The sequence below is a fragment of the Oryctolagus cuniculus genome, chromosome 1, assembly GCF_051225735.1.
Source record: "Oryctolagus cuniculus isolate XC-2025 breed Fujian yellow rabbit chromosome 1, ASM5122573v1, whole genome shotgun sequence".
Taxonomy (NCBI): domain Eukaryota; kingdom Metazoa; phylum Chordata; class Mammalia; order Lagomorpha; family Leporidae; genus Oryctolagus; species Oryctolagus cuniculus.
The window spans coordinates 33,413,195-33,989,910 of NC_142867.1; the positions used below are offsets into that span (position 1 = coordinate 33,413,195).

The 576,716-nt window shown below is 45.6% G+C and overlaps 4 protein-coding genes, 3 long non-coding RNA genes and 2 pseudogenes across 21 annotated transcripts; 6 read left to right on the forward strand and 3 right to left on the reverse strand.

Moving 5' to 3' along the window:
- Positions 1-8,285: 8,285 nt before the first annotated feature.
- Positions 8,286-9,102, reverse strand: LOC100009338 (eukaryotic translation initiation factor 4E; the record flags this gene model as incomplete). Its single annotated transcript, NM_001101710.1, is given in 1 exon segment — positions 8,286-9,102. A coding segment is annotated over 1 exon segment (654 nt). The 5' UTR covers position 9,102.
- A 57,669-nt stretch (positions 9,103-66,771) lies between these two features.
- On the reverse strand, positions 66,772-111,063 carry LOC149128351 (uncharacterized). 4 transcript variants are annotated; one of them, XR_016217926.1, is made up of 5 exons: positions 110,788-111,063; positions 76,730-76,956; positions 73,315-73,481; positions 72,950-73,152; positions 66,772-69,927 (listed from the first exon to the last, which is right to left on the reverse strand). It is a non-coding gene; the product is annotated as an uncharacterized LOC149128351 (long non-coding RNA). The 4 variants fall into 4 exon arrangements; XR_016217925.1 differs by lacking the exon at positions 72,950-73,152 and having other exon boundaries at positions 68,228-69,927; positions 110,788-111,039; XR_016217922.1 differs by lacking the exon at positions 72,950-73,152 and having other exon boundaries at positions 68,228-69,927; positions 73,279-73,481; positions 110,788-111,039.
- LOC149128352 (uncharacterized) lies at positions 77,011-78,978 on the forward strand. 2 transcript variants are annotated; one of them, XR_016217927.1, is made up of 4 exons: positions 77,011-77,191; positions 77,330-77,408; positions 78,007-78,142; positions 78,698-78,978. It is a non-coding gene; the product is annotated as an uncharacterized LOC149128352 (long non-coding RNA). The 2 variants fall into 2 exon arrangements; XR_016217928.1 differs by lacking the exon at positions 77,330-77,408 and having other exon boundaries at positions 77,034-77,191.
- LOC149128353 (protein SET-like) lies at positions 88,014-88,893 on the forward strand (annotated as a pseudogene).
- Positions 111,064-111,075: 12 nt separating the features above from the next.
- On the forward strand, positions 111,076-159,016 carry WT1 (WT1 transcription factor). Of its 7 annotated transcripts, none has more exons than XM_070071864.2 (10): positions 111,079-111,943; positions 117,391-117,513; positions 117,916-118,018; positions 127,282-127,359; positions 128,412-128,462; positions 147,416-147,512; positions 150,949-151,099; positions 154,497-154,586; positions 155,176-155,259; positions 157,660-159,016. In XM_070071864.2, the coding sequence occupies exons 1-10, from the start codon at positions 111,496-111,498 to the stop codon at positions 157,779-157,781; spliced, it is 1,347 nt and encodes a 448-aa protein (XP_069927965.1). In that variant the 5' UTR covers positions 111,079-111,495; the 3' UTR covers positions 157,782-159,016. The 7 variants fall into 7 exon arrangements, with proteins under 7 accessions (XP_069927971.1, XP_069927965.1, XP_069927961.1 ...); XM_070071860.2 differs by having other exon boundaries at positions 111,096-111,943; positions 155,176-155,268; XM_051825688.3 differs by lacking the exon at positions 111,079-111,943 and adding an exon at positions 115,440-115,704.
- A 51,660-nt stretch (positions 159,017-210,676) lies between these two features.
- Positions 210,677-455,382, forward strand: LOC100346516 (uncharacterized). Of its 5 annotated transcripts, none has more exons than XM_089309870.1 (5): positions 210,841-210,975; positions 309,397-309,466; positions 328,936-329,272; positions 335,633-335,878; positions 454,946-455,382. In XM_089309870.1, coding segments are annotated over exons 3-5 (633 nt in total). In that variant the 5' UTR covers positions 210,841-210,975; positions 309,397-309,466; positions 328,936-329,270; the 3' UTR covers positions 455,331-455,382. The 5 variants fall into 5 exon arrangements, 4 of the variants coding, with proteins under 4 accessions (XP_051681717.3, XP_051681730.3, XP_089165996.1 ...); XM_089309866.1 differs by lacking the exon at positions 328,936-329,272 and adding an exon at positions 267,558-267,606 and having other exon boundaries at positions 210,846-210,975; XM_051825757.3 differs by lacking the exon at positions 328,936-329,272 and having other exon boundaries at positions 210,677-210,975.
- A 4,456-nt stretch (positions 455,383-459,838) lies between these two features.
- On the reverse strand, positions 459,839-474,204 carry RCN1 (reticulocalbin 1). Its single transcript, XM_008269369.5, has 6 exons — positions 473,630-474,204; positions 468,475-468,668; positions 467,116-467,294; positions 465,472-465,532; positions 462,378-462,577; positions 459,839-460,974 (listed from the first exon to the last, which is right to left on the reverse strand). Exons 1-6 carry the CDS (start codon positions 473,872-473,874, stop codon positions 460,867-460,869), a joined length of 987 nt encoding a protein of 328 aa, XP_008267591.4. The 5' UTR covers positions 473,875-474,204; the 3' UTR covers positions 459,839-460,866.
- A 3,271-nt stretch (positions 474,205-477,475) lies between these two features.
- Positions 477,476-483,950, forward strand: LOC149128354 (uncharacterized). The gene is made up of 2 exons (XR_016217951.1): positions 477,476-477,614; positions 480,312-483,950. It is a non-coding gene; the product is annotated as an uncharacterized LOC149128354 (long non-coding RNA).
- A 387-nt stretch (positions 483,951-484,337) lies between these two features.
- LOC103351742 (REST corepressor 3 pseudogene) lies at positions 484,338-485,253 on the forward strand (annotated as a pseudogene).
- The last annotated feature ends 91,463 nt before the right edge of the window (positions 485,254-576,716 follow it).

Genomic DNA, 576,716 nt, shown 5'->3' on the forward strand with positions numbered 1-576,716 from the left:
GGTATGCTTCAGCAGGAAGCCGGAATTAGAAATGAAGCAGGACTTGAATAGAGGCTGTGTTACAGGGTGTGGGCATTCCAAATGGCATTTTAAATACAGCACCAAATGCCCTGTGAACATTTTTTTAAGTATAGTCTAGGGGCAGGAATTTGACCAAGTTGTTAGAATGCCAGTTGGGGTACCCACATCCCATATTCAGCCAGGTTTGAGTCCCGGCTCAACTCCCAACTCTAGCTTCCTGTTAATGCAACCCTAGGAGGCATCAGTGACGCTTATGTAGTCGGATCCTCGTTACCCATTAGGAGACCTGGATTGAATTCCTGGCTCCGGAAGCTTGGCTCTGATGCCAGAGGCTGTACCTCATTTTCATATCACCCATAGGTCCTAGCCCAGTGCCTGGCATATAGAATATATTCATTAAACATGTGTTAAACAAATGGTTATGTGAAAGAGCAAGCCAATGAACAAAAGAATGGATAAAACATCTATTTCCCACCATGGCTGAAGTGGGCAACACTCCCAGCAGCTGACTTATTGGCATATATGGGATAGTGAGAGAGATTTTTTTTAAGTCTTTTTTTTATGAGATTTGTGATCATTGGTAAAATTAATAAGTTTAGGATAGGGGTCTGAATACATGAGATATCACTTCATTTCTCATTAGTACAATGAAATGCCTGAGGCTGGATGCCACAGAGAAAAGAGACTTAGCTATTCATGGCCTTAGAGGCTGAGGGTTCCCTGGCTACTGTGCCTCCTGGTTTATGGCCTCCTGGTGGGAGGAGGGACCACATAGTGGGACAGAAAGCACACACACACACAGGTACCTATATGCCAGTCTGTATCCCTCTTGGAAGAAAGCCACCAGCACTCATCACAGGGAGGCCCACCCTGAAGACTTCAGCTAATCCTCACCACCTTCCAAAGACTCCACGTCTACACCCCAGATTAATCTGACTTCTACACAGTCAGGTTCAGTTTCCTCCCTTGCAACAGGGATTCGACTCCAACACAAGCTTCCGAGAGGACAAGCCATGCTCAGACAATAGCAGCAAGTACATAATTTTCCCCCCACTCCTCCCACTTTCTCCTGGTTTATTAAAACACTTGGACATCTCGCTACAAAATGAAGAGGGGAGTTCTGCAGTCCCGGTTCTAAGGGCCTCATCTTGGACTTCTTCCACCAGAACAGCTCATCCCTGCCTGAAGGCCAGGGGCCTGTGCCAGCAGTCCGGGTACTGACTCGGGGTGCCCTTTGTTTGCAAATCCTGCCCACAAGTTTCTTCCCTGAGGATTTTTTTTTTGACAGGCAGAGTGGACAGTGAGAGAGAGAAACAGAGAGAAAGGTCCTCCTTTTGCCGTTGGTTCACCCTCCAGTGGCCGCTGCGGCCGGCGCACCACGCTGATCTGATGGCAGGAGCCAGGTGCTTCTCCTGGTCTCCCATGGGGTGCAGGACCCAAGTACTTGGGCCATCCTCCACTGCACTCCCGGGCCATAGCAGAGAGCTGGCCTGGAAGAGGGGCAACCGGGACAGAATCCGGTGCCCCGACCGGGACTAGAACCCGGTGCGCTTCCCTGAGGATTTTATCCGATGGTAATTTAGGCGAGAGCACCCCAGGTTTTGTGTTTCAAAGTTTTTGTGTGTCCTCGATAATGTAGAATACATTTCCTCACACAGAGGATGTGCTCAGGACTCAAAAATAATTCACCAAATTAACAAATGAGCGAGCAGTCTAATTATCTCATCAGGCAGGAAGGGCTGCCCTTTTGTCCAGAATTGTGAAATTGGGTGCCTTCCAGGGACGTGGGAGTGCTGTCCTGCTCAGCCTCCTGGCTTTCTAACTTCAGCCACAACTTCAGAGGTAGCATTTAGCTCCAGTGCCACAAACCAATCAACAAAGAGACACCTTCCATACCCTCTGCCCTAGTGCTAAAAACCCACAGCACTAACTGGACATGTGTGCAACACTCTTGGGAAACTGGCCACATTTATCAAGGAAATGCAAAACACTATTCTTGCTCCTCAAGAATTTTAAAACTCTTTGGGGGTGGAATAGTAAAATATTCATGAGGCAAAAAGTAACACAAAGTGATATAACATCATATTGAGTTGCATGGCTCAGAAATAAGGAGGTGGTGTTCTGAGAAGAAACTGATTGGACTACCACAGAGGTGGTTGGTGTTTATTTGTCAACAAATATTATGCCCCTTCATAGAAGTTAGGATCCATTCTTCTGCGGGGAGGGGCTATGAGGAGTCAGGCTGCTTAACAGGCAGTCAGGTTGGTCCCAGTGGAAATTGAGGGTACAAAATGCTTGCTCCCCCACAGAAGTTATCTTTAGCAAGGTCAAAAGTTCTGGTCCCACTCCTTGAGAGCTTCCAGTTGTACCACTAGAATAGCAAGGGAGTGATGATTCCATCATTCTGAGCTCAGAGTTTACTGTAAAAACAAGGTACCTAACTCACCCCTCGGCAAATAAGAATACAGGTCAGGTCTTTTGCTGGGTTTTGTCCTTGCCTTGTAACAGACTGGCAACCTCATTGTCAAGTTTTTATATTCCCCCAAACTGTGCTTAAAAACCCTGCTACCAGCAGCCCCTTCAGATCTGCCTCTCTGGGAGCCCCCTTCCGGGCCACTTGGCCAGGAGGTCTCTGACTTACACAGATCTTGCCTTTAAGCAAATTTAAAAACCACCAAATATCGTGCAGGTTGTTCCTGAGAACATGTGTGGATTTTGCAGCTCTAATTCCCACAGTGCTTCCAAGCCAACAGTGGTTCTCTGAGCACCCTGCCATATGTCTGGTCCTCACGGTGAGGAAATGCGCTGTGAGCTTGGTGCCCCCACACAGGTGCGGAGCATCTGGAAGCAGCTTGGAGCACACAGACTATGGAGAGAGCCCGAGGCAGGCGTGGACGCGGGATAAAGCAAGAAAGGAGCAGGTAGCAGGGAGGAGGAGAGGGAACAGTCAGGAGGTTGACTCTCTAGGTCTTAAATCAAAAGTCTAGAGGTCATGAGAGAGGTAGCAACTGACCTGGAAGTTTCTGGAGAGCGAACCACCTAGGGATGCTGGAAGCCAAGTTGTCCAAGGGTAGGAAGGGGAAGGCAGATGTTAGGATGTGAAGGGATACACCAAAGTCAGACCAAGGGTGGAGAAACCTTATTTAAACAACCACCAGGCAAGGATTAGTCAGTCTAGGAAGTCCAGAAATAGGATTTGACCTCATCTCCTATCTTGGGGAACCCTCGAGTGAGTATGGAGTTTTTGGTTCTGTCATTGCTGATGCCATCATTTGTAGCAAGCTGTGCAAGACAGACTTGCATATTACAACTAAAGCCTACTGACACTGGTGTGTTCCATACGACCTCCAATTCACCATACACAAGCTTCGGTGTTGCTTTTTCTTTTTTTCATACACATACGTCATCTTTGCACCTAGGACCTGTGCTTATGGGATTCTCACTCCTGTGCATGTGGTCTTCAGTCACCTCTGATGGTCCTTCCCCGGCATCTACAGCTCGGCTGAGTCTACGGCTCGGCTGGACTCCACTGAGTAACAGGCCACCCTGCAGGAGGGGATTTGTCCACATCCCGGGAAACTGCTCGGCGTGCTCAGTGATATGGCCAGGGTCAGGCTGGGGGATCCGAGGACCAGGAAAGACTCCTAAACCATCAAACCAGCAAGGGCCACTTCAACTTAGCTTTCTCTGAATTCATTAAGATGAACAGAAAAGATGGACAACAATGCAGTCAGCTCTGGAATACGTTCGTGCCTCTATCAACTGAAAATGTAGAATCAATAGAATGCAAAGGCAGTCTAAGCACGACAAAAAATTGGTAGGTTTGGCAATGCAGAGCGGACAAAGCCAAATATTGATAACGAGTTAAGAAAGTGAGACTGTTAAACACATAAACCAAGGATAAGAGGACTGTAGCATCTTACTGAGGTGCTTACTTATAATTTGTTAAGACTTATTTATTTGGAAGGCAGAGTGACAGAGAGAGAAGGTGACAGAGAGAGAGAAAGAGAGAGAGAGAGAGACTGACTGACTGACTGACTCATCTTCCATCTACCGGTTCACTTCCCAAATGGCTCCAACAGCCAGGTCTGGACCAGGCTGAAGCCAGGACACAGGAACTCCATCCTTGTCTCCCACATGGATAGTAGGGGCCCAAGCACTGGGCAATCTGCTGCTGCTTCCCAAGGCACATTCAACAGGGAGCTGAACTGGAAGCAGAGCATCCAGGACTCCAGCTGCCACTCTGATGTGGGATGCTTGCATCACAAGCAGTAGCTTAACCCACTGCACCACAGTGCTGGCTCCTGAGGTGCTTTTAAAATGAAGCTATTCTTGGGGCCGGTGTTGTGATGTCATGGGTTAAGCCACTGTTTGCAGTGCTGGCATCCCATATGGGCGCCAGTTCAAGTCCTGGCTGCTCCACTTCCAATCCATTTCCCTGCTAATGCACCTAGGAAAGCAGTGGAGGATAGTCCAAGTGCTTGGGCCCCTGTACATACTTGGGACACCTGGAAGAAGCTCCTGGTTCTTGGCTTTGGCCTGGCGCAGTGCTGGCCATTGCTACCACTTGGGGAGTGAACCAGTGGATGGAAGCTCCACTCCCCCACCCTCTCTCTCTGTAATTCTGACTTTTAAATAAATAAATAAATCTTTAAAAAATTTAAACTATTCTTACATCTGGCATGAAAACTGACAAAACTCAGTTCACAATTGCAAGAGGTCTTGAGAGGTCACAGGAGCATCCACACTAATCCGCAAAATGGACCAGAATTTAGACCAAAGGGCAAGTCCTGAGGGAGCTCTAAAGAAGTGAACAGAGACCCTCGGTCGATTCTCCCTGATCCATCAGAGACATTCAACTCTGCAAATGTTGTTATGATTTTGGAAAGTAACATGTGTAAGTTTTCTGAATCCCATACTAGAATAAAATGATCACACAATGGAATAGAGAACTACAAGTAAAAAGTTTATATAATTTTCTTACAAAGACCTCAGGTTTGGGGCAATAGCACCAATACCCAAATATGAACCAATATTTTCTATCCCATTTCTATGTTGCCTCAAAGCCTTGGGACTATTGAAATTCCTATAGGGAGCCCCAACTGTTACAACAAACAATTTTCAAAGGCAAAAATCTTATTTACCATACCTGATCTGGACTCTAAAACACGGGTACCATTGGAGAAGAGATGGAGTACTGGGACGAAGGTGCATATTCATGAAACCCAAAACCAAATCTATGTATTTAACAAGCACCATCTGAGTACCCACGCCATGCCAGGAACACGTTAGATGTAAAATATAAATGAGTAGTCTGAAACATTAGCAGAATCCACAGGGCTTACAGATCCATCTTCCATGAAATGCCCCAGAGGCTTTCAACTGTCAGGCAGATAAGATTAACACTTGGCCACTCCTTCACCTAACTGTGGTGCCTATGGGTCATGAGGTCATCCTCTAAGGTTACATCAGCAAAAAGTAGATTTTAACCGTCTCCCCATGCTATTTGCCCTCACACGTGGCCGAGACTTAGAGCGACACAGAGGCCACTGCTTATAATGTGCAGGGACCGCTTGGGCTGCACCGCAGGGCCCCAGGCTGGGGTGGGCCATGTGCTGTGTGTGTGCTGCTGTAGTGGCTGTGTGAGTTCAAGGGCAGGGCTGACTTTTCTAAGCTAGCTCAGAACTGCAGCCAGCTTGGCCCTTAGGAAGTCACCCTGCCCTTGTGGAGAACAAACATTTACAAAAGATGGCCAGGAATTTCGTTCTGGTTTCATTTAGAGAGGCCAAGTATTCACAGCAAACCCTACCATCAGCAGAGGAAGAATTGGCCGCCGCATTCTGTTGTCCAGAAGGGAGGCAGTGCCGGGCCCCTCCGCGGGGGTTGCTAAGGACATAGACAAGGCAGTAAATGAGGTTGGTCTTTCCCCTGCCTTTTCCTTCTTTCTTCCCATAGGAAGCCAGACTCTCGGTGTTTTCCTTAGTTTTGGCCTCGTTAATCTTACTAGGTTTCGGCAAAGCTGTTCTATGAGCACCCCTGGTGGGGAATGTTTTCTTTACCAAAGTTCATGATTCTCCTATTCAAATCCCTAATTTCCATGGTTGCACTTCAGTGCTTTTGTGCTCCTGAGGCCCTTCAGGAATGAGCTCAATTATCAACTCCCAACGCATCTGAAACCTGATTCGGTCTTCTTATGGTCTGATTAAAGCAATGGGGTTTTATAAATGTCACTAAAGAAACAGCCAAACCTTGAGTGCTAGAGGCTGGCCAGGCAATAATTCCCTCCTCGTGGCTTATTATCTTTCGAATACTTGAAGCAGATCAGTGGTCCAGTGGTCGCTGTGTCTTTGGGGGTTAACATTTTACTGTGGAAAACACTCCTTATAATACTTGGCATGCACATTCCCAAAAAAAAAATCCTATCAAGAGACTGGCAGTTTTTAAACTAATTATCTGAGCTTGAACAATTCAAAAGCATCATCAAATTAAAACAAGGTAATTTGGCACAGAGGTTATTGCCTATGATGTCTTCTAATTACTTTTCTGTATTTTGAAAAAACAAAAACAAAACATGAAGTGCTGAGATAATGAACTCTGGGGGCGGCGTTCCGCAGCAGTCCCCTGGGTGATGGAAAAACAGCACTGACTTGCAGAGACGCCCATCTGATCTTTCCCAGGAAGATCTGGGCTGTGGGATGTGGCCATCCTAACAGCCAGTCCACTCAGAGCACTTTCACACCGCCCCTAGCTACAAACCACACACCTGGCTATGGCAGGAAAGGCATAAGAAGAAAATAAATAAATCTGAAATTAGTTCAAATAAATAAAAAGAAATTAAAAGAAAACCGCATAAGCCAACAGCATGACAGTCCTGGGAACCCTAGATTTCAGACAAAGCTCGCCGTTCCCTGATCGTTCCAGCTTCTGTCTCTGGACCCCTGCCCGTGGGTCTCCTGTGCTCACAAGCAGCTGGGGGCAGAGGTTTCCTGGGAGCAGGTCTTAGACTAATGCCAACCACACTTTTAACCAAAGCATCTCCCCTGCTGGGCAACACAGTGCTGCCCAACACTTTCAGGGCCTGGTCCTGTGCCAGGCACACAGCAGAAGCTTAATAAATGTGAACCAAGCAAGTGAAGGAATGAATGAGCATCCAGAAATGAAATGACACAGTGCCAGGAACAAGGCCATTCTTTCTATTGTCTGTACACACACACACACACACACACACTGGACACCATGAATAATGGTAACAAAATGTAATTGCACCCAAACAAAAGAATGTAGCAGATGATTTCTGCACATCTTCCTTTGCAGGACATTTCCTTATGTAGCCTCTACTGGAAAGCTTACATAAAAGTCTACAGTCATTTGCTTTACATCATATGTATGTGTGTGAGCTGACAGCCGCTTTGTCAAAAAGTTTCCTAGAAGTTCAACTAAAGATTATATTCAATTAAAATATCAGTGAATAGCTATATACTAAACATTTTTATTCTTATAGGAGAATGCTTAACTCTTTGATATATATTTGTTTTTCTCTTGCTTATGAGAAGTTGAGAGTACTCTACCAGGAACATTTCTCTGGAATTTTTACTCCCTTGATTAATTCTGGGGATAAAGCAATACCAAAGTTTTTTGATTTCTGGCAGTGTTTGGTACGACAGGACTTATCACAAGGAGCAGACTAGAGATTTTGGATCGCTGGTGTTCTGTGAAGGCTCAGTGGAGCTATTATAGATGGGGTGTGGGGGAGGGGAAGTGGGAAGCTTCTAGCCAATGGGTGTAAAGTAAAGTTCCAGAGATTTGCTCTGCAACGTTGTTTTGTGCACTTACAACAACCCTCCCTGGGAGTCTGCCATCAATCCCCTCCAAGGGTGGCACCCCATGACTTAGCTACCTTCTGTGAGATCTGACCTCTTAAAGGTTCCACCATGTTGACACACTGCCACACAAGGGACCAAGCTTCCAGTACATAAAGCTTTGGGGGACAACCCACATCCAACCCATAGTACCCCCCCAACCACCACCATTTGTCTTTTCTTTTTTTTTTTTTTTTTGCACCATTTGTCTTTTGTTGTTGTTGTCATTTGCTTACAGTTTTTTCTCCACAGATTTTTAATCCATTCAGGTTTATCATGCTTTATTGCTTCTGGGCATTAGTTAGAAAGGTTTTTCCTACAGATTATAAAGGGATTTTTCCATTTTCCTTGTACTGATTCTCTTGTTTTATTTGTTACATTTAGATCTTTTTTTTTTTTTTTTTTTACAAGACAAAGGCGAATGAGACTTCTCTTATATCTTAGCAACATTTAGATGGAAATCAAATTTAAATGCAGTCCACTCTGCTTTTGAAGAGGCTTTGGTTCAGCTCCCAAATCTCGATTGCTTGACGCAGTCTCCTATGAGAATACTCAAAAGGTGTCTTCTTAAACAACAAACCTATTTTTAGTGGTGGAGCCGCTCTTAGTAGCTGTGTCTGCATGGGACTGATAACCAATCACTATCTTTGGAGGAAGTCCTAACCTTTCCTTGTATACCCTCTCTATATGTGTAACAGCATCTCTATTTTCACATTCAGTAGTCCATATTGCTATTTTATCACCTTTAGCTCTAACATTAACAACAGCTCCACATACATCATCGCTGTAGTCATCAAAAGATTCTCCAATAAGGCACAGCAGTGTCTCTAGCCAAAAGCGATCGAGGTCACTTCGTCTCTGCTGTTTGTTTAACGTAATTAGCCATCGTCTTCCCCGTTTGTTTTTCTCATCTTCCCACATAGGCTCAATGCCATCCTTAAAAAGTGAGTAGTCACAGCCAGGCATTAAATTACTAGACAACTGGATATGGTTGTACAGAGCCCAAAAGTCTTCAACAGTATCAAACTTAGAGATCAGCCGAAGGTTTGCTTGCCAAGTTTTGCTTTTATCATTTTTAAAAAACCAGAGCGCCCACCTGTTCTGTAGAGGATGTTTAATATAGTGTTCTGGGTTAGCAACCTCCTGATTAGACTCTGTTTTCTCCTCTTCTGCGGGTGGGGGATTAGGAGTGGGGGTGGTTTCCGGTTCCACAGTCGCCATCTTAGATCGATCTGATCGCACAACCGCTCCTGAAGGGTGTTACATTTAGATCTTGTATCCACTTAGTATTTACCCTGGTAATACTGGAGATAAGTTTCAAAATAAAATTTATTCCTTGGAAGAGAGGAGGTGAGGGTGTGATTACATTGACAGAGGTGATAATACCCTCTTTTCTGGTAACAAGATGAGATTTCCCACATCCAACCTGGTTGTCACCCTGGACACTTGTCCACCCTGGGGCATGGACCAGTGCTCCCTGGCCATATCCAGCACACAACTTCTGGGTATTCACTCAAAGAGCAGACACTCCACTAAGTCACAGAGGCATAGTCCAAAGATAAAAGCTATCAAAGGAAAAAAAAAAAAAAAACAAGTATATCCACAAATGCCTCAACATAAATGCAAAAATTGAAAAAACAAGAATAAGGAAGACAACATGACCCCTCCCCCAAGAAGGAACACAACAACACTTAATATTAGAATGTAAAGATAAAGAGATTGATGAAATGCCTGAAACAGAATTCAAAAGATTAATCATAGGATTACTCAGAAGCAATGAGAAGCAAATTCTTGAATTAAAGAAATCCATACATGACATGAATGAAAAATTTTTCCATGAAATTGAGATTTTGAAGAAAAATCAAACTGAAATATTAGAAATGAAGAATTTGTCAAGTAAAAAATACAGCAGAAGGACTTAACAGACTTGCTGAGGAAGAAGAAAGAATATCAAAGCTAGAAGACAAATTTTTGAAAGTTTCTCAGTCAGACAAACAAATAGAAATTAGAAAAATTTTAATTAAAAACAGTGTAGAGATTTATGGGATAATATCAAATGATCCAACATACAGGTCTTAGGAGTTCTTGAAGGTATGGAAACAAAGAATGGATTAGAAAGCCTATTCAGTGAAAAAATTATAGAAAATTTCCCTAATTAGAAGAAAGAAAGGAACATCCAACTACACAAGACACATAGAATTCAATATAGACATGACCAGAAAAGATCTTTACCACCACACATTGAAGTCAAACTATCAACAGGAAAACATAAAGAAAAGATTCTAAAACGTGCATGAGAGAAATGCCAGATTAATTTCAGAAGATCTCCAATTAGACTCACAGCTGACTTCTCATCAGAAACTCTACAGGCTAAGAGAAAATGAAGAGACACAGTCTAAATCTTAGGAGAAAAAAAACTGTCAATCCAGAATACTGTACCCTGCAAAGCTCTGATTTATGAATGAAGGTAAAATAACGACCTTCCATAACAAAGAGAAATTGAAAAAATTTGTCACCACCCATCCAGCCTTACAAAAGATGCTTAAGGATGTGCTACACACAGGAAGATAGTCACCATTATGAAAGAATATGAAGGCAGAAAATCTCCCAGTAAAAGTACAAAGAAAATCCAGAGCAAACAACAGGAATATTTATGGAAAAATGGCAGGGTCAAGTCATTACTTATCAACAGTAACCTTGAATGTAAATGGTCTCAACTCTCCAGTTGAAAGATACAGACTGACTGAATGGATTTAAAAAAAAAAGACCCACCTAGTTGCTGCCAATAAGAAAAACAGTTCATCAACAAAGAAACATGCAGACTGATAGTGAAAGGATGATGTTGATGCTAGTGGAAAGCGAAAAAAAGGATGGGAGTAGCCATCCTAACATCAGACAAAACATACTTTAACAAAAACTGTTAAAAGAGACAAAGAAAGCCGGCGCCGCGGCTCACTAGGCTAATCCTCCGCCTTGCGGCGCCGGCACACCGGGTTCTAGTCCCGGTCAGGGCACCAGATTCTGTCCCAGTTGCCCCTCTTCCAGGCCAGCTCTCTGCTGTGGCCAGGGAGTGCAGTGGAGGATGGCCCAAGTGCTTGGGCCCTGCACCCCATGGGAGACCAGGAGAAGTACCTGGCTCCTGCCATCGGATCAGCGAGGTGCACCAGCTGCGGCGGCCATTGGAGGGTGAACCAACAGTGAAGGAAGACGTTTCTCTCTGTCTCTCTCTCTCACTGTCCACTCTGCCTGTAAAAAAAAAAAAAAAGAGAGAGAGAGAGAGAGAGAGAAAGAAAGGCACTATGTAATGATTAAGGGATCAATACAACAGGAAGATGCAACAATAATAAATGTATTTGCACCCAATTACAGGGTATCTAGCTATTTAAAAGAAATATAATGGATCTAAAGGGAAACATAGAATCTAACATAATAGTAATGGAGGAATTCAACACCCCAATTTCATCATTAGAATATTGATATATAGGGCCAAATTACTTTCCAGAAAAGTAATAGATCTGTTATAGTTTGAATGTTTATCCCCCATGACTCAGGAGTTTGGTCCCCAAAGTCTTATGTTAATGTTATTAAGAAGGTTGAAAGCTAATCCAGTGATGGTGTTTGGAGGTACAGCATCTGAGAGGAGAGTAGACTGGCTTGGATCATTAAGGTAGATCCCATGACTAAATCATGGTGACTTTTAAGAGCCCACATGGATACAAAAACAAGACACACATGCTCCCCTTCCCATGACACCCTGTGCTGCCTTGGCACACTGCCAGAAAGAATGCCATCCCTAAATGCCAAACCAGTGATGCCTGCCTGACCTCTGACAATAAAGCTCCATAACCAGGAGCCAATATAAGCCTTTTCTTTGATAAAGTTAGCTGTTGGAGCTGGCAGTGTGATGTAGTAAGCTAAACCTCTGCTTGTGACACATGCTGCCATACCATATCACAGCACTGGTCCCAGTCCTGGACTGCTTCTGATCCAGCTTCCTGCTAATGCACCTGGGAAAGCAACTGAAGATGGCTCAGGTACTTGGGTCTCTGCCACCCACATGGGCGACCCAGAAGAAGCTCGTGGCTCCTGGCTTCAGCCTGGCCCAGCCCTGGTCTTTACGGCCATTTGGGGGAGTGAACCAGCAGATGGAAGCTCTCTCTCCCTCTCTCTCTTTCTCTCTCTCCCCCTCTTTTATTTTTATTTTTATTTTTTGACAGGCGGAGTGGACAGTGAGAGAGAAAGACAGAGACAGAGAGAAAGGTCTTCCTTTCCATTGGTTCACCCCTCAATGGCCGCTGCAGCTGGGGTGCTGCAGCTGGTATACCGAGCTGATCCGAAGCCAGGAGCCAGGTGCTTCTCCTGGTCTCCCATACGGGTGCAGGGCCCAAGCATTTGGGCCATCCTCCACTGCACTCCCGGGTCATAGCAGAGAGCTAGACAGGAAGAGGAGCAACCGGGACAGAATCCGGTGCCCCAACCAGGACTAGAACCCGGGGTGCTGGGGCTGCAGGCTGAGGATTAGCCTAGTGAGCTGTGGCGCCGGCCCCCCTCTTCTTTTTCTGTCACTCAGCTTGACAAATAAATAAATCTCTCTTTTTTATTTTATGTATTTATTTTTAAAGTTAAAAACAATTTTTGGTGCAAAAATTTTGAAATCCATGTATAGTTGTTTCATAATGTGTATTTTACATTAAATCCTCATGTGTATGGATTTAAATTTTTGTACCAAAATAAACTTCTCTTTAGATTCCTTTTTCCATAAACCTTTGAAAGTACCCTCAAATTTTCTCTACCCTTAACCTTGCCTCTTCTCTAAGGAGCCTTGTTTCATTTTATTGGGACTAGTGGGTTTTTTTGGGTTTTTTGTTTGTTTGTTTGTTTGTTTTTTTAAATTATCTGTTTGAAAGACAGAGTTAAAGAGAGGAGAATTTTCATCTGGCTGGTCCTGTGGCACAGCAGGCATCTGCTGGTTCACTCCCCAAATGGTCACAAAGCCAGGGCTGGGCCAGGCTGATGCCAGGCTGATACCAGGAGTCTGGTGTTTCATCCAGGTCTCACATGTGGGTGGCAGGGGCCTTGGCCATCTTCTGCTGCTTTTCCCAGGCCATTAACAGGGAGCTGGATTGGAAGTAGAGCAACCAAGACACAAAACGGTGGCTTTATGGGATGCTAGTGTGACAGTGTCAGCTTTACACACTATGCCACGGTGCCAGTTCTGGCAATAGTGTTTAGAAACCAGGATCTGGCACCAGTTGCACCTATTGAGATGGGGTATCATTGCTTCTAGGCCCTCCCTGATGATACAGCTGCAAAATTACTTATCCACAAAGCATGCATATCCACCATCAGTCCCATCTACACTTCTCTCTATATGCATACACGTGTGTATAACAATGACAAGTCCATATTGATAGCTTCAATTCCAATTCCTATCCGACACCAGAGTTCACTTTAACCTTTTTCCTTTCCTAATTTGCAACTGTCTGCAACAGTGAGAAATCTGACTGTGATTATCTGCCACCTATTTTCTTACTTGTTCATTTCTAGTAAATACTTAGTGAGAAACACCTTGACTATGGAGTCTAACTTTTACACATAGTTCTTTCTCTCCATAGTTTGACAGCAGGCCATCGAGACACTGTTTTCTATGATCAGTCAATTCTTTTTCATTTCCATCCCTTCTGTGGGATTATGTTATTTATTTAACAGTGTTTACAATCCACTTTAAGTTCCCTCTATACTTTTCTGTAATTTGTTTTATTTGAAAGGCACAATAATAATGAGAGAGATCTTGCAGCCACTGGCTCACTTCCCAAATGGCCACAACTCCCCAGGCCTGGTCAAGGCAAAGACAGGAACCTGGAGCTCCACTCAGCTCTCCCATTGGGTAGCAGGGGCCCAAACTCTTGGGCCATTTCCCACTGCTTTTCCCAGGCCATGAGCAGGAAGCTGGATTGGAAGTGGAGCAGCCAGGACTGCAACTGTTGCTCACATGGGAAGCCAGCATTGCAGGTGGTGCTGTCACATGCTGTGCCACAATGCCAGTCCCACTGTGATTGTCACTAATCTTTTTTGTAAGATTTATTTATTTATTTGAAAGTCAGAGTTACAGAGAGAGAGAAGGAAAGGCAGAGCGAGTGAGAGAGAGAGATCTTCCATTCGCTGGTTCACTCCCCAGTTTGCTGCAATGGCTGGAGCAGCACTGATCCAAAAGCAGGAGCCAGGAGCTTCTTCCAGGTCTCCCATGTGGGTGCAGGGGCCCAAGCACTTGGGGCATCTTCCACTGCTTTCCCAGGCTACAGCAGAGAGCTGGATCAGAAGTAGAGCAGCCAGGACTCGACCAGCGCACATATGGGATGCTGGTGCTACAGGTGGCGGCTTTACCAGCTATGCCACAGCGCCAGCCCTGTCACTCATCTTAAAATTTGGTTTATGAAGCTGGCACCGCGGCTCACTAGGCTAATCCTCCGCCTTGCGGCGCCGGCACACTGGGTTCTAGTCCCGGTCGGGGCACCAGATTCTGTCCCAGCTGCCCCTCTTCCAGGCCAGCTCTCTGCTGTGGCCAGGGAGTGCAGTGGAGGATGGTCCAAGTCCTTGGGCCCTGCACCCCGTGGGAGACCAGGATAAGCACCTGGCTCCTGTCTTCAGATCAGCGCGGTGTTCTGGATGCAGCGTGCAGGCCGTGGCGGCCACTGAGGGTGAACCAACAGCAAAGGAAGACCTTTCTTTCTGTCTCTCTCTCTCACTGTTCACTCTGCCTGACCAAAAAAAAAAAAAAAAAAAAAAAAAAATTGGTTTATGACACAGTGCTTGGCAAAACAGTTAATATATGGTTTACTTAAAATTCACTGAGAATTGGTCTTACGTGTCCATATACAAAATGCTAACTATATGAGATGATAGTTGTAACTAATTTGACTCTGTTGATGATTTAACCATTGTAGCATACCAAATCATCATGTTCTACAACTTAAATCTATATAATTTTATTTGTCAGCTACACCTCAATAAAGCCGGGAGGAAAACCTTCTGAAGTGATTCTAATTTGGGAAAAAAAGAGCTGATTAATACCCGAATAAGCATCCCGAGATTCTAAAAGCAATCACGGTAGTGAGGTGAAGCAAAGCAATGGAAAGCAAAATCCTCCAAGATCCATTATGAACAGAACCAGAGTAAATCAGAGGGAAAGGACCTCGGAGTCTCCCCTGGGCATTTCTCACTGAAACCCGTGTCTTTTCAATCAGTCTCTCCAAGGAATTTTGCACAAATTTGAGAAATGCAGAGTGGGTCAGACTTCTCAAGGACTTCCTCATGCCCATAGCAGAGCTCAGCACTGGCCAAAAAGCAGAGCCGTTACTCAGACTGTTTCCCCAACCTACGTCTCTCTATTTCTGAGGAACCTCAGGAGTCTTCATTTCCCATGTCCCACGGCAGAGTTGAACAAAGAACACATTTAATCATCGCACATTATCAAGTGGTGTACTCCCTGCCCCTGCCCCCGGAAATGCCAGAACTGGCAACAAAGTGTTGAAGTTTTCAAAGAATTTAAATTTCGTTGTTCAAATATGGGGCTGTGGTTGGAGGATCAGAGAAGTTTTATCTCTTTCGGTTATCTACTACTATGGGACTTCCCATTGTTATTTTTTTCTAGGTCATGTTCAGAGAAAGCAAGCATAGGATTCTTCATGAAGCCTGTAAACCTATTTTCTTTTCTAAAGCAGGGAAATGAAGTATTAGACACATTATCACAATAGCAACATATACTATAGAGGGGCAGGCATTTGGTCTGGTGGTTAAGATGCAGCTCACTCGGATGCCTACATCCTACACTGGACTGTGTGGGTTCATGTCCTGACTCTGCTTCCAACCCCTGCTGCTAACACCCTCCCTGGGAGGCAGCAGACGTTGGCTCACATACCTGGGTCCTTGCCGTCCGTGCAGGAAACCCAGATTGAATTCTAGGATATTTGCTTTGGCTTAGCCCAGACTCAGCTGCTGCAGGCACCTGGGAAATGAACCAGCATATGGAACGTCTCTCCCTGTCTCTGTCTGTCTTTCAAACAAAAATAAATAAATTTTATCAACTTTTTAAAGATTTTTATTTATTTATTTGAGAGGCAGAGTTACAGACAGACAGAAAGGTCTTCCATCTGCTGGTTCACTCCTCAAATGGCCACAGTGGCCCAAGCTGGGCCTATCTGAAGCCAGGAGCCAGGAGCTTCTTCCATGCAGGTGCAGGGGCCCAAGGACTTGGGCCATTTTCCACTGCTTTCCCAGGCCATAGCAGGGAGTTTGATTAGAAGAGGAGCAGCCAGGACTCAAACTGGCAACCATATGGGATGCTGGCGCCACAGGCAGAAGCTAAGCCTACTATGACATAGCGCTGGTCTCATTTTATAAAATTCTGATACAGAGTTACAAGGCTGGCCCTGTGGTGTAGTAGATTAAGCTGCCGTCTGCAGCACTGATATCCATATGGGTGTCAGTTTGAGTCCTGGCTGCTCTTCTTCCAATCCAGCTCCCTACTAATGCGCCTGGGAAAGCAGCAGAGAATGGTTCAAGTGCTTGGGCCCCTGCACCCATGTGGGGGACATGGAGGAAGCTCCTGGCTCCTGGGTTTGGCCTGGCCCAGCCCTGGATGATATGAAACAGCCATCTGAGAAATGAACCAGTGGATAATGGAAGACTTTCTCTCTCCCTCCCTCCCTCCCTCCACCCCTCCCTCCATCCCTCCCTCTCTCTGTGTGTGTGACTTTCAAATAAATAAATAAATCCAAAATAAAATAAAATAATAAATAAATATTAAATACAATAAAAAGATGCCAGTTAAGGTGCCTCCATGCCGTACTGGAGGACAGTGGCTTCATCTTCAGCTCTGGCTCTCAATTCTAAATTCCTGCGAATGCAGTCTCTGGGAATCAGTGGTGATGGTTCAAATAATTGAACTCCTGCCGCCCACATGGGAGACCTGAATTGAGTTCCTGGCTCGCAGCTTTAGCCTGGTCTAGCACTGGCCATTGCAAGCATTTAGGAGAGTGAACTAGCAGATGAGAGATTTCTACCTCTGTCTCTCAAATACATAAAAATGTTTTGAAAATTTATGGAAAAACAGAATTGGTCCCCCCCAAAAAATCCTGAAAATGTATATAGTTGTTTTTTTTGCAATACTTACTTTCCACAAATTGTCTAAAGATTCCCTCATGTATGTGAATGTATGTGTGTGTATATTTCAAATCTCATGTCTAACATGGGGAATGGATAATATTTGGCCACCATGCTAGAAACATTTTGGTGAGAAACTTTTTAAATAGGTGGAGGCGGGCCGGCGCCGCAGCTCACTAGGATAATCCTCCGCCTAGCGGCGCCGGCACACGGGGTTCTAGTCCCGGTTGGGGCGCCGGATTCTGTCCCAGTTGCCCCTCTTCCAGGCCAGCCCTCTGCTGTGGCCAGGGAGTGCAGTGGAGGATGGCCCAGGTGCTTGGGCCCTGCACCCCATGGGAGACCAGGAGAAGCACCTGGCTCCTGGCTCCTGCCATCGGATCAGCGCGTGCGCCGGCTGCAGCGAGCCGGCCGCGGCGGCCATTGGAGGGTGAACCAACGGCAAAGGAAGACCTTTCTCTCTCTCTCTCTCTCACTGTCCACTCTGCCTGTCCAAAAAAAAAAAAAAAAAAAAAATAGGTGGAGGCACGCATTTGGCGACAGCAGGTGGCTACCCTGCCCCACCCACTGGGGTGACCACAGGCAGGAACCTCCCCTTTAACTTCTGCTCTGCTCTCCCTCGTACCTGGCTAGTCTAGTTCCTAGACTCCAGATAAAATTATTTGAAGATTATTGTGTTGTTACTGATTCTGTTCTCTGACTGAGTTCATTTCACCAATATTTATTGAACTTCTGCTTCATAAATCTCACTTCCTGTTAGAAGACAGCTGGGACGGGACACACAGGGAAGAAGATGCCACCTTGTCTTTCAGAAGCTCCCAGCCTAACAGATAAGCACGTGCAGAATGTGACTAGAGAATACGAATGTGTGTTTGCCAGTGAGGGTCTCCACGCCATGCCACTTCCGCTTTGTAGTCCTCTTCAGACTCCAGAACGCTTACAAATCCCACGCAAAGTGTTCCGATTTCTCTTTTGCCTCCATAAGCACAGCTCTCACACGATGATAAACACAGGGGGCAAGTGATAAATAACTCTATGAAGGCTGTTCTGTCTCTAGCTGGAAGGAACCTCCTCATCCTTGTTAGTGCCAGGCAGGATTTGGGGGCTTCAACTTGGTGTCACAGCACTCTTCTCTCCCAAGATGCATCGCTTCTTCTTACTGCTTATCTTGAATCACTCAGCTCTGTCCCTTCATACTCTTGCACCAGCACAAGGCAGAGGTGAGGATGTGCTGGGATCTGGTCTCCCTAGCAGAGCTGAGACAATCCCTTCTTCCAAGAACATCCTCATCTCTGGATGGTTATTTGCCTATGATGTAGGTGAGTCACATAGAACAAAAAGAGAGGACAATGGGTTGGCCATGACCAAGGAGGCACTTCCCTGCTTCCCTCCTCTCTAGAGGCCTGTGTATAGGACAGGATTCCCTTTTGTGTTTATTTTCTCAGGAACTCTCTAGAACTTAATGAGAAAAGTGACTTCTAAGCCTCCTCTTGGACTCATCCAGCCCTTTTTTTAAGATTTATTTATTTACTTGAAAGTCAGAGCTACACAGAGAGAGGAGAGGCAGAGGGAGGGGGGAAAGGGAGAAGGAGAGGGAGGGATGGAGGGAGGGAGAGCGAGAGAGAGAGGTCTTCCAACTGCTGGTTCACTTCCAAGATAGCTGCAATGGCCGGAGCTGAGCCGATCTGAAGCTAGGAGCCAGGAGCTTCTTCCAGGTCTCCAACGTGGGTGCAGGGGCCCAAGGCCCAAGGCCTGCTTACTCAGGCCATAGCAGAGAGCTGGATCAAAGTGGAGCAGCCGGGACTCGAACCAGTGCCCATATGGGATGCCGGCACTGCAGGTGGCGGCTTTATCAGCTATACCATAGTGCTAGCCCCAGCCAGTTTCATTTAAATGACAGCTGTTCCAACAGCTCAGTGTCTTGGGTGTGCCTGGCTATTGTGAGGTGCTTTCAGAAGGATGTAGCTCAGGAACTGGTTCTCTTACACACAGCAACTATGGAGTTTTCTGGGCAAAATTTGCACAATGGCACACATTTCCTCATTCCCAGATAGGGCCATGTGGTTGGTGGTCATGGAGATATCCCAGAGAGGGAGAGAGTCTCTTGCTACCAGCTTTCCTTTGAGCATGCCTCAAAACCTAGGGAAAAACTGAAGACAAGAATTTCCTATGAGACAGAAATGGGTTATGAGTTCTTTGATAACATTCCTCATCCCAAATAAGGTTTCAGAATCTAAAGCCTTGGACCTCCTGGGATGAAACTGCAAAGAAGGTAACAGCAAGGAAGACAATGCTACTACATTTCACAGACTGTCCTATAGAACTAGGGTAAAGACTTCACAGATTTCTTTAGAGATTTTAAATAATAGCTAGGAAAAATTTCCCCCTAGTCCTTTGGACCATAGTGGAATAGAAAGCAAAGAATAGAGTACTACTGGTGATAGGTCTGTATGATTGCATGTGCTCATGCTTTTAAGTAGAGTTATCCCTTAGTATCCATGGGAGATTGAATAAAATGGCATAGATTTGCATATTACATATGTGCATCCTCCCTTGTACTTTAACTTTTACTGATTGGTTTGAAAGGCGGAGAGACAGAGTGAAAGAGTAATCTCGGATTCACTGGTTTAATTCCCAGGTGTCCACAACAGCCAGGGCTGGAACAAGCCAAAGCCAGGAGCCTAGAACTCAATCTAGGTCTTCCATGTTGGTGGCAGGGACCCAAGTACTTGAGCCATCACCTGTTGCCTTCCAGGATAGGCACTATCAGGAAGCTGGAATGGAGGGCAGAGCTGGAACTCAAACCCAAGCCCCCTGATGGGGGATGCAGGTATCTCAAGGGTGGACTTAACCTATAGCACCAAACACTTGCCTTCTCCCTTTAAATTATTTGTGGATTACTTTTAATACTCAATACATCCCTTCATTCAGGGGGATTCAGGATAGTATTTGGCATGCAGCAGATTCAAGTTTTTGCTTTTTGGAATTTTCTAGAATTAAAAAAAAATTTTATATGTTTAGTTGGTTGAATGTACAGATATGAAATATGTGGATATCAAGAGTCAACTGCTTTTATGTCATGGAAGGATAATTACAAAGCCAATGGCCAATGGCTGGCTCATAGGATGGGTATGTAGAGTTGGGAAATAGGAAAAAGGGTGGAGATACAGAGGCTGTTAACCTTTTTCTTTATACTTCCCAAATCTGTTCAAATTGTTATAATTGTTTTCTTTTTATAAAGGTGTACTTATTTGAAAGGCAGAACATGTGTGTGCGAGAGTGTGTTGGAAATGGGGAGACAATCTTCCTCCTGCTGCTTTACTCCCCAAATGGCTGTAAATGCAACAGCCAGGGCTGGGCCAGGCTAAAGACAGCAGCAAGGAACACCATCTGGGTCTTCCATATGAGTAGCAGGGGCCCAAGTACTTGGGCCATCTTTTGCTGCTTTCTCATGTGCATTATCAGAAAGCCAAATTGGCAGCAGAGCAGCCAGGACTAATACCTGTGCTCCAATGAGATGCCGGCATAGCAAGCAGCAGTATACCATGATGCCAGCCCCCAATTTTTCCTTTACACATCTCCTATCTGTTCAGATAGTTATAATAAATATATTTATAAGGGTATAAAAATATTTCATATTTATTATTAGGAATAAAGCATTTTGAGGCTGGGAGGTCTGCTTATGTGCCCAAAACCGTCTAACAGAGGGGTTAAATCATAGACTTATTGATCAGGGAGGAGTAAGTGGTGCCATATGGAGCTCCTTGGAGCTGGTAGAAGCTACTCATTGGGCTGCACTGCCCCACAGAAGAGGCTAGGCCCAGCTGTTGGCTACTCCCCTGCAGGAGCCTGCAATTCCTCAGCTCCAACCTCCAGCTCTTGTCACTGCAGGCACCAGGAGTGATCAGTCAGAATCTGCCCATCCTGGGGCTGGGAGGCGGAGCTGGACACCCAGTGAGCTGACAACCAGAGAGTGCTGCAGTGGGCCTAGAGTCTCAGGTTAAGTCATAGCCAGCACCAAGCGGGCACTCTGGGGCTGGAGGGCACACTAGGAGTTGGCAAACATCTCATTTAGGCTGCCACATAATACTGAGTTGGGACTATGATTAGCACCCATCTTACAGATGAGAAAGACTTTTAGAAAGTAAATTGCCCATGATCAACACAAGTCTCTAGCAAATAAGAGAGTGTATATCGTTAAAGGCATATAGTATATTACATATGTCTCTGTGTAATACATATAATTAGGGGAAAATTCAGTATTTTAATTTTTATTTGAGAGATAGAAAAACAGGGAGGGAGGGAGGAAAGGAGGGAGTGCTGGTTCACTCCTAAATGCCCCAACAACCAAATCTGAGCTAGGGAGTCAGGAACCCCATCTAGCTCTGCCCTGTGTGTGGTAGGGACCCAAGTCTGCACTAGCAGGAAGCTAGAATCAGGAGTGGAACTGGGACTCGAACCCAAGTACTTGAACCAGTATCTTAATCACTAGCCCGAAGACCTGCCTCACATTTCATTTTAAAAAGTAGCAGGAAGTCCTGCTTGTGTGCCTGAGGTTGTCTGGAAGAGAGATTAAATCAGGACCTTGCTAATATGCAACCCGGAGAGTGCTGGGGCCTATTGAGCCCCTCGGACTAGGCGTGTGTAGAGCAGGATATTGGCATACTTAGAGCAGGCATTACCGAGTCTCAGCTTTTCCAGCACTCCCTCACACCTGGGCAACCTCTAATCTGAAGTCTGCTAAAAAGCAACAACCTTCCTGGACTCATTCCAACCTTCCACAGTGTCTTATGTGTCACAGACACACACTTAATAGTAGTTGAGTAGTATGTTTTGGACACAACACTGACAGGACTCAGCTCACAAACAGGTGCGACTGGAACTTCTCCAAGGATACAGCAGTTAGATGCATGTCTCTCTGTGGGGAGAGCTTTAGTAGCCTGACTCCATGTACAGAAAGTGCCTCCAGAGGCCAGCATTGTAGCACAGTGGGAAAATCCACAATCTGCGATGCCCAGTTAGAGTCCCGGCTGCTCCAGTTCTGCTCCCTGCTAATTGCCTGGGAAAGTAGGGGAAGAGGACCCAAGTACTTGAGCTCTTGCAACTACTGGAGATCCGGTTGAAGCTTCTGGCTCCTGGCTTCAGTGTGGCCTAGCCTGGGCCATATGGCCATCTGGGGAGTGAACTAGCAGATGGAAGATCTCTCTGTCTCTCCTTCTCTCTATATAACTTTTGTCTTTCAAATAAATAAAATACATCTTAAAAAAAAAGTGCCTCCATTTCTTCTATCCTTTCCTTTTCCTCTTCCTTCCCTTATAAAAATATTTCAGTTTGTACTCTGGGATAAGAGAAAAATGCGGCTCTACCCAATTTAGTTCTTCCTCTACTGATCTGATCAGAATAAACAAGAGCCTCCTAGGACTTGAAAAAAAATCCGTACTCAGATCTTGGATGAATTATTACAGAGAGGTTTTAATTGGCTGTGGCTGGCCTCTGACCTCTTGTACAGATTGATTTATGAGGTGAATTTGCCATCAACTGTTGGAAAAACTGATAGCACAGAGTACCTGGTTGGAGACAGAAGTTGCTGTTTGAATGGAGCTTGGAAAATATTTATGCCATCCCTGATCCCACCTCGCATGCCCAGTATCATGCCTGCAAACACTCCCTAGGCATACTAATGGGTCTTGAATTAGCAGTACATGTTCTGCTTCCAGAATCAGATATGGTTGCCATTTTTCCAATCTGCAGGGAAAAAAATCATTAACTTAATGTATAGCATTATGTTTTCTTTCTTCATAATTGCTCTAAAAGCTGCTATGGGAGTTTACTTATGGTTTCTGGCTTTTTTAAAAGATTTATTTATTTGAAAGGCAGAGTTAGAGAGAGAGAGAGAGATTGTCCATCCACTGATTCACTCACCAAATGGTCTCAACCACCAGGGTTGGACCAGGCTGAAGCTAAGATCCAGGAGCTTCGTCCGCGTCTCCTATATGGGTGGCAGAGGCCCAAATACTTGGGCCATCTTCTGCTGATTTCCCAGGTGCATTAGCAGGGAGCTGGATTGGAAGTGGAGCAGCCAGGACTCCCACTGGCACCCATATAGGATGCCAGCACCAATGGCTGGGGCTTAACTCAGTATGTCACTGCACCAGTCTCAGTTTCTATTGTTTTTTCATAACTTTTTTTTTTTTTTTTGAGAGGTAGGAAGAGAGAGAGATGGGGGAAGGGGGTGGGGGAGAGAGAGAGTTCTCCCATCTGGTAGTTCACTCCTTAAATGCCTGTAACTGCTGAGGCTGGCCAGGCTGAAACCAAGACCCAGGAACTCAATCAGGGTTTCCCATGTGGAAGCAGGGAGCCAACTACTTGAGCCATCACCTGCTGCCTCCCAGGGTGCTCATTAGCAGGAAGCTGAAATTGGGACCAGAGCTGGGACTTCAACACATGTACTCCAGTATGGGATGCAGGCACCCAACCCAGCATCTTAACTACCAGGGCAAACACCCACCCCCCAAGGTTTCTCCTCTAGCATGAAAGTGATTTGTTCTTTCATTCCCTTTTCCCTCATTTTAGTCTTTCATTCAGTCCTTCAGGCGACATGATGAGCTCTCCTTGAGAACTACTCCCTGGAAGATTCTGGAGAAGTCCCGGGACCATAGCAGAGCAGTTTCTCTCCTCTTGCTCAATGAAGAAAGTCAAAATTTGCTGAGATAGGGCAGCACTGTGGTGTAGAAGATTAACTCTCCGCCTGCAGCACCAGCATCCTATATGGACATCAGTTTGAGTTCCAGCAGCTCCACTTCTGACCCAGCTCCCCGCTAACATGCCTGGGAAAGCAGCAGAAGATGATCTGGGCCCCTGCACCCACATGAGAGACCTGGGTGAAGCTCCGGGCTCCTGGCTTTGGCCTGGCCCAGCCCTGGCCATTGCAGGCACTTGGGGAGTAAACCACTGGATGGAAGATTCTCTCCCTCTCTCTCTCTCCCCACCCTCTTTCTCTCTCTGTGTGTGTTTTTCTGCCTTTCAAATAAACAAATAAATCTTTTTTAAAAAAATTTGCTGAGAGAGCAGCATTGCTGGCTCCAGACTGACCCACATCCCTGGCCCCAGACACCCTTAGAATAATGGGGGACCTGTGCTCAGTGATATTTTTCTTCAGGTCATATTATTTGAAGGATGTAGGACACAGTTCAAACCCAATGAGCCATTCTTAGACAATGTCTTGGAGATAAGTGAAGTATTTCCTTATATGAATCATGCATGCACTGTATGCTATTCTGATTATAGTCACCTTCTGCCTGGCCCCTGTCTTCCTTCTCCAACAAGCTTCTAAACCTGCACGGCACTATTCTAGGTAGAGGAATAATAGTTTTCTGTTGACCTTGTTCATTCATTCATTCATTCATTCATCCATCACATATTTGTTGAACACCTACCATGAATAGCTTTTCAGTAGGCACCTGGTAAACCAGGGTGAATAAAATAGGTGTGAATTTTACCCTCATGGGGCTTAGATGCTATAGGAAACTGTACACTGAACAAGTCAAACACACATGACTGTATCATGGCAAATCATGATGAGTGCTGAAAAGGAAGAAAGGCAGGATGTGAGAGAATAAAAGGGGCTGGCAACATTACAGCTGGCAGTCATGGAAGGAGCCCCTCAAGATGGGACATTTAAGCTGAGACCTGAAGAAAAGAGACAGTCATGGTGGGGGGGAGATATTCCAGGCAGAAGAGTCACACATGTAAAGGCCTTGCATAGGAGTAGGGTCAGGGTTGAGTGGGTACAAGTGAAGAACATAAAAGGACTTGTGTGGGTGAAGTGTGATGAGCAATGCCAAGGTGCATACGTGGTCAGAAGACCAGCATAATTTTGGGATTTGCTGCCCAGATTCAGAAGTCTGATCATTGTTCAGTGTGCAACAGGATGACAGGGTCCCTATGGAACCTCACGAATACCCTGCAGGGAACCTCTGGCTGAAGAAGGTCTGTTGTCAGCCTTGAAGCAAATTAAACATGGTTTAGTGCATTTCTTTTAATATTTTCCAATACATATTGTTTACCCTGTATGTTCATTACACAATCAGGATATCATCTGCTTCTGTTCACATCATGTGTCATATTAGTGTCCCCTTGCTACCAAATATTCTTCTATAACATGTTTCATGATGTCACAGAATTTCTAGTATGGATGTACCATAATGCATCTAGCCTGTCTAGCTTACATAACATTAAAAAATTGATAACAACGAGACTGGCCCTGTGGTGTAGTGGGTAGAGCCGCCACCTGCAGTGCCAGCATCCCATCTGGGCACCAGGTTTGAGTTCCGGCTGCTCCATTTCCAATCCAGCTCTCTATTATGGCTGGGAAAGCAGCAGAAGATGGTGCAAGTGTTTGGACCCCTGCACCTGCATGGGAGACCCGGAAGAAGCTCCTGGCTCCTGACTTCAGATCTGTCCTGCTCTGGCTATTGCAGCCATTTGTGAAGTGAACCAGTGGATGGAAGACTTTCCCTCTCCCCAACCCCCTCACCCCTGCCAACTCTCTTTAACTCCACCTTTCAAATAAATAAATAAATCTTCAAAAAAAATGATAACAACTAATATGTGCAAAACATGACGTGCACATTAACCTTGGCACACATGTACCAGATAACTTCCTTAGGAAAAGCCACTGGAAGTGAAATTCCTGAGCCAATAGAGTGTATCTATTTTATGACTGGATTGAAAGTGTTCGAGGTGTCAGCCTGAAAGTTGTCAACTTATTCACCCAGGAGGGAAGATTGAGAGCATCCACTTCTACAAGAGGACTCTTTCAAATGGTGTGGACTGAGCTGCAGGAAACTGGTGGCACTGCTCTGGCCCAGTTGGGTGAAGCCTCTCATAAGCTTTGTGCATTGAAGGTGAGATACTTAAAGACCCTAAAGGACTCAGTTTCTTCTTTTGTAAAATAGAGGAGATATTAATATTTGCCTCACAGAGTTGAAGCAAAAATTAAGAGAAAAATCATCTATGGAAAACACTTCACATACTGCCTTCCTGCAGTAAGCATTCATTGAAAGTTGGTGTTTTAGTTCTCTCCTGCACACGCGTGTGTGTCTGAATGATGAGTGTGGATTTGGTCACTCTCTTGAGCAAATGGAAAAAGGAAAATCCCCATCCCCATTATCGCATCTTTTAGGTACTGAATAAAATGTTTACCCACTTTCTCCTGGCAACTGAGAGCATCATCTCCTAGTCAAAGGTGGAAGCTCTCCCACATGGACCTTTCTTGTCCGGTCACCTTTGCCTTGCCCTGGGCTTAGAGACTGCTTCATCACCTGCTTACATTAGGAGCTTGTACTTGAGCTGGGAAGAGAAGCCCCATCAGTCTGGGGTTTGAAGGCTGGTGCTTGCCTCTCACAGGTGGTGTGGCCTTGGTTGATTTGCTTCCGTTCTCTGAGCCTCATTTTCCCTTCCAGTAAGATCACCTCTCGCTGTGCTTTGAGGATTAAGTAAGATTAACATAAGCAAGGGCACTTAACCTCTGCTGTGTAAATCAGTGAATGATGGTGAACCGAAATCTCTTACCCACCTCCCAAGCAATGACGAGTAGATCTGGGCACACAGAACTTCCTACATTAATGAGAAAAGACATCTGCTTTTAGGTACAGCTCAGTCTTCTATTCCCACAATGATCAACTGCCTCTCCCCTCTCAAATACTGCCTAAAACATTCACAGTGACCCTGACTTATAACCAAGATAAGAACACATAAGTGATAAGGATGCATGTAAGTCTCCTGACACATTGAAAAGTTATTTGAGAGATAAGCTTGACCTCCAGTTTTTCTATTTTGCCAAGCTAGAGGAACTGAAATGGCCAAGAGGTCCAAGGCGCCCAGGAGCTCAGTAACCTGAGGACTGGGAAGAGACCTGAGCTCATGGAGGGTCTCAGAAAGTGGCAGCAACAGAGAACCACTGCTCCTGCACAGCTCACTGTGAAAGCTGCATTCAGCCCATTAGTGGTGATGGCCTTACCGTCATCAGGCCACAGGCGACTTGGGCATCTGTGGATTTCATGTGGGGTAGGAGTGGTGAGAAATTAGCCTAGGAAATGATAATCAGAAAAAGCTTGAGAGGTTCAGGAACTTAAAAATCCTAACGCAAATGGTGCTGGGGTTTAGTAAAGTGCAAGAAGTGTTCCCTAAGGCTTCATGTGTTGGAATTTAATCCCCATTATAAAATATGAAGAGGATGGAAACTTAATTGGGCCATGGCGTTTAGAGGTAGGGCCTTAAAGATGTGACCATGACTAGACAAAGTCATTAGGTGGAGCCCTGTGATTAATCCTGATGGCTTTATAAGCAGTCATACATGTGTGCACTCCTTGTCTCTTTCCATGTGATCTTCTGTATTGTACAAAGACCATCACCAGCTAACACTTTGCACCTCCAGAACCGTGGGTCACAATTAACCTCTTTTCTGCCAGAGCCAGAGCTGGGCCAGGCCAAAGCCAGGAACTCCATGTGGGTTTCCCACATGGGTAGAGGGGCACAGGGGCCATCATCTGCTGCTTTCCCAGGAGTAATTTTCAGGAAGCTGGATTGGAAGCAGAGCAGTGGGACTCAAAATGGCACTCTGATATGGGATGCAGGCATTGAAGGCAATGGCTTAAACTGCTGCACCACAACGCTGGCCCCTCCTATCTTTTTATTCCTTCATCATTAGTACAGTTGTTAAAATAATGCACATCACAGGGGAAGAATGGTGGGTGGATTCAAAGCCAACAGTTAGAATGACAAGAACTGAAGAAGGGCATTTGCTCGTTTAAAGACATTGGCCCAGTAATCACTACTGGGCAAAGAGGCCATGGTGAGACAGGAAACCAGAGAACAAGTAGGGTCTCTTGAGAGCCATATTGATCCCTTACAAAGCATACCCCGGGGAGGCTGGTTATGGGGGAAAAACCACTATAATCCAAAAGTTGTACTTTTGAAATTTATATTTATTACATAAAAGTTTTCTAAAAAAAGATAATCACGGGGTGGGGGAGTGGGTGGGAAGAATTACTATGTTCCTAATGTTGTATTTTAAGATATATACAAGTAAAAAATAAGTTCATGGAAGGTGGGGGAAAAAAGTGATAGGCAAGCGAGGTGGCAGACACATTAATCAGCTTGACTTAATCATCATGTATCACAAACATATCACCACATACTCCATAAAAGTATACTATTATGATTTGTCAAATCAACATAAAATTAACCATAAAAATCTTTCAATAAGAAAAAAAAGCATGCCCCGATGACTTGATGACATCCCCCTCTGCTACCGCCTCTTAACATTGCCACACTCAGGACCACACTCTCACCACAAGAGGACTTGAAGACAAACCTAAACCATATCCAAACCATGGCATGGTGTATGTATTATGATTTCCATTTTACAGATAATACATGAAAGAACAGAGAGGATATATAATTTTTGCTAAGCCATGCAGCTAATAAGCAGCAGAGCTGAAACTTATACCTCAGCGGGTGGCTGAACAACAAAAATAACTTACCAGGCCTCCGAGAGTCATACTGATTACAAGGATGCAGGCTTGTTCATCAAACTCTAGACCTGTTTACTTGTCCTGTTCACAGGGCTCCTGCCTGTGGGCCTCTGGTGTCCCAGCTGGCCTCATCTTACCTACTCAGACGACACTGCTCCCTGCACATGCACTCTACATTCCAGCCCAGTCTCCCCCAGCACCCTCTATTGTGTGCTCCCACACAGAACTGTGGCTTTGCACCCATCTGGGCATCTGGATGAAGCATCTAGGAAAGCTCCCCAGGTTTCACTTCTATCTTCATTCCCATCTCCCTGACTCTGGATTGAGCTATCTAGTTCCTATGTGAAGACTTCAAAAAGGTCATAGAAAATAGAATTGAAACATGTTTGTTAATTAGAAATCTATTAGTTTTTTTTTTTTTTTGTAATAGTTCATCCAGATGAATATAGATGTAAAAATCATCAATAGGCCAGCGCCCGGCTCAATAGGCTAATCCTCCACCTGTGGCGCCAGCACACCGGGTTCTAGTCCTGGTTGGGGCACCGGATTCTGTCCCGGTTGCCCCTCTTCCAGGCCAGCTCTCTGCTGTGGCCCGGGAGTACAGTGGAGGATGGCCCAAGTGCTTGGGCCCTGCACCTGCATGGGAGACCAGGAGAAGCACCTGGCTCCTGGTTTCGGATCAGCGCAGTGCACCGGCCACAGTGCCCCGGCCACAGCGGCCATTGCAGCGTGAACCAACAGTAAAGGAAGACCTTTCTCTCTGTCTCTCTCTCTCTCTCTCTCTCACTGTCCACTCTGTCTGTCAAAAAAAAAAAAAATCATCAGCAAAATATAAGCTAATCAAATCCAACAACATATCAGAAAGATCATTCACCCATATCAAGTGAGATTTTTCCTGGTATGCAGGAATGGTTCAATATTTGCAAATCAATCAATTCGATACATCACATTAACAAACTGAAGAACAAAAAATGTATGATTATCTCAGATGCATAAAAAGCATTTGATAAAATACAATATCCTTTCATGAAGAAAACCTTAAGCAAATTGCATTTAGAAAGAACATTCCTCAACACAATAAAGACAATTTATGACAAACCTACAGCCAGCATCTTATTGAATGGAAAAAAGTTGGAAGCATTCACCCAGAACTAGACAAGGGTACCTACTCTCACCAACACTCTTCAATACTGTATTCAAAGTTTTAGACAAAGCCGTTAGGCAAGAAAGAGAAATCAAAGGGATACAAATTGGGAAGGAGGATGTCAAACTATCCCTATTTGCATATTCTAAATATAGGAGATCCAAAAATTCCACTGAGACTATTGCAAATCATAAAAGAGTTTGGTAAAGTGGTAGGTTATAAAATTAACACAAAAATCAATAGCTTTTTTTAAAAGACTTATTTATTGGCCGGCGCCGCGGCTCACTAGGCTAATCCTCCGCCTTGCGGCGCCGGCACACCGGGTTCTAGTCCCGGTTGGGGCACCGGATTCTGTCCCGGTTGCCCCTCTTCCAGGCCAGCCCTCTGCTGTGGCCCGGGAGTGCAGTGGAGGATGGTCCAGGTGCTTGGGCCCTGCACCCCATGGGAGACCAGGAAAAGCACCTGGCTCCTGGCTCCTGCCATCGGATCAGCGCGGTGCGCCGGCCGCAGCGCGCCGGCCGCGGCGGCCATTGGAGGGTGAACCAACGGCAAAGGAAGACCTTTCTCTCTGTCTCTCTCTCTCACTGTCCACTCTGCCTGTCAAAAAAAAAAAAAAATAAAAATAAAATAAAAATAAAAAAAAAATAAAAAAAAAAAAAAAAGACTTATTTATTTGAAAGTCAGAGTTACACAGAGAGAGGAAAGGCAGAGAGAGAGAGGTCTTCCATCCAATGGTTCACTCCCCAGTTGGCCGCCATAGCTGGAGCTGCGCCTATTCAAAGCCAAGAGCCAGGAGCTTCTTCTGGGTCTGCAACGTGGGTGCATAACAATATCAGATTTCAAGACATCTACAGGGCAATTGTAATCAAATCAGCCTAGTACTGGCACAAAAATAGATGTCTAGACCAATAGAATACAATAGAAACTCCAGAAATCGACCTATGCATCTAGAACAACTTATTTTTGACAAAGGAACTAAAGTCAGTCGCTGGAGCAAGGACAGTCTCTTCAATAAATGGTGTTGGGAAAACTAGACCCCTACCTTACACTTTACACAAAAATCCACTCAAAATTGATCAAAGACCTAAATCTGTGGCCTAATACCATCAAATCACTAGAAAAAATTGGGGAAATTCTATAAAACATAGTCATAGTCAGACTTTTTAGAAAAGACCCCAGAAGCACAGGCAATCAAAGCCAAAACTGACAAATGGGATTACATCAAGCTGAGCAGCTTTTGTGCTGCAAAAGGAACACTCAGCAAAGTGAAGAGGCGACCGACAGAATGGGAGAAAATATTTGCAAACCATGTAACTGATAAACAATTAGCATCTAGAATCTATAAAGAGCTCAAGAAATTCAACAATAACAAAACAAACAATCCAGTTAAGAAATGGGCAAAGGAATTGAGGGAATTTTTCAAGAGAGGAAATTCAAATGGCCAATAGACACTTGAAAAAATGGTCAGGATCATTAGCCATCAGGGAAATACAAATGAATTTCACAATGAGGTTTCACCTCACCCCAGTTAGAATGGCTTTCATACAGAAATCAACAAACAACAAATACTGGTGAGAATGTGGAGGAAAAGGTACCCTCATCAACTGTTGGTGGGAATGTAAATTGGTCCAGCCACTGTGGAAGACAGTATAGATACCTCAGAAATCCGAATACACACTTACCATATGATCCAGCCATCCTGCTACTGGGAATTTACCCAAACCAAAAGAAATCAGCGTATGAAAGAGTGCTTTGTACCACCATGTTTATTGCAGGCCAATTCACAATAGCCAAGATACAGAGTCAATCCAGATTTCCATCAACTCAAGACTGAATAAAGAAATTATGGTACATATACAATATGGAATACAGCTCACCTGAAAAAAAAGAAATCTTGTCTTTTGCAACAAAAATGGATGTAACTGGAGAGCATTATACTTAATCCCAAAATGACTGATATTGTATGTTTTCCCTAATCAGAAGTAACTAATAGATTATCTAAAATGTAATGTATTGGAATGAAATAGACATTTTGAGATTTGATGATTGTTACAGCCCTTGTTTCTTCTGTTGAGAAACAGTATTTTCTTCATACTATTTATTGAACTCTTTTGCTTAGTATAAGGTTAACCTTATGATCATTAAGTAAACTGAAAGTAGACCTTGGGGCCGGTGCTGTGGCTCACTTGGTTAATCCTCTGCCTTGCAACGCCGGCATCCCATATGGGTGCCAGGTTCTAGTCCTGGTTGCTCCTCTTCCAGTCCAGCTCTCTGCCGTGGCCTGGGAGGGCAGTAGAGGATGGCCCAAGTGCTTGGGCCCCTGCTCCCGCATGGGAGACCAGGAAGAAGCACCTGGCCCCTGGCTTCGGATCAGCGTAGTGCCGGCCATGGCAGCCATCCAGGGAGTGAACCAATAGAAGGAAGACCTTTCTCTTTCTCTCTCTCTCTCTCTCTCTCTGTCTATAACTCTACCTGTCAAATGAATAAGTTTAAAAAAAAAAGAAAAGAAAAAAAAGTAGGTCTCTGTAAAAATTAAGAGTGGGAATGGGAGAGGGAGGAGGAAGAAGGGTTGGAGCATAGTGGGAGGGAGGGAAGTATCACTACATTCCTAAACCTGTATTTCTTAAATAAAATTTAAAAAATAAAATATATTAAAAATAGAAAAAATGTGGTAGGGTGATCATTAAAAATTTTAAGTTGGTTCCATAGTCTTCAAATGCATTATCACTTTTATAACTGTTTAACTTTATCTAGCAATAACTTAAAACTTTATCACTGGAGCCCGCACTGTGGTGTCGTGGGCCAAGTCTCTGCCTATAGAGTCAACAATCATAAGGGCGCCATTTCAAGTCCCGGCTGTGCCTCTTCCAATCCAGTTCTTTGCTATGGCCTAGGAAAGCAGTAGAAGATGGCCCAAGTGCTTAGGCCCCTGCACCCACATGGGAAACCTGGAGAAGCTCTTGGCTCCTGGCTTCAGATCGGCTCATCTCTGGCCATTGTGGCCATATGGGGAGTGAACCAGAGGATGGAAGAGCTCTCTCTGTCTCTCCCTTTCTCTGTCTGTACCTCTACCTCTCAAATATATAAATCTTAAAAAAAAAACCTTATCACTATGATCTTCTCACCTACTAAGTACTTTTTGTTCTCAAGAAATAATTGTGAAATGAATACAGACATAGGAAAATTTAAAGACTCTTTGTCAGGGCTGGTGTTGTGACATATTTGACAAAGCAGGTTAAGCTGCCTCCTGTGATGCCAGTATCACAAATGGGTGCTGGTTCAAGACTCAGCAACTCTACTTCCAATCCAGCTCCATGCTAATGCTCCTGGAAAACAGTGGAAGATAGACTAAGTGCTTGGATCCCTGCACCCAGGTTCCTGGCTCCGGGCTTTGGCCTGGCCCAGCCCTGGCTATTGTAGCCACTTGGGAAGTGAACCACCAGATGGAAGATCTCTTCCTCATTCTGTCTCTCCTACTCTCTCTGTAATTCTTGATTTCAAGTAAATTTTTTTAAAAACATTTTGTTACATATTGAAAAAAAATTTACCAAATTACTTTGCTATTTTATGAATTTTAATACTGTTGAATTTGTTTTTCTTCTAGTTATAGATGTAATATGCAACTTGTGAAAATGACCATTAGTTATTTTCTAAACTTTATTTCTTTTTAGAAATTGGAAATGCACCAAATAAATGAGCTTTCAATGCAGCTCAAGGATCTAGAAAAACTGCAACAAGCCAGACCTAAATCTAGTAGAAGAGAAATAATTAAAATCAGAGAAGAAATCAACAGGATTGAATCAAAAAAAAAAAACATTTAAAAAAATCAGCCAAATGAAGAGCTGGTTTTTTGAAAAAATAAACAAAATTGACACCCCATTGGCCCAACTAACTAAAAAAGGAAAAAAAAAAGACCCAAGTCAATAAAATCAGTGATGAAAAAGGAAATGTAACAACAGACACCACAAAAATAAAAAGAATCATCAGAAATTACTACAAGGAATTGTATGCCAGCAAACAGGGAAATCTATCAGAAATGGATAGACTACTGGACACATGCAACCTACGTAAATTGAACCAGGAAGACATCGAAAACCTCTACAGACCCATAACTGAGACAGACATTGAAACAGTAATAAAGGCCCTCCCAACAAAGAAAAGCCCAGGACCAGATGGATTCACTGCTGAATTCTACCAGACATTTAAAGAAGAACTAACTCCATTTCTTCTCAAACTATTCAGAACAATCGAAAAAGAGAGAATCCTCCCAAATTCTTTCTATGAAGCCAGCATCATGTTAATCCCTAAGCCAGAGAAAGATTCAGCATTGAAAGAAAATTACAGACCAATATCCCTAAAGAACATAGATGCAAAAATCCTCAATAAAATTCTGGCCAATAGAATGCAACAACACATCAGAAAGATCATCCTCCCAGACCAAATGGGATTTATCCCTGGTATGCAGGGATGGTTCAATGTGCACAAATCAATCAATGTGATACACCACATTAACAGACTGCAGAAGAAAAACCATATGATTATCTCAACAGACGCAGACAAAGCATTCAATAAAATACAACACCCTTTCATGATGAAAACTCTAAACAAACTGGGTATAGAAGGAACATTCCTCAATACAATCAATGCAATTTATGAAAAACCCATAGCCAGCATCCTATTGAATGGGGAAAAGTTGGAAGCATTTCCACTGAGATCTGGTACCAGACAGGGATGCCCACTCTCACCACTGCTATTCAATATAGTACTGGAAGTTTTAGCCAGAGCTATGAGGCAAGAAAAAGAAATTAAAGGGATACAAATTGGGAAGGAAGAACTCAAACTATCCCTCTTTACAGATGATATGATTCATTATTTAGGGGATCCAAAGAACTCTACTAAGAGACTGTTGGAACTCATAGAAGAGTTTGGCAAAATACTCTCACGGGCATTTCAGCCAGATCCGCATGCCTTAAGGGCTGATTATGAGGCCAGAGTGCTGTTTAGGACAGCTGCCATTCTATGGGTCTGCTGTGTATCTCACTTCCCATGTTGGATCATTCTCTCCCTTTTTGATTCTATCAGCTAGTATTTGCAGACACTATTCTTGTTTATGTGATTCCTTTGGTTCTTAGTCCTATCATTACAATCAATTGTGAACAGAAATTGATCACTGGGACTAGTGAGATGGCATTGGTACATGCCACCTCAATGGGATTGAATTCGAATCCCCTGGTATGTTTCTAACTCTACTGTTTGAGGTAAGTCAGCTTGAGCATGTCCCGAATTGCACATCTCTTCCCTCTCTTATTCCCACTCTTATATTTAACAGCAATCACTTTTCAGTTAAGTTTCAGCACTTAAGAAGAATTGTGTATTGATTACAGTATTCAACCAAAAGTATTAAGTAGAACAAACAAAAAAAAATACTAAGAGGGATAACATATCAAGTTGCTCATCAACAGTCAGGGTGAGGGCTGATCAAGTCACTGTTTCTCATAGTGTTCATTTCACTTTAACAGGTTTCCTTTTTGGTGCTCAGTTAGTTGTCACCTATCAAGGAGAACAAGTGGTATTTGTCCCTTTGGGATTGGCTTATTTCACTCAACATAATGTTTTCCAAATTCCTATCAGGGATCACTTTTCAGTTAAAATTTAAACACCTAAGAATGCCCATGAGAGTATTTCAGGCATGGAAAGCCAAGACACTCTGGGGGAAAAAAAAACCTAAATGAAAGATCTCCGTGAGTGAGATCCCAGTGGAAAGAATGGGTCATCAAAGAAGGAGGTACCTTTCTCTGAAGGGAGGAGAGAACTTCCACTTTGACCATGGCCTTGTCTAAAAATTATCAGAGTCAGTGAACTCAGGGGACTTCCATAGCCTTGGCAGCTCATGACAAGAGCCTAGGGTGATTACTGACGCCATAAACAAGAGTGTCAATTTGTTAAGTCAACAACAGGAGTCACTGTGCACTTACTCCTCATGTAGGATCTTTGTCCTTAGTGTGCTGTACATTGTGATTTAATGCTATAACTAGTACTCAAACAGTATTTTTCACTTTATGTTTCTGTGTGGGAGCAAACTGTTGAAATCTTTACTTAATGTATGCTAAACTGATCTTCTGTATATAAAGAGAATCGAAAATGAATCTTGATGTGAATGGAAGGGTAGAGGGAGTAGATAAGGGGAGGGTTGCGGGTTGGAGGGATATTATGGAGGGGAAGCCATTGTAATCAATATTCTGTACTTTGGAAATTTATATTTATTAAATAAAAGTTAAAAAAAGTAAATGTAAAAAAAAAGAAGAGTTTGGCAAAGTAGCAGGATATAAAATCAATGCACAAAAATCAACAGCCTTTGTATACACAGGCAATGCCACGGCTGAGGAAGAACTTCTAAGATCAATCCCATTCACAATAGCCACAAAAACAATCAAATACCTTGGAATAAACTTAACCAAGAACGTTAAAGATCTCTACGATGAGAATTACAAAACCTTAAAGAAATAAATAGAAGAGGATACCAAAAAATGGAAAAATCTTCCATACTCATGGATTGCAAGAATCAACATCATCAAAATGTCCATTCTCCCAAAAGCAATTTATAGAGTCAATGCGATACCAATCAAAATACCAAAGACATTCTTCTCAGATCTGGAAAAAATGATGCTGAAATTCGTATGGAGACACAGGAGACCTCAAATAGCTAAAGCAATCTTGTACAACAGAAACAAAGCTGGAGGCATCACAATACCAGATTTAAGGACATACTACAGGGCAGTTGTTATTAAAACAGTATGGTACTGGTACAGAAACAGATGGATAGATCAATGGAACAGAATTGAAACACCAGAAATCAATCCAAACATCTACAGCCAACTTTTATTTGACCAAGGATCCAAATCAATCCCTGGAGTAAGGACAGTCTATTCAACAAATGGTGCTGGGAAAACTGGATTTCCATGTGCAGAAGCATGAAGCAAGACCCTTACCTTACACCTTACATAAAAATCCACTCAACATGGATTAAAGACCTAAATCTATGACCCGACACCATCAAATTATTAGAGAACATTGGAGAAACCCTGTAAGATATTGGCACTGGCAAAGACTTCTTGGAAAAGACCCCGGAAGCACAGGCAGTCAAAGCCAAAATTAACATTTGGGATTGCATCAAATTGAGAAGTTTCTGTACTGTAAAACAAACAGTCAGGAAAGTGAAAAGGCAACCGACAGAATGGGAAAAAATATTTGCAAACTATGCAACAGATAAAGGGTTGATAACTAGGATCTACAAAGAGATCAAGAAACTCCACAACAACAAAACAAACAACCCACTTAAGAGATGGGCCAAGGACCTCAATAGACATTTTTCAAAAGAGGAAATCCAAATGGCCAACAGGCACATGAACAAATGTTCAGGATCACTAGCAATCTGGGAAATGCAAATCAAAACCACAGTGAGGTTTCACCCCACCCTGGTTAGAATGGTTCACATACAGAAATCTACCAACAACAGATGCTGGCGAGGATGTGGGGAAAAAGGGACACTAACCCACTGTTGGTGGGAATGCAAACTGGTTAAGCCACTATGGAAGTCAGTCTGGAGATTCCTCAGAAACCTGAATATAACCCTACCATACAACCCAGCCATCCCACTCCTTGGAATTTACCCAAAGGAAATGAAATTGGCAAACAAAAAAGCTGTCTGCACCTTAATGTTTATTGCAGCTCAATTCACAATAGCTAAGACCTGGAATCAACCCAAATGCCCATCAACAGTAGACTGGATAAAGAAATTATGGGACATGTACTCTATAGAATACTATACAGCAGTCAAAAACAATGAAATCCTGTCATTTGCAACAAAATGGAGGAATCTGGAAAACATCATGCTGAGTGAAATAAGCCAGTCCCAGAGGGACAAATATCATATGTTCTCCCTGATCGGTGACAAGTAACCGAGCACCAAAAAGAAAACCTGTTGAAATGAAATGGACATTATGAGAAACAGTGACTTGATCAGCCCTTGTCCTGACTGTTGATGTACAACTTAATACTTTATCCCTTTTAGTATTTTTTTGTTCTATTTAGTACTATTGGTTGAACTCTGTAATTAACACACAATTATTCTTAGGTGTTTAAATTTAACTGAAAAGTGATCCCTGTTAAATATAAAAGTGGGAATAAGCGAGGGAGGAGATGTACAATGTGGGACATGCTCAAGCTAACTTGCCCCAAATGGTAGAGTTAGAAATGTGCCAGGGGATTCCAATACAATTTCATCAAGGTTGCATGTACCAATGCCATCTCACTAGTCAAAGTGATTGATTTCAGTTCACAGTTGATCATATTGATAGGTCTAAGAGTCAAAGGGATCACATAAACAAGGCTAGTGTCTGCTAATACTAACTGATAGAATCAAAAAAGGAGAGAACGATCCAACATGGGAAGTGGGATACACAGCAGACTCTTAGAATGGCAGATGTCCTAAACAGCACTCTGGCTTTCTGGCTTCAGAATCAGCCCTTAAGGCGTTCAGATCTGGCTGAAGAGCCCATGAGAGTATTTTAGGCATGGAAAGCCAAGACACTCTGGAAAAAAAAAAAAAAACACCTAAATTAAAGATCTCTGCGAGTGAGATCCCAGTACAAAGAACGGGCCATCAAAGAAGGAGGGACCTTTCTCTGAAGGGAGGAATGAACTTCCACTTTGACTATGACCTTGTCTAAATAAGATCAAAGTCGGTGAACTCAAAAGGCTTCCATAGCCTTGGCAACTCATCGCAAGAGCCTAGGGAGATTACTGACGCCATAAACAAGAGTGTCAATTTGTTAAGTCAACAACAGGAGTCACTGTGCACTTACTCCTCATGTAGAATCTCTGTCCTTAATGTGTTGTTCAATGTGAATTAATGCTATAACTAGTACTCAAACAGTATTTTACACTTTATGTTCTGTGTGGGTGCAAACTGTTGAAATCTTTACTTAATATATACTAAACTGATTTTCTGTATATAAAGATAATTGAAAATGAATCTTGATGTGAATGGAATGGGAGAGGGAGCGGGAGTTGGGAGGGTTGCAGGTGGGAGAGAAGTTATGGGGGAAAAAAGCCGTTGTAATCCATAAGCTATACTTGGGAAATTTATATTTACTAAATAAAAGTAAAAAAAATAAACTTTATTTCTTAAAATTTATGTTTCTTAAAAATTATGTTTATGCTTTGTTCCAGTGGATACAACTGCACCTTTGGCAGTTGGGACTGGACAATTCTTTTGCTGGTGGTGGGGCTGTCCTATGAGCTGTAGGGCACGTAGCTGCTTTTCTGGCCTCTATCCACTGGATTCCAGCAGTGTCCCATCCCCAAAACTGTGACAACCAAAGGTGTCTCTAGATGTTGCTGAGTCTCCTGGGAAGCAAAATCACCCACTGAGAACCCGCGCTGTAGAATTTTCAAGGCATACAATAACAACAGTGGTATGGCCATTCCCAGCTTCCTTCCGACTTTACAGGGAATAATGCCTCTAGTGCTTTCTTGTTAAATCTATCTGTGTAGGGGAGGTCATTTGCCATAGCAGTTCAGGGGCCACTTGGGACCCTTGCATCCCATATCAGACTGCCTAATCTGAATCCTGGATTTTCTGTTTCCTACCCAGCTTCCTGCTAATGTACACCCTAGGAAGTAGCAGGTGATGGCTCAAGGATTTGAGTCCGTGCCATCCACATGCAAACCTGGATGGAGTTCCTGGGTCCCGACTGCAGCCTGCCCAGCGCTGGTTATTGTGGGCTTTTGGGAGTGAACCAGTGTATGGAAGATCTGTCTTTCTCTTTGTCTTTTAAATAAAATGAAAATAAATTTTTAAAAAATTGAATGTATAGTTTAGCAGGGGAAGTCTTTGTAGGTTAAATAAATAGAATTTTGCTGAGTACTGGTACACAAAGGCATTTCTTTCTTGATTTTTTAAAAAATATAGTGCTTTGCCAAACTTTGTTTTGTATCTTTGTCAAATTGTTACGAATGATATACTACTATATAGTTTCAGTGCTCTGTGATTATGTAAAATTTACTAGGTAGGAGTGAAATCTTTTCATTTGGTTATCATTTATAGTCCCTGCATTTATTCTTCCTGAACTCTGGACTTTTCACTCTTTATTTATTAAATAAACTCTTACTAACCTCTTTAAGCCTTTGACAAAAATGTCAATTAAAAATATGTTATCTTGGGGCCAGCACTGTGGTGTAGCGGGTGAGGCCGCTGCCTACAGTGTTGGCATACCATATGGGTGCCAGTTTGAGTCCTGGTTGCTCCACTTCCACTCCAGCTCTCTGCTCTGGCCTGGAAAAGCAATGGAAATGGTCCCGGCCCTGGGGCCCCCTGCACCTGCATGGGAGACCTGGAAGCAGCTCCTGGCTTCTGGCTTAGGAGTGGTCCAGCTCCGACTGTTTTTTGGACATTTGTGGAGTGAACCAACAGATGGGGGACCTCTCTCTATCTCTGTCTCTGCCTTTGCCTCTCTGTGACTCCACCTTTCAAACAATGGATAAATCTTTTAAAAAATATGTTATCTCAAATATTAGAAAAACACATTAAGGTGCAATGAGTATTGATTAGTGATAATGCAGAATAAATTCTTGGGAATCTAAAAGAATTCATGCAATTCAGCAGACCCTATAGGTCAATGCTGGACTGGGGTGTGTGTGTGTGTGTGTGTATGTGTAGGATGTGTGTGTGTATATGTGTGGGTGTGTGTATGTGTGTGTATGTGTGGGGGTGTATGTGTGGGGGGTGTGTGTGTGAAGGAGCAGGGTAGGGAAATTTGTGTAACTCCTGACTCCGGACACTTGACTCAGAGAAGCAGAAAAGAGCGTGGCCAGGCTTCAGCCCAAGGACAGAAGGGACCCCAAATCCTAGCTTACTGCTGGAACTGAGCCTAGCCCCTCGGCATCCTGAGGATGAATCCTCCACCTCCCCTCGCAGATGATAATTTATAGCTTCTTTTGTTCTTCTGAACTCCCTTTATTAGGCTTCTGCTTTCAGCATTTCCCACATAATAACGAAGTTCAGAGTCACTGTTCTTAGCTTCCCATGGCCTTGAGAAGTCCACTTCCAGGACGGAGGTGATGATGGCAGACTTGGCAAGGAGCTGGGAGGTCACGCCCAATCCTCCCCAGACAGACTGGAGCTGAGGCTGCAGCCGGACAGCACAGGTGAGGGGGAGCATAAATCCTGCGTCCAGCCGCTCAGACTCCACGTGGCCCGGAGGGGCTTCCCTCGGTGGTGGCGATGGAGGCCGCTGGGGCTGGTGGATTTATGTCAGCGAGAGCAGTGTGGCAGAGGAGATTAAGAACGCTTGCAAAGGGTGTCGGGATGGGTCCTTCATCTGAGCAGGCTGGACTGTGAGGGCCTGGGTGGGTGCCAGCAAAGGGAGTAGGGCAGGCCTCAGGAATGGAAGGTCACAGGCACACTGGGTGCTGTGATAATTATATCCTTGTTTCCTTGAAGGTACCAGCGTCCTTGGCTTTCCCAGCTTCAAAGTGAAGTGCCTCTGAAGGAGGGGGACACGCACACCTGCTCTGTGCCTTGACTTCTGCCTGGCTGGCTGCAGACTCAACAAGACAACAATACGGCTGTTGACACGTTCAAGGTCAAGTTCGTAAGCCGGGCATGGGAAGCTTCTCTTCCAATCCTCTTTTTCTAAATGATAATTAAGAGGTGAGAGTGCCCAGTGAGAATTCAGCAGTGATAAAACCAAGAGAATGGTTCTATCACTAATGTCTGCTTTACAGGGCAGATACCCTAAGTCATCACCACCACCTCTCTGATCCTCCCCACTCCCCAGAAGAAAGATTATAGGACCCAAAGTCTAGCAATGACTACAGCTGTCAGTATACAGAACACCTGGTGTGGGGTTTTTATTTTTTTCCTGCTCCATTCATCTTAAGTGAAGCTATGCGAACAACGGTTAAGAAATACAAGCACAGTTCTGTCTTTTTATTTTCTCTGTAGCACTTAGGTTCCTAAGAGGCGTTGAGCAGAGAGAGAGAGAGGACCTTATTTTCCTTCTGGGAGCAGTGAATAGGATCTAAAAGTGGAATCCACACTGGCTAAATATATGTATGTTTCTGCCTCCCAACTTTCCACTAGTCATCTCCACTCTCCTGTCATTAAACTTAAAACCATATTCTGATTTTAAAATTCTACTTGTTAAACATCAGCTGACTGGTCTCTGGAACTTAAAACCATCCCGAGAAATAGACTAAATATTACACATAGATCCCAGATCCTGCACAGTGATGTTTTAGTGTTATCACTATCTGTTCTATAGGCTACACTTCCCTTCTCAAGGCACAAACAGGTGCTGGACAAAACCTAGACACTGTTAAAAAAAAAAAGGAAACATTTTATATTTTTCTGGCTACTTTTTGTTCTGGCCTTGAGAGTGATAAATGTTGGTTCTACACACAAAATATTCCCTCTTTTGGGCTTTTGATCTGAGAAGTTGAACATATACACTGTTCTATTGAGGAATTTCAAACTTAGTGAACAGAAATAACCAAAACCTCCCCCACTTTGATGCAAGGGTTTCCATTCACCTCTCCCTCCCTCCCTCTCTCTCTCTTTCTCTCTCTGTCTGTCTCCCCTCCCTCTCCCCTTTTCTTTTTTTCTCCATTGTTCTGAGAGCTTTGTACTCCCTAAAATCAAGGGTAATGACCGCTCTGACACCTAGAAGGGAATAAAAGCTCCATCATCCAAAATCAGCTCCTATCTGTCATGCGGGACCCTGGGATTCCGAGAGCTTGTCTGTGATTTAATGACAAGATCCAGTGGGGCAGCCCAGGTGCTCTATCTCATACCCTTGTCGATTGCCAAGGGAACATTTAATCTGTTGACTTTATTCTGTTATGCTAGTCTGGCAAACGTACCTGGAGCTGTAAATTACTTAGCTGCTTAATTTATTTGGTGTAGAAGGCACTCTCTTATACTTTAGCTGTCTAATAGCAGAAGATGAAAAACCACTTCGTTTGCAAACCATAAAAATTTTAACAGACTTGTGCCTTAAAGAGCAAAAGAGGCATCCCTGACCTCGAATGTGTAACGGGGTACAGACAAGCATTGTTAACACATTTCTCACCATGAGAAAAATTGTGGTAGAAATCCAGTTGGGTTTAGATGTGGAATGGGAAACAAACACCTTTCACCAGATGCTAACAGACAACCAGTCTGCAAGCAACACAAGCATAAATGGTCAGAGGCAGGCTGGGCATAGCACCATGCCCTGCTCCAGCCCCCATCTGCAACACTACCATGCACTTGCCAAATACCAAGAGGGGGGCGGGCGGTCACAACTCTAGGATGGATGATGAACACCAACCTTGCGAGCATGCAAAATTACTACTGGATATAGACGAAGTCACTATTTTATGTAGTGACCTCCTGCTCAGTATGTCATGATAAAAGAAACTCAGCATGCTTTTCGTTAAAATAGAAATAAGCCATAGAAATAAATGATCTCCTGGAGTGACCAAACCACTGCCATCAGATTAGAGCCCTCAAATTCCACTATTTCCCCATTCTCTTGATGCAAAGGGGCTGATATCAAGCAAAACAAAGCAGGCGCCATAATGATGCAAAAATATAAACAACGAAGCACATTCTTTGCACAGATTTTTTATATAACTGCTTAGTTTTAAAACTACTTCCGGATGAAGTAACATTATTGGGCTTTTGTCTTTCATCATCCAAAAAAAATTTTCCCCCGCATCTATGAGAGGCAATAGAGTTTTAGCTAAGAATCTTGGTTCTGCCGGGTGCCTGGGTTTTGCATACTTTTTTAAATTAAAACTTCTTTAAAGAATTTTTTTTTATTTTTGACAGGCAGAGTGGACAGCGAGAGAGAGAGACAGAGAGAAAGGCATTCCTTTGCCATTGGTTCTCCCTCCAATGGCCGCCGCGGCCGGCACGCTGCAGCCGGCACACCACGCTGATCCAAAGGCAGGAACCAGGTGCTTCTCCTGGTCTCCCATGGGGTGCAGGGCCCAAGTACTTGGGCCATCCTTCACTGCACTCCCTGGCCATAGCAGAGAGCTGGCCTGGAAGAGGGGCAACTGGGACAGAATCTGGCGCCCCGACTGGGACTAGAACCCAGTGTGCTGGTGCCGCAAGGCGGAGGATTAGCCTATTGAGCCACGGCGCCGGCCTAAAGAAGTTTTTAATAAGCATATAAGAATTGTATGTATTTATGGAGTACAATATGCTAATTTGATACATATATATTTATATTTAAGATTTATTGATTTGAGAGGCAGAGTTACAAAGAGGGAGATACAGAGAGAGAGAGCTCTTCCATCCACTGGTTCACTCCCTAAATGGCCACAATGGCTAGGGCTGGGCTGATCCAAAGCCAGGAGCCAAGAGCTCCTCCAGGTCTCCCACGTGGCATGCAGGGACCTAAGCATTTGGGCAATACTCCACTGCCTTCCCAGGCCACCAGCACAGAGGTGGATCAGGAGAGCAGCAGCCTGGACACAAACCAGTGCCCATATGGGGTACCAGCTGTGCAGGTGGAGGCCCAACCTACTATGCCACAGAGCTGGCCTCAATACACAGATACATTATGCAATAATCTGGGTTTGAATTCTTGGCTACGCTTTATTAGCTGTGTAAGCTTTGAGAATTCACTTAACTGCTCTGAGCCTCAGTTTTCTCATCTGTAAAATGGGGAGATTTTCTTCACAGAGTTCTTGTGAGAGAAAGTACAGAAATTAGTACTTGACATATGATGTGTTCAGTCCACGTTGACTTGTTACTACTCACTTATTATTTGCTTTGGATTCATTTCAGTATAACGAAAATAATCTATGAGATAGTTATTGCTAGTCCCACATTACTGAAGAGGAAACTCAAGACCTGTGGACTGGGGAAACTGCCCTGGGGCTGCCACTCAGCAGGGCTCTGATGCGCTGGGGCACAAATCAGGCCCGGCAGCAAGGCTGCTCCAGCCAGATGTGCAGCTCTGGGCAGAGCAGCTCCCTGCAGCCAGGGCTCTGGGCCCTTGGAGAGGCTCCCAGCCCCTGGCTGTCAGCAGCCAGCGCTCCCAGCAGCAGGCGGGACCCTGGGCCGTGCATCACCGGGTCCACACCCCTCCGCGGCTTGCGGGGAAGGTGGTCAAAGCCATCTCCTGGAAAGGGACGGGGGCCACCGCTCTCTTGACCAGAATCAGTGTCCTCCAGCGTCAAGGGTCAGGGCGTGCATGGACTTCAGTGGCAACGTGGAGACTTGAAATAAGCACGACAGCTGCACACCAACACCAAACACAAGTAAATCACAGGAGGCCTTGGCTGCCACGCTTATCTTCCCTTTAGAGCTGGTGACAGAAGGGATCATTTACACAATCCTTCAATAGTCCACGTTTTAAAAATCCGATCCCTTGGACCAGCACTGTGGCTCAACAGGTTAAAGCTACAGCCTGCAGCACCAGCATCCCATATGGGTGCCAGTTCGAGTCCTGGCTGCTCCACTTCTGATCCAGCTCCCTGCTAATGTGCCTGGGAAAGCAGCAGCAGATGGCCCAAGTGCTTTGGGCCCCTGCACCCACATAGGAGACCCAGAATAAGCTTCTGGCTCCTGGCTTTGGCCCTTGAGATCATTTGGAGTAAATCAGTGGATGGAAGCTCTCCCCACCCGCCCCGTAACTCTGCCTTTCAAATAAATAAATAAATCTTTAAAAATATCCAATCTGTCTATTAAGTACTTTTTACGGCACATGGCATGCTCCATAAGCTAGGACCACAGAGTTTTAAAACTGGCAGGAGGCTGAGTGACCCAGCCCCTTCATTTGGGTTGGGGTGGAGGATAGTGATTTAGCTAAGGTCACATAGCGAGTTAATGGTTACACACAGTGGAGGATCGGGCCCATAGCATGAAAATCCATATCTCAAGCAGAGGCTAGCTGTTCGCCAACTGCAAAGAAATTATACAAACAAATTCTTGGCTGGAAACTTGAAAGGATAGGTTTGGAATGTTATCTTAATGCACACTACAATCTTGAAGTCTCTTGTCATTTCCAAGATAAAATACCCTGTTTATATTTTATTCATTTCCATGCAAAATGGCTCCTCAGACTGCATGCCAAGAATTCTCACAGACATGATGCGGGTCACACTTCTTTTTGTTTCGCTTCTGACAACAAATACAATCATTTATGATTAAAATCCACCTCTCCTGCTCACACTATAGTTTTTCTCCCCTTAACTGATGCAATGACATCCTCCATGGTGTTGCAAATTTTTAAAGAACCTATTTCAGACTGGAGAGGAAAGTCTTATCTTGAAAATACTTTTCAGAAAACGTATCAGACATACGGCGCTGTGGGGTTTAAAACAGTACCAATTTTATGTTAACTTATTATCTAAAGTGCAATATGCTCTACACATGGACATATCCATAACCATGAAGATTAGTGCTCCAGCCAAAAAAAAAAAAGCTTTTAATTTTTCATTATCTCTTTAGTACACTACCTGGCTGGAGTCAGACATTTAAAAAGCTCATATGATTGTTCTTCAGAGATGTTAACTCTCACATTCCCAGCAGTAAATCTATGGGACACTAACGGCCTATTGAGAATAGTGGCAGCTAAATGTTGGTGTTCAGAGCACAGATACAGGAGCCATACTGTCCAGGGCCAAAGCCTGGCCTCACCGGCTGTGTGACTTTGGACAAGTTACTCAACCTCTAGGAAATGGGGATGGTATTTGTACTTGGCTCTTGTGGTTATCATAAGGATGAAAGTTGGTAACACATGTCAGGTACTTAGAATAGTACTTGTTCACAATGGTTCTTAGTTGATGCCCCATCATTAGGATTTGATTTTTAAACCATAGCAGAAAGTGCCATTTGGATATTTTTAGCATCATTCGTGAGCCATACAAAATGATCAACTCAAAAATTAACCTGTTATAGGTTTACCGAATTTTGAGTTCCACCTGTGGCTCCTTTGGCAGAACAGACCAAATGAATTCATGGGACTTATACGGCCCACAGGCCACATGTTCCCCATCCGTGCTACATAAGATAGAACCTTTACATAGAAAGCTAGAGATGCAAATTTTAAATCGCATGCACCTAACTGATTATGTTAAATTTTTAATGCTTACAATGGAATTCCTACATGCAATACTGTAAAATCCCTAAACAGACCATAAATTTGGATTTTAAAGATTCACTCTACAATCTGATATACACGATAAATGAAAAAGTCAAGTCTCAATTTTTAACCAGGAAAAGTTTATTTCTGGGAATCCAAAAATAATATTCTGATGGTATGCCCTATAAAAATCACTCGCATCTAGAAGCTCCCCAAGAGCAGTGACTATGCCAATCCTGCTCAGTAGGGATTTTTTTAAAGATTTATTTTATTTATTTGAAAGAGTTACAGAGAGAGGTAGAGACAGAGAGGTATTCCATCTGTTGGTTCACTCCCCAGACAGCGGCAATGGCTGGAGCTGCACTGATCTGAAGCCAGGAGCCTCCTCCGCGTCTCCTACATGGGTGCAGGGGCCCAAGGACTTGGGCCATCTTCTACTGCTATCCCAGACCATAGCAGACAGCTGGATCAGAAGTGGAGCAGGTAGGACTAGAACTGGTGCCCATATGGGATGCTGGTACTTTAGGCCAGGGCATTAACTCACTGAACCACAGTGCCAGCCACAGCAGGGAATTAATATTTGTGAAATGACTGAATATAAGAGGCCAAGCACTTAAGCTCAGAGCTCTACAATTGGAAGGGGCTGTCTACTCGTGATATTACAGATAAGGAACTTGAGGACAAATGACTTAAAACCAACAAACTAGCTTTTAGTGGAACCAGGATCCAAGATGTCAACTCCCTAGCTTGGGGACTTTCAGATAAGTTCCTGCCTTCCATAGCATTTTCCCAATGTGTGTTCTTAGAAACACCAGTCTCTTCAGATAGTTACGGAGAAAAGGATGGAAGGGTTGCTCTGTGGTCAAATCATTTTTGGACATGTGGGGTTAAATAAATAATGTATCTACAAGAGAAAGTTACAGTACTATATGGCAGTTCCGCTCAGAATTTGACCATAAGACCTCTTCCGAAGGGAATATCTTCTGGGAGTGATGGTCTGTGAAGCACATGGAACACTTGTCAGTTGGCTTCAAGCAATAGTTAAGTACCCACTATGTGCAAATATCATAATGGAGACTAAGTCACAGTTTAGGTGAGTTAGACACCAAAACATCTAGGGCCTTTAATAACAGTGAGGTAAAGTGATGGTGGAGGTGGATGGGGGTGTTAAGGAAAGGCACACGGAATTTCAGTTTGTGGGTATATTTGGTACATGCTGTGAGAAGGGTTCAAATAAATGCTATGGGGGTTCCAGAAAGGAGCACCAAACCAGAGAGCTGTAGGAGAAAAATCTTCAAGGGTGGTTGCAAGCTCCGTAACTGCAGGTGCTGCTTCTCCAACCATACGGTTGAGTTATTTCCCTCCAGGGCTTTGCATGTGCTATCCCACTGTCTCCTTGCATCCACTGTTGCTCTTGAGAAGTCAGCAGACAGTCTCATTGTCAGTCCTTTGGATAATCTTTTTCTCCTTTCATGCTACTGTTAACATTTTCTCATACAGGAAGACACTGTGGTGCAGCAGAGTAAGCCATCACTGTGACACCCACATCCCACATCAGAGTGCTAGCTCAAACCTGGCCACTTCACTCCCAGGCTGGCTTACTCCTAGTGCATCTTGGGAGGCAGTGGCGATGGCCTAAGTATTGGGTCCCTGCTATCCATATGGAAGACCCAGATGGAGTTCATGACTCCAGGCTCTGGCCTGGCACAGCATTGATTATTGTGGGCATTTGGGGAGTAAACCAGCAGATAAAAGATTCTGTCTCTGTTACTGTCTCTGTTGTTTTGCTTTTCAAGTAAGTGAAAAATAAAAATAGATGGGTGTTTTAAAAAAATTTGTCTCATTGAATTATTTTTATTTTCAGTTACCTTAAAGGAAGATTTTTAAATGAATTTAATTTCTTAAATACATATAGGAATATTCAAAAAATTTCTACGTCAGTTTTCTGAATTTATATTTTTGAAGATATATGTGCATTTCACAGAAGTTACAAAAATTGTTGACATAAAATTGCTTAGCATCCTTTAAAATTTTTTGAAATAGTTATGCCCTATAATCCATCAATCCCAGTACTGGATATATACCAAAGAAAATGAAATTAGTCTATGAAAGAGACATTTGCACTCCTGTGTTTATTCCAGAACTATTCACAATAGCCAAGATATGGAATATGTCTAAGTATTTATTAACAGAGGAATGGATAAATAAAATATGATATATATGCATAATAGACTACTACTCAGCCATAAGCTGGGTTGCAGTATTGTCATTTGTGACAACACAGATAAACCTAGAGGACTTAATGTTAGGTATAGAAAGAGAAATACTGTAAGAGCCACTCACACACAGACTCTGTGAAGCTGATCTCACAGAAGCTGAGAGTAGAACAGTGGTTATCAGGACAGAAGAGGGCAGAGATGGGGAATGGAAGCTGGTAGTCAATGCAGGAACAAGTTCTGTGGTCTGCTGCACAGTAGGGTGACTATGCTTAATGATAATGAATATTTCAGGGTAGCTAGGTGAGGATTTTCAATGTTCTCACCACAAGAAATGAGTAATGTTTGAGGTGGAGAATATGCTATCCTAATTGTATCATGCCATGTATATATACATGTATCAAGACATCACACCGTACCTTATAAATACATATGTATTTTCATTAATACGTGTCAATCAAAATTAAAAGAAAAAGGAAAAAAATGTTTTTCTTATTGTCTCTGGTGTTCTTCAGTTTCCCTCTGCCATGCGTAAGGCATGAACTTCCTCTAGTCCTCTTAGAGAATGCTATACTTCCTCAGTCTGTGAGTGTGGGTCTTTTCATCAGCTCTGAAAGAATTCTGAGACTAACTTATCACATATTACATCTGCTCCATTCTCTCTCTCCATTCCTTTTAAGCTCCAATTAAATACATATTAGAACTTCTCATCCTATCTTCCAAATCTGTAATATTTTCCATTTCCTTTTTGCCCTGTGCTACATTTTAGATATTTTCTTCACATACTTTTTGAGTTCCCTAATGATCTCAGATATTTAACATGTTCATTCAATATTTACAATCAACAATTTTATTTTGCATTTTAAGAGTTTTTTAAGTTATTTTTTTAAACTCATCTCTCGGGTCTTTTGTTGCTTGCTTATCTTTGGCATTCCACTATTTTAAGATTTATTTATTTGAAAGTCACAGTTACAGAGGGAGGGGAGAAAGAGGAAATAAGAGAGGAGAAATGGGAGAGAGGGAGGGAGAGAGAGTGGGGGGAGAGGGAGAGAGATCTTCCATCCACTGTTTCACACTGCAGACGACTGAAACAGCAGGGGTTGGGTCAGGTTGAAGCCAGAAACTTCATCCAGGTCTCCCACATGGGTGCATTTCCCAGGCCATTAGCAGGAACTGGGTCATAAGTGAAGCAGCCAGGATACATGATAGTTTTACCCACTGTGCCACAACACTTGGCCCTCCACTCTTTATTTCTTCAAATGTTTCATGTGTAGTCATTCTTTTTTTTAAAGATTTATTTATTTGTTTGAAAGAGTTACACACAGAGAGGAGAAGCAGAGAGAGATGTCGCTCCCCTGCTCACGGAGGAACGCCACCGGACCGGACGCTGTTTTCTTTCCCCGGTCCTTCCCGGATTTGCTGCCGCTCCCCCGCTTTCGCGGAGGAGCAGCACCAACGAGCTCTCCGACCGACTCTCTCAGGGGGGCCCCGCATGTTGTCTTTCTCCCCCTTTTATAGTCCTCTCCCACCAATCCGTGCTCCGCTGTCCACGTGCTGAGCACGCCGCTTTCCCCCAATCAGAGGTTGGGTCAGGAATCAGCTAATTAACAAAGCAGCTGTGTAAGATTTGTTTACTCTCTCTCTCAGCGCCATATGGTGGGAGATCAGACGCATAGAGTTAGTTTCAGTCCACAGTCTCAGTACTTATTTGTATCCCGGGGCGCCCCACCATGTTGCGGGAGACGGACCCTGCTCCCCATAGAGAGAGGTCTTCCATCCGTTGGTTCATTACCCAATTGGCTGCAATGGCCAGAGCTGTGCTGATCTAAAGCCAGGAACCAGGAGCTTCTTCTGGGTCTCCCATGCAGGTGCAGGGGTCTAAGTACTTGGGCCATCTTCTACTGCCTTCTGAGGGAATAACATAGAGCTGGATCGGAAGTGGAGCTGCTGGGATTACTGCAGGCAGTAGCTTTACCGGCTATGCCACGGCGCCGGCCCCATGTAGTCATTCTATGTTAGAAGAGCAGCAAAACAATGATGAAGGGTGGGTATTTAGCCTAGCAGTTTAGATGCCATCTCAGACCCCTGCATCCCATATGAGAATACCTGGGTTCATCCACAGCCTGGGCTCCTAACTCCAGCTCCCGCTAATGCAGACCCTGGGAGGCACAGTGATGGCTCGTGTAGTCGAGTGTCTGCCATCCACATGGGAGATCTGGGTTGAGTTTCCAGCTCTTGACTTTGGCCCCGGACCAATCCTGACCACTGTGGGCATTTGGGGAGTGAACCAGTGAGGGGAGCTCCATCTGTCTCTCAAATAAATAAGTAGATTTTAAAACGTTTTAAAAAGAGTAACAATAGCACACACACACACACAGAGTGAAGAGCTCAAACTTGAGAACCAAGCTGCCAGAATCCAAACTGCAGCTCTACCGCTTCAGAAAAGTCGGCCTAAGATAAATCTCTTAACTAGTCTGTGCCTCAGCATTTTCATTTATAAAATGGGAATGACGGTGATTTGCAGAGTTGCTATGAGAATTAAATTGGTTAAAACGGGGGGGGGGGGTGAGTTACCATGGTGCCTGGTGCATAAAAATTGCTCTATATTTTTTCCTAAATAAAAAGGAAATTCTGTAGGAGGATTCCAATAAGGGAAGACAGCCACAGAGACCTTTCAGTCCTTCAGGAGTGCCCTGGCCAACTGCAGAAGTCTCAGCGCCTTGGTTTTCCCACTCGCCCAGGGTCCATCCAGCGCTACTGCAGGCATCAGGGCTCTGGACAACCTAGTTTCCTTATTTTCCTGGCACTCTTGGCTTCCAGCTCTGGTTTAAGTTCACTTGGGGGAAAGGGCTGTGCTTAGATGGTTCCCTTGCTACTTATAAGCCCAGCAAGGCGTTTTACAATGATCCTGTCCTCTGGCAGGGGGAAGGCCGTCAGAGGACGTAGCTATCAATACTGCCAGGAGCAACCTCCTGCTTTGCAATGGTTGGGATGAGCAGCTCACGCTGCAGCAGCAAACCCTCAGGCTCAGAGAAACAAAGGTTCACTTGCCACTCACGTCAATCATCTGTCACAGTCAGAACTGCTGCTCTACATTACAGGGGACGGAAAACAGGGCAGCTCTCACTCTGCCCCTAAAGCTCTCCACGTGGAAGCAGCACATCTCATGGCTGCTCCCTCTCAACTGATCAGAGCGAGTCACAGAACCACACCCACCCCGGCAGGTGGGGCAGTCTAATCAGGAAGGAGGTCAGGGAACATCAATGAAATTCTCTAACAATCACCTAATATTATAAACATTTTTAAGTTCTTATACTGAATCAGTAAACACATTGTTAAATGTTTATCTATTTTATCTTCAGTTACTTGAAATGCAGAGTGACAGATATACAAAGATCCTCCATCCACTGGTTCACTCCCCAAATGCCTATAATGGCCAGGACTGAACCAAACGAAGCCAAGAGCCCATATCGCCACCAGAGGGTCTCCTATGTAGGTGACAGGGGCCCAAGCATTTGAGCCACTATCTTGATTAAAAGGTTAATTATGGAAATCTCAAACATATAAAGCATAAAAGAATAAGAGAGCAAATGCTCATGCTACAGTTGTCAGTGTTTGTATTAACAGTCCAGATGGAGAGGATCCAGACACATTTTATCACTAAATATCCCAAACAGACCAAGTTTAAAGTGTTGAGAGCTCTTCAATTGTAAAAGCAAAATATGCTTATCATTTAAATATAGAAAAAATTAAAGAATGAGTAGCATTTTAATAACTGTGCATTCCAAAAGGGAAGGGAAGTACCAGCGAAGATAGGGAGGTATGGAAGAGCACCAAATGCTTGTGGAAAGCAGACAGTTCTGTACAGCTAGCATGCAGGCTGCTAAAGGCTAACAAGACCAGGAAGGCAAGCGGCAATCTCACCACAGAGGGCTCCGACTGCCAGGGTGGAGCTGACTCAGTAGAGGAGAGAGAGCCACTGAAAAAACTGCAGCAGAGACAGAAACTACATTCTGCCTTCCCTGAATATCCACCATGCACTAGGTACTGGGCTGGGCACTAGGGGTGTAAATATGAACAAAACAGTGCCTGTCTCCAAGTAACTTACTGCCTACTAATATCATGTTAAGTATACCTAGGAGAATCGGTCTAGACCAGGGGTGGGGAAACTATTGTCTGCTAAGGGACCATCTGGATATTTTTAACATCTTTTAGGGGTATAAAAATTATCAACTTAAAAATTACCCTGCTATAGATTTATTACATTTTGAGTCATACCTTCAGGACCAGACCAAATGATTCTGCAGGCTTCATATGGCCCATGGGCCAGACATTCCCCACTCCCAATGTAGACCATAGGGGAGCCCAGACAGCAATGTGCAGAAATTTGGAGGCTACTGCAATAGTCCACACAAGAGGTCAAGAAGGTCAGCACCAAAGACTAGCAGTAGGGATGGAAAAGCAGTAGACTGGGAGGTTTTATGGAGGTCTAGATTGGAGAAGGCTCCAATTACCCAAATACGAAGACAGGGGTAAAGGAAAGACCCAGAGATCATTGGAAGGTTATAAAATGACAGACAGGGAAAATAATACCATCAGTATGCATAGAAGTATTACAATGGGTGCTTGGCTTGAGGGAAAAGGTGATAAAGTTGGTTGTGTATTTTCAATCTGAGGGTGCATGAGTATGTGTTGGGGGCAGTGTCCAGCAGCAAGCTGGGCAGAAGTCAGAAAGCGGAGTCCCTGGCATGGCAGTGATGGCTGATACCATCTGCAAAAGTTAGGGTTGCCAAGGAAGGTGGTGCTGCCCAGTCGCATTTTGGTCTTAGTTGCAGAATGAACACAAGATCACAGGATTATCCTTGAAGGAGAGTGGTGTACAAAACTACCCCTCCATCTGAAAGTCCTGTCACAAGGAAAGAAACTCATTACAGATTCACTGCTTCATGTCATGCAGCCATTTTAGCTCCAGCACCCACACTTAATGTGCAGACACCTCCAAGCAATCCTTAGGTCTTGACCACATGGCACCTTCCCAACACGGGCTTATCAGGGCATCCCTCACACTGACAGAGATGGTCTAGGGGTGTGTGTGGAGTGGGGCAGGGGCCGCCCAGGAGAACAGGAAGAGGAAATAGGACTCTGAACAGAAGCTGAGCCAGTACCAGACCAAACCTTGAGCCTCTCCAGGATCTCCTGAAGTCCTGTCATTGGATGAGCAAGCGTACACATGTGCACATACATGTGCATGCATGTGCATGTACACACACACCTTTACCAAATTTGCATACTGGGAATTTGGAGTCAAAAGTTCAATATGGACAAGTCAGCACTGTTGTTTGGTGACAGCTACGTTTAAGTGATAGGAGGGTTGACTGAAATCTTAAATCAGTTCCCTTTCCCTTCGTTTCATACAGACATGCAGGCTTGGTAATGCTTTGCCTGGAAAATTTAGATGGGAAAAAAAATTGGACACAGCCTCTCCTGGTGACAGTTTTGTCCTTTGGCTTTTATGCCATTGAACACTTAAAATTGTTCATTTGCAATGACATAGATAGGCCTGGAGGATTTAATGTTAAGTGACATAAGCCAGGCACAGAAAGGCAAAGACCGCATGATTGCACTCATGTGGAATCTAAAAGAGCTGGACTCCTGGAAGTCCAGAGTATAAGAGTGGTTGTCAGGCCGGGGATGGCAGTGGAGAAAGCTGGGGGCGGGGCTTGGGCAACAGGCACAGATCTACAGGCAGACGGGAGGAACAGGGTCTCACGCTCAATCGCACAGTAGAGGGACTACAGAAAATAACTCACTGTGTATTTCAAAACAGCTAGAAGAAATGAGGAATGTTTCAGATGGTAGCTATGCTAATTACCCTGATTGGATCACATTGGCCAAGCTAATTACCTGGATTGGATACAGGATGTGGATGTGGATATGTATCAAATCAGAACAATGGACTCCATAAATATTTTTACATGTCAATCAAAAGTAAAAATAGAAGATTAATGGGTCAGATGGTAATTTCTGTTATGCATATTTTACCACAACTTAAAAAGTGGAGTTAAATACAAAGTAACTTTGTTGGGAGTATTCTGTTCCATGTCTAATACAGTTTTCAAAAGTTGTGCACCAGGGGGCCGGCGCCGTGGCACAGTAGGTTAATCTTCTGCCTGCAGCACTGGCATCCCATATGGACACTGGTTCTAGTCCTGGCTGCTCCTCTTCCAATCCAGCTCTCTGCTGTGGCCTGGAAAGGCAGTGGAGGATGGCCCAAGTCCTTGGGCCCCTGCACCCACATGGGAGACTTGGAAGAGGCACCTGGCTCCTGGCTTCAGGTTGGCACAGCTCTGGCCGTTGTGGTCATTTGGGGAGTGAACCAATGGACAGAAGACCTTTCTCTCTATCTTTCCCTCTCACTGACTGTAACTCTACCTCTCAAATAAATAAATAAATAAATCTTAAAAAAAAAAAAGTTGTGCACCTTGAAGGACCACAAAACATGTGCAAGGGAGGTTGCCTTTGAGAAACGCTGAGTCTAGGGGAAGAGACGCCCATGAGCAGTCGGGCAGTCATCTGGATGAACCTATCCCTGCAGTGGGCAGCACCTAAGGGACAGGGCAGGCATACAGATGAACCTATCCCTGGAGTGGGCAGCACCTAAGGGACGGGGCAGTCGTCTGGATGAACCTATCCCTGCAGTGGGCAGCACCTAAGGGCCGGGGCAGACCTCAGGCTCCCCAGGCAGCCGCTTCCAGCCCCCAGGCAATGCTCCCCCAAGCAGTGGCTGCCCAGCCTGGAACAGAGGACAGATATTTTACCTCTTTGTGTCTCTCACAACTAATCGGCTCCCTGGGTAGGGCCAGTGCTCAGTAAGCATTTTGTGAAATAAGTAAATGAAATACAGCAGGGCCTTGAGGCTTTGTTAAACCTCCGGACCTCTGCATCAGCCTGCGGCCCGCAGAGGAGAATGGTTCCCTTCCTCATAAACCTGGTGGGGCGGGCACCTGGAATCAGACTTGGGCTGTTTCCAGAACATGATAATGACATGGCTTGCACACTGCAGAGCCCTGTTAAACCGACTATTCCCCCACACCCTTCCTAATCTGTTACAAAGCCCAGTCTTGTGAGTGAATGGTAGGTATCTGTTGGTGGGTAGAGTGTTTTCCACATTAACCCAAGAAGAGGGTAAGAGCTGTAATGCTCAAAGCAGAGGTACAAAGGCTCCCACCTGGGCACCCCTGGATTTGTGGAAGCCAAGAATCCCAGACACACTTAAAGACAGACACCTTCCCCACAGGTGGGGAAGGCTTATGTGAACCTTTAGGCCACAGGCTACAATGAAAAGGGTTGGAGGCAGCAGGTGGGAGACTTGGGGTCTTCCGTGCAAAACAATGGGTTGAGTTTGATGTCTCCAAGGCCAGTTTGGGATTCAGCCTGGACAAACTCCAGCTGGCTGCCTGTGTCTCTGGACTGTGTCATTTCTGGATGGTCAGCCATGTACAGCACAATGGTCAATATTAGGACCATCAGCCCTACTGTCAGGTTTTATCCCTGACAAAAAGGGACCAGTCTCTTACAGGTATTCAGCAAACAGAGGTGATCCGGTTTTCTAGAGAGAGGACTCACAGGAATTCATCCAAAGCTTTGATTTGTTTGACTGTAATTACTCTCCCTGCCAACTCCAGGAGCAATTGTCATGGGCAATGCAAAGCAGCCTTATCACTGGCTCCATGCTCCAACTGTCCATTTTCCAACCTGCTTTAAGCCTTTTTCCCTGAACTATAAAGTAATATTTTCTCTGGCTTTAAAACAGGTGGACTGAAATTCCCCCAGCAGTGTGGAAAGTTAGCCTCGGAGGCTTGAGCAGGGAGCATCTAAGGCACTCTCAGTGCTTCCCTGTAGCTCCTTGGAGAAAGCTAGACACTCCGAACACCTGTACACTGATGCCAAATGGACTTACCATTTTGTAATATAAATATTATTTGGAAGTCTAGATGTCCAAGAACTCTTTAAGGGCAAGAACTGGGTTTTATTCTGTGTGCCCCATGACCCAGCACAGCACCTGGCACAGAGAAGTCAGATATGCCTGAAATGCCAATCATAGCCTAAGGAACACTAAGTCTACCCCAGGGCACAGCTAAGTGAGTCAGGCTGCACATGAGACATCATCTGGTCAAGTCAGATTGCCTCACGGGATATCAGACTCAGAATCACAGGGAGTAGGATTCAGAAAGTCCGGCCATTGGAAGTTGACCCAGAACTGTGATCTTCGAAAGCTGACCTGGAAAAAAGCATGTGGTCTCAGGAAGCATTAGTGAGGCAAGGGAAGCAAGACACCAAAAAAAGGAGAAAAGCCAAGTACAGTGCATTATGAACAGGTTACCATGTTGGGAAGGCAGGGCTCAGTTCCTCCCAAGGTGACCTGGGAAACCGCATGGACACACCTCAGAATCACCTCCTTGGGGCACAAGCAGACTGGCGCATTTGTTCAAGAACACTCCATGGCGCACCTGCCTGTGGCCCAGCAAGCTTCCCTGGTACAGCAGAAAGTTCATGGAGAGGCAGAGAAGTGTGGATGCTGGGACAGGAAGTTGCCTGCCTGTGAGAAACCCTCTCCCACTACTGCAGGTGAACTCCATGGTAAGACAGAATCCGGGCAGGCCAGCAACAGTTGCTGCGGTAACCCAGAGGCTAAGCTAAGAGGTGACAAAGAAGCAGTAGCCTACAGGAGCCCAGCGGGCAGTCTCAAGAGAGCAGTGCCCAGGCTCTGTACACTGGCAACCGCTCTTCCTTCTGTAGCCATCATTTCTTTCCTTTTTTTTTTTTTTTTTTATTTGACAGGTAGAGTTACAGACAGAAAGGGAAAGAGAGAGAAAGGTCTTCCTTCCATTGGTTCACTCCCCAGATGGCTGCTACGGCCGGCGCTGCACCGATCTGAAGCCAGGAGCCAGGTGCTTCTTCCTGGTCTCCCTATGCGGGTGCAGTGCTCAAACACTTGGGCCATCCTCCGCTGCCCTCCCAGGCCACAGCAGAGAGCTGGCCTGGAAGAGGAGCAACCAGGACTAGAACCCGGCACCCATATGGGATGCCGGTGCCACAGGTGGAGGATTAACCAAGTAAGCCACTGTAGCCATCATTTCTTCCAGCTCCTGCTCAACACAAGTGTTGGTCAGTGTCTCTGTGCTGCACGGATCTTTGTGGAATCCCCACAGGATGTCAAAGGACTGCCCCGCCTCTCTGCCTCCTTAGCCAGAGCCCAACTCCTTCATCCAATGCCTTGGGGGACCTAGAACCTCTGGAGACCCTGTGTTCTCACGTCTAGCACAGGGCTCTTCCTTTTATTTCTTCTCAGTAAGTCTGGGAGTGTCACTCACACCCTTTGAGTCAGCTAATCTGGGTCTAGACTATTTGCCAAAACACGAAAGTGACAGCAGGACTCAGGAGGCTGGAGTGGAATGAATGAGAGATGGTAGGGCGCGGTCAGGTCAGCACAGTGAGGGGCTCAGCTCACTGGCTGGAAGCAGCTGCAGTTCGTAAACTGACTCTCATTGGCTGAGAACAGTCAGTACGACTTCTTCCCTCTAGTCTCATGTTAGTTTGGTTGGCGTTACCAGAACAGAATGCCTAAGCCAGGTGAACTTTATCAGGTGAAGGGGTTTATTAAGATCACGGTTCTGGAGATTCACGGGCACGGTACCACCAGCAGCTCAGCTCCCCTGAGGACAGAAGGTCGTATCACCAAAGAGGGTGCCGGAGAGGATGGCCTCCCACTGTCATTTCCAAGGGCATGATTCTGATTGGCCTAAAGCCCTCCCACTGGGTCCTACCTCTTACAGGTCCCATGGCTGCCACACTGAGGACCAGTATGTGAGCCTTGGAGGCAAACCACACCCTAATAATTAATATTACTAAAAGTACTTCCTTTATGGGTCTTGGCTGTGGCACAGTGACACAGCATATGGGCACTGGTTCAAGTCCTGGCTGCTCCACTTCAGTTCCCTGCCTATGTGCCTAGGAAAGCAGCAGAAGATGGCCCAAGTGCTTGGACACCTGCCACCCACATGGGAGACCCAGATGGAGCTCCTAGCTCCTGGATCCTGCCTGGCCCAGCCCCAGCCATTGCAGCCATTTGGAGAATGAACCAGTAGGTGAAAGATTGATCCATCCATCCACTGATCCATCAGTCTCTCTCTCTCTCTCTATAAAACTCTGCCTTTCAAATAAATCTAAAAAAAAGTACTTTCTTTTAAAGTAGCCCCTTCATTTAAATTAGTTTGAGAAACTTCCTGTTCCTTTGTCACCAGAAAACCCAACTAACAGAATTCATACATATACACACACATGCATACACACAATAGACACATATACATATACATGCATAGACATATACACACAAATATGCATCAAGAGAGATCAAGCAAGAGAAATTTTAAGGCACTGGCTCACACGACTAGAAGCTGCTAAATTCAAGGTTTCATGGGGGCTCACAGGCTGGTGACCCAGGGAGAAAGGTGTGGTTGAAGTCCTAATGCAACCTGCTGGCAGAATTGCTTCTTCCTTGGGAGAGGTCAGTCTTTCTCTAGTAAGCCTTCAACTAATTGGATGAGACCCACTCCTGTTTCACCCATACTCTACCAATTTAAATGATAATCTCACCTACAAAAGTATCTTCACTTCAGAAACATCTAGGCTAATGTTTGACCACACGTCTGAGTACTGTGGCCTAGCCATTCTGATACATAAAATTAACCAACACACTACTAACCACTGACCCTCAGCAGTAACTGTCTTGAAGACAGTCTGAAGCCACACCTAGACTCAGCAGGCCAGAACATGCTTATGAACTAGTAATGTCTGCTCTGAGCACAGAAAGGAGAGAGGCGGCCCGTGCCACACGTCTGCTGTTCCTGCAACAGAACTTTGAATGTGTTTATTCAATGAATGGCAAGTGACGAACTTTGGCAATTTCTCTTTGGAGTAGCTATGACTCAGACTACATTCACACTGAATTGTTTGGCCTCAACCAGGCAGGCTAAGCTAATTCTCACGTGTGTCATCACACCAGCACAAGAGTGTTTCCAGTAGCTTTACTGGGAACATCCCCAAAGTAGAAATAAGCTGAGCACCCATCAGTATAGCAGTACATGCCAAATAAAGAAGACAGTGCTGAGCGCAAGAGTTTGACCTCATGGTGACCTGCCAGCTGCAATACCCACGACCCCTATCAGAGTACCTGGGTTAAAATCCCGGGCTGGCGCCGCGGCTCACTTGACTAATCCTCTGCCTGCGGCGCCGGCACCCCGGGTTCTAGTCCCGGTTGGGGCACTGGATTCTGTTCTGGTTGCTCCTCTTCCAGTCCAGCTCTCTGCTGTGGCCCGGGAATCAGTGGAGGATGGCCAAAGTGAGAGACCAGGAAGAAGCACCTGGCTCCTGGCTTCAGATCAGTGCAGCGCGCCAGCCATAGCGGCCATTTTGGGGGTGAACCAATGGAAAGGAAGACCTTTCTCTCTGTTTCTCTCTCACTGTCTAAATCTCCTGTCCAAAAAAAAAAAAAAAAAAAAAATCCTGGCTCGACTCGGTTTTGGCTTCCTGCAAAAGTACATCCCTGGAGGCACCAGGTGACTGCTAGAGAAACTGCGAAACTGCTTCCCAGCCACTCCTATGGGAGACATGGACTGAGGTCTCAGACCCTGCCTTTAGCCTGTGGAGTCCAGGCCTTTGCAGGAATTTGGGGAGTGAACATGTAGATGGGAGCTGGCTCTCTCTCTCTATGTGGCACTCACATAAACACACAAATAATATGAGGGAAGAAAAACCTGCCACAAGGAATACAAACCACACAAGGTGGGTGACTCACAAATCCAGTAAGTCTCACACTGCATATCATGAAAAAAAAAAACACAAAAGCTTTCAAAAGTGTTACACCAAAACAAGCTTATCTTTTAATTCCAGTTTTCCATGAACTTTTTGAAGGACCCTCATACATGACTGAGTAAATGAAGCCAGACATAAGAGAACAGCGCATTAATTCTGTATATATATATAGTTCAAAAGCAGATAAAATTAAACCATACTCTCTATAGATGTATGCTTAGGCGCTAAATAATTGTTAAAAAAAAAAAAGGCAAAGAAGTGATCCCCATGAAAGGGACACTAGAGGTTCTCTCCAGGAGCCTGAGAAAAGCTTTGGAGTAGACTTAGCCATATTACACTTCTTGACGTGGGTGTTAACTTGGTACCAACCACTAAACCACACTTTGCTGTGTGAGAGTTAGACTTCACAGGCAGTAAGTCTGAACATTTTGCCTACGCTCTCCTTATGTCAGCCAATTCCCCAGAAAGACCCAGGGCACCTCACAAATGGCTGACCCCAACTACAACCAGCCTCTGGCGCAGAGGCCAGTGCCCACACGCCCTCCACTAGTGGCCACCCTCGACCCTCTTCGGTCTCACGTCCACGTCCGGAACAAATGTCTCCATTTCAGGATGGTGATTAGACTTACAATACAACCAATGTTGCAGTTGAGGGCTTTGCAATTCCTCTACCGCACAGCTCACCAGGCAGCTGCACAACAAGAGGAATGTCACTCTGGGGATCCAAAGCCTAGAAGGTTTTCAGGGGAAGGTTCAGTGGGGTGTGCGTGGAAGCCTCCTGGGAGCATCCCTCGGCCTCAGCATCGGCTGGCAGCGCCTGGGACAACTAGGCAGGAGTCCTGGGCCAAAGGGAAGGCTCTCACGACCCACCCTCGGGGAGCTGAGGCTCCACATTCCCAGGTCAGCTTGAGGGGAGTTAGAGAAAAGGCAGAGTGCCTTCAAGGGCAGGTGCTGGAGGTTGACTTGCGTCTCTTCTCACAGCTTCGAGTACTTAGAAACGTGTGGTTAAACATGCCTTCTCCCCTCTGCTAAACAGATTCCACCCCTCCCCCCACCTCCGCCTGGGGAATAACACATTTCATATGGAAACCTGAAAACCCAAAGAGAAATATGCAAGGCTACAGACACCTCGTGTCGGCCTGGCTGTCACAGACCCTGCTTTGGGTCAGGCTGTTTAAACTTCTTTGGAACAAGCATTTATCTGCAGCGGGGTCATTTTATAGATCCATTAAATCTACATTTTCTCTTGGGCTCCTTTCCCCGGCTCCCCTCAACCCCGCTCGAGTCACACACTCTAAACCACCCCCCCCACCCCCCCCCTTAAGCCCCAGAAATAAATCTCTACAAACTGCCAAGTGTTCAATCAGGCTTTTACTGTATCTCCTTGCAATTAGAATGAATTTACTGCTTGCAGAGATGGGGGGAAATATGCAAGGTACTCCTTGGATAAATAGAGCGCGGTGAGAAAAGTAGAGGCTCTGTAAAAATTATCTCTGTGAATTCAACAAGAATCAAGGTCACGGGAACCGCTACATACCAGTGAACGTTAATTAATGGGCCTGCAGCTGGTGGTACCACTTGGCTGCCCTGCTCCAGCTGCTGCCTCCATATTTCTCTCCTTTGTAGGACCGTTCTTGGCCCAAATCCCATCGTTTTTTTTCCCCTCCAAGTACAAAAAGTACATAAGTCTAGCCTGGAAGCATGCCAGCCTTTCAGAGAACGAAGGAAAGTGTTGTTTCTTTGCTATTTTTATCTCCTTGAAACAGAAAGGACACTTTGTCACCTCTGGAGTGGGATTACTCCTCGGAACCAGCGCTTGGGCTATGGCCTGAGGTCACCGTTCTGGCGCTGTGTCCCCAGGAGTCATCGCGAAGCCGCAGAGCAGAGCGGGGGACACGTGTCACATCTCCGCAAAGATGCGGTGGTTTTGCCTGGGCCACAGGGCTTGCCTTTTTTAGGTCTGGCCGTAGGTGAGGGCAGTCCGATGGGCTGCAGAGGGAGGGGAGGGGAACAAGAGCCAGCAGAGAGAGCCTGACAGAGGAGACAGTATTTCCAGGGTCAGGAGAGTTTACACCATTTAAACCTGCAGGGAAGCATTAAATGAGACCATGCATGTAAACCACTTAGCACACTTAGCTGGGACACAGGCAGCCATTGTTAATTATAATACAGAGTGGAGGCGCAGCATGAGTGTTCAACTCCAGCCCACCCGAAAGGCATCGCCCTGGCTAAGCACAGACCTCCCGGTCAGAAAGATCTGGGTTGGAGTCCTGCTCAACCACTAAGTAGCTGTGACACCAGGCAACCTAAATAGCCATCTATGCCTCAACTTTACCATCTGTAGAATGGGACTGTTGAGACGATTTAAAGAGATACTGCACACAGCATCTTTGGCACAGTGCTGGAAACACTTTTAGACTCACTAAATATTCATGGTTATGGTCATGATAACTGTCTCCATACAGAAGCAAGAAAAGAATGAGGAAGAAAGTCTGCCTCACTGAGCAGGTGAAGGTGGGTGGTTTGAAGAGCAGTTTTATTTTTTTTTTTTAAAGATTTATTTGAAAGGCAGAGTTAGAGAGAGAGGGAGAGGGAGAGACAGAGATCTTCCATCTGCTGATTCACTCTCCAGCTGGCCACACAGCCAGGGCTGGGCCAGACCGAAGCCAGGAGCCGGCAGCTTCATCCAGGTCTCCCACATGGGTGCAGGGGCGCAAGCACTTAGGCCATCCCCTGCTGCTTTCCCAGACACATTAGCAGAGAGCTGGATCGGAAGTGGAGCAGCTGGGACTCGAACCGGCGTCCATATAGGATGACAGCACTGCAGGCGGCGGCTTAACCTGCTATGCCACCGTGCCTGCCTGAAGTAGTTTTCTGAAGCCATGAAAATCTGCCTGTATGGCAACTGGCCTTGTTTTTCTGCTCACTTGGAAAGGGCCCTCCCTTCAGTGTTACATCGTGGAAGGACTGGGCGTTCTTCCATCCGATGACAGACATGTGAGTCTCGCCCAGAAACAACAGGGGAAACGCCTGACTGCTTCTTGAAGGAATCCTCCAGGTGCTCATTAGCCATGAACTCCAGGCTCGAGCCCCTGGGATGGCTGCCCCACTCCACCCTCCGACAGGCGGCCACCGTGCGCTTGGGCCAGCTCCTTCGTGAAGCAGAGCCGGCCTTGCCGAGCCCTTTAAGGAAGGAAGAATGTTCTTGAACACGGGAAATGCTCTCCATGACTACTTCCAAATGTAAAATGATATTGGGCCTTTTAAGAAGGAATCTGGGTTTCAGGGAAGCCCTGAGGTATTGGGTTGTTCCTCCGCTTTGAAGAATTTCAAGCAACTTTAATCTGCTCTCAGAGCGCTATCCAATCTGGCATTTTGGTAAAAGGTCGGTGCCGTCTCCATGAACAGACACTTTTGTGTCCCTTTTCGACCCCATTTGGAGAAATATTTAGGGTAGAAAAAAATCAAACTTGAATTTAAGGAACAGGACTGTTCAGGATAAAGGAATTACCTTTCAAATGTTTAAAAGACATTCTAAATTTTTTGTTTGGCATATAAGAAAATGAAATAGACACAAATCTGATTATATATACAGCCATAAAGATATGGCCATAAAAACTCAATTTCCTCATTGTTGATCTTCCTATCATAGATACACTGCTTTATAATGTGCAAATTACATAATCTCATGTAGTAGCACTACTCTGGGAGACAGAGTCTATGATCCTTATTTTACCAACAAGGAAACTAGGGCTCAGGAACTTTAAGTAAAAAAAATTGCTGAGATAAAAATACTATGATGAGAACTTGAACTCTGGACTCCAGGCTTTGGGTTTTGTTGTTGTTGGTGGTGGTGGTTTTTTAAGATTTACTTTGATATGAAAGTCAGTTATAAGGAGAGGAAGGAAGGAGGGGAAGGTGGGGGGGAGAGGGAAATCTTCTATTTGCTGGTTCACTTCCCAGAAGACCACAATGACCAGGGTTGGGCCAGGCCGAAGCCAAGAGCTTCATTCAGGTCTCCCCTGTGGGTGCAAGGACCCAAACGCTCGGACCATCCTCTGCTGCTTTCCCAGGCCATTTAGCAAGGAACTAGATGGGAAGTGGAGCAGCTGGGACATGAACTGGTGGTACTGATATGGGATGCCAGCATTGTAGGCAGCAGCTTTACTGGCTACACCGCAACACTGGCCCCTGGACCCCAGGTTTTGATCATAGCATGTTTCCCACGCTGCCTCATCATCTTTATCCTCTCATGTGACCAAGCCAAGGCAGGCCTAGTCAGCCTTCTGTGCCTCAGTGTCACAGTCTATGAGATTAGAACACCACCTCTCTGGCTTCCTTTGGGGAGCTGGTAAATAAAATTTCCAGGGTCAAGTCTATCTGTCAAGCGATCAAGATTTCCCAGGAACGGGCTATGATGAACCTGAATGAAATACACTCGACAGAGCCCAAGGAAGTACTGCCAACACCTCATCCATGGCGCAAATGCAACAGACAATAGTGTGGAGGGTGGTTTAAAATGGCACTGTTCGCAAAGGACAAGTGCAGGATAGCTACAAAGCTGCAGGTGGTTGGAAGCTACAAGTAACTTTGACTAGTTCATGATTCCAGGGATGGGGAACCCCGAGAAGTGGCAGATAGGGAAGAAGGGGCCCCTGTTGCAACTCAATCCGGGGCCTTCGTTCTCTGAAGCTGAGAAAATGTACCAACAAAATGAATGAGAACTCTCAACAGCTACACAATTCTAGGTCTACACTCTTGAAACACATGGTAAAGTGATTATATTCAGTGTCAAAAGCTACTCCCTCCTCCAACTTGCTTGCCAGACTCTGTACTATAAACCCTGTGTATCTTCTAGAACTTGACCCATTCGCACACACCAGGGTACATCAGAAAAGTTCACAGGGGCAAGCATTTGGTAGTGGTGCAGATGCAGGTTAAGATGTTCGTATGCCACACCAGAATCCCTGGGTTCAATACCCGACTCCAGCACCTGACTTCACTCTCCTGCTGAAGTGGACTCTAAGAGGCAATAGTGATACCTCAAGCAGTTGGGTCCTTACCACCCACGTAGGAGACCTGAATTGAGTTCCTGGCTCCTGGCTTCAACCCAGCCCAGCCCTGGCCATTGTAGACATTTGGGGAATAAACACATGGATGGGAATGCACTTTATTTGCCAATCAAGTATTTTTAAGTTCATGGAAAGTAGGGTTACATTTATTTTGGTGCAAAAAGTAGAAAAATCCATGTACATGAGGGGTTGTCAAAACATTCATGAAAAAAAAGTTACTACTAAAAAAATGGATTTCAACCATTTTTGCACCAAAATAGCTTAGCTTTTAATTCCATATTTCCACTAACTTTTTGAAGTCCCATGATGTATTCAAATACATATGTTATATGGATTCTTACTATTTTGGTTTTAACATTTATTTCTCACAGTTTTTGGAAGCTAAGAGGTCAAGATCAAGGCACCCACAGGGCATACTCATTTTCAAATGGGGTTACACAACATATCATTCTGCAACTTGCTTTCTTAAGTCAATAATATGTCACCGATGCCTGCTCATACAGATCTCTTATGAGGTCTCTTTTTAATGCCTTTTTTAGAAAATGTATTTGAAAGGCAGAGACATCTTCAGACAGACAGGCAAGGAGAGATGGAGCTCCCATCCTCTGGTTTGCTTCCCAAAGCAATGTTGGGAGTCAGACAAGAGAAGATTCTTCCTGGTTCGGCTCCTCGGGATGTCAGACTGATAGGTAGCACTAAAGAATGAACCCAGAGGTTCATTAAAGAGAAAAGAAAAGCAGCGTGGGATTTTTGAGAGGTTGAGCAAATGGAATGTCCACCTTCAAGAGAACTAAGTGAGGATCCTGAGCGAGTGTGCAGAAATCCTGGAGAAAAACTCTATGATGTGGAAGGAAGCCGAGCTATAAAACACAGACTGGAAGAAGGAAAAGGGCTATGAGGGTTAGGGTGAGACAATGTTTGACACTTTAGTCTCCATTTGGTCCCCAAGGACGGGGGCTGTGTCTTATTCCACTTTGTAGCCTCAATACCTGGCATCATTCCTGAGACGGAAAAGATGTCAGTAGGTACCCGAGAAAAAGAGCAAAGGATACTGCTCTCCAGGGGATCAGGCCTTTTGGATATGAGCCACAGAACCTGCCTGAATGTTGACAAGTCTCCATCTGTGACTTTATTAGGCGAGATTATTAGGGGCAGGTGCACCATGGGGTAAGCCGTTGCATCCCATCCTGGGAGTGACTGGTTCAAGTCCCAGAATCCAGCCACTCGGTTTCCAGTCCAACTTGTTGCTAAATGCACATCCTGGGAGGCAACAGATGAAGGCCCAAGTGTGTGGGCCCCTGCCACCCATGCAGGAGACCCAGACGGAATTCTGGCTCCTGGTTTCAACCTGGCCCAGCCCTGGCTGCTGCCGGCATTTGGGGAATAAACCGCAGATGGGAGATCTCTTTCTTTAGCTCTGCCCTTCAAATAAAGCCTTAAGCTGAAGTTGGAAAGCAGTAAACTGCAAGATGGTTTCATGAAAAGCCTGTTATTTACTAAACCTGTTTCTCTGGTTAGCATATATTGTTTCAATTTAGTTCCTGTTCAAAAAAGCATAATTATTTAAACTGCACTTAGCTGTTGGTTTTAAATTTTTTCAAGTATTTACCTCATTTTTCTGGAATCCAGAGTCAAGGTGTTCATGATCCTAGATGAAGTAAGAACCAAGCGACCCGTGGCATGCCCTCCTCCTGACAGAAGATACAGGCCAAAAGTGGAGACACACTCCTTTGTGTGCTGGTCCCCTGGGCTGGGTAACTGCTGTCTTGGCAACCAGGGGCTCACAGAAGTACATGCTGTGTGTGCACACTTAACATATTTTTATAGGAAGGGCTAAGTGATACATGAGAAATTTATTATTAAAGACAGAGGTGGTTGGCGCCGCGGCTCACTAGGCTAATCCTCCGCCTAGCGGCGCCGGCACACTGGGTTCTAGTCCCGGTCGGGGCGCCGGATTCTGTCCCGGTTGCCCCTCTTCCAGGCCAGCTCTCTGCTGTGGCCCGGGAGTGCAGTGGAGGATGGCCCAAGTGCTTGGGCCCTGCACCCCATGGGAGACCAGGAGAAGCACCTGGCTCCTGCCATCAGATTAGCGCGGTGTGCCAGCCGCAGCGCGCTGGCCGCGGTGGCCATTGAAGGGTGAACCAATGGCAAAGGAAGATCTTTCTGTCTGTCTCTCTCACTGTCCACTCTGCCTGTCAAAAAAAAAAAAAAAAAAAAGACAGAGGTAAGGGAAAATAAGAGGGAAACTTCCAACCACTACCCCACTCCCCAATGCCCACAACAGCCAGGGCTGGGCTGGGCCAAAGCTGGGAGCTAGGAACTCAATCCAGGTCTCCCATGTGGGTGGCTGGGAGCCAATCACTTGAGCCATCAGTGCTGCTTTCGGGGGTTATCAAGAGATTTCCTTTTATAAGAAAAGGGAGGAGAGCTTTCGTATTAGGGTTGTAACCGGGCACGAGGGGTCCTTCGCTTAGGGTATCACCAGTTTATCAGCCTCAAGTGGGAGCTGCCCAGAGGAAAGCTTTATGTCCTTGGGAGATGCAGACAACAGGAAGGAAGAGATCCCTAAAGAAACTGCCCCCCTGAGAAGCCAGGGTTTTTGTTTTTTTTTTTTTTTCAAAAAGTATTTTTATTTATTCGAAAGAGTTACAGAGAAAGGTAGAGCCAGAGAGAGAGGGCTTCCATTCAGCTGGTTCACTCCCCAAATGACTGCAACAGCCAGAGCCAAGCTGATCTGAAGCCAAGAGCCGGGAGCTTCTTCCAGGTCTCTCATGTGGGTGCAGGCGCCCAAGGACTTGGGCCATCTTCCACTGCTTTCCCAGGCCATTAGCAAAGAGCTGGATTGGAAGAGGAGCAGCCAGGACTTGAACCAGCACCCATATGGGATGCCAGTGCTGCAGGCTGAGGCTTTAACCCGCTACAGCACAGCTCCAGCCCCAAAGCCAGCAATTTATAGCAAGGGTTAGGGGACAGCCAGGGTGTAGACAAGGGGGAGTGGGAGAGCCCTTCCTACTTGCAATATACATCCTTAGCCACTGCTTATACAAAATTTCACTCTGGCTGATTTCTTGCAGATTTCCCTGTCTGTGGTGGTCTGGCCCCCCTGGGAGTACTGTTGCAAGCTAAGCTTTCCTGGAATGCCTTGGGAAAAACAAGCTCAAGGGAGTAAATTGTTTCAAATTCTCTGCCCTGTGTGTTCCTGTGCCTGCCTCTTGGCTAAATCCTACACTCAGTTACAGCATCAGTGTATCACTAAACACAGGATAAAGGGAAGATTGCTAATCCCTGTTCTCCACCCACTGAATTCTCCAGGATGGCAATCCATACTCATTATGATGCTTTGAGGCACTGTGGGAAGAATTAAATTCAGCACAGTTGCTGATATTATTTGTCCATGTGCCGCATGATGGGTCTTCAAAACATTCATGGAAAATGGGTAGTATGGAAAGCTATGCATAGCTTTCACAACACTTCTGCGCCAGAATCTTTTCATTCCATTAGCCACAAATAGTTCGAAGTACCTTCATCTACTCATTCATTCATTCAACAAACATGAGTAGAAGGACTAGATAATTCAGAAAGATCATCCCTAGTCATTCCGAATGAGCAGACTTGTTTGGTTGATCCGTTTCATTGGCTCAGTACCCCAAACCAGGGCTGCATCCTTCCTTCCCATCCCATCAGGCACTCCAATCCATAGTGAGACAAGCGTCGAGGTGTTCTGAAAGCTGTTGTGGGCAGAATCACCTGCAGGGCAGTGGCCAGGGCCTTGTAAGAGAGGAGTGAAAACCCTCTTTTGGCCATGTTGTCCGGTTGGGAAAGCAGCAGACTGAAGCCAGGGTGTCAGGGCGTCAGGCCTCTCTCATACATCGCTCCATGACTCCAGGCTTCAGCGTCCTCACTGTGAAATAAAGAACTCAGCCAAGAGACTTTTTAGCAAGATGGTACCCTCTACGAGTGCACGAATGAAGGACACTGATACAACCAAATTTAGATGAAGTTTCGTAATCCTAAAGATGTAGGATTCCTTATAGAAATTAAAAAAGGAACCCTGAGGATTCTAGGAGAAATTCTCTTGGACATCAGCCCTAGGTTTTTTTCCCTGATACTATTATGGTAGGATTTCAACATATGAATTTGGGGAAGATACAAACATTTAGTCCACAACAGTGACCAATTTAGAAGAGTTAAGAAAGTGTCAACTCTGGTTTGCTTTGTGGCATAGCAGGTTAAACTTTCATCTGCGATGCCAGTATCCCATATGTGTGCCGGTTTGAGACCTGGCTGCTCCATTTCCAATCTGGCTTCGTGCAAATGCGCCTGAGAAAGCAGAAGATGGTCCAAGTGGTTGGGCCCCTGCATCCACATGGGAGACCTGGAAGAAGCTCCTGGCTCCTGGCTTTGGCTTGGCTGTTGCAGCCATATAGGGAATGAACTAGTGGATGAAAGATTCTGTGTGTGTGTGTGTGTGTTTGTGTGTGTTCTCTGTAAATCTGCCTTTCAAATAAATAAATTTTAAAAAAAGAAAGCAAGTGTCGACTCCAGATCCCCTCACATTCATGATCAGTTCCTATCTAGGTCCTATCTACGTAAAATCTAGTGTCAGCTTTTGGAACCCCTAGGTATCTAGAGTGTCCCAGAGGAGCAGAATCTGAAGGAAGTGTTCTCAGTGGGTTCTGAGGCCTCTGGAACTGGCTCTCTAAACCAATTAGATTTAAAGGCACTAATGACTGTATTTCCAGCGGTACAGAGAACACCAGTCCACAGTGTGCTATGGTGACAGAGATAGGCAAAATCTCATATCTGGAAGCTCCTGACCACACACTTGGACCAGGCAAGCTTCTGGGGACTATGGAATGCCTCGAATGCCACCTCAGAGAAAAGCCATTGCAGCTTCTTACTTTCTGCCCTGCTGGATTCTGATTTTCCTGTTCATAGGGAGGCTGAGCGCTGCATTCGGAAATGGCTGGCTGGACTCTGCTGATTGCTATAAGCCTTGGGGCTGGCAGCAGCAACCTGGAGGCAGCATGTCTTACATTACCTTATATTGCCTGGGATAAATCTCTTGAGGCAGTGGGAAATGGTGCCCACATCTCTATCTCATTTTTTAAAGGTTTAGTTATTTATTTGAAAGGCAGAGTTACAGAGAGAAGAGAGACAGAGAGATTTTCTATCTGCTGGTTCACTCCCCAAATGGCTGCAAAGACCAGGACTAGGCCAGGCTGAAGCCAGATGCTTCTTCCAGGTCTCCCACATGGGTGCAGGGGCCCAGGGACTTGGGCCATCTTCCTCTGCTTTCCCAGGCTCCTTAGTAGGGAGCTGGATCGGATGTGGAGCTGCCAGGTCAGGTGCCCAAATGGGATGCTGGCTTTGTAAGGCTGAGGCTTAATCTACTAAACCACAATGCCAGTCCCTCTATTTTGTTCTTTGTTCTTTTTTTAAAATTATTTGACAAAGTTAGATAGTGAGAGAGACAGAGAGAAAGAAAGGGTCTTCCTTTCATTGGTTCACTCCCCAAATGGCCACTATGGTTGGCACTATGCCAATTCAAAGCCAGGAGCCAGGTGCTTCTTCCTGGTCTCCCATGCAGGTCCAGGGGCCCAAGCACTTGGGCCATCCTCTACTGCCCTCCGGACCACAGCAGAGAGCTGGTCTGGAAGAGGAGCAACCGGGACTAGAACCTGGTGCCCATATGGGATGTCAGCACCGCAGGTGCGGTGGAGGATTAACAAGTGAGCCATGACGCCGGCCCCCTCTATTTTTTTTTTTTTTGACAGGCAGAGTGGACAGTGAGAGAGAGAGACAGAGAGAAAGGTCTTCCTTTGCCGTTGGTTCACCCTCCAATGGCTGCTGCGGCTGGCGCGCTGTGGCCGGCGCACCGCACTGATCCGAAGGCAGGAGCCTGGTCTCCCATGGGGTACAGGGCCCAAGTACTTGGGCCATCCTCCACTGCACTCCCGGGCCACAGCAGAGAGTTTACCTGGAAGAGGGGCAACCAGGACAGAATCCGGCGCCCCGACCGGGACTAGAACCCAGTGTGCCAGCGCCGCAAGGTGGAGGATTAGCCTATTGAGCCATGGCGCCAGCCTCTATTTTGTTCTTAAAAATCTACATAGTAACAACCACAACAGTAGCTAACCCTCACATAGCCCTTATTTCCTGCCAGGCTGATTGCTCTCTGTGCTATAAACATATGTGTGTATTGAATGTTTTAAAAATTCATTTTATTTATTTGAAAGAATTAGAGAGAGAGAGAGAGAGAGAGAGAGAGAGAGAGAGAGAAAATCTTCGATCTGCTGGTTCACTTCCCAAATGGTCACAACAACCAGGGCTGGGCCAAGCCAAAGCCAGGAGCCAGAAGCTTATTCTGGGTCTCCTATATGGTTGCAGGGGCCCAAGCACTTGGGCCATCTTCTGCTGCTTTCTCAGGCACATTTGCAGGCAGCTGGATCAGAAGTGGAATAGTCGGGATTTGAACTGGCAACCCATATGGGATATTGTCACTGCAGATGATGGCTTTACCTGCTACACCACAGTGCCAGCCCCACAGGTACTGAATCTTTACAACAGCATTATTAATCCACTTTACAGATGGGGAAATGGATACAAAGTCAAACAGTTAATAAGGAAAGAGCCAAAATTTGAATCTAGAAGTCTGGCTCTAGAATCTACGCTCTCAGTGCACTTGACTGTTGAACAGTCATGTTGAACACTGTTGAGTCCTGGCCCTGGCTCTGCCACTCGGTAGTGACATGATCTTGGACCAGACCCTAAAACTCTGAGCCTCGGCTTCTGAATATGTTGCCCTGGGAATGATAAAACATCCTGATAGGGTTGCTGTGAGATTTAAGTGAGATGTCAAACGTGTCTCAGTAGAGTATCTGGAACTTTGTCAGGGCTCAGTAAATGGGCTTTATACCCACCAGGATGCCAACAGGTTGCATCTCAGCCCAGCAGGGACAGAAGGTAAGGATGGTTGGCAGTGGGCAAGCTCCTGGTGACTGCAGCACCACAGGACCACTCTGGGCTCGGAGAGGAGAGGAGGCACTCTCAAGGATAAGTGCTCAGTTTTCCAGGACAGGTTAGACAAGTGTTGGATTCAGGAAGATATTCCATGCTTCTTGTTCTAAGGAGGGAGTTGAGCTGTGAATGTGAGGCCCAGCTGTTCCTTGCTCCTCCATCCCCGCCCCTTCCTCAACCACTCATTGTACCTGGCTTTAGCATCTCTGCGGAGCCACACATGGATCCTCACCTGTGCCGACCCCGTGGTCTCCAGTTAGTGACCCACCTGATGAAGCATCTTTATCCCAGCAGCTAATGCCGGATGGTGGGAGAACAGAGGCTGAGGGGCTTCCTCGCCCACATATGTCATCTCTATTGTGAATGGTGAGAGGTCACAGGTCACCAACTTGGGCTGGGGAGAGTTCACTAACCCAGCCAGATGTAAAAGAGACCCTGCAGGAAGAGCATAGAGAAAAATTTTATTGAAAAAAAAACTAAGCTTATGCACACAATGCAGTTTTACTCAACTATAAAAAGTTCACAAAGAGAAGGAAAGAGAAAGAGAGAGAGAGAGAGAGAGAGAGAGAGTCTTCCATCCATTGGTTCACTCCCCAGTTGGCCACAACAGCCAGAGATGCACCAATCTGAAGCCAGGAGCCAGATTCCTGGTCTCCCATGCGGGTGCAGGGGCCCAAGGACTTGGGCCATCCTCCACTGCTTTCCCAGGCCATAGCAGAGAGCTGGATTGGAAGTGGAACACCTGGGACTCAAACTGGCATCTATATGAGATGCTGGCACTGCTGGCGGTGGCTTTACCCACTACACCACAGCACCAGCCCCAGGCTGAGTCTTAAAAGCAACATGCTAAGAGAAAGAAGCCAGATACAAAAGGCCACTTATTTTACCATGACACTCCAAAAATTTCACAGAAAAGTTGAGTTAAAGACTAAGATACTTTGCTGCAAATAATTTTCCAAAATGCATGTACAGTTTTTCCATCACATGCATTTCCATGAACTTGATTAAGACCTTTGAGGGGCCAGTGCTGTGGTGCAGTAAGTTAATCCTCTGCCTGTGGTGCTGCCATCCCATATGGGCACCGGTTCTAGTCCCAGCTGTTCCTCTTCAGATCCAGCTCTATGCTGTGGCCTGGAAAAGCAGCAGAAAATTGCCCAAGTGCTTGGGCCCCAGCACTAACGTGGGAGACCTGCAAGAAGCTCCTGGCTCCTGGCTTCAGACTGGCCCAGCTCCAGCCATTGCAGCCATTTGGGGAGTGAAATGGAAGACCTCTCTGTCTCTCCCTCTCACTGTCTAACTTTACCTCTCAAATAAATAAATCTTTTAAAAAAAAAAAAAGACCCTTTGAATATATAGGTTTCAAAACTTTGTACCAAAGTAAACTTTTAATTGTCTTCCATGAGCTTTCGGAGGCCCTCTTGTATGATTCTATTTATATTAAATATCAAAAACAGGCACAAAAATAGAAAGCAGTTTAGTGGTTGCCAGGGGCTGGAGGGAGGGGGCCTGAGGAGTGACTGGCAGAGGGTATGGGTTTTCCTTTTGGAGTGGTGACAGGTGCACAACATACTGAGTGTACCAAAACCACGCCTGCAGTGTACACTTTAAAATGCTTAAAGTGGTATTTTATGTTATGTGAACTGTATTTCAGAAAAAAAATACAATTAAGCAACAAATTCCAACATTTTAAGACAAATATCAAAAAGGTTATGGATTTTTAAGACAGCATTCTTTGCACTTTTCTGCATCATCTAAATTTTCTACATGAGCATGAATTACCTTTTTATTTTTATTTATTTATTTTTTGACAGGCAGAGTGGATAGTGAGAGAGAGAGAGAGAGAGAGAGAGAGAGAAAGAAAGAAAGGTCTTCCTTTTCTGTTGGTTCACCCCCCAATGGCCACTGCGGCCAGCGCACCGCGCTGATCTGAAGGCAGGAGCCAGGTGCTTTTCCTGGTCTCCCATGGGGTGCAGGGCCTAAGCACTTGGGCCATTCTCCACTGCACTCCCTGGCCACAGCAGAGAGCTGGACTGGAAGAGGAGCAACCGGGACAGAACTGGCGCCCCAACCAGGACTAGGAGCCGGTGTGCCGGCGCCGCAGGCAGAGGATTAGCCTGAGCCGAGGCACTGGCCATGAATTATCTTTTAAAAATTGTTCTGTTTTGAAATGATAAATACACAAGGAAGTTGCAAAACCAGCACAGAGAGATCCTGTGTCCTATTTCCTCTGATGGTTACAATCTTACATAAGGAGAGAACAAATGGAAATCAGGAAGTTGGTATTGTTACAATATGAATATATGGTTTTATGCCATTGAATCACTTGTAGATTTGTATAAACCACCCCTGGGAAAAAAAGACATGGAACTATTCCCCCACCACAATGCTACCCTTAACAATCGCACCCACCCCCCACCAGCAGTCCTAACCCTTGGCATCTGTTCAAGTTGGTAATTTTGTCATTGCAAGACTGCTCTAGGGATAGAATCACAGTATGCCACCCTTCACTCAGCCAGCGAATCCAGGTTGCTGCACGGGTCAAAGGCTTCTCTTTATTGTTGAGCAGTGTTCCGTACTACAGACGTACCCCCATCTCTCTACCTATTGAAAAGCTTTTGCATTGTTGCTGGATCAAGGCCTTTATAAATATAGCTGTTATGAACATTCATGGGTAAGTTTTCATTTCTCTGGGCTAACTACCCAGGCACATGATTTCTGATTTAAATAAAGTATATTTAGTGTAAGAAACCAGCCAATTCATTTCCAGGGCAGTGGTACCATTTCACACTGGCATGGCAACGTAGGAGTAACCATTGCATCCTTGCTATCACTGTTTCTTTCCTTTTTTTTTTCTTTTACTTTAGCCCTTGTAATAGGTGTGCAGTGGTATCTTCTCCGGCCTTGATTTACAATTCCTTCATGGGAGTGTTAAAAGGAAAATTATTAAACCAATCAAACTTAGGTCAGATGCACACTCTGACCCTGGGTATCTACCCCAAAGTTGTGTGCTCTCTCACAGCATAAACTGACCCTGAGGGAGTGCACATGACTCCAGATGAACCCAGGATGCTGTCCTCTAATTTCGGTCCAACCCAGGTGGACCCCCAGGGCTCACGACCCAGTCCCATTCCTATTGAACCCAGCTCAGTTTCTGCTTGACCTTGTCACACACCCCAGTTCTCTTCCCATCATGATTTCTTTTGTTTGTTTGCCTGTCAAAAACAAAACAAAACAAAACAGAGTGTACAGTGAGAGAGAGAGAGAGAGAGAGAGAGAGAGAGAGAGAAAGGTCTTCCTTTGGCCGTTGGTTCACCCGCCAATGGCCAGCACATCATGCTGATCCGATGGCAGGAGCCAGGTGCTTCTCCTGGTCTCTCATGTGGGTGCAGGGCCCAAGGGCTTGGGCCATCCTCCACTGCACTCCCGGGCCACAGCAGAGAGCTGGACAGGAAGAGCTGCAACCGGGACTAGAACCGGGGGTGCCGGTGCCGCAGGCAGAGGATTAGCCTATTGAGCCACGGCGCTGGCCCCCATCATGATTTCCAAACCTCGTCCTGACCAAAAGATTTGCTTAAACGAACTCAGACAGCTCAGATCACAAATCCGTGGAGCTCTGGAGTCAGAGATCTTACAACCCCCAAATGTGGCAAAAAAAATGGCACAGGGGGCTCATAAGTACTTACGTCTGGTTTCCTGATGTTCAGGGGTTGGTGGAGCTCAGCTCCGAGCCTGATTACCATGCCAAAACTGTGCAGAGGAAGATTCCTTAGCCCAGTTAAACTCAGTAGGGGCCATTTAAGCAAAGCTGAACAAAACAAGCAGAAACGATTCACCAATTGGGCAACTCCCAGGATCAGAACAGGTTCTTTGAATTCCAGGCCACAATGTCATTGGCTAGCAAGTAATCCTCCTGGGAAAACAGAAGTGCAGCATAGAAGCCATTTAATTGGCTGCAGCTGAGTCAATCTACCAGTCAACGCCTTACAGCTTAACTAGCTATTTAAAACCTAATCAGTCAACTGGCTCTAGGGCCTTCTCTAAGCAGCCACAGTTTGGGTAGTCCGATTAAACTCTGGATTGGTTTGGTCTGTTGCACCCAGTGAGATGCTGAATCCAAGTCCGCAGCTTCCTACAGAGTCCTAACAGTAACGTTGCGGGCTATTCCTTCCTGTGCTTGTTTAACATCTGCATGTAGCTTTTGGTGAAATCTCTCATATCTTTTGCCCAATTTTAAATTAGATTGTCTCCATCGTTGAACTTTGAAAATTCTTTATATATTGCAGGAGTCCTTTGCCAGAATGGGTGATTTGCAAAAAGTTTCTCTATGGCTTGTCTTTTCATTCTCTTAAGATCTTTTCCCGAGTGAGTTTCATTTTGATGACGTCTAATTTATTAATTTTTTTCATGAAAGGATTGTGCTTTTGGTATTGTCTAAAGATTCTTTCTTCCTCTAGCCCTGGCTCCTACAGACTATCTCCTATGTTTTCTAAGTTTATATTTATGATGACATTTTCAAGCAGCATTTTTCTGTTGCAAATATAAAATGTGGATCCACTGTAGACCATTTGGAATACTCAAAAAAGAAAAAAAATGCAAAGGGAAAACTAAAATCAATAATATCAATATCCAGAAAATTTTTAGTATTAAATGCCAGCACTTGTAACTTTAATAAAAATGTGACTTTATTTGTTTATTTGAGAGGCAGAGAGAGCTCCCATTCTCTGGTTCCCTCCCCCAAATGCCTGTAACAGCCAAGACTTGGTGAGTGCTGGGAGCAGGAAACTCAGCCCCAGTCTCCCACAAGGGTGATGGGAGCTCAAGTACTTGAGCCAAGAACCTCTGCCACCGAAGATCTATATTAGCAGGAAGCTGGGATCCCAAGCAGGGCTGGACTCAAACCTAGGCACTCTGACATGGGATACAGTCGATCAAATGCCTCCCTCTGTCCTCTTTTTTATAGAAAAATAGAACCATCCAACCGTCAATTGCACTACTGCGTGCCAACCAGGAGCCTGAAGGAGCGGTGCCTTTCTTAATGCTGAGATCAGCCGGGGGAGTTGCTGTTCAGAAAAGACCAAGAACTACTGACCCAAACGGTAAAACTCATGTTTATAAACCACAGCTGTTAGTCACAGGCTGTAATTACCCCAGCAGATAAAGCCGCAACCTAAGAGAGCAGGTTGCTACAGCTGAAGAGAAACAGAAAATAGTCTTTTGGGAACTCACAGGATTGTAACTAAGGGAATGTCAGGGTTGAGGGTGGAATAGATCTTTGTGTATTTGCTGGCTTGAAGACAGGCTGACCCAGTATGAAAATGACCACGCTTTGGCTCCCGTTCTGCTTTGTTGGAGCTCAGTCTGTTGAGGTTCCCTTTTTCAAGCCCTGGCATTGGGGGCATCTGACAGCCAGCTTCCTCCCAGCCTCCCCACTTGATTCCTGGGCACCTGGAGCTCTGCTTCTCGTCTCCCACCCCCACCTGCCTGACTCCTTGGTCTACTCTGTAATTACAGCAGAGGCCTCTAGCCAGCTGCAGAGGTGAGCCAGTCTTAAAATGAAGCATTAGATCAGAGACATCTCTCTCTTCTTCCCACCCCCAGCCTTCCAGGAAGCTGATACAGATGTGACATTTGCTATTTAAATTCTTTTTCAGAGAACCATGTGGCACAGTGGGTAAGCTGCTGCCTGGAACATCTACATCCCATATTGGGATATCTGGTTTGAGAACTGACTATTCCACTTCTGATCCAGCTCCCCGCTGATGTGCCTGGGAAAGCAGCAGAATATGGCCCAAGTGCTTGGGCTTCCGCGACCACTGTGGGAGATCCAGATGGAGTTCTGAACTCCTGATTTTGGTCTGGTCCAGCCCTGGTGGTTGCAGGCAATTGAGGAGTGAACCAACGGGCAGATCTCTCAGTGTCTGTCTGTATTGCTCTCTGCCTTTCAAATAAATGAAAATAAATAAATTGTTCAAAATAAATAACTCTGTGAAGGTAAAACAAACCTGGGCTTGATTCAATCAGTCTAGCTGTGTTCATATTTCAGGTCTGTACCTAGTAGGACAGTGCCTGAACTCTGTAACAATGTGCTTATACTCACAAAGAGACTCATTTTTTTAAATATCAAGTAAGAACCACAATTGTTTGTTGAATATTTAGGATTCAAATGAGCCCCTGGGATGGTGACAGGCACATAAATTTATTTAAAATATTTAGATTAGAAGTTAGTTACATGATGAAAACTCCAACCAAAATATCCATCAAAAGGAAATTAGGCAACTAAAATTATGATACACCATACAGCAACTTAACGCTGATTGCCATGGAAAGCTGCCTACATGTCATGAATTCAAAAGCAGGTTATAAATTCACATAGAGAGCTCGATCCTACTTTTTAAACGGCTTTGGGGAAGAAATATCCAAAATATTCAGGGATAATCTCTGGATTGATGAAATTAATGATAGACGTGATTCTTTCCTGAGTTTTCCAAATCTAAATGCATTGAGCTTATATAGCATTACTAGAAAAAAAGAAAGCTAATTCCTAGCAAAGGTCAGAGGATAGGAAGGTGAAATAGAACTGTGTATGTCATGCAGAAGCTATTTTATATGCTAGTTCTATCATATAACATAAAAAGCTCATAGCTAAAAATATTCAAAGGGCACAAGGAGTATGGGTGAAAAGTAAGAGTTGTTTCCCTAGTGGATCCCCCGGAACTCTCTCCACATGTAACTACTGTGCACAAAAATGTATCTTGAGTGCAGAAACTGACCCCTGAGAGCAGATGGGAAATGCAGACCTAATGTGAAGAGGCAGGAGACAGCTTTGCAGGGAAGTGAAATGAAATTCACCAGCCCACTGCTGGCCATGCCCTTGCTCACTCTCAAAACATCCTCTGCAAATCACCCTGCCCTCAAGTAAGGGAAACCACCCTCTTCACACTCCGAACACATGGGTTTCAGCAGACGCTGTCCCCCGCCCCCACTAGACAGGCGTGCACGTTCGCACTGGCTCCAAAGCCCAGAGGAATCAAGTCTAGTTTGAATTCCAACATCCACTTCAGGGCTGAGTCATAAAGGCAGTGCAGGCGCTGCTGGGTGCATGGGGGTCTCATGCTTCCCCCTGGACCAGTCTCTCCTCCGCTGACTTTTTAAATCGTTTAATAGTTGGCTCCTTCCCATCCTCCATACTGCAGCTGAAGCAGCAGCTCCTCGGAGAAGAGACAAGTTAGCTAAACTGGTGTGGTCAGCCCCTCTGTCCCCTTTCACTACTCTCTGAGCAGGCCCCTGGGAAGACTTACTACCATTTGCAATCTGTAATTTATTTATGCCCGACCCCTCCCTCCCGACTGTAAACTTCACAGTGTCAGAGACATGCATTTTTATTTATTTATGTACAGGTTTATTTATTTATTTGAAAGGCAGTTACAGAGAGAGAAGGAAAAAAGAGAGAGAGAAAGAGATGTTGATTCTATCCACTGGTTCGCTTCCCAACAGCCAGGGCTGGGCCAGGCTGAAACCAGTAGCCTGGAACTCCATCCGGGTCTCCCACACTGGTAGCAGAGGCCCAAGCACTTGGGTCATCTTCCATTGCTTTCTCAGGCCATTAGCAGGGAAGCAGATCAGAAGTGGAGCAGCAAGCCCTTGAACTGGTGCTCATACGGGATACCAGTGTTGCAAGCAGCAGCTTAACCCACAGAGCCACAACACTGACCCCACATACAGTTTATTTATTTATTTTTAAAGATTTACTTATTTACTTAAAAGTGTTACACAGAGTAAGAAGGAGAGGCTCCGAGAAATGCAGGAACCCAAGGACTCAAACCGGCGCCCATATGGGATGCCGGCACTGCAGGCTACACCGCAGTGCCACCCCCCCCACACCTATGTGTTTTTAAATTAACCTTTGCATAGCTAGCTTATACCCCATAGTAGATACTTTTTTTTTTTTTGACAGGCAGAGTGGACGGTGAGAGAGAGAGACAGAGAGAAAGGTCTTCCTTTGCCGTTGGTTCACCCTCCAATGGCCGCCACGGCCGGCGCACTGCGGCCGGCGCACCGCGCTGATCCGATGGCAGGAGCCAGGAGCCAGGTGCTTTTTCCTGGTCTCCCATGGGGTGCAGGGCCCAAGCACCTGGGCCATCCTCCACTGCACTCCCTGGCCACAGCAGAGAGCTGGCCTGGAAGAGGGGCAACCGGGACAGAATCCGGCGCCCCGACCGGGACTAGAACCCGGAGTGCCGGTGCCGCTAGGCGGAGGATTAGCCTAGTGAGCCGTGGCGCCGGCCCCATAGTAGATACTTAAAAAAAATATATTGAATGAATGAAAGTGTTAACAAGACAGAAAATTTTACAAGTCCATCTTTGAGATAAAACTCTTAATTAAAGAAAAAGATTGATTGATCGATTTGAAAGGCAGAGTTACAGAGAGAGATGGAGACAGAGGCAGAGATGTTCCAACCACTGGTTCACTCCCCAGATGGCCTCAAAGGCTGTAGGGTTGGGAGAGGCCAAAGCCAGGAGCCAGGAGCTTTATCCAACTCAAACATGGGTGCAGGGGCCCAAGCATTTGTGCCATCTTCTGTTGCTTTCCCAGGTGCATTAGCAGGAAACTGGATCAGAGGTGGATCTGCAGGGACACGAACCAGCATCCATACGGCATGCCAGCATTGCAGGCGGCGGCTTTACCTACTACACTACAATGCCAGCCCAAGCTAATTTTTTTTGATGATATAGATAATGGCTAACCCTTGAACAAAAGGTCCAGATTCATTTTTCGTGGAGTAATCAAGAAACTTTTATCAAGAGCTATTTGCCAGACCCTGTGCTAGGTGCTGGGGATAGTGGTGCCCGGTGGGGTGCTCAGTCTAGTAAGGAAGACAAATAAAAAATAGGTGAACAGGACCAGGGAAATGTGAACTATGGGGTAAGCAGTGCAGGGCTTTAGGGGAGCATTGATCAGTTATAACCTGAGCTTTATGGAAATTGCAGCTGAGTTTCTTTCTCTGCCCAAGGCGCCCTGTGATGTCCACTGAAACTCGGCTACTTTATCCCTGAGTTTGTATGGAAGGAACAATAATGCACATATCCTGCAGAGGGTGAACAGCGTGAAGAGCGTGAAGCCGTAACAGAGGGGCCGTGTTTAAAGCTATCACTGCCAAATCGTATTTTAGACCCTGCACGCCTCTCCCTTCCTTGCCTCTCCCCGCTCCCCGCCCCACTCCCTCTTGGCTCCCTCTCACGCACAATCAGACAGAAGACACGGAGAAGCAAATGTTTTCTGACTGGATGACTTCAGCGGATTAGCGCTCCTTTGAAAGTGATATTGTCACAGCCCGTAACGTGTTTATGTGTAACACAGACATCTTTATGTGTCACGCAGCCGTGTCTGTGTGGGGAGCGCTGACTTCGTGGCCCCGTCATTCAGGAAGGTAGGAAGTTCAGCCTGCAACGACAGATCCCGAAAGCTTTGGGGAATCTTGATACCGGGGACGGAGGGAACTGGAGAGAAGAAGGGAGATTTCTTTCAGGGTTATTTATCTTTTTTCCCCCCTAACTCTCCCGGGCTTAACTCCTACTCTCGGAGAAACGGTCGCTTGCCAGCACAGCTGGGGCGGCTGTCAGGCCGAGGGCTCCTCGTGCTGACGGCAGGAATCAGAGGGGGTCAGGCGGTTAGAGACGGCGGGCGCAGCAGACACAGTGCTCCTCTCCGGGACCCCCGACGCACCAGCACGCGGGGAACGACAGGGAGCGGCCCCCACCACCGGATCATTTTCTTGAGAAATCCAAGTACAGAAATGTGTTCTTGGAACAATTAAACACTGCGTATTGCTCTTTGTAAATTATGAAAGCAACTCCTGCTTGTACAAAAGTACATGAAGAAAAAAGTCACAGTCTGGCCCTTCTTCCCTCCCACTTGTAAGAGCTGCACTATCCGGAAGAGATACGAGGTGTGTCACGCCTACAATTTAAAATCGTAGCCATGTGAAAAAAGTGAAAATAACTAACCATGCAGTTTATTTAAATCAGGGTATCTCCAAACTATCTCAATATGTAACCAATATTATCAAACTGTTGACACATAAATGATTACCGGGATATTGCTCGTTATTTTTCTGTACTGACTTCTACAGGTGATACACATTTTGTGCGTGTTAACACATTTCGCCTTGGATGCTATGTTTTCCTGGCAAGCACTTGATCTGTATTGTAGATTTCACAAAACACACCCAAGTTGTTGCAGACATGCTTAAAAGTCTTCCAGTATCTGAACTGACCACCAGTTTTTAAGTTAAATATGAAATTAATAAAATAAATGTTTTGAGCCTGTGGGAGTTCCCCGTGGCTGGTGACCCAGGCTGGGCTGTGCAAGCCCATTATATATTTGGTGTGGACTCTTCTCAACTCCTCTATATTTGCATGATTATAACATTAAACAAATATTGAGTATTACACATTTTTTTAGAAAAAAATCTGATTATGCTATATATTTTACTCAACAGTCTGATTTTTTCACTTAAAGTTGTATTTCGGATATTTTTTCCCTTTCAGTACATACAGAGCTGAATTCTTTATAGTGATTGTGGAGTAGATTTATTTAACTGTATCCCTGTATATAAGTTGCTGTTGATGTTCTGCAGGTTTTTTTTTTTTAATTTATTTACTTTATTTGAAAGTCAGAGTTACAGCGAGAGAGAGGAGCAACAGAGATCTTCCACCTGCTGGTTCACTCCCCAAATGGCCTTAATGGCTGGAGCTGGATTGGGCCAAAGCCAGGAGTCAGGAGCTTCATCGGAGTCTCCCATGTGGTTTCAGAGGCCCAAGGATTTGGGCCATCTTCTGCTGCTTTCCCAGGCACATTAGCAAAGAGCTGGATTGGAAGTCGAGCAGTTGGGACACAAACTGGTGCCCATATGGGATGCTGGCACTGCAGTTTTACCTGCTATACCACAGGGCAGGCCCTGATGTTCTGCAGTTAACAGACTTCCTGTTTTGCATACTTGTGTTTGTATTTCTGTAGAACACATCCCAAAAACAGACACTTGTGAGTCAAAGGGTATTCCTGTTTTAAAGATGTGAAAACTAGGGGCTGGTGTTGTGGTACAGTGGGTTAAGCCACATCCTGTTGGGGCACCAGTTCGAGTCCCAACTGCTCCTCTTCTGAACCAGATCTTCCTAATGGCCTGGGAAAGCAGTGGAAGATGGCCCTAGTGGTTGGGTCCCTATACCCATGTGGGAGACCTGGAGGAAGCTCCTGACTCCTGGCTTCGGACAGGCTCAGCTCCGGCCATTGTGGCCATTTGGGGAGTGAGGCAGCAAATGGAAGACCTCCCTCTCTGTGTCTCTCCCTCTCTGTCTGTAACTCTGCCTCTCAAATAAATAAATAAATCTTGAAAAAAAATCATCTTTTCATGGAGCAGGGAAATAAAACCCAAACTGAGGGAAGAGGCTGTGCCGAATGTTTGTGGCAAAGCGGAGACAGAACAGATCTCAAGGCTCTTGCCCTCTGTCCAGCTACACAGAGGAGGCTGGCAGAGTGTGTCCAAGGCATCCTTGGAAGGTCATGCTTCCTCCCGCTCGGCCCGGCCTGGGTTGCTCCTCCTATCATCATCAGCCCAGCACCGGCGCCATCAGCAGCCCTTTCAATGGAGCGATGCACCGCGCCTCAGTAAGCAAGGAGCAGGGAGCCAGGAAGTTTTCCTTGACATTTGTATCTAAAATTGAATTCATTCTGCTCAAAGGCTCGCTACAATTTCAAAGTGTGCCTTCCTACCTCCCTTCTACAGAGCACAGCCAAGTCACAAAGCCAGGCAGAAGAAAATCGGGGTGGGGGTGGGGGGTGGGGGTGGAGGATCCAAAAAAAAGCAAGGATTTTGTTGTACGCAGAAATGTACTGCACTGCTCAGAGATCCTTGGTGGCCAGCTCTGAAACATTCTGCCTTGAAGATCAGTGGCTTTGGGAGGGCAGAAGCAGAAAGCCCTTCTGAGGGGAGGGGCTTCCCTTTGGTCCCCCTGGAGCTGGGGGCAGTGCTGGTGAGGCTGGAGTAGTTCACTGCCAGCAAGCTGGGCTTTTCCTCAAGACGGAGTCCTTAGAACCCGACCCAGTGCATGAACTTTGCAGGGCAGGCGGGACAGGGAGATCAGGGGCTTTCTAAGCTCCCGTGCTGGAGGCCGTGGCTGGGAACCAGCTCCCCTTGCTGCATCTCCATCAGGCTTCCTCTGCCCCTCAGTCCCTCACCCACTCTACACCATTCACAGCCACAAGGGGCCTGATTCCTTTATTCTCCACCTGCTGCCCAGATCAATCACGTCACAAGTGTTCAATCAAAGCAAAGCCAAAGCCCCATTTGCTTAAGCTACACATTTATTTCCTTTGAAAAAAATCAATTCAGACATTTTACATTCTATTTTAAATTCATGTGTCTTACACTCTCTTTCCACCTAAATAGAATTCCTTTTTCACCAACTGAAACCCAAAAGCCAAAATTCAAGTGAAAGAAGAGTTTCCTATTTTTATTATATATTGCTCCTATGCCTGCTGCCTCTTTTTTGTCCTGGTTTTTCTGTTTCTGCTGTTTCTTTATTCTGGAAAGAAATAAAAGAGGTATGACAGGAGGAAAAGATGGCGGGAGGGTGAGGTAAGGAAAGCAGAGAAGCAAAACAAGGGTTGATTGCATACTGTATTAACATGTCATTGTCGAACGTCACCATGAGGCTGTGACTATGTCATCCTTGGCACATCCTCAAGCCCCTTGTACAACTCAACCACTGGCCTTGTTGATTTTACCTCTCAAGTATCTCTCTAGTCTACACAATTCTTTCCATTTCAGCCGTCACCACCCTAATTCAATCTTCCCCCAACTAGCTCCTGTCAACTCACACACACTGTAGACTCTGCCGTGTGTTTCCCACACTGCAAGGCAGGGTGACTTAAACCCCATGGAGAATAATAGCAACAATCATCATCACCATGGTTGGAATTTTTGAGTACTTACTATGCACTAGGCTCTATTTTTAATTCTTCCATGCCTAACTCATTGGATCCCTCGAATCCTAGGGAGGATCAAATCCTAGATTTAATATAATGTAGAGGCAGATTTTATTACTCACATTTCAGGGATGAAGCAATTGAAGCACAGAAATATATGTGACTTGGCCAAGAACACAGAGCAATTGAAGTGGTAGAACTGCTCTTGGGAGTTCAGATCTCAAAGAATGATCAAGAGGTGCTTTGGTAATTAATATTCACATACACGACAATGTCAGAGAGGTCACAATCAGGCGTAAATTGTTGTGTAGACCCTACAGGATGGCAGGTGAGTCGCATCTCACTGATTGATAGGAGCTGTTTCCGGGCCTCCGTGGCAAATCTGTGAGTGATTAAATGTGTCTGTCCTGCACCATGGTCTGGCTAGAGAGGGATGTTTCTTGTTTTCTCTTGGTGGTATAGAAAATGGCCAGAAATTTAGTAGTTTAAAATGACACAAATTGGGGTTGGCATTGTGGCTAGCAGGTAAAGCCCCCTGCAATGCTGTATCCCCTGTGGATGCCAATTCCAGTCCCAGCTGCTCCACTTCCAGCACCCTGCTACTGGCCTGGGAAAAGCAGCGGAAGGTGACCTACGTGTTGGGGCACCCACATGGGAGACCTGGATGAGGCTCCTGGCTTCAGCTTGGTCCAGTGCTGGCCGTTGCAGCAATCTGGGGAGTGAACCAGCAGATGAAAGATCTCTCCCTCTCTCTGTAACCCTTTCAAATAAATCTTTGAGAAAACTGAGACAAATTTATCTTAGTTACAGAGATCAAAATCACCAGAGGGCCCCCTCAAACTGAAATCAAGGTTCTGGCTGCTGTACATTTCCTTTAGGAGGGCCTGGTGGACAATCCTGTCTTTGCCAGCTCCTAGGGGCTGTCCACATTCCTTGGCAGGTGGTCACCTTCCAGCGATTGCAACCCCTCACTCTGTTCTGTCTTCACATCTTTCCTCTCTCACTGGGATCCTCTGGGATCCTCTTACCTCCCATCAGTTTCATAAGGGTGCGTCAAAAAGTTCACAGGAAATGGAATTCAAGGCCAAGCTTTATTGTGAAGCAAAACTGTTGAAAACCAAGAATAATAGTGAGTGCCTCAGGATTACACTGTGCCCACTGATGATCTGCGATAAGGTCCGTCTCAGAATCCTTAACTCAGTCACATCTGCGATCTCTCTTCTGCAGTGGAAGGAACATTCAAGACAAGGACATATTTGGAAGGCCACGGCTGCCTCCCACAAAGGAGGATGGCACTCCGACTCCAGCTGGGAGCACAGGCCCTGCCGTATGATTTACTTTGTATCTTTAGCACCTGCCACACAACACATCTTTGCTGAACAAATAAATAAAAGCATTGATAAACACATAGGAAACTGAGGTATCTTTTTTAAAAAAAAAAAAAAGATTTATTTATTTATTTGAAAAGCAGAGTTACAGAGGCAGAGAGAGAGAGAGGTCTTCCATCCACTGGTTCATTCCCCAAAGGGCCACTATGGCCAGAGCTGGGCTGATCTGAAACCAAGAGCTTGGAGCTTCTTACAGGGCTCTCCGGTGGGTGCAGGGGCCTAAGGACTTGAGCCAACCTCTACTGCTTTCCCAGGCCATAGCAAGAGAGCTGGATTGGAAGTGGAGCAGCCAGGACTTGAACTGGCTCCCATATGAGATGCTGGCACTGAAGGCAGCAGCTTTACCCACTATGCAACAATGCTAGCCCCCGGGTACCTGTATAAGGAAATGCTGCCATTTTTAATGTAGAGATTTGAAGTGAATTTTTAAAAAATTTTTAGCATTCTCTGAGCTGCTTCTGCTTGGTCCTGGTTCTTGGGCTTTCCCCGATGCATGGCTCCCAAATGCTTATCTTTGTTCAGCTGCAAATGAAGAAGCCAAGATCAGCTTCTGCTCCTGTCTGGAGTCCAGCAGACACTTCCGTCCCTAGGGGTTTGCCAAAGGGAAAAAAGGAACAACAAGAAGTAACTGAAAATACTGATGAACTAGAAAATGAAATAGACTTAATGAACCAGCCAGTGAGACTGTGGAAGTAGAACAGAAATAAAACAAATTCTGCCAATTTTTTTTCAGAAGAGGTCAGAATTGATGCCAAAATCCCAAATTTTGGGGCAACAGTACTTGTCAACCATCCACAAGTGGCAGCCTGGGAAGGAGGAGGAGGAGGTGCCGCATTATCTGACCAAAGTGGAAGTGACAGAGTTTGAAGGTATTAAGTCAGGTTACAGAATAGATTTTTATTTTGATGAAAGTCCTTACTTCAAAAATAAAGTTCTCTCCAAAGAATTTCATCTGAGTGAGAGTAGTAATCCACCTTCAAAATCCACTGAAATCGCATGGAGATCTGGCAAGGATTTGATGCCATGTACAAGTCCACTGCAGGACCAAGCCAGCAAGAACTGGCAGTGTGAGGAAGCACAGAGCTTCCTCTCCTGGGCCTCCTGGGCATTCTGCTGCAGGTGCAGAGGACTTAGGGGAGGTCCTCAAAGATGCTGTTCGCTGAAGCCATTCAGCACTACTTGGTTCCTGCTATGGATGATGAGCAACGGGGAGGAGGAGGAGGAGGAGGAGGAGGAAGGAGGAAGAAGAGGAGGAATGGAAGACACTGATGACGGGGATGAGGATGAAGGTGAAGAAGATGAAGATGATGATGAAGGGGAAGAAGGAGAGAAGGATGAAGGAGGAGCTAACAGAAAACATGGGTGGATTCCCACCTTTTTTTTTTTTTTCATTTTCTCCAGTCCCTGGGAGCAAGTCAATCACCCTGTTTTTGAGGTCTCTTCTCTGTACACCATGGTTATGACCTTATTGTAGGGAAAAGACCTTAAGCAGAATACAATGGGAAAAGAATTTCTATCCCTTTCTGTTCCAAATTCATTTTTATCCCTTCTTGTCTCGAAAAAAACTGTATGGAGTCAACATGACCACGCTCTGTGGGAAAAAAGAAAACCCTTTGCTCCCTTTGCTCTGCGGGAAGCTGGAGGGTGCCAGGCCCCTGTGTAGCAGTGCACAGAATTCTAGTTTGTTCCTCCTTTCTCTGTGTATGTGAATATGGACGGTTAGCATTTACCAGTACGTGTATGTCTAATTCCTCTCGTTTAAAAAAAAGAAAGAAAAACTTTTAAACATGAAGTTATAGATCAGCGCAGGGTGGGTTAGAGGTGTTCGAGTGGGTTAAGGGGGCGTTCTGACAGCAGCTTCTCCTCTGCCAAATTTAATCGTGATGTTTAACGGATACCCTTGTAGTTTAAGATGACACTTTAAAAAAATTCTCTCCTAATGATGACTCGCGCCCTGCCCCTCGATGGCAGCATTGGCAGAACCTGTAGGATCTTGTTTGGAACTAACATTCTCCATTGCAGCTTTGCTCCTCTTTATTTTTTAAATGTTCTTTTCACTTCACATGAAAAGAAATGTGCTGTTTTAAACATTAAACGTATACAAGCTGGGCCGGCGCCGCGGCTCACTAGGCTAATCCTCCACCTAGCAGCGCCGGCACACCAGGTTCTAGTCTTGGTCGGGGCGCCGGATTCTGTCCCGGTTGCCCCTCTTCCAGTCCAGCTCTCTGCTGTGGCCAGGGAGTGCAGTGGAGGATGGCCCAAGTGCTTGGGCCCTGCACCCCATGGGAGACCAGGATAAGTACCTGGCTCCTGCCATCAGATCAGTGCGGCACGCCAGCCGCGGCGGCCATTGGAGGGTGAACCAACAGCAAAGGAAGACCTTTCTCTCTGTCTCTCTCTCTCACTGTCCACTCTGCCTGTCAAAAAATAAAATAAAAAAAAGTATACAAGCTGCCTTGTTATAATAAAAATAAATGTGTTCAGAAGTTTTTATCATCATTCAGAGACTTTTTTTATTAAAGAATTTATCACTTGGAAGTTTCTTTTCATTTTTTAGAAAATTTATTTGAAAGGAAGACACACACACACACACACGAGGAGAGAGAGAGAGAGAGAGAGAGAGAGAGAGAGAGAGGTCTCCCATCCACTGGTTTACTTTCCTAAATGCCTACAACAGCCACGACTGGACCAGGCTGAAGCCGTATGCTCAGAACTCAATCCAGGTCTCCCACACAGGTGGCAGGGACATACTTGAACCATTACCACCTGCTGCCTCCCAGGATGCACATTAGCAAAAAGCTGGGAGGGGAGCCAGGACTCCAACCAACCCAGGCACTCTGCATCATAACCACAGTACCAAACACCCAGCCCCATTTTAGAAAAAGATTTATTTATTTATCTGAAAGGCAGAGATACAGAGAGAGTAGGGGAGAGAGGGAGAGAGAGAGAGAGAGAGAGAGAGAGAGACCAGCCCCATATTTTGAATCTCAATGTGGTTCCATAGTTTGGGCAATGCCAAAATGAATCAAGGTCAATGAGGTTTCAGTCTAGCAGATAGAAGTGAGAATGAATATTTGGTGTTGCCCGTCTTTTCCTGACGTCACTCTTTTAACTGCACTGAGGAAGGAGGTTCCTGGAAGCAGATCTACGTAGCATCCACTTACTCTGACAGAAGAGGGACTAAGGAACCAGCCCCACAACAGGCTCAGTCTTCCCTCTCCCCTCCTGAATGCAGCCGTGTGCCTGGAGCCGCAACGTGCAGTCCCAAACAGTCAGTCCCTCAGGAGCTCCCACTCTGCTCAGGATTTAGTTCCAGACTCCTCGCAGGATCTAGGAGGCCCCTCCTGCTGCTTTGCTAACTCTCCCTCCCTCCCCCTGCCCAGCCACACAGACTTCCTTGAGAACCACCAAGGTTCCTGGTTCAGGGCCTTTTGACATGCTATCGTCTAATTCTGGAATATTCCTGCTGCCTTTTTTGCCCAGTTAATTCCTATTTACCCTGGAGGCTCAGCCTGAAATCATATCCTTCCATCTTCAAACGTAAGTCAACCTCACCCCTACCCACCGGGGTCACACAGGATGGCATAATGTCAGGAACTTGGGGCCTGGACTCACTCTCCTTGACTCTGTATTCTAACGACCTGGGGTGATCCTGTAGCCGCCCCCATGCCTCTGTCATACCATCTGTAAAATGGGATAATGATAGCACCTACCGCAGAGGATTGCTCTGAAGAGTAAAGATAATCCACACAAAGTTTGGAAGAGTGCCTACACTCAGTATAAGCTATTACTTCTTTGACAGCATTCCTCAGAGCTGCCATTATAAAAGTATTTGTTATTATTTGTTTCATACCTGCTTCCCTGTACTTAGTAAATCCTACAGAGGCAATGCAGCACCTCTCTCGTTCTCCAGCGAGCTTGCAGTGCCCAGCACACTGCTTGCAGTGGTGTAGGCCCTGGATAAATAGTCCTGGAGTGGACAGGTGGACGCTTTGCTAACTCTGCCGCCCTCCCTCCCTCCCCCTGGCCAGCCACACGGACTTCCTTGAGAACCACCAAGGCCAAATACCTTTCTGGTTCAGGGCCATCAAAGCGCTGCCTATTCCTGGGCTGGGTCCCATGCAAAAGTGCCCTATTGTCAGCAAACAATCAATATGACTGAAAAACATTACGTAGACATTTTTGATTGCCAGATTCTAGGCTGATTAAGAGCTTCAAGTGAGAGGCTGTTCCGTGTGACATTCCCTGTCTCCCCTTCCGGGGCCTGTTCTCACGCAGGGTCTTGGGATGCTCATTGCCAGGCAGATTTATGAAACATCTCAACCGACGCTTACATTCCATACGCTACAATTTACACATTCCTGCTGGGGTCAAGGTGGGGAATGGCATGCGTGCTAATAGCTGCGTTTCTCACATGAACTTTCACATAAACCCTCTTCCCAGCTCATTTTACTGATACATTATAATACACTTTTATAAACGATTCTTTGCAAAGTCAGGAGCAAATGCTTCCAAATTTCCATTTTTCGAGTATTAAGACTCCAAAAAGGGCAACTAGCGTTTCCTGGCCTAGCCCCTTGGACCGGGCCAGAACTCTTACCTGAAACTTCCTGCAGGTCCCTGAAGACTAGAAGAGAACTCTCTCCGTGGAGGCTCACGAACCCTCCACGTCCTTCCGTCTTTAGGATGTGGCCATTTACTCTATGTTTTGTTGTCCTAAAGAAAGTTCCCTTCACAGAAAATATCCAGCAAAAGGGCTGAATCCAAGGGACCCCCGGTGGACCACGTCCCTGCAAGCTTCCCACGGAGTGTGTGTTTCTGCACCAGCAGGCAGATCTGCATTAGTCTTCCTGTGCCTTAATTTTCTTTCAACTCTGAATTGTCAGTCAAACCCTATGTTTGTTCCATTTGTCAAAACACCATTGTTCTCTCTCCTTTCCTTCCTTCCTTCCTTCCTTCCTTCCTTCCTTCCTTCCTTCCTTCCTTCCCCCCCCCCCCCCCCCCGCAGGCAGAGTTAGACAGTGAGAGACACAGAGTAAGGTCTTCCTTCCGTTGGTTCACCCCCCAAATGGCTGCTATGGCCGGTGCGCCGCGCCGATCCAAAGCCAGGATCCGGGTGCTTCTTCCTGGTCTCCCATGTGGGTGCAGGGCCCAAGTACTTGGGCCATCCTCCGCTGCCTTCTTGGGCCACAGCAGAGAGCTGGACAGGAAGAGGGGCAACTGGGACTAGTAGCCGGCGCCCCAACCGGGACTAGAACCCGGGGTGCCAGTGCCACAGGCGGAGGATTAGCCTAGTGAGCCACAGCGCCGACTAGGCACTTTCATTTCTATTAAAAATAATCAAAAGTCAGAGCAGCCTTGGGTTGATGGAGGCAGGTCTTACTAACTAGGCAGTGTAGTTTGTGGCCAGGAGCCAGTCTCATCCTTGGCGTTCAACAGACCATGGAAATCCTCTCCTGCCAACTGACTTTGGCTCCATTAGGAGACGCAAACCACAGAAAGAGTTTCTGCCACTCACTGTTTTGTGCCTGGGCCATTGTATAATGGATGGCTGTTCTTCCAACAGAACAGCCTCTTCTCCCAACCATAACATATGCTCATCAAGAGTAAGACACACTGTTTTTCCAAGAGACCTCTTTGGGTGAGTCTTTTTGAGGGTCTGTGGGTCCACGTTGTTACCAAAAAGACACACACACTGCTGAGTGCCAACCTGGGTCTATGTTGATCAGGAACCCCAGTGCAATTTTCATGGGAATACAGCATAATTATGACATTTAGATACTGAGCAGAAATATTGTAATTCTAGATGTCCCCACAATCATTATTTTCTCCCCATATTTAAGGTTGTTTGCCCTCCAAAATGTATTGTAAAGCAGAATTTAAAATTGGAAGCTTGTATTATGTTAGTTTCTAAATGCTACTTAAGGAAAAGTGACTTCTTGGGGATGGCACTGTGGTGTAGTGGGTAAAGCTGCCGCCTGTAGTGCCAGCATCCCACATGGGTGCCGGTTCTAGACCTGGCTGCTCACTTCCAATCCAGCTCCCTGCTAATGTGCCTGAGAAGGCAATGGAAGATGGTCCAAGTCCTTGGGCGTCTGCACTTGCCTGGGAGACCCAGAAGAAGCTCCTAGTTCCTGGCTTTGGATCGGCCCAGCTCTGGCCATTGTGGCTATTTGGGGAATGAAACAGTGGATGGAAGACCTCTCCCTCTCTCTCTGCCTCTCCCTCTCTCTGTGTCTCTCCTGCTCAATCTCTCTCTCTCTCTGTAACTTTGCTCCTCAAATAAATGAATAAATCTTTAAAAAAGAAAAAATGACTTCTGTAAAAGTTGGTAATTCCTTTTTCTGTCCATGTCACTTGTCATTCTACAATTTCTTGGAGTCATTTATTAAGTAGATCCATTCTTTAAAAAAAAAAAAAAACAACAAGGATTATTAAGAATTCAATTGGGTGGTTCAGGAGAACCCTGGAAGAAAAGACCTTCTCAACTTCCAGAGAGAAAAAGTCAAGTTTTTGCTTATACACATTCAAGATTTAGAATGATTTTGGACTTCTCAAAAGCAATTCTAGAAACTAAAAAGCAAAGAGAAATGTCTTCAACATTTGAGGGAAACTTATTTCCAATCTTAATTTTATAACCAGCTAAATCTCACTCAGGAGAAGGCTGGAATGAAGTCATCTTCAGACACACAAGGCCCCTCCCAGTCTATCTCTGCCTCCCTTCACCTCACTCTGGGCCCCAGAAGGCTGACCTGTATGGATTGTATAGGTGGGGCTCCCTCCCCTTCACTTCCTGAGAGTTTGCCAGTGGGAAATAATGGTAGTGCTGGGAGGGAGAGAGCAGCGACATGGGTCTGTCCCTGCCTGGTTTCTTCTCTGCTGTGATGGCCCAAGCTGGCCATGGTGCGTGCAGAAGGCCAGCCTTCCTGCCCCTCCACTCTTCTCTCCAACAACCCCACTTTCTCCCACTACCCACTGGAACCACTCCCTCCTCCTGCCCCCTCTCTCAACCACAGGGATGTAACATGCTTCCTGCAGGGAGGTGGATTTTCTACCCCTTTTGGTTCCGTTACCCCACCCACACCTTTTTAAATAAACCCTGCTTTAAATGTCCCTTGCTTACCCCACTCCAGTGTGTTTCTGTCCCCACAGGACCCCGCCCAACACGCATGCCCGCATGGCCACTCCGCGGCTTCACTCACTTAGGATCAAAGGCTTCAGATCATCGCATGCACCTGAGCTCTGCATTTTCCAGTGGTGGGAATCTGGACAAATGACCAGCTCTCCATGCCTCATATATAAAATGGGGATGTTTTTATGACTTTTCGCCCAGGGTTTCTGTGAAGATCAAATGAAAAAATCTAAGGAAACACATCCTGCAGTGCCAGTCACTTAACGAGCACTCTATAAAAGGTAGTTAGTATTTATTGCTATTCTCCTTGCGCCATGGCTAGCCTGCCAAGAGCGGCCTGCTCCACAAAGGGACAAGACAAGGCTTCAAGTTTTCTTTTGTATATGCTGATGGGTGCAGGAGAAAGACGAAGCCCCATGCCAGGCCCTCAAAGTGTGGCTTGATGTGACAGAGCGCTGTCGCCTTCTGGGTTTGAACCCTGACAGGCAGGGTGCAGCACCTCTGCAGCTGGCTCCAAGCTCCATCCACAGACCTTAGTTCACGATCATGGAGCTCTGCGGCAGAGCTGAGAGGAACTGGAACCAAGGTGCATTTCTCAGAAGAGCCGTGATCCCAGACACCTGACTGCAGAGCCGCGGCTGTCTTCCCCAAGCACTCAGAGAGGCAGGGCCGTTTCACCTTTTGGTCTCTCTCTCTCTCTCAGCCATCATCCTTTTTTATTTGAAATAGTCCATCAGTTCAAGACTTTAGAACCAGGGGCTGGTGCTGTGGGATAGTTGCCTAAGCCTCTGCCTGTAGCGCCAGCATCCTATATGGATGCTGGTTCAACTCCTGGCTGCTGAAGCAGCTTCTGATCCAGCTCCCTGCTAATGCACCTGGGAAAGCAGTATAAGATAGCCCAAGTGGTGGCTAATCCCCCACCTGTGGTGCCAGCACCCCGGGTTCTAGTCCCGGTTGGGGCACCGGATTCTGTCCTGGTTGCTCCTCTTCCAGTCCAGCTCTCTGCTGTGGCCCGGGAGTGCAGTGGAGGATGGCCCAAGTGCTTGGGCCCTGCACCCACATGGGAGACCAGGAGGAAGCACCTGGCTCCTGGCTTCGGATCACCACAGCGCACCAGCCGTGGTGGCCATTTGGGGGGAGAACCAACGGAGAGGAAGACACCTCTCTCTCTCTCTCTCTCTCTCTCTCTCTCTCTCAATCTCACTGTCTAACTCTGCCTGTCAAAGAAAAAAAAAAAAGCCCAAGTGGGAGACTCAGATGAAGCTCCTGGCTCCTGGCTGTGGCCTGTTGGGGAGTAAACCAGCAGATGGAAGAGCAATCTCTCCCTCCCTCTCTGTAACTCTGCCTTTCAAATAAATAAAATAAATCTTGAAAAAAAAAAGACCAGGGCCAGTGCTGTGGCATAGTATAGTAAGCCTCCACTTGAGGCACCAGCATCCCATGTGGGCGCCAGTTCATGTCCTGGCTGCTCTACTTCCAATCTAGCTCTCTGCTAATGGCCTGAAAAACCAATAGAAAATGACCAAACAGCTTGGACCCCTGCAGCCATGTGGGAAGACCCGGAAGAAGCTCCTGGCTTTGGATCAGCTCATACCTACCATTGCAGCCATTTGGGGAGTGAACCAGCAGATGGAAGACCTTTGTCTCTGTCCCTCTCTCTCTATCCATAACTCTACCTCTCAAATAGATAAATAAAAGATCTTTAAAAAAAAAAAAAAGACTTCAGGATTGTTTGTGTAATGAGGGGCATGGGAAGAGGAGGTGAGAGTGGGAAGAAAGTGGGTAGATGAGAGATTACTTGGAGACTGGATTCACACTGAGGCCAGAGAAGGAAACGATGCAGCTCTCAGCAACACGCAGCATCGTTCCCATAATTCAGAAATTATGTGCGTGCATGTGCGTATGTGAACGTCTCCAATTACTTAGGAGCCTCTGGGTTTATAAAAGTGCATTTTTTCCCTGCAGTCACACAGCCATCTGGTCAAACCCCAGAGTGGCTGCCCCACTGGAGCATTTGCTTGCTTTATTCAAGTACAGTTTGGGGGCCGGTACATCCTACCCCTATCTATTCAGTCCTGACGGGTGAAACTCAAGTTTGGAGAGAGAAGAATGATTCAGAAAGAGGGAAAAAAAACCACCCTGGGATTCCTTGAAATAGAAAATTGTCTTTTAACTCCCCCACAGTTCAGGATACTGTTATTCACTGTAATTAACAAAAAAATTAATTTCAGGGCCATAGCAGAGCCATTGTAGGAAGTAGGTATGCTTGAATTTGATACAAACAGGAAATGGGTGGGATAGACTTTGGTTAACATTGTGTTGCGTAAATAGATTCTGTAACCAAGCTATTTCGTTTACCTTGGGCCTGTGGAGCTTGGCCTAACTGGGCCAGACAGCAGGTTTGATTATGAGGTTAAGTTATGCCAACGGCTGGGGCCCAACAGGTCCCTAACATTTACTTCCACACTTCACCTCCTTCCAAAATTCCGAGGCTACACCATTCAACCTGATGACTGCAGTTCTGGCTACGCCATGTTCTAGATGGCTAACAGTGGCCAACCCAAACCTCCCAGCATCCATTTCTTATTTAAGTGTGAAGAACCTTAAAAATCAAACCAAGATGGAGTGACTTAAACTAACACTATTAAAAACAAGAAGTCACCTTTGCCCCAAATAAAATTAAAGTTTAAAAATTATAGGCCTAAACTTTTTCCCCCAAAGCTAACATTAGGTGTAGCTGTAAAAATAAGGAACCCTATGCTTAGCTAGCTGCAACACTTGTGCCTGGCTGTGCTAAGACCTAACCCAGTTTGTATGCCTCCTAATACTCAAATAACGGTGTGGGAAGCAGGACGCTGCTCTCCCTCCAGGGGAACGAAGGGAGCGAGAGGTCGTCCCCCTCAGGGTGAACAAGATGGCGTTGGCAGGGAAAGGAACTGCTAAAGAAGTAAACAACAAAACGGCGACGAGGTGCATGCCTCCCATGTGATCCCGTAGCTGATTGGATAGAGGACACATGCCTTTCACATGATCAGCTCACAGATTGGACTGCTGTGTGCATGGACACTATAGTGCTTTTGATTGGTCACTGCGGGTATATAAACCGTGTGGCTTTGTGCTGGGGGTGCTCTCTGGACTCCTGAGTTCAGGAGGCCCGTCTGTGCAGATGCTGAATAAATCCTCTTGCTTTTGCATCAGCTGGTCTGGACTCTGAGTCTTTGGGGTGTGCCTCTCGACGTGTTAGCATCCTCACTCAGAGGGTCTAACAAGTGATGGTGATAATAACATCTAACGGTTCCTGTGAGAAACGGTTGTGGTGAAAAGTACAGTGAATGGACGAGAGAGCCCAGGCGCTGGATAAGTGCTAATAACAATAACTATCATTATGAAAAGAAGAGCGTGAGGAGGAGGGAGGGAGGATGGAGAAGGAGGAGAGCAAATTCTAATTACATGAATAAGTCACCCCCACAGAGCCATCTGGGCAGCATAAGACTGGTTTTATAATATGCTTAAAAAAAAAAAAACCTGGCCAACATTCTCTTAAATAAGCTTGCTAATTTTCCTGATAGGATTATTGCTTTGTTTCTAAGCTTCAGCATTTTATTCTGTTTTAATTATACAATATTTTAGGTCTGACATCAAAAAGTGCATCATCTGTTTTTATCTCTTTCAGCCTCATCCACATCCTGGGTTGCAGTTGCCCAGTAATCCTGGGGTCACCCACAGCACTTTTGTTCCAGAGAACTTTCAAAGGCAGCCAAGGCAGTGGTTTAGAAAAACCTCTCTTGTTTGTAGACAGAAATACATTAAAACAACCAAGGGAGTGATTCCTCTCCGAGATGAGGCTTTTTAATGCCTTACTGGACACGTTTGAAATGCTTTTCAGGGCCTTCGGGAGTCCGATTGGGAGATGCGCTTCCTTTTTTTCTTCTATTTTGTTTCGCCTCTTGGAATGCGATCTTCGGTAGACGTCTGTGATGTTTGTACATTGTGGAACACTCGATCCCCCTGCCCTAAATGCTGTCATGATTTCATCAGCACGGAACAGTCAACAAAAATACAGAGTGGAGAGGATTAACGACTTCTCCGTGGCTTTCTGGTGTTCTTCCCACCGTACTATTCAAGGCAGCTCTAAAGGACTTGGGCTTTTGGTTTTGATCTGGCAGATGCTTCCATTCGGTTCCAAGCCAGAAGAGCTCCCCCTTCCGGCATCCTGGATGCTAAACCTCTAGGAGACATCACTGACTAGTTCAAGTGCAAGGATGCTGTCAGCATATTTGGTATCTTTAGGAATCCGGTCCTATGAGAAGTGCAATGGTGCTTTCCTAATTGTAACAATTCTGTGATGAGCTAGTTGTTTACAAACTCGCCAAAGCCCCGAAATGGCCTTTATGCTCCCTGAAGAACTGAAGAGAATCCCTGGGTCTGCTGTAAGAGTTGTTAGCTACTTCTCAGAGCAGAATTTCCACAGCTTGGCTTGATAATGATCAAGTCCTATAACACACCCAGACCGTAAGCAAGTTGAGAGCCAGGATCATGTACCCAGAGTTTGGTTGCTGGGCCTGTACAAAGCTTTTGGAAAATGCAGATGAGCGAAGGCTGTTATACAAGGCCGATTCTCACTTCCCACGAGCCTCGTTTTGGAGAAAGCTTTGCCATTAACTCAGTATAATCTCTGGCAAGTCACAGAATGCCTTACCTGAAAAAATGGGTGGCAGAACTAGATGCGCTTTAAATCCCTGACAGCTGTAGCCTGTTGTCAGTGGATGCTTCATGCTAGCAAGAGATTACATTTGTATCCTGTGCCAACTGAACAATATCTAGGGAAGCACTAGGTTGAGTTAGGAAAGTGGGATATGAACAACTTCTTAGAAAGCCATATGTAGACTCCTCTTACCTCAAATAATTACTTAAGAAAAATACAACATTTCTTTTAAAGCAAAGAAGGTCTGCTGTCTCAGACTCTCAACTTTTGAAAATGGCTATGCTGGAGCTCAGAAAGCAAGTAGGTGGTCTCTACGGTGTTCGTCATGTGTGCGACCCACCTGAAACGAGCAGGTGAATTTTTTTTTTTTAACAAAATCTGGCTTCCCACTGCAATGATGATAGAGGAACAGCTTGGCCCCTTACATCCATCTCAAGATGCATTTGTGATCGACGGAATTAGAACTGTGTTCATCATTAAATAAAAGATAAAAAACAAACAAACAAAAAAAAAAAACAAAAACAAAAAACTGTGTTCAGTGAATCCAATCGCCTTTAAGGAAATAGGGCAAACGTGACCTAACAGATGTTCATGTTTATCCCGTAATAGTAATGATACACTGTGTTTATTTGGAAGGGGACTAGATTGCTCATGCTGACTTCAAGGTCCCAGTGGGAAAGCCTGGATTCGGATCCTGTGGATTTATCATACCCTCTGGACTACACTGGCTTTACAAGCCTCTGAATGGATTACCCTCTTCCATTAGAGCAGACTCATCCCTTCCAAAAGATAACATCTTGCTTTCTGGCCTGCATTTCCCTCCACTTCTTTCAAAACACTATTTGTGAAAACAATGTGTGAGAACACATGACAATGGGAAGTGCTCAGTGGGAATACGGCAATAAACATGTCAGGTATATAAACTAGCTGATGATATTTATTTGGTTCTTAAGAAGAAAGTATTGGGATATGATAAATTACAATCATTTTTCAACATCTCAGATTTCTCCAGCAACGCATATACGTTGGCAGTTCTTAGTGGATCCTGCTAATTTATTTGTAAATCATCAAAGGAAAGCATAAAATACATGTCTCCAGGCAAGTGAGTGGACTGCGAAGCTGCACTGGGCAACAGCAATATTTTCCTACACCAGAAGTAAACATGTCGACAGGGTGACAAGGGTTTTGTCCCACTCCTGGCTGAACTTTGAGGAGTGAGATGGCTAATATCGAGGGACCCGGCTTTGTAGTCCTTTCTCACAAAGCATTCCATGATTCAACAGAATATGCAGCGTGACATAGAGAACTAGGTCAGAATCATATTTCTTAATGGAGATTCCAACGATGTTGAATTAATTGCAGCAGTGGTTCTGAATTTTCTGTGCCCTGAGAGGTTGTATTTTTAAGTAGGCATCCATTTTTAAACTTAATGTGAAATAAAACTGAGTTCCAAGGAATCCCTATTATGTAAGTGGTAAAAAATGATGTGGGAGATAGGAAGCGAAATATGTGCATATCCATATGTACACCACAAGCCGGTATTCGAAAGATGATCTCTGTGAACATAAAAGTTTATGCTGCCCTTGATTTGTGCGGGTTTAAATATGAGTAATATTTAAGGATCTTGGAGCAGAACTTCAGAACCGAAGACCTTTGTCCTGAATTTGCACACACACTCTGGTTTTCTCTCTCATTGCTCCACGTGGATGCTCCCTCTTTTATTTTTGGCAAACTAGTGTTTCCACAACTCCCTTTGTGGATAGCGTACCCCCTCAACAGCCCTCGCCTCTTGTCACCTCCCTATTTCTTTCCCCAACGTTTCTTGAGCTTAGAGAGAGATATCCTCCAGCTTCTCTGGTGTGGGGTGGGGGAAGCTAGCCCTGGGACCACATACTTGCCCGGGGCTCCTTCCTGTTTTCTTTTTACTCCAGCTAGAAATGATGTCTCCATCTCTTCTCCTTCCAACCCTACCCTAGGACAGGCTTTCTCGGTGTCAGCACCATGGACGCGATAGGCTGGATAATTCCTTGTTCTTGGGGACTCCCCCGTGCATAATGGAATGTTTAGCAGCATCCCCGGCCTCTGTCCACCAGCTGCCAGTAGCAAGCACCATCCCCCAAAGTCTCTAGACATTGCCAGATGTTCCCTAGGGAGCAAATCACATCCATTGAGAACCAATGCCCTAGCGCTCTGCCCAAACCCTTCACAGATTCTGGAGAAAAAGGGTCAGGTCCTTGGCAGTGTTTTGGGTTCATGTTCAAAGTCACTTGATGATTAATGAGTAGAAGATGCTTTGAAAAACCTGGGTACAGGTGTTGTGGAGCAGTGGGTTAAAACACTTCTTGAGATGCCTGCATCCCGAATCTGAGTGTCTGGTCTGAGTCCATGCTTCTGATCCAGCTCCCTGCTAATGTGCCTGGGAGGCAGCAGATGATGGCTCAAGTGCTTGGGTTCCTGCTACTCACATGGAAGAACAGGACGGAATTCTTGGTTCCTGACTTCTGCCTGATCCAGTCTCAGCTGTTGTGAGCCTGTGGGGAGTGAACCAAAAGATGGAAGATTCTCTCTCTCTCTTTCTCTCTCTCCCACCCTCCCTCCCCTTGTCTCCCTGCCATGCTGCCTTTCCAATAAGTAAATCTTAAAAATTAACAAAAGGGAGTTTCTGAAAATTAACAAATCAAGTTCATTTGAATCAGGCAGAATGCCCCCAGAAAACTATAAAAAGGTATTATGCTATCGTCTCTCTCAGAGAAAGAGTTTATAGAACCACAATTTTAACACTATGGTCATCGGGCTGAAATGAGAAACTGCCAGAGAGAAATGGCCACATCTTTTGAAACATTATTATTGAAGTGACTAACTATTGTCTGATGACCCTTACAGAAAAGCCTTCAACTTACGAGCTCTAACTCCCCCTCAGAGTTTTTAGTGTGTAGTGTCACTCTAGAAATAAATAATAAATATAACAGGTAACATTTATTCTATTCCCAGGTTGAGGATAATTAAAGATAAACATGTGCCCTACATAGAGAATCAAAGTTATGTACTTCTTATTTTTCTTATGTCACATCTCTTGATTAGAATTTAGTATTTATTATCTCTTGGGAAATTTTATAATTAGCCTCTGTATTAGTAGAGAAAAAATTATTAGGCCTTCTGAAATGTATTTAATGTCTACCAAGGGCGGGGGTGTCCTTTAGATCTGGAACAGTGATCACAATGGAAGTTTCATTTGTTTGTGATTTATGGGGACTTGGAATGAATGCACTATTGACTAGGATCAGATTTCTGATGACTCTATCTTGTTTTTCCTAAGCAGCTTCTCATAAACTTTTGTAATATCTTGAACAGCAAGCTGATACTATGTTCAAGCTTGTTTACAGAGCTATTTATAAATGTGATGTGGTAACTCCAGGAAGAGGATCAAACTGCTTATTGTCTCCATTGGCTCAAAACAATTTCCTGCTTGTTTTGAAAAACATAAGATTACCAAAGTCCTTGATACACTCTGGATAATCTGTAAAGAAACCTAGAGAATAAATGGGATTCAAAATATTAACATATAAGCTCATAGTCAATGTTAATGCCTTGATTGCAGGTTTTTCATACATGAAAGACAGATTTCAGTGTGGTACAGGTGGGTTTAAAAGATGGAAATTTGGGCTGGCACCATGGCTCAATAGGCTAATCCTCCGCCTGTGGTACCAGCACACTGGGTTCTAGCCCCAGTCCGGGCAACGGATTCTGTCCCGGTTGCCCTCTTCCAGGCCAGCTCTCTGCTGTGGCCCGGGATGGCAGTAGAGGATGGCCCAAGTGCTTGGGCCCTGCACCCACATGAGAGACCAGGAGAAGCACCTGACTCCTGGCTTTGGATCAGCGCGGTGCGCTGGCCGCAGTGGCCATTGCGGGGTGAACCAACGGAAAAGGAAAACCTTTCTCTCTGTCTCTCTCTCTCACTGTCCACTCTGCCTGTCCAAAAAAAAAAAAAAAAAGATGGAAATTTGTTTCTGTGTTATTCAAGGTCTTTCTGGCTCATCTGCTTGTTTAAAAAAAAAAAAAGGGCACAGTGGAGGAAAGAGAGAGAGGGAGAGGAAGAAAGAGAGAGACTCTTCCATTTGCCAGTCCACACTCCAAGCAGCAGCCCAGGTCAGAACCAGGAGCCAGGCACTCTATCTGCATCTCCAACATGGGTGGAGGGAACCCAAGTACTGGAGCCTCCTAGGTACATTAGCAAGAAGCTTGATCAGAAGTGCCTGGAGTAGCCAAGGACTCCAACTGGGCACTCCAATATGGGATACAGGTGTCACAAGTGGTGGCTTAACCTGCTAAACCACAACATCAGGCCCTGGTCTGTTTTTTGAAGTCAGAGTTAAGACTGTCTGATGAGGCAAATTGGAAGCTTAATAACCACCAGCTATTGATTTTCTAACACATGTCATGTACCACATACACACTTTCCATATGTTGTTTTCATTTGTCCTCAAAACAACTCTGTTAGTGGATGCTATCATTAGCTCCATTCTACAGACATGGCAATTAAGGCTCGGAGAGGATAACGCAGTCATTTGAAGTCATACAGAAAATAAATGGCAGTGGAGAATTTAAGCCCCAGCCATGATCTCAGAACTCTGCACTTTGTGTGATTCTGCCCCTGTGTAGTAAGAAGCGGTCAGTGTTCACATTGTAAGGCTCACTCTGGCCCCTGAAGACGACCAGAGGAGGGTCAAGTGACAGTAACGATGGCATGCACTCCCTGTTGGGTATCGTTCGGAAAGTTTACATACACAGTCTTCTCTACAAGACAGACAGTATGCCATTACAAGTGAGGGCTACCCATGTGCCCCAAGCTCTCAGTGGATGCTTTGCTTTCCACGTGCTCACATGTAACAGGGGCCTGATGGTTCTCAGCACTGCCCAGCACTTTACAGGTTTTCAAATCACTTCTGGGTGCTCTATGTCATTTTTTTATCCTCCCCATTTTACAGATAAAGGTACTAAAACACATAGAGCTTTATTTCTCTACCATCACAGGCACAGATAGGACCTGAACCCAGGTGTTTTTATACCTGGCCCAGGATTCTTTATTCTGGATCAGGCGCACCATCTGACATGCAGCTGTTAATAACAAAACAACACAAAACGGAACCTTAAGCTTTTCAAGCTCATGTTCACTACAGCCTTCAATAGTGAAAAGAAAAAATTCTAAACTTGACTTTGAAGCAAAAGCTACATATTTCCTGTTTTAGGGTCTTGGTTTAGGGCAAAATGATTTCAATTTCCTTCAAATGGCAACAGACCCATTCAAGATCAGCTTCTCTGACAAACCTGCCCTTCTCACCGATTCAACAAGAACAAAGATTGCTATTTTGTGCATTGTGAGTCCTTTAAAAAGTTCATGAAAAATGAAGTTAAAAAATAAATTTTTTGTGCAAAAAAATTTTTGAAATCTAGGCATAGTTTTTGCATAATGTACATTTTCCACAAACCTTCTGAAGATGGCTAGTATTGGTGTTATACCTAGAACTCATCAGTTCTCTGTGAGCAAGGCAAAAGCATAGAACCTGCATCTGTATAGATGCTAGCCATCATTTATTGAGGGTTTCTTAGAGGCTAAGAAATTTTCATGCCTTACCCAAGCTATTCTCACATGAGTAGCTGCTATTGTTTTTTCTGTGTGTTTCCTTCAGGAAGAGAACAGTGTGTTTTTCAGGGATCAGTTGCCTTTCAGAGACTCTGTAGCAATGATCTTAACCCTACTCTGTCTATAAACACCTGCCTTGCCAGTCCACATACTCCAGTCTTACAGACACAGAGTTCCCCAGAACACGCACTTCAAACCCTTCCTACCTCTGGACAGTTGGGTGGGATACTGACTCAAAGGGCTGAAACATGGACTATGGGTAGTAAGTGAAGAGGTGAGAGCCAGATGTCATGCCCCCACCCCCCATCTCAGCCAACCTGTAGCCCAGCAGCACCCTGGGTGCTTTACAGCAGGTATTACTATCTGCAAGCATCACATTTCCTTCCTTGGAAATGTGTCTGGCCTTTCTGCTCCTGGAGAGCAAGGCAGAGCTGGCACATTATGCTGTATCCCCAGCTATTGCTGCATTGCCTGGCACCCAGCAGGTACCAAATGGTTATTGCTGCATACTGTGGGAATGAGTGGTGTTGGAATCATGAATATGTCTCTGCTGGGGGCGTGGGGGAAAGGTGGTGGTTGGGGAGAACGGTTCCCTTTTTCTGGTGACAGTTTGATTTTAAAAAGAAGCAAGCAAGCTTAAGAACAATCATTCCTAAAAGGCACAGACTGGCTGATTTGCCAAAATTTACATAGAGCCATGCTTAGGAGCTTTAGGAGCGTGTGCTCCTTCCACGTTTTGTCTGATTTTTGTCTTGGTAAACCTTGGCCAGGAATTCTGTCCATTCCCCTTCCTCACTCCCCCAGCCCTCGCCTCCCATCCACCGCCAGTGAACACACATCCTTCTCCTGCCGGCCAGCTGCATATCCGGGTTCCCAGACAGAGGCCCAGGTGGCTCTTCACTAATGGCTAATCTGTTATCTGTACTAAGAGTCAGTGCCTCTGCTGACTTGACTTTGTGACGCTAAATGGATCTTTGGGAAAAAAAGAATGCATTCTACAGAAAGCAATGTCTTCTGCCTTCTATTAGCCTTTTTCCCTTACTCCTTTGTGCCCCATCAAATATAGCCTTTCTAATTAACAGGTAAGTTAACCCCCCAAAAATCTTATGGAACCTCCAAAGGCAAAGTGTTGGGATTTTCCTTCTTCGTGATACTTTTTGAGCCATCATAATGTTAACAGGCTGCACCCAAGGATATCCCCCTCTGCCCTGCTGCCTCCTCCCATATTCCTAACTCAACATTTGGATATTTTTACAACATATATTCAGTCTGAAAGATAATACCGATACCTTGTTTTATATGAACATTTATACACCAGGACGCCGGCAGGGGACTGACTTCATTGGGATACTTTATGGCTTAATACAGCTGAATGATTTATACCTCGTTTTGTCTAAGCATTTATGCTAATAAATTTAACAGATTCCCCAGTACTGCCTGGTCCTTCCTTTTCTTCAAGGGGTCAAAATGAGAGGAAAAGAAAGCAGCAGCGTGTTACTAAAGAAAGAAGGAAGGAAGAAATTGGCCCAACAGATTTAGAACACAAAATTACAACACAAAATCTCAGACTGCAGGTAAACTAGAATAGCAGTCAAAAAAAGTTGGGAGGGAGTGAGTTTCTAGATCCAGATAGATTTCTGTAATGAAGCAATTTCTCAAAGGCAGAAATCACAGAAGTGACAGAATGTTTAGCAAACGAATTCACTGTGGAACATTTTGGTCCTATTAATTAAATCCAACGCTGAGAAATAATAGGCAACTATTAAACTGAGTGCCTTTGAGAGGCAGAGGGATGAGATAAAAATCCAGTCCATAAAAGATATTCTATTATCTTTTATAGGTTAAAAAAAAACACAAAAGAAATAGTTGGAAAAAATTTTCTAAGGAAAAATTTTAAGATTGTGTGATTGTTGTTTTTTTTTTTTACAGGTGCAGAATAACTTGTTTTTCTTTTTCTTTTCTGTGTTTTTTTTTTCCCCTCCCTCTCAGGATTTTTTTCTTTTCCCCGTTTTTCCCCTGTTGTTTGCAAAGTTGAATCTGGGGTCAGGAGTTCCAATTGTAACCTCAGACTGGAATTCCAGATGGTGCGCTCAGGACTGGAAGCAACTCTCAGTTCATCAATTTCATGGGCCTCGTATCTGCTCTGGCCACCGCCTGGCCGCCATCCTCACCGTGGCATTAATGCAGAACAAATTGAGACATATCCTCTATATAATTAGTTCCAGAATTTAAAAAGATTTACGGTACAATAGAGGCAGCGCTGCGGAATCCTTTCACCGGGGACTCCCGGGGACCATCTCGGGGTGGCATCGGAACACAGCGGTAACCGGGGCAGCCCCTGGCACTGCGAGCTGGAAGAGGAGCAAGTTTTTGCACCGCCTACCTGGCAGTACTCAACGGTTCGGGCCCCCCAAACGGGCCAGGGAGGGCAGTTTGAATCCTACATGGGGTTTGTCAAAAAGACCGAGATAATCCCCTCCCCTGCCCCCCCTTTTTTTTTTAATTCAAACAAATTTAAACTGGAATTTCTACCTCCAGCACTGGCTTGGGAACTATGCTGAGCCCTTGCCTAGCGGTCCTGGCCAGGAAGAGGGCGGCAGATTGCTGGCTGGGGTCGGCGGGGTCGGAACGAGCCGACTTCGGGCTGAGTCCCGCGCGCTGGGCTCCCGGAGCCGGCCCCAGGGGAGAGGCGCTAATCCAGCGCCGGTTCCTCCCGGGCGCCCAGCAGCCAGGAGGTCAAGCCACTCTTCACCGCGGTCTTCGGCCTTAGCCCTTGGCAGATCGCAGCGCTTGGGTGTGTTGATTCGGTTGTTGGCGGCCGCGCAGTGACACCAGGAGCGCGGCTGGGGCGTGCGCGCTGGTCCCCCCGGGGTTCGGGCTGCAGCGCCTTGCTCCGCTCTTCGACGCGAGCAGTCGACAGCGCCAGGGTGGAAAGCCGGAGTCACAGGTCCTTACCGCCCTCTCCTACCCAGCCGCTGTTTTCTGTTTTCGTTGTTTGTTTGATCTTGCAGTCATTACACACCTTCCACGCATGAGCTTTTTATCACGGTAGCAAAGCCACCTGGTGTCCCTCCACTCCTCCCCTTGCGGTTGGCTCTAGAGACGCAGGGGGTGGAGGTTAAAGCTGTCCCTGGACGAAGTGGGCTTTGAAAGACCAGGCTTCGTCTTGGCTTTGCCACGAACTTGCTAAGTGTTCTAGGGCAATAAAAGTAGTAAAAACCTTAGTTTATTGTAGGCGTGAGCTGACACTATTCTCCCTTCGAATCTATACAACTCCACGAGGCAGGCGCTGGCATCGCTTGACCAGTAAGGAAACAAGCTGAGAGATCAGGCCACAGACATCTTCCGAGGGTCACACGGCTCAGTTACCTGGCGGAGCTGAGACCCGCGCAATCCCTTATTCTTAACCACTGTGCTCCACCGCCCGTCTTTCCCTCCTCTTCCTCGGCCCCGGTTTCCTTCTCTGAATCTTCGGTTGTGCCAAGTGGTCATTCAAACCCTGGTCCTCTCTGTCACAGCTCTCCGCGCTGGCCGGGGTAGGAAGGTGGTGAGGGAAGAGAGCATACACGGTTCTTGAAAGTCTTCAATTACCGGGGACCACCAGCGGCCTCCAGTTGAAGGATGTGCAGGAGGGCGCCCATCTGCCTCGACCTCCTGGGCCGCCAGGGTGTCTGCTCCACCGGCCAGCTCGGGGCGCCCAGGCCAGCGTAGCGGACGCGGCTGCTTGGGTCACCGCAGAGAACGTTACCCAGGGGAGGGAGAGGTTTGCGAGTTCCCAAGGACTGGCATAGGTGTTCCTGCGCTGGGGGCTGCGTGGTGGTGGGGAGGGGGCGCGTCCAGAGGCCTCGGGTTGGGCCCCCAGACTGCGTGTGGCTCTAGACACTCAGCATTAGGGGCTGGAGGCACCCGGAGGTTGAAAGCAGATCGTACCCTTGCTGTTCCGCTGCTCCCCATCAAGGATTCTGAGAAAAATGGTATCGGAGCAGACCCCTCAATGTGCTTGGCTTCTGTCCTCCCTCCCACCCACCCCTGCACCCTACTGCACTCCACGTGTAGGCAAAAACGCATTTTCTTAAACAAACATACAAGTGCCCTTGACCTACCTGGGATTTACAACTACAAAAACCCACATTCCACCCAATCTCCCTCCAGAGAACCCTCTCCCTAAAAAACATGCAAAGAAGAGTAAAAGAGGAAGAATTCCGGTGTTTTCGTTTGGCTTCTCCTAAGCGGATCCTCTTCCCTTAGTGCTCGAGTCCTATAGTTAGGAAAAACGACTTCGAGGTAGAAACAGAAGGTGGGGTGGCGACACAGGAAGAGAGGTCATCGCCCTCACAGGGGTAACGCGGCTGCAAGTAGTTTGGGCTCCCGGGCCACAAAGATCAAACGCACGTGCCCAGTGCGCAGCCCGCAGCCCACTACAGGTTTAGGGCTGGGACGTGCGGGAGAGGAGTGGGAGGAAAGAGTAAGGGGAAAGGAGCCGTCCTCAAGGGCCTTTTATTTCTTTTTTCATTTTTTAAAAGCTGCTGAGTAGAGGCGAAGCGAAGTGCAGCACCAACGCGGCGCCGGGAGGTGTGCGCGACAGCCAAGGTGTCAGGGGAGCAAGCAGCGAGCTCGCGCCGCCGACCCTCACCCACGGTGTCTCCTGCACCTTCTCGGTGCGCGACCCCCAAGGGAAGGAAACTGTGTCCAGCAGTCCTGAGCGGGCGGAGCTGACCGAGGCTGCGTCCACACAACGCAGGGTAAAACCGAAGTCTAAGAAATGTGGAACGGGTCTAGGCGACCGGAGCACTCGGCTTCTTTGACCAACTGCGACGACCTCCATGGTCGCTTCACTTAGGCGCCGCTGGAGCCGCGGGCCCCAGCCCCGGCCTCCCGCGCGAGGCCTCTCAGCAACCGGCTGCTTCCTGCCCCGCGCGCCTGGCAGTCCCAGGCTGCGCCATCGCCGCTGCCTCCTGGCGCTCTGCGTGTCTGTGCGCCGCTGAGGCGCTCCCCGCTTCGGGCTCCAGGCCCTTCTCCTTACCCATACGCTGGTTCCCGATAGATCTTCACTACTTTGGAAGAACTCACAAAACAAAACCAACTCCCCAACACCTGCTCTAGCGCGCGGGGCTCCGGGACAGCGCCTAAGTGGAGGGAGGAGTCTAATTGGCGAAGCCACGCGCTCGGAGCCCCCCACGGTGCGAACACTGCCGCGCAACGTAGAGCCGAGGCAGGCTCTCCCTGTCCCGCTGCGTCCTGGGCCTCGTGTCCATCGCTTTGCTGACCAGAAGCAGAGGCAGTGCCTGGCAGAGCGGCCTCAGGAGCCAACCTCTCTCCGCAAGCATCGCATCCGAACCCTCCCCATTTCCATTCCTCTTTCTCCCTCAACTGGGCGCCGGGATGCTCCGGCCAGAGTATAGGCAGGCTCCGGGTGTTTTCCCCAAGGGTTCTCTTTCCTCCCAAACTAGCCTCGCTTTTCCCGGCTTAACCGCACAACTGGATACTCCTTGGGAGAAAAGGAAAATACGGGCCGCTGGCAGCAGTTTTAGGTAGGCGGCAACCGCCCCCCTCTCAGACCTTACCAACTAACCCACGCCCAGACGATCCAACACGCCCCGCTTAGCGTAACTGATGCCCAGCTGGGGCGCTTTTGCCCTGGGTCTCGACCCCCGGAATCCACAAAGGGGCCGCCCCCACCCCAGTGACCCGAGGATTACGGACATCATCCCAACTCGACGGCTCGTAAAGCAAGAGCCGAAGTCGCGGGCGCAAATACCCAGGGTATCCGCCTCTTTCTTCGCTCCCCTTCAGTTCCCGCCCTCTTGGATCCCACCTGCTCCTCCCTCCAGCCCGCCCTCTAGGATGAACCACCCAGCTCCAAGGATGCAGAGGGGGTCACACGGCTTACCTGGAGGGACTCGCCCGCGGCCTTGAGGCGCCCACACTCCTGAAAGCTAGGATGGGGCGGTGGGGGGAGGGCTGCGCCACACAGGCCTGCTGAGAGCGCGTGGCGGGTGGGAGAGGAGGGTGTCTCGGCGAGGGACGCTCCCTCAGGCCCGCCCCCCCCCGCCCCCGCGGCGAGGGCGCCCCCAAGGAGCTGTGCGCGCTGACCAGCGCGGCTAGGGCTGCGGTGTGAATGGAGCGGCCGAGCCTCCAGGCTCCTCCTCCTCCCCCGCCGCCGGCCCCTCTTATTTGAGCTTTGGGAAGCTGGGGGCAGCCAGGCAGCTGGGGTAAGGAGTTCAAGGCAGCGCCCACACCCGGGGGCTCTCCGCAAGCCGACCGCCTGTCGGCTCCCCCCTTCCCGCCCTACCTCCCACTCACGCACCCACCCACCCAGCCACCCAGAGCCGGGACGGCAGCCCAGGATCCGGGGCCCTGCCGCCTCCTCGCCGCGATCCTGGACTTCCTCCCGCCGCAGGAGCCGGATTCCACGTGTGCCCCGGAGCCGGCATCTCAGCACGCGCTCTGCTCGGGGCCCGCGTGCCTTCAGCAGCCCGAGCAGCCGGGAGTTCGGGGCCCGGGCGGCATCTGGGCCAAGTTAGGTGCGGCCGAGTCCAGCGCCGAGCGTCCGCAGGGCCGGAGAGGCCGCGGGGCGTCCGCGGTTGAGCTGCAGCAGATGGGCTCCGACGTGCGGGACCTGAATGCGCTGCTGCCGGCCGTCCCCTCGCTGGGCGGCGGCGGCGGCTGCACCCTGCCAGTGAGCGGCGCCGCGCAGTGGGCGCCGGTGCTGGATTTCGCGCCCCCGGGCGCCTCGGCTTACGGTTCGCTGGGCGGCCCCGCGCCGCCGCCCGCTCCGCCGCCACCCCCGCCGCCGCCGCCGCCGCCTCACTCCTTCATCAAACAGGAGCCGAGCTGGGGCGGCGCGGAGCCGCACGAGGAGCAGTGCCTGAGCGCCTTCACGGTCCACTTCTCGGGCCAGTTCACCGGCACAGCGGGAGCCTGCCGCTACGGGCCCTTCGGCCCTCCTCCGCCCAGCCAGGCCTCCTCTGGCCAGGCCAGGATGTTCCCCAACGCACCATACCTGCCCAGCTGCCTCGAGAGCCAGCCAGCTATTCGCAACCAGGGTGAGTCGGCGGGGGAGCGCGAGGCGGCGGCGCCGGAGCTGTCGCCGCGCGTGGCCTCTCCTCTCCCCTCCCCCGTCCCGGATCTCAGCTCTGGCCCCGCAGCCTCCGCTATGGCCGTGCGGGTGGCGGAAGCGTTGGCCAGGGAGCGGGGGAGCGCACGCCAGTAGAGGCTCCCGACATTCTCCACAGCGCGGCAGAGCGGGGAGCCTAGCGGTTCGCATGAGCCGGGAGTCCGCCTGGGGCCCCGCGAATCCTCCCCTCACGGGAATGGAACAAGGGGAAGGGTACAGAGTGCGGCCAGGCCTCGGGCCACGAGTTGTTTTTTTTTTTTTCCCCTGCTTTTGGCGCCTCCAAATTATCACTAGGCATTGCACTTTTTAGACGTGTGTAGATGGTGGGGTCAGGTTGGGAGCAGCGCGGGTGAGCATCCCGGGCCTGCCTCCCCGCCCCGCCGCGCCAAAATGTCCAGGAGCTCCCCAGGTATTAATACGGTGCTGGCACACACTGGCACCCAGGAAGAACCGTGGGGCAGTGACCAGGTGGCTTGCCTGAGCCGCGCCTGTGCTGGTGGAGAGTGCGCGCCTTAGGCGGTCTCTCAGGTTTCGCTCAGGCAGCGGCCACGCGAGGCTCCAGCCACGGACAGGAACCCAGCTTACCCGATTCCAAATGCTACCGCAGGCATTTAAGGCCGGAGCAGATGCCCTTGGCGCGCCTCCTCGTAATGTAAACCAGGGAGAGAGTTTGCAACCTGATGCGTTAGGACAAGGCAGGCTTGTTCGCCGTCTTCAGTCGATTCCCCCCGAGCGACGTCGGCCGGTGATTCTCTTATACCCGCGCGGGCGTCCGCGCGCGTGACGTTTGGTCCCGACCAGCGCAGACTCCTTTAGAACGAGCGCCTGTGGTCCGGGCCCTTCGTTTATTCTCCTTGCATGTCTCTGCTGTTGAGAACCTTAAACCGGTTCGGGTTGATGGGATGTTTTAGGAAACGCAATGGCGGACGCTTTTCCTGGATCACCACCTCGCCCAGGCCCAGGACTGGGATGGTTCTAGAATGAGTGGGGTAGGAGGAGCACTGTTGTGCACCGTGTTCCCGAAGTACCAGGAGGCACGAAGTACCCTGAGGCACGGAAGAAGAGGTTGGCTCTTCTCGCTCTCACCTGCGTCTTCTGAAAGAGGGTCTGCGTGGCTCTCCCGACCACCCAGGAGCCCTTGGCCCAGCCGAAGCCGTGGCAAAACCGAAACCATGCAGTTTCCTCCAGAGAAATCTGGGAACCGGGTCCCACGGAGGAACCTTAGGCAGACCCCAGGGCCCCTCTCCGCCTCTCGGGAATGAAGTTTTTGGAACGCAAGGGCTGTTGGAAGCACTTACTGTGGCTCTCAGAGACTCATGTTCTCGGGGCGCTCCACCTCTTACTGTAGGCTGCTGTTAACCTTTATGGAATCTCCAGGTCTCAGTTTCCCCCTCTGTCAGAGGAGAGTTGAGATGGACAATTGGAGGTTGGGTCTGCCCTCAGAGGTGTCGGGGAGAGAAGTGGCAGTCTGACTTCTCCCAGCGCGGGGCTCTCCGTCCAGGACAGAGTAGCGTACCTTAACAGCCCAGGGTTCCAGACGCGCCGCCGCCCGGCAGGTGTGTGACACAAGTCCGTGGGTGGACTTGTGTTATCTGGAGAGACCCTAGAAGCTTCCTATCCAAGACCCCGGGGGAACCAAAGACTGCCGCACCTTTATCTCCGTTTTGAGTCTCAGTTCTGCCCTGCGAATCTTGAAACCTGGGTTCTCTGGCTTTGGTTGGGGCCCCAGTGTCCAGTCTCCTGGTGGGCAGGTGCTTAGATTCCATCAATTCCACCTACATGTAGGGGCAGAGGTGAGGTTCTCAACCAGTGGACACTGCACTCCTGGGGACAGTTATAAGGCCCTTCCAGTGGACAGGCTTCAAGAGTAGGAGTGGGAGACCAGAATGAACAGGTAACTGCATCTGCCTATCCTTCCCAGGGGGAAAGCCAGATGGGGAGATGGCCCCAAGTCTGCCAGCTTAGATTTTTCTCTCCCAAACAAAACAGAAATGGGTTGAGCAGGCCCAGCCCTTGGGGGTCCCTTGGCAGCTGAGAGCTGCAGTGAGATGTGAGCCTATCTGAATGGCCAAAAAGGGAAGGCCCTTAGTGCCTCCAGAGTCCACATGTATTCTTTTGATTTCCCTGGGTTCTTGCAGCTCCCTTAGAAAGCAGGACTTGGCCCAATGCTTGGGGCTAGGGGACTCAAGGGCTGTTCCAGAGAATGGTCATAACTTGCCAAGGCCAAACGCCAGGGGCCAGAAATGGAGGCTGTCTTTGGATACCTATCCTCGGGCAGGGCAGTCCAGGCATGGCCCAAGACAGGGACAATCGCTGATGCCCACTCACACATCTCCCCCTTCCCCACAAAGCTTCACAAGCCTGTTCATTCTCCTCACCCTCTGCTTCTGAAATACAACTGGCATCCCACTGTAAATATTAATTTAGCAGACATCAAATGCCTACTCAGTGCCAGGCACTGGGGACTGAATGGTAAGACAATTAATGGTCTCTAAAACCTTTGTGAGAAGCTCACAGCCTGACACTTAAGGAGACCTTTGTTTTTGGATGAGGGAATGGAGGCTCCAAGAGATGAGGGTTGCAAGAGGTCTCCGTTTGTGGCAGAGCTGGGCTCTGACTCAGAGCACTCCAGGCTGGGTCTACCTCCTCCTCCAGGGATCTTGGCCCCACTGTAGAAAAGGGTTTCCTCTGCCTGGCTGAGGTTTGCTAGGGCATAAGTAGGGTGAGGCCTGAGGTAGCCCCAGACTGAATGCTGGCTTTTCAGGAAGGGGTGAGAGCTTGCTTGCCAGACTTTTGCTGATCCCCTAAGCCCATTGGCCTGCAGAGCCCTAGCAGACCAGGCCTCGGGATCACAGGCCACCTTTGGGTCAGGTGGAGAGACCAGTGTCCTCTGAGGGCCAAAAGCAGCCCTCTCCCAACACCCTCCCCTCACTTGGGACAAGGGATTTCCTTGGCGGACAGATTTTCTCAGATTCCACTGCAGCTGCAAAGTCGTGGTTTTCAGACTTCTCAGCACCTTCCGGGCAGAGCCTGCTGCCCATCCCATCCCATCCCTCGCTTCCCCGGGATTCCCGGGCTCCTCCGCAGCCGCGGGCGGGGGAGGAAGGCTCAGAGCTTGTCTTGCCTCTCTGCGCGGTCAAGGTTGTGCTCCCCTCCCGGACCCGGAGAAACCGTGGGAAAGGCGCTACCTTGGCCGCTAGGGCTTCGTGTTCCAAGGCCTGTGCAAGGAGCCTTTGAACACAGGGCTCCTTCCCGCCCGCAGCTGCCAACCCACCCCCACATCCCCCCGCCTCGCCTCCAGGTCCTCCGCCTCCGCCCCCTCCGCTACAGGCCTAGCGCGGGACCCAGGGATGGCGTTCTCTAATCAGTCCGGCGTCTGATAAGCTTCTAATTAAAAGAGCCCTTACCCGTTCAGCAGGCGCTTTCATCACCACCTGTCTCGGGAGACCCAAGGGAGGGGTTCGAGGACAGCTCCTACCTACAGAGGCCTGCGTGTCCTGTCCGGGAGGGGGCGGGTAGGCACAGACATCCCTGGGCCAGAGTTTTGGGGCGCGGAGCCAACGCAGCCAGCGCGGGAGCCGCCACGGAAACCACAGCGCTCGCTGCGTGCTGACGATTGCGGCGCCAGTCTCCCGGAACCGTGCGGTGCCCCTGGTCACTGCCTGCTCATCGGCTCAGAAATGGAGAAGGGTTTGTCTAGGATTTTTTTGGGTCACTTCTATTTATTCTCCCCTTTTTTTCTTTTTTAAATGGTATTTTAGAAATTCGACTAACCCACTGGGCAATGTTGGTTGCCCGCAGCCAAATTTCGTTTGTAAACTGATTGTTAGGCCTTACACAGGGCTAAGCCTCCGACCCCAGAAGGAAGCCCCTGGGGGCCCCAGCGTGCTCACCCACGACTAGGAGCTAACGGGACGGAGGCTATCTCGGACTACTTGGCAGGCCAGAAGTGGAAGCCCCGTGGGGTCACGCAGAAGGTGCGTGAGACTTAGCGCCCGACTGGTACGGCGCGAGCAATTACCGGCTGCTCCCGCCCCCCAGCTCCCGCCCCCTGACACTGCACAGTCCGGTTGAGCTTCCCTTGTTCCCGAGTTGCGGGTGGACGCGCGTCTTCTGCGGCGGTGGTGGCTGCGTGTTTGTTGCGGTGGTAACGGCTTCGTTGCTCCGTCTTGCCGGACTTCGGGGACACTTGTTGCTAACCCTTGATCCTACCCGGGCAAGAGTAGGGGGCCTGGGTTCCATTTCCCGCACTTCACGCCCGAGAATTCCGTGGGGTTTGGAGACCCTCGAAGGAACTGGTGATGGCCCTGCGGGAGCGGATGTCCGCATCCGGCTGCTCTTCCGTTTGCCACTCCGCGTGGATCTCAGGAACCAGCGCCTTTTGGGTTCAGAGCTTATCTTTAGCCAGAGGATGCGTTGTCCGCAGAGGCGGCCACAGCTTCCAATATAACCTGGCGGGGGAAATGTTTAAAGCGATTTAATAACGATAATCATAAGCGACGTATTCCAACCGAGCCGCCTTATTTCTTATCTCACTCTCGGGGAAGATGTTGCCCTGGATTTCTCGGCAGGGAAACTGAGGCAGAGGGCCCCTAATGCTGCCGTGGAGGGAAAAGGAGACACGGTATCAAACACTTCCAAAAAGAAATCCGTTTTCTGTTCCGTAGAGCAAGGTAGCTGACCACCGAAGCAGTGGTCAGCGCCGGTCCCTGGGAGCCCCAGGTGGTCGGAGGCGGTGGGGGAGGGGGCGCAGGGGAGTGCCCCCTCCTCTCCCCCTCACCGCTTAGCCGAGGGTGTCGGGTGGTGCAGCCCCAGACAGATAACGTTACTCGGTAATTACTCTCCCTATGGAAAGCGCAGGCCCTTTCGCTGGCTCGGAGTAATTAATGAAAGTTGGTGCGCAGGCCCCTGATTTACAGCTCGGAGTCAGCGCGGGGTCAGCGGAACAGATTCATTTCGCTCGCCCGCGCTGGCCCTGCGCGAGAGCCGCGGTGTTTGTTTTGGGGGGGGAGAATTACTTTCTCCGGCGGGGCGGGCGACGGGTTTTACACTTAACTTGCGGGAGGTTCGGGGCAGAAGCGGCAGACGCTGCTGTGCAAGACCGAGGTGTACATAAATTGGGAAAAGGCGGGGGAGACCAGGGTTTTAGTGGGCAGAGGATGGGGAGCCCGTCCCCACGCCATGTCCTGAGGCTTGGGTCTGGCTGCCCGCCGAGAAAGTCCCGGGGGACGCGTGGGGTGGGATCAGCCTCCGCTGGGGATCTGAATGCGTGGGGGTCAGCACCACCCCACGCCCAGAGTCTGGCTCACATCCAGGGGCTCTGTCTCCGGAGAGCCCCGCTGACACTGTGTTGTGTGTCTCTTTGCCGCTCCGCAGGATACAGCACGGTCACCTTCGACGGGACGCCCAGCTACGGCCACACGCCCTCGCACCACGCGGCGCAGTTCCCCAATCACTCCTTCAAGCACGAGGACCCCATGGGCCAGCAGGGCTCGCTGGGTAAGCGGGCGGGAACCACGCGGGTCTTCTTCCGTGCAAGTCCCCTTCCCACTCAGAAATGTCCAACCCCCAGCCAACTGGGGAAGGGAGCAGAGGACATCTAAAGGAACCTTCGAAATAATTAGCACATTTCCACTCTAATATCTTAAAGAAAAAAACAAATTGAGTCTCCTCCCATCGCATCGAGTCTCTCATCCCATCGAGTAGAAAGCGCATTGCAGCCAATTCCCAAGGGTCCTCCCTGTGCGCCCCGCAGGGACTGTGACGCGCCCAGCTCTTTGGGAACGACAGCCCCGCTCTTGCATGCCCCGCACCCTGGCCTCCGCGTCCCCATCTCCCCAGGCTTTCTTTTCTGAGCCTTCGGGGGAGTCGCGCTCACTGTTACCCTTGCTCTTTCGGCAGGCGAGCAGCAGTACTCCGTGCCGCCTCCGGTCTACGGCTGCCACACGCCCACCGACAGCTGCACGGGCAGCCAGGCCCTGCTGCTTAGGACGCCCTACAGCAGGTAGGAAGCCCTGGGGCACCGCGTCTGGGGCCATAGAGGCGGGCGCGCGAGCCAGTGGGCGTGGAAACGTCCCACGCGGGGCAGCCAGGCCTGCAAAGTCTTGGAGGCACAGGATGCCTTTATCCCACCTGGCCACTGCAAATGAAAGCACAGCTCGTTCTCATTTGGAATATAAATGGGAGTAATTGCTGTAGCCCAAGAAGGTCTCAGAGAAATGATCTTTTTTTCCCCGGGGCTTTGCGGGGAAGCCTTTGCGACAAAAAACGCCCTGCGGAGTTGGCTTCCTCTCCTGACTCCCCAAACCCTCCTCGCCCGCTGGCCACACCGGCCACACTGCTTCGACGGCGCGTACCCTAGACCACAGCCTTCTCCCCGCCGCAGCTCTCTAGAGATTGAGTTCGCGGCATCGCTTTGGGAATTTGGTCCCCAGGGCCCGGCTGCGCGCTGGGGCGGGACCCTGGCCCGCGTGCGGAGGAGGTCGGGGCGCGGCTGGGCCGAACGCGGAGACTGCTCCGACCCGCGCGCGCCCCTCCTGTTGGTAGGAGACGAAAGCCCAGTGTCTTGCCCCTCCAAGCGTCTCCTCCCGGCGCCGCGACCCTTCTTCCTTCTCTGACTCTGGCCCCACCTTCCACCTTCTCTCCCCCAAATTTATTCTTCAACTTTGGGTGAACTTGGCCGGCATCCCGCGTCTCCGATAGGGTTGCCTAGTAACTGTGGCGCACGCCCCGGCGGGCGCGGGGCGGGGGCGGGGACGCGGCCGGGGATTGGGCGCGCATTACCTCATAGACCCCCCCCCCCATCCCCCGGTGCTGCGGGGATCCTGACACCAACCGCCCCGAACCCATCCCCGTCCTCCCGCCCTCCGCGCGGGGATCCGGGGCTGACGTCAAGGGAAGGAGGTAGTGAGGTAATGAAGGAAGGAAAGGCGCCTGCCCTGGGAGATTGGGTGGGGGCACGGCGGAGTCTGGGGAGCCTCTGGTCGCGCACGTGGAGGAAGGGCGGGCGCCTTCACGCCGGGAGTCCGCAGCGGCGCATCCCGACGCTCCCGCTGCACCGACTGACCGGGCTCTTGACCATCCGGGGCCTCGCATCCCGGGAGTTCCTAGAAAGGGGCGGGCTCTTTCCTCTCTTTCTGACGCCTTAGGCGCGCGGACTTGGGAAACTTGTTCTTTTGATCTGAAAAATCCGGCGTATCTAATTGGATTTCGGATTGCAAGTTACTGGTTTGTTTTTTGGAACAGAGCAAAGAAACGCTCACAGGTTGCACAGATAGAGATAGAATGGTCACGGCTTCTCCTGACTTTTTTTCCCCCTCTTCGTTGTTGAGCTAGAAACCAATTCTATCTGACACCTGAGGCCCGTGATTCTGCTCCAAGCGCAGCCCCTCAGAGCCTCCCTCCTGGCGGGCTAAGTGCCTGCCAGGGAGCCAGATTCACACCCATTCCCTAGTGTGAACTCCCTTTCCTATCAGAGCTGTGGCAGCCGGGCCGTTAGCATCCACGGTTCCTGTCCACAGCCAGGGTGTCATTGCTATGAGGATTATTCTAGAAGCCATCGGAGGGGTCAGGGCTAACCGCTCTCCAGGGGATGATCTTGGTCCACTTCTTTCTCTTTGGCTCCCTGTGGACTCAGCTGGTGTCTGACCCCAGGCAAGGGGGAGACTGGTGTGAGAATGGGTATGGTGGAAATGGTCCAGGACATCTCCTTTGGCGGTGTTGCATTGCAGTCTCTGCACTGGTGAGGGGCAGCTCCTCCTGTCTCCCCAAGCCTAGACTCCAATGGGACTCCAGGGAGGAGTTCAGGATACAATGATCACCATCACCCCTTTACTAGCAATTCTCTAAACAGGCTCTGTGATGACTTTTGACTTAGGGTTGAGTTTGTGTTTGCTTTGGAAGCAGGAAAAGTTACTCCGATTGTACTTTATATGTTTTCTAATCCAGCTTCTAATTGGCCACGGTGGAAGGCAGTTTTAAAATTTCAGAAATATTTGCTTATCCCTTTCCACTTTCTGATTCTGGAATTTTCTTTGATCCTGTTGTTTTTACATGAATCTCATTGGAATCCATTCTCAAAGATTTCTAAGTAGTAACATCCCCCCAAAACGTTTCTGACTCTTGTAGAAGAGTTTTCTTCCTTGAAGTTTGTGCTGCTGATATTTGAGGCTCCGACTACCCTAAATTCACAATTACTTCATAGCACTTATCAGATAGTACCTCTGCGGTGATGATGAGTGGGCAGACTTGCAGCTGTTTAAAGTCAGAGTTTGTACCCCAACATTCCTGAAGCTATTTCATTTCCATTTTCCCCATACTCTTGAACATGTTTCAAAGGGTATGTGCGTGCTTCTAGCCATGCAGTGCTGAGAAGCATAGAAAATAGGACTGGACTTTAATTGCTTACTGGCTACTGCTGGCCCCTTGTTCCATTTCTTCTTCTGTCTGAAGTGGTGACCTTTGAGGGAATGGCTTGCTTGTGTTCTGTTTGTTTGCCTTGTTGCATTTGATCCCCTGAGCAGACCTCCCAGCTTCTTTTCCCCTGCCCTCTGCCCTAAAAGTGTTTGGGATCTGGTTCCCTTCCCAGCCTGAAACAGAGGCAGTGGTACTTACCTGACAGTCAGTAAGCAGTGTTCCTGTGAGCTTGCTTTGAGAAAGTTCTCAAAATTCCAGTTCTTTCCTTGTCCTCTGCAAGGTTGTCTCCTGTTTCTGTGTAACAGATTTGAGGAGTTCTAGCTGCACACATTTGTGTGTGAATGGGATTGCCCCATGGGAAGTGAGAAGACCCATATAGCCCCACCCCCAGATCCTGAAGAGGAGTAGAGTTTTATCTAAAGTTCTCCAAGACCTCTGCAAGACCTCTGCAACCAGATGCTGCTGACCTTTCTGGAACCCGGCGATCATAGTTGGATAAATGCATGAGTTCATATAACATAATAACTTGGATTTATTGCCTGCTGTGTGCTGTTAAGTGCCAAGTACCTCTTTCTGTTCTCTCATTTACTCCTTCTGATACTCTATGAAGTAGGTATAACAATCTCCATTTTACTGAGGAGGAAATAAGTTCAATAAGTTCAGAGACTCAAAGCAACTTGCTCCGGCTGAGTGAGAACTAGGATTTGATTCTCTGTCTCTCTGACTTCAAAGCCCATCCTTGTGCTGAATGAGTGATTCGGGAACATTCAGTGCTCCCCACCTGGGTTTGTTCCCCTTCCATAGCCCATGCCAGCACTTCTGCTGATAACTAACCAGAGCAAAGGCGGCCCTAGACTCCTGAGTGCCAGGGACCACTGTGAGCTTCTGTAATCCACCTCCAGATGAGCTGGCCATAGGGTCTCACCCCCGATTTACAGAGACAGCAGCTCAGGCACTGAGTGGTGGATTTCCCCAGCGTGACAGAGTGAGGGACAGAATTGCTGGCTACGTTCAGGTAGTGAGGCTCTGGAATCATTCCTGTTACCCTCTGCACCCTGCTCCCTCTCCGGATGGGAAAGTGCCATTCTCTTTCTGAGCCTGCCCATGGTCTTGCTCCAGGCTAGTCTTTGTTTCCTACAGCTGTCAGTTCCCATTATGCATGCATTAATTCTACCCATAGATTTCCATAGAAAGTGCTTGGTGGATTGGGGGCAGTATTTTCCCAGGTGGGCGTTGTCAGAAGCAGACTTGAACTTTCTCCTGAAGTCCTAACTCCCAAAGCAGCTGTCTTCCAAGTCCAAACTCTTCATCTCCACCAACGGCCATGAGCTACGGGGGTAAAGTTCAGACCAGCTGCTTGGAGAGTCTGAGGGCAGAGACCCTTCTCTCCATCCATCTGGACTCAGGAGGAAGGGCTGCTTCCAGAGCCATTCTGGTCTGTGCTTCTCCCCCAGGATCTCCTTCCCAAGTCCAACCTTACTCAGCACAGTTCCCCCCAGTTTCTACCCAGAAACCGCAGCTGCCTGGGACTTCTCTGCTTTCTCCTATTGGCTGTTCTTCCTCAAGCCCCTTCTGTGTCTTTCGCTTGCTGAACTTGGAGGAGCCCCCAGTCCCTGACTGGCCACTTCGTGATTTGAACTTCATTGCGCCTTTGAAAAGTTAACCTGCGCACGGTGTCTGAAAATTGCTTCATGCATGGTGATGTTCTGTGTGTTTTTGGCTCTTTAGTAGTTTCGCTTTTGTTTGATTTGCATGTCTGTCTTTAGCAACTGTGCAACCGCTTTAAATGAGGAGGGTACCTTTGGCTGTTCTTCACCCTTGAACAGGTAAAGCTTTTCCAATTCTGGAAGCAGTAAGTGCCGGGCTGAACATGTTACGTTTAATGTTGATGATTTGCAAATGGTGATGATGAAAGTGGAGGCTGTTGCTAGCAGGTTGCATTTCCTACTAAAGAAACCTCTTGGGATCCACAGGCCATTTGGGTTGGCCTTCCTCATAGATACACATCATGTGGCAGCCCACGCCCAGGAAAATAGAATCAGAATTAATAATGTCTCTTCTCACTTGTGTACCTAAGCACGTCTCACCCAGTACAACTCTGATGTTTGTTTCCCCGGATAGGTAGGCAGAAAGTAGAACTCTGAATTGGTTTCCAGGGTGGTGGGCAGTGTCATCAAAGCCATAAACTTGAATTGACTTCGTCTCCAGGGAGGGGGAACATCTAGTTCTAAATAATCCCTGTAACTTTCGTGCTGAGCAAGTGTTTATTAATAAGAGATTGAAGCCCAGTGGGTTTTTTTCTTTGGTTAGCTGGTGAGCTGGCGAGAACTGACAATACCAAGAGGGTGACTGTGAAATAATTATTCACTGTAGCCTGCTGGGCAGAAATTTCAGGGCAGGCAGCCTCCAAGGCGCCTCGGAGGGAAGAGCGCAGGAAAAGGGCTGCGTGGAAGTCTGGCTGCAGCCTCCGTGTGGGAGCTGCAGTTATCAGGGACAGCTAATCCCACGGAGGCCTCCGTTCTAGCAAAAGCTGGAAGCATCGTGATTTCTGATCACGGGTGCCAGTTACCTCTCTGCATCTTCTTGTTTGGCTTGCTTGCTTGCTTGCTTGCTTTCTTCCTTTCTTCTCTTTCCTTTTCTCTTTCCTTCTACCAAATGCTGCTTTGCCAGCCAGCCACCACGTGCAGAAGCCATCCTAATCTCCACCAGATTAGCTGGGTCTGTTCCAGGGCTGACATGAGCTTTCTTGTTCTGCTGGAGATGGTAAACACACTTAAAGATGAAAATGGGCTTGAATCACACATGCATTTGAAAAGTGGGGGAGTTCTGGTCTAGATAATAGCAGAAGTTTTTTTTTTTTTCTTCCTCTCTTTTTGTGCAGAGGTCGAGAACTCAGTAATACCACAGTCCAGGCCAAAACAAACTCTATATGATCTACTACTGATTTCCTTTTAAGTTCCCCTTTTTGCTAAGACTGACTTCCTTTTATTTTACTCCAACTTGCATTAATCCCAGTTATAGAAGTTTCTTTCCTCTCTCTTGCTTGCCTCCAACTTCAAACATTTCTTACATAGGAAACAAGTGACTGTTTTTTTAAAGGTCTACTTAAAAAAATAAAAGACATCATGACTTTGAGAATATATCTTGGCAGCCTGCGATTTGAGAGTTCACTTCCGAACAGGCAGTTCGACAGCTAGAGCCGAAATGCCTACGTGACCAGTGTGGTCACTGTGAGCCAAGCCACCTGTTTATCTGATCTCCTCTGGGAATGAGGTGGCCGACACCTACAGTGGTTATTTAACAACTGGATGCTTCATTTGCCAGAGGCCACGCATGTTCCTCCAGGGGTGCTGCCTCCTTCCGTGGCCTTCTGTGATGAGAGCTGGGTATTGACTGATTGCCAAAGAGATCGGAGCCTGAGCATGGGGGCCTGGTATTTTTAGCTCAAGTACACATTCTGTCCCTCCCCTCAGCAGCAGTTATTGTCATCGTCGTCACTGATTCCCCATGTGCCAGCCAGCCAGCCAGCCAGCCTGACTGAGCCTGTGCGTAGCCCCAATCAGCAGAAGGCAGGATGTGGTTAAAACTGCGCTCTGATGCTATCTCTGGCTTCAGGAAGCCTCTTGGTAACTTGGGGATTTTCTGAAAGTCCTTCTCTCCCATCCACTCTCCCCACCCTGTCTCCCCTTCTGCAGGTTTTGCGGGCTGAGCTGTCAGGACAGCAACAGTCACGAAGTAGGGATCTTAGCGGAACAGGATGCTTTGGGCATCTTGTACTATTGTAGCCTCGGGGAGACAGAGTGCGCCGCCATGCTGCTCTGTTCTCTTTTACCTCCAGACTCTTGTCTATTACTGTTGTTATATAAAATCCTGAGAGGATAAGGCTCAGAGGCCACATAATGCCAGACAGTGGGGCAGGGCCTGGTTTGCCAGCGTGGGCATCCCTCTGAGCCCCCGCCTCCTCTGAGGGGGATCACAGATACACTTACCTCACCAAATTGTAGTGAGCAGGGTTGACCATGTATGAAAGTGCTGTGCAGAATCTTATTGGTTAGGAAAAACGAAAACATGTTTTCTGTATTGTCTTCAAAGGGTATTACTTTCTCTGAATCTTACAACATTGCTGTGAAATTTGCCAGAGATGAACATTCTTGACAGATGAGAAAACCGAGGTGCAGAGGGCTGAACTTATTGGCTTAATGTCCCAAATCTCAACGATTACATCATGCAGGCTGTACATGTAATTTGAAATTTTCTACTACCTACATTAAAGAGATAGAGAGAGAGAGAGAAAGAGAGATCTCCTCTCTGCTAGTTCACTCCCCAAATGTCCACAACAGTCAGGTTGAGGCCAAACTGAAGCCAGGAGCCAGGAATTCCACCTAGGTCTCCTATGTGGGTCACAGGGACTCAGGTAGTTGAGCCATCATTTGCTGCCTTCCAGGTACATTGGTAGGATGCTGGATCAGAAGTAGAGTAAGTAGGACTTGAATGAGACCGTCCCATACTGTGTAGGTATCCCAAGTGGTGGCTTAACCCACTGTGCCACAATTCCTAACACGAATTATTTTTGGTACTATTGTATTTAACCCAGTATAGCCAAAAGTTTCGTCATTTCAATGTGTGAGTCTAACCAAATTTCGTGCTCCATAGCCTGCCTCCTTTGATCAGTGGCTACCACATTAGGGTAATACAGAGTATTTTTTAAGAACTCACTAAAGAGGATGTAGATATTCATATTTAAGACATAGACTCTGTTTTATGAGAAGTTTACTTCCCAGGGGCCAAGGAAATGCTCTTAAAATATTTTCTGTTTGAGATAATCCCTTACAAAGATTTTTAGGAATCAACCAGACTATTCTTTAAGTCGGTGAGAAGAGTCCTAAATCATAAAGTTAGATATTTGAGATTCATTCATCCTTGTGCATAAGCTTCTGTCACTCATCTTATTCCCTTGCCCTCTTGAAAATTCTCTTAGTCGCAATGCAAGGATGAAATAATTTCATAAAGATCCCACAACCCAACAGGGCCTAGGAAAATTGTCAGCTGGAGCTGAATGATTTTAGTTGGCAAACAATTTTTTAAAAATTAGTGACAAAAATGTAGAGCTGCCTGGGGAATACAATGCCTGTTGGCTGAGATTAATGGGTAGATTAATAAATGGATTGCTTGATGAAAAGGCACAGGAGAACAAACAGCAGTAGAGAGAGATTGTGGAGGAGGCCACTTATTAATGAACTGTCAGCTCAAAGAAAGTTCAAGAAACTCTCCTGTGGTCAATGCTGCAGGCTGGCACTTCTAATAAAAGTTGGGGTCCTTCAGGAATTAATTACACCGGCCTTACAGCAAGAATTCGTGGAATTGCGAAATGTAGTGGCACAGACCAGCACGGGCTGCTGTTACAAGAGGGGAAGCTGTAGGGGAAACTAATCATTTTTTTTTCATTGATATGTAGGATATTGTAGTAGCATAATAGCCAGTCAGACACAGGGGATGAATAATGGGGTCCAGATATATTCTGACTAATGAAACTACGCATACTTTGAGTTTGAAGTCACTTCACTTTTCATATGCAAAATTCCCCCCTGGAACCCTGATTTCCTCTTTCTCCTGTATACCCACCACTAAGGAGTTTGAAATCATTTTCAGAGTGATGATATGTGAGTCAGATGGACTCTACCATGATTTATCAAGCTATGTGGAAAGAGCGCACAGTATTCATTGATTCCACGTTGCTGTAATTTCCCGCACTCTTCCCCAGGTTCTCCATTTGACCTGAGAGAACCCTCTTTGAATTAAAAATTGGTGTTGCCTCTGCCCAATGAAGCAACCCAAAGGAATGCCATGGCGAGACGGAGGTTGTGCAGGATTCGCAGTCTGATATCACATGTTTGATATTGAATCTTTCTTATCTCCTTTCACTTCTGCCGTGAAGGTAGAGTGATATTTTGCTTCTGTAATGTGTTTAGACCAAGGGTTCTCAGAGGAACCATTAATCTTTTTGGTCTTGAATTTCATAATTAACCATTTCAATTCAGACCTGAATTTATTCCCAGTAACACTTAGTAATTTAGGGGATTTCTGCTCATTGTTTTATGTGCTAGTTTTCTAGGAATGAGAGAAATATAAAGGGGGAGAGGACAGCTTTTGTTGGTTTACGTGGTGCAGTATTTACTCCTTTGGGATCTTAATGTAAGTGATCAACCCTTGTTTTCCCTAATGGAACTGGGCTGGGCTTTTTTTTTTTTTTCCTCATTTGACTCCATTTGACTTGTTCCAGGATTATAGAACATATAGAGAATGATTGCTTCAGCTGTGGGTAGAGTTTATCATCCCCTTTCTTTGCCGTGTCATATCTCTGCCTATGAGGCCATCCATCACCCATCACTCTGACTTTTCAGGCCCTCATAATCCACATGATACTTATCCTTTTGATTAAAACAACTTAATGGCCTTTTCACGAATAATTAATCTGCTGTCTTTTTACTCTCAGCTCCAGGCTTTTAACTTTAATGTTGAGTTATCCAGCCTGTGTTGCCTTTCAAAGTTTCACTCCCTTTAGCCTCTTCCCCTCCAAGGTCTAATACCCCTTTAGAAACTTCAGTGTTTGCTATACTAAAGGTTTTTAAAAGCTTCCAAATTACTCTCACATCGTTTCTGCTGGTGTGAGGTGAATAACAGCAGAGCTCATGGAATGAAATGAGAATCATTTCAGGCCCACATATTCTGTCATTCTGGGGAACCTGGGCTCTTAGCACTGGGAAGAAAAATTCAAACTGCATTGCTTTTGAAGAAAAAAATTGTGGATCATTTTGTGATCATGTTTCTAACTCTGGATGTTTTTCCTTACAGCGACAATTTATACCAAATGACCTCCCAACTTGAATGCATGACCTGGAATCAGATGAACTTAGGAGCCACCTTAAAGGGGTAAGGTTTTCTCTGCTCCTGGGACCTTTAACAGTAACTTATACCTGTCTGAACCATTCTCAAGATGCCTCTAACTTACAAAGAGAGTCGTTCTAGAAAAAAGGGGCATAGTTCTCTGTTGCATTAAGATGCTGTCCTCCCTCCCCAGTTGGTGGGTTGTGTTCAGGATCAAATTTTCAAAAAACATAAATAGGGGAGGTTTTTGTTGGGAAGAAGGGAGTTGAGGATAATGAGAACACACTCTGTGGTTTTTCCCTCTTGAGTGTTTTAGAATTAGTTGTGTCCATTCAACCTCATTTAATGTTCATGTTTTGCTAGCGCTATCATAGATTACTGTTATACTAGCTAATCAAGAAATGCCTTGGATGTCCAAAGTTCAGGATCAAGTTTATCAAGCTGCATGATGATGGTTTGGACAATCCAGAGTCAGGTGTTCGCATGTCTGGTTGCACCAACTGGTTTTTTCACATATGTGACACAGTCACAATAGGGGGAATACAGCTATGCAATCTAGGCGGGAGACTATGGTCTTTGCACCTACAGATGAAACCAAGGAAAGCAGGCAGGGCTCGCTTTCAGTACTGAAACTTACTTTGGCTTTTCTAACAAGTAAAGAGATGAACAGTAGAAAACAACAGCCAGGAAGTGCCTGTGAGGTATCAGGTGTTCTTCTAAGTCACCTCATCTTAGCTTCCTAACAACCTTACGAGGTCTGGGTACTGTTACCCTGTTTTGTAGAGGAGTACAATAAATCAAGCTCACACAGTGAAGTAACTTCCCGAGTTTAATCCTGCTCACTGGTGGAGCTGGAATTCCAAGCCCAGATCAGATTCCAAAGCCCAAGCCCAAGGTCTTTCCAGCCTCTTTGTGGTGCCGTTCACCTCACCCACTGGGCCCTGTTGCTGGAGACTTTAGCTGAGCACTCTCGATGGGGCAGCCAGCTTCATGGCACTGCCTCTGTAGTGGTTTCTCCTTGGATTCCGGGGCCTGGGGGGCTAGCCAGAGCCATGCATGCTCCATTCCCCATTCCCCCACCTCTTCTTCTCTTCTAGAGTTGCTGCTGGGAGCTCCAGCTCAGTGAAATGGACAGAAGGGCAGAGCAAGTGAGTGGACCATGGGGGAATGGCGAAGCAAATGACCTGGGGCATACAGGAGTTAGGGCTAACCTGGGTGATCAGGGTAGCAGTTGGTGGCTGGGAAGGCTCTGTCTCCCCTTCTCTCTGCATTTTCTTGCTTGCCAGAGATGCACTGTGGGCAGAATGGGGGTGGTGCCCCTTTTCATCACCATACCCCGGAAAACCAATTCAAACAGTGATATGGTAGGAACCTCGCTCATTTCTGTGTGAATGTGCCATAAAATACAACATTTGTGGTATTACAGAAACTCCTGTTAAGTCAGTCAAGTCTTGATTTACTTAACATGCTTGTCCTCTGTTTACCTTTAGACCTCAGGGAGAGGACTTACCCTAAGTCTGTGGTGGGGTTGTGCAGATTTTTTTTTTCTTTTTTCCTTTCATTCCCAAACATTTGTGTCTTCCCTAGCCGATAGCCTGCACCCTTAGGACATTTCTGGAACTGTGTCCTTTTTTGTTTGTTTTTAAGATTTATTTATTTGAAAGGGGAGGAGGGAGATCTTCCATCTACTGGTTCACTCCCCAAATGGCCGCAATGGCCAAAGCCAGGAGCCTAGAGCCACACCCAGGTCTGCCCCATGGGTGACAGGGGCCCAAGTACTTGGGCCATAATCTGCTGCTTTCTCAGAAGCATTGGAGGGAGCTGGTTCGGGAATCAGAGGAGCTGGGACTCAAACCAGTGCTCCCATATGGGATGCTCACATGGCCTGAAGCAGCCTAGCTCAGTGTGCCACAGTGCCAGCCCTTGGAGCTGTTTTCTGTTGATTTTACTTCCCCTGCTTGAACACAAGATCTAGCCTTCGTCTATCTTGTCCTCTCATCAGCCCAGTGCTATGTTTTGTATCATCCTTCAACGATGAGCTGAGTTGTTTTTCACCTTTCAGATATTATTGTTAGATCTTCTCTCTCTCTCCCACCTCCAAATTTTTCTGCTGTTTTATCCAGAGCTCCACTTCCTCTCTGCATCTTAAAGTAAAAACCCTTCTGTGGTCTTAACTTCTTTTTCTCTGTATTTCCATTCAAGGGGCTGCTGACAGTGTTAGTGTTCTGTCTATGTACCTACTCTCGGCTTCTCTCTTTTGCCTTCTTGGTCCCGCTCTTTGAAGATCCTTCCCTTTCCTTCTTTCTCCTCTACTAGGAATTTAGTGACTCTTCCCATACTCAATGCCAGGAAGAGGCAGAGCAGGATTATGAACTGAGGAATATGTTTCGGTTTTAAAATAAATTTCATGCTGGAATACAAGGTTGTTTGGATTGTTTCATTACAAAAATTTCAGCTGTGGAACCTTGGTGTGTTTTTGAATTTGCGTCTGTCCATAGTTAAGGTTGTGTTGATGCTTTGCAGGGTCTTTAATCTTGTGATGCTATCAGTCTCAATCAGAAACTGTACTGTAAGGATGAAGCACAATGTGTGAATGATTTGTTTTTATTCAATCTTGCATGAGAAAAACTCGAGTTTTCATTCATCTGTTACATCTTGGGATAGGGTTTCTGAAATAAAGTATGTTTTTTGAGTATTAACTTTATCCAGGGGGTGACATAAAAAGGACCAAATGGCCTCACTAGATGGTTGCTCTCGGCCTCACGAGATGGTTGCACAGAAGAGAGCAAAGAGTCACAATTACTGACATCACATACACTGTGCGTTTATCCCTTTTCAACATATTTTAAGTCTAACTTCTGCTTGCGTTTTGTTAACTGAACATCTATCTCAGGATGCAAGTTGCCATTTTGAGTCCTGTCTGAAGGGCTTTGCTTACAACCTCTGTGGCTCCTGTATCAGCCTCGGGATAGTGTGATCAGATTCATCTTTCCCATGAGATTGACCCAACCAGCCAAGGTCACATAATGAGTATCAGAGGCAGTTGGCATCCACTTTGACTCCAGGACCTGGGTCCTAGATTAAAGTTTCCTAAATGTTTTAGATTGTGGCCAGTTAGAATTGCCCATTACACTGAAATCCAGCATAAGCACATATGCACACACACAAAACACAGATTTTCACTAAACAGTGTTCTTATGCTGTGTGTATTGATATTTTCTATTGTATTCATATCATTTTTTAAAATGGTGATTGTTGGGTACTAGATTGATTCTGCAGCCCACTGATGTGTCATGACCCACAGTTTGTCTCTCTCTAGTTCTCAAAATGATGACTCCTTAGCTCTTTCTGCTAAGCTCACAAATTAGCAAGAGAAAGATTCAGTGGAATCTGTAATTACAGTATGAAGTTTGGCTTTTCCTCTGAGGAGACAGTCCGGGTTGTGGTTGTGATTCTCTGTGATACCATATTTACTTTCCTATGGTACAAGAGCATGGTTAACATAGAAAATAAATTTGGGAAATCAAAAGATACTACATGAAGAAAGATCAAATAACTTTGTACTTCCGTCTATAACTAGTGCCTTGATACTAAGAAAAATCAAGGTAGATGTGGAACAGGAAAATTGATGATTTGAGTCATGCATCTTTGAGAAAAAAAGCTGTGATTTTTATGTCATTCATAAATAAATGAGGCATGATCAATTTCTTGTTAAAAGATCGTGTAGCTCAGACTTATCCCCACTAAATATTCGATTGTGTTTTCTTTCCTTGCAAAGATCATCATTATTATTATTGTTTAAAACTTACTTCACAAAGAATAGGCATGTTGCCTTGTGTCCAGAGCAAGTCCCTGCAGACATCTTTTGTTGGATGCCCAAGAGCAGTGTTAGGACATGTGAGAATAAGATTTAAGTAGAACACAAGCTGGTGTGAAAAACGTGATATGGTGGTGGAGTTGGAGTAGGAGATGCTGACTCCTGCCTCTGCCTCTTCTCTGAACTCGCTTTCTAATCTCTGCATGCCCATTGGGATCAGAGCTACCCGCATGGCCTCAAATGAGAGTGTGTTTGTTGTCTTGCATGTTGAATCGAAGAGAAGGAGCTTGATGAAAGCACTTCTCTTGCCCTCACCCACAAACCAATGAAGTTAGTTTTATAAAGTGGGTCCCTGGAGGAAAAAAAATTGCTGGAGAATCTTTTGAAGCAATAGTCCCCCATACTTCTCTTTATGAGGCTCTGCGTTGTCTGCTTTTTGTTTGTTTGGCAACATTTTCTGTGTGTGTGCTTACTGACTGCTGATTTCCTAAAGCTGCTAAAACAAGGCTTAGCTACCCTGTTGGCGTCTGTTTTGTCTCTTCTGAAGAAAATATCCTGCAACATGGAGAAACACATCAACCTTGACCGCAGTCCAAGTTATTAAAACAAGGAAGAAGTTATTCTCTGGGGACCTGGGTAGGGGGAGTGGGAAATGGAACACAATAGAAACCTTAAAGGAGTGCTGAGCAAAATGAATGTCCCTTTGCGGGTCCAAGAAGTTCACGGACCGTTGGGAACACAGAGTGTTTGACCTGTGGATGCTTGAAAGGAAACACGAAAAGACTCAGGATGAGTGATACCGCGCGCTTGGGTAGGGCCAAGGCTGTCGAATCTGGAGAAGATCCTCGCTAGACATGGTCTCATCCCAGAGAACCTGTGCCAAAAGAGATAGCTGTCTTCTCTGGCCGGGAGCTCCCATCCACAGCCCAGCACCTTCCCTCGCCGCGGTGAACATAAGGTATCCATCCAAGAGATTTACTTCTGGAAAATAGATAGCCTGCTTTTAAGTGGCTCCTGGAGCCTGAGCAGCCAGGCGAAGGTGCAGAGCCCCAGTTGTGTGAATATCCGCAGTTCTGTGATATCAGCATTCCTGAGCCACTCCTCCATGTCCACCCCCAGCAAAAAGCTGTTAATTTCCTCCTTTGAAATAGTTGCATTTGTGCTGTTTAAACACATGAACTGTTTAAACAGTTCTTTCTTTATTATGGCTTCCTCTGGACTTGGCTGGGGTTTGGCTCTATCCGCTAGAACAAAGAGTAGAACTCCTGGGTTTGTTGGAGGTGGGGACTCCTGACTTGGGGCTGTGTCTTTCACTTAGAGTGAAGTCATTTGGAAGGTGCTTTGCCCTCACGTCTCTTTCTTGCTGCTCTGTTTCTCTCCATGTCTGCTGGCCTTTCACACCATTTTCTGATTGGGCATGTGTTCAATTAATGTATTTAATTTATTGATTTTTCATTTTATTCGAAAGGCAGAGAGAGACAGATACCTTCTATCTTCGGGTCACCCTCCAAATGCCTGCAATAGCCATAACAGGTCCACACTAAAGCTAGAAACCCTGAACCCAATCTGGGGCTCCCACATGAGTGCAGAGACCCAACTACTTGAACCATTGTCTGCTGCCTCTCGGAGCATGCATTAGCGGAAAGCTGGAATTGGAAACGGAGCTGGGACTTGAACCCAAGCACTCTGATAGGGGATGTCTCAAGAGGCCAGCATCTTAACTGCTACATCAAATGCCTACCCTTACTTTTTAATTATATAAGTAACGTGTGCAAATTGTAGAACATCTAGAGAATACAACTATACAGGGAAAGAAATTGAAACTCTTCCCAGTGTCCCAAGACTACTATTCGTATCATGCACACTTTGAGATCTTTTCTGTGTACACACATAGACATTTGTGTTATTTTCTTATAAAAATAATTGGCTTTAACATAGATCAAACTCGACAAATGCATTGATAGACCATTGCAAAGTTCTCTTTCAAAGACTCAAACTCTTTCAAACACTCTCAAAGAGTGTTGATTTTTTTGAGAATAATCTCAGCCTCTTAAACAATACATAAATATTTTACAATCTGTAGATTGTCACCTTAAAGTCTGATATTACATCCATTTCATAAAGGCGAAGGAGAGTGACAGTTTTGTTTAAATCAGGAGAAGAACGAGCCGAGTTCAAGAAAGGAAGGGGATAGGTGGTGGTGAAGGGGACCAAGTTGGCAATGGGTGCGTGGTAGTCTTGGTGTAGGGAGGTGAAGGGTTAATGAAAGGTGTGTGTGTGTGTGTGTGTGTGCGCGCAGAGAGTATGAGGTGAGTGGAAGATGTCCTCATGGCCCAAAGGAGTGTTTTGGCCTCTTAACATCTGCAGTCCTGTTCTGTGCCCTTCTGAGACCCTCTCCTCACCATTTATTCTTCTCCCTGTCAACTGCCCAAGAACAGATCATAATCTCTAGCTAGAAAAAACATTGATTTAGAAGCTACACCAAGAAAAAGTCATCCAGATAAATGGTTCACTGAAATGAGGGGCTACTGCATACTTCAGTAAATTGTTTTTCTAATAAAAATGATTGTTAATTTATTCTAACTTTATTTCTCCCTCTCTCTCTCTCTCTTTTTTTTTTAAAAGGCCAATGGAGTATTTATAAAGCTAAGATTATGACTTTCTCTGAAATAAAAACAGCTTTTTTTTTTTGGTCTTGCCTATAAAAGTAACACAGACTTACCAATTTTAAAAATATCGACAGTACCAAAACATTATAAACAAGAAAAGAAAAATCATCTGTTATCTCACCACCCAAAGATTAAAAACGTCCATTTTGGAATGTATTTACATCTGCAGGGAAAAATTCTGGAAATATTTATCTAATGTATTAACAGCAGTTACCTCTGGATAGATTAGAGGGAAGGGGCAAAAACCTGAATGAGATGGCTTTAAAAGATAGCGGGAGAGGGTGAGCATTTAGACTGGTAGTTAAGATACCCATAGCCTGGGGTCAGGATCTGATTCCTGTCTCTAGCTCCTGCCAACTCAGTCCCTGGAGACAGCAGTGCTGGCTCAGGTAACTGGGTTCCTGCCACCCATGGGGAGACGTGGATTGAGTTCCTGGTTCCTGGTTAGCCTTTGGCTCTGGGCAGCCATGGCCATTTGGACTCCTCCCTCTCCCTGTCCCTGTCCCTTCTCTTTCCCTCTCCCTCTCCTCCTTCTCCTTATCCCCCCTTCCTCTCCCTTCCCTCTCCCTCTCCCCTTCTCCCTCCTTCCTCCTCTCCTTTCCACCCCCTCTCCCTCTTCCCCTGTCTCCTGTCCCCTCTCCCCTATCTCCTTCTCCCATAGAAAATTAAGCAAATGAGTTTTTGAAAAGATTAAGGGAGGAGACTCTTTCCTTGAGTTTTGTTGTAAAAGGGAGCAAAATAACAGGGTTCCAGCTGGCTAAGAAAGAAGATTTGTTTTGGTTTGATTTAACCATTTACTTCTATTTAGATAGAAGTATTTGCATGTTTGTTTACTGATGGTAATGATCAAGAAGAGGGAAAACTTGATGATGGCAAGGAGTTGAATTGCTGGAATATTAGTTCCTCTAGGGAAAGGAGAGAAAAAAGATTGCATAGGCTGGTCAGGGCTGGCTTAAGCTGTAAGCTGGGATAGTTCACCTAGTAGCAATACCGATTTATAAGCATTCTTTGTTTTTTTATTTTTAAAGATTTCTTTATTTGTTTCAAAGAGTTACAAAGGGGGGGGGGAGAGGGAGAGAGATAGAGATCAATTTTCTACCCCCTAGTTCATGTCCGAAACGGCTGCAATGGACAGGGCTGGGCTAAGCAGAAACCAGGACCCTGGATCTCCATCTGGGTTTCCCAGGTGGGTGGCAGGGGCCCAGGTACTTGGGCCATCTTCTGCTGGTTTTCCTAGGCTGTTAGCAGGGAGCTAGTTCAGAAGTGGAATAGCTGGGACGCAACAGGCAATCATATGGGAATGCTGATGTTGCAGGCAGTGACTTAACCCACTGTGCCACAATTCAGCTCCTAAGCTTATTTTGTTTATAAGAGTTCTTTCGCTTGTTATATGTAGTACAAAACAATTTTTGTGTCTTAACCATGTTAATATTTTTTTCTATCACGTTTTTGTTATAGTAAAAATTAGAAGTTTTATAACTATATTTTAAAGGGTTTGACTTCATCATGCTTATAAATAATTTTCCCATTCCCATTTTTAAAAATTTTACTTATTTTTTTCTTTTTTCCTTTTTTTTTTTTTTTTTTTTTTGACAGGCAGAGTGGACAGTGAGAGAGACAGACAGAGAGAAAGGTCTTCCTTTGCCATTGGTTCACCCTCCAATGGCCGCCGCTGCCGGCGCGCTGCGGCCGGTGCACCGCGCTGATCCGATGGCAGGAGCCAGGAGCCAGGTGCTTTTCCTGGTCTCCCATGGGGTGCAGGGCCCAAGCACCTGGGCCATCCTCCACTGCACTCCCTGGCCACAGCAGAGAGCTGGCCTGGAAGAGGGGCAACCGGGACAGAATCCGGCACCCAGGCCAGGACTAGAACCTGGTGTGCCGGCGCCGCTAGGCGGAGGATTAGCCTAGTGAGCCGCGGCACCGGCCTTTTTCTAAAGGTATTAAAAATACTCTTGTCCGGCGCCACGGCTCACTAGGCTAATCCTCCGCCTTGCGGCACCGGCACACCAGGTTCTAGTCCCGGTTGGGGCGCCGGATTCTGTCCCGGTTGCCCCTCTTCCAGGCCAGCTCTCTGCTGTGGCCAGGGAGTGCAGTGGAGGATGGCCCAGGTGCTTGGGGCCCTGCACCCGCATGGGAGACCAGGATAAGTACCTGGCTCCTGGCTTCAGATCAGCGCGGTGTGCCGGCCGCAGCGGCCATTGGAGGGTGAACCAACTGCAAAGGAAGACCTTTCTCTGTCTCTCTCTCTCACTGTCCACTCTGCCTGTCAAAAAAAAAATACTCTTTACATTTAAACATTTAATTTATCCTGAGTTTATTGGCAAGTGGATCTCATGTTAATTTATTTCTAAATGACTAGCCAGTATCCTAAATATTTTGAAGAACCCGTCCTTTCTTGCTTTCAAATATTACTGTTATCATACACTGAATTCCTTGGATCCATTTGTAGGCCCTTTATTCTCTTCTTTTGTTCAGCCAGGGTCTTTCTGCCAAGTATCAGACTGATATCTCTGCTGTAATGTTATGGTCTCTTAAATATTTGATAGGAAACTTTCTTCCCCTAGCATTGTACTTGTTTTTCAAAATACTGGAATGATCCCTTATTTATCCTTCAAGATATTTTAACTTTGTTAATTTTAAAGACATTCCTTATCACTATTGGTTCATTAATTGTGGCAAATGTTTTTTACTATTGTGAGATGTTATTAATAAGGAAAACCTATGTGGTATTCATGGGAACTCTATTAGAACATTTTCTGTAAATCTAAAATCATTCTAAAATGTTTACATTTTAAAAAGTCTGCATGGAAATTTTAAATGGATTGCATTATGTTTGAACATTAATTTTGGAGGAAATTGGCTTTTGAAACATTTTAAATCCTTTCTTCAAAAATGTGACATTTCCCAACATTTTTGCAAGTGTTGTGCCCTGTCTTTGGAATGCCCTGTATTCAAGACTTGAGCTTGCTCCTGGTCTCAGAATCCCTTTGCCCTTGAGTGTCACTCCTTTGACATCGGGATAGGCTGTTCCCTTTGTTTCTTCACCTTGGATTACTTGTGTTATTAAAGGTCCCTTTGGAGGGGGCCCTGGGGATGTGGTGGATTTGCACACATGCCTCATATCTGCAGCCTCCATGTCAAGTGGAGAAGTAGGTGAGATCTTAGTCTAGAACCCCGTGCTTGATCCCGAGGTTTTAGGTAGGAACATTTTTTTATGTAGTCGAGCATATTGAGCAACCTGGCTCAGATCTAAGAATATGTGAGCATGCTGGGTGGGTGCCCTTGAGAACCCAGCCTGAAAAGTCATGGTTCCAACTTTGCTGTGTGAGATGCAGGGTTTGTCTGGCACGTGCATTTGGGACACCTGATCTTGGCGTGGAGCTGGCAGCAATCTCTGGCTACAGAGATGAAGTATTTGAGAATATATAGCCAAATGAGTTAGATGAAGTTGGGGTTCTGATGAACCAGCATCCCCATTCCAAACACATGTAGGGGAGATCAGATACTTCTTCTCTGGTCTGCTGTTACAGAGCGTGTGGGTTCTGATGTCTGTGTGTGCTGAAACTGGAAGGCACACTATGCCTGAAATTGTCTTCCCCACAGTAGACAGTAGGGGTGGGTAGTACACGAAGTAGGTGGGGGTTTTTTGGTGCACTGTTTCCTCCACATTGTTGTAGGAAATTGGATTTAAGAGTACCTCTGAGCTCTACTGAGTGTCAAAGGAGGGAAAATGTCAATTAGGGGAGTTCTGTGACCATTTCAAGTGGCAAGGAAAGACTGATGCTTCGTAAGTGCTGATTTATGCCAGCATCGTTGTCTGTCTTCCCTGTTAAATAGTGGCAGGAGACTGGGCACATGGGAAAAGAAGACATAGGAGTCCTGACTATAAAGAAACTTCAAAAGAGGAATGCAGCATTTTGGTAATAATCGCACAGTTGGAATACATGGGCTTCCTTCAACCAGTAATGCTTTAAAGGACCAGTACTAATTTACAGATCGATGTATGTTGAAAAATAGATCCAATTATCTTTAGAAAATGTGATGTTGAATAAATCAGGACATTTTCTCTTAATCGGGTGACAGAACCCCAGTTGTAACTGGTGTATAGGCCGAAGAGGGAGTTCAGCAGGTTATTGCATTGTATTTTAAAACCTCATATCTGGACTCAGGGATTCAAGAGTCATCAGAGTATAATTCCATCATCTCTTGGCTGCTTTCCTCTTTGCTGGCTGCCTTCTCAGGCAGGCTTTCTCCATTGTGGCAAAAATAGCTCAAGATTTTGGCATCTGTAGCCTCACAAGAATGCTTCTTTGTTGGTTCTTCAGGAAAAGACTCAGGGAAGGCTTTGATTGGCCTGGGTTGGGTCACATGGCTGGAGGCTCTAGTGGTTTGATTGGTTAGTCTTTGGTATGTACTCATCCCTGGAGCATGAGAATGGAGTGGGCAGTGGGGAGGGTGTTCCCTGAAAGGGAAAGAGGGTTCTGTTCCCAGAAGACAGTGGGATGGGTGTGGGGTGGGATACTCCATAGAGAATTTGAAGTTAGTGGAAGTGGAGGGAGTCCTGTTCCTCTCCAGATTCGGTGTAGAGCTGACTCTTGTAGGCTTGTGTGAGACGTGCAAAGAAAGTGAATGAAGTAGCAGGAGGTGGAGTGGGCAGAGGGAATCTGTTTTCTAAGACTCATGGGGAAAGTATTAAAAAGTATAATAGAAGTACCACCACAGTATAATTTTTTCATGAAAAAACTTGTTTTTTTTTTTTTTTAAATTTAAAAAAAAACCTTCTTGTTTTAATAAAAGTATTTTCCTGAAGGTCTAACCTGAGATGAAACATCTGGGAACAGGAGGAAAGTAAATTGTTCAAGTTAAGAAAAATAGTTGATTCTTTTCTGTAGACTGTTTCTGAGGAAACTTTATGACTAAGGACATTACGAGTGTGTGTTCAAACTTGGTAAGATTTAATTTGGCTGCTTTATTTTTAGATTTTTACCTTCTGTACTTGGTTAGTAAAAGAAGCTTTATCCACTCCTTCTACCTATATATGCCCAAAGAAGAATGCTCCTTTTGTTTGTAGCAAAATTTGTTATAGAACTGCTGTATTATATTATGCAAAGGAAAGGGAGTGGCTAGATGACATTGCTAATGATATTTGTGAAGATAAGAGGATTTTATTCAGATACTATCCTTAGTCATCATGCTCAGGTAAGGAGGAAAGAGGATGTAATGTTGTTCTAGAAGTTTCTGTGCCAGGTGGCCTCCAGCTCTTCATATGGATAGTGTAGTGTCTATAAATTCTCCAAGTAAGATGCTGCAAGTGGATATGAAAATGAGTTTTGGAATTACTCTGGCTGCTGGGAACTTGGGCTTTGATGCACTAAAGCTTTAACCCTGAGCTTCCTGATGGGACCATTGAGACTTCCTAGGGGATGTTTCTGGATCTTTTGGCCCTAAGGCCTCTAGGGATGATCAGGGTCAGTTCAAATCCAGTTATCTCTGGCTCATCCTACTGAGTTGTGAGGATTTGGGCGGAGATCGGCTGATCTGTTGGTTGTCCTCTCTTAAGTCTCTTTTTTTTTTTTTTTTGACAGGCAGTTTTTTTTTGACAGGCAGAGTGGACAGTGAGAGAGACAGACAGAAAGGTCTTCCTTTGCCGTTGGTTCACCCTCCAATGGCTGCCGTGGCCAGCGCACTGCGGTCGGTGCACCGCGCTGATCCAATGGCAGGAGCCAGGTACTTCTCCTGGTCTCCCATGGGGTGCAGAGCCCAAGCACTTGGGCCATCCTCCACTGCACTCCCTGGCCACAGCAGAAAGCTGGCCTGGAAGGGGGGCAACCGGGACAGAATCCAGCGCCCCAACCGGGACTAGAACCCGGTGTGCCAGCACCGCAAGGCGGAGGATTAGCCTAGTGAGCCGCGGCGCCGGCCCCTCTCTTAAGTCTTTTTTGTACTGTAGTTGATCCTGCTGTCCCTTTGTTCTCATGCTGTTGATTGGTTGGGGATAGCAGTTCAGTTACCCAGTAGAATGTCCCATGATCTGGAATTGACAAATGACGTCCTTCACTGTATAGTCTTAACTTTGGGCCCCTATCCCCTGTGCTTTCTGTAAATAAGTTGTTAGATATAGAACCTTAAGTTGAGGTTTAAAAAAATGCTTTCTAACAAATTTTTTTAAGGCAAGTATATGAGTAATTGGTGAAAGGTGCAAAATGTTCAGCTTTGCCTCTTGTGTTCACATTTCAAGGAAGCAGTATTTTTGTTGTTGTTGTTGGTTTTTTTTTTTTTTTTTTTAAAACACAGATCTTCCTTCTTATCCTCCAAAAAGTGGCACATTAAACAAGAGAGTGATGGGTCTCAGGCTCAAAGCAAAGTTTATTGTCAGCACCAAAAGGAGTAGGCAGTTATGAGTGCTGAGTGTCAAGGATGGCGAGAGAAGGGTTGACAGGTGAATTCTAGGTTCTGGGCACACAGAGCTTTCCCCAGGTGCTTCTCTCTGCTGTATTGACGACCATCCAGAGGTGAAGATGGGGATGCCCAGCAGGTCAATAACTAGAGGTGGGAGAGAGAAATCGCAGGCCAAGTGGTCTCTGTCCGAGTATTCAAATTCAATGCTAATCGCCTTTACAAGTCTCTTTCTTCTCCCTCTCTCTTTCTCTCTCTTTAACTTCTTCTGTTGATAAGGGATTTCAGGAAAGCTCTGGTTTTCCTCATCTGTAAAACCTCAATTCCTTTTTATTAATCTTCTTGTGCCTGTGGAATATCAAAATTAATCATTTTTAAAGAAGCCACTCTTCAAACGCTACATTTTTTTTCTGTGTTGAACCTGGGTGTATGCATTTTTAGCATGAAGAGGACTCATAATTTGTGTTATATGAGGGACATTTTTCTCTTTTTTGCAAACTTCCTAAGGAGATGTGTTTATGCATTTGAAGGCCTTCTAGGAGAAGCAAACTTTCTCAGGATACGTTTTTATGCATTTTAAAGCAGCTTAGGAAAATGCACCGTCCAGGCTGCTGCCAGAAGTGAAGTCACTGAGAGCTGCTTCTGCTTACTGCGTCTTCCCAGTTAGGTAGAAGGAAGTTTGTTGTCGTAAAACCTGCAGAATTTGCACTGATCCGCCACACGTAAGCAGTGCATTCCCCTTGTTAGCCTGGTGCTTTCTTTATTCCAAAATAAATATTGCACCTCCTAGCAGAAGCTGGGATGTGCTGAAGAGGGAATATTTTGAATGTGCCCCTCCCGACTGCCCCCGCTGCCCTAGCCTTCCCCTCTACCCCCACTGCATTTTTCCAAGCCTGCCTAATTTCATTTATACCCTGGAGAAAGGAGCTGGAAATTATCCAGCTGTCGCGATGATAGCTTCGAACTCATGCGGATGGGGCTGCACCATCCGAATTGCCCAGCTGGCTTTGAAGGAAGAAGAGCTGTGCTGATGGGGGACCCAGACCTCAGCTGTGCCTCTGACCATCTCTGTCTCTCGTTGGGCAAATAAGTCAGTCTCTCCTTAACTTCAGTATTCTTTGCTGCCAGCTGGCGATACTACTTGGTAAACAACAGGTAGCAGTTCCTGAGTGTCTGTTGGGTATCAGGCAGACCTCACTGGATCTAACAGTCAGATGGCGGAGGTGTTGTTAGTGAATTTTACATGAAGTTGGGGCCAGGGGAGTCAAGTCATTTGCCTAAAATGATACACCTCAATGAGTCCTGTGGTTGTGTTAAAGGTAAAAGATGCCCATTTTCTTGACCTCAGTAATCAGCATACAGTAAGAAGCATACAGTATTAAATAGAGTCTGTGGCTCTTGGCCACCAATCACATGCAGTCATAGGCCTCTTGAGTTTGTTGGGATAAGGTTGCTGAGCAATACTTAACTTTTGCTCCCCACGTGGTTTTCTCTTTGATTTTCAAACAAAGCTGGGAAATAGGTTATTGCCTCATTGTGTAGATGATGCATCTTGGCTGAAGAGATTAGGTGTCTTGGGGGCTGGTGCTGTGGTGTAGTGGGCTAAGCCTCAACCTGCAGTGCAGGCATCCCATACGGTCGCTGGTTCCTGTCCTGGCAGCTCCTCTTCCTATCCAGCTCTCTGCTAATGTGCCTGGGAAAGCAGTAAAAGATGGACCAAGTGCTTGGGCTCCTGCACCCACATGGGAGACCTGGAAGAAGCTCCTGGTTCCTGGTTTCAGATCAGCCCAGCTCCAGCCACAGCCCAGCTCCAGCCACTGAGGCCATTTGAGGACTGAACCAACAGATAGAAAACCTCTGTCTCTCCCTCTCTGTGTCTGTAGCTCTGCCTCTCAAGTAAATAAATAAGTCTTAAAAAGAGAGAGAGAGAGATTAGATGTCTTATTCCTGGCCTCAGGGAAAATAATAGTAGCAGTGAGCCCGAAACACAGGTCTTGAGAGGCAGGCTGTGCTTTCAGACAGAGGGAAAGGATCCAGATTAACTGCGCTCTTTCAAATGCACCTGCAGCAATCGAATCAGTCTGGTTGCTTGGTATGGAAGGCTGAATCACGGCCCCAGAGATACCAGGTGCTAATTGCTGCAACCTGGAATTTCCACCTTCAGTGCATTTTTTAAAAATGAAGTAAGGGGGCCAGCATTTGGCTTGGTTGTTGAGATGCCCAGGTCATTTCTGGAATATCTGGGGTTAATACCTGCACCTGGTAACTGACTCCATCTTCTTGATGACATAGACCCTTGGAGGCAGCAGGTGATAACTCAAATAATTGAGTCCCTGCTACCCGTGTGAGACCTGGATTGAGTTCCTGACTCCTGGCTTCAGTGTCATCCCTAACCCAGCCACCGTGGCTATTTGGGGAATGAATCAGCAGATGGAAGATATTCTCTCTCTCTCTCTCATTCTCACTCTCACTCTCTCTCAAATAAAAATTAAAAAGCTAATTGAGAGATTATCCTGAATTATGTGGGTGGACCCTAAGTATAACAAATATTCTTATAGGAAGGCAGAGAAACATTTGATGACAGAACAGTAGGAGAGGTGACAAAAGAAGCAAGATGGAGTGATGTGAAGAAGGGACCAGGGGATGCAGATGCGGTCTAGAAACTGAAAATGGCAAGGAAAGAAATTCTCCCGTTGGAGCCTCCAGAAGAAAGCAGTATGCTGACACCTTGCCTGGAGCCTGGTGAGGCTTCTTATCTCCAGAATCATCCGAGTAAATCTGTGATGTTTTAGGAGTCACCAAATTTATGGCAATCTGTTACAGCATTCAAAGAAAACCAGTAGAGTTGAACTGATGATGCAGCAAATACAGCTTTCTGTCTCGAACTTCAACACAAACCTATTCTGAAGTGGGCCTACCAAATTCAGAGGCAAACCATTGACTCCTATAGATTAAAAACTTGCAGATTTTGGGCCGGCGCCACGGCTCACTAGGCTAATCCTCCGCCTTGTGGCGCCGGCACACTGGATTCTAGTCCCGGTTGGGGCGCCGGATTCTGTCCCGGTTGCCCCTCTTCCAGGCCAGCTCTCTGCTGTGGCCAGGGAGTGCAGTGGAGGATGGCCCAGGTGCTTGGGCCCTGCACCCCATGGGAGACCAGGAAAAGTACCTGGCTCCTGGCTCCTGCCATCAGATCAGCGCGGTGCACCGGCCGCAGCAGCCATTGGAGGGTGAACCAACGGCAAAGGAAGACCTTTCTCTCTGTCTCTCTCTCTCACTGTCCACTCTGCCTGTCAAACAAACAAACAAACAAACAAACAAAAAAAACAACTTGCAGATTTTTCTCTACAGTGCTGGCCATTTTGGATCCATAAGAATAGCATCCTCTCAAACCTTGGAGGGTTTGCATGTTTCCAGTACCCAGTTTCTGGTACATCCCCACTTCTACTTGGTTGCCCTGTGGGAAGACACTGAAGAATCAGGGTAGAATATTCCGGTTTATAGCTTCCCTCTCACTGCCCTTGTTGGCAGAATTTGCAGATTGCTGGCTGTGGTTCCAGGTTGGGAAGGGAGCTGATACATCTGGTATAGGAAATTGAAGATATGAAGGGGAGGCTCAGGCTACTGATTGCTTCTCCCATCCTGTCAGAGGCCTTATTTCAGTCACTGTGTATAGGGGACAGAAGCAAGGACTCTGGATAGTGGACTCAAGGCCAAGTTCACCATCGGACAGAATAGTTACTCCAAGATGGCTGTAAAGTTACAATGCTCACTTTACAGTAGTGTGCAAGGAGGCATATCTCAACTCAGGCTGGAACGGCCTTTCCTAACAATTAAAACTCTCCTCACATGGCATGAGTCACTGGTTGTCCAACCACAGGGCATGAACTATAGAATCCTGCTTTGAATGGTGCTTGGGATACATGACCTTCCGACACTACTTCTCCCTCTGTCAGTACATGGTTCCAAGCCCACTGACTTGCTTTTTTTTTTTTTTTTTTTTTTTTTTTTTTTTGCCTAGGAGAGAGTCGTTACCATGTTAAAAGCCCCAGAGTTATAGGTAGTGTTCTGGGCAGACCACACTGGGAAGAGTGTTGCACTGCAGGGTTTGCACAGTGTGGAACTGCTTTGATGTGCTTCGCTTACGGAGACAAGAGTTGGCTGTTTTCTTTCTTCAGGGACCTGGTAGAAGAATCTAGTGGCTTAGCTTTTTTTTTAAACTTTTATTTAATAAATATAAATTTTGAAAGTACAACTTTGGGATTATAGTGGTTTTTCCCCCGATAACCTCCCTCCCATCCACAAACCATCCCATCTCCCACTCCCTCTCCTATCCCATTCTTCATTAAGATTCATTTTCAATTATCTTTATATACAGAAAATCAACTTAGTATATACTAAGTAAAGATTTCAACCATGTATACAGTACTGTTTGAATACTAGTTTTACCGTTAATTCGCACAGTACAACCCATTAAGGACAGAGATCCTACATGGGGAGTGGGTGCATAGTGGTTCCTGTTGTTGATTTAACAATTGGCACTCTTATTTATGACGTCAGTCATCACTTGAGACTCTTGTCATGAGCTGCCGCTGCCAAGGCTGTGGAAGCCTCTTGAGTTCACAAACTCTGAGCTTATTTAGACAAAGGCCATAGTCAAAGTGGAAGTTCTCTCCTTCCTTCAGAGAGAGGTACCTCCTTCTTTGATGGTCCGTTCTTTCCGCTGGGATCTCACTCACAGAGATCTTTGATTTAGGTCGGTTGTTTTTTTTTTTTTTTTTGCTAGTGGCGTATCTTATGGCAGGTGCAATCTCGTTGGCTTGCTTCTGGCCATGAGGATCCATGTTCCCTTTGAGTGTCACGACTGCATGAAGTGTCTTGAGGCCCTCCCTGTTCGCGTTGTTTCCCATCCTCTGGAAAGCCAGTCAACGCCCCGAGATTAACTGTCAAGGCAGATTTTATAGTCTTCCCTTCTGATAGCAGAACTTTAAAATAATTCAGATTTTTACTAATGTTTCCTTAGAAATCCGTCAGCCCTCGAAGTGTGAGTCACCTTCTGGCTGCACGCAGAAGACGAAGCCAAGCAAAGGCAGCTTAACTTCGCAGCCTTTGGGGCAGAATGTTCTGGCAGCCCCACTCTGGTCCTGTCCTCTTTCTGCCGCTACGTGGCTGTTGCCATCAACTCTCACTTCCCGCCTGTCTGTGTAATACTGTAAGGAAGGCAGACATGGCCTTTTTCTCCCCGCAAGCCCCTTCTAAAGATCAAGAAGGCAGATCCTCTCTGAGCTTAGCGTTTCTCCCCCATATGTGATCCTGGGTTAACTCTTCAGGACCTTTGCCCCTAGATATGTCAAAAGCAGTTAAAAGATACAGAGACAAGGTGTGGTAGGTTAGAGGGAGCAGAGCTGCCACCCATCTCTCCAAACCAGGGAAAGCAGACAGGCAAGTCTTCCTGAACTGCTTGCAGCCAGAAGTAAATGTGAACCCCCACAGCTGTTGGGGCCCACGGTGCATAGACATCTCCGTGTCCTGGCAGATGCTCTTCCCTTCCAGGAACTCTTTGCCCTGTGAGTGAGAGCTGAGTCAGCCCCAGGCTTTCCCAGCATCAGACTGAGAGAGGCCTGACCTGCCATGTTCCCCCTCTCCTGCTCTGGGGACCTGGAACTGCTAGAGTGAGGCAGAGAACAGAGGGTCTCAGCCCTAGTGGCTGCTTCATCTCACCTGGAGGTAATACTTGGGCCCCATGGAAAGGGGTGATTTTTTTGAAGCAACTTTGTACATTTCATGTGCTAGTCAACCCATGTGGAGCGTACAGTAGAATGATTGTATATTCAGAGTTGTTAGACCGTCACAACTTAAGGATATTTTTAGTGATTGATCTCCATGTCCCTCCAACTCCCTTGCCTTATGCAACCAACCAGTAATCTTCTTTCTGTCCCTGTAGATTTGCGTATTCTGGAAATTTCGTATAAATGAAACCACACAATAAGTGGCCTTTTGTGATTGGCTTCTTTGGCTTAGTATGCTGTCCTCAAGGTTCATCTGTGTTGGAGCACAATCAGTACTCCATTCTGTTCCGTTCCTTTTGTATTGCCAAATAGTATCCCACTGTAGGAATTCACTGGATTTTCTTTGGCAGTTCACCAGTTGATGGACATTTGGGTGGATTTCACTTTTGACTCATAAATAATGCTGCTAATGAAGAATGTACTCAAGGTTGTGGGTTTTTTTTTGTTTGTTTGTTTGTGGACATCTGTTTTCATTTCTCTTGGGCATAAGCCTAAGAGTGGGATTTCAGGGTCAGATGGCAACTTTATGTCTAGCCTTTCAGAAATGGCCAGACATCTCCAAAGCAGATGCACCATTTTGTGTTTTTTTTTGTAAGAGTTCCCTGTGGTGACTCAGAATGTGGCTCTACTGTGCTGCCAGTGCGGATGAGAGTACTCATTCTGTCTCATTTGGAAGCAAAATGACCACGGAGCAGATTTCACCCCTGGACTGGAAGGAGAGAAAGTCTTTTTAGGGAAGACCGTCCACCCCTTCCACCAAGTGATTCTTTCCATCATTCCCCCTCCCTCAGCTCTCACTGGTAGTTCAAGGTTGGTCTGAATTCCCCCAAGGAGACAAGTGGGTCTGAAGATCATCCAGGGCCCACCTATGGCCCAGGTTGGCGACAGAGCTAAGCTGACCTGGAAGGCTGACCTGTGTGAGGTTCAGCAGAGTGGGGCTGCAGACTTGGCATCCCCACTTCGGAGGACGTGACATCTCTTCTTAAAAATATCATCACTTTCTTGGTGCTATCTGGCAAAAGACTGAGTCATGAGGTGCTGACAAAACTGCCGAGCACTTAATGGGAAACTTGAGGCATTCTGCTCATTCCTGAGATACTCACAGCCGTCAGCCCGGCCATGGAGATGGCAAACAACTTCCTGGGGATAAAAGTGTGCCATCATGGCTTTTGCTGGCCTGTCTGAGCCAGGCATAGACTGGGGAGGTGCTCCTGCGAGAACCTGAGCTGAGGTTGAGGGAGGTCTTCGTGGTGGTGGTGATGCGAGGGTTGAGCAGCCTGCTTCCATAGCAACCCCCTGGGAGAGGGAAAAAAAAGCCAAAACTTTCTCCCAGTGAGCCTTAAGAAAGTCATTTGCTCCTGACTGCAGGTAAGCAGTTCCAAACAGCAGCTGTGAACCTCCTGAGCCTTGGTATCCTTTCTTTGTGTTTGCAGCCATGGCACAGGGTATGAGAGTGACAACCACGCCACCCCCATCCTCTGCGGTGCCCAATACAGAATACACACCCATGGCGTCTTCAGAGGCATCCAGGTGAGTGTGCGTGCGTCTCTGCCCTTTCCCTGCTCACCTGCCCTTGGATTCCTTGCTGATGGCCCATTTGGTCCTGGCAAGGCTGTTCTTAACCAGAGGCTCCTTTGCCATCAGTGGCCCATCCTCTTACCCTGGGCTGGTCAGATAAAACACTTCCTGCTCTCTGCCAGAGCTGCTGTCCTGCACAGTGCCGTCCTTTCCTTGCCCCTCTATTGCTTCATGCCCCTTCTCCAGGGTGGCTGCACAGTTCATGTATTTGGACTAATTGGACTTGAATTTATGACCGGGGCCTCTGACTGCTGGTCTGTATTTCAGATGCCCAGGGGCGTAGTCTGTCTGAATGGCAGAACCACATACATGGCTGGGCATTCCCTACATGTCAGGCAGTATGCTAAGTTTCAGATGGGGACTTTTGTAGAAAACAGACTGTATATTTTAGATTCACAAAAAAGTTGCACAGGGCCGGCGCCGCGGCTCAATAGGCTAATCCTCCGCCTAGCGGCGCCGGCACACCGGGTTCTAGTCCCGGTCGGGGCGCCGGATTCTGTCCCGGTTGCCCCTCTTCCAGGCCAGCTCTCTGCTGTGGCCAGGGAGTGCAGTGGAGGATGGCCCAGGTGCTTGGGCCCTGCACCCCATGGGAGACCAGGAAAAGCACCTGGCTCCTGGCTCCTGCCATGGGATCAGTGCGGTGCGCCGGCCGCAGCGCGCCGGCCGCGGCGGCCATTGGAGGGTGAACCAACGGCAAAGGAAGACCTTTCTCTCTGTCTCTCTCTCTCACTGTCCACTCTGCCTGTCAAAAAAAAAAAAAAAAGTTGCACAGATTATTTCCGTATCCTACCTCCTTCCTGCCCCCTCCGTGGTTCCCTTTATTATGAATATCTGTGTTGGTGTGGTGCATCCTGATGGGATGGTAGAGATAGAGTATTGTTAACAAAAGCCCACAGACTACATTAGGGTTCATCTGTGGGTTCTGTGGGTTTTGATAAATGCACAATGCCCTGTGTATGTTGCAGGTTGAGTAGCCTTTATCTGAAATGACTGGGATCAGAAGTATTTCAGATAGGGTTTTTTTTTTCCACATAGATTTTGGAATAGTATTTACATATACATAATGAGATATTTTAGAAATGGGACCTAAGTCTAAACATGAAATTCTCTTAGGTTTCGTTTACATCTGATATGCACATAGCCCGAGTGGAATTTTAATTAAAAATCATTTTTAATGATTTTGTGCATTCCAGAGTTTTCACACATGAAGTCCAGAGCAGCATTTTTTTTTTCCACCTGTAGCATCATGGTGGCACTCATAAAGTTCAGTTTGGATTTTTGGATCAGAGATACTCAGCCTGTAGAGTGTAGTGTCACATAGAATTGCTTCATTACACTAAAGATGCCTTAAACTTCACCTGTCATCTCCTGCCTTCTCCACCCCCAAATCAGTGATCCTTTCCCAGAATGCCCTGTGGTTGTACTCACACTGTATGCAGCCTTTTCAGACTGACTGCTTTCCACCAGCAACATGCAGTTAGGGTTCCCTGTATGGCCACACACGGCCTTTCTTCCTGCAGTTAATCCTCAGTATGCCCTTCCGTGGTGGGTACTGTCATGTCGCTTTCATGGACAGGGAAGCTGAAGCCCATGGAAGACCTGTGCCTTGTGCAAAATTGCAAGGCTGGGACTTCTGAGCCCCTGTTTTAAGTGCTGTATTATTCTGCTCCTTGGGAAGACAGAGGCTTGACGAGTTTGGGGGAGGGAGCTGTCTCCAAGGCAGGGGAAGAGAGAGAAGTAGGGAGGCGGAAGTGTCAGAGGATAGCCCTGCAGAGCCCCTCAGGGGCGGTCAGGACCTCAGGGTTTGCCTCTGGGACCTAGAAGTGTGAATCCAGGGCTGCAGTGTGAGGAATGCTGGGAGGTTTGACTGCAGTAGTCTGTATCCTAAAGGAAGCCCTGTGGGGGCCAGATCCACACGTGACACGTGGGGCAGGGAGCTCTGAGAAGTTCTCATGAACCTGTCCAGAGGTGTGGCGAGGACAAAACCGTGTGTACCCTTGCCTGGGCCTTCTGATGGTGAGAAATAAAGGCCAGGGTTAGAGCAATACGGAAACTGGCTGCAGGTTCAGAGAGCCTCATCCCATCCCTCCCCTGGTAAATACCATCGGAATCCTGCCTCAGGACATGGGCTGACATCCAGGGCTCGATGTTGTGTCCCTTTCCATGTGCACTGCTGCCCCCTTTTGAATGGAAGGAAATGAAAAACGCGCCCCTGTGCCTGGCTGCCCACCGGGCCAGTTTGTCAGACCCACTGTTGGCGTCTAGAATAAACTGCAGACCGACAGGGGTTGTTGCACTGCAGACTCGTTTTCTTCGAGAATACGCCACTCAGACAGCGGGCTCACCGTTCAGTTTCATGCCCAAGACACTGGCTGGCTGACATCAATACTGTCTGTCACAAGTGCACTTTTTCCTTCAGTAAAGACACTGACTTGTTGGTGCGGAGCAAAGGGAGACAGGACTTAGAACAAAAGCGTGGGCCCCAGGGCAGGGAGTCCCTTAAGCCCAGCAGTGGTGCCAAAGCAGAACTCCATCACGGATCTACTCTGGCATCAGCCCCTGGGCCTTTCGCCCTTGACTTGCACTTCTGTCCCTGCGTGGGGAGCCCTTGCCCTGTCCCCATCTGTGACTTCCTGCTCCCAAGAGCAAGAATGGAGCCTGCTGCTCTGGTTTCCTCTAGTTCCGTTACGTGGAGTAATGACAATACACACACTGCACTTCTGCCAGATAAAGGCCATCAACAGATGGCAGGTGCACAGAAGGCAGTTGTTTTCTGTGGTCACTGCTAAAGGCTGCACAGGCTACACCAAGGGCTCCCAGTGGGTTCATTCCCCCTTCACAGAGAGAACCCTAACTCCAGGGCCTCCTTCTTCTCATTTGCTTGTGCATGAGGGTCACTTTGATGCTCATTCAGTTAGCCTGTTTTTCTCTAGAGAGAACTTCCCTACTCATTGCAGATTGGGTTCAAGGTCATGTGGTTGGTCATGTCTCCAAGTGGGAGGGAATGGATAGACTTACAACCTTGGGTATCTAGGCCGCACTGACTCAAGTAGAGAAGCTGAGACAGGATAGATTAGGAGCTCTTCCTTTTCCAGAGGCTGTGGGTCAGCAATCCCAAGTAGTCCTCATTCCAAGTACCAATTTTGGCTGATCACCTTGACAGTGTTAAAATGTCCTGAGCTGTTATCCATTAGTGATGTCTGCCATGGTCATCTGAGGTGTGGAGAGGAGTGGTTTTAGGTCTCGTACCTGCCATTTCTTCTTAGAATATATTTTGGTGCTCACTTTCCCTTGGGACTGACTGCTTGGATTAGTGATAACCAACCAGATGGACATGGATGTCCACGTGTGGCTCAAGGCCTCCATTCCTCTTATACTCTGCTTGCAGGATGTGCGGCGTGTGCCTGGAGTAGCTCCAACTCTCGTCCGGTCGACGTCTGAGACCAGTGAGAAACGCCCCTTCATGTGTGCTTACCCGGGCTGCAATAAGAGATATTTTAAGCTTTCTCACTTACAGATGCACAGCCGGAAGCACACTGGTAAGTGTCTGCCACCCAGCCATAGGTAGGGTTCCCTAACTCCTGCTCTGGGTACCTACGCCGCTGAGGACACATGTGACTTCTGGGATGGAAAGTCACCACTGTTCAAAAGGTTTAGCCAAGGTGATGGGAAAAGGCCATAGGCCCATTTTGTGTCCTGATTGTCCATTGTTTACAATGAGCAAGTGTATTCTCTTCAGGCTCTAGATAGCACAGAGCAGTGGAAGGAGAAATCCACAGAATCAGAGACCTGTGTTTGACTTCTGGCTTTACCACCAAGTAGTGAGAACTTGAGCATGTTACTTGGCCTCCTTCTGAACTTTGTTTCATGTGTAAAATTCAGAGGATGTCTGCTGTATACCATGGTTATATCTGGATTAAGTTAAGTAGCTTTAAAGGACTTGTAGATATCAAGCACCTAGAATAGCACTGGGTCAACGGGTCTGAATACATAATTGTGTTCCTATTTGAATACTGGTAGCATCCCTGAAGAGAGAGGGACCAGTCTGGGAGTATGGCAGTCAGAGGGTGTTGAGAGATTGATGGGTAAGGTCATCATCATATCATCACACTTTGGAAGAGATGGGGCAAAGAAGAACTTGGTTGCTTTGGTTACTAATAACCAGCTGGCCAGGAAAGGGACGACGGATTGTAGCTTCATTTTCATTAATCAGTCTTAAAGAAAAACAAAATGATGATTTTTTTTTTTTTGGTGATAGGTCAAGGAAAACTGGATTTCTCTGAGAAATAGAGAGCTGCCTTGCTTGATGTTGGCCGCCTCAAATGTGAACACCATGTGACAGCTGTTAGCTCTCGGCCTCTTGGGCACCAGTGGGCGTGTGGTTGGGGATGCCCTGCAGGGGCAGAGTGAAGCCAGGCCTTCCTACAGGGGAGCCGGTGCTGTTCTTTACCACCCAAGGCCAGCGTCGTTACAATCACTATTGCAGTGTGATTACTACTGCCAACCTTGGTGCTAGGAAGCAGGAGAAGAGAATGAGCTGTGTTCCCATCTCTTTGACTCGTTGGACTTTGCTAATTCATCGTTTCTGGAGGATGCAGTTCTAGCATCATCCTAAGTCTGCACTCAGTAGACCACAGCCATTGAGGGTGAAAATTAGGACCAGGGGGATGCCAGGGCAATATATGGAAGGCAGTGTGGTTGTGGAAACTTTTAATGTGAAAGAGGAATTCACAACTCCGTAGAGAATGGATGACTCACATGGCATAATAGCAGCGAACAGACTTGCTGAAGCCTTTAATAAACTCTTCCTTGAAGAAGAGAGATTGATATTTAACAATCCTACAGCCTCTTTATTCAAAGAGTATGGCATTCTCCTATGTATTTATTATAGCCACACAGACCAGTATAATTAGCACTTTTTATGAGCCAGGGTCCCTCCATGTATTACTTCATTTAATCCTCACATGTGAAACAAGAGAAGTATAGAATGGAGTGGAAGAAGTTATCAAACCTCCTGCCTTTTACCTCCAACTCGTAATTCCCCTGCTCAGAGTTTTTCCAGTCTGCTTAGGAGCTGAGATGTAGCTGGATGGAAAGGGTCTAGGAAAGTATGTGTTTGGGTGCTGAATCAGAGGCTGGAACTGCTGAGAAGCCCAGAGGATATTGATTGGAACTGGGGCCGTTCAAAAAAATTTCCCAGAGGAGGGAGGGCCCAGGTTCACCATCAGAGGCTGGCACGGTTGGATGGAGGCAAGGCAGGGGAAAGCAATCAGACTGAGGGAAGCGGGCTGTCTTCTCCGAGTCAGGTGGGGTACTGCAAAAACTTCATGGAAAATGGACTTAAAGATAGTCTGGGCTGGCGCTGTGGCTCACTAGGCTAAACCTCCACCTGCGGTGCTGGCACCCCAGGTTCTAGTCCCTCTTCCAGTCCAGCTCCCTGCTGTGGCCCGGGAGGGCAGTGGAGGATGGCCCAAGTGCTTGGGCCCTGCACCCGCATGGGAGACCAGGAGGAAGCACCTGGCTCCTGGCTACGGATCGGCGCAGCTCGCCAGCCGCAGCATGCCAACCGTAGCAGCCACTTGGGGGGTGAACCAAAGAAAGGAAGACATTTCTCTCTGTCTCTCTCTCTCTCTCACTGTCTAACTCTGCCTGTCAAAAAATTTTTTTAAAAATTAAAAAAATATATAGTCTCCATTTTCCATGAAATTTCTGAAGGTCCCCTGCAGAGCTAAAGCATAGGGTGCTGGACTCAATGAAAATACAAAGTGAAGGCAAGGCTCCTGCCTTCTGGGTTTTCCAGCCTGGGGAAGACACAGACTTGGACACAGTGGGCCACATAGATGCTCTGGGATGCATTCTGTCAGGAGGGAAGAATGGGTTTAAATGTGAACATCGAGTTCCTGACTGGCCTCGCACCTGGAGCGGCATTTGTGAAGGGCCTACGGTTGACTTTGAGGGCTGGCAATGTGGAGATCAGGGTGAAGGGCGTTTCACCTGAGCCAAGGGCAAGGGCCACTGTGGGAATGGTGGGGTCTGCTGTCCAGGGGTACAGCTAGGGCAGGGCAGGGCAGAGGCAGAGGAACTGGGGGACACCCTGCAAAGGCAAGGACCAAGCGATCCGAACTGGCTGGCTCTCCATCCCACAGTGCTGGTGGCTCAGACTGATGCCCCGGCGGAGGGAGGCCTGTGGTTTCTGCACGTACTCTTGGGGCTCTCTTCCCAGGCCCTGGCTGACATTCTCTGATGAGGATGGGGGTGGGGCTCCTCCCCTTGGAGACTGGAGGTTGTGCAGCGCCACTACCGACTTCTCCCGGATAAAGGCATACCAAAACCTCTCTCAGTGCTTTGGCTGCTGGATTAACTTGGGTATCTCATGACTGTGAAGTCATTTATGCTTGCCTCAAGGATGAGAAGTTAGGAGCAGAGAACACCACATCTTTGGGCCGCAGACCTAGAACACTTGTTTCATGGGGCCGGCCTCAAGGCACGTCCATCCCCGAATTGTGCCTCAGCCTCAGCCTGGGCATTAAAACTTCCTTAGCTTTTAGTTGTCCAAATGTTCTCTGCCAATATTCTTTGAGTACTGCCTCTGTGCTGGGCGCCAGGCTGAGCCTTTGGCAGGGATGGTGAGGGTTATTCTGTTCCTAAGTCCCTCGATGTTGTCAGATCATTGGCCCATTTCAGTGAGCAAGCTGCCTGCCTCCCAGCATTTCAGATGGCTGAGCTGGTCTGGTGCCATCCTCTTCCGTGTGGCCTCCCACTCTGCTTCCACTGCCCTTGAGCGCAGGTGCAGGCACAGTCGGTGCCACTACTCTCACAGGCCCCGCCGAAGTGCCTTGGGTGTTTGGGCATCCTTCAGGCCGAGAAGGAGAGGTTGCCTTTATGAGATTCCCGTCTGCAGGATCATTTTCCAATAGAGTGTGTGTCTTCCCCAAGGTGAGAAGCCATACCAGTGTGACTTCAAGGACTGTGAGCGAAGGTTTTCTCGTTCAGACCAGCTCAAAAGACATCAAAGGAGACACACAGGTTTGTGGGCTCGCTTCTCGTCGCTGGCAGTCAGGTTCCCTGGGGTGAGGGTTGACTGCGATTCTCTCTGCTGTTGACCGTGGAGGAGGAGCGGGTCAGCGGAGTGTGTGGTTTCTCCTATAGCTTTCTGTCTCATCTCCGGGGATTTTCCTTCTCTTAAAAGAGAAAGGAAGGGAAAGGAAGCATCCCACAGCGCTCCCCCCACTGACCACAGCACACGGAGCTCCTGCTAGCACTGGGCTGATGATGCACCGGGCATCAGTCAAGGACGCAGCGGTGGGGCGCACAATCCAGTTAGCAGCCTGTGATTCACTTTTTCAGTCTCCGACACAGCTGAGGCCTGCCAGCTGGTGTGAAGCTGGATGTTTGTGGATAAGGAATGGTCATTTCCAAGACAGAAGGAGGTCCTTGAGGGTGAATCAGGTGGTTCCTGCTGGGCCTGGGGCTTTGGGGGAAATCTGAGGGCAAGACGGACATTGTAAGTGTGGCTGGACATGCCGGGCCCCTCCAGCTGCTGGAAGCCAGCCTTAGGGGCCATCCCGTGCCCCGCATTGTTAGGGCCGAGGCTAGACCTTCTCTGTCCGTTTAGGTGTGAAACCATTCCAGTGTAAAACTTGTCAGCGAAAGTTCTCCCGCTCTGACCACCTGAAGACCCACACCAGGACTCATACAGGTAAAACAAGTGCGTAAACTTTTCTTCACATTTATTTTTTCATTATTTTCTTAAAACTACTGTTGGGTGAAGTTGTTTGTGAAGAGAGAGATTGGAAAGGACCAGCATAAATGTTCTAAGATGTAGATCCAGTTGAGAGAAAGGACAGTGCGTAGCTATCTTTAAATGATAAATAATAGCATTTTTTAAAGAAGGGGAGGAGGTATTACAGAGCAGGAGAGTGGTGTGAAAACAATGCCCAGGGTGTCGAGAATGAAAAGGAAGAGATAAGCTAGGCCCTTACTGTCCCCCACTTGTTGTATCCTATTTTTCTCCTCTGTTTGATTCTGATAAGCAGAGTTATAGAAAAAACAGCAGAAATGCTAGCAAGCCAAACACTTATGCTCCTGAGAGCTCCCACATTGCGTGACACTATTTTGAGAGCAAAGTCCTTGAGATCACGTGAATGCCCCAGGAGCAGTCAAGATTTCTGCTAGACAACTAAGCCACACCGGGGTATTGTTTCCTTGGAGCTAGTATACAGCAGGGAGCAGAATGTTGCTGAAGTCACTGACTGCTGAAGAATTTTGCTTCTCCAAAAGGGTGTGATTCATAAGAGAAAGCCCCGCCTTTGTGGCGTGTCTCCTGCCTTTGGAGAGAGGACCAATGCTTAGGTTATCTCATCGTAAGAAGAGTGGGCATGTTTTATCTCCTCTTTGCAGATGAGAAGACAGGCATTCAACAGCTTGTTCAAAGTCACAAAGCTGGTCAGTAGGAAACCCCATCTGTCAACTCCCAGCCCACCTTATCCCACTGCCTTCTTTGCTGGGAGAGAGCAAAGAAAGAGAGTTCTTTCAGCGTCCCAGGGAGGGTGGAGGATCAAGACCAGAGCCAAATCAGCCACGTTGAATGCCACTGGCAACCCAAGGAGAGTGGAGAGACCAACAAGAGAGGGTTGCAGTTTGGCCATGAAGAGCTTGTCTTCGACACCTGGCTGGAGGTGGGGGTGGGAGACAGGAGACAGATGAGAAAGAGCAAGGAGCAGTGAGTAAGAGGTGAAGAAAATTAAGACACTGAAAGTCCCAGCTTTTCGGCTCACACAGGCCATCCATACAGACAGAGTTGGGGCACCTGGGCCCTGGGTGCTTTGATGTTAATTTGTTTGATTCCCTCCTGAGCTCCCCTTTTGGTGGGGATGAGTTGTCCTGCCTTCCACCCCTTCCCACTTGCTGTGGGTTCGGGTGAAGTGGCCTGTGTCACTGGCAGACTGTTGACACTATTGCTCAGCCCCCAGTCTGACCCTGGGACGCTGCCTCTCCTGAGACATTTCTCAGTGCTTGTCCCAGCTAGTGGTTCCCAGGGAGAGCCAAGAGGCGCGGGCAGTGTCCTGAAAGATGCTCCGGGTAGCATGGGGGTGGGCTCCGCAGCATTGTTCTTCAAGGCTGCCGCTGTTTTTGTTATGGGGAGGTCTGGGAGATGTGACACAGGAAGCAGCAACTTTCAGCGAGAGAAACCTGGATTCTAGTGTAGCCTGGGTCTGCCCTCATTGCACTCTAGCCTCATCTGTAACGTGGGATACTAAAGCTTCCCTTGCAGGGATGTTCTAAGCAGGGCAGGAGATGAAGATGAGGACGAGGAGGATGAGGATGATGATGGTGTGTGTGTGTGTATGTGTGAGGCTCGGCATATATTAAACACCGAGTAAATGCTACTTATTGCCACTAATGAGAATGAGCCTTGGGAGGGCCTTGTGGAAGCCCCTTTGATGGAGAAGCCTCCATCTTTTGGCAAACTTGTTTAGCCATCTCAGAACCTCAGCTCCAATCTTCCATATCATAGGGAGTATGCTCTAAGTAGCGCTTTAAGGTAAAAGTCACAAATAACATGCAAACTCCTCTCAGTGATATTATTTAGAAATACCCACCCATCCAGAATATCAGTACAGCCAGAGACGATAAAGCCACAGGCAGAGCTCCACTGCTGGACAGCGCTCAGTGTTGTCCGTCATCGAGGGGCAATCCCAAGGTCACGGTCGCCTAGTTAAGCTCAATCCCCTACTTAAAGCAAGAGAATTACCCAGTTCACAAACTATCCTAGTAACAGAAAGAGAAATCCCTCTCCTCCATAATTAAATATGACTTGCCCAGGCATTTCGTTGAAAAGGACTGTCCTCCTCTCCCATTTCCCAGGTTTTCTGACCTAAGCCTACCATAGAATTTTTACCATACTTCCATCCTTAAGGCCCCCGGAGGTGGTGCCAGTACAGGCTGCCTGTGGAAGGAGCCCAGTTGGTTAGTGGAGAGAAAGAATTCCAGGGAGTCGGGTGTGGGTGGCTTGTGATGATTGAACTTGGGCCTTTGGTAGTTGAACTTGCACCCCGTCTGTGTGCTGCAGGTGTCTGACTGGCAATTGTGTCAACAGGTGAAAAGCCCTTCAGCTGCCGGTGGCCCAGCTGTCAGAAAAAGTTTGCCCGCTCAGATGAATTAGTCCGCCATCACAACATGCACCAGAGGAACATGACCAAGCTGCAGCTGGCGCTCTGAGGGCCCCAGCCCGGGCACAGGTGGCGCCCAGGCAGGACACACCGTGCGGACTGCGTCCAGACTCCTCCTCGCCTCACCGCTCCGTGAAGGAAGTGGCAGTCGGTCTCCTTCGTCCAGCTTCCAAGACGAGATACCTGCACGACTGGATCCTACCAGGTTTGCCGGAGGAGCTGGTCTCTGCTCTGCCAACTTTTAGTTGACTCACAGGCCCTGGAGAGGCAGCTAACAGTGTCTGGTAGTTAAAAGTCCGTCGCCATGTGGTCTGGATTTTCCACTATAAGAAGAGCCACTGTTGATCACGTCACCCCCACGCTCCCCTTCCCCTTTTACTCCGGTGTTCCCTAGGAATGGAGTTATTGTACCATTTTCCATCGTGGAATATTTATAGGCCCGGGCATGTGTCTGTGTCTGCTAATGTAAACTTTGTCATGGTTTCCATTTACTAACAGCAACAGCAAGAAATAAATCAGAGAGCGAGGCATCAGGGGTGAGTCTCAGCCCAACATTCTGGAGGTCAGGCGGGCGGCTAACCTGGAAGGCAGGATGTAGTTCTACCAGGCAACTTTGAAAACTCTCTTGTTCCAAACAGTTGAAAAGAGACTCAGAACTAACCAGTACCTCTGTACAGAAATCTAGAAGGATTTTCCCGTTCAGTGACTTCATTGTTAACATTAGCACAGTGCTCTTACGAAACCTATGTTTGAAGGTGTGAGATTTTGGTTTTGTGTTTTTGACTTAATTCTTGAGTTGTAATCAGATGCATCGTTGGAGATGTTAACCTGTCTGCTCACACACAGGAAGTAGAGTTCATTTGCATTATCCAGAATGTCCTTCAGGTGTGCCAAGCACGCTGATTATGTGGTTTCAAGTTGTAAAAATTCAAGTTCAGAGTCTCTGCTGATAAGACTGTTAAGTAACTTAAATCACCTTGGATCTATAAGAATATGTGAAAAAAGAGGAGACTGATGAGTGTGAGGAAATCTGTTGTTTTAAGGTGGTGTGTGTGTGTGTGTGTGTGTGTTTAAGGGAGGGAGTTTATTATTTACTGTTGCTTGAAATTATTGTGTAAATGTGTATATCTGATAATGATTTGCTCTTTGACAACTAAAATTAGGAAATGTATAATTCCTAGATGCATCACTGTTTGGGTGTTGATCTTACAATATATTGATGATAATACTAAAAATGTAACCTGCATTTTCACTTTGCTCTCAATTAAAGTCTGTTCAAAAGGAAAGTGGCGTGATTCTGCGCAGCTGTGTTGTGTTCAAATCGCGAGGCTGGTTGAGCCTGAGACAGGTAAGAAGACCCAGCCACACTGGTGGCCATGAGTGAGCCTATCCAGGTCACGGCCACAATTTATTTCTCTCTGTTGAACCTCAAGAGAGAATTACCTGTTCTAGAGGCAGCTCGAAGTTCTGCCTTCACCTTGGATCATGGTGACTATGCTTGTGGTGCAGTGGGATTGTGTTTAGGGGTTTATTATTTTTTAAAAATTATTTGTTTATATAAGAGGCAAACAGATAGAAGTAGAGAAAAATAGGAGTTCCCTTCTCCCATCTACTGGTTCACTCTGCAAAAGCCTGCAACAGCTAGGCCAAAGCCAGGAGCCTGGGGATCAGTCGGGATCTCTCCTATGGGTGGCAGGGACCCAAACACTTGAACAGTCATTTGCTGCCTCCCAGGATACGCGTTAGCAGGCAGCTGGAATCAGGAGTGGAGCTAGGACTCAAGCCCAGGCACGGCGATGTGGGATGCAGGTGTCCCAGGCAGTGTCAGCGCGGCGCCCAACGCCCACCCCTGGATGCTGTTGTCTTAATTGCTGACCTGACTGCTGGGCCGAACGCCCGGCCCCAGGGTTGATGGGAATCAGGTTATTTTTACAATGCTTCTTATTCCAGCTCAACAGAAAAGCATAGAGAGCTGCTAATGATAGCTGGTGATTTTGAAAAATTCACAGATGCATCTTTGGGATCAGGAGGGCAAAGGCTGAACACCTAGCACAACTGAACTGACAACTGTACTATAAGTACTTGTACTTATAAGTCAGCTTGGCAGGTGGAAGACTGCTTAGACTTTTCAGGGAAGCTGGGTTTGAAAGCTAAGATCTGTATTATCTGTATACTGTAAGCTCCCTTTCTGGTGTATGGTTTTTCACTTGTAAATAAGGAGATTAATTTGGTGCTGCCTTCTCGTCTCCAGTATCTGGGGGCTTGCACGCATTCTGGGTTTCATGTCTTCAGTTAAAATGTGTCCCGAGCAGACGGAAGTTTGGACACGCCCGCTATCTTCCGCACCGTAGTGCAGCTCAAAGTTTGAGCAGCCTCACAAGCCAGGTCTGGAGGCCCCTGGCATCTTGCTTCTGGCTCTTGCATCACTGTTAATTATAGCAAGCGCGGTGACTCATTTATATCAGCCGTTTTTATCTTTTCCTGCCAGAAGACAGATTTCTCTGGAGAAGCTCAGGACAAGCATGGGCAACGTCAGCGAGCCGGAGAGCGCCAGGTTTCACAACAACAGCGCAGCCACATTGTTTCAGCGGCGCGAGCAAGACCAGAGATTCTCAGGCTCTGCTGGCGCTGCAGCTTGAGGTTAAAGTCATGGGCTTTGGGAAGCAGACCAAGCGGGTTCCAATCCAGAAGTTCCCAGCGTCCTTATCTGTGAGGTGGGGACAAGAGCCCTGCCTGACAGAGGTAACTGGGATTAGGTGGGGGGTAGGTAGGGGAGAGAAGTAGGAAAGCATCCATCCAGTGCACAGCAAATCCTTGTGCACATCATCCAGGAAACGTACTTGCTCCTGGGAACGAACCTGCTGATGTCCTCTACCCCTCCACGCCCACCCTCTCAGGCCAGCTCTGCAAAACGACGGAACCCCCTGCCAGGGTTAAAACTCCTGGAGCCCTTGAGCTTCTTAGGAGTCCCGCCACAGAGACCAGATCTGCTGGCTTTGCTTCTCTGGTAAAGCGCCCAGGGAACATCACGTGTGTTTCTGAGACCCGCTGCGCTGACCTTCCCTGGCCATCAGGAATCCGGGGGTGAACGTTTGTCCGTGGGAGCTCCGTGGCCCTGGCTAGCGGCTGCACCGAGGCAGTGGTCAAAATGCACATTTTCCCGTCCACTCCAGTGCCTGGTTTGTGTATGGCGCAGACTTGCAGCCCCTCCGCCCCCTCTGCTGGCTATTCCCAGACGGTTCCAGTGATCCCAGCCCGCTCATCTCTGAAGTTCTCTGGAACTCAGAGTACCCCGCACTGAGTGGTACTGTATACCGGTTAAGTATCCCAGTCTGAAATCCGAAATGATGTAGAAGCTGAAAGCTGAGCACTGACAAAACACCATCTGTGGAAAACTCTACAGCTGACCTAGTGTGGCTGGTTGCAGCCAAAATGCAGGTACACTAATGACATTGACCTTCAGGCTATGCATAAGGTGTATATGAAACATAAATGAATTTTGTGTTTAGATTTGTGTCCCACCTCCAAAATGTCATATATAAATATATGTGTGAATTTCTACATGGGAAGTTTTCTAAAATCTGAAAAAACCCACATCTGCAACACTCAGGCATTCCAGAGTAGGGGCTGCTCCCCGTGGATCAGTGCAGTGCTTGCCTATCTTTTTCCTTGATCTTCAGGACAAGGCCGAAAGGCCAAGTAGGCGAGTGTTACCCCATTTTACAGATGAGGAAATTGAGGCTCTGTAGAAGTAAGTGGTGGAGGCAGGATGTGGACCTTCTGTGTCCAAGTTTTCTGCAAAAACATGCTTCATGTAGACTTGGACTGTGCTCCGTTTGTATCTATTAATCCTGTCTTCCCAAGAATCACATGATCTCACGAAGGAAGAGGCGTCTTTCCCTTTCCTTATCACCTGGAATGTCCATAGGCGTCAACTGGGGACTTGTTACAGGGCAGACTCAGATTCCGAAGTTCAGGGGTAACATCTCTAACTACCTCCCATGAGATCCCCACCTTGCCAGGCTGAACAAAGACTTGAAGTAGCAAGGACCTGCCTGCTAGGCTCAATAAATACTTGCTTGAAAGGTGACGGATGAGATTTGAGGTTTGTACTTGACAATGCTGCCCGTGGCACTGAATCCCTCTAGTCCTTCAGAGTGGCTGGTGGAGATGACCCAGAGCCCTGCCGTCATGGTCCGTGGGACTGGATCAGGACATGGATGAGTTGCGTGGGATCAGAGGATCTGTGTGCACCAGCCCTGCTGAAGCCCTCCAGGAGGGAGTTAGATTCCAGACACAGGCAGCCTGTTCTCTGTCTGTGACACTCCACAAGAGAGACTCTCCTGGCAAGATCCAGTGTGGCAGACAGCCACGTTGCATGCACAGCCCTTGCACCTCACTCGGTCACACGTGCCTCCATGACGCCCTGTCTTCCAATATCCACGAATTGAAATCTGTGGCTCGCATCGCTGTGGGCAGGGGTTTCCCACATCTTCCCTTCTGAGAAACCTAGCTTAGCTCTCTTGGGTATTAGAGGGTATAGACAATGGCCCTGGGAGAGCTCTGCCCCCGCCGTGGGGTGTTGGCACCACACTAACCTTGGACTGACAGGTGTGCCAGGAAGGTTGTGTGTGTGTGTGTGTGTGTGTGTGTGCGCGTGTAGGGGGTGGTTCTCCACTGCAGGAGACTTTGCTGTACCAGGGACATGTGGCAATGTTTGGAGAGATTTTAGACCATCATGATGAGGGCAAAGGAGCTGCTGCCATCAGTGGGTAGAGGCCAAAGATGCTGCTAAACAACCCACATTCCCAGAACAACCCTCCCTCCACCCCCCAACAGACGATCTGGCCCCAGACGTCTGTGGTCTCCAGGTTGAGAGGCTATGCTGTTCCGCACACAGAACCGTCACCGGTCTCAGAGAGACACAGAACTGGCCCTCCGAAGGGAGAGCTAGTGCGGGCCTCAGCTTGCCTGAGAATCGCCATGTGAACCCTCCGTAAGTCCCCTTTCTGAATTCACTGTTTCTCAGGAGGCATTTTTGTTGCAAGCTTGAAGCTCTCAGAGTAATTTGTAGAAATTCCTCAGGGTGGGTGCAGAAGAACAAAACAGAGAACGAATCCCTAAGGAATCAGGAAAGTTTTGGTTCCATGCAGTTTTGCTTCGAGAGACCATTTACCAAGTGATTGAAACCAGTGCCAGTATGTATTCTATAGGATCCTGCATAATTAATCAATAAAGCGTGTTTTCATGACGATCACCACACCTGGTCTAATTTCCAGTGTTCCCTGGGAAAGTACCTGTTTCAGTGGCACGCTCTGGGCTTTTCTGTGTTTTTCAAGCTAGATCCTGGCCGTAATTTCTCCCATTAGCATTGAGAGGGGAAAGAGCTGGAAAGCCTGGGAAAGGTGGTGACTCAGAGGCTGGACATGCACCAGACTGACCAGCAGGCAGCCGTACATAGGGGCCAGTCAGGGTCAGTGCTCAGGTTCTCTGCAGAGCTCTTGGATAGGACTGGGTTTCGGAGACCCGGTGAGAGCTGGGGACAAAGTCCTGGAGATCGAGGGTCTAGGAAGTGGGTGCCTTGAGACACAGACCGAAAAGCACCCAGCTCTGAGTAGAAGCCTCAGACAGAGCGCACATGTCAGTAGACCAAACTAGAGTTTAGGGCTGGCGAGGTGTTTTCAAGGAACAAGGGAGGCTTGAAGGATGGGTCTAGGGGGTGGGGTGGAGAGAAATGGAGGGGGTGGTTGACTGACGGAGCAGCTTTCCCCCCACCTTGTGTCATCCCAGGAGTGCTGGTGGAGCTGACAGTGGACAAGAAGGATGGCCTGGTGCGGGGGGACTCCCAGCGCTGCTGGGAAGGCCGTTGGAGTCCACGAGAAGGAGCAGGAGTGGTGGGAAGAGGAAGACCAGTCTGGGAAGAAAGATGAGCCGGGTGAGGGATGGAGTGCGGAAGTCAGAGAGGGCTGACAGGAAGAGGGGGGCTTCTGTGTGGCAGGGCCTGACCCCCACGTGAACCTGCCCCAGCACTCTGAGTGCACACCCCAGCCGTGATAAAGGGCGACTGGTCACGGTGCATGCCATCTGCCCAGCCTCTGTGCGAACAGTCGTGCAGTCTGACTGCGAGTGACCCCATTTCCCAGATGAAAAAAAAACGAGACTAAGAAGTGGTCACATGGGGTCAGCCAGCTTGTGTGCAGGGCAGACTTGAGATTTTAGCCTGATTTGGACTCAAAGCCCATGCTCATAACTCCAATTCTGTTCTGCGTTTTCCCCTCTGGTCCCAGGAGGATCAGCAGTGCCCAGAGAATCCAGCAGTGTTGCCTTGCCCACTTAACTTGCCAAGCTACTGGGGATGTTTGACAGATGCCCAGACAAAGGGTGGCCTGTATGGCAGAATGTCCCTTCTCCCCGAATCCAGTTGCAGAGGTTGTTGATAAAATGTTTTCATTCAGTATTTTATATTAAATACCGGAACTCCAGAAATGACACAGTGTAATGTTAGCCAGACAGTGATAAAAGGGGAAAAATCGAGAAGCACATTTAAGAAGTTCAAGGTCAAGGATGACTTTTTAAGAGCAGCATCCTGCTTTCCCAAGGAGCTCTGCCTCCTAGGGAGCTGGCCTCGAAGGAAGCTGTTGGTTTCCGGTGGTGCTGGAGCTGGGGGGTACGGGGGTGTTGTGCCTGTGTCTACACGGGTCGGATTGCCTCTCTTTTCAAGGCATGTGCCTGGCCTTCCCATTCTAATGAAGTTCAGAGATGCCCTGTCCCGATTTTCCTGAGGTCTGAAATAGCACTCATACCCGTGTCCTTTATCACTCAGTGCGGGCACAGCCTTGCTTCCAGCAGGGGTGGAGAAGCACAGCCAACCACAGTCGGGGCTTACGGCCGCCTCGTGGGGAGGGTGCTCGGGGGAGAAGGGAAGGCAAGCCAGAGGGGCTCGGATGCGGAAGATTGACCTTTGTCCTAGAACCAGGCTGAACGACAGAGAGCTCATATCCATCTCTCTCTCAGATTTCTTTATTTCTTTATTTGAAAGGCAGAGTTACAGAGAGAGAGGGGAAGAGAGAGAGAGAGAGGTCTTTCATCTGCTGGTTCACTCACCAAATGGCTGCAACAGCCAGGGCTGGGCCAGGTTAAAGCCCAGAGCCAGGAGCTTCTTCCAGGTCTCCCACATGGGTGCAGGGGCCCAAGCACTTGGGCCATCTTCTACTACTTTCCAAGGCCATAGCAGAGAGCTGATCAGAAGTGGAGCAGCTTACATAGGATGCCAGTGGCACAGACGGCTGCTTTATCTGCTACACCACAGCGCTGGCTCCATAACTCACCTCTTCATGGGGATTTTCTCCCCATAAAGATGCCTTGGAAGTCATTGGGTGGACAGTGCACAGTGTGTCCTCAGGGAGACTCCAGGGCAGCCAGGTGGAGAGGAAGTGCGGCATTGTTGGGCATTGTAGGGCTGCCTGTCAGGGCCATGCAAGGTTTGAAAGACACACCCCAGGTCCCCTAGTGTCTGGTAACCTCCAATGACCAGCAACAAGATGTGGGGTTCTCTGTGACTGACCCCTGGCTGGTCCCTTTGCGCCCCTGTGCCCGGGCAGCCTCGGAACAGCCTAGAGCCAAGGATGGGGCTTTTTGGAAGCAGTAGTAGGGGTGGTGCATCCTGCAGGAGGCAGGAGGTCCCAGGTGGGTGGGGCAGGGGCTGTGAGCACGCACTCTGTCATCGCCCACCTTGAGCCCTGAAATGACTTCCGAGCCAGAGCTGCCGCCCAGACAGCACAACCTTCCCCCTCCCACGTGGTCCTGAAGGTGAAGGTGAAGGTGAAGGGGTGGCTGGCGGGAGCTGAGTCCGCACACCCTCAGCCTAAGGTAGCCCCGTGTCTGCTGTGCACAGAGCAGAGCTCAGCTGTTCAAAGCCGACTGAGGCAGCGCCCCTGCCCCTGGAGCTGCCCTGCCCTGTCCTACCCTGGCCCCAGGCCACTCCTGACCCTGACCCTGGGCTCTGTGGCCTCATTGCAGAGAGGAGAGGTGGGCTGCCCTGGGCACTGTGGGCAGGGGCTGGGCTCAGTCACTGCTAAACACTGACTGTCGCATAGCCTCTCTGCCTCCCTCCTTTGACTCTACTAGGAGGCCAAGGGGACTGGAGATACCAGGGCCCTCCCCGATCTGTGTCACCTCAGAGAGAAGGCTGCTGTCTGGGGGGTCTGGCTGGGACTCCCCTCATCAGATGTCAGGGCCAGGCCTCAGTGGTCTTGTGGCATCCTACTGAACCCATCAAAACAGCCTAGCTGGTAGCAACTTCCCAGAGAGTATCCAAAGGACATGGAAGTTACCCTGTTTTCACCTGGAGTATGTCGGCAAGATGGACAGCATCAGGAACCAGATCAATCCAGGGGCCAAACAGGGCCCGGGGCCTCCCTAAACAGCAGAACAGTCATTCAACCAAAAGAAGGGGAGGGCACTTGGCGCAGTGGTTAAGAAGCCGCTGGGGACGCTGGATTCCACATTGGAGTGCCTGGGTTCCAGGTCCGGTTTTGCTTTTTTTTTAATTTTAATTTTTTTTGACAGGCAGAGTGGACAGTGAGAGAGAAAGACAGAGAGAAAGGTCTTCTTCTTCCGTTGGTTCACCCCCCAAATGGCCGCCACGCCCAGCGCGCTGCGGCCAGTGTACTGCGCTGATCCAAAGGCAGGAGCCAGGTGCTTCTCCTGGTCTCCCATGTGGGTGCAGGGCCCAAGCACTTGCGCCATCCTCCACTGCCTTCCCGGACCACAGCAGAGAGCTGGACTGGAAGAGGAGCAACCGGGACAGAATCCGACGCCCCGACCGGGACTAGAACCCAGGGTGCCAGCACCGCAGGTGGAGGATTAGCCTAGTGAGCCGCGGCGCCAGCCCGGTTTTGCTTCTGATTCCAGCTTCCTGCTAATGTGCACTCTGGGAAGCAACTGGTGATGACAGCACAAGTACTTGGATCCATCCGGCGCCGCGGCTCACTAGGCTAATCCTCTGCCTTGCGGCGCCGGATTCTGTCCCGGTTGCCCCTCTTCCAGTCCAGCTCTCTGCTGTGGCCAGGGAGTGCAGTGGAGGATGGCCCAGGTGTTAGGGCCCTGCACCCCATGGGAGACCAGGAGAAGCACCTGGCTCCTGCCATTGGATCAGCGTGGTGCGCCAGCCGCAGCGCACCGGCCGTGGCAGCCATTGGAGGGTGAACCAACAGCAAAGGAAGACCTTTCTCTCTGTCTCTCTCTCTCTCTCTCACTGTCCACTCTGCCTGTAAAAACAAAACAAAACAACAACAAAAAACCAAGTACTTGGATCCTTGTTACCCACGTGGGAGACCAGGATTGGGTTCTGGGCTCCTGTAAAAAACAAAACAAAACAAAACAAAACAAAACAAAACAAAACAACAAAAAACCAAGTACTTGAATCCTTGTTACCCACGTGGGAGACCAGGATTGGGTTCTGGGCTCCTGGCCTTGGTCTGACCCAGCCTTGGCTGTTGCAGGCATATGGGTGGTGAACCAGTGGGTAGAAGACCTCTCTTTGTTGTCTGTCTGTTTTTGTCTGTCTGCCTTTCAAATAATAGAGAGAGAGAAAGAGGAACCAAATCAGCGCTAATCAAAACTTTCTGGCACTGATTTCTGAGATGATTTTACAGTGTTTTTTTAAAAAAGGTTTATTTTATTTATTTAAAAGGATGAGTGACTGAGGGTGGTGGGAGGAGAGGGAGAGGAAGCCAAGAGCCAGGAACTTATCCAGGTCTTTCACGTGGGTGCTGGGGCCCAAGCACTTGGAGCATCCTCTGCTGCCTTCTCAGGTACGTTAGCAGGAAGCAGAGCAGCCAGGACGCAAACCTACGTGGGATGCTGGGATGCTGTGTCACAGGTGGCCGCTTCACGGACTGAGCAGCAACACCCACTCCTGTAGTGTTTGGTTTTTATCCACAACAGTGGCTTCATCTCCCAAATTCTGGCCTTCCTCAACATGCCAGTGCCACTGCATCATGTTTGAGGCTGGAAGACACTCCTTTGTCTGACCATCTGCTATGGTGCTCCCAAAAAGCATGCATTGGAAACTCAATCCCCCGTGCAACAGTGTTGGAGAGGGGCAAGGGGCTGATGCTGCTGGTTCCGTCTCCCTCTCTCCTGCTGTGAGGGCCTTCTACCACATGACGGTGCAGTGGGAAGGCCCTCACCAGACGCCGGCATCCCTCCTGGGCCTCCAGTAAATTTCTGTTCTTTATGAATTACCCAGATTCCAGTGTTCTGTTACGGCAGCAAGGACAGCCTAAGGTACCATCTAAAGCCGAATCTCCAGAAAGGCCAATTTTCGTGTTTTCCTCCTTACTAGATCCCGTGAGGTTGCAGGCTCTGTGGGGAGAGGTCTTTGATCTTAGCCCGAAGGCCTGGCACCAACGGGCCTCCTGACAGCCAGCAGACAGGTTCGCTTTGCTCATCAGTGAGACATGGCCGTTGCACCAGCCTCATAGCTCAGTGGTGCGGGTTCAGTGAGGCAAAGCACCTGGCACGGAAGAGAAAGCTGATGGAGAGCAGCACTTGCCTTCCTTAGTGTCACCTGACACTGTGGCCACTGCTGGCTGTCTGGCTTGGCTTGTCCTGGGAACCCTCCTGACTTTTCCTGGGCATCCCTCAGCCGGAAATCCAGAGGTAACGGCAGGATGGCCCCACGAAGGCAGGCCACTTAGCCCGGGGTGAGGCTGCTGCTGCATTCCTTGCTGACCCCAAGAGGCGGAATGCAAGCCCCGCGCGAGTTCGGTACCATGCCCCAGACTGTCAAGTACATGTCTGCAGGCAGATACGTGCAGGCTCCGGCCCCGGACGAGAATTCATTAGGACAGTCTGTGATACGGTGCTGAAACCAGAGGCTCGCTGAGACGGGCCAGGCTTGGGGAAGCCTCTGCACTGCTGGGCTTCCATAGCTGATAAAGGCAGCGTCTGCTGGCAGATTTCATTTTTCACGGGGCCATCTGCATCCAGTCAAGCGTAACTTGTCTTCCCAGAAACACCACTCATCAGCGGCAACCCTGCACACCCTCCCCCCACCGCCGCCGCGTCAGGCACTGCTCCTGGTGCCCGGGGTCTCAGGGGCAAGGTGGTGTCAACAAACGGGTGTCATCATCACATACTCGGAAGCCTTGAAGTAGCTGGGTGTTGCTGGAATGTTGCTGGGGCTGATGCCCTGTTGCGTATCAGCAGCCCAAGTTGGTGCCGATTTCGCTCTGTGTGCGTGAGGCCGCACATCTTCAGGGCAGTGGTGGTGTTTTCCGAATCTTGTCTTTGCTGTTATCAGCTTTGATCACCCGTTTATGCTGAGAACACGACCGCTCTCTCCAGTCACTGCTGGTCTCCGTCCTTCCTCGCTACCGGGTCCGTTCCTTCTCCCCAGCCCTGACCCGCAGGTAGGAAAGCCCCACTGGAGGCACTTGGGGTAGCTCTCCCCTGTGATGCTGCTGTTCTCATGACAGGTCCCCCGGGGGGCCTCCCACAGGCTCTCAATGCCTGTAGTCCATCCCTGTTGGTGGCACATAGGTTAGGGGGAATTTAGGAGAAGCGCCAAGTTCTGGCTGTAAATTCTTCTCCTCTTCATTTTTTTTTTCTTTATCAAAAATGATGATGCCAGGGTGAATATGTGGCCAGCAGTTAAGAGGCTGCTTGGAATGCCCACATCTCACATTGGTCTGGGTTTCAGTCCTGCCCCAGCTTCCTCTTCATGCAGGCCCTGGGATGTGGCAGGTGATGGCTCAAGCACTTGGGTCCCTGTCGCCCACATGGGAGACCTGGATTGAGTTCACTCCTGGCTATTGTGGGTATTTAGAGACCAAACTAGTGGGTGAGAGATCTTTGTTTCTGTCTCTCTGCCTTTCAAAATAATAATGTGGGGAGCAATTCGGCTTAGACTAAGTTACTGGAATTAAGACTTGTTCTATGCATCTGCTCTCCCACAATACGGCGCTGGGAGAGAAGTAAACAGCTTCCGCACAGCTGCCTCCAGTTCAACCAATAAACTGTAGGACTTGCTACTGATTGGAGGAGAGCAGCGTACTCGGCGTGTGGGCAGCCGAGTTGGGATTGGCAGAGGAGGACTATAAAGGAGGAGAGAGACGGCATGCACCAGGAACATCTAAGGGAACACCTGTGCAGCCCCCGAGAGAGCCGGCCGGCAGTGTGCCGCTCCCCCGCGGAAGTGGGGAATGTGGCAGGGGGAACCGCCCTTCCACGGAGGTGGAAGGGTCGGTAGCCAACCCGGGAAGAACCAGCAGCGAACCCGGGGAGGGCCGAGCAGACGAAAGAACAGCGCAGGGTCCTGTGTCGTTCCTCCACGAAGAGGGGGAGCGACATAATGGTGCCGTGACTCGGATAGGAAACGTAGGACGGATATGAAACTCAGGAGGGAAAAAACCGGGAAGAAATGGGAAAATATCGGAGAGAGAGACTAGCAAACAGCCTAGGGAAATTACCGGAGAGAGAGACTAGCAAACAGCCTAGGGAAAAGCCGGACGAAAAAGGTGCCGGAAGAAGCTATTGAAAGCCTAGGCATAGACTCGGATACGGACTACGGGGGGAAGCTGGGAGAAATCTCTAAGGTCGAAAGCGAAAGTGAAAGCTAGAACAAACAGACTCGGATGTGGACTGTGGGGAGAGGCCAGGAGAAATGAGGGAGGAGTATTGTTGGAGGAAAACTTAAGGAAATATACCGGGTAGAGAAAAATGTTAGGGAAATTGAAGCCGCGGGGGGCAGGCCGAGGCGGAGACGAAAGCCACTTTGGGATTCTCAAGTTAGCCCGGGAATAGGGGGCGAAAAGTTGAAACCAGAAGCGGAAACGTAAGCCGGATTGGGATCCGTCTGATTAGCCCGGGGAGCAAAGGACGGGAAGCCAAGTCGTGGGGCGGAGACGTGAGCTGGGTTGAATTCGCCAGGTTAGCCCGGGGAACTTGGATTGAATGCTAGTGGTGGAGACGTGAGCTGACGCTGTGTGACTCGCGGAGGCTGCCGTGCGCAGAGAGAGCGTGCAGGGCACAAGTAGATAGGGAACGCGGGGCTAGCGCGGAGACCGCGGAGTGTGCGCGCAGAGCCGAGCCGCGCAGATGAGAGAGACGCGGGCTGAAGCGGCTCAGCCGGAAAGCCGCCGAGAAATAGCCTCGGGGCGGGCGCCGGGAGGCCGCGGGGATAAGAGAAACAGAAGTTTAGAAGTAAAATGGGAGAAATAGGAATGCCCGGAGATAGAGAAATAGAGAAATAGAAAGGCCTCCCCATAATACCGCAATTAGAAGGCTTGGATTCGGTCTGCCTGATTAAGTGAGGCAATGAGCACCTGCAGGCGGCTAGCAGCTTATGCGCCGCAGGTCACCGAAGACAGGCACGAATTAACATCAATAAGGCCTCCCCACAACACTGCAATGTGAGAGCTTGGATTCGGTCTGCCTGATTAAGTGAGGCGATGAGCACCTGCGGGCGGCTAGCAGCTTATGCGCCGCAGGTCACCGAAGACAGGCACGAATTAACATCAGTAAGGCCTCCCCACAATACAGCAATTAGGAGGCTTGGATTCGGTCTGCCTGATTAAGGCGGTAAGCACCAGCAAGCGGCTCGACCAGAGTGTGAGCCGCAGGTCACTGAACACAGGCACGCATCAGCGCCTAAAAACCTCCTCACAACATGGCGAAGAGAGGACCCGGATTCGGTTTGCCTGATTGATAGGACTTGTAAGAACCTGTGGCAACTCTAGCAAGTAGAGCAGAGTGTGTGCCGCGGGACACCGAAGACAGGCGCGTATCAACACCAAAAAATAAAAAGAAAGGGGGATCTGTGGGGAGCAATTCGGCTTAGACTAAGTTACTGGAATTAAGACTTGTTCTATGCATCTGCTCTCCCACAATATGGCGCTGGGAGAGAAGTAAACAGCTTCCGCACAGCTGCCTCCAGTTCAACCAATAAACTGTAGGACTTGCTCCTGATTGGAGGAGAGCAGCGTACTCGGCGTGTGGGCAGCCGAGTTGGGATTGGCAGAGGAGGACTATAAAGGAGGAGAGAGACGGCATGCACCAGGAACATCTAAGGGGAACATCTAAGGGAACACCTGTGCAGCCCCCGAGAGAGCCGGCTGGCGGTGTGCCGCTCCCCCGCGGAAGTGGGGAATGTGGCAGGGGGAACCGCCCTTCCACGGAGGTGGAAGGGTCGGTAGCCAACCCGGGAAGAACCAGCAGCGAACCCGGGGAGGGCCGAGCAGACGAAAGAACAGCGCAGGGTCCTGTGTCGTTCCTCCACGAAGACAGGGAGCGACAAATAAGATAAATAAATATGAATTTTTTTAAAAAGACTAAGGAAAAAAGGTTAACACCAACTGAAGGGGCCCAAGTCTTTCCAGGACACTCTTTCAGAGCCGAGGTGGCCAGGAAAAGCTCTGTGCCCAGCTGTGCTCAGTTGCTGCCCAAGGCATGGCCTTTGAGTCACTGTTGCCCGGCTATCATTAGAGTTGTTTTTATTGACCTTCTAGGGGAAATTATATTTGCTTTTTTTTTTTTTTTGGACAGGCAGAGACAGAGAGAGACAGAGAGAAAGGTCTTCCTTTTCCATTGGTTCACCACACAATGGCTGCCACAGCCGGCGTGCTGCGCTGATCCAAAGCCAGGAGCCAGGTGCTTCTCCTGGTCTCCCATGCGGGTGCAGGGCCCAAGCACTTGGGCCATCCTCCACTGCCTTCCCGGGCCACAGCAGAGAGCTGGACTGGAAGAGGGGCAACCAGGACAGAATCCGGCGCCCCGACCAGGATTAGAACCCTGGGTGCCAGTGCCACAGGTGGAGGATTAGCCTAGTAAGCTGTGGCGCCAGCCTGCTTGTTTGTTTTTTAAAGGTGTATTCACTTGAAAAGAAAAGTGACAGGAGAGGGCAAGAGATAAAGAGAGTGAAAAAGAGATCTTCCTTCTGCTGGTTCACTCCTCAAATACTGAAGCCAGGAGCAAAGAACTCCATCTGGGTCTCCCACATGGGTGGTAGGAACTCAAGTACTTGAGCCATCATCTACTGCCTTCCAGGTGCTATTAGCAGGAATTTGGATCATATTCTTCCAGACAGTCCAATATGGGATGTGGAGTCCCACGTTGTACCACAACACCTGCCGCAATACATGGACATTTAGACTAGGGTAGGGGATTGTCATTCACTCTCTAACTTGAAATAGGACATAGGATTATAACTTCATTTGTTTAGCAGCCATTTGTAATGAGCTTCCTGGTGTGTCTGGCTTCTGGTCCACAGTTAAATAGGAGAATCAGAAACTTGAACAGGTGAAACAGGCATGGGCAAAGGATCCAAAATGAGCTATGCCAAAAAAAGCCAAGGAGGGGTTAGCAGTGTTTTTCAGCCTGGGTCTTGAAGGGTGTATAGGAGTTTATCAAAAGGAAGAGAAGAGTAAGAACCATCAGGCAGAAAGGACTACCAGAACGAAAGAACAGGGAGTACATTGATTTGCCTGGGGTCACAGTGAGAAGGAAAGCACTAGGCCATTGTCCAAAAAATACTCTTGCGTTCTCCGGATGGTGTATCCTGGGAGCGGACTACTCAGTGATCTGTTGGGGCTGGTTTCCCCTGGCTTGCTGATAGCAACAAAGCTACTGACACCGTAACAACTGGCTCACAGAATTCCAAGTGTTTAGGAAGTCTGCAAGCCAACGGTTAAGGTGTCAGTGACTCAAATTGGGAGTGCTTACACTGTGGACAGCAGCACGTGCTGCAAGGCAAGACTGTAGCTGACCAGCATAACCATCGGCGGCCACTCTTCGGATGATGGGTGCTTAGTTATGTCCCAAGAAAATCTGGGCGATGTGTCTCTTGGGCTCAGCATCCATTACTGCCTTCTGTCGGGAAGGCCCAGCTGGGTGGTTCCTTTTCAGTATGTAGTCTTCAAAGATGGGGTCAAAAGAGAAACAGGAAAAAAAAAGGAGGCCCAGTTCCCTCTCTTTGAAGATGGCTTGGTTTGCACAGACCTTGTTCCTATCTTGCACCACGTGCTTGTGCATACTCAACAGGCCTGCTGAAGCTCTCTTAGGCTCCAACCCACCCACAACCTTGGGGGCCAACCCATGGCCTCACAGCTGCCCCTCAGATGCTTGATTTCTGTCTCAAGGGCAGGACAGCCCTTGCCCAGGAAGAGCTCCCCCAGTGCAGCAATGAGCATCTCAGCTTGGCCAAGAACAAAGGAAGGGCTGACCTTTGAACGAAATATTCTTTCTTCCTTTTCACTGAGCTGATTAGTTAGTTTACTCCCTATTGACACAATCTTGGCTTAATGAACACATCTGTTTTTTAAAAAACTATATTTATTTATTTATTTATTTAAAATGCAGAGTTAGAGAGATAGAGAGAGAGGGCTCTTCCATCTGCTGGTTTACTCCTCAAATGACCACAACGGTTAGGGTTGAGCCAGGCCAAAGCCAAGAGCTTCATCCACGTCTCCCACGTGGGTGGCAGGTACCCTAACACTTGGACCATCTTCCACTGCTTTTTCCAGGTCATTAGCAGGGAGCTGGATTGGAAGTAGAGCAGCCAGGACACGAAACAGCGCCCATATGGGAATGCTTATACTGCAGGCGGTGGCTTAACCCACTGTCTATTGTAGCTCAGGTCTTGAAATCTCTGGTCACAAATGGTACATTGTCCCAGTGCAGCATGTGGAAGGAGTCAAACAAAGTGTGTGGAAATCTCCACTTGGCTGGAGACCAGTGGTGGTGAGAGGACAAGTCATTTAACCTCTGTGGACATCGTTGTATCCATCTGCATAATGGGAGCGATAAATTCCTCTCATAGGGTGAGGATTATCCTACGTGAGGATTCAAGGAGACCAGGTGCATAGAGTGCTCGACTTTTTGAATCAATGTCCTATCCCCTCCACGTCTGCTCTCACCACCCCGTGATCACTCCCTCCCTGTTCCTTATCATACTCAATGCTGTTAGAGGCTGATGCTGACTTATAAAGATCAACGCAAGAGCTACTGGCTTAGTCCATTTTCTGTTGCTGTACCTAAATACCACTGAGCAAGTGATTTATTAAGAAGAGAAGTTTTGGCCGGCACTGCGGCTCAATAGGCTAATCCTCCGCCTAGCGGCACTGGCACACCGGGTTCTAGTCCTGGTCAGGGCGCCGGATTCTGTCCCGGTTGCCCCTCTTCCAGGCCAGCTCTCTGCTATGGCCAGGGAGTGCAGTGGAGGATGGCCCAAGTCCTTGGGCCCTGCACCCCATGGGAGACCAGGATAAGTACCTGGCTCCTGCCATCGGATCAGCGCGGTGCACCGGCCGCAGCATGCCGACCGTGGCGGCCATTGGAGGGTGAACCAACGGCAAAAGGAAGACCTTTCTCTCTGTCTCTCTCTCACTGTCCACTCTGCCTGTGGGGGAAAAAAAAAGAAGATTAGTTTTGTTTTGCTCATAGTTCTGAAGGCTGGGAAGTTCAAGTTTGAATGGCCACATCTGGATAGGTAGGTCCTTCTTGCCTGTGGAGACACATCATCGAGTCCCAAGGTGACATAGGTGTCACAAAGCAAGACAGAGTTTCCTAGCTCAAGTTTCTCCTCCTCTTTTTTCAGTTTTTTTTAAAGACTTATTTATTTATTTATTTCAAAGAGTTATAGAGAGAGAGAGAGACACACACACACACACACACACTAAGATGTTCCATCTATTGGTTTACTCCCCAGATGGCCACAACAGCCAGGACTGGGCCAGGCTGAAGCTAGGAACCAGGAGCTTCATCTGGGTCTCACAGTGGGTGCCAGGGACTTTCTCCAAGTCATTAGCAGGGAGTTGGATCGGAGGTAAAGCAGTCAGGACATGAACAGAGACCCATGTGGGATTCTGGTATCACAGATGATGGCTTAACCCACTACCTTCTCTCCTCCTCTTGGATTAGGACCTGGCAAATGGCCATCATAGTTGGGGCTGGGCCAAGCCAAAGCCAGGAGCCTAAAATTCCATCAGAGTCTTTCCTGAGGTGATAGGGGCCCAAGAACTTGGGCCATCTTCTGCTGCCTTCCTAAGTGCGTTAGCAGGGAGGTGGATCAGAAATGGAGCAGCTTAATCCACTGCACCACAATGCCTGCTCCAGTTCTTACCCTGTGAATATCTCACAGTTGGGATTTAACTTCAGCATGAGTTTTGCCAGGGATGTCAAACTATAGCATCTGTGTGCTTTAGCCGGGTCCCATTTGTAGCTCCTTTGTTAGGACTCGGGGAAAGCCAGGTATCCACCTGGGGACAGGTCTCACGGAGTAGCTGTATCACCACTACATTCAAATCTCTCTGAACTTCTGAAATGTAGACAAATAATCATCCTCACCTCCCAGCTTTGCAGCGAGAATCACAGAAGCCCGTGCATTAAAGGTGTGGAGCCGTCATGAGTGGTGCCATTCCACTTGCCATGGCTAAGTAGACAGAACTGAAAGGATGCTAAGAGTCAGAGGGCTGTAGAACTGGAGGCAGCCTAGAGTCCTGGCCTTTGGTCTACACAGACTAAAGTTCTTATAGTTAGTGGCAAAGCCAGAACTCAGATCCAGGTAGATTAAGTATAATCCAGAGCTCACTGGTTCTCATCTTCAGGAGATGGCAGATCCTTGTATTGGCCTCGCTTTGTTTCCTACCAAAGCTGGAAGATCAGAAGAATCCTCCAGGAAGATCATTAATATTGGAGTTTGTTATTTTGAGGCTAATTAGGACTCACATTGCTGTTTTCCCCGAGGGATAGGCTGTGGGAGGAGGCTGAGGCTTGGTTTCCAGGAATATGGGAACTGTTTTTTGCTACCTCTGAGTATAGCCCTGGTGGAGACCAGAGCCCATTCCAGCTGATGGGACATATATCATCCAGAAATCTGGCTGCATTAAGCCAAAAACAAATACAGGCGAGACCCAAAAGTGGATTTCAGCTCTTTCCATAGCAAAACCAAGGCATTTTAGCAGATAAGACAAAGCTGGGGAAATTGGCAAAAACCAAATAGCCTCAAAACAAATGTATTTGGAGCAGCATTTGGGCCACATGTAAAGTACAGAAAATGGTTTTCAAATATATGAGGTGGTTTCCCCTCCCTTCTTTTCCTGTGTGTTTGTTTTGGCCATTTTCTCAAAATGACCATTGACATTCTCAACTGCTGAAAACGTTCCTCTAGGAGCTGGCCCTACTTTTGCATTTTTTTTGGGGGGGGGGGAGAATCCTTGTTTTAATCTGGAACACTCGGGACCTAGAAGCATGGGAAAGGAAGGGTGGGAGGAGGCCCACGCAGCCCTCTGACTTGTGCGGTGTCTTCGGCTAACTCTTATCTAGAGGAGCAGAGTGGTAAACGTCAAAGGTTTTACAGCCCACCAGTCCTGTGTGTGTCCCCATGTGATCCTCTGTGAGTCCCTCAGCCTCTCTGATCTCATCCCCTCACCTCTAGCATGGAAATAACATTAGGATCTGCCTGAATCCATGTGCCTGATCCATTTGAGGGACACACACCATGGAGTTATTTGAACAGGGGTGGTTTCCTATCAGAACTATTAAATGATGATAAGTGAGTAACTAAAGATGTCACCAGATCTTTCATGGGCACCCCAGGGTCAAGGGAAAGAACCTAAGGAAGAACAATTCACAATGGGGAGGGCCCTCTGGCTGGAGGAGGAGCATGCTGGTTGCCTGGGCCACAGTTGCCAGGTGGTGGGAAACAGCCCTTCCAGGTACAGGTGAACCATGGTGAGTGGGAAGAGGGTGTCAGGCTGCTTGGATCTGTTCTTGGCAGATGACACTCCACTAAGTATTATGGTGTTGGTGTTGGTAGGTCCATGAGAAACCCAGGCAGGTGGGTTAGGGAGCCTGTTGGGGAGGGCTGGGGTACACTGGTATTTGCAATCTCACTAGGTGCTCACTAGGCACTGAGCAGGGCTGTGAGGTTGCTGGGGCACTGGGAGCTGGGTGGGGCAGAATGTCATTCGATGTCCCCACAAGTGGCCTCCTCCTGAGAGTTCTCTCTACCGCCTTCTACTGACAAAGTTTAGCATCACGCTCAGTATAAAGGAGAAGTGCTTAAGGGTCCAGTCTATTCTTGCACAGTGGGTACTGGAGGGTGAATTTGGAGCTGAGAAGCAATGCATTGACTTAATTGAATCTTTTTAGGAATTAAAGGAGGGCATTCAGGGCTCTTAGTGCAATGCCTGCTGGCCTTTCAGTAAAGGGAGTCTGTTCTCTTGATTTTTGCTGGGATATTTCTCTAATTTGTGCACTAAGGTGTTTTAATTATGTGATAGTAAACATTTTTAAAAGTTTTACTTATTTGAGAGTGAGCCAGGGAAAGATCTCTCATCTGCTGATTCACCCCCGAAACGCCTGCAACAGCTGGGGCTGGGCTAGAATAAAGCCAGGAGCCGTGAACCCAATCCAGGTTTCCCACATTGGTGGCAGGAATTCAACCGCCCGAGCCGTCACCTGCTGCTTTCCAGGGTCTACATTAGCAGGAAGCTGGAATCAGGAGCAGGGCAAGGACTTGAACCCCCAATGGAATTCGGGCCTCCCAAGCAGCGGATGAATTGCTCTGCCAAACACCTGCCCCTGAACCACACTGTTTAAAGGGCAACTGGCCCTAAAAACAAGCTGAACGTCCTGTAAAAGCCACAGAGGAGATCCATCTCACAGAACCACATGCAGATCTCCGTGTGGTGATCATTAGCGAGTCCCACCCTCTGAGATGCCTCCTGGGGACCTGCAGGCCTGGCTGCTCTGGAATAAGTTAGTAAGGTGCTACCCTCTCCCCAGCCTCTGGCACTGTTCCCTGATGGCTCATTCTCAGTTTCTTGCATGAAAGAAGCTTCACTGGGTCCCTAAGCTTTGTGAAGATGTAAACTAAATGAGTCTTGGGGCCGGCGCTGTGACATAGCGGATAAAGCTGCTGTCTGTAGTGTCAGCATCCCATATAGGAACAGGTTCGAGTCCCAGCTGCTCCACTTCCAGCTCCTTGCTATGGCCTGGGAAAGCAGTAAAGGATGGCCCAAGTCCTTGGGCCCCTGCACCCGCGTGGGAGACCCAGAAGAAGCTCCTGGCTCCTGGCTTTGGATCAGCTCAGCTCCAGTCATTGCGGCAATCAGGGGACTGAACCAGCCAATGGAAGACCTCTCTCCCTTTCTCCCTCTGCCTCTGCCTCTCTATAATTCTGCCTTTCAAATAAATCTTGAAAAAAAAAAAAAGAGTCTTTGGGGCTGCCTGTCCTGAGTTCATTTTTCAGATGAGCCCAGAAAGGTGAAGTGGATTGTCGCAGGTCATCCAGCCCAAGGCAGGACAATGACTAGTGTTCAGGCCTTCTGAAAGCATCACACCATCTGCAGAGAGCATGGATGAAGTTAGGTGTATGTCTGACAACCTGAAATTGAATTCCCAAAGATGGGTGAATATAGCAGGTGGTTGTCCTCCAAAATACATTGTCTTTCCTGGAGCTTCAGAATGTGGCTTTATCTGGGAGTGACGTCACTGCAGGTGGAGTTACTTATGATGAGGTCATACTGGAATAGGGTGGGTCCTTACTCCAACATGACGGATGTGCTTATAAGAGGAGGACAGTAGTTGCAGAGGGAGACTGCCCCGTGAAGATGGAGGCAGAGACTGGAGAGCTGCTCTGCAAGTCGGGATGCTCATGATTCGTGGCCATGGCCAGCAGCTAGAAGAGGGGCAGGAACAGATTTTCGCTCTGAGCCACCAAGAAAGTCCAGTCCTGCTGACACATTGATTTTAGACTTCTGGCTTCCGGAACTAGGAGTGAAAATATTTCTGTTTTAAGGCACACACACAGACACACACATACACACACCATACCACACCACACCACGCCACATCACACACAAACACACACATTTCCAAGCCTTCTCTCTCCTCACAGGAGGCTTGAATTTCAACTCCTCCCAGTCTACTTCACTTGGCTGTCTTTTGCATTTCTTTGACTCATACAATTATTGAAATGTCTCTGGTCCAGTTTGATGGCCCAAGTGCTTGGGCCCCTGCACCCGCATGGGAGACCAGGAAGAAACTCCTGGCTCCAGTTTGAAACACCTTTATACTTGATGGACTCCTGCACTCTTTTCATATTTTTTTCCTTTTTGGAGTCCTGCAACAAAGAAATGTTACTAAAACAACGCCCAACTAGAATCTGGATATTTCTCCTTGCATTGTCTGGCTAATGTGCTGGCAACTTTCAAAGTTATCCTATAGACAATGAAGACTGGGCAGGGATTTGAAACGTTGTTAACATTTAGGGGTTAATGTTCCTTGAATTCTGTTTTTCTCTTATGAAGTCGCTCCCTTCATAATGAGAATATTTACCAGAAATAAATTGCATCTAGTGCTTCATAAATCAAAACTTTTCTTATATTAAATAGTACTTTTGCTGCCCCCCCAAATTAATTTTTTTTCTCTGCAGGACAAGTATTAATACTAAATCACTAGGAAAAATTGCCCTGCCTTTTAAAAATTAATTTATTTGAGAAGCAGAGAGAGAGCTTGAGAGAGCGCTCCCATCTGCTGACTCACTTCCCAAATGCCCACAGTGGCCAAGACTGGACCAGGTCAAGCTAAAGCCCATAACCAAGAGCTGGGCTCTCCATCCAGATCTCCCAAGAAAGTGGCAGGAAACCAACTACTGGAGCCAACACTGATGCCTCCCAGGGTCTGCGTTAGCTGGAAGCCGAAGTTAGGAGCTGGAGCCAGGTATGAAAACCACGTACCACGAGGCTAAATTCTTGTCCCCTCCCCAAATCTTACTGATGTGGGCATGGGTATCTTAACTTCTGTCCCAGGTTCTTACCTCACCCTGAAATGGAGACGTGGTAATACGCAGGAGCAGGAAGAGGATTTATTTAATAGTGAGGGAATAAATACACAGAGTGTGGATCTCCCCACACAGAGAAATGTCCATCATGGAGGGCCGAGTGCTGCCCATGAAAGAGAGGAAAAGAAAAAAGGTACCTCTGGGGCCCAGTGCCGTGGCTCACTTGGTTAATCCTCCGCCTGCAGTGCTAGCATCCAATACAGGCGGTGGGTTCTAGTCCCGATTGCTCTTCTTCCAGTCTAGCTCTCTACTGTGGCCCGGGAAGGCAGTGGAGGATGGCCCAAGTGCTTGGGCCCCTGCAGCCGCATGGGAGACCAGGAAGAAGCTCCTGGCTCCTGGCTCCTGGCTTCAGATCGGCACAGCGCACTGGCCATGGCAGCCATTTGGGGAGTGAACCAATGGAAAGAAGACCTTTCTCTCTGTCTCTCTCACTATATATAACTCTGCCTGTCAAAAAAAAAAAAAAAAAAAAAAACTAAAAGAAAAAGGTACCTCCAAGTGTAGTCCATAAAAAAGAGACCTCTCTCCCCTTCTCAGCCTCTTTTATGAGGGTGATATCTTAATTGCCTATACAAATGGAGTAGGGTAGTAACATATGCTCTGGTCCCAGATGAGACAGGCGCATCCTAGGGAGGTAAGCGTATCAAGCCGATAAACATTACTTTGCAGAGCTGCAAGAATTCCAGCTCACCTGAACTTTACCTGCCTGGTCCTACCAATCATATTATTGCCAGTCTCTGTATTCCCCGTTATGCAGACAGAATTCTCCAATGGCAACACTAGGTTAACGTAAGAATAAAGAGATGAATCGACTCATAGTTCGTGTTGCTGATGGTGTTGATATTGTTGAGAAAGCACTTGCTCACTTTCATCAAGGCCCCTCTCCACAAACAAACAAGTCCTGGCAATCAACCCAGATTGCTCTCCTGACTCTTCGCAGGGAAATCTGGGGGCTACTTGCCCATGGCTGTCTGATCCTTCCTAGATTTGTAGAAGCCAGGGTTCTCGGGGTTCTTGCCCTGAGCTGCTCTGGATTTAGTTAATGTAAGTGATGTCCCTCATTCTACAGGAAATTCCCCCTACCCTTGTCCTGTTAAGCCATGGACCTGGAGAAAGGACATGGACACTCATCTGTGCAGCTATGGGATCACTCTTTTCTTTGCTCTGTCCTCATTTGCTTGCCTTCTTTTTGTTTTTCTCCAAATAGCTCTCAGGCCATGGTTTAGTGAAGCACAGCACAGACTTGAATATACAACTAATAAAAAATAATACCTTATATTGATTAAGCACTTACGAAGCGCCAGTGACTGGGCTAAGTGTTTCCTATGGATTTAATCCTCACGAGAACCCAAGACACAGCTGTGGCCAACTGCTCCTTGGGCATCTCCACTATGGAAAATGATGATACAGATCAGTCGTTCTGGTCACTTCCAGCTAAACAGTCAAGAGGAGGTTAAAAAAAAAAAAGCTTAAGTCACAAATGCTTGTCCCAGAAAGCATCTTTCAACTCCAATCCAGTGAAACCACCTGCTATGACTTTTTTTAAAAAAATTTATTTATTTATTTGAAAGTCAAAGTTACACAGAGAGAGGAGAGGCAGAGAGAAAGAGAGAGAGGTCTTCCATTCGATGGTTCACTCCCCAATTGGTTGCAACAGCCAGAGCTGAGTCAATCTGAAGCCAGAAGCTTCTTTCGGGTCTCCCACGCAGGTGCAGGGGCCCAAGCACTTTGGCCATCTTCTACTGCCATCCCAGGCCATAGCAGAGAGCTGGATCAGAAGTGGAGCAGCCGGGTCTCGAACTGGCGCCCATATGGATGTTAACGGGCGTTAACCCGTTGCTCCACAGCGCCAGTTCCACCTGCTCAGTTTTTCTGAGTGGCTGCTCCCACAAACTCTCCATTCCTTACCTACAGCTATGAGTGCCAGTGAGCTTTCTTTCAAGACACCTGATCTGATGTCACTCTTCTCCTTTCCTGATAAGAATCTCAACCTTTTCCTTTGTTGTTTGGACATACCAGAGGCCTCCCTGGTCTAAGTCTGTATCCCTCATTGTGTTCTATTCTTCATTTACTCCTTTAGCTCGGGGATTCATCTCTATATTGACAGATAACAAGTCAACATGTTGAAAACAGAACCCTTCATCTTCCCTGACTCTCCTCCTTCTGTTCTGTGGCTCAAGCCAGAAACCTGGGAGCCATTCTGGGCTCCTTCTTTAGTGTCCTACCAGACATCCAATCACACTGAATGCGGACAGCCCTAACGCCAATCCTTCTCCACTACCTCCACCTGTCTCCAGCTCTCCCATCCTCACAACCTCATGCCTGTTCTCTCCATCACCAGTGTTGTTCCCTCCAATCTACACTGGCACTGCAACCAAGAGTGTCTTTTCTAGAATGCAAGTCAGTTCATCTCACCACCCTCTGCCCCTGGGAGAAAGCCTGAACTTCCCAGAGTTTACCAGGCCTTTGACACCAACCCTTACCTTGCAGCCTTGCTTAGAAACAGGCAAGTTGTTGGCTCCCTGTCACCTTTGGGCCTTTGTTTTAAGCTTCTTCTGAATATTTCCCTCAGTAGCGTCCTCTTCCTCACTTCTCTCAAAGCTTCTTATTCATCTTCTAGATCTCCTCCTAAACAGAGGAGGCTTTCCTGATCCCCCAAACTGGTATTCCCATGATGTCTCATATTATAATACGGGTCACAACAACCCCTGTGGTAGGCAGAATGATGGATATCCATGTCTTACTCCCTAGAACCTGGTATATGCTGTGTTACAGGGGGAAAGAGTGATTAGCCAAGGACTTTTAGAGGGGGAGACTTTTTTGAATTATTGAGGTGGATTCTAACTATAATGAGTTCCTTTAGTCAGTCATTCTTTCATTTTTTCAAATGGTAGAGTGTTAGAGAGAGAGGGCTGGAGAGAGAGAGAAAGAGAAAGAGAGAAAGAGAGAAAGAGAGAGAGAGAGAGAGAGAGAGAATCTTGCATACCCTGTTTTTCTCCCCTGATAGCCTCAACAGCCAGCACTGGGCCAGGTTGAAGTCAGGAGCCAGGAGCTTCTTCCTGGTCTCCCATGTGGGTGGCAGGTGCCCAGGTACTGGAGCCATCATCCACTGCTTTCTCAGCCATTAGTAGGGAGCTGGAAATGGAGCAGCTGGGACACAAATCAGTACCCATATGGATGCTGGCATCACAGGCAATGGCTTTTCCTACTGTACCAGAACATCTGCCATGAGGTCCCTCAATTTATCCTCACAGAGGAGAGATGTGGTGAGAAGAAATGACCAGCTGGTCCCTCGTTTGAGTTTTTATGTTTGTATAGTCATGCACTGCATTATGACAGTCTGTCAATGATGGACCACATCCATGACAGTGGTCTCAGAAGATTACGATGGAACTGAAGAAGTCCTATTGTCTATGACCTGTAGCCATGGTAATGGGGTAACACCATCATTACTCACATGTCTATGGTGAGGCTGGTGTAAACTAAAGGACCAAGTTGTATAAAAGTGTAGCACATACAATGAGGCACAGTACCTGATACTTGATAATAAATGAATGTTACTGGTTCATGTATTTACCGTGCTCTTTATCATTATGTTATTGTATACCTGTAAGCAAGTTGATTGTTAAACAGTATGCCAGCAGCAGCCTCACACGTGTTCACTGTGTCTTCGTTGCATCACGAGGTCATGTTGAGGGTTGACCTACATCATCTGGGTTTGCACGAATACACCCTTTGGTGTTTGCAGAATGAGAAAATCATCTCTGGACACATTTCTTGGATGCATTCCACTGTTAGATGATGCACAACTGTGTTTGTATCTGCACAGAGACAGAAGTCAGAGAGGGAAAGCTCCTTGGAAGAAATCACCTAGGTTTGAAAGAAGAAGGAATTTTTGCTAAACATCAGAAAAGATTCCTTCACACAAGAGGAGGCACAAAGAGCAAATGGGGCTTGGGAAGGCAGATGGCAAGGTCTCGGATGTGCCTGGGGAAGATAAGGTCTCAGAGCACCACCAACCACCCAGCTGGATGTCCTGTGCTCCCAGGCCTGAAGCAGGGGCGAGGTAGGGAATCAGCCAGGTGTCTCAGCGGATACCTGGGTGCACTGGCCCCTGGATCTCAGTGGATACCTGGGTGTACAGATCCCAGAACCTCAGTTGAAACCTGGGTGGACAGGCCCCTGGATCTCAGTGGATACCTGGGTGGACAGGCCCCTGGATCTCAGTAAATACCAGTGGGTGCACAGGCCCCCGGAACAGCAGAAAGACTCCTTTCCAGACTCTGACACAATGAGACTCTCCTGACACTTAGACGATAACTGTTAACACTGACCGAGGTTAGGCTTTGGAGACATGGAAGTTTGATTTAGGAATTAAGTTTTTTTAAATTTTTTTTTTGACAGGCAGAGTTAGACAGTAAGAGAGAGAGGCAGAGAGAAAGGTCTTCCGTCTGTTGGTTCACCCCCCAAATGGCTGCCACGCCTGGCGCATTGTGCCAATCCAAAGCCAGGAGCCAGGTGCTTCCTCCTGGTTTCCCATGTGGGTGCAGGGACCCAAACACTTGGGCCATCCTCCACTGCCTTCCCGGGCCACAGCAGAGAGCTAGACTGGAAGAGGAGCAACTGGGACAGAATCCAGTGCCCCAAATGGGACTAGAACCCGGTGTGCAAAGGACTAGCCTAGGGAGCCGGGGCGCCAGCCATAAGCTGATATACTTTGGTAACCCAGACCACAGCAAGTTTGTTAAGTCTAGTGCCTCGACTTTTGAAATGAAAGCTTGGATCTCAAACCTAATATTTTTGTGTGTCCGTTCATTTGTTTAGTGCAAATATAAGTTTGTATGATATTATTACTTTATGCTGACTCTGTCTAGGTACTGAGCAAATAGAAAAATTCTGCTCTCATGGAATTTACAGGCCATTTTAAAAATAGACGAAAAGGGTAACAACAAAATCAAATGGATATTAGGTCAGGTAAAGAGCGACGAAGTGAGAAAAGGGGAAAAGTGTTCTCTTTTAAATGTGATGGTTGTTTGGGCAGAAACCAAGGAAGGAAGGGAGCGGGGAGAGAAGAGCATTGAGGCAGAACAGTCAGGTGCAGAGGTCTGGGGTGGCGCCCCTCGTACTTGAGGACCAGTCTGGGGAAGCCAGGTGGGCAGGCTGCAGGTCCTGAAGCACTAACTTGTAGGAACTGTAAGGTATCATGTTTTCACTTTGGGGTAGGAAGCCACTGGAGGGTCTTGGGCAGAATAGAAATTTGCCCAGCTCAGAAACTCAAAGGATCATGACCCAACACTTCCACTCCTGATTATACACACTCTGGAGACTGGAAACCATAGCTGGGAAAAGAATGTTCACACAGCACCATCGTCAAAAGGTATAAACAGAGGCCTAGAGGGTCAAGATGCCAGTTCAGATACTCATGTCCTAATCAGACTGTGTTTGATCTGTGGCTCTGTCTCCCGATTCCAATTTCCAGTTAAGGCAGACACAGAGAGGCAGCAAGTGATGGCTCAAGTATTTGGGTCCCTGCTACCCATCTAGGAAACCTAGACTGAAGGTCCAGCTCCTGGCTCTAGTCCCAGCCCAGCCGGCGGCTGCTGTGGACTTGGGGAGAGCAAACCAGCAGAAGGCAGCTCTCTGTCTCTCAGCCTCTCAAATAAATAAATATATGAAAACTAATTTAAAACATAGGAATAATTCAATGTCCATTTCCTGCCGAATGGATATTAGAAACTGTGGGATATCCACACAATAGAATATTGTTTAGCTATAAAAGGGAATTACACACGGATACTTGAACACAGGCCAAGAGAAAGAAATCGGACACAAAGGGTAAATTCTGGGTGATTCCAATTCAAGGCAAATTCATAGACAGCAGACTGGTGGTGGACAGGGATAGGGGAAGGGGAGATTGGGGAGTGACTGCTTAATGGGTATGGATTTCCTTTTGGAGTGACAAAATGCTTTGGAATTAGCCAGCAGTGATGGTTGCACAACATTACAAATGCACTAAAAGCCACTGAATTGCACACTTCCAAGTGTTTGATCTTATACTTTGGGAATTCCACCTCAGTTTAAAAAAAAAAAAAAAAAGAATCCTTTGGGCTGCTGTGTGGAGAAGAAACTGAAGTGGGAGCGGCGGGGCAGAAGCCCAAGGAGAGACGCCCCTGGGCCTTGACCAGGCTGGCACTGATGGTGATGCAGAGGGTCAGAGGTAGGCCGAGTCTGGGAGTTCCCTCAAGTCCTCTCTGAGGTCAGTGTTTGGGGGTCCCACAGCCCTGCCGCTCATGCTCGCTCTCAGCTCTGAGGAGGGCTGGATTTAAGAAGCCGAGGTGTTGCTCCCTTCAGGGAGGGCTGCCGGGAGGCAGGTGCAGCGCGGCTGCAGGCACGTTTGGCCTGGGATCTCCAATTCAGGCCTGCGCTCCCCTCAGGAGCGCACACTGTGCTAAAGCTCCTTATAGACTGTTTTCTTCCTCCGGTCAATAAACACGGCTTTGAGACAGAGCCAGATGCACTTATAGGTCTTAATTGTTCAGAACAGGGACTAAGCCCCACTTGGTCCAGATTTTCCCGACTTAGTAGCTGTCCAGAAAGTGACAAATTTATGATTTGAAAGCAACTTCATTTTTTTCTGCCTGAACCACATAATAATTTGTGGGAATTAGCTACCTGATAAGATAAGGGGTGGGGGCAGGGAACCGGGGAGGGGAGGGGAGAAGGGCATTGAATGCCCCTCAGTGTTCCAGGGAGGGCTGTGGAATTTTTGGAGCAGCCCTGGACACACTGCAGGGACCATTAAAGGATTAACCGGCCCTGACAGAGCGGCTGCTCGGCGGTGAGGTTAGTAAATCATGGGAGGCCGGGTCATTATCCGGGGAATTAGCTCCAGTGGTATCCGCAGAGACACCAGCTATCAATCGGAGTCTCCAAGGAGAACGCCGAAACCCCAGGCTGAACTCGGGCACTTGAGGGGCCGAGACTTCCAGGTCACAGGCAGCAGGCTCTTGCTCTCTCTTTTTGGCACAAGATCCTAAATCCCGCCTCCATCATTAGCACATGCCTAGGGTCGAATCCTTTGCAAGTTTATTTCTCCCCACCAAATCGTTCTCAACTCCAGGGCTGATCCCTTTAGGGGAAAAAGTCACCGAAAGGCAATACTATGCATTTATTGGGTAGAAAGGAAGCTTTGGGTGGAGGGTGAGGCTTTTGCCCTTTCTTTTTTCTTTGTATGTGGTTTTTCTTTTTATTTGGAGGAGGAAGGAAGGGGGAGTCTTATTTCATGGAAACATAGAACTATTAAAAAAAATCCAACGAGTCCATCTGGCCTACAGAATATGGAGGTTGACAAAGGCAATAGTAAGTGGAAATAAAGAATGTATCCGAATGGCTTGTGTTTCGCTCCCCAGGTGCCCAGCAAAGTGGCAGCAAATCTTTTCCCTTGACCCTCGTCAAGACATTTATTAATTACGCTGCCGAGTGAGACTGTATTTGAGAAATCTGCCTCTGTGTCCTGGCGGACTTGGGCTGCCAGCTGAAGGAGCAATTTTGCAGAAAGAGGGGATTTTGTGTTGCTGGTTTAAGGGCTCTCAGGCCCCCCTAATGCGCCATTGCTGAAGGGGTGTTAACAGATGAGGTGGAAGTATTCAGCTTGATTCAATCAAGTAAACTGCTACCAAGCCAAGGTCCTGAGGCCCTCGGGAGCCTGATAAATAGCATGAAGAACAAGCCCACTGGGAGAATGGAGCAAGAGTGGTGGATGAGAGCTGGGACTCCCGCAGCCCCACAGCCTGGAGGAGATCCTGGCACCTTTACTTTTTGTCTGTTGTTGCAGACAAGTTACTTGATGTCGCAGAGCCTCAGTTTTCTCAAGCATAAACTGAAGTAGATAATGGGAACTGCTATGTAGGGTGATTGTATCAGGAGGGTAATAGCTGGGGAGAGTTCAGAGCGGTACGTGGCACAGAGTAAGCAGTAAGAACATGTTAGCTAAGCCCCCATCATTTTTTGTAAGGATTTATTTATTTTAAAGGTGGAGCAACAGAGGAGAGGGAGAGATACAGAGAAAGAGAGATCTTGTATTCATTGGTTCACTCTCAAATGGTCACAACAGCCAGGGCTAGACCAGGCCAAAGCTAGGAGCTAAGAACTCCATCAGGGTCTCTTGTGTGGGTGGCAGGGGCCCAAGTCCTGGGCTCATGACCTGCTGTCTTCCCATGCACATTTTCAAGATGCTGGATCGGTAGCAGAGCAGCCGGGATTCAACACCGGCTCTCTGATATGGGCTCACCCAGCCCCTAGCTAGCCCTGATTATCTTTGTTTGGGAGTTAAGGAGGGCTGCCTTGGAAATGGCTGACATAAACAGAGATCATGCCCAGGGACGTTTTCTGGTTTAACGCTGGACTGTGTTTGATTTGTGGTCATTTGCCTACTCTGTGGTCATTTGGAGGGGAAGAAGTTTGGCCTGGGAAAACTTGATTGCAAGTCTCTCTCCCTCTATCGATGAATAAGAAAAAATTCTTATCCTCTTTAAGCCCCCGTTTCCTAATCTGTCAAAGGGAGACACTCATCTGAATCCCACTGATGTGCAGTGAGGATGCAGTTAGCTAGCTAATTCATGCTGCACATGGCTATGCTGTGTAGGCTCGGGCTCTGCTTTGGGTACGCGTTGAGTTTGTCCTCACCAAGGCTTCACGTGTTGGAAGCCTGGTGGTGCTATTGGGGGGAGGAGGTGTGGAACTTATAAGAAGTTTAGTGGGGGAGGTTCTTGGGTCAATTGTAGGCCTGCCCTTAGAAAGGACTGGGGGACCCCAGCCTTTTTCTGGCTTCCCATTTGTTGGTGTGATCTCTTTTCTTGCTGCCGCCGTGATGTCATCGCCATGTGGGCCCTCGTTGGAGGCTGAACCAGTGGGGCTGCCTGATTTTGCACTTTCGGCCTCCAAAACTGTGAGCCGAATAGACACGTCTTTGTTAAGCCACCCAGTTTCCGGGATCTCATTAGAATCATGAAAAGCTGACTGACAGAGCTGGAAAGGACTCCGTGAACCTGCGGCGGTGGCATTACAGCTGAAAAGAGTGAAGAGACGTGGACTGCTCCTGTACGCGCCCACATCCCTGGTCCCAGGGGGAACTTGTGAATGAAGACAGGAGAGATCAGAATGACGGGAACGCAATTAGTGCCTTTGCTCCCTAGTGGTGGGACCAGTGTCACCCTCACGCATAGATGCCGCGTGGCTCTTTGCAGAGATAGTCCCCGTCTTCCAGCAGCTCCATCTGTATCATCGAAGCCACACTAGTGATAGCTGACATCATTGCTTCATTCTCCCAGAATGGCCATCTTGAAGTGTGGCATTTAGTCTGTCCAGTTCAAGCTCAAGCAAGGGATGGACCAAGTGCACAGCAGGCGAGTGACTGTAGGAAATGGAACAGGCCTTCGTTCCCCAAATCCAGGGGGAAACGGAGCCATAGGTGGCCCCAGCCTGATCTCAGCAGCTCATGGCTTCATGGTGGGAGCAGAGCAGAGAAGACAGGCCAGTGCCTAATTCAGAGGTGGGTCTGGTTGCTTCCTTCTTGCATGGCTGAGCCCCCTTTACTGTGAGATGTGCTAAGATGTAAGGTTTTGTGAAAACCCATTCCTAAAGCAATAACCAAGTTCTGGATGCAAAGTGCCTGACATAGCGCTTTCACAAGGTCTACTCACTGGCTTAGCAGCAAGCAGCTTCTATGGGGAGGGGGCCATGTTTGAACATGTTATGCCGGATTTATATACCTCCCTTCTAGGACTCACGTGTGCCTGATCAGAAATCTCCAGATGTGGGGTTTCCCTGGGAGCTATGCCCGGGGGTGGAAGTGTGGACACTGGGCCGGTCGCTACCATTTCCTATCTCAGCTCTGTTCCTTTCTGAGCAGAACTTGTTAGGAGCAACTACTGGAAGCAACCTCTAAGAACAGAGATCTTTGGTCAAAATGCTTTGAATGCTTTGTGTTGGAGGCATCTACATAATGGGTTCCAATTTAAGCCAGAATGACCTGAGGAGATCATTCTGTGTGGCCAATTTCCTCTTTTCTCATTGTAGACAAACTCTCTCATAAATACATTTTTAAGATTTATTTATTTGAATGGTCAAGTAACAGAGAAAAGGAGAAAGACAGAGACACAGATACAGATACAGATGGAGAGATCAGCATTGTGGCGCAGCAGGTTAAGCCGCTGCCTGCAACACTGCCCTCCCATATGGGTGACAATTCGAATCCTAGCTGCTCCACTTCCAATCCAGCTCCCTGCTAATGAACTTGGGAAAGCAGTGAAAGATGGCCCAAGTGCTTGGGCTCCTGCACCCACATATGAGACCCATATGGAGTTTCAGGTTCCTGGCCCACACCTGGCTGTTGTGGCCATTTGGGGAGTGAACCAGTGAATGGAAGATCTCTCTTTCTGTCTCTCATCTCTCTGTAACTCTTTCAAATAAATAAATGAAACTTTTTTAAAAAGATAGGTAGATGAAAGAGAGAAAGAAAGGGGGTGTGGGAGAGAGAGGAGAGAGAGATCTTCCATCTGCTGGTTTGCTTCCCAAATTCCTACAACAGTCAGGGCAGGATCAGACCAAAGCCAGAAGTTAGGACCTCTATTTGTGTCTCACACATGGGTGGCAGGAGTGCAACTACTTAGGTCATCATCTGCTGCCTCTCAGATGCAGTAGCAGGAAGTTGGATGGGAAATGGGGCATGATTTGATCACAGGTACTCTGGTGAGGAATGTGGTCATTCCAAGCCGAGGCTTAAGCTGCTGCCCCACAACACCTGTCACCAGAAATATATTTCCAGATTGTTCCTCAGCTACTCAGTTAAACTCTCTTAAATCTGACAGTGCTACATCTAAAGAGCCATGAGGGGATGGACAATTGGCACAACAGTTAAGATGTTGCTTGGAGGTTCCGTATGTTATGTTAGGATGCCTGGGTTCCAGTTTTGGCTCCACTTTCAATTCCAACTTCCTGCTAATGCTTACCCTAGGAAGCAGCAGGTGATGGGTCAAGGAGTTGGGTCCCTGCCCCCAACATGACAGACCTAGATTGAGTTTTGGGCCCCCGGCTTCAACCTGGCTCAGCCCCAGCTGTTGCAAGCATTTGGGGAGTAAACAAGTGGATGGAAGATCTCTGTCTCTCTCTGACTTCTGACTTAAAAAAAAAATTCACTGGGCCTCGAACTAGACCTTCCACAAGACCTTGTATTTTGCCCCCTCGTTTTCTCATCCATAGTAGATGCTCCTCAAAGTACTGATTCTCAGTCAAGATCAACTGCCCAGAGATGGAAAATGCATTGTCCCATTCAGACATTGTCATGATTTATATTTTTTACAGGCTAACTTTTATGAAGATTATTATCACAAAGTAATGTGTTTGATTTAAAAAATAATTCTGAATCAAGGACATAAAACAAAAGGTAAAGGTAATCATTTCACTTGATCCTACCTGCTTCAGATGCTGAATGTTCATTTAAATAAAAAATGGAATCATGCTATATATGCCTGGCTGTGTGCAATCTATCTTTTTTCCACTTAAAAATATCTTTCCGTGAGTATAAATTTTACAGCAGGAAACTGGGTCCGTGGACCCCCAGGGGAACCCATTGAGGAGTTCATGGACCCTGAAATTTTATGTGACTGCACGTGTGCGTGTTCCAGGGTTCAGAGCATTCCACAGGTCTCAGGGGGCTTCATCACCCCCAAAATGTATAACCAAAAACACCCCAACCCTGCCTGCAAGGTTTTCTTTCTCTTTCTCTCTCTCTCTCTCTTTCTTTCTACAGACCTTTAAAATCACAAGTAAAGATATAATTTAGATATCACAGTTGAATTGCCATTGTGATATATGAATATTAGTCTAATGATGACTTTTATGAAATTCTCTTTAAATGCGAAGTATCTTCAAGCATACAAACTTGCTCTAACTCAGTATCTTGCTCAGTAGACCACATTGTGTCTCTGCCTCTCTTTGCTCTGTAAATTTTACAGCAGCTTTAGGCCAAAAGCAATAAAATCTGACCTGGACAAATCCCTGTAGTAACAACCGTGCTATTCCTGGGGTCCCTGTGCTGTGAGGCTACATGACGTTCATCCAAACAAAATGGAAAGTGAAAATAGAGCAAGAGACCGTCCTTAGGTAACCATTTTATAAGCAGGGGGAAGAAGCACTTAAAGTCTTCATTCCACATCAGCTTCTGATTCTTTGCTTCCTCCAACGATGGCACAGTTTAATGATTTTTTTGTAAACACTCCCAGCACTTACTTTCCAGCCTCACCATATCCCAACTGGAGATCGTCTTGTTAATTAGTGTGTGTTCTTCCTCTCTGCTGGCAGCCCTTGGAAGGTAGGCTCCATCGCTGGGACAACCTCAGTTGTTGAAGAGGTGTGAAGCAAAGATCACGTAATCAACATTGGTTAAATGAATGCACGAAGGTGGCCTTGAACCCCTGGGAACCAGCGTTGTGGTTTGCCCGGGCTTTGTCATTTCAGTTCCTCAAGGAAGGACAAGGGCAGAAAGATGCCTCTTTGGAAGTCGCAACTCCGGCCTGCAGCATCTCAGCCCTAACTGAGCCATTAACTTCAGTTGTTAAGGGGTAACAATGACAAACATCTTTTCCATTCCCTGATTACAGATGGAATGAGAGAATGCTGCTTTTTTATTTTTAACCTCGTCCCGGGTTTTAGGATGACAAAATGCACCAGCGTGTACCATGCAGTGATTTCACCCCTGACACAGTGAAGACACGAAGCAGCTGCTGTGCTGTTCGTTGGTACCCTGACCCTGCTCCTACCCCAAGCAGGCAGCAGCCTGTCCTCCTGGCCTGCCCTGCAGCCTGGAGCTAGGTAAGGCAGCCAAGGCTCGGGAGGGAGAAGAGCCCCCACCCCACCCACGCTACCCCCTCTCTAGCCCAGCCATGTCGTTTTCTTGGACTCATAAATCCTGAGCCAGTATTTGATCCCACAAAGCAAGATTGTGGTTATCTGGGTGGATGGGCCTGTCACGGAGCCTGTAGACAAACCGCAGCCAGGCTGGGCCGTGCTGAATCATTAGTCACCAGGACAGAAGTTCTGCACCGGGTCAACCCCAGGGCCAGTCCAGCTCTGGCCTCAGACAGGGCCCCAGGAGTACAGCTCATTATTGTTCTCAGGAACTCAAAGTCAAGCCTTCCTGTTCTTTAGGGGGTGGGGGGGGGTGCGCTGGTAGGTGAATAAATAAATCTCTTGCATCTGTCTGCTGTGCTTCTTAAACTCCAGGGTGCCTAGGAACTATCCCATTGAGTGTACACACAGATGGTCTCACACCCATCTCCAGACATTTGGATTCGGGGATCTTCTATGATGATTTCTTCTACCCCCTTAAAACTGTCTCTGCCACAACCTGAATATTGGTTCTGTGCAGTCTCCCCATTGCTTCCACCACCCCGGTTCACCTGCCCGGCCCCTGTGCAGGTGGCAGGAGCACACTGAGAAAGTGGGTAGTCTCCAGAACTCTGGTACAATTCAGCACATCCCTTCCTGCTCTGGGGGACAGGAGGCAACCTGCACTGAGCAGGACTGGGACCAAGGTGCCAGGAAGGCAGAGCCTGGAATCCCCAGGGCCTACCACTGGGAAGGGGGTCAGCTTCCTGCATGAAAACATTATGGATAATAGCAATAATGGTGACCAGAAGGTGAGTACCTGTGCGTGCCAGGTACTGTGCTGAGGATTTCTGTGCATCACCTCATCAGGCAACAGCCCTGCCTGGTAGATTCATGGTGATTCCCATTTTTCTGAGAAGACACCAAGAGGGTAAGTGACTTCATAGGAAGTGTCAGTGAACTTGGCCTCCACCGTCAGCAGGATGACTGGGGACACCGTGTTCCAAATCTTTGTCTCAAGTGGGGGCTTAGGACCAGCAGCAATGGTACCTGGGCTGATTTTAAGAACGTGTTCACAGACTTGCTGATTGGCTTCCGTTGAACAGGTGACTCTTACCTGCTGTTGCCTTCCGTGTGAGCTGGAATTAGGGACTCCGTTTTGACACAACAGAATGTGCCGGAAGTGAAAGCATGTCACTTCTGGGATTGTGTGTAAATAGACTGTGACTTCCTGTGGAGGATTCCCGTATGGTGAGGAGCTGTACCCTCCCATCAACAATGGTGCCTGGAGAGTCCAGCCCCTGAGGGCCTGTGGCCTGACTGATCATCTTGCTGCCTGTCCCTTCATGAGAGAGTCAAGCCACAGTCATCCATCCCTGATCCTCAGACATGGTGTGGGCTAATAAGCACCTGTTGTTTTATATCACTAACTTTTGGGGTAATCCGTTATGTAGTAACGATTAATGTGGTAAACGAACGTGGCTTTATCTGAGAGCTTTCCCGAAATGCAGACCTGGAGTCTCACCCCAGACATACTGAATTCAAGGGTGCATCTGCGCAAGCTCCCCAGGTGACCAGTGCACCTGAGGTCAGAGAGGCACAGTTCTAAGCCACTGCACTCTCAGTCAAGGATGTAGACAGCAAGACACACGAGTAGGTATCTCCTGGGGAAGTCTCCTAAGCTAGCTCCTTCTCATCTCTCCAGTGGGCTTCCAGGGAAGCCAGCAGCCTCTGCCCCAGAGCCCCTCCCTGGCTGCCATGCTGCTCTGCTCCAGACCCAGCAAGTGACAAAAGTCTCAGAAATGGTTTACTGGCAGTGACTTAAGGAGTGCTATAGATATAATCCAGGGGTCTCCTGGGTACTAGATACCACACTAACTGGGGAAATTCCCTAAGGGCTATGGGGCCACAACATGAAAGTATGAGTTCGATCCATTTTCTTGATAGGGGCCAGGTTGCTTCTAGGAGGTCTCCCTGTGGGGGAGCTCATAGTGCCTTCAAAGGCTAAGTCAATATGAGGGAGAGGGGAATAAGGAGATAGGGGAAGGGGTGATTCCATGTCAAGCAAGGATCATAGAGTCGCTGAGAGATCCTGTATTGGGATGACTATGCCTCTTCTGGGTTTGGGGACACAGACATCTCCAGGAGGGCCAAATCCAGCAGGAATCTCCACAGAGCCTCTGCTCTTTCCCAGCTCCTAGGCGTTGGGCACACAGCACCGTCACTAGCCTTTTCTCCAGCCCTATGCCAGTGTTCTTGAAAGCATTTTGGGAACACCACAGAAAATGTAGAGCTGATGAGTGACAGGAGACGATGTCCATTGTATACTTTCTTACTACAGCCAAATGGAGCTATTTTCCATGTTGCAAAATTACTATGGGTTTCAGATGTAGAACCTTTGCACATGTTTCCTTTTGTCTGCTGCCGCCTCTTCCCTTTGCCTGTGGCTGACTTCTACCCATCCTTGCATTCCCCGCTAAGCATCTCCTGCTCTGGGAAGCCATTCCGGACTCCTCCAGGCTGGGTCCGGCCCCTTCCTCTGTGCTTTGATAACACCCTGTGCACTCCTTCTCCTTTGCTTCTCACTGTGTCATTACTGACTTATTTCTCTTCCCTACTACATTGGGAACACCATTGAAGGGCTGTGTCCCATTCATTGCTCCATTTAAGAGTTTCTGGCACAGAGTAAGTGCTCTGCATTTATTTCTTGACCTAACGTATGAATGAATTGTTCTTGTGCCCAAGCAGTGCTTAGTGCTGTGCCTACAGTAAAGGATTTCGGAGTGAACTGTTGTGTGCTGCTCACGTCTCTGGGGGAGGTTACAAGGCTGGTGGGACGCTTGTAGAATGAGGGAGGCCTGAGGAAGAAAGGCCTCTGGAAGCCCTTGGGAACCTGGGGATGTTCTGCCTGGGACCCTCCCTCTTACACTGGGGCTGACTGCGGGCTCGGCGAGTGCCCTGCTTTCATCCTGCTTGTTGCTTCTCTCACTTCTCTTGACTTGATAAATGGAACTGAACTTTCTAGTCTGAAAGGTGCTGCCTTATTGATTCAAAAGCTGGCAACAGTGACCCCAGCCCAGAAACATTTCCTGGGGATCAAATAACCAGCTCCTCTCAGCACTCATCAATCTGCAGCCTGGCTAAACGTCCACTTACTCTAGGACTTACTACCTGAACCCTAACCCCAGGTCCCTAGGCCAGGGGATGGCCTGAATAATTTACTATCATCTTTATTTCCCAGGGCTGTAATTTAGAAGGGCTTGCTCTTTGAGGCAAAACAAAGCAACACTTTGGTTCACTGAAGGTTCTGAATGGTGCTACTTCCATGGAATAAAAATAATCCCATATCAAAAATTAGTTTTGCCCTCATTTCCATAAAAATCCAGGGATGACCATTAATAACTACAGTTGATAAATAAGGAAATAAGTTAATTAAAGTTCGGTAACTTACTGTAGGTTGTCCTCCAGCTAGGACAATGCTCTTCTACATGATGATAATAACAGGTTTAATAGTAATATTTATTCTTACTACTAATTATTTATTATTAATTATATATATTATTATTACCATTACTAGTATTTAAATTGTTAAACAAATTGTTTCTTCAGTCTTTGAACACATTTTTGTTTACTTATTTTATTTACTTGACAAGCAGAGACACAGACACAAAGAGAGAAATCTTCCATTCACTGGTTCACTCCCCAAATGCCTGCAACAGCTGGGACTGGTTCAGGCTGAAGCCAGGAGCCTGGTGCTCATTCTGGGTCTCTTGTGTGGTGGCAGGGGCCCAAGTACTTGAGCCACTACTTGCTGCCTCCCAGGGCGTGCATTAGCAGGAAACTGTATCAGAAGCAGAGCTGGGACTCAAACCAGACACTCTGATACAGGATATGGACTCTTGGTGTTTTAACCTCCACATCAAATACTCTCCCTACGTTAGTCCTCATTGTGTGTCACCTGTTATCTATAGCATTATAGATATAGATATAGATATCTATCATATGGGCACCTGTTTGTGTCCTAGCTGCTCTGTTTCCAATCAAGCTCCCTAGTAATGGCCTGGGAAAAGCAGTGGAAGATGGCCTAAGTGTGTGGGCCCCCACCACCCATGTGGGAGACCAGATGAAGCTCCTGGCTCTCACCCAGCCCGGCCTCAGACATTGTGACCATTTGGGGAGTGAACCAATGGATAGAAGATCACATTCTTTCTTTCTCTCTCTCTCTAACTCTGACTTTCAAATAAATAAATACAAGCATAATTTTTTTTCTTAAAAAAGAGTTTTCATGAGATATGAGAAACCACACAATTCTCCCTTTCAATGTGTTGCATATAATGGCTTTTTGTGTATTCACAGAGTTGTGTATCCATCACCACAATCAATATTAGAACACTTTAGGCATCCAAAAAAAGAAGCCCCTTATACATTGGCCATCTCCAATCTCAATCCCACTATATTTCTTCAGCCCTAGGCAACTTTCTGTCTATAGATTTGCCTTTTCTGGCGGTTTCATATAAATGGAACATACGATATGCAGTCACCTTGTGACTAGCTTCTTTCACATAGCATAATGGTGTCAAGTTCATCCGTGTTGTAGCACATGTCAGCACTTCATTCCTTACTATTTCCCAGTGACAGTTTATTACATGGATATACTGCATTTCATTTATGCAGGCAAAGTCCATGGACATTAGGGTTGTTTTTGATTCTGTTTCTCTTATTCACCTTATTTGTCTCCTGCAGACCATCTGAAGAGCAAATAGAAGTTAGACAGGAAAGCATTTTCACACCATAAAACTCTCTACAAGTAGGAGGTAGCAGTTTTTATCCAGCTGATGGAAACAATGAGGGCAAGTTGGCTTATGTCTGTTTATTTGTTTCCAATGAGCACAGTGCATCCCGAGGCTGTAGTTGGGAATTTAGTACTGGAATAATAGCGACTTGTTTTCTTCCTGCTGCTAGTGCCTCTTCAGCATGCCATTCTGCGATAATAGTTTCTATCTCAACCCTTATTTTTTGCTGTAAAACAAATGATAGCAAGTGGCTCTTTAAGGGAATGACTTTTATTCAGAGTGATTCAAAAGTCTGGCATTTAACTTTTATGGAAAACAGATCTATCTTCCACCACTAAACTCAGGAATTGTTGACTGGAAATAATCTTACTAAACCAATTAAAAAACTCTTCATGGATCTTTCTCATCAGCAGTTCAGCAATTCATATATCTTTCAGATATCAGGAGAGGCTAATCATGTGTGTGTTACTAAGGAGTTCACTGTGTCTATTTTGTAAACACACATAGATGAATCCAAGAAGAAAACCAGGACAGTTAAGAAACTTGCATCCTCGTTTCTTCCTTATCCTGGGGTGAAATGAAACAGAAGTGGGCGATTATGTTCTTTTCCTCATCTTAATTTAGCAAACTAGGAATTGCTTCAATTTAGTCCTGTAAAGATTGCATATGCTGCACAAATATTCCTCATATGCAGCAAACGTTGGGGTTAGGTTTCTGAACAGTCTGAAGGCACTGTAAAAAGATTCCTGTGAAATCTTTCTTGTTTTTTGCAGCAGGCTGCTCTACCATTTTCGAAGGGGCCTCTGTACAGTTTTACAGATTTATTGAGTGCTGACTGGATCCGACAGAGGAATATGGAGACAGGCATTTGGAGAGGTAGCAGCCACAGCGTGAGAAAAGTGATCATCAAGGCAGGAAAAAAAGGATGTGGGTGAATGGTGGCAGAGCAGAGAAACAGCCCGTATTGGGACAGCAAGTCCAAAGGCCAAGATGTACAGGAAACACTAAATAGCTAGTGTTTAAAATACATTCCCTATTTGCAAGACACTGTGCAGACAGCATGGCTTTCACAGGCTTTCTTGTGCAGTCACCCCAACTTGAAGATGTGGCTGCTGTTATTAGACCCTTTTTCAAGGTGAGACTTACTTGCCTAAGTCGTACCCCAGGTAAGTGATGGAATTCAGGGCTGAATTCAAACAGACTCCAACGCTCAAATTCCTAAACCATCTCTCAATCCAGCAGGAACCTGGTTACTCGGGGTGTTCCATATCCTTAAGTGGGTGTGATCTTAACAGTCTTTTTAAGGAAAGTGAAGTCTAATTTTCTTACTACAAATTAGATAATTTAGCTCTGAAAACTGAGTGTTGGATAAGAAGAGATTAGAGTTTTGCATTTTCATCTCTTGAATATTCTTGGGATGAACATGTTCTTTCGGTGGCTTCCAGAAAGGCTGGGAAGATGCTGACTTTTGTCTTCCATATCCCACCCTTTCTCAAGCCAGTTCAGGACCGCAACCCCCATCCCAGCCACCTCTCATGTTGCCATCAGCTGCCAATTACACCTGGGCCATCGTGTGTCCCAGATACAATATGTGTTTTCGTTCTTTTCTTTTTAAAAAATGTATTTATTTATTTTCATTTTATACAGAGAGATATCTGTATATATCTATATAGATATAAGGAGAGATATAGAGAGATAGAGATCTTCCATCTGCTGGTTCACTCCCTAAATGTCCTCAATAGCTAGACTGAGCTAGGCTGAAGCCATGTGCTTGGAACTGGATCTGAGTCTCCCATGTAGGTGGCTGGGACCCAACGATTTGGACTATTGCTTTCTGTTTCCCAGGGTGCGCATCAGCAGGGAGCTGGAATTGGAAGCAGAGCCAGTACTAGAACCTAGGCACTCCCATATGAATGTGGGCTACCCAAGCAGCCCAGCTCCTGCACCAAATGTCTGTCCTGGATATGTGCTTTCGCAGGTCATAGAAGAAACAAGCTCCACAGCTGGAAGGGTCAAGACATCAGTCTAATCCTCTCGTTTTGCAAAAGAGGGACAGTGAGTCCCAGAGAAGTAAATGATTCCAACTCACAGAGCTGTATCCTGGCCCTCTGGTAAATGACTGACTTTTTCTTGTGGGTAACTGTTGCTTTTTGAGGAAACACGAAACGGGACCCCCAGCATCCCCCAAAGTCTGGGATAAGGACTCACTGGTGGTTTGCAGGATGGTTTAGGTGATGCTCAACAGCATTGCACTTCTCGGCCAATCCTACTGGTTAGGTCAGGGACGTAATCTCCATTTCCCCTGTTTAACACCTAACCCTTGTTAATCTCTCTTCTTAACCTACAGAGAACAAAGCCCAGACTCAGCTTTTGACAGCCACTGACCAGCTGGAGTACAATCGCATTGCTTTGTTTTCATGGTTCTTACTATTATGCCCCTAATTAGGGCAAACGATATTGATCAGCTTGCAGTACTGATATATTCCCTAAAATATCTATTTGTTTTTTTAATTGATGTAAACTGCCAAGCAAATAATAGTGCAGATAGTTCATAAATATGGCAAAAATGTTGATAATGGCAAGCAAATGACTCAAACAAGGGGATGTGACTGCAAACCATTTGAAGGGTCAAGAGCAAGGATCTGGGGCCCCATCCAGGCCCTCAAGGTAGGTCTCTCTCTAGTTACACTGGCCAGCTTCTTGTCTACCCTGAGAAGCCTCACCCGTATGTGAAGGCAAGGGATAAATTCAAGTTCATCAGTCACTTAGCATTGTGGTCTATCCCTGGCTCCACAGTCTGCCTCTCCCAGTCTGGCTTCTCTGTTCCCTGTCTGTTCCTTTGTCCTCCTCACTCCCCACTTCCCTTCCATTCCCAAATGAACTCCAAGCCCCACCCCCACCAGTACCCCACCCCATGGACTCTGACACTGAAGTTGCCAGGTAATGCCTGAGGAATTTCTTCACCTTTGCTGTGGCATCCTTGACTGGACTTGGCAGAGAGAAAGGGATGCTACATGAGCAGTGGAAGGACCCTGGTGTGGGGGCTCTTGGCCCTACCTCTTGGGAACACGATGGGCCTTGTGCATGTGACAAGTCACCACTCATCTCCAGGTCTCCGTTTCTTCATCTTGACAATGGACTGCCTCCCGAACCCTGGCCCTTTAATTCCTGCCCTAGAACACTGAGCTCACTTGGCTCTGTCCTCCACTGATATCACCTCTTGGTACACAAGGAAGGATGCGAAGGGGAGGGGAAATCCCCCGGGGGAGTGTGAAAGGAGAGAGGTGCATGCAGATGCTACCGCTCCAGACTCTCACGGCTACTGTGAGATTGCACTAAATAGGTCCCTGTCTGCAAACATCTCACCACAGCACCCAGCACACAGTAGGTGCTCAGCGTGGCAACTACTACCGTCTTGGAGCTGCTGAAACAACTTCTATGGAGAGGGTCCCCACTTCATCCAGGGTGGATGGTGGATGGTGGTGGAGCCGCTGCTCAGCCCAGACTGGCCTCTTCCCTCCTGGGCTGGAAAACGCGCTTTCCCCCTTCCCCTGAGTCTGACCAGGGACAGAGGGCACAGCCAGGAAAATACACCAGGAAGAGAGTGATGGGATCAGGGGCCCTGGTGTAGATGGGGGAAAAAAAATGACAAGGAACCAGTCAAAGGTCAGGAAATCCATTTTTTTTCTCCTTACAGATCTATAAGTTTCAAGGCTTGTAAAGGTCAACGTTGTCCTTTTAAAGTACCTCCAGGATTTACATCCTGAGTAACACTTGGTTTCCTCCATGGTAAACATGAAGATCCAATTAGTTTTCCCTATAATTCAAAGAGATCCGAGAACCAGGGACCTTTCCGGTTGGGAGTCAGTTTGGCTATAAAGTTTCTTGCTACACTATTCTGAGGATGAACTTTAATCCATATCTTATCTCCTGCTTGAAAATGAACATCCCTTCTCTTCTTATCATCATGTTTCTGCTTGCTTTTTCACTTTTTCCCCCCTTTCCTTTGGAGCCTTGGCCATATTCCTTTTTGGCAATTAGAACAAATTCTTTGGACTTGGTTATTTGCTGCACTCGGTTACCTTAAGAATTTTTTCCCCCTGACTTGACTCCAGGAGGCATTTTAAAGCCCTGTCAAACCAGAATGTTGCTGGAAGCCAAACTCTCTGGGCCCTGTTTCTGAGTCTTCTGCAGCAATGTGAAACAGTGGTCACTAAATATTGCTATTTTTTTATGGCATCCTTGACTAGGGAGTGAAATTACCCATATGGGTGTGCCATGAGCCCAGTTTACGGGGGCTGCTTCTCAGTCTCTTCCTGTCTCCCTTTCCCTTTGGGTTTGCTAATCCATTCTGGTCTTTCCTAGGAAGACGATGAGAGGGGGAGCTGAGCTCTTGCCAATGGAAATACCCCCCAGCCCCACCCCAAGGCCAATTCTCATCTCTAGCTGGGCTGTGGTGGTGCTGGAGGGCAGGGGAGAGGGTAAAGGGCAAAAGTGATGCCATCCTCAGGCCCCTGCAGAGAGGCTGAGAACCAGTCACATTGTAAGCATGCTGAGTTCTTCTGAAAGATAGAACCAAGCTAGTAAGAGGTCTCCATGGGAGTTAAGGAGTGGTGGGCCCTCCTTAGAAACCTAGAGGGACCTTATTTTACTCTTTTTCACCAAAAGGAGAGGTGTGAGCTCTTCAACAAGATGGTACCTCATTCAAAGATCTCTTGGAAGATTTGGCAGGAGGCATGGAACCTCTCCAGCAAACTCCCAAGTTGATTGGGGGTTCCTGAAAATCACAATAACCAGCATTGTATACCATCAACAGGCCCTTCTGGAAACATGTAACAGGCATTACCACTACCACATTTAATTTCAGAGCCTCCCTGTGAGACAGCTGCTATCATCAGCCCCAGGCTGTACATGCACAAGCCAAGGCTGGGACAGGGTCAAGCTCTCGCCCAAAGCCCCACAGAGTAAAGATGGGACATATGGGCCGGTGCTGTGGCTCAACAGGCTAATCCTCCGCCTTGGGGCACCGGCACATCAGGTTCTAGTCCCAGTCTGGGCTCCGGATTCTGTCCCAGTTGCCCCTCTTCCAGGCCAGCTCTCTGCTGTGGCCAGGGAGTGCAGTGGAGGATGGCCCAAGTGCTTGGGCCCTGCACCCCATGAGAGACCAGGATGAGTACCTGGCTCCTGCCATCGGATCAGCGTGGTGCGCTGGCCACAGTGTGCTGGCTGCAGCGGCCATTGGAGGGTGAACCAATGGCAAAGGAAGACCTTTCTCTCTGTCTCTCTCTCTCACTGTCCACTCTGCCTGTCAAAAAAAAAAAAAAATGGGACATATGACAGTTCAACAAGATATTTTTTTTTCTCCAGCTTTGATGAGCGAAGGAGAAAATGGATATCCACACACCTACCTAATATGGTAGAGACAGGCAAGGATGTTTTTGCTTTTGCCTCTTCAAAGACTCCTATTTGGTTTTCCTCTTTGCCTGTTGCCTAGCAGTCCAGACAGGAAGTATATCAAATCAGAATGCCTTCTGAAGTTGCAAAGACAGAAAATTCAGCTCAAACTGACTTTAATAAAGGGGATTTATGAGCTTCATGTAACTGCAAATCCCAAACTAGGGTGATCTAGCACAGTGATGACATTGCCGTGGCTTTTCTTTTGCAGCTCAGCTTCCTCTGGTGTCAGCTTCAACCACAGAGTGACTTGCTTCACAGTGGCAAAATGGCAGCAGCACTTGTAGGTTTCACATTTGTGTAGCCAAAAAGAAGCGACAGCACCTCTTCTCCAGCATTCCAAGCAAGAATCCAAAGATTTACTCCTTGGACAACTTCAATTGCAGCTTATTCTTGAATCCCTCTCTCATTCAAGAGCAGGGGAGTAGAGTTTACTAAGTGATTTAAGCCAATCATGATTCATGCCCTGGAAGCAGGCATAGAGGGTTGGATGGGTATGGGGGTAGGGGGTGGAGCAGGTTCGGTTTCTACTGACTACATAAGATACATTGGAAGAGTGGATTCAACCGGATGAAATCTGGGTAATCGGGAACAGAAGAGCACAGAATGGTTACTGGGTAAATAATTCCTATATTTGAATGAATTAAACAAAACATATCTTTGATTAAACGATATTATTGAAATGTAGAAATTCATTATTGTCACTTAACATGAAATGTCAAGGTAGGCCATTTCAGTTGGTGTGGTATGTACCCAATCACTGGGGCTCTGTTTTGTCAGACTCAGGGTTTCCATATGGCCACAAGTGGCTGCTACAGCTCCAGGCATTACATTCTCTACTGTGACCCAACCAAGGAGACAGGAAGGCTAGAAACAAATCAGCTCTCTTCCCATGCATCTCAACTTGTATTAGGGTAGGAAAATCTTTCCCAGAAATTTCTCTGCCGCTGCTCTCTTCCATCCATGGGCCTGAACTGGATCTTATGGTTCTTGCTAGCTGCAGAGGAGCCTGGGAAAATGAGTTTGTGGGATTTTTTTTTTCAGTATCTAATGGGAAGCTGGCAGGAAAAAAGTGGGCTGAGAATGGCCTTGGGTAGTCATCACTTCATGTTATATTTTAGTAATTCTGTATTAAAGATCAGAGGCCATGTCCTAAGATCGGCATTCATTACAGAGACTATTACCAGGATCTGGCTTAAGGTCTTCTTAGAAAAACTCAATCTCACAAGTAGTTAGCTTTCACTCACGCTATCTTCAAATACAATGTTCAGTGTAACATTAAGTATTCAGGTGTTGACACCAATGAGAGGCTTATCAGAAGCAAATTTAGGCATCAGTCTACTTCACACTGTCAGCACTACATCTAATTAAAAAGTCAGCTTATAGAAATTGAAAATCCCAATGTAGACTGTTAATTAATCTGAAGTTTGTTTTTTCTAGAGGGCAAAAATATTTTCTTACTAATTAATTGCCTAATCTTCAGCGTTCTAAGCTCAGTCTCAGAGTATATTACAAATATCCTATCACTCGATAAATTGCAGCTAGTATCAGCAAAATATTTTTGGCTTGTGAGGCCAAGAAAATGACTCAATAGATTACAGGAACAGTAGAGTGAAGGATGCTGAGAACAATCTGATTACACACACATATATCCATTATGCTTTTAGTTTCGAGCTATTCCAACTTTGGACATTTTTTTTTCCCTTTCTGACTTCCCTTGAAAAATGACATGAGTAAATTTTCACTGCAGTTGGAAGCAGACTCTGTTAGAAGAAAGAGGCCAATAGCTGGGGAAACTGTGACAAATGAATCTGCTAGGAGGAAAGAAAAACTTAAGCCATTCGGAAAGCAAAAGATGCAGGAGTAATTGCAGCTTGGCTGGGCAGGGCCAGCTCAGACTTACATTTCAGTACTGACTCACAACCAACTTTTCATGGTGCTGTAGCATTTATGAGGCATTTTCACTTACATTGCCAATTGGCCCTGGCACTAATAAATCTCCACTAGTGCATACTTGGTATGTACAATTACAGTGGGATATAATAGGTATTATTTTTGGCAGCCCAACAGTTCATCTCCCACCTTCCCTTTTCTGGCAGCTGACTCAGGCCTGGCCTGTCATAGCACTCATCCACCTGAACCCATGGAGGACCAATCAGGTTCTTCCCCTGGGATTCTGATAGAAAATTACCCGCCCACCCCATCACCACCCCATGCATAAAAGCTGGGAGTGGAAGACTGGGGCTGTAGAAGAGAATAACGCAGGTAGAGAGAATTTGGTATTACTTTGGGGCCCAGGATCAATCTTTGCCTGAAGCCAGATCCCTTGGGATGTCTGAGTTAGGTGAGCCAATAAATTCCATTTCTGGTTTACTGAGTTTGAGTTAAGCATCTGTCACTGGCATGGAGTAGCCCTGATACCATCATTTATACAACCCACAATCCATCTTTCCAGGTTCAGCTTGAATTGAGCCTTTGGATGATGTCTTCCTGCTGACCCTGCCTTTTTTCCAGTAGCTACATCACTCACTTACTGCACCCAGCAATGTTGACTGCAACCACAATGTTGACTACACTCTCAATGTTCTCTCATTTTTAAATGTCTTTCAATCATAGAGCCTTGTGGTAATGGATAGCATGGTCCCCAATTAATACACAAGAAGAGTTCTGAACTTTTTTGGGAAACTGCTTGGGTAGGAGTCAAAATATCTTTCTTCAGAGAAATAATGAAAGTGATGGTTAAGTGTGAAGGCTGACATGAAAGCCCTGTTTTATGAAAACGAGTCTACAGTGATAGAGAATAGTGTTGTCATACAGGCAACACTCACTTGAGAAGAAAAGTAAGTCTAATTTGAGAAAATAAGAGGCAGACTCTTCTGGACTGTCTGGAGGAGCTTGAGAGTTGTGTTGGTTATCTTTTTAAAAAATTAGTTTTGACTTTTTACACAACTTATACATCTATTTGGTTTATCAAGTCACATAGTTCTACACGGTTTATCACAAAAAGTAGTAGCAGTTTGGGGATAACCCTTGGTCCTCAATTCCCTGCTTCTTAGAGGCAACTGCTCTTCAATCTCTTAGCTGCTTATTTTGGTATTTAACACATATGTCTAATCATGTCTTGGTTTTTATTCTTTAGATTTTGTCTATTAATTTCCATTATGGAATGTATAAGGATTCAGTTTTCAATCCTCACCTGCCCACCTGGCACACTGCTCATACCTCATCTTCTTGATGGAGGTTTTTAAAAAAATAAAAACTAAAACTAAAACAACAACAAAAAATTATTTCAGGGGGAGGGGAGAAGAGGAGAGCAAGTGCACTGGTTCACTATGGCTGAGGCTGACCCAGGTTAAAGCTGGGAGTTGGGAACTCGGTCTAGGTGTCCCATATGAATGACAGGAACCCAATTACTTAAGACATCACCTACTATGTCCCAGGGTATGCATTAGTCAGAAGCTGGAATTGGGAGCAGAACTGGGTTTCAAATCTAGGAACTTTTTGAATTGGGATGCAGGCATCTTAATCAGCCAAAGGCAGAATTACCATGATTTGGTAGACATTTAGTGTTCACATTTACCACAATTAGGCCTATGCAATTCACTGCCAAGCATTGTAGTATCCAAGTGTACCAAGATTACTCTTTTCTATCACAACTTGGAGTTTCCCCAGAATAATCATCTTATATTTTGCTTACTTGCTTATATTTTTGTGTTATTAATTTAGCCTCAATCTCTCTCTCGGTTACAAGTCCTCTCAATAAGGTAACAATCAGTTTTGTTTTCACTGAGTTCACCTTTTTGGAGACTTGGTTCCCTGGACCTTCTGACCAGCTCTGACCTGGAAGGGTTGCTCTCTGAGCCTGCCACCCACCAGCCACCCTTGGCTCTCCCATCATTAGCCCCAGGGGTTCCTTTCACCTTGCTCTTCAGTTGGCATTCAATATGGTATTTTACCATTTTGACTCTTCTTAAGTGTACAGTTCAGTGGCATTAATACACTGGCATTATTTTGGAGCCATCATCTCCATTGTTAGAACTTTTTTGTCATCCCAAACTGGAACTCCATATCCATTAAACAATGACTCCCTTTCCTCATCCACAATCCTACTGTCTCTATGTATTTGTCCTAGGTATAACACATAAGTGGAATCATACAATATTAATTCTTTTTCTAGTAGTTTTAAATAAAGGGGGTATGAAAGGTACAGTGGTCCTCCCTTATCTACAGGGGCTATGTTCTCCCAGTAGATAGCGTCAATCCCTACATGTAAAGTGGTGTTTTGTTCTAAATGTCTTACACTGTTGCTCACAGTGTCAAAATTAATGTTTTTCTGTGTTTTATGCTTCCTGTCTCCTTTCCATCACTACTCTTGCACTTTGAGGTCACTGTTAAATAAGAGACAGCTAGAAGTGACTAACAGGTGGGTAGCAGACATAGCAGGGATACACTGGAGAAAAGGAAGTTCACAGGCATTTTTATCACACTATCCAGAACAGCATCAATTTACAACTTATGACTTGTGAAATTTTCTGTTTAATATTCAGAGAGCTAATTGTGGATAAGGGAAAGGGATATTAGTATACATTTTTTGAGAACATACACACCTAAATAATGCTTATATCAACCTTCTTCTTACTTACTGATAACTTGGTTGGAAACATTAATTCTGGTTTGGATGTATTTTATTTTGAGGGCACTAGTCCCATGTGATGTCCCAATTAGGATGACTGACTTGGAGCTAGCACTACTATTTATTAAATGTGCCATTTTGAGTGAGTTACTTTGGATCTCTGATATCTATTTGTCAAACGGAGTTGGGTCTATTCATAGACTTGCTGTGAGAATAAACTGCAAAGAACTAATATGATGTATAGCATGGAGCTCAAGACTACCCTAAGAAGTGGCTTTACTGCTCTCCAACTCTGGGTGCTGCTGTTGAGAGGTCTGAAGTTGCTCTGATTCTTGCTCCTTTCTTGGTAACTCATTTGTTTTCTTTATAAGTAACTAAAACCTTTCTGTATCAATGTTCTGTAGGCATACAGCACTTGGGCTATCCTCCACTTCACTCCCTGGCCACAGCAGAGGGCTGGCCTGGAGGAGGGGCAACCGGGACAGAATCCGGTGCCCCGACCGGGACTAGAACCCGGTGTGCCGGCGCCGCTAGGCGGAGGATTAGCCTATTGAGCAGCGGAGCCGGCCTTAGCAATAACATCTTTCCATGTAAATAGATATGCTCTTGGCTGGCGCTGTGGCTCACTAGGCTAATCCACCACCTGCGGCGCTCAGGGCGTTGGATTCTGTCCCGGTCGCTCCTCTTCCAGTCCAGCTCTCTGCTGTGGCCCGGGAAGGCAGTGGAGGATGGCCCAAGTGCTTGGGCCCTGCACCCGCATGGGAGACCAGGAGGAAGCACCTGGCTCCTGGCTTCGGATTGGCGCAGCGCGGCGGCTGTAGCGGCCATTTGGGGGGTGAACCAACGGAAGAAAGACCTTTCTCTCTCTCTCTCTCTCTCACTGTCCACTCTGCCTGTCAAAAAAAAAAAAAAAAAAAAAAAAAAGATACGCTCTGAAATACAGTGCTCAGTAGCTGCTTCGTATCCCTTCTTATAAAGGCATCATAATGTATTTAACCAACTTTCTACTGCTTTACAAATCTGAATTACTTCCCCATTCTTTATAAGCAACAGCATGTTGAACATCTTTGTGGCAAAAATTCTGCCTTCATTTCCTCAAACTTGATTCAGCGCTCTTTCTAACAGAACCACTTTTGATAGCTCACCAATCCCATAAGGTGCTTTGTCAAATAAAGTTTCTGCAAACACATGTTTGGGAATGCTGGGATTCTATGTGGCTACAAATCAGTCCAAAGGCCCTGTGGATTTTTCTGTTGTGTACTTCATCTTGGAAGTCATCATGATCAGAGACTCAGCTTTGGTCTGGCCTAAAGAAAACTGTGCTGACCCAGACCTGAGGGAAGTAGTAGAAGAAAAACTGGCAGGGCGGGGTGGTGGTGGTGTGTCTGGCTTAGAATGACAAACAGCCTGAGATTAGTGGACTGCACACAGCATAATCCACCTACTTACCATCAGGATGTGTTTAGACTCCTATAGTAGTGGGAAGTAATGCTTGAGGCATAATTTCGCTTAAAAAATTCATGACTCTGAAATAAGGCACACTGGTTTGGAAGCCAAACTTCAAAGTGTTCTTTTTGTTGTTGTTGTTTAAAGAATGTTTTACACTGCTGAGAGTTTTGAGGAAGGGCTCCAGATGGAAAAAGCAAGCACCAGTTCAGCACAGTCAAGTAAGGGGCCAAGTCTAGTAATTCTCAAATTACAGTGAAGAGACATCTCACAAGCTTGTTAAAATGCAGATTTCTGGGCCTCCTGGCTGTAGTCTAATTTGTCAGCTATACTATAGGCCTTAAATCTGAACCTGTAACAAGGACCCCCAGGGAATCTGATGCAGGTGGTCCACAGACCACAGTTTGAGAACCCGGCTTAGACTGCATATCTCAGAAATTGCCAAGTTGCATGAATCTGGAAACTTCTCTGGAATTTCCCTTGTTACCTGTCACAGGATCTTGGAGGATAGACTGACAATAAATTTTTTTTTTTTTTAAACTGTTAAATAGGGCACCAGGCCCAGAAGATGGGCTCGGTGACCCACCCCGGAGTTTTTACAGAGCCGATATGTCAGGTAACCTTTTGGGGCAGTAGTGCTAAGCTGGTCTGGCAGCTCTCTCTCCTGGAGGTTTTTAAAATTCTTGCAGTCCTCTCTGGAAGCCATGGTAATGGGCTTTTAAAATAGTAATTAGGGAGGGGGGAGGACCACAAAACCAACCAACCAACCAAAAAACCCAAAACAGCGGGATTGCTTTTTGGACCAAGGAACAGGAAATGGCCGTCTAAAATCTGGAAGCATATTTTTGGGAGTTCCCTGTTCCTCTCTGCGCCCTGACGACGGTCCTCTTCCTGTAGCCTCTCTCTACTCTCCCTAGCCAAAGCTGTTGGGAGTCCCGCTCCGGCTGGGCGCGGAAGAAATCGGTCAGCGAGGGGCACGACCACCCTCCTACAGCGGCTTCCTCGGGTCAAAGGTCGCGGGAGTAGGAGCCCGCGCGGGGCTCCTGGGAGTGCAGAGTCCCCGGGCGCGCGGCAGGCTGGGAGCGGCTCCTGGTGCCGCGCGGGGCGCTCTGCTGCCCGAGGCCCCACGTCACTCGCGACCCGCCCCTCTCACTGGCGGCGGGAGCGACGCCGGCGGCCCAGGGTAAGCGTTGCGGGGCCCTCGAACGTGCTGGAGCTCGGGGCCCGGCCGTGGGGAAGCGTCCCGCGGGCTCCTCCGCGCGCCCGGAGCTTGGGCCGCCGGGGCCTGGGGCCCGCCGGGGTTGCGGCTTCCGAGGCGTGGCGATCGTGCGGCCGTTCTTCCGCCTGTCGGGGCCGAGCGGCTTCCCTGGGGCCGTCCCGTGAGCGCCCCCGAGCTCCCGCGTGGCGGGACTCCCGCGTCCCCCGTCGCGCCTGTGTACTCCCTTGCGCCGCCTGCTTCCTGCGCTCGGTTCCCCAAACCCCGCTAGAAAACACACCGGAAGGGGGAGCTTTGGGTCAAGCGAAGGCTTTTCTGTCCAAAAAGGCCTGTTTTTCCGCACACCTGGTTTTAATAAGAGCCTAGGGAGAAATATGGCCTGAAGGCTCCCCGAGAAATTCAGTCCCCAGAGGAAAAGCAAACGTGTGCGTGCACAGACGCGTGCACTGTGCAGGGGGTTCGTGCAGACCTCGTGCACTTTGCAACTTTTAATATAGCCTGGAGAGGATGTAGGCCGTGTTAGGAGACGCAACAGAAATGGCAGTTCCTCAGAACACTTCGTTAACCTCGAGGACAAGGAGGCCACACAATGTATTCTTTTCTTGCCTGTCTTAATAAGGAAAAAGGAATATTGACAAAAACAACCACCTCCCCTTCCTGCACTCCCACCTCGGGAATCCTTGTGCCGCAGCTTTTTTCTTTACAGAGTTGCCTTTCGAAGGACACCTCATTCTCACTGCAGATTCGGCATCTGGGAGATCACGTCCCAGCAGAGTGGAAGTCTTTAGTTCTGAGAGAAAGACCTCAGAGTACACGAACTGCAAGTTCAAGATTGTATCGTGCTTTCAACCTATATTATAAAAGTTTAAAGGATAACGGACATGAAAGGCTTTTAAAAAAGACCCTCGCGAGACATATATATTCACACACATTCGTAGTGCATCTTTGTCTCAAGCCAAGAGGAAGTTTCTTTCCAACACAATGCTTTGATCTTAAGAGAAAATAGCTCTTACCTTTGTACTAGAGTTTTGAGGACATTGAAGTTGTCATAAACTTTTCTTAAACCCCTCATCTGAAGCCTACGTCTTATACTTTGCTCTGCTAGAATGTCAGATCTCAGGTCAAATAAACATCCATGTCCTGTGTCATCTTAAGCAGTGACGATTTTTTTTTTCAAAGCACCCATCACTGTCTTTCAAGTCTTATTTATTTCCATTTTATTTAAAAGGTGGAGAGATAGAGAAATAGAGAGATCTTCCACCAGCTACTTAACCTCCCAAATGCCGGTAACAGCTGGGGCTGGGCCTGGCCATAGGCAGGAGCCCTGAACTCAGTTTGAGTCTCCCACGGGGATGGCAGGGACCCAGGTGCCTTAGCAGGAAGCTGGATGGGAAACAGAGTAGCCAGGACTCAATCTCATGCCCTCTGTTATGGGATGCAGGTGTCCCAAGCCGCATCTTAACCTAACATCTGCTCCCAACGACTCCTTGTCTGAAATGATCATTTGAGTTTGATTATCCTCGGTCTTCCAACCCCATAGTAATATAAGTCCTACAAGTAGGAATTTTGCTCTTTTGCTTACTGTACCCTCTTCCTTACTCCCGGTGTCTACCAGGACAGGTACTTAGTAATCCTTTAAGAAGGTTTGCAGCATAGGGTGCAGCGTGGGGAGCACTCGCTAAGAGAATGTGACCTTTAAGAAAACGTCCTTGGTCTCCAGGCCCCTATCCCTCGCGTGCTTCCCGGGATGGCTTGGGTGCAGTTGCTGCCCGACCTGCTGGTCCTTGTTGGGGTCCCACCCACTGTATTTCAGGCCAGCCCTGGGAAATAGGACCAGGAAGCAGCTGAGTCTTCAGACAGTTTCTCTTGGGCCTGGATTTTGGACTGGAGAGCAACTGGGCCTCTCCCCCAGAGGCCTGGGGACTGCTGGCCACACGAACCGTCTGACCCCCTGGCACCTTCCTGTGCTTGGCTGTGTTGTGAGGTTCCAAGGTCCGTGCGTGGCGGGAGCTGCTTGTGAAAGATACTCTGTTTTTGTTGGACTCCAGGCACAGGGAATTATTAGAGGAGTGACAGGCTGCGAAAGTCAGAGCCTTTCCCTGTGGCTCACGAGGCTGCTGTCTGGCCTGCTTGCTGGCAAACACCCTGGATTCCTGTGTGGTTCTCAGAAACCGAGTCTACAAGGAGGAGGCTGGGAGCAGGGGCAGGAGAGGTTGGATTTATCCTGCTGCCCTGGGGACTGATGGTTGAGAACCTTGCCGTGGGCAGCAGCACCAGAGTGCAGAGTCTGGGACTACACGCCTTTCCTTGAGGTCACATGGGGTCATGGGGCCTTACAGATCCCCTGGCCACCCGCCCCTGGCCAGAACTTGGGCGTCCAGTGAGCGAGTTCAGAGACGAGAGCTGTAGGAGGAACCAGATGTTCTGGAAACGGCCAGTTGCCAGCTGGGAAGCTTTTCCTTAAGCTTCATCGTGCCCAGTCTGGTGCCTGGCACCTGGTGGGCACTTAATGAGTGCTCTTTCAGGTAGGCAGCAGCCCGGCAAACCTTGTTTCAATCCTGAGTGTATCAGGTGTTCTGCACAAATGTTTGATTTGACAAAACATAGACCCAGGGGGCCAACTGCCTGGGTTCAAATCCTGACCTCTCCACTAAGAAGCTGTGTCCATGACCCCATTCTCCCCCTGTAAATGCAGGTGACAATACCCACTTCGTGGGATTCTTAGGAGGGTGAGAAGTGGTAAACTTAATAAAGTGCTAGGACAGAGCCTGGCCACTAGGGAGTGGTGTTAGTCTTTTTTTTTATTTTATTTTTTTAACTATACCAAAATACCTAAGGCAAGCTAACTTTATAAAGAGCAAGGGTTTATTTAGCTCCCAGTTTCGAAGGCCAAATAACCAATGGGGAGAGTTAAGGAGAAGAAAATGAAGACATGAAAGGCTTGGGATTGGGTGCTGCTGATAAAACGGCGATGTCAAGAGGAGGAGGAACGAGGCACAGGGAGGGGGTGGGAAACGTGCACTCAAAGGGTGCGAAGCCGAGAAAGCTGGGATTCGATTTCTGCAGTGCAGAACTTTTCTGGCCCTTCAGCAGGAACGCATCATGTGGTGTACCTCAGACTTAGTGCAGAAAGCCGTCTTTCCTCTTGCCTCAGTGTTTCTCAGAACACAGTTGGACAACCATCCATAGACCAGGCCTGCCAGCAAGGCCTTGGCTTTTCTTTAACAACATCAGCCCTATAGCAAGGCAAGGAAACACCCCATGGTCAGGCTGAAGCCCAGGCCACTGGGTTCTGGAAGCCAGGTCAGTTTGCATTTGCCTAGTTTCTTCAGGCGGCTTTATAGGCCCTATTCCATCACACCTGCAGCAAGCTTTCTAAGTGACACTTAAGGACATGATTCCTGTAAGAAAGTCATTCTGGCGATTAAAAAATTGTGGTAAAATGCATGTCACATAAACGGCCCATTCACACTGGTGTTCTGTGTTTAGTGGCATTAGTTACATTTGCACCGTTGTGCAACCATCACCTCCATCAATCTCCAGGATGCTTCATTTTGTAAACGGAAACTCCACCTCTATTCAACAGTAGCTCCCTACTGCCTCCCCTCTCCATGGCTCTCCCTGTGAATCCGACTACTGCAGGTGTGTCATCTAAGTAGGCCTCCCGATCTGTGTCCTTTTGTGTTTGCTTATCTCATTTAGCATAATGTCTTCAAGGTTCATTCTTGGTATTCGTGGTGCAGCCTGGGTCCAAGTTCCCCTCCTTTTTAAGGGCAAATGATACTCCGTTATATGGATACAGTATACTTTATCTGCTCACCCTTCAGTGGACATTTGGGTTGCTTCCACTTCCCTGGGATCCTAATTAAGTTCTTTAAGTAGCTTCTGCTCACAGCTTTCTTCCACACAGATGCCAGGTACCTTTTGGGTTTGCTTTCATTCCATCGGAGTTGCGAACAGAAAACCACAAACTATCTCATTAAATCAAGATGTGCAATTGGGTCTCTCAGACTTTAGAGCAAAGATGCTTTTCCAATTCAGTTTTAAGTGGAGTTGGGTAGCAGCAGTTCTGTACTTCCTTGAGAGTTTTTGTCAGAGAAGTTACATGATTCCTGTTGGGAGCAATCTCTTTAGTTCAGGATCTAAAGGGATTATCTTTAGGGGGAGCATTTCAAAGTTGAGGTCCCCTGTGCTTCCCAGGCCTTGGCAAGGCCCCAGGCATTTGGGTCCTTAGGTATGTAGGTTGGGTTAGAATTTAGGCCTAGACTCCCTGAAGAAGGAATTTGGCTGCTTCCCAGTAAGATGCTACATGGTGGGCTGCTATGAGTTCCGAGTTCGAGAGAACAGCTTAAAAGAAGACTTTGGTAGAGAGGGGGAGATGGGCATCATCAAAGAGCCGTTTGCTGAGCCCCTCTTCCCACACCAGCCATTTTTTCCTCCTTCCCAGGAGAAAATGAAATACCTTACAAAATTTATTTATTTATTTATTTATTTATTGGGAAGTTAGAATTACACAGATATCTTCTGTCTGCTGGTTTACTCCCTAGATGGCTACAGCGGCCAGGGCCGAGCCCGGCTGAAGCCAGGAACTTCATTCGGGTCTCCTACATGGGTGGCAGGGGCCCAAACACTTGGGCCATCTTCTGTTGCTTTCCCCAGGCCATTATCAGAGAGCTGAATTGGAAGTGGAGCAGCTGGGTCACAAACCTGTGCCCATATGGAATGCCGGCCTTGTAGGTGGCAACTTTACCCACTGCACCACAATGCCAGCCCCCAAATAGGAGTGAGCCATTAGGTGTGGGATAACTTAAAGGTGAGTTGGTATTTGTTTCATTCTTTACTTAGTATAGTTACTCGTATGTGTATAAAGTTAATTGAAAATAGATTTTACTGAAAAATAAGAATGGGAATAGGAGAGGGAGGAGAAGGTGGAAGTGCAGGTGAGAGGGCAGGTACGGTGGGATGAATCACTGTATTTCCGTGGTTGTATTTATGAAATGCATGAAGTTTGTATTACTTAAATAAAAGGTTTCTGAGGGGAAAAAGGAGGTGAGTTGGAAGTGACCACGTGATGAGTGTTTGTTCTTCCTCCTTCTGCCTGCCTCACAGGATCCAGCTTTGTGGTTTGAATTCACTGGTTCTCCATGAACTCTTCAAGGTGAATTCACTCAGGTGCTGCCGTGTCCTCACAAGGGTGCTGTCAGATAATTTAGATTTTTTGAGGGAGGCACACCTATACTCCACATCTCCACGTGGATACCCAGGAGCTGTGAGCTCAAGGAGGCTCATGGTTTCAACATTAGATCCTGCATGTTTGTTTCATTGAGGTCATGTCTTTGTGAAGCTGATGTCTTTGAGCACCTGATGAAAATCTGTGTAGACTAGGAAATGAGCCTAGCAGTGTCCAGTGTGCATTAATTTTTCACATGGATGTTAAATTGTTAACACCTAAGTACTTATTATGTTGTATGGGCCTTATTATTTAACAAGTGAACTTTTTTTTTCTTTTTCCATCCCAGGGATAACATTACTGAGACAAAGTACCATGTACTAAGAGAGTTTGGCAATCTCTGCTCCAGTCAATCAGAAATACCCACACTTGCATATTTACTTTTAAACACATGAAAACATGGAGTTGAGGATGAGATTGCAAGAGGAATAAAGCACTTTGCTTTGAGCGTGCCTAAGCTTTTCTCATTATAAAATTATTACATATAAGTTATAAAAAATCCAGAAAGTTAAAAAATACCCTCTCCCCTTGTCCCCAAGAGATAACAGGTGGTAACATTTTTGTGGTTATTCTTTCAGACTTTTTTCCTATGACTATTTAGGAACAGATATTTTACCAAAATTGGATCATATAAATTCTACTTACTGCGTTTTAAGATTCACTGTATTAGAGCCATCTTCCCATGTCAACATGTGCGTTTGTAACTATATATAATGCATAGGGATTTACTGTAAACAGATTTACAATACACTTTCAAGGGAGAAAAGCCACTGAACTCAAACCTTTCTTATTGCAGAATGACTCCACTAAGATTAGCTCAATTGTGCCCCCTTGTGGCGTAATGCAGTATTTAACATTCTCCAACAGAATGAAAGATCTTTTCCAGACGTTCATAATCTACAAGGAGAGATGAACATATAATTATGGAACTATGAAATAAAAACAAGTATATAGGAGAACTAAAGTTAAATTACCATAAGCAAATACCTGAGTCCTAAATATTACAGACTCATTACCATAGCACCAGCAGCAGCAATGATGATAACAGATCTCATATATTGAATCCATATGAACCAGGAAATCCTCTTGGCAATTTCCATGGGAAAGATGGAGTTTCTGTTGTCTAGGGCTTTACACATGGGTAGGATTTTGAGCTTGAGGGTTGACAAGGAGATGCAATACTGGGAGGGGACAGTGCTCCAGGTGGGGCAGCTGCAAGAGCAACAGCATGGAGTCTGCACAGGGGGGAGCGAATCTTGCAGATTCCTTGGAGCAGATTGGGAAATGGTATTAGGAAGTTAGGGTAGGGTCTTAAATCCTTGGCTAAGGAATGTGACCATCATTCTGTTGAAAGATAATAAGAACCAATGATTCAGATTTGTTTTTTAAATGAAGTAATTTGATCAGACACTTAGAAAATTTAACTCCTCAGTAGTGTGAAAGATGAGAGACTGAGGGCGGCGGGGCGGGGGATTGGTTAGAAGGCAACTGCAGTGGTCCAGGTAGGATAAAACATAGCTCCGAAGAGGGCAGCAGAAGATGGAAATGAATGGAATGGATGTGTGCGTGGTTAGGAAGCCAGCAATGCCTGGATATTCTTGAGTTTCACAATTGTTTTATTCTTGTGAAGCCAAACTTTGTTAAACTTGAATGGAGGTGTTCATATCCAGTGGGCTTGCTTCACATGAATGAAATGGATCCCTTCACCAATGTTTCTATGCTGTTCCCCCCAACCGCCTCCCCAACTCTACTCCAAGAAAAAGTTATTTTAAGGACATCAGCAAGACCACACTGTTCAGCCCTTGATGTGGTAATTTGATAGGATACATTATTCCTACCTATTTTGTATGTTTGTGATGGTGACATGATATTTGGAGAATGATGTAACAATTTGTTTCTCTTTTCTAATAAACTTAAAACCCAGGGAATTTGCTGAACTAGAGTAAACAGGATTTGGACTGTAACAGAAGAGCCCATTCCAAGATTGAGTTAACTGAGATTGCCTGGTTAGGGGGCTGGAGCATGCTATTTCTTGGCTATTTTAAAAGAGTGAGACAGTTAATTGAGGTGATTGGAGGTTAGTTTGTCTTCCAAAATAATCAATTTTTAAACTAGTTCATAAGTGAATATGAAAGAAATCTTGCCTTTACTATTGTCCACTTGAAGTGATTCTCAAATCAAGTCTGCTGTTCATTGATGAGCCATCAGAGCCTTCTTAATGAGCTCAGGCCTATCCTGAAAGGATACTGTTTTAGAAGATAATAGGCTCATAAGTTTGAATTTGTTTTTATCAAACTGGTAGTACCTGATGCTACTTCTTCCTAATTCTTTGTTATCTGTGGCTCTTCCTGCCTATGTGGCCATAGCTTTACAGAGTTTGAGGGCCACAGATGTGGAAACCAGTGATTGGGTTGATCTCCTTTTGTGCATTTTCACTGTAACCAGTGAACTTATTTTCATTTTATGGGTGCTCTTAAATATTGTTCCTTGAGGGGTAGGAACTGTGGCACTGCCCACATCCCATATTGGAGTGTTGGGATCCTCTTCTAATCGAGCTTCTTGCTAAGGCGCTGGAAGGCAGTGGATGATGGCCCATGTACTTGAGTCCCTGCCACCCGCGTTGGAGGCCTGGATGGAACTCTCAGCTCCTGTCTTTGATCTGGCCCAGACCTGGCTATTGCAGGCATCTGGGGAGTGATCCAGCAGATGGAAGATATCTCCCCCCTCCCTTTCAAATAAATAAAATAACCTAAAAAAATAAAAGATTGCTCATTGAGAAGCTATCTTGAGTTATGAAACATTTTAAAGATGAATGAGGAAAGTTGTATCAGTTGTTTCTGGGGCATCCTGAACCTAGAATTCAAGAGGATTTGCGTGCTTTCTATCTCTGACTGTTAAGCTGCTTTTGCTCATGGGCAAAGAGGTGTGACTGAATAGAGTATAAAATATACTGCAGTTCTCGAGTTTGTGGCTCACCAATTAACATGCTTGAGTGATTGCAAACTTTACTGAAATCATAATTCAAAACTAATTTGCCCTCAGCATCCAGCAGTATCATAGTTCAAATCCTATCAGATTAGAGTTATAGCCTTTATCACTTTTTAACCATTTAAATTATGCTCTTATTAATAGGATCTATGTTTGAAGATCAACAGGCAGATGGTTGGATTGCATGGTTCGTGTCTAGTTGAGTTTTTATGGCTCATTGGGCACATATGTACTAAACTAACCCCTCTATTTAGAAGTGAAGGATTTTACTAAAAGTGAGCAGATTTTTATAGCAGGCAGCTTATTTTCATCTGCTTAAGTAGTTTTTAAAACATGAAGCATTTTTCAGTACAACTGTATCTTAATGTGTTAACTGTATATTTTTTAAATACAGACTTCTTTCACTAACTTAATGGGAATTCACAGAAATCATAGCTTTTTAATGAAAGCCAATATGTTTCAGTGCCAGATATCCTGAAGAATTCCAATGAACCAAAAAAAGAACACATTTCTGAACTGCAAGTATGCATATGGGACCCTTCAGAGGCTTGACCGAAAGGCTTGATGGAAGGTCTTAAAATGGGAGAAATATTAACAAGGGGGACATCGGGGTGGTTTTAAGAATGGCTTAAATAATGTGGGTAGTGAAATGATTTTCTACACCAAAGGATGGTTTGATTGAAAAATTGAGATTGTTGCATGGTCTTAATGTTATGTAGTCTAAGTCATACTTCAATCCATTTTGAAATAATAGAGGTCCATGATAGCTGTATTTTTTGAACCTTCAGCTACCACAAGTGAAACCACTAGTTTCAAAACTAGTATAACTGCTCTGACAAACAAAATTTGCAAGACAAGGGAACAGATTATTTGATGCGGAAAAGATTCTTGAAATTCTGGGATTAGAATGTTTGCAACTGTAAGGAAATCACACATTCATTTGGTTGCACTTTGTTCAGACATTAAGGGCTTGGGACCAGAAGTCAGATGATGTCAATTTTAATTGCTGCCCTGCACTTAACTAACTGTGGGACTAGGCAGCTGACTTAACCTTGCCATGATTCTGTTTTCTAGGGTTTAAACCATCTCGTGAGGTTATTGTGAGGCTCTGATGACCTACCATGCATGCAGTTTTCTTGAGAAGTCACGCTAAAGCATTATACCCATGGAATTATTTCTCTGCTCTTGAATACTAATAGCCAGATAGAGACCACACTTTATTCACTGTTGCTTTGCTCAAATGCTTAACACCTGGTCAGTGGAAGGGAAGGCTGATGTTTAGTGCAGAATGAATGAATGAATACTGTCTTTGCTCTAGTTTTGTTGTATACCTCAGAAACTTGAGCAAAAAATGAAACTGAAGTTGTGGTTTGGGATTCCTTGGAGTTTTACACAGGTGCTCTGTGCTGGTACCCATCCAAGTTTGAGCCACGTGCGTAAACACAAGTGTATTCTCATAGACATCCTAGCATTCCATTTGTACAGGATGTTTGGTGGGTTTTTCCTGTGCTTTTGGACTTGGCAGCTAAAGCTGCAATTGCAAACATAACATTTTAAAGAAAGCCAGTGATAGTTGTGCTCTCTGTCCTTCTCCACTCCCCAGTACTCCAGGCCACCATTGGGCAGCCTGCTTGGTTCTCCTGTCTCCTCTCTCATCCTGTGGGCATTTAATAAAGGGGGATAGGATGGAGGGAGAGACCTCTTGGTTGGCCTTTTGGGGAAACAATGTTCATGGTTTATTGTTCTCTCCAAAAGGGAGGGAATGAGTTGGAAGGGTGATTCCCCAAAAAATTAAATGAGGAGAGAAATTGTTTCTTGCTTGCAAGAAGGGAAAATGGGCGTTTTTTGTTTCCCTGCTGGTCATCCGCATGGTCTACAAGCTTTCTGTTCTGTCCCTTGGCCTACTGGAGCAATGAGAATGGGAGAGGAGTGGCAGAAAGGGTCTGGCTGTGGGGCAGCCTGCCTGTGAACTGGTTGATGGGACAAGGGTGTGTGAGTGTGTCGTGCAGGGCTGCTGGGTTTGAGTCTCTTGCTTGTTCTCCCACCTAAGAGGGTGGCCCACTGGGTGAGGATACATCCCAAAGAGACACACTTTCAGCTCCAGCCTGCCCTATAGGGGCAGGGAAGTGATGAGACTTAAATGAGTCGGGATTGACATAAACTAGCAATAAATGGCAGTGACCCAGAGGTGATGGAACTTGCCTGGGATCCACTCCTCAAGTGGGGATGGGACATTTGACAGCACACAGTGGAGAACGGCAATTAGACGTCTTGTGTTGTATGGCACTGAGCAGTCTTCCATGGAGTCCCTGCTGTGATTAGAAATCATCCTTCTGTGGTTGACTTCAGGTGACTTAATCACATAATCCCGACTCTGAGCAGAAAGTAATAACTTTAGCGATAGTAAGATTTAGGCTAGCAGATTCCCGACACTCTTCCAGGAGGTCCAGGGTGGGAGTGGTAGCCCTCTGGGGGTTTAGATGCTGGGAGTACAGAGGAGGATAAAAGCAGTTGGAAAGGTGGGATTTTGTTCTCCTTCACTTTAACTGAGAATAAGTTTGCTTGTACCTTTTTTTGTATATCAGGCTTTATTGTAAGATTACTTTTGGACAAAAACAGCTTCTTCATCATGCACCCCCATTATTTATGAGATAAGTAAACTGAAGTTCAGACCAGGGAAGTGGCAAGCCACAGGCCACAGAACCTTGAGTGGCAGGTCAGGATCCAGATCATTTAGTTCAATACCCTGTCCTAGCTGGAAGGGTAGATGTTAGCTTTGTGAATTCAAGGTGCATTTATTGAGCACCTACTAGATAGAGTCACACAGTGGTTTTCTCTCCTTCCTAAGAGATTAATGCAGTTATTGCATCCATCTGGTGCCTTTACAGCCGGAAAAATCACAGCCAGCAGGGGCTTTCTTGGGTTAGCTGGGCAAGAGATCTCTGCAAGTCAAACACTATTAACTTTAATGAAGCAGCTTTGATGGTGGGGAAGAGATAGCTGACACTGTATTTCCCTAACCATAAACCACTCTGACAGATAAAAACAAACAGGCTCAAGATAACATATAGCATTTCAGAGATCAGGGCCAATAATGAGGCCCGACGGATGTGAGCTGGGCTTTCCTCTAAAGCTGTTCTCCTCCATCTGTTGTGGAAACTTCTGAAACCCCGAACTTTTGCCGAAACCACTGCCTGGCTCATTATGACGGCCTTGAGTGGAATTTTTAAATAAATGTGGTCCCGTGGAGGGCTCCTTCTGAGGACCCTCTTTGCTTTGCCTTAGCAATGGGATCTGAGCGCTGATGGTTTGTTTATCCAGTTCTAGCAGCCTGGGTAATATACTCTTCCGCCTCCCTGTCATGGGCTGACCTAACCTGCTCATTCCTCTCTAAGGGGGAGCACCTCAGCCTCCAGCAACAGTCACACGACCAATGAGCATTACACATGGGGCTGCCGTGGTTTACTTCATCTTGGCAGATCCAGTGGAGAACTTTGCCTAAAAATAATCACAACAAGAAAACCACACCAAGGTTGGACCAGGTTTGGTGCTAATGCCTGTTGGAGGCTACGAAGAGGAAAACAGTATGTAATTTGGAGCTCTGACATATGACTTGATCATTAATCATTAAGTTCAGGTTTCAGTTAGACTGTGATGCATGGCAAATCTTCATTTTAAAAAATGTTGATTTCAGTTCCCGCACCAGGCCCTGTACTGCATCCTTTTATTGAAATCTGCTCATGTGTGGGTGGTGGGGGAAGAATCATTATCATCGTGCTTTTGAATTGTAAATCATTTTCTGCATGCATTTTCTCATCTGTTCCTCATGAACTTCCCACCAAGGTAGGTTTCCTGTGGTCCCACTGGTTTGCCTGGATCATAAAGATAGGAAACGTCAGAGCCAGGATTGAATGGATTGTAAGGCTTGTGTCACTCTTATGGAAAGCTCTGAGTTTTCCCATGTGTGCACACGTGTGTGTGTGTGTGTGTGTGTGTGTTTGCTGAGGATTAGGGGCAAGTGGGAAGTACTAGAAAGCCCAAGAGTCCAACTTAAATTACTTATAGAAACACACTGGTAATGTGAGAGCTGTGGTTGAGTCTCAATGCTGTATTCTTTGCTCAGGATTGCCTTCCTTCTACTAAGACAATCAGTAAGTTGCTTCAACACAGTGCACTTCGAGAGATTTGTGGAGAAATAGAATCAGAAGAAAATGCTCGTTTCCCATGAACATTTTGATGACCCCTCATACTTGCTTTCATAAGGGTTTTGATTATTAATAGACTAGGTGCACATGCAGGCACATAACTTTGTCTTTACTACTCACATCAGTCCTAGAGGAAACTGAGGCTAAGAGACATTAATTCACTTTCCCAAGGTCACACAACTGTAACTGCCTGCCTTGAGGCTGTGCTTGTCTTACATAGCCTCATGTGGTCAAAGGTGAACAGCTGGAGACAGAGAGGCTCTGAATTGACCTAACTATACATTAATAATGATGAAAACAATAACTCAATATACACACCAGCCCCTCTGCTTATAGTTTCACAATTATCTCACTCACTTAAAAAAATTTTTTTTTTGGCTGGCACCGTGGCTCTCTTGGCTAATCCTACAGCTATGGCGCCAGCACCCCGGGTTCTAGTCCTGGTCAGGGCGCCGGATTCTGTCCAGGCTGCTCCTCTTCCAGTCCAGCTCTCTGCTGTGGCCCAGGAAGGCAGTGGAGGATGGCCCAAGTGCTTGGGCCCTGCACCCGCATGGGAGACCAGGAGGAAGCACCTGGCTCCTGGCTTCGGATCAGCGCAGTGCGCCGGCTGCAGCGCACCGGCGGTAGCAGCTATTAGGAGGGTGAACCAACAGAAAAGGAAGACCTTTCTCTCTGTCTGTCTCTCTCTCACTGTTTAACTCTGCCTGTCAAAAAATAAATAAATAAAAAAATTTAAAAAATAAAAAAAAATTTTCAAAAATTTTATTGATATAAAGAGGATAGAAGAGATTTCATGTATTTCACAGGTACAGTTCTAAGAAGATAATTGGGCTGGTGCCGCGGCTCACTAGACTAATCCTCTGCCTGCGGTGCTGGCACTCCAGGTTCTGGTCCTGGTTGGGGCGCTGGTTCTGTCCCAGTTGCTCCTCTTGCAGTTCAGTTCTCTGCTGTGGCCTGGAAAGGTAGTGGAGGATGGCCCAAGTGCTTGGGCCTCTGCACCCACATGGGAGACCAGGAGGAAGCACCTGGCTCCTGGCTTCGGATTGGTGCAGTGTGCCAGCAGCAGTACGCTGGCTGTAGCGGCCATTTGGGGGGGGGTGAACCAACGGAAAAGGAAGACCTGTCTCTCTCTCTCTCTCTCTCTCTCTCTCTCACTAACTCTGCCTCTCAAAAAAAAAAAAAAAAGAAGATAACCATATTTCCTTGCCTCCCCTTCTCCTACTCTTAGTCCTGCTCCTTCTTTGTCTTTTGCAAAGGCATAATTTCAGTCCACTCTGTAATCACAGGTTTAAATCACCACTAACCATAATATTTAACAAGTAAAAAGTAGGAAGCCACAGTTCCACAGGAGTATAAACAAGAGCTAAAAACAAGTCATATCACAAGATGTCCAGTTAATTCCTATATATTTTTTTGTATTCTATATTAGCTGCCACATATCAGAGACAATTTCAGTAGCATAATGGTTTCCAGTTGCATTCATTTTGTTTCAAGGCAGGATTTCATTCCTTTTATGGCTGAGAGTAATGCATAGTTTCTATATACCACATTCTGTTTTCAAAAAATATTTATTTATTTATTTATTTGAAAGTTACAGAGAAGGAGAGGCAGAGGGAAAGAGAGAGATTTTCCATCCACTACTTCATTCCCCAAAAGGCCACAACAGCCAGAGCTGGGCAAGGCCAAAGCCAGGAACCAGGAGCTGCTTCTGGGCCTCCCCTATAGGTACAGAGGCCCAATCACTTGGGCCATCTTCAGCTGCTTTCCCAGGTACATTAGCAGAGAGCTGGATTGGAAGTAGAGCAGTCAGGATTTGAACTGGCATCCTTATGGGATGCTAGCACTGTGCCACAGCACCTTCTCCAATATATACCACATTTTTTTTTATCCAGTCACTAGGTTATCGACATCTGGGTTGCTTCTATATCTTAGTCGTTGTGAATTGAGCTACAGTAAACATGGGGGTACAGATAACTGTTTCATTGGCTTATCATTTCGTGTGGATAAGTTCCAAAGAGTGGGATGGTTGGGCTATATGGTAGATCTATTTTCAGATTTTGGAGGAATCTCCATACTGTCTTCCATAATGGTTGTACTCATTTACATTCCCCCCAACAGTGTATGAGGATACCATTTTCCCCACATCCTCACCAGAGTTTATTGTTTTTTGGATGATAGCCATTCTAACTGGAGTCAGGTGAAACCTCATTATAGTTTTTATTTGCATTTCTCTGATAGTGATCCTGAGCATTCTTCATATGTCTGTTGGCTGTTTGAATTTTATCCTTTGAAAATACCTGTTCATGTCCCTTGCCCATTTCTCAGTTGGATTATTTGTTTTGTTGTTGTTGAGTTTCTTGAGTTTTTGCAGATCCTGGATATTTTTTTTTGAAAGGCAGAGTGGACAGTGAGAGAGAGAGAGAGAGAGAGACAGAGAGAAAGGTCTTTCTTTTACCGTTGGTTCACCCTCCAATGGCTGCTGCAGCCAGCGTGCTGTGGCTGGCACACCGCGCTGATCCAAAGCCAGGAGCCAGGTGCTTCTCCTTGTCTCCCATGTGGGTACAGGGCCCAAGGACTTGGGCCATCCTCCACTGCCTTCCCGGGCCACAGAAGAGAGCTGGACTGGAAGAGGGGCAACCAGGACAGAATCCAGCACCCCGACCAGGACTAGAACCCAGAGTGCCGGTGCCACAGGCAGAGTATTAGCCTATTGAGCTGCGGTGCCGGCCTGTAGATCCTACAGATATTATCCTGTAGATATTAATCCTTTATCAGTTGCATAGTTTGCACATATTTCCTCCCATTCTGTCAGTTGCATCTTTATTTTGTTGAGTGTTTCTTTTGAAGTGCTGAAGCTTCTTAGCTTGATGTCATTCCATTTGTCTATTTTTGCTTTTATTGCTTGTGCTTCTTGGGTCTTTTCCAAGAAGTCTTTGCCTATGGCAATGTCTTGCAGAATTTCTGTGATATTTTCTTCTAATAACTTGATGGTATCAGGTCATAGATTTACTTCTTTGATTCATTTTGATTTGATTTTTGAATGAAGTGTAATGTAGGAGTCTTATTGCATGCTTCTCTGCATGTGTAGATCTAATTTTCACATTACCATTTGTTGAGGAGACTGTCCTTTCTCCAAGGATTGTTTTTAGCTCATTTGTCAGAGATTAGTTGATTGTAGATGTGTGTACTAATTTCTGGAGTTTCTATTCTGTTCTGTTTGACTACATGTCTGTTTTTGTGCCAGTACCAGGCTGGTTTGATTGCAACTTCCCTGTAGGATGTCTTGAAATCTGGTATTGTGATGACTGCTTTGTTTTTGTTGTTTAAGATGCTTTAGCTATTCAGGGTCTCTTGTGTTTCCATATGAAGTTTAGTACCATTTTTGGGGGTCCTGAGAAGAATGTCCTTGATATTTTGATAGGGCTCACATTGAATCTGTAAATTGCTTTGGGTAGTTATAGACATTTTTAAAAGCTCTTGTTTGATGAATACAGATTTCATAGGTACACCTTTAGGAATATAGTGGTTTTTTCCCCCATACCCACCCTCCCTCCCCAACTCCCATCCCACCTTCTATTCCCTCTCCCATTCTATTCTTCTTTAAGATTCATTTTTAATTAACTTTATATACAGAAGATCAACTGTGTATTAAGTAAAGATTTCAACAGTTTGCACACATATACACACACAATGTAAAAAGTACTGTTTGATAACAAGTTTTGCAGTTAATTCTAAGAGTACAACTCATTAAGGACAGAGGTCCTACATAGGGAGTAAGTGCACAGTAACTTCTGTTGTTACTTGAACAATTAACACTCTTATTTATGACCTCAGTGATCACCCAAGGCTCTTGCCATGAGCTGCCAAGGCTATGGAAGCCTTTGATACCGCAAACTCCGTCAGTATTTAGACAAGACCATAAGAAAAGTGGAAGGTCTCTCCTCCCTTCAGAGAAAATTACATCCTTTTTTGATGGCCCCTTCTTTCTATTGGGGTCTCATTCACAGAGATCCTTCATGTAGGATATTTTTGCCACAGTGTCTTGGCTTTCCATGCCTGCATTGCTCTCATGAGTTTTTCAGCCATATCCGAATGTCTTAAGGGGTGATTCTGAGGTCAGAGTGTTACTTAAAGCGATTGTCATTCTGTGAGTCTGCTGTGTGGGACTGCTTCCCATGTTGGACATTCCCTCCTTTTTAATTCTGTCTGTTGTTATTACCAGGCATTTGCTGCTATTTATATGGTCTCTTTAATACTTAATACTATTTGTATGTTCACTTTAACACTTAATGTGATCACTTTAACAATTAAGATGGCATTTTACAGCTTTAAAGTTAGAAACTTCCTCCTCCCTCTCTTATTATCCTTCTTATTTTTTTACTGAGCTCTATTTTCAATTGATTTTATACACACAACACACACACACACACACACACACACACACATGATTAACTCTATGTTCGGGACATGCTCAAGCTGACTTACCTCAAACGGTAGAGTTAGAAACATACCAGCGGATTCGAATTCAATCCCATCAAGGTGGCATGTACCAATGCCATCTCACTAGTCCCAGTGATCAATTTCAGTTCACAATTGATCATACTGATAGGTCTAAGAGTCAAAGGGATCACATAAACAAGACTAGTGTCTGCTAATACTAACTGGTAGAATAAAAAAAGGAAGAGAATGATCCAACATGGGAAGTGAGATACACAGCAGACCCATAGAATGGCAGATGTCCTAAACAGCACTCTGGCCTCAGAATCAGCCCTTAAGGCATGTGGATCCGGCTGAAAAGCCCATGAGACTATTTCAGGTATGGAAAGCCAAGACACTCTAGGGAAAAAAAAAAAAAAACCTAAATGAAAGATCTCCGCGAGTGAGATCCCAGTGGAAAGAATGGGTCATAAAAGAAGGAGGTACCTTTCTCTAAAGGGAGGAGAGAACTTCCACTTTGACCATGGCCTTGTCTAAAAATTATCAGAGTCAGTGAACTCAGGGGGCTTCCATAGCCTTGGCAGCTCATGACAAGAGCCTAGGGTGATTACTGATGCCATAAACAAGAGTGTCAGTTTGTTAAGTCAACAACAGGAGTCACTGTGCACTTACTCCTCATGTAGGATCTTTGTCCTTAATGTGCTGTACATTGAGATTTAATGATATAACTAATACTCAAACAGTATTTTTCACTTTATGTTTCTGTGTGGGAGCAAACTGTTGAAATCTTTACTTAATGTATGCTAAACTGATCTTCTGTATATAAAGAGAAACTAAAATGAATCTTGATGTGAATGGAAGGGGAGAGGGAGTGGGAAGGGGGAGGGTTGCTGGTGGGAGGGACGTTATGGGGGGGGAAGCCATTGTAATCCATAAGCTGTACTTTGGAAATTTATATTCATTAAATAAAAGTTTAAAAAAAAGAGTTCAACATATAGTATGAAGAAAATTAAAAAAGACCCAAATATATAAAAATAAAAAACTGTTCCTTGGCAGTCAAGATGAGGGCTGTTCAAGTCATTGTTTCTCAAAGTGTCAATTCCACTTCTACAGCTTTCATTTTAGGTATGCTATTAGTTCTCACAGATCAGGGAGAACATATAGTATTTGTCCCTTTGGGACTGGCTTATTTCACTAAGTATGAAGATTTCCAGATTGGTCCATTTTGTTGCAAATGACTAGATTTCATTTTTTTCTGCTCTGTAGTATTCCATAGTGTACATATCCCATAATTTCTTTATCCAGTCTTTGGTTGATGGTCATTTAGGTTGATTCCATGTCTTAGCTATTGTGAATTGAGCTACAATAAACATGGAGGTGCAGGTAGCACCTGCATTTTCCTTTGGGTAAATTCCCAGGAGTGGAGTGGCTGGGTCATATGGTAGGTCTACATTCAGATTTTTTTTATTTATTTGATAGGTAGAGTTATATACAGACAAAGAGGGAGAGAGAGAGAGAGAGAGAGAGAGAAAGGTCCTCCTTCCATTCGTCCAATCCGAAGCCAGGAGCCAGGTGCCTCTTCCTGGTCTCCCATGCGAGTACAAGGGCCCAATCCTCCACTGCCCCCCCAGGCCACAGCAGAGAGCTGAACTGGAAGAGGAGCTACTGAGACTAGAACCCAGCATCCATATGGGATGCCAGCGCCGCAGGTGGAGGACTAACCAAGTGAGCCAAGGTGCCGGCCCTATATTCAGATTTTTGAGGTATCTCCAAACTGTCCTCCATAGTGGGTTTACCAGTTTACATTCACACCAATAGTTGATTAGGGTAACTTTTTCCCTGCCTCCTCTCCAGCATTTGTTGTTTGTTGATATCTGTATGAGAGCCATTCTAACTGGAATGAGGAGAAACCTCATTGTAGTTTTGATTTGCATTTTCCTGACAGCTAGTGATCCTGAACATTTTTTTCATGTGAATATGGACATTTTGATGGCATTAATTCTTCTAATTCACAAAAATGAAAGATTTTCCCTTTTTTATATGTCATCTTCTATGTCTATCCTTAATATTTTGTTACTTTGATTGTAGAGCTCTTTCACATACTTGGTTAAATTTATTCCAGAGTATTTAAATTGTTTTTGTAGCTATTGTGAATGGTACTGATCTTACAAGTTCTTTCTCAGCCATGACATTGTTTATATTGATTTTTGTTGGTTTTATATCCTGTAGCTTTACCAAACTCTCTTATGAATTCCAGTAGTCTCTTAGTGGAGTCTTTTGGATCTCTTATATACAGAATCATATCATCTGCGAAAAAGTCATATTTGATTTCTTCCTTCCTAACTTGTATCCCTTTGATTTCTTTTTCTTTCCTAATGGCTCTGGCTAAAACTTCCAGGACTATATTGAATAGTAATGGTGAGAGTGGGAACCAGAACAAGGATGCTGTATCTTGTTCTGGTTTTAGAATTTAGATGATGCTGGCCTCATAGAAGGAGTTTGGGAGGACTCCCTTCCTTTCCATTGTTTTGAATAGCTTGAGAAGAGTTGGAATTCATTCTTTAAAAGTTTGGTAGAATTCAGTGAAGCTATCTGGTCCTGTTTTTTTTTTTTTGTTGTTGTTGTTTTTTTGTTTTTTTTTGTTTGTTTGTTTTTGTTGGTAGCATCTTTATTACTGATTTAGTCTCTGTCTTGGTTATTTGTCTATTTAGGTGTTTATTTATGTCTTCATGACTCAATTTTGGTAGATTGTATATATCCAGAAATCTATCCATTTCTACTAGATTTTCCAATTTGTTAGCATATAGCTGATTGTAGTAATTTCTGATGAGTCTTTTTATTTCTGTGGTATCTGTGGTAACATCTACTTTTTCATCTCTGATTTTATTAATCTGGGTCTTCTCCCTTTTTTTGGTTAGGTGGGCCAGTGATGTATCAATTTTGTCTGTATTTTTTTTTTTCAAAAAATAAACTCTTGGCTGATGCAGTGGCTCACTTGGCTAATCCTCTGCCTGTGGCGCCCACACTCCAGGTTCTAGTCTTGGATGGGGCACTGGATTCTGTCCCGGTTGCTCCTCCTCCAGTCCAGCTCTCTGCTGTGGCCAGGGAAGGCAGTGGAGGATGGCCCAAGTGCTTGGGCTCTGCACCCTCATGGGAGACCAGGAGGAAGCACCTGGCTCCTGGCTTCGGATTGGCGCAGCACGCTGGCCACAGTACACCAGCCACAGCACACCAGCTGTGGCAGCCATTTGGTGGGGATGAACCAATGGAAGGAAGACCCTTCTCTCTGTCTCTCTCACTGCCTAACTCTGCCTGTCCAAAATAAATAAATAAATAAATAAATAAACTCTTCATTTCACTGATCTTTTGCATGTTTTTTGTTTCGATTTTGTTTATTTCTTCCTAATATTATTTCTTTCCTCCTACTAATTTTGTGTTTGGTTTATTATTGTCTTTCTGGGTCTTTGAGATGCATTGTTAGATCATTGCCTTGATTCCTTTCCAATTTCTTGACGTAGGCACTAATTGCTACAGACTTCTCTCTTAGCATTGCTTTTGCTGTATCCCATAAGTTTTGATATGTTATCTTAATTTTATTCCTTTGTAAGAATATTTTGACTTCAGTTTTGATTTCTTCTGTGACCCACTGTTCATTCAGGAGCATGTTCAGTCTACATGTGTTTACATATTGTCTTGAGTTTCATAAATTATTAATCTCCAGCCTTATTTCATTATGGTCAGAAAAGATACATGGTATGATTTCATTTTTTTAATTTGTTGAGATTTGCTTTATAGCCTAGCATATGGTATATTGTGGGGAGCAATCCGGACTAGACTAAGTTACTCGAATTAAGACTTATTCTATGCATCTGCTCTCCCACAATATGGCGCTGGGAGAGGAGAAAACAGCTTCTACGCAGCTGCCTCCAGTTCAACCAATAAACTGTAGGACTTGCTCCTGATTGGAGAGCAGCGTACTCGGCGTGTGGGCAGCCGAGTTGGGATTGGCAGAGGAGGACTATAAAGGAGGAGAGAGACGGCATGCACCAGGAACATCTAAGGGGAACATCTAGCTGAAGGAACACCCGTGCAGCCCCCGAGAAAGCCGGCCGGCGGTGTGCCGCTCCCCTGCGGAAGTGGGGAATGTGGCCAGGGGGAACTGCCCTTCCACGGAGGTGGAAGGGATAGTAGCCAACCCGGGAAGAACCAGCAGCAAACCCGGGGAGGGCCGAGCAGACAGAAAGAACAGCGCAGGGTCCTGTGTCGTTCCTCCACAAAGAGGGGGAGCGACAGTATATCCTAGAGAAAGTTCCATGCACTGATGAAAATGAGTGTGTATTCTTCAGCTGTGGGATGAAATATTCTGTAGATATCAATTAGGACCATGTAGTCCATAGTGTAGATTAACTTTGGTTGTTTTTTGATTTTTGTCTAGCTAATCTGTTCATTAATGAATGTGAGTTGTTAAAGTGCCCCATTATTATTGAATTGGAGCCTAAAATCTCCCTTTTCCATTAACATTCATTTTAAATAGCCAGATACCCTTGCATTGGGTGCATATACATTTTACTATAATCACATCTTCCAATTGAATTGATCCTTCATCATTACAAAATGTCATTTTTTTTTGACAGGTAGAGTTACAGACAGTGAGAGAGAGACAGAGAGAAAGGTCTTCTTTCCATTGGTTCACCCCCCAAATAGCCGCAATGGCCAGAACTACGCCGTTCCGAAGCCAGGAGCCAGGAGCTTCTTCCTGGTCTCTCATGTAGGTGCAGGAGCCCAAGAACCTGGGCCATCCTCTACTGCCTTCCCAGGCCACAGCAGAGAGCTGGATTGGGAGAGGAGCAACAGGGACTAGAACTGGTGCTCATATGGGATGCTGGTGCCACAAGGCGGAGGATTAACCAAGTGCGTTGTGGCGCCAGCCCCAGATACAGTTTTGAATTAAGGATTGTTCTAGGAGCCCTAAGGGAATCGGGCTGTGTGGTCTGCTTTGTTAGTTCACAGATGAAGAAGCTATACATCTTTTTATGAGGTCACATGATAGATTTGGAGTCATTTCCTGGTGATAGTCTGTTGCTGTTGATTTCTCAACAATGTTGCAGTGGATTCATTTCTGAGAGGAGCAGCATGGTGGGGGCAAGAGGCGCGGAGTCACCACACAGACCCCGGGAGTTGGGTGAAAGCAGGCTTGAGGCGAGCAGCCCGCAGACTCGTTTATTACAGTTGGAACAACATCTTATATAGTCAAGACCAGCCAATCTGGTCAAGGGGCAGTCTATGCCCCAACCAATTACAGCCTGTTGCCAGGCAGGCTCCATTGCCAGGTGGGTTTCAAAGCCATTCCTGAGTAACTGGCACTCGCTTGCCAGTGGCCACCTTGGCATGGCCTTCTCATTCCACCACAATAGTCAGAATAGACCTGACTGTGCCCAGGCTACATCTCAGGCTGTGATGGGTGACGGGCAGTGCCATAGGCTATTGACCACCTCTCCCTGGGGGTTTGTGGATAGAGACTGACTGGGAAGTAAACGGAACTCAGGACCTTGCAAGGATTTCCTTGTTATCTCATTCCAGCCTTTAGGGTTCCAGAGGTAGTTATTCCTATTCTTAACTTTTACCAGGTTGGGAAACCCAGGCTTGGAGCAATTGCATGTAGAAAAGCTTTTGCTGTATGTAGCCTAGCACTGTAACTCCAGATTTGAAAGGAAAGGGAAAATCCCTGCCCCTTCCCATACCCCAGGCTGAGATCAGATGTCTTGCTGGTGGATGACAGGCTGAGAGCACTTGGGTTCTGAGGGCCCTCACTGTAGGCAGGGTGATGATTTCATTAGCCACAGCTCTTGTGTTCAGGTCCCCCGGCAGGGCACAGGGGTGGTGAAAGTTTGTAGAGCCCCAAGACCACACTTCCTTTGGTTCCAGCATAATGCCTCTGAGAGGCAGAGCCACCTGACATGGATTCCAGCACCTATTCAGATTCCCCCAGGCCGGTTTCCTGAGGCTCACAGCTGCCCTCAGGAGGCTGCCTCCAGCTTTGACTCTGGCTCCTCCAGACTCCCAGCCCAGCAGTCCAGAGAGAGACCGGCAGGACAGGATCTTTCTGGTTCCCTGTCCTCCCTCACCCCCAGCATTTTTATATGCAGAAGAACCCACAGTAGAACACAGATCAGGGCTCAGTAAAGGTGGGGAGGAAGGTGTGAGTGGAACCTGCCATGTGCCTGGAAGGACCCCTCCCCAACTCCCCGGCCGGCCCCCCTGGTTAGTTGTCAAGACAGGGGAGGATGCTGGAGCTGCCTCTGGGTCTCTGAGCCTCTGATCCGTCTTGAGCCCTTTGAACAGGGAGAACTCCCGATAGAGCTGCTTTCCTCAGGCAGGCATCGTGCTACTGGGAGCCCCAGGCCTGCTTTCTCCTGAGAGGGAACAGAGCCCGTCAGAGGTGTCTGCCGTTTTGCTTAACGTGGACTTCGGCACAGGGGACCCAGCCACTGCCTTTCCTGTGATATCTCCTGGTGGCGGCCAGGAAGCTGGGCTGGTTTGGCAATGATTAATTTCAGAACATCACCAGGCTCTGCCCTCTAGTGGGAAACAGTCCCATTCTCTGAAACAAAGAGGGTAACTTAATGCAAACTGGATTTCAACACAGTGGTCAGAGAGCAGGGTGGCTTGAGCAAGCTGAGTCCCTGATCTCCACAGTAGAACACCCCTTTCTGCCTCAGTGGCTTCTTTTTGGCCACTGAACCTGAGAACTGCACCAACCAGTTTAGACTATTTTAATAAAAAATGAAGCAGCACATCCTAAAAAAGCTCAGTTTGGATTCCTTGGTCTTGCTCAGGACAGTGCATCCAAAGCCATTTGACTCAAAGCTGTTGCTTGTTTGCATTACTGACTGATAACATGTGTGATTCATGGATGGCATCAAACCTCCCATTTTCTTTGCATCATCCCTGTGGCATTTCTCACCCTGGAACAAGAATTCTATTTTGAGATGAAAATGCCTTCAGTAGCACACCTATCTTTATGTTTGACTTTCTCTTCAAAGTGAGGCCAGATCTTAATTTAATACTGCAAGCTGAACTGCGTGCTCCCTTCTCCAAGTTTTTAACTTTACCCTTAAGTTGACTCTTGTCTACTTGGTGACCTCACACCCTAATTTTTCCATTTACTTCCTGTACTGCATTTGAAGTGCCTATAAATCACATCTTAGGTCAACCCTTTCCTTAACATGAATAATATTTGTATTCTCGTTCTCCAACACAATTTTACAACAATGCCAATTTATTATTATTATTTTTTGGCAGTCTAGACTTTCATTTTTTTTCCTCTTCAAAGCCCTATTCCATTTCAAGTCACTCTCTTACCTTCTGTAGTGGTCACTGCTTTAAAGCATCAACTTTTCAGTTCTCAAGGCATATCTGGGATATGTTCCCTGGGAGATTCTTCATGGGATGACTCAGTTGGATGCAGGTTCAAAGCAGAGTTGGGTGCAGTCAGGGACTGTGAGTGGAGGCAGAACCAGAAGAAGGAATTGGCGAGACATGGGCCATGGCGACAAGATTCTCATCTGTTACTAGGGTTGGTGACCACTGGTTGGCTTCCTGCCCCTCCTCATTGGATCATCCTTCAGCTGAAATCACATAGTGTAGGATATTGTAATTGTTAGTCTGATTCCAGCAGCTATCAGATTAAATGAGGAAAAGTCAGTGAGGCAGAAACAAGATCTACTGATCTCATGTTCCAAGCCATGAGGGAGGGAAATTCAGCATTTGGTGCAGGATGGTGACAGTAGATAGAATTTTGGTTTCAATCATATCTTCTAAAAACTTAGCTTTTATGATAAACTTGGGCCAGTCTCCATTGTACCATTCCTTCCTCTGGTGAAAAAATCTTTCACCTGTCTTTTGCATCCTTTATTTGCTTGTGATCTTTTTGTCCTGTTGAATGCTTTCTGCTGGAACACTTAGAATTCCAATTATTTGTGCCCTTCCTTGGTGCGAAACTCAGCCAGCACCTGCCCAGGCAGTCAGCAGGGCTTACAAATTTATGGAACGTAGAACTTCATGAAATTGTGAGGATATGGCCCAATTTGTTCTTCAGGCAGATGTAGCAGAATGACTAGGAGGGAGTGCTTGTCCCCAGATGACTTCCCTGTGTGACCACAGTTGCTTCTTCTCTCTAAGCCTTGTTTTTGTCACCCCTGAAAAATGGGAATAAGAACATTATAGGGCGAGGAATAGGTGAGGGCATGCATGGTTCTTAGTATATAGTGTTCAATAAATTTAGTTCTTATGAGAGTGGAAGTTCTGTTATAGGATCAGCTTGTGTGGTAGGAACATAGAGTGTGGGATCAGAAAGGCCACGTTTGGCCCCTAACTCAGGTGTTAGTTCAGTGATTCCAAAAACTGCATATAACCACCTGAGCAACAATCCCCTTGGGATTGTTGTGCGGGTTGTGTTAGATGCAGGGTGGTCCACGATTGGCATGTAGAACTCTTCAGCAAGTGTTGGTGGACTGCCTGTTCCCCAGACTTCCTAAGACGTTGGGTATCGGCTCCACCAGGCATTTTCAACCCTTGTTTTACTTGACATGAGTCAGCTAAAAGAAAGGGAGATCTCTTAGATCAGCATCCTCTCCCTAAGTTAGAAACAACCATTTAACACTTCTTTTCAGACATCTTAAAAAACCCAAAAGCCTTTGTCTCCATGATTTAAAATATTAGGTTAACTGAAACAAACAACTGTTGTTTGGTTGAAATGAACTGAATGCATTTTGTAACAAAATGGTGAACAGCAAGTTCTCCTAATTGTTCCTCTGTAGAACAGGATGCCCTGTTGGGAAGTGGTATGCAGGTCCGCAAAAGTTCTTGGGGACACAGAGTACTTCACATGCTAACAGTCTGGCTGGAAGGACGCCACCATGAGAGTGTCTTCCGGATGTCCCAGGTGCCTGGTTTGTCCCTAGCATACCTCTGGGCAGAGGTTTTGGTTAATTGTTCCCAAAGACTTTGTAAAGACTTGGGCTTATAATTAGGACTTTCCGGTGGTGTGGTCAGATTGGTGAGAGAAAGGGCTCTGAGGCAGGGGAGCGACATGACAGCCGCTCTCTCTCTGCTCAGACCTGGGATCCTGTCTGCTTCAGCAGGGCTGTGAGAAATGGCAACGCCCACTCTTGGTGTGAGCAGTCCGTGCTCTGCTTACTTACACAGGCTTGATTTATACTCGCAGCCCGGACGGCATCTGAGTCTAATTACCTGGGTATACTAAAGTTCAGGAGATCTCAACTAAGTTAGCAATTCAGGGATGCGCTTTACCAGAAGCAGATGGAAAAAATAAAACACTTTAGTTTATGACTATTTTTCTACTCGGGGGAAGGAGAAAGAACAAAAAGAGTTGCCAAATTGATCCTTGTCAAGCGCTAATTAAATATTATTCATGATTAATTTTGATGTTGATGTATTCAGTGTTTTAACAGTGTCATAAATATCTGAAAGGATGAAATAACTCTACTTTGTATAGCTATAATAAATCATGCATGCCGCAGTCCCCACGTGGCCTTCTAAGACAGCCCCTGTTATTATTTTTTAAATATATACACTTGTTAGTGACTTTTCTGGAAAATTATTAGAGGGTGTGAAAAAAATAATTTCCTAATCATGCTTTGCTATCGGCATTTCATTTGATTAACAACTAATATTTTAAACAACTTACAAAAATTTGTTTGAAAGGCACAATGACACACACAGGTTGATAAAGACAGAGAGATCTTTCATCTGTTGGTTTACTTCTTAAATGCCTACAATAGCCAAGGCTGGGCCAGGCTGAAACCAGGAACCAGGAACTACCATCTGGGTCTCCCATGTGGATAAAAGCAGGGCCCCAAAAACTTGAGAAATCACCCATTGCCCTCTAGGGTGCACATTAGCAGGAAGCTAGAATCAGAAGCAGAGCCAGGATTTAAACCCAGGCACTTCAACATGGGATGCAGCTGTCCCAAGTGTGACTTAACTGCTGCACCACAATACCTTCCCCTTTAAAAGAATTTTATTAATCTATTTTCATTTTATCTGAAATGGAGACAGAGAGAGAGTGAGAGAAGAGAGATCTTTCATCCACTGGTTCACTCCCCAACTACTGGCACAGCCTGACGTAGGCCAGGTGGAAGCCAGGAGTCTGGAGCTCAGTCTGGGTCTCCCGCATGGGTAACAGGGATCCATGTACTTGAGCCATCATCTGTTGCTTTCCGGGGTGTACATTAGCAAGAAGCTGGATCAGAAGCAGAGAAGCTGACACTCAGACCAGGTATTCTGACCTGGGTTGTGGACATGCCAACTGATGACTTAACTGTTGTGCTACACGCCTACCTCTAATACTTTCAAAATTATAAAAAATTAAGAATGCCTGTTATTTAGAGGTAGATATGAAAATAGTTACAGATGAAATGATATGGTAGCTGGGATCTCTTCTTACAAAAAATTGAGATTGATGGGGAGACAGCTGAGTGGGTAGGACTATACATGAAACAAGACTAGCCATGAATCAAGCATTCTTGAAACTTGGTGAGGGGATCTGTGGGCATTCATTATAATATTATCTATTTTTATGGGTTTTTGGAATCTTCAGTAGTAAAAATTTTAAATGATATTTATTTGAGAAGGAGCTCCAGTTTACTCCTTAAGAAAAATGATGGTAGTTTCATTATCAGCATTTGTGTAAATTAGAAATCATGAGTCAGAAAAATGTAGTTGATTCAGATAGGTTTGATAGTCTGTTAATAATGAGGAAAATACCAATAATAGCTTCTATTTGGTTGAATATCAACTATGCCAGATACTCTACAATATGTTTTACGTACTTATTTAATCCTTAAGATCCTTATGCTTGTTAACACTCTTTATCCTTGTTTTGTAAATAAAGAGGCTTAAAGAGATGAATTACTCACTATAGGCCCTATACTCAATGACAAAATGAAGTCTGTAAAGTTCTAAAACTAATTCTATTATATTTTAAATTATATTATAAAGAGATTACATTTAGTGAGAAATTGAGCTGGAACAATTAATTGAAATAACTTAGCAGGAAGGTATCTAGATATGCCTTAGTGAAAAGATGGCAAATAGATGACATGTCTACTGCTGCTCCTGTGCTGACTGTGCAGACATTGCTAACTGATGGTGGCACTTTCCAACCCTGGCTCAGAATCCTACCCAACAGAGCGCTCAGGGTAGCTCAGCTGACTCAGAACTGGCATTCACATGGAAACCCATTCATCATCTCTCATGTATCTCACCACTGTAATGTAATAAAACTGAGGCCCACTTTAACAGATAAGAAAACAGAGGCTGGACTTGCTTAAGATCTCATAGCTAATGGGTGACAAAGTGCTCATTCTTCCTGAAAAAGGTTCAGGGCTCTTTCTACCATCGCAGTGAAGGCACCTTCCAGGTAGAGCTTGCTGCAATTATTCACTCGTTAATACATAGAAACCACTTAGAATAGTGCTAAGTAGTGGCTATTATTATTACTGTGAGAAGGGGAAACTTAAAATATGACAGTTGTAAGAGGTAGGGGCTGTGAATGAAACTGGTTAGCTTGTAAAAGTATCTACTAAGTTTCCTAAAAAGGCAACAGAGCCCTGGGCTAAAGTTGACGGAACAGCTGCAGGCCCCAGGGCCCCTGGCAGCACAGGCCCCTGAGCCTTTGGTCCCCTGTCACTGCTCCTCAGGAATGCGTGTGGAAGGCTCCGCTCTGTCCAGTCTGGATGGATGATGTAAAGCAGCTGACCTTAGCATTGCCTTTGTGTGGCGCCAGCTCTACTCTGCCAGCCTCACCTTGCCCATAAACCACTCAGCTGACTCCTGAGCTCCTGCTCTTCTAGGGTTTCTAGATTTGGGCTTCATCATGATCTCAGACTTCCTTCTCTTTCTTAGAAGACTTTTGAGTCTTTGGCTACCTTTGACCAACCTTATTTCTGTCATTCATAGCAGAATTTTCCTGCCTACCAAAAATGTGCCAGCCCTCCAACCTTTATTCTTTGACGGCTTTGTGGGTTGGTTCTGCCTTCTCATGGAGACACAGGAATGATGAAGGTTTATGTGTGGAATTTCTTTTTTCAAATCTATGTATTAGCAGCTAGTACAAGACCATGTAATTTGCGTGACAAGTGACAGCTTGTGTGAAAATAACTTACCCATATCCTGTTACACATTTGCATCCATTATGTTGGGTAAAGCCGTATGTCACTGGTAGACCATTAAGATGCACTCACCAGTGTTTTCCCAGGTGAAAGGGTAATTATTTTTGCTGTTTGTTCGTAATTTATTAATAGTCAGTGAAGAACATTAGGGTAAAGGATTATTTCAAATCAAGTGACAGATCAAATGTGTGGAAGGCATAGCAATCTAGAGGTTGATAAGAAAAGCTATTAGTGTAAAGATAAGGTTTGGTTTGAGATCTGCATGTACTACTACCGATTGGCATTTCAGATAAAATAGGTGCGTGCAAAAGACAGAATAGATTCTTTGGAGAGAATCAACTGTGCTTTGAGTAAAAGCACAATTTCCTATAGGATTGTGTGCATGCAATAGTAGTTCACAGAGTGGTTGTAAATGGTACTTGGATATTTAAAAAGCGAGTGACATATTCATCCCAAGTGTGCTAAGGAAAGAGTACAATAACATATATGAAATATGATTTCCTAGATTACTATTTATACAATTGGATATTTATGTTTTAAAAAGTGAGCTAGGAAAAGAAATAATAATAGTAAGGGTGTGTTCAGATATGACAAAAATTGAGACAATGCTATGCACATCATATGCTGATTTCATTTCCTTGGGGTAAATTTCCAGGAGTGGGATGACTGGGTCATATGGTAGATCTATATTCAGATTTCTGAGGTATCTCCATACTGTCTTCCACAGTGGCTCTACCAGTTTGCATTCCCTTCAGTATTGGATTAGGGTATCTTTTTCCCTACATCCTAGCCAGCATTTGTTGTTTGTTGATTTCTGTATGAAAGCCATTCTATCTGGAGTGAGGTGAAACTCATTGTGGTTTTTATTTTGCATTCTGTTGTTGACTAGTGATCCTGAGCATTTCTACATGTGTCTGGCCATTTTATTTCCTCTTTTGAAAAAAATGCCTATTCAAGACCTTTGCCCATTTTTAACTGGATTGTTTGTTTTATTGTTGAGTTTCTTGAGCTCTTTATAGATTCTGGATATCAGTCCTTTATCTGTTGCATAGTTTGCAAATATTTTCTCCCATTCTGTTGGTTTCCTTTTCACCTTGATGAGTGTTTCTTTTGCGGTGCAGAAGCTTCTCAGCATGATTAATTCCATTTGTCAATTTTGGCTTTGATTGATTGTGCTCTGGAGTCTATTCCAAGAAGTCTTTGCCTATGTCAGTGAATTGCAAAGTTTCCCTGATGTTTTCCTCTAGTAATTGGATGGTATTGGGTCTTAGATTTAGGTCTTTGATCCATTTGGAATGGATTTTTGTGTAAGGTGTAGGGTAGAGGTTTTGTTTCATACTTCTGCATGTGGAGATCCAGTTTTCCTAGCACCATGTGTTGAACAGACGTTCTTTCTCTAGGGATTGATTTTAGCTCCTTTGTCAAAGATAAGTTGGTTGTAGATGGGTGGATTGATTTCTGGAGTTTCTATTCTGTTCCATTGGCCTGCCTATCTGTTTTTGTGGCAGTAACAGGGTGTTTTGATTATAACTTCCCTGTAGTATGTCTTGAAATCTGGTACTGTGATGCCTTCAGCTTTGTTTTTTTTTGTCTATAAGATTGATTTAGCTATTTGATGTCTCCTGTGTTTCCATATGAATTTCAGCATAATTTATTTTTTTAGATCTGAGAAGAATGACTTAGTATTTTGATTGGATCACATTGAATCTGTAAATTAATTTCAGTTGTATGGACATTTTGATGATATTATCCTTCCAATCCATAAACATGGAAGATTTTTAATTTTTTTGTGTCTTATTCTGTTTCTTTAAAGTTTTATAATTTTCATCATAGAGATTGTTGATATCCTTGGTTAAATTTATTCCAAGGTATTCAATTTTTTGTAACTATTGTGAATGGGATTTATCTTAGAAGTTCTTTCTCAGCCATGGCATTGCCTGTGTAACAAAGGCTATTGGTTTTTGTGTGTTAATTTTATATCCTGCCACTTTACCAAACTATTTTATTAGTTCTAATAGTCTCTTGCTGGAGACTTTTGGATTCCCTATATATAGAATCATATCTGAAAATAGTACTAGTTTGACTTCTTCCTTCCCATTTTGTATCCCTTGATTTCTTTTTCTTACCTAATGGCTCTGGTTAAAACTTCCAGGACTATATTGAATAGCAATGGTGAGAATGGGCATCCTTGTCTGGTTCCAGATCTTAGTGAGAATGCTTCCAACTTTCCCCATTCAATAGGATACTGGCTGTGGGTAGTCATAAATTGCCTTGATTGTGTTGAGGAATGTTCCTTCTATACCCAATTTGCTTAAGGTTTTCATCATGAAAGGATGTTGTTTTTTATCAGATGCTTTCTCTGCATCTATTGAGATAATCCTATGGTTTTGTTCTTCAAGTTTGTTAATGTGATTTTTCATATTTATTGATTTGCAAATGTTGAGCCATCTCTGCATATCAGGGATAAATCCCACTTGGCCCAGGTAGATGATCTTTCTGATGTGTTGTTGGATTCAATTAGTTAGTATTTTGTTGAAGATTTTTTCATCTATGTTCATCAGGTAAATTGGTCCATAGTTCTCTTTCTTGGTTGTATCTTTTTCTGGTTTAGGAATGCTGCTGGCTTCATAGAAGGATTCTGGGAGGATTCCTTCCCTTTAAGTTGTTTTGAATAGCTTGAGAAGAATTGGAATTAATTGTTTAGTTCTTTAAATATCTGGTAGAATTCAGCAGTGAAGCCATCCAGTCGTTGGCTTTTCTTTCTTGGGAGGGTCTTTATTACTGATTCAATCTCTGTCTTTTTTATTGGTTTGTTTAGGTTTTCTATGTCTTCATGACTCAATTTTGGTAGATTGTATGTGTCCAGGAATCTATCCATTTTTTCTAGGTTTCCCGATTTGTTGGTATACAGTTAGTTCTTTGTAGTAGTTCCTGATGATTCTTTTTATTTCTGAGGTATCTGTTACATTTCCTTTTTTATCTCTGATTTTATCAGTTTGGATCTCCCCCCACTTTTTTTTTTTGTTAGTTGGGCCAAAGATATATTTTTGTTTATTTTTTAAAAACAGTAATTCATTTAACTGATCTTTTGTGGTTTTCTTGTTTCAATTTTACTTATTTCTTCTTTCTTCTGACTAATTTATGGTTTGGATTGTTGTTTTTCTAGGTCCTTGAGATGCATTGATAGCTCATTTAATTTTTTTTGCCTTTTCAATTTCTTATGTAGCACCAATTGCTATAATCTTTCCTCTTAACACTGCTTTTGCTGTATCCCATAAGTTTTTATATGTTGTATTGTCATCTTCATTCATTTCCAGAGGTTTTTTTTTATTTCTCCTTTGATTTCTGTATGAGCCACTGTTCATTCAGGAACATGTTGCTTGGTTTCCATGTTTGCATGTGTTTTAGAGATTCTTGAGTTCTTGATTTCCAACCTCATTCCATTGTGGTCGGAGAAGATACATGATATGATTTAGATTTTTGGATTTTCTGAGACTTGCTTTATGGCCTAGCATGTAGTCTATCCAAGAAAAAATTCCATGCACTGGTGAGAAGAATGTGTATTTTGTGACTATTGGATGAAAAGTTCTGTCTGTATCTGTTAGGTTCATTTGATCTATAATGTCATTTAACTCTGTTGTTTCTTTGCTGATTTTCTGTCTGGGTGATTTGTCTATCGCTGAGAAGAGGTGTGTTAAAATTCTCTATTACTATTGTATTGGAGTGTGTATCTCTATTTAGATCCATTAGCAGTTCTTTTAAATAGCTAGCACCCTGTAATTGAGTGTGTATACGTATATTATAGTCACATCTTCCTGTTGAATTGATCCATTAATCATTATATAGTGCTCTTCTTTGTCTCTTTTAATAGTTTTTGTATTAAAGTATATTTTGTCTGATATTAGCATGGGTACACCTGGCTTTTTATTTCTATTAGCATGGAATATCTTTTTCCATCCTTTCACTTTCAGTCTGTGTGTATCTTTGTTGGTGAGATGTGTTTCTTGTAGGCAGCAAATAGATGGGTCTTGTGTTTTAATTCATTCAGCCAGTCTGTATCTTTTAACTGGAGAGTTTAGGCCATTTACATTCAAGGTTACTATTGATAAGTAATGATTTGGCCCTGCCATTTTTCCATAGTTTTTCCTGTTGCTTACTTTGGATTTCTTTTGTGCTTTTACTGGGAAATTTTCTGCCTTTACCTTGTTTCATAGTGATGAATATTTTTCTGTGTTTCTGTGTGTAGCACTTCCTTAAGCCTTTTTTTGTAAGGTTGGTTGAGTGGTGACAAATTCTTTCAATTTCTGTTTGTTATGGGAGGTCTTTATTTCACTTTCATTCATAAATGAGAGCTTTGTATGGCACAGTGTTCTTGGTTGACAGTTTTTTTTCTATTAAGACTTAGACTATATCTTGCCATTCTCTCCTAGCCTGTAGGGTTTCTGAGGAGAAATCAGCTGTGAGTCTAATTGGAGAGCCTCTGAAAGTAATCTGGAATTTCCCTTGTGCATATTTTAGAACATTTTCTTTATGTTTTACTGTGGAAAGTTTGACTACGTTGTGTGGTTGTGAAGATCTTTGCTGGTCGTGTCTATTAGGTGTTATATGTGCTTCCTGTACTTGGACATCCCTTTCTTTCCCCAAATTGTGGAAATTTTCTGTAGTTATTTCACAAAATATGCCTTATAATCCATTCTCTATTTTCATGCCTTCAGGAACTCCTAAGACCCATATATTGGATTGTTTCATAGTATCCCATACATCTCCAACACTGTTCTAAATTTTTCTCATTTCTTCTTTTTTTTTTCTTCTTCTTTTTTTTTTAAATTTTTTTGACAGGCAGAGTGGACAGTGAGAGAGAGAGACAGAGAGAAAGGTCTTCCTTTTTTGCCGTTGGTTCACCCTCCAAATGGCTGCCGCGGCTGGCGCACTGCGGCCGGCACACCACGCTGATCCGATGGCAGGAGCCAGGTGCTTCTCCTGGTCTCCCATGGGGTGCAGGGCCCAAGCACTAGGGCCATCCTCCACTGCACTCCCTGGCCACAGCAGAGAGCTGGCCTGGAAGAGGGGCAACCGGGACAGAATCCGGCGCCCCGACCGGGACTAGAACCTGGTGTGCTGGCACCGCAAGGCGGAGGATTAGCCTAGTGAGCCGTGGCGCCGGCCTTTTCTTTTTTTTTTTTTTTAAGTCTGACCCTAAAATTCCCAGAGATTTGTCTTCTAATTTGAATATTCTTTCTGCTGCCTCACCTAGTTTATTGTTTAGGCTTTCCACTGCATTTTTTATTTAATCTATTGAATTCTTCATTTCTAATATTTCATTTTGATTTTTCTTTAAAATCTCGATTTAATGGGTAAAATTTTCATTCGTATCATGTATGGATTTCTTTAATTCATGGATTTGCTTCTGAGTAATCCTGTGATTAATCTTTTGATTTCCATTTCTGGCATTTCATCATTCTATTCATCTTCACATTCTAGTATTGAAGTGTTATCATTTGAGGGTGTTATGTTATATTTCTTATTTCTTGAATTTCTGCTTTTATTTTTAGACTTTTGTGGAGATACTATTTTTTCCTCATAATGGCTTTTTTCTTTAGACTATGTCCTGAGGCTTAGTGGAGTTTCTGGTCTTACAGTGAATACCCAGATGTGTATGTTGGGTGTGGCCAGGGAGCTCTGTTCAGTGCTCCAGGGTGGGGGGAGTATCCAGGGTGATACCCAAGATGAGAATGGGCATGGGAGATATTTTTTTTTAAATCATAGGGGAGAGTTTGATCAGCTCTGTTGGTGTAACTTACACTCACTTCCTCTCTTCCAAGGTGATCAATGCCCATGTGCTAGCCCCCGTAGGTAAAATATTTTCAGCGCTGCCACAAGAACCACACAAAGGATTCATGCAGTCCTCAGTGTGAGCATGAATCCTGCCATAGTGACCCACTCCAGGCAGTTAGGGAGCCCTGAGCATGTAGAGCTATCCACACCAACTGCCCAGAGACCCAGCCACACTTTGCACCCTTCCACGCAGCCACAGTGTTTCCACAGTTCTCATACACAAGGCTGTTACCATCACTGGGTGCTGAGGATCCGCTTCACCCCACCAGACAGTCCTATCCACAGAGAGGCAGATATGCTCTCAGAGCCGGTTTCCTGTGGATGTTCCTCCTAGGCAGGCAGTTTGAGCCCCAGAGCCTGTGATGTGTTGGGAGGCTGGGCGCACCTTATGGTACTATGTAGGTGTCTAGCCCCTTTCAGTCCTCCCAGCCAGATTTAGGCATCTTCTCTTGGCTGATTGCTGGGTGCACCAACAGCTGATACAGTTGTTAGGTACATTCAAAATGGTGCTTGCATCTTTCAGCCTGGTGCAGGGTGCCGCTGTCTGGGGGAATGGGGAGTGAAAAATGTGCTCCTTTTTCTCCTCTAGGTTGGCAGGTACCCTGTCTGCCAGAGGGCTCCAGGCTGGACTCACGCCATGCTCTCCCTCAGTGGCTTGGGGTACTACAGTCTGCTCTCACTCTCCAAAGCTGGTGCTGAGGCTCTCAGTGGCTGAGGTTCCACATTTCAACTCTCTCCTTGTAGAGAGAGTGGACAGTGTCCTTCTTCCTTCTGTGGAGTTTCCACTGCAGTTTTCTCCCTAACTCTTCCCTAAGCTTGCACTCTCTCCACTTTTTTGTTTTTCTAGCTATCTTCCCCTAGCCTAGAGCAGTAAGCTCCCTCGCTATTCTGCCATCTTGGAATTCCTCTGCATGACTTCTTTATAGGGGTAGCGCTTGTTTGTGAAGGTAAATATGGGTGTGCCTATGAGCACAGACACATGCGTGTTTTGTCCTTCACACCCAGGATTCTTCTGGTAACTGATCTTCCTAATGCAGCTCAGGGAGAGGCAGACAATTTTCCAAGTGAGGAGAACTCTAAAACTGATTCCTTTAAAAAGAAAAAGAGAAAGAGAGAAAGAGAGAGAGGGAGGGAGAGAGAGAAGGAGAGAGAGAGAGAGACCTGAGCCAAGACTCAGATATGAAAATGAACATGGTTCATTTAGGGAAATGCAGGTGTTTTCTTTATAGCAAGTGATGGTTGTGTTGCCTCCCTGTGCTGGGCACTGTGGCAGTATGGTGGTGATTGATGCACACTGTGAGGGGCTGGTGTTGTGGTGCAGCAGGTTAAACTGCCACCTGCTTTGCCAGCATCCCTTATCAGAACACATGTTTGGGTTCCAGCTGCTCCATTTCTTATCCATCTCTCTGCTGCTAATGGCCTGGAAAAGCAGTAGATGATGGCTCAAGTGCTTGTGCCCCTACCCTCCATGTGGGAGATGTGGTTGGAGTTCCTGGCTCCTGACTTTGGCCTGGCCTAGACTTGGGTATCTCTCCTTCTCTCTCTGTAACTCTGCCTTTAAAATAAATAAAATAAATTATTAAAAAAGCAGATACACACACACCATGTTTGGGCAGGCTGCAGTGTGGTATAGGGAGATGATGTGGGAGACTGATGAGCAGTGCTGGCTCATATAAGGCCTCAGAGGCCTTGCTCAGGAGTTTGGGCTGCGGCAAGCCACTGTGCACTTTGAGGAAGTAAGTGGGTAAGAAAGCTTTGAGATTAGGAGGGTTGAAGGAATGATGTAGGCTTTGGGCTCTTGTTTACAGGGTTGGGCTCAATCCAGGGTTTACTCTACAGGGAATCTTTCTGAACGGGGTGATGGGAAGGCCCCTGGAGCCTGCAGTTGCAAATACCTGTGCCCCCCTAGATCTGGGGATGGGGAATAGTAGATGACTGTGCCCAGCATATGTTTCCATTACCACCTGTGATGCTGGTTCACAGACTTGTTGGACGCTGACTTGCCTTTGAGCTTCTCTGCTTGGATGAGGAAGCAGATACACAAAAGATACCTTCTGTAAATTGGAAGACATGGCCATGCTTCTCTGCAAAAATTGTTCACTTTGTAGCAAGTTATGCACAGACCATGTAAGGTATCCTTATGGAGATGAGCTGTTTGTCCCTTCTGATTATCTTAGACACAGGCAGTCTGTGCCTTTCCTTCAAGCAGATCTGGATAAGCTATTGCCAACTCTATGAAAGTGCAGCATTGGAGCCTGTGAAACAGTGCTGAGCCAGGCAGCCAGAGGTGTGCCCAGGCTTTCCAGCAAGAGTTAGATACATTGTGGAGAAGATAAGGAGAACTGGAGAACGCAACATCTTGCTCTGATTCACACAGCTATTTATTTATTTTTATTTATTTATTTAATGAGCATAAATTTCCAAAGTACAGCTTATGGATTACAATAGCTTCCTCCCCCCGGTAACTTCCCTCCACCCACAACGCTCCCCTCTCCCACTCCCTCTCCCCTTCCCCTTCACATCAAGATTAATTTTCAATTATCTTTATATACAGAAGATCAATTTAGCATATATTAAGTAAAGATTTCCACATTTTGCTCCCACACAGAAACACAAAGTGTAAAATACTATTTGAGTACTAGTTATAGCATTAATTAAACGCCTAAGAGTAATTGTGTATTAATTACAGAGTTCAACCAATAGTTTTAAGTAGAATATAAAATGCAACTTTTGTATTGTTGTGGCTTCCCCCCCCAACCTCCCTCCTTCCCGTGGCCCTCCCCTCACCCACTCCCTCTCCCATCCTGCCCTTCATCACGTTTCATTTTCAATTACCTTCATGTACTGAAGATCAACTTAGTATATACTAAGCAGGGATTTCAACAGGTTGCACTCACACAACTGAACCAGGTATAGGGTATTGTTCAACTAGTAGTGTTGTTTTTGAGTTTCATAGTTAAACACATTAAGGACAGAGATCCTGCGTGGGGAGCATGAACCCAGTGACTCCCGTTGTTGATTTAACACTTGGCACTCTTATTTATGATGTCAGCAATCACCCGAGACTCGTGCTATGAACTATCTAGGCTATGGAAGCCCCTTGAGTTCACCAACTCTGAATTTGTTTAGTCAAGGCCGTATCACAGTGGAGGTTCCTTCCTCCCTTCAGAGAAAGGCGCCTCTCTCCTTGATGGCCTGTTCCTTCTGCTGGGGTGTTGTTCACCAGGATCTTTCATTTAGATTGTTTTTTGCCACCGTGTCTCTCTTGGACCTTTTAGCCAGATCCGAATGTCCCAAGGGTTGATTCTGAGGCAGCAGTGCTGTTTTGGGCATTTGCCATTCTATGAAACTGCTGTGTGTCCTGCTTCCCCCGCAGGATCATTCTCTCCCTTTTGATTCTATCTTTCATTATTTGCTTACACTGGTCTTATTTGTGTAATCTCTTCGGCACTTATCCTATCTTTTTGATCAGTTGTGTATTTATACTTTTCACTTTACCAAGTCACACAGCTATTTAAAACTGCAGTGAAAAAAGAACCCAGGCTACGTGCCCCCCCAAATCCCAAACCTAAAAAGAGGCCTACCATCAGGATTGATTTTTAGTGTTGCATTTGATGTCCATGGGTTTGAGAAGTTAAAAAACAAAGGAGGATGACAGCTTGTCTGGTGGACTTGTTAGATTGCCTAAGTTCAAAATCTGTAGTTCTGCTGCTACCTAGCTGTAGGGCCCTGTGCAAATGACCCAGTGTCTCTATTCCTGCCTTTTGTTTCCTGCATACAGAAGAATGATATAACTTCTTTAAAAGATTTCAAGGAGGAGTAAATTTAAAGAACGTTGCAAGACTCTTGGTAAGTGTTTGATGAACAGAAGCTATTGCTGTTGCCAGATGGGCTATTTTTGGGTAGCTGTTACCCTTTGCCCATCCGTGAATGACATATCAGTGATACCAGATTAGATGCAGAGAGCACAGAGTTTTAGCAGGGTTTATATATTTTACAAATGTGAGCTCGGCTGGAACTGGAAAGTCAGTAAGGCAATTGTTTCTTCTATTTTAGAGGGGGCAAAAATGAGAGTAGTTAACTGATGTGGCCACGTTTGTGGAGGTAATAAGAGAGCTGGCATGTAAGACTTCAGGCTTTCTAGTGGAATTTTGTGCTTTCTGCTGCATCACAGTGTCACTCTTGTTTATACCAAGAATGTCTTTGAGGGTCATTTCCATATAAACACTGCTTGCTTGCGTGTGGACTGTCCCTAATGCCCATGAATCCAAACACCACCAGCAGCTGTGGCCTGACATGAGATTGCTGGGGCACATCTGATTATCTTAGTTTCAAGGTTCAGGCAAGCAGGTGAGTTGTTGGTGGACACAGCTAGGAGGAAGCTGGCAAGGCTTGGGTGAAGTTTGTTACCAGCAATGCCAGTAACAAACATGAGAAACCCAAACCGACCATTCTATTTAATCTGAGCTATGGAGAAAGCTCCTAGCCGTGAAGTGAAGGTTGTTAACATCACCTTGGAAAGTGAGTATCTTTACATCCTAGGAATGGCAGGAACAGCTATAGTGATATCCTCCAACCACCTTCTGCATAATTAACAGTGGCTGCAGAGTCTGTGCTTGGGACTAGTGACAGTCACTTCTTCCTGAGGGCTCCTGACCAGGTCTGTCCCCGCTAGGTTTGTTTGTGTTGGTTCACTATAGTTTATGGGGCTAGGTTGCTGGAGGTTCTGGGATTTGGTCTTTTTTTTTTTTTAAAGACTGATTTATTTATTAGAGAGGCAGAGTTATAGACAGAGAGAGGGAGAGACAGATAGGTCTTCAGTCCGGCTGGTTCACTCCCCAAATGTCCACAGTGGCCAGAGCTGGTCCAATTCAAAGCCAGGAGCCAGGATTTTCTTCCAGGTCTCTCACATGGGTGCAGGGACCCAAGCACCTGGGCCGTCCTCTACTGCTTTCCTAGGCCATCAGCAGAGAACTGGATCAAAAGAGGAGCAGTCAGGACATGAACTTGTACCCATATGGGATGCAGGCACTGCAACGAACACTTAAACTGCTATGCCACAGCTCCAGTCCCATGGGATTTGGTCTTGTGAATGACTTGTTTCTTCCTGTCCAGATGGGTGTAAGATATGTAGTTTTGAGTCATAGCTCAAGTGCTAGTTTCTTCAGATTTGCGGAGAATGATTTTTCTGCAACTCAAGACCTCCTGTGGAAGCTGTTCAGGCAAAGTATCCGATGACCTAGCAGAGAGTGTTCACCACATGGGTTGTGTTCCTGAGGGGAAGTCCTCACCTCTATGCTGATGTTGCCTCCTGTCTGCTAGGAGAGAGTTGGAGGCAGTGGGATCCAAGGCTTCTCCAGTTTTTAAATTCTGTGATATTTAAGTAGTACTTTAGGAGCAGTTAGGAAGAATCAGGAGCAGCTGACTATACCTCAGACTTGCCAGGTTGGGGAGACATCATTGTTTTTATCCTTTTAAAAATTTGTCTTGTAGCAGCTCAGGGGATAATAAAAACATGTTATTAAGCAGTTTCTATGTATCCTGTTTGCATAAAAGTGAAAATTTGTATATCATTAAAAATATTCTTATTGTCTTCAAAAAGCATTTCCAGATGGGTTGTCAGCCAGGCCAGAAGTTTCTATGATGCACTTATGGTCAGAAACACAGAGGGGACATTTAAAAAGAAGGCTGGCATTGTGGTATAGTGGGTTTAGGTGCCACCTGTGACACTGGCATCTCATGTGGGAGCCGGTTTGGGTCCTGGCTGCTCCACTTCCAATCCAGCTTGCTGCTAGTGGCCTGGGAAAGCAGCAGAAGATGGCCAATAGACTTGGGCCCCTGACACCTATGTGGGAGACCTGTATGGAGTCCCTGGCTCCTGGCTTTGGCCTGACTTAGCTTCAGCTCTTGGTGGCCGTTTGGGGAGTGAAACAGTGGATTGAAGATTTTTCTCTCTCTCTCCCTCTCTCTATAACTCTGACTTTTCTTTTGCCTTTTTTTTTTTTTTTTTTGAGAGCAGAAGAAGTGAAGTTTTATTTAAGTAAGAAAAGAAGCTCCAAACAATATGATTGGAGGGGCTGGTAGAGAGACCAAGCTGATGAGGTCTTTACCATGTTATCTCCAAGGAACAAAGGTAGTGATTCTACATTAGTTACTATGAATGCATGCCAGGGCAGTCTTTTTTTTTTTATTTGAAGGCAGAGTTACAGAGAAGCAGAGAAGCAGAGAGGCAGAGAGAGAGACATAGAGAAAGAGAGAGAGAAGGAAATAGAGAGAGAGGGAGGTCTTCCATCTGCTGGTTCACTCCCCAGGTGGCCGCAATAGCTGGACCTGTGCCGATCCAAAGCCAGGAGCCAGGGGCTTCTGGGTCTCTGACATGGGTGCACGGCCCAAGGACTTTCCCAGGCCATGGAAGAGAGCTGGATTGGAAGTGGAGCAACTGGGACTCGAACTGGTGCCCATATGGTATGCTGGCACTGCAGGTGGTGGCTTTACCGGCTATGCCACAGTGCTGGCCCCAACCGGGGGCAGTCTTAATGGAGCCCTTTCTGGGTTGTTTTTATTGAGACCTAGATCTTGCTCTTGAAACCTAGATCTCGTCATTGTTGATAAGTATTTGTTACAAAGGGCTTCCATCCTGATTTGTTTAGTGTGTATTTTCTGGGAAGGAACGGCAGGATGGAGCTGTTCACTTTTTTATTTTTCTTAAAGATTTATTTATTTATTTTTAGATCCAGTGAAACCCATTAATGGAATTAAGGGGGGAGTGTTTCTGAGCAGGAAGAACCTTGACCTTGATTTCTTCCCTTCTGAGACAAGAATGAGGCTAGGCCTTCAAGGACCCACCCACCCATGAGCTTCTGATCTGCAGATGATAGAGGGGCTCCTTTCTGACCCCAGCAGTCTATTGAAAACTGCATCTAACTTTCAGCTATTTAGCTATTAGCTGGCACCGCATAAACATCCCTAATTCCACTTAGATGTTGAGTTTGGGGTGGGCATTGGATGTCCTAAGTTCTCTCATACGATGAACCTAAGAAACTTTTGACATGGTACTGTGAAAGACATGTGTATTTAATATTATTATTATTGTTATTATTATTATTTTTTGACAGGCAGAGTGGACAGTGAGAGAGACAGAGAGAAAGGTCTTCCTTTTGCTGTTGGTTCACCTTCCAGTGGCCGCCGCGGCTGGCGCGCTGCGGCCAGCGCAGTGCGCTGATCCGATGGCAGGAGCCAGGTACTTCTCCTGGTCTCCCATGGGGTGCAGGGCCCAAGGACTTGGGCCATCCTCCACTGCACTCCCTGGCCACAGCAGAGAGCTGGCCTGGAAGAGGGGCAACCAGGACAGAATCTGGTGCCCCGACCGGGACTAGAACCCGGTGTGCCGGCGCCGCAAGGCGGAGGATTAGCCTAGTGAGCCGTAGCACTGGCCTTGGAAAGATAGAATTTTAAACATTTATTTATTTTCATTTTATTTGAGAGACACAAAAATATCTTCTATCTTTTGGTTCGCTTCCCAAATGTCCACAACAGCCAGGACTGGGCTAGAGTGAAGTCAAGAGCCAAGAACTCAGTCTGGGTCTCTCATGTGGGTGGCTGGGGCCCAAGTACTTGAACCATTACCCGCTGCCTCTTTAAGTGCACGTTAATAGGAACTTGGATCAAAAGTGGAGTAGCTGGAATTGAGACCAGGTATGTTGATATGGGATTTGGCATCCAAGTGGTGACTTAGCCACTGCTCCAAATGTCCTTAATCATAATTTGTAAATGCTGATTATATTAGACTTAGATGAAGAAGAGTAATACATGTTGTAGTGCCATTGCTGATATTTTTGCATTGGCAATCTTTTACTGACATAACTAGCTGATTAAGGCCTTTTGGGGGAGTGAAACAGCAGATGGAAGATCCTTCTCTCACTCTGTCTCTCAGTCCCTGTCTTTTTTTTTTTTTAAATTTATTCATTTTACAGAGAGAGAGAGAGAGAAAGAGAAAGAAACATGCGAGAGAGAAAGAGAGGTATTCCACCTGCTGGTTCACTCCCCAAATGGCCACAATGACTGGGGCTGGTCCAGGCTGAAGCCAGGAGCCAGGAACTTCATCTGGGTCTCCCATGTGGGTGCAGGGGCTCAAGCATTTGGGCATCTTCTGCTGTTTTCTTTCTTTTTTTTTTTTTTTTAAACTTTTATTTAATGAATATAAATTTCCAAAGTACAGCTTATGGATTACAATGGCTTCCCCCCCATAACGTCCCTCCCACCCGCAACCCTCCCCTTTCCCACTCCCTCTCCCCTTCCATTCACATCAAGATTCATTTTCGTTTCTCTTTATATATAGAAGATCAGTTAAGCATACATTAAGTAAAGATTTCAACAGTTTGCTCCCACACAGAAACATAAAGTGAAAAATACTGTTTGAGTACTAGTTATAGCATTAAATCTCAATGTACAGCACACTAAGGACAAAGATCCTACATGAGGAGTAAGTGCACAGTGATGCCTGTTGTTGACTTAACAAATTGACACTCTTGTTTATGGCCTTAGTAATCAATCTAGGCTCTTGTCATGAGCTGCCAAGACTATGGAAGCCCCCTGAGTTCACTGACTCTGATAATTTTTAGACAAGGCCATGGTCAAAGTGGAAGTTCTCTCCTCCCTTCAGAGAAAGGTACCTCCTTCTTTGATGACCCATTCTTTCCACTGGGATCTCACTCGTGGAGATCTTTCATTTAGGTTTTTTTTTTTCCCCCTAGAGTGTCTTAGCTTTCCATGCCTGAAATAGTCTCATGGGCTTTTCAGCCAGATCCGCATGCCTTAAGGGCTGATTCTGAGGCCAGAGTGCTGTTTAGGACATCTGCCATTCTATGGGTCTGCTGTGTATCTCACTTCCCATGTTGGATCATTCTCTCCCTTTTTGATTCTATCAGCTAGTATTTGCAGACACTATTCTTGTTTCTGTGATCCCTTTGGTTCTTAGTCCTATCATTATGATCAATTGTAAACAGAAATTGATCACTGGGACTAGTTAGATGGTATTGGTACATGCCACCTTGATGGGATTGAATTCGAATCCCCTGGTATGTTTCTAACTCTACCGTTTGAGGTAAGTCAGCTTGAGCATGTCCCGAATTGCACATCTCTTCCCTCTCTTATTCCCACTCTTATATTTAACAGTGATCACTTTTCAGTTAAGTTTCAGCACTTAAGAAGAATTGTGTATTGATTACACTTAATACCAAAAGTATTAAGTAGAATAAACAAAAAAAAATACTAAGAGGGATAACATATCAAGTTGCTCATCAATAGTCAGGGTGAGGGCTAATCAAGTCACCGTTTCTCATAGTGTTCATTTCACTTTAACAAGTTTCCTTTTTGGTGCTCAGTTAGTTGTCACCTATCAAGGAGAACAAGTGGTATTTGTCCCTTTAGGATTGGCTTATTTCACTCAGCATAATGTTTTCCAAATTCCTAACAGGGATCACATTTCAGTTAAAATTTAAACACCTAAGAATAATTTTGTGTTAATTACAGAGTTCAACCAATAGTACTAGAACAAAAAAAAATACTAAAATGGATAAAGTATTACACTGTACATCAACCATCAGGACAAGAGCTGATCAAGTCACTGTTTCTCATAGTGTCCTTTTCATTTCAACAAGTTTCCCCTTTGGTGCTCAGTTAGTTGTCGCCGATCAGGGAGAACAGATGATATTTGTCCCTATGGGACTGGCTTAATTCACTCAGCATGATGTTTTCCAAATTCCTCCATCTTGTTGCAAATGACCGGGTTTCGTTGTTTTTGACTGCTGTATAGTATTCTATAGAGTACATGTCCCATAATTTCTTTATCCAGTCTACTGTTGATGGGCATTTGGGTTGGTTCCAGGTCTTAGCTATTGTGAATTGAGCTGCAATAAACATTAATGTGCAGACAGCTTGTTTGTTTGCCAATTTAATTTCCTTTGTGTAAATTCCAAGGAGTGGGATGGCTGGGTTGAATGGTAGGGTTATATTCAGGTTTCTGAGGAATCTCCAAACTGACTTCCATAGTGGCTTAACCAATTTGCATTCCCACCAACAGTGGGTTAGTGTCCCTTTTTCCCCACATCCTCACCAGCATCTGTTGTTGGTAGATTTCTGTATGTGAGCCATTCTAACCGGGGTGAGGTGAAACCTCACTGTGGTTTTGATTTGCATTTCCCTGATTGCTAGTGATCTTGAACATTTTTTCATGTGTCTGTTAGCCATTTGGATTTCCTCTTTTGAAAAATGTCTATTGAGGTCCTTGGCCCATCTCTTAAGTGGGTTGTTTGTTTTGATGTTGTGGAGTTTCTTGATTTCTTTGTAGATTCTGGTTATCAACCCTTTGTCAGTTGCATTGTTTGCAAATATATTTTCCCATTCTGTCGGTTGTCTCTTCACTTTCCTGACTGTTCCTTTTGCAGTACAGAAACTTCTCAATTTGATGGAATCCCAAATGTTAATTTTGGCTTTGACTTCCTGTGCTTCTGGGGTGTTTTCCAAGAAGTCATTGCCGGTACCTATATCTTTCAGGGTTTTTCCAATGCTCTCTAATAATTTGATGGTGTCAGGTCATAGATTTAAGTCTTTAATCCATGTTGAGTGAATTTTTGTGTAAGGTGAAAGGTAGGGGTCTTGCTTCATGCTTCTGCACGTGGAAATCCAATTTTCCCAGCACCATTTATTGAATAGACTGTCCTTACTCCAGGGATTGGTTTTGGATCCTTGATCAAATATGAGTTGGCTGTAGATGTTTGGATTGGTTTCTGGTGTTTCTATTCTGTTCCATTGATCTATCCATCTGTTTCTGTACCAGTACCATGCTGTTTTGATTACAACTGCCCTGTAGTATGTCCTGAAATCTGGTATTGTGATGCCTCCAGCTTTGTTTTTGTTGTACAAGATTGCTTTAGCTATTCGAGGTCTCCTGTGTCTCCATATAAATTTCAGCACCAATTTTTCCAGATCTGAGAAGAAGGTCTTTGGTATCTTGATTGGTATTGCATTGAATCTATAAATTGCTTTTGGGAGCATGGACATTTTGATGATATTGATTCTTCCAATCCATGAGCATGGAAGATTTTTCCATTTCTTGGTATCCTCTTCTATTTCTTTCTTTAAGGTTTTGTAATTTTCATCGTAGAGATCTTTAACGTCCTTGGTTAAGTTTATTCCAAGGTATTTGATTGTTTTTGTAGCTATTGTGAATGGGATTGACCTTAGAAGTTCTTCCTCAGGCATGGCATTGCCTGTGTATACAAAGGCTGTTGATTTTTGTGCATTGATTTCATACCCTGCTACTTTGCCAAACTCTTCTATGAGTTCCAATAATCTCTTAGTAGAGTTCTTTGGGTCCCCTAAATAAATAATCATATCATCTGCAAAGAGGAATAGTTTGAGTTCTTCCTTCCCAATTTGTATCCCTTTAATTTCTTTTTCTTGCCTTATAGCTCTGGCTATAAGCAGTGGTGAGAGTGGGCATCCCTGTCTGATACCAGATCTCAGTGGAAATGCTTCCAACTTTTCCCCATTCAATAGGATGTTGGCCGTGGGTTTTTCATAGATTGCTTTGATTGTATTGAGGAATGTTCCTTCCAAACCCAGTTTATTTAGAGTTTTCATCATGAAAGGGTGTTGAATTTCATCAAATGTTTTCTTGGCGTCTATTGAGATAATCATACGGTTTTTCTTCTGCAGTCTGTTAATGTGGTGTATCACATTGATTGTTTTGCGCACATTAAACCATTCCTGCATACCAGGGATAAATCCCACTTGGTCTGGGTGGATGATCTTTCTGATGTGTTGTTGCATTCTATTGGCGAGAATTTTATTGAGGATTTTTGCATCTATGTTCATCAGGGATATTGGTCTGTAATTCTCTTTCTTTTTTTTTTTTTTTTTTTTTTTTTTTTTTTTTTTTTTTGACAGGCAGAGTGGACAGTGAGAGAGACAGAGAGAAAGGTCTTCCTTTGCCGTTGGTTCACTCTCCAATGGCCGACACACCGCGCTGATCCGATGGCAGTAGCCAGGAGCCAGGTGCTTTTCCTGGTCTCCCATGGGGTGCAGGGCCCAAGCACTTGGGTCATCCTCCACTGCACTCCCTGGCCACAGCAGAGAGCTGGCCTGGAAGAGGGGCAACCAGGACAGAATCCGGCGCCCCGACCGGGTCTAGAACCCGGTGTGCCGGCGCCGCTAGGCGGAGGATTAGCCTAGTGAGCCGCGGCGCCGGCCTGTAATTCTCTTTCAATGCTGCATCTTTTTCCGGCTTAGGAATTAAGGTGATGCTGGCTTCATAGAAAGAATTTGAGAGGACTCCCTCTTTTTCGATTGTTCTGAATAGTTTGAGAAGAATTGGAGTCAGTTCTTCTTTAAATGTCTGGTAGAATTCATCAGTGAATCCATCTGGTCCTGGGCTTTTCTTTGTTGGGAGGGCCTTTATTAATGTTTCAATGTCTGTCTCAGTTATGGGTCTGTTTAGGTTTTTGATGTCTTCCTGGTTCAGTTTAGGTAGGTTGCATGTGTCCAGGAATCTATCCATTTTTGATAGGTTTCCCTGTTTGCTGGCATACAAATCCTTGTAGTAATTTCTGATGATTCTTTTTTATTTCTGTGGTGTCTGTTGTTACGTTTCCTTTTTCATCTCTGATTTTGTTGATTTGGGTCTTTTCTCTTCTTTTTTTAGTTAGTTGGGCCAATGGGGGTGTCAATTTTGTTTATTTTTTCAAAAAACCAGCTCCTCGTTTGGCTGATTTTTTGTAATGTTTTTTTTTTTTTTTTTTGATTCAATCCTGTTGATTTCTTCTCTGATTTTAATTATTTCTCTTCTCCTACTAGATTTGGGTCTGGTTTGCTGTAGGTTTTCTAAATCCTTGAGGTGAATTGAAAGCTCATCTATTTGGTGCCTTTCCAATTTCTTGATGTAGGCACCTATTGATATAAACTTTCCTGTTAACACTGCTTTTGCTGCGTCCCATAAGTTTTGGTATGTTGTGCTGTTATCCTCATTTACTTCCAGAAAATTTTTGATTTCTCGTTTAATTTCTTCTATGACCCATTGTTCATTCAGGAGCATGTTGTTCAATCTCCATGTGTTTGCGTATGCTCTAGGGATTCCTGAGTTGCTAATTTCCAACTTCATTCCTTTATGGTCTGAGAAGCTGCATGGTATGATTCTAATTCTTTTGAATTTGCTGAGACTTGCTTTATGGCCTAGTATGTGGTCAGTCCTAGAGAAGGTTCCATGTACTGCTGAGAAGAATGTAAAATCTTTAGCTGTAGGATTTAAAGTTCTGTAGATATCTGTTAGATCCACCTGGGCTATAGTGTCGTTTAAATCTACTGTATCCTTGTTGATCTTCTGTCCTGTTGATCTGTCTATTTCTGAGTGTGGAGTATTGAAGTCCCCCAGTACTATTGTATTGGGGTCTAAGTCTTCCTTTAAGTCCCTTAACAAATCTTTTAGATAAACCGGTGCCCTGTAGTTAGGTGCATATACATTGATAATTGTTATATCTTCCTGTTGAATTGATCCCTTAATCATTATATAGTGCCCCTCTTTGTCTCTCTTAACAGTTTTTGCGGTAAAGTTTATGTTGTCTGATATTAAGATGGCTACGCCCGCTCTTTTTTCATTTCTGTTGGCATGGTATATCTTTTTCCAGCCTTTCACTTTCTGTCTGTATGGATCTTTGTTGGAAAGATGTGTTTCTTGTAAGCAGCAAATAGATGGGTTTTGTTCCTTAACCCAATCAGCCAATCTGTGTCTTTTAACTGGACAGTTCAGGCCATTAACGTTCAATGTGACTAATGATAAGTGGTAACTTTGCCCTGCCATTTGCCAAAGATAAGTTCTAATATATGCTTTGAATTCCCTGTGATCTTTTGCTGTGAGGTTTCCTTCCTTTACCTTCTTTCATATTGATGACCGTGTTTCTGTGTTTCTGTGTGCAACACATCTTTTTTTATTTTTTATTTTTTTATTTTTTTATTTTTGACAGGCAGAGTGGACAGTGAGAGAGAGAGACAGAGAGAGAAAGGTCTTCCTTTGCCGTTGGTTCACCCTCCAATGGCCGCCGCTGCAGCCGGCGCACCGCGCTGATCCGATGGCAGTAGCCAGGAGCCAGGTGCTTTTCCTGGTCTCCCATGGGGTGCAGGGCCCAAGCACCTGGGCCATCCTCCACTGCACTCCCTGGCCATAGCAGAGAGCTGGCCTGGAAGAGGGGCAACCAGGACAGAATCCGGCGGCCCGACCGGGACTAGAACCCGGTGTGCCGGCGCCGCAAGGTGGAGGATTAGCCTATTGAGCCACGGCGCCGGCCTGCAACACATCTTTAAGCATCTTTTGCAGGGCTGGACGAGTGGCGACAAATTCTTTCAATTTCTGTTTGCTATGAAAAGTCTTTATTTCACCTTCATTCACAAATGATAGCTTTGCAGGATATAATATTCTGGGCTGGCAGTTGTTCTCTCTTAGTACCTGGGCTATATCTCACCATTCCCTCCTAGCTTGTAGGGTTTCTGATGAGAAGTCAGCTGTGAGTCTGATTGGAGATCCTCTGAGAGTAATCTGACGTTTCTCTCTTGCACATTTTAGGATCTTTTCCTTATGTTTCACTGTGGAGAGTTTAATTACAACATGTCATGGTGAGGATCTCTTTTGGTCATGTTTATTAGGGGTTCTATGAGCTTCCTGTACTAGGATTTCTCTGTCCTTCTCCAAACCTGGGAAATTTTCTGCTAATATCTCACTAAAAAGGCCTTCTAATCCTTTCTCCCTCTCCATGCCTTCAGGAACTCCTAGAACCCAAATGTTGGGTTTTTTAATAGTATCCTGAAGATTCCCGACAATATGTTTTAGATTTCTAATTTCCTCTTCTTTTCTTTGATCTGACTGTATCCTTTCCTGTTCTCTGTCTTCTAAGTCCGATATTCTCTCTTCTGCTTCACCCATTCTGTTTATAAGGCTCTCTAATGTGTTTTTCATTTGATCTATTGAATTCTTCACTACATTATGATTTCTCCTCACTATCACAGTTTCCTGTTGTACTGGTTGTTTCATTTCATTTTGATTCCTCCTTAATATTTCATTTTCATGAGAGAGATTTTCAATCTTGTCCATTAAGGATTTCTGTAGTTCAAGAATTTGTTTTTGAGAACTTCTTAATGTTCTTATCAATTTTTTGAGATCTGCTTCTTGCATTTCTTCTATGTCATCATCCTCATAATCTTGAATTGGGGTGTCTTTTTCATTTGGGGGTGCCATAGTGACTTCCTTGTTTTTATTACCTTGGTTTTTGTGTTTGTTATTTGGCATATTGGAGATATTTGGTTTCTTCACTGTGGTTCTTTTTCTTGCTATACTATGACTCTAGATTAAGTGGACTGTCTGTTTTTGATGGAGCCTTGGAGGCTTGAGATGGGTGTGGCCTGAGAGCTCTGTTTGGTATGCCAAAGGTGACACTCCCAGGTTAGGCATGGTAGATCTCTCTCTTTCTCTCTCTCTCTTTCTTTTTTTGATTCAAAAGGGAAGTAATTCCGCACAGCTGAACGAAGTTGGAGGTAGTTAGCAGGCAAATGATATACCCACAGGAGCCAGAGATCAGAAGCTCTTTCCCAAGGACTACACAGGGAATCTGTTCTGCCCTCAGAGTGGGCTCAAATTCTCCTTCAGTCTCCCACTGGGTTGCCAAAGTTACAGAATTGTAGCGTCTCTGGAGAGTACTCACGTGAATTCTGTGAGTTCTCTCCCCCACTGTCTCTTTTTTCACAGTCTCAGTTCAGTAGCACCACAAATTTACTAGGTCCTAATCTCCTGTTAATTCACCCCACCCAGAGTCAGGTTTTTCTGCTAGGCTCAGGGCCGGTGCAGACCTGAGGTCGCTCTGCTTATGACGTATGTCCAAGATGGCGCCTGCTCTTTGTCTTGCTCGCCTTTGAGAGGTGAGCAGAGAGAGAGAAACCCGTGTCCGTGTCAGTCACTTTCTCTCTCTCTCTCTCTCTCTCTCTCTCTCTCTCTCTTCTAGTTAGCCTGGTGAACTCTTCCCCCCGGGGTCGTTCCCTCTAGTCTCCTCTTTCCGCTTGCCTGCCGGTGTCTCGGGCTATTGAGGTTTGGCTCACCTCGCGTTCCAGCGCTGGTGTATTGAGTCTGCTGCTGGTGTCCTGAACTGTGGGCTCCCACGCTCTCCACGCAGGTCCACTGTGAATCACTCGTTCTGGAAGAGTTTCTTCTGCTGTTTCTTCCCCTATTCTTCCTTGAACCTGCAGTATCTCCACTTTTATTAAACTGTCTCTCCCCGGACTATCAGTGTGCTCCCTCCCTATTCCGCCATCTTACCTCCTCCTCTCTGCTGTTTTCTTAGGCACATTAGCAGGGAGCTGGATTGGAATTGGAGCATCTGGGATTCAAACTAGTGCCCATATGGGATGTTGGCACTGCAGGCAGTGGTTTAACCTGTTGTTCAATAATGCTGGCCCCTCCTACTCTGTCTTTAATCCTGTGCTTTTTTTTTTTTTTTTTTTGGACAGGCAGAGTTAGACAGTGAGAGGGAGAAACAGAGAGAAAGGTCTTCCTTTACCGTTGGTTCACCCCCCAAATGGCTACTAAGCCTGGTGTGCTGCACCGATCCAAAGCCAGGAGCCAGGTGCTTCCTCCTAGTCTCCCATGTGGGTACAGGGCCCAAGCACTTGGGCTATCCTCTACTGCCTTCCTGGTCCACAGCAGAGAGCTGGACTGGAAGAGGAGCAACAGGGACAGAATCGAGTGCCCCAACCGGGACTAGAGCCCGGGGTGCTGGCGCCGCAGGCGGAGGATTAGCCAAGTGAGCTGTGGCGACAGCCAATCCTGTGCTTTTCAAATCAAGCAGTCTTAATTGTGTGTGTGTGTGTGTGTGTGTGCGTGTGCATGCTTGTGTCCTCTTGGCAACAGTAGCTTTCTAACTGCAAGACAGTTTTTAAAGGCTAGCACAAGTTTATGCTTTCTTCAATACAACCAATTAAATGCTATGGAGTACTCACAATTTACCAGTTGTTTTACATGAATTATTTCATTTTTTTTGATCCTTCTCTGTCTCTCCCGTTCCTATCTGAGTGCAAGGTCATGAAAAGTTAAGAGCTTTGGGGAGAGAGAAGTCACAGCAGCACAGTAGGAACTGTAGGAGGATGGGGCAGTACAGCCTTTCGGAGGGCCAGCAGGATGAGGAATGGATGTGTGAGTATCCATGCATCTTAAAGATGCCCTGACTGGCAGCCAGCAATGAGCCAGGCACTGTGCGGGACTCCCTCGTGTAGCTTCATGAAGAGCCAGTAAGATTATATTTCATTCTGACTGCCACTGGGTGAAGTAGGTGTGTTTAGCTGCCCTGTATCCTTTTTGTAATGAGACTGGATAAAAAGAGTTAAGGCTGTTGTCACTACTTTATGGGCAAGGTCAGTGGCTCTGAGAGGAGAGGTGATGTGTCTGAGGTCACAGTTAGCCCGGGGGCGGAGCCAGGGCTGCAGTTCTTCCTTGGTTCTACAGGCTGTGTTAGTGTTTAATTACTGGTTTTCTGGAGCTTAGGATTCCAGGGCAAGCCTGACAGAACCCTCTTGGACCCCGGGGCAGGTGAATGCCGTGATAGCTGGCGGGATGCCTTAGCTGTTGTCCCCCAAATAACTGGAGTGAAATACTAAAGCAGTTTGAGCCGGTCTCTACAGCTTTTGCCTTCAGTGGTTAGGGACTCAGGTTCAGGGTCAAACCTGGCTTAGCATTCAGACTCTCTTGCCCACTGGCCTGTGACCACAGGCTGCTAACTCAAGGGCCATTGCCCTCCTTTAGGAGAAGCATAATTGTACCCATTTGGTGGGCTGTTGGGAGTACAGTGCCCGGCATCGGTGATCGCTTCAGAAGTGCTCACCATTTCTCTTGTCCCTGTCCACACCTGTTTGTTCCTCTTCCCCAATTTCTTCTACACTCCTGGAAAGCCCTCTTGCTACCCTTTACCATGCACCTTCATGGAGACCCTCTAGGGTCAACTGTTTCATGGAAACTTTTTCAGGGAGTTAACTGAATCTGCCTTTGTTTGGAGTTTGCATGTTGATTGGATTTGGGGCCTCCCAGCTCTTAGAGATTTGTTTGCTGAACAGGGTCTCCAAGGCTGTGCATAGCAACCCCATTGACACCTCTTTGGGGCCAGAGCTGCTCTATCAATTCTTTATTAAGACGAGCTATTTTTTATTTATGATGCTTGTGGGTTCATTAAAAATGGCACTCCCTGTTGGGGATACCAGCAAGGCTTTTAGCCAGTTTTTATCAGGTTGTTAGAGTAGATATGAATATTTTAATAGAGAGAAAGAGCAAAGCCTTCTACAAACTTAATTTGTTCTAGAATCTAAGTGACAGGCTTAACAGGGGTGCCAAGTAATTCAGTATAATCAGCCCAGATAGTGGAATAAGGAACACAATTAAATGGACCAGAGAGCTTTTCCAGAGGAGCCACAGGGGGATTTTTCCCCCCTGAGCAGCTGTAAATCACTGTCTCCCTGGATCCTTTTAGTCCGTGTAAGATCCAGCATAGCCACAGGCAGCTTCTAGCTCCAGTGAAGTTCCCAGGAAGCCAGGAGAGTGTTTTTGCAGATTCCATTTTAACATTTATAGAATTCTTTTCCCATGGTGCCAATCTTATTAAATTATGTACAAAACGATGGATAAGCCAGGTCCCTGCTGCCCACCAAAAGCATATTTGAAGATTCAGTCTTGATTGCAGTCTTGGAGACAGTGAGTGGTTTCTTGATGTAGTTTCAAGAATCTCCACTTGGGGGAGCTTTATGATTGGCCTTTAAAATCCCTATCAGATTTAATGTGGCATGTGAGAGCCAATTGACTACTCCCCCCACACCCACTGCAGTGACAAGCTACTGAAGCAAGCAATGGTTGCAGAAATACAATGATAAATCAGAGTGAGTAGTTTTACTTTATTGGCAATTCCTCCCTTTGGATTTTGAAGTTATTCTTGATTTCTTTTTTAAAGCTGCTTTTCTTTCAAACTAAAATAGCTTAAGGTACTTTCTGCTGTTTCTTGGATGAATGTTTTGCATATGTATGCAGACATCAATGCATCCTTAAATAAATGCATGTCCCAATTGCTGTTAAATAGCCCAGCTACTTGACAAATCTCCTCTGAGGTTTTAAGAATGTGGTCACTTGCAAGGAGGATCTAAGAAGACCATATGTCTGTGCCAGGAATGCTGTTTTCCTGCACCTCTGCCACGTGATTCCCCATCACCCTTTCTGTCTCTCAGATAGGTGGGATATGGAGAGGTCTAATGAAGGACAGTCTATTGCTGCCCGGGCATAAGTCCAGGTTCCAGATGGTCTTTGGGGTCTACCCAGATTTGGACAGTTTTGAAATCATAGAAAGCTAGTTAGGGTTCCTAATTAGGACATTTGCTGGAGAATGTTGTCACAATATGAATGCATTATTAACCCATTTTACTATGGAATAAAATGAAACCAATTATAAACCCACAGATACAAGTGTGCCTCTGTGTGTCCTCCTGCCCACATGGAGGGAACTGGGAAGTGTTTCTCCGAGCGAGATGGCTTGGCTGTTGTGTACGTCTCAGTCTTACTCCATTCTTCTCTCCTTTGTTCTCTTCTTTTGAGTTGCTGGGGCATTACTTAGGGTGCAGCTATTACATCAGTGGGGCTTTGCACATTTTCCTGTTTTTCCCAGAAGAGGACAGGGAGAGTTCCAGAGGGTCACTTTGCAACCCTTTGTCCCGTTGCTGAAGGATGTCCCTGTTTCTGAGCAGCCGCTGCTTATTTCTGCACTTGCTTCCTTTGCTGCTCTCTCTCAGAGGTCCCCGGCAGACTCAGTCTCCTTTAGCTCCATCTCTCGCTTATTGGACAGCCTAACTTCTCTCTACAGGAGCAGCAAGCACCCTCTGCCCCATGAGGACAGATTCCAGGAACCTGCTCCAGTGAAGACAAGCTCCTGTGCCGTCCACTTGCTCACCATCTTTGTGGGTCACATCAATATGACTTTTCACTGTCTGCTCGGTGGAGAGGAATGCTGCTTCTTAGAACTCTGTGGCTACCGGCAGGAATACTTTGCTTCAGGAGAAAAGTATTCTTCCCACTCCTGCTTTCACAGCATTCTCTGGCCATTTTGCTTTAATATAGTGGATTCCAAATTTTTCCTTTTAAACTATGGCTGCTTTGAAAGAAATTAAGCACGTATAGGAGCCCAGCCTAGTCTGCCCCTGGCTTCCAAGGGCCCTGTACTGGGTCATTTTCTAAGCCAGAGAAAACAGTCCCCCTCAGAGCCTTTTGCAGTGAGCCTTTCTCTGCTCTTTCTCCCATCAGGAGATGGAGTCTTCTTCTATTCCCGGCCCATCCCTTCCCCCTGCCCCAAGTCTGGTGGCCTTGTGACTTGCTTTGACCAACAGACTGTGTTGGAAGTGGAGCTATGCAATTCCCAGCCTCTGTTTTGTAGTTCTCTTGGATTCTTGCCCAAGACCACACCACAAGGAACTACTCTGGCCCACCGGGGGATGAGAGGAGGCATGGAGGAAAAATGAGGTCTCCCAGCCAACACCCAGCACTGAGTGCCAGCTGCTCGTACGAGGCATCTCGGACACTCCAGCCTAGCTGACCCTCCAGCTGTTGGCAGCAGCATGGGCCAACCCACTGGAAACCAGTGAGGAACTGGGCAGCAGAGTGCAGAGTCGAGAAACACAGCCATTTCTTGTTATTGTAAGCCACTACATTTTGGAGCATTTTGCTATATAGAAATAAATAACTTATGGCTGGTGTCATGATATAGTGGGTAAAGCTGCTGCCTTTGGTCCCGGCATCCAATATATGTGCTGGCTCATGTCCCTGCTGCTCCACTTCTAATTCAGCTCCCATTAGCAGTGCCTGGGAAAGCAGTAGCAGATGGCCCAAGTGCTTGTGCCCCAGCACCACATGGGAGAGACAGGGTTGAAACTTCTGACTGTTGGCTTCAGCCTGGCTCAGACCTGGCCATTGTGGCCACTTGTGGGGGATGAACCAGTGGATGGAAGACCTCTATCTCTCTCTGTCTTTCCATCTCTCTCTCTCTGTAATTCTGATTTTCGAATTATGAATGAATAACTGAAACAAGTACCACTCAAGAAAGCCTGTGTTATTGAGTGTTTGTGTGTGTGAATCAGCTCATTTTAAGTATCAACTGAGTTCGCAGGTTTCTGTATGATAACAATGTAAGGAGAAGGCTGCTACAATGTTGCTGCTACCTCTTGTCCCTCCTCCCCTTCCCGGAAATGCATACTGTGTCACAACTGAATTGATTTTGTACATTTATGTTCCGTGAACATTTTACAGATGCCTAGTGGGTAGCTCTATCTAAAGTTAGATTTATGTTCTTTAAGTCTTGGGTTGCTTCCTTAGATAAGCGAGACCTGCAGTTGAAGGCGCAGGAAGGCCAGTCTGCTCTGATGGCAGCAGAGATACCCTTGGAGCACTGCAGTGAACCCCAGACTGTTCGCTGGAGGCTTAGACATCAACATGTGCCAGTGCCTCCCAGAAAACTTAACTGTCCTTAGATCAGCCAGCCTGACCAGGTGTACATAACCCGCATGTTTTCTCCTACAAGTAGGTACTTCTTCCTTTTACCTTCCTAGGGCTACTACTGCACATGAACCTGTTCTTGAACTTTAGAAGTCCACTTTGGTAAGAGTTACCACATTTTCTCACCCCTTCCTATGTGTTGGGGGTTGTGTGGGAGGCACTGCGTGTGCACTGTCTTGTTCAGTTCTTCCAAAGGACCCTGTGAGGCACATGTGATTGGCCTCACTTGACAAATAAGGAAATGAGGACTGAGAGAGGTTAAGGCGTTTCTTCATCAGGACTGTTGTCTTTGGGAATGGCACCCCCTGGTGTTGTGTGGTTCACCTGGTGGCCTTGCCCTAAATAAAGATCTAGGGGGTGGCAGAGCTGGGATTTTGGCCCCACAGCCTGAGCTTGAAGGACTTTAGTAATGTTTGACCTCTCTGGACTGCTTTATTCCTTTTCTCTGTCACTATCTATATTTGAGTGTCAGTCTATCCAGTCATCTATCCATCTGTCCATCTGTCCTTCCAATCTCCTCTATCCCTTCCTCCATCTCTATCTACCCACTTGTCAACTCATCTATTTAATGGAATCAGTGAAGGTATTAGGTATTCTATTAAAACATCTGAATGTCTAGTTTCTTGAAATATACCTGAAAATAGTAATTTTCTCCTACCTGTTCTTATTTTTAAGTTCATTTGAAATTTAAAAAATTAGTTATGACATATTTCAGACATTTAGAAAAGAAGGTAAGTTTTTGGAAGACCATGTGTTCACTGTCCACATTTCATGTTGCTCCATTTTTGCTCCAAATTTCCCTTGTTCCTTTTTTAAAGAAAGAATAGAATGAAGAGAGTCAAAGCCCTGCCCTGCCTCTCCCTTTCACTTCTTTCTTTGGCCTAAAGATGGCCCATGTATGGTGTTAGACTTGTACTATGTGCGTATGTATACATAAGTAACATGTAGTATTGTTTTGAGTTTATATAGTTTGCTTATTAGTGTACTTTTGCAACTTGCTTTTGTCCTTTAACACCATATCTTTTTGAGATTTATTCATTTTGATACATGTGAACAGGTCCCATCACAAAGTTAGACAAGCCCAGGGCAACACTTTTGCTATGGGCATTGGAGAGGGTTTCATGGGAGATGGGGCCTTTGGGCCAACTGAGTGAGAATTGGGTGTCTGCCAGGAACTAAGTAGATAAAAGGAGCAGTTTATACACGCATTTGTGTTCACACATACCCATGTGTGCATGTATACTCTCGTGGTGAGGGAGGGGGAACAGTATGTGCAAAGACTTTGAGGCTGGAGAGAGCACTGCATACTCTGGGCATTATAAACAGCTCGGTCTATTTGCAAGATGGAATTTTAGGGAGTATGTGGTTAGAAATGAGGCCAACCACTGTGCCTGGTAGTTGGCTGTCTATTTTATCTGTTGAATAGATGAATGAATAAAAGTTTTAGTGTTGCTGATGAAATCATGAAGCAAGCCCTCAATTAACTGGAATGCTCCAGGTCTCATCACTTATGATTAGCAGTCCTCCCTAAACCTCAATAGTTTGAAACTGTGTTCCTGAGTGTAGGAGGAAATGTTATCTTATTTCCCTATATCCATCACAGTTTAGCAAGCCCAAATCAGTCTTTTGTAATGGAGGTCCTTGCTAGTTTCTTAAGCAGAAATTAAGAATGTTATAGGTTATCATCTAAGGCTGGAGCTGTTGATACAGCTGGTTTAGAGGACTGAGGTAAATGAACTTATTTCCATTTCCTCTAACATAAGAGCTGTTATATGGGCCATTTATGTTTCAGTTGGGTTTGTTTTCAGGTAAGACAGGCTAGTTATGCATTATAGATGTTTTCACTGATTTAACTGATTAGTTAGCATCGTTAAAAAAAGGAAAATGGATCTATGTGATCTATGTTTCTGTGAAGGCAAATAGATTTATTTTTGATGATGAGAACAGGACTTCTGGCTCCTTGTGCTGACTCAGCAGTTGCTAGAGTGATTTTTTTTTTTTTTTTTTTTTTTTTTTTTTTTTTAGCAAAGCTCAAGTAGAGGAAAAATACCAGTTTGGCAAATGAGGTAGTTAGCAGCCCTTTAATTCATACCATGGTGGTTTTTGACCATATCTGGTTGGGTTATTGTAGTCATGAGGCTGAGAACAAGGTCCATATGTAGTTTCCTTTCCTCTGCCTTAATCTATGTCCAGGCGAACTGCACAAGGGCTGCTGCTCCCCAGGAAGCCTGTAGATGATTCATAGCTAATGCCTCAAAGCTGTTCAGAGCACATACTCTAATGAACTCTAATAATAATAGGGCAGCAGCTCCTCTGTGTGTGGAAAAATATTTATTTGCACACTTGCTGGTATATAACCAGGGCTCTGGTGCAGTGAGTTTCTGGAGCCCCAGAGAGTCAGGGTAGCTTGTGTGCTGTTGAAGTCCCTTTCCACTGAACAGTCTCCTGCCCTTGCAGCACTCCAGGAGGTCCAGGGGAAAGGAGAGAACATAGGGATTCCTTTTTGGCTGCGGGGTTGGGGGGGGGGGTCCTTTGCCCAGCTAGGAGCTGCACTGGTCTCTAAGATGGAGTAGGGAGCATTCACGGAGGCAATAAAAACCCTGTCTTGCTGCTCAGCCAGTGGGGGGGAGATGTGTTTTGCCATCTTGAATTCAGATTCATGAGATATTTTCCTACAGGTTCCGTGTTACAAATGATATTTAGATTTTCAGTGTAGCCCACAAAACTCTATTTGCCTAAAATGTAACTGAAGAAGAAATATGTTTTAGTTATGTTATAGTTCTATAAATGGCCATATTTTTTAGCAGTTGAAAACTTCCCTTCAGACAAATGCACAAAAGAGCACAATAGATTTTATATAATAGACTACTGCTGAACTCCTCTGGCCCAGGCCAGATTGGGCCTCCCAGTCCAAGTGCTAGTGATCAGAATTCACTTTCCTCCTGGTTTTGCTCCACCAGTCACTGTTACCACCACTCCCTCCATGGTGCATGGGTGCATGGGTGCTGTGCACCACTGTTGGTCCTTTGGAAGAGAGGGTACGCTATGGTCAATTCTCCAAGACCAGAGGGGTAGCAGAACAGAGTCAATTTGGAAAAAAGAAAACCAGTGGTTCTTCATTTATTTTTAAAATTTTAAAAGATTTATTCTTTTATTTATTTGAAAGGCATGGTTAGAGAGGAGGAGAGCCAGAGAGAGATCTTCCATCTGCTGGGTCACTTCCCAAATGGCTGCAATGACCAGGGCTGGCCCAGGCCAAAGCCAGGAGCTTCTCCCGGGGTTCCACGTGGGTGCAAGGATTTGGGCCATCCTCTGCTGCTTTCCCAGGCACATTAGCAGGGAGCTAGATAGGGATTGGAGCAGCAAGGACTAGAACCAGCACCCATATGGGATGTAAGTATTGCAGGCAGAGGCTCAACCTGCTCTGCCACCATGTTGGCCCCATATTCATTTATGTTTTAAAATATTTATTTATTTATTTATTTGGCGGGGTTGGGGAGAGAGAGAGAGAGAGAGAGAGATCCCCCATCTGCTGGTTCACTTCCCAGATGGCTGAAATGGCCAGGGCTGGGCCAAGCTGAAGCCAGGAGCCAGGAGCTTCACCTGGATCTTCTATGTGAGTTTAGGAGCCCAAACACTTGGGCTATCTTTCACTGCTTTCTGGGCCATTAGCAGGGATCTTGATTGGAAGTAGAGCAGCCAGGACACTAACTGGTACCCATACGGTATGCTGGCATCACAGGCAGTGATTTAACCCACTATGCCACGGTGTCGACTACAATCAGTGGTTATTGAAAACTGTTATATCTATCATTGTGGGCTGGTTTCCTGGAAATACAACACACACACACACACAGAGCATGCACCATCTGTAGCCATCTGTCCCTCAAAATTCCAGTATAGTAGCCCTAGGGTAGTACATGGAATCTGCATATTAAAAGTTGCTCTGGGGATTAGCCATATTTGCACATCTCTGAGTTGGTTCATCTGGCTCTCAGGGCACCACTCTGCCTCAACTTGTGGCCACCCAGCGTAGGGGCAGACCCAGAGTCAGGAGGACAATCCCAAGGAGATAAGAGGGTTTCTAAGGCTCGCCTCTATAGACTGACTGCTTCTTTGAAAAATCTTATTACTCTTAACTGCTAGTAGGAGTCATCATAATCCTCTGCACCTAAGGCTGTCACTGATTCTCTTGGACTTGATGAAACAGGCACAACAGACTGGGGTACATTTAGTCTCCCCTAGAGTGAAACCCCAGATCAGAGTGGAAGATTGTTTTCTTATTGCTAATCTGGACCTGGTTCTCTGAGGTATAATTTTGTGTGTGTGTTTTTTTTTTTTTTCATTTTGAAAAAGTGTGCTCTAAGTTTAATTGATCCATTTAAAGGAATAATCTCAGCCACTCAGCCTCTTGGACTAGAACCCTTAAGACAACATATGACTCTGAGTTTTGTCAATTTTGTTGAGAACTCTTCCTGATTCATGACATGTTGGCTCCTTGTTAAAAGTTAAAATGGTAGGTTCTTGAACCTGAAGAAGGAAATGGGTTTGATAGTGAAGGAAGAAATAGTAAGAAACCAAGAACTGGAGAAAAAGAAGAGAGATGAAAGGGTTGTTTTGGTGAGTGGAATTTGGGTTCCTTGATGAGTAATGAGCATACTGGGTGACAATCATAATTCTGGCTACCATGCTATGCTGGGAATTTTACAGGGTCCCCTTCATTTGATACTGACAATAACCTAGGAAGAGACACTTGCTCTTTCTGGACTACCCAGTTTAATGGCTAACTATATAGTATTTGCATGGTGTCAGGTATTATAAGTAATCTAGAGATGATTTAAGGTATATAGGAGGGTAATGATAGGTTATCTGTAAATACTACTTCACTTTAGGGAAGGGGCTTGAGCATCTACAAATTTGAGTGTGCATGGGGTAGGGGGAAGGTCCTGAGATGATAATTATGCTCGTAAACAGAAGAGGAATCTGGCTTTAGGGAGTTAAGTCAATGTAGCCAATGAATGTTGGATCAAAACTGGAACTCTTCAGGCAGGTTGTTGCAGAGCCCACACTTGTGATGTGTTTCTGACAGAGAGAGTGAGAGAGTGAGAGAGAGGGAGAGAGCGAGAGAGGGGGAGGGAGGGAGGGAGGGAGGGAGAGAGAGAGAGAGAGAGAGAATCTTTGTTACAACTGTTATTGTGATAGAAGTATTTTAATGCAAATTCCAATTCTTATATAATTTTACCCCTAAGTATCTTATGGATTTCTAGAAAATATTGTTCTTTCATTATGTCACCATAGTGTCATTAATGATACCTGGCAAAATTAGAAGTAATTCCTTGATATGTCATATAATCTGATTACATTCAGATTTCTCTGATTGTCTTGAAATGTCTTTTGATTCATAAACATCAGATATAGGCCAGCACCGCAGCTCAATAGGCTAATCCTCCACCTGCGGTGCCGGCACATTGGGTTCTAGTCCCGGTTGGGGCACCGGATTCTGTCCCAGTTGCTCCTCTTCCAGTCCAGCTCTCTGCAGTGGCCCGGGAGTGCAGTGGAGGATGGCCCAAGTCCTTGGGCCCTGCACCCGCATGGGAGACCAGGAGAGGTGCCTGGCTTCTGGCTTCGGATCAGCGCAGTGCGCTGGCCACAGTGTGCTGGCTGCAGCGGCCATTGGAGGGTGAACCAACGGCAAAGGAAGACCTTTCTTTCTGTCTCTCTCCCTCTCACTGTCCACTCTGACTGTCAAAAAAAAAAAAAAATTAGATAACAATAGTGATTTATACACTGCAGTGGATGTTACATTGCTTAATCTTATTTTAATCCAGAGCAGACTAACCTTTAAAAAATCCCATTAACTTTTTAAAGAAGTCCTGGTCAGCTTACAAAAGTTCCCAATTCAGATTTATCTGTTTGCTTCTCTGTGGCATCATTTTACTTGCAAACCTGTTCTTTAATCTCTACACTGTATGTTGCCTTTGTTGTATAGATAACAAGTGCTAGTGTAGAGACAAGGAAACCCTTGCATATTGTTGATGGGAATATAAATTAGTGCAGCTATTGTGGAAAACAGTATGGAGGTTTCTCACAGATCTAAAGATAGAACTACCATATGATTCATCAATCCCATTTCTGGGTACTTATCTTAAAGGAAATGAAATTCATTTGTCAAAGAGACATCTGTTCTCTCATGTTTACTGCAGTACTATTTACACTAACCAAGAAATGGAAACAACCTAAGTGTTCACCCATTGTTGAACTGATGAAGAAAATTTGGTAGTCATACATAGGAATATTACTTAACTACATAAAGGATAGAATCTTGTCATTTGCAACAATATGGATAGTACTGGAGGCCTTTATGTCAAGTGAAATAAGGCAAGTGCAGGAAAACAAATATCACCTGATGTCAGTCATATGTGGAGTATAAAACAATAGGTAACCTCATAGGACTTAAAAATACAAGTGTGGTCATTAGAGATCAGAGAATGAAGTGAGGAGGAAGGTTTGGAGAAAGGTTGACTGATGGGGACTCGGTTATAACTAGATGGTAAAAAGTTATTCTTGGGTTCTATTGCACAATAGGGTGAAGATAGATAATGTTGATGTACTGTATATTTCTCTATAAACAACTGAAAGCTAGAATTTTTTTTGATGTTCTCATTATAAAGAAATGTTAAGTACTTGAAGAGATAAATATATTTACCTTAATTGGATATTACACATTGTATACATGACTGAAACATCACATTATACCCAATAAAGATGTACAATTTTTAAGTATAGTAAACATTTTTAATTAAAAAATTTAAAGTATATGCTGTTCTGGGTCATGAGATGCAAATCTCCTTTGTTATCTCTTTGAAAGATTTAACTTGTTTCTCACTGCTTTTCTGTGGAGTTTGTTTTTAAATTAGCCTTGTGTTTTCCTTAGGGATGGACCATTATTTATTTAATCATTTTTTCATTGCAGTTTTATATTTTGTTTGTGTACAGTGCTTCTTCCTTTTTATGCTTCACTGAACATCTTTGCAAATATGGTATTTAAAATTTTTTTATTGGAATTAGTATCCATATATGTGGAGTTAAGAGGTGAGAAGTTATGAACATTTGGTGGATATTGAAATATGGAAAAAATACTTAATATAGGAATGCGTTTCCTTTTTTTCTTAAAAGAACCATTTATTTGCATTTATTGGAAAGAGAGAGAGTGAGATTGAGAGAAAGAGATACAGAGACAGAGATCTTTCACTCCCCACATGCCTGCAGCAGCCCAGCCTGGGCCAGGCTGAAGCCAGGAGCCGTGAACTCCATCCAGGTCTCTCAGGCAGGCAGCAGGAACTCAGGTCCTTGAGCCATCATTTGCTACCTCCCAGGGTGCACATTAATGGGAAGCTGGACTCAGATACTCCGATATGGAATGCCGATGATGTCCCAAGTGGTGGCCTAGCTGCAACACCAAATGCCTGCCCCAGGAATGCATTTTTTTTACATTAGCTTCAGTGGGAAAATCTCCTGTATTTTTTGGGTAACCACGGTTGAGTGTATAATTCAAGAAGTGTCCCTACAGTTTTTCCTGATATCTTTCAGAGATATCAGGTGATAAAGAAGATTTGTTTTGCGTGACCTGGAACCACACATCAAAGTAGGCAGTATACAGTGTAGGTATAAAATAAAGATAATTGAAATAATAACCAGAGGTACTGATTTCGTTTCAGTATACCTGTTTTAAAGGGGATTTGGTTTTGGTATGTCCTAATAAATTCTAGCTTGGTTGTTCTAATGAATTCTTAGTAGTATCTAATGCATTTAGATACTCCATTAGAATAAATTTCTGATCAATTTAAATGTAATAAAGCAAACTAAAAACAGGGAATGAAAATCTTACTCTTTTTCTGTCACTTGCTATCTGCTATATCTCAGGAAGTTGGTTTTTGTTTTGTTTGTTTCATTATGTGATGTTTTTCAGGTGACTTTTGTGTAATATGCATCATCATCTTGAGAAAGAAGAATGTATCACATGGTGATTTCATAGAAAGAATACTGCAGGTAGCATTTTGGTGTGATCAGTTGCCTTATGCTCTCACACCTGCTTTTTTCCCACCTTACCAAAGTCTGTAAGTCACTCTTCCTCACACATGTGCTGATCCTTGTTGACTACATTAGTTAGAATTTGACTAAGCTGCTGTGACAAAAATACTCTGAAATTATAGTGGTTAACATAATATAGAAATTAATTTTTCTCCTGTATCATGGTTCCAAGGTGTGTATTTCCTGTGCATGGCAGCTGTGCTCTGCCACCTCTTAGGATGTGAGCATTCTCTGTATGATTGAAGCTGAACCTTTGCTGTGCTGAGTTCCAGTTCATGGGAAGGAGAAAGGCAGGGGCAACAGATTACCTCAGAAGTTGCACTTGGGGGCAGGACTGTGGTGTAGCAGGTAAAGCTGCCACCTATAGTACCACCATCCCATATGGGCGCCAGTTCGAGTCCTGGCTTCTCTACTTCCCATCCGGCTCTCTGCTATGGCCTGGGAAAGCAGTAGAAGATGGCCCAAGTCCTTGGGCCCCTGTACAGGTGTGGGAGACCCGGAGGGAGCTCCTGGTTCCTGGTTTTGGATCAGCGCAGCTCCAGCTATTGCAGCCATCTGGGGAGTGAACCAGTGGATGGAAGACCCCTCCTCCCTTCCTCCCTCCCTTGCTTTCACCCTCCCCCCCACTTCTGCCTCTCTCTAACTCTGCCTTTCAAACAAATAAATAAATCTTAAAAAAATTTTTGAAAAAAAAACAAGAAGTTGCACAAGATTCCACTCATATCCCTTTAGAGACAACTTAATCAGCTAACCATGTCTAACTACAAAAGAGGCTTAGAAGTATAGTTCTGGGCTTGGCAGTCTTGTTCCCAGGAGGAGAATAAATAGATTTTGGTGACTGAGTAGCAGTCTGTGCTGTATTATCTTAGTAGTAGAGTAGAGTCAGACAGACCTAAGTTCTCTGTGGCTTTACCATTAGAGCCAAGAACAAATTAATGATTTTATTAATTCTCTCATTAGAAAAATGGAGATGGGGCGGAGCCAAGATGGCGGAATAGTGAGGGCGCGCACTGATAGTCCGGGAAAATTTAGTTTAATAAAAGGGGAGTTACGGTAGCCTCAGAAAAAAGAACCAGGAAAATATTGCAGACGAAACTCTTCTGGATCCAGTGGGCGTGAATCGGAGGACCTACTGGGAGAACAAGGTCGCCCACCGCGCGCGAAAGCCGAGCCGCAGGACCGAGCCGTGGGACCGAGCCGCGGGACTGAGCTGCGCAAGCTGCAGGGTCTGCGCGCAAGTGCTCGAAGGGGAGTGCAACAGTGGGGAGACTTGGGACGTCCAGGGCTCCGAGTCCACACATCGGCGCTGGAAGGGGAGCAGACCTGCGTGGAGAGCGTGGGAGCCCACAGTTCGGGACACCAGCGGCAGACTCAACACACCAGCGCTGGAACGCGAGGTGAGCCGAACCTCAATAACCCGAGACACCGGCAGGCAAGCGGAGAGAGGAGACTAGAGGGAACGACCCCCGGGGGGGGGGACTTCACCAAGCTAACTGGAAGAGAGAGAGAGGGAAAAAAAAAGGTGACTGGTACGGACACGGGTTTCTCTCTCTCCGCTCACCTCTCAAGGGCGAGCAAGACAAAGAGCAGGCGCCATCTTGGACATACGTCATAAGCAGAGCGACCTCAGGTCTGCACCGGCCCTGAGCCTAGCAGAAAAACCTGACTCTGGGCGGGGCGAATTAACAGGAGATTAGGACCTAGTAAATTTGTGGTGCTACTGAACTGAGACTGTGAAAAAAGAGACGGTGGGGGAGAGAACTCACGGAATTCACGTGAGCACTCTCCAGAGACGCTACAATTCCGTAACTTTGGCAACCCAGTGGGAGACTGAAGGAGAATTTGAGCCCACTCTGAGGGCAGAACAGATTCCCTGTGTGGTCCTTGGGAAAGAGCTTCCGATCTCTGGCTCCTGTGGGTATATCATTTGCCTGCTAACTACCTCCAACTTCGTTCAGCTGTGCAGAATAACTTCCCTTTTGAATCAAAAAAAAAAAGAGAGAGAGAGAGAGAGAGAGGTTTACCACGCCTAACCTGGGAGTGTCACCTTTGGCACACCAAACAGAGCTCTCAGGCCACACCCATCTCAAGCCCTAAGGCTCCATCAAAAACAGATAGTCCACTTAATCTAGAGTCATAGTATAACAAGAAAAAGCACCACAGTGAAGAAACCAAATATCTCCAATATGACAAATAACAAACGCAAAAACCAAGGTAATAAAAACAAGGAAGTCACCATGAAGCCCTCAAATGAAAAAGACACCCCAATTCAAGATTATGAGGATGATGACATAGAAGAAATGCAAGAAGCAGATCTCAAAAAATTGATAAGAACATTAAGAAGTTCTCAAAAACAAATTCTTGAACTACAGAAATCCTTAATGGACAAGATAGAAAATCTCTCTCGTGAAAATGAAATATTAAGGAGGAATCAAAATGAAACGAAACAACTAGTACAACAGGAAACTGGGATAGTGACTGAAGTGAAGAATTCAATAGATCAAATGAAAAACACAATAGAGAGCCTTACAAACAGAATGGGAGAAGCAGAAGAGAGAATATCGGACTTAGAAGACAGAGAACAGGAAAGGATACAGTCAGACCAAAGAAAAGAAGAGGAAATTAGAAATCTAAAACATATTGTCGGGAATCTTCAGGATACTATTAAAAAACCCAACATTCGGGTTCTAGGAGTTCCTGAAGGCATGGAGAGGGAGAAAGGATTAGAAGGCCTTTTTAGTGAGATATTAGCAGAAAATTTCCCAGGTTTGGAGAAGGACAGAGAAATCCTAGTACAGGAAGCTCACAGAACCCCTAATAAACATGACCAAAAGAGATCCTCACCACGACACGTTGTAATTAAACTCTCCACAGTGAAACATAAAGAAAAGATCCTAAAATGTGCAAGAGAGAAACGTCAGATTACTCTCAGAGGATCTCCAATCAGACTCACAGCTGACTTCTCATCAGAAACTCTACAAGCTAGGAGGGAATGGCGAGATATAGCCCAGGTACTAAGAGAGAACAACTGCCAGCCCAGAATATTATATCCTGCAAAGCTATCATTTGTGAATGAAGGTGAAATAAAGACTTTTCATAACAAACAGAAATTGAAAGAATTTGTCACCACTCGTCCAGCCCTGCAAAAGATGCTTAAAGATGTGTTACACACAGAAACAAAGAAACACGGTCATCAATATGAAAGAAGGTAAAGGAAGGAAACCAAGGAAGGAAAGCTCACAGCAAAAGATCACAGGGAATTCAAAGCATATATTAGAACTTATCTTTGGCAAATGGCAGGGCAAAGTTACCACTTATCATTAGTCACATTGAACGTGAATGGCCTGAACTGTCCAGTTAAAAGACACCGTTTGGCTGATTGGGTTAAAAAACAAAACCCATCTATTTGCTGCTTACAAGAAACACATCTTTCCAACAAAGATCCATACAGACAGAAAGTGAAAGGCTGGAAAAAGATATACCATGCCAACAGAAATGAAAAAAGAGCAGGCGTAGCCATCTTAATATCAGACACCATAAACTTTACCACAAAAACCGTTAAGAGAGACAAAGAGGGACACTACATAATGATTAAGGGATCAATTCAACAGGAAGATATAACAATTATCAATGTATATGCACCTAACTACAGGGCACCGGTTTATCTAAAAGATTTGTTAACGGACTTAAAGGGAGACTTAGACCCCAATACAGTAGTACTGGGGGACTTCAATACTCCACTCTCAGAAATAGACAGATCAATAGGACAGAAGATCAACAAGGATACAGTAGATTTAAACGACACTATAGCCCAAATGGATCTAACAGATATATACAGAACTTTCAAGCCTACAGCTAAAGATTTTACATTCTTCTCAGCAGTACATGGAACCTTCTCTAGGATTGACCACATACTAGGCCATAAAGCAAGTCTCAGCAAATTCAAAAGAATTAGAATCATGCCATGCAGCTTCTCAGACCATAAAGGAATGAAGTTGGAAATGAACAACTCAGGAATCCCTAGAGCATATGCAAACACATGGAGATTGAACAACATGCTCCTGAATGAACAATGGGTCATAGAAGAAATCAAAAGAGAAATCAAAAACTTTCTGGAAGTAAATGAGGATAACAGCACAACATACCAAAACTTATGGGACGCAGCAAAAGCAGTGTTAAGAGGGAAGTTTATATCAATAGGTGCCTACATCAAGAAATTGGAAAGGCACCAAATAGATGAGCTTTCTATTCACCTCAAGGATCTAGAAAACCTACAGCAAACCAGACCCAAATCTAGTAGGAGAAGAGAAATAATTAAAATCAGAGAAGAAATCAACAGGATTGAATCCAAAAAAAAAAAATTACAAAAAATCAGTCAAACGAGGAGCTGGTTTTTTGAAAAAATAAACAAAATTGACACCCCTTTGGCCCAACTAACTAAAAAAAGAAGAGAAAAGACCCAAATTAATAAAATCAGAGATGAAAAAGGAAATGTAACAACAGACACCACAGAAATAAAAAGAATCATCAGAAATTACTACAAGGACTTGTATGCCAGCAAACAGGGAAACCTATCAGAAATGGATAGATTCCTGGACACATGCAACCTACCTAAATTGAACCAGGAAGACATCGAAAACCTAAACAGACCCATAACTGAGACAGACATTGAAACAGTAATAAAGGCCCTCCCAACAAAGAAAAGCCCAGGACCAGATGGATTCACTGCTGAATTCTACCAGACGTTTAAAGAAGAACTAACTCCAGTTCTTCTCAAACTATTCAGAACAATCGAAGAAGAGGGAATCCTCCCAAATTCTTTCTATGAAGCCAGCATCACCTTAATTCCTAAGCCGGAAAAAGATGCAGCACTGAAAGAGAATTACAGACCAATATCCCTGATGAACATAGATGCAAAAATCCTCAATAAAATTCTCGCCAATAGAATGCAACAACACATCAGAAAGATCATCCACCCAGACCAAGTGGGATTTATCCCTGGTATGCAGGGATGGTTTAATGTGCGCAAGACAATCAATGTGATACACCACATTAACAGACTGCAGAAGAAAAACCATATGATTATCTCAATAGATGCTGAGAAAGCATTTGATAAAATACAACACCCGTTCATGATGAAAACTCTAAGCAAACTGGGTTTGGAAGGAACATTCCTCAATACAATCAAAGCAATCTATGAAAAACCCACAGCCAACATCCTATTGAATGGGGAAAAGTTGGAAGCATTTCCACTGAGATCTGGGACCAGACAGGGATGTCCACTCTCACCACTGCTATTCAATATAGTTCTGGAGGTTCTAGCCAGAGCTATTAGGCAAGAAAAAGAAATTAAAGGGATACAAATTGGGAAGGAAGAACTCAAAAAATCCCTCTTTGCAGATGACATGATTCTTTATTTAGGGGACCCAAAGAACTCTACTAAGAGACTATTGGAACTCATAGAAGAGTTTGGCAAAGTAGCAGGGTATAAAATCAATGCACAAAAATCAACAGCCTTTGTATACACAGACAATGCCATGGCTGAGGAAGAACTTCTAAGATCAATCCCATTCACAATAGCTACAAAAACAATCAAATACCTTGGAATAAACTTAACCAAGGACGTTAAAGATCTCTACGATGAAAATTACAAAACCTTAAAGAAAGAAATAGAAGAGGATACCAAGAAATGGAAAAATCTTCCATGCTCATGGATTGGAAGAATCAATATCATCAAAATGTCCATTCTCCCAAAAGCAATTTATAAATTCAATGCAATACCAATCAAGATACCGAAGACCTTCTTCTCAGATCTGGAAAAATTGGTGCTGAAATTTATATGGAGGCACAAGAGACCTCGAATAGCTAAAACAATCTTGTACAACAAAAACAAAGCCGGAGGCATCACAATACCAGATTTCAGGACATACTACAGGGCAGTTGTAATCAAAACAGCATGGTACTGGTACAGAAACAGATGGATAGACCAATGGAACAGAATTGAAATACCAGAAATCAACCCAAACATCTACAGCCAACTTATATTTGATCAAGGATCTAAAACTAATTCCTGGAGCAAGGACAGTCTATTCAATAAATGGTGCTGGGAAAATTGGATTTCCACGTGCAGAAGCATGAAGCAAGACCCCTACCTTACACCTTACACAAAAATCCACTCAACATGGATTAAAGACCTAAATCTACGACCTGACACCATCAAGTTACTAGAGAACATTGGAGAAACCCTTCAAGATATTGGCACAGGCAAAGAGTTTCTGGAAAAGACCCGGGAGGCACAGGCAGTCAAAGCCAAAATTAACTTTTGGGATTGCATCAAATTGAGAAGTTTCTGTACTGCAAAAGAAACAGTCAGGAGAGTGAAGAGACAACCGTCAGAATGGGAAAAAATATTTGCAAACTATGCAACAGATAAAGGGTTAATAACCAGAATCTACAAAGAGATCAAGAAACTCCACAACAACAAAACCAACAACCCAGTTAAGAGATGGGCCAAGGACCTCAATAGACATTTTTCAAAAGAGGAAATCCAAATGGCCAACAGGCACATGAAAAAATGTTCAAGGTCATTAGCAATCAGGGAAATGCAAATCAAAACCACAATGAGGTTCCACCTCACCCCGGTTAGAATGGCTCACATTCAGAAATCTACCAACAACAGATGCTGGCGAGGATGTGGGGAAAAAGGGACACTAACCCACTGTTGGTGGGAATGCAAACTGGTCAAGCCACTATGGAAGTCAGTCTGGAGATTCCTCAGAAACCTGAAGATAACCCTACCGTTCGACCCAGCCATCCCACTCCTTGGAATTTACCCAAAGGAATTTAAATTGGCAAACAAAAAAGCGGTCTGCACCCTAATGTTTATTGCAGCTCAATTCACAATAGCTAAGACCTGGAACCAACCTAAATGCCCATCAACGGTAGACTGGATAAAGAAATTATGGGATATGTATTCTTTAGAATACTATACCGCAGTAAGAAACAACGAAATCCAGTCATTTGCAACAAAATGGAGGAATCTGGAACACATCATGCTGAGTGAAATAAGCCAGTCCCAAAGGGACAAATACCATATGTTTTCCCTGATCGGTGACAACTGACTGAACACCAAAAAGGAAACCTGTTGAAGTGGAATGGACACTATGGGAAACGGTGACTTGATCAGCATAGCCCTGACTGTTAATGAATAACTTAATACATTATCCCTCTTAGTAGTTTTTTTGTCTGTTCTACTTAATATGACTGGTTTAATTCTGTAATTAATACACAGTTATTCTTAAGTGTTGAAATTTAACTGAAATGTGATCTCTGTTAAACATAAGAGTAGGAATAAGAGAGGGAAGAGATATATAATTTGGGACATGCTCAAGCTGACTTGCCCCAAATGGTAGAGTTAGAAACATACCAGGGGACTCCAATTTAATCCCATCAAGGTGGCATGTACCAATGCCATCTCACTAGTCCAAGTGATCAATTTCAGTTCACAATTGATCATAATGAAAGGACTAAGAGTCAAAGGGAGCACATAAACAAGTCTAGTACCTGCTAACACTAACCGATAGAATAAATAAAGGGGAGAGTGGTCCAACATGGGAAGTGAGATACTCAGCAGACTCCTAGAATGGCAGATGTCCTGAATGGCACTCTGGCCTCAGAATCAGCCCTAAAGGCATTCGGATCTGGCTGAAAAGCCCATGAGAGTATTTCAGGCATGGAAAGCCAAGACACTCTGGCAAAAAGATCTCTGTGAGTGAGATCTCAGTGGAAAGAACAGGTCTTCAAAGAAGGGGGTACCTTTCTCTGAAGGGAGGAGAGAACCTCCACTTTGACTATGACCTTGTCTAAACAAGATAAGAGTCGGAGAACTCGGGGGGCTTCCATAGCCTTGGAAACTCATGACTGGAGCATAGGGGGATTGCTGATGCCATAGACAGGAGTGTCAATTGGTAAAGTCAACAACAGGAGTCACTGTGCACTTACTCCTCATGTAGGATCTCTGTCCTTAATGTGCTGTGCATTGAGATTTAATGCTATAACGAGTACTCAAACAATATATTTCACTTTGTGTTTCTATGGGTGTGCAATCTGTTGAAATCTTTACTTAATGCATACTAAACTGATCCTCAGGAAAAAAAAAAATAAAAGAAAAGAAACTATCAACTCCCAACTTGACTCTCACTGGGATTAAACATGACAATAGGTCTGATCTGATTTCATCATCATTAAAAAAAAATCATCCATTATTTTTCACTTTATGTTTCTGTGTGGGAGCAAACTGTTGAAATCCTTACTTAATGTATACTAAGCTGATCTTCTGTATATTAAGATAATCGAAAATGAATCTTGATGTGAATGGAAGGGGAGAGGGAGTGGGAAAGGGGAGGGTTGTGGGTGGGAGGGACGGTATGGGGGGGACCCATAGTAATCCATTATTCGTACTTTGGAAACTTATATTCATTAAATAAAAGTTAAAAAAAAAAAAGAAGAGGAAAAAAAAAAAGAAAAATGGAGGTGGTTTCTACTTAATAGGATTGCTATCAGAAGTGAATTAAATGCGCAAACACATGCAACGTGCCTTAGAAAAGCACCCGGATTTGAGAGTCAGATGGGCTGAGTGAAAATCTTGACTGTGCCTTTGGTAGCTGTGAGGCTTTATCAAGTTCACAAAGTTATTATTTATTTATTTTTTGACAGGCAGAGTTAGTGTGAGAGAGAGAGAGAAAGGTCTTCCTTCGGTTGGTTCATCCCCCAAATGGCTGCTACGGCCAGCGTGCTGCGCTGATCTGAAGCCAGGAGCCAGGTGCTTCCTCCTAGTCTCCCATGTGGGTGCAGGGCCCAAGGACTTGGGCCATCCTCCACTGCACTCCCGGGCCATAGCAGAGAGCTGGACTGGAAAAGGAGCAACCGGGACAGAATTCAGCACCCCAACCGGGACTAGAACCCGGGGTGCCGGCACCTCAGGCAGAGGATTAGCCTAGTGAGTCACAGCGCTGGCCTAGAAAGTTCTTTGAGATCTACTTTCCTGCCATATGAAAAGGGGATATTACTAATGCCTACCTTATAGAACTACACAAAAGGGTTAAATGAGGTCCTCCATGCTGTTTATGAAATTGTTTAATCCATGATACATCATGATGATCTTTGTATACATATTAGTATGTCTATTTATTTGTCAACTACTTAGTTTATCTGCATTAAGGAAAGTAGTAAATGTTAATTTTGTAAGTATGCACCTATCATAAGTGGCATAAATATATTATGAGTTGTTTATTCTTTTATATCTCTTGTTACTCTCTGTTCCTACATCCTGTTAACATGTTTATATGTTGTTTGTATATTTAGTTTGCGTACCAGTTCCAGTTTTACTTCTTGGGTAAGCATCTATCAGTGACTTTACATTCTCAGTCATGTAGATGAGGCTGTTTAATGTGAACTCCATAGCTTGTCTCAGAAGTTGACTGATTTTTTTTTCGTAATGGCCTCAATCTTATGCAACCATCTGAATGACTTAAACTAGCCAAAAATCTCTATGGATAGCTAAGTAATGGCTAAAAATGGAAGGTATTAGGAATAATACTTTCGTGGCTGCTTGAACCTCAAGGTACCTCTTGCATCATTGCAGTGACTCTGGTTACATTTTTCAGGTTTGATGTGGTGGTTTATTTGCAGGATTTTACTTACTTGGTTTTGCACAAATAACCTGAAGCCCTGCAATTGCTTTTCTGCTCCTGAGACTTTTCCGTGGTTCCTCCATGTCTCCAGGTATACGTTCCTCTTCCCTGTCTTGCCTCCCACTGCTTAGAGAGCTGACACGCTCCTCTGTTGTACCATTGTGTTATGCTGAGAACTGTGGCATTTATCCTGGCTCTGATGATGTAAAATGAGGGGGTATGGATGCCTTTTTCAAACTTGAGACTAGCAAAAGACAAAACCTGCTTTTGTTTGAAACCATTAGAAGTGTAGTCTTGCGTTCTTACTCTCTTAGGGAAACTGTGGGGTGGGGCCTTTCCTCCCCCAGTCCCACACCTGCTGGCTGCTGTAGTTTTGCATGGAGTAATTGAGCAAATGAAATACCAAACGTATAAAAGGTAGCATTATCAAAGCGAAGAACGAATGCTTACCTAGCAGAACTGCAAGACATGGAAAAATAGGAAGACAAGTTAATGATCTAGAAATTGTATAGCTTTGCTGTCTTAGGATCATGGCAAATGGAACATATGGCATTGGGTCATTTTTTGCATTGATATGAAGAGAAAATGAGTTTATTTTACAAATAAATGGAGTTTGTGTTTCTGTTTGCTATTCATGACTGCAGTGTTTACTTCTCCTGAAATAGAAATATGTCACCTAAATATTAAATATAGAGAAAGATTTTTTCAGCTATTAATGAATTTTTCTTTACATGCCTTGCCTTCATCCACCTCAATAAACATTTTCTGCTTTTGCTTTTACTTTGTGTGATGAGGCTGTCTGTGAACAGAGACAGCCTAAGGGGGAAAAGGAGAATTGGTGAAAAGATAGATATGTTAAAATTGTTACTTGCCTGAATATTAGAATTTTAGATTAAAGCCTAGAATCAAATTCATTGTATTTTCTCCATGTACTTTATGATACATGGTGTTTCCATTTTCTGTTTTGAGATTTAAGAAGTCCAAGGGTTGACGCTTATATTAGCAGTTAAGATGCTACTTGGAATGCCCGCATCCCCTAGCAAGGTGCCTGGGTTCATGTTCAAGCTCCAGCCCTGACTCCAGCTTCCTGCTAATGTGCACCCTAGAGGCAGCAGGTGATGACTTAAGTAGTTGAGCTCCTGTACACGCATATGGGAGACCTGGACTGAGTTCCTGGTTCCTTGCTTTGGCCCCAGCAGGGGTCTATTACAGGTATATGGAGAATGAACTGCGTGTGATTGCTCCATCTGTCTGCCTCTTCCTCTCAAACAAACAAATTTTAAAAAGTTGGGTGTCCTATTACAATGAAAAAGAATAGGCACTACATTCTACGTATGTTGTCATTGAAAATCTACCGCATTCATTGATGTCCTCATCGTAAACGTGTTCTTTTTGTCTTCTCAGCCTCCCTTATTTCAAGTAACAGAAGCCCTCTTTCCTCATTTTCCAAGCCGTATTCCATTCTCAGTTTATATTACCCAAGTCTGGCCATTCAGCGTCCACATAATTGCATAAACAATGGGCTTGTGTGTAAGGCTAGGTCAGTCCCTGCTGATTATGAGACTTTTGAGGAAAAGGAGTCCTCTGTCCACTGAACTTCCTAGGCTAAAGAATGATGTATGAAACTAACACAGACAATCTCAGCTTCCACATGGTCAGAGTCTATGAAACTGAAGCCAGTTAAGAGAAAATTGCCCCAGGAGACTCAGGAAGATTTCTGTCCATATTGTTTGAGCATCCATGCCTGAAGCAAAATTTAGCCATGCCATTGACTTTCCTATTTTTCCTCCTCAAACTGAGTTGTTTATTCTACTTACAGTTGAAGAAGTTTTGGCCAACAGATGCATCATTATTTTTTTCAGAGACCATTTGTTCAAATCTTGGGTCACTGAACACATTAACCCTTTAAAAATGGCTTTATGGGTAACAGGAAATACAGTGCCATTAGAACATTAGAATGGGAAGAGCTCTCCTTGAGCCAGTTTCCTATCCAATGCAGAACTCCCTTAACATCCTTCAAAGATGGTCTCCCTTGAATCAAAGTCATTTCTGTTTTTCAGGGACTCTAAGATATAACAGTATTTTCAATTCCTATTTTGAGTTTCAGAATAGGTCCTGAATTCCAGGATCATTTCTAATTAAAAAATTCATCATCATGTTAGGTAACTCACTACCTTAAGAACTACTGCATTCCAATTTTGTAAAGTTCTAATTCTCAAAAGGTTTTCCCTTTTATTAGTTGAAATTTGCTTTATGTTTACTTTGGTAACTGGCCCTAATTGTGCTTGGAACTAGGCAGATTAAAGTGAGTCCCTCTTTTACAAGATGATACTCGAGTGTTTGAATTGCTGGTCCCATATCTATCTTCTTTGCTGCCCGCAGTAAAACCCCAGTTCCTTCTCACATCCTTCACTGAATGAATATATCTAGACCAGTTTGGTTGCCTTCCCCTCAGTTCCCTTCTGTCTGTCACTTGTCTCTTTTAATGTGGGATCAGCCCTAAGCCATCACTTCCTTTTTTACCCTTTAGACACTTACATGAATGCAGCCTTACACTGAAACACATTTTAGGATTTCCATTTTCTGTACTTCTAAGAGTTTATTGTGAACTGGTACTCTCTCCCTCTCAGCTTTTTTTTCTTCTCCTAAAACAGTTCTTTTTTTTTAAGATTTATTTATTTATTTGAAATCAGAGCTATAGAGAAGCAGAGGTAGAGAGTGAGAGTGAGAGGGAGAGAATCTTCCATCTGCTTGGTTCAGTCTCCAAATGGCTGTAATGGCCAGAGTTGAGCTAATCTGAAGCCAGAAGCTTCTTCTGGGTCTCCCACGTGGATGCAGGGGCTCAAGGACTTGGGCCACCTTTTACTGCTTTCCCAGGCCATAACAAAGAGCTGGATGGGAAGTGCAGCAGCCAGGACTTGAACTGGTGCCCATATGGGATGTCAGCACTGCAAGCAACGGCTTCACCCTCTATGCCACAGTGCCAGCCCCTCCTCAAACAGTTCTTAAGCCAGGTCAGAGATTTGATTATTGGAGTCTGTATTAGAACTTTAAAAACAACCATTGCTCCCCCAGTATCCAATATTATGTGAAAAATATTGCTTTGCTTGTGTGTTTTTGCCTCCTTTGGACTTCTGTTGTATAGAACTTGTGTAGAAGGATATAAAAGTGAAGGCGAGAGTCATTCAGTGTCACTTGGGGCACTGAAATACCCCATGAGCTAGACAAGAGTATTCATTTGATCAGTTAGGAACTGGGCCAGATGTGAGCAGACTATAAGAAGAGTGGCTTCATTGAGATAAAGAGCCCAGAGCTTACGTGATGTTCCTATAAAGCCACGAAGAACTCAGTTCCTTCTACCTTTATGTTCTACCATCCCAAAGTCTGGCTTCCACTCCCAGCAATGCCTGATAGCTGCTCAAGATGGCTGTTTCTAATATCTGTCCTCCGGACAGTAGAAAGAACAAAGGGTTGCTCCTCACATGCAATTCAGCTTCTTTTAAGGAGTTCTCTGGCAAATCTCTTTAATGCTTTCATTCATATCCTGAAAGTATGTGATCATTGGACGCAGCTCGCTACAAGAAAGGCTGGAGAAATATGGCCTTTTGTTCTAGGTAGTTGTATAACCAGCCAAAAATTATGACTCTGCAACTAATAAAAGGGAAAATGGATATTCACAGACTACCAGCCACATTCATGGAAAACTGTGTTAAAACTTTCCTTCAGGCCTCAAACAAAGAATAATAAAATTTGCTTAATTTGGGTCATCTCTTTCCTCACTTTTTGATGAACTCTGAGTTTGGCTATGCTATTTTCCTCTCCATAAATTTTCTTCTGGGTCTATATACAGGATTAAGGCATATCTATTATCCAGTCCTTCCTTCTCCCCTCTTGGCTGCCTACAGTTAACATTTTGCCAGATCTTCTTGAGACAAAGATGAAAACTGAAAACTTGGGTGTGGGGAGCAACTCGGACTAGACTGTTACTGGAATTAAGACTTATTCTATGCATCTGCTCTCCCACAATATGGCGCTGAAAGGGAGTAAACAACTACGCAGCTGCCTCTCGCCAACTTGACTGATGAGCTGCAGGAGCTGATCCTGCTCCTGATTGGAGGAGAGCAGCGTGCTCGGCGTGTGGGTAGCAGAGTTGGGATTGGTAGAAGAGGACTATAAAGGAGGAGAGAGACAACATGCACCAGGGAACATCCGGATAACATCTGAGCAGCCCCCGAGAGAGCCGGCCGGCGGTGTGCTGCTCCCCCGTGGAAGTGGGGAAAGTGGCAGGGGGAGCCGCCCCTCCACGGAGGTGGAGGGATCGGCAGTCAACCCGGGAAGAACCAGCAGCAAACCCGGGAAGGGCCGAGCAGACAAAAGAACAGCGCAGGGTCCTGTGTCGTTCCTCTGCGAAGAGGGGGAGCGACACTTGGGGTCCCATAGATGTCTGAGTTAAATTGAACTCCTGGCCGGTGCCGCGGCTCACTAGGCTAATCCTCTGCCTAGCGGCGCCGGCACACCGGGTTCTAGTCCCGGTTGGGGCACCGGATTCTGTCCCAGTTGCCCCTCTTCCAGGCCAGCTCTTTGCTGTGGCCAGGGAGTGCAGTGGAGGATGGCCCAGGTGCTTGGGCCCTGCACCCCATGGGAGACCAGGAAAAGCACCTGGCTCCTGGCTCCTGCCATCGGATCAGCGCGGTGCGCCGGCTGCAGCGCGCCGGCTGCGGCGGCCATTGGAGGGTGAACCAACGGCAAAGGAAGACCTTTCTCTCTGTCTCTCTCTCTCACTGTCCACTCTGCCTGTCAAAAAAAAAAAAAAAATTGAACTCCTTATACACTAAGTGTGAGATCTAGTCATTGCCTCTTTGTGGCAACATTAAACTTAGTAAAATGCAGGGCCAGCATTGTGGTATTGTGGGTAAAGCTGCCACCTGCGATGCTGGCATTCCATATGGGTGCTGGTTGGTGTCCCAGCTGCTCCGCTTCCAATCCAGCTGCCTGAAAATGGCCTGGGAAGGAGCAGCAGCAGATGGCCCAGTTATTTAGGACCCTGCTACCCACGGATGAGACCTTGATGAAGCTCCTGGCTCCTGGCTTCAGCTGACCCAGCACTGGCTGTTGCAGCTCTCTGGGGAGAGAACAGTGGATGGAAGATCTCTCTCTCTCTCTCTCTCTCTCTGACTTTCAATATAAGTAATCTTTTTTTATTTTTAATATAAATAATCTTAAAAAACTTTATATAATGTTGACACAAGTAGCCCTTGCTTTGCATATTCCTGGTATGTCCAAATTTTAGTTATCATGGTTCATGGTTAAATAGTACCTGTCCTCTAATAATATGCGCTTCAAAATGTTTCAGAAATTGAAATTAAAATTCAATTACTGAGACTGATGCTGTGGTGTGCTAATAAGTTAAGCCTTCGCCTATGGCACCAGCATCCCATACGAATGTTGGTTCATGTCCCGGCTGTTCTTCTTTAGATACAGCTCTCTGCTGTGGCCTAGAAAAGCAGTAGAAGATGGTGAAAGTGCTTGGGTCCCTGCACCTGTGTGGGAGACCCAGAAGAAGCTCTTGGCTCCTGGTTTCTGTGCAGCCCAGCTCTGGCTGTTGCAGCTATTTGGGGAGTGAACCAGCAGATGGAAGATCTTTCTCTCTGTATCTCTTTCTTTCTGTCAGTAACTCTCTCTTTCAAATAAAAATTTTAAAAAAATTTCAATTACCACATGACTGTAGAAATTACATATACAAATTTTACTTCTAGTTCTTCAGTCCACAAGTCACTACATAAGGATCTATCATGTCACTTCTAAAGTTTTTCAGTGATTGGTCACTGCATATCTGTTATTCAGTTCAGACAGCAAAGTGCATAGTTGTGTTACCTTCTTGTCTTTCCAGCAGTAAATCTGTGTGACATTTTACAATATGGAAAATTTAAAGAGGGAATTGGTGAGAGAGACAGAGTGAGGGGGAGAGTGAGTAGACAGTGTGATAGCACTGGAAATAAAGTTCACAAGGAGCATAAATGGAGGTATAGAAGAAATAGATAATCATGGGGATGGTAACATCAGTGCCTTTTGAGAGACATGAAGTTAAAAGAACTTAGGGAAAATTTGTTGACATAAATGAGGAAAGTGGTTGGAACAAAGAATACATATGAAGATGCTTCAAAAAGTTCATGGGAAACGAAAAGATAAGTTTAGTATGTCAGTTTGCCAAGGCATAGAAAAGATGTTTGCTTGATGTGGTGATGTCATGAAGGTAATTACTGTTCACTGTTTTTAAAGATTTATTCATTTATTGGAAAGACACAGTTAGAGAGAGAGAGAGAGAGAGATATCTTGCATTCATTGATTCATTCCGCAAATAGCTGCAACGGCCAGGGCTGGGCCAGGCTGAAATCAGGAGCCTGGAACTTCATCTTGGTCTCCCATGTGGGTACAGGGGGCCCAAGTGTTTGGGACATTTTCCACTGCTTTCCCAGACATATTAACAGGGAGTTGCATTGAAAGTGGAGCAGCTGGGACTTGAACCAGGATACAGGATGTTGGTGTTGCAGGTAGTGGCTTAACCCACAGCACCACAAGTCTTGCCCCTAGGTGAGTTAAATAAATCAAGCACTTTATTCTCAATGTTTCTTATACTTTAAATGAGCATGCAAACAAACTTCAGGTGAGAAACTTTTTAATAACTTCACAAAATTTTCAAAGGCTAAGAAACAAACACTTTGCTCTTGGGTCAAAATGATGAGCAGGCCTGCTGGGTTTGTGTGACTTGATGTAGTATATGAGGATGAAGATGTAAAAAAAAAAAAACCCGAAAGGTTTTGTGAGAACCTTCATAATGACAGGATGTTTTGCATTAAGAGAGCACTGGTCTTGACCATGAGGCATCAGATCTTGCCTAAAGAGCAGTGGACAAAATATGAGGAACATAAATTCTACCTTGAACCATATCTGAAAGAGGTTATTCAGGAGATAAAAGAGAAGGAAAAATGAGAAAAGAAGTATAATCATGTAGTTGAAATATGTGGATACAGCTGTCCTCAGAGTATTTTGTGGAGTTGGTTAGATCTGAAACACGGCTTAAGAATTGTTTAGTCTGTAGATGTATTACTTTATTTTTTTAAAAGATTTTTATTTATTTATTTGACAGGTAGAGTTACAGACAGTGAGAGAGATAGACAGAGAGAAAGGTCTTACTTCTGTTGGTTCACTCCCCAAAAGGCCGCAATGGCTGGAGCTGCACTGATCTGAAGCCAGGAGCCATGAGCTTCGTCTGGGTCTCCTGTGTGGATGCAGGGGCGCAAGCACTTGAGCCATCCTCCGCTGCCCTCCCAGGCCACAGAAGAGAGCTGGACTGGAAGCAGAGCAACCAGGACTAGAACCAGCACCAAATGGGACGCCGGCACCGCAGGCGGAGGATTAACCTAGTGCGCCACAGTGCCGACCCCGATGTATTACTTTAAATAAATGGCTTTTGAAATCATAAAAAATATGAGGAACAATGGTAATATTTATTATTGATGATTAGGATAGTTTTGCACATTTTGAACTTGAGAGATCATTTGATGGTCTTGCACTGCAGTGCAGTGAGTATTGCTTAAAGTTCATAGTCACTGTATTTTATATTCACAAATATTCTTCAACTCAGAGCAGATATTATCATTGCCATTTTGATTTGCTTAACTTCAGTCATAGAGATTTTATAAGTTCAAAATTAGACATCCAAGTCATCAGTGAGACTTGAACCGAGGTACTTTCACTTAAATTATTTTCCTATTATAGTCCCACTACCATGACACCCACATACTTTTCAATTAATACCACTAATATGTGCAGTATAAACAGGGGAATGTCCCAGCTGCTGAGGCTTCAACAGTCTACTGTGTTTCATGTCACATTGTGAAGCAGAGTTCTTAGGTTGAATTGGGGACACACTGTGCTGGCTGAGCCCTGCCCAACTTGCCAGTCGACAGAAGTATGAGGGAATCAGTGATTGTTACCTTAGCCCATTAGGTTTTGGAGTGCCTTGTTAGTCAGCAAGCCACTAACTTAATAGCAAAGGGAATTTACTAAAATGATGCGGGTTGGTTTGTAGGGATTGAAGGGAAACCTGAAGAACAGAAGGTCTTGAGGCAAGAATTACTCGACAGTCTTGCCTGGGCACCACTTGTAGAGTAAAGGAAGCCTCTCTCTTTCTTTTGTTCTTGTGTTGCTCTTCTAGAGACGCCCCAGGGGAGAACGTGTGGTAGGTCACATGTCCATCCTACGGATTTATTTGTGAGAGGACATAGTAGCAGAAGGAACCTCTAGGTTCCTGTTAAGCTTTTGTAGTTGGAGGAGGCAAACACTTGGATTTTTTAAATTTTAAAAATAGCTAATTAATTAGAGATATCACATTTACTGGTTTATTCCCTAAATGCCCACAACGGCCAGGCCAAAGCCGGGAGCTTGAAACTCCATCCCAGGTCTATGATGTGGGTGGCAGGGACCCAGCTACTTGAGCCATGACCACTGCCTCTGAGGGTCTGTATTAGCAGGAAGATGGGTTGGAATGAGGCTGGGTAATGAGCCCAGGTACTTTAGTATGAGCTATGGGCATCTTCACCAGCTCAGTGTCAACTGCTAGGCAAAATGCCCATCCCTAAACTTGGATTTATGCACCTAAATTGTACATGATACTTCTCCCAAATGAAACCAGGGTTCTGTGAAGAGGGGGAAATGGATTCTGGGCATCTCCAAAGTGAGAGCTGTCCATGGCATCATCTCTGATGAAAATTTAAAAACACACCTACATACCATCTGCTGTTTCAAGGCAAATAAATTTGAGAAATCAAATGAATTTAATACTCACATAGCAGGCATAGAAGGATATTTCAAAAAGTTAATGGAAAATGGAATTAAAAGATAAGTTCATTTTGTGCAAAATAACTTTGAAATCCATGCAGAGTTTTTACATCATATGCATTTTTCTTAAACTTTTTGAAGCACACTCATATAATTCAATATTTGCAGAGAAATGGCACCTTAGACCTAGAGAAGGATGAAGATTAGAAGAGCCTTTAGAGCTCATCAAAGCAAAGCCCTTTCCTTTTATAGATGAGGAAACTGCACAGTTGATTAGGGGAAGGGTAAACTGAGGTCATAACAAACCAGGACTAGAACTTCGGTCTTTTTTAAAAATACCCCATAACCTTAGCTGGATTTGGGAAGGAAAAAGAATGGATGTGGTACGATTGAAAGGTGCATGTGAGCTTCCTTTTTGTGTATTCTCACAGTGAGGACTTGTTGGAAGGCCACCCCAGATGTGTGTGGTGTCTTCCTTGTCTTCCATCCTAGTCCTCCTAACACTCTAGCTTCTCTGTCTCACTCTCAAATACATTCAAAAGTGTGTTCTTGGTAAGTACTGCTCTGGGTAATTTGGCTGCAGAAGATAAAGATCAATCAAGGCTGATGTCCAGATAAAAGTCAGCTGATGCTTGCTTGCATCAAGGTGATATTGCCTTGTCAGCTCTCCCTGTTAAACTTCATCTTGGTGGCAGCTATATTATATTTTCCCACTTGTTTTAAACCTGATTTTTTTCAAGGATATTTGCAAAAAATAGTTTCTCTCCCTTCTTGTCATTTCCTGAGGAGTACTGCTCCTCTCAGGTCCTAATCCTGTTAATGGGGCACTGACTGTGCCATGGAGGATTACGACACTGCGAGACACCAGCTAGCTAGAGAAGCTAAACCTTGTATGAGCAGAGGCCTGTGCAGGAGCAAACACCCTGGTGGTTGTTACAAGAAATAAAAAAGAAGGGCACAGTGGGAAGGAATAAACAGAAAGAAAATTATTCCAAAATAGAGTTTAAAGAGTATTTAAATTTGTGAGAGGGAAGAAATTATAAGGAACTACAGGTGCACCTCAACCTATGTTGAGGTTGTATCCCAGTAAACCTATTGTATGTTGAGATATCCAAAGTCAACAATGCATTTTAGAGCCTGGCATTGTGGCTAAAGTGGGTAAAGATGCAGTCTGTGATGCTGGCATCCCATATGGGCACTGGTTTGTGTCCTGGTTAGTCCACTTCCAATTCAGCTCTCTGTTAATGTTCTGGGAAAGCATCAAAAGATGGCTCCTGACTTTGGCCTGGTCCAGCCCTGGCAGTAGCTGCCATCTGGAGAGTGAACTAGTGGATGGCAGATCTCTCTGTCTCTCTCTCTGTCTCTCTCTCTGTAACTCTGGCTTTCAAGTAAATAAATAAATCTTAAAAAATGCAGTTAGAGGTCGGCGCTGTGGCGAACCAGGTAAAGCTGCTGCCTGCAGTGCCTGCATCCTATATGGGCACCAGTTCGAGTCCCAACTGCTCCATTTCCAATTCAGTTCTCTTCTATGGCCTGGGAAAGCAGTAGAGGATGGCCCAAGTGTTTGAGCCTCTGTACTCATGTGGGAGACCTGGAAGAAGCTCCTGGCTCCTGGCTTTGAATCAGCTCAGCTCTAGCCATTGCAGCCATTTGGGGGAATGGAGCATCAGATGGAAGATTTTCATTATCTATCCCTCTCTCTCTCTCTCTTTCCCTCCCTGTCCCTCTCTCTCTCTGTCTCTATTTCTGTCTCTGTCTCTGTGTCTATATCTCCCTCTCTGTAACTCTGCCTGTCAAATGAATAAATAAAAATCTTTTTTTTTTTAATTTGACAGGTAGAGTTATAGACAGTGAGAGAGAGAGAGAGAGAGAGAGACAGAGAGAAAGATCTTCCTTCCGTTGTTTCACTCCCCAAATGGCCGCCCTGGCTGGCGCTATGCCGATCCAAAGCCAGGAGCCAGGTGCCTCTTCCTGGTCTCCCATGTGGGTACAGGGGCCCAAGTACTTGGGCCATTCTCCACTGCCTTCCCGGGCCACAGCGGAGAGCTGGACTGGAAGAAGAGCAACCGGGACTAGAACCTGGTGTCCATATGGGATGCTGGTGCCGCAGGTGGAGGATTAACCAAGTGAGCCACAGTGCCAGCCCCAAATAAAAATCTTTTAAAAATAAAAATGCATTTACTATACCTAACCTATTGGACATCATAGCTTAGCCTTGCCCCCTTTTAAATCTGTTCTGAACACTTACATTAGCTAGCCATTGGGCAAAATCATCTTAACACAAAACCCGTTTTTATCATAAAGTATTGAACATCTCACGCACACACATAGACTTGATATGATGTGAAAACAAAACAAAATGTTTAAAAATGCAGGCAGTGCTGTATGCTGCGTGGTAGGGTCTGCTGCTTCTCGTGATGGCATGGCTGGCTAGGGGCTGCTGCTCGCTGTTGCTGCCCAGCATCGCGTGAGCATTGCACTTCTTCATCACTAGTTGGAGAAGACATCAGACTCAAATGTCCAAGTACGTATGAATGCATGTTGCTTTGTCACCATCGTGAAATTGAGAAGCCCTAATTTGAACCCTTGAATGTCAGCATCCATAATGGGAAGGGGAGTGGGTGGCTGGGGATCCAAGTAGGCGAGTGACTTTTCCACTGTGAGCCCTGTCTTTGATGTATTACTCATTCAAAAATAACTGAATTAAAACAGAATAAATATGAAGAGCCGCAAACAGTTCTTCCACAGGAGTGAGTATTTTGATTTAAAAAGTTCTGTTTTGTTTCTTTTTAATATTTAGTTATTTATTTGAAAGTCAGAGTTACAGAGAGGGAGGGAGAGACAGAGATCTTCCATCCACTGGTTCACTCCCCAGATGGCTGCAACACTGGCTGGTGCTGGACTGGGCGGAAGCCAGGAGCATTTTCCACCATCTCCCATGTAGGTGGCAGGGGCCCAGGCACTTGGACCCTCTTTCTGCGTTTCCCAGGTGCATTAGCAGGGAGCTGGGTTGGAAATGGAGTGTCCAGGACACAAATTAGCACCCATATGTAATGCTAGCATTGGAGGCAGCAGCTTTACACACTGTGCCACAGTGCTGGCCTCTCTGTTTTGTGTTTTAATGTTTCAGGCAAGCTTTGGGGAAGATGTTGTAAAGTCATCTCATTTAGCTATGTTTTGTCCTTTTTTAAAAAACTAATGTAATTAGTGTACAAACTTACAGATTTTTCTCATTATTATAGTAATATGGGTTTTCTTTGCCTAAAATTTTGGTTATTGTTAACCTTAAGGGTTTTCTAATTTCACTCAACACATTATTTGATTTTTGATTTTATTATCATTATTTGAGTCTATTTTTACCATCCTCAAGAAGCTTTGACAGGTAAATAATATTGCATTTGATTATTTGATTTTTATTATTTCTAAGACTGTTTGACAGGTAAATTATCTTGCATTTCTCCTTCCCTTCTAGTCTTCTTGAGTACTATTTGACAGTTTTTAACCGGTCCCAACCCCTCTTATTTTCATCAAATCTCCTTTCTTTTCAGATGTGACCTTTCTATTTAATAGACCACTTTTGCTCATTTTTTTCAAAAAGATTTACTTATTCTTTATTTGAAAGGCAGAGTTATGGAGAAAGAATGAGGGAAGGGAGAGAGAGAAAGAGAAAGAGAATCTTTTACCCATTGGTTCACTCCCCAAATGGCTGCAACAGCCAGGGCTAAGCCAGGCTGAAGTCAGGAGCCAAGAACTTCTTCGAGGTCACCCACGTGCATGCAGGAACCTAAGTGCTTGGGCCATCTTCTGCTGTTTTCCCAGGTGCATTAGGGAGCTAGATCATAAGTAGAGCAGCCAGGATACAAACCAGTGCCCACATGGGATGACAACATTGCAGGTAGCAGCTTAACGTGCTCTGCCATATGCTGACCCCATTTTAAAAAATTATTTTTTTTAAAGATTGGTCTATTATTTATTTAAAAGGTAGAGTTAGAGAGAGAGAGGGAGAGGGAGAGATAGAGACAGGGAGAGAGCCTTGCTAATTTTAAGGTAGATTATTTTGCCATTTGGTGGAGCTATTTCTATGTATAATGAGTTAAATCAGTATTTATGACTGAAGTTTCCACGCTGGCAAATATGGGGAGAGCAGTTCTCTCGGGTGCAGCTTCATGGAGGTTTTTCCATTTTGAAAGACATGATTTTTGATGTTTCTGCCTTGAGTTTGCCTCCTCTAGAAATAACACGAGGGTTGCCATTATTTGTGATAGGAGAGAGTCTACAGAAAGAAAGGATGTTGGCTTCAAGGTAAGGGTTTTGGCAGATCCAATACCATCTCATTGGTTACAAAGCCTTCCTGGAAAGCATGCAATTATTCAGCTTGCACAGCACAATTAAGTAAACAATTCATTTAGTCTCTCTATTGATACTCCATTGCAGAGGGAGCGGGGTGGCTCGGGAGATTGGAAATGGGAGCCGTGGCCTTTTCCTGCGGCGTCAGTGGTTTGGATCTCTTTGTTACGGTAGTGACCACACAGTATCTCCATCTGATGGCTATGCAGCGACCCGTATGAAACAGGCTGGTGGTTTCGGGCCCATTGGAGAGGCGGTTACATCTCTACATCCCGGATCCCAGCTGGCAAGAAATATGTGAGGATTACACTGACATGATTCTATTCAGTTTGTGCTTTAGTGAAATTCATATCTTGAAAATCCTACTTGCAGTGAAGTGAGCTTTAGAATATCTTCCTAAAGCTCTGAGTGAAGGGCTCAGCTTCTACATTTGTCTGGTGATTAGTACACTTGGCCTCTTTACTTTGGCTTAGAGTTTTTAGCAGTCTTTAGGTTTCTTTCTCCCAGTCCTTTCCCACTTTTGTGAAGGCAGGGGATAATGCTTCTATCTACTCACAAGGCAGACTGCTTGAAGAAACACGGTACTTGGGGACAGGATTCTGTTTAATTGTTGGTAAATCATGGCACATCTTGGTAGTTTTTGGCTGAAGGAAGCTTCTTGTAAATGAAAACAGACGTACTTCTAAAAACTGAAAAGTGCCATTCAGGCCGAAGATATTTCTCAGCCTGGACCTGGCAGGCGATGTTCATTGGCCCACTGGACTTCCCCAGCATTTTTGTTTTCCAGCCGTAATACAATATTTAATAGTGGACTCCCCCCCCCCCCAAATTTACTAATTCTATTGCTTTCTTTAGTTGGAAGAGGGAATCCAGATCTGAACCTTAGACAGCTTTTCAAAACCGAATGCAGTACTTCATAAAAGGAGTGATATATTTATTTAAAATCTCTAGGGTGCCATAGTTACTAAAGACATCTACATAGCCCTGTGATATTTTATAAAGTTATATTTGCCTTTTTATTATTTGGGAGGGAGAAGGGACGGATGGGAGAGAGAAGAGGGAGAACACTTACTTCCCAAATGCTTGGGACAGGCTAGGCCTGGGAATTCCACCCAGGTCTCCCCCTTGGATGGCAGGGACTCAACTACTTGAGCTATCACAACTACCTCCCAGGATGCACGTGAGGGGGTAGCTGGAATCCAAGTGGAGTTGGGACTTGAATGTAGAAACTCAGATGCTGGACTTAAGCATGGTAAGCGCCGAGTCGAAAGCTTCTTTGCAGAAAAATGGAACACAGCAGACAAAGGCATGGTTGAGGTAGTAGGCCTGGACCTGTTGTGTTCTTCCTTTCCCTTTGTGCCCAGCCTGGATGGGTTGAAGCCCCTCAAATCCCTTGGCTATGGACTGAGTCACCACATTTAAGTCCTGAGATTGTTTTTTGAGGATGTAGCAGAGTTGAATTTGTGACAGCCCTCTTTGTTTATGACATAATAAGATGCCAGGGGTTGCCTTGTTTCATTACTTGATTATGGTTTATTATTTAAACTGCAAATGTCACTTAAATACAAAACTAAATAGGAAGAGAGATAGGTTGGATCTTTCTGCTGACAAGAAAATTAGCAACTCTTTCATAAATTCATCAGAGAATTACAGAAACACGGTAGGATGTTTTTTCAGCTCCTTTGGTGAGGGCTGTGTGAGTTCTTTTTTGCAAATTACTTGAGAAGAATCTTGTGGGAGGCTACAGAACTGATTCACTGGCTTTCAGGAAGACTGATTCGACTTTTATCTCCTGAGGTTGGCAATAAATGCTTTTATTTAGTTTAGAGGAGAAAGGTTTTATAACCTCTTTTCCATGACTCATAACTTTGGGAGCAGTCACATTGTGTTTTACAGTGAGGGGTGTAACGAGTGTTTGAGGAAAAGTGTTATCTAAATGGAGCCAGCCATTTTGAGGATGAAAGCCTGAAATAAAGAGAAGCAATCGATCTTTCCAAACTTCATGTTTGCAGAGCACACAGGTCTGAAGAACTAACTTTCCTGTTAAGAGAAAAGAAATTTGGTGGATTTCTTAAAACAAACAAAATTAATTCTGGCTTTAAGGCTTTCAAACAGACATCTTCGACTTGCATTGGCTACCCGTAATTTTAGGGAAAGTGGGTAGCTTTAGGCTAGATTGTTTTCTCTGTCGGTGGGTGTAAATGTGTATGAAAGCTATTTGTTTCTTGTGTAATATTGGATCTGTTGACATAAACATATTTTTTAAGGAATGGAAATATAAGTCTGCATGAAAAGCTTCTCTCAGACTTGTCTCTTCCTGAGAACTCGAATTTAGCCAAACATGTTACTGTGAGATGAGTCACAATTTGAAAGAAATATTTTACATAGATATCTCTCTGAATTTGTGTCAGCATTGTAAAGGAGAGTTAAAAGTAAATGTCAGGAAATTGAGAAGCTGGAAGGCTGCAGTGTTGAAATGTCATTGGGAAAGGGACCATGGAGCTAAAATATTTTGCATTTCTTTTCTCTTTCTGAATTCATAATCATTCTCTTTTTCAGAGTGAAAAAAGGACTAGGATTGGGCTCGTGGAAGCATGTAGAAAAATTTATAAAATGAGATCCTTAGACTTAAGGAATTGAAGTATTAAAGTTTTCACACAGCTTTCATTATCATTTATAGCTTAGTAAAGCAAAGGAGGAATCACAGTGAACTAAAATGTGGTAATATTTGAGATCTCAAGTAAGATTTAAATTTTATTATTATTATTATTATTTTTTGACAGGCAGAGTGGACAGTGAGAGAGAGAGACAGAGAGAAAGGTCTTCCTTTGCCGTTGGTTCACCCTCCAAATGGCCGTCGTGGCCGGCGCGCTGCGGCCAGCACACTGCGCTGATCCAATGGCAGGAGCCAGGTAATTATCCTGGTCTCCCATGGGGTGCAGGGCCCAAGCACTTGGGCCATCCTCCACTGCACTCCCTGGCCACAGCAGAGAGCTGGCCTGGAAGAGGGGCAACCGGGACAGAATCCAGCGCCCCAACCGGGACTAGAACCTGGTGTGCCGGTGCCGCAAGGTGGAGGATTAGCCTAGTGAGCCGAGGTGCCGGCCTAAATTTTATTATTTTTAACAATAGGACTTGAGATTAAAAGTTCCTTCCTCTTGCTCTCTCTCCTTCCTTTCCTTCCCTTAAGTGAGAGTTAAAGGTCTAGAGTTCAGTATCCCATAGCATATAGTTAGCAGGCTTTCTGAAAAAATTGGTGCAGTTACCCTTCAGTGTGAATTTAGATGGGGCACCTTTCTTGCGGATAACTGGAAGAAAGAGAAACAGAAAATATGGATACATGGCTATTAAATACATGTAATCACTGTACCCATTTGTCATGCTGCTTCATTCATATTGAGTTCAATCAGAAGAACTAGATTTCAGCTTTGGTTCTGCCATTAACTGGCTCTTTAATGCGGGTCATGACTCCTTCACTTCTCTGATTCATACTTTTCTGACCTGTTAGAGAGGTTGATAATCAGTAAAGACCTTTTCTTGATTCTTTGTGCATGCTCTGTAGTTTTGCAGGTCTCTTTCTGGGAACATTTTACTGGTTTGTTTCCTGTGTGATTTTCCAATGAATGGAAGATTTCAACTATGGCTGGCAGAATGAGATGAAATAGGAATTAGGTTCTGCAGAATTTTTTTGAAGGCAAGTAGGAAGCTGCTTTCTGAAAGCCAAAGAGACCGGTTAAATTGAAGCACATTGCTCCCCAGGTTGTTAATCAGATACGTAGAAGTCATCCACATAAAACTTTCTTTCTCTCTCTCTCTCTCTCCCTCTTTCCCTCCCAGTCTCTCTTATCAGTCCCATCCAAACTCACCTGTTATTTCTACTTCTCAAATATTTCTTGCCTCTAGCTCTGTCTCCATTAACAATATTCCTATGAGGCCATTGTCATCTTTTTCTTTTACCTAAGTCACCAAATCTGACCTCCCCCCTTCTATTGCTCTCTCTGTTCCTACACAGGAGCCAGTGTGGTCTCATTTTGCTCCACCCTCCAGGGTGTTCCAGGGGTAGCCTCCTTCTGATTCCCTAGAGTACCAACCTCTTCCTGTTTTCAGGAAACCTGTTGCTCCCTCAACCACAACATTCCTTCTCTTATTTTTTTTGCATGCCTGCAACTTCCTCTTTCAGCACATCTCAGCTTAAATATTACCTCTTTAGCACCCTTGACTAAGCAATCCTATGTCCATCTCCCTCTCTCACTGCTTCCTTGTTTACCTTCTTGGCACTTGTAACTTCTAACTTGATTGTAGTATATTTATTTGGGGTTGTGTATGATTATAAGTCTTTTTAGAAAAATATTTATTTATTTGAAAGGCAGAAATAGAGAGAGAGAGAAAGAGAAAGAGAGGTGTCTTCCATCTGCTGGTTCACACCCCAAATGACCACAACAGCCAGAGCTGGGTCAGTCCAAAGTCAGGAGCCAGGAGCCTGGAGCTTCTTCCATGTTTCCCACGTGGATGCAGGGGCCCAAGTACTTGGGCCATCTTCTGCTGCTTTCCTAGGCCATAGCAGAGAGCTGGATCAGAAGTAGAGCAGCTGTGGGATGCCCATGCTACAGGCAGCAATTTAACCTGCTGCATCACAATGCTGTGTATGATTATAAATCTTAACAAAACTTAAATGTGCAGAAACAGAATGTTATTTCTCTATAACTGAATATTACTTAACTTGTGAATCTCCATTTTGGCTGATTAATGGCAGTGGGAGGAGGGAATGTCTTATCAATTATAAATAAATTTAGATAGTTTTGGATTTTCTCAGTTTCTTTTTGGTAAATGCTCTGTCAATTTTGAATACTTTCCTTTTATCCTTCTTTTTTTTAAGATTTATTTTATTTATTTGAAAGAGTTACAGAGAGAGGTAAAGACAGAGAGGTCTTCCATTCACTGGTTCATTCCCCAGATGGCTGCAATGGCTGGAGCTGCGCCGATCCAAAGCCAGGAGCCAGGAGCTTCTTCTGGGTCTCCCACTTGTGTGCAGGGGCCCAAGGACTTGGGCTATCTTCTACTGCTTTCCCAGGCCATAGCAGAGAGGGGGATTAGAAGTGGAGCAGCCGGGACTAGAACTGGTGCCCATATGGGATGCCAGCGCCTCAGGCCAGGGTGTTAACCCTCTGTGCCATAGCACCAGCTCCTACCTTTCTTTTTAAAGACAGTTACATTTTTGGCGGGGCTGATGTGTATTATTTAAGTGGAGTGGCATCTACAGTGTGCCATCTTCTGTCATTGAGAGTGCCTGGTTGAGATATATTGAGTTGGAATAGCCTCCTCTTCTCTCACATTCTGATCAGTTGAGATATATGACAAAAGAGGAAGGCATATGGAGACTGAAATAGCCCTATTGTCATTGTTAAAGCTGTTATTTAAACATCTGTTTTATGTCTGTGACAAGTGAATTTGCTCAACACTGCTGCAGCCTGAGAAAACGTTCCTAAAATAGTCTCAGTCGATGCTGAGGTTATGTTCATTAGAAAAGAGCAATGGCTGATCAAGTCACTGTTTCTCATAGTGTCCATTTCACTTCAACAGGTTTCCTTTTTGGTGCTCAGTTAGTTGTCACCGATCAGGGAGAACATATGATATTTGTCCTTCTGGGACTGGCTTAATTCACTCAGCATGATGTGTTCCAGATTCCTCCATTTTGTTGCAAATGACCGGGTTTCGTGTGTGTGTGTGTGTGTGTGTGTTTTTTTTTTTTTACTGCTGTATAGTATTCTATAGAGTACATGTCCCATAATTTCTTTATCCAGTCTACTGTTGATGGTCATTTGGGTTGATTCCAGGTCTTAGCTATTGTGAATTGAGCTGCAATAAACATTAAGGTGCAGACAGCTTTTTTATTTGCCAATTTAATTTCCTTTGGGTAAATTCCAAGGAGTGGGATGGCTGGGTTGAACGGTAGGGTTATCTTCAGGTTTCTGAGGAATCTCCAGACTGACTTCCATAGTGGCTTGACCAGTTTGCATTCCCACCAACAGTGGGTTAGTGTCCCTTTTTCCCCACATCCTCGCCAGCATCTGTTGTTGGTAGATTTCTGTATGTGAGCCATTCTAACCAGGGTGAGGTGAAACCTCATTGTGGTTTTGATTTGCATTTCCCTGATGGCTAGTGATCCTGAACATTTTTTCATGTGTCTGTTGGCCATTTGGATTTCCTCTTTTGAAAAATGTCTGTTGAGGTCCTTGGCCCATCTCTTAAGTGGGTTGTTTGTTTTGTTGTTGTGGAGTTTCTTGATCTCTTTGTAGATTCTGGTTATTAACCCTTTATCTGTTGCATAGTTTGCAAATATTTTTTCCCATTCTGTCGGTTGCCTTTTCACTTTCCTGACCATTTCTTTTGCAGTACAGAAACTTCTCAATTTGATGCAATCCCAAATGTTAATTTTGGCTTTGACTGCCTGTGCTTACAGGGTCCTTTCCAAGAAGTCTTGGCCGGTGCCAATATCTTACAGGGTTTCTCTAATATTCTCTAATAGTTTGATGGTGTCGGGTCATAGATTTAGTTCTTTAATCCATGTTGAGTGGATTTTTGTGTAAGGTGAATGGTAGGGGTCTTGCTTCATGATTCTGCACATGGAAATCCAGTTTTCCCAGCACCATTTGTTGAATAGACTGTCCTTGCTCCAGGAATTGGTTTTAGATCCTTGATCAAATATAAATTGGCTGTAGATGTTTATATTGATTTCTGGTGTTTCTACTCTGTTCCATTGATCTATCCATCTGTTTCTGTACCAGTACCACGCTGTTTAGATTACAACTGCCCTGTAGTATGTCCTGAAATCTGGTATTGTGATGCCTCTGGCTTTGCTTTTGTTGTACAAGATTGCTTTAGCTATTTGAGGTCTCCTGTGTCTCCATATGAATTTCAGCATCATTTTTTCCAGATCTGAGAAGAATGCCTTTGGTATCTTGATTGGTATTGCATTGAATCTATAAATTGCTTTTGGGAGAATGGACATTTTGATGATACTGATTCTTCCAATCCATGAGCATGGAAGATTTTTCCATTTTTTGGTATCCTCTTCTATTTATTTCTTTAAGATTTTGTAATTCTCATTGTAGAGATCTTTGATGTCCTTGGTTAAGTTTATTCCAAGGTATTTGATTGTTTTTGTGGCTATTGTGAATGGGCTTGATCTTAGAAGTTCTTCCTCAGGCATGGCATTGCCTGTGTATACAAAGGCTGTTGATTTTTGTGCATTGATTTTATATCCTGCTACTTTGCCAAACTCTTCTATGAGTTCCAGTAGTCTCTTAGTAGAGTTCTTTGGATCCCCTAAGTAAAGAATCATATCATCTGCAAAGAGGGATAGTTTGAGTTCTTCCTTCCCAATTTGTATCCCTTTAATTTCTTTTTCTTGCCTAATGGCTCTGGCTAAAACTTCCAGAACTATATTGAATAGCAGTGGTGAGAGTGGGCATCCCTGTCTGGTACCAGATCTCAGTGGAAATGCTTCCAGCTTTTCCCCATTCAATAGGATGTTGGCCGTGGGTTTTTCATAAATTGCTTTGATTGTATTGAGGAATGTTCCTTCTATATCCAGTTTGCTTAGAGTTCTCATCATGAAAGGGTGTTGTATTTTATTGAATGCTTTCTCTGCATCTGTTGAGATAATCCTATGGTTTTTCTTCTGCAGTCTGTTAATGTAGTGTATCATATTGATTGATTTGCGAACACTGAACCATTCCTGCATACCAGGGATAAATCCCACTTGGTCTGGGTGGATGATCTTTCTGATGTGTTGTTGCATTTTATTGGCCAGAATTTATTGAGGATTTTTGCATCTATCTTCATCAGGGATATTGGTCTGTAATTCTCTTTCAATGCTGCATCTTGATCAGCCCTTGTCCTGACTGTTGATGTACAATTTAATACTTTATCCCTTTTAGTATTTTTTTGTTCTACTTAATACTATTTTTGAACTCTGTAATTAACACACAATTATTCTTAGGTGTTTAAATTTAACTGAAAAGTGATCCCTGTTAAATATAAGAGTGGGCATAAGAGAGGGAAGAGATGTACAATTTGGGACATTCTCAATCGGACTTGCCCCAAATGGTGGAGTTAGAAATGTGCCAGGGGATTCCAATAAATCCCATCAAGGTTGCATGTACCAATGCCATCTTACTAGTACAAGTGATCAATTTCAGTTCACAATTGATCATACTGATAGGTCTAAGAGTCAAAGGGATCACATAAACAAGACTAGTGTCTGCTAATACTAACTGATAGAATAAAAAAAGGAGAGAATGATCCAACATGGGAAGTGGGATACACAGCAGACTCATAGAATGGCAGATGTCCTAAACAGCACTCTGGCTTCAGAATCAGCCCTTAAAGCATTCGGATCTGGCTGAGGAGCCCATGAGAGTATTTTAGGCATGGAAAGCCAAGACACTCTGGCAAAAAACCAAACCAAACCAAACCAAAACAAACCAAAACAAACAAACAAAAAACCTAAATGAAAGATCTCTGCGAGTGAGATCCCAGTAGAAAGAATGGGCCATCAAAGAAGGAGGTACCTTTCTCTGAAGGGAGGAGAGAACTTCCACTTTGACTATGACCTTGTCTAAATAAGATCGAAGTCGGCAATCTCAAAAGGCTTCCATAGCCTTGGCAACTCATGACTAGAGCCTAGGGTGATTACTGATGCCATAAACAAGAGTGTCAGTTTGTTAAGTCAACAACAGGAGTCACTGTGCACTTACTCCTCATGTAGGATCTTTGTCTTTCATGTGTTGTTCATTGTGAATTAATGCTATAACTAGTACTGAAACAGTATTTTACACTTTATGTTCTGTGTGGGTGCAAACTGATGAAATCTTTACTTAATGTATACTAAACTGATCTTCTGTATATAAAGATAATTGAAAATGAATCTTGATGTGAATGGAATGGGAGAGGGAGCAGGAGATGGGAGGGTTGCTTGTGGGAGGGAGGTTATGGGGGAGGGGAAGCCATTATAATCCATAAACTGCACTTTGGAAATTTATATTTACTAAATAAAAGTTAAAAAAAAAAGAAAAGAGTAATGGCTGTCTTCATCTTTATTCTCCATGTATCTCTGCTTGGGGGAGGGACATGGGTCATCATCTTGGTGAATTTTTCCAACAAAATTTGATTTATTTTTCTAAAAAAATTTACTGGAACACTGTGTTCCTATCATGTTTTCTGTAAATATTTGTTAAATGAATGAAGGCATTTGCTATTCACGGACGTTTGCCGTAAGGTGTTTATTTAGCTTTAAAAGAGAAATGTTGGGAAATAATTATTTTGTACATGTTCATCTACATGTGTGGGGGTGTGTGTATACTTTCAGAAACACAAAAATACAACAGTTTCCTTTCTGTAGCAGGCAACCTCCCCTGGTTTTCACACCGTGTGTAATTCCCACTCCCCTTGAAACTAGAGACTCACTTCTAAAAAACAGAATATGGCAAAAATGAAAAATCTCTCTTTTGAGGTTAGGGTAGATGAGTACCATGGCTTCCATCCGGGGCCTTTCTCTCTGTCTCTCTGAGAGAAGTGAACAGCCCTGTGGACAGGTCCACATGGGAAGGACCTGAGGAAGTGTTCTTGCTTGCAGCAGCAAGGAATCCTTGCCTCCAGCTGAGCAGTTCTCAAGGAACTCGGTCTTGCCAGCAGCTACATGAGTTAGCAGGGATGTGGCTCGTCCACCTGACAGTTTGACTCTCATGAGAGACCTTGAGCCAGAGATTTCCAACTAAGCTGTGCCTTGATTCCTTACTTGCAGAAACAGAGAGGTAATAAACGTTTAGCTGCATTTGGGGTCTTTTGGTGCACTCCAGAAAATACCTAATATTTTAGGACAGAATATGCATTAACCAGGACCCAGTAGCAGAATGCACTCAGAAGGTATTGAATACATGCTTATTAATGTTTATAAGTGGTAGACAACCAAAATATATTTGTGGAATTGTTCTAGGATTAAAATTTCCATGTTGCCTTAAGGGAAAATGTGAGGTCTTTTGAGAAGAAGGCAGGCAAGTGTAGAGAGGTATTTATTTGTTTTTCTTAAGGGTTTATTGTTAAATACAGGTGCCTGTGTTAATTATTGTTTCTGAAGTGAGGAGGGGGATCTAAACAATTACCATGCTCACATTAGTGAGATTATTGAACTTGATACCGGCAGAAGAATATCACATTGAAATCTGGGCCAGGAAGTCTTTTAGAGGAAGACAATGTAGCCAATTTTGGACCAACTTGGTATTTTAATAACATTAGCACATTTAAATTCAGGGATAGTCCTTATAACTTTTAGTCATGGAATTTGCTGCCATTGCTGTGTAACTGAAGCATTAATACAAAATGTTTTTATCATGCTCCTTTGTGTTTTGGAGTGACTCAGGATTCTGACGTTGTTCTGTATAGCCTCTGAAATCAGGTAATACAGTACACAAAAAAGGTGGGAAGTCCTAGTGGTTGGGAGTATGGGCACTGAAGTCAGATGAGCAGGACTTACTAGTCTTATGACCTTTGGCAAGTTGCTCAATCTGTCTGAGCCCATTTTCTCAACTTAAAAATTGTAATAATGGTACCTACTGGGAAGAATACATGTCCATGTAAACATATATCACAGTATTTGGCACAGGACTGAATGTTAGCCATTGTTAATTATTTTCATTACTATCGTATAAATACTAAGTATTTTGTGTGGTACATAGTGAGTATGCAGTAAATATTTGTTTCCTGCCTCTTCTCTCTCCCCCTACTTCCTAACACCCAGCCCAGAGTGTTTCCTGAGTTCTATTTATTGATTGTATAGACCTTTCTCAATTCCTGATACAGGACATTTCTTAAATGCACTGCTTGTTTAAACCTTCTCTAATTTCTCCTTTTGTTTCTGAAGGTTTTTTATGTGAAGAAAGTCTTCTGAGATCCTCAGTGTAACACTTCAATCAGTAATTCAGATTCACCAGGTAACAGAATGTTTTTCTTGAAGGTTAAAAATGCATAGTAGCCAGGTGAACTAGGGAGATCTTTATTATCTGGTTATTCTATATATGTAGGATTCAGTGCCATGTTGTATATACCATTCTCTCTGAATATTACATTAACAGGAAGGGCTGTAGTTGTGTGAACTCAGTGCTGTGTTACAGGATGGAGCATTGTAGCAAAGTTACGTAAGGAAGATGATGCAGTGGGGGTTGCTTAACAAAATGCCCAAGCGCTAACCAGTGTTAAAATAATTTTTAATTTTTGCCAATTTATTAAATGAAACCGTAATTTTTATTTGAAAAGTTTAACGTTGAGATAATAAAATGTTAAAATAATGCTACCATTGTAAGTTTTTGCATTTAAGATAATTTAGTTGAAATGAGTGATTTTTTTGTCTCAACAGCTCAATACCTATGATGGAATTGAATTTATTACTCAGTTACTAGGAAGGGATTAAACATATTAAAGACAAATAAATTAGGCTATTGTCAAGGATCTGAGAAGTGTAAAAATTCAGTAAGATTACATTTTCATGATATGAAAAGGAACAGGGGACTGGTTTAGGTTGCTTAGCACTACAGAAGTGTTTAAATGTGGAATAAACCTAATAAAGTAAAATAACACCTCAAAAGTGAAACCTCCAAATTCAATATTTGATTCAAGTATGTTCAGTTCTTAGATAGTATAGTATTGATTTTTCATTATTTAAAAAATAAAAATCTCATCAGAGGTCAGGTGTAGTTACTCAAGGGTTATCCCTGGGCAAAGCCATTGGGCATTCACTTTGTTGCTTCTTCATTCATTTGTTCACTGATTCGTTGAACATGATTTAATGAGTCCTGTTATTCTACAGACTCTATATTAGGTTCTGGGATAGATAGAATAGTTAACCAAACAGATCTGGGTTTGGGGAAATACCATCTTTTATATTGACTCTCATCCCTCTACTATGGGAATATTCATGGTGCCCATCGTAGGTTAAAGGCTCTGAGAAGTCCTGCAGTAAAGAAACATTTTGACTTCTTTGACATAATGTTTCCTGACTTACTTGACCACAGATCCCTTTTGTCAGGCCTACTGAAGTTGAAATGCACTATGAGAAATCTAGATTAAGATGAAATCTGCCTAGAAGGACAGGATGGCATTAGACAGCAAGGCCAGTAAAACTCTGCTTTAATTCATACTTGCTGATTGCATAGCCTCTACTTAACAAAGAGGAAGCTTGTCACTGCCTTCATCTTGTCTAAGACCCTTCCCATTCTCTCAGCTTGCAACAGCCACATTTTCCAGCTTGGGAAATAACCCAAATTCAGTATGATGGGGAAGGTTTCCAGTTGGTTACAAATGTTAGCTGTTTGCCAAAGGGTGCCTCCTTACCCATCCTGTCCCTTCAGTTTCAGCAGTAGATAAAAATGTGGAGTATGTGGTGACATTGGGTTCTTTTAAAAGCATTCCAGCAAATCCAACTGGTCTGAAAGAAGAGCTCTTTTGCCTTTTTTGGAATTGCATGCTTTCATAGTGTTAAAATACCCATCAAAATTACCTTTAGTGCACTGCAAAAAAAATTAATGCATGCAAAGTAATGTAAGCACATGGTACTTTTAATTTTTCGGTGGCCCCAGGGCACCGTTATCTGTTCTTTTCTGGGAAATCAGTCATCATGTAGCTATTGGGGAAAGGGAGCACTTCGGCCCCTTTTCTGGGAGCAATCCAGTGCAGTATGGATATTAATTAAATTTATTAAACAAATAACACAGCGACTCGGGGAAGCAGGGGTCCATCTGCCAGCTCTGCAGACAGATCTCTGCAGAGACGCGAGCTGAATGGTAGTTAAAGCGAAGTTGCCGAGCTCAGCAGATGGGCTCTTGTCTCCAGTGGGGGAGATTTGGTGGCGGTCCAACAACTCTTTTCCCCCTCCAGGTTTTTGTTCCTTGCAACTGTGATTGAAGGAGCCCTTCTCTGTCTTTTCCCAGCCTCGTGCCTCTCTCCCCCACCCCACCCCCCTTTGTTTATGTGAGCAATGTTTAAATCTGAGTGATTTGTTAGAGAGGCAAGTCCCGGCTGATCTCATTTTGTGTATGTGCTGTAAAGCTGAAGCAGAAAATAATTAGGAAAATGTAATCCCATTGACTTTACACCCCACTTGTGTACATTGCAGCAGCTCAGCCCCATGCACTGGAATAAAGGCCCTGCACAGATTGAAATTTACTCAGCGTCCCCGTGCTCTGCACTTAGAAGTCCATATTATTCTGAGGTTTAGATGCTTACTGTCCTTAAACATGTTCCTTTTAGAACTCCGTGACTTTCAAACCATGATATTTAAGGATTCTTGTTTGGAGGGTTTTTTTTTTTTTCTACCCTAATGTCTTCATAGTCCCTTGGCAAGTGTCTCGATGCCTTCAGTCCCAGTGTCTCCTTCCCTTGCCATCTGGGACGAGATGCAGTGACAGCGTCAAATCAGCACATTTATGATGTTCTGTATCTCTCGGAAACCCACTTCCCCACTTTCCAACTCACATATTCCCAGAAAGGATGGTGAATTTGAAACCTCCCCGCAGTAAAGGACTGCTTTGCTTTCAGTTGGTTATCGCTTCCCAGCATTTGGTGTGATTTTTGACCAAAGCCCACTTGGACAGAATTTAATGCTAGGATGTTAGATTGATGTAAACAACCCCCCACCACACACACACACACACACACACACACCCCTTCTCCCACCTGAACATTTGGGAAATTCATTTTGTAGAAGGGGCTCTCCTCTCTGGCCACGTCCCCTCACGTGGGACTGATGCCTTTCATGGGGTCATCACACACCCCCGGCGAGGCGGCTTGTGTGCTGCATTGACAGCAAAGTTTTGGACAAAATAGATACCACCTTGGGCTGAGTCCTGAAATGCCCTTGCCTTGGAGAGATAGGTCTGCTTCCAGCCAACCTGCCACGGGGTTGTATTTTCAGAGATAACAGCTCCTCTGTGGCCTGGAAGCTCCTCTAATCAAAATGCATTCCCTCCCTCCCCAACAAAACCCACCATTCTCTGCCAGCAGAGGTCTCAGCTGGCTACAAAACCCAACGAGAGGAGTGGATGAGTCTGGGATTAGGATTTCCTCAAAGTGTGTTGAGTCATAGGAAATATGGAGGCCAAACTTTGAATGCATGGATCTGTTTGTTGAAGCACAAAGAAATCTTAGCTGATGAGCCTGCACCCACCTAGGTTGGGTGGCCAGTTAAGTTCTGCTGCCCGTGAAGGTGTTTGGCCAAGTCTGTCTTTGATATTAGTCCCCGTTTATGCTTTTGGAACCCAACTTACAACCCAGATCTCGTGAGGTTGAACCAGGATGTGCAATAGTTTGGCTGCTGTTGTCAGTTGCTGTCCTCCCCTGAGGTCCTAGCCCTGCCTCGGGTCACACTGATATTAATCTTAGGAAGGTGGCTGTTACTGTGGAGTTAGGTGGAAGGTTTTGGTTTTCATCACAGCCCTACCAAGGGGTATTGTGAGTTCTAAGAGTTATTGTCATTCCCCAATCCTTCATGAATTTTAAGAACTAAGCTCAAAAGATGGCCATGAAGTGGCTGGGGGAGAATGTGTGCTTTCCAGCCGACTCAGAGGTGAGCTGCCAATTTGTTTCTCTAATTTGTTGGAAGTCCCAGTCTGCTGGGGGGTGGGGGTAGACAGCACACTTTGAATTCATAGGCTATTTACCAGAATATCTGCTGTGCCTCTCCTTCCACCTTGGTGTACCTGGACTAATTTTGTTCTCTGATTTAAATCGCTATCGAGCTGCTTTGGCATCTCAATTTAAGGGAAGATTGGACGTTGTTTTTCAAAGGGAATTGCGAGTCTTTTACTCTTGTCTGAAAACAGATTGTGGCTTCATTCCCAAGGATAAGCTTAGAAATCACATATAAATCTCAGGGTTTTATTCGTAGCAAACTGTTTTCAACCCTCTTGACAACACATTAGTATAAATGAAGAAAGCAGAGGAAAAGCCAGGAAACACCCAGACAGTGTGTACATATTTCTAATCAGCTTCCTGGGCTTGCCATTCTGCTAAACACATTTTGTTTACTCTCAGGCTTCGATTGCTTTATTACAGATTTTGTAGACAGCATGACAACTTGGGACTACATGCATAAAAAGTTTTTGATTGAGGACAATTAATACTCATTTTTAAGGAACTGCAGTGTTGAGAAATAGCAGTTTATTTTATTTAAAAATAAAAGATTTATTTTATTTTTGAGACAAGAAGCATGTTCCTTCTTCTCTAGGAGAGAGAATAAAGAGTATGATATCTTTGAGCAAATTCTAGTACGACCTATTAGTTTGGGACTGAAAATAATGATGTTTGAACTGTGGCACAGGGGACATAGCCCAGTTCTTGAGAGGAAAAGGAAGGTTTGTGGTCATTGCCATCCTAAATGACGTCATGGTCTGTTTTGGAAACAAGTCTGGTGCCTGCTTTGTACTTGTGTTATGCCAAGGAGCTTTTTGTAATCCTGGTTATAATAAAGGTTGATTGTTGATTAGAATTGCATTGCTTTCTGGGAGCCAAGCTAAAGAATCTAGCACTCTCTGTTTTAGTCGCTGGCCATCTGAGTCTTCTTTGGTCCTAGAATCCCTTGCCTGGGCAGTGCTTCAAAAAACTGCCTTCAATTCTTCTAACCTTTAAATTTTAATTTGAAAGGTGGAGAGGGAGGGGCAGAGCAAGAGGTCTTCTGTCAGTTTACTCCCCCCAAAAAACACAACATCTGGGGTCTCCCACATGGGTGGCAGGAATCTTGCTACTTAAGCCATCACCTGCTACTTCCCTGTGTGTGCATTAGCAGCAAGCTAGATTGGAAGCAGAGACAAGACTTGAACCCAGGGACTCCGATATGTGATTTGGATATTTCAAGCAGTGACCCAGATGCTGTTCCAAATACTTGCCCCTCTAATTGTGTCTTCTGAGGTCAAGTTGAAGACCTTCCTGAATCTGGCATAATTCTTACCTTTTCTCCATAGAGTAGATTTTAATTCAAATTCAGAGTTGTACAGAGGAAGAGATTTTATAAACTACCTAGCCCAGTTCCTTCCCAGACATAATGGTATGATCATGTCCACTTGAAACAGCAGAATTTATACCGTGGTGTTATAGTTTTTATTTTTAGTGAGTTTAAAGATTTTTAGGTTTTAGAAACTTATTGCTTGTATTAATGAGAAGAAATTTCAGCTCCAGGAAATTCGTAGTTTGTCCCAGGAAGTGATGATAATAAAATAGTTTAGCTTCTTGCTGTCACTATTTCCTTTTCTTCATGATATGCTGTCAAATAATATATGTCATGATAACTCACTACCATTGCTTGAGCACTTACTATGTGCTGCCCCCTGTGCTCAGCACTTTACATACATCATTTAATCTTCACAACATATTGATGTTCTCATTTTAAAAATGAAGCAGTTGATGGTAGGAGATGTTAAGTAACTTGCCCAAAGTCTAATCTGATTAATATGAACTAATCTAATCTAAAGTCATATCTAATAGCCAGGCCTGGATTTGGAACCAAGATAGCTGACTCTGAAACCCTTGCATTAAACCAGTCTGCTGCATTGCTGCTCTATCTGTACTTACTTGTAATTTATAATTCACTTAGAACCAAAAAGAAGTTGTGGCCCCTTCAAATAAAAGTGCACACAAAATAATTAGAAATCAAACTAAAAAGATAAATCACATGTGAGCCCCTCAGTTTTTAGAAACAGTAATCCTGTTTCCCCAAAATTTGTGTTTTCTGTGCCAGCATTGGCATTGTCTTTAACTTTCTATTAACTTTTGGAAGAATGCTGGGTGCTAGACAGTGAACTCTTTGGGAAATATGGCCTCCTCTTATTGCTGTTGTGTGCCTAACTTATGGTGTTAATGTTGAAGAAGCGGGCCAGAGAATATGAAACTGAATACACAGGATTGACTCCAGCTGCTACTGCTAAAGCAGGCTTATTTGGAACAGGGTTGGGTCAACCTGGGTGGCATTTGTGATTTGGAAACTCAAGGCAAAAAATAGAGGGCAAAGAGAGAAGACAAGGTGAAATAAGAGAATTGTTTATGTTTCCTGTCTATTTTTCACTATGTGCTGTTTTGCATTTTTATACGTCCCTGATTGCTACCTTGAATCATTTGTAGGATGAGGCATGATATAAATACATGCTTGTGTGTCTGCACCAACACTCGTATGTCCACAGAAAATAGGAGATTGAATTGACCTGTTGGTGAAATCCTTCGTTGTCTGGTTGGATAGGTGAAGAAAGGGTGGTTTCACATTCAGGAAGAGCCTAATGATGTCAGACTCAAAGGAAAGGTGTTGAGGCACCAGCTGGGGTTGTCAGAAGCATTGGGCTTTCTGCATATGGTGGGAACTATCCCTGCTGTTCTTGGAATTTGCTCATCCCAGGTATTATGGTTTCTGGACCTTTGCCAGGCTGGGATGTTTTTCTGTGGTGCTTAAGAAAGCTCTCTTTAAGACTGAAATGTTGTATCTCAAAGACATGTTTTGACTGTCTGTGCTTCCGGGGTCATTTCCAAGAAGTCTTTGCCGGTACCTGTACCTTGCAGGGTTTCTCCAATGTTCTCTAATAATTTGATGGTGTTGGGTCATAGATTTAGATCTTTAATCCATGTTGAGTGGATTTTTGTGTACGGTGTAAGGTGTAAGGTGTAAGGTAGGGGTCTTGCTTCATGCTTCTGCACGTAGAAATCCAATTTTCCCAGCGCCATTTGTTGAATAGACTATCCTTGCTCCAGGAATTGGTTTTAGATCCTTGATCAAATATAAGTTGGCTGTAGATGTTTAGATTGATTTCTGGTGTTTCTATTCTGTTCCATTGGTCTATCCATCTGTTTCAGTACCAGTACCACGCTGTTTAGATTACAACTGCCCTGTAGTATGTCCTGAAATGCCTCTGGCTTTGCTTTTGTTGTACAAGATTGCTTTAGCTATTTGAGGTCTCCTGTGTCTCCATATGAATTTCAGCATCATTTTTTCCAGATCTGAGAAGAATGTCTTTGATATTTTGATTGGTATATCATTGAATCTATAAATTGCTTTTGGGAGAATGGACATTTTGGTGATACTGATTCTTCCAATCCATGAGCATGGAAGATTTTTCCATTTTTTGGTATCCTCTTCTATTTCTTTCTTTAAGATTTTGTAATTCTCATTGTAGAGATCTTTGATGTCCTTAGTTAAGTTTATTCCAAGGTATTTGATTGTTTTTGTGGCTATTGTGAATGGGCTTGATCTTAGAAGTTCTTCCTCTGCCATGGCATTGCCTGTGTATACAAAGGCTGTTGATTTTTGTGCATTGAATTTATATCCTGCTACTTAGCTAAACTCTTCTATGAGTTCCAGTAGTCTCTTAGTAGAGTTCTTTGGATCCCCTAAATAAAGAATCATATCATCTGCAAAGAGGGATAGTTTGAGTTCTTCCTTCCCAATTTGTATCCCTTTAATTTCTTTTTCTTGCCTAATGGCTCTGGCTAAAACTTCCAGAACTATATTGAATAGCAGTGGTGAGAGTGGGCATCCCTGTCTGGTACCAGATCTCAGTGGAAATGCTTCCAGCTTTTCCCCATTCAATAGGATGTTGGCCGTGGGTTTTTCATAAATTGCTTTGATTGTATTGAGGAATGTTCCTTCTATATCCAGTTTGCTTAGAGTTCTCATCATGAAAGGGTGTTGTATTTTATTGAATGCTTTCTCAGCATCTATTGAGATAATCATATGGTTTTTCTTCTGCAGTCTGTTAATGTGGTGTATCACATTGATTGATTTGCGAACAATGGGAGTAGTGCTTTTGGTCTCCCCTGCCCTTATCAGAGGTCACTGAGGTGCAAAGACAAGTTTTGACTTAGTTCCCAGAACTGTATTACTTCTACTTATTCATTTAAATTGGTAAATATACATATATATATATATATATTTTCATTGTTTACAACATGTTGTTTTTCAGTCACAACTTCCTAATTTCTAATGAGATGGGTGTTAGACAATCACACTGACAAATAGAGAAATACAAAAAGTGGTAAATGATTTGGGGAGGGGTGGTCAAGAAATCTGCCACTAGAATGGTGATTTCATGACCACCCAAGTAGTCCCATCCATCATTGTTGAGATCTAGCTGTGGGGTGGAGGTGGGGGCATGCTGAGAGATCAGGGTAGGTGGGCAGTAGAGAGAGAACAGGGCAGTGAATAATGTGGCAGTAGCTTCTTTGTAAAGAAGAGATGAATTTTTCATTTAATACTCTTATGTGGTGCTCAAACATCAGGTGCACGTGTCACTTTATAATAAAGAAATTTTCAAGTAAAAATGGAAGAAGATAATAGGTTGTATTGTTTAACTCTTGTCATAAAGCTTATTAGTTTGTTGATTCTTTTGAGATACCTGTCTTCATCTGTATTTTGGTATAAAGTTTAAGGGACAAATGAAGTATTTATTCATGTTGTCTTTCAGTTAAAACAAAGGTAGATGTGAAAATGGAAAAGACAGTTGTGGAATGTTGAATGAACAACCCATGTATCTTCTAATTGTGTTTACAGACTAAGAAATGCATTTTAATTAGTTGTCAAGTTGTTTTCTGTGTATAATAATCTCAGCCATTTGGAAAACAGCAGGAAAAACATGTTTCCCATTGCAATGTGGCATTTTGTTGTTTGATGTGAAGTTATAAACCTCAAAAGAGAATTGTATTTGGCTGTGTATAACAGACACTGGATTTCTGTGGCTTCATTGAATAGAATATATTTTCCTCACAGTCTGGGATTGGTATTCTTTGGTTCTAGATCCCTTCTTTCTTCTGTGGTGTCCTCATCATATGTGCTTTGTCTTCATGCTTGCTGCTTCATGGTCTCAAGTTGGCTGTCCTTAGTTTCTTTTTTTTTTAAATATTTATTTTATTTATTTGAAAGTCAGAGTTACACAGAGAGAAAAGGAGAGGAAGAGAGAGAGAGAGGGAGGGAGAGAGGGAGGGAGGGGTCTTCCATCTGCCGGTTCACTACCCAGATGGCTGCAACGGCCATAGCTGCACCAATCAGAAGCCAGAGCCAGGAGCTTCTTCCAGGTCTCCCCGAAGGTGCAGGAGCCCAAGGACTTGGGCCATCTTCTACTGCTCTCCCAAGCTATAGCAGAGAGCTGGATAAGAAGTAGAGCAGCTGGGATTTGAACTGGCGCCCACATGGGATGCTGGCACTGCAGGTGCAGCTTTACCTGCTGTGCCATAGCATGGGCCCCTGCCCTTAGTTTCCCATCAGAATTTCATGCAGGGCTGGCACCGCGGCTCACTAGGCTAATCCTCCGCCTTGCGGCGCCGGCACACCAGGTTCTAGTCCCGGTCGGGGCACCAGATTCTGTCCCGGTTGCCCCTCTTCCAGGCCAGCTCTCTGCTGTGGCCCGGGAGTGCAGTGGAGGATGGCCCAAGTGCTTGGGCCCTGCACCCCATGGGAGACCAGGATAAGTACCTGGCTCCTGCCATCGGATCAGCGCGGTGCGCCAGCTGCAGCGCGCTGGCCGCGGCAGCCATTAGAGGGTGAACCAATGGCAAAAGGAAGACCTTTCTCTCTTTCTCTCTCTCTCTCACTGTCCACTCTGCCTGTCAAAAAAAATTAAAAAAAAAAAAATAATAATTAAAAAAAAAAAAGAATTTCATGCAGAAGGAAAGAGGGAGGAGGGGCCGGTGCTGTGGCTCACTTGGTTAATCCTCCACCTGCGGTGCCGGCATCCCATATGGGCTCCAGGTTCTAGTCCTGATTGCTCCTCTTCCAGTACAGCTCTTTGCTGTGGCCCGGGAAGGCAGTGGAGGATGGCCCAAGTGCTTGGGCTCCTGTACCTGCATAAGAGACTAGGAAGAAGCACCTGGCTCCTGGCTTCGGATCGGTGTAGCTCTAACCATAGCAGCCATTTGGGGGGTGAACCAATGGAGGGAAGACCTTTCTCTCTCTCTCTCTTACTGTCTATCTGTCAAATAAATTAAAAAGAGAGAAAGAGAGAGAGGAAGGAAGAAAGGAACAAAGAAAGAGGAATGGTATCTTTTAAGTCAGAATTCCAGATCAGCAAATGAGTGGAGGAGGGATTATATTAGTGAAGCAACTAACTTTCCTTGAAATCCCAACAGATTTTGCTTGCTTCTCATAGTCAAGTCGGGGGTTACATGGATGCTTATGCCTGTAAGGGAATCTGGGAATAAAGTCTCATCCCCAAAACTTAGCATTCTTTTAATAAGAAAGAACACGAGGGTGGATACTGGGTGGGCAATGGGCATTGCTGCCTTGAGAGACTTCTAAGTGTTTATTATTGAGTTCAGTGAAATCCTGAACATTGAAGACACAGGGTACATGTTAGAAAAGGATCATCATTACTGATGTGGTCCCATATTTGTATTTAAAATAGTCTTCTACATAACTTTGAATGCATTTTGCTAATTTCTTGAAAGATCTTATTTCATCAGTTTGACCCCTTAGGGTTGCTGACAAATTGTCCTAGCAATTGGAGGAAAATAGCCTCTGTGGTTCTTTTTTTTTATTAAAAATAAATAAATAAATAAATAATTTTATTAAAAATAAATAAATTTTTTTTTACTTTTTATTTTTTTGACAGGTAGAGTGGACAGTGAGAGAGAGAGAGAAAGGTCTTCCTTTGCCATTGGTTCACCCTCCAATGGCCGTCGCGGCCGGCACACTGCGGCCAGCGCACCGCGCTGATCCGAAGGCAGGAAACAGATGCTTCTCCTGGTCTCCCATGGGGTGCAGGGCCCAAGCACTTGGGCCATCCTCCACTGCACTCCCTGGCCACAGCAGAGAGCTGGCCTGGAAGAGGGGCAACCGGGACAGAATCCGGCACCCCAACCGGGACTAGAACCCAGTGTGCTGGCGCCACAAGGCGGAGGATTAGCCTATTGAGCCATGGCGCCAGCTGTGGTTCTCTTGTTGCTTGCCTCAGTTTGCATTTAAGAAAAAAAAAGAGTTGTTTACTTGAAAGTCAGAGAGAAAGAGAGAGAGAGAATCAATGAGAATCTTCCATCTACAGGTTCGCTCCCCATATGGCTGCAATGGCCAAGGCTGGGCCAAGCAGAAGCCAGGAGCTTCATCTGGATCTCTGACATGGGTGGCAGGGGCCCAAGCATTTGGGCCATCTTCTGTTGCTTTTCCTGGGCCACCAGCAGGGATATGGATTGGGAGAGGAGCAGCTGGAACATGAACCAGTACCCATATGGAATGCCAGCATTGCAGGTGGCTACTTTACCCAATAGGCCACAACACCAGCCACTCTGTTTACATTTTGGTATTCTCTTTAGTCTGTGGCATTTTAAAAAGGTATAGTTTTAAAGCCTCTTGCTCATCTCTTTAGGAGTAGATAATATATGGTGTATAAATCTACTTATCCAGGTGCCTACCCAACTGGGGCTGTTGGGTGCCAGGGTAATGTTAGCCCTTCCTAGAGTACAGAGGTTTTCACCATGAGTGAGGGTGTTAGCATTAAGTCATGTATGAGTATTATATTCTGTTTTTTTTAAGAGCTATTTATTTATTTGAAAGGCATAGTTACAGAGAGGCAGAGGCACAGAGAGAGGTCTTCCATCCACTGGTTCACTCCCTAGATGGCTGCAACAGCCAGAGCTGCGCTGATTCAAAGCCAGGGTCCAGAAGCTTCTTCTGGGTCTCCTATATGAGTACAGGGATCCAAGGTCTTAGGCCATCTTCTACTGCTTTCCCAGGCCATAGCAGAGAGCTGGATTGGAAGTAGAGCAGCTGGGACTCCAACTGTCGCCCATATGGGATGCTGGCACTGCAGGTGGCGACTTAACCCACTATGCTGCAGTGCCGGTCCCAAGTATTATATTCTATTATGCATAGTTTCTCTTAATTTTGTTATTAAAAGTCAATGTGGGCCGGCGCCGCGGCTCACTAGGCTAATCCTCCGCCTAGCGGCGCCGGCACACCGGGTTCTAGTCCCGGTCAGGGCGCCGGATTCTGTCCCGGTTGCCCCTCTTCCAGGCCAGCCCTCTGCTGTGGCCAGGGAGTGCAGTGGAGGATGGCCCAGGTGCTTGGGCCCTGCACCCCATGGGAGACCAGGAAAAGCACCTGGCTCCTGGCTCCTGCCATCGGATCAACGCGGTGCGCCGGCCGCAGCGCGCCAGCCGCGGCGGCCATTGGAGGGTGAACCAACGGCAAAGGAAGACCTTTCTCTCTCTCTCTCTCTCTCACTGTCCACTCTGCCTGTCAAAAAAAAAAAAACAAAAACAAAAACAAAAACAAAAAAAAAAAAAAAAAAAAAGTCAATGTGTGGCCGGCGCCGCGGCTCACTAGGCTAATCCTCTGCCTTGCGGCGCCGGCACCCCGGGTTCTAGTCCCGGTCAGGGCGCCAGATTCTGTCCCGGTTGCCTCTCTTCCAGGTCAGCTCTCTGCTGTGGCCCGAGAGTGCAGTGGAGAATGGCCCAAGTGCTTGGGCCCTGTACCCCATGGGAGACCAGGAGAAGCACCTGGCTCCTGCCTTCGGATCAGCGCGGTGCGCCAGCCACAGTGCGCCAGCCGCAGCGGCCATTGGAGGGTGAACCAATGGCAAAGATGGCAAAGGAAGACCTTTCTCTCTGTCTCTCTCACTGTCCACTCTGCCTGTCAAAAAAAAAAAAAAAAGTCAATGTGTTGGCCAGCGCCGTGGTTCACTTGGCTAATCCTCTGCCTGTGGCGCCGGCACCCCGAGTTCTAGTCCCGGTTGGGGCGCCGGTTCTGTCAGTTACTTCTCTTCCAGTCCAGCTCTCTGCTGTGGCCCGGGAGTGCAGTGGAGGATGGCCCAAGTCCTTGGGCCCTGCACCCACATGGGAGACCAGGAAGAAGCACCTGGCTCCTGGCTTCGGATCAGCGCAGAGCACCGGCCGCAGCACATTGGCTGTAGCGGCCATTTGTGGGGTGAACCAATGGAAAGGAAGACCTTTCTCTCTGTCTCTCTCTCTCTCTCTCACTGTCTACTCTGTCAAAAAAAAAAAAAAAGTCAATGTGAATAGAAGTTCTAGAATTTTCTCCTGCGCTCCCATAGGTCTCATCTTTGGATCATCTGGATAGCCCCTTGTTATACATCCCACACTTTGGACATGGCTGGGCTAGAGGTTGGGAAGATTATATAAGCACCATTTAAAAAGTGTCAGGGTAGGAGACGTTACTGACTCTTTGGCTGTGGAGACTGTCCATTCAACAGACAATGAACCGAGAAATTCCTGCCAGGTGCTGTACTATACACTAGGAAGAGAGAGACAATTCAGTTAGCTCCTGCCCCTGGGGAGCGCCTGACTTAATGAGGAAGACTGAAATGCAAATGAGAAATTGCTAATGGTGTGCAGGGAGACACAGTACAAAATGTTCAGAGACCCTTACCTTCTGCTGGCCTTCGTTGCCTTCCTAAATGTCTCAAATCTGACCACTGCTTTTAATTGCAATTCTTCTGCACCATCCCTCCCTCCCCATTCTCCTTGCTATAGTATCTTTTTGATATCCTCATGAACCATAACATTCTATGCAGTTGAATTATTCATGGTGTTTGTTTTTCTTACCTGTCTTTTTTCATGAGAGGCAGGGATATTTGTCTGTTTTGTGCACTCATATGTCCCAACTCCAACAACTCTTTGTTGTGGAAAATTTTAAGAGGGATATGCATGTTCTAGAGAAGGAACATCATACACAAAAGTATGGCGGTAAGAAGGAGGCCAGTGTGTTGGGAAAATATGTGTGGTTCAGTGTGGTTGACACTAGGGAAGATGGTGCACAGTGAAAGATGAGTCTGGAAAATTGAGGAAAATGATGAAGCCCCTTCTATATATTGTTTGTCACTGGGGAATTTCCAGCAGCTAAAGTGCCTAAAAAACTGAAAAAAAGAGAACTGACTTATATAGCACACAGAAAATTTTACTTCCTTTTTTTCAACCCCTTTGTGCTTCTCCAAAATATGTCAGCTGAGGAAGGCCTCTGGATGAGGCTTGGGAGAAGTTCCTGAAAATCTGGAAGAGGAAACATGTTGCTTTTGTTTTTATCACCCAACACAGTTGTTCAATAAATGTATACAGAGATAAATGAAAGCATTAACTTGCTAAGCAGTTTCTAGACAACCCCAGAAGTTAAAAGAAAGATACTTAGTTGTTATAAAGTTCTGTCCCCTTTGGAATTAGTTTTTGCTGGTGTGAATGCCCTCTGAGTGTGTTTGTTGATAATGTCTGTGATTCCTTTCTGTTGTTGTAGTTTTGTGATAAAGAGCAGGAGCTTTGGAGTGAAGTCAACTTGAATTTGAATTCTGGCTCCATTGCCTATGGCTTAGTCCATTTGTGCAGCTCTAATGAAGTGCTTGAGACTGTTCTATAAATAATAGAAATTTTTTTTTCATAGTCCTTGAGGCTGGGAAATCCAAGATCTAAGAACCAGCAGGTTCAATGTCTGGTGAAGGCTCTGATCTTTGTTTCCAAAGTGTGCCTTGAATGCTGTGTCCTCACATGGTGGAAAGGGTGGAGGGGGAAAGTGTCCAAGTAGCCCTTTGCAAGGTTCTAATCCATCCTGAGGGCAGAGCCCTCATGGCTTAATCGTTTCACAAAAAGTCTTCACCTTTCTTTCTTCTTAAAAATGTTTATTTATTTATTTATTTGAAAGAGAGGGAGAGGAGTGTGTGTGTGTGTGTGGGAGAGAGAGAGAGAAAGAGAGAGAGAGAGAGAGAATGAATCTTCCATCTACTGGTTCACTTCACAAATGGCCTTAATAGGGCTAGGCCAGGCCAAAACCAGGAGCCTGGAACTCCATCCAGCTATCTCACATTGGTGACAGGGCCTAAACACTTGGGCCATCTTCTGATGCTTTCCAGGCACATTAGCAGGAAGCTGGATCAGAAGTGGAGCAGCCAGAACTCAAACCAGCATCCATATGGGATCTGGCATTGCATGTGGTGGCTTTACCCCCATGCCTTTTAATACTACCACACTGTGGGATTGTTTTAATGTGAATTTGGGAGGGCACCATCATTCAAATCACAGGGATCTACTAGTTGTATGACTTTAAATTAGTTATTTAACCTGAGTCTTACTTTGTAATATAAGGTTGTCAATACATAACCGTCTAAGATTATTCAAGGATTAAATGAGATAGTATATGAAAACATTTTTAGTAAGCATTCAATAATGGGTACTAGCTTTTTATATTAAGGAGGAGGAATGAGGTGTTTGGGTCATCCTTAATAAGCTTACATAGGATTGGGAAGCATTGATGGTTTCATTTGGTTTAGCCAAAACCAGAGTAAAACAAACATGGTCCATTCCATTACTTAATGAGTCAATAAACATTCCCTTTGTGCCAAGCAATATTAGTGGAAATGCAAGCCCAGCAGTATAATTATCGAAATGATGCAGTTTTCCAGTGATCTGTAATGACCCAGTGTACCACGTAGTGCATTCCTTATGCATCCTGATGCTTTGGGGTGAGGGCTAATGAAGAGAGCCGCACAGGTCATAATGATAATAGCAAGGTCAAGGTTGTGGGTTTGCTGCCTGAAACAACCAATGACTGTGATTTAAGGAAAAGGCCTGCCTTTTGATTCCAGAGAAGCCAGACGGTTGAAAATGACACATAAAACGAGGCAGAGAAAGAGTGGCTTCTTGCTCCTGGAAAGGTCCTCAAGGCTCCTGTCCTGCTGGAGCTTCATTCATGTCAGCTGCAGTCTTGCATCCTGCTAAGTGCTTTCCAGGTGTCGTCCTGCTGTATGTGCAAACAGCAGTGTAGGTCTGCTTTACCCCTTTGCTTCTTTAGAGAAATGAGGAATCTTGTCCTTATTCCATTGAAGAGGAAGTGGTGGAGTTGGGATTTGAACCTGTGCTTCTGCAGACTGAGTCATAACCTCTAGCTACTCAGGGCTGCTGCAGGCTGCAGCTCCACTGTGTTTACAGCTTCATTAGTGAAGGAGGGGCCACTTCCTTAAACAACACGGATCCCAGAAGACATAAGATGGATGTTCTTCTTGGTGTCCAGTGTCTAATGAGCATTAAATGTTAGCAGAATCATTTGTGGAAGTGATTCAAGCAACCATCTATTGAATGAGCTCAGTAGTAGTCTGTTTTCTTGTTATTTTATTTGTTTATTCAAATGAACCTTATAAAAACCTACATGTACTCATCATCATGTACTTCACTGAGAGAGTGGAAAAAAGGATTTATCTAATTATTTAATTTTGCTTACTCTTTTTAAATGGAAGTTTGGGTATACTATGCATGATTTAGGTGTCATAGATCTCAAATAAATTTTAAAATTTCCACTTTCAGGCAAATACACTTATAATAAAATAGGAACTTTAAAAAAATCAATGAAATGATCATTTGGGTCATAGCTGCAGTTAAGATACCCCAAAATTCAGATTACTCCAGTTACAATTCCTCCTGGACATTAAGTCGAGTATTCTGGGCAATGTCACTAGTCCTTTCAGATTTATTCCGGATTATTTTACAGCTGATAACACTCTGTGATCCAAAAAGTCCAAGCCATCGGATAGTCCTAAAAGTCCTGGGCAATAAGTTTGATTCTTCCGTGGATCACTTAGTTTTACATTGTTCCCCGATCTTAGCCTGCCTTCACCCCTCAGCAGACACTGTCTACATGTTGAGTTTTATTGGTCTCACAAGGTTCTGGGTGAAACAAAATGAGTTGTTCAAGCAGACTAATCACTTATCCCTTCCCTCCCAACTTGAGCACTTTGTTGGCAAATGCAGCAACCACTCTTAGAGGAAATTCGGAAATGTATACCATGTGCTAGAACTTGGCCTTTTGTTTATTTTAACATTGTTCAACCTAAGTGTGAAACACACTGCTAGGGCCCTTTTAATTTTTTTTTGTTAGATTTTAATTCAACTATAAAGACAATTCAAGTGAGAAACTTTAGTACACTGATTTTGTTCTTTGAGTCATTGCACTGTAATTAGCTGGGTTGAGTTTTAAATGCAGCAGCAGAACATCTTTCTTGTCTGTTTATGTCAAAAAAAAAGGCTAATGAGCACTTATCAAAAAGATGAACATTTTTTCATTAGATTAACTAAAATCAAAACAGATTTATAATGTACTATTATGTTTCAGCTTGGAATAAATTGAGTAAAATAGCTAGTATCTTCACAGCTTCTCGAGAATCTGGGTGGCAGAATCCACCTCCCCCGCTCCCTCCCCCATGCACTTAGGCTTCAAGAAAGTGCCCATTTAAGATGACTTTCTTTGTGGCATCAAGGCATATTCCCAAAGGGTTTGCAATGGCCTCAATAGTAAAATCTGAATATCTCTGAAGCAGATGTCACCGTTGATTTCCTTTGGATTATGTCAGGGTGCTTTGCTGCCTAAGAATGTAGTTCTTTAGAATTGTTTTTAAAAATGACTTACTCTGCTTCTCATAGTAGTCTGTGGAAATGCTACCTGTGCTCAGCATCACACAGGGCTGTCTTTTATCTTGAGGTTTCTACGGTGTTCCATGTGGATCAGCGTTAGCATTATCAAAAGATGTGGATGATGAAAGCAATTGCTTAGGACAGTTTACGATAAAAACAGAAGTTTCTTTTCATTTTAAATGTCACCCGTATGGTAGGTTATTTTCAAATCATCAAAGACTCTACTCATCAGTCATTACTTACTCTTCCTATATGTGTGCAGCAGAAAGTAATTATCTTTCAGTTGTATAGTATTCAGTGATATGAATATACCACTCTTTATCATTATGCTGATAAATATTTGTGTTGTTTCCAGTTTGGGACAATTATGGACAATGCTGCTGTGGATATTCTTGTATGTGTCTTTTGGTGCATGTAGACAGGCATTTCTATTAGTTCTATGCCAATAGAAGTAGGATATGGGTGTACAATTTTAGGAGGTACTGCCAGATAGATTTCTAGATTGTATATACCAACCTGTGCTCCCACCAGCAGGATGCTGAAGTTCTAGTTGCTCTACAGCCTTACCAACATTTAATAAAATGTTAGTCATTTTGAGGGATTAAAAAGATAATTATGGTTTTAATTTGCATTTCCTTGATGAGTGTTTAAACCATTTATTATACTTATTGACAATTTGCATATTCTGTTTCATTAAGTGCCTATTCAAGTCTTCTAAAAATTTAGTTATTTATTTGAACACAGAGACAGACAGACAGACAGAGATGGGGTGGGGGTATAGAGAACCTCCATCCGCTGGTTTATGTCCTAAATGCCCACAACAGGTTGGGCTGGGCTGGGCCAAAGCCAGGAGCCAGGAACTCACTCTGGGTCTCCCATGTGGGTGGTCAGGGACCCAAGTACCTGAGTCCTCGCCTGCTGCCTCCCAGGGTGTGCATTAACAGGAAGCTGGAATAAGGAGTGCGACTGAGATTCGAACTCAGACACTGATGTGGAACATGGGCACCCCAAGCAGTGTCTTAACTGCTATGCTAAATGCCTGCCCCATGTTTTTTTTTTTAGATGAGTCTTCTTTTTTTATTGATTTATAAGAATTATTTATATATTTTGGATATGAGCTCTTGGTTGGATATTGATATTGTATACCTTATTGATATCTTGATAAACAGAAATTTTTAATTTTAAGGAAGTTTGATTATTAATATCTTATTGTTTTGTGTAATTTTTAATGTTAAAATTTAAAATTGTATATATTTAATATGTATGAGAAGACTTCAAAAAGGTTGTGGAAAAAAACGGAATTAAAAGGTAAGTCTATTTTGCTGCAGGCAGTTTTGAAATCCATACATACTTCTTTTTCATCACTTGCATTTCCATGAATGTTTTCAGGAGCCTTCATGTAATACAGGGTTTTGAAGTATGCATACATTGTGGAATGGCTAAATTAGCTAACTAATAGTGCATTACCTCACGTACTTACTATTTTCTATGCTGAGAACATTTAAAATCTACTCCCTAAGCAGTTTTCAAGATTATAGTAAATTAACTAAAATCACTATATTGTACATCAGAATGTTGAATATAGTACTCCTATTTAACTGAATTTTTGTATACTTTGACAAACATCGTCACCATGCTGTAAGTAGTTTTTGTGTTCTATATTAGGAGGTTATTCTGTTCACCCCAATGTTAAGGATGTACTCTATGTTACTTTCTAGGAGCTTTTTAATTTTTCCTTTTACATTTAGGGGCATGATTCATACAGCATTGACTTGTTACATACTCTGAGGTGCGATAAAGTTTCACTGAAAGTATTATTAAAATATCATTTTTTTCCTCCACTGTATACCAGTGACATTTGTTTCATAAACTAGGTGCTCTTACAGGAGTGACTGTATTTTTTAGATTTTCTATTCTATTCCATTGATATGATATATTTGCTTTTTGTATGCTAATACCACCATTTCAATTACCTCTCACTTTATAATGAACTTGATATTTGGTAATGTAAGTTATTTTTTTTTTTTTTTTTTTTTTACAGGCAGAGTGGACAGTGAGAGAGAGAGACAGAGAGAAAGGTCTTCCTTTGCCGTTGGTTCACCCTCCAATGGCCGCCGCGGCCGGCGCGCTGCGGCCGGCGCACCGCGCTGATCCGATGGCAGGAGCCAGGAGCCAGGTGCTTTTCCTGGTCTCCCATGGGGTGCAGGGCCCAAGCACCTGGGCCATCCTCCACTGCACTCCCTGGCCACAGCAGAGGGCTGGCCTGGAAGAGGGACAACCGGGACAGAATCCGGCGCCCCGACCGGGACTAGAACCCGGTGTGCCGGCGCCGCAAGGCGGAGGATTAGCCCAGTGAGCCGCGGCGCCGGCCTGGTAATGTAAGTTATTAAACTTTGTTCTCTCTCATGTTTGTTTTGGCTTTTCTAAGTTCTTTGTCTTTCCTTAGGTTCATTTTATAAGTTTTTCTAGAAAGCTAATGGTTTTTATTGGGATTACATTGAATCTACAGATAATTTGGAGAACTGACATCATCACAATACTTACTTTTCCAGCCCATAGATATGGTATATCCCTCCATTTATGTAGATTTTCCTTACTTTTTCTAAGGAATATTTTGTAGTTTTTTGGTGTACATCTCTTTTACATTTGTTATATTTATTTTTATGTAGCTGTTACTTTCGATGCCACATTTCTTAGGTAGCTTACAGTGTTGTAATGAAAATGGTGTTATTTAAAAGTTCAAGTTTCCGGGGCCGGTGCTATGGCGCAACAGATTAATGCCCTAGCCTGAAGCGCGGGCATCCCATATGGGCACTGGTTCTATTCCCGGCTGTTCCTCTTCCGATCCAGCTCTCTGCTATGGCCTGGGATAGCTGTAGAGGATGGCCCAAATCCTTGGGCCCCTGCACCCGCATGGGGGACCCGGAAGAAGTTCCTGGTTCTTGGCTTCAGATCGGCATAGCTCCGGCCATTGTGGCCGATTGGGGAATGAACCATTGGATGGAAGACTTCTCTCTCTCTCTGCCTCTTCTCAATCTGTGTAACTCTGACTTTCAAATAAATAAATAAATCTTTAAAAAAAAAAGTTCAAGTTTCCAATTTTTAGTTAGTGTACAGAAACAATTTTAAACTGTGATATCTGTATCCAATAACTTTGATAAATTTACTTTTTAGTTCTTAGCTATTTACTTGTATATTATTTTGAGTATTTTATGTACATACTCATATCATCTGTGAGCAATGACTTTTTTCTTTAAAATTAAAAAAAGAATTTTAATTTATTTTCCTATGATACAGTGCGATTTTTAATAGAAGTGTGATTGCAGACATCCTTGTCTCACTCCCAGTTGTAGGGAGAGGAAACTTTAACAATAATATATTTACTATAGATTTAAAAAGATATTCTTTATTAACAGTTTTCCTTTATTAAAGATTTCTCTTTATTCCTAGGTAAGATTTGTTAAAATTATGCGTGAATATTGCACTTCATCAAATGCTTTTTTCTAAATCTATTTAATGACCATGATTGGTTAATGGGGGAAATTACATTGATTTATGATTTATTTTCAAATGTAAAATAAGCCTGTATTTTATTGTAAGTTGGTTAAGATTTAATCTTATAAATATTTATATCACAAGATTTGATATGCTGATATTTTTATTTGATTTTACCAAATTTTTATACCTTTGTTCTTGAGAGAATGGCCTATTTTCTTTTGTTGTAATAGTTTTCCTTGATCAATAAATTTTAGTATCAAAATTGTATGAGCCCCGTAATACATGTTCAAAAGTAATTTCATTTTATCCACTCTTTGAAGTAAGTTGTATAAGATTGTTGTTAGCTCTTAAACTATTTAAAGAATTCACTGATGAATTCCACTGGGGCTGGAAGTTTTCTTTCTGGGTAGGAGTTTAATCACTGTATGTAATATATTTAATAGAAGATGGCAGTTTCTATTTTCTGTTTCTTTTCATGTCAGCTTTCGTAAGTTAGATTTTCTAAAATGAATTGTCCATGTCATCTAAATCATAAAATTTATTTGTCTAAATTTATTCGTAATACCTCTTGTTGGTGCCTGTCAGATCTCTAGCGATATCCTACTTTTAATTTCTTATATTAATAATTTGTGCCTTATTTCTTTATAGTCTTACTGGGGTTTTATCAGTTTTGTTCATTTTTTCCCCAAGACCCACCTTTGGATTTTTCTGTATTTCTCCGTTACTAAGATTGGCAAAATATGGCAAATGGGTCAAATCTATCCCCTTACCTGTTTTTTTTTTATAAATTTGATTTTATTGGAACATAGCCAAAGCCATTCATTCATTTATGCATCTAATATGCTTGCTTTTGTATTACAATGGCAGAGTTGAGTACTCATGACAGATTTTATGGCCCACAAAATCTAATATATTTATCATTTGTCCCTTTACAGAAAATGTTTGCCTATTTCTGTTCCATTATATATGTATCTTTTTTCTATTTCACTGTTTTTTGTCTGTATCTTTATTACTACTCTGTTATACCTTCTTTGAATTTATTTTTCTATTTCTTTCATGCTTATTGAGGTGGATCTTCAGATCATTGTTTGTCATTCTCATATTTTTACTTCACCATTACATTTTCTCTAAGACAGATTAGTTGTATGCCGCAAGTTTTGTATTCATATTGAAACCATTTGCTTATTGACCTTGACAGAATCTGGTGCCCCGACTGGGACTAGAACCTGGAGTACCGGCACCGCAGGCAGAGGATTAGCCTATTGAGCCACGGCACCAGCCCGGGTGCTAAATGTTGTTAACCACATCATTCTAATTTTCTTTTTTAAGGGTTTACTTTTTTTGTTGAAAAGCAGAGTGACATAGAGAGAGGGAGAAACAGAGACAGAGATCTTTTGTCTGCTACAAATGACCACGACAGTGGCTTGGACAGTTTCAAAGCCAGGAGCCTGGAACTACAACTGGGTCTCTCATGTAGGTGACAGGGGCCCAAGTACTTGGGCCATCTTCCACTGCCTCCCCAGGCTCATTAAGAGGGAGCTAGGTCAGATGTGGAGCAGCCAGGACTCGAACCTGCACTCCTATATGGGATATTGGCATTGCAAGCCACATTTTTTTTTTTTTTTTTGACAGGCAGAGTGGACAGTGAGAGAGAAAGACAGAGAGAAAGGTCTTCCTTTGCCGTTGGTTCACCCTCCAATGGCCGCTGCGGCCGGCGCACCGCGCTGATCCGAAGGCAGGAGCCAGGTGCTTCTTCCTGGTCTCCCATGTGGGTGCAGGGCCCAAGCACTTGGGCCATCCTCCACTGTACTCCCGGGCCACAGCAGAGAGCTGGCCTGGAAGAGGGGCAACTGGGACAGAATCCGGCGCCCTGACTGGGACTAGAACCTGGTGTGCTGGCACTGCTAGGCGGAGGATTAGCCTAGTGAGCCGCGGCGCCGGCCCTGCAAGCTGCATCTTAGCTTGCTTCACTACAATGCCCCTCCCCTAATTTTCTATATTAAGACTTATTTGAAAGGCAGAGTGGTAGGTTGAGATAAGATCTTCCATCCACTGGATCACTTCCCCAAATGCCTGCAACAGCTTGGGCTAGGCCTTCATCCGATGCCTTCCAGGAAGTTGGATGGGAAGCAGAGTAGCCATAACTTGAACCAGTACTCTGATATGGACTGCAAGCATCCCAAAGCAGTAGCTGAACCTGCTGCACCACACCTGCCCTTCGGTATTTCAATTAATTTATTTCTGGCTGTTCATTTTGCTGAGTGGGGTGTGTTAAAGCTGCCCATTGTGATTGGGAATTTGTTCCACCTTTGGTTTTGTCTGTTTGAGGCTATGCTATGAAATCTTCATGTTGAATTGACCTTCCTTATCAAAAGTCTCTCTTTGAGATGCAGTGACCTTCTTGCCTTAAAGGTTCATATTGATACTCCCAGGCTCAGACTAACCTAGAAGGTTTATTTTAATCTTTCTCCTTTCTCCAAGTATTTGTGAGTCCTTTCTCCAGACAAGAAACCAGGCCCATTCTGTTTTCATTGTATATACCTATTTGCTCAGGCTTAGGTTCACAGAAAGCTGGTTCAGAGTTGCTAGCCCTATACCTGTAAAAAAAACAGCTTCCAGAGATCATTTAGTTTTCTGCTGGATGACAGGTAATATTCACAGAAAACCTTGATCAAGGCCAGTCAAGGTCAATCAAAGGTTTGTCTTTATTCTAAAGGAGTAGCCCTCCCAGGGACCCAGCTCTTCATGTGTATTCATGATTACTTTCTAGGAATAAATCTCTAGGAGCAGAATTGCTGGGTCAAAGTGCCAAGGAGAACAATCAGATCTTTTGCCCACTTTTATTTTTTAAATATTTACTTATTTATTTGAAAGGGAGAGTTACAGGAGAGAGAGAGAGAGAGAGAGAGAGAGAGAGAGAAAGAGAGAGAGAGAGAGAGAGAGAGAGAGAGAGAGATATGTCTTCCATTTGCCAGTTAACTCCAAAAATGGACACAACGGCTGGGGCTGGGGCTGGGGCTGGGGCTGGGCCAGGCTCCTGGAACTCCATCCAGGTCTTCCTATGAGTGCAGGGGTCCAAGCACTTGGGCCATCTTCCACTGTTTTCCCAGGCACATTATCAGGGTGCTAGAAAGGAAGTGCAGCAATTGGGACTTGACCTGGTGCCTGTATTGGGATGTTAGCATCATGGGTGGCAGCTTAACCCACTGTGCCACAATGCTGGCCCCTTGCCACTTTTTAATTGGATTATTCTTTGTGTGTTTTATGTATAGAGGTTTTTTTTTTTTTTTACTAGATCATCATCATGTGTGTGACTTGTAAATATTTTTTCCCATTCTGTGACTGTCTTTTTCTTGCCAGTCTCCCTGAGGTTATTGTCCTCCTCCTGGCAGCCCTGAAAGCTAACTTCTATATCTTCAGCAATATGAGACTCCTCGTAACCCCATAGGCTTTGTGCCTCATAACAATTACTTTCTTTTGGTTTCTTGGTCTTACTCTGAGCAGGTGCAGCTTAGGAGTCAGCAGGTGCCTTGAGAGGAGGCTCACTTCTCTGCAGCTTACTTTTTTCTAGAATGGTGGCCTCCATTTTTTGTCTCCTTCCAACACTGCAAGCCCACCACAAGCTCTGGGTTGTTGCTATGTATTCAGCTTTCACTCCCCACCTGATGAGTTGGTGAAGATCTTGCTAAGAAACAGCCGTGGCAAGTGCAGAGCTCACTTAGTATGTCACCCTGTCCCCAGGTTGCAGTCTGTGAAATGCTGCTGTCTTGATGACTTTTGGGTACCTTACAACAGCTCTGCATTTATGTTTTACTTAGCTTTTGTAGCTGTTCTCAAGCAGAGCAGTTATTCCGATACTAGTTATTCCATCATTGCTGGGAGCAGCAGTCATCTTTCCACTTAGCACATGTCATTAAATTTGTATGGAAATGAGAGAACACAGTCAAATTGACAAAGCGTTTTAAAATTGACAGGGAAATTGGCTTGCTCATACACTGCAGAGGAGGGGATAAATTGGTACTACCTTTCTGGAGGACATTAATTTATATCAAAAGCTGTAACAATTCATTTGCCCTTTGACCCAGCAATTCTGCTTCTGGAGATTTTTTGCAAGAAAATAATCATGAATATATACAAAAATTTATTTTTAAAAATTTCCACCCCATGACCAAAATTGGAATCAAAACCCTAAGTATGCAATCATAGGGAATGTATTGGATGGTGATATTTCAAAGCAATGAATATAATGGAATTTAGTGTTACATATGATGTAGAAGAGTGTTCAAACCTATTAATGATCTGTTGTTAAGAGCAAGAGATTAAAAAACAACACATGCACTATGAACTCCTTTAAAAGTGCATATGCATTTATACAAGACCATAATAATTCACACGGAAGTGTTGTAGTGGGTAGTATTGAGCTGTTGGATTTTTTCCTCTTGTTTATGCATATTTAAAATTTTTTCTACAGGGTGTGCAAGTTTTGTAAAAAATTTACTGTTGGCAGTCCTAGTTGATAAAGTTTCTTGGCAGACATTTTATTTTATACTGGAGGCCTGGGCTCTGTTTTTAAATATTTATTTATTTATTTCAAAAGCAGAGTTACAGAGAGAGAGAGAGAGAAAGAAGAGATAGAGATCCGCTTATTCCCTCCCCAGATGGCCACAATGGCCAGGGCTGGGCCAGACTGAAGCCAGGAGCCAGGAGCTTCATCTGGGCTTCCAATGTAGATGCAGGGACCCAAGTACTTAGGCCATCTTCCACTGTTTTCCCAGGTACATTAGCAAGGAGCTGTGTGGGAAACAACTGGAAGACAAGCCAGTACCATATGGGATGTTGGTGTCACAGACAGTGTCTTTGAACCGTTACATCATTGTGGTGGTTCCCTGAGCTCTACTTTTATACCCTTAGTAATTTTGCAGATCTTATTAGAAGCAGCACCCTCCTTGGGAATATTTTGTGGAACAAAAGACCTCCCTAGAGTCCAAGGTTAAATTCCCATAGCCACGTTCAAAGGCTTCACCTGTTTCTGGCAGGATGTGGTAAAACCTCAGTGAGGAATCTTTGTACAAAGTGAAAAAGGTTTGCAGCAAACACCTGGATAGGAAGAGAAGATTTATTTCTTATGAGAATATCCTTTTTGAAATCACTGATCAAAACTTAATGCAGGTGCTTTGGTAAAACTAAAATGAAGATTTCTGAAGAACATTCTTATGCGTTGTTGCTTTTTTTTCTCCAAGGTACTTTCTAAGCCCACAATCACTAGTGATGATCTCTTGGGTTTCAAGGCTGCTTCCTAAAAATGCCTGTTCCTTTGCCACCTCATCAAAGAACCAGAGAGTTGAAGATGGGCGGCGGCGGCAGGAGGCCTATGGGTACTTCTTACCCATCCAGACAAGATGGCAAGATAACGACCAGTATGGCCACGTGAACAATGTTGTGTACTACAGCTACTTCGACACCATTATCAACCACTATCTGATCAGGTAGGCTTGGGTTCTGCTGCTGCGGACCCCCGGCTGCCCTCAGCTGACAGTTGCTGTGGGCTGTCCTGGCAGGGAGGTTGCTCTTCTTCCCTTCTGCTGGCGTACCTCTTTGTTGAGCAGACTGAACTTCAGACTATTCCATGGAACAGAAGGAGCAACATGTGGGTGAGGAGTGTGCTACCCCGCTGCTCCTGCAGTCTAGGATGTGTCTGTATCTTGGTCCTTTGCACTAAATTGTCAGCAAATGTGTAGGATTTGAATCTCAAATATTCACCTACAGAACAGACCTCACGTTGTTCAGACTCTGAGCAACTTGAGTACACATTAACCTCAACCCTCAAGGCCTTTTGGTGAGAGCAGCAACTGCTTCTCCCCCGGGTGGGTACGTAAGTGAGAAGAAAGAGGGAAAATGTAAAGCCGGTTTCTCATGTCCTCTGAGTGCCCTGATTGCACGACTGCCATCTGATAGGTATGTTCGCAAAATTGGTTGGTATATGTTTGGTTAATTTAGTTCTCTGTGAAAGATTGTGTGCTACATGGAGCTTTGCTGCACCTTGCATTAGCTGTGACATTTTGAGCAAATTGTTTAACCTTGTAGAGCCTTCTATCAAAATAACTCACATGTATTGGGAGCTTTCTCTTCTCTAGCCCTGTGAAGCATTTTGCACATAATTTCTTGCTTACACCCAAGACAGCTCTATGAGAAGGTAGCAGAGATTGTCAGTGCCTTGCCTACACCTCCCTGCCTGTACCCTCAGAACACACCGACCTGTCAGCTGTCAGCATCAACATGCTTATGCTAAGGACTTATGCAAGCAGACCAGCAGTGCTGAGGACTTGATACCCCTTTAGGAGCAGCCTTCAAGCACTGGCTGATGGGAGCTGGTGTGTAAATACTCCAGCCTGTTCCCCCTTGGGTGAGGTGACTCTAAAGTGCACACTTTCCACAGGCTTCCAGGCTTCCCTAGTTTGTTTATGCTCCAGTTGCCCAGATTGGTAGCTGTTTTCTTTAAAAAAAGAGAAATAAAATTTACAAAATATCGAATCCAATATTTTAACCACTTTAAGGTATACAATTCTGTGAGCTGTAATATAGTCATAATCTTATACATTACCAAATTCCAGAAGTTATAAAAGAAAAGACATCGAATACCTTTAGTCACTCTCAAGTCCTCTCTCTTCCCATCCCCTAGCAACCACTAAACTACTTTCTATCTCTGTGGATTTACCTGTTCTGTTTTTTATATATAATATAATATATTATGCGACCTTTTGTGTCTGATTTTCTTTACTTAGCATGATGTTTTCAAGGATTGTCCCACTGTTGGTGGGAATGCAAACTGGTAAAGCCACTATGGAAGTCAGTCTGGAGATTCCTCAGAAACCTGAATATAACCCTACCATACAACCCAGCCATCCCACTCCTTGGAATTTACCCAAAGGAAATTAAATCGGCAAATAAAAAAGCTGTCTGTACCTTAATGTTTATTGCAGCTCAATTCACAATAGCTAAGACCTGGAATCAACCCAAATGCCCATCAACAGTAGACTGGATAAAGAAATTATGGGACATGTACTCTATAGAATACTATACAGCAGTAAAAAAGCAATGAAATCCAGTCATTTGCAACAAAATGGAGGAATCTGGAACACATCATGCTGAGTGAATTAAGCCAGTCCCAGAGGGACAAATATCATATGTTCTCCCTGATCGGTGACAACTAACTGAGCACCAAAAAGGAAACCTGTTGAAGTGAAATGGACACTATGAGAAACGGTGACTTGAAATTTCATCTTTTTTTTTTTTCAAAGAGATGGATACAGCAACCTTTGCTTTGAGAGTCCTGTGTCTCTCTTGTGTGCTGTGTGATCCTCAGTTTTCCTATTAAGTTTACTTTTTGTGTGTTTGACAGTAATTCCTCTAGAAATGGCTCATCCTTGCTTATGAGTAATAAGCTATCTTTTTTGGCACTTATTTTAGCTTTTGGGAGCATGTATGCTTTATACTCTGCAACCAAGAGCATAAAGTGAAAACTGTATTTGAAGTTATTTGTAATTGCCCATCGTTTGTCACATAGGAAACTGGATCATGAATTTTCCAACTCAGGGCTGTACTTAGAAATGATACTCCTTGCGCTCTCTTTGAGTTGCCTCTTTATTTTTAAAGAATTGTTTATTTATTTATTTGAAAGGAAGAGCAATAGAAAGGGGAGAGGGAGACACACACACACACACACACACACACAGATCTTCCATCTGCTGGTGCATTCCCTAAATTCTCATATGCCCACAATAGTTAGGGGTCTGGGCCAGGCTGAAGCCTGGAGCCAGGAACTCCAATCTCGTCTCCCAAAGAGGTGGCAGGGGCCCAAGTTCTGGGCCGTCTTCCCATTGCCTTCCCAGGCACATTTGCAGGAAGCTGGACTGGAAATAGAGGAGCTGAGACTCAAACTAGCTTTCTGGTATGGGATGCTGATATTTCAAGCAGGGGCCTCATCCACTGCACCCCAGTGCCTGCCCCTGGGTTGCCTCTTGAGTCACCTCAATACCACTGAGACCTAGCAGTGTTTGATTTTTGGCTTTTAGATGTCTTGCCTTCATGCACGGAGCCTCTGGAAAGGTTGTGTGCAGCTAATGATGGTTGGCGCTCTCTATCCAGTGGAGATTGCATCTGTGAGGTCCTCATTTGCTATGAACTGCATCGCTCATCACCAGTATTGATGGGGCTTGGCAGCGTGGGAGCAAGGATGCCTGCCAGAGTCACGGCCTGTCTCTGGTAGAAGTCTTCAGGTGTTAGCACACATTGGCTCTTACAACACTCAGACTGCTGTGCCTCGGGACTTTCTGGATATGATTTTGTAAAGAAAATGGATTTACTTTAAACATTTTTTGGGAGATGGGAGGATTACTCAGTAGCTTGCATGTGAACTAAAAAGCTGGTACCACGTGAAAGGTTGGGGGCATGGGAAGCCCAGGTAGGGAGTGGCGACATTGCCCCATTTCGCTTGTGTGAGGCAATGAGAGGAGAAGCTCCCACAGTGTGCATCCCAGCCCAGGGCTGCACTGTGGCTGCAGCCCCCTTCCAGCTTGGCTTTGTAAGGGTGGTCAGTACTGTGCTTTTGCCAGACACCCACGGGATCATCCACTGGCAACATTCTTGCCTAGAACATTCCTCATGTATGGGGACTTTCTCCAGGATGGGGGCCGGGGAGCTGTGGAGAGCCCACCAGGAAGAGTGAGAAGGAGCAGCCCAGGCCACAGCCTGCCCAGAGTCCCCATCGCTGTGACACGTGGAAGGGGTTAAGTCATTCTTGAACAGTTTATCGCTCATCAATTGTAATTAAATATGTTTATATTAAATTATGTTCTGTAATTAATGTAAAATCTTTTAGCCTATGCTGTTATTAGAACCAGATGCTGAAGTACCAACAATATTTCAACATGACTGTGCTGCCTCGCCAGCTGTCTAACTGTAATTACTTTAATCTCAGCTTGTTATCTAATTATCACCTTTGTAAAGGGAAAAGTACTCTCTAATGCTTACTGATTGTTTCAGATGATGATGAAGAGCGGGGAACAGCTGTCAGAGATCGTGGGCCCTGCTTATCACAACCAAGGAACTCATCCTGAAGTGTATTCAGGGCCAAAACTGCTGGAGGAGGACGTGCCAGGCGGGAACTGGGGACTGGCCAGCGAGGGGGGACAGGTGGTGTGGTGGCTCAGGGTGCAGCCCCGTGGAGAGACTGTCAGGTGACACCTGCCTCTTCCAGCAGTGCTGGGGGTCAGGGTTCCTAATGCATGGATGACTCAGCCGCCTTGTGTAGACATGGAGGCAGTGGCAGCGCTGGACTCCAAGGCAGAGGTCCGTCAGGAGGGCTATATTCGAGAAAGCTTGGGCAGCAGCACTTGGCGAAAATATATGTAAATCCTAAGTGGTAATCATTCTTCCTTTTTAAAAAAAGAGCTTCAAGGTGGGTGTTCTCCATTTGCATCTTAGACGTAGTAGCCAAATCTGAAATGATTGAAATATCTGCCTCGATGCCAGCAACACGGCATTATCAGATCATTTTCCAAATCAGATTTAAGTTCTCTTTCCTTTGGGGACTGGAATGATCCTCTGTGTTGCTTATCCGTAAGTGGTTCACCAGCCGTAGTAATCAGTCAGAATTACGGGGCACTCCTGAGGCACCTAAGGAAAAGAAACTGTTTGAGAGTGGCCTCTGGTATTTTATGTAGGCATTTGCACGTTAGCTGCTGAAGTGGTCCCTGGACTTTATTCCTAAATAATCATTAAAGCAGGTTCCCCTAGGATGTTTCTTAAATTTTTTTTCTTTTTTAAAGATTTATTTATTTCTTTATTTGAAAGGCAGAGAGAGAGAGAGTGCGCTTTTCCATCTGTTGGTTCACTCCCCAAATGACTATAATGACCAGGACTGGGCCAGGCCAAAGCCAGGAGCTTCTTCCAAGTCTCACACGTGGGTATAGGGACCCAAGCACCTAGGCCATCTTCTGCTGATTTCCTAGGTACATTAGCAGGGAGCTGGACTGGAAATGGGACAGCCAGGACTTGAACCAGCACCCATATGGGATGCTGGCATTGCAGACAGAGGCTTAACCAATGCAGCAGTGCTGGTCCCTCTTAAGTCTTTATAGCCTCGTGTTCTTTTGTTTGTTTGTTTGTTTAAAGATTTATTTATTTGAAAGTCAGTTACAGAGAAGGAGAGGCAGAGGCAGAGAGAGAGAGATAGAGAGAGATCTTCCATCTGCCGGTTCACGCCCCAAATGGCTGCAATGGCCATGACTGGGCCAGGCTGAAGCCAGGAGCCAGGAACTTCATCTGGATTTCCTACTTGGGTGCTGGGGCCCATGGACCTGGGCCATCTGCTGCTTTCCCAGGCATATTAGCAGGGAGCTGGCTTGGAAATGGAGTAGCTAGGACTCAAACTGGCACCCATATGGGATGCTGGCAACGCAGGCAGTGGCTTTACCCTCTATGCTACAGTGCTGTCTCCTAGCCTCTCATTCTTTACCTCTCAGGGCCATATCCTGGTCAGAGAGGAGTTAAGCAGATGGCGAGGCTGTCTGGGGAAGGATCTACTTATGGGAGCGAGCAGGCTAATGGGAATAGTCTGAGTCAAGAAGAGGTTGTCACAATAGGGTCCCTTTGAGAAAGGGAAGTAGGGGACTTCTTTTTAAAGCTTAGGTAATAAAGAGAGAAATAAAAGACAAGAAAGAAGTAGGAAAGCACAGGTGAAAAAGGCCAGAAGCAGCTGTCTTAGAGGCAAGGATAGGTGAGGAGCACTGAGGAGTGTCATGGATGCTTCAGTTCCAGTCCAGGCGCAACCCCTTTAATAGCTGGGCAGCCTCAGCTATTTTCAGTCACTTTCTTTAAAGTGCTGTATAGCCCGTCGTTGTTAGGCTGATACTTAGGTGTTACTGTTTGCAAAGCATATAGTAAGTCATCTGTAAGCAGTAGGCTCTGTTACTCTGCAAGAATGAAGCCAGGAAACTGCCCAGAGTGGGACTATCAGAATGGTGAGGGGAAATCAGTGAAAGTTCTCTGGAAGTGCCTTTTCTAACATAGAGGTGCCTTTTCTTTTCTTGTCTTGTCTTGTCTTGTCTTTTCTTTTCTTTTCTATACAGGCAGAGTTAGAGAGAGAGAAAGAGAGAGAGAGAGAGAGAGAGAGAGAGAGAGAGAGAGAGAAAGGTCTTCCTTCTGTTGGTTCATTTCCCAAATGGCCGCTGGCGTGCGATCCGAAGCCAGGAGCCAGGTGCTTCCTCCTGGTCTCCCATGCGGGTGCAGGGCCCAAGGACTTGGGCCATCCTCCACTGCCTTCCTTGGCCACAGCAGAGAACTGGACTGGAAGAGGAGCAACCGGGACAGAAGCCGGTGCCCCATCCGGGATTAGAACCCGGGGTCCCAGCGCTACAGGCAGAGGATTAGCCAAGTGAGCTGCGGCACCGGCCCAGGAAGTGCGTTTTCTAACAGTGACAGATGTAGATATTTGAAAGATGTTACTTGGATTTCAGACAGGAAAAGAGAAAGCTTTCCAGGGACCTTCCTACAAGGACTTGGCATCAAAGGAGTTGGAAGGGCTCAAAGAGCAAAAGGGGGGGGGGGCAGTAGCGTAGTGCAAAGGTTAGCAGCTGTCCAGATGTTCTTACCTTTAGACCTGGGGGAACAGAGAGGAAGTGGCATTGCCAGGGCCCAGGAGCCCGTGCAGGCGCTGGGATCCTGGAGGCAGCTGTGCCAGGCCAGTGCTGGGAACTGGAGGGGACACTAGGATCTGGGGCTGGGGAGGAGGAGGTAGTTACAAGCTGGAGCCCAGGCCTACTGCACTGGAGGGTCACTGACAGGACTGGAAGAGGGAGAGTACTGTCTTCCCTTCCTGTTTTCCAAACTTCTTCCAGTGCTGCCCTCTGCTAGGACCAAATCAGAAGTCAGCTAACAAGGCAGTCTGTGGGATCTTCGTGCCCCTGAAACAAAAGCAGAGCATGGAAGGCTGGGGCTGGGACTGAGAGCAAACAGGCAGATGACCAGCAGTGGAGTGAGACCACCTTGGCCTGCGGCATCTCTTCTAGCATCCCTCATGGGTGTTCTTAAGTCACTGCAAAGAGCCTGGGTCCCCTTTGCTGGCTGAATAGAGGCTCTGCTAGGCTCTGCAGGCTGCTACCACCCACAGCCCACACCCCAGGTGATCCTTGCCAGTTTCATTGTAAGTCTCTCTTCATCCTACCACCCCCAGTCTGGCATTTTGGAAGAAGGGTGAGTAAGTAGCCTGTCACCGATTTGATTAATATCTGCCTGGTTTTTCTTTTCTGGAGTGAAAAAAAAAAAAAAACTACTAGATCTACATTTTTATTTTCACTCCGGCAAGGACCAAATTAATGAAAGCATGCCTGTTTTATTTTCCCTGTGAGAGCAGCACCACTTAGCAGCTGAAGACCATAAGCTGGAATCACACAGGTGCACCTCAGTTCCCTGCTCTTTCCTACTTGTATGACCCAAGGCACTTATCCTTTCTCTGACTCTGTGTTTGTCTCAAACAGGGAATACGAGTTTCCCCTTGTGATGTCTGGCTGGGATAATGTTTGTAAATCCCTTAACACAGAGCCTGGAACATGGTATGCAATCAAAGAGCATGGCTGTCATACAAGGAGAGTTCAAAAAGTTCATAGAAAAACGGGAAGATAATGCTATTCCTGTGTCTGCTGTTGGATTCCATCCCTGCCACCCACAGAGGTGGACATCAACACCCAGCACTGAATTCTGCAGCTGTAGCACCATGCTCTAAAGCAGCATGTGCCACACAAAGAGAAGGAGAGGCAGAGAGAGAGAGAGAGAGAGAGAGAGAGAGAGAGAGAGAGAAAGGGGTCTTCCGTCCTCTGGTTCATGCCCCAGTTGACTGCAATGGCCAGAGCTGCACCAATCAGAAGCCAGGAGCCAGAAGCTTCTTCCAGGTCTCCTACGTGGGTGAAGGGACCCAAGCACTTGGGCCATCTTCCACTGCTTTCCCAGGCCATAGCAGAGAGCTGGATTGGAAGTGCAGCAGCTGGGTCTCGAACCAGTGCGCAAATGGGATGCTGGCACTGCAGGCAAAGGCTTTACCTGTTATGCCACAGGGCCAGTCCCAAGATTTATTTATTTATTTGAAAGGCAGAGAGAGAGCCAGAGAGCAGAGAGCCAGAGAGCCAGAGAGCCAGAGAGTCAGAGAGTGAGAGCGCTAGCTTCTATCTGCTGATGTGCTCCCCAAATGGCTGCAAAGGCCAGAGCTGGGCCAGGCTGAAGCCAGGAGCCAAGAGCCACATCCGGGTTTCCCTCCTAGGTGGCAGGGGACAAAGCATTTGGGCCATCTTCCACTGATTTCCCAGGTGTATTAGCAAGGAGCTGGATCAAAGGTGGAGGAACTGGGACTCCCTTGTCTCAAGTGGCAGTTTAACTCACTCTGTCACAGCACTGGGCCCGCAACATACCTTTTATTATTATTTGAAAAGTAGAGTTATAGACAGTGAGAGAGAAAGACAGAGAGAAAGGTCTTCCTTCCATTGATTCACTCCCCAAATGGCCGCTATGGCCGGAGCTGCGCCGATCCGAAGCCAGGAGCCAGGTGCTTCTTTCTGGTTCTCTGTGCGGGTTCAGGGGCCCAAGCACTTGGGCCATCCTCCACTGCCCTCCGGGCCACAGCAGAGAGCTGGACTTGAAGAGGAGCAACCGGACTAGAACCCGGCGCCCATATGGGATGCTGGTGCCGCAGGTAGACGATTAACCAGGTGAGCCGTGGCGCCGGCCCTCTAACATACCTTTAGATAAGCATCAGTTTGCTGCACTCGAAGCCAAGCTCTAGAGGAAACCAAAGCTTGCAGAAGTTGGGTGCCAGCCTGCTTCCCTAGGAGCAAGTGACCTAGCCTTGTTGCAGATGCTTGCTTAGATCCGTTTCATTGGTTCCATCTACACAGGGACAAAGGAAACATGAACTTATCTAACACCAGTCAACCAGAAAACTTGACTGTAATTTCTTCACAACCAGTAACTGATGTTGGTATCAATGAACCTGGACCCCCATAAAATCCTTAAGTGTGTTTCAGTTGAAGCCATTTGAATGCCGTAAAGTTCTTTGGAAATCAGACAGGTGGACAGGTGTATGTGGAAGGCCAGGCATGCATAGCTGCATTTCCCCAGGGAGCTGTGCGAGTCATGGCTTCTTGTTCTTTATTCCCTTGGTACGTGCAGCCCCAGGCCCTCTGGGGACACATTTCAAGCATCTTCTTTCCCTTGAAACCTTCTGTGGCCTTCTGAGAGGCAAAGCAGTTTCCTCAATGCATCCTTTGACCTACAGAGCCATGGGGCAGCACTTCCCCGCTGGAGTGGGGGCTCCATCTGTGAATGGATCTCTCTGGTTAGATAGTGACCCTCAGGGGTAGAGCAGTTATTCATTTATATATCCCAAGAAAGTTACCTTGCCTGGCACTTATTTTGTCTTTTTAAGAACTCAACATAAGGGCTGGTGCTGAAGTAGAGTGGGTAATGCCGCTGCCTACGGTGCCAGCATCCTATATGGATGTCCGCTTCTGAACCAGCTCTCTGCTAATGGCCTGGGAAGGTAACAGAGGATGATCTAAGTGTTTAAGCCACCACACCCACGTGGGAGACTCAGATGAGGCTTCTGGCTCCTGGCTCCAGCCTGGCTCAGCCCTGGCCGTTGTGGCCATTTGAAGAGTGGACCAGTGTATGGAAGATCTCCCCCCCACCCACCTCTCTCTCTCTCTCTCTGTAACTCTGACTTTCAAATAAATAAATAAATAAATAAATCTCTTTTAGAAAGAACTAAACAAAATAATTCAATCTCTAACTGTGCTGGATCACCCAGTATCTTTTCTTTTCCAAGGCCACAACAGAGGCCCTACCATGGGGCTCTGCAGAGAGCTTCATCTGTCGTAGCTGTTCTCACCACACATCACGGGGTCTTATTACCAAGAAACCCAAAGCCAGCCTGTGAGATTCATTGTCAGAGGCCCCAAGAGGGTCTGATGTAATGGTGTAATGAGCTGGGGCTCATTTGGCAGCAACAGGAGCTGAAGATGGGAGCCGGAGCCGGTGTATCTGACATACCACCAAGGGCAGCAGAGGGTGGGATCTCTAACAGCAGGATGCCTAGGTGCAAAGAGAGTTGCTACAGGAGCAGGGCTCCCACTGTTCATTAGAAGGACACAATTACAATGAAGTTCCTGTAAATTCCCTTCAGTAGAGGGTACATGCCATGCTCTGTGGTTACTCTTTGTAATAACTTTTTTCTTTTTTTAATGTGATTGGAAGTTGGGAGAGAGAGCAAGCAAGTGAGTGAGCTAGCTTTCGTCTGTGGGTTCACTCTGTAAATGTTCGTATCTAGCCAAAGCCAGAAACTCAATTCAGGTATCTCACAGGGATAGCAGGAACCCAAATACTTGGATCATCACTGCATCCTCCCAGGATCCACATTAGCAGGGAGCTGGAGTCAGGAGCCAGGGTTGGGTACTCTGATGTGGGACATAGGCCTCATAAAAACTAGGCTGGGTGACTGCCCCTGTTACAGCATCTTTGGCTACTGAAGAGAAGATCCTAAAATGAGAGAAATTATCCAGCAACAGAGACCTTAAAAAACCTTCTGCTGTAGCCCCTGTCCTATGAGCTCCCTTGTTGCTTCTCCTCCTGCAGTTGTAACCCCCAGTAATGTGTTGCTTCTGTTCTTCAGCATTCTGACTCTCCCTAGCTTTTTCTGACCATCATGAGCACAACCTTCATATAACATGTATGTCCATTCTCTGCATTTCTGTAGAACCCTGGATTTTCCTTATCATTAAGCCACCATATAGAAGACGCTTCAGGCTGTGTGGGCCATTTTTTTTCTTTTTTTTTTTTAAGATTTATTCATTTACTTGAAAATCTGAGTTACAGAGAGAGAAGAGAGGCAGAGAGAGAGGCAGAGAGAGAGAAGGAGAGAGAGGGAGAGAGAGAGGTCTTCCATCCGCTGGTTTACTCCAGTTGGCCACAACGGCTGGAGCTGTGCAATCCGAAGCCAGTAGCCAGGAGCTTCTTCTGGGTCTCCCATGTGGGTGCAGGGGCCCAAGGACTTGGGCCATCTTCTACTGCTTTCCCAGGCCATAGCAGAGAGCTGAATTGGAAGTGGAACAGCTGGGACTAGAATTGGTACCCATATGGGATGCTGGTGCTTCAGGCCAGGGTGTTAACCCTCTGCGCCGGCCCTGGCCTTGGTTTTTTTGTTGTAACCACTGAACCGTGCTATTGAAGTTGGAAAGCTACCACAGATAACACATAAAGGGACGTGTGGCCATGTCCCAGTTAAGTTTCATTGTAGTTCCCTGCCTACTTCACTTTGTGTCTTTATAGCTTGAGTCAGTCTTCTGCTGCTTACTCACGAATGCTCATGCCCTGCTACCAGGTTTTTCCTCTTGTCGTGACACCCTAGCCTGAACCCCTCAGGTTAGGCATTAGGCACCGTGCTGTCTTAGCCTTGATCCCCACAAAAGCAGAGCTGAGACAAGATCTTGCTTGCAGGTAGTTTAAAGATAAATACCATACATTTTCCCTGATCTGTGATAACTAATAGAGAACCTAAAATGTAATGTATTGGAGTGAGATTGACATTTTGAGATTCTATGATTGTTTATAGCCCTTATCTGTTGAAAATCAGTGTTTTTTTCTTCATACTATTTGTTGAATTTGTTGCTTAATATAGGTTTAATCTTATGAGTATAAAGTAAATTGAAGATAGGTCTTAGTAAAAATTAAGAGTAGGAATAGGAGAGGGAGGAGAAAGAAGGGTGGGAGTGTGGGCGGGAGGAAGGATAGGGTGGGAAATATCACCACGTTCTTAAATCTGTATATATGAAATACATAAAATTTTGCACACCTTAAATAAAATTTAAAAAAAAGATAAACAGTGAAAAAAAACAAACAAAAAAGAAACCTGAATCCCAAGGAGGAAGAGTGAGGCTCGAGGAGAAGTGAACTAGAGGCAGCAGGAGAGCGACTTAGTGTTACTAAGTGTTACTTAGTGTTACTAAGTTGGATCTGTCCCATGGTGAACTTGGGGGACAGGAGAGCAGGCAGCAGGTCTTCCATGCTTGCTTAGAATGCCAGCCTCACCCACGCCTGTCTTGATTGCTTCTTCCCTGCCTGCCTCCACCACAGACATGATGTGCAGATTCCTTCTGTAGGCTCCACGGGGAGGTAGGTGAGTGAGTGCCAGGCAGTCTTGCTGTGGCCTCAGCCATGTGGGGTTTCCTTGCTGTCCCAGGTGGGTGGCAGCTCCCAGGGCTTGGTCTTTTTTATCTCCTGCTGAGCTGCATCTCAGCACAACACTATAGACAAGGCCACCTGCCTTCCTCTGTGTGTTTGTGTCTCAGGGCTTGTGTTAACACATGGGTATTCTGCCAGTCTGAAGGCCTCTGTTAAAATATTATGATCTGTCTCCTCAAGCCCAAGGAAATCTCATTATAAATAAAGTAATCCCATTTGCACGTATTTTCTATAACCCACAGGCTCAGAAATATATGGACACAATATATTTGTGGGAAGCTGGGCTGTCAGATTAATACATTGTGTGAAAATTGGGGCCGGAGGTCACCAGTCTCTTGATACACAAATCTCCCTCTGAGAATCTCATTTCATGCAGACTATCAGTTAGATTAGAAATACCCTAATTATCCCACTGAAATTAAATTACTTTATGTTAGGGTGATATAATGAACAACCATCAGGAGGATATATACAACCAATCATCTTATTAGTCACAGCAAGACCAGACCATACATGGAAAGGACCTTGCTGATCATTGTCAACCTGTTCCTGTTGCACAAAAAAGGCGAGCGAGAGAGGAGGCTGAGAGGGTTTGGCAATGCTTCTGCCTCTGGCTGTTCTTGTGTGTTTCCTGGACAGATGTTGAGTTCCTGCTGTGCTCTTGGGATGAGCTGCTAAGAACTTCTCCCCAAAGGCACTGTCTCTGATCGTTAAGAGGGAAAGAGCCATTATATATCCATTGGCTTCTTGACCTGACTCACCCCTGCTACTCTGTGGGGTTTCATGACTCAAGGGCCAAGATGAGGCATCCATTGTTCTTCACCTCTTTTTTAAAAAAATTAATTTCAAAGAGAGAGAGAGCAAGATCTCAGCTGCTGGTTTGTTCACTCTCCAAATGGCTGCAACAGCCAGTGCTGGGCCAGGCCAACACTGGGAGCTAGGAACTCAGTCTGGTCTCCTATTTGGGTGGCAGAGACCCAAGTAATTGAACCATCACCTCCTGCCTCCCAGGGTGCACACTGGCAGGAACCAGCACTCAAACCCAGGGTCTCTGAAACAGTATGCAGGCATCCTGACCAATGGCCTAACTGGTATGCTAAACACACCCCAGCCTTCACCTTTATCCTGGAAACCGTCACAGTACCTGTCAAGTGATATGGCTCTGCTGCTAGGGCACACTTGTCCTCCCTAGAAACACTGAACTGGTTTGATTGTGCTTGTTAAAGGAGATCCTGCTAGGTGCTATAATGAACCGTCCCCAGACTTCAGTGGCTTAACACCATACAGATTTGTTTCTTGTTTAAATCAGCAGCTGATGCAGGTAGGTGTTTGGGGGTGGGAACACTGCTCTGCGTAGACATTCAACCAGATTTCTTAGCAGCAGCACTGTTGACATTTGGGGGCTGCATAATTCTTTGTGTGGAGGGCTCTTCTGTGCACCGTAGGATGTTTAACCCTGTCCCTGGCCTCTAACCCATAGATGCCAATTGTGCATCCTCCCATTTGGGAAAACAAACAGAGAAAAGTGTCTCTGGACATTGCCCAGTGTCATCAGGGGAGGAGGGAAGGCTGCCCCTGGTGTGTGCCACTGCTCTAAGTTAATGGGGCCTCCTGCATTCATCAAGGAGGGGGAGAAGGGGCATGGAGGAGTCTGCTGATGGTTTTTAGGGGGCAGACCTGGAAGTGGCACACAAACTTTCACCCACACTAGGTTGGCCCTAATTGAAAGGGTGACTGGTAATGTAGTCCCAGGCAAATCTCCATACCTAGGAGAAGGAAACAGGGTTGTTGAACACATCACAGGATCCTACCAAGGATACAGCAGAACCTGAGATTTTGTACCTCCCTTCTAGCACCTGATGCCTCCAAGTCTGCTGTTTGTGTCCGTAGCCACCTGGGCCTGCCTCTTTGTCTTTCCACTTGCCTTTGTCTCCATTCAAAGCTCATCTATCCTGCTTTGCATTGACGCAGAGCCCTGCCATCTTGCTGTGTAGACTGATCCATGCTTATGTGGTCAAAGGGTGCTGGTGAGCTCCTATGCAACCCCTTCTGGCTAGGATAATCATGAATTTTTACCAGAAACAAAGGGATGGTAGGCATGTGGGCACCTCTAGCTAACTGGGTCGAGGAGAAGAGGCAGTCTCTGGGCACCTGTGTCTATGCAGCACAGTTACAAAGGATTGTTACTCTTAGAAGAAGTATTTATAACATCTTAAAAATCAGTACTGTTATGTCAGGTAGATACGTTTGTTAAATGATTAGCAAATGAGAAATCATTCAACAAAATGAACACAATATAATTTAATTTTTAAAATTTTTCATTCATTTCCTTTTAAAATTTTTAATTAATTTCTATTTATTTGAAAGTCAGACACACAAGGAAATGGAGAGGGTGTTTGCTGGTTTATTCCCCAAATGCCCACAACAGCTGAGGCTGGGCCAGGAGCCAGTAACTCTGTTTGGGTCTCCCATGTGGGTGGTGGGGACCCAAGCACTTGAGCCATCATCTGCTATTTCCCAGAGTACATGTCAGCAGGTTACTTCCAGGGAAGACAAGGCTCTAAATACCTACAAGATCTTTCCTTGATGGTTTAAAACGATTATTACTATTAGTTAATTTGAGAGACAGGGAGACAGACAGAGTGTCCATTTGCTGATTCATTCCCCAGATGCCTGCCACAACTGGGGCTGGGCCAGGCCAACACAGTCTGGGCCTCTCATGTGGGTAGCAGAGAGGCAACCACTTGAGCCATCATCTGCTGCTTCCCAGGGTGTGTATTATTAGCAAGAAGCTGGAAACAGGAGCGGAGCTGCAGCTTGAACCCAGGTGCTCTGATATGGCATGAGCAGGTCACAACCTGCATCTTAACCCATAGACCAAAGGCCTTCCCCTCCTTGATGGGTTTTTGGCAAACAACTCATGGGTTTCCCTCTTAATAAACTCCATGCTACACAGTCAGGAGATGATTTCTCATCAGATGGAACCAGCTTTCCGCCACTGCATAAATATTTCCACCACATACACTTTGTGCTTCACATTAAGACAGAATGGCCAGGGCTGGCGCCATGGCACAGTAGGTTAATCCTCCACCTGTGGCGCCGGCATCCCATATGGACTCCAGTTCTGGTCCTAGCTGCTCCTCTTCCGATCCAGCTCTCTGCTGTGGCCTGGGAAAGCAGTAAAAGATGGCCCAAGTCCTTGGGCTCCTGAACCCACATGGGAGACCAGGAAGAAGCACCTGGTTCTCGGCTTCGGATCGGTGTAGCTCCAGCCGATGCAGCCACTTAGGGAGTGAACCAATGGAAGGAAGACCTTTCTCTTTCTCTCTGTCTCTCTCACTGTCTGTAACTCTAACTCTCAAATAAATAAGAAATCTTCAAAAAAAAAAAAAAAAAAGAATGGCCTTCCACATGCTGCAGGGAGTCGTCCTTCTGCAGGCTCTCCTGGCTCACTGTCACAGCCCTGTCTCCAGTTCTCCCCAAACTCCTGCCACTGAAGGGCTTTGCCCATGCTGTGCCCTCTGCCTCGAGTTGTTCTCCCTTCTCTCATCCTGCCCTTGTATTTCTCAGCTCAAGGCTCACTTCCTCAAGGATGTCTTCCACATGCGCTGACCAGGTCTAATTCCCCTCTCCTAGGCTTTCTCAGGACCTCCCATAGCTATAGCCTTGTCAGAATTGCAAGTTCACATGCATTGTGTTATTTTTTGTGAAAAGATTTTATTTGTTTGAGAGGTAGGGTTACAGACAGAAAGAGAGAGAGAGAAACACAGAGACACAGCACCAGCCCCACATTGTGTTATTTGACTGCATCCCATCTCCATCATTTGTAAGCATCATGAAAGCCGTGATGAGTCTTTTTTTTTAAAGATTTATTTATTTATTTATTTGAAAGTCAGAGTTACAGAGAGAGAAAGAGAGGCAGAGAGAGAGAGAGGTCTTCCATCTGCTGGTTCACTCCCCAGTTGGCTACAGTGGTAGGAGCTGCATCAATCTGAAGCCAGGAGCCAGGATCTGGGTCTCCTGCATGAGTGCAGGGGCCCAAGCACTTGGGCCATCTTCCACTGCCTCCCCAGGCCATAGCAGAGAGCTGGATTGGAAGTGGAGCAGCTGGGACTCGAACCGGCGTCCATGTGGGATGCCAGCACAAAAAGGTGGCGGCTTTACCTGCTACTCCACAGTGCCGGCCCCCATAACATAGTCTTGGTCGCTGTTGTATACCAGCTCCTGGTGTCATTTCTGGTGCATAGTAGGTGCTCACACATTTTTCTTGCTGGAATGAATCAGTGATTTAGGCCATCAGGAAATATTTGTCAGGTTGGACACCGAGATGCAACCTGTTTGATTCACTGTCAAGCAGCCAACAATTTGGAAAGATGATTCTTGTAGTCTTTTTGTGTACCCAAGCCGACCAATGAAAACACAGTGCCATTCAGTACATCTTTGTCAGCTTGACTGCATCATTTCTTGTGCAGGCTTACTAGATCCTGGAAACCCTATAGCCTTTCAAAGCCTTTCATTCAAAAATGCACATACCAGGGCACTCCATCAGTAGCCAGCAGCCCTTAGGAGTCTGACTGTGGTACTTGCACAGTTTGCAGGTAGATAGTTTGGGTCAGAGGAAGACGAGTTGATTATTCATGTGGCGGTGGCTCCAGTGCTGTGAACTGAGTAATTCCTTTCCCAGGTTAAGGAACGGCCTGTGTACTGTGTGTCTAGACGTTGCAGTCAGAAGATGGCTCGGCAGCCCCGCGAGATCCTCTGTCTCTTATGATTCATGGCATGTGGCCACGCTCAGCTCTGAGCACAGTGAGATATGAAGTCATTTCCAAAGCAGCGTCTATGAAATTCCATTACACTGTGCTTTTCAATTTAAGGGGAAAGACCTTTGCTAAAACTAATTTGCAGTTGCTTTAATCATGGAGCTCAGAGATGGCATGCTCGCCCCATTGCTGTGGCTGAAAGGCTCACCCTGTTCTGCAGACCAAACCCTCTCCCTCTGCCCCAACCTCAGCTCCTGGATCCCTTCTGCGGTTGGTGCACATCCCATAATGTTTGCAATTTTTGAGACAAAAAGGAAGCAGTTACATTGAGCCCTCCTGGTGAATGTAAATGTTTTGGAATCAGGACCTATCTGAAAACACTCAAGAGTCAAAGCAGGCCGGCGCCACAGCTCACTAAGCTAATCCTCCGCCTTGTGGCGCTGGCACACCGGGTTCTAGTCCTGGTGGGGGCGCCGGATTCTGTCCCGGTTGCCCCTCTTCCAGGCCAGCTCTCTGCTGTAGCCAGGGAGTGCAGTGGAGGATGGCCCAAGTACTTGGGCCCTGCACCCCATGGTAGACCAGGATAAGCACCTGGCTTCTGCCATCGGATCAGCGCAGTGCGCTGGCCACAGTGCGCTGGCCGTGGCGGCCATTGGAGGGTGAACCAACAGCAAAGGAAGACCTTTCTCTCTGTCTCTCTTCTGTCACTATCCACTCTGCCTGTCAAAAAAAAAAAAAAAAAAAAAAAAAAAAAAAAAAGTCAAAGCAAATAGGAAGTGCTGTAAGGGGAGTTGCAGAGTTTCTTCTTCTGGACCAGCCCCTCCTGCTTCCTAGTGCCTTTCTCATGGTTCCCTTTGTCCCCTTATTTGCTGACACCCTGGGATTTTTCTCAACCTAGAGAAAGACACCCAGGGATTGTAGAAAGTAAAGACCACCTGATGGGTGTCAGGAAACTGAGTCTCGCCTTATTTCTCCTGTTTGACAAATTTAGTTCCTTGGGAGGTTAAGCCTTTCTGGGCATTTCATCTATCAAATGAAGATGCAAACCCTTAGCCTGAAGATCTTACAGGATTTAAGAGGAAGGTTGGGTGAGATAAGGTGTGCAAAAGCCTGGAAGTTCTATACAAAGGTGTGAAGCTGTTAGGGAGTGGGCAATAAAGGTTTATCTAAGGTTATTTATTGAGCAGTTGCTTTAAGAGACTCTTTGCTGAGCCACAATGCCCTAGCAAAAATCTCACAGCAGCTTTAATTTCTCTGGGTGGAAGCTCTGTGACTCCTGGAATCTCCTGTGAAAACAGAAAGATTTGAGCCAGCATCATGGTACAGCGGGGTAAGCCACCACTTGTAATGCCAGCATCACATAGAGGAGCACTTGCTCAAGTCCCAAGTACTCTGTTTCTCACAGCTCCCTGATAATTTGTCTGGGAAAGCAGTGGAGATGACCCAAGTACTTGGGCACTTGCTACCCATGTGAGAAACCTTGATGGAGCCCCTGGCTGTGGCCTGGCCCAGCCCCAGTCATTGGACCATTTGGGGAGTGAACCAGCAGATGGAAGATCTGTTTTTCTCTCTGTCTCTCCCTCTCTCTTTAATGCTGACTTTCAAATAAATAAAATAAATCTTAAACCCAGAAAGATTCAGGAAAGAATCAGTGACCAGCTGGTTTTCAGTCATCCACATTTAGCATAGATTTATCAGGTGGCCATTGGTTTCCTTGGAGCAAAGAATAAGGAGAGATTGGGACTGGAGACATGGATTTTATGGGTGGGAGGTTTTATTTTCTTAAAATATTTATTTATTTAAAAGACAGAGTTACACAGAGAGAGAGAGAGAGAGGGAGGGAGAGAGGGAGAGAGATCTTCCATCTGCTAGTTCACTCCCCTAATGGTTGCAATGATCTGCACTAGGCTAGGCCAAAGCCAGGAGCCAGGAGCTTCTTCCAGCTCTCCCACAGGGGTGCAGGGGTCCAAGCACTTGGGCCATCATACACTGCTTTTCCAGGCCATTAGCAGAGAGCTGGATCAGAAGTGGAACAGCCAGGACAAGAGCTGGTGCCCATATAGGATGCCCACACTGCACTGCAGCTTAACCCACTGTGCCACGCCAGCCCTGGGTGGGAGGTTTTGGCGGGGGGTAGGGTTTCAGAGAAGCCAATAAAGACAGTTAGGAACATTTTTAAACCATGGTGTTCTGACAGTGTGCTGATCACAGACTTGGGTAGGATATGGCACAAGGGTGAAGGATAACGCACCATGTACTGCATTAAGTACTTTATTTGTTCAGTGTATGTCATTTATTTGGCAGTCGGCAGCTGAATGTACGTTTTTCCTCTCTGAAGGACATCCCTGTCTACAAACACACGTTATAGAAGCTGAATGTAGCAGAGAACTTGTTTTCCCAGCTTCCTTTGCAGCAAGGTTGCTGGTATAATACCCAGGCTGAGAAAATTCACCTGCCAGAGTTCATTTCTGTGGATTGCAACTAAAAATCCAAGTTAAAACACATGTGTCTTAATCCTCACAACAACCCTAGGGCTAACGCAATTGCTCTCCTTTTATGATAATGTAACTGAAATGCAGAGGTGTGTGTGGGGGTGGGAAGAGTCATGCCAGGCAGAGTAGCAGAATGGACATTTCAAAGTAGGTCTGGCGAATTCCACATCTGGAACTTTACTTTCCAGGGCAAGGTCAAGGTGCTGAGGGAGACGTCTGAGCATTACCTGCTGGGTGGCCTAGGCTGTAGCCTGACTAGACTGATGCAGGAGAAAGGGCCCTGGGAGATGGAGGAAGCCCCTCCTGTGCTGCCCTTTCTAATCTGCACGGATTTCATTGCACTCTACAGAGGGAGCTGTACACGTATATGGTTCAACCAAGAGCAATAGCTATGAAGATGGTAATTGTCTGGCTAGGGGGAGTTAAGATCTTGATGACCCCGGAGCCTTTGTGGCCCCTGACAGTGGCACATCCCACAGGTGCTGTGTAGCCACTAGGACCACCTGGGTCCTTTTTGTTGTATTTTGCAAGAGATCTCAACTTAGTTCTTACTACAACAGAAACTTCTGCCCCTAACAGTTTTCAGCCCTACCAACGATGGATTATAGGCATGCACTCGCTAGCTGGTGTGCAGAGTGCCTTGTGGACACGGGATGCACTCCTGTTACTTTAGGACACGTGAAGAACTGGCTGTGAGCCTGGCTTCAAAGATGATCTTGTTGATGAAGATTTGGAGAGTGGTAGTAGTTAAAGCTGCAGGAGCTCTTCTGTTCCATCCCATTCAAAAACATCTCCCTCAAACTCTGCCATGAACCGCACACTTACTAAATCTTATGGCTGCGTGAAAAAATATAGCCATGAAGACTTCTCAGAAAGTAAAGAGCTGACTGCCAAACACTAGCAGGGGCAATAAGAAATTCTGCTTACGAATTTTGAAAGGCAAGAATGGTTCATGTGCTCAGGTCCTTCTCTGTCACTCATTTTTACATGAACTTTTGCACTAAGCTGGTTTAAAGAAGTGTGCACCTTTGGAGTGTGTGTCACATTAAAGTAATACCAAAGAAACTAACAGCCACAAAAACCAGATTGGCTTTACCTTCCAGAGAAACCAACTTTCATTCCCCCACTGGCATGGAGAATTTGTTATTCAATTATTTGTTGTTATTCACCTTGCTGGCCTGGTGAAGGCCACTGTGAAAAAGGAGTCCCAAGCCTTGAGCTGAGCACTGCGCCGGCAGCAGAGGCTCTTGCCTGCCGGCCTGTGAGGGGATCTAGGCTCCATCACACGTCCTCCCTCCATGCCTGTGATGGAGTCCCAAACTGCTCGAATCATCAAGTCAGGGGGAAGAGGTACAAGAATAAAAGTGTAAGGGGCACCTTAGGAAGGGTGATTTCTAGCGAAGGACACTGGGAGGTAAACGAAAAGTTGGGTCTTTAGCTCACTCTTTCTTCTGAGGCTGCTCTTCCTCATGGTCCTCTGTGCAAAGGAAAGCGCAATGAATGGAAAATGTGCTTGTAACGTACTCTGCCAGCTGCATATTGTGAGGAAGGGCTGCAGGGTGGGACAGGGGAAGATCTTCGTGCACCGTGGAGCTTTAGTTCTGGAGCAGCTTTAAGAATATGTGCTGGAAGGCTGGCGCGGCGGCTAACTAGGCTAATCCTCCACCTTGCGGCGCTGGCACGCCAGGTTCTAGTCCTGGTCAGGGCGCCGGGTTCTGTCCCAGTTGCCCCTCTTCTAGGCCAGCTCTCTGCTGTGGCCAGGGAGTGCAGTGGAGGATGGCTCAAGTACTTGGGCCCTGCACCCCATGAGAGACCAGAAGTACCTGGCTCCTGCCTTTGGATCAGCGCGGTGCGCTGGCCGCAGCACACCGGTCGCGGCGGCCGTTGGAGGGTGAACCAATGGCAAAGGAAGACCTTTCTCTCTGTCTCTCTCTCTCACTGTCCACTCTGCCTGTCAAAAAAAAAAAAAATATGTTCTGGGGTCGGGGGAGGGGGAGCTGAAAGGTTCCCAATTTAGGGAAGAGAAATGGGAAAATCTGAAAGCTCCCAATCCTTTTCACCCCCAGAGGGCATGCCAATAAAGTAGGACTAAATTGCTTTCTTTGTACCTTTCACAAGTTGCACTATGCTTCATTAGAAACCAGAGTGAAAAGCAGAACACCTGGATTTTAACATTTGCTCTGCCTCCCCTCGCCCAGCTATGGCAGCTGCCTTCTTTGCTTGTGAAATGTAGTCAGGGCAATGGCCTCTCAGGTGCACTTCAACCACAAGAAGCTAGTGAGCCTGAGAATACTAGTTGGGTGATGTTTTTGTTTTTCCTAGGGTGAACTGTGTGATGTTGACAAACATGGGGTTGGCGTTATGCTACAGTGTAATACGCTAATGTGACGCTGGCATCCCATATCGGAGTGCTGCTTTGAGTCCAAGCTACTGTGCTTCTGATACAGGTCCCTGCTCATTTGCCCAGGATGGCACAAGTATCTGGGCCCTTGCCACTCACATGAGAGACCAGGATGGAGTTCCTGGCTCCTGGTTGCAGCCTGGGCTGGTCCCAGCTGTTGTGGCCATTTGGGAAGTGAACTAACAATTGAAGATTTCTCTTTCTCTTTCAAGTAAATAAGAAAATCTTAAAAATATAAAGGCAGATATGTAGATGTGGGAAGAGATAGAAAATAGTGTTTTTCTGATGATTCCTACTTGCTTTGAACTTTTCACCTGTTTTGAAATGGTCAAGGAGAATCTGAGGATGTGGGCATGCATGGGACAACTTTCCTTGAGCATCTGTAGCATGCAAGGTGCTATTTTACATGCTAAGACAAGGGTGTGCACCAGGGTGAAGTCCCTGCCCTCATGATGCTCCTCTTCTAGATGGTGAAACAGACCCTCACATGTAAAAACAGAAGGAAAGATCAGGGAGTGGTCAGTCATAAAACAGTGAAGCAGGCGCAGGGACTGGAGTGCGAAGGGCCGTGGGGTGCTGGGGGCAGAGTGGGTGATTGGGCTGTCTTCTGTGATCAGACGGTGAGCCCGAGAACCCGAGTAAAGTGAGCCCTGCGGATGCCTGAGGAAGGCCAGCCAGGCAGTGCTGCAGCAGTGGTGAAGACTGGAGCATGCTTAGGCAGGTCAGGGTGGGGAGAGGGACCCAAGGAGGGCCCTGGGAATGGAAGAACTGAGGGGAGGGCTAGAGCTGGGCAAGAGCTGGGCCATGCAGGGGCTTGCTGGCCAAGAGGAGGTCTTTGGATTTTGTGCTAAGTGTGGTGGAAGGCATTTGAGGGGATGTATCAGAGGTGGTGGGAGGGAGGGCATCATGCAGGGATTCCAGGAGGGCACCAGGGAGCCCGTGTCTTACTAGTGTCTGAAAGGGTGGCCACATCTCATGACGTGGAAAGGAGCGAGGGCTCTGCGCCTTTGCCTGTGGCTTCTCAGCTGCATCCTCTAAACGTGTGGACCTGCACATGGAGAAAGCGAGGTCCGTGTCCCAGAGTCCTTCTTCTTGGACAGTTAAGTTCTCAGGATGCTTTACTTTAATGTTAGGTCATCTGTGTGTGTGCACAGGCACATGCACTTGCGCGCGCACACACACACACACACACACGGGCGTAGGCTTCAGAATCAGGTTAACTCCATACTGTACTTACTAGCTAGACATCCTTTAGGATATGAATTAAGTTTTTGGAGCCTCCACTGCTTCTTGTAAAAACTAGCAATGTGAATAGAATACTTGTCACAGAATCATGAGTTCAAATTATAGAACAGTTCCTGGCATGTGGTATGTGCTCTACAAACTGAGGCTCCCGTTATTATTACGCTTCACAGGCAATCGCTTCATCCCCATAACCTTCATCATAGTTATCATCATTTACCTTTTTCCAATACATTTTCTTATTTGCTGAACCAAAATGCTCAAACAACTCCAAAGGTGCACTTGCACTTCCAAAACCAGTCTCTCTTTTGAGCCAGCGTGCCTTTTCCTCTCCAGGCCTAACCAGGCAGCCTGGAGCCTGGAGAGGAAGTTATGGGTGACACTTTCCAATGGGAAACCACCTGTCCACCCTTTTGTGTTCTCAGAGAAATCTGTTGTCCCGGGAAAGCTGTTCTTTGGATGACAGTTTGGCTGCTAAAATGAAACTGGGCTTCTTTGTGTGTGAGCACACACAGTTCCAGGGCTCGGCGCGCGGTTGTAGAACAGCTTGTCTTTAGCAAGTGACGGTGGAGCGTCCTGCTGGTGCCCCTTCTCCTCACAAAGCCACAGGAATCCAGACTGTCTGTTGGTGAGCACGCTCATGTGTGCACATGTGTGTGCATGTATGTGTGTGTGTTTAGTGTCCTTGGCAGACTTTCCCGAGGACCTGTCCTTCACCTTGCATTTCACTTTGAGATGCCGTGTGGCTGTGTGTCTCTGATAGAGACACAGTCACTTCCAGTCTGAGCCCCTTCCAAAGAGGAGGGCATTTCAGTTCTTCTTGAGAGGGTTGTAAGTGGGGACAGGGGAGGGCGTCCAGAGAGCTAGGGACTCATACCTGCAGGGGGAGCCTGGGAGGCTGTCCAGCTTTCTGACCGGGCCCTAGCAGGTCTGCATCCCAGCTCTAACCCTTGGTATCTGGGCCACTCTGAGCGACTCACCTCTCAGCCCTTGTTTCTTCCTCTCTAAAATCAATCATGGTACACATTATGTGCCCAAGATCTGGGTTCTTGATCGTGCCATTGATGCCTGTGTCTTTTTACCTTGATGTTCTGCTGGGTAAAATGGGTGGGGAACCAGAAGTCCCTTCTGGCTCTGTGGTTCTGTGATTCTCCTGGGGGCTTCCCCCAGAGGTCTTGGTTCCTTGTCCCTTGACCCTTGTCTGTCCCTCCTGAGTTACCCTGCTCACCCACTTCTAGTGGATCATTCCCGTCAGTGTAGATACAGAGTCTGCTCTCTCTCTTCCTTAAAGCAGTTCTCATCACACTTTTACCAAATGTCTACTCCGTTTCTCAGCAAACATCCTGAATGCGTTAGCCACCCATTTCCTTGGTTTCATAGGAGCCAAGATTCTGGGGATGAGATAACCAGTGTGAAGGGAGGGGACTGGGCAGCAGGTGTCGTTCCTCCAGGTCCTGGGCCAGGAGGTGCACTGTGGTTCTTCCTAGCTTGTGATTCTGAGAAGGAAGAAACCCGAACCTTGGGGCAGATGCACATGAACAGGCTGGGATGCCCTTCTGTTGGGGGGTGTTGAGGGTGAGGTTGACATTTAAATCAGTAGGATTTCCGTACAGTAGGTTGCCCTCTGCCACGTGCTGGAGGCACCTCATGCAATTTGTTGAAGACTTGAATCAAACAAAAGACTGACCACTCCAGAGCAAGGGGAGCTCTGTGGCAGAAGCCTGCAGACTTGCACTGTAGCATGGCTCTTCCAGGGTCTCCTGCCTGATGGCCTTGAACTGCCCTTTCGCAAGTCTCCATGGTGCCCCCCTCCTCCATGAGACTTCGGACCTGTGAAACCTCTGCAATCACATGAACCAAGTCCCTGGGATGAAACTCTCTCCCTTCCCCTCCCTTCCTGTTCCCTCCCCTTTCCCCCTCTCTCTTTCCCTCTACCTCTTCTTCTTCCCTACACACATACACACACTCCCTCTCCCGCTCTCTCTCTCCCTCTGTGTCTCTGTCTCTCCTGTTGGTTCTGTGTAGAGAGCCCTGACTGCTGAACTGCTCTACCCCATCCTGTTCATGTGTCTCCTGCCCCTCTGGTTCTGGTTCCTTCTCTTCTCATAGAACCTACTTCTCAGCAGCCATAGAATTCAGGAGAAAAGTGCCCTGGCATATTTGGTCATACCAAGGCATCAGAGACAGACGTGTATCCCTCCTGGGTGAGATTTGTCTGTACACAACTTCATCAAGAATCACAGCACTGAAAGAGCTGGCCTTTGAACTTGAACTGTACTTCAGGAGACAAAGATGGAAACTTCACCTGCCTAGACCAGCCTGCTGAAGTGATGCCAAGGAACAGGCACAGGCTTTGGTATCTGATGAACTCAGGCTTAAATCCTTTTTCTTTAGGCATGCCCTTTAACTTCTCTGAGCCTTGGTTTCCTCCTGTGGAAATTGACGCGTTAAATCAAGTGAATAAATGTGTATAGACTTCCTTGCACATGGTAGGAGCTATACCAAAACTAGCTTCTTAATTTTCTTTAGAATGAGATTTAGGGGGGCCAGCACTGTGCCGTAGCAGGTAAAGCCACTGCCTGCAGTGCTGGCATCCCATATGGGCGCCGGTTCAAGTTCTGGCTGCTTCACTTCTGATCTAGCTCTCTGCTATGGCCTGGGAAAGCAGTAGAAGATGGCCTAAGTCCTTGGGCCCCTGCACCCATGTGGGAGACCCGGAGGAAGCTCCTGGCTTTGGATCGGTGCGGCTCGACCATTGTGGCCATCTTGGGAGTAAACCAGTGATGGAAGACCTCTCTCTCTCTCTCTCTCTTTCTCTCTCTCTCTCTTTCTCTCTTTCTCTCTCTTTCTGCCTCTCCGTCTCTCGCTGTGTAACTCTGACTTTCAAGTAAATAAAAAAAAAAGTGAGATTTGAGGGCAGGGATGGGGGGGAGGGACAGTAAGAGTTAAACCTGTAAGAAAGTTGCAGAGACCATGGTACAAAGTGCGTCTTTCTCTGATGACGTTTCTGTGTCTTGGGTTGTCAAATGTGCCTTTTATTGCAGGAGCGGCAAACCTGTAACCAAGGCCTTCATCTTTGCAAAAGTGGCCTGGGAGTGCTTCCCTCTCACTGTCTTCCTGCAGCTGTTGCAGGCCACAGATAGGGGCCTGTTTGTCATGCCTTGCAGACCCTGAGGGACTCTTTCCTCCTTTGCTCTGCCAGCAGGGTCACCCTGGTATTGTTCAGAGTAAGCCTGAGTCGAAGGTACCCTCCCTTCCTAGTCGCCTTGGGGAAATGGCATAGACACTATAGAAATGAGGAGTCAACAAGAGACTGAGGAACAAGGAACAAAGGTCCTATACCTCACTGTTCTGCTAGACTGAAAGACACTAGAAGTCCTGTCTGTTGTCCTGATGGATAACTTTGAGAGATTTTGTTTTGCTCTGGGCTGACTAATCCTTCTTTGCTAATTCAACTCCATTAGGCCGTACTGTCAAAAGGAAATTCCTTTCATGCTAGGTTCTGTGAAAATACAGATTTCCAGCCATACATAAGGGGTCTTCCAAAAGTTTATGGAAAAATATACATAATGAAAAACTGCATGGACTTCAGTTTTTTGCACTAAAATAAACTTATCTTTTATTTATTCATTTTAAGATTTATTTATATGAAAGGCAGAATTATAGGGGGCAGATTAAGAGAGAGAGAAAGAGAGATCTTCCATCTACTGGTTCACTTCCCAGATGGCCACAATAGCTAGGAGCCAGGAGCTTCTTCCAGGTCTCCCATATGGGCGGCCAGGACCCAAGCACTTGGGCCATCTTCCACTTTCCCAGGTACATTAACAGGGAGCTAGAGCAGCCAGGACTCATACTGGTGCCCATATGGGATGCTGGCATCACAGGAGTTGGCTTTATGCTCTGGGCCATAATAACGGCCCCAATAAACTTATCTTTTTTTTTAACAGTCCCTGCTTTATTTTCATTTGGTCATGCATGAATTTAAAAAAAACACATGCACATATGCTCACAAAGTACCCAAACACCAGAAAGCAGAAGGGCATGAAGAAGGGTGCTTACGAGATTGACAAATATCCTCAGCTGCAGGATCCAGCAACGCCAGTCAACTTCTGAAAATTTCTTTGTTCAAAAACATAAAGATGTTTTGTTATAATGGAACTTAAATTTTTTTTAACTTAAAAAGAGTCAGGCTCCTACTGACTGGCTTCTCTTCCTTTGAGAGCCTTTTGGCACTTCCAGGTGCACCCTTCACTGGCCTCAGTGATCAAACTACACTCACCTACTGCCTGCTGTCTCGAAGTGCGGCCTCCCTGAGCCCACCTGGGAACAAAGGCAGGAGCTGCAGAGCATCCGAGAGGTGGTCCATCTTGGTGACCAGCTCCTGGCGATTTTCCCGAGGTGAGCTGCTCATTCTCGATGTATGTGTCCTACTTGAGCCTGCTGACCTCCAGCCGCTCAGCCTCCACCACCAGCTTCAGCACCAGCCTCTGCATTCCGCTCACTCTCTCACACAGCGCAGAGCCCTCTCTCTTCAGCCTGGACTGCAGCAGAGCAGTCTCACCTGTCAAGGCCTTGTGTTCAGTTTCCACACTCTTCTTGCCACTACTGAGGGTAGAGACATCCCAGGATTGCTTGTACGTATTAATGTTCTCGTCAGAGCGACAGTAGAGGCCTATTCTCTTGTTGACTAAGGTCAAGATCTGCTCTGTGATGCAAGCCACTTTCATTCTGCTGTCCACAGCCAGATCCTTGGTGATGGAAAAGTCCAGGTAGAAGTAGACGACGACAGTGAAGAACAGGATGCCCATTCTGTAGTTCACTCCTTAAATGCCCACAGTGACCGTGGTTGAGCCAAAGCCAGATGCTTGAAACACAATGCATGTCTCCTGTGTGAGTGGCAAGAACCCAATTACTTGAGCCATCACTGCTGCCTATCAGGGTCTGCATTGGCAGAAAGCTAGCTCCAAGAGCTGGAGCCAGGAACTCTGATGGATGCAGATGTCTCAATTGCTAGCCTGAAAACCTATTCCCTCCATGAAATATTTTTTCAAAGATTTTATTTATGTATTTTAGAGAGAGTTACAGTCAGAAAGAAGGAGAGACAGAGAAATGTCTTCTATCAGGTGATTCATTCCCCAGATGGCCGCAACTGCAGGAGCTGGGCCAATCCAAAGCCAGGAGCCAGGAGTTTCTTCTGGATCTCCCACATGGGTGCAGGGGCCCAAGAATTTGGGCCATCTTCTACTTCTTTCCCAGGCCATAACAGAGAGCTGGAAAGGAAGAGGAGCAACTGGAACATGAACTGGTGCCCATATGTGATGCCAGCAGTGTAGGTGGAGGCTTCGCCTACTACACCACAGCGCTGGCCCTCCATGAACTTTTTGAAGTACTCTTGTATTCTGCTTGTTTTGGCATTCTGCAAGAAACCTGCTTAGAATTGAGAATGGAGAAACTAGTCTCATCTCTTCTTACACTCAGTGCATATTTGTGTATAAGAGAAAACCCATGTGCTGACGTCAAATCAAAAATCCCCTATGGACTCACACTGAGGCCCATTTAGTGAGAGGTTCCTGTGTTCCTGAATGGCATCAGAAATCATGGGGACATACAGAAGAGTAAGACGTGGCACTCTGCCCTCCAAGAATGGGAAGAGCTTATGAATAACTTCAAGGGGGCTCACACTTACTGTATCCCACCCTTCCCTCCATGGTGCCTCAAGACCACGTGGCCATGTAAATTACCGTCAGTACTGAGATGGGGGTCGGGAGAGTTAGTTTATATTCATATAACGGAAATTGGATCATGCATGCAGTTTGGAGGCTGAGAGGTGCAGAGATCTGCACCTTCAAGCTGGAAAAACAGGGATGCCAGTGCTGCGATTCACTGTGAGTCCAGAGGCCAGGGAGCCTGGGGGCTGCTTGTGCAAGTCCCAGAGTCCGAGGCCCGAGAACCTGGGGTTCTCACGTCCTAGGGCAGGAGAGGAGGGATGTCCCAGCCCGTGAAGAGAGCAGATTCTCCTCCCCTCTGCCTTTTGTTCATCTCGACCCCCAGTGAGCTGGGTGGTGCCTGCCCACAGTGAGGGCTGATCTTCTCTTTTCAATCCCCTGTCTTAAATGCCAGTCTCTCCTGGAAGCAGCATCACAAGTATATATACCTTTCCAGCTCTCTGGGATCCCTTCATCCTGTCAATAACATGGATAATAAACCACCGAAGACCCGCCCTCTCCCTCTTCTTGTCTCTTAAATGTTTACTCACCTGTCAAAGATGAGAGTCTTCTCTAATTTCACCAGTTTCGATGAAGTGGAGTCATGGACCCAGAGCTTGGTCTCAACATCAAGAGCCTAGCATCACAGATGGACACAAAGTCTGATCAATACCTTCCGTAATATGATGTGTTCTGGGTAGGCTAGGTTGGCCGAAGAGCAGCAGAGTTGGAACAAGTCACTCCTCAGTGCTGCTCTGGCCTTGAGTGCTGGGGCCCAGAAGGAGGCTAATTCAAGACAGCAGCAAGCTTTTATGGAGTTAAGTGAGAAAAGAAACTTCCTGTGCCAGGGAGTTCTAGGAGAATCAGCCAGCGGGACCCTACTCCAAAGTCCACCAGCCAAAAATCTCCAAGAAGTTCCATGGTGCCCTCAGCTTGGGTCGAGCTTAACGAGTGGCTGAGCATTTCTCCCGCTTTTGGATAACAGTTTTCGTAGGTGACATTTTGTCTCCAAGTCTTGTCCATCCATCAATCCTTGTCCATCCGTCTGTTGCCTTCCCAAGTCAGCAGTGCCCCTTCCCAGCCCACCTGGCACCAGATGTTCCAGCAGCCACCACTGTGCGTCCCGCATCCTCCGAGTGGCAGAATGCGAAATCTCAGGCGACGTTCACCTGGAAGCGCTTCGCCCTCAACAGCTGCAGCCCCTTGATTACCTTGCCCGCCTCGGCAGCTCCACGCTGCCACTGTATCAATTGCTTGTCAATTCGGTTTAGCAGTGACTTTGACTGACTGGGATGAGGGGAGTGGAAGTGGAGTGTAGGCGAATGGTTAAAATTAATTGCTACATAAGAAAAAATTGAAAGATAATTATTCCTGCTTTCCTGTCAGTGCTCGAGGGTAGATGACCTCATTAACTTGCAGCTTGTACACAATTCAATTACTAGGAGATGGAAAATACATTTTTAATTACCTTAGTGGCCTGCGTACCATTCATCTCCATTTGCACAGCTTTCTTTCTTTCTTTCTTTCTTTAAACTGTTGTGCTCTGAAGAATATATACCATCTTAGGAAGGTGGTGGGGAAGCTAGCTCCCTGTTTCTCTGGTTCCTGTTTAAGATGAAGTATGAAAGGGGTGGACGAAGCCCTGGATGGCAGATGAACGGCAAGGCAGTCCTTACTTAGTAATGTGCTTTTAATTAGCTTTGTATGTGGGAAGATTCCCAGCTCCTAGTGAGAGAGAATTAAGGAGGAGAAAACTGTGTCTTTGGTTGGCAATCTCTGCAAGGAGAAATGAGAAGCTGTGGAAAATGTGGAAATCAGGAAGGTGGGCCAATACCAGCATCCGTGTGGGCCCCAAGGAAAATTCTGGTCCCATTTTGATGTCTGTTATTTTACTGGTTCAATTAAGTGAAGGCTCACTATCTTAAGTGTATCCTTTGGCATTATTATTATTAAATTCCAGGTAAAACTTAGAAAACTGTCTATGGTATGGATAGTTGTATGGAAGCAATTCCTGTGTGGGTATTGGCTACTAAATCTCCTGTCCCCAAGGGGCCCTGGGCATGGGTTCCCAAATACTCTGAAAAAAAAAACAAGGAAGATGTGACATGTTCTGGATAAAATCTTCCCTATGGGACCATCAAGAATAGGCTATTTTATGTCCTCTTTACCAGAACAAAACTTGGAAGAGAGGAAAGATTCTAGATGATACTTGTGAAGCAGGTGTAACCCATGTCTTTGAGGATTTGAGGGTCCTGTTTGCATCAAAAGTTTATTTGTATGTGTGGACTCCACTGATATTGATTATGAATCATGCTGGCCATGTGCCTTGTATAGCAGAACTAACAAGAATATATAATTTATTTGGAAAGAGTTAGAAAAACTTACAAATTGACTTATTGTTGTGTCTATTTGGGTATAGCATCACAATGAAAACAGCTCTTGAGCCATACAGGAAACACATAAAGAACACAGTGGAACAGGTTAAATTCTGCCAGCACCAGTTTTATAAGGGAGATCATCTCTCTTTTCCTCTCAGCCTCCCTCTTAGGTATTCCTACATAATCTCAGCATCACTGACTTGGTTGTGGCTGGGCAAGGGCTAAAGAAGCGACAGCATCCCAGGTGGCTTGAGATTCATGGTCAACAGGGTAGACAGGCTTATAAATCAGTACATGGCAATGTCATATGATAAGTGCAACTATGAAGTACTCACATGTAACCAAGAAGAGACTGAAATGATTCTTCTCAGGATTGCTTTCTGTTTCAGAAAGCTTGGTTTATTTGTAGCTCATGTTCCTGGGAGAGTTTCTGATTCTATTGGAATAATATGTACATGGCTGTCCAAAAGATGGGCCCAGAGTTTGAGTGACCTTAAGAAGCTGGGCATTCAGACAAGTGTTTGCAAGAAGGGACCGGGTCTGATATGCTGCTCCCCTGGGTGGTCCTTTGGGGTCAATGAAGACTTTGTCCCTTGTCCATGCAGTTCTGAGAACATGTTGCTGCAAGAGTTTCAGAGGTTGCCCATAGTTCTACCCAGTGGTGTATCACATGTCTAAACAACTGACTCTCTAAAGAAGAAAAAAGTTCAGTATAAATTTTAATGATATAAAAGATGCATTGCTTGTAGCTTATAAATATTAAAATATATATTGTATTATACATCTCAGATAGTCAACTGATTATCACAGAATGCTTTCATTGATTCGTACTTAACTCTTCTATTTTTTTTTATTTTTTGACAGGAAGAGTGGATAGTGAGAAAGAGAGAGACAGAGAGAAAGGTCTTCCTTTGCCGTTGGTTCACCCTCCAATGGCTGCCACGGCTGGCGCGCTGTGGCTGGCGCACTGCGCTGATCTGATGGCAGGAGCCAGGTGTTTCTCCTGGTCTCCCATGGGGTGCAGGGCCCAAGCACTTGGGCCATCCTTCACTGCACTCCCTGGCCACAGCAGAGAGCTGGCCTGGAAGAGGGGCAACCGGGACAGAATCCGGCGCCCCAACCGGGACTAGAACCCGGTGTGCCGGCGCCGCAAGGCAGAGGATTAGCCTAGTGAGCCGCGGCACTGGCCTGTACTTAACTCTTGTTATCTGTTGCCAACCTGTGTTTATAATTCAACCATAACTTGACAAAATCAGGCTACAAATATATGTTTGATTACATGAAAAACGAGTATGATTCCAATATAATAACACAGCAGATACATGCACAGGTACCCCTTAACTGAAATGCTTGGGACCAAAAGTGTTTCAGAGTTAAACTTTTTTTGATTTTGCAGTGTTTCTATATACATAATGAAATATCTTGGGGAAGGGACTGAAGTGTAAACACGAAATTCACTCATGTTTCATATACACCATATACTCATGGCCTGAAGGTCATTTTATACAATATGGTAGATAATGTTGTATATGAAGCAAAGTTTTATAGTATAAAATTTTCTTCTTGAGGCATAATGTCAGTGCTCAAAGGTTTTGGACTTTGGAGCAGTTTGGGTTTCACATTTTCAGATTAGGGACGTTCAGTTTGTCTCTGAGCTTTATTCCTCTACCAGTGGCCTGAGATACTTCTGTGGTGAGGCAGGGGACAGTTTTCAAATACTACAAGAACATTGCCTCAGTGTGTTGTGTTATTTGAACAGGACGGTTACAAAGATGGCATCCTTTATGTTTCATGACTTTCTTAAGTCTTGACAACCAAAACAGTAAATCAAGCTCTAATTTGTAGTGCTGACTGGTTTACATCCCAGCGTGGACAATTTCAAGCTGCCCTTGAGATGCCCAGAATGCAGAGTTGGGAGCAGCAAACCATTGCACAGTGCAGTATTTCCTTCACAGAGGTTCAAGAGCATAGTTAATAATAAAATGAAATAAAATAATTAGAAGTGATGAGTTCTATCGTTTCTCAGCCTTTTGGCTAAGATCTAGTGTAAAAGTGATGAGTTCTATGTGCTGTTTTTTACCTTTGCTTTAAAAATCTATTTAAAAACTTTCCAGTTTTATTGAGGCAATTAAAAAATAAATATTGTGGCCGGCGCCGTGGCTCAATAGGCTAATCCTCCACCTAGCGGCGCCGGCGCACCGGGTTCTAGTCCCGGTCGGGGCACCGGATTCTGTCCTGGTTGCCCCTCTTCCAGGCCAGCTCTCTGCTGTGGCCAGGGAGTGCAGTGGAGGATGGCCCAAGTGCTTGGGCCCTGCACCCACATGGGAGACCAGGAGAAGCACCTGGCTCCTGCCTTTGGATCAGCGCGGTGCCCTGGCCGCAGTGCGCCAGCCGTGGCGGCCATTGGAGGGTGAACCAACGGCAAAAGGAAGACCTTTCTCTCTGTCTCTCTCTCTCACTATCCACTCTGCCTGTCCAAAAAATAAATAAATAAATAAATAAATAATAAATAAATAAATATTGTATGTGTTTACATCCAATGTGATGTTTTGATGAGTTCACTGTGAAATGATGATCTCAGTGAAACTCATTAACATATCTATCGCCTCTCATAGTTACCTTGGTTTTTATTTTTTTTTTTTTTATTTTTATTTTATTTTATTTTTTTTTAATTTTTTGACAGGCAGAGTGGACAGTGAGAGAGAGAGACAGAGAGAAAGGTCTTCCTTTTGCCGTTGGTTCACCCTCCAATGGCCGCCGCGGCCGGCGCGCTGCGGCCGGCGCACCGCACTGATCCGATGGCAGGAGCCAGGAGCCAGGTGCTTTTCCTGGTCTCCCATGGGGTGCAGGGCCCAAGCACCTGGGCCATCCTCCACTGCACTCCCTGGCCACAGCAGAGGGCTGGCCTGGAAGAGGGGCAACCGGGACAGAATCCGGCGCCCCGACCGGGACTAGAACCCGGTGTGCCGGCGCCGCTAGGCGGAGGATTAGCCTAGTGAGCCGCGGCGCCGGCCCCGTTACCTTGGTTTTTAATGTAATTTGAGTTTCACAGTTGTCACTTATCTTCACATCTAGCAACTTCTTTGATGAAGTTTTTCATCCCAGTCCAGGTTGTTTGGGAGACTTCTTTCAACATTGTTTATGTGTACATATGTACATTCTTTATAAATATGAAAACATCAGTCTCTTAGAAGGACAGAGTTTATGTAGACATAAAGAGAGAAGACTTTGGAGTGAGACAGATTAGAGTTTGAAACCTGGCTGTCTCCTAAGTGATTGGGCCAGTGGCTTTATCTCCTTTTTGTCTGTAAAATTAAGATAATGGTCCCTAAGTTTCATAGTAGTTGAAACATTAAAAGATATAATTTGAAGGTGCTTAGCACAAAGTCCTATATGCAAACAGTAAATATTAAGTAGCAACTTTTAGTATTAAATAATAGTGGGCCCTGTGCCGTGGCGTAGTGGATAAAGCCACCGCCTGCAGTGCTGGCATTCCATATGGGTGCCAGTTTGAGACTGGGCTGCTCCACTTCTGATCCAGCTCTCTGCTATGGCCTGGGAAGGCAGTAGAAGATGGCCCAAGTCCTTGGGAAGGTGCTGTGTGAGAGACCCAGAAGAAGATCCTGGCTCCTGGGTTCAGATCAGCGTAGCTCCAGCCATTGCAGCCCTTGAGAGTGAACCAACAGATGGAAGAATTTCTCTCTCTCTCTCTTTCTCAATAAATAAATGAATCTCTAAAATAAAAAAAAACCTATTCAATCTATTAAAAATTATTAAATAATTGCCTACCACACTCGGCGTGAATTAAATTTTAATACTTTTCCACCCTATTAAATGAAAATAGGGATGATGGGATGGAGAGGATGAGAGGTACATGTTCCAGTGGGCAGAGGCCATGTGAGGATTCATTCTCTGCCTCTGATCCCCAGTCTTTAATTCCATACCTTGGGATGTGCTCTGTCTCAGAACAAGGGTCAGAAGTCTCATGTGGCTGTGACCATCCCTAATCTTTTTCAAAAATTATTTTTATTTATTTTAATTTTATTTGAAAGGGGAAAGAGAGAGATAGCGGGAGGGAGTGGAAGAAAGGAGGAGAGAGAGATTGAGAGATCGATCTTTGCTTTGCTAGTTTACTCCCTAAATGCCCACAGCAGCCAGGGCTGAGCTAGACGGAAGCCAGTCCAGGTCTCCCATGTAGACGGCAGGGAACCAAGTATCTGAGCCCATCCCCTGCTGCCTCTCAGGGTGTACATCAGCAGGCAGCCAGGTCAGAAGCAAAACCAGGACTCAAACCAAGTGCTCTGATAGGGCATGTAGGCATTGCAAGTGATGACTTAACCGCCGAGCCAGACACCTGCCCTTGTTCCTACTCTTTGATGCTGGAAAGGAAGAACTTTTTTTAAGATTTAATTATTTATTTAAGAAATGAGAGTTACAGACAGAAAGAGGGAAAGACAGAGAGAAAGATCTTCCATCCGCTGGTTCACTCCCCAAATGGCTGCAACTGCTGGAACTGAGCATATCTGAAGCCAGGAGCCAGGAGCTTCCTCTGGGTCTGGGAGAAACTTTTTAAAAAGATAATTGAAAATTAATCGTGATGTGAAGGGGAAGGGGAGAGGGAGTGGGAGAGGGGAGCGTTGTGGATGGGAGGGAAGATACGGGGGGGAGGAGGCTATTGTGGTCCATAAGCTGTACTTTGGAAATTTATGCTCATTAAATAAAAAAATAAAAATAAAAAAATATACTTACTGGTGTTTGCTTTTTTATTTCAAAGATAATAAATGATTATTCTAGAAAATATAGGTCAGTCAAAATCACTAGTAATTCCACTCATCGATAACCACGTAGCCTCTATGAACCATGTTGTTGATTTTCTCCATACATTAATTTTCTCCTTTGCAAGAACTGAACAATACTCTAACGCTATTTTATAATTTAATTTCTTTTACTTAATATCATGGCATCTTTTAATGTGAGGAAGCCTTCTTCCTGAATAATAATTTAATCACACTGTGGAATGTGATTGTGGGAAGATACCTCACTAGGCTTACCAGGTTCTCTCCTCCTGGACATTTGTGTTATTATGATAGTTTCTGTAATCACATCTTTCTTCTTCAGAGGGAGAATTTTCTGGGTCAGAAGGAACGCACAGTTTCAATTTATATAAACAGCTCTGCACCCTTTCATTTTGCGTCTCTTCTGGCCCCTTCTGCTGGGAAGGTGGCATTCCCACTGGCTTGTGAGAAGGCATTGCAGACTGAGTGAGGCCGGGAGGCACAAACCGCGCTCAGGTATCCATCCTCTGCCTCAGCTGTTCCTTCTCAGGACTCGGCTTCCCTGCGGCACGTGGCAGAGGGAACACAGGGCTCTGGAGTTTGACTGCCACACCAGGGCTCCCCTTCCTGGAAATGCCCCCTGCCTGCATTGTTCCTCGCTGTGCTCATGTCCCTAACGCATCTCACCTTTTCCAATGTCTGTGTCTTTGCTGGTTATCATTATTGCTTTCCCCCATCCTCCTGTCTAGCGTGGGTCTTCAGCAAAGCTTCCACTGTTCCATGCAGCTGGTTACACCTGTCTGCTTCCACCCAGGAACTTAGCATGCGCTCCATGCCATGGCTGCTCATTGCTGTCCTTCTGTCCCCTGGTGCTATGTGGGAAGTGTGAGATCAGGGTGTCTTTATGTCTGATTTTATTTCATAATGCCACGGCTAGAACAGGAAGCTTTGCACACAGTAGTTGAGTAATGTGTGCTTTATTCAGTGGGTGTGGTTATCTAGTGGTAGGTAAGAAGCAGACGTGATGTGGTACTGTGTTTATAAATTAGAGGTTTTTTAGAGCATGGGAACTCTTGTTTTAGTGAACCTTCACATGGAGCTGCACTTTATAAACGTAAACCAGATGAAAATGGTGCACTGGGTGACATGAGGTGGGAAACCCAGAGTCTTACCCCAAACTCTGCTCTTCACCCAGGCGCACCCACAACCCTGGGGAGTCTTAGATGAAAATGGTGCACTGGGTGACATGAGGTGGGAAACCCAGAGTCTTACCCCAAACTCTGCTCTTCACCCAGGTGCACCCACAACCCTGGGGAGTCTTCTTGCACTTGAGCTAGAGGACCTGGCTTTCAGTCCTTGCCCTACTGCCACCTGCAGATTGGATCTGCTCACTCCTGCTCACAGGGTAGCAGTGAGGACTAGGTACTATGACTTAGCAAAAACGTGGTAACCAGTCTATAATAAGCACTCAGAAAACAGCATCCCTCTTCCTTTTTTTTTTTCTTTTTTAGATTTATTCATTTACTTATTTGAGAGGTAAAATCACAGAGAGAGGGTGAGACAGAGAGAAAGGGCTTCTATCCACTGGTTCAGTCCCCAAATGGCCACAATGGCCAGAGCTGGGCTGAAGCCAGGAGCTTCTTTTGGGTCTCCCAGATGGGTGCAGGGGCACAAGCACTTGGGCCATCTTCTACTGCTTTTCTAGGCCATAGCAGAGAGCTGGATCAGAAGAGGAGCAGCTGGGACATGGACTGGCACCCATATGGAATGCTGGTGCCGCAGGCAGAGGTGTAGCCTTCTACACCACAGTGCTGGCTCCAGTACCCCTCTTCTTTATCTCCCTTTCTTCTTCTTATTCTCCCTCCCTCTTTCCTCACTTTGCTCTCTCCTGTTCTCTTTGCTCAGCTAACAAAGATCCTGATTCTAGATTGCTACATGGAGCATGCCCACCCAATTCAGGTGCTGCCCTTGCGAGATCTCTCTCAACTGTGTTCCAGGGAATTTTGCCCCTCACTGTGATCCTGTCCAGCCCTTTCGTGTTCGGATGCTCTTCTGTGACTGAGGGGTTGAAGCACAGGTTGAAGCTCAGTATCCCTTGGGATGCATGTCTAACTCTTAACTGTCTTTATTTTAAAGGCAGAAATGCCCCTTCTGATCCATAGAGATCAAAGCTCCGTGGTGGGTGGGCCTTGTGTTCCAGCCGCCATTTCAGTTGTCCCTAACTGTGCCTCTCTGTCAGCAGCTTGCTGTAATAGTTAAGGATGGACACCTGAGGAACAAAACACCAGGGTTCAAATTGTGACAGCTCATCTCTTCTGTGTCTTTGGACAAGTCATGGGGCTCCCTTTATGCTTCAGTTTCTTTATCTACGAAGTGATAATCATAATAGTAATAGTGTGAGAGTGACATGAGAAAAGTACGTGAAGTAATTGAAAACTATTAACAGTCTTGTGTTTCTGAGCATACTCAGAGAGATCCCTTTTGAACCAAAAGAGAGCCTTCACCTGACAGAGGAGCAAAGGTTGGGAACCCTGCACCCAGATGTCCCAGAGGACTGTGCCTTGCATGTCGTCAGTGTGAGCTGTTGTTATTCTGAAAGTATGTATTAAGAATGTAATAAATAATTATGTAGAAAAATACAGTATACTGGGCTGGCACTGTGGCTCACTAGACTAATCCTCCGCCTGCGGCACTGGCACACCCGGTTCTAGTCCTGGTCGGGGCACCGGATTTTGTCCCGGTTGTCCCTCTTCCAGGCCAGCTCTCTGCTGTGGCGCAGGAGTGCAGTGGAGGATGGCCCAGGTCCTTGGGCCCTGCACCCACATGGGAGACCAGGGAGGAGGCACCTGGCTCCTGGCTTCAGATCAGCACAGTGCCCTGGCCGTGATGGCCATTTGTGGGGTGAACCAATGGAAAAGGAAGACCTTTCTCTCTGTCTCTCTCTCTCACTGTCTTACTCTGCCTGTCAAAAAAGAAAAAGAAAAATACAGTATACTGAATAATTATTGAACAATTATACTCTACATTAATTCAATATGATACAAATACCTGTATGGTACTACAGTGTACAGTAAACAGTTATGTATCTGGATTCACCAAAAAGATGCCCAAACTCACTGATAATAAAAGTGGGGATAAAAACGTGAAGTGGTACTTTTGAGGCAAGAATAAAGCGACTGTGCTAATATTGGTGAGGACCCAGGGAGCCACTCTTTTGCACTACTGCTGGGTGTAGCTAAAACTGACATTAAATATATCTTTTTGAACTAGCATATTACTTTTCAGAATTTATCCTAGGAAATGATCATTTTTCTAAGCTATAATTTCAAAGCTTTTTATTGTAGCATTGCTTGTGATTATATAAAAAAATAAGAACTAACTTAGAGCCAACGGTAGCAGAATGATTAGATTTTGATATTTTAATAACATACTGCTATTAAAATTATACATTCAGATTTATTTACAAAAGACGATTGCTTGATTTATTAAGTGAAAAAGGTAGCAAGGTACAGAAAAATATGTTATAGTGTGATTCTTATAAAGGTGTCTGGATGTATATGTATGTGTACATGAATGTATGAGCGTGTCTATGCACACAGGAAGAAATCTGGAAGTTAAACACCCAAGAATTAACAATGGAAGGTGTTTTTAAAAGACTTATTTATTTATTTGAAAGGCAAAGAAACGAGGCGGGAGGGGAGAGAAATCTTCCATCCACTGGTTCACTCTCCAAGTGGCCGCAATCATAGGGACTGAACCAGGCTGAAGCCAGAGTCAGAAGCTTCACTGGGGTTTCCCATGTGGGTGGTAGGTGCCCAAACACTTGGACCATTTTCTCTTGCTTTTCTCAAGCCATTGGCAGAGAGCTGGATTGGAAGCACAGCAGCCAAGATATGAATTGGTACCCATATGGGAGGCCAGGGTTGCAGGCAGCAGCTTTACCCGCCAGCCCCTAGGGGGAGTTTTATAAGATGTATGTTACTCTCAAAACATTCCCACCGTATTTTAATTTTTTTTACAGGTGAAAGGAATTTAGTTATTTCCTCTCATTCATTATAGAAAAAAAGAAACATTGTATGCAAATCAAAGTGCTATGTGTGGTTGATTAAGGCAAGGACTAAAGAGAAGTTATAAGGTATATTCAAGTCTGTAGTGGGGAGTTAAGGGATGAGAAATCCATTCCAGCTCTGTGGTGTTTGTGTGTGTGTGTGTGTGTGTGCGCAATGTGATGAGGCTTCATGGTGGAAGTGACATTTAAACTTGGCCTTGAAGGATGAGCAGTGGGACATCTGGATTGATAAAGCCAGTGGTTCATAAGCAGCTTCTAGTCAGAACTTAAAGGGATGGGTTTCCCCACCCCCGAGCTGCCTCTTGGAAAAGAAGGAGTTGCATTATGTTCATGTCCTTCAAGTTTTCCCATATTGTGGAATTCACTTTGTTTTATTTTAGAAAACCACTTTAGCCTGAAATGACCAAAGTCAACACTCATTTTCGGTGCTTGTAGAGACGCCAAGAAGTGATTGAGGAATTGCTGCAGCTTTTTTTTTTTTTTTTTTTGGAGCATAGCTTTAAAATGGCAAGAGCGAGCTTTTGTTATAAATGTGCCATTTGGAAATCATGTTAGGAAATAATGCAGTCAATGGTTACAAGTGAAGATTGTGAATATACATATAAATCTTAGTGAATGAAAGAGACCGTAGTTACAGTGGTATCTGAAAATCACACTTGCAGCTTGGGAGTAGCATTTTCATGTTAGCATCATCTACACATTCAAAAGTGCTGCATCTCAAACAACTTGGAAATTACAACGAAATTTTCTAAAGACTGCCTCAAAAAAGGCTCTAGCTATAACAAAAACTGATGTTAGAGTAGAATTCCTTCATAAAATGTAAACATGGCAAAAGCATTACTGCCAAATCACCTATGATTTTGTATGCTTTGTAATTTGACATGTGTATCTGTAGCTATATGTTTGTCTATTCTGTATACATTCCCTTCTCTTTTAAAGATTTATTTATTTATTTGAAAGTCAGAGTTACACAGAGAGAAAGGAGAGGCAGAGAGAGAGAAAGACGTCTTCCATCTGATGGTTCACTCCCCAATTGGCCACAACGACTGGAGCTGTGCCAGTCTGAAGCCAGGAGCCAGGAGCTTCTTCCAGGTCTCCCATGTGGGTGCAGGGGCCCAAGGACTTGGGCCATCTTCCACTGCTTTCCCAGGCCATAGCAGAGAGCTGGATTGGAAATAGAGCAGGTAGGCCGGCACCACGGCTCACTAGGCTAATCCTCCGCCTTGCGGCGCCGGCACACCGGGTTCTAGTCCTGGTCAGGGCGCCGGATTCTGTCCCGGTTGCCCCTCTTCCAGGCCAGCTCTCTGCTGTGGCCAGGGAGTGCAGTGCAGGATGGCCCAAGTGCTTGGGCCCTGCACCCCATGGGAGACCAGGATAAGTACCTGGCTCCTGCCATTGGATCAGCTGCGGTGCGCCGGCCGCAGCGCGCTGGCTGCGGCGGCCACTGGAGGGTGAACCAACGGCAAAGGAAGGCCTTTCTCTCTGTCTCTCTCTCTCACTGTCCACTCTGCCTGTCAAAAAAAAAAAAAAAAAAAAAAAAGAAAGTAGAGCAGCTGGGACTTGAACCAGTGCCCATCTGGGATGCCGGCAGTGCAGGTGGCGGTTTTACCTGCTACACCACAGTGCCAGCCCCTGTCTATATTCTTAAAGAGGATTTTTTTTTTCCTGATTTTCTCTTTGGGAAAATGGGAGATTGGTATTTAGGGGGCTGGTCATATACAGACAGTAAGATATTTTCTGTGTTTACCCTGTGTGTCTGATACCTATATTAAGTTCAACTCTAATAGTCATAACAGGTGCAAACTGTAGAAGATGGTTTTTATCTGGTGTAAACTTTATTCCTTATGCTAATTCTACAAGGCAGCTGCATTAACTTATTAGGGCTGCTATAACCAAGTACAACAAGCTGAGTAGCTTAGAAATGACAGGTCTTGCCTTATGGTGCAAGAAGCTGAGCCCAAGCTGCTGGCAGGGTGGGTTCTTCCTGAGAACTAGGAGGGAGAATGGGTTGCAGGCCTCTCCCCTCACTTCCAGGGGTTTGCTGGGAAACCTTGGCATTCCTTGGCTTGTGGAAGCATCGTCTGACCTCCACCTTTGTCTTTCCACCATGTTCTCTTTCTCCTTTTTCTAAGACCCTAGACAGATTGAAGCAGCACCTGCCTAATGACCTACTTTTTAACTTGATGTCCACTGTACAGAGCCTATCTCTAAATAAGGCTTCAGTCTGCAGCACTGGTGGTTAGAAAGTCAACTTGTGGACCTGAGTGGGATACAGTTCAACCCGTAATAGCAGGAATATGGGTCCTGTTGCCCTTCAACAGATGAGGCATTGGAGATTTACTGTTGCCTGCCCTGCCCTGACCTGCCCTGCCTTGCCCTGCGGCGTCTGTCACGTGTGGATGGATGCGGCCTGATGGAAAGTCTCCCAGCAGCCGTGGGTTCTGCAGGGTTTTATCTGGAGAGTTGCCGCTGCAGCGAAACACTTTCATCCGGATAGCTTCATGTCCAGTTGTGAGGAGATAGGCGTTCATGTTTGCATAACCAGTCTTCATCCTCAGGAACCCAGTGGCTCAAACCTAAGGATGCGCTTTCTTCCTTTGTTCATTTATTATTTATTAGACACCTGCAATAGGTTGGTAATGCTGAGAAAATATAAAAAGACAGAATGCTGGCCCTCATCTGTTCCTGTTGCTATTCTGAGATGTGTGTAATCTAATTAAAATGTAAAATGGGAAACCCACATGTGAGCATAAATTTGGCTTGGAAATCATGGCAGAACTTTTGATTTTTAATTAGTTTCAGAAAAACAGACCCACCCCCTTCTCAGTGCTGTAGATTCCTCTGCCTTGATAGTGCTGCTTTGAAGAACAGAGGATTCGGCAGGAAATTGTGGTAACTTTCCGATTCTGAAAGAGCTAACAGACTTTGACTAGTTGTAAAAATGGAGGGATGGGCCGGCGCTGTGGCTCACTAGGCTAATCCTCCGCCTTGCGGGGTCAGCACACCGGGTTCTAGCCCCAGTCAGGGCACCGGATTCTGTCCCGGTTGCCCCTCTTCCAGGCCAGCTCTCTGCTGTGGCCAGGGAGTGCAGTGCAGGATGGCCCAAGTGCTTGGGCCCTGCACCCCAGGGGAGACCAGGAGAAGCACCTGGCTCCTGCCATTGGATCAGCGCGGTGCGCCGGCGCAGCGCACCAGCCGCAGTGGCCATTGGAGGGTGAACCAACGGCAAAGGAAGGCCTTTCTCTCTGTCTCTCTCTCTCTCACTGTCCACTCTGCCTGTAAAAAAAAAAAAAAAAAAAAAAAAAAAAAAAAAAAAAAAGGAGGGATGGCAGCCATTGATAGAGCTGTGTGTTTGGCTCAAGGTTAGGAGCTTGATATATGTAATCTCATTTCATTTAAGTCTTAAAACAGCATCCTAGGTGCTATTCCGTCCTTCTTATATACGAAGAAGCTAAGGTTCAATGAGGTGAAACAGGGAGTGAGTGCAGCCTTTCATTCTGCAGATGCTTCCTGAGTACCCCTGTTTGCAGGTGCTGAGTATGCCGTGGGGGCACAGACCAGGCTCTGCCAGAAGCAAGAGTGTTCGCTGGCCATGCCCACCTCCAAAGCCCATGCTCTTGAGCCAGCACAAAGAAGGAAATGTTGTTCAGGTTAAGAAGAAGCTAAGTAGGGCCCATTGAAAGGAAGCCCTGTGGATTGGAGTAAACGTTCATCAGACTGGCCAGAATGGCACTGGCTTGTCCATCCTCGCTGCCAGTGCTGTGAAAGTACAGTCTAACACCGCCCCAGAGCTGTCATTGGGGTCCGGAATCTCCACCCTGTAACAGGAGGAGTCACATTACTGCTGTTGAAAGGTGAATGGAAGGCTGGGGTGCATTTGCTGCCAACTGGTGATTGCCTTATATCCAAATGAGTGTTGTTAAGGAGCTCAGGACCACAGACTTTCAGAGTAGCACATCTCAAATCAGGAGCAGAAACCACTGAAACGCAGCCTAGTCATTCTACCTCTAAAAATGTGTAATGGTTGTAATTGTGTTTCTTTCTAGTTTCCTCAGGACTCTACCCAGAGTCTCTTAACCTCAGCACCATTGACATTTTGGTCTGATAATTCTTTCTTAGGGAGGGTTGTCCTGTGCATTGCAGCATGTTTAGCACATTCCTACATGCCAGTGTGCATCCTCCCACATTATGACAATCTGAAATGTCTCTCGGCATTGCAGATGTTACCTGGGGCAGGGAGACAGGGTCAGAATTGCCCCCTGGACCTGGGGGTTGAGAACTAGTGCTCCAGCTGCATGTAATTACCTTTATAAAAAAAAGACCAGCCGGGGGCCGGCACTGTGGCTAGGGGGTAAAGCTGCTGCCTGCAGTGTTGGCATCCCATTTGGGTGCCGGTTTGAGTTCTGGCTGCTCCACTTCTGATCCAGCTCCCTATTAATGCACCTGGGAAAGCAGTGTAAGGATGTCCCTGGTCCTTGAGCCCCTGCACCTATGTGGGAGATCCAGAAGAAGCTCCTGGCTTCAGATCAGGCCAGCTCTGGTCATTGAGGCCATTTGAGGAGTGTACCAGCAGGTGGAAGACCTCTTTCTCTCTACCTCTCTCTGTAACTCTATCTTTCAAAAATAAAATAAACCTTTAAAAAAAAAAAGAGCAGCCATCCAGTGTCCCCTTTGCTACAAAGCATTATGCCCACAGTATGACTGGAGTCATGTTGGGATATCTCTCCATCAGGCAGGGGTTGTGGCTGGGCCCTGGAGGATTTGGGGGCGGGACGGAGAACTTTAGGCAAGAATGCTCATGGCCTGTTTGGGGCCCAGGAGCGTTAAATGTGAAACAGAAGTAGTAGAGAGGACAGATAGGTTGGGATTGGGAGTCTTGAATGGCTACACATACCTGGAGGGAACAGAGACTTTCACAAACTGTTTCAGGTAATAGGGGATTCTTGGCACGATGTAGGGGCTGTAGCTGGATAGGGACTCTGGGGGAACTCGCCACCATCTTGGATCCAGGATCTCTTCTTCTGTACCTGGAGGTTGCGATCCTCACCTCTGTCCTCCGCCAATCATGCTGACACTGCACCTCTCCTGTTCTTTTTATCTCTGAATGTTTTCTTACCAAGCCTCCTGATTCTCATTGGTTTGCCTCCCTTGGAGGTTTTCTGTTTAAATTCTAGAGGGGGATTTGAGTCCTAACAATGGTTACCATGATCTTCACTGGGCAGAGTTTTTGTGCCACCCATATCATAGGTCATGGTCAGCTTGGAGCTGGACTGCCTTGGGTTCTGGTACCCAAGCCATGATCTTAATCATGAATCTATCTTGCTTGTTTATCTGTCTTGGGAGTGTTGACCATGACAGGTATCATGGCTGACATGTCAAGAATGATAGCATAGCATAAAAAGTCTAGTTTCTGATTCTGCAGTCATTGAGCAGGGTCTGTAGGGTTCTGAAAGAGTGAAAGTTGACCATTTCCCCATGCCCCACCTCAAGAATCAGTGTTGGAGGAGGGTGGTGCTCTGATCAAGCCTGACTGGGTTTAACCCTCAGCTTACTCACTTTACTAGCTAGTTAGCTTCAGGCAGATTTACACACTCCAAGCCTCAGGTGAGAGGTTGATGCTGATGGTCTTAGTACCTACATCTCTAGTGACAGGGAGTTTTTGTTTGTTCATTCTTGCTGCTAGATCTCCAGCTTCTAGCACAGTGCCTGGCACACAGCAGATGCTCTAAACCCATTTGTTGAATAAGAACTGTGAATTTATGGAGCATGATTAACATCCTAAGTGCAATTCTAAGCATTTTATGTGTACATTTAATCTAAATGTTGGCAAGGGTTAGATAATAGTACTACCTCCTTTTTACAAATGAAGAAACAGAGAGCTGGAAAACATCACATAGTGGAGACACCTACAAAAAAAACCAGTCGGGGCAGGCGTTGTAGGGCAACAGGTTATGCTGCCTCTTGTGACACCTACATCCCATATGAGCAATGGTTTGAGTCCCAACTGCTCCACTTCCAATTCAGCTCACTGCTAATATGCCTGGGAAAGCAACAGAAGATGGCCCAAGTGCTTGGACCCCTGCCATCCATGTGGGAGACCCAGATGGAGTTCCAGGCTCCTGGTTTTAGACTGACCCAGTCCCAGCTTTTACTGCTGTTTGGGGAGTGAACTGGCAGATGGAAGATCTCTCTCTCTCTCTCTCTCTCTCTCTCTCTCTCTCTTTTTCCCTATGACTTTTAAACAAATCAATAAGTAAGTCTTACAAAGAAATCCATGCAGCCTGGCTCCAAAACCCTAGCTCTTTACCATTATGTCACATTCCTTTGGATTCTAAAATTAATTGATATATTCAATGAAAAGAGATATGATTAGTGATGGTAGCTACTATTAAAATTATTTCCCATTAAAAAGTAAATCCTAGGGGCTGGTATTGTGGCATAGTGGGTAAAGCCACCATCTGCAATGCTGGCATCCCATATGGGCACTGGTATGAGTCCCAGCTGCTCCACTTCCAATCCAGCTCCCTTCTCATGTGCCTGAGAAAGCAGTGGAAGATGGTCCCAGTCCTTGGGCCCCTGCACCCACATGGGAGACTTGGTTGAAGCTCCTGGCTACTGGCTTTCGCTGGCCTAGGCCAGCCAGCCCTGGCCGTTGTGGCCATTTGGGGAGTGAAACAGCAGATGAAAGATTCTCTCTCTCTCTCTCTCTCTCTCTCCCTCCCTCCCTCCCTCCCTCTGCCTCTGCCTCTGCCTCTGCCTCTGCCTCTTCTTCTCTGTAACTCTGACATATTCAAATAAATAAATCTTTTTTAAAAAGTAAACCCTGGAAGCAATGAGAAGGAAAGAGTAGGACTTCAGTCCAGTCCAGTGTCACTTAATGATGGAATACATTCTAAGAAATGTGTTGTCGGGCAATTTCATTGTTGTGCAAGCATCATAGAGAATCCTAAAATAAGCTTCCATGAGAGAACCTCTTAGGGGCCTAGGCCATTGCATATGTGGTCCATTGTTGACCGAGACCTCACTGTGGAGTGTTTGGCGGTGCTGGCTATTACCAGAGGCTTGTCAGCTGGACAGTCTCTTTGTCCCTCTCTGGAAAGTCGATACAGTTCTAAGCAGGAGTAATGATGACATAGTTTACTTGGTGTACATTAGGCAAGTGCTCCTAAAGATCCAGTGAGGCAGACTGCTTTTTCTCTCCATTGACAGGAGGAAAGAAAGAGACAGAGAAATGAAGTAATTATACAAAGCCGTACAGCCAGCTAGTGGTGGGGCTGGGGTTTGACCCACAACCCCTGGGCTGTGCTGCATCAGGGGTGTCTCACCTTGACGGATAATGATGATGCAATCTAGCGTCAAATGCAACGGCATTAGGGCTTTTCTGGGAGTCTTTGTTTCTCCAGGCAGAAGGGGAAGTATCTGAAACCTCAGATATGTGATTCAGAGGCATGGCATGAAAACACCTTTGTGTGTGCTACATAAATTGTGTGCAGTTCTGCTTGGTTTCACATACGTGCCTGAGGAATATTGTTTTTCTTCACTCTGACTTTTTAGTGTCTAAACATTCACCTGTATTTTCTCAGATATACAGTGAACTTTGTAAGAGCCATTTTCTCATTCAGAACTGCTTCATACCATGATCCTGACCACTGTGGCTTTCAAACCCATATGAGCCTATTGAAACATAACTTATGACTTCTTTGATTTATTTGTTTCATTAACAAACGGAAATACACTGAGAAACAAGGCAACTTGGAGGATTCAAGGGTGGATGAAGCCAGCTTCTTGCCCTTGAGAACTTATGACCTGGGATGGTCAGTCTACTGTGAAAGCAACCAAGTGTAATAACAGGCAGAACAAAGAAGTGCTCAGTTAAGACACAAACTGCGTGCAAGAGATGCTGTAAATGCAGGGATTACTTTGGCCTGGAGAGAGGAGAATATTTTATCTGATTAAAGGAACAGTGATAATTCTGTTAGGAAGGAAGGCAAGGTGTTTGTAGGCAGCTGGGGTGACAAAAGTCATTTGGGATTAAATTGCTAGATCTTACATGGCAATGGAAGATGTTTGAATGTGATTCTGTGAGCGACAGGGAACCACCGGGGAACTGTGAGCAGGAGGGTGACGTGGTGAGCCTGTATTTCAGAGGGGTGGCTGGCTCTGATGTGACAGCTGGATGGGGGAGGGCGAGGCTGGATTCTGGGAGATCATCTTCTGGGAAATCTTTTCAGTAGCTCAAGTTGAAGGATATGAGGATGCCTTACCAAGGGCAGTGGGCGTGGGAATGGGAAGGGGCTGGGTGCTGCTGACTGTAGAAGGGAGGTTGACCTGGTAACTGATCGACTGTCAGAGGCAATGGAAATGGAGAAACTGAATTTTAGAGGTTTTGTTTCCATCAAGATGAGGTTGCAGTGAGAGAGGAGCAACAGAGTCGGCTGCCAGGAGTACTTCTCCATGAACGTCTCATGCCACACAGCCTGTATCTAAGATATTTGTCCTGTCTTTTGAAGAATACCTGACAGAAAAAGATCCCTGGGTTTTTCTCCTGGAAGTTAAGTTCATAAAAGTCATGTTTAAAAGACACAGCCAACTCTACCAGTACCCAAACAAGCCGGGAAGTACAAAGATACATTCACACCCAGGGATAGCAAGCAAGATCAGGAAGTAGAAGTTGTTAGAATGAGGATGAGGTTGGAAAAATAGATCTGGGCTGGAATGTAGGGTGAGGAGTCAGGCCTGGGAGAGGCACTGTCACACTGTGCTTTAGGGCTGCAGAGTGGAGGAGAGCCCAGACCAAACATGCTGAAGGCTGCTGTCCTGGTGCTGGGACTGATGGAGCTCAGTGACTGGGGACACAGTGAATGAGCAAGAAGGAACCCTGGGGAGTTGGTAGGTCTCAGGCGCATCGGCCGCCTGATTAGTGGATTGGTCTCTGGACCCCCAGCTTGCCTCGTTCATCTTCAGGGTGCTGAAGTTTTCCAGTGGTCACTCTCAGACTGACAAAAATCCCACCCTATGTCCAGTGAAGAGATAGACAGCTGCCCACAAACACACAACCTTCACAGATGCAGCCTTGCTAGATTGCCAGAGGAAAGAGGATTTCATTTTCACTTCACAAATCAAACTTGATGTTTCAGGAGGGCATATTTTAGCCTGTGACTGGCTGAGGAGTCAGGGATAGCTTTTGAGGCTAACGGAGGGCAGTCATTCAGGACTGGCCCCATCCGGCCCCTCAACAGGCCACAAGGGGAGGCTTTTAAGAGGATGCTGTTTGGGGAGAAAAAAAATGAAGTGGAGGGTTGTATGGGGGAGATGTCAAAAATCAGGAACAAAAAAGCCCAGGCACAACTCCAAGCCCAGCTGAGGAGTTGCCAGGAGGCCAGGTGCTGCTGCTGGAAGCCGCACTTTCCACTTGGCACTGGCGTCTGTCATGGCGGCCGCTTCCTGTCCTTGGCTGGGAGGGCCATCTTGCCACTGATGGGCACGACAGCCACAGCTCAGAGGGCCCCGCTGAGGTCGAGTCCGAGACAGGTGGACACAGAAGCTGAGATGGGAAGTCAGCAGCCCCAGTGGAGGACTTTGCTCTGAGGACTCGAGGGAGGGGTGGCACCAGGCCCGGCCCCTCCGTCTCTCCTGACAACCCCTTTCTCCTACCCAGGGAGGAAGATGCCATTGTCAGGCTGAGGAAATGGCTTATTTGTTGGCCCGTCCTGGCTCCAGTCCGGGGCAAACCTCCCCCGTGAGTCTCCAGAGCTGCTGGGAGGATGCCCTGGGACACGGGCCCTGCGCTGGGAGCCATCCTCCTTGGGAATGGGCGCAAGGCTGGGCCCGCCTCTGGGTCACTGCTCCTTGTAGCTCCAGAGACGCTGTTGATTGTGTTTTGTTTCTGTGGAGAATCCTAAGGATGAACAGTGGTTCCTTCCGAGCTGTGTCTCGGCAGTGAGGACGCATCCGGAAGTGGGTGTCCTCCTGTGCTAGGGGTTACCGTGGGGAAACAGACTCCAGGTTAGCCACATCTCTGGGGAGCCTGCCTCCATGGGCAGGGTCTGGTTCCCACTTCCATTTGGCGGTTTTTAACCTAAGTGAGTGGAACTGGGTAGGAATAGACTGATGTTGGATCAGTCAGTGACTTGGCTGACGTTTATTGAGTGCGTGCTGAATGCTGGGCACTGCAGACGGTGTAGAGTACACAGTGTAGTAAGAGGTTACATTAGTTCACTGACAGCATGAGTGGGCCTCAGATGACCTGAATTTGAATTATTACTTTGTCTTTTACTAACTTCAAGACGTACGGAAAGCTGATAGCTTTTCCCAGTCTCAGTACTCATATATACAATGCAGAGGTGCCCACAGGACTGGCATGAGGGTTCTCCAGTATAGGCCGAAAACAAGGCCTGGTGCATAGTAAGGACTCCGTAGGTGGCACCACTAGGTAATACGGGGTGCCGGAGATGAGCCCTGACTGAGCTTTGCCTGGAGGAGGGGACACCAGACTTGAATCTTAAAAGATTAGTGGGAAAAAGTCACGAAACAGGGAGACAGTGGGAAGTGTCAGCCTTGGGGGAGGCTGTGGTTAAAAAGCCACGGTCAGGGGCTGGTGCCGTGGCTCACTTGGTTAATCCTCTGCCTGCGGCGCCGACATCCTGAATGGGTGCTGGGTTCTAGTCCCAGCTGCTCCTCTTCCAGTCCAGTTCTCTGCTGTGGCCCGGGAAGGCAGTGGAGGATGGCCCGAGTGCTTGGGCCCCTGTACCCGCATGGAAGACCAGGAAGAAGCACCTGGCTCCTGGCTTCGGATTGGCGTAGCGCCAGCTGTAGCGGCCATTTGGGGAGTGAACCAATGGAAAAGGAAGACCTTTCTCTCTGTCTCTCTCTCACTGTCTAACTCTATCTGTCAAAAAAAAGAAAAAAGAAAAAAAAAAGCCACCACCAAAGTCCTGTCCCACCTCGGCGTGGCACTCACTGGTCAGTTCTGAGATGGGCTTGATGAAATATCAGCCAGAGGTCTTGGGAGCTAAGCTTTTTCTTGGGGGGCTGCGGCATTGGTGAAAGAATGAAAAGACTAAACTGCCACAGAAGCAATAGGCGCTGTGTTGGTGTTCCGGCTTGTAATTTGCAGCAGACATAATTACATTTCCTAACATAAAAGGAAATATTTGTGATTTGCAGCGAGGGGGCCCTAGCACACAAAGGCAGGTCTCTCCTGCTTCCCTGACCCATTAAGTGACAATTGTGGGCCCGTGTTAAACATCTCCTAAGTGAGGAACTTGCCATAGCTCTGTGCTGCTAATGCTTGAGATAATGGCATTTCCTCCCTCGGTTGCATAAATGTCAGCATTTATGATTTTAAGTAATAGCGCATAAAAGCCCAGAAGGAGTCTCCAAAGTGTTTGCTGCCTTTACTTTGCCATCCCGATTTAGAATTCCAAGTCCTTTTTCTCCTTTATTTTTCTCTCCTAAGTGACGGTTGGCTCCTAGAAGTGCTGAGGAGGAGAAAGGACTGCATGGTGCAGATCCCTTCATAGACACAAGTTCCACAGCTCTGCAGATGTGGCAGCTATGAGGGGGACCCCGGCCACGTCTGCCCTTCCTCTCTCCTCCCAGTGTCACCCATGATTTAGGAAACTGTGGGGGCTCACCCACCAGGCAGCCAGAAGGAGGAAGGGGAGAAGGATGGGTGGCGCTTCCTTGAAGAATTCTGGAAGCTCCACCTAATGCTTTTGCACACAACTCTTGGTCACACTGGGTGCAAGCCAGCCTGGAAAATGCAGTCTCCTGTTGAGTGCGTGGTCAACGCTGGGGCTCTGTTACCAAGTGGAAGAGTGGACACAGCAGCACGGCCATCAGTGTCTTGTCCACACTGTCTTCTTTAAAGCATTTTAATTTATACTTGGGATTGTGAGTTCACATGGGCAGTATCTGGAGTGCAGTGACTCCTGTCTTCCTGTCTGCCTTGGCTGCACTAGGCATGTCCATGACTGGAGGCGGCCTGGAGAAAATGCCAGGTCTTGCTTAAAAGGAATGGAGTGGATGTCGGCATTTCCTGTCTCACATCCTGACTCTGAGATCCCGCTTGTGCCTTTGTCTTCTTAGCTGCCTTCGTGTCTGCCTGTTGCTTCTTCTGATTGAAGCAGCTGCCTGGACTCCTGTGTGGTGAACCTACTGGCCCCGCCCCCTGTCCCAGTGCTGCTTCTCACCTGCTGGGCTCCCCATGCTCTGAAGTCACAACTTCTCACGTCTCACGGGTGGCCCTTTAGGGACTATCTCTAGAAACCACATTACTTGTGCTCAGGTTCCAAGTTGGATTCCCAAGGGAAGGCCCAAGTGTATGGGCACATGCAGATATTCAGAATAAGAATAACGGGGGAGAGTCAGAGTAGTTGGAGCAGCTGACTGTGACCAGGGAAGGGGGATAGGGAGAGGGCAGGTATGTGAGGTAAATCATCTTAGCTCAGACAAGAAACTCAGATAAGATGACAGTTCACTAAAATCCAGGGTTCATATTTCTTTTTTAAAAAAAGGTTTATTTTATTTATTTGAAAGGCAGAGTGACAGAGAGAGAGAAAGAGAGAGATAAAGAGATCTTTAATCTTCTGGTTCACTCCCTTTGGTCACAATGGCTTGGACTGGGCCAGGCAGAAGCCAGGATCCAGGAATTCTATCCAGTTCTTCCACGTGGATGTAGGGGCCTAAGTACTTGAGCCATTTTCCATTACCTTCCTTGGGGCATCAGCAGGGAGCTGGATCAGAAGCTCAGCAGCCATTGTCCTGATCAGTAGGTTAACCCACTGCACCACAACACTGGTCCCCAGGGGTCATATTTCTCATAAGAATGGAAATAGCTCACAGCTACACGGTCAGGTTTAAAATAATAATAAAAAATTACTGCCTTTTCCTTTTATGAAAACAACATCATGTTAATGTTAGAAATCCTTAAAAGACAGATGAGTAAAAAGGTTACAGTTGAAAGGCACTGTGAATCTATTACAGAGCAACAGCTATGGTGGGTCACTATTCCTTCCAGACCTTCCTCTGTGCCTTCCCATATATAAATGTTCTTTAAAATGGGATTATAGTATAGATACTGCTTTATTCCACACTCTCTTGATTTAATCATATAAGATGAAAATTTCTTCTCTATCAGTAGATATCAACCTACTTTAGACTCAGTTGGTCTTCCACTGAAGGAATGCCATAATGTCATTGATTAATCTATCGTTGAGACTGTCTCCAGCTTTTCACTAAATAATGCTGACATGCGTGTCTGTATAGTGAAATCTCTAGGCATAGCCACCAAATAAATTGGTATTCCTAAGAAGGCACATATTTTTAAGGCTTTTGGTTGAAATGCCACATTGGCCCCCGAAAACATCTCCCAGCAGTGTTGGGGGCTGGCTTTTGTGGTGGTCCATTCAGATTTTGCCTTCACTTCGCAGATGATGGTAGACCCCTTTGGTGTGTAGCTGTGTTAGTGCCACATCACGCATTCCATCCCCCCACCTCACCCCACCCCCTACCACCATAGCAGTAGTGTGCGCATGTGCTATTTCTGTAGTAAAACCGTGCAGGGGGTGGGGCAGGGGAGGATCAGAGCATGAACCCCCAAAGCATAGGCTGTGTTGGGGCTGGTCCTCTGTCAGATGGATTGGGGAACCATGTGCCTGGCAGAATAAGCCCCACAGGGAGACTGGTGCCAGAATCCAGCATAGGCCCGTGGGCAGCGTTGCTCCTGCTTCCCTTGGTCTGTGGTGGAAACTCCTCCCTCTGCTCCCATTTGCCTTGACACATTTGTGTCTTCTGCATCCTATAGAGAAGAAGAGGTGACACCAAACAGCTGATGGAGAACCAGGATTAGATGGAGGGGAAGCCGGCCAGAGTCACAGGCAAGGGAAAACATAGCTCCTCTTGGTTGGGGACCTGCTTTCAGCCTGTGCCATGAGCCCTGCCATGCCAGCCTGCCCTGGGAAATCCCATGACAGACTAAGTCTCCAGGCACTCAGCTCTCCTCTGCAGGGGTCCCAGCCCTGTTTCTTGTCCTGGAGCCGACGCCAACCTATTGAATCGACCTGGTTTGCTCACTTTGCTGGAGGACTGGGCTCTGCCACCTTTTGCCCTTAGGCCTTCCGTGGCTCCAGGTACCTGGAAGCTGATGGGGTCAAAGTCTGTCCTAGGGGAGGCACTGTGTCTCTCACATCTTTTGAGTTTATTTTTCTTTGTCGTGTCCATGTATTTGTTTTCTTGCACCTCTTTGTCAGGCTTCCTTGGTACATAAAAGCCAGAGAGAAAAGAGATAAGAGTGAAAGGAGGGCCAACAGAAAGCCAGAGGTCCTACAACGGCAGGTGATGGTGGTGCAGGGCAAGGCGGCACAGAGGTGGAGCCCTGACGCTGTCACCCGGGGCCGTGAGCGCAGGGCTTGCACGTGGTAGACATCACCAAGTGACGTGTCCTATGTGACCTGTGTTATGTTCTATGATAGCATTCTGTTGTGAGCCATGGGTGCCACACACTGCTGGCTTCAAAAGATATAAGAAAAGAAGCTGCCTTGAAACCAGTCTCTGGGTTGTCAGGGAGCTCCTGGGCTGGCAAGGGGGATGGGGCCACGCTCAACATCCACAGGGCCCTTTCCCACCCCGCCAGATGGCGGGTGTAAAAGCTCCAGCTCCGGAGCTGGACGCTGAAGAGAAATCTGCAGCCGAGAAGGCAGAGTGCCGTCGGCAAGGCTAAAAGCAGTAAGCTCATGGATACAAAGCCTAAGAAAGGGAAGCGCGCTGCAGCCGAAGCCCTGTCCTCGCCGAGCAATTCGCAGAGACTTGTGATCTGCTGTGTATTCCAGGAAGGCCTGTACAAGAGAAGTACTCAGCTCAATCCAGGGTGGCAAAGAAAAAGAGGGAGAAGCTTCCTGCTACTGTCACAAAACTGGGTGGTGGTGACAAGAAGGGTGGTGTCAGGGTGGTTAAGCTTTGCAAGATGCCTAGATATCATCCCACTAGAGGTATGCCTTGAAAATTGTTGAGCTACTGCTAAAAGCTCTCCAGCTGGCACAGACTGCAGGCCAGCATCCACCCTGGGCCCATTCTGATTGTCCTCACCGGGTGCCACAGAAGCAAGAGGGTGCTTTTCCTGCAGTACCTGAGCACAAATTTGTCATCACCACCTCCCTGAAAATTGCTGTCCAGCGTGGAAATCCCCCAACATCTCCCTGACGCTGATTTCCAGAAGAGTGAAGCTGCAGAAGTGCAGGCGTCAGGAGGGTGAGATCTCTGACGTGGAGCAGGAGACACAAGTTTACAGAACAGTGCAGGGTTGCCCAGAAAGCCGTGGACTCGCAGATGTCACTGAGAATCAAAGCTATTCCTCAGCGCCAGTGCTACCAGCCGTCTGTTTCTGCTCCAACCAGTGGCGTTTATCCTCACAAATTAGTGTTCAGAATTTCATGGGGAGATTCTAAGTAAATAACTGATAATTATTTTTTAAAAAAATTCACAGGTTATGGACAAGGCTTGGGTGGGGGAGGGGTGCTTTGGGAGCAGAGGGCAGAGGAGCCTAAATTCTGGTGGTGGTGGGGGGCAGTGTCTCAGGAGAGCTGTGTATCTGCCAGATCTGGGGAAGGAGGAGTTTGCCAGGTTGAGAGCAGAGGCTGGGTGCAAGGGGCAGGACAGCCTGGCCTGTGGTATAGACAGGGGACCTCACTGGGAGGGTGGGGGAAGGAGCGTGCAGCCTGCAGCTTGAGCCCCACTGAAGGGCCTTGGTGACTGCCAGGAAGGCCAGGGCTATCCTGTAGGCCATTCCAGAGCCTTCCTCAGGAGCAACTACAGGAGGTGCAGAGCCGGGAAAATTCATCTTTGAGGAGAGCGGGGGAAGGGGTGAGGGAGGAAGAAGCATCTGAAGAAGTGGGGTGGTGGGTGAGAGTGGGCTGGGGGCAGGACGTGGATGTCCGGGGTGGAAACACACGCGGCATGTTTAGGGGTCGGTAAATGATCAGCCTCGATGGCAGGAGGACTCGTGTGGGTGGTGCTGAGATGTGGCTGCACATGGCTCCATGTTGGGGGCAAGAGGCAATAGAGGAGTTTGCACAAAGACAGGCATAGTCAAGTGCATATTTTAGGAGGGTTTGTTTCTCGGCCAGGTGTGTATGCTTTGGAGAGAGGAAGAGACTGAAGGCAATTAGGCCAATTTTGAGGTTCTTGTAAATTCCTTGTGAGAAAAAAATCGTATTTGCTTCCCACTTTTCTGGGTTCTGAAGCTACTGTTATCAGAGGGAGCCCAGAAGGATCATCAGGAACTGTGTGTTTAGACTTTGTTATTTTAGCTCCCTACAGAAGTGGCTTTGCTGGTTTCTGCTTGGAACTTGGCACTTGGATTTTCCAAGCTCTCTGAGGGATGCACTTTCTGAAGACTATTTCCTTACCCTTTGCTGAGCTGTCAGTAAGCACGTTGGCAATCCTCTGCCTGCTAGTAACCACGTGATCAGTTGCTCTCAAAGTTAGCATGAGGAGGGAAACAAGCCTGTTCAGCCCAACTGACATGTTACCTTAAGGGCGCTGGATATATCTAAGTATATCCCTCTCTGTATACTTAGCCCTTTTTCCTTGACTACCAGGAAACTCAGAACTAATTTTGCTTTGCAGATGTAGTAACTACCTTACCCTTACCCTCTTCTCTTTCGCATCAACCCCTCACCTGTTTTTAAAGCTTAGATTCTTTTTATTTATTCTTTTCATGTAATTTGAATACCTCATGTAGTCTGGATATGTGGTGTGACCAAATCTGAAATGAAATCACTTCGTCCTCCCTGCAGAGGCAGCTCTGGCTGCACTTTTCCCCGCAGCCAGAAATCCCGTCCCCAGTCCTGTTGGCCCCAGCTCCCGTCTGCACGCGGCGCCCAGCCTGCCTCTCGCTCAGTTCACTCCGGCCAAGCTCCTTTAGTAAGATACACTCGCTGGGAGCCCATCCGCCTCTGTTCGCTGGCCCTTTTGGCTTGAGATGTTTTCTATCTTTTCTATATTTCAAAGCTTTGTGGTAAATAATCAATTCAAACCAGCACCGAGTCTCTCTTTCTGTAATTCTAAAAACCCATTAAATTATATTGTTGGGAGAAGACAATAGCCGTGCTAATCATGCCCTGTGCATGCGCATCTTAATTTCCCCAGAGGCCTGAATATGAATTTTTACTAACATGTTAATTTTGTGTGTTAATCAGTAGCTGTAGGCCGAATGAATGGATTGACTATGTAAAACTGTTTGATATTGAAACAACTCCTTTTGACCCCCTCAAATTGGCTCCATTCCCCTAAAGACGGTTAAAGTTAATTAAGCACTCAATAGGTTTATGGTGTTTAAATTAAAATATATTACTCCTCATTGTGTAGTCATCAAGTGAGAAAGACCTCCTCCTCCTGGCTGCCTGGCTGGCTAATGGGCTTATCAAAATTCATGATGTAATAAGAAGGCCGACAAGTGCATAAGACTCCCTGGCTGTCACTCAAGGAAAAACAATGACCACCTTTGCCCACTAGAGGGCACAAGAAAGCCATGGATGCCCATGGCTTGGCGAATTGGTTTTGGGGATGGAAATGAGTCTGTTTCTGTGGGTATGGAGAAAGCAACTTGTTATTCTTTTTTTTTTTTTTTCTATGAACGTGGAGTTCATCTTGATTTCTCTAATTTCCTTTCTTTCCTTCACTGCCAATCTTATAAACATTTTCCGTCCTAGGTTTGTTTGTGACTGTATCTATAACAATAGCATGTGGCAGAGAGCATCCCACGTGGCTCCCGGAAAAAAAAAAAACTGTGGCCTTCTTTCATCTGGAGAACTTTTCCATGAAATTTTCAGCGTGTGTGTGTGTGTGTGTGTGCTGTGGGGCATGGACTTGTGCTTCTTGAGACAATCACTGACATGGCACAGAAAAAAATATATAAAATCACACTCAACTCTTCTCTCCAGAAAGACATGCGAAAGCTTTAATTGTGCCTGCTGACTTTCCCTCTGGGCCCCTCAGGGGTGGCGGGTAGGGAATGTGGCTTTGCAGCCTGCCAGCACTGAGCATTTAGATCTGGGAGCAGAATTGCTGAATGAACCCAGCAATGTGCGAAAGGGCAGGCAGGCGGTGGTAAGTCCTGCAGGAAGACTCACCTTAGTAAAACGGGGCCTCGGCCCTGGTGGCTGATCAGAGCTCTGCAGACGTGTCTGACCTGCACCTGCCAGCCCCCAGAAGGCTGCGTTCCTAACCGCAGGGCCAGCAGTCACCTCTGGAAAGGTGACTGGTGATAGAGCTCAGTGGGGGGCAGAAAAGAGTTCTTAGTGATGATTCTGTGGCTCTTTTTTTTTTTTTTTTAAAGATATCTATTTATTTGTAAGGCAGAGTTACAGACAGGGAGAGACAGAGACAGATCTTCCATCCACTGGTTCACTCCCCAAATGGCTGCAACAGCCAGGGCTGGGCCAGGCTGGATGAAGGAACTCCACTGGGGTCTCTTACATGGATGGCAGGGGCCTAAGCACTTGGCCCATCTTCAACTGCTTCCCCAGGCGCATTAGCAGGGAGCTGGATTGGAAGTGGAGCAGCTGGGACACAAACTGGTGCCCATATGCTGACGCAGCAGGTGGCTACTTTACCCACTATGCCAGAATGCCAGCCCCGTTGCTCATTTTTTTTACAGTGGTTTCAAGAAACATGAACTTTTCTCTAGCTCTTAAGTGTGCCTGTGTAGGACTGAGTCATGAAACAGACAAAGCTAGAAGTGACGTGGATGTGAGGGTCACACAAGGAGGGAGCAGCAGGAAGGGTGGATGACGTAGAAGCTACACAGGGGAAGCCCCAGGATGTCAGGCTGTTGTAAGGACGTAGTTTTCAAGAAGGCAAAGTCAGCCCTGTACCTGACACAAAGCCACGCAATGGACAGGCGTTGGGAGACTTTGACATCTTCCATTCAGGTTACCAGGAACAGATGAGATTTCATCTCCAGGATACTTTCTTTGGTGATGATTAATAATGACTTGTGCTTGAGGGCCATGGGTTTTCAGTGATGAGGGAGGAACCGGAACCTGGAGGGTACAGCCAAGGGGCGGGGGGGTCTCTGCCCCCGCTTTTCCTGTCTTTTATATTGGGACCCACTTCGGAAAAGGGTTTGGGTGCTGAAGGAGAAACGGAGAGCATGGAGAGGAGAATTTGCAGCCTCTGCTTACCAGGTCTCCCCAGGCTTGCACCTGTACCTCCCCCAGGTGGCTTCCTCTACGAAGCAAAGTGCCACATGCGGGGGGGGGGGTAGGGGGGCGCAGCCTGGTCTTCAGATCCCAGGAGCAGGCTCCTCCCCTCCATCGGGGGAGGGGCAGAGCGGAAGATCAGACAGCAAGAGGGTCCCGGTTGGTGCTGGCACAGTGGCTGGCACAAGGGGAAGCCCTGAAGGGGAGGGTGGTGACCAGCACGTGGAGGGGAAACCTGAGATGTCACAGGCAGGACGGCAGGCGGCAGCAGCATCCCAGGAAGAAGCCACCCAGGAGCCTCCAGGGGCCTAGCTGCTGGCCAGAGTCCCCTTCTCCACCCTCTCCGAGGCAGGAGGTCCAAGGGCCTTCTCCCGGGTGGCTCCTTTCATTTTAGTATTGCCACCTTTGTCCTAGTCCTCCAACAGGTGGGGAAACTGAGTCACAGAGGCTCTGTCTTTCAGGGAAATTGATTGATTGGGAGAGTGAATCAGCTCCACGTGTTCTGGGCAGCCCCTCCCCATGGCCTCCTTTCCAGAATTCTTCCCACAGGCTCCTCTGGGCACAGATCTGTGTGCGGTCATTCCATTCCCGGTAGTATTGTGTCTGCACCCCCACGCCACCCCCGGCATCTCCAGCTCTTTTCTTAAGTTAACCAGTAACCGGCCTTTTTGTTATCCCAGCCCTGTGTGAGGAACATTTCCAACAATTCCCACTGAGGGAGCGCTCCTGATTTTTGTCCCCTTTCTCTCTGGGACTTGCAGAAAAGCTTTCATGTTCCTTTCATGTCCCTCTGTGTCCTAGAGAACTGCCCCTGGCCCCTGGAATGTGCCCGCCTGCCTGGCTTGGCTCAAAGTGCAGAGGGGCTCGTGACAGCCCCTCCCCAGGCCGGGGAGAGGGGGGCCCCTCTGGGGAGCTGTGGGTTTGGAGACCCCCTGCGGGAGGAGCGGCAGGAAGAGTGACATCTCGAGTTTGTTCTTCAGTTGTGCACCTGTCTGCTTTTGTGGGGAGTTCTTTCCCGAATCCTGGAGAGGGCCCCAGCAAACTGCTGAAAGCCCATAGATCCAATTGGCTGGAAGAGAAGTGACAGTAAAAGTCGCCCAGAAGCAGGTCTCAGTCAGCACCCATTTCAGCCACACGGGTTTACAAGTTGCAGCTGAGAAGTAACTTGGATTTGCTAGAAATCTGGAAGATTGCCGGTGCATAGAGTAAGAGAGCAAGAGAGCAAGAGCCATGCAGTTTCTTGTAGTTTACATTGTAACCCCTCTGCTCCCTCCATGCTCAGCAGCGAACTGCAGCGTTTCCCTCCTGTGGCTCAGGGCTATCTCTGCAAGGTCCCAGGGCGTGCAACTCAGGCGCATGCTCTGTTAGGGAAACCTCTCCATGCCATCGCTCCTAATTTGTGCTCTTAATTGACAGCTTGTTAACAGTTCATTAGGAACACTGAAAACCATGTGGCAAAAACAGATCTATCTAGCAGAGAGGAAGTGGGTGCTTCTGATCCAGTGTCTAAAACATTTGGGCAGAAGCAGCATGGCCTGCCTGGCAGGAAGTGTGCCACTGCCTCCTTTCAGAGGCCCCCTGGTTCCTCCCCGGTCCCCTGCCCGGGACACGGTGTTGTCCCCTGCCTTGGGCTTGGATCCGACAGACCTGGCAGCCCAGGGCCTATGAGGGGGCCGTGGTACAGCAGCAGGAAGGCTCACCCATCCGTGCAGACAGGTTGGCTACCCTTAGAGGCTCACGGCAGTGGACTCCCTGTGCGCCTCTGACCTACCCCTCCCCCCGCCCTCTTCCTCACCACTGCTGGGGGCTTTGGAGCCCTTCAGTCTTGCCTTTATGGAGGCCTCCAGGAGAACCAGTTACAATCTGAGGCTTTCCTCTAAGCCTTCCTGGTCCTTCTCGGGGAAATCAGTTGTTCCTTCATCTTTCCGCCCATAGCATTTTTTTTTTTTTTTGACAGGCAGAGTGGACAGTGAGAGAGAGAGACAGAGAAAAAAGTCTTCCTTTTCCGTTGGTTCACCCTCCAATGGCCGCTGCGGCCGGCGTGCTGCGGCCAGTGCACTGCACTGATCCGAAGGCAGGAGCCAGGTGCTTCTCCTGGTCTCCCATGGGGTGCAGGGCCCAAGCACTTGGGCCATCCTCCACTGCACTCCTGGGCCACAGCAGAGAGCTGGACTGGAAGAGGAGCAACTGGGACAGAATCCAGCGCCCCGACTGGGACTAGAACCCGGGATGCCGGCACCGCAGGCGGAGGATTAGCCTATTGAGCTGCAGCACAGACCCCGCCCATAGCATTTTACACTTCCCTCTGCTAAGAGCATCTTGTGCCATGACTGGTTATTGTCCCTCTTGCCCTGGGCATCTCTGAGCTCTTGGATTTTCTCTGCCTCTGGAGCTCCAGTCCCAGCAACCCAGGGTTGAATTGTTGGGGTTATTGCTTTCAGATCATCTTCAGACATCCCATTCTCAACCCCTACCTCACCACTGCCACCACTGCCTCCTCACCTCTGTCCCAGCTGTTCAGAGGATTCAGAGCAGAACATCTGGGAGAGTCTTCAGGCTGAGTGTGGGTGTCAAAATAGGTTGGCTTCTACAACATTAATTCCTTGCCTCTTATTTCCTTGCATCCCCATATCATCTGGGAACCTACTGTGTTTCAGGACTTGGGTACATAGTGCTGAACAGAACAGATTCTGTCCCTGCCCTTGTGAATGTCACTGATTATTAATTACGGTAATTGCTACAGATTATAAACTTGGGAGGAACGCTGCATCCTTCAAACGGATGTGATTTTTAAAGACCCTTGGAGCAGAGAGCTAGCAGGGAGTACTCTGATGCACCCTTTGCTTCCTGAGCTCCAGTGTCCCTCAGATACAGTAGTCTTGTCACCAGAAGGAGGATAAGAAAAAATGATCTGAAGAATGCTTCACAGAAATTTGACATCGGAGGCTTCCTGAAATCATTCTACTAGCTGTTGAAAGATGTGCTTGACCAGGCTTTATACTTGGATAATCTTTGAGCACCAGCTGATAACTCCTGAGCTTTGTTCAGAAAATCTCTCTGTAATTTTTAACTCTTAGGTACATCTCTGCCTCAGCATCCCTGCTGTATACCCGGGCTTTCCGTAGAGCAGAGTGGGGGGAGCCACCTAGGACAGGGGACTTACTTTCCCTTTTTAATTTTTTAAAAGATTTCATCTTTGCAAAAGGCAGAATTACAGAGAGACAGAGAAAGAGAGAAAGCGAGCTCTTTCATCCGCTAGTTCACTCCCTAAATGGCCTCAATGGCTGGAGCTGGGCAGATCCAAAGCTAGAAGCCAGGAGCTTCATCTGGGTCTCCCATGTGGGTGCAGGGACCCAAGTACCTGGGCCATTCTCCACTGCTCTTCTAGGCACATTAGTAGGGAGCTGGATCAGAAGTGGAGCAGCCGAACCTGTGCCCATGTGGGATGCCAGCGCTGCAGATGGTGGTTTCCCTGCTACACCATAGTGCCAGCTCCCTCACTTTCTTAAAACCACTGTATTAAGGAGATTTTTCTGTAGCCAGAGGAATCCAATGGTTGTGACAGTTCTCTGGAGGGATTGAAATTAATTTTGTGTGACATAGTTGAAACTACCACAGAACTCAGCGATTCCCCAGTTGAATACCCATACATCAGGCAAGATAAAGTAACATGCATGGACATGTCATGTTGATTGTGGTGGACACTTGTCGGGGCCTCTCCGATATTTACCCCCAGTTTCTCACAGGCCTCGGTTTTTCCTTTGGAAAGTTTTTCCCTCTCCATTTTTAGTCATACAGTTTGGGTGGGATGTACCCTGGCATCATAGCCTGGGATGGACCCTGATTGGCCTAACCCAGTTAGGGAAGCTGGCAATCACTTGCAGTGATTGGTTCGGAGATGGACATGCAGCCCAGGGCTGGTGAATGGCTGAGATGGCTCCTAGGATTTATGAGGAACTAGAGCAAGAGGCTCTTTGTCCTCTGCAGGGTGTGAGATGTGCCCTTGCTGAGGTCACTCTGAGTCCTCTGGATGGTTTGCAGGAGCTGCTGAAGACCACTTTTTGAATCTTGGAGATGATGCTGACATGGAAAAATGCAGAGTGGAGAGGGCAGGAAGTCAGCTCCTTAGGAAAATTTTTTTTTATTTGACAGATAGAGTTAGTGTGAGAGAGAGACAGAGACAAAGGTCTTCCTTCCGTTGGTTCACTCCCCAAATGGCTGCTTCGGCCAGCGCGCTGCACCAATCCAAAGCCAGGAGCCAGGTGCTTCCTCTTGGTCTCCCATGCGGGTGCAGCGGCCCAAGCACTTGGGCCATCCTCCACTGCCTTCCTGGGCCACAGCAGAGAGCCGGACTGGAAGAGGGGAAGCCGGGACTAGATCCTGGCGCCCATATGGGATGCCGGCGCAGCAGGCAGAGGATTAACCAAGTGAGCCAGGTGCCAGCCCCTCCTTAGGAAGTTGACAAAGCCTTGCTGGATGCTTCTTCTCCTTGGGCCTTCTAGTTATTGTGAGCTGATACAGCCCTAATACTCTTCTCCTGTTGAATTCTTTTGAATTGACTTTCCTGTCATTTGCAGCTGAAGGGTTCTGATACTGTTACTAATATCCGAAGTGCTTTATTCATTAGAATCAGTGGTCAAGAATCAGGTTTGGGCATATCAAGAGGCTCCTTTTACTGCTTACAAGAAGTAACTATAGAGATCAGACATTTAGTCTAGTGATTAAGATGCTTTTGTCAGAATACCTGCATTTTGATTCCTCACTCTGGCTCCTGACTCTAGCTTCCTGCTCCTCCAGACCCTGAGAGGTTCAAGTTTTGTGTATCCTCATGGATACCACTCACATGGGAGACCTGGTTGGAACTCATGGTTCTTGGCTCCAGCCTTAGCCCACTCCTGGGTATTATGGACATTCAGAGAGTGAACCAGTGAATGGGAGTGCTCACAGGATCTCTCTCTCTCTCAAATAAATAAAAAATAATTAAAATTTTAATGTAGCTATAGAAGAAATCTAAGCATAATGATGCTTTTAGGATCAGGAAGTCTGGGATGCTGGTCATGCCTAGCCCCAGCTGTACGTATTTGACTTACATGGGTCTGTTCTGTTGCCTGGCTTAGAGCTTAGAACGAAGGTATGTAGCCTGGAGCTGGTATCCTGGCAGAGCAAGTTGAACCACTGCCTGCAATGCCAGCACCCTGTATGGGCACTGTCTGGGTCCCAGACCCAGTTGCTCCCCTTTTGATCTAGCTCCTTGCTAATGCACCTGGGAAAACAGCAGAAAATGGCCCAAGTGCGTGGGACTCTACCATCCATGTGGGAGATCTGTATGGAGTTCCAGGCTTCAAGCTTTGGCCTGGCCCAGCCATGAACCATTGGATAGAAGGACCCCCTCCACCCACCCAGTGTGTGTGTGTGTGTGTGTGTGTGTGTGTATGTGTCTGTGCGTGTCTGTGTGTGTGTGACTCTGCTTTTCAAATAAATAAATAAATCTACAAAATAATAAGTTAAAAATGAAGGTAGGAAGCCTAAGGAGATTCATCTGGGAAAGTTCTGGGCCACGGTCCCTTGGGTAAAGGAGGGGATAGATTCTGTCTGCATATCACTTTATTGGAGAGGTAATTAGAGCTACCAGGAACATCTCCTAGCTCTACTAGACTGGAAGCATCTAGAGCTGTACCATCCAATACAGTAGCCAGCAGCTGCCCGCAGCCACTGAGAACTGGGACTGTAGATCATTCAGATGGAGATGTGCTGTAAGTGTAAAATCCACAAAGGATTTTTTAAGACAATACCAAATGGGGAAAAAATCTGAATATCTCATTCACAATCATTCATATTATTACACACTGAAATGAAAATATCTTGGATGTATTGGGTTAAATTAAAATATTTTACTCCCACTAAATGCACCCATATCTTTTTACTTTTCTTAAAGTGGCTACTGACTGAGAATTCGCCACTGCATCCATGGCTTACATTAGATTTCTGTTGGACAAGAATGCCCCTCTTGAGGACCAGAATCGTGTTTTACCTGTGACTGCCTGGAGAGGGTTTTCCACATTGGTTTTCTGGGTGATGAATAATTGAGAGCTTCTGTTGACAGCACCCGTCTTCCGACACTCAAAGCCCGGGCTCCTGCTGTGTGTGAGGGGTCTTTCTGGGGAAACTGCATTGTGCTGTGATGGGGCCTGAGAAAGGCCGCATGCCTGAGAGTAAAAGGCAAAGTCTCCCCTGAAGAGGGTGACCCTCCTAGATACAAAGTCCAGGAAGGGGGAGGCCTCAAATTGGGGAGGGGACCTCAGGAGCTGGAGAAGGGGGTCCTGGCTGTCCCTGCACGGCACCCCTGTGGATCTGGACAGACAGGGTTCCCAAATACACCTAAGAACACTTGTGGAGTGGGAACAGGGCACACGGCCTCTGTAACTAAGGCAGATCTGGACACAGGTGCAGAAAGGGCCTTAGGGGACCCAGGAGGCAGAGAGCTCAGCCTCAAGGTCTGCATTATCCAGGTGCGTGCGTGTTGCTCTGTGTTACTATCCTCAAAGGCTGATCTGCCTGTTGCTGCCTGACCTCAGCTGATAGGGTCTCCGTACAGGCTGGGTGCAGCAGCAGGACTCCGTGTAGACCTGGCTTGCCCCTCTGGGTGTGAAGGTGCTTGCTGTAAAGACAACTTTGGAAGATCAGGGTCTGAAGCCTATAGGAGGCACTTTACAAGCAAGCATCTGAGGTGTGTCTGGCAGGACCATCCCAAAGTGACGAAACCCCATGTGATCAGATGGCGAGGAAAGATTCCGCCAGCCTGGGCTTGCTCAGGCTGCTTTGCCGCCTGGCCTCCAGACTTGCCCAGTGCCAGGAGACACTTCCAGAGTAGCCCTTGATCTCATCCTGGAGGATCGAGGGATGTCTCTTAGCCTCTGCATCTGCTTCAACTGTTGCCTCTATTACTTGCTAGGGCATTTACTAGTGACTACCAAGTTGTGTACTTTTCAAGGGCAGGTCTCATCTGTAATCTCCTGGGCCTCTCAAAACTTCTGACACACAGCAGGTGGTCAAGTAATACATTTTTTTTTTTTGACAGGCAGAGTGGACAGTGAGAGAGAGAGACAGAGAGAAAGGTCTTCCTTTGCCGTTGGTTCACCACGGCCGGCGCACCGCGCTGATCCGATGGCAGGAGCCAGGAGCCAGGTACTTCTCCTGGTCTCCCATGGGGTGCAGGGCCCAAGCACTTGGGCCATCCTGCACTGCACTCCCTGGCCACAGCAGAGAGCTGGCCTGGAAGAGGGGCAACTGGCACAGAATCCGGCGCCCCAACCGGGACTAGAACCCAATGTGCCGGCGCCGCTAGGTGGAGGATTAGCCTAGTGAGCCGCGGCGCCGGCCTCAAGTAATACTTCTTTAAAATAACAATAGCAGGTGATTAATGACACAGACTCCTATGGGAAGACACATATGGTCACACACATATTCCTGGGTTTGGTTTGGGTTTTCTTCTCTGCTAACTATGGGATGCCTTTTAACCTCTCTCAGCCTCATTGTAAAATGGGCATAAGGATACCTTCATATTCTTATTTCATTCATTAATTCAATAAATGTTTATTGAGCACTTTCCTATGTGTCAGGCTGTATGGGATCAAAGAGTATAGATAAAGTGCTTGGCCCAGTGTCAGGCACAGCCAATACAGGTGTAGATTATATGGACATCTGTGTAGATGCATTGATGTCCATTTCGTCCTTAATGTTCTTGGCCCTCTGTTCAATTCTTATTGAAGAAATTCTACCTTGGAAGTGAGAAGATTGCCCATGTGAATGTGTTTTCTTTGTGTAGGCCTGAGCTAAGGGTGATGAGGGGCTGGATTCATGGTTCCGTGACTTGGGGCAGTTGGAATCTGCCTGCATGTTACAGCTTGGTGTAAACCCATGACTGACCCAAGTCTTTGCATGATACTGGGAGCTGTGAAATTCTCCATATCCTGGCCCCCAAGTAGAGATCCTTTTGGAATTCTTTTCCTGGCTTCTTTATAGCCTCAGAAGAGCTCAAGTAGATTACCTAGGAATGGTCCTTTAGGGCAAAGCAGTTAAAACGAAGTTACTGATTATTTTTTTTTTATCAAATACTTGTAAGTTTCCAGCTTGCCAAGATAGCTATACCCACAGTTTTCTGGGGAGAAAAATATAAGGCTGGGAGGTGGGACTCTAAGGAAACTAGTCCCAGCTGATGATTCAAAAATTAGTTTTCAAGATTCGATGTTTTCTGCAAGTTATTTGTGAAGTAAGCAATTCAGTGTAGTTTCTTGGGAAAATCTGCAGTGTTCTGATGTGATCCTCAGTATTGTGATGGCACTAATGGCTGCAAAAACCCCAGAATGCTGCCAGAGAGCCTCATGCTTGCTTTTTGAGGAGGGCTGTTGAAACTTGTAGCTTTCTGGTTCACTGGCACATTCACTGAATCAAGATCTTTAGGGATGACACTAAGAAAGATTGACAGTTTAATAAGGAATTGGCATTGATTCTCAAGATCAAATCGAGCAGTTCTGTCATTTTCTATCCATGGCCGAAGACCTAAAGTCAACCCCATGCTCTAGATTCATTCCTCTCTTGCCAAAGACTGTCCGTCTTCCTTGATTTGGTGTGTTAGCCTCTGTCCATTTCTCGTCCAGCCTGTCAGTTCCGAGCTTTATGATGGGTGGGTACTTTTCCATCTCCTCTGAGTTCCATTGAGAAATCTCAACATTACCTGCTGGAATAAATGACCCTGTCTTCCGACCTCTGATTTACAGCATCAAAATCCTTATCTCAGCTGCAAACTGGAGTTGTCTTGATCCCATTCCAATGCTTTCCTCTCTTCTCGCAGTGTGCAGTCCATGCTGATTGCGGCACAGGATATGGTAAGCTCAGTGCCTTTTGCTTAGCTTCTGCCCTCAGTTGCTGTTTAGAGACCTGCTTCTTCCTTAAATCTGAAGCTTTGAGAATGCTCTCCAGGGTGCAGGACTGGGTAACTTTCGGTAGCCCAGGAATTCAGCACTTTACAAAGCCCTTTGTGTTCTCTTCCCATGGCTCTTCATCATTTTGCTTGCCACACTGCTGGTACTGCAGGAGCAGATTCCAAAGCTGTTTGTGCAGTCTTTATTTCTCACCCCTCTTTATCCTCGGTATTCTCCCACCTCTTCTATATGACCCGCTTCTTTGCAATTCTCACAGTACTTGTATGGTTTCTGAGAACTACAGATTGCTGATGAACTCTGTTCTGGACTTAGCAATTATTTTCATGTTAGGAGGGAATTTCAAAAAAGTTTGTGGGGAAAACACTGCATGGATTTCAAAAATTTTTGTATCGAAGCAAATGTATTTTATAATTCTGTTTTTCTAAGAACTTTTGGAACTACTTTTATATACTATGAGGATGGTTATGCATGTCTTTGAATACTTATTTTAATGGAATTGATTGGACTCCACACTTGTCCAGTTAGTAGTTAGTCATATAACCTGAGCTAGTTGTTTTGCCTCTCTTAGCCTCAGTTTCCACAAAAAGAAGATAATGCTCTTTACCTCATAGGGTTATTCTGAGGTTTACATTGGCTTCCTACTAGCAAACTTCTGGAAAAAGTCAGGCAATCAATAAAATTAGATCTTTCCCCCCATTTCTGTACTGCTGCGTTAATAAGGAGATCTAAGATGAAGTATATAATGATTTACAAACTCCAGCCAGTCTTTAAGGAAATAATTACTTTATGAAGTCTGTGAACTTTTGATTACTGAGTAGAAAGGAAACAAGAAAAGAAGCCAAGTATTTTAGATATCTTTATGGAGTTTGCAAATCATTCTGCATTGAGCTTTGCTACATAAATTAAAATTGCAGATCAAAGTAAAATTAGAAACAGAAGTTCTATGAAAATTTCAAATGTTTACAGAAAAAGTCAAACTTTGTACCATTTTACAGGTCTGAGGTTTTGTTTTTTTTTTTTTTAAAGACCTACTGAGGCACTCAAAGTTGGTGGGTGTCATTGTTTGGAATGCCAAGTTCACTTCTGAAGTTTTTGCAAATTTTCATTGCATTATGAAAAACAAGGACTAGTAAACTACAGGTAACATGCTTTAAAAAAAAAAAAAGAAAATCATATCTAATTATCATTTCCTGTAGAATTTGCCAAGTATCTGCCAAAACAGGAAGACTCACCCAACAACATTATCACTCATGGTGTTGACTGCCTACCACTTGGCCTGAAATGTAAGGTAACCATGCCCTGATGGGAAGCATTGCTATGAGAGTCTCAGGAAGGGCTGTCGTTTGCTGCATATGACTTGGTTCATCTGTTCTACCCAGGGACAGTTTTTGGGGGGCTTGATATTTATGTAATAGGGGAGGACCCCTTTACAAAAGTAATATAAAATTACAAATACAAAATGAGATCCAGGGTGTTGAAAGGGACCCCAGCCAGTGAAGGACCTGATGCTTAGGCCTCTGTAGCCTCACATAAATCCACCCCATTTTCAACCCCAGGATCAGTGTGAGACCTGGATGGATCTGAAATCCTCGAGACTGGTGGGCAGGTTAAAGCTGGTAATGGGGCACCAGTTCGAGTCCCGGCTGCTACACTTCCTATCCAGCTCTCTGCTATGGCCTGGGAAAAAAATATAAGATGGCCCCAGGTCTTGGGTCCCTACACCCACGTGGGAGACCCCGAAGAAGCTCCTGGCTCTTGGCTTTGGATCAGTCCAGCTGCAGCTGTTGTGGTCATTTGGGGAGGGAACAAGTGGATGGAAGACCATTCTCTCTGTAACTCTACCTCTCAAATAAATAAATAAAATCTTAAAAAAAAAAAAAAAGGCTGGTAATAGTTGATGGTTCCTCATCTCCAGTGGTTGAGCAGTTGTCAGCAAACAGGGAATTGAGGCCGGCACCGCAGCTCACTAGGCTAATCCTCCACCTGTGGCGCCAGCACCTCGGGTTCTAGTCCCAGTCAGGGCGCCGGATTCTGTCCCAGTTACTCCTCTTCCAGTCCAGCTCTCTGCTATGGCCCTGGAGTGCAGTGGAGAATGGCCCAAGTGCTTGGGCCCTGCACCCGCATAGGAGACTAGGAGAGGTGCCTGGCTCCTGGCTTCGGATCAGTGCGGTGCCCTGCCGCAGTGTGCCAGCCGCAGCAGCCACTGTGGGGTGAACCAACGGCAAAGGAAGACCTTTCTCTCTGTCTCTCTCTCACACTATCCACTCTGCCTATCAAAAAAGCAAACAAACAAAACAAAACAAAACAGGGAATTGGAAAAGACGAATTTGAGAACGACCATCAAGATGTTCGCTAATTATAATTTGTGTTTCATTACACTGCAAAATGTCAAAGCTAAAATCATTTTTAAGCTAATAAAAATGCCAATAACTACTATGTAATTTGTTTTCTATGTGCAATTTATCATACTTCCATTGATGTATTTTAGTGCCATATGTGCTCTTAGAAAATAACTTGCAAACTATGTGTGACATGATAGAGCATTTCATCATCCATCATGAATCTGGGCTCATTGTGACTCCTAAACTATCAGAATTTTCTTTCTTTTTTCTTTTTTTTTTTTTTTTTTGTAGAGGATGGAGCGTGATTCTTACTGTGAGTTCTTATATTAACATACATATCAGAAAGCAGATTTTTAAAGTTTCTCTTCAAACTCATGTGTATGAATTTATTATGTGACTATTTTAATCTTCATGTTGGAATTGTATGTCAACTATCATCAAAGACTTTTGACTGTTTTATCACTTACATGGTATGTTTTACCTTTTACATGTTCCTTGACTATATGGCCATATATAGATGAGAGAGTCTAAAGATTCAGAGTGTATCTTGGGCCCTCGGGGGATTTGAGGAGTTATACTCATTGTTCTCTTTTCTCCATTTTCTTGGTGGAACATCCTACTAAATGCCCTGAGACAGTTCATTTGGCCCCAAGGCGGTTCCAGGTCCTGTTTTCCCGGCTCTAAGTGAGGTCACTGTCTTTTCTCTTGTTTCTTTTGAATCTTTTCCTCTGGCCCTGGCCTTGCCTGGATTCTGTGGAAGAGTGGCCTGCTCCCCACTCTCCCATCCCACCTCCAACTCGGGTTTGCTCTGCAGGCAGCCTGCTTACAACCATTGTTATGTACAATTAGCACGCAGGCACATGCAGATAATAAGAGAATCATCATAAAAGCACTAAACAGAGCAAATAACATTTCAGGCTGGATTTAATCCCAAATACCTTAGGCTCTGAAACAGGGAGGTAGAGAAACCCAGCAGCCAGTTAGGCGTGCCAGTGAGGAATGGGAGGCTTAAAATTTTTATGTATGTTGATGTAGATATAGATACAGACTATATCTGTATAATATATGTTTGTGTATGATATATAAAATTACATATATCTGCTATATATATCTAAAATTATATGTTTGTGTATCTGCAATGGTTGAATTCAGACATTAATCAGGGCTACAGAGTGAGTAAATATTATAAATCCATAGCTAAAAAGGGCTGGGATAAAAAATAAGTCCCTTAGGCTGAATGTTGTATTCACACAGCTCTTCTGGTCTAAGCATATTAGAGAAACACTACAGAGGTGGAAAGGATGAAGTCTTCAGGAGGGTGGGGCCCTGGGACCCTGGGACCCTGGACAGGACTTACACCACAGCACTAACCATCTTGACCTTGAGATAGCCATCTCTGTGCATCACTTTCTTCATTAAAAAAAAGTGTGATTGAGAACACTGCAGGTGTTTCCCAGGAGGTGATGGGGGGTGAGAAGGAGATGCTGTTGCTTTTGTTCTAATAAATCCATCTTAATCATCCTGAGATCTAGCAGTCAAGTACATCTGGGATTGAGAGAGATTAAGTTACTTTCCCAAAAATCTATTCAGTCTGATTCCTACTTAAGGGTGCTGTGTTCCCCAACAAGGACCCGAAGCTGGAGTATCTCCTGCCAGGTCTCCTTTGCCTAGGCTTTCTGGAGGTTGTCATCATAGGAAGGTGCCTTTGGTTAAGCCCTGGAGCCCCCTGGAGGTATTTCTGTTTTTCAGCCTCTCCCTTCCAGCTTTCAAGCTAACAAGGTTGAGATATGTGATAAATCCAGTCTTGGAGATCAGATGGGTAGAAAGAGCTGGGGCAGTGCTTCGTGTGGGAGGACTGGGCTGAGCTTCTCATGTGAATCCAAGCACCCTGTTCTCCTGGAGACCCAGGGGTATTTAAGAAAGCATGTGAGGGGCTGATACATAATGAATAGATATGAGGGCTCCTTTCCCTGTCTTGTAGATTCTGTAAGGCAGTGTGCAGAGCTGAGGGCTGATGATTTATTAATTATATTTTCCAGATGGAATGGCTGCCTAAGGGGTGGTTTTCTACCTAAAATAGACACTGCAAATGCAGAGATGCTGAAGATCTAGTAACTGACCTTAATGTTTTCATCTTTGCAGGAAGCTTGAAAAAACTGCCAAATTGGAGGGAGCTGATGAAATAGGTCTTCAAGAGCAGTCTCTGGCATCAGAATCTTAATTTTTATAGGATTGTATCAGAATTATAGGAACAATTTACTAGTGCATCAATTTCATGAGACATTTCCAGTTAATTTTAAACAGAGCTCAGAAAGAGTGAGATGACGATGGAGTCCTTTGTTTTAGTAGAAAAATTATTTGACATTCTGCATGCTATTTGGTACTGTAAATACCTGGAGGGACATTTTTTACGCAGACAGCTTCCTCCAACCTGTAAGCCGGATCTGTTCAGCACATGGTGTTTTTATACCCAAAGTAAATGGATAATTCGTAAAGCTTAAGTGCATGGGAGGTTGCTTTTTTTTAAAAAAAAAATCATTTTAAATCTTCTAATAAAGCTTCTGAACTTTAGAAAACAAATCACTGGTCTCCAAAGGTTGCTGGAAGTTATTATTTTTGTTTGCACAACGTGAAGATAGCTAATCCTCCAACACATCACATGGTGTGTTTTTCTCTTCATGGCATTAGGGTTTTAGTCCTCTGCACAATATATACTTATTGGCTTCTCCCCCCCTCCCAGTTTTCATGGTGTGTATTTTAATAGTAGAAGGAGATTTGTTGATGATTAAGAAGGAAAATAGAGAGAGAAAAGTTCTTATTATATAAAATGATGTTTTTTGCTTGCATAGAGAAGATTCTCTGGAGCTTAATTGGGGAAAAAACAAACAGTAGGTAAATGTCCTAGGTGTTCACAGGTTAAACATTCCATCAGTGACTGAAGTCATCTCCTCCCGGCGATCCCGAGGTAGCTAATTGCCAGAGCATCCAAAGGGTTTGAGCGACTTGTTTTCCCCAGGACCCACACTCACAACAGGATAATGCTTACCCTGCTAGAAGTTTCACAGTGGGGACTCGGGATAATTTGCTGATATGATATCAAAAATAGCATTAAGGTAATTACATTTTGCTCTTGTAATATTTCACAGCCAATAATACAGTGGAAAATTGCACCTTTTTGGGGTGTAACCTGGTCATTTAAAAGTTCTTTTTTAAATGGAGCTGCAGTGAAGCTGGCGTATTTGATGGGTAGTTGTTTCTTAAGTGTGTGCTCCCTTTATCGACGCATCCCTGTGGTCATAAGAGCAGTACAGAGGAACTGCTGCAACAGATAAAGTGGAAGGTGCCTTTAAGGTTGTAGTGGCAGAGAAATGAGGAAAGGTAAGAACCTCCTTTGCCAGGGGCAGCTGGTATGGTAGAAATACTGCCTTAAGAGGCCAGAATATGGGGTCTAGGCTCCCTTCCACCACACTTGCTGTGTGACTTCATGCAAATTACTGGACCTCTCAGAGCTACTGCTTCAATGTAGTGTTGGATGGGTTGATGTCTTGCAGGCCACTGAATATCCTTCCAGCATGAATTAAAATCTTTGTCTTTTTTATTATTTTATTTTTTATTTATTTATTTTTTTTGACAGGCAGAGTGGACAGTGAGAGAGAGAGACAGAGAGAAAGGTCTTTCTTTGCCATTGGTTCACCCTCCAATGGCCTCCGCGCTGATCCGATGGCAGGAGCCAGGTACTTCTCCTGGTCTCCCATGGGGTGCAGGGCCCAAGTACTTGGGCCATCCTCCACCGCACTCCCTGGCCACAGCAGAGAGCTGGCCTGGAAGAGGGGCAACCGGGACAGAATCCTGTGCCCCAGCCGGGACTAGAACCCGGTGTGCCGGCACTGCAAGGCGGAGGATTAGCCTAGTGAGCCGTGGCGCCGGCCAAAATCTTTGTCTTTTTAAGTTGAGAGAGAGAGAGAGGAGAGAGAGAGAGAGAGAGAGAGAGAGAGAGAGAGAGAGAGAGAGAGAGAAATGAAGAAAGAAAGCTCCCAGTTTAGTCATGGAAAGCCAGGACACTGTGGCAAAAAACGTTCTACATGAAGGATCCCTGGGTGAGACCTTTATGGAAAGAAGCAGTCACTAAAGAAGGAGGTACTTTTCTCTGAAGGGAGGAGAGAACTTCCACTTTGCTTATGGCCTTGCCAAGTTGTGGATCCAAAAGGCTTCCGTAGCCTAGGCCACTCATGTCAAGAGCCCCAGGTGATCACTGACATCATACATAAGAATATTAATTGTTAAATAAAGAACAAGAATCACTGTGCACTAACTTCCCAAACGGGACCTCTGTCCCCAAAGAGTTGTATCATGAGATTTAATAGTAAAACTTGTTCCCAAAGAACCATTTCCTTTTGGTGTATTAAATGGAAGATATTCATATGTCTCATAAGTTATATTATGTCTAAGAACCCACAAAAGATGTAGCATTCTTGGGTTGTTCTTTAAAAATAGTTCAGATTCTAAAAGGAAAGAGGAGGGAAGGAGGGAAGAAGAGAGAGAGGGAAGATGGGGGAAGGAAAGGAAAAGAAAAAAAAAAGAAAAATTACCTTCAAGATGCAATAACTTTGAACAGCCCTTGTCTGGACTGTTGGGGAACAGTTTCTTGTTTGTTTTTTCTCTTCTTTCTACTTTTTCTTTCTCTCTTATACAAAGTGCTAAACTCATCACCTAGAATAGAATTAATCCTCTGTATCTAAAGTTAAATGAAAATGAATCTGGGTAAAAAACAGGACAGGAAACAGGAGGAGGAGGAAGGTGAGAGGGCAGATACTGTGGGAAAAATTACTATGTTCCTAATGTTGTATTTATAAAATGTATAAAAAGAAAGGAAGGGAGGGAGGAAGAGAGGGAGGGAGGGAGGGAGGAAAGAAGCAAAGGAGGGGGGAAGGGAGGGAAGGAGGAAGCTCCCATCCACGATTCACTCCTCAAATCGTGCAATCACTGGTAGCTGGTTTGGCACCAGATCCAGGAGTCAGAAACTCAGTCCAGGTCTCACACATGGGTGGCGGGGGCCTGATCACCCGAGTTATCACTGCCAGCTCCCAGGGTCCACATTAGCAGGAAGCCAGGGTCAGGAGCCAGACCCAGGAATCGGATGGAGGCTTTCCACTGCAGAATGCAGGCATCTTTTCTGCTAAGTTAAACCCCAGTTCCCAAAATTTTCCTGTTTTAGAAAATTGTAACTTTGTAAAATACTATCAGGATAATTGAATCAAATGAAAATTAAAAAAAAAAAAAAAAACAACAAAAAACCACTGCTGGGTTTTATGTCATCATTGTTCTTTTTTGCCAAGGGAGCCCTTGTACACGGTGGTCCTGCTCGTTCATGGCTTTCCCCTGGCAACCTTGAGTTGGTGTGCTCAGACACTCATTCCACATGACTTTCTAGGAAGGTTCCCACCACCAACAAAGGTAAATAGCTGTGTCTCCTTGACCCAAATGCAACTTCCTGTGGGAGAAGTTAGTTGGGGCAGTTGTCCTTATTCCAATGAGGTGCACTTGGGATGGGTGAGAGGCAGACCACTAATGAACAGAGGTGTGGAAGGAGATTGTAGGCACCATAACTCTGCCTGGGCTGGGGTGTTCTCTAGAGGGGATACCCTGTAGGGGATGCACGCCATCTGAGTCAGACAGAGCTGTGTGGGTTGCCACATGTAACTGTGCCCTTGTCTTACACCTAAAGCACTCAGACTCAGTGGGTTGGGAAGAGCAGAATGTTGGATCTCTGTTTTCCTCAATAATGCGTGGGGCAGGAGCCCTGAACAGTGCCACTAGAAGATTGAGTGTAGTCTTCATGGAGATAATTGCAAAGCTGTCACAAAAGGGAAGTCAAGCAAGCACTGAAAGGCAAACTAACCAACAAATTAAATATTCAATAAAAAAAATCTTGGTAACCGATAAAAATGGGGGTAGGAGAAGGAGGAGGAAGAGGGTGGGAGTGTGGGTGGGAGGGTGGGTATGGTGGGAAGAATCACCATGTTCCTAAAGTTGTATTTATGAAAAGCATGAAGTTGGTATTCCTTAAATAAAAGGTTTCTGGGGGAAAAACTGTATATATGAGGAAAAAAAATCAAAAAAATCTTGGAAATACAAAATTCAGTCACTGAACCAAAAAAGCAATAGTATAAACAGTCAACATACCTAGTTAAAGAGAGAGTTTGTAAATTGGAAGGTAGTTAAACTCTGAATGGAGCATAAACAGAAAGGATATTTTATTTTTTATTTTTTATTTTTTTTTGACAGGCAGAGTGGACAGTGAGAGAGAGAGACAGAGCGAAAGGTCTTCCTTTGCCGTTGGTTCACCCTCCAATGGCCGCCGCGGCCGGCGTACTGCGGCCGGTGCACCGTGCTGATCCGATGGCAGGAGCCAGGAGCCAGGTGCTTTTCCTGGTCTCCCATGGGGTGCAGGGCCCAAGCACCTGGGCCATCCTCCACTGCACTCCCTGGCCACAGCAGACGGCTGGCCTGGAAGAGGGGCAACTGGGACAGAATCCGGCGCCCCGACCGGGACTAGAACCCGGTGTGCCGGCGCCGCTAGGCGGAGGATTAGCCTAGTGAGCCGCGGCGCCGGCCCAGAAAGGATATTTTAACAAAATAATAAAGATGTTTTTTAAAGTTAAGATGCATGAAGGATAGGTCAAGGACTCCAACATAGGGAATGGCAGAGGTACAGTATCTGACAAGAAGCTCAGGAAAGATATGACTCCCTTAGGCACAAAATGCATACCAAATTCCAAACAGAAAAAAAGAAAAATCCATAATTATGCATGTCATTGTAAAACTGAAATATAATTTCTTAAAAGCAACACCCACAGATACTGAAGCAATCTGTTCAGAGTGTTGAAGGGAAATAACTGCCAACACAGAAATGCTCTGTCCCACAAAATTATTATTCTATGGTGGGATCCTGCAAACTTTTCCTTAAAGGGCCAGACAGTGAATATTTTAGGCTTTGAGTCCACACATTTTGTACACTAAGATGTAACATTTGGGAGGAATGTGGAAATGATGAGTACTTTGATACTGTACAAATGTGCATACTTATATAATTATTTAGGTAGGCCAAATATTGAGGATAAATACTGGAAGCATAGAAATATTCTCAATAGCTTCCAAGTCAACAAAATAAGCAAGAACTGTAGAAAACATTGTCAATCTAAAATAAACCATAAAAAGAGGGAAAATAAACCAAGAAACTGAGGAAATATCCTCTCTGTTAGTGCTACTTTCTAAGTTACCAAAAATACATACAACTAGAAGGCAGAAATCTAATAGCTCAAGAAATGAAATTAATCCACTAAATGACTATTGGATTGAATCAAAGGCAAATGAAAAAGAAAACACCCCAAAGCAGAGCTACATTTTAGCCCAGAAGTCTTTTAAAGGGCTGGCTATTATGACTGTATTAAATGTGAAAAATCTTAGACGATTCTCCAGCTTGACAGTACCCATTTCCTTCAGAAGATTTAGTATCTGGAAGGTAGTAGATTCATCTGCAGATGGTCGCTGATTGTGATGGTTTGATTTACGACATTTTGATTTTATGTTGGTATAAGAACAGCATACACTCAACAGAAGGCATATCTCAGATTGTGAATTTGATCTTTTCCTCTCTTACCACACTGGGCAGCCGCAGTAGGCAAAGCTCCCAGTCAGCCACACAATTATGTGGGGAAAATAACTGAGACTCCACAGGATGCTGTGTTGCTAAGCTGTGATATTTGCTAGGTTAGGTGGATTAAATTTATTTTGTTTTTAATTTGTTTTATTCAAGAGAGAGAGAACGAGAGACAGACAGTAGACCTAACTGCCATCTATTGGTTCATGCACCAAATGCTGGGGAACAGGGAACTCAAACCAGATCTCCTATTATCTGCTGCCTGCCAGAGTGCACATTGGCAGGAAGCTGGAATTAGGAGGGGAGCTGGGACTTGAACCCAATATGGAATTCAGGCACTTGTGTTCAGATGTGGGATGCAGGCATCCCAAACAGTGTCTTAACCACTGAGCCAAACACCTACCATAAAATACATATTTGATTTATGATACTTTCAACTTATGATGGATTTTTGGGGGGCATAACCCATGGTGAGATGAGAAGCATGAGTAGTCCCTTCTATGAACTGATAACTCTAAAGTGAGGAATTGGATTGGAAGATATCTAAATTGTTTCCGATTTCCAAACTCCAAGACTGAATGCTTCCTGCCCCTCCCTGCCCCCAGCGTGACACCTTTGTGGCTAGAGCACTGTGCTGGTGGTCAGGAACATCAGGACATGTAGCTATACTACCAACCACCTGATGGACGGAGGCTGGCCTTGCCATTTGGGCATTTAACTTTAGGATTGCAGCCTGGATTTTCACGTGTCCTAGGCCCCTGTTAAGGAGGAGTAGATGGGTATTGCCGTCCGCTCATGGACTACATGGAGATTGGCTTGTACAAGGGAGGACAGGGCTTTTTGCTCCTAATATGATATGAAAGTTTGATCAGAGTGGGAGTTTTCTGTCATAGGTGATTAGTATCTGTTCAGATTAACATTCACGTTCCCTAATTCAGTATGAAAAGTGCCAACATCAGAACCCGTTATTGTGAGGTGGAGGAGGGAAACAAAATGATGCCACACACACGTTCTTCTGTCTCCTTCCTGAAAGGTGAGTGGCTCCCTCCCAAGCTCCCATCCCCTATATATGCTTTTCTTCCATTTTTCCAACCTTGTAAAAATCCCTGAATTCATTGAGCTATCCAACCCAAATCACAGAGGAATCATAGAATTTCTCCACTTTTCTATTCACAAATGATAATAATAATGATGATGATGATAGATAATAACCGTGCTTTGCATGTTAACCATGTGCCAGTTGCTAGGCTAAGTCCTTTATGGCTCTTACCTCATTGAATTTCTTCTTGCTGCTCTGCTATCCCATTTTGCATATGTGAGAACTAAGGCTTAAACTTCTCTGAGTTCACACAGCCCACAAGCAGATGTGCAGGGCTCCAGGTGGGACTAGGAGTCAGCTCTGGATTTAACACAGTAGTGTCCTTTGAGGGGCATGATCACCCCCCCAGTTAAGAACCATTGTTGTACACCAAGCTCGTCAACCTCTGTCTGAGACTCAAACAGGAAGGAAGTCCTGCCCTGAGACATTTGACCAGAGCTGCTATTTGGAGAGGTGGGAGTAAGTCTGAGTTTTGTTTCAGCTGAGAGTGGGTTTCCTGAGTCCAGAGTTGCTTCTGTTAAAAAAGCATGCAGGCTGCCCAGAGTCCATTTGAAAGGAAGGACTCCCTTGAGCTTCATGGCAGTCCTAACGAATTGGCTTTTTTTGTTTTGTTTTGTTTTCAGATTTATTTATTTATTTGAAAGTAAGAGTTACACTGAAAGAGAAGGAGCGGGGGGGAAGGAGGGAGGGAGGGGGAGAGAGAGAGAGAGAGAGAATCTTCCAACCACTGGTTCACTCCCCAGTCTGCTGCAAAGTTCAGAGCTGAGCTGATCCGAAGCCAGGAGCCAGGAACTTCTTTCAGGTCTCCCATGTGGATGCAGGAGCCCAAGGACTCGGGCCATCTTCTGCTTTCCCAGGCCATAGCAGAGAGCTGGATTGGCAGTGGAGCAACTGGGACTTGAACCAGTGCCTATATGGGCTACACCACAGTGCCAGCCCCAATCCTAATGAATTATTTGTCTGCATCTTCTTCCCCAGGAACCACCCTAGGTACTCATGGGGCAGCCGTGGGTCTGATCAGAGCTGATGGGGCCCTGTGTAGATGTGGCCCAGTAAGTTCTGTCTCCCAGGAAGTTGGAAGTGAAGCCGGCATGAGTCTCTCCTGGTGGCTAGAGCTGTGGACTGCACTTGGCAGCACTGTGGTCATCTTCCTGGCCATCTTTCTGCCCCATGCACTAACAGATGCAGAGCTGTGGTTCCCAGAGGTGGTGCCCAAACAAGTAGCAGCAGCATGCCCTGGGAACTGGTTAGAAAGGCAAGCTCTGGACTCTGACCCAGCTCTACTGACTTGGAAACTGACGATGAGACCCTGCATTTTAACAAGTCCTCTTGGTCATTCTGCAGCAGTAGGAGAGTGAGCGAGACTCGAGGGACCACGGTTCCAGGGCTGGAGAGGGAGAGAGAGAGCTCCAGGCCCCAGTTTCGGTTCTGCCTGATGCCCGACCATGCTCCTGCCCTTGGTTGAGCCACTGTGTATCCTAATAACAAAACTCACTCTGGATGTTTTCCCCCTTAAGTGGATGGAATTCGGTTTCTGTTGCTTGCTACTAAGAAGTTCTTACTCATTCACCTCACGATATGACTCTCTCCTTTCCCATGGAGAGGAAATTGTATGGAGCAGTATCACCCCAGCTGCTCCGAAAAGACTGTAATTTTATCAAGGGTGCTTGGAAATATTTAAAAGCTCCAGAGGAAACACCCCATGGTTCCTTATTATTGAGAGCAAGAATTGTGTATGTGAGTCTATTTAAAGAAGCTTATTTGTTGAAAAAGAAAATACCCTCCCCATCTCTCCTTGTGTGTTGTATTGTTCAGTGCTAAAAGCTTGGTGTTTCCTTGGCTCTCTCCTCACTTGTTTCTCCCAGGTTAACCTAGAAGTAAGACAGATCTCTGGCAGTCAATAGATATTTATTGAAGGGCTACCATGTGCCAGGTGTTGAGGGTTAGGCTCGGTTACAGTTTCCGTATCATCTCCCCTTTGTAGGGAAGAACGTGATTATCTTACTGTTGTTCATTATAGCACTGTGCTGAGTCCAGGATTAGGTTCATGTGCAAGGTTCAGAGGAAACCCAGAAGAGTGCTGAGTTCTTAGGGCGGGAGAAGTTCTGGGAAAGGAGAATGAGGAGTAGTAATCAAGGAAGGCTTCCTGGAGGAAGTCCCACTTGAATTAGACTTGGAAAGATGATGAAGTGTCCATCTGGCAGAAAAGATAAGAGGAGGGGTTCAGTTTGTGGTTGGCAAGCCACACAAGGGGAGAGCTTGATGCTTTATCCCTCGTCCTCTTCATTCTGATCAGCTTGGAGGGCTACAGGAGCTGTAAATATTGGGAACAAGATAGAGAGGGGTCTCCAGAAACTGTCCCCACCATGGCACCAGCAGTTCCTCTTTCTGGACATTATTCCTCAACTGGACTTCCTGGACGGCACGATGGAACATCCCTGGGCATGAAAGCCCTCCTTGTAAGGAAAATAGACTGTGTGTTGGTTTATCTTGACTAAGAGAAAAATAAAGAGTAAGAAGGGGAAAAAATTCTCTATTAAGTTTTATAATTATACTATGAAAATTCAGTTAATTTCTTTTATCATAGAGAGTCATTAAAGACTGCAGTGGGTTCCCAGCCTTTTGTTTCCAGAACAATCCCCCAGAGGCTTAACGCTCTGTCATCCGAATGGGCCTGATTAAAGGGGGGAGCCTCTTTCTTCAGATTACTGCTCTCCGTCATTAGCATTACGTTATCTTGCTCTTCAGACTGATTTTTAATTTTTATGCTTGCAATTAGAAATGATTTACAGGGACATTCATCGCCGGACCTGTCCTGAGTCATTAAATTCACCTAGGTTGAATAGCCCAATGTGCACCTGAAATTAACCAAATCAGTGACATTATCTTGCTGGATTTTTCAGAGGCTTTAGAAATAGAGAAGAGACTCCATTCTGCCTCTCAACTCGTTGGCTTAATGAGAAAGTATTTTTAATTGATAAAAGAGGTAATTAGCCAAGGCTAAGAGGTGCACACTAATTGTGCAGTATATCTTGCAGAGTTAGTTTGGCCATGATTTTTGGAATCTGAGAAGGAAGATGGCCCATATTCGGACACATGGGGCTAGTACAAATGTGTTTTACTTCCTTCAATCAACTCCTGGGAGTGAAAAGTGCTAACAGAGCACCTGCTGTGTCCCGGAAGTGAGAAGTTTCACAACAGTCTTTTCACTCCTCCACGTTTTGCATCGGATTGGCCTGACATCAGGACAGGAAACTTCCTCAGGCTGGCTCTGAGAAAGTGGAGACTATGGTTTCACTCATGCTGAGGATGAAAGAACCAAGGGCTGGCCGTTTGTGCTTGTTCCCTATCATTCAGGAGCTATGTTGCGTTTCTCATTCGGCTTCTCTCTCTCCAGCAGCACCTGTCCACCTCCCAGCTTCCTGTGCTCACTTGTTTTTAGTCTGAGGCCCAAATCACTATTCCAACCCCATGCTCCCGGGACCTTTCACCTCAAGCCTGCACCACTCCCCAGCAATTGTCTGTACCTTTCTTAGTGGGCATTCTCTGTAGAGCATGAGTACTTTCTTATTGGTTAGCAAGTTCTTCTTCCCTTTACTCAGGAATATGTCTCTTGTCTGTTGTGTCTAGAAACAGCAGAAGTTGTGAGTAGAAAAGGTAGAATGGGGATAATGTGTTTTTTGGTTCATTTCTAAAACAGATGTGACCCTGCCCACCCATTTTACAGGTGATGAAACTGACACCAGTGGAGGTTATTTGTGTGAGACTGGCTAGCAAGTATCAGAAGCAGGAATTAGGGGCAAGGTGAGACAGACTCTATTCTGCTGCTTCCCCGCTTGGCATGTTGAGTTGCAATATCCATACTGTTTGTCACACCAGGTGTACAGAGTATGCTCAGGAGCCAGGCTGCTTGCTGGTTGTTTTTGCTGGGGACCCAGTGACAGTTTGGGCAGTATGTATGGATGGCACCAGCTCCTACCTTGGTCTCTTCCATTTTTCTGTGTCTGTTCAGAGACAATGAAATAATACATCCTATGCTCCAGAAATCAGAGGTGAAGGAGAAGACATCTTGCTTCAGACTGAGCTTTGGAAAGAGCCCAATGAAAATCTGGTTGAAGGGTCATTAAAAATGTTTACAAGAGTTGGACAGCAATGCCCCTCTCCCTGAGGTGGTCCAAATGAGGCTGCCTATCAGTACCACCCCAGGCCTGGGCAGTCACACTACCCATCTGCTGGCTTCCCTGAATGGATCAGAGATGAGTACGTGAGCAAAGGGGAACCAATGAGAATTCATATTGAACTGTTGGCAAACTGGAACTCTTGCAGTCTTTGGGGAGTATGAAGCTGGGATGATGTGGGCTTCAGTCGCATTATTCACACCTCCTCTTGCTGCAGAGGAAGTGTCTGTGGGGCAGAGTAGCTGAGCCAGAGAGGAAGCAGAGCAGAACCACTTTGTGAGAACATTGCTTCCTCTGTAGAGTTCCTGAAGTCACTCTTTAGCTTTGCAGTTACGTGATTCCAAAACATCCCCTTTCCTGCATAAGCCTTTTGAACTGACTGCTTCCCTCTTCCAACTAGAAGAGCCTTGGGGAAAGTTGATATTTGGCTTCCCCTAGCGGGTGCTTGGGAGAATCAGAGTTCAGAGGCCAGTGATGACCTTGCCAGCTGTTCAGCTACCGGAGGTCACAAGAGGCTCCTGGGAAGAGCACAGCATCTTGTTTTTCTCTGTCAGTGGTCTTCCAGGAAGCAGGTTGAATCCTGAGGCCCCTCACACCCACTTCCCTCTTTCCCTCCCAAGCTGTAACTTTATACAGATGCAGTGTACCCAATGATCAGCCAGCACCATTCCCAGCCGCGGCCCAGCCCCATGTATTATTCTCTAAGTGAACATCACTGGAAAAGCACGCCCCATTTCCTATCACAAAATTCCTTTAATTGGATTATAGATGCTTGCACTCACAATTTCTCCTTCAGTACAAACCAGAACTGATGAGGGAAAATGTGCTTACTGCTGTAGCCCTGCTATAGGATGCCTCCTTCCATCTCTCCACGTGTTTGCTCGCAGCCACAGCTACAGTCTGCACCTGTGGGTGTGCCCCCATCACCCCTTCCACTTGACCTGGGTGTTGACTCAGATGGAATGGACAACCAAAGGGGAAGAGGAGAGGCTGATAGCAGGCAGCAAGCAAAGGAGCAGAGTAGGTCACATGAAAAACAATCCCTCTTTTTTTTTCTCCAACAAAACCTTTTATTCAATGAGTATAAATTTCATAAGTACAACTTTAGGAATATAGTGATTCTTCCCACCATACCTGCCCTCCCACACGCAATCCCACCCCTCCTCGTCCTCCTTCTCCCATTCCTAGTCCCATTCTCCATTAAGGAAAAAAAAAAAAAAAGAAAGAAATTGTTCCTCGACAGTCAAGACAAGGGCTGTTAGAGTCATTGCTTTTCAAAGTGTCAATTTCACTTCTATAGATTTCCTTTTAGGCACTCTATTAGTTATCACAGATTGGGGAAAACATATGGTATTTGTTCCTTTGAGACTGGCTTATTTCACTAAGTATGGTGTTTTACAGATTCATCTATTTTGTTGCAAATGACCAGATTTCACCTTTTTTTCTTACCACTGTGTAATATTCCATAAAGTACATAGCCCATAATTTCTTTATTCAGTCTTCAGTTGATGGGCATTTAGGTTGATTCTATGTCTTAGCTATTATGAATTGAGCTACAGTAAGCATGGAGGTGCAGACAACTCTTTTATTTGCTGGTTTCATTTCCCTTGGGTAAATTCCCAGGAGTGGGATAGTTGGGTCAAATGGCAGGTCTTTATTCAGATTTCTGAGGTATCTCCAACTGACTGTGGTTTTACCAGTTTACATTCCCACCAACAGTGTATTAGTGTACCTTTTTCCCCACATCCTCACCAGAATTTGTTGTTTGTTGATTTCTGTATAAAAGCCATTCTAACTGGGGTGAGATAGAACCTCATTGTTGTTTTGATTTGCATATCCCTGACGGTTAGTGATCCTGAACATTTTTCCATGTGTCTGTTGGCCATTTGGATTTCCTTTAATTTATTTATTTGAAAGTCAGAATTACACACGGAGAGACGGAGAGGCAGAGAAAGAGGTCTTCCATCCACTGGTTGCAGTGGATCCAATTGGCTGCAACAGACAGAGCTATGCCAATCCAAAGCCAGGAGCCAGAAGCTTCTTCTGGATCTCCCATGTGAGTGCAGGGGCCCAAGGACTTGGACTATCTCCTACTGCTTTCCCAGGCCATAGCAGAGAGCTGGATCAGAAATGGAGTGGTCAGGACTTTAAGTGGTGTCCATATGGGATGCCAGCACTGCAGACAGCAGCTTTACCCGCTATGCTGCAGCCCCAGCCCCAAGGATTTCCTCTTTTGAAAAATGTCTGTTTAAGTCCTTTGCCCATTTCTTCATTGAGTTCTTTTTGTTGTTTTTGCTGAGTTTCTTGAACTCTTTATATATTCTGATTATTAATCCTTTATCAGTTGCATTGTTTGCAAATAAGTTCTCCCATTCTGTTGGTTGCCTCTCCACTTTCCTGAGTTTTCTTTTGCAGTACAGAAGCTTCTCAATTTTTTTTTTTTTTTGACAGGCAGAGTGGACAGTGAGAGAGAGAGACAGAGAGAAAGGTCCTCCTTTGCCGTTGGTTCACCCTCCAATGGCCGCCGCGGCCCACCGCGCTGATCCAAAGGCAGGAGCCAGGTACTTCTCCTGGTCTCCCATGAGGTGCAGGGCCCAAGGACTTGGGCCATCCTCCACTGCACTCTCTGGCCACAGCAGAGAGCTGGCCTGGAAGAGGGGCAACCGGGACAGAATCCGGCGCCCCGACCGGGACTAGAACCTGGTGTGCCAGCGCCGCAAGGCGGAGGATTAGCCTAGTGAGCCGTGGCACTGGCCAGAAGCTTCTCAATTTGATGTAATCCCATTTGTTAATCTTGGCTTAGATTGCCTGTGCTTGAGTCTCAGCTCTTGCTGTGTAACAGTTCACCCCAACAGTTCACTTACAACCGTAACAGTTAGTTTTTGCTCATGAGTCTCTCATCTTTCCTCGATAGTCCTGTTAGTCATAGCAGGGCTTGCTCCTGCAACTCTGCTCAGTTTGGTGTCTTTGTTGGTCCTGGCTGGAGTGTTAACAGGTCTGGGACTTTGGCAGGGACAGCTGAGGCTATCTGTTCCTCATGATCTTATTCTCCAACAGGTTGGCCTTGGCTTGTTCTCCTAGTCTAGGAAGGGTCCTTGGAGCATTGGCAAGGAATTTGCACAGTGTCATCTCCACTGTTTGATTGACCAAAGCACATTACATGGCCTGCCCAGAGTCACAGTGGGTAGAGATTATGAAACTGTAAGGCGGCCAGCGCCGCAGCTCAGTACGCTAATCCTCCGCCTGCGGCTCCAGCACACCAGGTTCTAGTCCTGGTCGGGGCGCTGGATTCTGTCCCAGTTGCTCCTCTTCTAGTCCAGCTCTCTGCTGTGGCCAGAGAGTGCAGTGGAGGATGGCCTAAGTCCTTGGGCCCTGCGCCCGCATGGGAGACCAGGAGAAGCACCTGGCTCCTGGCTTCGGATCAGCGCGGTGTGCCGGCCGCAGCGCGCCAGCTGCAGCGACCACTGAGAGGTGAACCAACGGAAAAGGAAGACCTTTCTCTCTGTCTCTCTCTCTCTCTCTCACTGTCCACTCTGCCTGTCAAAAAACAAAAAAAGAAACTACAAGGCAAAAGGAATGAGTATAGGAAGGCCTTAATCAGGGCCACAGTGAATGAAGCTGAAGTGCTTGAGACCAATCTGTGATTGACCTTTCTCTGTGGGATTCACACAAGTGGCTGCTCAGCAGGTCTACTTAAGGCTCTAAGTCTCCTTGCCTTTTTTTTTTTTTTTTTTTTTTGACAGGCAGAGTGGACAGTGAGAGAGAGAGACAGAGAGAAAGGTCTTCCTTTGCCGTTGGTTCACCCTCCAATGGCTGCCGCGGCCGGCGTGCTGCGGCCGGCGCACCGCGCTGATCCGATGGCAGGAGCCAGGAGCCAGGTGCTTCTCCTGGTCTCCCATGGGGTGCAGGGCCCAAGCACCTGGGCCATCCTCCACTGCACTCCCTGGCCACAGCAGAGAGCTGGTCTGGAAGAGGGGCAACCGGGACAGAATCCGGCGCCCTGACCAGGACTAGAACCCGGTGTGCCGGCGCCGCTAGGCAGAGGATTAGCCTAGTGAGCCGCGGCGCCGGCCAGTCTCCTTGCTTTTCAAGGCTTCATCACAATCCACTGTTCTGAGCCTTTTGGGTTTCCTTTTCAGGAGATTATAAAATTGGCTTATTTTCATATGAATTATCTTACTGAACATGAGTTATCTGGGGAAAGCCTTTGCTAGAACAGTGAACACTCTGGGAACTGGGGGAGGTATATAGTTGGAATCTTACTACTTCAAGGGCATGTGCTTCACTACTCAAATATTTCCAGTGGGTTCCCATCTGTTCTTTAATTCCCTCCTTCCCTGCTCCTAGGAATCCGCTGTCTCCTGTTTTTTTTCCCACCTCTGTCTTAGGTGAGTTCTCCAAGAACCTGAATCAAGGACTGGAGTGATCCTAGGACACACCAGTGGAGGCCTAAAGTGAGACATAGAAGTGAAGGGAGCCAACACAGACTATGTTAGTGAGGTTGCCCAATCCTACTGGGGCATCTGTGAGACAGCATGGGACACACTTGAGTTGCCCACCCAAGGGCAAGGAAACTGAAAGAGTTATCCTCTGACTCTGATCCATCATTGGTTGAGAGCTGTTTACTCTGGGTTTCTGGCCCTCACCAAGTTCAACCTGAGAGAAAGCTCTTGGATAGAGTTTGGTAGGATGGCATTGACACATTTGGGAACACTGAGTGCTGAGCAGAAATAGGTGGGGCATGAGAGCATCTGACAAAGCCCATTCAGTGCAGAGTTTGCCCTCTGCTCTCTTCTCTGCCCAATCTCAGTGCTCTCCACATGCAATCTTAGATGTTTCAAGGCTTCGACATCCATCCATACACCAGCCATTGCAAAAATCTCTATCCCAGCCACACCTTTCCCAGGTGCCAGGCCTTTATTTCCCAGCGCTTAAACATGGAGTCCAACAGGCATCTTGAAGGAAATACTTCTGAAGCTAAGCTTATGACCCTTTCTTTCCTACACTACTGCAAGCCAGATGTTCTTTTTGTAGAATGAACCCTCAGCCCAGTGTAGACAAATTTAGCAAACATTCCCAGGAGTGGAAATGCGGACTCACGAGACTTGACCATATTTGGTCAGATGTAGAATAGTGTTTTATGTGGCCTAACTTGTTCTCTGCAATATGTATCCTTTTTAAGGACAAGCAGTTTATACCACTTGCTAATTATATTGCATTGTTCCTTAATCCGTATACTCTTGGGTGAGCTTCAGAAACGATAGTTCCTGGCTTCACATAAAAACCCAGTTTGCCTGGTGCTCTCTTTTCTCCTCTCATGCACCTGCCTCTCCCTGATGCATCTGAAAGACATTTGAGCTGGACAGTCCAGTTAAATGATTCATTGTGTTAATGTGGTCCGCTTCTCCATAGATTGCCTAGGATTCAGTTGTCTTTGTTCCTGTGGAACTTTATCCAATCTCTCACAATGCCCTGCCTCTCACCTTTTGAAAGAATAGAGGACATTTTGTCATTTGAAAAATGTCATGGCTTTGATTTTTTTTTCCACTCATGGTCCTAAAGTTCATAAGCACAGATTTTACCCCCACCCCCCTACTTCTTTGTTCTCCTAGCTCTCCCACATCCTCCAATAGTTTTATGATTTTGATAGTATAACATTACATTTTGAAAAACTTAGAAAATCTGGAAAAGGATAAGGAAGACATAATCCCACAGAGACTTATTTTATTAGGATACTGGCATTTTTTTTAAGATTTATTCATTTTATTTGAAAAACAGAGTTAGAGATAGGAAAAGAGAGAGAGAGGGAGAGACAGAGAGAGAGAGAGAGAGATCATCTATCCTCTGGTTTACTCCCCAAATGGCCACATCGGCTCATGCTGTGCTAGGCTGAAGCCAGGAGCCAGGAGCTTCCTCTAGTTCTCCCATGTGGGTGCTGGGGTCCAAGCACGTAGGCCATCTTCCGCTGCTTTTCCAGGCCCACTAGCAGGGAGCTGGATTGGAAATGGAGCAGCTTCCCACTAATGTGCACCCTGGGAGCCAGCAGACAGATGGTAGCTCAAATAGTTGAGACATGCCCCAACCCCATGTGGGAGATCTAGGTTGGGTTCATGGCTCCTAGCTTTAGTCTGATCTAGGCCTGGCATTTGGGGAATAAGCTTGCTGATGGATCTCTTCATTTGCTTTTCTCTCCATCTCTGTTTTTCTGTCTTTCAAATAAATCAAATTAAAAAAAAACTTTCTTGATATGTAACTGACATAATATAAGCCACGTATTTTGAAAATGTGCAGTTGGATGAGTTGTGGCACATTTACACACTCATGAGACCACACTGCAACCAAGACAGTGAGTCAGCATCACACTGTGTTTCCTGGTGCCCCCTTTGTATGCCCTTCCTGCTTTTCCCCTCCTCCTGTCTCAGTAATCACTGCTCCAGCTCCTTTTACAGAAGTAAGTTACCTTTCCTAGACGTTTATGTCACTAGAATCATACAGTGTGCACTGCTTTTCTTGGTTTGGCTTCTTTCACTCAGTATAATTATTTGGAGGTTTTCTTTCTTTTTTAAAAATTTTATTTAAGGAACACAAACTTCATGCATTTCTTATATACAAATTCAGGAATGTGGTGATTCTTCCCACTTTACTTCCCTCCAGCCCATATTCCCATCAATCCTCCTCTTCTCTATCCAATTCCCATTCCTATTTTTATAAGGATCTATTTTAAGTTAATTTTATACTCATAAGATTAACCCTACATTAATAGCGAGTTCTGCAAATTGTATGAAGAAAGAACAAAACAAACAAAACATGTTGTTCTTCAGTAGTCAAGGCAAGACTGTTCAAAATCATTGCATCACAAAGTGTCAGTTTTGCTTCTATAGATTACCTTTTAGGTACTCTGTTAGTTACTACAGATCAGAGAGAACATTTGGTATTTGTCTTTTTGTGATTGGCTTATTTCACTAAGTATAGTGGTTTCCAGTTGCATCTACTTTCTTGCAAATGACAGGATTTCAATTTTTTTTTACTGTTGTATAGTATCTGATAGTGTATATATATCATAATTTCTTTATCTAGTCATCAGTTGATGGACACCTGTGTTGATTCTCTATCTTAGCTATAGTAAATTGAGCTGCAATGAACATAGGGGTACAGATAACTCTTTCATATGCTGATTTCATTTCCTTTGGATAAATTCCCAGGAGTTGGATGGCTGGGTCATATGATAGGTCTATATTCAGCTTTCTGAGGTATCTGCATACTGTCTGCCACAGTGGCTGTACCAGTTTACATCCCCACCAACAGTGCATTGGGGTACCCTTTTCTCCATATCCTCCCCAGAATTTGCTGTTTGTTGATTTCTGTATGAGAGGCATTCTAACGGGGGTGAGGTGAAACCTCATTGTGATTTTGATTTGCATTTTCCTGACAGCTAGTTTTCCTGAGCAGTTTTCATTGTGTCTGTTGGCCATTTGAATTTCTTTTGAAAATGTTTTTTCAGGTCCTTTGCCCATTTCTTAACTGGATTGTTTGTTTTGTTGTTGTTGAGTTTCTTGAGCTCTTTATGGATCCTGGAAATTAATCTTTTATCTGTTGCACAGTTTCCAAATATTTTCTTCCATGGTGTTAATTGCCTCTTCACTTTGCTGAGTGTTTCTTTTGCAGTGCAGAAGCTTCTCAGTTTGATGTAATCCCATTTGTTAATTTTGGCTTGATTTCCTGTGTTTCTGTGGTCTTTTCCAAGAACTCTTTGTCTTTGCCAATGTGTTGAAGGGTTTCCCCAATTTTCTGTAATAATTTGATAGTAAAAGGTTGTAGATTTAGGTCTTTTATCCATTTTGAGTTGATTTTTGTATGAGGTATAACGTAGGGGTCTTTTTCATACTTCTGCATGGGCAAATCTAGTTTTCCCAGCACTATCTGTTGAAGAGACTGACTTTGCTCCAGGGATTGATTTTTGCTCCTTTTTCAAAGATAAGTTGGTTATAAATATGTGGATTAATTTCTAGAGTTCCTGTTCTGTTGCATTGGTCTCCATGTTTGTTTTTGTACCAGTACCAGGCTGTTTTGATTACAACTGCCCTGTAGTATGTCTTGATTATGGTATTGTAATGCCTCTAGCTTTTTTTGTTGTTGAAGACTGTTTTAGCTATTTGGGGTCTCTTGTGTTTCCATATGAATTTTAGCATCATTTCTTCTAGATCTGAGAAGAATGTTTTTGGTATTTTGATTGGGATTGCATTGAATCTTTAAATCGCTTTTGATAGTATGGACATTTTGATGATATTGATTCTTCTAATCCATGAACATAGAAGATTTTTCCATTTATTAATGTCTTCTTCACTATTTTGTAATTTTCATCATAGAGATCGTTGACAACCTTGGTTAAATTTATTTCAAGGTACTTATTTTTATAGCTATACTGAAAGGGATTGATCTTAGAAATCCATTCTAAACTATGGCATTGTTTGTATATACAAAGGCTATTGATTTTTGTGTTGATTTTCTATCATGCTACTTTACCAAACTCTTTTATGAGTTCCAATAGTCTCTTGGTAGAGTGTTTTGGATCCCATATATATATAGAATCATGTCACCTGCAAATAGGGATAGTGTGATTTCCTCTTTAACAATTTTTATTGCTTTGATTTATTTTTCTTGCCTAATGGCTCTGGCTAAAACTTCCAGGACTATATTGAATAGCAATGGTGAGAGTGGGCATCCTTGTGTGGTTCTGGATCTGAATGCCTCCAGTTTTTCCCCATTCAAACCTATGGGTTTGTCATAAATTGCTTTGATTTGTGTTGAGGAATGTTCCTTTTATACTCAATTTGCTTAAGGTTTTTATCATGACAGGGTATTGAATTCTATCAAATGCTTTCTCTGCATCTATTGAGATAATCATATGATTTTTCTTCTTAAGTTTGTTAATGTGCTGTATCACATTTATTGATTTGCAAATGTTGAACCATCCCCGCATATCAGGGATAAATCCTACATGATCTGGGTGAATGACCTTTCTGATGTGTTGTTGTATTCAATTGGCTAGTATTTTGTTGATGATTTTTGCATCAATGTTCATCAGGGAAATTCGTCTATTCTATTTTTCTGTTGTTTCCTTTTTTGGTTTAGGAATTAAGGTGATGCTGGCTTCATAGAAAGAATTTGGGAGGATACCTTCCTTTTCAGTTGTTTTGAATAGCTTGAGAAGAATTGGCATTAGTTTTTTAAATGTCTGGTAGAATTTAGCAGTGAATCCGTCAGGACCAGGGCTTTTATTTCTTGGGAGGGTCTTTATTACTGATTCAATCTCCATCTTGGTTATTGGCCTGTTTAGGTATTCTATGTCTCCATGGCTCAATTTTGGTAGACTGTATGTATCCAGGAATCTATCCATTTTTTCTAGGTTTCCAGATTTGTTGGCATACAGTTCTTTGTAATAATTTCTGATGATTCTTTTTATTTCTGTGGTATCTGTTCTACATTTCCTTTTCATCTCTGATTTTATTGATTTGGGTCTTCTCTGTCTTTTTTTTGTTGTTGTTGTTATTTGGGCCAATGATGTGTCAGTTTTCTTTATTTTTTCAAAAAATCCACTTTTCATTTCATTGATCTTTTGTAAATTTTTGCTTCAATTTTGTTTATTTCTTCTCTAATTTTAATTATTTCTTTCCTCCTACTAATTTGGGGTTTGGTTTGTTGTTGGTCTTCTAGGTCCTTGAGATGCATTAACAGCTCATTTATTTGGTGACTTTCCAGTTTCTTGATGTAGGCATCAGTTGTTATAAACTTTGCTCTTAACACTGCTTTTGCTGTATTCCATCAGTTTTGATATGATGCATTGCTGTCTTCATTCATTTCCAGGAATTGTTTTAATTTTTCTTTTGATTTCTTCTATGACCCACTGTTCAATCAGGGACATGTTATTCAGTCTCCATGTATTTGCATATGTTCTAGAGATCCTTGAGTTGTTGATATATAGCTTCAATCCATTGTGATCAGAGAAGGTGCCTGCTATTTTGATTTTTTAAAATTTGCTGAGACTTGTTGTATGGCCTAGTACATGGTCTATCCTAGAGAAAGTTCCATGCACTGATAAGAAGAATGTGTATTCTGCAACTGTGGGGTGAAAATTTCTGTAGGTATCAATTAGGTCCATTTGGTCTATAGTTTCGATTAGCTTTGTTGTTTGTTTTTTGACTTTCTGTTTGGTTGATCTATCCACTGGTGGAAGTGGGGTGTTGAAGTCCCCCATTACTATTCTTTGGAGTCTATTTCTCCCTTTAGATCCATTAACATTTCTTTTCAATAGCCAGGCACCCTGTAATTGGGTGCGTATATGTATATTATAGTCACATCTTCCTATTGAATTGCCCTTCTCTCTCTTAACAATTTTTGTATTAGTCTATTTTGTTTTATATTAGGATTGCCACACCTGCCCTTTTTTGATTTCCATTATTATGGACTATCTTTTTCCATCCTTTCCCTTTCAGTCTGAGTGTATCTTTGTGAGTGAGATGTATTTCTTGTAGGCAGCAAATAGATGGGTCTTGTTTTTTAATCTATTAAGCTACTTTGTGTCTTTTAACTGGAGAGTTGAGGTCATTTACATTCAAGGTGACTATTGATAAGTAATGACTTTGCCTTGCCATTTTTACATGAATAATCCTATTGTTTACTTTGGATTTCTTTTGAACCTTTACTGGAGGATTTTCTGCCTTCACATTCTTTCACGATGATGGCTATCTCTCTGTTTTTTGTGTAGCACATCCTTTAGCATCTTTTGTAATGCTTGATGAGTGGTGACATATTCTTTCAATTTCTATTTGTTATGAAAGGTATTTGTTTCACCTTCATTCATACATAAGAGCCTTGCAGGGTACAATATTCTGGGTTGACAGGTTGTTTTTTTTTTTTCTAATAAGATTTGGACTATATCTTGCTATCCTTTTCTAGCCTTTGAGTTTCTGATGAGAAGTCAGCTATGGGTCTAATTGGAGATCCTCTGAAAGTAATCTGGAGTTTCTCTCATGCTCATTTTAGAATCTTCTCTTTATGCTGTACTGTGGAAAGTTTGACTACAGGGTGTCATGGTGAAGATATCTTCTGGTCATGTCTATTAAGTGTTCTATGTACTTCCTATACTTGGATGTCCCTTTCTCCAAATTAGAGTTTTCTGTAATTGTTTCACTAGCTATGCCTTCCAGTGCATTCTCTCTCTCTACAACGTCAGGAACTCCTAAGACCCATATGTTGGGTCATTTGATAATATCCCATAGATCTCTAACAGTGCTTTTAAATTTTCTTATTTCTTCTTGTTTTTTTTTTTTTTTTTTTCTTTTTGGTCTGACTAAATGATTTCCAGAGATTTGTCTGCTAGCTTGGATATTCTTTCTTCTGCCTCACCAAGTCTGTTGTTAAGGCTTTTCACTACAGTTTTTATTTGAACTATTGAATTCTTCATTCCTAATATTTCATTTTGATTTATCTTTAAAATCTCAATTTGGGAAAAATTTTCTTTCATATCACGTATGGTAGTTCATAGATAGCTTATGATCACTTTTTTAATAATCCTATGATTCATTTTTTGAATTCCGTTTCTGGCACTTCATCAATCTCTTCATCGTCACATTCTAATATTGAAATGTTGTATTCCCTTAGGATCATGGTATCTTCTTTATTCCTATTTCTTGAACTTCTGCATTTATTTTTAGGCATTTGTGTGGTTAGTTGTGTTTTTTTTTTTTTCTCTGATAGCTTTTATCTTTGGAATGTCCCTCTGTGGCTTATTGGAATGTCTGCACTTTCAGTGAATACCAAGAGGTGTGTGGTGGGCGTGACTAGGAAGCCCTGATCAGTGCTCCAGAATGTTAGTTCTCTGGTTACCAGAAGGGATTGGAATGGTTACCTCTGTTGGTGTGATCACCCCCTCACCTCATCTCCTACAAGCTGAGCAATGCCCAGGTGTTAGCCCCTAGTATGTTCAGCATTCATCCATATCACCCTATGAAAGCACAAGTAATCTTGTTGCAGCCCTCACTGTGGGCAAAGTTCACACTACAATGAGCCACTTCCACACACCAAGGGCCTCTGCATGTGGAGCTGTACCCAGTGATTATCCGGAAACCCAGCTCCACCCTGCCTCCTCTTACACAGTCACAGTTTTTAACAGTCTCAGCATCCAGGGCTCCCACGTTCAAGCAATGCAAGAGGGTCCATTCCTCCCTGCTAGCCTGTCCTGTCCACAGAGAGACTGAGGGGTTCCCAGAGCCACTGCCCCTGTGCATTCCACTCCAGCAGATGGAGCGTGATCCTCTCAGCCAGACTCAAAGTCAGTAGTGAATGCCAGTTTTTCCCGTTGGGAAAAGTCTTGGTTCACACACATGCACAGTACCTGCTGGCTGCACCCCAGTTGCTTCACAGTTGTGCTGGGCACATAAAAGAGTCCCTACTGGTGGCACTTCCCTTCCATCAGGATGGCTCCCCCTGCCTGCCCATTGCCAGGTGAGTGCGACTGGCAATGTGGAGACCATCCCCACCAATTGCACTCTAACTGCTGTGGTTGCCCTGCCATTTGGGTGAAGAATGTCCCGGCTAGTTGCTGAGTGTGCACAAGAGCTGGAGCAGCTTCTTCCTGCTTATGTCCCAAAATAGTGGCAGCCCACCACAGCTGACTGCAGGTTGCTGTTGTGGTGGGGGGAGGGGGGAGGAGATGGGGAGAGAGAGACCCGTGCACTTGTTTTTGTTTTCCCTTCTGGGTGAGCAGTCGCAACTGTTCCCCAGGATTCTGGGCCAGACTCAAAGACAGTGTAGTGTCCACTAGGCTCTCCCTCCACCTGTATCGACAGTGGCATGGGCCCATGCAGCCTGACCAGAGCGGGTGCTTTTTCTGGGTCCAGGCTGCTGCGTGCTTTGTTGTGTCTGCTTGTTGCTGCATGTCTGCACCTTCCACACAGGTCGGGGCTGCTTCCACTGCCTTCACAGGACCTCCCTCTGAGTTTCTCTTGCGGCTTTACCCTGAGAAGTGGAGAAATGTACTTCCTCCACTTTTTTTCTACATATTTCTGCTAGCCTAGATCAGACCATCCTGGCACTATTCCACCATCTTGGAACCCGGAGATTTTCCATCTATTGTGTGTTCATTGCTTTTTATTGTATGGATGTACCACAATTTGTTTATAGGCCTGTGGACTGACATTTGGGTTGTTTCTAGATAGTAGCAAACAAAGCTTCTGTTGTAGTCAGACTAGTTAATAGGCAGTCAGGTTGGCCCCAGTGACAATTAGGGTACAAAATGCTTGCTTTCCCCAAAAGTTATCTTTAGCAAGGTCAAAAGTTCTGCCCCACTCCTTGGAAGCTTCCAATCCTCTGAGAATAGCAAGGGAGTGGTGACTCCACCCTCTGAGGTCTCAGTTTACTGTAAAACAAATTAGGTAATCCACCCTTTTGATGGCTCTTTTTGTTTTATCCTGAGCAAGCCAGACAGGATAAAAGATTGCAGATCAGGTCTTTTGATGAGTTATCCCCACCTTGTAACTGACTGTCAATCTGATTGTCAAGTTTTTTTTTCCCCAAAAAAAATTGTGCTTAAAAATTCCATGACCACCAGCCCCTTTGAGTTTTGTCTCTCTTGGAGCTCCCCTCTGTGCCATTCTATCTGGAGATCTCTGACTCTAATAAATCATGCTTTCAAATTTCTCTGCTTGTCCACTTGGAAATTCTTCTTCCATGTGAGACAAAGAGCTGAGGTAGTGTTTCCTCTGCCACTGTTTCACCCATAACACTGTGAATACTCTTGTATAAGCCTTTGTGTGGACATAGGATTTCATTTCTCTTGGGCAAATCCTTAAGAGTGGAGTGGCTGGGTAATGTAGTAGATGTATTTTTTTCCTTTTTAAAAAAAAATTGTTAGAGTATTTTCCCAAGCAATTGTGTTATAGTATGTGAGAGTTCAAGTCCACCTTATTCTTGTCAACACTTGGTATAGTCCATCTGCTTAATTGTAGCCATTCTAGTCAATGTGCAATGGGTGTCTCATTGTGGTTTTAATTTACATTTCCATAATGACTAGTGAAATTAAACATCTTTTTGTGTTCTTAAGTACTATCTGTATGCATTCTTTGGTGAAGTATCTATTCAGATCTTTTGCTCATTTTTTAAATTGTGTGGTATGTCATCTTATAAGTGAGTTGTAAGTGTACTTTTTATATGCTAAATGCTAGAGCTTTGTCAGATATGTTTTGGCTCCTGTATTCTCAGTCTATGGATTGCTTTTTAATTTCTGTAATAGTGGGCTTTAAGAAGTATCTTAGTCTGTTTGGACTACACTGGGAAATTTATAAACAGTAATTTTTTTTCTCACACTTCTGTAGGCTGAGAAGTCCAAGAATAAGCTACCAGCATTCTGGCCAGGGCTCACCCTTTGCTTCATTGTTGGTGGCATCTTGCTGTGTCCTCACATGGCAGGAGACACAAAGCAGCTCTCTGGGCCTCTGTTACAAGGGCACTGATCCCATCTTCCAGTACCATCACCTTTGTAATTAGGATTCCGTATATAATTTGGGGGAGACACCAGCATTCAAACAATAGCAAAGAGAAAAAGGTATTACTTTTTCTGAAGTCCAGTCTATTTGATCTTTCCTTTTAAAGCCTGTACTTTTTGTGTTCTATTTAAGAAATCGTCGCTGAATCCACCAAGCCATTAAGATTTTCTTCTGTGTTTCCTTCTGTGTGTTTTTAAAGTTTTAACTCTTAAATTTGACACATCCATTTTGAGTTAAGTTTTGTGTATGGTGCAGGGGTTTTTTGCAGATAATTCTTCAGTACTAGCATTTTGAATAATTTAGTATCATCTGTTAGTAAATGTACTAGGATGAATTTGGTATTTCTGCTGTGTCATTGAATACCTAAGTGACCTTTGAGAAGACACTTTGGTTTTGATTTTTTGCATCTCAGTTTAACCTATAAAATAGGGGCAGACACTTGCCCTAGCTATTAAGACACTGCTTGTGACACCCACATCCCACATCAGAGTGCCTGCAGTCAAGTGTTGGCTTTGCTTCCTGTTTCAGCTTCCTGCTAATGGCATACTGGGAGGCAGCATGTTTTGACTTAAGTAGCTGGAGTCTGCCACCTATGTGGGAGACTGGATTGATGTCCAAGCTCCCGGCTTTGGCCTGGCCCAGCCTTGGCTGTTGGGAATATTTTGGGAAGTGAATCAGAGGATGTAAATCATTCTTTCTTTCTGTGGGTGTGGGTGTGGGTGTGTATGTGTGGGTGCATGTGTGTATCTGTGCCTCTCAAATGGAAATAATAAAATGAGTACATTAAAAAATAATCCATAAAATAAAAATAATAGTTACTAACCCTGTTTACGTAATAGGATATAAAGATCAGCTTGATGAAAGTAACAAAATTTTTTTTCTGAAAAGATAAACTTTTATTTTTTTAAAGATTTTATTTATGTATTTGACAGGCAGAGTTATAGACAGTGAGAGAGAGACAGAAAGAAAGGTCTTCCTTTCATTGGTTCACCCTCCAAATGGCTGCAATGGCCGGAGCTACGCCGATTCGAAGCCAGGAGCCAGGTGCTTCCTCCTGGTTTCCCATGCGGGTGCAGGGGCCCAAGCACTTGGACCATATTCCACTGCCTTCCTGGGCCACAGCAGAGAGCTGGACTGGAAGAGGATCAACTGAGACAGAACCGGTCCTGATATGGGATGCCGGCGCCGCAGGCGGGGGATTAACCTAATGCACCACGGCGCCTGCCCCAAGATAAACTTTAGAGTCAACCTCAATTTCTCCCTCACCATCACCCCTGCACTCACAGACCCTTAGATATTTCTTGACCTTGTCTCCTCACTGTTCCTAGTCCTACTGTTTTAGCTTAGACCAGACTCATCTCTCACCAAGACTGTTGCACAATTGCCTACTAATTGGTTGGCTGTTTCCAGGCTTACTGTCTGTAGCCCTGACCCTTTTGCTGTCGCCCAGGGTAGCCATCATACCTTGCTGGTCATGTTATCTTTCTTTAGCTTGCACTGTGTCATCTGCAAGGCCAGATTCAAGGTCTTATGTCAGGACCTCTGTGCTCTGGCTCTGCCTCCCCTTCCAGCTGGAGGTAGGAGTCGGGGGAAAGACTATTAAGGACAGTATGAGGATGGGACTAGCTAGTATCACCTTGTATTTCTCAAAATTCCTTATTAGAAATGAATAGTAAAAACTATAGAGTGCATACACAGCCATGTGAAGGTACTTACTGCCAGGGAACTGTCACTTAAAAATGGCTGCAGTAGTAAATTGTATACTAGGTATATTTTAACCATAATAAAAAATTTAGATAGGGGGTGAAAAACTACACAGTGGATAAAGTAGACAATAAATTACTTTAATCAAGTGATCAAAGTGAATGTTCCTGACAAAGGGCAAATGGGCATCGTGAGCCCCTGGGTGTGACGCTTCCTGAGAAGAGCCCGCAGCACTTCCGTAGGACTCGCAAACAGGGGCAACCTCGGTGTCGCCAGGAGGAGGCAGCAGACGAACCCGAGTGAAGGGACGTTCTCTGCAAACACTGACCAAGATTTTTCCGAGGCAGAGTGAGGACTATTCCAGACTAAAGGACACTGAAGAAACCCGACAGCTAAACGTAGGACACAATCCTGCGTTAGAGCCTGCACCAGAAAAAAATTTAGTTTTTAAATAAAGCACCTCATTGAGAGAGCTGGCAGACTTGGAATACAAATTGTAGGTTATATAAGAAGTATTAAGCTTATGTTGAACTTCCTCAGTGCACTACCTGTACCGTGGTTATGGAAGATATGCTTGCCCTCAGGAAATAAAGGCTGAGATATTTAGGGAAAACGGCATTTTATATATATAATATAATATATATATTGTATATATAATGTATGTATTATATATAAAATGGCATTATATATATTATATATATATATACAAACACACACTCACACACACACCCTACTATCAAATAGTTCAAAAATAAAAGTAGTTAGTGATAAAGGACATCTGACAAAACTACTTTTGGACTGAATAAAGAAATGTTGCTATGCTCATCCAAGGGCATACTTGGCATTACTAAAAATAATGATAATAAATGCTTGCATTAGTATGGAAACAAGTTCATGATATGTAATTAACTGAAGAAAGCAAGTTGCCATATGAACTTGGTTTTATTAGGATAAAACAAAATTTCCTTTCCTGAAAAAGCCTGGAAAGATGTACACCCAGATGTTGATTCTGGTTATTCCTGAGTTATGGAATGAACAGGAATTTAAATGTTCTTCTTTTGGGGCCGGTGCTGTGGCATAGCAGGTGGAGCTATTTCCTGCAGAGCCACTATCCCATGTGGGTGCCAGTTCGAGTTCCGGCTGCCCATTCAGCTCTGTGCTGTGGCCTGGGAGAGCAGTGGAAGATGGCCCAGGTCCTTGGGCTCCTGCCTTCAGATCATTGTAGCTCCAGCCATTGGGGCCATTTGGGGAGTAAACCAGCTGATGGAAGACCTCTCTCTCTTTCTCTCTTTCTCTCTCCCGCTATCTCTCTCTCTGCCTCTGCCTCTCTGTAGCTCTGCCTTTCAAATAAATAGATACATCTTTAAAAAAAATTTAAAAATTTTAAAAAAAAGTTCTCTTTTTTTTAAGATTTTATTTATTCATTTGAGAGGTAGAGTTACAGTGAGAGGGAGAGACAGAGAAAAAGATCTTCTTTCCGTTGGTTCACTCCCCAGATGGCTGCAATGGCTGGAGCTGCGCTGATCCAAAGCCAGGGTGCAGGGTGCCCAAGCACTTGGGCCATCCTCCACTGCCCTCCTGGGCCACAGCAGAGAGCTAGATTGGAAGAGGAGCAGCTGGGACTAGAACCAGCGCCCATCTGGGATGCTGGCGCCACAGGCAGAGGATTAACCAAGTGAGCCATGGCACTGGCCCCGGTGTTCTTTCTATCCATAATTTTTTTTTCCTTTCTGTAGTACATTTGTATTAATTATGTAATAAAGTTAACTATTTAAAAAAACATGAAGAAACTAATGACATAAAAGCTTGAAAGATACCCCAAGACATAGATACTGACCGGGGCCCCTCCGAGCTGAGAAACCTGCTTTATTTAGAAACCTTTCCCTGGGGCAGAGGTTCAGGCTCTTTCCACTTCCGGTGTCGCAGTGCGGTGAGGAGAGGAAAGCTCAGCTCAGGCTCCAGCCCTGCCTCCTCCAGCGTCGCCTTCCCTCCGTGGGAAGTCTCCAGAGAGTTGCTTCGGGCTCGTTTGGTGTTCTGAACTGTTCTCCGCGGCTTTTCAGTCACCTCCCGATTTAAAACAGCCTTAAAGTGCTGCTCCTCACATGTTCTTGGCCTTGTCCGTGTGATGTGGAAGACGCTAGACTTCAGAGACTTCGCGGAGTGCTGCAGGCGAGGGGAGCGTCAGCCTAGCGCTTCCTACTTCCTATTCTCTTGTCTTCTTGCAGGCCCTGGCCCCCTCCATTTTGACGGCATTTCCAGGGGTGCTTTCTTTGAAATCTGTCACTTAGAGAGCAACCTCGGCAAAGGCAGAAAGCATGGCAGCTGTGGCATCAGCCGTGGGTACATTCAAAGTTCCCATCGGATGCTGTCTGTCCTTGAGAGCCATCTTGTAATGGTTGATTCTGCTTCTTGATGGCTGAAAAAATCAGATCATCATCCAGTGCATTTACCCTTTAAGATTGTGTTTTCCTGTTAATTGAGCATGCTGTCATGGTCTTCTTATTTTTACTCAAAATGTTTTAATGAATTTGTTTCACATCCTTCAGTTTTTCATCTTGCATTTTTCATTAGCTCCTTTAACGTTCGGTTTCTGAACACAGATTTGGAAATTTTTCACTTGTTATGGGTTGTGCCTCTTGAGACATGTTGGATTTTCTTGTCATTTTGACACTGATTTACCAGAATGAACTTCCTGTGAGAACACTGTTGCAGGGCAGTTGTTCGGCTCTGACAGTAGATAATTGTCATTATTTTTCTTTTCTTCCATTTGAGAATCTAGTACATGCACACTGAGAATTGCAGTAGCTGTGGTCTGGGCATTTTCCTACTATGCACTATGGCTAGTTTTATTACAGTAACTTCTTGCACTGGAAACAAGGCAACTTGGTTTAGAAATATCATTTTCAAAATATTGGTATACTGCTAAATGCCAAGGTTAACAACTCATGGGCAAAGTCTTATTTAATATTTGTTCAGTCTCACATCTTGCTAGAATTTAGTTTTGATAATTTTTTTCTTATTATCTATGATACCATTTGTCCTTTTAAAAATCCAAAATATGCTAACAATGACATGGAGCTAGACAAAGGAAACAGTACTCTTCAGGTCATGAGTCCTCAAAATATGAGACTGTTAGCTGACCATCCTTCCATTTCTGTCTTAACTATGTCCAATCCCTTGTGGAAGCAGAATAATGTACACATTTCAAATAAATCCATTTATCTGGGAGGTCACTTACCCCTCCATATGGAATCATGTTATTCTTGAAGTACCTGAAAAACTTAGGCCTAAAATTGTACTCAGAGAGAAAATGGGACAAGATCACAGGTACAGCCATGTAGAGTGAGAGGGATCTGAAGCAGAAATCTGCTCAGAGAGCGAAGACCTCGGTATTTCATCAGTGGCCTCAAAGACCGCAAGGAGCTGGTGCTGTCACTCTGAGACACTGGCCTTTGTGAGAGGTGGCACGCCCGGCAGCCGGCGAGGGCCCGCGTGTCTCTTCCTCGAGCTCCTTGAATACCCCTGGAAGTCACCACTTCAGTCTCCATCGTTGCCACCCAGCCCAGCTCTCTTCATCTCAGATAGGAGACCCCCAAACTGGTGCCTCTGCATCCCCTTTGTCTTGACCAGGCCAGAGTGTTGATGTTGAAATGCTGGTGTGATCTTGCCGCTAATTGCCCCCAACACAATGGCTTCCCATCCTGCTAGGATACAACCCAGTTCATCTGCGATCAGCCCAGCCTGCCTCTCCCGCCCTGTGCACCTGCGTCCTCCCTTCGTGTCCTGAGGTCCAGCCACACAGCCTCACCAGCCTCCTTCATTTCCCGAGGCGCTCTGCTCACCTGCCTCTGCCTAGGGCAGGCACCTTCCTTACAGCATCTCAGGCAACCAGGTGCATCGCTTTCCTACAGACGCTCACATCTAATTGGCAATGGAGTATTCCGCCTGGAATGGGGTCTCTGGCCACTGGCCATTGACACTCTGGTGTCAGACCCACCAGAGAAGAGAAGCTGGTATCACTGCGGTGTCCCCAGCACCAAACCCAAACATGAGTCAAAAAAAAAAAGTGTGGTCTGATGTTTGAGTTTCTGTCGAGATCTTTGCTCCACAAACTGGGTTATGCTTAAATCACTGCCCCTGAGGCACCAACAAAGACTTCCCTGTGCCTCTGGAGTAAATTCTTGTTATGACAATGCAGTGGAAATTAGGTAAATTCTATAATATTTACTATGCAGAGGGCATTGGCTTAAACCTCTCAGGCTCAGTTGCTGAAACTGTTCCGTCACTTCTTTAAAATGTTCCTCATGATTTCTGGAAGTTCCAGAAGTGTAACAGTTGCCTCACCTCTTATGTTGGTTCTTTCCCTCCTGCTCTGCTCCCCTGGCCTGATGTCACCACCTTGACACCACCTGAAGGGACAATACAGGGCCCCTTATCAACCGCCCCAAGGGGTAGGTGTCCTTGGTGCAGCCATTAAATTGCTGCTTGAGAGACCCACGCACCATATCAGAGTGCCTGTTTCAAGTCCTGGCCATTTCAGATTCCCATCCAGCTTCCTGCTAATACACACCCTGGGAGGCAGCAGATGATAAGCCAAGGACCTGAGGCAGACCAGTTTGAGTTCCAGGCTCCTGACTCCAGCCTGGCCCAGTTCTCTCTGTTGTGGGCATTTGGGGGAGTGAAGCAGCAGATAGAAAACCTCTTTCTGTCTGTCTCTGCCTTTCAAATAAAACCAAAATAAATGAAAATGAAGATATAAACAAACAAGTAAAAACAGTCACAGGGTCCCAACACAAAAAGTCTTCTCAAAATAAAGGAAAAATCTGACCCAAAGACAGAATGTTAAGTCTCTTCCTCTAGAGACTAAAACTGTTTAGAAAGTATAAACAACAACAACAAAAATCTCTGGCATATACAAAATATTCATTGCCTTATTTATTTGTCACAAAAATCCCATCAGGTATGAGTTATTATCTCCATTTTAGAGGTGAGAAAAACAGACTCTGGGATACTGAGTGACTTATTGAGATCACATAGCAACAGGAAAATGATTCAAACCCATATCTAAAGACTTTAACCTTTAGCTAGATGCTATCCTGCATGATGATTATAATTCAAATGATTTTATACTTAAGGGAATGGCATATGCTTTATTTTAGATGGTCATCCTAGGCTGCAGACAATATTGAAATAGGTTTTGTAGGAGAAAAATTATTTCTAAAAAGACATATAGTGTACATTCTTCAGTGTTGATTTTATCTAAATCTTTTAACGTTAGACAAGCTGCTATTTAAGATATTTTCTCCCTAGTTCTCTATTTCTTTTTTTTCTTTTTTTTTTTTTCTTGCAGCTAGACCAAATTTACTCAGAGAAAATAAATGTGCAGAGGTCGACCAATGCCATCATGCTCATAGAGTGAACATATGGCAGGGGACCCGACCCCAGCAGGCTGGGCCCTTTTATATCTTAGGTGAGCTGGGGTGAGGGTGGGGGAGCAGTAGAAGGAGATGAGCTTCTACTGGTTCTTCAGGTTTGGTCCACTGGCTTCCAAACCTGGGGAAGAATGCAGAGGGTGGGGTGGGGAACTATACAGGATGTGAGATGGAACTGATTTCTAGATAGAAGGCAAGGGTAACAGAAAACCTAAAATGGCTGAGGCTGATGTCCTTGTTCCATCAATCCTGACTCTGAGTATAGGTAAGGAGACAGGCACCGGTTTCTTTCTGGCTACTTCCTGCTGATACGGTATATAGATGGGGGCGGGGGGAGGGGAGTCTATACTCAGGATCGGATTGACTGAAGAAGAGCAGTCTTGTGTTGTTCCTGCATGAAGGCTTTGGATATAGCATCATTCATTCCTGCAAGAACCTTTGGAATAAATTAACTCTGCATGCCAGAAATAGCACTGTGGTTATGAGAACAAAAGGAAATATTAGAGGCATTGCCCATGGTGGAAGAGATAGCCAAACTGAGTGGCACAGGGGAAATAGGAAAGCAAGAGTCCTGTCCGCATGCCTGGTTGCCAAAGAGAAAGAACGCTCCTGGATTACTTAGTGTGTACATGCTGGTGAGGAGCTGTGGGACGGAGTTAGTCTGGCCTGCTTCTAGTCCTGGGCTCCCTCACTTCCTCCCTCTGCTTATGGAAACCCTGGCTGCTGTCAGGGGTTTGGGCAAGGACTGAAGCTGAGTTCTTCAAGCTGAGTAGGAGCGGAGTAGGGACCAGTGGTCAAGACAGGGTTCCAGCAGCTGGGCTCTTGAGGGGGCTACAGCGCTAGCTCAGAAACTGTCCCTATTTGAGGTTTCATGTGCATGGCCATCTAGAAGTTTATTGCCTAGAGCAAACGAATATCTAACAAGCAAATGAAATACACAGGATCCAAAAAAAAGACAGTCATTAGAGAATCTAAGAAAGGTGCTGCCCAAACCAGGAGGGAGTTTTCCCATTGAAAGGCAAACAGAAACTGACAAGAGGGGCTTGATGATAATCAGATGGGCATTAAGGCCTGGCCAGGTAGGAGGCCCAGACCTGTCTGTCTCTTCACATGGGGTACAGGAGGAGGCATCATGAGGGAGGTGTGAACCTCCTTAGGGAAGGCGCCCTGTTGACTTCCATCACCTAGCTGGCCTGGGAAGAGACCTGGCCTGCAATAGGAGGTTAGTTTGGATAGGTGGCACCTCTAAAAGCAGATTTGCAGCTCTGCCTGGATTGTTACTGACCTTAGGCTGTCCTCCTGATGGTGGTGGTTATTTTGGACACTGGGCAGAGTGAAGGGCTTTTTCAGGTTGGGGCCAGGAGGGTCTGCGGTTCTAACCCAGGAGTCCTTCAGCACCCGGGGCAGTTCCATTTTCAATGTCCTGGCTCTTGGCACAGCCAACAGTGCTCTCGTAAGGAGTTGGTTTCTGTCTTGACAGCTGCTTGCCCAATGCCCTGACTCCTCATATCAAAAACAGGTGCCATCTGGGGGTGAACTGGCCTTGTTGGATCTCCTTGATGGCAGATCACCATGTAAAGCAGCCATTAATCATTAGCCTGTCACCTATCCTTACATTGCTTCTGCTGCCTCACTCTTCTTTCTCCTGGGTCTCTGTGAAAGCAGCACACAGTAGAAGCCTTTTGGAATGTCAGCAAAGGGGGTACTCAATCCTGTCCCTAATCTTTGGCGGCCTGAGCTAGAAATCTGTGGTCACAGGCATGTTATGACAATATTCTTCCTGTTAGGTAAGACGATGCCCTTGAGGAAAGCTGTGTCCTTCCAGGTAAGGTCAAACATTAAGACCACCTTACTCAGATTGTCTTATGGAAGGTCTAGAGATCAAATTGTACATCCTGACGGAGAGTCCTACAGAATACAATTGGTTTTCCATCTTGAAAAGACTAGAGGAGAAATGAGGAGACAAGTCAGGCTTCCTCAATTGCTTACTCTTAGTAACTTACTAGCAAATGAAAACTTAGCAAATAATTTTGGCTGTCAAATAATTTATAAAAACATTTACCAAAAGGTCTAATGCTTTCATAAATGTTAAGAGTACATGTAGTTGGAAATATTTCTTGAATATCAAGCTCAAGTTTAAGCCAATTAAAACAGAGCTGTTAAATTTTCCATGTACAATATGTGCACACATAGAACACATTACAAGAGAGACCAACAAAACAGTTTCAGTTATTAGCAAAGAGATTTTTGCGCCACTACACAAGGAAGGGGAGAAGACAGAAGAAGGCTAGGCATGGAGCATTCTTTGGAGGGAGGTTACCATTGTCCTGGAGTTTTTCTTTGCTAGCCCTGCCAAATACATTCCTGGAGATGGCTGGAACAGAGGTTGCATCTTCATGCAAGGTGTGGCTCCATTATGTGAGGTTTTAGGATTTTAGTGTTCCTAGTGAAGTAGGCAGGCATACAGGTTAACATTGATTAAATTTGTGAACTGGAAGACCATGCCTTTGCCATGCCTCTGTGTGGCCTCATTCCCCTACCTGGCCACACCTGGGTGCCCACCAGCCAATCAGGTTAATTAACCACTCCCCTTTGGAAGTGGGTTAAAAGCCGGGACAAGGTGTGGCCCGGCCTGCTCTTCTTCCCTGGCCTCTTGTCAGGAGGGGGCTTGCTGTAGCCCTGCGCCTCCAGGACGCATGGCCTTTGGGCCATGTGCTCTAGGCTTCCTGGCCTAGATGCTCATCCACATGGCTGGTTCCTGGTGCTCCTTATGAACCCCTATTCACCTCTCTCCCCTAAATAAAGCTCTCACTCTCCTATGCATCTTTCTCACTAAATAAAAGCTTAAAACGTACCATACTCTTAAGTGGGTTGTTGGTTTTGTTTTTGTGGAGTTTCTTGATCTCTTTGTAGATTCTGGTTATTAACCCTTTATCTGTTGCATAGTTTGCAAATATTTTTTCCCATTCTGTCGGTTGTCTTTTCACTCTCCTGACTGCTTCTTTTGAAGTACAGAAACTTCTCAATTTGATGCAATCCCAATAGTTGATTTTGGCTTTGACTGCCTGTGCCTCCCGGGTCTTTTCCAGAAATTCTTTGCCTGTGCTAATATCTTGAAGGGTTTCTCCAATGTTCTCTAGTAACTTGATGGTGTCAGGTCGTAGATTTAGGTCTTTAATCCATGTTGAGTGGATTTTTGTGTAAGGTGTAAGGTAGGGGTCTTGCTTCATGCTTCTGCACGTGGAAATCCAATTTTCCCAGCACCATTTATTGAATAGACTGTCCTTGCTCCAGGAATTGGTTTTAGATCCTTGATCAAATATAAGTTGGCTGTAGATGTTTGGGTTGATTTCTGGTGTTTCTATTCTGTTCCATTGGTCTATCCATCTGTTTCTGTACCAGTACCATGCTCTTTTGATTACAACTGCCCTGTAGTATGTCCTGAAATCTGGTATTGTGATGCCTCCGGCTTTGTTTTTGTTGTACAAGATTGCTTTAGCTATTCGAGGTCTCTTGTGCCTCCATATAAATTTCAGCACCATTTTTTCCAGATCTGAGAAGAAGGTCTTCGGTATCTTGATTGGTATTGCATTGAATCTATAAATTGCTTTTGGGAGAATGGACATTTTGATGATATTGATTCTTCCAATCCATGAGCATGGAAGATTTTTCCATTTCTTGGTATCCTCTTCTATTTCTTTCTTTAAGGTTTTGTAATTTTCATCGTAGAGATCTTTAACGTCTTTGGTTAAGTTTATTCCAAGGTATTTGATTGTTTTTGTAGCTATTGTGAATGGGATTGATCTTAGAAGTTCTTCCTCAGCCATGGCATTGTCTGTGTATACAAAGGCTGTTGATTTTTGTGCATTGATTTTATACCCTGCTACTTTGCCAAACTCTTCTATGAGTTCCAATAGTCTCTTAGTAGAGTTCTTTGGGTCCCCTAAATACAGAATCATGTCATCTGCAAAGAGGGATAGTTTGAGTTCTTCCTTCCCAATTTGTATCCCTTTAATTTCTTTTTCTTGCCTAATAGCTCTGGCTAGAACCTCCAGAACTATATTGAATAGCAGTGGTGAGAGTGGGCATCCCTGTCTGGTTCCAGATCTCAGTGGAAATGCTTCCAACTTTTCCCCATTCAATAGGATGTTGGCTGTGGGTTTTTCATAGATTGCTTTGATTGTATTGAGGAATGTTCCTTCCAAACCCAGTTTGCTTAGAGTTTTCATCATGAACGGGTGTTGTATTTTATCAAATGCTTTCTCGGCATCTATTGAGAGAATCATATGGTTTTTCTTCTGCAGTCTGTTAATGTGGTGTATCACATTGATTGTCTTGCGCACATTAAACCATCCCTGCATACCAGGGATAAATCCCACTTGGTCTGGGTGGATGATCTTTCTGATGTGTTGTTGCATTCTATTGGCGAGAATTTTATTGAGGATTTTTGCATCTATGTTCATCAGGGATATTGGTCTGTAATTCTCTTTCAGAGCTGCATCTTTCTCTGGCTTAGGAATTAAGGTGATGCTGGCTTCATAGAAAGAATTTGGGAGGATTCCCTCTTTTTCGATTGTTCTGAATAGTTTGAGAAGAACTGGAGTTAGTTCTTCTTTAAACGTCTGGTAGAATTCAGCAGTGAATCCATCTGGTCCTGGGCTTTTCTTTGTTGGGAGGGCCTTTATTACTGTTTTAATTTCTGTCTCCGTTATGGGTCTGTTTAGGTTTTCGATGTCTTCCTGGTTCAATTTAGGCAGGTTGCATGTGTCCAGGAATCTATCCATTTCTGATAGGTTTCCCTGTTTGCTGGCATACAAGTCCTTGTAGTAATTTCTGATGATTCTTTTTATTTCTGTGGTGTCTGTTGTTACATTTCCTTTTTCATCTCTGATTTTATTGATTTGGGTCTTTTCTCTTCTTTTTTTAGTTAGTTGGGCCAATGGAGTGTCAATTTTGTTTATTTTTTCAAAAAACCAGCTCTTCGTTTGGCTGATTTTTTGTAATGTTTTTCTTGATTCAATCCTGTTGATTTCTTCTCTGATTTTAATTATTTCTCTTCTCCTACTAGATTTGGGTCTGGTTTGCTGTAGGTTTTCTAGATCCTTGAGGTGAATTGAAAGCTCATCTATTTGGTGTCTTTCCAATTTCTTGATGTAGGCACCTATTGATATAAACTTTCCTCTTAACACTGCTTTTGCTGCGTCCCATAAGTTTTGGTATGTTGTGCTGTTATCCTCATTTACTTCCAGAAACCTCAATAGACATTTTTCAAAAGAGGAAATCCAAATGGCCAACAGGCACATGAAAAAATGTTCAAGGTCATTAGCAATCAGGGAAATGCAAATCAAAACCACAATGAGGTTTCACCTCACCCCGGTTAGAATGGCTCACATGCAGAAATCTACCAACAACAGATGCTGGCGAAGATGTGGGGAAAAAGGGACACTAACCCACTGTTGGTGGGAATGCAAACTGGTCAAGCCACTATGGAAGTCAGTCTGGAGATTCCTCAGAAACCTGAAGATAACCCTATCGTTCGACCCAGCCATCCCACTCCTTGGAATTTACCCAAAGGAATTTAAATTGGCAAACAAAAAAGAGGTCTGCACCCTAATGTTTATTGCAGCTCAATTCACAATAGCTAAGACCTGGAACCAACCTAAATGCCCATCAACGATAGACTGGATAAAGAAATTATGGGATATGTACTCTTTAGAATACCATACCGCAGTAAGAAACAACGAAATCCAGTCATTTGCAACAAAATGGAGGAATCTGGAACACATCATGCTGAGTGAAATAAGCCAGTCCCAAAGGGACAAATACCATATGTTCTCCCTGATCGGTGACAACTGACTGAACACCAAGAGGGAAACCTGTTGGAGTGAGGTGGACACTATGGGAAACGGTGGCTTGATCAGCATAGCCCTGACTGTTAATGAACAACTTAATACATTATCCCTCTTAGTAGTTTTTTTTATCTGTTCTACTTAATATGACTGGTTTAGATCTGTAATTGATGCACAGTTATTCTTAAGTGTTGAAAATTAACTGAAATGTGATCCCTGTTGAACATGGTGGTGGGAATGGGAGAGGGAAGAGATGTATAATTTGGGACATGCTCAGGCTGACTTGCCCCAAGTGGTGGAGTTGGAAGCATACCAGGGGATTCCAATTCAATCCCATCGAGGTGGCATGTACCAATGCCATCTCACTGTTCCAGGTGATCAGTTTCAGTTCACAGTTGGTCATGGTGGAGGGACTGGGAGTCAAAGGGAGCACATAGACAAGTCTAGTACCTGCTAACGCTAACCAATAGAGTAAATAAAGGGGAGAGTGATCCAACATGGGAAGTGAGATACTCAGCAGACTCATAGAATGGCAGATGTCCTAAATAGCACTCTGGCCTCAGAATCAGCCCTAAAGGCATTCGGAGCTGGCTGAAAAGCTCGTGAGAGTATTTCAGGCATGGAAAGCCAAGACACTCTGGCAAAAGATCTCTGCGAGTGAGATCCCAGTGGAAAGAACAGGTCATCAAAGAAGGAGGTACCTTTCTCTGAAGGGAGGAGAGAACCTCCACTTTGACTATGACCTTGTCTAAACAAGATAAGAGTCAGAGAACTCAGAGGGCTTCCATAGCCTTGGAAACTCATGACTGGAGCATAGGGAGATTACTGATGCCATAGACAGGAGTGTCAATTGGTAAAGTCAACAACAGGAGTCACTGTGCACTTACTCCTCATGTAGGATCTCTATCCTTAATGTGCTGTACATTGAGATTTAATGCTATAACGAGTACTCAAACAATATATTTCACTTTGTGTTTCTATGGGGGTGCAAACTGTTGAAATCCTTACTTAATGCATACTAAACTGATCCTCTGTAAAAAAAAAAAAAAAAGAAATTATCAATTCCCAACTTGACTCTCACTGGGATTAAACATGACAATAGGTCTGCTCTGATTTCATCATCATTTTAAAAAAAATCATCTATTATTTTTCACTTTATGTTTCTGTGTGGGAGCAAACTGTTGAAATCCATACTTGATGTATACTAAGCTGATCTTCTGTATATTAAGATAATCAAAAATGAATCTTGATGTGAATGGAAGGGGAGAGGGAGTGGGAAAGGGGAGGGTTGTGGGTGGGAGGGACGGTATGGGGGGGAAGCCATTGTAATCCATAAGTCGTACTTTGGAAATTTATATGCATTAAATAAAAGTTAAAAAAAAAAAACGTACCATACTACCTCGTTTATCTGTGCCGATATTTAGAATTTTTCTCTAAATATTAGGCAAGAACCCTCTTGGGCTTATTAATATTGGGAATTTAGTAATAAGCCCGTGGTGAAATCGTATGGCACCCCAAATTCCGGTAGTACATGTGGCACCCGGGTTAGCATTTCTAGGGAACTTTAAGGGGCCACATTTCAGTGTAAATTTTAGGGGGTCTTCTCTGATTTCAGTAGGAGAGGAGGGGGCTAGTTAAAGAAGACTTTTTGTAGGGAAGACAGAATGGGAGGGAGTGCAGGTAAAAGGAGAGTAGGAGCTGAGCATGCCCAGACAGAGAGCAGGAGTAGGGGTAAGGGTAGGTTGGGGTGGGGTTGGGGTGTTGGAGTCAGGCTTCATTGCATTTGAACAGCAGGCAGAGCCCTTTCTGGAGCTGCTTGTTGGGGGGTGGGGTGCAAAGCACTACATGGACCCTGATGAGGTAGGCAGGAAGATGTGAGAAAGGCTCCTGGGTGATTGTCCCAGGAGGGGGGATTTCCAGAGCGATAAACATTCTGCCAGCCTTTTCACTATCTGCTCCCAGGGGAAAGAGTCCAAGCCTTTCTCCTGCTCGAGGGCTTGGAATAAGGAAAAGTTGACCTCGGAGGAGGACAAAGACTTAGATGTAGGGGAATCAGGTGGGTCTGCAAGAGAGAAAATACCAGATGGAGGCTGGGGATGGGGCTCCCTGGGGCGAATAGGGCAGATGCCAAGTCTGCTGGCCCAGGATCCCAGAGAGGCTGGGATGAGGGCGGGCGGAGGGCCTCCAGGGAGAAGATGTTGGAGGAGCAGCAACTGCCCCTGCTGCTGGTGGTGGGGTGGAAGGGGAGGAAGGGCTAGAGAGAGAGAAAAGGATGGAGTGAGCAAAGGGCCCTGTTCCTTAGATGCTGGCTTCTCAGGTGGAGGGAGAGAAGGCAGGCTTGGGGAGGTAGAAAGTTTAAGGGGAAGTTCCAGGCCTTCTTCCTCAAGGAGAACTTGGAATGAGGGACATTGACCCCAAAGGGGAAAAAAAGCCTGGACATAAGAGATCTCTGACCATTTGCCATTTCTCTGTGTGACGTTATTAGAATCTTAGAGAATTTTGAGACAAAAATGCCAAATCAGAATCATTTTCCAGTTTATACTGAGGCCACATTTTATGTGGAGTTGGATTAATCACCTCTGCTTTACCTCTCCCTTCAGGCCCAGCTTTCATAGTTTTTTTAAGAGGCAGGACAGCGGGGAATCAAAATTTGGAACCCATAGATTAAGCAAAATATGGTCTGAGGCTAGAGAGTCCTTTCACAGGGCGTCCCCAGGAAAGAATCACTCCAACTGAGAATCTAAGTTCTGAGTCCTCTAAGAGGAGAGAGCGAGAATCCCCATACTTCCACTAGCATCCCAGTTCTAAGCTGTGGCAGCTGGCCTTACCCCACCTCCCCCCAGCAAGGGAAACTGATCGAACACCCCATGGCCTAAAAGGGGGGAATGAACCAGTCATGAGCATCACCCCAGTGCACTTCAGGCAACAGAGACCTCTCTTAGCAATCTGATGGCTTGAGAATTAGGTCCAGCATGGGCAAAGGCTCTGGTTGTGAATTCATTGGGAAATGAGAAGTGCAAGCAGGAGGGAGAAAGTGTTCTGGAGAGGCGTCTCTCAGGGCCATTTGGGTCCGAAGGGAAAGAGGAGATTGTAGGAAAGAGAAGGTAAGGGTGGGCAGAGATAGTAAAAAGTGGAAGGGGTTCACAGCTCTTACCCAGAGACCGCCTCCTCCTCTCCGCTCCTCACACAGGGCACCAAAGATGTAAGGAAAAGAGGTGCAGAACAGAGCAGAGACAGAATACGAACTTGCAGCCAGACAGGATTTTCCAGAGGAAATAAATCCACAGAATTCGACCAACTGCTGTCATGCTCACAGAGTGAACACGTGGCATACTTTAGTTCTTAAAGTATGTACAAGGGTATTTGAGAAAGCTCATGCAAAATGTAATTAAAGGATAAATTTATTTTGGTGCCAATTTTTTTTTAATCCATGAATAGTTTTTCATTATACCCACTTCCCGTGAGCTTTTTGAAGACCTGTTGTGCCCCTCTCTGAAAACACCCAGTCTATTAACATGTGCAGTCACTGGCTCCTTGTGCAGGCTCCCAAGGCCTGATGTGCCCTTCGGCTGCCAGCCTGATGCTCCTTAAGGACTTGGCTGAGCCGCGGAGCCTGCTGCCAAGCCCGTGTTTATTCTTGGTTGAGGGGAGGGTGGGGATGGACTTCTTGCCAGAATCCTGCCCCAATGTGCCAGGTAACTGACCACAAGCTATAGCCCATATATGCTATTTATAGGGAGGGGAAAAAATAGCGTCGCCTCTGAAAGGGGTACCTGTGCCATCCGCCCACTGGCCTCCTACCACGTGACAGGCGCTTTCTCTCCTACCTCAAGAGGAGGCAGGGCTGTGTCCCCACACCAACCCAGAGGTATCTCCTGCTGCAGAGACACCCAGGACTTTGGCACAGGGGTGGGGCAGAACGAGGAAATGGTGAAGGAGCTGGGAACTTGGGGGGAGGGATGGGGAAGACACGACTGGGCCCAGCTGTTGGAGCTCGGTACAAAGTTAGTGTAAGATCATGGCCATTGCCCATTTTCCCCTGAGCTATGAATGTCTCAGAGATGCATTGGTCCTCAAGGCTGGGCTGGGCTGAGTCTGGGGGTGGAGAAGCAAATGGACGCGGCTGAAGGGGCTGGAGAGAAAAGTGGGGTGTAGGTCAGTCTCATCTCTTGCTACCCACGGGGCCAGGAACAGCTTCTTTCATCTCTGTGGGCTGTTTCCTTAGTGCAGGAGGACCAGGGGGAGGGTAACTCTGGAGGAGCAACTCCCATGCTCAGCTGTGTGCCCCAGAAATGCCTGGGGAGCTTGCTACCATCAGGATGCCTGGCCTCCCCTTGCTGATGGATTTGGGAGGAGCAGGAGGATGCTGGGAGTCCGCGCCTCTCAAAGCTTCCTCAGGAGAGTTCGCTGCAGGCCAGGGTCTGTAGCCCCTGCACTGGAGGGCCCCACTGAGCCATCGACTCTGACGCTTTGAACCTTCGTGTACAGTTTACTAAATCAGGGCCAAGAATACATGGAGGCTAGGCCTTCGCCTCACGGGACCCCTAGGCAGCATCACAGCCAGAGGCTTCATCACTTGCTGTTACGTTCTAAGATGTTGTCAGTTGGGAGCTCATTCAGGTACTATCGAGGAAGGCTGAAACCCCACACCAAGTTCAACCTTCTTCTTTTCTCCCCTTTGTGGTAGCTCCCTGTCCCCTGGTTTCATCTTCATCTCTTCCCCAGGTCACTATCTGGAGGCCACAAACACAAACCTCTACAGGTTTTTATTTCAGTCTGCCCAGTCTTTTTTGAAAGCCTGAATTTATCTGAAGTCAGACTGGGTGGTTGCTTTCCAGCTCTCCACTCCTCACCACACCAACAGTGTTCCACCCACAGCTCCAGCCTTCTGGATTACCTGCCAGTGCCCTGAATTTAGATCTCATCCAGCCTCTCCACTCCTATGTTCCACGCCAGCCTGTCTTTTGAGCTCCTGGTACATTTGTCCAAATGCCTCCTGGAGAGATAATCCAGTTTGTGTGCTTGATGGCAGGCCTGGCTGAACAGATGTTAGTTAGTGATATCATTATTCCAACTGCTCATCTCTCCTTAGACTCTCACAGGCACCTTAACTGGACTTTTATCAAACTTCCCTTCCTCCCCAACCCCAGCATGTCCCCCAACATCCCCTTCCCATGACTGGAATCATTCGGATGTTGCATAAAACTGGGAATCACGTTGGTTCCTTCCTCTGTTTCACTCCAAGTTACCATCAGACCTGTAAAGTCTCTCTTGGATGCATCCAGTTTTCCCACTTCTGCTGTCACCCCCTAATTCAAGCCCTGTCATCTTTCAGCAAATGTAGGCCTTGCCCACCTGTTCTCCTTACAGGGAGTTGTTCATATTGGAACTCGGAGCTCATTCAAAGCCACAGCTCATTTTACTGAACAGACTTGATCTTGCCTGTCTCTTGCATACATTTATTGGCTTCCTGTTGCCCAAGGATAAAATCCAAATGTTCCCCCCAGCCTCCCATGGCAGCCCATGTCGCAGCCTTCGGGATGTCTGTTATCGCTGGGACGGGCTGACTCCCTCTGGCCTCTGGGCCTTCACTCAGGCTGTTTCTCCTCCTCCTCCTCTTTACTGGGATAGCTTCTCCCTTTCCCTCCTATGTCAGCTGGGCTATCATTTTTCAGGTTTTCCCTTATTCCTTCCACCAATCTGCTCCTGCCTTGCAGAACACCTGTGCTTTCCCTGCCATTGCATTCATCACACTGCATCAGGGTTGCATGTGGCGGCTGCCTGCTCTGTAGACTAAGGCGACATGTGGGCAGGGGCCACCACCGTCTGGCATGTTCACTGCTCTCTCCTCTGTGCCCAGGACATGCTTAGAAATGAAGTAGGTACACAGTAAGTGTGTCGTGAGGAAAAGAAGAAAAAGGGAGAAATGGAAGAAATAAAGAGTGACGGAGGCAGCTGGACTTTCTAACGCAACCAGAAGGGAGACCTGGATTTGGTTCCCAACTTCTGACTTTGGCCTGGCCCAGTCCTGGCTGTTGTGGGCATTAGGTTGAGCAGACTAGCAGATGGGAGTGTACCCAACTGCTTGAGCCATCACCACTGCCTCCCAGCATCTGCATTGTCAGGAAGCTAGAATTGGGAGCTGGAGCCAGGACTTGAACCTAGGTATTTGAATATGGGACCCAGGCATCTTCACTGCTGGGCCCTGGACTGTTGTCTTGAAACCTGAATATAAAATGTGAACCACTTAACAGGCCAGATACATGCCAGCTGCTCAGTTCTTGGCTTGGTTTAAATGGTCACCTGCATTTCAATTATTTAAAAGTATCAGGGCTGGGCTCACACAGGAAACAGGAGGCTCATGAAATATTGCTCTCCTGGTGAGAAGAGGCGCTTTGTCTTTACTGTCTCTTTCTAAAAGAAGGAAGACAGCAGAGGCAGAGAATCGAAAAGCAATAGCAACAGTGAGGCGTGGGAAATGAAAACCGGAGAACTGGACTCCCACTGGATCATGGAGTCATGCTGACAGACAGGCTCCTCTCCCTGTGTTGCCCCCTTGGGCTGATCGTGTGCCCAGATTCATACCTTGGAACTTCTCTGCCACGCGAGGGCATCTGCAGGCAGGACCTTGGGAGGTGATGGGGGTGTGAGAGCAGAGCCCTGCTGATGGAGACGAGCTCCTTATCCAAAGAGACCCCAGAGTGTTCCCTCACCCCTTCCATGATGTGAGGACATAGCAAAAAGCTGGCCGCCAAAGAAGCCAAGGGCAGGCCCTGGCTGGACACTGAGCTGCCGCTGCCTTGAGCTTGGATTTCCCCTGCTCCTGAACTGTAAGAAAGAAATCCCTGTTGTGTCTAAGCCACCCAGTCTGTGGGCTTCTTATCCCAGCCGTCTGCATGGGCTCAGGGACCCCTCACGGCGGTCAGGAGGTTGGCCCCTGAGCAGGGGCACCAGAGGCAGCATCCTCTGAAGAAAAGGAGCCCCATTTCCCACTCTCCCAGCCAGGCCTGCTCATCTCTCCAGGGCCTGTGCTTGGTAAATGAAGTATGTGTTCGGTCATTTTAAAAAGAACACCCTTTCTTATTTCAGAGACAAGTTGTGTTTGTTTTGGAAAATGCATATAAGTGAAAAGAAGGAAAAAGTGATCAGAATTCCACTGCTGGCAGGCGCCATGGCTCAATAGGCTAATTCTCCACCTTGCGGCGCCGGCATACCGGGTTCTAGTCCCGGTCGGGGCGCCGGATTCTGTCCCAGTTGCCCCTCTTCCAGGCCAGCTCTCTGCTATGGCCCGGGAGTGCAGTGGAGGATGGCCCAAGTCCTTGGGCCCTGCACCCCATGGGAAACAAGGAGAAGCACCTGGCTCCTGGCTTCGGATCAGTGCGGTGCGCCGGCTGCAGCGCGCTGGCCACGGCAGCCATTAGAGGGTGAACCAATGGAAAAGGAAGACCTTTCTCTCTCTCTTTCTCTCTCACTGTCCACTCTGCCTGTCAAAAAAAAATAAATAAAATTAAAAAAAATTCCACTGCTAGATACCCACAGGAAACATTTGGCAGTCTGTGCTTTCAAAGCCCCGTGTCCGTAAGTGAGTGTGCTTGTCTGTAACACGTGAGAAGGCATGCTAGCATGCACGCCATACTGTTGGGTAACCTGACCTTTGTCCCTGCCTAGCTCTGTGTGTCTGTAATGAATGTATCCCGTGTTACCATGGGCGCTGAGGGCGGCTGGCCTCAAGACACTCGGTGCCCTGCCCAAGCACACACTTGCCACTGGTTTGTGTTGGAGCAGCTTGGTTGTCAAACCTGTATCACCCATATGCTTCCCTTACAGTGAATCCTCACATTCAATCTTAATATCCGCAAGTACAGAAGGCAGGCAGGCAATGGGAGGAAAATGTTTAAATGCTAAGAGGACCTCCTTGGTGGAGGGGAGGGGAGGGGCTGTAACTCCTCACTATGCTCTTTATTTCCAATTCTGTTCAACCTCCACGTCTTATCTCAAGTGCCACCTCACTTCAACTCAACAAATTCAAAAACACGAACAAAACACAGCCTCTGTCCTTAAAGAGATTAAAATTGGTAGCAGAGATAAGAGATGCAATAACTTACCATCGCTAATAAATGAATTTTCTCTCTCATTTAACACAGAAGTACCCAGTATTTTGTCATGGGTGCCCAGGACAAGATGGACATAATTATATTAATAACAGCAAATGTTTAACAAGAACTTGCGTGTCTAGGAGCTGTTAACCCGTTAGATGGTATACATTTGTCATTTAATTCCCACTGTCAGCCTGTGAGGAAAGTACTGCTGTTATGAACAATATAATGTAGAAACGGACATCCAGGGAAGTGAAGTGACTTGCTCAAGGTGACTGGGCTGTAAGTGAGGGAACTGGGGTTTGATTGGAGCCCATTAAGGCTACAGACATCTAGCACTGCCGGTGGGCTGGGCGACAGAGTCACAGGCACCAAAGAAACAGTGTGATTTTGCCTTTCAGGTACTGTGGCCTGAAGACCTGCCTGCAGACGTCGCCCCTGGTGGGGTTCATGGTGACCAACCAATGCAGCTACCACACGCCCATCAGCTTTCCGCAGGTCCCGGTGGCGGCCTTGGCTGTGGAGAAGGTGGGTCACTCCAGTGTGAGTTACAGACTTGCCCTGTTTCCACCCAAGGCCACTCAGGAACCACCTGCAGTAGGTCACCGTGAACTCAGCAATGGCTTTTTCTTCGGTCATCCCAAGTTGGCAGAGTTTGATGCCTTGGCCTGCACCACCGGTTCTTCAGTCCATGTCTTTGTGACTCCAGCCACCAGCAAGCCAGCGGGCCTTCCAGAAGACTTGAGGACAGGCCTGCTGAAGCTGCTCATCCCAGCTGCAGCGTGAGTCAGGGGACTGTTCATGTGGTGGAATAAAGTCCAGATTGCTCTCACAACGAGTTCTTGGGCTCCTTAGTATATATTTTTCTCCTTACAATGGCTGTCAGTTCCTTAAATGTTTTTATAACAGAGTCACCTAGCTCCATGGATCACACCTGCTTGCCTCAGTGCTTTATACACATTGTCTCAAGGAGGCAGAAGAGGAAAGTGGAGTTTGTAGAGTGAAAGTCACCAGCCGAAGTGAGTCGTCCATGCTGTCACCCTGTACACTAACACTGTGTCGCATCTCCCGTCTACACTGCAGGCCCAGCAGACCTGTTTCCAGGGGAGATGATCCCATTCACCACCTGCAGACAAATCGGGAATGTTCTCTATGTCAGCTGTGTTTATCTCCAGTATCTTACCAGCCCAGGCACATCCTACCCTTGGTTTTGGATCATTAATCTGATGCAATGCATTCAATGCCCTGAGCTTCTTACAGTTAATTACCATGCGACCTCTTTCTTTATTTATTTATTAGTACTATAAAATTACCTTCCTTTCTTATATCTAAACAACGAACTAACAAACTTCTGGCACCTTTCTGTTAAATCTATAACCTCTGTCAGTCACTAATGCCATGAGCTGAAATCTAGGCTTGGCTATTAGTAAAGTAAATCTGATGCTGAAATAGTAAGGCTCACACTTGGTGTCACATGCGATGACTGCCATTTTTCCAGTGCTGACTACAAAGGTACTTTATAATCATTAGCTGCATTGGTCCTTACCACTGTTCTGTATGCTGAGTGTTACTATCACCATTCTTCAGATGGACGTGTTGAGGCTTTAAAGAAGAAAGTAGGAGTCAGGGGAAGGGATTCTGGCTTAAGCTCTGCCTCTGCCTTGTTATGACAGGGAAAGCCATGGGCCCTCCAGGCCCCAGTTTCCTCATCTGGGAAACGTGCTGCTTAGGATCTTTTCCAGTAGGCTTCCAGAATGCCTTTTTTTTTTTTTTTTTTTTTTGACAGGCAGAGTTAGACAGTGAGAGAGAGAGAGACAGAGAGAAAGGTCTTCCTTTCCATTAGTTCACCCCCCAAATGGCTGCTATGGCCAGTGTGCTGCTGCCAGCACGCTGTGCCAATCCAAAGCCAGAAGCCAGGTGCATCCTCCTGGTCTCCCATGCGGGTGCAGGGCCCAAGCACTTGGGACATCCTCCACTGCCTTCCCAGGCCACAGCAGAGAGCTGGACTGGAAGAGGAGCAACAGGGACAGAACCGGCGCCCCAACCGGGACCAAGTGAGCCGTGGCACTGGCCCGGAATGCCTTTTAAATATATATGGAGGGGCCAGTGCTGTGACTTAGCAGGTTAAGCCGCCGCTTGCAGTGCTGGCATCCCATATGGGCACTGGTTCGAGACCTGGCTACTCTACTTCCTATACAGCTCTCTGCTATGGCCTGGGAAGGCAGTAGAGGTTGGCCCAAGTCCTTGGGCCCCCACACCCGCGTGGCAGACCCGGAGGAAGCTCCTGGCTCCTGGCTTCGGATTGGCGCAGCTCCGGCCATTGTGGCCAATTGGGGAGTGAACCTGTGGCTGGAAGACTTCTCTCTCTGCCTTCCCTTTTCTCTCTGTGTAACTCTTTCAAGCAAAATAAATAAATATTTAAAAAATAATTTAAAAAAGTATCCTTCCATGTAAGGAAGTAGTCAATCTTTACCTTCATTTTCTTTTATGTACTTGTGTAGGAACTGAGACACCATTTGCTGTTTTATCTGAGAAAAATCTATTAGAGTTACTGAAGCACATGGGGTACAGGATACCTTATATCCAGGGTATGAGTCCCCGGCCCTGAACCCCAGGACTGACCAGAATTGAGAATGGGAATGTTGAAAACAGCCCCAAGGATGTGTGAATCTCATGAGTTCAAGTGCTGATGACACAGTCTTTCCAGTGCCGGTTTTACTACTTCAGGGTGAGCCAAAGCAACGAACATTGTGGCATTCCTGTGTTTCAGTGGGAGCTACTATACAGAGCCAAATCTCAATTGCATGTTCTTGGAGGAAGCCAAGATTTTATTATAAAGGTGGCAAAATAAATCTAGAGAGACGTGGGGGAAGAAAACCCCGTCTGCCATTTGCTGCTTTGCTCCACAAGATATTTTAGCTTTGCTGCTAACAAGTGACCACTTTGCTACTGTCCAATGGGTTCTTCTGAGCGGTTACAGTTACCACTTACGTACTTGCTAACAAGGGACAACACAGTAATCCAAGCAGGTGAAAAAAATCTTCAGGTACTGCAGATTTTCTAGCTACATTTGTGTTACACTCGAGTTCATTTGGAAGCCTACAGTAAGAGACAAGAGGTACAAAATGTGCTTTCATGTTGTGCTTGGACAGACTATGGCTCCTAGCAATTAATGCTTTCAGTCGCATTAAGCATTAAATAATGCTTTGTGACATTACAGTATTTCCCGTTACAGATCAATTTTGTAGCATTTGTTCGTAATCGGACTTGAAATGTTACCTAGAAACAAAATATGTTTTCCTTGAAACAGTCAGACCTTATTAGAAATGTAAGGTTTTACAAATCACCATGTTAACAGCTATGTCCCCTAGCTAAGATTTGCTTTCTTTAAATAGTGTTAAAGTCAGGCCCAGAAGCTGTGGTCTCTTTGAGGATTACTCTTCTTATGTGCACTGACTTGAAAGGAAAAAGTTAATGCTCCAAATATATTTACATCTTACTTAATAAATCAACCAGGATTCCCTTGTGGGGGGCAAAAATAATGCTGGCACCTTTTAAAAGTGTTATGTTTATAATTAGAACACAAGGTACTGTTTTCTTCTTTTTAAAGACAGATTCACATTGCTTTAAAGAAGAAAGAAAAAAAGGTGTCAGGCTATTTCTAGGTAAGAGGGGTTTTCTTGTTTCCCGGCCACATCACCATATGCTGTGAAAGAGCAGAGATAAAGAGGAAACACGAGATTCAGAGATGTGGAGCAGCAACGCTTAATACCAACTAGCAAAGATTTTTCAAGCTAGGAAAACCTGGCCATTTAATCACTGTGCAATCTTAGGCAAATTGCTTAAGTTTCCATATGATAGATGTTAACAGTTTGGATAATTTTTATAGAATTTGTTTTCCTATAGAATATTTCTGGGGCTGGTGTTGTGACACAGTGGGTTAAACCACTGCCTGTGACACTGGCATCCCATAATGGGGCTGGTTTGAGTCTTAGCTGCTTCACTTCTGATTCAGCTAACGTGCCTGGGAAAGCAGTGGAGGACAGCCCGAGTGCTTTGGCCCCTGCAGCCACATGGGAGAGCCAGATGGAGTTACAGTCTCCTGCCTTTGGCCTGGCCTATGCCTGGCCATTTGGGGAATAAACCAGTGATAGAAGATCCCTCTGTCTCTCTGTGTCTCTCCCTCTCTCTAACTCTGCTTATCAAATAAATACATAGATTTAAAAGAAGATTATTGCTGTTTATTAAAGCTATCAAGCCCTCAATCATTACTGACACTGAGTGTGTGCTAGACTGCACTGCTCCAGGTCCCAGCAACAACAGTGACTCAGACTGCTGCTCTCGTGTGCTTGTGTTCGAGCTCGGAGGAGATGAGCCGTGTACACAGGAGATCATGCCGAGTGCTCTAGCAGGTTGAGTGGAGGCTCCAAGACAGATGTGTCCACCCCCAAACCATGTGAATATGACCTGACAGGACGTCCTTGCAAAGGTATTTAAGGCCCTCAAGATGCGATCCTCCTAGGTTATGCAGATGGGCCCGAAATCCAAAGATAAGTTATCTAAGAAACACACTGAAAAGAGACCCAGAAAAAGGCAGGAAAGGCCACATGAAGGCCGAGACAGAGACAGGAGGGATGTAGCCAGCAGCTAGGAGCTCCTCGAGTCTCCTCGAAGAGCCTTTGGAGAGACAACTCCAGCCTGCAGCACTGAGGGTAAGTCCCCATGGCTGAACGCCACCCAGTTCACAGTAATGTAAGCATAGGAAACAGTCACAGGCACCAAGGAGAATAAAAGGGGGATGTGGTATTGGGGCCTCAGGGGAGGCCACTTTCAATAATGGGGTCCGGAAGGCCTCCCTGAGGAGGTACCCTGAGTCTCTAGAGGACGTGGATGAGGGGTGTGCTGTCTCAGAGAACAGCAAGTGCACACCATCAACCTAGGAATGACCTTGGTGTGTTCAAGGACAACAGAGTAGTTGGTGGCCCTGGGATATGGGGTGAAAGGGAGAATAGGAAGGAGCCAGTGATGGCCAGGTAGGTAGGGAAGATCCTACAGGGCCTCAGAGGCCCTGGGAAGAAGTGTTGAGTTTTCCATTTGAAATCTGTCAGAGAAACATCCTACAGTTAAAATGGCCCACAGATCCCCTAACTGCATAGAGATGGAATGATATTATGTATTTATTAAATCAGTCAGCGTGGGGCTGTAACCTTGATAATCTCACTCATGGAATCCCGTCACCCTGAATGATTCTACATGGTGTTACAACAGGATCTGAGAAGGCAGACACCACAGGACACAGTAGAAAACCCTCAAGGGGATCCTTTATTTCAATCACTTCCATTTCACGGGGTGGCATTTGAGACTGTATAACTGTTTGTGCCAGTCCAGTCATTGCTCGGTCTTGTCCTAATTCCATGGTAGAAGCCACCCCGGGGGCAGGTCCCAGAACCGTGGGTTCTCTGGATTGGATGGAGTGTGGCCAGAACTCCGCTGCCTCATTCCAGCTGGGGGTCCGTGAGGAAATGCACGGAGTTCTGCTGACTGGTCCAGAGACCAGGCCCACTGCATCTACAAACACGACAATGGTCTCTAGTACCTTTCACGTGTTTCCTGTTTCTAATTCCTCAAGTGCCTGACAGTCACCTTTTCCTGACCTCTAAAATCCCTTTCTCTTTCACATTAGCTTTCCTGATTGCTTCTTCTGGAAAAACAAACAAAACAAAGATGTGGGTTTATTGTGCACATTAGCAGGTCCATACAGAAAAACCACACAGAGGTTTTATATGCCACTTACAGTAACAGCTCAGGGTATAAAGTTAGGAAGAAGAATCTGAAATATCAGACTTGCTATGAAATAAGCTGACCTAGGATGATACCACTTCGGCACTATCAGAATTTTCCTGCACCAACTATTTAACAGGGACAAATGGAAAAAACCCTGGTAGCTAAAATACACAGATGTCACTCCAGACACTGTCCTCTCCCACCTCTCCCAATTTCCAAATAACAGGGCTGTTTCAAGTTTTGTTCCCCTTGAGTTGAAATTGCATGGAAAAAAATTTTAAATGTCATGTTGTAGCCCTGTGTCCCCACGGAGAACTGTAATTGACCGAGATTTTAATGTCTGGAGAGAAATCTTAGTAAAAGCATAGCGATGAGTGTTTTCTCATAAATGTTGAGTGAAAGACAATTTTTACCCCAATTTGAGGTATAAACTTGATTTGGGGGGGGGTACAGCTGCTTGAAATCAGACCACCGTAGCAACCGTCCCCGACCACAGAGGCGAGCCTGGGAGGCGCTCCAGGTTATGGGCAGTTGTCTGTCACAGTTCATCGTGATTTTTGGTGAGGTCTTCCCCATAATTGGTAGCTTGACTTCCAACAAACATGTTCCAGTTCTCCAGGATCTCCTCTTTCGTCAGCTTCTCGTCCTGTGGCAGAGAGGACACAGCTGTCACAGCAGCTCAGGCGGCGCCCATGTGACTTGATTGATTGGCAGCGTTGCAGATATCATAGTTTACCATTCAGAACCAGGGCAGATGTTTGGTGCTGCCTGGGTGGCCCACATCCCGTATCAGAGAGCCTGGGTTCAAGTCCTGCCTCCACTTTTGATTTCGTTTTTGCTAATGGGCATCCTGGGAGGCAGCAGGTAACACCTCAAGCCAGGGTCTCCGCCACCCAGGTAGAAGACCCACATTCAGCTCCAGACCTTTGGATTCAGTCTGACCCAGCCTCAGCTGGTGCAGGCATTTGAGGAGGGGGTCAGCAAATGGAAAATCTCTCTCTCTCTCTCTCAAATAAAATGAAAATAAATAATTTTAAAAAGCAATAATAATTCAGCAGCTGCTGGTGCCTCCTTCACCTCCCATCACTGCACTGCACAGCTCCCAGCTGGAGCAGCCTCCTGAGCTGAAGCTCCTCACGTGAGTCCCTGGTTAATTCAAAGCTCGAGATCCATTTATGTCTACAGGCCTGAAGAATTCTGCTTTCTTTTTCAAGACCTCATTCTAAAGCCTGGGAATTTGCAGCAATTAGCAAAGTGGGAAGAGGAAGGACTCTTTTTCTAACTCATTTATTTATTTGGATATTTATCAATAGATACTGACATTATTAGGCATTGGAGCCAGAAGTGTGAGCTTGTCTGAGGATTTCTCGATTTTAATGGGATGGGCCTCCTCGTGGCTGGCACATCACGTGTGTTTGATAAATATTTGGTGCCCAGGGCAGTAACTGTTGTGCAGCAGGTTAAGCTGCCCCTTGAGATACCATCTTGGAGTGCCTGGGATCAAGTTCCACCTCCACTCTGAAGCAGCTTCCTGCTAATGCATGCCCTGGAAGGCAGCAGATGACGTCTCAAGTACTTGGATTCCTGCCACCCATGTGGGAGACTCAGAAGCAGCTCCCAACTATGTCTGGCCTGGCCCTAACTATTGCCAGCATTTGAGGAGTGAACCAGTGGATGGAAGATCTCTCTCACTTTCTGTCACTCTCTCTGCACTTTTGGGGACTAAACAATTAGATGAATAAGCCCATCTTAGGCAAGGTTGGGTATACTCCTTAAATCCATGTCCTGCCCACATTAACAAAGTTATTGGTTCTGTGGCCTAGCTGTGGCCCACAGCTGACTATCCAGGAAAGTCTGGGCCGAGGGAACTCCCCGTGGGTTATCACAGCCCTGGCTCAGATTTCCAGGTCTCTACCGCAGGGCAACAATGAAAAGTCAACAAGGACACAGCCACAAGGGCCATGCTATTGCCAAAGCAGCAAATAAAACTAATCTTATGTAAATAGTGCTCTTTCAATCAATCAGTGCGTGCAGCGGCACGGGAGGTACCTTGTTCTTGTCTGACTCGTACACCAGGTGCCTGGCCTCGGCCTGTGCGTGGTCGTAGTCTTGAGGGAGGATCCAGTGGCGGATCTCATCTTTGTCCAGCTTCCCATCCTTGTTCAGGTCCCGGAATTCATCAAACTGCTCCCGTTCTGACAAAACCCAGTCTGGCTCCGGGCCATTCTCCTCGTGGGAAAACATGTCCGCTGGAAGGGAAGTTTGCTTTCAGTTACAAAGACAAGGGGGAGGTAGAAGCCAAAAAAAAAAAAAAAAAAAAACAACCGAAAAACAAAAGCTGACTTTCTGCATTTCTTAAAGGTGAGAGCAGTCAAGAGACCTAACTCCACGCACTGGTGGCCAGCTTACTGGGGATAATAAAGGCACAACGTATCCACTGGGAAGGCCCATGATAGAACAGAAAAGACACGACCTTCAGAGCCAGAAGACCAATCCTGGCTTTTGACTTACTCCAGTGACTGAGATCAAGCTACTTGGTTCAGTGACTGAACCTTAACTTTCCTGGTCTATACCAAGGAGAAAATAATTTACAGATCACAGGTCATCATGAGGCTCAAACAGACCACTGAGACAAAAAGTAGCACTATCTAGGTAAACACGAACAGTTCACAATACAGAGCACTTTCCGTGGACCAGATATGCTGGAACATGCTTTAGATACATTTTTTCCAGCTGGCTTTATGAAGCAGGTGCCGTTGCTGTTACCATTTTTCAGATGAAGTTCTGACGCGTGGCTTTACCACGTGATCCGTGCCTAGTGTAAGCTCCAGCTGCATGGGAACACAGCCGTTCTGCTTGCAACCCACGTGCTCCTAACTAGCGTGTTTACTGCCACCGTTGTTTCTATCCTGGCATTTTACTTCATCCTTAACAGTTCTATAAGACAGATCATTGTCACGCTTTACAAAACGGCAGGGAAAGGAAAAGGAAGGAGACATCTATGCATTGCTCACCCTGGCACGAGGTCTTGTTGGAAAGAAAAGCCCTCTGGGTAATTTCTTTCTAATGGAAGCACAATTTAGTCAAGCAGTTTGAAAAGTGAAGAAAAAAAAAACTTTATGTAACAAGGTTTCAATTTAGAAATAAACTCCTTATAATGAAGTGTCAATATAGAAAAAAATTCTTTATGAGAAAATCTCATATGAGCTTGTCATATACTATCTGAAAATCCAACTGTGAATCATTTTCTTTAAAAATAGCAACTTGACTGGATGTAAATATCTCTCTTTTGAAGTCCTGTCAAATATAGACGTAGAAAACTACATATATTAAAATGAAGCAACATACACATTTGGAAAAAAAGCTTCAATATGGGAAAAACTTTGTGCTAAACTTTCAGTACAGAAAAACAGAAAAGAAGCATCAGGTGGCACAGGGAACAGGTAGTAATGAAGGAAAAGTAGACGTAAGACCCTTGCCTACGAGGCAGACTCACGCCCGACATTTGCCCATTGTGTAGGAGAGAGAACTGTCACATACATTTTGAGCTTCATCTAAGTGTTTCCATTTTGCAGATAAGGAAAACTGAGGTCACACAGCTGTTAAGTGAAGAAGCCAGGGCTTCTAATTCCAGTGCCCTTCCCTCTACACCACACGACCACCATCCCTGCCTGGAAAGAGGGCGCCCCTGAAATCCTGAAATGAAGTCCCCTGCTGGACAAGTCAATGTATCTGGTCCCTGTGATGACAAGTTACTCAGAATTCAGTTTTCAAGCCCCGTGGCCTCCCTCCCTCCGTGCCCAGTGTTGAAGAATGGAGTATTTCTTTCAGGCAGAGCCACTCAAAGACTTTTGTGCCTGGCTGTGCACCATTTCAATGCAGAGTTCAGGAGGGCTGGGAAGAGGACACACTTTTAATCAAAAGCGCCACATTGTTTGTTTTAATCCATCAGCCTTTTCTGTCAGTCTAATTCCATCACCACTGTGGCCGCAGCAAGAACACCGGCAAGAGGAGGCTCCGGTGCTCGCGCTGACGACACAGCTGTCAGCATCTGCTGTTCTACAAAGGTGGGGCCATCAAGATCACTTTAATTACTGTGGCGAGAGCTACCTGTCTGTTACCAACGACAGGGGACAGGGTTCAGTTCTCCCCATCGCAAGACCGGAAGCAACTCTGCCCATCATCACCGAAGGCACCTGTTCTTAGGTATGGAGTGGCAAAATAACACAGCCACGGAACCAGAGCCGAAGGGCAGCCTGCGTGCTGGGCGTACATATGAAGACAATCAGCTGCTTCTTGGAGGTGTGTGCAAGTGAGCTACACAAGTCCCGTCCCTCTTGCACAGGTCAACACCTAAACCCAGTGGTTCTCTAGCTCTTAACTAACAGGAATAGGAAAAGCAGAGCTGGTGAGAGAAGGCAGCCTGCAAAGGGAGCTGTGTGCTGCAGCAGTGGGTGGGGGTCAAGGGAGAATGTCCTTGTTGCCCACTCCAGTCCTGCACGCCTGGGGCTCTGGGGCTACTGGGAAGCGCTCTAACCTGCGAACCTGGCTCCTGAGCCAAGTCTCCGTCAGCCAGTGCTCAGTTACCTGAAGACAGCTGCTCAACGTTGCTTTACGTGGAGCTCACAACAAAATGCTAGGTCCAGTCCCTGCCCCCGCAGAGGCACACGCCGGCAGTGTTGTTGGAAACGGACTGACAGAGGGATGTCTTTCTGCTGAGAGCTAGAGTGTACACGCAGCGACGTGGATCACAGCTGCGCTGACACAGCCTCTGGGCTCCGGTGACCCATGGTTCGATTTGGAAGTCTTCCCCCACCCTGTCTGCTCTAGCTTCAAGCAACTTTGTGGGCCCTCCAATTCTAATCTGCAAAGGTAAACCGAGGCAGCGTGCTGAAGGCCTCCTCTCTCGGCCAAGGGGCCAACTCTTGGTCAGTCTAGCGGGAGGCGGGGCCAGCCTCTTCATCTCTTCGTCAGTGAACGAGGTTGAATAAGGCCTCCCTGAGCTGGTGTGTCCAATTGGGCTGGAAGGCCCTGCAGACTCGCACCTGTTGCTCAGAGACATCTAGGGAAAGCAGCCAGACCCGGGGGTGGGGGAATGTCGCCCAGTCAGGGCAGCTGAGCAGGACTCCAGGCCAGCACTCACCAATATACTCATCCTGATCCACAAAGCCATCCCCATTCTTGTCGATGTCCTCCAGAGTTTCCTAGGAAGCAAAGGGAAAACAGAATGCAAGGTGGCCATGTGTGCTAAGTGAAGCCGCGAGTTCTATTGTCCTGCTTTGCCCGGCGTTCATGGGTGAATGCCTGCTGACCCCTGGTTCACCGCCTTGCCTTCCTGGGCATCAGCTGCTAGCCTGCAAAAGCACAAGCAGTGGCTTCTGTCCCTACTCCCCCATCCCACACTCCCAGGGGCAGAACACTCTCTCCGCAGGAACGTGTACCTGCAAAGCCTGGGGTGCTCTGGTCGCATCAGGAAGTCCTGCCAAGTCAACCATCTCCACCACCCACCCTGGCGGGACCTGCCAGGAACCCAGCGTGAAAACTACAGGGTTAGCTGATCACAAACATGACCCTGGTGCTAACTGGACCATGAACTCTGCGTTGGTGTCAGAGAAACAGAAAACAGTAGACAACTGACAAACAGAAGCCTGACTGGCTTTTGAATGTATTATACTCTATTTTCCGTCTGACTCCTTAATCAGGTGTTTATTTTGTAACCAGGGTCAGTAACTCAGTGAGTTTTCTGTCTGTTGAACCTGAAGCCACTCAATGCCTGTGGCTAACTCCCCACCTTTGTTCCCATCTGGCTACTCAGCTATTACAGGGTAGAGGTTAGGGAGTACAGAGAAATGATCCCTGGTGCCACTGCCCAGTCCTGAGGGCCACGGTGGTCATGGAGATGAGGCCTGATGCAAAAGCTGGACCCATCCACCCGGCAGCTGGGCACCTGCAATAACCCAGGGCAGATTAGAAACCAAAGCTTCAGCCACCTGTTTCCCAGCGTTGGGACAGGTGGAACTGGCTCAGGACACCTACCCAGGGCACAGGTGATCGCATGTATTTGATTGTCCTGGACAATGAAGACACCTGGGACACAGCGAGAGACCCCAGAGAGCAGCTACACTGGGCCTCTGCAGGCACAGTGCACCCTCCCAGCCGAGGGTCTGATCCACTCAGCCTCCTCCCGGTCCCAGGGCCCCAGGGCAGCATCCTGCCTAGCCACACTTTTTACTTTACATTTCCAATGGTTTTAACAGTCCAGTGCATTCCATTTCAGAGTCTTTCCCAACTCCTTTAAAGCAGAAAACCACGGCAGGGAAGAGCTACTGCTCACTACACTCATTGGTTCTTTCTGGGGACATATCTGAGCTCCATTTCCCAGCCTTCTCGGACCCAGGCAGGGCCAGATGAACTGTAAGTTGAAGGGGGTGTGCCATTCTGCGGCTGGAACAGTGAAGACGCACTGCACCTTCCCTCTGCTCCTCTGCTCTCCTTTGTCCACCAGCTCGCTGTTGCCAGGAGGAGCCCGAAGCCACAAGGTGGAAGTGGCCTGGGTGATCGGCCCAGACAATCTGCCTGGCTCAGACCATCTGTCCCGGACTTTAGATAAGCAAGAAACAAGCTTCCGTTGTGCTGCACAGCACTACCGGGGCTGGCTGTCCCAGCAGCCTGCCCACCGCCTGCCCTGGCTGCCGTCCTGGGTGGACAGGAACTCCGGTGAAGCCCACTTCAGGGTCCTCCAGCTGTCCCCCTGGTCTTCCCAGCCCAGGCTTATCGCTGATCTTACCAGCACCACAATTTCCTTCATATGCTCAAACTCCTCGGGGTGCAGAAAGGCCGTGAACTCCTCCCGAGTGGCTGTCAGGTCCGCGTCGAGGTCTGCAGCCTTGAACCTTCTCTCGTCCCGGGGCAGCATCTTTTTAAAGGTGTGATGATCTGAAGTGTCGGAAAACTCTGCAGGGTTCCCTGCAGGACGGACACAGAAAGGTTGCAACTGTGCCGTGATGGAAGACGTCCCCTTCCAGATCACTCATCCTTCATGCCCCAGTGGGCCAACTTCTTCAAAACCTTTAAACTGAGGATGTCTCTAGTGTCTGTCCCTCCAAGCCACCCCATGATCTAGGCCCTACTGGCTTATCAGAAGCATTACAGCCAATGGCTAAGATCGCAAACCAATGCCCTACTTCTTTGCTGCACTCTGCTTTCATCCTTGATCTGTATCCAGAAGCTTCTACGACCAACAACATCTTGTCTAAGTGCCCCTGTCTGGCTTTCAGGACCCCCTGCATTTGGCTGTGTAAGCACCTTCACTTCCCATGGCCTCTACCACCCTAGGACTTTGCATAACATCCTCCACCCAGTCCCCTTAATCTAGTCTGCCTCGTATCCAGGCCCTGCCCATTACTGAGTGCACTGCTGCACCTCTGCCCCTCGAGCTGGCCCACTTTCTCCACAGGCAAGTCAGTATTTCTCCAAATAGAAGTCTGTTCTTCAAGTCCAGCTCCCAAATCACCCTCTACAGGAAGCTTTCCCTGACTGTTCCAGCCCACTCGATCCTTGCTGTCTGAAATTCAGCAGCTTATTCTTCCCTTCTGCTTTCCTCTGTGTGTGCCTCTGAGATAAGTTCAAGTATATCAGCAACCTAAGAGATTTTTTTTTTTAAATGAGAGGCAGAGACAGAGAAAACTCCCATTTTGCTGGTTTACTCTCTAAACGCTTACAATGGCCAGGATCCAGGGACTCAATCCAGATCTCCCACATGGATGGCAAAAATCCAATTACCTGAGCCATCACCACAGCCTCCCAGGGTCAAAATGAGCAGGAAGCTGGAACCAGGACCTGGAGCCAAGTATCAAACCCAGGGGATCCAAGGAGACGTGGCTGTCCTGATTGGCGACTTAGCTGACAGACTAAATGACTGCCCTGGGACATTTTTAGTTCCTCACACCCCCTTCTCCTACTATATGAGAAGCAACTCAGTGCATTCTTAGTAAGCAGAGGGAGATGTTACACAAGCAGCTTCTACTTAGGAGGTTGTGACATCTCCCCAGAGTGGGGTGAACACGATGAGCGATGAGCGTAACAAGTCTGCGAGAAGCCTGTGCCCGGGGCCCCAGCCATGACTCACTCCTGTAGCACCTCTTACCTAGGTAGTAACCATAAGTGGCTTGTTTGTATTCTTCCCAGGAAATTTTATCGTCCTTGTCCCTGTCATAATCCTTCCAGACTTTAGCAACATTATCATAAATGTATCTTTTCTGCACCCGTTTGATCCACACTTTCAGCTCCTCGGTGGTGACAAAGCCATCCCCGTCACTGTCGATTCGATCGACAATCTTCCTGTAGCAAGAAAACACATAAAAATTCCACGAGGCCACTGTTATCAAGGTTTGGGTGACCTTGGGCCAGCAAAAGGTAAACTGCACAATCTAAAATGCAGAAAGAACTAAAACAGAGTCAATGATGCTACGGTGCTGGAAAGGGTCTGAGAGGTGACCCTTTCTAACTTGGTGTGCTGCCCCCACCCTCCACCCCACGCCAATGGCAGGCACTGCTTAATGGATGACAGCCCTCTGTCCAGATAATCCTAGACGGCACCTCAGGACTCTCAGTCCAGCGCCCTTGAGGTGTCTGTCCACTTGCAAATGATCAGAGCTGATCTGGAAGATGAAACCCATTGGTCTCCCCGATGTAGTCCAACTCCCTTGTTTTAGAGTATGGGAAACTGAGGCCCAGAGAGAAGTGGAATGACTTTTCCAAGATCACACAGCTGGTGCTTTGTACAATGGGGGTTACAACCCAGGTTTTCTGGCTCCAAGGCCCAATCCAAAAAAATGGAAAATTCTATGTAGACCTAAAAGTAAGTTCTGTTAAGAAACAAAACGAAACAAACAAAAAAAAAGCCCACCACCTTGAACTTGGAGACCTGAAACTTAAAGCCAAAGGAGAGCAGATCTTGCTGGAGAGAGCATAAAATGTCAGGGATGGACATCACGGAACCTAGCCAGGAAACCTGACCAACCGAGCAGCCTGACTACCCGCCCCCTCCGGGTTCCCAGTACAGGGCGAAGACCCCGTGCCCACTGGGGTCTCCAGCTCCACAGCTGGCCAGTGGTTTCCCGCCAGGCTCCACTGGAGTACAGTACACTAAGTGCTAGTCCACCACAAACTTGAGCGTGGGAACTCACCACTGACCATCTCTGGGCCAGAAGGTCCCAAGTTAGGGCCAGCAGCTCAATGACACCACAAGCTAGTTCTATTGTTTACTAAGTCTCATACAGGCTATTTGTGCATTTGTTTCTCTGTTTGGGGCTGGTGTTCTAGCAACTTCAGGGATAAAACCTTCTTGTCAACAGACTTTCTAATTGGCAGTTAATCTTCGATTAATTAAGAAGGGAAACAAAGTCAGTTTGAGAATTGGGTGGACAAAACTTCCTATATCCTGTTGCCAGGGAAGGAGAGGACAGGAGGAGACTGAACAATGATCCCCAGCTCCATCGGAGACCAAGCTCCTCTCTGCCAGGGACGTGGAACCATTTCTAACAATCTGAAAATAGCCCTGCCCCTTGGCAACTGTCACAGATCTCAAGGCTAATGACTCAACTTCAAGTGCCCTTTTTTTTATTTTTTATTTTTTGACAGGCAGAGTTAGACAGTGAGAGAGTGAGAGAGAGAGGGAGAGGGAGAGAGAGAGAGAGAGAAAGGTCTTCCTTCCGTTGGTTCACCCCCAAGTGGCCACCACGGCCAGCACTGCGCCACTCCGAAGCCAGGAGCCAGGTACTTCCTCCTGGTCTCCCATGGGGTGCAGGGCCCAAGCACTAGGGCCATCCTCCACTGCACTCCCTGGCCACAGCAGAGAGCTGGCCTGGAAGAGGAGCAACTGGGACAGAATCCAGCGCCTCAACCGGGACTAGAACCCGGGGTGCCAGCGCCACAGGCGGAGGATTAGCCTAGTGAGCCACTGCGCGGGCCAAGTGCCCTTTTTTTTTTTTAAAACTTCATTCCAGGAAATCTCAGCCCCACACAGCAGAATTCTCTCAACCTTGTGTAGAACTGAGCTCACCAAGTGCTGCTCCAGTCCCGGGGACTCCATGATCACCCAAAGCCAGCGGAGGACCAGGCAAAGATTCAGCAGCATCGGACAGTGCATCTCTCCTTCAAGGTAGGGAGACCATCTAACGCATGCCCCCTCCCCCCAGATCCAGGATGTAATGCAACCTGACCCACAGTAGGAGTTCAACAGATAAATTTCTTGAAAGAGTAAACAAATCTTAGCTTCTCTCTTTACACGTCTCCAGAGTGAGATGTCAGGAGAGGTAGCTGTGATGTGGCTAAAGCTGAATGGTTTAATCAGAGAACCTGGATCCCTATCCTGGCTGGGGTCTTCCACCACCTGTGTGATCTTGGGCCAAGGGCAGGACTCTCTGAGGCTCGATTTCCCTATACACTGGACCACCTTCTTCACAAGGAATATACTGTGAGCGGCAAAAAAAAAAACAAAAAAAAAAAAAACAAAACCAACAGAGCCGGCGCCGCGGCTCACTAGGCTAATCCTCCGCCTAGCGGCGCCGGCACACCGGGTTCTAGTCCCGGTCGGGGCGCCGGATTCTGTCCCGGTTGCCCCTCTTCCAGGCCAGCTCTCTGCTGTGGCCAGGGAGTGCAGTGGAGGATGGCCCAGGTGCTTGGGCCCTGCACCCCATGGGAGACCAGGAAAAGCACCTGGCTCCTGGCTCCTGCCATCGGATCAGCGCGGTGCGCCGGCCGCAGCGCGCCGGCCGCGGCGGCCATTGGAGGGTGAACCAACGGCAAAGGAAGACCTTTCTCTCTGTCTCTCTCTCTCTCACTATCCACTCTGCCTGTCAAAAATAATAAAAAAAAAAAAAAAAAAAAAAAAAAAAAAAAACAAACAACAGAGCGTGGCTTTCCTCACAAAAGACAAGGATCTCAGTTGGGGTGGGTGGAGAACTCAACAAACTCTCAGCAGGGAACAGACATGAGCAAGGCCTGCAGGCAGGGCCTATGGCAACTCCCAGAAGCCCTGGCCGCGATGCCCAGGTCTGGTGCAGACCATGTCCGCCTGCTGGGGGCCACAGGCTCGGGAGGAACCAGGAATCGGGGTCTGCACTGAACTCTCTCAAATTGTAAAAGTCAGCAAGTAATGTACATCTTCTTTTAAGACTGTGGCATATCCGTGCCTGCATGCAGCCTCTTTGCAAGCCTCTGGCCTGGGTGTCCCTTGGAGCCTGCGAGCTGTCACATCTTCAGAACTGAGGGCCAGGGGGTGGTGACAAAGTTGCCCAGATCCAACCATGCTCTTCCCTCGGCAGCCCAGGCTGGGAGGGAACTATTGAAACAGAAGCTAAGGACAGAGGTGGCTTCTCACACTCAGCCCCACCCCAGCACTAGGCCAGGTTTACCTTACACAGGAACGGGGCATCTACTTCCCACCTGGTGGCTCAGGCCAAAGACCCGACCCGGATGTCACCCTTGACTCCTCCCTCCCTCCCCTCCCCAACCCTTAGTTAAAGTCCAAAGCTGCCAGTCTGCCTCCTACTTGTATCTGGATTCACCAGGCCATGCCCAGCTCAGGCATTCATCACGCCCCACCCCGCGCCCCTGGTCTGCCCACCTGGCCTCAGTTACATCTTCACCCCATGGCCAGCGGGGTCACGGCACTGCAGCTGCATACAGGGGGGCGTCTCATCCTGTCCTCCCCTCCCTCCTCTTCCCTGCCCCTTTACAGACTCAGTTCTTCTCACGCCCCAGAACAGGGCTCAACACTCTTCCAAGTGAGCTCTTCTTTCTCCAACAGTGTCTTCCCCTGTGGGACCTCCCACAAGCTCTGAATCATCCCACAAGCTCTGATGAGGTGCTGGCCCCAGCCCCCCAGCCCCCCAGCCCACGCCTCCCTCCCACCTGGAGCCTTCGGGGCTCCTCCGGATGCGTGCGCTGTGGTTTTTCCATTCCACCATCGCATGGCACCTGGCACACAGTAGCCATTGAAGTATTGTTGCCTAAATGAATGAACGGGGTCCTGTACATACAAGGGTCAAACCTAGACCGACTCCACTGGCTCACGGGAGATGCTGAACTGTAAGCTGTGAGGTTGAAAAAAACGAGTTCCCAACTTCGGATCCCAGAACCTGTCCCCCTGCTCCTCTCCAGTGACAGTGCCTAATGGCTGTCATCCACAGAGGGCCCCAGAAGAAATCAGTCACCAAGTGCCTCAAAACAATAGGAGATGGTGCACTTATCAATGGCCCCCATTGTGGAGGCCCCTAAGGAGAAGAGAAAGTATTTCTCTACAAAAGAAAAGGTAATTGTTTGAAGGTGACTTTGAAGTTCAGAGATCTTTTTTTATCAGAGCAGGCAGCTGGTACACCTTCACAATAGGTGTAATTCATCCTCAGAGCCTAACTGAGCCCACTGGCCTCTGGTAGCCCCTGGCCGGCACAGGGATGGCTGTGTTCTCTTCTGTGTGGCAGAACATGAAGAGCCTCCACTCCCACCACACACACCCCCAAACCGGCTGGGTGCCTCCCCAGCCCTGCCTCTACCTGGGACCAAGCTGGCAGCGGATCCCGCTGTGGCAGGATTTCCAGGTAACTCTGCCCAATGCCCAGGTGTCTCCTGGAGGGGCTGGAGAGGCTGTCCCCGGGGTGCATCAGGTTGGGCCCCAGAGTCACAAGCCGACACCGCTACCGCCAGCCTCCTGCTTTCTGCCAGGGAACTGAGTGGCTCTGTGGACGCCGCTGGGACGGACGCTAAGGGACCAGTTTCCATTTCTGCCCCACCCCCCACGCCCATCTGCTACCCCTGACCACCTTTCGCTTCTTGTCAACCGGATTTTAATGTCTTGACGGCAGATGTACCGGGTAAAAGGCGGGCACATCCCGGCCCCGGCCTCCACGGGAGGCCCGCAGCCGTCATCATTCCCCCACTCATATCCACCCCGCCCCCCATCCCTTCCTAGAGATGATCACAGCCCCTCTTTCCGGGAACCCGGAGCTTGGGGGGAACAGCGGGGCTACAGCCAAGTCACTAAGGGCCCCCGTGAACAAACCCTTCTTTTGTACTCGCTCTCCCGTTCCTTCTGATGCAACCAGGGGAGGGGGCGGGCCCTGGCCGTCCTGGCTCCCGCGCCGCTGCCACGTTCCCTTCTCCCCGCGGGAAGCCTCCAGCCGGGGCGTGGCAGCGACCTCCATGCGGGGCTCCCAGGGGCCCCGCCGCCCGGCCCCGCAGGCCCCCGCACGCGATCTCGCTTTCGCTTTGCCGTGCGCTGCCCCGGGCCGCGGCCTCACCCCAGCCTCTCCTTGCTCTCGTCCGGCGTGAGCTGATCGAAGGTTTTGGAATCCTCCTTGCCCAGGAAGGCCTCGTGGTCGTACTGGAAGCTCTGGTTGTCCTCGGGCGGCCGCTCGCCCAGCTCCGAGTCGGGCCGCACCACGCGCTCCTTGCGCACCGTGGGCTTGGCCCGCAGCGTCCGCGGCGCCAGCGCCAGCGCCAGCAGCAGCCCCAGGGCGAGCCCCAGGCGGCGGCCGCGCGCCATGGTCCCGTGGAGAGGGCGGCCGCGAGCCACGCTGGAGCGAGCGGCGAGAGCGGCGGCTCGGGAGTGGGGGCCCGAGCGCGGCGGCGGCGGTGGCGGCGGCGGGGCTGGGGCCGGCGCGGGCAGGGGGCGGGCCGGCGCCTCGGCAGTGCCCGCCCCGGGCCCCTGCGGAGGGGCGCGCCCGGGCCGGGGCAGGGACACGGAGGGCGGCCCCGCTCACGCGCCCATTGGCCGCGGCGAGGCCGGGGGAGCCCGGGGGAGGCCGGGCCTCGGAGCCACGTCGCCGGCGCGGGTGGTGGGCGCCGGGCTCGGGTTGCGCCTCGGCCCCTCCCCGCAGTCTCGTGGAGAGGGGCGGGCCCAGGCGGACGGGGCTGGGGACTGGAGGGCTCGTGGGAAGACGGGGAAGAAGTTCTTTATCAAGCAACAGATGTTCGGGGCACCGTTGCCCCTCGTCGTCCGGTTTCGGGGAACGCGAAGGAAGGTGGCGCTGCCCCCTTCAACCTCAAGCGCAGCCCCCAGACCCGGCCCCACGTGTCCTGAAGCTCACGGCCGTCCCCCTCTAGCAAAATTTGGAGACTGTTTGCAGACCGAAGCGAGTGGGAGGAGAGCCGGCTGGGCGGGGTAGCAAACAGGGGCGTCGAGGAAGGGCCAAGCGGGCACCACTGAAGTGGGGGCGGACGGCAGGCGCGCGCGGGCAGGCAGTCCCATCCCCCTGCCCCCACATAAATCGGGATTTCAGAGGTTTATGTTTTCGTCTTTGAAAGCTGGCAACTCGTTTTACAAAAGCGCTCCCCGAATCCCGTCTTAGCTGTGCATTAATTCCGGAGCCCTGCGGAGGAGGAGCTGTGTCCCACCGCGCTTTCTGCAGTGACAGCAATGCTCCGTATCTGGGCTGTCTGATAGGTAGGTGGTGGCCGTGGAGCACTTGACCTACAGCTGGGGTTTTGTTTTGAATGTGAACTGAGCCACTTGTGGCCATCGGCTGGCGTATTGGACCGTGCACACAGGTCTAGAGTAATAATGCTTTTGGATCTCATGGAAGCCTGGGCCACCAGCCCCACCTCTTCTCCAAATGCACATTCCACCCTCCCCAGATGCACGTTCCGCTGCTGGCATGGGTGTTTGATTTAGGATCAGAGGATCGGTGGATCTTCTGAAGCCCCACCCGTGAGCCCCCGTATTAGAATCCTTAGGAAACTGTGGTTGAGGAGAGAAGCCTGCCCCGACAGCCCGGCACCAGAAGTTTCCTCTCCCTAACTCTGCGCCTTCCCCCTAATTCCTGATATTCTAGAAAGGTCACGGGCTGTGCTTCTTGCCCTTGCAGTAAGCATGTCCCGGCTTATCAATGGCAGCACAGATACAAGCATCCTTCTGCGGAAGACTCAATCAACAAACAAACAATCCCCATGTATCTCCCACACCTAAGCATTGATGCTTAAGTCCAGTGATGCTGAGTGTCCAGTGAGGAACAAGGCAGTCATGTGCTTCCCAGAACTGTGATGTGTGTGAGCTCATTCATTCAATACCTGCTACATATTGGGGCTTTGCTGTATGCTGGTTTACTTGCAACCATGGCTTGTAAATCAGTGTAACAAGTGGTCAGAGAGGAAGCTATTCAGAGTCGTGGGGATACATCAGAGGGACAGGACTCCAACCTGGACATGGGGATCAATCAGGGCAGGTTTTGTGGAGGAAGGAGATCTAAGCTGAGACTGAAGGTGGGTAGGACCGGGTAGACAGGGGACACGTGGCTATAGGAGAGGAGGCCCAGTGTGAGATGCCAGAAGACAGTGGAGTTTGAGGTACAGCCCCACTGGCTGGCTGCGAGACCCGAGGATCCAGTCCGTGGTACCTCACTGTCTCAGGAGACTTTGCGTGGGACAGGAAGCACTGGGCTTGAGACCAGATTCCCCAATACCAGTCTAGAATGCTGGGTTTCTGCTAGAGAGAAGCATTACTGCAAAGGCCCTGCGGTAGGTGGCTTAGTTTGTGCTGTGTTCATCTGGCAAGCAGGATATGAGTTGTTGAGTGAGAGGGAGAAGCAGAAGGGGAAGGGTGCGTGGGAGGGGCGGAGCTAGAAATAGAAGGGAATTAGGAAGGGAGTGGGAAAGTAGGCAGAGGCTGGTGGAAGTGTTTGCTTATTCACAGCTTCTGTCGTGGACTGACCTGGGTCCCTGAGGCTGATCCAGACTCTCAGGAATGAGGGTGGCACATCCTTTGCCCTTGTGACAGTTGGCTGTCTGCCAGCCAGTAGTGGTTTCCAACAGCTAGACTGTTCCAGAGGTAGTCTCTGCTCCTGTGGGAAGTGCCAGCGAGTTCCAGCACTGCTGTGAGTCCACAGATGTTGACATCACTTCCCTTGGACTTGCCAACATTCTTTTCCTTGATGGTTCCCCCTCCCCTCCCATGAGAATTGCACAAGTCCCTCACTAAAGGATCAGGAAGGTAGATGACACGGAACAGTCGCAGTGTTGCCCTGTGCAGTGCTTTCTCACATTGTTAATCATTGCTTTGCATTTCTCCCCATGTGCCTGGATGGGAAGACTGGCTAAATACATTGTCAGCTCTTAGGTTAACTTGCTCCATTCTGGATGATGCAAAGGAAGCAGAAACAAGAGGAGTGACATTTAGCAGAGGGTTGAAGCAGTGAGAAGGAAAAGTCAAGTTTCCCATGGGTGAACGGATCAGTTAGCGTGTGCTGATCTGCCGTATCCGGCTGCAGGTAACATCGACTACAACAAAAATCCAACCAGAAGTCACTAAGATACTAAGAAAAGCTTATCACCTCATGTGACACGAAGTCTGGAGTTAGATCAATTTCACATTGGCAGTGTGAGAACATCACCAAGGAATCAGGTTTTGGTTTTTGTTTCTCCCTCAGACACGGGAGAAAACTGGAGTGTTTGCTCTTTATGGGGAAGCAACATTTCCCAGCAGCCTTCTCTTCACGTCTCATTGACCAGAGTTGTGTCAAGTGCCTATGCCTGGCCCAATGACAGCCTGCTCAATGGGAATGCTGTGGGTGAGTGAGACCAATGGAAATTCCGTGCCTGGAACAGCCCTGGAAGCATGTGTTAGGGCTCTGCTGGCAAGATGGACTATCTGCCACAGGGAATTACAATGAACTACTTTCACATTCTAAAGCCCTTTGAACATCTCTCCCTCCATCCACTAGTCCACCAATCAAAATTACATGAGCTCTTCAAGGCTCAATGCCAATGTCACCTTCTCCCTCAAGTTTTCTCTTATGCATCAAATCAGAATTCAGTGACTTCTTCTACACAATTCCCACCCAGCCCCTTTGTGTCTCCTGTGTAACACCCAACTCTGCTTTGTGTGAATAAATCTGATTTAATTGATCCTAATTCTGAATTTCATGACAGGAATGATCACATCTGATTCTCTTCCATGTTTGTACATCCAGGGACTAGCATATTCAGTGCCTTCTCACAGAAGTTGATCAATATATCACAGATTTGCTGGGAGGTCATGACCATATCCTTTTTGTTCACCAGTATATACTTACAATACCTGGTACAATGTCGGGCTCCTAGTAGGTTCCCCCAAAATAACTTGAATGTATAATAAAATAATAATTGCTACCAAATTCTGCTTCTAGTCAATGAAGTAAGGGAGAACCTGATGGACTCTCCAATTTGAAGCAAACAGACCAAATATTTGGAACAACAATTCTCAAGATACTGGACACTGGGCAAAGAAGGACATTGGAGGCAAACCCCAAGGTGAGCCCTCGAATTACCCCAAGATTAGTGCTTTGATAGGGTTTCCAGGCCCCAGGACAGGGAGGAAGGACCGAGATGGAGCTTGGCTGACAGAGCTGAAAAGACAGAGGTGAGTGTCCGTGAGACCAAGTTGGCCACAGGTATTGGGAGGGAGGACCAGAGAGGAGATAGCTGCAGAGACAGCACCCCAGCATCTGCAGAGGTCTCCTGAGTATTTGCCAGAGTACTGCCCAGCAGAAGCATGTGGGGCTGGAGAATGAACCCTCTGAGGGGTGAGAAGGGGCAGTGAGTGCCAGGAACGGAGCCTGTTCCCATCAGTGAGACCCGGAAAGATCCTAATTCATGGATGCTAGGTAGAGGACTCAGTATGGTCTTACATGAGTGCTGGAGAATCACTGACCCCAGGCCAAGGGCCAAGCAGGGTTCAGAAAAAAATGCCTAAATGAAAGCAAGTCCCCAGAGCTCCACCTGTTTCCAAGGAACTTAACTTCATCTCAGAAAAAAAGGCTCAACAAAACTTGCAGGAATACAAAAAAATATCCAGCATCCAATAGAGTAAAATTCACAGTTTCTAGCATCCAATCAAGGACCCAAGGCAGGAAACCATAATGAGAATAGACAATCAATAAAAACTGATCCAGAGCTGACAAGATGTGAGAATGAACAGAGAAAAATGTTAAAGTAGTTATGATAATTAAATTCATGTGTTTGGAAAATTCAGAAGACAGGGAAAATACAACAAAAACAAATTGAAAGTCTAGAGATCAAAACTATGGTGTTTGATATGAAAAATCACACTATATAAGATCAACAGTCACTATTGCACAATAAAATGTTAATGAACTTGAAGACATAGCAATTAAAACCCTTCCAAATGAAACACACAAACAAAAATGAATCCTATTTCTAGGATTTCTAGGACAATCTCAAATAATATACATAATTAAATATACAAAATACACATAGTTTCAGTCTGAAGGGAAGGCAGAAAATATATTTAAGGAAATAATGGCCTCCAAATTTCCAAAACCCACAGATTTAGAAGCACAAAAAATCCTAAGCAGAGGAAATACAAAGAAAATTCCATTGCAGTATATTATAATTCAATTCCTTAGAGCAGTGATAAAGAGAAAAATCTTAAAAACAGAGAAAATGATGAGTTAGGAGATTACTGTCAATGTAACAGTGATATCAACTTTGGAATCTTAAAATATTTTTATCCCTGGTACTGAGTGCTGAATTGAATCCCTAACCCCCAGTGCGACTACTTTTGGAGACAGAGTATTTTAAATTAAGGTTAAATTAATTCATTAGGATGGGGCTCCAATTCGGTAGGCCTGAAGTCCTCAAAAGAGGAAGAAAGAATTCCCTGGCAAGCTTCCCTCAGGGAAAGGTCACAGGAGCATGTGAGGATATAGCAAGAGGTAGGCGTTCTCTGAGCCAGAAGCAAACCTCACCAGACACCAGCCATGCTGGCATCCTGGTCTCAAATGTCCATGCTCCAGGACTGTGAGAAAATAAACTTCTGGTGTTGAATTTGCCTAGCCTGCTTGCTGTGTCGGCCTAAGCAGACTAATACAGCTGGTTATTACATTCATGATTGTCAATGGCTCTGGTTCTCTTGAGGTGTGTGCAGGTGAAGCTGGAGATACTGGTTGAAAGGGGGCAGCCAAAAAATACAAGAAAGGATAAGTGATAAGGCAAAGTCCTAGATCCATAGAGTCCTTTGGAAATTAAATGGAAGCTAGAACTCTCACTGAGAAATTGACATTAGGACAAAATTCAGCACTGATTTCAGAAGAGTTATGGTTTAGGTGGAGGGCACCATGGACTCTCATGATACCTTGGCTTGAACAACCTCTGTCCTAGGGAAAACCAGTTGGGTTTAGACCAAGCTCTTTGGAGGAACACTGAGGCAGGGGTAGGTGAAAAACAGGGAGCCAGGCAGTAGGGAGACATTTGAGATGAAAAAAAAAGTTGGATCCAAATATCTGACTCAATGCCTCCTTGGCATGTGAGGAGAGTAGGGGCAGGGGAACAGAGACATGAGGAGGATTGAAAAGGTTAAGATCTCTAATTAGGAAAAGGGCGAGGAAATAGGTAGGAATAATTAAAAGAATCCTGTGTCTTAGGGACAGCCAGCTTAGGTAGGATTATGTAGCGGCTGTAGACCCCATCAGCCGATGGGTGATTTTCTCTTGTTCAATGTGGAGAGTTCCTGAAATAGCAGCAGTGTGTGTGTTGGGGTGGGCTGGGGTGCAGGGGAAGATACTACAAGTTAGGAATTGGCCAGGAGAGTACAGGGGCAGTAGATGTATTGACTTTAAGCTAAGATTTATTTTAAGTGAAGTGATTACTGCAAATATTGGATAATGAAAGAGAGAGGGAGAGCAGAGGGGAAATAAGGAAGGAGGGGGGAGGAAGGGAGGGCGAGCAGAGAAAGTTCTTTTAACCTTTGGAAGGATTGAAGTGTTAGATATCCTTGTCTGCCCCAAGGTATTGAATTTCTCAATCTGAATGGACGGAACTTAATACCCTCTTAATAGGAAATTAGAAAAAGTTTTCTTCTGTTTGCCCAAGGATTATAACTAAGCCCTGTGGACAGGAAGTTACCAGGAGTGCTGTATTCTGCCCCAGGATGGGGGCGGGGTGGGAGGGAACACTAGGGTTTCCCCAGCCTTTGTCTTCTGTGCACAGAGCTCTAAGGCGTCCATGGCTGTAACGGTGGCCTGAGAAGACAGCTTCTTCTGACCTGAGCTGATGGGGTGAAGCCATCTCCATCCACAGAGCTGCTCTTCTGGGTTTGCTGGTGGGATTAGACAACTACTCGTCTGCTACCTGCCCCATCCTTGGTGTGTCTTGGAAGAGGTGGTGTTGCCAAGTCTCCTGCCCAGGATACTGCCAGCAAAGCTAGTGGCCACCTTATTGCCAAGGATCATTAAGCCAAAGGTTACATTCTGCAGGAAAGATATTTTTCTTCCCTTTGAAAAATTATACAAATGACATGTGTTCTTGTGGAAATACAACACAGGTAAACAATGAAAGTTACCCCAAACACTACCATCCAAAGAGAACCACTGTCAGTATCTTGTGTATCAGACCTGACACAGTCGTGTGCAAATGTATAAATGTATGTTTTAGGAATGTGGTGTCATATTACATACAATGTACTTCCCATCCCAGCTGCTATTTGCCTGTCTATTGTGAACATTTCAAGTCAATATACATGTATATCAGCATTCTTTGTGGCTGCATGGTATTTCACCACTCTTGAATTGCTGGAAGTTGACGTAGTAACTGTTCTGTGTATCCACTGACATACTCCTGGTTTTTGATGAGCAACCTCAAAATCTCAGTAGCACACAAGAGTAAGCATTTGTTCCCTTTACAAGTTTGCAAGTTGCAGCTGATCTGGGCTGTGCTAAGCTGCTGTCCTGGGCTCTGCAGTCAGCTGCAGCTGGCTGCCTGCTCATTTTGACTGTGCTCGCTCCTGTGCCTGGGACTGGCTGGCTCATGTCTCCCCAAGGATGACCACAGCTGGGACAACTAAGGCAAATAGGCTCCACTGGAGGTGAGTTTTCCTCCAGGAACCTAGCCTAGGCCTATTCTTGTGGTTATTCGGTGGAGCAAGGGCTAAGCACTTTTTTTTTTAAAGATTTGTTTTATTTATTTGAAAGATAGAGTTACAGAGAGAGGTAGAGACAGAGAGGTCTTCCGCTGGTTCACTCCCCAGATGGCCACAACGGCCGGAGCTGCGCTGATCCGAAGCCAGGAGCTTCTTCTGGGTCTCCCACGTGGGTGCAGGGGCCCAAGGACTTGGGTCATTTTCCGCTGCTTTCCCAGCCCATAACAGAGAGCTGGATCAGAAGTGGAGCAGCCGGGACTCAAACTGGCGTCCATATGGGATGCCAGTGCTTTAGGCCAGGGATTTAACCCACTCTGCCACAGAGCCAGTCCCAGGGCTAAGCACTTTTACAAGCTTCTGCTTGTGTCACATTTACTTACAACCAAAGCAAGCCATGTGTCAAATGCAAAGAGTGCACTTATGGGACAAAAGGTGTTGGGGTCAGGATTGTGGTGTAGTGGGTTAAGTTGCTGCCTGTGATACCAGCATTGCATATGGGCGCCAGTTCCTGTCAGGACTGCTCCACTTCTGGTCCAACTCCCTGCTAATGTGCCTGAGAAAGCAGTGGAAGATGGCCCAAGTGCTTGGGTCCCTGCACCCTCATGGGAGACACAGGTGAATCTCCTGGCTCCCGGCTTTGGCCTGGCCCAGCCCTGGCCATTGCTGCCATTTGGGGAGTGAACCAGTGGACAGAAGATCATGCCCTCTTTCTCTTTCTCTCTCTCTCTTTCAAATAAATAAATAATTTCAAGGGGAGGAGTCAGAACTGGGGAATTTTTCATAAACTCTTACACAGAAATCTTTGGGTGCTCGCTGATTATTCTGTCAAATACATTCCTAGATAGAGGGGTGTGTTTTTGGCCTCGTGATTAAGATGCCCACATCCCACATTGGAGTACCTGGGTTCGAATTCTGGCTCTGCCCCCCGTTCCAGATTCCTGCCAATGTGCACCAGGGGGGCAGCAGGGCTGCCCATATGGGAGACCTAGTGTGGATTCCTGACTCCTGAATTCAGCCTAATCCAGCTCTGACTATTTCAGGCAACTGGGGGAGTAGATAGCAGATAGGAGCTTTCTGCCTCTCTCTCTCTCTCTCTCTCTCAGATAAGTAAGTAAATAAATAAAAATATTCCTAGACATGGAATCAGTAGATTAAAAGTATTTTTGAAGACTAAAGATAAATTGCCATACTGCCATCACATTCCCATTAACCATAAATGAGAAAACTAATTTCTCTGTATTCATGATGTATAGCAACCTGTGGACACTCTAGGACTTGAAGCTTAAGTTATACGCTATGTTCCAAAGCTTCATAGACACAAATCAGGAAAAATGTGGCTATCTTGGAACACCCAGTAGAAGCACCTAGTGTGGTTCTTTGGGAATGCATGCCCCGTTCTCTCCTTAAAGGAGTGAAGGGACTTTAGGGCAATGTCAAGGGTCAGAGAGGGTGACTATGTATTCTGGTTTGCATGGAAACATCTTGGTTTACCCTGTTGTCCCGACTTAATTATTAGAAGTGATCCCTTTCACTCTCAAAAGTTTCATATTTGGGGCTCTAGGCTATATGCCCCCACCCTGTAACTGTCACCCTAACTTTGATCCAAAACTCCTCCATTTATCCAGCTCATGGTTTTTTTTTTTTTTTTTTTTTAGTTTTGTTTTGAAGGTTTATGATATGCCAGATAGTGTGTTCAACACTGAGGAGACAGCAGGGGGCAAAATCAGACCTTGTTGCTGCCCTATGATGCCTTCAGTCTATTAGGAGAGTCATTAGTGGAATAATCATATAGATCCATGTAAAGCTTCAGCAGTGGTCCATGCTATGAGAGGTCCCTGGTGCTAAGGGAATTTGGATAGTGTGGATAGTTGGTCTTATCACAAAGGTCCAGGAAGAATCCAAGCGGAAGTGATGCTTTAGCTGAGATGGGAAGGATGAGCTGGGTTTACTTTGGGGCAGGCATTCCTGGGACAGGGAAGAGCATGTGCAAAGATTGTGATGGGAGGAAGAAAGTTAAGCAAGCACGTGAAAGAAGACTCATGTAGCAGCAGTGGGGAGAGTCACGGGACATGGAGTGAGACGGGGATGGACAGTCACCAGGTCAGGGACACCATACTGCCTTCCCTGCATGCCCTACATCCCTGTTTCTTGCCGGCTGAATCCCCGTTTGGTTCATGAATCTGTGTGTCCCCTACAACAGCCTTCTGCTTCAGGGGACACGACGCTTCTCTGCCAGTTTAAGGGCATAATCCTTCTCTAGGGATTGGTTTACTTATAAGCATATGTTCCCATTCTAGCAAAAGAGAAGTAAGGGAAAGTTTCCTGGGGGACTTCCAAGAAAAGTTTCTTTGCTCCTAAACATGAGTCACAAGAAAAGATGGCATCTATTTGTCCTCTGAGTGTTTTCAAATCTGAATGTGAATACGGAACTGCAACCACTGTCATCTCCTGTCAGGATGAAACCAGCACCAGGGATGACAGAACAGAAATATGCGAAGAACGTTTTTTCTTGTAGGATCAACCTGCCCTGAAGGCTACCCTACCTCGGGACTTCCTGTTATATGGAATACTAAAAGTTTCCATTGTTCAAACAAGATGGAGTGTCACCTATAGTCAAAACTCTGTCTCAGTAAAGAGGAGGATAGACCATGTCCCCTATTTATGTTGTAGGCAACGTTAAGGTTTTTTTTTTTTTTTCAGTTATTCTAAAATCAATGAGAAGTCAATAGAGAGTTTTAAGCCAAGAACATTCTCCATATTTCCAATTCACAAAGATTGCTCTGACTGCAGCGTAGACATCAGATTCCAGAGGAGGCAAGGGTGGGTGTGGGGAGACAGTAGAGAATGCAGAGTACCTGCCTTGGGCCCCACACTTGAAGTGGGAGGCTGCAGAGGGAGCACCACTTAAATGAGGATTGCTGCCATTCGAGTCTGTCTTTGACAGTATCCTATGGGGCCAAAGGGCAAAGCTGGTACAGAGCAGCTTCCTCTCAAGGGCCAGAATTGTGCATGAATTCTGCACTGCCTTGACTTGTCCTGGGTCCCACCCTTTTCTAGGGATAGGCCTGGAGGGGGGCCGGTGATAGAAGGTGGTGGTAATGAAGGTGGGAGGTGTGGGCAGAAATCTTCTCAAAGTAGTATACTCTGGTGACAGAATGAATAGATGCAACATGGAAGACCCATGTCAAGGATGAACCTCAAGTTTCTGTGCAAGTGGAGGAAATGGTGGTGTCATTAGCTGATATGGAGAATCCTGGAAGATAGCCCAATTGGGAGTAGTGTCGATTCTGAGTTCCTGGAGGAGTGGACAGTGGAAGATAAAGTCCTGTTTGAACAAGCATTTAGTTTCCATAGGAAGAGCTTTCACAAGATTCAGCAAATTGTTCCAGATAAGACAATTACAAATCTTGTAAAATATTGCTATTCCTGGAAAAAAAATAAGCTCATTCAAGGACAAGTTTCATGGATTGTCAGGCTCATAAACTAGCCAATAGGCACAACCAGGGCACAGTGATGATGATGTGGAAGAAACACATCCAATGGATGGGAATGATGGTGACTATGCTCCCAAGAAAGCAGCCAAACAGGAGGGTAATAGTGAACAGCTGCCCAAAGCAGCAAGACTGGACTTGGAAGAAGAGAGTGTCAGCATTTACAGCGTCACCATCATTCTCAGCGTTCTAAGTGCTGTCCAACCAAGGGCATGTACTTAACACAGGAAGATGTGGTAGCTATTCCCCAATGCAGCCAACACCATCCTGAGGCAATTGGATATGGAGCTGATCTCTCTTAATGTCAGGGTCAGAATGCTAAGCAAGCAACCAGTGCACTTAAACAGAAAATGGAAGGTGGAATTGAAGAATTCAAACCTCCTGAGTCAAATCAGAAAATTAGTGCCTGTTGGATCACAGAGGAGCAACTTCTAGCAGTGCAAGGTATATTGAAGATAAGCAGTTATTGTTAGTAATGATGTAGCTTGTCATGATAGCAGACGGCCATCATTCTACCCTTCGTTAAAAATGCGTTGAGAAAGGGCTCTCATGTTCACCACAAAGTCCTGGTGACCAGGAGTTCTGTGCTGTATTTGTGGATGTGCGCTTCTGTGGGTCTGATGTGTATTTGGGGTCCCCAGCAGCACACACGGCTTCTCAGCACTAAATAATTGATGGTGATGACAGCATGGCCAAACTCCACGGGCTCTCTGTGCCGCTGCTTCAGCGTTCCTGCCATTGGGTTCATTCTTACCATATTACTCATTGATAACTCAGAGTTAAGAGATAAATAAACTATGATTCATTTCTGGTTTCTCTAAAAAAAAAAAAATACTGCCTATGAAGTACTGCTGAAAAGATTGACCCCAGATCTAATTCAATTTCTTGCTGTGATTACCAGCTCATAAGAAATGTGTGGGAGCCTGCTCCACTTCTGATCCAGCTCCCTGCTGATGGTCTGGGAAAAGCAGAGAAAGATGGCCCAAGTATTTGGGCCCCTGTCACCTTCATGGGAGACCTGGATGAAGCTCCTGGGTCCTGGCTTCAGCCTGACCCAGGACTGGCATTTGCAGCCATCTGGGGAGTGAATCAGCAGATGGGAGATTTTTCTCTCTGTGTGTGTCTCTCCCTCTCTTTTTGTAACTCCAATTTGCAAACTAAATAAATAAATCTTTGTTTAAAAATGGCAAAGAAATTGTTGTCAGATAAAAATGGTTTGAGAGACACAGTAATAAGATGCAACATGAAAACTTAGACTCCTGATGGCACCAGCCAAACTATAAAAAGACATCCTTGACACAACTGGGAAAATGGAACATGGACTACATATTAAATGATAATAAGGAGGGCCGGTGCTGTGGCTTAGCAGATAAAGCCTCTGCCTGCAGTGCTGGCATCCCACGTAGGTGCTGGTTCGTATCCTGGCTGCTCCACTTCCAATCCAGCTCTCTGCTAATGTGCCTGGGAATGCAGTGGAGAATGACCAAAGTGCTTGGGCCCCTGCACCCACATGGGAGACCCGGAAGAAGCTCCTGGCTCCTGGCTTCTGATAGGCTCAGCTCCAGCTGTTGTGGCTATTTGGGGAGTGAACCAGCAGATGGAAGACCTCTCTCTCTGTCTCTCCCTCTCTTTACCTTTCAAATAAATAAATAAAATCTTTTTAAAAATGATAGTAAGGAATCACTGTTAATTATTTTGCTGTCATAATGGCATGAAGGTTATCTTTTTTAAAAATATGTCCTTATAAGTTAGAGATGCATATCTGTGATGACCTGATATGTAGGATTTTCTCTAAAATACAGACATTGGAAAAAATGGTGATAAATAGTGAAGCTGGATGATGGATAAGTGGGAGTTCATCATATGAGTATTTTTCTACTATTGAATTTATTGGAAATTTTCTATAACCAAAAGTCTTAAGTGCTGCATTGAAAAATACTCTTTGTTTTATTGAAGATTTACAGATAGCATGCAGGTTAACCCCCAACTGTGGTAGCTGAGTGCAGAATATGTCCTCTGTGGTGCAATGGCTTTCTTCCTAGCATGTTGAAGACTCCTCAGAGTAATTTATCACTCTAACAATACCCTGTGAAGGGTGGGGGGAAGAGCCACAAGGAGGTGTCCAGCTGAGAGGAAGTGGCTGACCACATGGGTGATAGGAGGCTCGTGATAGGGAGTGGGTCTAAGAGGGAGGTTAGGGGTGGGATCCAGCATCAATGTGAAGGGCATGGCCTGTATAGACAGGTGTGTATGTGTTGATGAATTAGTCTGTTTTCTGCTACAATAATGAAGTACCTACGCCCGGGTAACTGTAGAGAAAAGAGGTTTATTGAGCTTACAGTTTTGGAACCGCAAGGGCATGGTGGTGGCAGCATTAGCGGTGTCCTGGCGAGGGTCTCTTTGTAGCTGGCATCATGAAAGGAGTGCACATAGAGGGAGAGGTCCCAAAGTGAGACAGGAAAACAGAGGGAGGTCAGTGTCCCATGAGAACTGCAATAATCCCTTCCAAGAGCATGCCTTCAATGGCCTAACACCCTCCCACCTGTCCACTCCTTAGCATTGCCAGGCTAAGACCACACGTGCATACATAAAACATTGGGGGTTACCCCTCTACTATATCCAAACCATCGCAGCTGATATTTAGGGAAGGAGGGAATTCTCATTTGGCAGCTTCTAAATCCTTGATGAATTACAATCAAGTTCAAGTGCTAGAAGGTTGGTGGGTTGGTAATTAGGAAGTTGTAGTTTGAAGAGATTTCCCAAAGTTATTAGAGTGGGTGGGGAGTGAGTTTACTGGGGAAACATGGTAGAACTGCAAGACACAGTAGAACTGAGTGGAAATTAAGACTATTAGCAAGAGTGTTTGGAAACAATGGGCCAGGGACCTCAAGCTGGAGAAGCTGAGAGCAATGGAAGGACAAAGCCAGCGAGTGGACAGGGAAGAAAAAGAGGCCCTGCTAATCTGGGGTATGTTGAAAAATGAACCTACCTCTAGAGTACTGGGTGCAGTGTGGGGAGCAGGGATCTGCACAGTTGCTAGAGTCCAGGCGAGTCTGATGCAGGTGCAGGTGACTCTGGTACCATCCTTTGTGAGATGCTAGCCTAGTGTTTGGATGGGGATTGAGGGAGGCCTGTCTTTTTATTTTTTATTATTATTTTTAATTTTTTGACAGGCAGAGTGGACAGTGAGCGAGAGAGAGACAGAGAGAAAGGTCTTCCTTTGCCGTTGGTTCACCCCCCCAGTGGCCGCTGCGGCCGGCACATCACATTGATCCAAAGCCTGGAGCCAGGTGCTTCTCCTGGTCTCCCATGGGGTGCAGGGCCCAAGCACTTGGGCCATCCTCCACTGCACTCCCGGGCCACAGCAGAGAGCTGGACAGGAAGAGGAGCAACTGGGACAGAATCCAGCGCCCCAACTGGGACTATAACCTGGTGTGCCGGCGCCACAGGCGGAGGATTAGCCTAGTGAGCTGTGGTGCCGGCCGGGAGGCCTGTCTTCTTCCAATGGAAAAGCATGGGGGATAGAGCACAGAACACGTGTGTTGTTTCTGGTGGCTCTGTAGCTTTCCTGGACTGATGGACTGCAATTTGGGGACACAGCTTGTCTGGTGGGACACCCCTCTCTGGGTCCTAAGTGGGGCAGCCCTTAGTGTAACCTTGTCTGTATTTACCCCAGGAACGTCTCACCTGAGGACTATAGCAACTGGGGTGTGGGTGGAGGTTTGTTGTTTGTTGTTTGTTTTTGCAATTTTTGATTCTAGAAATAAAGTGAGCTTTCAAAATCAACCGACCACCCAATCAACACTGTTGCGGTTGGCACATTTGGGCTAATTGTTTTCTTTTCATTTAGACTTATTTCCCACTGAGTGTGAGGTAGCACTTGCAAGTAAATCTTTGGTAATTCCCAGGCATAAAGCGATTGCCTTCATTTCCCAGCGGGGCATACTAAAGTGGGCTCATTTGCAAAGAGAACAGGAATAGCAGTTTTTATAGCTTAAGGGTTGGAAGAAAACTGCTTATTTTTTTTTCTGACAATCATAATCCACTCACACTTAAAAAATGCATTTCAAAATCAAAAGGATTTTGAACTTCTGGGATGTGCTAGGAGGATCTGTTAAGACATAGCTTGTTTGCTCATTTATCTATGATCTAGATAAATGTACCACTTATTTCTCCTCTCTCACAACTTCCTCATCCACTGACCCTATGAAGTGCCAGGTGTCAAAGGGTTAAGACTCTCTTAAATTAGCAGAAGCAACAGGAGTCCACGAATCGCTTTCTTTCTTTTTTTTTCCTGGTCTCCACTGTGATTCTCTGATGTGAATTTACAGTGGCAGAAATTAGGAAAGACGGGTGGCTTGGGTGCTGGGGGAGGGGAGCACAGCCCGAGGAAAGGCCCTGGGGCCAGCAGGCCATGTGGCCACTGTCGGGACAGCCTGACCATGGCAGTGCAGAGTGAGGCTGCCTCGCTGCGGGGGGTGCTCGATTAGGGAGGTTAAGCAGAGGGGCTGTGAGTGGTGCCTGGGGAAGTCCTAGCCACTGAAGTCTGACAGGCAAATTGATGTTTTAAGATTTACCAGGCAGTGATGTGCAGGATGAGGTGGGGGAGTTAACAGAGGGAGAGGGAGACCGAAGCAGAGTGAAGATCCTGCTTGAGACAACGAGCACTTACTGAGCACCCGCTGTGCCCCTCGCTGCGTGCCAGACCACGCCTGGATGAACAGTCAACCTCTGCACCCTGTGCAGCCCACAGCACCACTGTCCTGGATGCCTGCCTTCCGTTTCTTCCCCACCTAGCACGTCGCCTGCTGCGGTCACGCTTCCGACTCCTGCCTTCCCCCCTCCTCCCTAGCCACGCTGGCTCTGGGTGGCCTCCCTGTAACTGCTTCTTCTTTTGGCAGTTGGGGTGGGGGTGGTCTTTCTGAGTCACATGGGATCAGACCCCGGCCCCGCCCTAACCCTACAGTGAGTCCACACACAGAGCAAGGAGGCCTCGACACCTGGGTGGCGCTTCCATCTCCTCCTTCCCAGGGCTCTCGCCTCCCTACCAGGAATCTTGTGACTCCCACAAAAATGCTTTTGGTCCTTCCAATGGGTCAGGACCCCTATCGTCTCCCCTGTGATGAGAATGCTTCTGGCTGCTTTAAACAGGCAAACAAACAAAAAACCCTATGTTTTGATTATTTATTTGAGAGGCAGAGACAGACGGCGATCTCCCATGTGCTGGTTCGTGCCTGGAATGCCTGCAACAGCTGCGGCTGGGCTGGGTCAGGCTGAAACCAGGAGCTGGCAACCCAGTCTGGGTCTCCCACATGGCTGGCAGGGACCCAACTACTAGAGCCATCACCTGCTGTCTCCCAGAATGTGCTTTAGCGGGAAGCTGGCACTGGGAGCGGAGCTGGGAATTGAACCCAGGTCCTCCAATGTGAGACACAGGCTACTGAATCCTAGGCCAAATCCCAGCTCCTATCCTGGGTGCTTCTGAAGTGCTGTCACTCCTAGCGCTGATCACATCATTGGTACTGGCTGTGCTCCTGGGAGCTTCCCAGGGCAGGGCTGCACCTTCTTCTTCACCCAGCCCCTCCCGATACATAAAGGTGATTGGGAAATAGCAATCAAATGCAAATGATGATTTTACAGGGACCAGGGTGGTGGTGAGGGAGAGATGTTGAGCCTGTCTCACAGACGAAAAAACTGAGGTTCAGAGAGTGACTTAATCATCTGCCTATAGCTTCCCTAACTTCCTTCCAGAACCTTCTGCAGGCTTTTTCCTGCTCCTTGGAGTCATGGAATAGAGGTCTTGGAGGAAAAGAGTCCTGTATGGTGACTTTAATTCTGGTTGGTCCTTCAGGACGCTTCCAGCAGGGCCACCGTGGGAAAGAATGTGACAGTAGACCAAAAGGCTTCACTCTGCTAATGAGGGATTCAGGGGCTGGCATTATGAGCCAGCCGGTTAAGCCATGGCCTCAGATGCCAGCATCCGGTATGAATCCTGGCTGCTCCACTTCTAATCCGGCTCCTTGCTGATGCTCTTGGGAAAGCAGAGGAAGATGACCCAAGTATTTGGGCCCCTGCACCCACATGGGTGACCTGGATGGAGTTCCAGACTCCTGGCTTCAGCCTGGCCCGGTCCTGGCTGTTGTGGCCATTTGGGGAGAGAACCAGCAGATACAAGATCTCTCTCTCTCTCTCTCTGCAATTCTACCTTTCAAATAAATAAATAAATAAATAAATCCTTAAATAAATAAGGGATTTTATAAGTGGAGTATTACTCACTTTGGACACAGCAAGGGGCTAGGGGCTCAAGTGAGCCATTCTCAGACTTGATTTGGACATTTATTTCACTGAAGTGATGGCTCGGAGCACAAACCGACTCTGGATCGGGACGCATGTGTTCGTTGCAGGCTCTTCCCTTCCCTTCAACGAATGCTCTTTGCCTGCCATTTCGTCATTTTGATGGACTGGAAGAGCCACATTTCAGAATGATAGATATTGTCCATTTAAGTCTTGTGTTTACTTTTCCCCCAAACCAGTGCTCTGTTCATGATTGATCGGACTTCCCCCCCATTGAGCACCAGCGTGAAACCTCACAAGAGGCTGGGTCTGCAGCGTGGATAACGTTGTTGTAGCAATCTGTTCAGGCCGCAGCAGGCATGCCGAGTGGCATGGAAGCCCTTAATGAAACGCTGGCAGACATTAGGGCTTTATGGACTGGAAAACAGTACAAATCAGCGCGCTTTGCTTACTGTTTATCTGTTTAGAGCATTTTTATTTTCCAAACCCAGCAATGCTCATCTTTTTCATCCAGCATTTGGGTTCGGCTCTTTACATATTGATTTTCCCGTTGGCTGGCAATGGCCTGATGAAGTCGGAGCACTCAGGTGTGCTGGGTGCAGGAGCGTGGGACCGGATCTGCAGGCGAGGGCTGTGTTCCTCTGCCCTGGGACCCTCAAGGGATGGGAGACACAGGGCTCCCTGTATCTAAAAAACACAACAAAAACCTACGCCTGCCATTTCCCTGGGTGGTTGTCTACTTGAGCCTGCAGAGTGGGCCTTTTGGACCAGTAGTTTCCCAATATTTACACCCAAAAGCCCAGTAGCAAAAGTGGCCTGCTCTCTCTAACAGACAAGACCGTATCCATCGGGTGGTGTGCCAGCAGTCAACAGATTTGTTCTATGAAGGGCCAGAGAATCCGTATTTTGGGCTTTGCAGGTTGCATACAGTCTCTGTCACAACTAGTGGCTATGGACAACACCTAAACATGTGTGGTTGTGTTCCAGTAAAACTCTCTTTACAAAAGGAGACTGGGGTGGGGGTAGGGGGGCAGGTGTTCAGCCTGGCCATTAGGAGGCCACTTGGGAGTCCTGCATCCCATATCGTTGTGCCTGGGTTTGACTCCAGCTTTGCTCCAGGTCCCAGTTTCCTGCTAAGGTGCACCTGCAGAAGCAGTAGGTGCTGGCTAAAGCAGTTGGGTTCCTACCACCCAAATGGGAGACCCAGATGGAGTTCCCAGATCCTGGCTTCTGTCTGGCCCAGCCCCAGCTGTTGCAGGCATTTGGGGAGTGAACCAATTGATGGGACATCTGTCTCTGACTTTCAAATAAATAAATAAGAAAAAAAGAGAAAATAATTTCTTTCTAAGAAAGAGATGGGGAGTGGGGCACAGTCAACCTTTGGAATCTGAGGGTTTTGCATCTGTAGATTCAACCAATCATGGATCCAAGATATTCAGAACAAATTTGCATCTGCTCTGAACATTTATGGACTTCACTTGTCATTATTTCCTAAAGAGTTCAGCCTAGCTACTATTTGTGTGACATTTACACTGTACAAGGATTGCAAGCAATGTACAGTTGAAGAACACAGGGAGATTGTGTATGTTCTGTAGAAATCTATGTATTGGGCGTCCTCGGGTTCTGATATCTCTGTGTGTGTGCAGTGGGGTTTCTGAATGAATCCCCTGGGGAGACGGTGGGACAAACTCTAGTTAGGGCTAAACTTGCTGACCCCTGGTTCAAATGACCAGATTTAGCTAAGGGACAGTGTGCAGACACGTGGGCAGGGGCAAAGGGGCAGACAAAAGATGTGAGGGGCTCAGAGGCTAGCAGCAGCAGGAAGCTGTTATCCCTCAGGGTCTGAAGGGACACAGGAGAGCACGGTGTCCTGTTCCAGAACACTGGAACCCAGGGAGGGTGGGTCCAAGGGAGGCACTGCAGGGAAGAAATACCCTGGCTTCTCCCTTGGCTGTCCCTACCCCCTCTCTCCATCCTTCCCCTACCCTGCCTGTGTCTCCTGTGGTCTGGGGCCAGCCGGGAAAGGTGCCTGGTGACCAAGTCTTCAAGGGTCGGAACATGGAGCAGCAGGAGCCAGGAGGAGCATGCCTCGGGGGGAGGGTGAAGGGCAAGGCACAAGGACAATAAGCGCCCTGGTCGACGTCTATTTGGGGGTTAAGTTCTAAGGACCCTCTCCCTTTCGGAGGGGAAGCTTGACTGCGTGCATTCCTGACCCTGCCACGCACTGCACCCCGACTTCACGCTGGAGAATTAACCCTCCCCAACCCACACACACACACACACACATTGTGTTCATGTTTTAATTCTGGCCTGTGAGCCACATGCAGAACTTTGGTTTGAATTTTTGGCAAAGAAAACTCTCCTTCTTCCAGTGGAGCCAAGGCTAGATATTTGCAGCCCGTGGAACGTGTGGGAGGAGCCCCACGGGGAAAGAGAGCTCAAGCTCAGCCACCGCAGGCAAAAGCCACGTGTGTGTGGTGGGGAGAAAGGCAGCCCAGACACAGTCCCTGAGCCCCTGCACCAAGGTGGACCCAAAGTTAAGTGAACCAATGCATCCCCTTTTCTGTTCCCAGCAAATAACAGTATCTGGGCTAAGACAGAAAGCTCAGCTTTGTTTCTGAACATATGCAGAAATAAAGACATAAACCATTAAACACCACACATGCATAAATATGATTTCTATAATATATGTAAAATATAACTGCTTTTCCTAGTTGCTGCCTTGTCTTTTTATTCTTCTTGCAAGATATACGGGAATTGCCTTGGTTTTATTACTAAAACATCCTTGGGTACAAGTTGCTGTCGCGAAGGTGTGATCCTGGTGCTGGGAAGATATTACCTGGAAGAGTTCTATCCTCATGTTATGACTGCATTAGCATTTTCCAGGCAGTCTGGCTCTTCATGGTGTGTCCCAAAAGCTCTGAACTGCTTTCTCCCTTGGTTAAGGCTGTGGAGAGAAGGGACTGATTATCTTCTTGAACATTTCCAACAGAGTAGTCATAACTCAGCACGATTGGTTTTGATTGGCTCACTTGCCCACCTTCATGAAGTCCCTGGGACCAGAGGGACGTAATACACTGACCTATATAGGAGCAGCCCCCATCCTCAGCCAGAAACAGAGGTTAGAGACCACAAGTTGAGCACAGATTGCTGGCGATTGTGGTCGACAACAGGCAACAATACTATGAGCAGTGGTCTGCCCACTCCACAGCTGTGTGGACTACAGTTGAGACCCATCGGATCGCCAAGCATGCAAGGAATAATGATTCTCCTGTGTGTGTATAGGTCGGGGGGCGGGGTGTATTTCAGATGTGCAATGCAGCTGCCTTTAAGCAATGCTGTTTACTGTTGGCTTGTACATTTCTCAGACACAAAACAACTTTCTTTCCTGAATATCTGCATGGCACAGACCTCATGTGTCACTAAGATAGCAACTTCCTAGGTGACTACATAGGGATGGTGAGATAACCATAGCAATGCAGCAGGTCTGAGATGTGATGTCAGGCAGATGGCTACCGCTTGGGGACACTGACATTCACATGGTACCTGCCGAGCTCTGTGTTCTGTTGCGACTTTTCCTCTGCTGAATGGATGGCTTCCTACAAATTCCTGTTGGTCAGTAACAGTCAACGTTTTGAACTTTATAGGCAAGTAAAATGACCAGCAAGGTGAACAGACACAGAGCTATCACTTTTTTTTTTGTTTTGTTAAAAGAAAATATATAGCCAAAGAGGGAAAACACAGCAGCTCCATCTCCTGTTATCATTACTCGGTGGGAGAAAGGCCATTTCCACATGTTGGGCGGTGGAGAATGAAGAGAAGCCCAAAACAGAGCACATTTGTCTTTCAGAAGAATGCTTGGGATCGAGGACGCTGTGCCTGGCTGGACACTTGTGCACCCAGGCCTGAGTCCAGCCCATCTCCTGCTTGCCAAGCTGTGTGCTCACAGGGCTGTGTCTGCCCAGAAAGAGAACTTTTTCTAATCTGTGCAAAACACTTCTGGAGCTGGCAGTGGCCCTGCACTGCATTGTCTTACTTGAAACATTTCACTGGAACCGTGTTTTGACCAGTGCCTGGCACCTAGTAGGTGCTCAGTAACCATGTGTTTGATGATGGTGAGTAGCTTGTGGAAACTCCATCAAGGGCCAGTCCCAGTCTGCAAACTGACACTAGTGGGCCACAGGGATAGTGGGCAATGCACCTGTGGAACTCACAGTAATTGATGTCCAAACAGGAAGGACGGCACCCCCCAACCACTTCTCTTATTTGAGGGGAGCTTCAGGAAATCACCCTTGTTTAAGCGCCTGTCATGTGCCAGCAGGGCACTAAGCGCATTGTACTCTTAGCTCATGTAACACACTGCACAGCTGGTGGCAAATTAAGTTGTTGTTGTTTTCATTTGGCAGGAAGAGGGACAGAGACAGAGGGAACTCCTGTCCACTGATTGCCTCCCTAAAAGCCCACTGTGGCCTGGGTTGGGCTGGGCCAAGGCCAGGAGCCAGGAATCCAATCCAGGTTTCCCACATATGTGGCTGGAACTCAACCACTTCAGTCATCACCTCTGCCTCCCAGGGTCTGCATTAGTAGAAAGCTGGAGTCAGGAGCTGGAGCCAGGATGTAAAGCAAAGTACACTGGCATGGGAGGAGGGCTTCTTAACCAGTGCCTTAACCACTAGGCCAAATGTCTGTCCCCAGAGTGAGCTCTTGCTGCTACGTCAGCATTGCCGGCATCTGTGCAGAGTTCCATGGAAATGAGTATGTGGCCTCTGCTCTGTATTCCTAAGGAAATCCTCCAGACACAGTGTCTATGGTTAGCCTTCTTCTCAGGCATGGGCTTTTTCTCCCAGCTGAAGCCAGGGGCATCTTCTGTCTCATGGGAGACCAGGGGGCTGCGAAGGGCAGATGTGGGACAGAGGTGCTGGGTGGTCTAGCCTGGAAACTCTGCTTCATCTGATTCTTTCCTGGCCTTGCACTGTGTCTGTGAGCCACAGAACAGAGGGAGGAGAATGAGCAGATGCAATGTGATCTCAATGGTGTCTGGATCATAAAAGAAGAAAGACCAAGAGAAGAAACTCATCCCTGACATTTACTACTATGATCCAGACACTTTGCTTGTCAATCTCCATCAACCCCATTTTACAGGTGAAGAAACCAAGGTCTAGCAAAGTGAAGTGACCTCTCTAAAATAAAACCTCGAGAAGCTAGCAAAGCAAGAACTCGAACTCAGGTCTGCCTGGGTTCAAAGGCCGTGGCTTATGTGACTGACTGCAGAGGGCCCAAGTTCGCCCATTCTGGCCCCATCTATCCCTAACTGTGAGGTAAAGGGCATAGACACTTTAAGCAGAATGCAGAGGTTCAAATTCTGATCCTCTCACCTCCAGGTTCAGGTACTTTGCCCAGTACCACAACTTCTCCGTGACTATTTCCTCATCTCTGAAACATTGATGGTCCTAGCACCTCCTTTAGGAGGGTTCTTGTAAAAACTTACTGGGTCAAGACAAATAAAATACTTAGAACAGTGATTGGCTCATAGTAAGTGTAGCTATCATTATTACATCACTATTACTATTACTATTATTATTATTGTTGTTGATATACCTGATAACATGGGCAAGAGAGTTGTTTTACTATTGGGTATATCACTGAAGGTCATCAATATCAAGTCACAATTGAGTATAACTAGTAGTTAACAGGGGAAAATCTACCTCATTACCTATCTAAAAATGTCCAGTCAGGGACAGCGCTGTGGTGCAGTGGGTTAACGCCCTGGCCTGAAGTGCCGGCATCCCATATGGACACAGGTTCTAGTCCCGGCTGCTCCTCTTCTTATCCAGCTCTCTGCTATGGCCTGGGATAGCAGAAGACGGCCCAAGTCCTTGGGCCCCTGCACCCATGTGGGAGACCTGGAAGAAGCTCCTGGCTCCTGGCTTTGGATCGGCGCAGCTCCGGCTGTTGCGGCCATCTGGGGAATGAACCAGCGGATGGAAGACCTTTCTCTCTGTCTCTACCTCTCTCTGTAACTCTGTCTTTCAAATAAATAAAATAAATCTTAAAAATGCCCAGTCAATACATAGAAGAAACAACAACAGAAAAAAGAGCCAGCATCCAAGAACTGAACAATGTAATAATTATAACAACATGTACCCTTGCGTTCCTTTATTCCTCACTGATTTTAGCAGAACACTCCCTGTGAATTATCAGCGACATGTTTTCTAGAACTTGAGGTCTGAGCTTATCCCATAGCACATGGACTGCACCCAGTTTCCCAGGTTGTTTGCATGGTCAGATGCCCATGCTACCAAGGCTGATTCTAGATCATTCCACACCCACTGGAACAGAAGCAGACCTCACCAACCACACTGCACAGCCTGTGCCTCCAGCCATTTCATAAACCATCAAGAGTTTTCTCCATGCCTGGCACTGGCCTGGAAAAGGGAGAACAGGCAGAGAACATCGTCCCCATCCTCCCAGAACTTACAGGTACCTTGTAACATTGAGTCATCACATACAGAAGTCAGATGGCAAAGTGAGCTCCAAGTGTTTGCACCGGGCTGGAGACATGGCTGGCTGGAGGTATCCACTGCTGTGGAGCTATGAGTGTGCCTCAGAGGAGGTGGGACCTAAGCTTACATGTGAAGAACAATTGAGGTTCGGGTAAGAAAAGAGAAAAGGAGGGTGTGATATGAGAAGGCACTAGAATAAGCAAAGATGCTGCAGATGAGAATCCCGCATTGAGCAAACACCTGCTTGTCCTGGGCTCTGGCCATTACTCCTTCCTTCAGCCACATCCTCAGTGTTTCCTGTAGGGAGCTGATGATGATGCAGCACACAAAAACTTCCTGGACTGACCTAACAGTGACAATTTGCTGTGTGGGGCTCGGTCACTGGGCTGTTTGCTCAGGTGGCCATGCATCTGGCCATGGGGTGGCATTCAGGTGTGTTGGGTGAGGAGGGTGAAGAAGGCTGGAATGATGGGGAAGTAGATGGTCAAGAAAGTGGAGAGCTTGTTGAAGACATTTTTCTCCAAGAGTGAAATGGAGAACTTCAAAAAGAAGAAAATGATGAAATGCAATAACTTGTTTTGCTTATGTAAGTTAAATAACTTACTGTGATTTGACTGTTTCTGTCTGGCGAGTCTCTGTCGTCTTACCTGAGCTGGGAGTTTAAGAATTTCATCCCACCATCCATCCTCCTTGGAGTCTGCCTGTGTACAGGGAGCACGTGCTTGGTTCTGCTCTTTGCTGCTGGGCAAACTGGACAGCGTAGGCTGTGCTCTGTGGGATGGAGCCTGTGGCTTTTCCAGGGGTGCCTGTTCCAGGAGAACCAGCTTGTTTAACCCAGGCTCAGAGTTAGGGGGCTTGTGGTAGCAATGCTTACATGCGGCCAATTGCTTGTGGTCACTTCTAGATGGAAGCTCTGAGTGTCAAGGTGGGACTTGCCATGCTTATGTTTTACTGTCTACCATGATGATCAACAATGTTCCAACTGCTGGCTTCCCAAGTTAAGAGGATGTGGAGTAGACCCTCTAGTGGCCCACTTCGGAAATAGAATGTGAAGGAGAAACAACCCTTTATTGTTATCAGCCACCATGAATCCTGAGTTGTTTGTTTCTACTGCATAAGGTACCTCTCCCGACTAACGCAAGTATTAGGTCTATTGTTCCTGCATGTTCAAGCCACTTGCCCAGTAGCCCTGTCCGTAAGAGATGGACATTTACCTACCTTCATCTTGTTTTCCTTTCTCAAACTCTGATGGGGTAGAGGTTGTTATTATTTGTCCTCTGTCACACCCATGGCCTGCAGAACTCCTGGCAATAATTAGTCTTGTATTTCAGTCTACAAAAAGGAAGCTTGGAAGCATCAATAGAAAATGTATTGGTGAGTTCTGATGCTGTGAAGTGAGTGGAAGATTATTTAGATAAACGGATTAATCTGATTGAAATGGTTTCCAGAAGTAAATGTCAATGAACCAGACGTGGCAATTTCTTGCTCATGAAGTAGTGTTAGTATGCATGTGATTTGAAGTTTATGTTAAAACACAGGCACGAGATTACCTCCTGGGCTGTGGATGGTATAAACAGGGCATGGAGGCCACTGTGAATGGAAGCTGTTTGTGTCAAATGCAGTTAGCTCAAGCAGGATGATGGGCCAGACTCACGGTTCTTAGAATTCAGTCTTTCTAAACAACAAGGCAAGGCTATGTGTGTGTGTGTGTGTGTGTGTGTGTATGCATGTATATACACTACATTGTGTGTATACACACACACACACACACACACAATGTAGAAATTAGCACCATGCCTTCCCTAAACATGTGCTAAGCAGCTTCCAAGTGGCCTTTGTGTGTTGGAGGTGTCACCCTCTGAAAACAGGGGTGGGAGGGTGGAGGCAGAGGAGCTTCAGAGCTGGCTGCTCTGTCAGTGGCACATCTCCCAAATGGGTTGCTGCTAAAACGTGTGCTCAGAAAAAGGAGTTAAAAAATATTGGGGACATAGTGAGTTAGAATTTCTTATTTTTGTACAGAACATCTCAGAAGCTCTCACAAATTAATGTTCATTGTGCTTTCTCAGGAGGGGCTGTATTAGGTAGCAACTTCTCAAACTTATGACAACATATATTTCTGACATAGGCAGGTTGACAGACAGATGGGGGGTGGATTGAGTGATGGGGAGATAAAGACAGGGATTGATATGAACATAGATAAATACATTCAGCATTTCATTAGACTACTCATAAATGATAAAGGGTAGTCCTTGAACCTGTAAGTATGCCTATGATAAGATAAATAGATCTACATTGACTGAGATCATACAGTGAAAATCAAATCAGCTGATAAACTGAGATGCTTTTGGCCAAAGGAGCTTAAACACTCAGGTTACCTATGATCTTACATAAGAAGTCTGGAGGCAGGGTGATTTCCAGATTGGTTAATTTAGGAGCTGTACATCATTCTCATGAAGTCAGGTGTTTCTTTCTTTCTGCTCTGATTCCTCAGTGCAAAGGCAATGTCTTCCTGCCAGCTGCGAGATGTTGCTGCAGTCTCCCACACTGGGCAGACACCAGCCTCCACAGAGGGGGCACTTTCTTCCGGGTGACCTTTTTCAGCCCCCAGCAAATTCTCCTTACAGCCACATGGCACATTTGTGCTCTGAATGTAGTAGAATCTGGCAAGGGAAGTATTTGATATGTTAAGCCTCCACAGTGGGAGGTGGATCCTACCAGCATAAAGAAGTGGAAGACTGATAGGCAGGCAACCAGGAGGGTCTATCATATAGTTGTGTGACCTTAGTGTATTCATCTAGGTTCTCAGAGAAGAATCAGTATCTATCTATCTATCTATCTATCTATCATCTATCTATCAATTTAACTATCTCTATCTATCTATCATCTATCTATTTTTCATCTAGCTATCCATCCATCTGCCCACCTACCTATCTACCCACCTGCCTCATAAGTAATTGACTCATGAGGTTATGGAGGCTAAGAATCCCCAGATTCACTCTCAGCCAGCTGGAGATCAGGAAAATCAATGGAATACTTTTAATCTTAGTCCCAAGGCTAGAGAAGACCAGTGTCTCACAGGGATCAAATTCTTCTTTTCTTCACCTTTTTGTCCTACTTAGTCCTTCAGTGGATTGGATGAGGCTCACTGACATTGGAAAGCAATCTCCCTTATGTAGTCCACCAACTCAAATGTTAATCTCTTCCACAAATACACTCAATAATGTTTAACCAAATATCTGGGCACCCACTGGCCTAGTTAAATTGATAAAAATAACCACCATACGTGGGCAAGATGACCTCTTCAAGACTTAGCTCATTTTCAAAATGAGACAACTAATTGTGAGAATTAAATAAAAGAACATATTTAAGTACTTAGCACAGCATCTAACACAATTTATTCTAAATATAGATGTTTTAAAGCAAAAACCTAGACTCATTGTAATAGTAATCATCCCAGTTTTATTGAGTCTTTCTTTCTTATGCTGTCTAAAGGTCTCAGCTGAATTAGTCATGTCAAGCAGTCCCAATGGGCTATCACTTGGAGACCTAGAAATTAGTCTGTCCTCTTCTCTACCACACAGCCATGGCACTTCTCCCCTACTGTGGTCCCTTGCAGGTGTCAGTTGCCTGTCAAGCCACTTGTGATGATAACAGTGAGCTTCCTGCCGTGGGTAGGTCTGTTTTGATCTGACAGTGGCACTGGTGAGGGTTGTGGAGCTGGGCTCTGAGCAAAGTGGAAGGAAAAGACCTCCAAGTTACACAGAATTCCTCATGGAAACCATTCCTTCAGATTCTTCTGTAGCCCTTTTCTCCACAGCTTACTCATTCATCCAACAAATATTTCTGTAGCATCTACTCTGTTTCAGCATCTTGGTAGAGGTTGGCTCCCTGCAGGCTGGCACTGAGCTGACCCAGGGTGACTATTTAGTTGGCAGTGAAAGGTTAGAGAGTTGCATCTTCCCTAGACCCCAGGACCAAGAGGCCACAGAGCCCGTGCCCTCCAGGAGCCTTGGCGACTAGTGGGATGGGGGTGGCGGATGCACAAGTACTGGAGCAGTGGCCTTTGAGGGCAGGAATCACTGCTTCTCAGCTACCTGATCTCTACAGCCAATTTCCCCCAGCTCACACCATCAATGTGCCAGAGATGGGTAAAGACAAAAAGAGCTTCTCTCCTCATTTGCTCGCCCTCTTCTAGATTTTTCCCACCCATCTCTGGGACTGAAAACATCAGAGAATAGGAAGCTAAATTCTCTTCTTCCTTCTACCTCTAAAAGGGCATTGTTTGAAGGAAAAACAAGGTTTCAATGTTGGTCAGTGTTGCCAGCAGTGTCACAGCTAACATGGGTGGGATCCTGAAGTCAGTGTGCATAGTTAAGGCTGCCTGACATTAAGATGACCCTGGAGAATTCAACATCCAATAGGTAGGTCCTTGTGGATGCCAAACTATAGCTTAGTATGTTCAGCACAGAAGGTTTTCTTTCAACATGGGGACAGCTGCTATGTGTTTGAGTAGCTGATAAGGCATTTGGTTTGTGTTGGGGACCATGATAAAGTTGCTTTAGATCCATACCCAGCTTAGTATATTGTTAACATTTTCCTGTATCAGTTCCCCTCCTCTATCTCATTCTCTCTCTCTCTCTCTCTCTCTCTCTCTCTATCTCCATCTCTCTCTATCTCTATCTCTATCTCTATCTCTATCTCTATCTCTATCTCTATCTCTATCTCTATCATCCCCCCCACACTCCAGTGACGCCCAGGATCATTACTGCCAAGACTTTCAAGGGGAGGAAAGCATAGTTAGGTGCCCATCCTCCTCTTTTCCTCTGCCTGCATTTCTGGTGGTAGCTGAGCCCCTCACCGCCTCAGTCCCACTTGGTGACTCTTCCTGGTGCCAGCAGCAGGCTTTCTGTCTGTGGCCCCTCAGTCCTAGCAATAGCAGTAGCTTCCTGCCTTTGCAGTCTCTGGGTGCCCCAGAATTTCTTGTTCACAAACCCTGTCCACACCTGTTTTTAAAGCTCTTCTAACAATTCGACTTCCCGCCAGGACTCTGAGTGATTCAGTGAGTTTTACTCTGAATCACTAGTTCTGATCCGAATGGTGACGTCTTTGTTTTACTTCTGTTGGAAGTGACAAGAAATGGGCAGCACCCCAGGGCTGGTAACCACCATGACCCTGGGCCCAAGGGAGCAGTGAGAGGGGCTGTACTCACCCTGGAGGCAGAGAAGGCAGTGTGGCTGCTCCACAGGAGCCATAACTGAGGAAACCAGAAAAATAAACTCTTCTGCCCACAGCTTCCTACCTTCTGTCTCCTGCTGGAGCTTCCATTGGCCAGACCCAGCTCCCCCTCTTTGGTGCAGAGCAGGGTGGAGAAGGGGTGATGGGCCTGAAGATATCCAGCACATGGCATCTCCTTCCTTCCCAAGTGTGCCACCCCAGCCAACCATGCTAAATCTCAACTGAACTACAAGACTGGGCAGCCTTGGGCTGGCATTTAAAGACTGCCTTTGGGGGGCTCTAAGTATTGTGGTGAAGAATGAGGTTTGAGGTTGTCAGTCCCAATTGTATCCTTGGAAAAGCAACAAAACCCATTGGATCCTCCTCTGTAAAGGGGCTGTTTCCTTCCCACAGTCGTGAGCCAGGGCGAACTAAACTAATACCTAGAGAGTGCCTTGCCCAGTACTGGGCACACACTAAGCATTTCATCAAGGTTTGCCTTTACTAGCATAGTTTCTGATTTTGCACTTCATCTGAAGAATCTCCATGACCCCAGACACTGTCACGCTGTAGACAAAAACGCTGCCTTTGATGTGGAAACACTTGGGCTTAAATTCTGCACAATAAGCTCCTCCTCTGAGCCTCAGTTTCCTGGCTGGAAAATGGAACAAAGAGCACCCCTTCAGACTTAGATGAAGAGCAGAACAAATGAGATAAAGGTACAAGAAGACATCTTGCAACATAAATGAGAACTCTGCTAGTGTAGGGGGTGGTAGGCACTAGTCCTGTTGGGAGTGACCTGTGACCAGCATTTTTCTGATGGTCCCCATCGCCACTCTCTTGGTGACTCCGTCCATGATATGGCTCCAGTTCAACCTCAATGTCCCTTGCTCAAGCTAATTGCTCATTTAGACCTAGTGCCCAACACACAATTAGAATTCAAACCTTGGAACTCCATTAGAGATGCATAATGCTACATTTTCCTTCACTGAAATTAATCAGCTGCAAATGATTAAATTACTATATATAGTGTGAAACACAACAAAGCTGTAATTTTTATATAAATTCCAGAATGTTACATTATTTCCCTTCAGCACTGACATCAGAATAATTCCTCCACAATCATTGCTTTGTCTTCTGCAAAATAAAATTTTAAAAACCCATTGCTTCTCAAGCGTACCAAAGTCTGTGTTCAATATTTAATATGATTAATGTTTACCGTATTTGTTGTGGAGTTGTCTGCTAATTGTGGCGTTAAGCCGCACCCCCTTCATCATCTTTAGGGACTGAGGGATGTTGGTTCAGAACCACTGTTTGAGAAAGTATCAATTAAAATTCAGCTCCATTGAGCACATGAATTTTTTTGTTGTTTTGTTTGCGGTGCCCAGCATATCTGGTGGCAACACGCTCCCTCACTCCCCCTCTCCTAATTGCAAAGGCAGATTCAGATTCTAGCCAGCTCCTCAGGAGGACATAGCCCATGGGGAAGCCCTTGGTTTGCCCAACCAGCAAGCAGAGGCCAGAGACATCAAGTGTACAATCCCAGTAGCACCCTCCTCTTTGGTGCAGATCAGGGTGGAGAAGGGGTGATGGGCCTGAAGATATCCAGCACATGGCATCTCCTTCCTTCCCAAGTGTGCCACCCCAGCCAACCATGCTGGTTGATTAAAGCAAGGCCTAGACATGGGTGAGCCACTGAATGACTCTGGGAATAAGTCCCCCCCACACACACACACATTCCGATGGGAAGAACTGAACTGAGTGTCAGAAAACCTGGATGCATGACTTCGTGTCCAGAAACCACCATGAATGACCTTGGACAGGTCCCTGAACTTCTCTGGGTCTTAGTTTCCTTGTCTGTCAAACAAGAATAACAGTCTCTCTTGGGAAAATTAGGGAATGAGAAGGTGATTTGTAAAGAGTGGGATGCTCTCCAGCAGTGAAGGTCATTGGCGCTAGAGTGGCAGGTGCTCCTCATCTTACTTCCTCATCTCTGCCGCCCTCTGGTTCCTTCCTCAACACCCTTGCAACCTTCGGAGAAAACCCTCTAGGAATTCCTGGAAATGTTGCAAACCATGGACTCTGAGCCCAAATATGGCCTGCCATGCCTAAAGGATGTGGCCCTACTGCTGTTGCATCTGTCAGTTCCTGCCAGCTATTGAGGCTCCATTCTGCAGCTGGTGTTGGGGCCATATTGAGCCCACTATAGCCAGGCTGCTGGGTAGTGGTGGAGTGATCTATTCCACCACCCTCTCCTATACTTCTCAGTTCCAAAGGACAATTGCCTTCCTCTCCAAAGAGTCTCCTGAGGAATGTTTGGACACACCATTCTTCCAGCTTCTCTTTGTAGTCCCTCTCTGTCTAGAGTCCACACTCAAGACATTGAGATGGCTTCAGAGTCTTCTCTCTCAATACCCTCATTCCTTCCCCTTGTCTTCCTCACTCCTGGGAGCCTCACCTCCAGATTCAGTGCAGTTCTGATCCACCCAAAGCTGTGTTAACACTTGGCTACACTGAGGATTGAGTGTGTTCTGAGTTGTACCCAAGAGCCTGACATGCCACTCACCTCAAGAGTTCACATCTCACGGGGTACCCACTCACACCACCTCTGCTCACCCAGCACACTCAGAGGATCCCTGTGTATTGGTGGGCTCCCCTTCCATTCTCACTGAGGCTAAGAGCTCTCCACCCCTTCCAGAACTTAGAGTGAGGCTCCTGAATATTTTCACCTCCACCATCAACACAAGAATGGCAACCAACCCTGAACCAATTTGACCTTGATCTATCCTTCCAGAATTAATGAGGAATTTCTACTGAATTGAGTCCAACATTTTCCACTGATCTTTTGCCAAATAAGACATAAGTATAAATGGCTGTCCAATCTGGTCCATGGACAAAGCAATGTTAAGGTAGGGGTGGAATTGAACCCCATAACTTGACCTTAGCCATACTTAGACAATGTGCATCAGAATCATGCTGAAGTCCTTCCATAAAGCCACTGCCAAACACTCCTCTGTCCATTTCCCCACAATACTACAGAAGGAATCTGGCACTTCAGAGGTTACCAGGAGCCTGCTCCTGCACAAAACCTAATATCCTTTCTTATTAGCTGGTGCTCACACCATGCTTCTTGTTGTTTTAAAATTTTTATTTATTTATTTGAGAGGTACAGTTACAGACAGAGAGAGGAAGAGACAGAGAGAAAGGTCTTCCTTCCATTGGTTCACTCCCCAACTGGCCACTGATCCAAAGCCAGGAGCCAGGCACTTCCTCCCTGTCTCCCACATGGGTGCAGGGGCCCAAGCACTTGGACCAACTTCTACTGCTTTCCCAGGCCACAGTAGAGAGCTGGATTGGAAGAAGAGCAGCCAGGACTAGAGCTGATGCCCATATGGGATGCTAGCGCCACAGGCAGAGGATTAACCTACTGCGCCACGGTGCCGGCCCCCCATGTTTGTTGTTAACTGACTTTAAGATCACTTGACCCTTCCAACTAACTAATCAGACAGAATCACCCCTCCACCCGTCACTACTTCAAAAATCTGTGGCAAAAAAGTATGTATGTTGGATATATTTGAAACATACTGAAACTCCTTTAGCAATGGTTTCAGTGCCAGCGAGTTTATCCTGGGCCTCCTTGCCCCTCGGAGAAATTTCCCTTCCATCAGCAAACGCCAGCTTGGCAATCCCCAGCTGCCCCTTTATCCTTACATTTGCACAAAATATTAATAGTCAACCTGTGCTAGTACTGCTCACTGCCAGGCACTGTGCTAAATGTGCTCTGGGTGCGATCTCATGGACTCCCCTCTGTCATACTGTGACTTGAAAGTGTTGCTACTATCACTTAGCACATGTGGAGACAGATTCAGAGGGTGGTGATTTGTTCAAGACATTACACGAGAGATGGTCAGGGCTGGGGCTCAACCCCAGGCTGAGTGACCCCAATGCTCTTAACCTTTGAACCGCACTGGTCCCAAATGCGCTTGTGATTGTGTTGATAGTGTCATCATCATTGTCACTGTTGTTGCTATGGGATCCCACTATTGCTGTGTCCAAGGGGAGGTACGTGTAAGAGAGAACAGGAGCGGGCAAAGGAGAAGGAAGGAGAGAAGTGGGAGGTGGGGGAGAGTGGAGGAAAAGGAGGAGGTGGAGGAGAGGAGGAGGAGAGGAGGAGGAGACAGGAAAGGAGCGGCACACATCTTTACTGCCTTCCCACCCCTTGGGTCACCCGAGGCTGAAAGCTGTTACGTGGCAGAGCTTTGACTCACTTTAATAGAACTCAGGTGTGTGCCACACACCACCCAGGCCTCTCTAAGGCACCTGGGTCACACTGGTGCTGAAGTGGAGTAGGTCACGAAGTGGAAACTTCTCCTTCTCTCCCCCTGCTCCCCTCCCCGGTCCCTGTCCCCCTCTTTTTCTCCCTCCCTCCTTCCGTTCCTCCAGCTTTCACTCCCCCTTGCCCACATCAACAGAGAGAGAGAAAGGCCCTGGAGCCTGCAGAAGAGCTATGAGAATTAGTAGTGAGGCCCAGAGCATTCTCTGTCTCCCAGGAATGTGCATGCGTGTGGGCCTGAGTGGATCAGGGACTAATCTGGTGGACTCTGAGGGCCCCCTCCCCTCCTCCGAATTCCCTTCACAGTGATTGTCTAGGGGGCATACAAATTCAAGATGTAAAGGTTGAAATGTTGAAGGGAGGTTGATTCCTCTAAGCTTCTTCATCTTCCACTAACACTGCGCCCCAACTCTGAGTCTATTCCCCTGGGGAGGCGAGGCTGGGGAGACTCTATCTACCCTGCATACTTCCTGCCTGCCCCACCCCACTCCTGACAGTTGTCCAAAATGTCCACCGACTTTGTGCACAAGGTTTGCTCTTTAATAAAAATGCCCTGACCAAATAGCACTGTGGATAAGACATCTACCTGCCTTTTCTACACCTTTGAGCTTGAAATCAAGCTTACTATTTAGAGCTTGGAGGAACTGAAAATTCAGTCAAATCCAGAAATGCTCAACAAAAAGGCTCATTTGAGCTTTTCTTCAGGCCAAACTGTGGGAGTCGGGAGGGAAAAGGCATTTCTGCTGCCTGTAGCATTGCCTTTCTCAGACAATGTTGCTTTTTCTGCTGTGGGAAGAACAGAACCATGAGGCAAGCAGTCTGAGTGTGGGCAGTTCTCTGAGCCTGAGTGGTTTCTTCAAGTTCCCCCTCCCCACAGGGAAGATGTCCTCTGCTCTGTGATCAGGTGGGGCCAGGATGCACAGCCACCTTCAGAGAGCAAAGCATCTGAGACTCAGTTAATTGTGGAGTCCAGCTCTGCCAGGGAGGCAGACATTGCCAGTGCGCCACCTGCTGGAAGATTGGAAAAGAACCCTGAAACTCGAGCTTTACCTAGTAGCTCCACAGTTATGACTGTTATTATTACATCATTATTCAATTTATTTGAAAGGCAGAGAGAAATCTCAACCTACTGGTTAACTTTCCAAATGCCACAATGGCTGGGGCTGGGTCAGGGCAGGAGCTCAGAACTCAATCCAGGTCTCTCATGGACTGGTAGGGACCTGATCACTTGAGTACTTATCACTGCCTCCCAGAGTCTGCGTAAGCAGGAAATTGGAGTCAGGAGCCACAGCTTGGTATTGAACCCAAGTTCTTCAATGTAGGACACCTGTGTCTTAATTGACATCTCAACTGCTAGGCCAAATACCTGCCTGAGTCGTGGATACTTTTAGAAATTCTTACTGTGTCTAATTACATAGGCTTATTTAAGACAGTACAGGAAATTCATACGAGTAAAACAAAGCACAAGACCCACCCACAATCCAGAGATAACCATGTCTGCATTTTGTTGGTTTTCCTTCCTTTTTTCCTAGTTTCTAGAATACATGAAAATTCATAAGAATATTATTTTAAAGCTTACTTTCAAACTTAGCAATGTTATAAATATCTTTATGAACCATTAATTATAATCTGCAACATGACTTTTGCTTATCGTTTTTATAACCCTATATCATAATTCTAGGATCTCTTCCTATATATTAATCACAGTGTTTCTATGCTTTAAAGTTTCATGAAGTTTTATTTCCCCCTCCGTTTTCCTCTCCTTTTTTATTTTTATTTATTTTAAATTTTTAAAAATTTATTTTAAGGAATACAACTTCATGCATTTAATATATGCAGATTTGGGACCATGATGATTCTTCCCCCTCTACTTCCCTCCCACCTATACTCCCTCCTTTCGTCCTCCTCCCTCTTCCTTTCCCATTCTTTTCTTTTATGGAGATCAATTTTCAGTTAATTTTATGCTCATAAAACTAGCCCTACATCAAGTAGAGAGTTCACCGATTAGTACGCTCCTTTTCTTCCTTCCTAATTTCCTTTCTTCTTTTGCTCTCGACATCGACCTCTACCCACTAGCATAGGTCTGTGGCAGAGGCTGTGTGGGGTCATTCTTCGCAGTGCCTCTTGCCTACACACCCCTTCCTAGCGGAGCTTCCAAGGACTTTCCACTAAGCCCTGCGTCTCTCTTCCAGGCGGCCTCTGTTGGAAGACAGGAGACTGGTGAGAAAGGTAGAGCACCACTCTAGTGCCTCCTCTCCTATGCAGTAAAAAGCAAAAGATCAACAATTTCCGGTTACTTCCTCTCTGCCAGCCTAGCTCCATTCCAGACACATTCTGTGCCTGATCACACAGAAGCAGCACAAAACACTTACAGGGTGCAGTACTAATCCTTCCTCCCTTTCCCCAGACAGTTGAGGACACCAAACTTGAAAAAATGAAATGAACATGCCTAAGATCCCAAGCTAGCAGTCCCAAGCCTCGGAGTGCAGTGATTGCCTATTAAAACAAGGTATTTTCAGCCTTTCTTGACAAATCAGATCTGGCAACATGGGCTTGGCTTCCCCCATAGCAACCAGCACCTGGAGATGAGCAGGGATGCTCTCAAAAGACAGGCACAGGCCCTGGGACTGCGCCGTCTCCACTTTCTTCTCTCCTCTTCCTAAAAGAAGAGGGATGGCTATTGCTAAGCACACTGGGGGAAGTGCCAGCTTCATCTAACAGAACCAGAGAACTTACAGGAGGAAAATGACAGGAGCAGGCTTGAATATCCCTGGCTCTTCTGTTAGAGGAACAGGACTGTCTACAGCTGATCTAAAAGATTTGCTCTCCCTCTAATCGCTGGGTATGGGTATGGATTCTGAGGATGTTGGACCAGGGAGGGAGGGACATAGTTATAGTTGCTGTGAGTGCTGCTACCGGAGCATTCATGGCACATGGGAGTGCTGTGTTAGTGTGTTTGGTTGACTGAACCCGGAATCAATGGTGGTTTTCATTAATTGAACTGACAGAATGAAGAACAGAGATGCAAGAATTCTTTCTGTAAAGGAGCAGGTATAAAAAGTTTGAGGGTTTGAGGCATGTTTGTGTTCCAATAAAACTTTATTAAAAAAAAAAAAAAAAACAAGGGACAGCATTGTTGTCTTTCCTTTGTCTCACACTGCTTTCCTGGTGGGTATGTGGTGTTTTAGCAGACAGGCTAAGCTGCTGTAACAAATAAGTCCCAAAGCACCCTGGCTTAAATGAAAGAGAAATTTTAATTTCTCACTAGACAGTCTTTGGGAGGGCAATTCAAGCCTCCATCGGGTGCTTCGGGGATCCAGGATCCTTCCATCTGTTTGATCCAACATCTCCTAGGATGTTGGCCCAGGAGGGCTGAAGCTGATAAACTTCCACATTTGCTTTCCAAATCTAGGAGAAGGGGAAAAAATTCAGGGAAAGTGGTTTTATTTTTAAGAAGATGACCCAGAAATCACATAACACGACCCTTTTCCTTGTATCTCATTTGCCTAAAAGGAGCACGTGACCCCTCTATTCTTTGCCTCTTCCTTCACCTGCAAGGTGAGCTGGTTAGGAGGTCATGGGCTCAGCCATGTCCCAGGAATTTTAATGCTAGGAAGGTGAGCAGAGCAAGTCATGCAGAACCCTCAGTGGCAGCTTGGCCGAAGTCAGCACGATAGAGCTTCTGCTCTAGGTTTCTTTCTCTTAGTCTAGAGCTGCACTGCCCACTACAGTAGCCACAGGCTACCTGCAGCCACTGAGATTAAAATGAACCAAAATGAGAATTCCAGTCTTTCAGTCACATCAGTGACATTTCAGGTACTCGACAGCCATGTGTGGTTAGCGGCTGGAATGCTGAACAGTGCGCGTAACAAATACATCCATCATACCAGAAAGTTCTTTTGGGTAGATCTGGTCTTCAGATTGTACATCCACACAGAAGACCCTGAAGCTTCCCGGCCTCCTTTGTGGGACAGCTGGGGTTTTATTTAGCAGATGGGGCTGTAAAAGGAGGTGAAGACTGACAAGGAGTACAGCTCTGGAGAAATTCCTGGGATGAGACACCCCACGTCAAGCTTGCAACTGTGTGATATGGGCAGGCCTATTTTTTTTTTTAATCTTCTACACCCCAGATGCTTCCCTTTCCCTTTTGTCACCGTTGTCATAGATAACTCTGTAGAACACAGCGGGACAGTGGCAGAGTTTGTGGCTGACACATCATCCCTGGGGTAGCGTATTAAGGTCTTCTGGAAAGAGCTCTTGTTTTCACCTGTCCAGTGTCAATTCACCCTTCTTTGAGTAACTGCAGCCCTGTTTTCTCACGGGAAGTTGCATTTCCTCTCATTTAGCGCCCGTGGTCTTGTTGGACTCCAGGGTAGTTCTGGCCAACTGATAGTGTTAATTGGTCAAGGTGGTGCACCCCAAGAAGGACCCAAAGTTAGCCTGAGATTTCTGTTGGAATTCTGGGAAAGATGCACTGGTCTGGTAGTGGGATGGGTAGACTGGCAAAACATGAGCCTCTGAAGGCTTCTGGCCATTTTTACCACCTCAGAGAGGACCCCGAGGATGATGAGGATAACAGCAGAAGTTAGAGGCTAGAAAATGAGAGAACCAGGTTGCAAGGACAAAGGTTGAGCCCAAGAATCTAGCTTGTATCTGAAGTCAGTCTGCTCCTGGGCTTTTTCATTTTGTAAACCAATGCATTTGCAATTCTGCTCTAAACCGTGATGTTTCTCTTCTTGTAACAGAAAAGAGCCCCAATCGATACTGAGTTTTTCCTCAAGCCTGACTTTCCTGGTTCCTCCTCTGCTTTCCAGGCTCCAGCACTGGTCCTGGGAGAAGAGAGAAATTCCACTGGATGCAGAGAGACCTCCACTCCTCTACATGTCACCCACTCCTTTGTCCCCCCAGGCTTCTTCTTAGCACTGTTACCACCTCCTTCCCAAACACCAACCATAGGCTGCTCTAGCACCATGCCTTGGTCCACTTTCTGTTAATATAACATACCTGAGACCAGGTCATTTACAAAGAATAGACAGTAATGTAGCTCATGGATTTGATACTGGCAAGTCCAAGAGCCTGGTTGAGGGCATTCATGCTTCATCATAGTATGGTAGAAGATACCACATGGCAAGTATTCCAGAGAGAACTGGCTTTTTACAACACAGCCACTCCTTCGATAAGCCATTAATCCAGTAACTCGTGAGCGCATTAATGCACTCAGGACAGCAAAGCCCTCATGACCCAGTCACCTCCCAAGGGTCTCACCTCTCAGCAAACTGCCTTGGGACCACATTTCCAACACATGAAATTTGGAAGACACATTCAAATCATAGCACATGTTTAATTTAACTTGACGTCACCTGGATATGGATATATCTATGTACATCATGTACATGTATGTGTATGTGAGAGTATGTGTGATGGTAGTTTTTAAACTTAAGCATGCATCAGAATCCCCTGGAGGACTTGATAAACACAGTTTGCTGGTTCCTGCCTCTAAATTGTCTGATTCAGCAGGTATGGGTAAGGCCTAAGAATTTGCATTTCTAACAACTTCCCAGTAATGCTGATGCTGCTGTCCAGGGACTTTGTGAACTACCAGCATATGGAATGGGGGTAGGGTAGAAAATAACACCTGCCATGTCTAGAGTGTTTTACAGTTTGTAAAGACCTCTGATGTAATTTATTTTAATTGAACCTCATGGTCATCATGTAAGGTAGATAAGTCTGTGATTATTGATATATCTATTATTCTGACAAGAAAACTGAGGCTCAAGTTCACATAGCTAGGACTTGCAGAAGCTGAAGCTAAACTTCAGATCTCCTGACTACAGCATTTTTTTACATTACTGTAATGCTATCCTGTGTGAAAGTAGAATTCAACATTAAGCATAGAGGAATAGGGAAGGAGAAAAGAGGTGGAAGATCAAGGACAGATGGGGTGGGAGTTGAGAGAGAGAGAAAGAGAGAGAGAGAGAGAGAGAGAGAGAGAGAGAGAGAATCCAAAACTGAGATCCCAGAAAGCGTATATAGATAGTCATGGACTTGGCATTGCTAAGTCCTGGATTTGATCCCATTTCTGTCATTTTGTAGTCCTTAAACATTAACATTTCTTGCTCTTTTTGATCGCCATTTAGAAAATGAAGATGATTTAAGCCTACCTTGAAAGGTTACTGTGATTATTTAATGAAATAATGTATGCAAGTGTTTGTTTAACAAGAACCTTGCCCATGGTAAGCTCTGTTTATCAATGTTAGTCATTGAATCTCACTTAATCCTCATAACCCTTCTGAGTTAGGAGCTGTGTCAGTGAATGATAGACTGGATCACTGTAACAAATGAACTCTTTAAATGTTTTATGGAATTAAAAAGTCCATCTCTCTCTCACACAATAATTTGAAGTGAATATTCTAGTTGATGGGCCACTCTTCTCCACATAGTCACTCAGGGACTCGAGCTGATGGCAGCTTGTTCAGTGCTTGGCCTTCAGGATCTCTCTTATCATTGCCATTCCAATCACCTAGTTAACAGGAAGGGGAAAGTCAGATTAGATGAGACATGGCTTGGTGTTAGGGCATCATTGCAGAAGGCATGCATATCTCTTCCCTGCTCATATTCTATTGCAGAGATCTAAGTCACATGGTCACATCTAATATCAAAAGAGCTGTTGGGAGAAGTACTCCTTGGGCCTCTTACATTCCTACATGCCTTGTTGGATAGGCAAAGAAATTAAAGCCCTCATTGCTCTTTTACCCAGGCTATTTCTTAGAGTTGTTTACTCAGTCATTAATGAAATAACATCCGTCTATCCCTTTGTTCAACTTGCACATTTCATTAGGCTTAGTGAGCAAGCTTGTTTGTTGCTTGCTATAACAGTGCTGGATTCCTCAACCTTGTTGTTCCTCAATTGCAACACAAACGCACTTGCCCACAGGCCATCCAGCTGGGGCCACCACATCATCCCCAGTGAGACCTAGGGGCAAAAGGAACTGATGCAAACATACTGATGCTTGTGCTGCCTGTTGTTCTGTGAGTACTAAAATCTTTTGCCTGTAACCTTAGAGTCTCCTGTCAGCACAGTAAGCAAACAATATATTAGCTTGTTAGTAGGGTAAAATCCAACCCTGTACTCTAGACAATGTGATCCCTAGCTGAGCATCAATGTCACAGATATAATTCTAGAACTGTAGAAGAAGGGCAAAAGTGATTTTGGTGATTAGCTAGCAGTCTCTTTCATTGATGGTCTTATCTCTAACAGGAAATGGAAACTCAAAGAGGTGAACAACTTTTCCAAGGTCTGGCAAGAAGCAGAACTGGAATTTGAACAGGTTTGTTGAATTCTTTCTACTAAAACAAGAACATATCATGGGAATCTATTGTTGCAGTCAGACAAACACATGTACAGAAGCCCATTTATTGTGAAGCCAAGGATAACCTTACTTTCCCCTTAATCCTAACCCCAACCCTTCTAAGACTCTGAAAGACTCCTAGCCATGTGTTCACTGGATTCTTGCAATAAGAAGAAATTTTGAAGTTCCTGAGCAGGGATATTATATTATGAATGCAATGTGCAAGAGAAATTGAATGGAGGGAGACCCTGGAGGCAAGGGCACTGGTTATGAGACTTCTTCATGGTGCCTGGCCTGGAGTAGATGCTCAAAGTGTTCTGAATAAATGGCTTTGGTGAAAAGTGATGATGACCTGAACCACTAACAGAGCAGGATGCATGGACATGGCTGAGAAATAAGTTCATGAAACTCATACGTGGACATGAACGGCATTATATTCAGGACGGCAGCTTCTTCTAGGGGCAAGGCAGGGACTGTGATTGAGGAAGGGCCTCAACTTCATTGGCAATATTTTGTACTCGTATATTCAACTGGATGATGCATACATGGGTAATCCCTAAACAATGTATTTTTAATTGTTTTTTTTTTCTTGTGGAATTTTATACCCTTTGTAAGTCTGAAGTATTTTACAATACAATTTATGAAAGCCATTTTAGAGGCAGAATAGGAAAGTTTTCTTTTGGAAACTCTTCATATGCAACCCCTCCCTGAGAACTTAACACTTTAACAGAAGGCAATTCACTAAAACAAAGGAAAGAATGTCGGGAAGGGGAAAGATCTACTCTACTCCCATGCCTTGTATTTGGGGAAGATGGTACAGGGGAAAGGAGTCTTTGGGACCTGCCTGCAGCCTCCTACAGAGCTGGTCCTGATTGTCCTACCCAAGTGCACACAAGGCTGCCTCTGGAGGGCCCTTAGGAGGGCAAACTGCACCTACCCTCCAGCAAGGAATCTCCCTGCAGAGCCAGCTGCCTTTGCTTTGGGGTCCCTGAGGAACATGGCTTCAGCCGCCATTTTAATAGTCACACCTTTCACCCCAGAATGTCTGAGTTTCTTCTATGATTTTTTTTTTAATTTTTAAAAAGCATGCTAATCTTTCTCCTCTCTCTGCTTCACATCAAACCCTGTGCACTATGCACAGCCTTGCATTATTCATGAAGGTTTACATTAATCCAATGCTTCAAAGTTTCATAAAGTTTCTATTTTGGAGCATGCATTCTTTGTGGGTGAGGCACTTGGTGGACAATGGCTTGATATTTTGGAGCTTCTCCAGCATTCTTAATTCCCATCTGCTTTATTTGCTGCAGCTGTTCTACTTCTTCCCAAGAGACCGTATCTCAGAGTGCTGCAGAATGTTTTCAAATAAATGTTAGCACTAGGAAATGGTTTCTGGGTTGAGTGGCTGCAAAAAAATATTGAAATAGTTACCTGTAGTTTGTCTCCTTGGCCATACACCTCCTATGATGCCACATGTGTGTTGCTTGTGCCTGAGTCTGCTACTTGCCCTCCACTATCTTTTTCTTCTTTCCCCTACTCCCACTCCCCAAAATTGAACCAAAGATTATATTTCTCAGGCTTCCAGAATGCTCTCTTGCAGTGTCCACGTGACCATGTTCTGAGCAGTGAGTGCTACAGAAGTGTTGCCTGTGAACTTGAGGCATATCCCTGTTTCCTCTCTGTCTTCTTGCTGGCTGGAATGTTATCTGATGGCTGAAGCTTGCACTACACAGAGGAATGAATATGTTAGGGTTTTAATGCAACAAGATAGAAATTGCTGGAACCCTTGGGATGCCTCACAAACCCTGTACTTCCTATAAGGTAGAAACCATCTTATTTAGGCACTGTTTTCTTGGGGGACAGTGGATGGGGAGGTAGAGAAGAGCTGTGACACAGAGACCAGGCTTAGCCTTACTGATTCACTGCTTGAAGAGGCAATGTTGTCCAAGGGTTTTGACAATCAGAGGATATCTTACTAAAATTGTGAGTCAGAAGTGGGGAAGGAATGAGCACCTCACGGTACCAAATACTGGAAGCATCAAGAACTCTCTGTATAACATCAGGCCACCTTGCTCCACATCTTTGGCCAGTTCCTACAGCACAAGCGTTCATGTACTGGATTCTCCACTGTACTAGAAGAGGAGCTGATCCAGCAGGGCAAGGATAACCTGCAGCTAATGCTACTGACTGGCAACTGGTTGAATAATATTTGATTATTGATGTTTTCCTCATTATAAAAGCACCAGAGTGGAAATCATCAACAATATCACTACCAAAGTATCATTTTGATCTATTTCCTTTTAGTTGTTGTCAGTGCAAATTTAGATGTTTATCTTTTCATAAATAATATCGTAGCTTATGTACTCTTTGTGGTTTGCAGTTACCCTTTCTTATGTAAGGAACAATTTCACATGTCATTATGATTTCTTCCACAATATGAGTTTTAAGCACCTTTACTCCAGACAATGATGTGGCTAAAACCTAGCATATTGTTCAGTCCCCTAGTCTTGGGTACATATTCTTCCATTGCCTTCCTTCTTTTTGTTTTCATCATAAATAACACTAGGATAAACATCCTTATAGATAAATATTTGCACATACCCTGGTTTTAAATTAAAGTTTACATTTTAATGAATAATTATAGTAATAAAGTTGAGCTGTGGTTCTTATCACTGAAATTCAGGAGGATTTAACCACAATTGCTATGATTCCCCTGCCCCCCACTTTAGACCCATGTAGATATTATTGATATTTCACTGCCTCGTCTGTTATCAAAATAGGTTCTCAGAACAATAGGCTGATTTATGCTAAACAACAGGAGTATTTGAATGTTTCTTGATCTAAAATATTCATCAATTTTTGTTTTTAACTCCTACCATTACAAGCAGTTAAAAGCACAGCCCAGGGAAAAAATGGTATTACTCTTTTTTAAAAAAATTATTTATTTATTTATTTGAAAGTCAGAGTTACACAGAGAGAGGAGAGGCAGAGAGAGAGAGTGGGGTCTTCCAGTTGCTGGTTCCATTCCTCAACTGGTTGCAACAGCCAGAGCTACAGTGATCTGTAGCCAGGAGCCAGGAGCTTCTTCCAGGTTTCCTACACAGGTGCAGGGGCCCAAAGCCTCAGGCCATCTTCTACTGCTCTCCCAGGCCACAGCGGAGAGCTGGATCAGAAGTGGAGTAGCCGGGACTTGAACCAGTGCCTACATAGGATGCCGGCACTGCAGGCTGCGGCTTTACCTGCTATGCCACAGCACTGGCCCCAGTATTATTCTTTCAAAAATGTTTTCAATTTTTCTATACAAACCACTAATGAAATGGAATATGCTTTACATCTTTAAATAATCTTGAACATTTGTACCAGTAAATATCTCCACTTGACGATCATGGAAATTGTCCAGAATTTTCATTTTCTCACAGTTTAGCTCTTTCACAATGTCTGCCACATGGCCACATATAGGGCACAGAACTCTGCTAGTCATTTCAGCAGAAGACGGCATTTCAAAGGTAAGAGAAAGGCAGTACAGACACTCAGGAAGTTAGGGACAGTGATGGGAATGACGTGTTCGTAGAAAGTTGAGCTTGCGAAGTCTTGCTCAGTCTCTGGGATGGAGATGCTGAGAGTGGTAGACAGATGCATACCCTTAAATGATAACTGACAAGATCTCAGCTTATCGGACTAGAAGGGAAGCCAAAAACAAAAGTGAAACAAAGAGAATATAAAAACCAAATGCAAAAAGCAAGCAAGGTTCAGGTTGCATAAACTTTCTTGTCACATCTTGGTGGTGAAATCAGAATGCTTGGGTTGATTTTTTTTAAAAATTATTATTTTTTGAAAGACAGAGTTACAGAGAAGCAGAGGCAGAGACAGCAGTCTTCCATCCGCTGGTTCTTGCCCCAGATGGTCCCACCGGTTGGAGCTGCACCAATCCGAAGCCAGGAGCCAGGAGCTTCTTCCAGGTTTCCCACATGGGTGCAGGGGCCCAAGGGCTTGGGCCGTCTTCTACTGCTATCCCAGGCCATAGCAGAGAGCGGGATTGGAAGAGGAGCAGCCAGGACTCAAGCTGGCACCCATATGGGATGCCAGACCTGCAGGTGGTGGCTTTACCCACTATGCCATGGCGCTGACCCTGTGTTGATTTATTCTTTTTTTTTTTTTTTTTTTTTTGGACAAGCAGAGTGGACAGTGAGAGAGACAGAAAGGTCTTCCTTTTGCTGTTGGTTCACCCTCCAATGGCCGCCACGGCTGTTGTGCTGCAGCTGGCACACTGCGCTGATCCGAAGGCAGGAGCCAGGTACTTCTCCTGGTCTCCCATGGGGTGCAGGGCCCAAGCACCTGGGCCATCCTCCACTGCACTCCTGGGCCACAGCAGAGAGCTGGCCTGGAAGAGGGGCAACCGGGACAGAATCTGGCGCCCCGACTGGGACTAGAACCCGGTGTGCCGGCGCCGCAAGGCAGAGGATTAGCCTAGTGAGCCGTGGCACCGGCCTTGATTTATTCTTAAAAACAAGGTGGTGAGGCCGGCGCTGCGGCTCACTAGGCTAATCCTCCGCCTTGCGGCGCCGGCACACCGGGTTCTAGTCCCGGTTGGGGCGCCGGATTCTGTCCCGGTTGCCCCTCTTCCAGGCCAGCTCTCTGCTGTGGCCCAGGAGTGCAGTGGAGGATGGCCCAGGTGCTTGGGCCCTGCACCCCATGGGAGACCAGGAAAGGCACCTGTCTCCTGGCTCCTGCCATCAGATCAGCGCGGTGCGCCGGCCGCAGCGCGCCGGCTGCGGTGGCCATTGGAGGGTGAACCAACGGCAAAGGAAGACCTTTCTCTCTGTCTCTCTCTCTCACTGTCCACTCTGCCTGTCAAAAACAAACAAACAAAAAAAAAACAAACAAAAACAAACAAACAAACAAACAAAAAAAAACACGAGGTGGTGAAAACTGGTTCAGAAGGATCACCACTATACCAAAGATCCCAGGTCTGAAATCCTGCCTTAGCAGTGACTTGTAATTATGCTAGGGAGGGACAGAGAAGGAAGGAAAAGAGAGAAGAAAAGGGAAGGTGAAAAGGGACCTTCTTTGTTCAGAATGAAGCTCACAAATACCAACCTCAAGGGCTGGTGCCGTGGCTCACTTGGTTAATCCTTGGCCTGCAGCGCCGGCATCCCATATGGGCTCCAGGTTCTAGTCCCAGCTGCTCCTCTTCCAGTCCAGCTCTCTGCTGTGGCCCAGGAGGGCAGTGGAAGATGGCCCAAGTGCCTGGGCCCCTCAACCCACATGGGAGACCAGGAGGAAGCACCTGGCTCCTGGCTTCGATCGGCACAGCACCGGCCGTGGAGGCCATCTGGGGAGTGAACCAATGGAAGGAGGACCTTTCTCTCTGTCTCTCTCTCTCTCTCTCTCTCACTGTCTAACTCTACCTGCCAAATAAACAAATGAAGACAAAGAAAAGAAAAAAATACCAATCTCAATGAACTGGTCACATCACATTTATTTCATTCTCACCATTTATTTTTCATTCATTCATTTATAGGCATCTACTGTCTACTGAGTGTCAGGCATTGCTTTACTCAACATAGGAGTTAGTATGGCGAATAAGACACATAAGCTTCCTTTTCTTGTGATTTGCATTCTTGTAGGGGTTAGAGAGATGAAAAAATATTAGATAACACTAAATGCAAAAAATTGTAACAAGATGAGGTGCCAGAGTGCTTGGGAGGTTATTTTGTATTGTGTGTGTGGTGGTTTGAGTATTCCTACCACTAAGAGGTGGCGTCTATGTCCCTTCCTTTCTCTCTAGGTGGTTTTTTTGACTACCTGGAAAGATTTGGGTTGAGGTCCCAACTTTGGGCTTCAGCCTGGCCCCACCATAGGTTTTGGTCTCTCTCTCTCTCCCTCTCATAAATGAATAAATGAGTAAATACATTTAAAGAATTATAGTGTCTTCTTTCCCAGGGGCAAGAATTAGATGTGGTCTGAGATGAGACCTCAAAGGTCTGGGAGATACCTCTTCTCCTAGATATAAGAATGCCCTAAACCTAGACCTACTTATGGCTTACCTGCTGTTGACACAGCAAAGGCAATGTTTCCATGGTGCAGTTCATCCAGGGTAGTCCCCTTATGAAGCACTTATATATCCTTTAAACACATAGATTTCATAGAATCATTGGCTTCTTGGATGGAAGAGACTGCTAAGTCCAAAGCCATTATTTCACAAATGTGACAGAACTCAAGACACTCATATGTGATTGTAAGGATTCACGGTTGTGCGGGGAGGCAGAGAGAAGAGATGGGTGCAGCCATCACGCTGAGTTGCCTCTGCGAGGAAGATGAGTGGAGAGAATTGTTAGGATGCTGGCTCTAGGTCATGCTACATGGTTCTTCACTTGGTGGCCTCTTGAGAGCCTTAGGTAAAATGTGTGTTACTTCAACAAGGTATTTGTGTTGAGAAATGAAGGGACTCCAGAGAGTTTGTGGAAAAATGGAATTAAAAGATAAGTTACTTTTCAGACCAAGGAATATTGAAATACATGCATAGTTTTTTTTACACTAATATGCTTTTTCCATGCATGGCCTTTTTTGAAGACCCCTCATATGCATGGGTTTCAAGCAAGTTTTGCACAAAAATAAACTAATCTTATAATTGTATTTTTCCAAGAGTGTTTGGTAGTGCCCTCACACCTCATAATGACCTGAAGCAGTCTGACTGCAGTATCTGCAATCAGTTTATCCCTCATCACCTCTGCTGCAAGCAGCAGTGTCCACTAACACCCAAATCCACACTTAGGACTCCTCAGCCTACCTCTTGAGCTTTTGTGATGTTAGTGGAGATAGGCAAGGAGGGGGAGTGGAGAACCTAGCCAGGCAGCAAGATTTAAATTGGAAAGCAACAGGGAACTACAGGCCAGAGGAAAAGAACAGAAAAGGGAAGGGGGAAAGATGAGGGGGTGGGGAGATAGCACCTCTTTGACCTGTGAGTCCCAGGCCATCCTTTGCACTATTTAAAGGGAAGGGAGGGAAGGTCTTTGAGGGCTCTGCCATCCAGGTAGGAGGCAGAAAGTGAGAGAAGTCCTAGGAAAGTAACGAAGATGTTGTGTTGTGTCTTTTGGAGGAAGTCCCTCCACCTTCACTCTTTTCTCAAGATACTGCTGAAAATATTTCAATTGCCTTATCTCTTATCAGGTTTCTACTTCTCTGCAGATCCTGAAGCACATGTTGACTTGGATTGCTCAGGGTCACAGTCATGAGGTGGATACCATCTAGGGAAATCAGGTTGCCTTCCTCCAATTGTTCGTTCAGTTGAGGTCCCTTTTGCTCTGCCCTACTATGCCCCTCTAACAGTCCAGGGGAGGGAGCCAGCTGTGGAATTATTTTGCTCTGTTACGAAGTAATTTTGCAGTTGGGTTGGACCTGGTTGCCTGTCCTGGTTTCTACTATCCAAATACCTCTACTTCCTCCAAATATCTCTGTGCTTCATTTTTGCTCTGGTTGAAAAATCAATCTACATTCATGGATTAAACAGCCAGCTGGAAAAGACAAGCGATTGGCCCAAACTGTGTAGGTGTGTGTGCGTGTGTGTGTGTGAAGCTGGGTGTAAGTCTGAGGAAGTAACAATCCTGCCAACATTTAGCCTATCTCTTGAGAATAATATCAATTATTCACTGATTTTTATATTTGGATTTAATTTGACCTGTGGTTTGGCCTTGCTCCCCGTGGATTCCTTCCTTTACTCTGTGTCAATTCCCTGAGAAAAACATGAAGCGTACTCTATAGAATGCCCTGTAATGGTTAAAATGGAGACTGTAGAAAAGCATCTGTATTCAAGTCCAGATACTCATGTTTCACTGTGCTACCATAGCAGGAGCTGCTTAACTTTTCTTAGCCTCAGTCTATTCAAATGTGAAATGGGATTAGCTTAATTCCTTTTTTTTTTTGGAGAGTGTCTTTCCTTGCCATTTTTGGAAAGCACCAACCAATTTCATGGAATGTAAAGTACTGAGTAGATGACTTCGCACATAGTAGGTCGTTGGTAAATGGTAGCAAGAAGGTTATGGTCATTGGGAACCTTGGGGAGGTGGCAGGTACTAATGTGAGGGACTAAACCAGATCAGCATTTCGTTCTTCTTCTGAATTGGTGGAAATTTCTCCCAGAGGGAAGGAGAAGTTTCCCCATATGGTCAAATATTTCTTAGAAGCTTGGCACATTCTATTTCTCTTTTGGAAATTCATAATGCACATTAGCATGTTGATAACTCTGGAGCATTCTGCAGTGAAATATTTATTTAACTTGGTTTAAACCAGTAATTTCAAAATACATTTTGAGGCCAGCACCGTAGCTCACTTGGTTAATCCTCTGCTTGCGGCGCCAGTATCCCATAGGGGAGCTGGGTTCTAGTCCCGGTTGCTCCTCTTCTAGTCCAGCTCTCTGCTGTGGCTTGGAAGGGCAGTGGAGGATGGCCCAAGTCCTTTGGCCCTGCACCCACATGGGAGACCAGGAGGAAGCACCTGGCTCCTGGCTTCGGATTGGTGCAGCGCTGGATGCAGCGACCATTTGGGGAGTGAGCCAACAGAAGGAAGACCTTTCTCTCTGTCTCTCTCTCTCACTGTCTATAACTCTACCTGTCAAATAAAAAAAAAACTTATAAAATACATTTTTAACCAATAATTATCATTAGTAGAAGAAGGAAGAGGAGGAGGAGGAAGAAAGGGAGGAAGGGAAGATCATCTGGTAAAATCCTGTGAAATCATTGTTCCTTGGAACAAACTTTGGGAAACACTAAGCAGAGCCCTGAGATTCCTTCAGATGGCTTGTAGCAAGAGGAAGGATCAGTATACCTGCCTTAGCGCTCATGGAGGGTTTTTTTTTTTTTTTTCCCCCAGAGTGTAAAAAGTATATACCAACCTGCTGTTGGAATCTCTAAAACCCACTTATAAAAAAGGTACTGGATTGCTGGTGGGATGTAAAATGGAACAACCGGTTTATAAAATAGTCTGGTGGTCCTTCAAAAGATTAAATATAAGCATTGCCCTATGCTGTGAACTAAATGCGAAAGTTCCTATGATGGATTACTAACTCTCAATTTGGTGGTCGTAGGAATTGGAGTTTTGAGAGGTAATTCATTCATGAGGCTGACACTCTATAAAGATTAGTGCCTTTATAAAAAGATACAAGAGAACTTACTTTCTACCTCTGCTCCTGCCATGTGTGGACACAGTGAGAAGACAGCCATATGCAACTTGAGAGAGGGCCCTCACCATAGCCTGACCATGACGGCACCATGATCTCTGATTGTCAACCTCCAGAATTGTCAGACATAGGTGTCTAATGTTTATAAACCAGACAACCTATGGTCTTTGATTATAGAAGCTTGAGCCAACTAAGACACCAACCACATGGCCCAGCAATTCCACTCCTGGGTATATCCTCAAAAAATGGAAAACTCATGTTCGTATAAAGTCTTGTACAAGTATTTTCACAGCAGCTTTTTCATAATAGCCCCCAAATGGAAACAATCCAAATGTCCATCAGCTAGTGAATGGATAAATAAAACAATTGTTTATACTACAGGTTATTATCCATAATCAGAAGAAACGAGGTTCGATTCAAGCTACAACATGGATGAATCTTGAGAACAATATGCAATGTGTAGGAAACCAGTTTTAAAAGAACCCATATTTTATGAAACATGTTATATGAAAAGTTCAAAATAAGAAGATACACAGCACACATCGGTGCTGGAAGGGGAGCAGACCTGCGTGGAGAGCGTGGGAGCCCACAGTTCGGGACATCAGCGGCAGACTCAACACACCAGCGCTGGAACGCGAGGTGAGCCGAACCTCAATAACCCGAGACACCGGCAGGCAAGCGGAGAGAGGAGACTAGAGGGAACAACCCCCGGGGCGGGGGGGACTTCACCAAGCTAACTGGAAGAGAGAGAGAGGGAAAAAAAAAAAGGTGACTGGTATGGACACGGGTTTCTCTCTCTCCGCTCACCTCTCAAGGGCGAGCAAGACAAAGAGCAGGCGCCATCTTGGACATACGTCATAAGCAGAGCGACCTCAGGTCTGCACCGGCCCTGAGCCTAGCAGTAAAACCTGACTCTGGGTGGGGCGAATTAACAGGAGATTAGGACTTAGTAAATTTATGGTGCTACTGAACTGAGACTGTGAAAAAAGAGACGGTGGGGGAGAGAACTCACGGAATTCACGCGAGCACTCTCCAGAGACGCTACAATTCCGTAACTTTGGCAACCCAGTGGGAGACTGAAGGAGAATTTGAGCCCACTCTAAGGGCCAAACAGATTCCCTGTGTGGTCCTTGGGAAAGAGCTTCTGATCTCTGGCTCCTGTGGGTATATCATTTGCCTGCTAACTACCTCCAACTTCGTTCAGCTGTGCAGAATAACTTCCCTGTTGAATCAAAAAAAAGAGAGAGAGAGAGAGAGAGAGAGAGAGGTTTATCACGCCTAACCTGGGAGTGTCACCTTTGGCACACCAAACAGAGCTCTCAGGCCACACCCATCTCAAGCCCTAAGGCTCCATCAAAAACAGATAGTCCACTTAATCTAGAGTCATAGTATAACAAGAAAAAGCACCACAGTGAAGAAACCAAATATCTCCAATATGACAAATAACAAACGCAAAAACCAAGGTAATAAAAACAAGGAAGTCACCATGAAGCCCTCAAATGAAAAAGACACCCCAATTCAAGATTATGAAGATGATGACATAGAAGAAATGCAAGAAGCAGATCTCAAAAAATTGATAAGAACATTAAGAAGTTCTCAAAAACAAATTCTTGAACTACAGAAATCCTTAATGGACAAGATAGAAAATCTCTCTCGTGAAAATGAAATATTAAGGAGGAATCAAAATGAAACGAAACAACTAGTACAACAGGAAACTGGGATAGTGACTGAAGTGAAGAATTCAATAGATCAAATGAAAAACACAATAGAGAGCCTTACAAACAGAATGGGAGAAGCAGAAGAGAGAATATCGGACTTAGAAGACAGAGAACAGGAAAGGATACAGTCAGACCAAAGAAAAGAAGAGGAAATTAGGAATCTAAAACATATTGTCGGGAATCTTCAGGATACTATTAAAAAACCCAACATTCGGGTTCTAGGAGTTCCTGAAGGCATGGAGAGGGAGAAAGGATTAGAAGGCCTTTTTAGTGAGATATTAGCAGAAAATTTCCCAGGTTTGGAGAAGGACAGAGAAATCCTAGTACAGGAAGCTCACAGAACCCCTAATAAACACGACCAAAAGAGACCCTCACCACGGCACGTTGTAATTAAACTCTCCACAGTGAAACATAAAGAAAAGATCCTAAAATGTGCAAGAGAGAAACGTCAGATTACTCTCAGAGGATCTCCAATCAGACTCACAGCTGACTTCTCATCAGAAACTCTACAAGCTAGGAGGGAATGGCGAGATATAGCCCAGGTACTAAGAGAGAACAACTGCCAGCCCAGAATATTATATCCTGCAAAGCTATCATTTGTGAATGAAGGTGAAATAAAGACTTTTCATAACAAACAGAAATTGAAAGAATTTGTTGCCACTCGTCCAGCCCTGCAAAAGATGCTTAAAGATGTGTTACACACAGAAACAAAGAAACACGGTCATCAATATGAAAGAAGGTAAAGGAAGGAAACCAAGGAAGGAAACCTCACAGCAAAAGATCACAGGGAATTCAAAGCATATATTAGAACTTATCTTTGGCAAATGGCAGGGCAAAGTTACCACTTATCATTAGTCACATTGAACGTGAATGGCCTGAACTGTCCAGTTAAAAGACACCGTTTGGCTGATTGGGTTAAAAAACAAAACCCATCTATTTGCTGCTTACAAGAAACACATCTTTCCAACAAAGATCCATACAGACTGAAAGTGAAAGGCTGGAAAAAGATATACCATGCCAACAGAAATGAAAAAAGAGCAGGCGTAGCCATCTTAATATCAGACACCATAAACTTTACCACAAAAACCATTAAGAGAGACAAAGAGGGACACTACATAATGATTAAGGGATCAATTCAACAGGAAGAAATAACAATTATCAATGTATATGCACCTAACTACAGGGCACCGGTTTATCTAAAAGATTTGTTAACGGACTTAAAGGGAGACTTAGACCCCAATACAATAGTACTGGGGGACTTCAATACTCCACTCTCAGAAATAGACAGATCAATAGGACAGAAGATCAACAAGGATACAGTAGATTTAAACGACACTATAGCCCAAATGGATCTAACAGATATATACAGAACTTTCAATCCTACAGCTAAAGATTATACATTCTTCTCAGCAGTACATGGAACCTTCTCTAGGATTGACCACATACTAGGCCATAAAGCAAGTCTCAGCAAATTCAAAAGAATTAGAATCATACCATGCAGCTTCTCAGACCATAAAGGAATGAAGTTGGAAATGAACAACTCAGGAATCCCTAGAGCATACGCAAACACATGGAGATTGAACAACATGCTCCTGAATGAACAATGGGTCATAGAAGAAATCAAAAGAGAAATCAAAAACTTTCTGGAAGTAAATGAGGATAACAGCACAACATACCAAAACTTATGGGACGCAGCAAAAGCAGTGTTAAGAGGAAAGTTTATATCAATAGGTGCCTACAAAAAGAAATTGGAAAGGCACCAAATAGATGAGCTTTCTATTCACCTCAAGGATCTAGAAAACCTACAGCAAACCAGACCCAAATCTAGTAGGAGAAGAGAAATAATTAAAATCAGAGAAGAAATCAACAGGATTGAATCAAGAAAAACATTACAAAAAATCAGCCAAACGAGGAGCTGGTTTTTTGAAAAAATAAACAAAATTGACACCCCATTGGCCCAACTAACTAAAAAAAGAAGAGAAAAGACCCAAATCAATAAAATCAGAGATGAAAAAGGAAATATAACAACAGACACCACAGAAATAAAAAGAATCATCAGAAATTACTACAAGGACTTGTATGCCAGCAAACAGGGAAACCTATCAGAAATGGATAGATTCCTGGACACATGCAACCTACCTAAATTGAACCAGGAAGACATCGAAAACCTAAACAGACCCATAACTGAGACAGAAATTGAAACAGTAATAAAGGCCCTCCCAACAAAGAAAAGCCCAGGACCAGATGGATTCACTGCTGAATTCTACCAGACATTTAAAGAAGAACTAACTCCAATTCTTCTCAAACTATTCAGAACAATTGAAGAAGAGGGAATCCTCCCAAATTCTTTCTATGAAGCCAGCATCACCTTAATTCCTAAGCCGGGAAAAGATGCAGCACTGAAAGAGAATTACAGACCAATATCCCTGATGAACATAGATGCAAAAATCCTCAATAAAATTCTGGCCAATAGAATGCAACAACACATCAGAAAGATCATCCACCCAGACCAAGTGGGATTTATCCCTGGTATGCAGGGATGGTTTAATGTGCGCAAGACAATCAATGTGATACACCACATTAACAGACTGCAGAAGAAAAACCATATGATTCTCTCAATAGATGCCGAGAAAGCATTTGATAAAATACAACACCCGTTCATGATGAAAACTCTAAGCAAACTGGGTTTGGAAGGAACATTCCTCAATACAATCAAAGCAATCTATGAAAAACCCACAGCCAACATCCTATTGAATGGGGAAAAGTTGGAAGCATTTCCACTGAGATCTGGGACCAGACAGGGATGTCCACTCTCACCACTGCTATTCAATATAGTTCTGGAGGTTCTAGCCAGAGCTATTAGGCAAGAAAAAGAAATTAAAGGGATACAAATTGGGAAGGAAGAACTCAAACTATCCCTCTTTGCAGATGACATGATTCTTTATTTAGGGGACCCAAAGAACTCTACCAAGAGACTATTGGAACTCATAGAAGAGTTTGGCAAAGTAGCAGGGTATAAAATCAATGCACAAAAATCAACAGCCTTTGTATACACAGACAATGCCATGGCTGAGGAAGAAATTCTAAGATCAATCCCATTCACAATAGCTACGAAAACAATCAAATACCTTGGAATAAACTTAACCAAGGACGTTAAAGATCTCTACGATGAAAATTACAAAACCTTAAAGAAAGAAATAGAAGAGGATACCAAGAAATGGAAAAATCTTCCATGCTCATGGATTGGAAGAATCAATATCATCAAAATGTCCATTCTCCCAAAAGCAATTTATAGATTCAATGCAATACCAATCAAGATACCGAAGACCTTCTTCTCAGATCTGGAAAAATTGGTGCTGAAATTTATATGGAGGCACAAGAGACCTCGAATAGCTAAAGCAATCTTGTACAACAAAAACAAAGCCGGAGGCATCACAATACCAGATTTCAGGACATACTACAGGGCAGTTGTAATCAAAACAGCATGGTACTGGTACAGAAACAGAAGGATAGACCAATGGAACAGAATTGAAATACCAGAAATCAACCCAAACATCTACAGCCAACTTATATTTGATCAAGGATCTAAAACTAATTCCTTGAGCAAGGACAGTCTATTCAATAAATGGTGCTGGGAAAACTGGATTTCCACGTGCAGAATCATGAAGCAAGACCCCTACCTTACACCTTACACAAAAATCCACTCAACATGGATTAAAGACCTAAATCTACGACCTGACACCATCAAGTTACTAGAGAACATTGGAGAAACCCTTCAAGATATTGGCACAGGCAAAGAGTTTCTGGAAAAGACCCGGGAGGCACAGGCAGTCAAAGCCAAAATTAACTATTGGGATTGCATCAAATTGAGAAGTTTCTGTACTGCAAAAGAAACAGTCAGGAGAGTGAAGAGACAACCGTCAGAATGGGAAAAAATATTTGCAAACTATGCAACAGATAAAGGGTTAATAACCAGAATCTACAAAGAGATCAAGAAACTCCACAAAAACAAAACCAACAACCCAATTAAGAGATGGGCCAAGGACCTCAATAGACATTTTTCAAAAGAGGAAATCCAAATGGCCAACAGGCACATGAAAAAATGTTCAAGGTCATTAGCAATCAGAGAAATGCAAATCAAAACCACAATGAGGTTCCACCTCACCCCGGTTAGAATGGCTCACATTCAGAAATCTACCAACAACAGATGCTGGCGAGGATGTGGGGAAAAAGGGACACTAACCCACTGTTGGTGGGAATGCAAACTGGTCAAGCCACTATGGAAATCAGTCTGGAGATTCCTCAGAAACCTGAAGATAACCCTACCGTTCGACCCAGCCATCCCACTCCTTGGAATTTACCCAAAGGAATTTAAATTGGCAAACAAAAAAGCGGTCTGCAGCCTAATGTTTATTGCAGCACAATTCACAATAGCTAAGACCTGGAACCAACCTAAATGCCCATCAACGGTAGACTGGATAAAGAAATTATGGGATATGTACTCTTTAGAATACTATACTGCAGTAAGAAACAACGAAATCCAGTCATTTGCAACAAAATGGAGGAATCTGGAACACATCATGCTGAGTGAAATAAGCCAGTCCCAAAGGGACAAATACCATATGTTCTCCCTGATCGGTGACAACTGACTGAACACCAAAAAGGAAACTTGTTGAAGTGAAAGGGACACTATGGGAAACGGTGACTTGATCAGCATAGCCCTGACTGTTAATGAACAACTTAATACATTATCCCTCTTAGTAGTTTTTTTTGTCTGTTCTACTTAATATGACTGATTTAATTCTGTAATTAATACACAGTTATTCTTAAGTGTTGAAATTTAACTGAAATGTGATCCCTGTTAAACATAAGAGTAGGAATAAGAGAGGGAAGAGATATATAATTTGGGACATGCTCAAGCTGACTTGCCCCAAATGGTAGAGTTAGAAACATACCAGGGGACTCCAATTTAATCCCATCAAGGTGGCATGTACCAATGCCATCTCACTAGTCCAAGTGATCAATTTCAGTTCGCAATTGATCATAATGAAAGGACTAAGAGTCAAAGGGAGCACATAAGCAAGTCTAGTACCTGCTAACACTAACCGATAGAATAAATAAAGGGGAGAGTGATCCAACATGGGAAGTGAGATACTCAGCAGACTCATAGAATGGCAGATGCCCTAAATAGCACTCTGGCCTCAGAATCAGCCCTAAAGGCATTCAGATCTGGCTGAAAAGCCCATGAGAGTATTTCAGGCATGGAAAGCCAAGACACTCTGGCAAAAGATCTCTGTGAGTGAGATCTCAGTGGAAAGAACAGGTCTTCAAAGAAGGAGGTACCTTTCTCTGAAGGGAGGAGAGAACCTCCACTTTGACTATGACCTTGTCTAAACAAGATAAGAGTCGGAGAACTCAAGGGGCTTCCATAGCCTTGGAAACTCATGACTGGAGCATAGGGAGATTACTGATGCCATAGACAGGAGTGTCAATTGGTAAAGTCAACAACAGGAGTCACTGTGCACTTACTCCTCATGTAGGATCTCTGTCCTTAATGTGCTGTGCATTGAGATTTAATGCTATAACGAGTACTCAAATAATATATTTCACTTTGTGTTTCTATGGGGGTGCAAACTGTTGAAATCTTTACTTAATGCATACTAAACTGATCCTCTGTAAAAAAAAAAAAAAAAAAAAAAAAAGAAAAGAAAAGAAACTATCAACTCCCAACTTGACTCTCACTGGGATTAAACATGACAATAGGTCTGATCTGATTTCATCATCATTAAAAAAAATCATCTATTATTTTTCACTTTATGTTTCTGTGTGGGAGCAAACTGTTGAAATCCTTACTTAATGTATACTAAGCTGATCTTCTGTATATTAAGATAATCGAAAATGAATCTTGATGTGAATGGAAGGGGAGAGGGAGTGGGAAAGGGGAGGGTTGTGGGTGGGAGGGACGGTATGGGGGGGAAGCCATAGTAATCCATTATTCGTACTTTGGAAACGTATATTCATTAAATAAAAGTTAAAAAAAAAATCCATCAAAAAAAAAAAAAAAAGAAGATACACAGAGACAGAAGTATGTAAGTGACTGCCTAGGGTGAGGAGAACTGGAATATTACTGCTAAGGGCATGGGGTTTTTTTCTGGCTTGTGAAAGAATTCTAAAATTGATCATGATGACGGCTGTGTAACTCTTTGAGCATACTAAAAGTTATGGCATTGTATACTTTAAAGGGGTGAATTTTATGGTGTATGAATAATGTCTCAATAAAGCTGTTACAGAAAAACAAAACAAAACAAAACAAAACAAAATCAGACTGACACATGGAGGGAAAAAAGGAATTGGTTCAGAATCAGTCTTTCCATACTAAGTTTGAAAGAGCAATCTCTTTAAATTGCAGGATTAACACAGAAATGAGCTGTGTGTGCAAGGCTTGGCTTGTGATGCTGTGGTTATGGTTGCTGCTATAAGGACACAATGGGGGAGACGAAACTGAAGCTCCCAGCGGAGCACACAGCCAGAAATTATCTTCTTGTCTCTACGTGTCACGATTTCCATTATGGACAATGTGTTATAATAATCAGTCATCTTATAAATAAGGTAATGTCTCACCAAACTGAGTTCATTTGTGTTGATGGTGGTGTGAAGGAGATTTGAATCATTTGAATCATTTCCTCTGCCCAGTTGCAAAACAAGTTATCCAGGGCACTAGCCCGTTCCATGGATCCCATGCATGGTGGAGCCAAATTTTTAGAACAAATGTGAACCTGCCATACACAGCAATCATAGCAAAGAATTAAATTAATTTTATCATTTTTGGGCATTTGGTTTATTTAAAAAATATAGCACTCTGCTTTCAAATTAAAATATTGGAAGTGTATTAGTCATTGTTATTCTCCTCCACCATCTTTCTGATTAAGTGATATTAATAGTCAAAGGATTCGCTAATAGAGTGCAAATGAGAGCTTTAGTTGTATTAACTATCAAAAAGAAATAATTTATTCACTAATATTAAACTTGAATTTCTCTCTTAACCAGAAGATTTGTACTCCTGTCAATTGTTGAGGGGGTGGGGGAGGGTATATTAATGGCTACAAAAGCCAAAGATTTGTGTAACCAACAGATACGCACAGTAACGATCTCTTACTTGAATGAGTTCTATGTGGCTAATCCCTGGGAGAGGCATGGCCTAGGAAAGAAAGAGACACGATTCGGCTCTGTTAATGCCACGTGATCCTCTGCAGGTTGCTTAACCTAGTAGGGATTCCTTTCCTTACCTCTCGAAGATCCGAAGTCTCGATCTGCTGTCCTAGATGTGTCTATTATTGCTCGTCTGGCCAGAGGCCCAGCTAGTCAGTGACCCGTGACTTGCCATTTTCTAAATAGAGAAGCACTCAACCAGATAAGCTCTTCTGGGGCTTTGAACTAAGACATGTCGGCCGTTGGTGGTGTCTGGTGGAACTGTGGAGTCACGATGGCTGCCATGCTGGACGATGAATGAAATGAGGAAGAAGAGGCAATGGTCAAGGAAGAAGAACAGAAGAGCAGAAGCCCACAGAGAAGCAGAAGGCAGGGAGACCACGTGGCCTCCTCTTGTAGTCCATTTGAACCCTGGCTGTGGTTTGGATGCTGTGCCTGGAGGCCCTGAGGTCTCTAGATGCTTATGTGGAGCTTCATGTTTACCTGCTTTGGTCAAGTCTGGATGCTTCTGTGTCTTGCAGACAAATAGCAGAGGGAGAGTATAGTGAAGACTTACTTAAAATATCTTCCTGCTGCTTTACAGAATGGGGTTAAGGAACAGATGACTTCCCCTGATCGACTGTGGGCAAGGAGCGCTGCCTTCCGAGTATTTGTGTTACTAAAATATTTGCTTAATTGAACTGAAGTTGGTAAAGTGTGTGAAGATACTCTGGAAACTGCAAAGCACACTGCAGACGGAGAACACTGGGATTATTAACAACCTGATTAAGATTTGATGAAATCCCCATTAGTCATTTTTGTGTATCTGTCACAATGAATAAGGCACAAAGAAATGGCTAAAATATACAGATACTGGGTGAATTTTTACTTCTTGCCCTGAACAATTTGAACTTTAACTCTATCCTTATCATGAAAGGAAAACCTAAGGATGTTCTGCTCAACCAGGAAGCAAGGCAGCTCCTGTCCGGAGCTGACACTCAGTTCTCCACAGGCAGAAAGCACATTTGCGTCTTGTTAACTTTCCGGCAAGGAACTTTCACAGTCTAGGAAAAGACCAAATTGTTCATCACGGCAAAACTCCTGGCTCCTTTGCTACAAGATGTAGGGAGGGGTTGACTTTGCAGGTGCACGAGACGATAACTAAATCTCCTGTCGCTGAAGAAGTGCCTTGCTGGGTGCTGTGTGGTTCTGGTTATCTGTATTGGTCAAATTCACTGGCTGCTCTAACTTACCTGCATAACCTCCACACTCTGTTAAAATATGGAGAAAAAGAGAAGACGCAACCACCCCAAGATCAGAGCAAGGCATGGGGCTAAAGTTGTTGCGGACTGTTCTCTTCATTGTGCGGCTGCCTACCGTGGCCAGCCCTCTGGTAGTTCTGCAGGCTGTGGCAGAAGAGATCCCGGAAGCAGGAGTAGTTCCACGAGCAGGTGTGCATGCAGACCAGCGCCTCGCTGCTCTCTCACCCCAAGTGCAGCCTGGGCTCCCTCTGAGCTCCGGCGGCTGCACGCTGGCCTGAGCACATTCCAGTGCTCTCTCCCCGCGGCCACCACACCCACGGCCATATTTTATAAACAGGCATACCTGTCAGCCAGGAGATGGGGAAGGCCCACCTCGAAACTGTCCGTAAACAACCTCTCCCCATCTTTGACACAACCTTCGGGGTTTTAATTACTCCCCGAAAGTGAGAGCCATCCCAGGATCCTTTGGTGACATTTTCCAGTTTCCTGTCTGCTCCACTTACTAGAAACAAATGGGCTGGCTGGCCTCCCTCTAGATTGAGTTTTTCATGAAGTCATTACTTCTGTCACGGGGAGTATTTTCAAATTGAAAAATCTGAAACAATAAATGATGGTGAAGCAGTTAATAACTGTTAAGAAATCACATTTGGAAAATTGCATTTAAGCAATAACCTTTCTCCCTGTAATTAAATGACAGAAAGGTCCTGGTTTTAATTAAGTCAGCAATTTATAGTTATGAAGCTATACTTCACTATGCAGATTAGCAAATGATAGGTCACAGAACACCCTGAGTGCATTTTGAGTGGGCCTGATATGGTAATTACTCCACTGTTCAGTGGTGACCACATTGAACCGTATCTCGAGATGAAACAATTTTCTTTTCCTTGCTCCATGATGTATAACTAGGATGAGTAAATGTACCACGAGCACTGCCTTGCGCATCTTTAAATTAAAATGGATTTTAAATGAGGGGGCACGAGCGGAGAGCGCGCGATTGAAGAACAGCCCCCGGCGTGAATGGGCCACTAGTCAATGCCGGCGAACAGAGAATATATCATTGTTTTACAGGGCTCTCTATCTTGTGCCAGAGTGTTTGCTGCAGATTTATGAGGAAGTAAAATGCTAATGTTAGTGTATTTATAAACATATGATGGGGATTTCATCTATAATTTATTTCCAGGCCCTACTCCCTGCCTCCTTGGAAAGCAAAATGGAGTGCTATGTTGGACAGCCCAAAGGGTCATTAATACGGCTTTCACATCTTATTTAACTAACCCCCCTCGCTCATATTACATATTGATGATCACATTGTGAGATGTTTTGTGAAATGCTTACTGTGTCTTGCCTCCTGTCCGCCTCAGCCTCGGCCAGTGCAGGATCCTAACCCTCACCAAATGACCTCACGTTGCCCAGAAGGAATCTGCTAGTGGGAGAACCTGTGTGTGTGTTGGGGGGAGGGAGAGGCCTGGAGAGCAGAGAAAATCCAGAAATCCAGTCCCTGTTGATTTTGCTCTAAAAGTTTCACAAACAGCTGAACTCCTAAGAGATGACTTTATTTTCAGGTGTTTGGTCTCTTCCTCAAACCCCTTATTTCCCTGCCTCTCTTCATTAAAGCATGTCTCCACCCAACACACCGAGTAGGCAGCAGAGGAAGAAATTAAAGCATCGAAACAAACAGCCAAAGCCAAGCACTCTCACAGAGCAGAGGCGGCCAAGGGTGGAAAGACGCTTGTGCATCCGGAACGCTGACGAGGCGACAGCATTTTCTGGGGCACGAAGGCTGTTTTTTCCTGATGATCAATTCTGCTTTCGTGCCCTCTGCTCCCCCCAACACACACACATGTTGAGAGGTGACATAAATCAGATTAGGTTCAAGTTAACTCGTAAGTCACTGAGCGTGTTACAAATAATAGTGAATCCTTGTTCCAAAAACATCAGAAGCAAATCAAGATTCTCCTAAGTCAGGAGTTTCCCCTCTGAAAAGTAGTGCATCTTAGAGCCAGGGTTGGCCTAGTGGTTAAGATGCTAGTTGAAGCATCCCATGTAGAAGTGCCTGGCCTCCATCCCTGGCTCCAGCTTCCTACTAAGAGAGTCCCTGGGAGGCGGTGAGGATGGCTCAAATAACTGGATCTCTGCCACCCACATGGAAGACCTGGATTGAGTCTCTGGCTCCCAGCTTCAGCCTCAGTCAGGGACCACTGTGGGTGTTTGGGGGATGGAACAGTAGGTAGGAACTCTCTCTATATATGTATCTGTCTTTCTCTGTCTCTCAAATTAAATATATATATATATTCTATATATATAGAATATATAGAATATATATATATATATATATATATAGAATCTTCCTTTAGGGGAAAAAAAGATACAATTGCACTTTCCATTCATCCTCCTTTGGACATTTTGGAATCCTAGAAGAGTATTATTGTATTCCCAGAAAAATTATGTATGATATATTTAAAAGGGAAAAGTCCCCATAATGATTTAAAGAATCAAGTTGATTTCAAACATCAGCTACATGGATATTCCTAAGCCTTGCAGCTCCTGGGGCTGTCTGAGGAGACTTTCCTGTCTAGAATCTTCACTGACGATTCTTGGAGGAACTCAACATTTCCCATAGTCACCCCTGATCTGAATTTGTGTGTTTGCTAAACTCTACATCTATGCTCGTTTTTGCCCTCCATATCTACTTTTCTTTATTGCTCTTGGGCACTGTTTCAATTTCTGCCTTCTTGGGAGGCTGCAAGAGCCTCCTGAAGGTTTGAGGCAATGAAATAAATAACTGCATACAAAGCTTAGCAAAAAACTTCAATGGAACTTTAAAGTACTTTTGTGTTCTTATGACTAGGAGATTCTTGGAGGAACACACACTTCTGCTGCTGTGTTGGTCACAGCACTCCTTCTCTTGTCTGGTTTGCACCACTGTCTCCCAGCTGTCAACTTCCAGTTTGTTAGAGAACCATGCACTTTGGTTATCTTTTGTCCTCCTTCCCAATGTATTCCTGTTGTCTGCATAGGTATTCATCCTGCTCTCATCTTTTAAAAAATGAACATTTCTTTCTTATCTTGTTTTTTTTTTTTTTATTTGAAAGGCAGAGAGACAGAGACACAGAGACAGAGGAATCTTCCATCCACTGGTTCACTCCTCAATGCCTGAAACAGCCAGGGCTGGACCAGGCTGATTCCAGGAGCCAGGAATTCAATCTAGTCTCACATGTGTCTCACATGTGGGTAGAAGGGCCCCAGCTACTTGAGCCATCACCTGCTACCTCCCAGGGTGCACCTTAACAGGGAACTGGGTCAGAAGTAGAGGAGCTGGTACTCAAACCAGGTACTCTGATATGGAATGTGGGTGTCCCAAGTGTCAACAAGTGTCAACAGCTCTCACCTTTGAAACTCCCATGTTCCTCCAAAGGAGGTGTGTCCTCAGTACAGGAGGGCCCTCAACATCCTGGTGTCCAGCAGAGGGGGCTGAGACACTGCCCAGCTCCCTTGGTTTTGACTGAACTTCAGAGACTCTTGGTGTCATTAGTCAATACATATATCAGAATTGCTTTTTGCCCCTGGCACCAAATTATGGTGCACCTTGGACACAATGTCCAGGAAACGCAAGGAGGAAATATTGGCTCAATTTCCCCTGGATTCAATTGTGTGGAGGGCTTGCCCTAGACCTCTTTCAGGGAGTGGTGGTGGGAAATGCAGGATAGTGAGAAAAAAAAAAAAAAGTTATCTTGCTGTGCAAAGACGTGGACATGTGGCTTCAGATATAGGTCCCTTAAACAAATAGATGTTAAATCTAGCTGTAAATGTGTTTTCTTGGGGAAAAGCTTGGGAAAAAATGATTTGAAAGCTTTTTTTTTCAACTTCTCTTTGCAACATTATTTTGAAAATTCCCCCTCCACTGAGTCATCTGGGAAATTGCCTGTGACTGAATTTTGAAGTTGGGAGAGATGTAGACTAAGGTGTCCTCTTATGCCTCCCTGAAGAATTGATGTAGCTTGAGCCAGAATTAAAATGCAGATTTCATGCAAACCAGTGAGTCCTGGGAGGAAGAACTTGAACTCTATTTTTCTAATGCATTTTCATCATGGTATCTACCTTTGATTGGTTGAACACCCATCATTTGCTATATGCTGTGCAATGGGGATATAAAAATTAGTAAAACCAACTTATAGTAGAGAATCACCCTAATGGAAAGTGGAGTTAGGGAGGAACTAGAAGGCCAGAAGACAGAAAAACATAATTCTAACATCACAACAAAGAACTTAATCGTGAAGCAGTGCCCCTACCCCTAACGCCTTTGATGTGAGTTTTATCAGGCCCCAGTATCTCTTCTTTTGCTTGTAGTTCTTCTGTAATTACTCCATTAAGTTAAGGATGTGACACAAAGGTAAAGAAGGACCTTGGATCACAGTTAACGTGGTCAACATCTCCATGCTAGCCCCTGTTCTGAGGCCTTTGCAGGAACTCACAGGCCATGATCAAACAAAATAATACCCAATCTACCCTTAGATCAGCACAGACTGGAATTACCTTTGCCATTGCATAAAAAGCATGCTGCTCTCTATCACTGACCAGTCTGTGGAAGGTCATGGACACTGTGGGCCATCCAGAAGCCCACACATGGGCTAATCATGCATTGCTCATCTCTAACTTTGAACTCAAAGGTTCACTTCCTTTAATCACTTGGAGAGTCTGGGAAGTGAGCATTAGTTGCCTGACACCTTGCTCTGCACATTGCAAATAAACACCTATGTTTTTCTACCACCCCAGTGTCCAGAGTTTACTTATTCCATGTCATGTGAGTAGATGGGGATTCAGTAGCAATTCTTCCAACCAGTTTTTGGAGTGTCCTCTAACAAAAACAAAGCTTGAAGTCAGACTATAAGAGGTTAAACAGCTTCCATTACTTACTGGCTGTGTGGCTTTGGGAAAGTCACTTATCCATGCTTTGCTTCATCTTCCTCATCATTAAAATGGGACTAATCATAGTACCTATCTTAGAGGGTCACTAAGAAGATGGAAAGAAATAACACACAAAATTTGCAGTGTACATTAAGTATCAAAACGTTAGACATGATAATCTGTGGGTCCTGCAATAGTAGGGAGATGCACAAAACATCCTATAAGAACAAAGGAGGGATGGCCATCCCATTCCTGGTTCTGGAGGAACCACAGAAGTCTCCTTAGAGACCCTTACGAAACTTTGGATTAGAGACTGCTCAAGCAGTGCATTGCATTGGGTTAAGTTGTCCTGGACTAATTTCGTCATAAGAAAATCTGGCAAATGAGTTTTACTGTAGGATTCTGAACCTGAGTGACCCACATGTTTCAACTCACTTGTTCCTTATTGGTAATGATTGGTTTCAAGGTTAATATCTTGGGAAAGGGAAAGCAACATTCTTGATGCTAATTGCAGGCAAGAAAGCATTATTAGTGCTGCTTCTTTGTATCCCAAAGGCTGATTTTTAAAGCCTCCTCCAGTGCAGAATTCCTAGTTTCATCAAGTGGGGGATTCTGGGCCTTCCGTATTGCTCTCACAAGGTGTTCTCCTGCTCATGAAATGCAGCGAGGGACAACTTCCTGTTCTATGCTTCACTGGAGGAACTTTCCCAAAAGAGTTGCCAAGGCAAAGAGAAGTTTAATTTCCTCATCTTCTTGAATACCCCAGTGAATTATTATCAAGTAGAAATGCACGTAATTAAGGTGGGTGGAAGGCGGGAATTGAATTATGATAAAACTCATGCTTGCTGATGTGTTTGATGACAGTGGAGGAAATCATAAAGGGAAAGATGATGAATTTCTGTCTTTTCTCTGGGAATAACTGACTTAGAATCAATGTAATGAAAAATTGTCAAGTGAGCACAGAATGGCACAGGAGAAGGGTAAGTTTCTGATGGGAATGTATTAGATCATGGCAGAACCACACTTTCAATTTTTTTTTCCTGGGGGAAAAGCACTACCAAAAATGTATTATTTGGCGAACAACTATGATCATGTCACTTTCCACCTGAATAGCTCTCAGTGACTCTTACCCATTTCTTACAGAGTAAGGTTGAAATTCCTGAGCATAACATTCAAAGACTTCTGTAACAGATCCAAGTGTCCCTCAATAACCTCATCTCATTTGCTAACTGATGCACACAAATGGACATGAGCACGCATATAGGCATACAAGTACCACACTCTAGGACACTCCAACCCAAGAACATCTCCCACCCTTTCTTAAATGTACCATGTTCTTGCTTATGCAAGAATATCTTCCTACCATCCCAATCACCAAATTCCAGCATGACCTATTCCGCAGTTAAAATATCCCTTTTTCCATCAAACCTTTTCAAAGGTTTGACTGCTCCTATAGATTTTCTGTGGATGGTCATTAATAACACTTGAGGGCAGGTGTTTGGTGTGACAGTTACGATGCTGCTTGGGATCCCCACATCCCACATCTGAAAGCTTGGGTTTGAGTCCCAGCTCCATTCCTGATTCTAGCTCCCTGCTAATGTGCACTCTGGAAGGCAGCAGGTACACATGAGAGACCTGGATAAAGTTTCTAGTTCCTGGCTTTAGCCTTGGCTATTGCATTTAGAAAGTGAACAGTTTGATGGTGGAGATCTCTCTGTCTCCCTCTGTTTCTCTACCTTTCAAATAAAAGAAATTACTTAAAAATCATAATAATACATGTATTGAACTTAATATTGTCTATATTACATTTATTACTGATGATTTCTTTTCCTTATTAACTTGTGAACTATTTGAGGACAAGAGCCATGTATTACACAGTTTTGCAATTTTCACAGCACTGGGTGTGATACTTTGCATGATATTGGCTTTAAAAATAATTTCCTCTTTTGCTTTGGCTATTGAGAAACTCAGACTTGAGTTTGTTGTTCTTGTTGTTGTTTTTTAAAGATCTATTTATTTATTTTGAATGTCAGAGTTACAGAGAGAGAGAGAGAGAGAGAGAGAGAGAGAGAGAGTCTTCCATCTGCTGGTCATTCTCCAGATGGCCACAATTGCCAGTGTTGGGCCAGGCTGAAGCCGAGATCTATGGATCTCCCATGTGAGTGGTAGGAGACCAAACACTTGGACCATCTTCTGCTGCTTTTCCCAGGCCAGTAGCAGAGAACTGTATCAGAAGTGGAGCTGCCTAGACATGAACCAGCACCCATATGGATGCCTCCTTTGCAGGAGGTGGCATTACCTACTATGCTACAGCACCAGCCCCGAGACAGGAATATTATTTAACCTTTATTTTCACAGTGAGTAGATTGAGGCTCAGAGAAGCTAAATGTCATTCTCAAGGTCTCACTGTCAGTCAGAAGAGCTTGGTATAGCTCTTTGAAGATCATTTTTTCCAATCTCATAGTGTGACTACCAATCTAGAAAGAACCAAATCTAGAAAGTTTGACTGATGAAAATCCATCAGAGGATCTGGCAGGCTAAGCATGGTGGGGTCAGGGGAGTGGCTGGTCACTACCAGCAGAGCTGCTACTCCCAACTTCCTCATTTCCTCCCCATCCAAATTCCAGCCTGTGCTGGAGAATGGATTGCTCTCAACTTCATTTACAGGTAAGAGAGAATCCAACTCAATCTGGCCATGATAGCAAGGCTGTTGGTGGACTCCCTTGGCTGGAAGTCTAGGAGTCAGGAGGGCTTCAGGCTGGTTTCCTCCAGAGCCATTCCATTCCAACGTGCCCTGGCATCTACACTTTTCCACCTGTTGGCCTTGTCCTCAGGGCCGTAGCAGGGTGATAGCTATCTTTCTGGACCCCAAGAGAAGAAAAGTCACTTCTGGGGGCTCCTCCAAAGGAATAAATATAAAATAAAACCTTCCAGAAACTATCTCAGCATTTTATTGCCCCAACTGGATCACATGACCTTTCCTGAACCAATCACTGGCAGGAGGATGGAATTAGTGGCAGCCAGTCAGGCCCCCCTGAGGGAGGTTAATTTCTCTGGGGTCCCAGGGGAGGCGCAGGAGATGAAGTGGGTATGTAGGGGTTAGGAAGAAGAATCTCTCTCTCTCTCTCTCTCTCTCTCTCTCTCTCTTTCTCCCCCTCTCTCCCTCTCCTTCTCTCTTTCTCCCTCTCTTCCTCTCCCTCTCTCTCTCTCTTTCTCTATCTCTCCCTCTCTTCCTCTCCCGCTGCCTTTTGAGTAGAAGAAAATAAATGCAAAATCAAAATATAAAGTTAGCACACTTTCCTCTCCCTGCTCTCTCACTGGGCTATGCCTGAGACTGTCTCCAGCTACAGTTACTCCTAGTCAATGCATTTTCTCCCCCTCCTTGCCTTCTTTGCTTGCTTCCTTCATGCCTTCCCTCTAGCTCTTCTTCCCCTTCCATCTTTCCCTTCCTCCTTCTATTTCTTCCTTTCATTTATTCACCAAAAAGCTTTTATGCCAGTGGGCTATACAGACACTGTTGGTACCTAGATGATGAAGCTACTGCTGTCTTTCATGTACGGAGCTCCCTTCTAGTCTGCGTGGGCCAGTGCCCTGCAGATTTGGTGAGGATCCCCCTCAGGTGTGCTGTGGAGATTATCAGCAGACAGGCAGACACAGGGTGGTCGTGAGAGTTATGGCACTCATCAGAAAGTTTGGTGCATTTACAGGGGAGAGCAACGAGGCAAGGAAGACTGATTCTTGTCCACCCAGAACTGAAATACCACATTAAAATGCCTCCTAGCACCAAGAGGTTTGTCCATTAAATTTAATTAAGCTTTCTGTAGAATCACACATCTCAGGAGATCTATGAGGCCCAGGGGACACAGCGTTTGCTTTTGCATCATTCTTTCTGACCAGAAAACCTCCTGCCTGTATTGTTTAGCAGACTGTTCCTATTTAGTGGCCAAATGCAGGTGTGTGAATGGGGAAAATTCTCCTGGCTGGATCCTCCTGTAGTTTCTGGCTTCCACAGCCTCTTCCATGGGTGCTTTGAGGTGCAGGAGCCTCATTTTTTTCTCTTCACACAATCTGCCTTAACATGAATTTGCATTGTTGCAGGAACAGCTTCTCTGCGTCTCTGAGACTCTTGTATCTCTCAAGCAGCTCAGACATTCTGGAAACTGTGATTCCTCCAAAGGGACCATCTGGGAGAGGCATGTGCTTAACCAGCCTCCAAGTCGGTGTGAATTCCTCAGCTCCAAAAAGGAGCAATTCTGTGTGATGTGCCAAAGCTTACCCTGGCAACTTCCTTAGTAGCAAAACCCTGGCATGCTGTAGGGGAAATATTTCAGTTATGTTTCCCAACCCAGGGGACCTGTTCCCATCATTCTCTGCTTGCAGAGAAATGACTCTCAGAGCTGCTGATGATGCCAGCCACCAGCACCCCAGGGACAGCTGATACCATGCACACCCCTCTCCCATCCCCCAAATCACAATGCTGAAAGTGGAAGGAAATGAGTGATCCGGGTGGCTTTTATCATATTTCCCAAGGATTTTCCAGGAAGTTAATGGGTTTTTCAGAGGACTATGAGGAGACTCACTGACAAAGATGCCTAAGAAATAATGGATTCAACAAAAATGAACAAGCTCATTGCAGGGCCTGTAGGAGGCTTTAGGGTGCCGACATGCACAGTGAAGGGCCAATAGGTGTTGGAGGAGAGGAACTGTAGGCTTTGGCTTTGCAAACCAGTTTGACTCCATAATCCATTTTCTTGGACCATCAGCTGATTGTGGAGTTCAAGGGTACAATCCTTTTCAAACACACAAACTCTCTTGGTTCTTGTTCATTCTTCTATCTCCTACGATGGCACCCTGATTTTTGTGTTTCTTGTTGCTTTTGTAGCAGGGGTTTTGAGTATTCCTCATGATCTACTGGACTGGACTTTATTGAAGACTTCTTTGCAGGAGAAATCAATATCTTCCCAAGAGAATTCACCCTATGAAAAAAAGAATGTGACAGGCAGGGTTGGCCCAGCGGCAAAGCCTCGGTCATCAGAGGGAAAACGTGAAACAGAACATGGAGGACTCTTTCAACTGGTTTTTATCTTTTATGCCCCATGGAATAGATACCTTAGAACCAAGGAGAAGAACCAAGTAGAAATAGGGACTCTGGCCTGCTTTAGGGTACAGGCAGCCTTGCTGTGAGGACCCTTAATAGAATTTAACACAGAAGACGGAAGAGGGGCTTTCTGTCCTGTTTTACAACAGAACTCTGTAACTCTGCTCTGTGCTTCAACCAGAGGGAGCACGGGGCCCAGGAAGAAATAGCAGATATTGCCATATGGTTACTGGCAGGAGAGCTGAACCCTCTTTTTTTGTACACACATGTGCTATCTCAGGGGAATCTCAGGGAGCTTGTTGGCCGTGGCAAGTAGGGGCAAGAATTACGGGGTTTTCCAGATGGCTGCATGGGAAGGGAGCTTACTGCTCCAGTCTAGGAGAGAATAGTTAAAAAATAATGGACAGAGTGCCAGCTCAGGTAAGGGTTAGAGAGAAAAATGTAAGTCCATGAAAATGGCATGAAAGTCCATGCAAATTATGAGGACACTGCAGACCTATGTGGAGGGTGTGGATGCACACACCTCAGGACCCCAGCAGCTGAGAGCCTCAGCACCACTTTTGGAGTGAGGTGAAACCATAATGTAGTATCCCAAGCCACTGGCAATAAAGCTGTGGGAAGATCCTGGTGTGAGCCCAGCTTAGAGCCCTGTGGGAGACAGTGTACCTGCCAAGCCAGAGGGATAAAAGAGGGCATGTTTCTCTCTCTTTGACCACCTGGCACTGGCATCCTGTAACTAGCTGAGCGGGAGCAGGAGCCATTTTGGACACACGTAATAGCTGCGCCAGCTCATGTCTGAGGTTCCAGTAACCAATCAAGAGGAGCCTCCTGAGTCTGGCTGAGAGAATTGACAGGGGGCTGGGTGCTCATGACTGTTGCAGCCTTGTGTGTTAGGACTGTGAAAACACTGTGGCTGTGTGGGAGGGTGCAGGGTATGGCTGGCTGGAACTTTGGGCAGTCACTGTGGGCGGTCACATGCTTGGGGCTCCCTGATTCCCTGGTGAGGGTCATTGTTTTAAGATCTGTGTTCACACAGAGGACTGCATGGATCCTTTGTGCAGTTCTTGGGGCAGTGTGGATGAAAATTGTACCCACTGTGGCTAGTGCACAGGAATTGGCTCCTTTGAGGAGAGGAGGTGAGCATGAAAATACACCAACAAAGCAGAACAAACCTCTCCTCTGATAAAAAAGAAAAAGAATAGATTTACCACACCCAACTTGGGTTTCACCTTGGACACTCCCTTCACCCCGGAACACTGAGCAGAGCTCCCTGACCATACCCAACAAACGCCTCTGGGTATTCACTGAAAGAGTAGACACTCCACTAAGCCACAGAGGCATAGTCCAAAGATGAAAGCCATCACAAGGAAAAAGAAAATAAAAAACAGAAACCTACAAGTATCACCACAAATGCCTAATAATAAATGCAGCAATTCAAGAAACAAGAATAAGGAAGACAACATGACACTCCCAAAAGAACATAACACTTTAATACTAGAATGTGAAGGTGAAGAGACTGATGAAAAGCCAGAAACAGAATTCAAAAATTGATCATAGGACTACTTACAAGTAATCAGAAGCAAATTCATGAACTAAAGAAATCTGTACATGACATGAATGAAAATTTTTTCCACAAAATTGAAATGTTAAAGAAAAATCAAAACAAAATGTTGGAAATGAAGAATTCAATAGAACAAATAAAAATATGGTGGAAAGCCTTAAGAACAGATGTGATGAGGCAGAAGGAAGACTATCTGAGATAAAAGACAAATCTCTGGAAATTTTACAGTCAGACCAAAATTAAGAAGAAATTAGAACACTAAAAATCAGTGTCAGATTTATGGAATACTATCAATGACCCAACATGCATGTCTTAGGAATTTCTGAAGATGTGGAAAGAGAGAATGGATTAGAAGGCCTTTTTAGTGAAATAATTACAGAAAATTTCCATAATTTGCAGAAAGAAAGGGACATTCAAGTATAGGAAGCACATAGAACTCCTAATAGACATGACAAGAAAAGATTTTTACCACAACATATTGTAGTCAAACTCTCCACAGTAAAACATAAAGAAAAGATTCTAAAGTGTGCAAAGAGAAATGCCAGATCACTTTCAGAAGATCTCCAATTAGACTTATAGCTAACTTCTCATCAGAAACCCTACAGGCTAGGAGAAAATAATAAGATATAGTTTAAGTCTGAAGAGAAAAAAACTGTCAGCCCAGAATACTGTACCCTGAAAAGCTCTCATTTAGGAATAAAAGTTAAATAAAGACTTTCCATAGCAAACAGAAATTGAAATAATTTGTCACCACTTGTCCAGCCCTAAAAAAGATGCTTAAGGATATGCTACACCGAAATATGGTCACTATTATGAAAGAAGGTGAAGGCAGAAAGTCTCCCAGTAAAAGTACAAAGGAAATCAAAGGAAACAATAGGAATATTTATGCGAAAATGGCAGGGCCAACTCCTTACTTATCAATAGTCACCTTGAATGTAAATGGCCTCAACTGTCTAGTTAAAAGATACAGACTGGCTGAATGGATTAAAAAATCTATTTGCTGCCTACAAGAAACACATCTCACCAACAAAGATACAAACTGACTGAAAGTGAAAGGATGGAAAAAGATATTCCATGTTAATAGAAACCAAAAAATAGCTGGTGTGGCCATCCTAATATCAGACAAAATAGACTTAAACACAAAAACTTAAAAGACACAAAGAAGGGCACCATGCAATGATTAAGGTATCAATTCAACAGGAAGATGTGACTATTATAAATGTATATGCACCTAATTACAGGATACCTGACTATTTAAAAGACATGTTAATGGATCTAAAGTGAGACATAGACTCCCATACATTGATAGTGGGGGACTTCAATACCCCACTTTCAGCAATGGACAGATCAATCAGACAGAAAATCAGCAAGGAAACAACAGAATTAATTATAAAGACCAAATGGACCTAACAGATATCTATGGAACTTTTCATCCTACTGATGCAGATTACACATTCTCACTAGTGAATGGAACTTTATCTAGGACAGACCACTTGCTAGCCCATAAAGCATGTCTCAGCAAAACTAAAAACAACGCAAAATTATACCATGCATCTTTTCTGACCACAATGGAATGAAGCTGGAAATCAACAATTCAAGAATCTCTAGCACATATGCAAACACATAGAGACTGAAGGACATGCTCCTGAATGAACAGTGGATCATTGAAGAAATCAAAAGAGCAATAAAAAAATTCTGGAAATGAGTGAAGATGATAACACGACATATCAAAACTTACAGGATTCAGCAAAAAGTATGATAGCAATTGCTGCCTACATCAAGAAATTGGAAATGCACCAAATAAATGAGCTATCAATGCATCTCAAGAACCTAGAAAGGCAACAGCAAACCAAACCCAAAACTAGAGGAAAAAAGAAATAATTAAAATTAGAGAAGATATAAGCAAAATTGAAAATAAAACAAAAAAATACAAAGCAAACAAAAGAGCCTGTTTTTGGAAAAAAATAAACAAAATTGACACATCATTGGCCCAACTAACCATAAAAAGGGAGAGAAGACCCAGATCAATAAAATTGGAGATGAAAAGGAAACATAACAGCAGACACCGCAGAAATAAAAAGAATCAGCAGAAATTACTACAAAGAGCTGTATGCCAAGAAATCAGGAAACCTGGATGAAATGGATAGATTCCTGAAAACATACATTCTACCTAAATTGAGCCATGAAGACACAGAAAAAGTAAACAGACCAATATCCCAGATGTAAATTGAATCAGTAATAAAGACCCTTCCAACAAAGAAAAGTTCAGGACTAGATGGCTTCACTGCTGAATTGTAGCAGACATTTAATTCTTCTCAAGCTACTCAAAACAATTAAAAGAGAGAAAATATTCATAAACTCCTTCTTGAAACCATCACCACCTTAATTCCTAAACTGGAAAAATATACAAAAGAGAAAGAGAACTACAGAATGATTTCCCTGATGAACATAGACTCAAACATCCTCAACAAAATACTAGCTAATTGAATCCAATAACACATCAGAAAGATGATTCACCCAGACCAATGTATGCATGGATGGTCCAACATTCATGAACCAATCAATGTGATACATCACATTAACAAATTGAAGAACAAAAACCATATGGTTATCTCAATAGATGCAGAGAAAGCATTTGGTAAAATACAATACCCTTTCATGATGAAGACTCTAAGCAACTTATCTTTGACATAGGAGCTAATATCAATCCCTGGAGCAAGGACAGTCTCTTCAACAAATGGTGCTGGAAAACTGGATATTTACATGGAGAAGTATGAAGCAAGACCCCTACCTTATACCTTACACAAAAATCCACTCAAAATAAATAAAAGATCTAAATCAAGTAATTGAAAATAGATATTAATTAAAAATAAGATTGGGAATAGGAGAGGTAGGAGGAAAAGGGGTGAAAGTGTTCATGGGAGGGCAGATACGGTAGGAAAAATCACTATATTCCTAAAGTTTTATTTATGAAAAAGAAGTTGTTATACATTAAAAAAAAGTTACTTGAGTGGGGCTGGCATTGTGTCATAGTGGGTAAATCTGCCACCTGTGACACTGGCATCCCAGATGGGCTCTGGTTCAAGTCCCATCTGCTCCATTTCTGATCCAACTCCCTGCTAATGTGCCTGGGAAAAGCAGTAGAAGATGGCTTGATTGCCTGGGCTCTGGCACCCATGTATGAGACCTGAAGAAGCTCCTGGCTCCTGGCTTTGGAATGGTCCAGTTCTGGCCACTGCAGCCATTTGGTGAGTGGACCAGCAAATGGAAGATCTCTCTCTCTCTCTCTCTGTAACTGATTTTAAAATAAATAAATAAAATCTTTTTTAAAAAGAATCACTTGGGCATTATTCACAAAGAAATTCTTTTTGTACTCCTGGACTCGTGAAGTTTGAAGGAATGTGCTGATTAGTTAGGATATCTAACTAAATAGCACCGTATTTTAAAGTAGAAAATTTTGTGTCTTGTCTGCAGAATTCCAAGCCAGTTCATGGTCCAGAGAGGACTCTACTCCCAAGTTCTTCCAGGGTCTCAGGTTCCTTCTTTCTGGTTGCTTTACCACCCCTAGAATCTCTCCCCAGGCCATATGTGGCCAAAGCTAGTTCAGTACTACATCTCCATTCCAGCTGACTGAAAGAGCTTAGGAGATAAGCCATTTTCTTTTAAAATAATTCTGAAAACTATGAACATGCCAAATGTAAAAACAATCTTCATATACTTATCATCAAGATGGAAAAATTGTTAAGATTTTAGCAGTTTCCTTTTAAAGACATGATCTGAAAATCACATGTATCATTTTTCTCCACATCTCACTGGTAAGAGTTTATTCACTTGGCTACATCAAACTGCAGAGACCTGGAGATGCAAATTCCACTTGGGGTACACTCAATTACTGCTTAACAAAAGTAAGGGGTATAGCTTAAGTCATTACTACTCTATCATGATCTGCAAAAACAAAATCTCCCTAAACTTGCTACCTGAAAGAAGTTTTCAAAATTAGGATTACTTTACACTGATAGACCTAAACAGGAAGTTGCATGATTTGGAGCCTCAAGTTAAGCTCAACTATACCAATAAAGACCAAAGCATAGACTCTTCTGAGTGGACTGCCAACACTCTAGAACCCCTATTTGAATGTATTTGGTGGCTGTGAGATACTCTTTCTCAAGGAAGAAAACAAGAAAGTTGAAACCCAGAGAGGGTCAAATTTCTTAGTAAGTATAAATCATACACCATCTTTGATTTGGGTCTTAGTTTCCTATCCATGGGGTTGAATGGTTGATGATGGTCTTATCTCTGAAGAGAAGGAGCCTGATGAAACATTTGTGGCAACATCTTGGTAAAAGTGGGAAAGTGGGAAGTGTGTCAAGGGAATGGCTGTGGCCAGTATTGGACAGAAGCTTTGGCTACCTAGACCCAGGGAAGCTATAGGTGATGGTTCAGGTGATTGGGTTTCTGCCACCCCACTGGATTGAGCTCCCAGCTCCTGGTTTTTAGCTTCAGTCCTGGCAAACAGCCATTGTGGGCATTTGAGGAGTGAACTAGTGAATGGGAGTTCTCTCTATCTCTATTTGTTTCTCTGCCTCTCAAGTAAAATAATTTTAATTTAATTAATTAATTTACTTTGTTGAGGGTGGCACCGTGGCTTAGTAGGTTACACTGCTAGCTGCAGTACCAGCATCCCATATGAGTACCTGTTCATGTCCTGTTGCTCCTCTTCTGATCCAGCTCTCTGCTTATGGCCTGGGAAGGCAGTATAAGATGACCCAAGTACTTGGGCCCTGCACCTTTGTGGGAGACCTGGAAGAAGCTCCTGTTTCCTGGCTTCAGATCATCTCAGCTCCAGCCATTGCGGCCATCTGGGGAGTTAGCCAGTAGATTGAAGACCTTTCTTTCTGTTTCTCCCTCTCTCAATCTATATCTTTACCTCTCAAATAAATAAATAAATAAATAAAATATTTAAAAAGAGAGAGAGAAAATTTTCCATCTGTTGATTCACTCCCCAAATGCTTATAACAGACAGGGCTGGGGCCAGGCCAAAGCCATGAGCTCAGAACTTGATCCAGGTCTCCCATGTGGATGGCAAGGAACCCAAGTACCTGAGCCGTCACTGCTACCTCCCAGAGAGTGCATTAGCAGGACGCTGGAATCAGGAGTTGATACAGGGCATGAACCCAGGCACTCAAATATGGAGTACAGGCATCCCAAGTAGCATACCAAATGCCCGGCCATCATTTTAAAAATTAAAAAAGAAAATGTGTTGACAGGCATGACAACCCCAGCCATAGATCTAACAGGGCCCAACTAGGAATCCCAGCTCCTCACTTCCAAGAATCTCCTGTCTCATTCCTCTTCTGCATGCCAGTGTTTTCTTGGAGTAGCATTGAGGTGGCTGTGGTTGCTCCAGGTCTTGATCCCAGACAGGACAATATCTAGAGATAGAAAGTCTGGTACTTTCCATGGTTCTTCCTTAACAGCAAGGAAACTTTTCCAAGGAGCATCTATCAACATTCCCTAACCATTGCCTCAAATGAGAGTGTGTGGTTATTCCATAATCAATTCCCGTGATCAGGGGAATGTCATTTTCTGACTGGGTTGGAACTGAATTCTTTATTCCTTAATGAGAGGGGAAGGGCCTCCCCTGATGGTGGGCTCAGGGTCCACCTTTAGAGCTTGAGTCAGCCCCCAACCACTGGACTGCAACACAGTTGGGATGGAGCACTGGATGCTCAAGACAGAAACAAAATATAATACTTTGATTTGACTTTATTGAAAAGAATGAAAAATTTAACCCAGAAAAATTTTTCCCCAGAAACCTTTTATTTAAAGAATACAAACTTCATGTAGTTCATAGATGCAACTTTAGGAACACAGTGATTCTTACCACCATGCCCACCCTCCCACCCACATTCCCACCTCTAAAATTTTACATCAGTCAACATCCCTTAAGCACCATCATTTACAAGATCTCATCTCCAGGATCTGTAAATTATTCTTTATTGATAAGAGAATATTATATCAAAATGATATTGCTAGTGAATCACCAGAATGAATATTACAAAAGTCTTATGCTCATCTACTGGTTGACAAGGGAAAACATGAATTTAGCAAAAATGTAATATGCATGTCTTGGACAAGTTATAGTTTATTTCTTGCCAACAGATCTTTCCCCCTGAAGTGAACTCATTTGTGAAAGGATTTTGCTGCCTTGTTCAGAAACTATCCAAGGCTTGTAATATCTAAATGTCAGAGGACAATGGGATGCATGCATCTTGACTGCTGTGGTAATTTGTACAAACCAAAGGGAAAAAAATTACTGATGGGCCAGATACTGCAGGTGAATGAGGAACTCTTTGGGTCCACTGAAGACTTGTAGAGAGAGCTTTCCGTGGTCATTTGTCAATAGGGCTAACACCTTGCATCAAATACCCTAGAAATTAGGGGATGGCGGCTGATAGGCAGAGATCAAGTTACAGCCTTGCAGCTTGTGAGTCTGTAATTTTACGCAGTTACTTAGCACTCTGACCTTCAGTTTCTTCATCTGTGAAGTGGGAATTGCAATCTCTTCCTCTAAAGGTTTTGTGAAAGTGAAAGATGACACATTACAGTTTAGCACAGTATTTGGGACATAGCCTGTGCTTAATAGATGGCAGCTGATATTAAAATGCCCAGGGCACTCCAGAAGCTACGAAATCTTCTAAGGAGGTTTACAGGTGAACCCAGTCTTACTTGGATTAATTAGTTCCTGGTGGACTCCATCAAGCCAGAGACTGAACTGATGGACTTTCTCCTGGTATCCCTTAATGAACCCCTTTCAATGTCAATGCATGAAAACCTATTTTTTTAATAGCAACTGAATAGGTAATCAATTTTTATGATTTTTGTTATGTCTAACCTTTCATTATTAAGAATAAGGCAAAGGAATGAACATTTTTGTGCATACAACTTTGTGCACTTCGCCACTGTTCTTATTTTTAGGTAGGTTGTCAAACTTGTAAAAATGCAAAGAGGGCTTTGGCACTCAACCTAGCAAATGTGTCTGACAGGTTGTGGATGAGTTACCAAGTCCTATGTGAGAAAAGCAAACTGAACAGCTTGAGTTTAAATAAAAACTCACCAGCCTTTGGATCTTGTGTTCCAAGAAGCCCCATTTGAGAGCGAGGGAAATCCTCTCCAAAGTATAGGTTCCCAAGGTTCTAGTGAGTTCTGGAAATGACCATCATCTGGATCATTTCCAAAACCAACAAGTCAGTTTTACACTGGGCTCTGTCCACAACTGCATCAAAGAGGACTTAAATAGGTGAAGCTTTGTTCTGTGTCTCAGAAGTTTCAGATAACCACACAGCAGAGGACCACTGGAGGGATAGGCAGGGAAATTCTTACTTCATTTTTCTCAGTTTGGAGAAGTTTATTTTTGTTGATGCCAGCATGTTATTTCTTTCCTCCCTCCCTCCCTCCCTTCCTCCCTCCTTCCCTCCCTGCCTCCCTCCCACCTCCCTCCCTTCCTTTCTCTTTCTTTCTTTGTCTCATTTTTCATCTATCATATCCCTCTCATCTATCATATACATAAACACACAGCATATTTCCAATTTTTCTGAGCTTTCTACCAAATCAGAAGTAGTATGACTGAAAGAAAGGCACATTAACTGAGGTCACAAACATTCTCCCTCAATGCGCCATTTCTCCTTATTGATACAGAAATTTCTATAGCATTCCCTCTAAGAGAAAGCCTCAGTGCTCACAATGCCTTACACAAACATGTTATTTCCTTCTGGTACATTAATTTTTGGATGACTTTGGGGGACGAAACACCACCAAAGTAGTGGGTTGGCTATAGTCTCCCTTGACAGCCGGCCAAAGCTCCAACAACAAGGGTGTTGCCGCTTTCAAAGCACTCTCCACTGAACATCCTTCTGGGCACCTCTCTCATGCAGTCATACTTTCGTGGTAATAAAGCCCACAACATATCATAATATTTACCCAGTGGTGATAAGATAAAAACTCACTTTGGGGAGCATCAGGAGTAATATTTCACACAATCAATTAGGGAGTGGTGAGAGTCGCCAACATCGACTGTTTAGAGTGCTCATGGGATCTCAGCTTCTCCCCAGGCACCATGGTAGATGCTGAGACAGCTTCAAGAGTCTTCCACCGGCGGCTTTCACAGGTTACTGCCCAAAGACATTCCTCAAGTTCATGGCAAGTCCAGAGGAGCTTGTGCTGAGTGATTTGGGCTTCTCTGCTCTTTCTTGGGCTTTCTATGTCCAGAAAGTCAGCCATCCTCCTTTCAAGGGCTCTTGTCTGGGACTAGTTTCTAGAAGGCGGGATGCTGCTTCTGGGGCAGGACAGAATGTCTTAGGGGCACCCTGTGGCTAGGCCTTTAGGGACTTTGCATCATATGGTGAGAAATGGACTCCAGTGCTAATTCTTCTTTAAGACCCGGACTGTCTGGCAGGAGTCTTCCTCTGCTGTTCATGCCCTGGAACACAGGCGAACCTTCCTTTCCAACAAACAGGACGCAGGTGTCTGGCCCCGCACAAGAACCTGGGTAGAATTCAGCATCTCCCACTCTGGCCTTCACCTTCCACCTACAGCATGCAAGCGTTTTTCTATTTATGGCAAAAATACCACATTCCTCTTGGTAGCACATGTAAGTGGAATTTAAAAATAATGAGTCATTTAAAAAATTTTTAAAAACGATTAAACATGACAATAGGTCTGATCTGATTTCATCATCATTTAAAAAAAATCATCTATTATTTTTCACTTTATGTTTCTGTGTGGGAGCAAACTGTTGAAATCCTTACTTAATGTATACTAAGCTGATCTTCTGTATATTAAGATAATCGAAAATGAATCTTGATGTGAATGGAAGGGGAGAGGGAGTGGGAAAGGGGAAGGTAGAGGGTGGGAGGGACGGTATGTGGGGGAAGCCATTGTAATCCATAAATCGTACTTTGGAAATTTATATTCATTAAATAAAAGTTAAAAAAAATATATGAATAAAGAAACATAGATACCCTCCATGAAAAAAAAAATTTAAAAACGAACATAAGTGAGACGTAGCTATGGCAAATCCACAGAGGAGGGGCAGAAGTGACCAAGACTTAGGAAATGAGTCCCCTCTTGCCTCCCCGTCTTCTCCTGTGCTCCTGTCACTTCTACCTTGATGGATGTTTCTAGAAATTGCCTTGTGACTCTGAGCATCTGCCCTTGTGGTTCCATCTGCTGAAACGTCCTTGTCTGTCTCCTGAAAATTCCTACTGCGCTACAAGAACTGCCGCGGGCACCAGGATCCTTCCTGACCATCTCCCCCCACCCCTGTGAGCCCGTGGCACTCAGAGTTTCCCCATCAAGGTGCTTCTTTCACTCTCTTGTCAACCCAGCATGCTGTGTCCACCCTCCCTCCCTCTGCTCTGTATGGGTCAGGACTGTGTCTTTTTTTTTTTTTTTTTTGAGTCTTTTTTTCTTTTTCTTTTTTTTGACAGGCAGAGTGGACAGTGAAAGAGAGAGACAGAGAGAAAGGTCTTCCTTTTGCCGTTGGTTCACCCTCCAATGGCCGCCATGGCCGGCGTGCTGTGGCCGGCACACCGCGCTGATCCGATGGCAGGAGCCAGGTACTTATCCTGGTCTCCCAAGGGGTGCAGGGCCCAAGCACTTGGGCCATCCTCCACTGCACTCCCTGGCCACAGCAGAGAGCTGGCCTGGAAGAGGAGCAACCAGGACAGAATCCGGCGCCCCGACCGGGACTAGAACCTGGTGTGCCGGCGCTGCAAGGCGGAGGATTAGCCTAGTGAGCCGTGGCGCCAGCCAGGACTGTGTCTTTTTTATCTGTCTTCCCACTGGCCACACTGTGCTTGGCACATGGCAGGAACCATAGCCCACGGTTCCTACTACATCAGTGCCTAGCTCATGCCTGCACACTTGTTGAGAAGGAACCTCTATTTCTCCAGAGCTGCTCAGCTGTTTTACGGATCATTGTCACCAAAAACCCCCACCCCCTGGGCCCCCGTAGCTGTCTAGGCCTGGGGTACATGGAGAGCAGCTAAGAAGGGGACAGACCTGGTATGGTGGGGGTGGCTTTTCCGCTGCAGCCCAGGGCCACTTGGCCTCCTTCCTGATCATGCGTCCTTGTGTCCGGGGGCTGCTGTGCTGTTATCACCCATGCTAACTGGGTGCATTATGTCACCTCTTGAGCCTTGGAGGGAACCACAGGGAGAGGCATTGCCCCAGGACCCTGCTGGAGACATTGGTAGGCATGCGGTGGCTACATGGCCTGTGTCTTCCTCTGAGCACTGTAGCTTGGCCTGGGTAGGGTACCCCAGTCCATCCAGTCCTGCAGGATGAGGGAGGCTTAGGAAAGGCTTTACTTTGGAGACCTTCATGAAGGGGAGGAGGGCAGAGCCCCAAAGAAAGAAAGCGCCTTCTTTTTAGGATTAAACTACTGCCTTTTCATCACAAAATAAGAACACAAAGGGAAGGAAGGAAAGCTAGGAAGGGCTACCAGGATCCTGGCCTCCACTCTGTGGTACATTTCCTCCCAGGCCTTCACCACCACCCCTCCCTTTTTTTTTTTAAAGTGACTTTTGTGTTACAAGTACTATTTTGTACCCTGACTTTGTCTTTTATGTTTGATCATGATCATTTCCATAAAGAATCCTTTGTACGACCTCTATTAGAAGGAAAAAGTCATTATAGAGCATTTAATAAACAAAGAGATAGAAAAAAAAATTCATCTGCTATCCCCTTTACTAATCTTAATATTTTGATATAGATCATTCTGTTTTCTCTCTCTCTCTCTGTGTGTGTGTGTGTGTGTGTGTGTGTGTGTGTGTGTGTGTGTGTGTTAAGACATGTGAGACATGGTTATCATGGTTATCATTTACTGAATGCCTATTGTGTGCCAGGCCCTATCAAATATTATTATCCCCAATGACAGATGAGAAAACAGGCTCATCCAGGTTAAAGACCTTGGCCAAAGAGCTCAAGAAACTCAACAACAACAAAACAAACAATCCAGTTAATAAAGTTCACAAAGGACTTGAACAGGCATTTTTTAAAAGATGAAATTCAAGTGGCCAACAGAAACATGAAAAAATACTTAGGACCACTAGCAATCAGGGAAATGAAAATGAAAACCACAATGAGGTTTCACTTGATCCCCATTACAATGGCTATCATACAAAAAAAAAAATCAGAAAACAATAAATGTTGGTGAGAATGTGGGGGAAAAGGTAACCTAATACACATTAGTGGAAATGTAAACTAGTACAACTATTATGAAAGACAGTATAAAGATTCCTCAGAAATCTGAGAATAGATCTACCATATGACGCAGCCATTCCACTACTGGGAATTTACCCAAAGGAAATAAAATCACCATAAAAGAGTTCTCTGTACCCCCATGTTTATTGCAGCTCAATTCACAATAGCTAAGATATAGAATCAATCCAGATGTCCATCAACCAATGACTGCATAAAGAAAAGTGGTATATATACATGATGGAATACTATTCAGCCATAAAAATAATAAAATCCTGGTTTTTTTTCCAACAAAATGAATACAACTGGAAACCATTATATTTAGTGAAATAAGCAAGTCCCCAAAAGACAAATATCAAATTTTTTTCCCTGTACAAAAAAAGTAATGTATATGAGCAAAATTAACATTTTTGAGATTTGATTATTGAGACAACAGCGCTTGTCTCCATTGTTGAGGAACAGTGGTTTTTTTCTACTTACTATTTGTTCAATTCTTTACTTACTGGAGGGTTTAGCTTATGACTATAAAATAAACTGAAAGTATGTCATTGTGAAAATTAAATGAAGACTAAGAAAAGAAGGAGGAGGAGGGTAAGAGCATGGGCGGGAGAGAGGGTAGAGTGGGAAATACCACTACGTTCCTAAGTGTGTGTATATGAAATCTGTTCACCATATATTAATTTTTAAAAATGGAAGAAAATAAAGGCCTTTGCCAAAGTTACACATTAGTCACAGGAGAATTGATGTGGAACTGTTTGAGGTATGACCAATGCTCTTCAGCCCTTCCTGTCCCCCTCCCCCACTCCCCACTTTACTTTATATTGATCTGGAGAGCATATTCCAGATTAGAATTTCTCGATGTCAGCTGTTGATTAGAATCAACTGGGGAAGGGCCTGGTGATGTGGTGCAGAGGGTTAAGCTACTGCCTGTGATACCAGTATACCATATCAACGTGGGTTCTGGTCTCAGCTGCTCTACTTCCAATCCATCTCCCTGCTAATGCACCTGGCAAAGCAAGAGAAAATGGCATAAGTACATGGGCCCTGCCACTCATATGGGAGACCTGGATGGAGTTCCAGGCTCCTGGCTTTGGCCTGGCCCAGCACTAGCCATTGTGGCCATTAGGGGAGTGGACCAGCAGTTGGGAGGTCTCTCTCTCTCTCTCTCCCTCCCTCCCTTCCTCTCCCTCTTTCTGTGTCTCTTTCATGTTCTCGGTAGCTCTGCCTTTCAAATACATAATCTTTAAAAACAAAAAAGAATCAACTTAAAATCTTAAAAACAAAACAAAACAAAACAAAACCTGATGTTCCTTTGGGGACTGAATCACTGGTGTTTCCAAGCTCCCCAGGTGGCCTCTGTGTATAGCCAGTGCTGAGCTACACTGCTCCTTATTTTAATTAGTCAGTGGTGTCCCTATTATTGAAAACCAGTGGAAGTTTCAGACTATGTACTAATCATATGAGCAAGGCAGCATCTAGCTCCTGTCCAGGGAAGACTTCCACGTTCATTAGCCTTTCACAGGGTGCTAAACTGAAAGCAAACACCAATCCCTTTGCATGTAACCCCTGATGAGCATAAGATGGGCCAGAAGATGGTGCAAGTTGGTATTCAGGGCCCCTAAATGTGAGCACCCCAAATCTTGGAGTTGCACAGAGCATTTCAGGTCACTGGTCCATGTATGCTTGAGTGAATTCTAAATTTCCTTTTTCAGACCTCAGTAATTTCTAGCAGAGTGTATAGAGTTCATGACATAAACACATCTGGACTTGGGCATGTGGATCTGAAATATTCGCAGGCCAATATGTTGAGCGCAGATGTTGCATTGGCAGCCAGGGATGATGGGGGTGATCTCATTGGAGGCCCCATCTGGGGCTTTGCTTGGAGCAACTCAGCATTCCCTGCCGGCTTCAGCTGCGTCCCATTATGGGTGCTTCCTCTCCTGCCCAGAGCCATTTGTAGCCCTCTCCCTCTCAGAGGGCCCCAAGAGCCTTGGCATCACTGCATCTCACACAGAGGATGCCACGAAAGTGGAAAACAGTAGCTTCTTAAAGGAGATGAGTCAATAAAAACCTAGCCTGCACCAGGTGCAGAGTCAGCACAGAAAGGAGCTCATGGAAGCCAGGCTGGAGGGGAGACAGGGTGCTGCAGAGCTGGACAGAGCAGAGTGTGAATGTAGATTCCAACACTTCCTTGCCTTTTGACTTTTCTTGGGCAAACTACTGCTCTGAAACACTGTTTTCCTGCCTGTAAAACATGAAAGCTACCACACCAGATTGTACAGAAAGTTAGGTGAATGACTGATGTACAGAGCAGAGTACCTTTGCCTCCCTTCCCCTTCATGCAACGGCTTCTAGATCACACATGAGCCTGTGAGCTCCATTTGCTGTAGCCAACCTGGCAATTCAGCAGAATTCAATTTAAGAAGCATTTTGAAGACTTCCTCTGTGGCAGGCACTGTTGTGTTCGCCGCTCTGTTAGCTCATCCATCTCTGTGCCATCTCTCATGCTGGTTCCTCTAACGACCAAGCTATTCTTCCCTGTTTCCCCCTGTCCTGCTCCAGCCCATCCTCCCGGACCATATTCACCTTAACTCGTACCTGCTCAGTTTGATTCTCCTGGCTGAGCACCACCCCACTCCCACTAGACTCCCACAGGGCATAGATCAGGGTTCTCTGAGGGTACCCAGGGTGCTTAATGCTCTGAGCTTAGTGTCCATATCTACGAGATGGGGGTATACATACTACCCTCTCACAGTTGTTTGTGAAGGTTAAATGAGATCACATGTATAAAATATTTAGCACATAGTAGTGCACAATAAGTGTTGGCTAATGAAAATACTGTTACAATACATTACAACAAATGGACATACTATTATGTAAAGCAATACATTTGGGCAAGAAGAGAAGGAAACATGGTGATATTGATGGTTGAAAAGAGCAAGAATTGAACCAAAGGATGGAAGATCTGTTTCTCCCTCTCTCTGTATCACTCTACCTTTCCAATAAACAAAATAAATCTGTCTTGCCGGTACACCGGGTTCTAGTCCCGGTCGGGGCACCGGATTCTGTCCCGGTTGCCCCTCTTCCAGGACAGCTCTCTGCTGTGGCCAGGGAGTGCAGTGGAGGATGGCCCAAATGCTTGGGCCCTGCTCCCCTTGGGAGACCAGGATAAGTACCTGGCTCCTGCCATCGGATCAGCGCAGTGCGCCAGCCGCAGCGCGCCGGCCGCGGTGGCCATTGGAGGGTGAACCAACGGCAAAGGAAGACCTTTCTCTCTGTCTCTCTCTTTCACTGTCCACTCTGCCTGTCAAAAAAAATAATAATAAAATAAAATAAAAATGTAAAAACAGAAGAGCAGAGTTGCAGAATCCAAATAGATTCCAAGACACCAGCTTCATCTAGAAATGTGACTGCACTGCTCAGAGTGAATGCATTTCTAGAGTAGAATTCTGTGTGGAGGGAAGAGGTTTCAAGTGCCAAGTTCTATCGACTCCAATTCTCATGCATTGTAACCCTTGGCAAATCTTCTTCACCCTAGAGTTCTGATTCTGGCTCAGCTTTCTAGCATAGTACCAGTTAATTATGGTAATAGGATAAGGCATTCTTGGGCAGGGAGATGCTGGACTAGTATGGGATAGCAGGTTTTGGGGGAAGGGACTCAGTATTAGCCAAATAAATGGCCTTAAACATAGAGGACAAAGTCAGTGTCTCCTGAAGTGAAGCTCAGTGTAGGGCTGGGGTGAGGGGCACTCGTGAGGAAGGTTGAAGGGGATATGTGCTTGGTTGTTTTGTGGGGGATCAAGGACCACCCCAATGTGTGAACATGGGGAAGAAGGTGAGTGGGTTGGGAGAATGTCCCAAACAAAGATGGAACCAGTGCAGAAAAGATGAGACCAGGCGGGTTTAAATCAGTGCTGTGAGTGCCCATAGGCCCTCCTGTACAGCCCTCCAGGTACAGGTGACCCAAACAGGTGCCTTTCCTGGGACTGGCTGCCCTGGAAAGTGATTCTCCCACACACCCTCAACCAAAACAGCTCCATCAGAGCCCATCCTGCATTCTCTCTTCACAAGGCCTCCCTCTCTCTGGTGACCCTGCAGCATCTATATGGGTGCTAAGCCCCAGGACTCCCAGATTCCGGTGTCTGATAGAAGCAGTTCTCTATGTCTCGACATCAGCCCCGTTGATTCACTCCTGTGATTAGCACAAGAGTTGGGTTAGAGACTTGAGGTGAAACCCTAGCTTTGCTGCCCCTTGCTCTGTCACTTCAGCTGTCTAAGTTACCATAGAACGACAATCATTACACTCATCTACCAAAGTTGTTGTTAAGATTGAGTGAGAGATTCAGAAGTTGTATGAGAGGATGGGCTCAGGGAGGTTTTGGTGGGAGAAATAATATTGCCATCAGCAAAAAAAAAAAAGGGGGGGGGGGGACCCGGTGCCATGGCTCACTTGGTTAATCCTCGGCCTGAGGTGCCAGCATCCCATATAGGCACTGGGTTCTAATCCCAATTGCTCCTCTTCCAGTCCAGCTCTCTGCTGTGGACCAGAAGGGCAGTGGAGGATGGCCCAAGTGCTTGGGCCCCTCAACTCGCATGGGAGACCAGGAAGAAGCACCTGGCTCCTGGCTTCGGATCACTGCAGCACCGGCCGTGGCAGCCATTTGGGGAGTGAACCAACGGAGGGAAGACCTTTCTCTTTGTCTCTCTCTCTCTCTGTCTATAATTCTACCTGCCAAATATAAAAAAAAAAGATCGCCATCAGCAAAAGACAATTTGAGAGCTACTTAGAACGTTTCATTTAATCCAACCATGCTGTACCTTCATGCCCATTTTGTAGATGAGGAAATGATGGCTCAGATCAGGTCACTTGTCCCAGTTCACATGACCAGAAAGAGGTAGCTGAGCTGGGACTTGGACCCACATCTCCTCTGCTCCAGAATCCTATACCTGCTGCCTCCCACACCATGCACACAATGCACATGTGTATCATCTTGTTGCTAGCACAGCCGCAGTTGGCTGCTCTATTGGGCACCAAGCAAAAGAAATCTTGACTTCCCAAAATTCACTCTGAGTCCTTCTTCTTGCTCTTTCTCTTCTCATTTATCTACAGACCCCCAGAAGGCCATGGAGGTAGCAAGGTGTCCAAGAATTTCAGTTAGAGCAAACTCCATTTGCTTTGCATCCAAGATGACCATGCATTTCCCAGGTAAGTTGGAGGCCCCTAATGCACAGCAGCAGTTGAGTGTGGCCTGGGGAGCCCCTTCATTTCTGAGTTGGTCCCAGCAGAGAGCTCGCCCGTGTTGTTATGTGTCCTTATTCGTTAAGGATTCTCTGTATTGAGATGCAGCCTAATTAGGGTTGAGCTCAAAGCCTGTTCGTTTGGGGGCTTAGTTCATAAAAGATTAATGTTCATTTTCCTTGGGTTTTGTTGCAGAATTCAGCTGGAAAAAATGGGTACACTTTTTTCAAGAGAAGTAGCACTTTGGTGGTTTGTGAAAATCCCTTTTCCCTCATGTTAAAACCTTGATTTTTATGTCCCCTGCCTACCATTGCCCTAGCATTTGAGTTTCTGATGATGTATGAGGGAAATAAAGGGAATTCTATCATCACTGGAGATCATAACTCCATTGGAGGCATTTTTCAGAAGGAACATATTGACTAACAGATATTAAAAAAGAAAGGCGAAGTAAAATAGGGCATGCTGGAAAGCAGTTTCCATTCATTCGTTTACTTATTCCATCGTTCAGCAAACATTATAGAACACCTGTTATATGCCAGACACTGAGCAGTTACATTATGTATTTCATTTGATTTTTCTTTTTGTGATTTGTGTGAACAATTTAATTACATCATGAGAGTGATAATATGAAGTGCTTCCTATATATGAATGGTAGCTGCTGAAAGTATTTCTGCTGAGAGAAAAGACATACCCTCCCAGTTAAACAAATGTCTACTTATGTTTGTATGACAAAAGCAAAATATTCTCATAGGAAAAATGCCAGATAATACGGATTGATTAGATCTTAGAAGTAACAGCCTCTCAGAATCCCAGCTTCCAGAGATGTCCACTGTGAATAAATTGGTGTGTATTCCTCCAGGTTCATTTTCTAGTAACAAGCTATAGCAACAATGCAGTATGGCCCACAGACGTGGAAAACTGTACCTCTCTTCTGCAACTTGTGTCTATTAGTTAATAACCTCACCTATCTTGGGGCACTTCCCACAGCAGTCCATGGATAACCTCCTTGTTTAAGTGTGTTCTGTTGTATAACATCATTTGTGCCAGCCATGTGCTATTCAGGATATTTTGGGCAATTCTAATTTACTATTATGACAAGCAATGCTTAAGTGGACCTCCTTGTAGCTAAGTTTGGGCATTTCTACAAATATTTCTGTGAATTCATGCCTAGAAGTGGAATTAGTAAGTCAAAGTGATGAGCTATTTTTTTTGTTCATTTCTTGGGTGTTGTATGAAGTACCAAGATCCTTCACCACACTGAAATTCTTTTCTGTGCTCCTCTCCCTTAAACTCCCCTTTTCCTGTTTCCATTCATCTAAAAATATTTTTTTCTTTCTTTTTTTTTTAACAGGCGGAGTGGACAGCGAGAGAGAGAGAGAGAGAGAGAGGTCTTCCTTTTGCCGTTGGTTCACCCTCCAATGGCCGCTGCGGTCGGCGCACCGCGCTGATCCGAAGCCAGGAGTCAGGTGCTTCTCCTGGTCTCCCATGCTGGTGCAGGCCCCAAGTCCTTGGGCCATCCTCCACTGCACTCCTGGGCCATAGCAGAGTGCTGGCCTGGAAGAGGGGCAACCAGGACAGAATCCGGTGCCCCGACCAGGACTAGAACCTGGTGTGCCGGCACCACAGGTGGAGGATTAGCCTATTGAGCCGTGGCACCAGCCTAAAAATATTTTTAAAGCAAACCCAAATGGTAACAGGTGTTCAGGAGAATGGTGCTCTAGTTTGGAAAGGAAGCACAAGTAGAACATAACTGGATTGCTTTTGCTCAGAGACGCTCTGGTTGCCTGCGAACAAACAAAAATAGTCTCTTTTTCTCTTCCTCTCCCTAGAGCCAATGTCCTTGTGAATTCTCACTGATGCACCACTCTCCCTGGGGGGCCAAGGCGGGGCTTTGCTTTCCTACATGTTCCATAGGTGACCTGGCCAGCAGAACACAACAATCCTGACAATCACGAGTTGTGGAGATTTGTGGAGGAGAGCATTGTTGAAGCTGAGTCACTGTATTCCTGAGGAAGACAGTGGCAACCTGACCAGTTCTCCAAAACCCCTGCAAATGAATGTCATCATGGCTGCTGAGTCATTTCTGTGTTGGGTAAGCTTGGGAACTAACTAATCAATTAACTCGATACCTAGTTCTCTAATTTAAAATATTGCCGAACACACCTATCTCCCCAAACTCTGCGTTTTATGGTTTGTCACATGTTGCTCTCTGATAAAATGGAAAAGAACATAGCCAGATTCAACGGTAGAAGTGCAGATCCCATATGCGTGGGATTGCTAGCAACTTTACTTCTGTTTTTCCTGAATCACATTTGAATGGGCAACCTGTGTCCCCACAGTTGAAAGATCCCAAAGGGAAGCTTGTCAGGAAGGCTGAAGCCACAGAGCTCTTTCTGGCTCCGTGCCGGTTTTGCTAACTCTCTCCGATAGAGGGCAGTACGTTTCTCTTTTTGGCTTGCTCAAGTTTGATAAATATTCCATAAACAGACAGTGCTTAGTGCTTCAGGATTCCGGCACCTCTGTCTTTATCAAAATCATTCTCAGCTCACTTCTGAGAATAATACACTAGTGGATATTCCAACCAAAGGCCAGACAGCAGAGACTCCAGTGTTCCTTATGCTAGAAAGAGCTCAATTGCATGGATTCAAATCTATGAACAGAGCAAATGGTTTCTTAAATATACTAAAATTGTTTATTTCTCCTATTAGTTATTTATTTCACTTTTATGCTTTTGTAATTTAATTCATTTTGATTTTATTTTGTTTATCCTAAGAAGTCAGGACAGTTGGTTTTGAAGAATTCGTGGTTACAAGTCATTTTATCTCTTCCCAACACTCTTCATTACTATGGTTTTCCTACTGTCCATTTGGATGTTTCTTATAGGAGGAAAAGCAGATTTGAGACCTTATGAGTGACAGAGCTGGGAAAGAGGAGGCAGGAGGGAGCTCACCTTGTTTTGTTAATGGAAGGGCCAAAAAGATTTGCCATCAGCTACAATCTCAGTCTCCCCTAGACTGGCACAATAATTTCTGACATAATAAAATGTTTGGTCTAATACTAATCACTGTCTGACTTCCAATTAGAATTTCCATTTATCAAACTCTGCCACGAGGGAACTAGAACTGAAAAAGAAATATCCAGAGAAGACTGGGAGGAAAGTTGGAAAAAAGGCAGTGGGCAGGAAGTACTCACTGCCCTGGCCTGAGCCTGTCCCCTTGGGATTGCTACCCAGAAATAGAAATTGGCATCCTGAAAGGCTCAGCCTAGGCAGCCAGCTTGCTGGCAGAACACCTGAGACCTAACTGGGTTTCCATTACTCTCGTTGGTGGAGACTTGTCCCCCTCGCTGGCCCCCATGAACCACTCTTGGTGTTCAGAGCTCGGGAGAGCCTCTCTCACTCCTCCCAGGAACCAACCAATAGGATGAGGCAGAAATCACTCAGGGCTATTGCTAGCTTTTAAGAAGGCCTGGCACATTCTGTTTGTGGGCTCTTGGAAGCCATCACCCTGTAAGAATGGCTCCCCCACAGAGAGTCCCTGGCAGGTGGACTCTACACGGAGAAGGAAACCCGTGGTGCCCGAAGGGAGTAAGGAGGCCACTTTCATATCCAACCCAGTCAGGCTTCCAGATCACTCCATCACCTGCCACCATTTGGTTGCAGCTATATGACAAATCCCCAGGCCAGACTGGCAGAAGATCCACACGGAGACTGGTCAGCTTGCAGAATCCTGAGAGACAATGAGAAACTACATGAAGCCAACAAGGTTTGGGGTGCTTTGTTACATGGTGTTCACTAACGGAAGCACACCCTCCATGATGGCTGAATGGACTTGATACCCCATGAGACATGGAAGCTGGTTGTCATGGGAACCATGCTCCCTATTTTGCAGGCACAAAAAGGGACTGAGTGAAGGTAGTTCTTGTGGGTTAGAGAAACTCCCAAACCTGGGAGTTTGGGGTTCTAGGCCAGGCTCTGGCACCACCTTGTGCAAATAAATTTCCTCATTTGAGAAAAGATGATAGCTGCACTACTAGGTGGGCCACCACTTTTCATTTCTTTGTGGATGACAGACATTGTGAATCGATCACAGCTTTACTGAGCCTCGATTAGGTCAGGATCCTTCTTAACACAGACAGTAACCACCTCCGGATCAGAGGTGGTTCATCAAATAAATCCTGCTTGCTTCCCCCTGGACGAGGTGATTTCTAAGTCCCCTTGGAAGTGCTTTTGAAAAATAACTCCTCAGCTATGGAAAGAAGGGGGATTTGGAGTAGGATAAATCATTTCCTATTGAAAGCACCTATGTGGTATCGTAGGAGCCTCTGTGCACTTTAGAAGAGCCAATAAGACCTTGTGTGATTGAACCTTGTCTGTCTCTTCAGCCTCATCTCCTGTAGTTCCCTGGACTCCATCCCTGGACTCCCAGGCATCAAGCTTCCTTGCAGTGATTTCCTTGCCAGCTTGTATTCCTGCTCAGCTGTGAGCTCCTTGAGAGCAAGGATAAAGTCTTGTCCATCAGTACACATCCCTGGCAGCCTGCATGTGCACGGGATCTTCTACAGCTGGGAAAATGTTAGCTGGCTGACTTCTGCATGCATTAATGACAACCACCTCATTGCTAGTCTTTTGGAGCAGCCTTGGGTTGGTTGGCTCCTTTGGGCTTTCCCCTGTCCCAGGCATCTTCAGCAAGAGATGCACACAAGCACTCATGGGTTTGAGTCGTGCAGATGGAGCCCCTTTGGAAATCAGGCCCAACTGGGAGCAATCCATCAGCATTCCAAGTCTTAAACATTCTTGATGAATATCACCTTATACCAGGTTCATAAGCTGAAAGCCTACAGGAGGGAGAATAGAGAAATCAAGTGCCCACCCAAGTGCCCAGCCTCTGTGGCACTTCTGCTGGGGATTGCCACTCTGGCCTGTATGCTCCCGCTGGCCCTAGCATGCAGAAGAGAGCCTGGCATTTAGATATTTGCTGAACATATGAATGCACCTGTTCCCCTTTTCAGAACCTCTAAAAGAATCAGGTAGGAAAAAAATAAGCAAGAAGGGAGAAGGTAAAGGAAGAGGACTTCAAAACCACCTACAACTCACTGAGGGTCCAGTAAGGGCTTGGCATAACATCTAGGTTTTTGCCTGCATCATTTTGCTAACCTCTGTAGTAAACACACTACAATCTCCAGATTGCAGCAGAGAGATTTGACACTGAGATTTCAGTATATCACTCAAGGGTCACACAGCTAGGAAGCAGCTGAGCCGGAGTGTAAGTTCTGTGTGCTCTTATGCTGGTTTCTCATTTAGACTTTGCAGAACTGCTTATCTTCTCAAGATCCCATGACCTTGTCATTCAGTTCTTCATCTGTAAAATGGACATAATAATGGAACCTGCTTTTCAGGGTGGTTGTTAGGACAAATGAGCATGTAAAGTGTTCGGAACAGTGCATAACACAGTAAATGCTCAATTAAAATGAGCATTTTGCTTTTCTTATTTTCATTTACACTCTACCATCGAACTTTATCCAACCTCGTCTGCTCAGGAAGTCAGGCGCCACTCTTAGCAAGTTACCTGAAATTCAGAATCTGTAGTCTGTTTTCTTATTTTGTCTTGAAAATTTTTGGTGGTCCGTCTTCGTGTTGTTCTGTTATTATTTTTGTTTTCATTCCACCTTTAAACATCTGTGCTAAAATAGGCTATCTGGTAAGAATCACACCCTCTAAAGTCGGAGCAGCAAAGAGAGTTTAGGTTCATGAGATGTTCTCAGGTATTGGAAATGGCAATGGGGCAGAAGGAATACAGCCCATGGGTTAAGATGCCTGCGTCCCACATCAGGGTGCTTGAGCTCAGTTCTGAGCCCCTGCTCCCGACTCCAGCTTCCTGTCCATGCAAATCCTAGGAGGCAGCAATAATGGCTCAAGTAATTGTGTTCCTGACCCCCACATGGAAGACCTGGATTGTGTCCCCAACTCCCAACTTTGGACCTGTCTCCAGCCCAGAACTGGCCATTGCAGGCATTTGGGAAGTAAGCCAGCAGATGGGAGCTCTCTCTCTTTCTGTGTGTGTGTGTGTGTGTGCATGCTCGCATGTGTCTGCCTCTCAAATAATTTTTTTAATTACAAAAAGAAGAAGAAGAAATGGCAATGGTCTTGGAGTGAGAACACCTAGGCGCAGCTATCTCTGATTGCATGGCCCTGGCGAACTCCACCACTGGTTAAAGCCTCAGTTTCCCCATCTGGAAAACGAAAAGTTAATTGCTGTGTCCCTGTCGGTGCTGCAGTAAGCATCCACAGCGGGCACGCCTGGAGCTGCACCATGCCAGCTGCCAGGCGCAGACACGTGTGAGGCTGGCCCAGGAGGCTGCAAGGCCTGCAGAAAGTGGGACAGCCCCGGGGGCGGGCCAGCAGCCCTGTGAGAAGGCCGAGCATCTGAATAATGAACGTGTTATTTAAATGGAGCTGTGGCCCTGGAATGCTGAGAACTCATTTTCCACAGTTCACTATTCTCCTAGTCAATGGGGCTTGACTTGATTATCCTCCCTGCGGGCTTCAGGGGATGTGGGCAACGTCTGAGATTTGTTAAAAATCCGCTAAATAAAATGGTCCCCTCCTCCCGAGCGCTGGGTTCTGTGAGTGATGGGCTCTTCTCCCGTAATTTCGTAGGTGGATGTAAATCTGAAAACAGAAAACCCACTTCATATGTCTAACTAGGCAGGGCCGGGCAGATCTGTGGATAGAATGTTTCGTGCTTAGAGGGAAAACAAAACAAACCAAGGAGCCTGCAGAAGCAGCCTTGAACAGGAGTGAGCCTCAGTCTGCGATTGCTCAGAAGCTGCTCAAAGCTCCCTGCTTGGCAGCCACTGGATAGAGAGCTGTGCTGGGAGTTTTCTGCTTTGTTTATTTATCTATTTTTTTTTAAATTTAGTTTTAATTTATTTGAAAGACAGAGAGAGAGGGGGAGAGAGAGAGAGAAAGAGAGAGAGAGAGAGAGAGAGAGAGATCTTCCATTCACTGATTCACTCCCCAAATGCCCATAACAGGCAGGAGTGGGCCAACCAAAACCAGGAGCCCTCAATTCAGTCTGGGTCTTCCATATGGGTGTCAAAGGCCCAAGTACTTGAGCCATCAGCTGCTGCCTCCCACGGTACACATTAGCAGGAAGCTGGACTCAGAATCAGAAGCAGAGCTGGGACTTGGACCCAGACACTCCAATATGGGATGCAGGGAGTCCCAAGTACCATGTTGGCTGCTAGGTCAAGTGCCCACCTCAGTGTTGATGCTTATATATATATGTGTGTGTGTGTGTGTGTGTGTGTGTGTGTATTCAAGCAACCTCAGGTGTTTTTAAACAAAGAAATAGCATACTTTTTTAAAGATTTATTTTATTTATTTGAAAGACAGAGTTACAGAGAGAGGTAGAGAGAGAGGTCTTCCATCCACTGGTTCATTCCCCAGATGGCCAAAACGGCCAGAACTGTGCTGATCCAATGCCAGGAACCAGGAGCTTCCTCTAGGTCCCCCACGCAGGTGCAGGGGCCCAAGGACTTGGGCCATCTTCTATTGCTATCCTAGGCCATAGTAGAGAGCTGGATTGGAAATAGAGCAGCCTGGTCTTGAACCAGTGCCCATATGGGATGTCAGCGCTTCAGGCCAGGGCTTTAACCCACTGTGCCACAGCACCGGCCCTGAAATAACATATTTAAATCAATTAATGAAAATGCCATTTAAGAAGAAATTTTTAAATAAAAAGCCCATTTTTCAGATTCCAAAAAGACACTGGAAAATTTGAAAAAAAATGTAGAAAATAAAAACCACCCACAATCCACTCAGAAAAAAATATTCTGAATATTTTATTGCTGCTTCTTTTGATGTGCACTAAAGAACTGTGTAGAAATGCATGGGCCAAATTGGTTCCCCCTGGATATATGGTTTTCTGCATTGCTTTTTTCAACTAACATTATCATGTGAGTTTTTCCTGTATTGTTGAAGAGCTTTCAAAATAATGATTCTTAATGGTTATGTAATTTCATCAAATGAATGCAGGATGATTTATTGGTATTCAGAAGTTTAGGTTGAATTGGAGTAAGGTCATAACGTGATGAAAAAAAATGAGACTGGCTGTTTAGGGAGAAAAAATGATTTCTCACCTTGCATGAGCAATGAAAGCCAGCAACACCATCCAGCATGTGAGGAACCTTCCAGAAATGTCGAAGAAATGGCTGGGGAGATCATGCTGGATACAGTAAATTACCATTACTTGTTATTTTTTAAAGATTTATTTATTTATTTATTTGAGAGGTAGAGTTACAGATAGTGAGAGGGAGAGACAGAGAGAAAGGTCTTCCCTCCGTTGGTTTACTCCCCAAATGGCCACAATGGCCGGAGTTGTGCCGATCCGAAGCCAGGAGCCAGGTGCTTCTCCTGGTCTCCCATGCGGGTGCAGGGTCCAAGCACTTGTGCCATCTCCACTGTACTCCCGGGCCACAGCAGAGAGCTGGACTGGAAGAAGAGCAACAGGGACAGAATCCGGCGTCCCAACCGGTACTAGAATCCAGGGTGCCAGCACCGCAAGTGGAGGATTAGCCTAGTGAGTTGCGGTGCCGGCCTTCAAACTCTCTCTTTACATATGACAACCCAGGACCAAAACTCAGGACCCCAAGTCCCATGTCATGGCAATACCCCAGCTGTCTCTGTGAGACAGCATCATTTTTTTATGTCTTCCAGCCTCAATTCTTCTTTCCTGTTTCCATTTTGTGGGAAGTAAAATCTCTTTGGTGAAGTATGAACAGGGAGTATGAGAAAGAAACTCCCACTCTTAGATCTGCAAATGGGGCTCCCCTTGTGCCCCTGACACTGTTGATCTCCCTTTCTTATGTTACTTTTTGCTAAAGACATATGTTGTCTATATCACAGTAAAGATTTTCCGTGAAAGTCAAAGTGTCTCCCCATTTAGAAAGCTCCACTAGAAGTTCCTCCAAAGCCATGTGAAAACCATGAAGTAGAATAGCAATGGGCATCACTTATTGAGTATCTGCTATGTGTCAAAAACTTTCTTAGTATCAATCCTAATTTTGGAATAACCTTGTGGGGGGTAAATATTCTCGCTGCACTTTTACAGGTGAAGGGGAGCAAAGCTCAGAATGGTGACCAGAGCAGAGTCACGGACTCAGATGGCAGCAGACATGGGACGCGCTGCAAATCAGCTGGAACCCAGTGCTGGCTCCCCTCCTATTGACTGCCGCTAGAGGGTTGAGGAGCAACAATTGGGTTACCTTGGCATCCATCCATTTGGGTCCTTCTTGCTAGGTATCTAGCTGATGGGTAGAGGACAGGCAACAAGTTCTGGATCCCAAGAATTCTAGAAAGAATTCTTTATCCCACCCCATCCCACCCCAAGGCTCCTCAGTCACCATCTTCTCCCAACTGGCAAAGACTTTGGCTTCCTCCATTCTCTGGAACAGCTCTTTGCTCCTTGAAAACAGACATTGGGGATTAATGTTGCTTGTGAATGGGCTTATCAACTTCTGTGCTGGTGTCAAGGGCCAAAGAGCCCTTTGCAACCCAGAAAGAGGGATGTTCAGGATATTGGGCAAGCCCTAGGACAAATTCCATCCCCTTCTGCAAGTCCCACTGAGCTGCACCAAGCCCATGCTATAAACATATTCTAAAACAGAGACATGGGAAGTTTGGCACAAATGGACTCGAGAGAGCACAGAGTTGTATCCTGTCTAAGAGAGGCACTGCTTGCGCACCTGCATGCCTTAAGTAAGAAGCAGGTGGTCCCTTGGGGAACCAGACCCAGTACCCTAGTCTCCCTTTTGCTAGCTCCTTTAGCTGTGTAGATAAAGGATTTTAGCCCTCCCCTGCCTTTTAAAAACAGTACCTGAAGACTTTCGTCAAACAAAATCTGGCCTTGCAACACAGTGTGCATGCCAAACAAGTATGAGATGTGTGCGTAAGTTGAATGTCTCTGTTCAGTGGGCCACGTCAGTCCTTTTGCTCCCCCAACCCTAGTTCTATCTTCCTCTCAACAGAGCCCCAGGAAATCCTGGGAAACCATTGTCTTAGATCACCTGAGTCTAGAGAAGATCCTTCTAACAGCCCAGAGGTGGCACAGGGTCACCCCAGAAGTCTCCATCTCCATTATAGCTACGAGGGGGAACCCCTGAAAAAAGCATATTCAGGAAAAAGCAGGTGGACAGCACCCGTGACTCTGCAAAGGCCATACCTAAGCCAGTGCATTCCTTTGCATCAGAGCATCAGAAAACACCAATGACAGGAGTAATCTGGCCACCAACATGCGCAGGAGACCCCAAGAAGAAGGAATGGTATCTAGATAAGAAATCAGTGGTCTCTCCAGGCCATGGCTCTCATTTTGCATATTGGCTCAGAGCAAATAAAATCTTGGGTGAAATTTTAGAACTTATATAGAGGGGCCGGCGCTGTGGCTCAGCGGGTTAACACCCTTACCTGAAGTGCCGGCATCCCATGCGGGCACCAGTTCTAGTCCGGGCTGCTCCTCTTCTGATCCAGTCTCTGCTATGGCCTGGGAAAGCAGTGGAAGATGGCCCAAGTCCTGCTGAGCTGGACCCCTGCACCTGCATGGCAGACCTGGAGGAAGCGCCTGGCTCCTGGCTTCGGACTGGCACAGTTCTGGCCGTTGCAGCCAAATGGGGAGTGAACCGTCAGATGGAAGACCTTTCTCTCTCTCTCTCTCTCTCTCTCTCTCTCTACCTCTCCTCTCTCTGTGTAACTCTTTCAAACAAATAAATAATTAAAAAAAAAAGAACTTATATAGCTGATTTGAGTCATTCATTTGTTGTGAAAATGTTATTGAGTACCTACTAAGTGTCAAGCACTGTTCTTGATACTGGTGAAATTATAGTGAACAAAACAGGAAAATCATGTCTGTTTCACAGCTTAATTCTAATTCTAATGTTTTTCCTCTGGGAAGTAGGGACACATATCATCCAGTACCTTCTCTCACGTCAGTACCCACAAGTTCACTTTTTTCCCTCCTGGGAGGATGCTTCATACTTTGAACTTCATCACACCATTGGAATGGTTATTTTATACTGCTCTTTAAAAAAAAGGCATATATTCAGATTTGCTGCACTACTTACAACACGAATTTAAAACAGTTTATGATCAAATGGCATTTTTTAATTTGTCTTGATTCATGTGAAAGTAATTTGAATTCACATTAGTATTCTGGAAACTGATCATTAACACTTTTTAACTGATTTTGTAAACACATTTTGCTTCCAAAATAAACATAAACAGGGAAGGAGAATGTTCAGTGTAGCTGAGGCATGAAGACACACACACATTAGAGGGGAAGGGCAGATTCCCCAGCGTAAAATGGGGAAGGCGTCTGTGAGGCATTTCATCACCAACTCGCTTCATGAAAATTCTGGAAGAAAAATGTGAATAATTTCATTTTGCCTGATGGAGGGATTTCAAGCTGCAGAGTTGTTTATGTGTCTATCACGGATCATTGCAAATAATTAAGATGGGGTGGGCAGTGGGGACTGATTACTGTTTGATAAGGCAGGAGGGGAACAGCATGTGGCAGGGATGAGCAAGGCGGCAGCTCCCTGCAGGCTTCTCGGAGACACACAGACTCCCACAGATTTGGGGGCCCAACCCTCCTCCATCATTGCTGAGTTTCCCTCACCAACATCCACATCAGGGGCTGCCCTGGACACCTCCAGGGCAGCTCAGCTCACCTTCCTATGACCCCCCCCCCATTGCCCTATATCTTGGTCCCCAACGCTGTGACATTTAAACACGCACCTCCAAAATGAACAAAATGCAACTGCCTGTGTCTACCAATGGAACGGGAATCTCAAGCAGCAATCCGCAGCAACACTCTTGTATCCCCTTCTCCCTCTCCTGCTCGCCTGCCTTCCCTTAGGCATCCTTCTCAAAAATCTCCCCAGGTGTCTCCCACCTGCTCTAACTCCAGGACTTCTGATGTTTCTCTTCCTCACATTTGCAGATGTATAAAGAAGTCTGGAGCTCTCCTGGAGGGCAGGAGAGGCAAAGGGATTCTTTACATAAGAACAGACCATTCTTCCAAGCTAGTGATGGAGAACTGTAACATGGCTTAGCAACACTTCCAGGTGCACAGAGAGCCAGTGGTTTAGGAACACTGGTTTGGGATAGAGGCAGATTTGGATTTCTGCCCCAGTGCTGCCACTAGGTAAAAAATCCTTCACCCTGGGGCTGGCATTGTGGTGCAATGGCTTAAGCCACCACCTGCAACACTAGCATCCCATATCAGAGCGCCTGTTGAAATCCTGGCTGATCAGCTTCTGATCCAGCTCCCTGCTAATGCACCTGGGAAAGCAGAGGAAGATGACACAAGTACTTGGGGTCTTGTCACCCACATAGATGATCAGATGGAGTTCTTAGCTCCTGGCTTTGGGCTGGCACAAGCTTTGGACATTTGGGGAGTGAATCGGTGGATGGAAGCTCTCTTTCTCTCTCTGTTTCTCCTTTTCTCTCTGCCATTCTGCCTTTCAAATAAATAAATCTTTTAAAACAACAACAGCAGAGAAGCCTTCACCATTCTGAACTTTGCTTTCCCTATCTGTGCAACAGGGAGAATGATTATTTCATGTGGTTGCTAAATGGGCAAGGAGCCAATCAGGCTTTTCATGAGGTCAGTAAGTGGAACTGTTCTCACCACTCGAGTCTTCGCTCTAAGTGCTCCACCAGCTCCTGCAATTCTTCTGTGTTGACTCAACTTGACAAGCATGAGCAGAGCACCTGTTGCTGCCTGTAACTGGCCAGGAGCTGCAGATTAGGTGACAAGGGAAAGGCCCTGCTCCTGAGAAGCACGGACAGTCACTTGTTACTTTTTGCAGGATTCATAGAGTGGAAATGATGACCCAAAACTTTCTGTGGACAAAAGAAAAAGAAAACAACCAGTTGGGGCCAGCGCTGTGGCTTAATGGATAGAGCCATCGCCTGCAGTGCCAGCATCCATATGGGCATCAGTTCGAGTCCCAGCAGCTCTACTTCTGCTCCAGCTCTGTACTATGGCTGAGGAAAGCAGTAGAAGATGGGGACCTGGAGGAAGCCCCAGGCTCCTGGCTTCGGATGGACCCAGCTCAGGCCGTGGTGACCATTTGGGGAGTGAACCAATGGAAGGAGGACCTTTCTCTCTGTTTCTCTCTCTCTCTCACTGTCTATAACTCTACCTGTCAAATAAAAAAAAAGTTAGGCCTGGTTGTTCTGATTCTCTCTTCTCTTGAGTCTGGTGAAGGCAAGAGACTAACCGCTCTGCTAGGAACTGGGTATAGGAGGGTCACTGGCTTCTGAAACCTCCGCTTTCTCCTCTGTGAAACGGGCTTTCACAGCTTTCATTGGCTGCATCTTTAGGCCAAGTGAACTTGATTTGGAACCCTAAAGTGCCATAGGAACGCAAAGCTTCTCTTATTGTTAGCCCTGACTAGAGTCAGAGACCTTGGAGCCTCTGAATTCTTTTCCAGCCTCCCTTGACAGTTTGAAGACATGCAGCCCTGAGAATGCTCCAAGCGCAGGAACACTCTACCAGCCACCCGCAGACCTTTACATTACCTCTAGTGAATTTGGACCCTGTGAAAGCCATGGGGTCCCCAGCACTGGCCTGCCTCATTTCCAGTGACAGAGACTCACGCTATCAGGTGCTTGTGACATCCAAGGAAGGACTATGTTGAGCTATGTCGGGTTCTCCTGGGTCACAGGGCTGCTCAGAATGCAATGTCTGCCTTGGGAAAACGCCTTTCAACCACACAGCATTTGGAAAGGACTACAGAGCACACTCTGCTTCTCTGGCCACAGGGATTAGTCCCAGATGGATGTGTGGGCAGTGCTGAAGGTGTTTGTGTACACATGATGGGCTGGAAGTGCCATGGAGTTCACTGACCCTCCCCAAATAGCTGTCAACCAATGAGGGCAGGAATTAGTGCCCAAGTACTCCAGCTTCTTCACTTCTCAGGGGTCATGTATTGGGGCCAGGTTTGGTGCAAATTTTAAGGGAGCACCAAAAAAAAAAAACTCGATAATCAAGATAAACCAGGCTTTGATGCAATTTTTTACTTATTTGAAATGCAGAGAAGTAAAGATAGAGATAACTAGATGGTAATAGATAGATAGATAGATAGATAGATAGATAATAGATAGATAGAAGCTCCCATCAACTGGTTCATTCCCCGAATCCTCACAACAGCTGGGGCTGGGCATGGGTCAGAAACCCATTCAGGTCTCCCACATGAGTTGTAGGGGTTTAACTACTTGAGCTACCTCACCCACTGCCTCCCAAGATGCACACTGCATCCCAGGCACTCCAGTATAGGATGTGGGTGTACTAAGCAGTGTCTTTACCACTAAAGCAGATGCCCACCCTGATGCAATATATTTGAAAAATCAAAATTAATACAAATATTCTGGAGTTGCAAAATATCAAACGTTTCAATAAAGACAGTCTTTTGCTACAGTCTCCAATACAGCACAGTTTGAGCGTTGGTGTTTATCTTTTAATCACTTGTTGGCAAGTTCAGTAGAAAACAGACATGAAAGTAGCCTTGAATAGAGTCTGAGATGTCCTCTCAGCCACATCTCATTGGCCCAACCTGTGGCCTCCCACTGCCCCATAATCCCCCCGTAGATGCTGACCAGAGCTCCCTGGAAGCACAAGGCAAGGGACATGTGGAACAGTGGTGTGAGGACATATGGGCAGCTTATACCTTGAAACCTTTGAAAGAGTGGTGGTAATTTAGCTAATATAAGTCAACATCCAGGAAAGTGAAGGTCATTTAACAAATCACTCATGGTGAAATGGAGAAAGCAAACAATAGATCAATGAGCTCTTGCAAGATTTTGAGTCAATTCAGTGCTCTCGCTC

Bases quoted from the DNA above. Each gene is read 5' to 3' on its own strand.
- WT1 (XM_070071860.2), top strand. From the start codon at position 111,496: ATGGGCTCCGACGTGCGGGACCTGAATGCGCTGCTGCCGGCCGTCCCC. The intron at 127,360-128,411 runs GTAAGGTTTTCT...CTTCTCTTCTAG, and splicing joins TTAGGAGCCACCTTAAAGGG to AGTTGCTGCTGGGAGCTCCA. The intron at 155,269-157,659 runs GTGCGTAAACTT...TTGTGTCAACAG, and splicing joins GACTCATACAGGTAAAACAA to GTGAAAAGCCCTTCAGCTGC.
- LOC100346516 (XM_089309870.1), top strand. The intron at 335,879-454,945 runs GTAGGCTTGGGT...TTTGCCTTTCAG, and splicing joins ATCAACCACTATCTGATCAG to GTACTGTGGCCTGAAGACCT.
- RCN1 (XM_008269369.5), bottom strand. From the start codon at position 473,874: ATGGCGCGCGGCCGCCGCCTGGGGCTCGCCCTGGGGCTGCTGCTGGCG. The intron at 467,295-468,474 runs GTAAGAGGTGCT...TCCGTCCTGCAG, and splicing joins CACTTATGGTTACTACCTAG to GGAACCCTGCAGAGTTTTCC. The intron at 460,975-462,377 runs GTACCTCCCGTG...TCTCTGCCACAG, and splicing joins ACGAGTCAGACAAGAACAAG to GACGAGAAGCTGACGAAAGA.